We start from the raw sequence: 576716 nt of genomic DNA on the forward strand, positions 1-576716 counted from the left end.
ACCTCAAGGCAGTGGTTTGGAGGCAAGTGACGTGTTCATACAATGAGTTCAGAGGGTGAAGAAAGGCTCGAACAAGAACAAGACGTCCTAGGTCTAGGGCCAGGGTATCCCTGGGGCCAGATGTGCCTGAATAGGCAGTGTTTTCACAAGGCTACTCAACCTGGAGATTACGGGCTGAAGGCCAGGTATGCAAGATCCTCTGTTCGCAAGCTGGTGGAGAATCAGTTGTTAAGAACGGCTGCTGCTGGGATCCCTGGGTGGCGCAGCGGTTTGGCGCCTGCCTTTGGCCCAGGGCGCGATCCCGGAGAACCGGGATCGAATCCCACATCGGGCTCCCGGTGAATGGAGCCTGCTTCTCCCTCTGCCTATGTCTCTGCCTCTCTCTCTCTCTCTCTCTCTCTGTGACTATCATAAATAAATAAAAATTAAAAAAAAATTAAAAAAAAAAAAAAAAAAGAACGGCTGCTGCTTATGATAGGGAAGCATAACTAAGCACAAGACAAATTAGGAACATCAACAAGAGGGGCACCTGGTTGGCTCAGTGGTTGATGGATTGCCTTTGGCTCAGGATGTAATCCCAGGGTCCTGGGGTCGAGTCCCACATTGGGCTCCCCATGGGGAGCCTGCTTCTCCCTCTGCCTATATCTCTGCCTCTCTCTGTGTCCCTCCTGAATAAATAAATAAAACCTTAAACAACAACAATAACAACAACAAAAGACAACATCGACAAGAGCTATCTTTAACTTTTTATTGTCAACCATCTTCCGTGAAGCTAACAGGTGGGTCCTTCTGGGAGGGTGCTGCAGCCTCCTTCAGAGGAAGGGCTATTACTGATTCTCCAAGTCTCCAGGGGCCGAGGTGTCTGGGTGGGTTGGAGCTGCGCGCCTGGGCCTAGCAGGGGAACCCAGGTGGAGCGCAGCCGGGGCCCTTTGGCCAACGGAGGTGATCCACGTTTTCCACCAACCCCTATAGTTTCCCAGACAATAGTGTCCCCGACTCACACCTTTAAGTCCCCGGCCTGGTGCGAGCATCCTACCAGGAGGCGAAGATCCCAAATCGCCAACTGCACGTTCGTTCGGCGCGGCCCCTCCGTCAGCAGGTGTCTTCAGAGGTCGCAGCAGGTGCTCCCCCGACGTCCAGCCCCTCGTCGGCTTTCCTCGGTTCCCCGTCCCCCCCAGACGCCTCTCCTCGGACACCGGGCACTGTCCCCAAGGAGAGCCGCTCTCCCTGGCGGGGCCTGGCCGTGCGCCCTCCCGGCAGCTCCGCGGCCGGCTCGGCAGGCGCCTCCCGGAGGCCTCCTACGTGCGCGCGGGGCCGCGGGGCCGCGGGGCTCCCAGAGCCGCCGGACAGGCGGGAGCAAGGACGGCTGCGGCCGCGCGCTCGCCCCACCCCTGGGCTGCACGGCGGGCCTCGCGGAGGGAGGGCCGGGCTCCCCCTGCGGCCGCGGGCGCCCCCTCGCACCTGCCGCCCCGCCCGTCCGACCCGGCGCCCCCGGGGTGCGGCTCCCGCGGCTCCCGCGGCTCCCGGCCCCCGCGCGCCCCCTCCCGGGAGGCGGGTGCCGGGGAGCCCCGCCGCCGCCCCGCGCGCAGCGGCAGGCAGCAGGCAGCAGGCAGCAGGCAGCAGGCGCCCGGCCGGCCGGGAGGGGGTGCTCGCCTCCCCGCGCCCGGGCCCGCGCGCCGCCGAGCAGCGCCCCGAGGCTCCGGAGGGGGCGGAGCGGCGAGGCCGGCGTGCGGCTGGCGGCCCCCGTCCGCCGATCGGCCCCGGCCCGGCCCGGCCCGCCCCGCCCCCGCCCCCGCCTCGCCCGCCTCCCTCCCTCCGCGCCGGTGCGCGGCGCCCCGTCCCCGCCGCAGCCGCAGCGGCCGCCCCTGCCGGGCCCGAGAGCGCCGAGCCGCGAGGCCGGGCCGGGACCGCCGGGGGCGCGGCGCCGACGCCGAGGCGCGGCCATGGAGGGGAAGCCCCGCGCCGGGGTCGCGCTGCTCCCGGGGCCGAGCGGCCGCGGCCCTTCCGCCCGCCGCGCCCGCCGCCGCCCGGGGCTGCTGCTCCCCGGCCTCTGGCTGCGGCGGCGGCTGCTGCTGCTGCTCCTGCTGGCGCGGCCGGCCTCGTGCGCCCCAGGTAAGCCCCCCGCGACCCTCGGCCGCGACCCGCCTGTCCCCCCTCCCCCCTTTTTTAATCGCTGTTATTTTCAAAAAATCCTGCTCCCCCGCCCGCCCCCTTTCATTCCCCACCGCTCCCCAGCCCTCCTTCCTGGAGATGCTTTCCCATTCTTCTCGGGCCCAGCTAATAAAAGGCACCGCGAAAACAGAGCGAGGGGACGATTCCGGCCGGTCCTGCTAAGGGTCTGCAGAAGCTCTCCTGAGGCGGGGCTGGGGCTTCCCCGAATGTGCCTTTATGTTCTCTGCAAAACGCGGGCGCTGGGGTTGTTACCTGGGGGCATGGCTGGATCCGTGTGGTCGGTCGGACGTTTGGGAACACTTGGTGGTAGGGGCGAAGGGGAACGTTCCCGGGGGGGCGGGGGGGGCTTGAAGAACACTAGTGCATTACTCCCAGTAGCCCCGCGCCCCCAGATGCAGGCAGGCTGGCCGCGTCCCCCAGTGCGCCAGGACACAAAGAACATTCAAAGAAAATCTCTTGGAAAGCGCCCTGGCCGTGCATCTTTCCAGGGAAACAGCTGGTGCTATTACTTCTGCAAAGGCATCAGTACAATAGAGTGTGAAAATATTGTGATTCTGGAGTGTCAGGGCATGAAAGGGGTAAGGGTGGCTTTATAACACAGGCAGTTCACCGACTCCTTCCTCCTCAGCATGGAATTAAGAGGCATCATTTAGGAAGGAGCATGTGGGCGGGTTTTGTTGTTGAAATGATTTAATTCATATTGCTTCTCTGAAATGTTTATCTGTCCACCCTGAGCGCACACACACACACACACACACACACAGGATGGTCTGGAAACCATCTCTGAGCTGACGCGCTCTAAGCCAGTGGCCGCCCCAGCACACTCAACACACTCGACCACTTTGGGGGCAGAGAAGGAAAGGTGGAAGGAGCAGCCCTGGGTGGCGAGCTGCTGCACAGTGAACACAAACCGAGCCATGGAAGCTCCTCCAAATCCTCCCTTCACGGGAGCAGGGCCAGAGGACTGCCAAGTGGCTTTGGAAGGAAATGGAACGCATTTGAAGGTGTCCCTTGAACATCCCTGTCGGAATGATCAGCAGTGCCACGCAGGGAATGGTACAGTAGAGACACGGGAAGGGACTTCACGGATCATGGAGTGGAACCACTCCTCTTACTAGGGAGGAGACCCCATATGGAGAATTGGCTTGGTCAAGGTCGCTGGTGCAGACTCCTGGTTTGCCGTGACACCCTATGGCCCTGTGGCCTGTAGGCTTATGCACACCTGAGCCCCCCCCCCCCAGATTTCCCCGAAGCGGGGTGGAACTCGGCCTCAAGGAGCCACAGCAGAGCTGGGGGCCCAGCTGATGCTAATGGACTCACCTGCGAGGGGACCCGACACACTGGCACACACACTGGCACACAAATCAGCACACTATTCGTTTCCATCTCCTGAGTGCTTCCTCTGTGCCAGATGCTGCATTTCATAGACATGACCCAGTCATGTCAGGAGTTCAGCATGATTAGCCCCGTTTTACAGATGAGGAGACTAAGAATTCAGGAGTTCAGGTTAGTTTGATTCCAAACTGTGCACTTCACTTCTGCACAGCTTCCCTGTGGGAACGTGGCCCACTGGACACTCTGCAGGTGTTGCAGAGAGAATAGGTAATTCTTTCCATACGTTGAAAGTGTATAGTGCAGCTGTTTGCCCTGCCCCTCTGGAAGTTTCTTGCCTTTAGAAGTTGTTTCTGGCTCCCATCAACCCCCAGTACAAATATTCAGCCCGGACACATGAAATTCGTCCTATTTCGGCACTAGAGCTGACATCCCAGAAGTGGAGACTTGGTCCTTTCGCTCATTAGCGGATTGTGCTCCTCCGGTTTGGACAGTTCCTTCCAGGCCGGGTCATAGAATAGCACGTGAACCAGTGGAGGACACTGCATCTGTCCTCAAGGATCCAGTTGGAAACTCAGAGCAGGTGCAGATCCTCGCACCTAAGGGGATCTAAGATCTAAGGTGTTCTTAGAGAAGAACATCTTAGGTGGCCCCTAACGCACTGCTGGGAGGCTGTGTGGAGCCGTCGGCGTGGAGGGTAGCTTCCGGATAGAGGAGACCCGGCCTGGCGAGTGCTGCTTGATCCTGGGCAGAGGTTGGCCCACGTGTCCTCTCTGTGCCACTAGGACCCTCTGGCTCCCCATCCTGACCGCGCTCTTTTCACCATCAGAGTGAAGTTTGGGGGAGGCTTGCAGAACCCAGCCTGTGGTGGTTCTATTTCTAAAAAGCCTTATTCAGAAAATGGCCTGTCTTAACCCTGTGTGGGATTTCCCGGGCCAGGCGGCAGTCCCTTTCGTGGCTAGCTGGAAGGATCTCCTCCTTCGGCAGGCTTCTTCTTCCTTGTTGACTTCCGTTAAATGGAGTCCACCACCTTTCAGTGGGTCCTCTCATTTTGGTCTTTATTTAAATTTCTGTGTTTTATCAATTTCTTGTCTATTTCTGTTTCATTCAGCAGCTTGAATGTGCCCTTTTTTTGGTTTGTTTAAACATTTATGAGTTTGGTCTTGACTGTTCACTGTTGTGGAAACAACTTGGAGTACTTTGGACTTGCTTTTGACTGGATTTTTTTTAGGCGATTGTACCTCCACAGTGTACAGAAAGAATTGTGCTCTCCTTTTCTTTATCTCATTCAGGGATAAATCTTTCTTAAAATAATACTTATTATGAAGTTGGTAACTTTGCAGAGAATTTGGAGTTACTAGAAGGTACAGAAAACAGGTACCCATAATCCCACAATCCGTAGATAACACGTAGTTCTTTTCTTTGTTAACATTTAAAAAGTGCAAATTGAATTATATGCACAATTTCATTAATTTTTTTCACTCAATATTTAACTTTAGCATTTTCCTATCATTAAATAGTGTATGAAAACACAGTGTTCCATCCTAATAATTTCCTTAATTGTTCTTTTATTATTTCCATCTTTTTTGACTTATAAATAATGCTATGATGAATCGCTATGTAGATAAGGCTTTATATTTCTTTGCTCGCGCGTGCGTGTGTGTGTGTGTGTGTGTGTGTGTGTTTAGCATACATTTCTAAAAGGAGATTAGAATGCAATTTAAATCTAAGACCCACCGGGCTGAATCTTTGCATGTTTAGTGTACTGGGGGCCTGTTAGATGCTCTGTAAGTGGTTGTTGACGGAATCAACTTTTTCTGTAAAGCTGTAAGGCTGACCTTAGCAATTTATGCCATGGCCTGTTTCACTTCATCATCATCAGCATGGGATATTATTTTTAAAACTCTTGTAGAATAAATTTGTAATCTGTTAGTTTTTTTTTTTTTTATTTTGGGTTGGCTGTTTTTTGGTTTATTTTGTATTTGTATGCTGTGAATTTTTTCTGTGTTTTTGCTCATGTGTATGTTTTGGGCATATATTTAAATCTTTATATGTTACGGATAGCAACTCTTTCTCTCCTGTTTGTTGCATTTCCCCCCTTCCAATGGATTTTCTCTTCGATTGTATATAATTTAGAAAATCAGAAGTTTTGAGTATTTTGATTAGCAAAATTTGCTGTTTTGCTTTTCTTTCTGTAACTTCTTTCATTGCATTTATTCTCATGGCATGTTAAGTTTGTATCTTCATGTACTTCTTTATTATTAGCCATTTTTTTTATTATTAGCCTTTTTGAGGTGAACATTTGTTGTACTTTTTGAGTAGTTTAGTAGCCTATGAACGAAGACTTTATTTTTATTTTTTATTTTTTTGTTTGTTTTTTTGAACAAAGACTTTAAATGTTTCAAAAGTGTGATTCCCTAGCCCTCAGGCATCAATAACATTAGGGGATGTGAGGGTTCTTGTTAAGAATTTAGATTTCTGGGGCCCACCGTTTATATTAGAATCTTTGGTGGTGGTGCCTGGGAATCTTCATTTTTAACAAGTTCACCGCTGATTGTTAGTCACTTTAAACTTTGGAACCTCTGATCTAGAGACTGTACGCCCAGTAACTGAAAATTAATAGCATTTTGGGGGGGATATTACACCCTTTAATATCTTGCAGTCGCCTTTTCACTATTAGAACAATTGATTTAAAATTGTGTTGTTGCAGTTCTATCTTGTTTGCTTTGTTTTTTCTTTGGGTTGGGAGTCAAAGGGCATAGAGGACTTGATTTTAAATTCTCAGTCCTGGCCACTGGGGAACAGCTGCTGCCGCCTTTCAGGAAATGCCTCACTTAATCCTGAAAACAGAACCCAGCCAGGGAGTTGTTAAAACTCACCAGGGACCTGGGAGCCACAGGTTTTCTATCAGTGCCCTGGGTGCTTGAGGCAGCTAGTTACTGTAATTAGAATTACACAAGGTTGGTTCTCTCAGATGGGAAGATGCTGCTGTAACTGATCTAATTTGTTTCCAAATTGTGACCACCCACCTTTCATCTGCACCTCCCAGTGACTGATCTCTTGTGCTTGAGTGGGATGATTTGTTGGAGGGCCCATTGAACTGTGAGCTAGCTGACCCAAGTGTGCCCTTTTCTGCTGATAACTTGCTTTGCGACCGTGGACCAGTTACCTGCTTCTGGGCTTCTTCAGCAGTGTAAGAAGAGGTCGCTGAGATGATCTTTAAATTCCCTTTTAGCTCTTATATTTCATGTCCACATGTTGGGTGGAATACACTTGTTATAGAGAGGGACAGTCCTGTGTCTGTTGAATGTTTGTAGCACTGTCTGCCTGTCCTGTAGATGTCCAGGGACTTGCTGAAGGCAGTTCATTCAGTTCTTCTTTTTTTCTTTAAATACTTTTTAAAAAAATATTTTATTTATTTATTCATGAGGGACACAGAGAGAGAGAGAGAGACAGAGAGACAGAGAGACAAAGACACAGGCAGAGGGAGAAGCAGGCTCCATGCAGGAAGCCCGACGTGGGACTCAATTCCGGGTCCCCACAATCACACCCTGGGCTGAAGGCGGTGCTAAACCACTGAGCCACCCAGGCTGCCCTTCTTCATTTTAATCCTCCTCTACTCTTCCCTTCTGCATCCCCACTCCTAGGACACATACTTTACTCTCTCATTTTTTCTTTTTGTCTCCTCCTTTTATCCACCTTCATTGATAATGCCTTAGGTATGCTAGTGCTGTGGCTTATAGCTTCAAGCATTGCTTCTCCTCATTAGTGAAAATCTGAGCTTGCTATTTAACCGTTAAAGTGTGGCCACAGACCTGCAGCATGTCACCATCTGGTAGCTTGTTGGAAATCCAGAATATCAGGTCCTACCCCAAATGTTCTGAGTCTGAATCTGCATTTTCACAGGTCCTCTGTTGATTTTGTACCTACGCTTGAAGTTTGGGAAGCACGGAGCTAGAGATAGTGCCTCCTGTCCCAACTGGGGAAAAGTGGTGTTGGATCACGGGGGCCTGAGTCAGCCCAGACTACTCTGGAGCCATTCCAGATCTTCAGAGACCTTGAAATGCACCTACCTGAGGGACTCAGTCTGTGTGAATAGTGGGCAAGAGCCCTATTGCATTTGACTAGGCAACTTCAAAACAGAATGATTCTCTAGACCTGCACTGATTTCTTTTTTTTTTTTTTTTTTTTTTAAGATTCAATTTATTTATTCATGAGAGACACAGAGAGAGGTAGAGACACAGGCAGAGGCAGAGGCAGAAGCAGGCGCCCTCCTTCCGGACTCGATCCCAGGATCCCGGGATCACAACCTGAGCCAAAGGCAGATGCTCAACCACTGAGCCACCCAGGTGCCCAGACCTGATTTGTAACCCATTCATTCATTATGGACATTTGGCTGGTTGTGAAAATACTGGAATAACGCCATACCAGTTGGTAAATCACTGCTATACTGAGCATCTGCAGCCCCTCCAAGTGCTTAGGGTCTCCCTGCCCTCCCTCGGGAGCTCAAGATTTGAAGACTGAGTTGTACCTTTCTTAGATGGAGGGTCAGTGCACACAGGTTTTTCAACCCTAGGGTGAGCCTCGTGGTGACAGACCAGCAGCTGACAGAGGGCCACCTTCCACTTTGGGGAGGAGGGTGTGTGGGGGGGTGTTTGATCAAGAAGTGAAATAAGGCAGGAAGCCAGGGGGTGGTAAAAGAGTGGGTGGAAAGGTAAGGGCCCCTTGTGGTGGAAAGGGGGCAGGAGGGAGAAATAGCCTCATTTGGAGTTAGAGGCATTGAGGTGGGTTGCTTTGTGGAGAGAGATAGACAAGATGATCTTTTCTTTAAATTTATTTATTCATGAGAGACACACAGAGAGGCAGAGACAGAGAAGGAGAAGCAAGCACCCTGTGGGGAGCCTAATGCAGGACTTGACTCCAGGACCCAGGATCACGGTCTGAGCCGTTGGCAGATGCTCATCTGCTGAGCCACCCAGAGGTCCCCTCTCCAGGGTTTTTTTTTTTTTTTTTTTTTTTAAATTTTATCTGTTTATTCATGAGACACCCAGAGAGAGAGGCAGAGACACAGGCAGAGAGAGAAGCAGGCTCCTTGCAGGGAGCCCGACGCGGGACTTGATCCCGGGTCTCCGGGATCACGCTCTGGGCCAAAGGCAGCCGCTCAACTGCTGAGCCACCCGGGTGCCACGAGAAGACAAGACCATCTTTCAGGAGGATGGCAAGCGGGGTGGCACTGGGGGCTTGAGAAAATACAACTGGCTTCCAGAGGAAACGGAGACTAGGTGAAGGTTGTGCGTGCCTGCCCCTCCACAGCCCTGGGTGGGGAGGGAGCGGGTGACTGTGCTCCTGGCAGGTCTCTGCCAGGTGGGGCCTGGAGGAGGCTGCCTGGGTGATGGGGGGCAGTGCCCAGCCCCGGGGAGTCCTTTAGAAACCCTCCTTGCTTCTTTCTTTGTTCTCCTGTCTCCTGTTGGGGCCTGTGGAAGCGCTGCCTTCACACCCTGGGTGAGTGCTGCTGGGGAGCTTTCAAAGAGGGAAGCCTCAACCCCAAAACAAGCCCGTTCTGGAGCCAGCTTTGGGGAATGTGGGCAAAGCCCAGGGGATAGGTGGGAACTGGTGGCAAGTCGCTGGGCTTTTGCTCCTCCTCCAGGGGTGGCCCACTGAGCCTCCTGGAAGCCACCCCTGGGAGCTTGTTAGAGGGGCAGAGGCTCTGGGTCCCCCCCACTCTCCTGAGGCTGCTCCACCAGGCCCCGCACACCCAGGTCTAGGAGGCCCCAGCCTGCTAGGCCATGGTGGTGTCTCTGGAGGTTGGATGCATGTCAGAGATCTTTGCTTGTTACCTAATTATCCAGGAGCCGTTTTTTTTTTTTTTTTTTTTTTAAGATTTTATGTATTTATTTATTCATGAGAGACACAGAGCGAGAGAGAGGCAGAGACACAGGCAGAGGGAGAAGCAGGCTCCATGCAGGGAGCCCAATGTGGGACTCAATCCCGGGTCTCTGGGATCACGATCTGAGCCAATGGCAGATGTTCAACTGCTAAGCCACCCAGATGTCCCCTCTCCAGGGGTCCTTTTTTTTTTTTTTTTTAATCTATTTATTCGTGAGAGACAGAGAGAGGCAGAGACACAGGCAGAGGGAGAAGCAGGCTGCCTGCGGGGAGCCCGATGTGGGACTCCCAGGATCACGCCCTGGGCCCACTGAGCACCCCAGATGCCCCCTCTCCAGGGGTCTTGAACTCGCCAAAATGCAGGACAGGTTTTAAGCTGATTGGGAGACCAGTGGGAAGGAGCAGGAGCAGGAGCGCGTTCGGAGCCCAGCTGCGGGGTCCCCGTCCGTCCTGCTCCACATCCCCCCCTCCAAGCCCGAGCACCTTTGGAAACCTTTCTTCTAGTCTCTCAAGTTCTCCGTGGGCCCGGGAGGCAGGGCTGCTGGCTGCGAGGGTCAGGAAAGCACGTGGGGCCGGGATCGGTGGGACAAATGGGTGTCAAGGCCAAGGCCGAGGTGGAGGTGGCAGGAGCCCAGGTGCCTCTGCGGCCGGACGGCTTAACAAAATGCGGCTTATACATACAATGCAATTATTCCTTCTTAAAAAAGGACTTTGGGAACACATGCGGCCCCGTGGCTGGACCTAGACATCCTGCTAAGTGAGATTAGCCAGTCACAAAAAGACACTGTATGATTCCACTTGCATGAGGTACCTGGAGTTGTTGGGATCAGGGACACAGAGAGGAGAAGGTGCTCACCAGGGGCTCAGGGGAGGGGGGCAAAGGGGGGGCTAGCGTTTATGGGGACAGAGTTCCAGTCTGCGAGATGGAGAGAGTTCTGAAGATCAGTTGGTTACGCAACCAACATGAACATACGTACGTTATTGAACTGTACATGTGGAAGTGGGAGGTCAACATGGTGAATTTTATGGTGTGTGGTTTTGTTTTTTTTAACTATAACTATATAAAAAAAACAACACAACCCCAGAGCCAGCTGGTTGGATAGCATAAGTGAAGGCTTGTAAGATCTGGGAGCCACAGTGGACTGGGGACAGGGCAGGAGCGCACAGTAGGCGTTCAGTGGGGACGGGTGGGTGGGCTGAGGTGACGCAGGGATGCAAGGGCTTCTGCAGACCTTCAGAGGTCAGGGCCTGGAGGCCAGGAGAGGAGCCACAGTTCCTGCACGTGGCTTGTGGCACCAGCTAGGATCGCCAGGCCTCTCTGCCTCAGGACTGCTTCACGTCACCCCTCACCTCATCTCTCATCTCACCCCTCACCTCTTACCTCACTCTTACCTCATGTCTCATCTCTCACCTTGCCTCTCACCTCGCCTCTCATCTCACCCCTCACCTCACTCCTCACCTCACCCATCACTCCTCATCTTACCCTTTACCTCGCTCTTCACCTCTCACCTTGCCCCTCACCTTACCTCTCATCTCACCCCTCACCCCACCCATCACTCCTTACCTCACCCCTCCCCTTACCCCACTCTTTACTTCTCATGTCATGCTTCTCACCTCACTCCTTACCCTTTACCTCTTCTCTCACCTCACCTATCCCTTCAGTCTTCATCTCTCCCCTCACCCTTTATCTCTTACCTCCCCCTTAACCTCTCATCTCACCCCCTCCCCTCTATCTCACCTCACCCATCCTCCCTCATCTTGCCTCTCACCTTACCTCACCATCTTCATGTTATTGAATGTTTTTCTCCGGACAGTCGTGATAGAGGGTGGTCTCTGGGCCTGGTCTGGGGGAAGGGGTGGAGTGTTCACCCTGGGCCTAAATGGAGACTGCATAGAGTCTTAGTCTTAGGAATTTATGCAATCTGATTCTTCTCCCTAGCCCTTGGAATGTGGCTTTTAAATATTTTTATGCATTTTCAGGATTACAATAGCTTTATTGTTTTTTTTTCCTGATTATAAATATAATATGTGTTCATTGTGTGATGACGTGTAAGTACTGTTGCCTCTGCTGAGAACATTTTTATCTCTGATATTATCTACATGGTTTACTACACCCTTTCTTCAGGGCTGCTCAGATCCCATGCAGTCAGAGAGGCCTTTTCTAACTGAATTTTAGAAATGCAGCGACCTCTTTCCTAATTCCTTGCTCCCAACTCTGCTTTGTTTCCCCCATAGTGCTTAGCGCCATCTTCTCTATGTCTGTTTTTTCCCTGTCTGCATCCACTAGACAGTAAGTTTCATCAGGGCAGGATATCTGTTTTCTTCTGTGCTGCTTGCTCATTTATTCTTCCCATGTCTCTTGAGTGACTGCTCTGTGCAGGCTCCATGGTGGGCATCGGGATGACGTGAATGAGGTTAACTGTATGCTGTGTTCCTAGATGGTCAGAGCCAGGGAGAAACCGGGCAGAGAAAGGGCTCGGGCATGAGGAAGGCCTCACTGAGAAGGTGAGTGTCTCAGTGTGCCAGGGCTGCCGTAACAACATGCCACAAACTGAGTGGCTTAAAGAACAGCTTATTGTCACATGGTTCTGGAGGCCAGAAGGCCCAGGTCAAGGTCAGCAGGGCCATGCTCCCTCTGAAGGCGCTAAGGCAGGGTCTCTTCCAGGTGTCTCTTCTAGCTTCTGGTTGTTGCCTGGCTTGCGGCAGCACCAGTCTGGTCCTCATGTGGCCATTTCCCTGTGTGCATGTCTGGATTCAAATTTCTCCTTTTCATAAATATGAATTGGGGTCATCCTACCCCAGTAGGACATCATCTTAACTAATTACCTTAACAGTGACCCTGTTTCCAAAGAAGGTCACGTTCAGAGGTAACTGGGGGTTAAGACTTCAGCATATGAATTTGGCGAGGGTGGAGAGGGACATGGCTCACGCAGAGCAGTGACATTTAATCCAAGATTTGAAGGAGGTTAAGGGGATGAGCCAAGCAGGTATTTGGGGAAACAGTGTTCCCAGTAGATGAAGTAGCCAGCATAAAGGCAGGAGTGTGCCTGATGTTGGGGGATGGGGAGGAGTCCAGTGTGCCCAAAGCAGAGTGGGTAGGGGTGGGGGTCAGCAGGTCCTCAGGTGGGTGCTGGGGGTCGAGGAAATGGCTGCTGAGATGGAGCATCAGAGGCCCTCTTCAGGACTTTGGCATTACGCCAGGTGAAGGTGGGAAGCAGTTGGAGGGTTTTGAGCAGAGGAGTGATATGACGAAGCTTAAAATGTAAAATTTATTGCACATTAAATGAATTCAGATGGTACAAAAAGATGTAAGATAGAAAGTGAAAATCACCCCAAATCCTACCACTCAGAGATAACCATTATGACATTTTGGTGTTTCTCTTTTCAGACTCCTTGTTCACACATAAAAGCACATACACATACAAAGTAATGGTATCATACTCGCCATGTTGTTTGCTAACTTGCTTTTCTGCACTTCACACTTTATCCTAGAATCTTGTCAGGAAATAGAAATCCACATTATGATTTTGTATGATGCTGTGGATGTTCTATATTTTATTTAACCAGCTTTCTGTTCATGGGTAATTATATTGCTTTCAGCTTTTGCTGTGATAAAAAACACTGCTATGAGCATCTTTGTATATCTGTCTTTCCATACTTTTCTAATTATTTACTTAGGATAAATTCCCAGAAATAGAATTGCTGGACTCGACAGTATTCATATATTAGATGTTGATACATATTGCCAAATTGCTCTAGAAAGGTTGGAGCAGCTTGCATTCTCTCTAGCAATGAATCAGAGTGGCTGTTTTGCTTCTTCTCTCCATCTTATTGGCTGTTACCAATCTTTACTTGCCAAACTCATAGGTAAAAACAGCTCCTTTAAAGATACATTTCTTTGAATTTTTTTTTTTTAAATTTATTTATTCAAGAGAGACTCAGAAAGAGAGGCAGAGACATAGGCAGAGGGAGGAGAAGCAGGCTCCATGCAAGGAGCCTGATGTGGGACTCGATCCTAGAAGTCTGGGATCACGCTCTGGGCCAAAGGCAGACGCTCGACTGCTGAGCCACCTAGGCACCCCCTCTTTGACTATTGATTGGCATTCGGGCCTATCCTTGAGGTCCCCTTTGCTCTGCTTCTCTGGTTCTCTTCTGTGGAAATCTCGGGGCTGACCTGGGCTTAGTCTATAACCACAGGAGGTATGTGCTATTATTAATCCCTTCCAGGAAGAGGGACGATAAAGATCAGAGAGGTTCACTTATTTGCTCAAGGTCACACAACTAGCAAGAGTCTTACTACCCCCAAGGTGGGGGTGTGCACCCCAGGCAGGGTCTCTTTTGCTCTGGGTCCGTGCTTAGAGGGTGACTCTCATGATCCCTACCATTAAAATGCCCACTCACGGGTTTTGCTTGCTTGGTAGAGCGAACTCTTTGGATAGAGCAATGCGGTCAGGGTCATCGGTGGCCCTGGCTGGGAAGGCTTGCCCAAGGGCCCACACAATGGTAGAAATGAGGCCGGACCCCAAAAGTCAAAGGCACAGACAAGGCTTTATTGGGGCTACATTTTTTTTTTAACTGGGGCTACACCTTGTGCTGAAGAGAAACATGGCACCAACAGAGTAGTTGGGCTGCCCTCCCAGAACAGAGGGGAGGCCCTGCTGGTCTAGGGACAGTTCCCTCCTCCTGATTGGTCGATATTAGCAGGCAACTGAGGTAGCTCATTGGTGCTTTTAGGAGCCCCTGCCCCCCCCCCTTTTTAAATATTTTATTTATTTATTCATGAGAGACACACACAGAGAGAATGGCAGACACACAGGCAGAGGGAGAAGCAGGCTCCATGCAGGGAGCCTGACATGGGACTCGATTCCAGGTCCCCAGGATCACGCCCTGGGCCGAAGGTGGTGCTAAACCGCTGAGCCACTCAGGCTGCCCTCCCCTCCCTCCGCCCCCTTTTAAAGATTTTATTTATTTATTCATGAGAGAGAAAGAGAGAGAGAGAGAGAAAGAGAAAGAGATACAGGCAGAGGGAGAAGCAGGCTCCGTGCAGGGAGCCCGACATGGGACTCGATCCCAGGACCCCGCGATCACGACCTGAGCCGAAGGCAGATGCTCAACCACTGAGCCGCCCAGGTGTCCAGGTGCCCGATCTTCTGTTTTAACTCTGATGTGCCTGGGAAGCGGCCTTCTGGGCGGCTCCCTAAGAGAAGCACCTGTGATGTAAGAGCCAACACTAAGCACCCCACGTGCATGTGTTTCACTCAGGGCTCAGTGCCTTGGTCCCTAAGTGTCTCACGTAAAGGGTGCTCACTGTATTGGCTAAGAGAAATGAAGGAAGCAGCCTTTTGAACACTACAGTGTTGTGTGGGGGTGTCATTTTGTTCGGTCCCAGCAGATTACAAATTAAAAGTTTTAAAAATAAAAAGATTCAGAAAGTTAAAATTAATCTTAGGAGCCTATATCGCCCATCCTCCAGCACAGAGAATCACATTTTCCTTAATACCAAGTGACATTTTTGTACTGCATTTCCTCTCTTATGTTCTGGGCCATATCCTTGTGGGTTTGATGATATTTCTTCTTTGTTTCGACTACACTGTTTCTGTGGCTTGTTTCCGACAGGAAAGCATGTGGTAATACGTTCTCTTTGTTAATAAATCGGTGTATACCACTGGTTTAAAATCAATTTCTCATTAACTTTGAAATTTTGGTGGGAGGAAGTCGATGCCTTAAAATAAATACCTTGTTCCAAACTCAGTGCACCTGGCTGTCCTGCTTCCATTGTTTTATATGCCCCCTGAGCCTTTTTTGTTCTTCATAAAATGCAGTGTGTTAACACCTTGAGTTCTTGCCTGGATCTGGCGTTAAAGTTTAACCTTCTAAATAATTTCCAGAAATTTTAGGCCTGAAACTGTTCTATTTTTTTTTTTCATCACAGTTTATATTGACTTTACTCATTGACAGCCTTCAGGTTTTTCTTCCCTCTCTTGCAACTGCAGGGTTCAAGTCCCCTTGAGAGGAAAACCACTGTAGAATATGTATTCTGTTAATCAGGATAGACTCGTTGTGTTGCAGAAACAACCCTCAAATCTCAGTGGATTTCAGCTTGTGGCTTCGGACTCCCCCATTATGATAATTCCCTTTATCTCTTTCCTGTACCTTTTGGATTTGGTGTAGTTCTGGAAATTTAGCTTTTCTGTCTTTGTCTTGGGGTTTGCAGTGCCAGAATGTGTGGCTGAGAGTAGACCATTTATATGGAGGTCCCATTCATTCATGCATGTGTGCATTTTTCAGGTAACTTTTTATTTTATTTTTAAGAAGATTTCTTTATTTATTTTAGGGGGGAGGGCAGAGGGAGAGAGAGTCCTGAGCAGACTCTATGCTGAGTGTGGAGCCTGACTGGGAGCTCATGACCCTGAGATCGCAACCTGAGCCCAAACCAAGAGTTGGATGCTTACCCGACTGCCATCCAGGCGCCCCTTCAGCTAACATTTCTTGAGCGCTCACCGCCATGTGCTAGATGCTGGGATACTAAGATAAATATGGCAGTCATGGCCCTCAAGGAGCTCCGTCAAGGAGGAGAGACAGTCCTTTCTTTTTTTAAAATTTTTAAAAAGATTTATTTATTTATGAGAGAGAGAGAGAGAGAGAGAGAGGCAGAGACACAGGAGGAGGGAGAAGCAGGCTCCATGCCGGGAGCCTGACGTGGGACTCGATCCTGGGACTCCAGGATTGTGCCCTGGGCCAAAGGCAGGCGCCAAACTGCTGAGCCATCCAGGGATCCCAGGAGAGACAGTCCTATATATAAGTAACTATACAACAGTGTTGCCAGTGCTATAATGGAGGACTACGGTGATGATAAAAAGAAGGCAATAACTGGTGGTAGATGTAGGATCAAGGAACTGTGGGGGATATTTTGTTTTAAGACAGGATATAAGATTGGAGCGTCCTTTTAGTGCTGAAAGGGAGCATTGTTTAATTATCCATTGCTGCGTAATAGATCACCCCAAAACTGAATGATACGAAACAATAGTGATCTGTTATTTCTCATGATTCTGTGGGTCAGGAATTGGGACAAGGCTCAGTTGGGTGATTCTTTGCCCTGTAGCCAATACTGAGGTAACTCACTTGGCTGCTTGTGATTGGTACTGGGATTGGGTTGGAAGGTTTAAGAGGGTGTCACTCATGTGTGCAGTTTCTTGATGCTCCTCCATATGCCCTCCCTCTCTCTCTTTTCTCATGTGACTGCTTTGGGCTTTCTCAAAGCATTGTTAGTCTCAGGGTACTAGCATTTCATACTTGGCAAGAGGCTTCCAAGAGGGATGAAGCAGAAGCTGCCAGTTCTCTTAAGATCCTGGGTTCAAAAGCTACCCAGAGAAGCAACCAGAATATTGCCTCTTGTGCATATTGTTGGTCAGAGCAAGTCACCAGGCCAGCCCAGACTCAGGGGTTGGGGGGGGGGGGGGGGAACAGGAGGTACCCATTGATGGATGGAATAGTATAAGCTTATGAATTGATGGCGGTCATCTTTGGGAATGACCTACCACAAGCACAAAATGGTTGAAAAGGGAGAGGACCTAGAAAGGAACAATTACTGGAGGAAGCTCTTAGAGTGGACAGGAATAAATGATCACAACAAGGCATTATAACAGCTAACTATCCTTCTTGTGCACTTCCCATATGCTGGGTATTTTCTAGGCACTCAACATGTATTCATTGTGTTAATTTATTTAATCCTGATGACAACCCTGTCAGGTACAATTATGAACTCCTTTCACAGATGAAGAAGTCAACATATGAGGAGATGAAGTAACTTGCCTCAGGTCACAGAGGTAGTACCTGGGAGAGGGGGATTCAGACTTCTTGGAGGGAAAGGATGGTACCTCTTCCACTGAGACAGGTGGTGGGTGCAGGTGAGGCTGGGAGGGTCATGCTGTTGAGGAAGCTAAAGTCCGACTGTCTCTTTTTCCTTTTTGTTGTTGGTGTGGTCATCACATAAGTGCGATGGGGCAGGAGCGGTTTGGGCTCCAGGAAGAAAGTTGTTTATAATTGTAGTATCTGTGCATCATCGCAGGAGGGGCAGAGCAGGAAGCTGTAAAGGGATTGTTGAGTGGTCAAGGGTGCACGCAGGTGAGGCCCATTTGTATGCAGCAGCACCCTCCCTGGGGTCCTGTGGGGTTTTCTGTGGCAGGGTTTGTCAGGTAGAGAAGGGACACTGTGGGGCTGATCCCAGAGCAGCTCTTTGAACCCATGATAAAAGTCTCAGGGATCTGTGTTCTCTCTAACTGCTGTGACTGCCTCAGTCTCACTGGGTGTCCCCAGTGGCTCCCAGAAAGCAGCATTTTCATCACAGATTTGAAAAGAAGAGTGCCAAGTGACTGACTCCCCGCGTCCATCCTACACATGTTCTTTGACCATTCATTGGGTGCTTAGTCAAGATACCCCGTAAGTGCCAAATGTCAAGTCTTGGGACTGCTCCTAGAACTTAGAATGGGATTTTCCCTATCCTCGTCCTCCCAGAAGAGACTCCACTCTTTTTGGTGGGGTGAAGGATGTGGGCATTGATTGTTACCCAGATCAGAGTGAGGGGCAGATGACTCCTGCTCTTCGGGCCATACCGGTGGCCTGTAAGGGGCCCGTCTTTCCACAGAACTGCACAGGCAGGGGTTATGAGGGGGTTGAGGAAGAGACCACACTTTGTGTCCCATTTCACCCCTTTGATTTGCCCATACTGCGGGATCTGTCGCGCTCCTGCAATTTCCTGGTGCTTATCACTTATGTTCTTGGAGACTGATTCATAGGAGTATATCCTCGTAATAGTTTGATCTCTTTGGAATATCCAGATGACATCCCCACATGTCTTTCTAGTCCTACAGTGCTTTAGAAAGCATTTCTAGAGGAAAGCACACTCAGTATGAAGGACAGCTTTATCTCAGAAGGTTCCAGATCAACTGTGAGGTGCCTGCCTGGTAGCTTGGGAACATGGAAACATTTTAGTCTGTATTTTTTGATGTATCATACCATCTCCTAAGCCACAGGGCTCCAGGGGACAAATTCTGTTTCTCCTGGACCCCAGTGGCCCAATAAACCTTTGACAGTTGGAGTGGGGACATCGCTCTAATAACTGCTTTGATTCCTCTATCTTGGATTAAGTTCTGTGGTGTAAGCTGAAGCCTGTAGCCGGACCAGATCTTATCCACATCAGGGGAACTGCAGTCTTCTTGATCTCTGCACTATAGTCCAGAGAACTGACCCGAAACCACGAGGCCATGACATTTGGAGTGGAAAATGGTTAGTCCTTGAGACTGTGTTTAAGAAGGCTCATATCTAATTCAGAGGCACGGTTCCCTGCAGTTGGTCTGTGATCTTTACAAGTGGGGTTGGCTCATATCCTTTGACACAGCAAGTCAGCTCTTAGGAATGTAACCAACATAGGACTTTTTGACAGTAAAATTTACATAACTCTATAAAGACATTTGTTAATGGATCCTCTAATCAAGAACAATTAATGTCTCTAACTTAACATAAATTTAAATCTTATTTTGCAACCAAATTTTCAAGACCTAGTTCATGCTATAATAACTGATAACCCACATCAGAGTTAAAAATGATCATAACAATGGTTAGAATTTCTCCATTTATAAAATGTGGGTTGGGTTTGTTTTTATTTTAATTTTATTTATTTGTTCATGAGACACAGAGAAGCAGAGACGCGGGCAGAGGGAGAAGCAGGCTCCCTGCAGGGAGCCTGATGTGGGACTCGATCCTAGGACCCCGGGATCATGGCCTGAGCTGAAGGCAGATGCTCAACCACTGAGCCACCTAGGTGCCCTTAAATCTGGATTTTAACTGCAGACTTCTTATGGGAAATAAATATAAAGACCTTTCACCCTGTACAGTTTGGGCCTCCGCACTATGAACACCCCCCCTCCCTTTTTCTTGTAGTGGAAACTGCATTAGAATCATCTTTCTATTCCATAATGCCCACCTCAGTGTCTTATACTAGTACATGAATGAATGAGTGAATGGGTGAATGGTACTTTCTCTAGTTGTTTGGAGTCATGATTTGTGGCTGTCTTTTAGTTTTGATGATTGGTTAATTGCTGAGAGGGAATGAATTAATACACACCAGGTTTTTATAATACAATTAGGGTTGTTTGGTTCAAAAACTATGTATTAGAACTTTTAACAGTAGCACAAAAACAAATCTGTATTTCCTTAATAGGGTACTTGTACACCTACCTGGACAGGAGGAGGTCCTGGATCATACCACATTGTTTGGATCATATTAGATTGCTCCTGAGAGATCCAGTAATGTCTGCACTCCATGCTGGTTGGGGGTTCCGAGGCAGAAGCTGGGCCTCTGGGTCCAGGAGAGGAAGAGTGGCTGACGTGGTGGGATGATAGGCAGCAATAAAGTGAACTGGGATGAGAGAAATATAGCTTTAAATGACAGTCTCAGGCAAAGTTGTCATCATGGTACGAATGTGACAGACTGTAAAGTAATTCCTGAGTCATAGAACTTTTCAGCTAGGGAGTTATATAAATAATCATATATGTGTGTGTGTGTGTATATGTGTGTGTGTGTGTGTGTGTGTATATATATATATATATATATGTCAATTTCTACTTCTGTGGCCTTGACAAGATGCCCCAGGGCCTGCATCTTCAGGATCCAGACCGTAGTCTCCAAATTGGAGACTCTTCCTTCAGGGCACAGCCAACAGGATGAATTTCAGCCTTTTTATCATTCTGTCAAGATTCAAATTTTGGGGAGAGAGCCTGTGGCTTAGGATTGGTGCCCATTCCTTGGGCAGGAACGAGCAGGTCTCTTGGGTGACAGATGTATTTAGACCATGCACCATGGTGGAGGGAGCATTCCCCCCAGCAAGACTGGGGGAGTCTGGAACGAGCGTCTGCTCCCATGGCCTGCATGTGTGAGTCATGCAGGTGCAAATGTGCAAATCTATAAGCAGAGATAAACATGCCTGTATATCCAGAGGAAGGCATGCAAAGATGAGCAGAGGCAGAAATATGCATTCACAGATATTTTCACAAGTACAAAATATGCGAAGATACATGGGTATATAAAAAAAATGTGTGTATAGATGTGTAGGTCAATAGTGGTATACACGGAGGTGCACCTGTGGATATATATGTGGAAATACGTGCATAAATACAGACACGCTTATGAGTACATGCCCATAGCATGTACGGTGCTTGGAGAGCAAACAAGCAGAGGAAAGGAGACTGAATAGTAGAAGGTGGATAAAGGAGAGAGAGTAAAGGGACAACAGAGTTACCTGCTCTCACAAAGTCGTTGACCTTAGATTTCTGCATGTGTTCTTCATAGGCCTCTTGGCTCTGGTCCTGGTGAGTATGTTCAGTAGGTTCATTTGATCAGAAGGGCAATGTGATGCCACAAATGGCAGTCTCCCTGTTTGTCTTCATTTTCTTTGTTCTGCCTATGTTAATGGGTTGGCCTCTTCCCCCTTTCCTGCCTTGTTTTCTGCCTCTGCTCCTACAATACCATCTTGGCTCTGTGGCCATTGCCCATAAGGGGAACCATGTTCTCTTCTTTTATGCCTCTGTGCCTTTGCACCTGCTGTTCCTATATGTTCCTTCTGCTTGGAATGCTCTTTCTTCTCATTTGCCTGGTTCTACTTGTCTCTCAAAAATGGCAGGCCAGATATCACCTCCTCCAGGAAGCCTTCCGGAAATTCCAGAATTGTTTAGACACCATCCCTCCCTGAGCATCCCTATTATAGCACTGACTACTTTGTGCAATAGTTGTTTTTAACTAAATTGGAACCTTCTAGAAGATAGAGATATGTATTTGTATCCTCATCATCTAGCACTGTACCTGGCTCTCAATAAACATTTGTTGAATTGTTAAATGGATGATTGAAAGTATGATTCTATGAACGAATGAATAATTGTATAAATGAGCAAATAAATAAATAATGACTTGGTGAATTTGGGAATCTGAACTTCATAAAGTTGGGCTTCCTGTTACTTTTCACTGCCTCTTATCTGTTTTTTCTCTTTTTTTTTTTTTAAAGATTTTATTTATTTGAACGAGAAAGTAAGTGAGAGAGAGAGAGAGAGAGAGAGCACAAGCTGGGGGAGGAACATGGAGAGAGAGAGAAGCATCTCCCCACTGAGCAGGGAGCCCGATGTGAGGCTCCATCCCAGGACCCTGAGTTCATGACCTGAGCTGAAGGCAGATGCTTAACCGACTGAGCCACCCAGGCGTGCCGTGTTTTCTCTTCTTGAATCATGATTCAGAACTGTCTTCATACCTTCTCCTCTTACTTGAAGTTCTTAATCAGTCAGCTCCGTGTGGTCGAATCTCAAAACTACATCTTACCTTAAATCCCTGGAGATGATTGTCATTTTTTTTTTAAAGATTTTTTTTTTATTTATTCACGAGAGACACAGGCAGAGACACAGGCAGAGAGAGAAGCAGGCTCCATGCAGGGAGCCCGATGTGGGACTAGATCCCAGGTCTCCAGGATCACACTCTGGCCCGCAGGCAGCGCCAAACCACTGTGCCACCAGGGCTGCCCTGATTGTCATTTAAAACTCAGTAGTATCGGGACACCTGGGTGGCTCAGTGGTTGAGCATCTGCCTTTGGCTCAGGGCGTGATCTCGGGCTCCCTGCATGGATCCTGTTTCTCCCCTTACCTGTGTCTCTGACTTCTGTCTGTGTCTCTCCGGAATAAATAAATTAAGTCTTAAAAACAACAACAACAACAAATGCTCAGTAGCATCTAGTTAGAGTTTTTCTGACATGCCCATTCCTTCTGTGTTGGGGTAAGAAAGGTTTATTTGTCTCTGATGACAAATAATACTCATTCACGTATACTTTGTAAAATATGGAAATGTATTTAGAAGAAAATAAGCATCTTTATTTCTACCACCTATTTTGTCAAGAGTTTGATATGTATTTTTCCAGTCTTCTAGGAAATGTACATACGTGTGTATATAATATACTTGATTTTTTTCATAAGATGAGATCATACTATCTATGTAATTTTGCATTTTGCAATTTTCATTTTCTGGCAAACATTTCCTGGTGCTATCACATGTTCTGTAAAATGTTTTTTGATGAAGGCATCGTATTCTTTTGTAGAGCAGGATTTTTCAAGTCACTCTTTAATTGTTTGGTATCTTTATTGGCACTTAGGTTTCCATTATATATGATATTATGATGAACCACTTTCTACATAGGTGTTTGAACTTCTAGTTATTTCCTTTAGGATGGGTTTATAGCAAGAGAGTAACTCGGTCAAAAAAGATAGACTTTATTTTAATTAATTAATTAATTAATTAATTTATGATAGACACAGAGAGAGAGAGGCAGAGACACAGGAGGAGGGAGAGGCAGGCTCTACGCAGGGAGGCCGATGCGGGACTTGATCCCGGGACTCCAGGATCATGCCCTGGGCCAAAGGCAGGTGCTAAACCGCTGAGCCACCCAGGGATCCCCAAAGGATAGACTTTAAAAGAGAAAGTCCCTCGTGTGTGTGTGTGTGAGTGTGTGAATCTGAATGCATTCCAGCTATTACAAAACAGTTGTGTTGGGAATTTCAGAATATAAATGTATAATTTGTAGAGTTGAGCTGTTATCCGGAAAGAGTATATTTCTCCAGAACTGATGTTTTTCCCAGCCCTGTTGTCTGGTCATGTTCAGTTTCATCTCTTATTGTGAGCAGTGTTTCCCCAGAAGGAGGTCACTACCCTGCACACACACCTTTAAAGATCCAGAGCCCAGGAGACAGAAGGTGGTTTGGCTTTGGGAATCTCGGTTACACTGGGGATATGGGGATATTGTTTTCTGGGGACCAATGGTGTGATCTAGAGGTGAGAGGTTGAGAGCTGGAGAATGAGGCTCTTTTCTGGGGCGTCCTGTCTGCTGTCACCCAGTGTTGACCCTCCTTTGTGCAGCAACTATTTCCACTGTCTTTGTCCTGCCTGTTGTGCTAGTGATTGATCAATCAATTGGTTATTGTGGTAAATATACACGACACAAGATTTACCATTTAACCATTTTTAAATGCACAGTGCAGTGATTTTTTTAAAGATTTTATTTATTCATGAGAGACATAGAGATACAGGCAGAGGGAGAAGCAGGCTCCCTGCAGGGATCCCAGGACCTCGGGGTCACAATCTGAGCCAAAGGTGGACGCTCCACTACTGAGCCACCCAGGCATCCCTAGTGCAGTGGTATTAGTACCACTGTTGTCATACAGCCATCTCCAGAATTATCATCTTGTACCAAAACTCTTACAGTGACTTATTTTTAATTCTGAGCAGCTTGGGGTCAGTAATCTGGTGCTGTGTGTGGTACATAGTAGGAGCCTGTCAGTGTTCATATGAGAGATGGCACAGCCACCTGAGGGCACTTCAGAGGGAAGTGTGTGTAGGGACTTCATTGGAGTCCTGGCCATACTGTTTGGGGTCTTCCCTGTTGCTCTGTGTGGCAGTGGTCAGCCTCTCCCACGGCTCCCTGATTCTGCTGTTATAGAATCAAACTGCATGAGTGGCCTCTGCTTCCTCCTCCTCCTCTTCCTTCTCCTCCTCCTCTTCTTCTTCTCCTTCCTTCCTTCCTCCCTCCCTCCCTCCCTCCCTCTCTCTCTCTCTCTCTTTCTTCTTCTTCTTCTTCTTCGTCTTCTTCTTCTTCTTCTTCTTCTTCTTCTTCTCCTCCTCCTCCTCCTCCTCCTCCTCCTCCTCCTCCTCCTCTTCCTCCCCCTCCTCCTTCTTCTCCTCCTCCTCCTCCTCCTCCGTTTATTTATTTATTTATTCACAAAAGACTGAGACACAGGCAGAGAGGGACAGAGAAGCAGGTCCCTTGCGGGGAGCCTGGGGAACCTGATGTGGGAGGGGAGAGGAGGGAGGGACTCAGGGACTCCCAGGACCCCGGGATTATGACCTGAACCAAAGGCAGACGCTCAACCACTGAGCCACCCAGGTGCTCCTGCTTCCTCGTCTTCTAGCAGTTTCTGTCTACTTCAATCATTAGTTCGTTATTAGGAACTAATTTTTATTACCAATTGAAATTTTTATGTATGTCTCACTTCTCTGCTAAGATTGTTAGCTCCTGGCCAGCTTAAAACCTTACACATCGTAATATTACAGCTGATTGCTAATATAATAGTTCATTGAAGCTAAGATGCCATCAGCAGTGTGATGGGCCATTTTTTCCCTGCACTTTTGAGAAAGTATTATCATGAATCAGAAAACACTGCCACTTAACCATGACACACCATTGGTTGTAAATGCACCCTAATTTCAGATATCTTAGAATGTGAAAAAAATGTATTTTTGAATGGATGAATCACAGTAAGTGAGAAATAAGGGCTTGTTTCATGTTTTGCTTCTGTGTATCATGTGAAAGACAGATGAGAACATTTACAAATATTATAGGCAATGGCTTTAAAGTTTTATTTCATGAAAATTCCTAATTAAATTTCCATGGGCTCTCTTCTTGAGAATGAAAATCACATAACTTTCCTTTTGAATTCAACACTCTATTCTTTCCTAAGGTGCCTGTCCTCATTTTGTTTCACTTGTGTTTTCTATCATATTTTTGTTTTTTTACTTTGGATTTTTCAGATAGTTCATTGTGGGTATTTTTTTCCCCCCTTAGGCAGTGTTTCCTGTAGGAAGGGTGACTCTTGTTTTAAAGGTCTCATAGAACCTTCTAGAACGTTTTTCCAGGCTCTAAAAAAGTCTTACAATTATCACAAAGTGACAAAAGTGATAAGATCAAGTGTTAGTGTTGTTAATGTCAAGTGCAAATTTCAGTGGCTGAAAAATACGTTTTTAGACTAGAGTATGAGTATTTTGCTAAAGTGGCCCATTAGACGATGATTATATTAGTAGTTGCTTGGATCTTCAGGTCCTGGGAATTCGTATCAACAATTTACAGTTCCTACTGCTTAACTATGGGCAACCTTCATGAACACCACTTGATATATGGCATCCTTAATTTATTCCTGTGAACTACATTCTAAAAAAAAAATTTTTACTGCTGAGAAGAGCAGGAACAAAAAAGCATGTTTGTTTTTATGTGCCTTCAAACCTATTTCCACTTAAACTTCGTGATTATTAACTCACTTGCCTTAGCTTGATTTCTTTTATGTGCCTAATCTTCTTCACACCCAGACCCTGAGTTCTTATTTTTCTAGGTCATATTGTTAATAATGATGCAAATAGCTGGCATGTGTTTTGAAAGCTTGCCCCGTTTTTGTTCAGTGGCTCTTGACCTTGTGCATATGAAATCACCTGGGAAATTTTAAACTTCCAGCCTATACTCAGACAAATGAAATTAGAATCTCAGAGTGGAACCTGGGCATCAGTATCACAGCTATACATCAACTCATTTAATCTGTCTGATGACCCTGTGAGGCATAGATATTCTTTTCCTTATTTTATAGACAGAAACACTGAGGGCAAGATTGATTAGCCCAGCATGAGTGGTGACTCAAATCCAGTTTGTCAGATTCCAGAGACTCTTCTTTCCACAGGTATTAGTTGGGCATTGGTGCTAGTTTGTTGCATTAAAACAAAGCAGCTATGTTCTGCAGTATTTATAAAGGTGACCCTTTAACATCACTTCATGAATAGTTTCAAAGTCCTGGTCATTGTTCAGGCATCTATATTGTGTTCTTTTCTCTTGTTTTTTTTTTTTTTTAATTTCCCCCTCCCCCATTAAAAACCATTTTTTTTAAAAGATCTTATTTGTTTATTTGAAATAGAGTAAGAGAGCGGGCACAAGAGGAGGGCAGAGGGAGAGGGAGAAGCAAGCTCCCTGCTGAGCAGGGAGCCCAACATGGGCTCTATCCTGGGACTCTGGGATCAGAACCAGAGCCGAAGGCAGGCACCTAACCAACTGAGCCATCCGGGCGCCCCTGTTCTTTTCTCTTGTAATGTGCTCTTCAGGTTATATTAAATTTCCATTGGTTCAGGAGTATTCACCAAATTGGTATTTTATTAACTCAGATTGTCCTGAATGATCCTGGAGGAATGACTTGTTCGAGTTTGTGGTATTTCAGTCGCTTGTTTGGTGGAGAAAGCAGTGTTACCGTCTTACAGGTGGGTTACTAGAGTGAGCCAGTGGTAGTTCATTTGAGTGGCTCCCAGAACTCCAGGGTTGGAGATAAACGGTCCCTAGGGCCAGCCTTGTGAGTGCAAACCCATCAGAGAGGAAATGCAGGGAAGAGAGGCTAATCGGGCATTCCAGAGAACGCCCAGAGAAGGAAAGGCCAAGGAAAAAGTAGAGGCTCGGACAGCAGCAGGATTAAGGAGAGAATATTTTAGGGAAGGAAGGCCCCAGATGTTTGAAGGGGAGAGATTTAAGGAGGAAGAGACATGAAGCTGTGGGTGGGTGGGAAGATCCCCTGAGGCCACATTCTGTGATGCCACGTTTGGGTTCAGAGAGGAAGATGTGTAGGGGGGAGGGGAGAGGTGCTCCTGACCTGGGGAGTGAAGGAGTGATGGGGAGGTAACTGTGGTGACACAGATGGGCCGAGGTGAGGGTTAAGGTGGTGGGGACACCATGTGAGATGGTGCGGATAATTTAGCAGAGTGAGAGAGATGATCTGGTGAGAGGGTGTGGTTTCAGCCCCAGCCAGGGAGCAGCAAGGACAGCAGCCCTAGTGAGGAAGGGGGTCTGGAAGCTGGTGGGCTGGTGGCCTCTGCCTTCAGCCTTGCCATAAGGCGTGTGGAGGAGCAGCCCTGAAGGTAATTTGGAAGTGATTATTCTTGTGCTAAACAGTCTTTGGATTGATAAGAGCCGCCTAAGGCATTTAAATATAATTCAGATTCCAGAGGTGGTTTCCATGCAGGTTTTTAAGAATTCATCTCAGCAAAGAATTAAGGCTCACAAAGCATAGTCTCTTTTCTAGAAGACTAGTAAGGCCGGAGGGAAGATTATAGGCAACCTTTCCCTTTGTGAACAGCTTAGTTGAGTGGCTTAACTAACTGACCAGCTTAGTTGGAGTGTTTGGTGGATCTGTTAGAAGGGTTTTGAGGGTTTTGCAAATTTGATAGAATATAGTTTTTGAAATTTTATAGAATATGTCTACACCTTTTACTTGTATTTTACTTGTTTAATGAACTATTATACATTATAGTATTTTTATAGATATATACATATATCTATATATAGATATATCCATATCTATCTATATATAGATATAGATATGAATGATGAATGGATATAGATATATACATATATACATATCTATCTCTAAGTGCTAAGTGCTCTATTTTTTATAGATATCTATATCTATCTCTAAGTGCTCTTCGATGGATTTGCCGAGGCTGAATACACTATATAACAATACTGAGATCAAGAAACAGAACATTACCTTCCCTTCAGAAATGTCCCTGCCCCACTGTGTCCTCTTCTGGTCTCAAACCCCTTCCAGCAAGGTAATCCTCATCCTGATTTATAACAGCTGAAGTATTACATTTGGGCGTGTAATCATGTCAGACGCAAATTTGAATACGATGGAGACAACCCAAGTGTTAGTTTATGTTGCTGGGGTAACTTGTTTTTGTGCAGATCTTAAAATAAGATGATTTTAGCTGTCTTCTTGAAAATATGGCATGAGTTAGGAGGATTGTGGCTTGGCACAGTCTGTTGACTTCAGATCTGCTCGGTGCTCCCTCGACCTTGCACGAGCTGCCCCCGGTTCCTGTGCTGGCTCGTTGGGGCTGGCTCACATGGGTTTATTTAGTGTGTGTGACACACCCACGGGCCTCTGGGAGGCTGGGGTGTTAGAGGCAGTAATGGGGTTTGTCTTCGGTCCTCATTGCCCCTGGGTCTCTATTCTTTCCAGGGAACACAAGTGATTGTTAAGTAACTTGAGGAACTCTTAATACTTTTGTTATTTTTTAAATTAAAAAAATTTAATTCTAGTGTAGTTAACGTACAGCCTGATACCAGTTTTAGGTGTACGATGTAGTGATGCACCAATGGTACATCCTGCAGTGTTTACCAGGATACGTGTACTCTTAATCCCCATCACCTATTTCATCCATCTCACCCTCCCACCTTCCCTTTGGTAATCATCACTTTGTTCTCTCTAGTTAAGAGTCTGTTTTTTAGTTTTCTCTCTCTCTTTTTAAAAATTTATTCATTTGTCTGTTTCTTAAATTCCACATATAAGTGAAATCATATGGCATTTGTCTTTTTCTCCCTGACTTATTTCACTCCGAAGTATACCCTTTAGATCTGTCCGTGTCGTTGCAAATAGCAAGATTTCTTTTTTTATGGCTGAATAATAGTCCGTGTGTGTCTGTTGTGTGTGTATCACTTCTTTTTCATCAATTGATGCACACTTGGGTTGCTTCCATAATTTGGCTCTTGTGAATAATGCTGCCATAAGCACAGGGGTGCATATATCTTTTCAAATTAGTGTTTTCATATTCCTTAGCTAAATATCCAGTAGTGGAATTACTGGATCATATATGGTAATTCTATTTTTAATGTTTTGAGAACCCTCCAGACTGTTTTCCACTGTGGCTGCACCGGTTTGTGTTCCCACCAATGGTGCATAAGGGAGGAACTCTTCAATCTTGAGGCAAACATTTCCTGGTACTCCTGTTTTGAATTTGAGCCTGAAGAAGGGGGTTCGTTGGCCTGCAAACTTATTTTTAAACGTTGTCAAAATCACTAACATTTAAAAACTGAGGGATGTCACATCAAAGCGAGGATTTCAGTCTCATCTTGGGCTAACAGGATACCCAGCCTCACCAAGGCCCAGTTTTATGGACTGTGGTGCCATGCTGAGGTCTGCAGCTCCCTTTCTTTGCTTGACCTCACACCCCTTGTTTTGCGAGGTTCACTCCTGGCCCACTTTTCTCCCTGGCTTCTGTAGGCACTTGTGTCTAAGAGCCTTCTGAGGTTGCAAAGTACAGAGTTGAAGGAATGTTACAACTTTTTGGGAGTTTGATTTAGGGTGTTCTCAGTAGTGAGCAAGTTAACTGTTTTTCAGCAAATCTAATCTAAATCATGGATGGCAAGCTTACAGCCACTATCGGCAGGCATGGTATTGTATTTTGTTATTTAAAACTTTTTATTAATCTAACTTTTATGGAATAGGTCATACTTTCACATGGTTCAGAACTTAAAAGGCAGAGGTCACAAACTCAGATGCCTGCAGGGAGGAACCAGGCAGAAAATAAAGAAATGGAGCAGGCTGGTGGCACGCTGCCAATCAAAGGACAGTAGGGGATAGTGGGGCCTGTGGAGATATACCCCTTTAGGCATTCAAATTTTATTAAATTAAAAAAATATATTTATTTATTTAAAATATTTATTTATTTTAAAACTACGTATCACGTAGTTTTAAAAATTTGAATGCAGGGCATCTGGGTGGCTCGGTGGTTGGGCATCTGCCTTTGGCCCAGGGTGTGATCCTGGGGACCTGGGATCGAGTCCCACGTCGGGCTCCCTGCATGGAGCCTGCTTCTCCCTCTGCCTGTGTCTCTGCCTCTCTCTCTCTGTGTCTCTCATGAATAAATAAATAAAATCTTAAAAAAATAAAGCCACAGAAATGTCCTAGCTCACTGTTCTGGAGGCTGCAAGTCTGAATCAAGGTGTCGGCTGGGCCGTGCGCCCTCCGAAGACTCCTTGTTGGCCTTTTCTGGCTTCTGGCATTTGCTGGCACTTCTTGGTCTTCCTTGGCTTGGAGATGCCAGCACTCGAGCTGCACGGCTGTCTTCTCCCTGTGTCTTCACCCCATCTTCCCACAGAGCGTGGCTGTGTCTAACTTTCCCCTTTCTATCAGGACACCAGTTGTCCTGGATTAGGGCTGCTGGGCTGACCTCACTGTAACTTCATTGCCTCTGTGCACAACCTATTTCCAAAGAAGGTCGTGTCCTGAGGTACTAGGGATAAGAAGAACTAAAGTGTATTTTTGGGGAGGGACACAGTTCCACCCACAAGAGTATTTTATCAGATGTGGTAAGAGATTGGCCCTTGACTACTGATACCGAATAATGTCATCTAACGATTACATCATTCTTTAAAAAAGTGGTTATGTGTGGGGTCACTGGGGGGCTCAGTCACTTAAGTGTCCGACTCTTGATCTCAGCTCAGGTTTTGATCTCAGGGTCATGAGGCTCCCTGCTGGGGTGGAGCCTACTTAAAAAATGCGGTTATGTGTATGATTTGTAAGATTCATAATATTAAAACAGGCTTTGTGTGTGGGTTTTTTTTAATTTTTATTTATTTATTCATGAGAGACAGAGAGAGAGAGAGAGAGGCAGAGACACAGGCAGAGGGAGAAGGAGAAACAGGCTCCATGCAGGGAGCCTGATGTGGGACTCGATCCTGGGTCTTCAGGATCATGCTCTGGGCCGAAGGCAGGCACCAAACCGCTGAGCCACCCAGGGATCCCCTGTGAGTGGGTTTTTAAAGAAATAAAAGCATATAAGTGGAGGTGTGCTTGGAAACTTTTTAATTTTAAGATTTTTAATTTATTTATTCATGAGAGACACAGAGAGAGACCGAGACACAGGCAGAGGGAGAAGCAGGCTCCCTGCAGGGAGCCCCATTGTGGGACTCGATCTCAGGACCCCGGGATCGCGACCTGAGCCAAAGTCAGAGGCTTAACCACTGAGCCACCCAGGTGCCCCTACTTGGGAAGTTATTTATTTATTTATTTATTTATTTATTTATTTATTTATTCATTCATTCATTCATTCATTCATTTATTTATTTAGACACACACACACAGAGAGAGAGAGAGAGAGAGAGAGGCAGAGACACAGGCAGCAGGAGAAGCAGGCTCCATGCAGGGAACCCGATGTGGGACTTGATCCCGGGTCTCCAGGATCACACCTCGGTCTGCAGGCGGCAGGCGGTGCTAAACTGCTGCGCCACTGGGGCTGCCCGGGAAGTTTTTTAATAGAGCATATGAGCTGCCAGTTTGGAAACCACCACCTGGGCCGTCTGACTGGTGGAGTCAGAGGTATAGGGCTGGAGGCTGGCAAAGCCACGTATAGATTCCCGTTCTGTGTCCTACTGACAGATGATCCTTGCGGTTTCCTCACCTTCTCTAGCTTTAGGTTTCTTCATTTGCAGGATGGGTTGTTGAGAAAAGTAAGTGATTTAATCCCCAAAAGATGCTTAGCACAAAACTTGGCTTATGGTAGGCAGTCTGTAAATATTAGCTACCCCTGATGAAGTTGATAAATGGGTTTTTGTTGCCTTTTTTTTTTTTTTTAAAGATTTTATATATTTATGAGAGACAGAGGCAGAGGGAGAAGCAGGCTCCATGCAGGGAGCTCGACATGGGACTTAATCCTGGAACTCCAGGATCATGCCCTGGGCTGAAGGCAGGCGCTAAACCACTGAGCCACCCAGGGATCCCCCTTTTTGTTGCTTTTCATTTCATCTCAGGGACGCTGATCAATGCAGAGTTCACAGATTACACAAGAAACACAACTAGATAAAGATTGATCCTGGGGACGCCTGGGTGGCTCAGCGGTTGAGCGTCTGCCTTCAGCTCAGGGGGTGATCCTGGAGTCCCAGGATTGAGGCCTGCATTGGGCTCCTTGTGGGGAGCCTGCTTCTGCTTATGTGTCTGCCTCTCTCTGTGTGTGTCTCTCATGAATAAGTGAATAAAATCTTTGACTTAAAAACAGTGAGGTCATATAGAAGGGAGTGAGAGAGTTTACTTCTATTCCTTCCCATTTGATGTAAGCGTTTGGGTAAACCCAAGTAAAAGTACTACTGTGGTTTTCCTATATCACTTGGGAGCAGGGCTGCCGAGGGTGACTTGGGTGGTTTCTCTGTCCTCGTCAGCTGCTCTCCCCAGGCTGCCCCCGTGAAGATGCTTGCAAGTTCTCAGCTGGGTGGTGTCACCTGCAGGGGCGTCTGTTGTCACTATCAGAATACAGGATCATTACAGACAGCCGGTGTGGTCAGGGATTCCAAACACCTGGGGGCCTCTACAGGTCTCTGGGTGGGACTACTATGAGGCCTTTATTTATTTATTTTTTTAAAAGCTAAAGTTCTGTTTTAGAATATCTTTGGTCTGTGAGAGACTTTTCTTCCTGTCCCTATAGCCAAGCAAAAGAAGGAGTAATTGTATCATGCCAGTAGAGTGGTTTAAAATTCTCACTGAGGATGCCCTGTGTTCCTTTTTTAAATAGTGTCAGTCAGTAATCAAGTCTCTTTTTCTCTTAGAGGCCACTGATTCCTCTAGAGAAATCAACCGAGGCTTACATACAAGCAGAAAAAAAGTTTTTTACAGAGCAAATTATAACCAGTGTCTAAACGCAGAGAATAAAAAGCCCCACTCAGTAAATGGAACAATGAATATAATATGTTACTTGGTTCCAGTCCTACATTAAACCAGTTGAGGGAAGGGCGAAGACAAGAGGCTGATAAGAACACAGGCCCTGGGGAGAAGCTGGTGGAGGATGGGGAAGGGAGGTTAGTAAGAGATGGGGGAACACGCTTAAAAATTGTGTTCCTTGCCAAGACTGCTTTTGACCCAGACTGTAGATATACTTCAAAATTGCCACTCTTTAAAAAAAAATTATAATCTTATTTTAAAATTGGTTCATTTTAGGGACACTTGGGTGGCTCAGCGGTTGAGCATCTGCCTTTGGCTCAGGGCGTGATCCTGGGGTCCTGGGATCGAGTCCCACCTTGGACTTCCTGCGGGGAGCCTGCTTCTCCCTCTGCCTGTGTCACCGCCTCTCTCCGTCTCTCGTGAATAAATAAATAAAATCTTAAAAAAAAAAAAAGAAAAAGAAAATTGGCTCATCTTGAAGGATTTTAATAGGTCTGGAAGAAACCATGTTAGTAATCTGGTTTTAAAGTGGAGATGGTCAGAGGCCAGTCACAGTCTTTGGGCCACATGGCACGTGTAGGTTCATGCTGTAAATATGAACTGTACTCTGGATACATAAACTTAACAGATGAAGTACAAACATAGCAAACCAAAAGAGTGTCATCCGTCTCAAAAGCAAGGGAACCACTTCTGTGCATCAGAAGTGGCACAAGAGTGCAAATGGTTAGGAGGGCCAAGGTCAGCCTCCACCCGGTGGAGGGGCTTGACTTAGCAAATGCAGCTGAGTGCTAACACAGCAGATGCTAAACAGCTCAGAGGGAGAACCCAGACAGCAGCTGTCAGCATGTAGTAAGGAGATGATTAACACCTTCCTCGTGAGAAGCTCCGGGAACTGGCTGGAAGGATGGGAGTCTTAGAGGGGGTGCTAAGGCTCTGGGTTCCTGGGTCCCCCCCTTGGAAATTCTGGAGAAGGGCCTGGAAATCCCTATTTTTAAAGGATTTTTGAGGCGATTCTGAGAGCAGGACCACTCTGTGGTGAGATAGGAAAGTCAGCTATCAGAGAAGCAAGCTCACCAAAGTTAAATTGGTTAAGGATGTTTCCTTTGTACCCGGGAGCTTTTGTATTTGAGTTGATGGCTTTAAAAAATTATTGTAAAATACGCATAACCTAAAACTGCCGTTTTCATTTATTTTGAGAGCGTGCGATTCGGTGGCGTTGGGGATAGTCACAGTGTTGTACAACAGGCACCGAGGTCTAGGTTCTTTGCCCCCCCTCCCCCCTCCCCCACCCCCGACAGCCACTGATCTGCCCTGTTGCCCTGGGTTTGCTGATTCTAGATAGTTCATGCACATGGAATCATACAGTGTGCCTTTCTGTGTGTGTGTCTGGCTGCTTTCACTTAGCATAATGTTTTCAAGGTTCATCTGTGTCGAAGAATGTATGAGTACTTCATTTGCTTTTATGGCTGAATAATATTGCATTGTATGGATGTGCCACATTTTGTTCAGTAGTTGACGGATGTTTGGGTAGTTTGCACCTTTTGGCTGCTGTTAATAGAGCTGTGGTGAACATTGCCGTATACCTTTTTGCTTGAACACCTGTCTCCAGTAATTGTGGGACACCTGGGTGGCCTCCACTTAGGGGTGGAATTACTGGGTCATACGGTAATTCTGTGTTTAACTTGTTGAGGACCAGGTTGCCTGGGTGGCTCGGTGGGTGAGCGCCTGCCTTTGGCTCAGGTTGTGACCCTGGAGACCTGGGATCGAGTCCTGCATCAGACTCCCTGCAGGGAGCGTGCTTCTCCCTCTGCCTGTGTATCTGCCTCTCCCTGTGTGTCTCTCATGAATATATTTATTTATTAATAAAATCTTTAAAAAAAGGAAACAAAAACTTATTGAGGCCTGCAAAACTGTTTGCCACAGTGGATGCAGCAAGCAGTGTATGAGGGTTCCAATGACTGCACCCTCTTCCCAACACATGTGGTGTTGGTTTTTTTTTTTTTCCTTTTTTAAAAAAAATAGGACTCTGCTAACGGGTGTGAATTGGCATCTCATTGTGGTGTCCCCAGTGACTAATGACATTGAACATCTTTTCCTGCGCTTGTTGGCAATTACATTGCTTTTAAGTTAAGATTTATTCAGATGAAAAAAAAAAGATTTATTCAGATGGGTGGTGTTTTCCTCATGTAGTCTTTTTTTTTTTTTTTAGGTTAGTTATTTTGTATGTTGTGACTGAAGCTGCAGACAGATGGGGGGGCGGGGGTGGTCCTGGTCCTGACTCTTGCGGGGCTTGGGGCAAGCTAGAACTCTCCGTGCCTCCCTTTTCACAGCTGGGGAGATCTCTTCATATATCCCTGCTTCTTTCTTGTGAGTCTAAAAGCAGTCCTCAGTGGTTGAAGCTGGACCATCGGAGAGACACATTTTAGTTGCCCATCTACTGTGGGGTTCCCTGGAGCCATTTTTGAGGGGTTAGGGGTAGCAGGTCCTTTGTGTTCCTGTGTGAGGTTTTCCTGCTTCAGGCCCCACCTCCCACTTACCCTTGCAGGTGAAGCAGTGAATGTATCATTGGCACAGTGCCCAGGACAGCTTATCACTGGGAAAGTCCCAACCCTTTCACGGATCCCCTCTTTGGGCTCTCCCACTTTGGGCCTCCCCAATGAACCAAGTACAGGGTCTTCCCGTGGCCTTACTCTTATGTGGTCCTGATGCAGAGCTGACCCTGGACGCTAGTTTCATGCCGCTGTGGATACAGTGTCCAAGATATTACCTTGCTGTGTCATTATTTTATTTTATTTTTTATTTATTTTTATTTATTTTATTTTATAAATTTATTTTTTATTGGTGTTCAATTTGCCAACATATAGAATAACACCCAGTGCTCATCCCGTCAAGTGCCCACCTCAGTGCCTTTCACCCAGTCACCCCCACCCCCCACCCACCTTCATTCTTTTATTTTATTATTTTTTAAGATTTTATTTATTATTCATGAGAGACGAGAGAGAGAGAGAGAGAGAGAGAGAGAGACAGACAGACAGAGACACAGGCAGAGGGAGAAGCAGACTCCATGCAGGAAGCTTGATGTGGGACTCGATCCCGGGCCTCCAGGATCATGCCCTGGGCCAAAGGCAGGTGCCAAACCGCTGAGCCACCCAGGGATCCCCTGTGTCATTCTTTGCAATGAGCAAAGTTTTCATATTGGGAAGCCATTTTATACAGAATTCTTGTTTGTTGTGTAATTATAAAGACTTTTGTGCAGAGCTATTCAAAAATAATAAAAAAATTGTAACCTAGAAGTGTCCCTTGAAAACTCTTGGGTGCAGGGTAAGACCCATCTCCCCAGAGAGGCAGTGGGGTGCTATGGAGAGAGCAAGGGGTTTTTGGCGGCATAGGGATCTCCTGGCACAGAGCGGTGGTCTATGCGGACACAGTCCTCTAGGCTCAGTTGACCATTGCAGTATCTTTTCTTTATTGCTGTAAAATACACAGAACATAAAATTTACCATCTTAATAAATTTTTTAAAAAAGATTTTATTTATTCGTGAGAGACACAGAGAGGCAGAGACATAGAGGGAGAGACAGGCTCCTCACCGAGACCCTGATGTGGGACTTGATCCCGGGACCGGGACCATGCCCTGAGCCAAAGGCAAATGCTCAACCACTGAGCCACCCAGGCATCCCCATTTTAATCATTTTTAAGTATACGGCTTAGTGGCATTCATTGCAACATTTTAAATATTTTCTTACTGGGGAGTAGGGTTTCCCTCCTCCTCATCCCCGGAGGTCACGCCTGTTGGCAGGGCTCCCCACCTGCCTCCCCTACCACTTGGGCCAGGAAGGCTTGTTCAGTGAGCTGCAGGCTCCCTGCCCCAGGGGAAATGTAGGCGGGCCTGGGAGGCTTGGCTATTAATAGAGGCTTTCTCAGGGTCATTAAATGATCCGCAAGAGGTATTAACTAGTGTCCAGTTTTGGAGGCTGGAAGGATTCTTGTGTAGGTTCTCAGAGGCATTATTCTGTTTATTGACTTCTTTGAGTATGGGACAGGGAAGAAAAAGATTGAGGTTCTTTTTTGCTGTTTTCTCGAAACTCGAGTTAAGGGGTTTGGGAAAAAGTGAAATCGACCATCATGTTTTAAGGTTATTTTAGTACTTCATTCATCTCTCCTTTGGGAAGGGACTAAAATAAATGTACTGCTTTGGAGATATTCTGACATTTTATTTCCTCCTCCCTTCCTCTTTCACGATTCTCATAATTTCCAAGATGTCCTTTATTTATATTTTTATTCTTTTAGACTTTGAACTTGAGAGCCAGGCAGGCAGACATAAGAGTTTATTCTCTTATGTGCAGAGGTAGTAATTTATCTGTAATCTTTCTAAAGAGCAGTGCAGAAATGAACATCTTTGTATTGAATTCTTAATCAGGTGATTAAGAAATGTTCTCAAACACAAATATGTTATTATGTAATCATGTTATTGTTTCAGACGCCAAATAATTATTATTTCTTCTGTGAGTATATCTCAGAAGTGTTAGGAATATCTTTTAATATAATATCTTTTAACACAGGCTTAAAAACTTCCAACCTCCCTAATGAAATAATGGATGTAAGCAATAATCATCTTGGCTGTTTAATCACTAGGTGAAAAGTGGATGAAGAGTCTTATCACGGGTAGAGCAGAATGTCACCACCTAAAACCCCTGATAAATTTTAGCATCACTCAGCATGGGACAGCCAGGCGACAGGCACCTCCTGATGTGATGCAGTGGGACCACCTGGAAAATACTCTTGCTAAAAATACTGATCCTGAATCTAATGAAGACTCTTGATGTAATGACCAGTTTATAGAAAATCTTGGGGTTAGAAGAACATGTTAAATGACACCATGAGGATATAGTTAGCCAAATATGGAATGTGGTCTGGCTACGGGGACAGAAGACCATTTTCTTTAACAAGTAAATTGTGTGAGCTTAAAAAAAATTAAAAAGGAGGAGAAAACTATTAGACAGTAAAAGAGACTTAGGAGACACATCACCCAAAGCAATGTGTGTACCTGGTTTGGATCCTAATTTGAAAAAGACAGTTGTCCAAAAATATTTGGAGGCCAGCAGGGAGAACTAAGTATGGAATGTATAATGAGATGATATTAGGGATTATTTTTAATTTTGTTGGCTGTGATAATGATTGTGGTTATGATTTTTTAAAAGTCTTTATCAGAGATACCAAAATATTTATTGGTGAAATGAATAGTATGTAGGATTTGCTTTACTCTCACTAAAATAGAAAAAAAAAAAAAAAAGAGGAGGGAATAGATGAAGTGAACATTGGCCAAAGGTTGGTGTTGAAGCCTGGTCCTGAGTTCTAGTCTTCTAGTTTTTGTGTATGTCTAAAGATTTCATAATAGAAAGTTTAAAATGCTGAAGTTGGTTTCGTGCTGGCATGTAGACACTTTAAATAGCAAAAACAAATATAGAACTCTTTATACTGGTAAAGCCTCAGTTTTGGAAAATTGCCTTTTGGCTTATCTACATATTTGGTCTGGTTAGTTTCTTGGCAAATTAGTATTTACATTAACTTCATGTTATTCCCCATCCTGGAGTCCCATGGAGCCCTCAAATAAACTAAGAGAAGTCATAATTATAGATACTTAGAGAGTTAATGCTATGGATAATTGCTAATCAGTAGGCTCTTCAAACCAATAAGCAAGCAGAAGAAGGGGGTTTGGGAAAGATTGTCAGTGAATGGAAATAAATTAAGTAAGGATGGGAATAATTTGTGTGTTTGACTGAATCGGATTGTAGAAGTGTATGTAAATAGCACTGTCTGGTATGATTGCTAAAGGTGGCCCCTTCTGATTGCTGCGGAACACGGGGTTCTCTTGCCGCTCCTTACATGAGCTAGAGTTACTGGGAGTTGAACTTTTTTTTTTCTCTCTCTCTCTCTCCCGTGATGGGGTCATTTGACTTCAATCATCATCTTTCTGCAGATAATCACCAAATCTGTATCCTCAGCCCCAGTGGCTCTTTTGAGCACTAGAATCACATTTCTCCCCACCTGGGGTTGGCTCCCAGCCTTCTGTGCAGCCTCGTGCCCAGCCAGGCTCCCCTGCCTGGCTCTGTGCCGGGCACACCAGCTATTTTCACATCTGTCAACACCTCCTGCACTTCAGGCTTTTTGCACGCACCCTCCCCTCTGCCTGGAGCAATCTCCCACTCCCTCTTTCTCCTGGCTCCTGAACCCCAACAGACACAGGTCCTCAGAGTCCACTGTCCTGACCTTTGCCCATTATCCTGGTTCTCTAGCTCCTTGCTTCTTTCCTTAGCAGCCTTCTTAGTTTGTAATTACTGTCTTCTCTCTCTTCCTGTAAAGTCCCCGAGCCAGGGGACCTTTCTGTCTTGGTGGAGTTCTGAGCAAGGCGTGATCAGATCTCAAAACTCTAAGCGGTGGTGATGGGGAGGAGGGGATCTGAGAGCTCCCTACAAGCCTTTGATGGGAGAATGAGTCCTAAGTGGCGTGGAGGGCTGGACAGGGGAGTCTCAGGGCCTGTTAGACGTTCAGGGGAGCTGTCCGTAGGGGGCAGTTGCATCTGTGACTCAGAATCACCATGGACTTCTCTCTTGCCCGGTCCATCCCGCCAGCTGCCGGGGTCTCCCTGACTTGTGGCCTCCTCTCCGTTCCTGGGCCATCATGCCCGGCTGGCCGCTGGCCCCCATCCACTGTGTACCTGAGTGTAGGACGGAGGGGTCCTGCCTCCCTGCTGCTGCCACGTCCGTTTTCCTGCAGCGGAACTGCTAACAGGGCCGCTTTGCTCCAAATACCCAATGGATCCTCATGGTCTGTGGACTTTTCTCACATTCCTCAGCCGACTTTTCTAGTATTCCCCCCAACCCGCCGGAGCCACCAGTGTTTGTCACGCAAACACATCCCACATTGTCCAGACATGGAGCCTTTTGTCTCTGCTGCTGCTTCCAGCCGGAATGGCTCCTCTCTGTCTTTTAAGCCTCCTGCTCCCCTGATATAATATAAAAGCTTAATTTAGAGCTGAATTAAGGGATTGAGCCTGTCGCATAAGCTCTTCACTGTCTGTTGGAATTGGACCCACCCAGGGAGGCAGTGCTGTCTCCGGGCACTTAGTGCATCTGTGTGCAAACGTGGGAGGCCGGAGGCCCAGGGCCTCCTCTTGCTGAGTCAGGGGATGTCGTGTGCCATTCCAGCCCGAGTGTAACCAGAGACAGGGGATTATCTTGAAGCCGATGGTGTCCTTTTCCCTGTTGTTACGGGACCGTGTTTTGAATTAAATTATTTTAGAAACAGATGGCTGACTGAGAGTTTTTTGCCTTTGTTCTCCAGGAGTTGAGAGTTTGGTTCTGTTGTTTTGGTTACCTGCAGCGCTGGCAGTCTTGCCTTGCCGGGCGGTGAAAGAGCCTTGCATTTTATTTAGGAAAGAACAGAGCAAAGCAAAACGACATCTTCCAATAAATGCTCTGTGCCGTGCTTTGAATTGAATGAAGCCAACATTTCCATCTCTTTATCTGCTCAAATAAGAAAATCATGCAAAAAGTAAGAGTCCCTAGGACCCAACATGAAGCTGATATAGTAGCCCCCCCATATCCACGAGGCATACATTCCAAGACCCATTCCATGGATGCCTGACATTGTGGATGGTACTGAAGCCTATATACACTTTTTTTTTTTTAAGATTTTGTTTATGTATTCATGAGAGAGACACAGAGAGAGGCAGAGACACAGGCAGAGGGAGAAGCAGGCTCCATGCAGGGAGCCCGACATGGGACTCGATCCTGGGACCCCAGGATCACGCCCTGGGCGGAAGGCAGGTGCTCAACCACTGAGCCACCCGGGCATCCCATGTTTTTTCTTATGCTTGTACATACCCATGATAAAGTTTAATTTAAATATTAGCATAGTAAGAGATTAACAGCAATAACTAGTAAGAGAACAATTATAATCACTATAATACAAGTTATGTGAATCTACTCTCTCAAAATATCTTTATTGTACTGTACTCAGCCTTTTGTGTTGATGTGAGATGACGAAATTCTCACGTGACAAGGTGAAGTGAGGTGAATGACTTAGGCACTGTGTTGTCACATTAGGGCACTGTTGACCTTCTGAGCTTACGTCAGGAGGAAGATCATTTGCTGCTGGATCGTAGCTAACAGAAATTGGGGAGCGAAACTGGATAAGGGGGGAAGGACCAGTGTGGTGCTGGTGTTTAAGCTGCAGTAGTATGGATTTTTTAAAAAGCTTTGTGGTGGGCACCTGGGTGGCTCAGTCGGTTAAGTGTCTGCCTTTGGCTCAGGTCATGATCCCAGGGTCCTGGGATCGAGCCCCACATCAGGCTCCCTGCTCAGCCTCTTGCTCTGCTGCTTCCCCTGCTTGTGCTCTCTCTCAAATAAATAAATAAAATCTTAAAAAAAAAACAAAAAACGCTTTGTGGTACCATTATTCAGTATTGTGTGTAGTTGTTTTCTAAAGTTACTCATTAGTTCTCTCCATGTTTTAGTGAAGTCACTAATTGTTATGTGTCCCCATCGCTGGAGGAGGAAATGGAAAGTGGCTAATTATAAGGGATTTCTCCAGGGGAACTGAGCAAGTTTGAGACAGAATAGAACCCATTTCTCTGTGGAATGTTCTGGAGCTTTTGGCCCGGTCGTCTCCCTCTCTGACTGGGATTGTATTATACTGGTGCTGAAGAGCTGTGCTTTTGATTAGCTAAAGCTAAAGGCTCCCCCCCCCCCCCCCGCCCCTCTTAATAGTGATGGATTGTCATTTTGGGAGCTACCTTTTACCTTTTCAGGAAATCTTTCATTGTGTGAGGGTCCGAGACTGCAGGGTTGATGAAGCAATGTGGCATGTGATTTAGGCATGGCCAGTGGGACCCTATCAGCTGGACTTTGGACTTTGAGGATGTTTTGCCGTGAAGCAGAGGAATGGAGAGTCCTTTGGCAGTTGCGCCAGTGGAGTCCCAGCTTAGTGTCATCCATCAGTGGACACTCTTGGTAGCAGGCTTCTCTGCTGCCCGGTCACACTTGGCTCTTGTCTGTGTTCTGAAATTGAGCTGCCTTGTCCATTCTGTGACCCTCTGGTATCCTTCCATTGAATTCCCCTCCTGCTTATGTGGTCAACATTACTGCCATTGCAAACAACAGAGAACCCTGAGAAAACCTAGCATAAGCATAGGGTCCTGTTTCAGGCCTATCCACAGAAAGTCAACCCTTGAATGCTCATTTTTCAGATAGTGATTTTCAGGAACTCTTTATCTTACTAAGCTGAAGAGGGAGCTGAGACCCAGGAATGTGACCCAAGTTACTCAAAGTTGGCAGTTAATTAATTGTGGTCGACCAGCGTAAGGCTCACAGCCCACAGCCCACAGGCTCTTGTTTCTGGTAATCCCTGCTCCACCCCAGCACCTGTTGTTGGAGTGAGGAATGAAAGATGTCTCTTGGCTACCTGGGCTGTTACAACGGAATGTCACAGGCTGCGTGCCTTAAAACAATAGGCATTTATTTTCTCAAGTTCTGGAGGCTAAACGTTCAAGATCAAGGGGCCAACAGGGTTGGTTTCTGGTGAGGCCTCTTTTTCTTGTAGATGGCACTTTTCTGGCTGTGTCCTTTTTAAAATATTTTTTGAAGATTTTATTTATTTATTCATGAGAGAGAGAAAGAGAGACAGAGACAGAGACACAGGCAGAGGGAGAAGCAGACTCCCTGCAGGGAGTCCGATGTGGGATTCAATGTGAGACTGGATCAGCATCCAGGACCATGCCCTGAGCCAAAAGCAGACGCTCACTCAACTGCTGACCCAGGCATCTCTGGCTGTTTTCTTAAGTGGCCTTTTCTCCATGCCTGTGTGCAGAGAGAACGAGCTCTGGTGTCTCTCCTCTTCTTACAAGGATACCAGTTCTTTGGGATCAGGACCCCCACCCTTATGACCTCATTTAACCACATCTATCTCTGTAAAGGCCCTGTCTCCAAATACAGCCTTATGGGGGGGTTAGATCTTCAACGTGTAAATTTGGGGGGGGGGTGCACAATTCAGCCCATACCAGATGTGAAATATAGAAATATGGACATTTTCATGTCGTCTGTGACTTGATAAAGCTGAGCAACAAAAGATGTCAAAGGAATATTTCTTCTTCCTCTTTTCCCCCTCCCACTCCCCCTCTCCTTTTCCTTCCCCGTCTCCTCTTCCTCCTCTTCTTCTTCCTCCTCCTCCTTCTTTCTTAGAGAAGGAGAGAGAGCAGGGCGGGGGTGCAGATGGAGAGGGAGAAAGAGAATCTTAAGCAGGTTCCATGCCCAACACAAGAGCCCAACATGGGGCTCGATCTCATGACCCTGAGATCATGACCTGAGCCAAAATCAAGAGTTGGACACTTAACCGACTGAGCTTCCCAGGCGCCCCCAAAGGAAGATTTCTAAAGAAGTTTTGCATAGTGTAGAGATCTTCAAATATAGGGACTGTGCAGTCAAGCACCTACCATTCACCCTAAGGTTGCTACTTTTCTGTACAGAGAGCTCATCAGTGATGCTTCTTTGGCAAGTCCCCATATCCAACTGTAGCCTCAAATGCTGATTTAGGAACAGCAGCTTTTCTTCACATGGGACATGAAACCTGCTTTCTGGTTTTAGACTGTAGCTCCATGGTAGAGCCTGGCTGTGTTGTGCACGTCTGTAGGCAGCCCTGCTTCTTGCTCCATGTCTCTTTCACAATTCTCCCCTGTCCCAGTACTCTCTGCCCCATGCTACCTCTGACCAGAATTCCCTTATAGTCTCACCAGCATGTCTGTACAGCTGACCAGTCTCTGCTCCCTACCTCAGTCTGTCCTCCAATTGAGGATTAAAGGCCATTTCTTCTCTGGAGGCCATTTCTTCTTCCTTCACATGAGTCTCGGTCACCTGGGTTCCTCGTTTACCACTGCGTCTCCCATCTCTTCCCCTCACCTGGATTGTTCCATTGGCACTGCTCTAGTCCAGTACCTTTCAAAGAAAGGCCCCTGTGCTTGTGTTGGAATTACCTATGGCATTGGTTCAAAAGCTAGATTCCAAAACAACAGCAGCAGCAAATACAACACACCCAGTTCCTAAGCCCTGTGCCTGGTCTACTGAGTGAGAACATGAGTTTAGTTTTTATTTTAATATACAGAGTTCCCATATACCCTTTAATTAGCTTCCTCACATATTGAGGTCTTATATAATCATAGTAGAGTTATCAAAGCTAAGAAATTAACCATGGTACAGTACCTTTTTTTTTTAATTTTTATTTATTTATGATAGTCACACACACACACACACACACACACAGAGAGAGAGAGAGAGAGAGGCAGAGACACAGGCAGAGGGAGAAGCAGGCTCCATGCACCGGGAGCCCGACATGGGATTCGATCCTGGGTCTCCAGGATCGCGCCCCGGGCCAAAGGCAGGCGCCAAACCTCTGCGCCACCCAGGGATCCCTACAGTACCTTTTTTTAAAAAAGATTTTATTTGGGCAGTCCCGGTGGCGCAGCGGTTTAGCGCCGCCTGCAGCCCAGGGCGTGATCTGGAGACCCTGGATCGAGTCCCACGTCGGGCTCCCTGCGTGGAGCCTGTTTCTCCCTCTGCCTGTGTCTCCGCCTCTCTCTCTCTCTCTGCATCTCTATGAATAAATAAAATCTTTAAAAAAATTATTAAAAAAAAAGATTTTATTTATTTATTCATGAGAGACAGAGGAAGAGAGAGAGAGAGAGAGAGAGAGAGGCAGGCAGAGACACAGGCAGAGGGAGAAGCAGGCTCCAAGCAGGGAGCCTGATGTGGGATTTGATCCCGGGACTCCAGGATCAATTACAACCTGGGCCGAAGGGAGGCGCCAAACCGTTAAGCCACCCAGGGATCCCTGGTACAGTACCTTTAACTAGACTACTGACTTTACAGGATTTCACCAGTTTTCCCACTTCTTCTGTCCTGGAATCCAGTCCAGAATCCTGTATTGCATCTGGTTGTCACCTCTCCTTCATCTTCTCTAGTCTGTGACAGTTCCTTACTGTTTTCTTGTCATTTGCGACCTTGAGATCTTTGAAGTGTCAGGTCTGCTATAGAATGTCCTTGGGCTTATCTGACATTTTCTCTTGATTAGATTGGCATTTTGCATCCTTGGAAGCCTGCATCTTTAATGAGCTCCTCGTGATTCTTACCTTTTGTCTGAGAAACGACTTCCCTTGAAACCTTCCAGTTACCATCTTGTCTGATCCTGCCCCACACAGCTAAACCTCCCCAAAAAGTTCCTGCACATAATCCCTGTTTCCTCACTTGTCATTCAACCCACGGCAACCTTGCTCTGCTACCACAAGGCCAGACACCAGTTGTCACGTCTAGGAGGTACCCCCAGCTTTCCTTTTCTTGACCTCCCTGTATCGTTCAACACAGGTGACCCCTTGCTGACTTTTCTGTCTACTTGTCATCTCATATTCCTGGTTCCCCCTGCTTCTCAAATTTCTCCTTACTTTTGCAGGTTTATCTCCAGGCTCATATATCTGTTTGCAAACTTGATTACTCCATGTGGATTTCTCTTAAAAAATCTCAGGCTTGTGCTCTCAAACTTTAAGGGGTGCATGAATCACCTGGAATCTTGTTGAAAGCAGTTTCTGACCAAGCCTTGTCTCAGTGGACCAATGGGATGCATTTCTGAAACACCCTCAGTGATGATGATGGTCTACAGGCCACACTGAGTAGTAGAGTTCTGGAAGGACCGCTGTAATGTAAGCCACCATCATCTCAAGCTTCAACTACTATGAGCACATAACCAGTCTCTCCACATCTCCTCTTGCCCCCTGTTAACCTGCTCTTTACACTGCAGCAGGAGGATTTTTAAAACCATTCTTCTGATTATGTCATTCTCATTTTTCTAAATGCCTTCGATGGCTTCCCTTTGCGTTTATGGAATCGTTATCCTCAACATCATGGCTTCCAAGCCTTGCATGTTCTGATCCCCTACCTCCCTCTAACTCCATCTTGGGGCTCTCGTCTCCTCTCCTCTCCTCTCGTCTCCTCTCCTCTCCTCTTCCCCTCCCCTCCCCCTCCTCTTTCCCTCCCCTCCCCCTCCTCTTCCCCTCCCCTCCCCCCCCTCCCCCTCCTCTTCCTCTCCTCTTCTCTTCTCTTCTCTTCTCTTCTCTTCTCTTCTCTCCTCTCCTCTCCTCTCCTCTCCTCTCCTCTTCCCTTCTCTTCTCTTCTCTTCTCTTCTCTTCTCTTCTCTTCTCTTGTTCTGCAGCGGGTCCTGCATTATCAGTTCTTCCTCCTTCTATCCCACCCCACTGGACCTTGTACAGATTCCACATCCTCTGCCCAGATGCTACAGTGCAATATGCTGGCCTGCAAAGTCTTGTCTTCCATCCATGATGAGATAAGGAACTTAGACTAGAGCACAAGTTGACCTCTTGTGGAGCACGCTTTCTGGTTCAGTTGACGTATTTTTGTACTGCGACCTAATCTCTGAAGAAGCAGTGAATTGAGTTACATGCTGACTCAGGCACCTTTTCTTACCACAGGCCAGTAATGAAAAGTGCAACTGCTTTGAGTAACATCAGTCTGGGATACTCTTGTCCATGTTCATACTACATACATGCACATGTACACACATGTGCGTGCACAGCCTTTACACTTCCAGGCACACATGGCTTTAAATGAGAAAGGCAAAACCTTAAAACTTGTAGAATACAAGAACATTGTTACGCGTTTTGATGTAAGGCAGGATTTCTTAAACCTTCTGTCTTAAGACCAATGCCCATGAACCTCAGATCAGTAACAAAAGATTGATTAATTTGGCCATATTAAAATTGAGACCTATTGTTCATCAAAAGGCCACAAAAAGAGAATCAGACAACAAGCCACAAAACTGGGAGAAGTTATAACTGACATAGGATTAGTATCCAGAATATATCAAAAATGCCTTTAAATCATAAAGGAAAAGCCATAGCAAAATGGCAGTAGAATTGAAAAAATAACAGAAGAGGCAACATGAATGGCTAATAAATACAGAAAAGGTGCTCAGTCTATTATAATCGGGTAAATGCAAATTAAAACCTTAAACTATAAGGCTTCACACTAGCCAGATTAGTAAAAATGTGAATGTCTAGGAATCTAAGTATTGGTGAGAATTTGCAATGATCAAAAGTGGGAGTATAAATTGGTTTATTTACTTTGAAAGATTACTTGACATTTATTAAAGTTTCAGGTGAACATCTCCTTTGACACAGCAGTTTTGTTTTTTTTTTTTAAAGATTTTATTTATTTATTTCAGAGAGAGAATGAGTAGGGGGAGGGGCAGAGGGAGAGAAAGAAGGAGAAGCAGACTCTGCTGAGCAGGGAGCCTGATGCGGGGCTTGATCCCAGGATGCTGAGATCATGACCTGAGCCGAAGTCAGACACTTAACCAACTGAGCTACCCAAGTGCCCCATGACCTAGCAGTTCTGTTCTCATGCATGGACACCTGCACAAACATTCTTTTTCTTTTTTCCCCCACAAACATTAACAAACATTCTTAAAACAAAGGTGCGCACACACAAACAATACACATACATCATACATGTACATACCCATACTCAAATGAACATCTGTATTTTATATATACATTTGTGTACCAAAAGATGAGTAAGAAAGTTCTTTTTTAAAAATTTATTTATTCATGAGAGACACACAGAGAGAGAGTCAGAGACATAGGCAGAGAGAGAAGCAGGCTCCCTGCAGGGAGCCTGATACAGGACTTGATCCCAGGACCCCACGATCTCGACCTGAGCAGAAGGCAGACACTCAATCACTGAGCCACCCAAGTGTCCCTGAGTAAGAATTTCTTATCAGAAATGTTTGGGGTGCCTGGGGGACTCAGTTAAGCATCTGACTCTTGATCTCAGCTCACATCTTGATTTCAGGGTTGTGAGCTCAAGCTCATGTTGAGCTCCATACACTGGGTATGCAGCCTATTTAAAAAAAAGAAAAAAGAAAAATGTTTGTAATAACAAAATTGACAGTAGTCCAACTGTTCATCAACAATAGATAAATTTTAGTATATTCATACAATGGAATTCATGAAAGGAGAGTAATAATAATTACATGAAAAAAAATACACTTGGATGAATTTAAAATATAGGGAGTGAAAAATAACTTGCAGCAGAATACATGAAATATAATTCCATTTTGATGAAGTTTGAAAACACACCAAGCTTGAGGATATGTGCTCTTTAGCAATACACACATGTGGTAAGACTAGAAAGAAAATCAAGACTGTGATAAAAGGGGATCCCTGGGTGGCGCAGCGGTTTGGCGCCTGCCTTTGGCCCAGGGCGCAATCCTGGAGACCCAGGATCGAGTCCCACATCAGGCTCCCGGTGCATGGAGCCTGCTTCTCCCTCTGCCTGTGTCTCTGCCTCTCTCTCTCTCTCTGTGACTATCATAAATTAAAAAAAAAAAAAAAGACTGTGATAAAGGTATAGTTCAAGAGTGATTCTCTCAGTGGAAGGGAAGGGAAGGGAGTGGGAGGGGTCCCAAGGGGATGCCAGGGGAAACTGAGTTATGGGAACTCAGGTGTTCTTTGTATTATTGTCTATATACCCAGCAAATATGTTTTTATAAATAATATTTCTTATGTACTTGATATATTTTTATAAATAGTATTTCTTATGTACTTGATAATTTGATAACAAAACCAGTGCCAATTGGAGGATAGAATAATCTGGTAGAAGGTCTTAGTATACAGTTGGGTTTGGAAAAAGTAAGGGTAGAAAAATACTGTTTTCTAAACCAGGGAGAAAAATGGGAAGAGGGGGAAGATGATTTTTTAAAAAGATTTATTTATTTGAGAGAAAGAGAGCATGTGCATTTGCGCGGGAGAGGCAGGGGGAGAAGGAGAGGGAATCTCAAGCAGACTTCACTGTGAGTGTGGAGGGTGATGTGGGCTTGATCCCACAACCCTGAGATCATGATCTGAGCTGAAACCAAGAGTTAGTTGTTAGACAGACTGCATCACCCAGGTGCCCTGAGTTTTTAAAAAAGATTTATTTATCAGAGAGAGAGAGAAAAGGGAGGAGCAGAGGGAGAGGAAGAGAATCCAAGCATACTCACCTCCACCCCAACAAGTGCCGAGCCTGATGCAGGGCTTGATCCCCTGACCCTGAGATCATGACTTGAGCCAAAATCAAGAGTTGAAGGCCCAGCCAACTGAGTCACCTAGGCAGTGGCAGCAAAATCTTCTTTAGGATAATCTGTGAACTATATAAGAACAATAGAAGTTGTTAAAGTTGACCGAATTGAGTAGTGGTTTAACTATCAGCTTTTTTTTTTCTAAACTCTTGGAAACTCTAGGGGGCTCTTGTTTGGTAGTAGACTTAATATCCATGAGTTGAGATGACTTATGATGTTTTGAAAATTCCACAATTTAACAAAGAAGCAAAAGTAGTGGTTGTATCTGGATTAAAGCTCTTTAGAGGTTTTCACCACTGGGTTTCACAAGTCAGCCCTCCTGGGTTTTGCTATCACCCAGGCCTACACTTCTGAGCTCTCCCCAGGTGGATGATGGCGCTTCACATCTCCGAAGGCAGCCCTCTCGTGGGCTTCAGTAGCACAAAATAATAGTGTATGCTTTCAGCTCGTTTACAGTGTGATAACTTTGCATGCCTTCCAATGTAATTTCTTCATTAGCAATTGTAATTAAATGGACTGATTTGACTAAATGTGCTGTGGTGTGTGAGGAGTATTTATGAACCTGCCTTTCTAAGGCTGCCTAGGACCCGGGTGCTACTTTAAGCAAGTCAGCTTAGACTCCTTTGAGGCTCCTTTGCCACGTATTGGGATTGGCTAAGGTCTTAAAGGATCCTTTCAGGTTGAAAAGTCCACGATTCCATGATCAACTACTGTATTGGGGGACGATTCCCAGATAGAACAATATGACTAAAAAAAAAATAACCAAAAAAAAAAGATCATGCATGTGTAAGACCAATAATTCCTAGAGACAGGCATCTCCCTCTTAGATTTCTTTTTTTTTTTTTTTTTAAATTTTATGTATTCATGAGAGACACAGAGAGAGAGGGACAGGGACACAGGCAGAGGGAGAAGCAGGCTCCATGCAGGGAGCCCAACATGGGACTCCATCCTGGGTCTCCAGGATCACACCCTGGGCTGCAGGCAGCGCTAAACTGCTGGGCCACCGGGGCTGCTCCTCCCTCATAGATTTCTAAAAAGTTCTTAAAAAGCTTTCTAATACATATTTTTAAAAGATTTGCTTTGTCAAAGAGAAGTTTTAGGTTCACTGAACAGCAAAATTGGGCAGAAGGTATAATTTCCTTTATGTCTTCTACCTCCACATAGCCTTCCCGTCATCAACATCCCCCACTGAGTGACATGTTCGTTACTAAGCATAAATCTACATTGACAGATCATTTGTCACTCAAAGGCCATAGTTTACCTTGGGATTCATGTTTGCTGTTATGCATTCTGTGGGTTTGTCTTGTGAATTTTTAAGCACCGTGAATCCGCACAGCGGAAGGACAGTAGCTACTCTGTCGCATACAGCATGGCAAGATCCTAGCCCGGGTCAAGGTCCAAGGTAGGTGCCCAATGAGTGTGTGTTGTGTAGTCTCCATGGGAGAAAGTGCCCCAACACTGGCTGTTCAGTGTGGTTGCAGACCTGGCATCACCTGAGAGCGATAAGCTCAGCACCCACGCCAGTCCTGCTGGGCAGTGCCTCCCGCATCATTCGCGAGCATGAAGTCTGAGGAGCACTGGTATCTCCCCAGCCCTCTTCCTTTCTATCGTCACAGAGACAGCCTTTCACTCTGATGAGCTAACACTTTAGAGCTTGAAAATTGATCTCCAGGGCTTGAAATTGGAGTCTATGAAGTCTTTTCTGCTGGGAGAGCCTCACTTGGGTTTTCTAACCTCTTCCTGAATTAACTACAGAAGTAATTCCCATGACATCTCAGCTGCTGTCTCTTCAGAGCTGGTTTCTCCCTCCTGGGGCTTGGCCAAAAAGAAAGAAAAAAAAAAAAAAACCCATATCGCAGCTTGGTGTGCCTCACATTTCTTAGTGGGAAGTGTTTGTTGTTCTTTTTTCACTAGCTGAAGAGTTTTTCATCTCTTTGACCACTTTGCCATCCTTGTTCCCTGTCCTTTGTAAACAGAGTTGATTGAATTCTAACTTGCATCAGATAGTTGGGCTCATACATTAGCCAAAAATGTTGCTTTTCTTTGCTGTTTTATCTCTTGCAGTCTTCCAGTGCATTTTCTTTTCTTTTCTTTTTTTTTTTTTTGCATTTTCAAATATGTTTCTGATTCATTTTAAAAGACATCTTACTCTGTTCAGATCTTATATTTCAAAATAAATTATATCATGGCGGATTATTTATTTTTTTAAAGGTTTGTTTGTTTATTTATTTATTTGAGAGAGAGAGAGAGCACACAGAGGGAGAGGAAGAGGGAGAAGCAGGCTCCCCATCGAGGAGGAAACCCAACTCGGGGCTTGATCCCAGGACCCTGACATTGTGACCCGAGCTGAAGGCAGATGCTTCACCAACTGAGCCACCTAGGCGCCCACACAGCAGTTTTAAAGCTCACATAAAATGATTTCTCCTTAGAAAAACTTTAAAGTCTGTTATGTTCTATAGATGCACAGAATGTTGATTTTATCAATCTTACTACTATAAATATATTTATAACTATTTACCCTTTACTGTGGAAAAGAACAGCTGCAAATGACTTTACCACGGTTGTGAGAAGCATTGGATTACTTTTTTGCCCATGCTTGGAATGTGATAAATAGTAAAAGTGCATAGACAAGACATCCTAGAGAGAGGTTGTAAGGAAGACAACCGATGCCTAATAATGTTGAAATCTCTAAGAAATGCTTTCCTTCTTTTATTGGTTATTCATTTCTCAGAGTCACATTACATAAAAACGAATGTGACCCTTTTAAGTAAGCTGCTTATATATGGCATGAGTTTATGACTTTCAGATGCTAGTGGAACCAGTTAGAAATCTTTTTTTTTTTTTTTTTTTAGAAATCTTTATCTAAATAAATACATGACTAAGTATTGTTTATTAATTTTAGGTGTACAGACAAAAATCTGTTAATGGAATTTTATCTTAATTTTGATTGCTGTTTCTGCTAATGAGTCACGAATACCTCTGGATGCCCTCTTTCAGCTTCTGTGTGATCATAGTAAGCTATTTTAATTCTGTAGTATATTTTTTAACCTCACAGATTACGTAGGAGTAGTATTGTTCATTTATACCACCAGTATTTGTTTAGATTTAGCCATATCTTTATCATTTATTTATCCTCTGTCCTTTCTTCTTCTCAGATCTTCCTTCTGGGATAATTACCTTTCCTCTTGAAATATATCCTTGTTTAGAGAGGCTCCCTTTAGTTGGTATAACCACTTTTTGTTTACCAGAAAATACCCCTATTTTAACAAATAGTGAGTATTGTTAATATTTCAAATCCAAGATGTCAGATATTTTTTTTTTAGCACTTTGAAGATTTTATTTCATTGTCACTTGGCTACTAGTTCTGTGAGGTAGTTATCTGATAGTGTAATTGCCAGTTCTTTCCTCTGACTCATTTACAGTTTCTCTCCATCTTTGGTGTTCTGTGGTATCATCATGTGCGTAAATAAGGGTATGTATGTATGTATTTATTTATATTTTAGGGGTGGGGCAGAGGGAGAGAGAGAGAATTCCAAGAAGGCTCCACATCACCGTGGAGCCTGATGTGGAACTCAATCTCGTAACCCTGAGATCATGACCTGAGCTTAAATCAAGAGTCAGACACTTAACTAAGCCACCCAGGCACCTCTGGATATGAGTTTTTAAAAAATTCACCTGGTTTGGGATTTCTTCATCTTCCTAAATTGAAGGATTCATGTCTCTTATTGATTTTGGACAATTTTTAGCACTGTTTCTTTGAATATTGTCTCTACTCAGCTCTATTATTTCTTTTAAAAACTTGGATCAAATATATGTTGGACTGTTTCATTCTATCTTCCATACTTTTATTTTTTTATTCATGAGAAACACAGAAAGAGAGAGGCAGAGGGAAAAGCAGGCTCCATGCAGGGAGCCGGATGTGGGACTTGACCCCAGAACTCCAGGATCACACCCTAAGCTGAAGGCAGATGCTCAATCACTGAGCCACCCAGGCGTTCCCGATACTTTTTTTTTTTTTTTTTTTTTTTAGGTAGGCTCTGTGCCTAGTGCAGACCCGATGGGGGCTTGAACTCACCATCCTGAGATCAAGACTTGAGCTGAGATCAAGGGTCAGATGCTTTAACTGACTGAGCCATTGAGGCATCCTATATTTTTCATATTTCTTAACTTCTCTCTCTTCTTAACTTCTCTTTTTAATGTTTCTCATCTGTTTGTTTCTCTGTATTCTATTCTGTGTAATTTTCAGATCTGTCTTCCAGTTCACTAAATCTCTCTTTAGTTATGTCTAAATTGCTATTTATTATTATGTATTGCATATTGGGTTTCAAAATTTTAACTATTCTGTATTTTTTAAAAGTTTGCAAATTTACTTAAGTAATCTCTACACCCAGTGTGAGATTCAAACTCTCAACTGTGAGATCAAGAGTTGTATGCTCCTCTGACTGAGCCAGCTAGGTGCCCCTTTATTTTTTCATTTTGTTTTTTTGTTTTTGTTTTTTTAGATTTTATTTATTTATTTGAGAGCGAGCAAGCATGAGAGACAGCAAGCATGAGTGGGGGAGCAGAGGGAGAGAGAGAAGCAGGCTCCCCACTGAGCAGGGAGCCTGACACAGGGCTCAATTCTGGGACCCTGAGATGAAGGCAGATACAACTGAGCCACTCAGGCACTCTTGTTTTTTCATTTCTAAATATTATTTTAATTCTTTTTCTTTTTAATTCTTTTGGCTATTTTTATGTAGTCTTCTGCTTTTTACTCATGTTTTCAGTCTCCTCTTTTTTAATTCTTTTGGCTAATTCAGTCTCCTCTTTTTTAATTCTTTTGGCTATTTTTATGTAGTCTTCTGCTTTTTACTCATGTTTTCAGTCTCCTTTTTGTTCAGTGGACTAAACACACTTTTAAAAATGTAGTTCACCATGGAAGACTCCTAACTCTGGGAAACGAACTAGGGGTGGGGGAAGGGGAGGAGGGCGGGGGGTGGGGGTGACTGCATGGCGGGCACTGAGGTGGGCACTTGACGGGATGAGCACTAGGTGTTATTCTGAATTTTGGCAAATTGAACACCAATAAAAAATAAATTTATTATTAAAAAAATAAGAAATAAAAATGTAGTTCACATTACAATATCTAAAGTCTTCACAAGTCTAATACTATTTGTATGGGTTTCTCTGGACTTTTTTCATAGTACCTTACTTCCTTACATGTTTTGTAATTTTAAATTTTGCACTCATATTTATTGGAGCTTTGGCTGCAGGACTACTTGATACCTGTTTTTCTGGTGTGTTCTGGAGGTGATTTAACTTCTGATAGGCATTGGAGCCTGGTCCACTTTATTTTTAATTTTTTTAATTTTAATTTTTTCCTGGTCCACTTTCAATGATGATTCTTTTTTTTTTTTTTAATTTTTTTTTTAATTTTTTTTATTTATGGTAGTCACAGAGAGAGAGAGAGAGAGAGAGAGAGAGAGAGGCAGAGACACAGGCAGAGGGAGAAGCAGGCTCCATGCACCGGGAGCCTGATGTGGGATTCGATCCCGGGTCTCCAGGATCGCGCCCTGGGGGCCAAAGGCAGGCGCTAAACCGCTGCGCCACCCAGGGATCCCTCAATGATGATTCTAAACATACAGTTTTTAGGACCACACAAATAGCATAGATTCCAAAGTTGGGAATGCTTTTTATAAAGTATCTGCACAGAGTCAAAGTTGAGACATACACTTTTTCTTACTATTCTCTGAGATGTGGATATTTTTCTTCCTGATTAACTCTTTCCCTGAGAGTACAGCCCATATCAGGTCTCCATTTTTTGAAGATGGTCTTCTGTTGGGTTCTTCACCTGTTCAGGTATAGCACTCATCCGTTATTCCCCTGTGGCCTGATCATTGGGCTATCTGGTCTAGTGTCTCTTTATCCAAAGACTGTAGTGCTTCCTAATCCATCTTCTGCTTTGCTCCTGTGTTCAACACATGTCCCTTTTTGTCTTGGAGGCTCATCTAGTCATGTAAAAGATGTTTTTAAACATTCATTAAGGATAATTAAGTGTTGCAGTGTGGGAAGACTTCGAGATTTCTAGTTTGTCCTATTGCCAGGAATAGAACAGAGATAATTTACTTTAAAAAAATTAGAAGACTGAATTCAAGATGATCTCTATACTGTCTCACACACTCGTGTTCTGACAGACTGTTTGGATAAGCAAGAGAAGGAGGGTATTATTATGGGTCCTGATAGTTGCTCGGTCCCCAGCCTGTGCTGCAGTGGACAGTACCCTTTGCTCTGGGTTTTCATTAGTGGTTTGGGCCATTACATATCCTGCCTTTCTACATTGTATTTGAGTTACAGATGGGGACATCTCAACCACTTCTTTGATAATGACAGCTGTCACAAGGATAAAAAATATGAAAGTTTTGACAGGGTGTTAGGATGCTTTTGGCACATATCAGAACTTGGTCCTCAGACACCATTCATTCCTTTATTTATTCATTCATTTAACAGATAATTTTTGAGCCCTCACTATGTGTCATTTGCTGGTCTAGGCACCAGGAAAGCAAATCAACAGTCCTTGTCTTCAAGAGGGTCATAATGTGATGAGCAGACAGTTAATTTCAATGAGACATGATAAGGGATATGACAGGTCGAAGCCTTGGAGAGGCATGAACTCAACTTTAGAGTACTGAGGAGGAAGGTGGTTTGTATGTGGCATCTGCAGGACCAGTAGGGGTGATCCAGGTGGAGGGCCAGGGAAGGGCATCCCAGGCAGAGGGAAAAAAATGTGCAGCATCACTAAGCCAGAGGAAATTTGGATTTGGAACCTGCAGGTAGCTCCTTTGGCCAGAGTGAAGTCAGAAAGGTATGAGAGTGGAGCAGGGAAGAGCGAGAGCTGAGCCTCGAGGCAGTCTGGGGCCTCAGTGTGGGCAGTCCGAAACGAGGATCTTTTGAACTCTTACCTGGGTAGTGAATGATGCTGTCAGATTTGTCATGTACATTTCTCTTGCGAGACAGCTCTTGTGGAAGAGAAGGAATGTGGGCTTGGGAATCAAGGCAGGCTTATGTTGACATTCCAGCTCCACTTCTGTCTGGGTGATCATGTAATTGATGTAGTTCCTTTTTTCTGAACTCTCTCTCTTGTGTGATAAATGAGACAGAATGGACTAGACAACCTTCTAAGAACCTCCCCCATTCCTGGTATTCTGTGGTGTCGTTTGAAAGTAGGAGAAAAAAATGTCAACGTCTGCTTACACAGAAGCTTGAATAAAGGTGATGCTCACGGTTATGAGTATTTGCAGATATTATCCTGACAGTCATTCTGACAATTTCTGGCTCCCAATTAGCTGTTTAACTTCTAACTGTGAGTCGCGCATATTCACAGTGAGTAGATATTTGTTGAATGAGTCCGTTTTTATATCTGAAGCGAAGTGTTGGTTGTATGACTTTTGATTGCCTTGCAGGTAACCCAGCTTTTATTTCCCTTGTAGATGAGCTCTTTCTGGAACAGCAAAATCTCTCTTTATCCTCCGTGGAGCTCATGATGAAGAAAAGCACCGTGCACAGCACTGCACATGTGGCCTTAACAGAAACTGCCCCAGGGTCCCAGCAAAGCAGTTCTCTCCACGCCATATCATCTCCATCCGCCACTATTTTTGATACAATCTTTTTTAACCAAGGAGCCCTGACCCAGAGTATAGCCGATCACAGCATCTTTGTGGCAAATTATGTGTCGGTGACGAGCCACGCGGTGGTCAGAGATGACGACGAAATGGATAACTTTTTGCCAGAAACGCCCTGGACCACTTCCCGCGTGGTGTCTCCGATTGGGGATCTCCCAGGCAGCCCGCCACTGCTGACCCCGTCTCCCCCCATTTCTTCTTTACAAGACAAACAGGTGACATCGGCCTGGCCAAACACGATGCGACGACCAGCCACGTCCACCGACGATGCCACCGGTCATTTCAGTGCTTTCTGGTCGGCGCTTCCCACATCCGAGGGCCTACTTCTGACCCCCAGTAGGAATTTGGTGCTGTATCCTCCTGACCCTTACGGGCGCTCGGCAAGCAAGACTTTGCCAGGGACCGCGGTGTGGGGAGCCGAGGAGGCAGAGAACCTTCTTTCTAGCTCGCTGGCTGCAGGGCCTCTGCTCTTGGGCGGCGGCGCCACGCAGCTGCCTCTTCCGCCCTGGGAGGAGGCCTCCCTGCCTCCGGAGGACGGCCTGGGCCCAGGCCTGGACAGATACCCCGATGCGGCCGCCGCTCTGAGTCTCGCTCTGAGTCTCGGCGTCCCAGAGGCTGGCCTCCCGGGAGCAGCCCCTGCTGCGGCTGTGGCACCGACGGCGCCGGCTTCCAGCAGCAGCACAAGCTCGCCTTCCCTCTCCTCTGCTGTCGCCTTCTTGGCCCCTTCGCCGTCGCCCGCTGAGGTATCTCGTGGCCCCCATCCGGCCGGCAGCTCCCTAGAGTCGTCAGAGCTGTCAGAGCTGCCCGGCCCGTCCCTGCTGCTCTCCCGAGTCCTGGCCACCCAGGCCCCGAGCCCGGTGGCGTCGCCCCGGCCCAGGCCAGCGGCCAGCCTGCCGGCCGGGGAGGCCGTGGGGTCGGGGGACGGCGCCGAGCCCCTGACGGTGAGCCCGCCGGGAGCCAGCGGCCCCCCTCCCACGGGCAGCGGAGCGGCGGGCTTCTCGGAGCTCGAAGAAGAGCCCCAGGACTTTAACACCCTCTTCCCCTCGCGGCCCGTCGTCCCGCTGTCCTCTCCCTCCGGGGGCGCCTCAGGACCAGTCCCCGCAGCTTCTGCCGAGGAGGGCCTGAGGAGCGTCGGGACCACACGGCCGTGTCCCTCCCGTGGCCACCTCGCCACGCCAGCGTCCCCCACTCCCGCTCCCTTGGGCTCCTCCTCTGTCCCCGACACCGACACCGCCGTCACAGCGTCGGGGGTGATAGCCGCGTTTCCCTGGGCCACCAGCCGTGCACTCCCCGCCTCCTCCCTCCCGGGCGCCGCAGGACAGGCCACACGGTCGCCCGCCCTCAGAGGCCCCCGTCCTCCCCCGTCTGAGGCTCCGGGGCCCTCAGTCGAGCCTTCGCTCGTCCCTGAGCGGGAACCCGGTGGCTCTCCGGGCCCCGACGCGGCCCAGGGTTTGGATTCGGGGGCCAGTTTTTCCTCAACTCCGCCCCTGGAGTTCAGCAGCTTTGTGGCCGCCTCTTCAGAAGTCCCCGCCTCTCCGCCCTGGGGGACACCGAGCCCTGTGGCAGCCTTGGTTTCTGGGGCCTTCTCTACCTTGGTTGAGGCCGCTGGGCAGGCCGTCCCTAACTCCACAGACTCCGAGTCTTCCCCGCTCTGGCCCAGCGCAGACCTTCTCCCGAGTCCATTCCCCTCCCTCGCCAGCTCCCCTGAGGCGGCGCTCCCCTCAGGCTTCCCTTCCGATTCTCTCCTGTTCTCCCGAGCGTCAGCAGTTTCGCTGGCAGGTCCCGAAGCTCATTTTACCTCAGCCCTCACTGAAACTACCTCCTATTCTGGGTTGTCACCCGTTGTGCGTGACTCTAGGGTCGCCACCCTGGTGCCCTCCAGGGCGGAGCCCGCCCTTGACCTTCTGACTCGTGGGCCTCCCTCACCGTCCCCTTTGACTGCTTTCCCCACGACACCCGTTTTAGCGGAGTCTCCTCTCTTTCCAACTCCGACGCCGTCCAGCGACGAGGTCAGTGCTACAGATGGTCACACGTCCGTCTTACCCTCTTTCTCCAGAGCCATTCCTAGCACCGCACCACTGGTCACCCAGGTGTACCCGTCGTCCGCATCCTCCCTTGTTCCTGAGGCGATCCCCTCCCCTCTTCCTACGGAGCCCATGTTTGTGGGCTCATCGTTCACACCCACAGATTCACCGGTGAACACCCCCACTGAACCGAGCACAGCCAACACCACTGCTGCCCCCGATCCTGCTGCTGGCAGCACCCCGAGCAGCACAGCTGCGAGTCACAACTCCCAGGAGAGCAGTTCGGCACGACCGCCCCCGTCCCTGTATCCTGTGCCCACGTCCACCTCTGAAGCAACGGTGGATGCTCCAGCCCTGGTCCCCACCAAGCCGCCATATGTGTGTGATATTACAGTTCCCGATGCCTATTTGATCACAACTGGTAAGGTCCTGCTTCAAGCCACCTCTCGGTTGGGGTGATCTTTCTGAGGTGTTTGTGTGAAATGCTTCTGTGCTATACAGCATTGTGGGAAAGCGTATGGCCTTGGGCCCCGGCGAGCCCCTGGGTGGTGACCCTCACTCCCTCGCCTTTCTCCTGTGAGCTCTCTGGACAGGTAATCAGTCTGTCTACCTCTCAGCTTCCTCAACTCTCGAACAAGGAGGATCGTGGCACCTGCTTGGTTGGGTGATTGTAAAGATTCAAATGCGTGACTGCACGTCAAGTACTTACTCCGGTGCCTGGCACGTAGGAAGCACCCACAAAGTGCTACATATTAGTAGTAGCAACAAGAGAAATAAAAGGTTTAAGTGGAGTCTTAGAAACGTTTGCTGGGATCTTTGTCTTTGGAAATCCTAATCCAGTGGATGCGTAGTCGGCATCGTTAAAACGAAAACCTCTGTGATTAGTTCAGGCAGGTAGTTAGTTGGGCAAACATGTAAGGGCACCTGCTACAACTTCATGCCCATATAGTATTCTTTTTCCTTGAAAGGAGGGAGCACTTGACTACTCTGTGTTCCTGTAAATGTCACTTGGATCCTGAGAATCCAAGAAAGAAATAGGGCCTGCTAACTGTTCTCTGGTCTCAGTCACAAACTTTGATCTCTGCCCCAGTCCACAGCCTGAGTGATGGGCTGACAAGCAGCAGCTTCCCTTGTACCTGCCCAGCTGCTTTCGTCACTCAAGTCGGAGCACACTTGATGGCATGTCGGTACATGGCCGGTGACTGTGGCCTGCTCCGTCAGGCTCTCCCAACTTGTTCTTCATCAGGAATGACAGGCTGCGTGTTAAACTCTATGACCTGTTACTGTATTCTTGAATACAGTATCATACTGATGTGCAGCCTGCCTCTGTGTGTTGATTTTGGTGGGAATGGAGGATAGAAATGAAGAAGGGGGAAGGAAGATGGTAAAAGAAGCAGAGGAGGAATGGAGTAGAGTGGACAAGGAAAGAGGAAAACAGAGAAAGGTGAGATGAGGAAGGAGAAGGTCATGGCTGTGAGGTGGGCCATACGTCCTCTGCTCATCAGGGAGATGCCATTACCCTCTGGGGCTGTGGGGCGCAGCTGAATCTTTGCTCTCCTAACTCCCTCCCTCCCCCAAATAATGAACCATTTATTAATTCATTTGACAAATGATTTTTTTTAAAGATTTATGTATTTATGTATGTATGTATTTATTTATTTATGATAGAGAGAGAGAGAGAGAGGCAGAGACACAGGCAGAGGGAGAAGAAGGCTCCATGTCGGGAGCCCGATGCAGGACTCGATCCCAGGACTCCAGGATCGCGCCCTGGGCCAAAGGCAGGCGCCAAACCACTGAGCCACCCAGGGATCCCCTGACAAATGATTGTTGAGCACTGAGTATGTGCGGGTGCCTTTAGAAGGTTTAAGGGTCACCCACATGAATGATGTGGTTCTGACCTTCAAGGAGCTTAGATTCTAGTAGTGTGGACATAAGCCATGTTCTCTTGGTAGCTGTGGTGAAAATGGTTGAAGTAGAGTTCTAGAAGAGTGACTTTTTGGATGATGAGGGATGGGTTTGGAAGAATGTGAATTAGAGGGACACATTCAAGAGGGCTGTCGTCTGGAGATGGAGGGAAGTGTGTTGTCCTGGTGGAAGGTGTGAGCACAGGTGGAGATATCAGACAGCCCAACGCTGTTCAGCTTGGCTGAGAATTAGACTGTGTTTTGGGAGGAGGGGGTAATTATGCTAGGAGGTGAAGTTGGGAGAAGTGGTGAACTTTCATCTGAGGGGTACTAGTAGTCCAGAGGAGAGAGAAGAGTTTATTGCTTTTAGAATACTTTTCTTCCTTTCTACAAAAGGAAAGCACAGTAACTTAACTACAAAGTGGTCAGTTACAAGAAGCTTATTTATTTATTTATTTATTTATTTATTTATATTTTTTTAAATTTTTATTTATTTATGATAGTCACAGAGAGAGAGAGAGAGAGAGAGAGAGAGAGAGGCAGAGACACAGGCAGAGGGAGAAGCAGAGCAGGCTCCATGCACCGGGAGCCCGATGTGGGATTCGATCCCAGGTCTCCAGGATCGTGCCCTGGGCCAAAGGCAGGCACCAAACCGCTGCGCCACCCAGGGATCCCTACAAGAAGCTTATTAAAAGAACTACTGAAAGCTCCTTTGTTTCTTGGATTCCATGGCATTTATGATACTTATTTTTTTTTTAAGATTTTATTTATTTATTCATGAGATACACAGAGAGAGGCAGAGACACAGGCAAAGGGAGAAGCAGGTCCCATGACACTGGCAGAGGGAGAAGCAGGCTCCATGTAGGGAGCCCGATGTGGGACTCCATCCCGGGTCTCCAGGATCACGCCCTCGGCTGAAGGCGGCGCTAAACCACTGAGCCACCTGTGCTGCCCACATTTATGATACTTAAAAGCATAATGTGTCTTTTCAAGTTTTTCTACACATAATTAGAAACCATTTTAGAAGCACCTCTAAGAATATCAGATATGTATAGCATGGATTAACTGTCATATAGGATATGCATTTAAGGAATTTGGTGTCCTTCGTTTAGGGATCCATTTTTAATAGCTTTTGGGGTAAAATTTACCCACTGAAAATGTATACTGCAATGGTTTTAGTAAACATGTGGAGTTTTACATAGGTATCCCTACTGTTATATTGTATTTTTAAGTGGAGAGGAATGCTGTCTTTTGGGCTCAGTGGTATCTTTGAGCATAGAAAGGATCACTTCATTCATAAGAATCTTTGTTTAGTTTTGGCCATGGTTTCTTTTTAGTAATTACTTATGAGAGAGAGAGAGTGAGAGAGAGAGAGATGGGGCGGGGGGTTTGGGGTGATTACTTGTACCCTGAAAGGGTTTTTTATTTTATGGAGCTCTGTCATAAAAGTAAGAGCCCTCTGTTGATCCATGGGGCTCTTGGGAGAGCCCTTCACTGTGTGTATCCTCTCAGGGGTGAGGCTGGGCTTCCCAGCCAGGACCTGCCTGACCCTGGCCTCTTCAGTGGGGCTCTTTTGCCTCTCTTGGCCCAAATTAGATATTTGAAGAAACTGAGATATTTGTTGCTGATGATCCTTTTTTCCCCAAAGACTCCTGTGCTCATATCCTGACATTCTAGTTTAGGTCTTACTCAGATTAAATAGAGAAGGTGGAGGTGTTCATGGTGGGCTATGCAGATGATTCAGAATAATACTTGGATGGTTCTTTCTTTAGATGGGGCTACTTTGGACAACGTGGGCTTCCTTCTTTCCTCTTTTGAGTTTTTCTGTCTCTGAATTTCCACTCTGTCTTTACATTCCCCAAGTTTAGCTTTTGAGATTTTTCTTCCCTAATTTTTCCCTTCCTTCCTCTCTTCCCTTCCGTCTTTTCCTCTCCCTCCCTCTATTCCTGTGTCCGTCTGTCCTCCCTCCCTTCCTTCCTCCTTTTTTCTTTTCCTTCTCACTCAGTTTTGTCTTTCCCTTTACTTTCATTTTTTTAACGGATTTTATTTATTTATTCATGAGAGACACAGAGAGAGAGAGAGACAGGCAGAGACACAGGCAGAGGGAGAAGCAGGCTCCAGGCATAGAGCCTGACGTGAGACTCCAGGGTCTCCAGGATCATGCCCTGGGCTGAAGGAGGCGCTAAACCGCTGAGCCACCTGGGCTGCCCTTTGTCTTTCCCTTTAAAACTCATGTTGTAGTCTAGTCCTCCTGGAGCCCATGTAGACCAGGCCAAGTTGGCCATTGGTGTGACTCAGCTGGGCAGTCTGGGTTTATTCTAATGGTGAAATGAAGAAGCCCTTCCCCACATTTAGTGACTATCAAGGTCACTAATCAGTAGAGAAAACAACTGACTGTAACTTAAACGTTTGTTTTCTAAAAGATTGAAAGATACAGAGTGATTCTGTCTCCAGTTTTAAAAATTAAGAAGAGGAAGAGGAAAACTGGATAGTAATTTCAAATGTATTTGGATTCTGCACAATGAGAAGTTAATGGAAGAGGAAAGAAAAAATAATAGGGAAAAGAAAGGGCAGCAGGACATGTTTACTAAACACTGGGGAAGAGGTTCTCTTATTATAGATTTTAAAATAGAATTTCTTAGATGTGGAAGGAGAGTTAAATATAGCTGGACTTTGTTATAAGAAAGATTTTATTTCCTACATAAAATTTTAATACATGAGGATTGTGAAAATCTTTTCTGCCCCATTATTAGTGGTGCATACCCTTCACTTACTACATTGAAAAGTTGGGGTAGGAGACCACATTCTAGAGGGGAAGATGTCTTCTAGTTTTGTTGAGCAACATCTTGAGGCCTTTTAAAATATTACTGCTGAGAGTTTTAAAACTTTGTGTTTTACTGTTAGAGGCATAGCCAAGAAAAAACCTAGTAATGTCAACAACAGCAGGTTGTTGTTGTTCCTCTGTTGTTGCTGTTGTTCCTCTGCCTTTTCATAGTCTGGGCCTTATTTTGAAAAGTGATTTGGGGAGCTGCTGTCACAGTGTGGCATAGCACAGGCTCTCTGCTTTGGGGACCAGAAATGGGATGCCCATATTCTTCATAATGAAACTAAATTGCATTTGATGGTTGGCTTTGGTTTGTAGTTCTGGCCAGAAGAGCTGTGCAGGAGTACATAATTACATCCATCAAAGAGGTGTTGAGGATTCACTTCAACCGTGCGGTGGAGCTCAAGGTGGGTCCCTGTGGCGTGGGAGCTTGGGTTGAAGGCATATCATGGTTCTAGAATGCTCTCTTTCCTCTCGTCCCTCCTCCTCTCAATGAACATGTGCTCATTCTTGGCTGGCAACTTAAACATCACTTTGTCAGGGAAGCCCTGATCCCACATGAGGCCGGGTTTAGTCCACTGGAGGGATGTGTTGGCAGATTTGGAAGAAAAAGACTCTGAGACCGGAGTTGGGGATTATGGCGTGATTTTAAAGTGAGCACGTATGCATATTTCTGTATACTCAGTGAGCTAGAGAGAAATTTCCATACGTTTTACTGTGGACCCTGTCTGTGCTCATACCTCCTCTCCCCTGATGAGGACAGAAAGCCGTGCTCTAGACCTGCACCATCCAGAACAGAGCCACGAGCTCCTTATAGCTACTGAGCATGTGAAACAGGGTTTGTCTGAATTGAGATGTGCTGTAAGTGCAAAATTTACACAGGATTTCAAAGACTGAGTGAAAAAAAGAATGTAAATTATCTCGCTAATAATTTTTTACATTGACCAAACGTTGAAATATTTCAGATGTATTGGGTTAGGTGAAATTAATTTCACCTGTTTCTTTTCATGCTTTTTAATTTGGCTACTAGAAATTTTAAAATTGTCTGTGCGGCTCATGAATTTCCTTTGGGCAGCCCTGCTCAGTGGACTAAATGCTCCTTTTTATGTGGATTAAATACAACAACTTTGACTTCTCCGTAATTCCCCATTCGGTTCATATTATTGGCTGTTCTTCTTTCTCGCTGCCTTTGCTCCTACAGTTTTATTCTGTTTTTGAGAAGGTTGGCAGATCTGTAAGAGGCATAGCTAAAATAAGATTTTGATTATCTGTGCAGCCCTCCCCCTTCATTTAAAGCTACCTGTTTATTTTTCACCTTACTTGCTGTGTTGCTTTTCTACTTTGTACAACTTCCTTTCATTTTGAGTTCTAGTCCTCTGAAGTTAGGTAATTACCATCTTTTGTATTTTTAAATTTTCATAGGTTTATGAACTGTTCGCTGACTTCACGTTCCTGGTAACATCTGGGCCTTTCGTTTACACGGCAATATCAGTCATAAATGTACTTATAAATAGTAAGCTTGTACGTGACCAAACTCCATTAATCCTGGCTGTGAAACCTTCCTTCCTTGTGCCAGAGTCCAGGTTCCAAGTTCATACAGGTGAGAAAACTGAGCATAGTTGTTTTGATTGATTTGTAAATAAAATTTCATTTTATTCTTTATGTTGTTAAAAGAATTGCGGGAGGGTTTTTAAAAATTTATTTAAAATTGAAAAAAAACCCCAAACTTGTATAATTACAGAAAATTTCCAGCATATACAAAAGTGCACAGAGTAGTTGAATGAGCCCCCACATACTCATCGTATGGCTTCAGTGATTTTCACCTCCTAGTCTGTCTTGTGGCACCTGCATGCCCTCCTCCCACATTATGTGGATATGGCATCATGTCATCCCACCCATAAATATTTCAGCCCATGCCTCTAAGAGATGAAAGACCATTAGGTACATGCACACACACACATCCTTACTTGAGAAATTATTGACATTATCCCCAATTTTGTTCCATCTATCCCTCATGTTTTTTGAGGAGTTGAGAGTGTTTTAAAGGAATACCAGATACCGCGTCATTTTGCCTGTAGCTGAGACTTTGCATTTCGCATCTTTTGATGCTCACATTGTATCTTTTACATTTTAAAGTGATACAAGTCACTTCCATATTGTGTATATTCATTTGGTGTTGAGTTGGCTTTCAACATTTCCCTGCTATGAGACCCCTAAATTATACCTCTCACTACTTAATCCCATGCTGTGGATGTGTTAGTTGAGTTAGTATTTTTCGCGTCCTCATTCCTCAATCCTAAAACAGTGCCTGGCTCATGGGCCTGTGATTGCTGCCTTCTCCTCAGTTCTTCAGTTCGTGCCTCAGAGCGTGGATACTGGCTTCTGCAACTTTACCCAGCGCATCGAGAAAGGCCTGATGATAGCTCTTTCTGAAGTGAGAAAACACCACCAGGGGACGCATAACCTCACTGTGCAGGTGAGAATAGCCCTGAATGCAGAACAGGGTGCTTTGTCCTTTGAAGATGAACTAATTTCACATGTTTTGTTGAGGCCACAAGTCACTGTTACTAATTCCCTCTTATAGAAGAAGTTTAGTTCACATGAGTCAAGGTCTATCTCTTTTCAGGGCACCGAGATCACATAGTGTGAATGGGGTAGGCATATTTGAAGATGGTGGAGTAGTCGGATGACCAGGGAGCTCAGATGTGGCGAGCTGGACAGAGATGAGCGTATGCCAGAAATCCAAGAATTTTTTTTTTTTTAAAGATTTTATTTTGGAGAGACAGGGAGAGCACACAAGCAGGGGGAGGGGCAGACAGCGATATAAAGAATCTTAAGCAGATTCCCTGCTGAGCATGCAGCTCAGTGCAGGTCTTGATCCCATGACCCTGAGATCACCATCTAAGCTGAAACCACCAGTTGGATGCTTAACTGACTGAGCCACTTGCATGCCCCTCAAGAATGTTCTATGAAGGAATGGTATCAGCCTAAATATCCAGTGGGGGGGGATGCCTGAATATACTGGTATTTCATGTTATGGAATAGCATGAAATGCAGTGCTTCACTCAAAAACAGAGAATATAGCCACTCAGTGAGCAGACTTTGTGTGTATTGTATGGAAACTACTGACGTTTTTATATTTCTTTGATATTTTATCCTCCATATTCTTTGTTCTCTCTTTCTAGAATTGATAATAAATAGATTTTTGTGCACCTGGAGCCACCTTTCATATTTTTTTTCTAATAATACCATCTCTTTTTAAATTTCCTATTTCTGGGGCACCTGGGTGGCTCAGTGGTTGAGCGTCTGCTTTGGACTTAAGGCGTGATCCCGGGATTCTGGGATCAAATCAGGCTCCTGGGAGGGGGAGCCTGCTTCTCCTTCTGCCTATGTCTCTGCCTCTCTCTGTGTGTCTCTCATGAATAAATAAATAAAATCTTTTTAAAAAAATTCCCTATTTTTACAGATTTTCTAAACTTTGTCATTAATTTCATCTTCAGCTGCATCCATCATGTTTTTTAGCCCCTCTGCTGAGTTTGCTTTCAGCTGTCTTTTTTCCCTTGTTCTTGACTTTTTTTTTTCATGATGGCTTCTCCTGCAAAGATGCAGGATTATCTCGAATGACAATGTGATACCACCTGGAAAGTCTCTGAGGACGTTAATGAGAATTTCTTAAAAGTTGCCTTCTGGTGCCCACACTGTCTTGGTTTTCTCTGCAGCCATTGTTCTTTGTTGATCTTGGTCCTTGGCGTTCATGCTCTCAGTTTTCCGTAAATATTTGGAGACCATTGGTTAGGTGCCGTTAGGAGTGAAGAAGCAGGTTGTTAATTTTGGCAACTTGCCCCTTCAGCTGTGGCGTCTGTGTCTACACCCGCCCTGTCTTTCCGATGGGAGGATTCACTGGAGCACTGGGTCCTGGGCAGAGGATACTGGGACCCTCACCCCCACCACCCTCACCCCCACCTCCCTCACCAGTGCAGGATATGGATTCCTGGAAATGGAGTGCTTTAGTGTTCTTTTCACAACAAAGCTGCCTTTTCTTTTCTTTTCTTTTCTTTTCTTTTCTTTTCTTTTCTTTTCTTTTCTTTTCTTTTCTTTCTTTTCTTTTCTTTTCTTTTCTTTTCTTTTCCTTTCTTTTCCTTTCCTTTCCTTTCCTTTCCTTTCCTTTCCTTTCCTTTCCTTTCCTTTCCTTTCCTTTCCTTTCCTTTCCTTTCCTTTCCTTTCTCCTTTCCTTTCCTTTTCTTTTTTTCTTTTCTTTTTTCTTTTTTTTCTTTTCTTTTCTTTTCTCTTCTTTCTTTCTTTCTTTCTTTCTTTCTTTCTTTCTTTCTAAGGTTTTATTTATTTATTCATTTTTTAAAAGGTTTTATTTATTCATGAGAGACACAGAGAGAGACAGAGAGAGAGGAGAGGCAGAGACACAGGCAGAGGGAGAAGCAGGCTCCCTTTGGGGAGCCCGATGCAGGACTTGATCCCAGGATGCTGGGTCCATGCCCTGAGCCGAAGGCAGATGCTCAACCACTGAGCCACTCAGGTGCCCCAAAGCTGCCTTTTCTTTCGTTTTCTTTCCTTCCCTGTCTTTTGTGTGCTCTGGCCGATAAGAGTCTCTACCCACCTTCTTTTTGGGGCCAAACCCACACAATCTTTGTGCCTGTGCTGATGGGGAGCTCCTTTTCCTTAGGGCTGGTCAAGGTAAAGATGTGGCTGCTACCAGCACCTCTGTATTGGCCTGCCTGTGGCAGTTAGAAAGGAAAGAGGAGGAAAAAAGAAAGGAAAGAGGAGATGAAAGTCAGCTAAGCTCTTTGGGACATGGGCTTTGATTAATTGCACTGATTGCTGTTCACAGGCTCCCCTGCTGTCTGTTCCTGCAAAGAACGGGGCCATCCCAGGGCCCCTGCATTCCAGGCCCATGTATGATGTGGGTCCCACTTCCCTTGATGCTGGCCTATATCATTATGATCCCATGCTCTCTCCATTTTCCAGCAACTTAACAGAATCCCTGATTTTCTTCCATTGTCAGAGCTGTTGGGGATTTATTCCCATTTGTTCAGTGTATGGTTATTTCAGTGGGATTTCCGGTGGGTGGGGCAGGGAGGACGATAAAATACACATGTTCAGTTCTTCCCTTCATGTAAAAAACATTTTCAGTAAACTGAGAATTTTAAAGTGTTGCAAACGGGAATCAGGTTGTGGAGCCAGTTTGTTCCTTTGAAACCATTACCTCCTTTAAAATAAAAAATCAGGGGATCCCTGGGTGGCACAGCAGCTTGGCCTGCCTTCGGCCCAGGGCGCGATCCTGGAGACCCGGGACCGAGTCCCACGTCGCGCTCCCTGCATGGAGCCTGCTTCTCCCTCTGCCTGTGTCTCTGCCTCTCTCTCTCTCTCTCTGTGTGACTATCATGAATTAAAAAAAAAAAAATCAATGAGAGAAGTGGTGAGAGAGAAATTATAGGCCTTTTGCATAGTGTTTTGCTTTCTTGTGGATAAACTTCCTTCCTTCTTTCAGATCTTGAATATCACTATGGGTGCTTCACGGCCCGCTCCTCGGCGGGGCCCAGTCAATATCATCTTTGCCGTCAGAGGTGCGCAGGGGTTTTTGAATGGTACAGAAGTGAGCCAGCTGCTCAGGAACTTGAGCGTGGTGGAGTTCAGTTTCTACCTGGGATACCCTGTGCTCCAGATCGCCGAACGTGAGTACTGCTCTCTCGCGAAGTGCTGGGAAAGTGGCCACAAGGGTTTTCATCGCTAGACCTCTTTTTTTCCACATGAAATATTTGGCTGAAGTCCAGGCTGTAAATCAGATAAAATTGGAGTTTCTCACAGTCAGTTCAGGGTGGGCCTCCAGGCCCCCTCCTCACCCACTAGCCTTGCTTTCTTACTGTCTTTTGAAAATAAAGGGCATTGTCAAAGACTACACCAGTCTGGGAAAGGTAAAACCAAAGGCACAGAGGACAGACCTGTGGTTTCCAGGGGTGACGGCTGGAAGAAAAGCTAGACTGCAGAGGAGTAGCAGAAGGCAATTTTTAGGGGCTGATGAGCCTGTTTTATATCTTTAATGTGGTGACGGTTATGCAACTTCGTGCATTTGTTAAAAGCCGTAAGACTGTACACCAGAAAGAGTAAATTTTACTACATGTACACATAAAACTAAAAAAAAAAAAAAAAAATAAGAATAATAAATGAAAACAAACAAAACCACTCTTCCTGGCTGAAGCAATTAGAATCACGGTGCAAATGGAGTGGGGTGAGGGTGGGGAAAACATTCGCTTCAAAAACCAGTAGATTCCAGGGTTGAAGTCAGGCCAAAAACCATCAAATTCTTTTTCAAAAGTGGAGCAGCCAAATGGTCTAATGACTTTTATGCATTTTAGTGTGCTGTTAATTAAATTAAAAAGAATAACTTATCAGATGCAAACGTAGGCAGGGATAAATATTGTTATTTACAAACAGCACCTTTTTGTTCTGTGCAGGTATGGATAAAATAATAAATGTGCTGGACAGCAGGGGTACCCTGGGACTGTCCCATGCAAGCTGGGACATAGGGTCATTTTACCCTGAGTCATTGCTGGGAATCCTAGGGCCCTGGGGAACACAGTGTGAAAACTCATTGCTCTGGAACAATGAGATTTCAAGGGGAGCTTGCGAACAGGCAGGCAGGCTTTCTATGAAGCAGTGTCTGTCCCACGGTGTCACTCAAGACTTTTACTTTTTTTTCTTCGTCTTTCTCCTGGAGACACTTGTGCTCAGAAACTGCATATTGTCCATGACTTCACACCAGTCTGGCGTTTTGTTCTTACATACGTTTTATATCCATAAAAGATATAGGAATGGCATTGTAGTGTGACATACTGGATACTCCCTAGACTTACCTTCCTGATGGGTGCAAACGTGCTTTTACAGATTTCCCTCCTTTCCTTTTCCTTTTTATAGCCTTCCAGTACCCACAGCTAAACTTATCTCAGTTGTTGAAGTCCTCCTGGGTGAGAACAGGTATGTTTAACTTACATAATGTTTTGGGAACTGTAAGAATAAAGACATCTGTGCAGGCGTATTGAGCATGATACTGTCTTTCTTGTTTCTGAGTCCTAAATTCAGGGCATAATGTCCCTTAAATTCTTGGCAAAGAATGAATGAGAAGGGAATTCAGATCCAGCTGTGGGAATGTGTCCCACTGAGTTATGGCACAAAAAGGATTGGCTTTCTTTAAAATTCATACATCAAGTCCACGGGAAAGTCTAACAAGAATTAACAGTCTTCTGATCCAGAACAGGATGGGGTTCCAAAGCAAGGATCTCTCTCTCTTTTTTTTTTCCCCCTAAAAGCCATATTTGTTTGGTTTTATGAGGATGAATAAGGTAGCTCAGGGAGCAAATAAGGAGGTTTTTAAAAAAGTCTTGTGGACCTGGGTCAGATATTTATAGCTATGGCATTGCAGATAAAGGCTTTCTAACTGGGTAATAAAAGTGTAAGAGTTAGTTACACACTCACTGTGCCCAGTGTGTGAGCAGCACAGTAAGTAGCTGTCTGTGGGCTGGAAGCATGTGCCATGGTCATGATCATCATTTATGGCTTCGCATACCCTGCAGGTTCTCCTTCACATACAACATCCTGTGTAAAGGCTCTGCCTTTTTGCATGGTATGGTGGCCCCATTTTCCGGATGATTTTCATAGCACTTCAGAGACTTGTCCGTAGTCCTGTCTCAGAACGGTCTCTGGCTAATACGCACGGGGTTTTTTTTCTGATGATATGCTGACAAGCCCATTATCTGTTTGATAATCTTGTTTACAGCAGATGTTTTAAGACAGGCACCCTTATCTTGGGTCAGTTTATGAGTCTGAGTCTTGAGTCAAGATAAGATATGAACTCAAACCATTTCCAAAAATTTGGACAGAAGTGTGGATTAAATGTTGGCTCCTGTGTGGGAGTTCTTAGCTACAAAGCTTCTATGCTGCTGAGTTCCTGGGACTTCTTGCCACCAGTCTGTGTAATAGAGCTTAGAACTGTAAATAAGACCCCTGAACGGCACTTCCTGGCTCCCCATGACCCCGTTCATGTTTGCTTTTTCTCCTCTTAATGCCTCCTCCTGAAGGACTGGCAGTTTATAGGAATCCTGTGTTAATTTCTCCTCTACATGCACTCATTTTTCCTCCACTGCTAACTTGTTTTGGGGCCTGCATGTTTTGTTTTGTAAATGTAGTTCTCCTGGGCGTCGTTGAGAAGCAGCTCCAGAATGAAGTGTTTCAGGCTGAGATGGAGCGCAAGCTGGCCCAGCTGCTCAGTGAGGTGTCCACCCGAAGGCGGATGTGGAGAAGGGCCACCATTGCTGCTGGGAACAGTGTGGTGCAGGTATCCTAAGAAGGCCAAGGGAGGAGGGAAGGAGGGGCAGAGAGTTGTCTGAAAACACGCTGTATTTTCTTTTTCTTTGAAAGATTTTTAAATTTCTTTATTCATGAGAGACAGAGGGGCACAGAGGGACAGAGATATAGGCAGGGGGAGAAGCAGGCTCCTTGCAGAGAGCCTGATATGGGACTCGATCCCTGGACTCTGGGATCAATCACTGAGCCACCCAGGCGTCCCAAAACATGCTGTATTTTCATGCAAATGGAAAATGCCATGAGAAGATTCTAATTTAGACTGATGGCTATATCAGGTAGCAAGTGAATGTGGTATCATTTGAGTTCGACTAGTGTCTAGACAAATAGACCCATGGGGAGCACAGCAAAAAAATTGTGTCACTGGGTTGCCATGCCATCAAGATGACCTTATTTTTTGGAGTAGTTTTTTAATTACCAAAACTATAGCCAGTTTCATGCAGTGGTAAGTATTATTAGTAGCATCATAGCCATAAATCATCCAGCTGGAAGAGACCTTAAGAGACAGGAGAGAGGAGAATTTTGTGCCCTCTATCCTAGTACTTCATCCTCCCTGCCTCCTGCCAACCCTGGTTGTTTCTTTCTTTTTTTTTCTTTTTTTTTTTAAGATTTTTAAAAAATTTATTCATGAGAGACACAGAGAGAGGCAGAGAAACAGGCAGAGGGAGAAGCAGGCTCCATGCAGGGAGACCAATGTGGGACTCGATCCTGGGTCTCCATTATCAGGCCTTGGGCTGAAGGCGGCGCTAAACCACTGAGTCACTCGGGCTGCCCTGGTTGTTTCATATTACCCAGTTTCCTCCACTTTTTGTTGTTTTAATTGAGGTAAAATTGATATATAACATCATATTAGTTTCAAGTGTACAAGATAATGATTTGATATTTGCATCCACTCCAAAGTGACTACCACAGTAAGTCTAGTTACCAACCTTCACAGAGTCTGTTTTGTAAACTAGCAAGATTAGGAACAAAAGATTCATTTGAATGGAAAAGTCACTTACTAAAACTGCACATGCTCACAGAGAGTTGGAGGTTTGGGCTGTTATTTATTCCCATCTCAATGTGAATTATGTTATTTTGGACTTTTTTCTTGATTGACCGCTAACTTACAGAGCTTGAAAAATGGGATATTTAGAGCTATGGCGTTGCTGATGCAAGCTAGCAGGATGAAACCCGAAGTGCAGGGGCAGAGAGGTGGGTGGTTGAGAGGTATCAGAGAGAAAGATGCAGAACTGACCTAGTGGATAGTGGTGGTGGTTTGCCTTAGCTGGCATCATTGTCCTGTGATCCCCTTACCAAGTTTTCTCTGTAAGAATGGCTCTTGATTCCCTCTTCCAAACTAGTTCCTTTGCCAGTTGTAGTATAAAGAAAATTTTAAACACTAATAAAAAATTACAAGTAACATTAAATAAGCATAAAACAAAGAAGAAATTAAAATGACTTGTGAAAGTCTTGCCTTATTTAGCAAGCCTGGCTTCAGAGATTTCAAGGTCAGGGTGGAGGTTAATTTATGCACATAAAACAGTTATAGAGCACCATAAAACTACATAATGAAGTGTTCCGTTAGTTGTGGAAGCTCCCTCAGGTGGGGATGTAAGGTTTGTGGAAATTAACCAAGGCATTCCAGCTGGTGGTGCCATCTGATGGGTTGCATATGGACTGTGCCCTACATCTCTTCCCCCTTAGAGTGTGACCCAGTGTGGAGGTGTAGACAAGAATTCATGTACAATGGTGTAGGATTCTTCATCAAAATATAATCTGTACAAGTGAAAGTATTAAAACAACCTAAATGTCCAGCAGTTGAAGAATGAATCAATATAGTGAATTTTTAGATGTTGGAATGTTATGTAGCCATTGTCATTTAAAAAAATATTGAGGGGCACCTGGGTGGCCCAGTCAATTAAATGTTTGACTCTTGATTTCAGCTCAAGTCATGATCCCAGGGGTGTGAGGTCAGGCTCCAAGCTGGGTATGGAGCCTGCTTATGATTCTCTTTCCGACTCCTCCCTGCCCCACCCCTTTCTCTTAAAAATAAAAATTGAGTGACATATTGAGTGATATAATGAATAGAGATTACCAAGAAATGGATGCACTGCCATTCAAATATTAATATGAAACCTATGAAATAAATAATGGAAATATGCCAAAATGTTTATAATAATTTACTTGATTGAACTTCAGGTGATTTTCATTTTATTTTTTATACACTCTGTGTGTTTTTCAAAATTTCTCCAATAAGCATATAATTTGTACAATGAACATGTGATTTTAATCAGAAAGTAACTTTTAAAATGAAATTGAAAATGTTGCCCAAAATGATGACTTTATTCTACTATGGTTGTATGGATTCCAGATATGAATCTGATAAGAAGTCATCTAAAAAGGATGCTAGAATTAGATTTTATTGACTGTTCCTTTCTGATTGGACAAGTTTGTAGAATCTTTAATTACATACCCAAATATATGGGGACCTGGTTTCTGCAAGATGAAACTATTTCTAAAATATATCAGAACTTTTCAGTGTAATAAACATTCACATAGTCCTTTGATAGTAGTATTCCATTCTAAGGGCTAATAAAAAATTAATGACTACAGCTCAGTTTTGGGAGGGAGTAGGTGGTTAGGGAATAGAAGTGGTCAGGAAATTAGCCTAGAAATAGCAAACAAAGGGTGGGATAGATGAGCCCTTCTCAGGATGGGAGGTATAAAGAACAGATTCTCTAGAGATGAGAGTTTGGACCTGTGTTGATAAGGATCTTTATAAATAATCTGGAAGAAGGCATTCACAGTGAAATCATGAAATTGTTGATTTGCCAAAAGTTTCCAGTGGTGAAGGAGGAGTCCAGCAGCCATGTCCAAAACACGGGGCAGTATTACAGTTCTGTACACGTGGCTAGAAAAGTAGCAACTGCATTTTGCTAGTGGCAAATGTAGAGACCAAAAATTCAAATTGCTTGTACAAAATAGAGGGTTTAGACTCATTTTTGGTATTTCCCCAGAACATCAGTCTTGCATTTTGCTGGAGTTACAAGGGACAGTAAAATTGTGGCATATTATTAGAGAAAGAACAGCAAAATAGAAATGTGTATTTATCTAAAACTGTGATACAGCAAGTGTACCAGATTCTGAAGTCCTAATGTTAAAGGACTACCTATAACACCAGAGAGACCTCAACTTGGGACAAAGTACTATTTGACCTAGGAGATTGTGAATTTATGCACAACTTTGCAGCTTGATTGAGAGATAATTAACATATGACCCCATATAGGTTTAAAGTACACAATGTGATGATTTGATATATGTATTTTTACATATATCAAATAAATATCACATATTTTTACGTATTGCAAAGTGATTACCACCACAAGATTAATTAACACATCCATTACTCACATAGTTGTCTTTTTTGTGGATGTGGTGAGAATTTTTAAGATCTACGCTCTCAGCACCTCTCAGGTATATAATACAGTCTTGTTAACTACGGTCACTATGCTGTCTGTATGTTAGATCTCTAGAACTTATTCATCTTAATTCATACCCTTTGACCACCATCATCCATTTCTCCCATCCCCTGCCCCTGGCAGCTACCATCTATTCTCTATTTTTGAGTTTGGCTTTTTTAGATTCCACAGATAAGTGAGATCATACAATATTTGTCTTTCTCTGTCTGACTTGTTTTGCTTTGCATAATGCCCTCCTAGGTCTATCCATGTGGTTCCAATGGCAGGATTTCCTTCTTTCTTATGACCAAATAATATTCCATATGTGTGTGTGCACGTGTGTGTATCACATTCCATCTTCTCTATCCATTCGTCCATAGGTGGACACTTAGGTGGCTTCCATGTCTTAGCAGTTATAAATAATGCTGCAGTGAACAGGGGAGTGCAGATATCTTCTCAAGATATAGTGGATTTTATTTCCTTTGGGTATATACCCAGAAGTGGGATTCCTTGATCACATGGTAGTTCCATTTAAAATTTTTTAAGGAATTTTCATACTGTTTTCCACGATGCCTGTACCAATTTACATTCCCACCAGTCATGCACAAGGGTCCCCTTTTCTCCATGTTCTTACCAGCACCCATCTCTTATCTTTATGATGATAGGCATTCGAACAGGTGTGAAGTGATACCTCACTGTTGTTTTGATTTACATTTCTCTGATGATTAGTGGGGTTGACCTTTTCATATATCTGTTGGCCATTTGTATACCTTTTTTGGAAAAATGTCTATTCAGATCTTATGCCCACTTTTAGAGAGTTTGGGTTTGTTTTTGTTTGTTTTGTTTTTTGTTTTGTTTTTGCTATTGAGTTTTATGAGTTCCTTATATATTTTGGATATTAACTCCTCATCAGGTATATGATTTGTGCATATTTTCTCCCATTCCATAGGTTGCCTTTTCAGTTTGTTGAATCTTTCTTTTGCTGTGCAGAAGCTTTTACGTTTAATATAGTCCATGTTTTTATTTTTGCTTTGTTGCTTGTGCTTTGAGTGTTATATCCAGAAAATCATTGCTAAGACAAATGTCAAGGAGCCTTTCCCTTAAGTTTTCTTCTAAGAGTTTCATGGTTTCAAGTCTTACATTTAAATTTTTCCATTGGAGTTATTTTTTGTGAGTGATATAAGATGGGGCCCAGTTTCATTCTTTTGGTTGTGAATATACAGTTTTTCCAACACGATTTATTGGAGAGACTATCTTTTCCCTGTTGGGTATTCTTGGCTCCTAGGTCACCAGGGTCTTCTCTGGTTCCATATGAATATTAGGATTGTTTTCCTATTTCTGAAATGCCATTGGAATTTTAATGGCTACAGAGGGCTATAGATGACATCTATAGATGGCTTTGGATAGTATGGACATTTTTTTAAAAAAAGATTTTAAAAATTTATTTATTTGAGAGAGAGAGAGCACAAGAGGTGGAGAGGCAGAGGGAGAAGGAGAAATAGATTCATGGCTGAGCAGGAAGGCCAATGTGGGGCTCCATCCCAGGGCCCTGGGATCATGATGTGAGCCAAAGGCCAATGCTTAACTGACTGAGCCACCCAGGTACCCCAGGGTAGTATGAACTTTTAGCAATATTAATTCTTCCAGACCATGAACACGGGGTATCTTTCCATTTATTTGTGTCTTCAGTTTCTTTCATCAATGTCTTAAAGTTTTTAGTGTGCAGATCTTCTAATTCCTGGTTAAATTTATCCTAAGTATTTATTATTATTATTATTATTATTATTATTTAAAAATTTTATTTATTCATGAGAAACACAGAGAGAGAGGCAGAGACACAGGTTGAGAGAGAAGCAGGCTCCATGCAGGGAGCCAGAAGCGGGATTTGATCCTGGGACTCCAGGATCACGCCCTGGGCCAAAGGCAGGTGCTTAACCGCTGAGCCACCAAGTGTCCCTATTTTATTATTTTTGATGCTATTGTGAATGGGACTGTTTAAATTTTTTTTTTTTGCAAATACTTCCTTATTAGTATATAGATAGCGTTGGGAGCACCTGAGTGGCTCAGTTCGTTGGTCTGACTCTTGATTTCAGCTCAAGTCTTTTTTTTTTTTTTTAAGATTTTATTTACTTATTGATGAGCGACATACACACACACACACACACACAGAGGCAGAGACACAGGTAGAGGGAGAAGCAGGCCCCATGCAGGGAGCCCGATGTGGGACTCAATCCTGGGACTCCAGGATCATGCCCTGGGCTGAAGGCAGTCGCTAAACTGCTGAGCCACCCAGGGATCCCTCAGCTCAGGTCTTGATTTCCGGCCCCACGTTGGGCTTTGCACTGGGCATGGAAGCTACTTAAAAAACAAAACAAACACAAAAAACCACCAAACACAACAGATTTTAATATATTAATTTTGTATCCTGTAACTTTATTGAATTCATTTATTTTAACAGTATTTTTGTCGAGCCTTTAGGGTTTTCTATACGTAATATGTCGTATGCAAATGGTAACAGATTCTACTTTTTCTTTTCTCTTTTTTTTTTTTTCCTTTTTCCTTTGGATGCCTTTTCTTTCTTTTTCTTGCCTGACTGCACTGGCTAGGACTCTAGTACTGTACTGAACAAGAGTGATGAGAATGGGCACTCTTGTCTTGTTTCTGATCTTACAGGAAAAACTTTCAGCCTTTCACAACTGAGTATGTTAGCTCTGGGTTTGTCATATATGGCCTTTACTATGTTGATATATTTTCCTTCCCCACTCAGTTCGTTGAGAGGTTATATGATGAGTGGAAATTGAATTTTATCAAATACTTTTCCTACATCTGTTGAGATGATCATATGATTTTTGTCTTTCATTTATCAATGCAATATGTCATACTTGCTGATTTGCATATGTTAAGCCATCCTTGTATCTCAAAGATGAATCCCACTTGATCATGTTGCATGATCTTTTTTTTTTTTAAGATTGTATTTATTTATTTGAGAGAGAAAAAGCATGAGTGCAAGTGAGGGAAGGAGCAGAGGTGGGGAGAGAGAGAGAGAGAGAGAGAGAGAGAGAGAATCCACAGCAGACACGGCGCTGAGCACAGAGCCTGACATGGGGCTTGATCTCACAACTCTGAGATTATGACCTGAGCCGAAACCAAGAGTCAGATGCTGAACCAACTGAGCCACCCAGGTGCCCCATATTGCATGGTCTTTTTAATGTACTGTTGCATTTGGTTTGCTAGTATTTTGTTGAGAATTTTTGCATCTAATTCATCTGAGATATTGGTCTGTAGTTTTCTTTTTTTTGTAGTGTCCTTAGTGGACTTTGGCATCATGGTAATGATGGTCTCATAAAATGAGTTTGAGAATGTTCCCTTCTCTTGATTGTTTTGGAAAATTTTGAGAAGGATTAGTATTAATTCTTTGAATGTTTGGTAGAATTCATCAGTGAAACCATCTGGTCCTGGGCTTTTTTTGTTGGGAAGTTTTTGATTACTGATTCAGTCTACTTAATCCTTATTGATCGATTCACATTTTCTGTTTCTTCATGATTCAGTCTCAGTGGGTTGTGTATTTCCAGGAATTTATCCATTGCTTCTAGGTTATCTGATTTGTTGGTGTGTAATTTTTCAGAATATTCTCTTATGATCCTTTGTATTTCTGTTATATGTTGTAGTGTCTCCTCTTTCACTTAACACTTTCATTTGAGTCTGCTTTCTTTTTTGTTAGTCTAGCTAAAGATTTGTCAAATTTGTTTATCTTTTCAAAAAGCCAACTCTTAGTTTTATTAATTTTTCCTATTCTCTGTCTTACTTATTTCCACTCTAGTCTTTATTATTTTCTCCCTTCTGCTAACTTTGGGGTTAGGTTTTTCTTTTTGTCTCCTAGTTCCTTGAGGTGTAAAGTTAGGTTTGTGTGTGTGTGTGTGTTTTTTTTCTTTTCTTTCTTTTTTTTTTTTTTTTTTTTTTTAAGATTTATTGGCTTTGGGGCAGCCCGGGTAGCTCAGCGGTTTAGTGCTGCCTTCATCCTGGGGCCTGATCCTGGAGACCCGGATCGAGTCCCACGTCGGGCTCCCTGCATGGAGTCTGCTTCTCCCTCTGCCTGTGTCTCTGCCTCTCTCTCTCTCTCTCTCTCTCTCTCTCTCTCTCTGTGTCTCTCATGAATAAATAAATAAAATCTTAAAGAAAAAAGATTTATTGACTTTTTTCAGAGAGAGCATGTGCATTTACTAGAGGAATGAGGAGTAGAGGGAGAGGGAATCTTAAGCAGACTCCCTACTGAGTGTGGAGCCTGATGTGGGGCTCAGTCCCACAACCTTGAGATTATGAGCTGAGCCAAAATCAAGATTCAGACACTTAAGGGATTGAATCACCCAGATACCCAAGTTTTTTATTTGAGATTTTTCTTTTTTCTTGATGCATGCATTTATAGCTATAAAATTTCCTCTTATAACTGTTTTTGCTACATCCCAAAAGTTTTGAGAAGTTGTATTTCTGTTTTCATTTGTCTTGATATATTTTTTAAATTTCCCTTTTGATTTCTTCCTTAATCTATTGATGTTTTCAGGAATGTGCTGTTTAATTTCCATGTTTTTGTGAAATTTCCAGCTTTTCTCCTATTATTGATTGTAGTTTTATACCATTGTGGTCAGAAAGGATACTTGATATAATTTCTATCTTCTTGAATTTGTTGAAACTGTTTTGTGGCCCAACATATACTGTATCTTAGAGAGTGTTCCACATGTGCTTGAAAAGAATGTGTATTCTGTTGATTGGATGGAATGTTCTGTAAATGTCAGGTTCCTTTAGTCTATAGTGTTGCTCAAATATACGCTTGCCTTACTGATTCTCTGTCTCTGTGATCCATGCATTGTTGAGAGTGAGGTATTAAAGCATTTATGAGATTTATCATCCTGAGAGCAGTGGTTCTCAAGTGGCAGTGGTTTTTGTGCCCTCCCCTCCCCACTCCCCACATGTGTACATTTGACAATGTCTGGTGACATTTTTGGTTGTCACAACTGGTGAGGGAAGGGGTGGCTGTTGGTACTGGCATCTTATGATTGGAAGACAGTGATGTTGCTGCTAAATATCCTACAATACTTGGGATAGCCCTCCCCTCTCCCCTGCCCCATTGAACCAAAATGGTAGAGGTGCCAAGGTTGAGAAACCTTGCCCTAAAAAAAGAAAAAGTCCTGATTAGATTCAAGATGAGATTGGATAGAAGCAGTGATCGTTTCTTAGAATCGGTGATGTACCTAACCCTTATGATTCATGTTGGGAGGACAACAGTGTTCTCCCATGATATGCTGGAGCTAATTGGTAGCAATTCTAGACTGCCTGGACCTGGCAACCCTGTGTTCTCTGTATCCTACTTGCCTATTTGTCTTATGGAAGACTGAGCAGATGAAGCACGTCTGTTATCCCATATAGAGTAACTTTCATTTTAATTGTCCCTCTTCCCACCAAGAGAGCATCGTGGGGATTCTGGGATCCAGAATGGATCCAGAATGGTGTTCTGGATGGTGTAACAAGCTCATTATGAGGGTTGGAATGAATCCTGAATAACACAGTCAAGATTGAGTACCTTGAGACAGGGCATCTGGAAATAAGAGCTTTGAAAATGCTAATGGTTTCTATTATCTTTCAGATGGTAAACGTGTCAAGGCTGGAGGGAGATGACAATCCTGTGCAGCTCATCTACTTTGTGGAGGATCAAGATGGAGAAAGACTCAGTGCAGTCAAGTCTTCAGATCTGATTAACAAGATAGATATCCAGAGAGCAGCCATTATCTTGGGTTATCGAATTCAAGGCGCTGTTGCCCAACGTAAGTGTGTGAGGCATAGACCCTAAGTAGTGTCTGTGCTATGCTGAGATCAAAAGCCAGTTTTGTTTTGTTTTGTTTTGTTTTTTCGGACAATGAAATCTGAATTTAAAGCATGCTTAGGTGCACAGAGTAGATTTATGTGTTCGACCCTTAATATTTCTTACGTGGGCACTTGTATAAAATGTCGGTTGTTAAAATTCACTTGCCAAAGTCTTTCTTCCATTTCAGCTGCTTTGTGCTTGTAGCTGTTTTCCTACCCAGCATTTTGTGTCGGTTAGAGTGAGTTCTAGTAGCTAAAGTTAACTGTCATATTTTTTCCCCTACTTCTGTACTATTCCTCTTTTTAAAAATCTTGTCTTACGTAAAAGAACTTGTTTTCTCTGTATTTATTCCAAAATCGTGTCTGTCATATTTTGAATGTTGGTGGGGACAGTTAGTCACACAGGAAGCTGGGAGGTGCCCTCTGCATTTATTGGCTTCCTGCTGAGTTTTTTAACACAAAGAAGTCCTTGATCCTCACCCTTTTCAGTGCTGTTTCTCTCCCTCCCCATCCTCACAGTACTTCATAGTTTAGAAAGAGGTATTTGGATATTTCTGTATTATTGTTGGAAGATACTTGGCTCCTGCCCCCGGCAGTGGTTGCTCTCAGTGCCTTATTTTTCAACTCCCAGATTTTGGGTATTGAAAATTAAGAAAAAGGAGAGTCACAGAAGAGTGTATTTCTCTAAATGTTCCTTTGTGAATCAGACTGCTATTTTAATGGGGATGTTTTTGCTTATGAGCCAGAGAGCAGTCCTGTAGGAGCTTGGTGATACTTGCTCCCAACACTAAAGGGATAAGTAAGTGTTTAGAAGGGAATTGAGCATCAGAGAATATTGAAAAATTCTTTATAGAGAAAACACATAAGATGTAAAGGCACCTTTAAAAAACGACAGCTTCATGGTTATTCTTGGTAATGGAAGATTCTTTGTGAAATCTGTACTTGTCCCTGGAAACTAAGCGGGGTGAGGGCCCATGGGCACACTTTGTCTCATTCACAGATGATGGTGGGGGAGAGCTTAAGCAAATAATCTGTTGATGGTTTGCTAGTATTTGAGATATGATTGCATCTCAGTATGTTGTTTCAAATCAGTGCATACTTATGTCTTCACCTGGGACATTTCTGGTTGTAGGAGAGGTGCCTCCCAGTCCAGCTAAGCACTTCCCCTCTGAAAGAAGATGGATTGCAATAGGGTATAGGCATCTTTCAAGCTACTTCCCTCTTCTTTTTTTTTTTTTTCCCCCCCTCTCTTCTTTGTACCTCTCTTTCCTTAGTTTCCTGCTAAAAACCACCGGGTAAGGATCCTGGGGTTGGGAGCCTTCTCGGCCAACATCAGGCTCAGCCCCCATGCAGCTGTGGATCCTGGTAGCAGGGCCCTGTTTGGCCCATTTGTGCCTCTCCTAGGGTGTTACTAGGTTAGAACTAAGAACAGCATACAGTTGTCTCCCCAGCTCCTCACTTTGACTCTGTCACTCCTCATGAACTGTCAGTTGTTTTCATGCAAAATGAACTAATATATAGACTCTGTTCAGGCCAGATTTAAAAATAAGATTAACACCTTGCCCCTTTTCTATTTCCTGCATGGTCCCTGCTGTGTCATTTGTGCTTCCTTCATAGTGCTTATGCCTTAGAGTGCTTGTTCCCTCCCTTTTCAGTCTCCCAGAGGCCTGAGCCCTCTCTTAAACCAGCACCAAGGATCTTTTTGTTCTTACATCTTTGAGCAGAAACATTTAGATCCCATAGTGTGTGTGAACCATTATGGAATATGAAAAGAGCCTAAAACTTAGCCTCCTGCTTCTGAAGACTGAACTGCATTTGAAAAGACAAGACTTAGAGTCATGACCATGTTAATGAGCAAAGTAGTACAGCATATCAAGATGACACATTTATGTAATAAAATACATTTTAAAATAGTAAGGTACCGTTTGCAAGGCAAAGGTACCCAGAACAAAAGAACTTATACGAGGAGGCCACTAGCCTTGTTATGGAGCAGTTTTAATGAAGTGATCATGACAGATGAGAAGGTTGGGCAGAGGGGAGGGGATGTTTTGGGTTGGGGTATCTGGTCATTGGAACCTGAACTTTAAGAGGAGCTGAGTCCTTTGAGAAGATGAGTGCAGAATGAAGAGGATGAGGGCCCAGGGCCGGGAGGTGAGATTAGGGAAAAGAGCTAGTGACAGAAGTGAAGACAGAGTGGCTGAGACATATTCATCCAAGGCCATGCAAGATGGGAGTCGGTGGCAGTGTTTGGGGTGGGCAGGAGGGTGGGGAGTAGCAGATTCAGAGTAAGGAAGTTGGATATAATATAATTTTAAAACTGACACCTGGTACCTTAAGTCTTATTTCAGGGGGTTTAGAGAGAGATGCACAGGTAAGGAAACTAAGACAGTGCTTGCAGACTACTTTCTGGGATTTCTGATTTTTAGTATGGAAGCGTTCCTGCATTGAGATTAGGGTGGTGCTGATAGAAGTCAGGAGACCTGGAATTAACCTAGCTCTGCCATCAGATGAGCCATGTTCATTTAGACATGTCACATATGTCACCATGGTCCGTAATGCATTGAGGATGTAGCATTCTATGTTGTGTTTGTTTTACTGCGTCACGTTTCTGGTCGCCAGGAGATCACAGCCTCTGACCAGTTGTCTTGACCTGAAATGACAGGGATGTCCCAGGCTTCTCATCGAAGAAGGCACAGAAGGGCTGTCCAGTAAATGAGTGCAGAGGAATTAGTGAACAGCCTGTCTTCTTTGTCTGCAGCCTTGGACAGAGTGAAGAGGCCGTCCCCAGCGTCCCAGAGCAACAACCTCTGGGTCATTGTCGGGGTGGTCATTCCAGTGTTGGTGGTAATGGTGATTGTCATCATCCTCTACTGGAAACTCTGCCGCACGGACAAGTTAGACTTCCAACCTGACACGGTGGCCAACATCCAGCAGCGTCAGAAGGTAAGAGCTTAATTCCCCAGCCGGCACACAGGCAGACTTACGGGCTGGAGTTAGGCGGAGTTCAGGCTCTTGATACTGAAAGACGGGAGACAGAGCTCATAGGGACATTTTCTGGCTTTAATGGTGGTATCTCTTTGCCTCATGTTTGCTTACTGGAACCATGATTCTTCTGTAGTATTAATTATATGCCAAGAAGATGAAGTTGTATCAGGGCTTAGCAATGTTATGAGTTCTGAGTTCTGTGATTTTATTTATAAGATGATTAGTTCAAAGATCACATCCATTTTTGTATGAATTCTGATCTATTTTAACCCTGGATGTTTTCCAAGAACAGGAGCCAAGGGAGGTTTTATCAGATTTGTGTGTCTATTTCTTTCATACACAACTCCACTCGACGGCTCCTTTATTTTCCATCCACCATGTTGGAAACCCACTATCCACTTTTTTTTTTTTCCCCACTATCCACTTTGATCAAGACCACTTAATCATTGAGAAATGATACTATATGCCTTAAACATTTTAACTTAAATATATGAGTAGGTCTGTATTCACCAATCTTTCAATGTACTGAGTCTTTTTAAAAAATATATTTTATTTTTTGAACAGTTGGTTTACTTGAGAAGATTCTGTGTGGTGTTGTAAGAAACAACACACCTAGGAGTGCCTAGGTGGCTCAGGTGGTTAAACGACCGACTTGATTTAGGCTCAGGTCATGATCTCAGGGTCATGAGACCAAGTTTCCACATTGGGCTCTGTACTGAGCCCCGAGCCTGCTTGTAACTCTCTCTCCTTCTCGAAAATAAAAACTAAAGTTAAAAGAATTAAAAGAGAAACAACACCTATAATGCATCAGCTGCAGTTTCCAGTTTGGGTTTCTTTAGAGAAGAGCAAGCAACCTGAGTATAAAATTCTTCAGATTTTTTCCAGTACCCACCCCAACTCTGTAATCTTTTAGACCTAACTCACCTACACCTAATTTGACAGCAGTTTTTTAAAAACATCTTTTTCATGTCATACCAAAACATTTGACTTAGGTTTTGTAATAGCAATTCTCCCTTTTATGTTTCAATGATTTCTGCAATATTTAATTGTCACATACCAGTTTCAGAGCAAAGGCATTGATTCTTGGTAAGTGCTTAGTTTTGGTTGATCTGATGTGAGCAGAAACATGCCAAGTACCAGTGAAAAACTCAGTATTGCCACACATCTAGCACATCATGCAGATTAGCCGTTAACAAAGGAATGGAAAGTGGTAGTTCGTCAACTGTGTGAATGTGTACCCTCCATGGGTCTCACACAGAGGACTCACTTGACTCTAAAAATTTCATAAGAAAAAGCAAGCAAGAAACAGATGAATAAGAAACAAAGGGCTACCTGTTAATCTTTTAAATTTATTTTGCCTGGGTCTAAAAAATTCTGCCCATTACAAACATACACCTACTAGATGAAAAAATAGGTATTTTTAATTTATTGCACTTTTGGAAAAGTAGATGAAGAGTATTCTTTTTCTTGTGAATTAACTAAAAATGCAAAATCGTGACTAAATTGCAAGCTTATGGTTATCAAGTGTAATGGAAGCATGTTACACATTAAAATTATATTTATGACCTATCTTCATTTATTATTTACGTGGTGCTAAGACTGTTTTGTTGTTAGAGTAGATAATGCCATGGAAACGCCTGGAAAAAGTGCTTAAGGTACTAAATCATTTATACTGTGAATTTCATTGTAGTAAAATCAACAATAAGTTTGGAAATGTTTTTGTTCTGGTGAAAGAGTATTGTTACAGCGAGATTGATCCAATGTAGATGATTATATATTCAGGTCTTTCATATTCCAGGTTCCCTAACATAAACCATCCATGTGAAGCCCATCCATCATCTGTTACTTCATTCAGCTGTCAGAGGGTAGCATCCCTTGAGTTCAAAACAGGATATTCCCCAAGTTTTCTCCTTTTCCCACTTTTACTTCTGAAATATCTTTGTGCCCCAGATGTTGTTGTAAATCAGACAGAGTTTCAAATAGAACCTCCAGCCCTTGGGGTTGCTCTTGCTTTGCATGTGCTGTAGGATTTGTACATACGTCTTTACAACATGTTTGTGGGAAGGTCTTCTGTGTGGAGGAGTCCCTGAGGGAGTCAGCATCTTCTGAGGTGGGTCAGGGCTGGGGGAGCAAACTCTGTGACATTTCAGAAGTGTGGTCTTTGTTTTGCCTGCATGGGAACCCAGATGTTTATAACAGGAAAAGGATGATCTCTGTTTAGTTTAGAAACACATATCTACTTTACAAGTGTGTCTTCTAAGACATACCTGGCAGTAGGGAAGGGCCTCTAGCCCATCCCTTGGGACAAGCTGAAAAGATAATTAGTTTCCCCTGGGACTGCAAGAGTTCTTTGTCCTTGTGTGGCTCTCTGTTTTTTCTCTCTGTGTCCTGCTTCCCCTACCCCCTGATGCTGCCACACTACTACTCTTCCCCGATCCTTGAGCAAATCGCAGAGCTACAAACAATAATTGTGCCGACCAAAAATCCACACCTCCTGACCCCTTGTAATGAGCAGGAAATCTCTTCAGATTGTCTGGGAGTGGATTAGGTTTGACATACAAGAGGTAGAAGCCATTCTGTCACATTTTGAAACAGGGTCCTTTTTTATTTCCAGTAATTAAAAAAACAATTCTAACCTTTATCTTTCTTTTATCTGTAGTCCCTTTAGCTTGTGGCCCAAAATAATCACTGCTGACTGGTATCAGAAAAACTGTGGCTTGGACCCACCTTGCCCTGTTGAGGTTCTGTTTAAAGATATGAATGGCATTGGCTAGATGCTGCTGGTCCCATGAAAACTTGTTCCTTCTGATGGGGACAGTCCACTCTCTGTTGTTGGTGTGGAACCGTGGTTCCTGACCAGTGGGCAGCCGAAAGAGCTGCCTTAGTCACTGTATCACCAAGCAATTGCTCTGAGCCAAGCAGGGCCAGGCTAGGTTACAAGCCCAGATAACATGCAATCCCTGCTTTGAGCACTTCAGTAGGGGAGAAGGACAAGTGACCCAGATGCTGGCACATAGCAGCATAAGTCTGTGTAGGTTGTCTTGGAAGCAGAGAGGAGGGGCAGCCTTCCAGGTGGTGGACTGCCTCTGTCTTCTGGAAAGAGGCAATGCTGGGGTTGAAGCTCAGAGGTTGAGGAGATGAAGCCAGGTAATTACAGTGGGCACAGGTCAAGGGAATGGCCTATATATCAGGAATGATGGAGGAAAGGTTGCCTGGAAGGGCGCAGCAAAAGCTGAGTTGACAGTAGGCGAGAGCCAGGTTGGGAGGGGTTGTAGGACATATCAGGGGTCAGCAGTGGTGCTGTTGGTAGTGGGGAGCAGCCACAGAAGGATTTTCAGCAGGGAGAGCAGCTTGAATGTATTTAGGTCTCAAACAACCAGTTTGTTTTTTAAATATTTTATTTATTTATTCATGAGAGATGGAGAGAGAGAGAGAGGCAGAGACACAGGCAGAGGGCTCCATGCAGGGAGCCCGACATGGGACTCGATCCCGGGTCTCCAGGATCAGGATCTGGGCTGAAGGCAGCACTAAACCGCTGAGCCACCCGGGCTGCCCTCAAACGGCCACTTTGGAAGGCTGTGTGGACAGCTGATCGAAGGGAGTGGCTCTGTGGTCTTTTCTCCCATCTCAGCCCAGTTCATCTCATCTCCTGTGGTTGCTCTTTGATTCTCCTCAAGGACCCTGTGGTGTCTACTATGTGGAGAGTTCAGGACCCCCGTGGTCGCTTGGCTGTGACTTGCTGTGGCCTGCGGGCGGGAGAATCTTGGGAGTTCTGCTCCTCTAACTCCTAGACCACAGGGTGACCAGAGGCCCTGGGGCTGCAGTAGACACACACGGCAGTAACTTTGCCTTCTCTTCACCTTCTGAATGGAAGCAGCACGGCAACTGTGGGGGCTTTTCACAGATCACATCCACCAAATAAGAAATGGGTAGACAATGCTGCTGTCTTCGAGATTGCAAATTTTCATTTTGGGCACGTTTGGGGTTTGCCCTGTGATTTCTATTGTCACCTTAACTGCTCCTTCTCAGGAGTTCAGGCTAACTGGAGTGCTAGAGATTCACTCTTATCTTATTCCACCCAGGTTTTATTACATTTATGGCTCATATGTTTTAAAATTCATCAGACATCTCTCCTGTTCTTTGGCTGACCTGCTTTACCAGCCCACTCTGACTTGTCGGTGATGTATTCCAGCGGGGCACGGACAATGAGGCCTGTCCCCTCTGTGACATATTAAAGAGAGAAGGAACAAAAGAGCCGTCTTTCCTCAGAAATAACGAGTCCTAATGGAAATATTGAAGGCACTAATTAATCGTGGCTCTTCTTTTATAAATTACTGATTGAAGCTTGTTCTGCATGTGGAAGCCAGAGATACAATACATCCAGACTTAACTCTAGATTTTTTTTTTTTTAAAGAAATGGAAAGAAAAAGCATTCTGGAAAGTAAGGATGAAACAAAAGGAGCTAATTCCATAAGTGGGCAAGGTTTCCTCTAATTTCTTCCTTCTGTGTGTTCTAAGATAGCTTTTGTTTTGTGCAGAAGCACAGAGTAGTTGCCAAAATTCTATTGTAAAAGGTGGTGACTCACACTGCCGGTGAGAAGTGCAAGGATCTAATGGATATATTCGAAAATGTTAGTGGGAATCAACAGTAAGCCAACAGGGCTTTGATGGACATATATTTTATTGATGACATACAGCCATTGTCTTGGCTCCCCAAAAGATCCAATAAGTTTGGAGCTTCAACTGACTTTTTAAAATTCATTTAGTCATCAAATATTTACAGATGGTCGACCATGTGTCACACCCTGTTGCTAAATTATGAAGTTTTGTATCTAACTTCATGGGTTTTATCTGATGCCTGAGAACGCTTAGCTATTTATATTAACTGTTTGATATTTCATCAACCAACAGCAACAATAATGAAGCATTTTAACATATCCAGATGCTTGTTTCTTGCACAAACTCTGAGAGTTTGTCAGGGTAGACCAGTAGTATTAACTCCTAGACTTGGGGTACACGGAAGGCACCGCAGAAGTGGTGCTGTTTGTATTTTTCCCTTAATCACTTGGAGATCTCTACTTGGAGGAGACAGTCTGTGGCTCCTCTTTTAATTTGGGTAAAGCAGACCACCTACCTTGCAAAAGTGATTGTATTGGTCATTGGAGACATTTTAGTTTCTTGCTGAGAGATACACTAAAAAAGATTTTACCAAGATTTATTAAATGGTGTTAATGATGTTGACTCTGTGTTGATTATGTCTGTGATTCTTTCACTTAGAGGCAGCTTGTTTATGGAGCTACCATGAAGTACATACAGCTGTGGTGAGAGGTGTGCCTCTCTTCTGTAAAGTAGGAGAAGGACCCTTATGACGGGAGGCAGGAAAGGGGAATCAGTGCAATGCCCAGACCACAGGCACACACACTCAGGAAAATCACTGGTAGTGAAGAGCACATACAGAGCTTGTCCATCTGGACTGTGATGGTCTTAAAATAGCTGCATACCCCTAGGAAAACATATACCCCCCAGGGATTCGGGGAGTCCTACTGAAGATCACCGTCTTGTGGATGAGATAAGCTTATCCTGAGTGGTTGGAGGGGAGTGGGGAACCTGAGAGGGGCAGGTTTGGGTTTGTGTATGTGAAACAGTGTTCCTGAGCCAAGGACTGTGTGCAAATCACAAAGGCCCCCTGAGGTGGGGTAGCCTGCTCTTGTCACATGACATCATTAATTTAGAAAATACAGCCACACCAGGGCTTTGCCTTTTGTTTCCAAGCAACGCCTTTCTAAACTACATTTATAGTAAGTTTTGTCTCCCTCTGCTGGCATAAGTCATTACTGCCGACTACTTTCCTTTTCACTTGCAGTGCTAAAAAGACCTTCGAGATCACAAATGTAGGTTATTGGTGTTGTCACTCATTTGGCATAAAACTAACATATATATGACAAAACCTTTTGCTTCTGCATAGCACATTGTCTAAAATAACTCCTTACATTGGTTTGGCCTTTGTCTTTGACTGATAGACTTTCTTTAGGGGTGGAATATGGCCTAGGGGCTTTCTTTGGTTGTGCGTTTGGCCTTCCTGCCAAATTGTCCCTTGGGACAATTATTGAAATGCAGTTTAGTTTCCTATACTCTTCAAGCTCAAATTAATGACACATGATATCCCCCTACCCACCCCAACACTTTTTTAGTGTCACACCACAAAAGGTGCCTTACCTTTATTGCCCACAGTTCTGTATACTTCTGTGTTACATGGGCCTGGAGGCTGAGGTCTGGACTCTGTGGTGGCAGGTTCAGGGGGTCTTGGTTGAGGGTTTGGTGTTGCTACCAGGTGCTCAGGTAGGACTTCTGTGTCCACCAGCGTGAGAGGTGGACTTTTTCAAAGACCCCTTTCTGCTTCCTCTTTGCATCCCTGTTATTTCCATTGGTCCCTCCTTCCTGGAAATTTTCTATCCCCTTGCCTTCTATTACATTGAACTTGGCAAATTCTTTTCTTTGAAGTCACCTATTTTTTGCTTTTCCTCCTTTTCCTCCTTTGAGCCCCAAACTATTAGATGTTCCCCAACATTTTATCCACAGACTCTGTTTTCATCTTGAAAAATGTCAGGAGAAAAAAAAAATCTCAGGTCCCCTACCTGTCATCTTCTATATAGATTCTCTCAAAGTCCTGTCTCCAGCCTGGAATTTCCCCCACACCATTGTCCTCCATGTCCAGCAACACGGGGCTACTCTCCTTTGGAGCTTTTCCTGCCATCTCAAACTCAGCATGTCTAAAGTGAAACCTGTCTTTTTATCTCCTCAGGTTACCATTCTTTCGTGATGAATGTCCCTTCCACTGTTCAGGATGCCTGCCTGTATAAGTCATTCAAGTCATCACTGGCTGCTTTCCCTCCTTTGCCTCTTGTGTCTATTTTTGGCTTCCAGATCCTTCAGCCCAGTCTCTAGAACTATTCATTCCTTCCCATTTTCATTGCTAGGATTTGGGGCTCAGGCTTTCATTATTGCTTGCATGGGTATTGTTGGCCCTTTTACATCTCTTTGTGTCCTGTCTTCTTGGATTTTAGAAATCTGCCTCTTCAGAAATACTTGGTGGTTTCCTGCTCCAGAAACTGACATTTGTTGTTAGCCAGCCTTCTCTCTCTCCCCACATTCTGACCCTTCTAGGGCACCTGATGTGATCTCTTCCCAGCCCTCAAGTGTTTCCTGGTGCCTGACATGATCTAGAACATTCTCTGTGTAGCTGCCCCTTTTCATTTCCCAGTTCTGTCTGCCTTGTGAGTCCTGGCTCAAGTCTCCATTTCTCTGTAAAGAGTGTCTCGCTTGTGCCTATCCCTCTGGAACTGCATAGTCATGATCATGCTACTGTGATGGTGAGTCAGGTATCGTCTTGTGATGTGTTTTATATTATGGCCTAGCCATTTGATCCTGTACTCTTCTTTAATCTTTCAGAAGTATCTGTCTTTTCTGCAAACTCTAGGTATAAATGGTGCTGTGCACACAGTTGACATTTTAGAGATGCTTGTTGAATTAGAATGGTGAGATGGCAAGCACGATCTCGGGTCAGAAGTTGGCACTCAGTGATCTTGCCAGCTCTCATGATCCCTTTTTACAGTCCTCAGATTTCAGATGGACTGTCTCACTTGTATGTGTGTGTGTGTGTTTTAGTTGCAGATCCCTAGTGTGAAGGGCTTTGATTTTGCTAAGCAGCATCTGGGTCAGCACAATAAAGACGACATATTGATTATTCATGAGCCAGCACCACTGCCGGGACCTGTGAAGGACCACACCACACCTTCTGAAAATGGAGATGTGCCGAGCCCGAAGGCAAAGATCCCTTCTAAGAATGTCCGTCACAGAGGAAGGTTCTTATCGGTCTTTCTGTATTGTTCTCTATCACAGAGCATGTTTCCCTTTTCAGTTTGTCAGTTTCCAGTATCAGAAGAACTGATGGTGAGTATTCCCTGGGTCTACAGCCCAGGAGACTGGCAACTGCTTGTCCAAAGTCAACAAACCCAAGGGCTCCCAGTCTGCTCCAATGGACTACCAGAGGAGGCCAGATGCTTTGGTGGTTCCCCCTGAAAATTATTAGGTATTGCCTAGCTCGAGTGTGTATTCTGGGGTGATCATTCTGGGCCCTCTGGAGATGATAGCAGAAGTAATGTATAGAGAGTGCATGACACATAATACACGCTCAGCCAGTATAGTGGCTTTGCCCTTGCTGTTATGCTAGCGTCTGGCTATGACTTCGTTGCTTTGTCTGCAGGTGACTTTCATCACATCCTTTTTTCTTTGCTTGCTTTTCCTCTGGCTGTCTGTGTTGTCACCCTCGTTAGCATGTTTCCTTGGACTCAGCCCCGCTCCTCCCTGCCCAGCTCCCCATTCCCAGTGTATTTCCATTCCTCCTATCAAAGAAAAGTACACGAAGGACTGTGTATTAACACCCACCTAGAAGTCCCCATCACCCTCTGATCCTGGGAGAAGGGCTGTAGCTTGGTCAAAGTTCAGAATCAGGCTTTATGCAGCTGACTTTAGATCTCAGCACAATCACACGAGGGTATAGAAGCCTCAAATTATCAGCCTTCCTTTGAGCTTTGAACTCCAAATCTTGATTCCCTGCGAAGAGAGAAGAAATGTGTGATCATACCAACATTTGAAACGCTGTCACAATTTCTGACTTACCAGAAAACCTACCCCGGGGGTTCTGGCCTAGTTTTAACAATTGAATGGATGTTACACCATGATCTTTACAAAAGAAAATGAATTATGTAGAGAGATGTTATTTGCTTAATCATCTTGCAGGCTAAGAATAAATCAAATCATTAAAGACTTGAATATGTTAGTATAATTTTGCCAAGTTTTTTTTTTTTCCTCTTCCTTGGTTATCTCATCCTCAACATTTAGACATAACATTTCAATAGTCTGCATTGTTAATGTAGGACTGTAGCATCCCTCAGGAGCACAAAGAGAAGGGCTGCTAACCTGTTAATGATTCTCATTAGCCTAGTGCGGCCTGGTGCTGTGTCACCTGGTTTTTTATATATAGACTCAAAGCTCAGGGGTGATTGTTGCTTTTGTGTTGTAAGTATAGGTGTCTCCCAGAGCTGTGGGATTCTGTGGGGTGACTGTAGGACCACCCTGGGTTCCTAGGAATTCTGCAGTCCCAGTTGACCTGGAACCAGGCCTGAACTCCACATCTTCTGATATAGCCTCTGCCAGACCCAGACTGGAATCCAGGGCCCTGGTAACCATCTTCCAGGGACCGTCCTCCAGAAGGGCACTTAGCTTCCTAGCATTTGTTGGAATGCAGCCTATTAAGCCATATAAGCCATGTTATACTGTGTCCTAGAGGGGACCATGTGCTGTCAATGTGTTCCTTGAAGATGATTTTGTAGACTGTCTCATTTCTGTCTGTTTAACCTGGAAGCCTGACTTCTACATTGAAATTAATGTGACCTCTCCCCCCTACTCTGCCCCCACCGAGACCAGGTCCTTTCTTTCTTTTTCCTAATGTTTGCATTTGTTTTGTGACTGCAGAGTTTCTCCCTCGGATGCTGACTCTACTGTAAGTGAGGAGTCCAGTGAGAGGGATGCAGGAGACAAGACGCCAGGAGCGGTGAACGATGGCCCATCCCACAGAGCCCCACAGAGCGGTCTGTGACTTTTCTCATTCTCCACGTTAAACATAGTTAATTATGAGATTCCAATAGGATAAGACTTTACGCTACTTCAAATGTTAAACATTAAAAAAAAATCTGCAGTGGAATATTCATCATCCATATGGTGAATTTCTCAGCATCGACTGTCACCATCTAATATGTTGTACTGGTGTCTGTGTTGAGGCAGGAGATTATGCTAGAAGTTAGGGATTCACTCAAATATGTTTTGAGGTTAATAGCGACATTCCATTCTGGTTTAGAGTCCTAATGGTTTTCCTCCCTGAAGAAGGAGGAATCAAAGTAAAATCAGAGTCTCAAGAACTGCCTCTGGAACTTAGTGACCTTCTGAGGATCCAATTCTAGATTTTTCTCAGCTGTCACTGCCAGAAAGTCGTTTATCATGGGTGAGCAAATGCATCGTGTTTGGTCCTTTTCCTACATCACTGTTCCCGCAGGTACTTCAGTGTGATTGAATCGTGTAGCATACTTGTATCTGTAGTCAGTGGCTTTCAAGGCCAGGTCTGAAACAAACTTCATGTCCATCCCAAAGGGCTTTACCGTGGAGCTCATGCTCTCTATATGTGTTGCTGAAGCGAGCACAAGCTCATGCTCTCTGATAAAACTAAGCCCATAGGTCTAACTAGACTTAGAGGCATTTTTTGGTGTGATGGCAAGGTAGTTTGGATTTAGTTTAATAGGTTCTGTTAAATAAATGTGCAACTACAGCTCTTGTATTTGCTGGCGTTTTATTTATATTTCAGGAGTGTTTCGGTAATGCAAAGAAAAGTGGGATGCCTCAGGATATTATTTTTAATAGTAATTTTTATACTTAAACATTTGTCATCACAAATTTCTTTGTTTGAAATGCAGTACAGAATGAACCATATTCTATAAAGGAAGGGAATCTAGCTGGAAGCCAGAGGGCCTGATCTATCACTGTCATGCTTGTGACCTTGCAAGTCCCTTAGCCTTTGGGGCTTCTGTGGGACTAAACTAGCTCATTTTTGAAATTCCTTCCAGCTCTTTTTTGATGTTAAAGAAAATCCCTTTAGAATAAGGGAAGAGTTTTTTCTTTGGATCCAGTTTCACAGAATCTTAGAAGTTATTTAGCACCATGGTAACAGGTGCTCTGTTTCAGATAGACTGGACTAAAATCTAATTTTGATCCCAGCAAGGAAATATTTGGGGGGGGGGCGGGGAAGGATCAGCTCTGGAGTTTCTCAGTTTCTGTTTATTGCTTATCTGAGAAAATCTTTTAGTTCCTACATTTAATCCCTGACAGTATTAGTATATTCTGCGTGGCTAACAAAAATAAAAAATCACTATCAACATATATTCAGAATCCAGGTAGTAAAGCATGTCAGGTGTGGGGCTGAGTTGCCTGTGGAAGGAGGCAAGTGCACCAGATGTTCTTGTGAGTTCTAGAAGCTTAACTGCTGCTATTATGATTTGGAGAGACACCATAATCTCTATGTTATTTTCATGTTTTAGGAAGAGGATTTTCTTACTCTACATATCAATTCGCTTAGAAGATTTTATTTGTTTCTTGAAGGCTGCCACGAAGGCATTTTAGCTTGCATAGAACTTAGTTGAATACCCTATAGAAAAGATTGCGTTTTTAATCATAGCTTTTGAATTATTTTGTAAATCATGTAAAAATCCTTCTTTTGTGGCAAGTCATAGTTGCTTGAGAACCATTTGGTCCCATCCTCCATGTTGCCTTGGGACCAGTGTTCTCTCTTACACAGCAGGTGGCATAGCCACTGGGTCCCTTCCAACTCCTTGGCGAGGCGCTCTGTGGATGTCACAAGTCATCTGACATATTCAGGACCCACATTGCAGTGATAGCTGATGAAAGAGTATTGTTTTGGTTTTGGTCTATTAGAGGTTGTGCTTTATTCTTGGAAGGTGGCTAAACCATGCCGCATATATGACTATCCACGGACCATTATGAGGTTATCAACTCAGATTGTCACTCTGTTTGGTTATCGAGGTTTGAGAATAAGTCATATTGCTACCATGGGCTCCCATGTAGAGTTGTGAAGAGCGAGATGAGATAGGGCAATGATGTACCTTCCTCAAGTAAAGGCAGTGGCACTCAGGCTGTTACTGTCTGTGGTGTCCTTGCGTAATTTCCATTCCCCCTCCTCTGTCATCAGGAATCCACCCAGTAGGTAAGGGCTACGAAACGTGTGTGCAAGGGTGTGATTTTTGAGTAGTTGGAACATCATTAATGAGAGTTCCACAAATTCCGAATTCTAGAATGGAATTATAGAGGTCTCAGTTGGAACTAAGCTGACATCTACTTTGGCAAGTGCTAAAGAGTTTGCAAAGTGGGGGTGCCTGGGTGGCTTAGTTGGCTAAGGCATCCAACTCTTGATTTTGACTCAGGTGGTGATCTCAGAGTCCTGGGATTGAGCATCGCAGCAGGCTCCATGCTTAGTAGGGAATCTGCTTGAAGATTCTTTTCCTCTGCCTCTTTCCATTTGTTCTCTCTCTCAAATAAATCAATAAATCTTAAAAATAAAAACACCCAGGGAGCACCTGGGTGGCTCAGTTGGTTAAGCATCTGCCTTTGGCTCAGGTCATGATCCCGGAGTCCTGGTATCGAGGCCCACTTTGGGCTCCCTGCTGAGCAAGGAGTCTACTTCTCCCTCTGCTCCTTCCCCACTCATGCTCTCTCTCACTTGCTCACTCTTGAAAAAATAAGTAAAAAATCTTTAAAAAAAAGGAGTTTTCAAAACAAATTGATAGTTTTAGTGAGATTGCAGGGCAGCTGTTTTGACTACCTGTAACATCTAAGTTTTTCAGGTATAATCGTGGAGCACTCATGAAATGATTGAGGTTATAAATTAGAATTCTTTGCATTATGGCAGATTCCCAGAGGCTTTTTGAGGTAACATTTTATAAACTTAGTCCAGGTCATTTAGTCCTGCCTTCGGCAAATGTTTGCTCAGAGCCTATGTTGGGGGAGGTGCCAGACAGGATGAAGACAGAAAGAGAAATGGGATCCTTGCCTCACAGGATATAAATGGGGGCCACGGGCCTTAGTGATAATGCACTTGGACTATATTCACCTATAGATAATGAAATTAGTATTTAAGAGTATTCTGTTGCTTAAGCATTTTAACAGTGCATATTTTCCTACCCTCTGCCATTCTGCATTGTTGATGTTATCCTATACTCTATCATGACAATTTTTTTGTTTTGTTTTGTAATATTGGCATAGAAATGGGTTTTAATCCAGAGTCTCTAATTGACCTCAAGGAAGATGCACAAAGATTAATCTCTCTGTATACAGTTGTACTTTCCAGTGGTTATTATTGTCCAGGTCATTTAAAAAAATTATGCAATATGTAGCAAACAATAAAAATAACCCAGATATCTATACATAGAGATATATAGATATGTATCTCTCTATATATTTTAGAATTATGTATATTAGAATGGTTGGGTTCTGAGTAGTGTAGAAGCTTGAGGATTGGGATGCCTGAGTGGCGCAGCCGTTGGGCGCCTGCCTTCAGCTCATGTCATGATCCCAAGATTCGGGATTGAATTCCGCATCGGGCTCCCTGTTAGGAGCCTGCTTCTCCCTCTGCCTGTGTCTTTGCCCCTCTCTCTCTCTCAGAGTGTGTCTCTCATGAGTAAATAAATAAATCTTAAAAAAAAAAAAAAAAAAAAAAGAAGCTTGAGGATTTCCTGGGCTTCTCCTGCTTCTGTGATTGCACTTGGTGAATTACAGAGTGACGAGCCATGACCAAAGTTGGGGGCCGGAATGGGGCACAGACTGGAGCTGGTCACAGGCCTGCAGCTCCTAGGTACCCAGGCAGGCAGATAGCACTGTGGGAGGGGGAGGGGTGCATGTTCTTTCTTTGTCATCTGTGTCCCCTGGAGGAAATCAGATGCACCCTCCTGGAGGAAAAAATTGTTTCACCTTTAAGTGTCAGTAGCTTAATGGGCCCCCCTTTGTGACATTTGTTGCTGTGTTATAAGTTTGGGTTAGCCAGGCTAGGCTATCTGGTGAAGCTAATTACCTCCTTTTAGGCATTGTGCCTGCAATTTGAGTAGCTGCCACTGGATGAATGGTGGTGCCTGGCTGTGCTTGTGTTGCACAAATACGCTCCCTCTGGGCCCAGGGCAAGGAAAGAAAGCCCCAAATAGCCTGAATCCAGACAACTATGCCTCCTTGCTAAGAGAAGCGTCCTTCATTCACAGTTCTGTAAATCATTTCTAATCTTATAGGGTAATGAATGAATATAATTCACGTGGAGAGGAAGTGCAAAGACTTCTATACACTAATGTGCATGCATTCCTTACGAAAATAGCCGCTACTATTTCTTACTGTTTGGCTCAGTTCTATCTTGTTTTACATCAAGGAGAAACCTCTATATTTTCACTTGTGCTCAAGCTTTCCAACTTCACGCTTTTGTTTAAAAACAGATTCCACATGCTCTCACTCCTTCTCATGGCCTCTTGGTCATTTATTTTAAAGCAGTGTCCAGAGCATTCAGAGGGCGACTGTGGCTTATCAGAGGGAGCACTTCCAAGTAGCTCTGTTGTGCTCTCTCCATCTCTTCAGCCCTTCTGCATCTTTCTCTTTGCCTTTCTTTTTCCTTCAGAGATTTTTATTTATTTTTTGAGAGCGCAACGGTGAGCGAGCACATGAGCAGGGGGAGCAACAGAGACAAGAGGGCTATGTACCCACTGAGCAGGGAGTCTGACATGAGGCTTGATCTCGGGACCCCAGGATCATGACCCAAGCTGAAGGCAGATGTCCAACCAGCTGAGCTACCCAGGAACCCCCTAATTTTGCCTTTTTAAAACTAAAGCTTACTGGGATTATTTCTACTATAAAAGTCATACTCATTAGAGAAAATCCTCACATGAAAAAATGCAAGAAATTGAAGACCATCACCCATTATACCAAGATCCAGTGTCTTTTCTTTTTTGAAGTTCTGATTACTTTTCTAAAAAGTTCAAGTTACAGTAAAATATACATGCCTTACAGTTTCCCCCTTTGATAATTTTTCAGGGTACTTACTACTCTTCTTTTTTTAAAGTAGGAACGAATGCCCCGCAGGCAGCAGCTTTTTCTTCTCGTGGCTCTTCAGCTTAGTTTTCTTTCTGCATCAGAACCAAAAGGCCAGATGTGTTCATGGCAAAGCAGCACATGCCTGCATGTCCACACTCCCCTCCATCTTCTCCCTTTTCACCAGTATAATTGTATTGGTGACTAAATGTCTCTCTCTCTAAATGAGCACAGAAATTCAGATCTGCTGTCAGTGTTTTCCTCAAAGTTGTATAAGTCGGGTAGTGACAGACTGAGTGGCTCCTGCCCTTTCCTTTCCCTTCCTGAAGACTTTTAACCCCCTTTAACCAAAACAGGGCAAGTTTGGGCACCAAGTAGTGTAATGACCAATTATTTGCTATTTCTTTAGGATGGCTTTATTTATTTAGGCTTTTGCTTTTCCTTCTGCTCCAGGGCCACCGCTACCCAGTTCAGGCAATGAGCAGCACTCGTCAGCCTCCATCTTCGAGCATGTGGACAGGCTCTCCCGGTCCTCGGAGGCCAGCCGGCGGGTTCCCAATAAGATTCAGCTGATCGCCATGCAGCCCATCCCCGCACCTCCAGTTCAGCACCCTGTATTGGCTGACCGGGTGGCAGAAACCAACAAAATTAACAAAGAGGTATTTGTTGTACTTTTTTAAAAAGTACAAAATTAACAAAGAGGTATTTGTTGTACGTTTTTAAAAAGTACATTTATTTTTTTAAGAAGTCACATTCTGCTTTGATAAGTGCTTAAAAGCAGATGGAAATTTTGGTGTCGGGAAGTTACTAAAGGTAGGAGCTGCTGACAAGTATCTTCATTTTAAATATTAAATGTAGCTTTTGTTTAGCTCGATACTATTCACAGACGTTGTCAGGCATACTGGCAGATGTACGGAGAGGGAGTTAACGTAGAAAACCCAAGACTGCTCTCCTTCAGAAGTCCTGTTGTGGCCCTTGGCTGAGGTTTGGGAACTTATGTTTCTGAAACATTCCCATTGTTCCTAGACTGTTGATGCAAACAGTATGACTTATCTGAACATCTCTTTTCCTTCTGGGACTCTGGAATTTTGGTACAGGCTAGGCAGAGGGGGCCTGTTGGACCAGCCCCAGTATGAATCCTGGGCATTGCATTTCTAATGGGCTCCCCTGGTGGACAACATGTCACATGCGTTGTCACAATTCATTGCTGGAAGAATTAGGCACGTTCTGTGTGACTCTCCTGGGAAAGGTCTTCTAGAAGCTGGCACCTGCTTTCCTCTAGACTTTATCCCATGTGCCATTTCCTGTTGCTTTTTTTGATTTGCATTCTTGGGCTGTAATAGATGAGACTAATTCCTGAGTCCTTTGAGTTTTCCTGATGAACCTTTGAACCTGGGGTGGTCTTAGGACCACTGTAGCCTTTGTGATCCCTGATAGATCCACTCTGGCCCTAAGGATCTAGTAATATGTAGTAAAATCCTATTCCAGTGAATCCTGGAAGAGTGAGTTAGATCTGCTTCCCCCCTAAGATTTTGGGAACCAGAAGGCCAAGCCAGGTCACCATTAACTTGAACTTGAGAGATTTGACCTGGGCTGGATGATGAGTAGAGCGAAGGCCATTTAGGGTTGTGCATAAGGCAGCTTCATGCCTGTCCATTTCCTGCCTCTAAGAAATACCTGCTAGTGTTGTGAGTTCTGCTGGGGTGAAGTAGTAAGAAACTGGTACAGTTGCAACCCCCTACCCACTTTGTAGGTGATCCTTGAAGTCAATCATCTTACAGAAGTCCTGTCAAGAGTTCTTAGGGTTTTTTCTCTCTATGCCTCTTTGTCTTCTTGCTAAGAATGTGTGCTATGGGTTTAGGATGATGTGCATGCTCTCTGTTCACCAGTGCTGGGGAGCCCCAGCCCTGCACAGCCCCAGTCCTAACCCAGACCTGTCTCCATCAGTCCCGTGTGGCCTGTGCCTCTGTGCCTGCCATGTGTAAGTACCCCAAAGTGGATTCTCCATCTGGCAGACAGAAAGAAAATGTGCTCACCAGGCCTGTGATAGGATACATCTTCATGGTTTTCTTTAACTCTCTTTTTAAAATATGGTATTTGATGCAAACATAGGCTACGGGACCCAACTCCCCAGGGTGATGGGGCCCCCATGTGTGGGTGTGGCTGGCAATGTCACACCCTTTGGGGCCTCAGGAGCCTGGGATGGTGGTCTGGGGGAAAAGAACGCCCGCAGGAAGGCCTTCCCAAGATGCTATCTCTGCATGGGGGCCAGAAGCCTTTGGGAACATGCCATGTGTCTCCCCTCTCTTCCCTGGCCACACAGATCCAGACGGCGCTGCGGCACAAGTCCGAGATTGAGCACCATCGGAACAAGATCCGTCTCCGTGCCAAGCGCCGCGGGCACTACGAGTTCCCAGTGGTGGACGACCTGTCCTCGGGTGACACGCGCGAGCGGCACCGCGTGTACCGCAGGGCTCAGATGCAGATCGACAAGATCCTGGACCCCACGGCCAGTGTGCCCTCGGTGTTCATAGAGCCTAGGAAGAGGTGGGCATCCCCAGCAGGGCTCTCTGAGGTTTGCCTGTGGAGCCCCTGTGGCTTTGCTCCTTCACTGGCCTGCCTGTCCAATGGCCTCAGAACCCTGTCCCTGGGTTTTCTCTGCCTCCTTGAAGTCAACTAGTTGGAAATGGCAGTCACCTTTCCTGTCTCAGGTGGTCCTCTCCTCCCCCTCTCCCAGTACCTTCACCTCCTCTGCACATGCACCCAGGTTGGTTCTGGGTCCAGGTCCATTTCTTGTCCCGTAGCTGCCCTCAGAGTCTTGGGCTCTTGGTCTTCCAGACCCCTACCCCCCAAGGCACATGCATTTTCTCTAATCATTGTTCTCATTTATGTCTTGCTCTGTTCATCACCTATAATGGCTTTGGTTCCCTGCCATGTGAAACCCGTGTTCCTATAACAGGTGGGGGGGGGGGGACCCGGGCTCTGCATTCTGGCTGCTTTTTCGCCATCCAGCAGTGTAGACAACATCTCTCCAAACATTCATCTGCTTCCTGTTTCTCAGGATGGTGGAGTCTGCACCTCACACCCTCTCCCCATATCCCTCCCCTCTGCAGATCCTGCTTGTTCTGCAAGACCCACTTCATTCACTGTATAGCCAGCCACATCAGTAGCTTGCATTGACCTTGCCCTTTTCTGAATGCCTGGGAAAATCATGGTTCTAGGTTACCTTATATGATTCTCTATTGTTCCACGAGTTTAACATGCTCAGGTAGACTATGGCGTCCTTATAGCAGAGTCTGTGTCTTACACATTGTTTATATCCTGTGAGGTCTTTACTACAGAGGCCAGCATATCCCAGATGCTCAGAAAATACTTGTTTAGTTAATAAGTTACTGGAAGATTTGTTTCCTATGAGGATAACCTTTTCTTTTTCCCCTGGAAGCTCCAGGATAAAACGGTCTCCCAAACCACGCCGGAAACACCAGGTCAACGGCTGCCCGGGAGATGCTGAGAAGGATAGACTCATTACCACAGACAGTGATGGCACTTACAAAAGGCCCCCCGGTGTCCATAACTCTGCCTACATTGGTTGCCCAGTATGTAATGTTGCCTCTTGTTTCTGAAATCAGGGTGGGGTGACTCTTAGGGAAAGGAGGATGGACAGTGGTGGCTATAGCCCTGTGTGGTGGCATTGCCAGATGACTGGCGCTCCAGGGCCAGCTAGGCCGTGAGGCATGGGACGTGGCGGGGCTGATGGGCTGCCCCTTTGAGGGGAGATGGGAGTCACAGAGACCAGTGGGCTGCTGAGTGAGCCCCCTGGGAAATGCAACTCTTGTCTCTGTCCTTTCTGTATGCAGGCCCTGTTTTCTTATGTTTTGGAATGGGCATTCCTTGAAGTTAACTGGAAAACAGAAGGGTTTTTGTTTGTTTGTTTGTTTGTTTGTTTGTTTGTTTTTTATCTTCCCCTGGTCAGAGAGTTGTTTGGATTTCTTGGAATAGGAGGGATATTTACTGGCCTGCTAAGAAGATATTTGATTTGTGTGTGTATGTGTGTATATATATAATTTTAATGGAAGAAAAAGCTTAATGGAAATTAAGAAATACAGAATTAAATATTTTTGTTTTCAAACTGAAAGAGGCACACTCCAAATTGCTTAACGTGTTAAAGGCAGACACTGATAGCATGAACACACACATACACAGACCTCATTGAGTAGGGAAGAAAGGGCTAGCCTCTCCAAGAGTCTGTGAGAAATACAGTCACAAAGACACCCCAAGACAGAGCAGGAGTGCCAGATGTGGCTAACTTCAGCAGTGCCAGGACACACAGTGGACACCTGTAGCCTTGTGCAGGATGCAGTCCCGGCTCGTTGCACAAAACCCCTTCCTCCTTCCGGAGACACACTTACAGAGGCATCCTTGTTTAGAGAGAAATTAGCGAGAAAAGAAAAAAACCCAACAACATCCTTGGAGAAGGGGTTTGTGATGTCCATGATCACTTTGGATAGTGCTTGTGCAGTCAGCCATTGTCTGCTAATTACACAAATAACTAACCCTGAAAGTTGTGAAACCTAATTACACAAATATGTCAAACACCACACTGACACTGGGGCTATCACTGAATCATGATCATCTGAAAAAAAAAAAAAACAGACTTCCTTGGCAACCTTGTGCATTTCTAGTATCTGTAAAGACTGGGTAAGCCTGCTTGTCAGGATTGGTGCAGTCCCAGATTGGTGCAGAACGTTGGTGCAACGTTCTACAGATTAGGCTGCTTTGCTCCTGAATGGTATGAATCAGGTCCTTTTGGAAGGCTGTGAATGAATTTCTAAAATAGGGGAGCCCGCACTGGCAGTTCTTACAGCAGATGGTGCTCTTGTACTGCTCTTGTGTTTTGGGCAGGTGGTTGTCTGGGCGACTGTGTTGCTTCGCTTCATTTGGGGAGGACAGTCCCCTTGGTTCCCCAGACTGGTCACTTGAAGCTTTGACTTTTGTCTCCCAAGGGGACTTTCAGGCCTGATGTGTGAAACCAATGAATAGAAGAAGGGGGCATTCCTCCTTCCCCCTCTCTTCCCTAGCCAGCCAGAGCTCATTCTCTTAAAGCAAATTTGCACAAGTGGTGTTTCAATCCCCTCCCTTCTTTTTTTTTTTTTTTTAAGTAGCTGTGAGTTCCATCATCTGATGCCATTGGGTCTTGTGTCTTCCCCTTACTCTCCATTTGTCTTCATTGGTAATCTGAAATCTGGCTGCCTTCAGGGGGCCCTGGATCATCTTTTCACTTTTTGCTTTTTCTCTTAGCAGCAAGCGCAGAAGTTCCTCCTTCAGCTGGTGGAAAGAAACCCTTCCCTGGAGAGCGCCACCTCAGTCAGCTGGTCTTTTTCAGAGATTCCCTAAAATGAAATTTTTCTCAGATGGACTTTTTAGTTTCTGAACAAATTCTGAAACACATGCGCTCAAAGATAATGCCTTTTTGTGGAACTCACTTTTTCTTAGGTAGTATTTCATCTTGAAGATGATATGACACCTACATATTTTTTTCTTAAATTGTACATTTTACCCTCAAAGTATCTTCTCATTGTAAGCTCTGTTTTCCTAGGGTGAAAGAAATATTCCTGGATTTCTTGGCAACTAGCATTACCATGATAATTTCAGTGTTAGGATGCTATGGCTGTCAGGCCAAATCCGGCCAGCTACCAGTTTTTGTGAAGTTTTATTGGAACACTGTCACACCCATTCATCTGCGTGTTCTCTCTGGCTGTTTTTGCTGAGTGGTAGAGTTCCCTTACAGAGCAACAGACTCTATATGACTCAGCGAGCCTAAGATTTTTGCCATTTGGCCTTTACAGAAAAGGTTTGTCTACCGCTGATCTAATTTATCATCCAAACCTGACACCTGAGAGAATGATAGAAGGCTCTGTTAATGATTATATTGGGATAGCAGGCATTAACTGAGCTTGTCCTGGGCCAACCCGTGTATCTGATCGCACTCATAATTACCCACAAAGGATTGAAAAATAGGCATCAGAATACATCCTCTCTGATGATTGAAGGTTAAAAAAAAAACCTTCCTCTGTATTTCTCAGGAATGATAGGTGGGTGCGTATCTGTACAAAGGAAGCAAATTGACTCATGAAATTATCAGACAGAGATTCAAGAGCTCAGAATTCAAATTCCAGTAGGGATCCTGGATAAATCTTAACTTCTGTAGACCACTATTATCCATTTATTAAGTACCACCTATGTGTGAAACACCGTGCAGATGTTGGGATAGAGAGATGCGAACAAGACCTCTTCTTGGCCTATAAGTTGCTGGTAGCAGAGCCTGCCGTATGAGGAGGCTGTTAAGAGGAAGAAAGAACAGGAAAACAGGAAGTTCTGACATCATGGCTCCGTAGCTCTTTGCCTTCTTGGCAGGATTCATGAGTCCTGCCTTCACAGCTTCAGAGTGTATTTCTTGCTATAAAAGTTGAACCATTGGAATCTCAGTTCAGGCTCGCTTTTTTTTTTTTTTTTTTGTGGCCACACACTCACTTCCTTGCCATACAGTGTTCTAAAACAAAATTCAGCTGAGTAAATTTGAAGATCTGATTGGCTTTATTCAGCAGTTCATGATTCAGGCCGCATCCCACCCAGCAATCCAAGGAGCGATACAAAATGGAAGGTTTTATAGACCAAAGCGGGTAGGAGAAGAAGTTTCCTAACAGAAAATAGATTGTTTCAGGCAAGGTCACCTTTCTTTAGGGAAAGGGTGGGGGTCTGTTGTGCAGATTATTACCTCAATAGCAGTGATCAGGAATCTCCAGATTGACTAGTGGAAGGTCACATTCCTGTGAGAGGCTGGAAGTGCAAGGAAGTCTTGGTTGTTCTCTGGGGTCAGTGACTCCATTTTGGGCTGACTGTTGCTTTCTTGCTTTCTTTTTTGTTGTTTTGAAGAATAGCTACCTAGTCATTTACTGGAACCACCTACCAGGAACATCGCTTCTGTCTTTGGAGAGACCCTGTCACTTACCAGTGGGATGTGTTCACTACACACTTTTCCTTTGCTGCACTGTGAACCGTTAGGTTCGTGACACACTGCTGGCCACAGTCTTCCTTCTCTACTCTCCAGGAAAACGAAGACTGGGAGAAGGGCCTGCATGCAGACCTTTTATCCACCTCTCAGGGAAAGGAACCTTGATTTCTCCCAGGGCCATGTCACAGATGGGGCCCCGAATCCTTACTTAGGATTCCTAGGTGACAGATGTCACTTAGTAGAACCTTTCCTGGGATAGCCCAGTTTTAGAGAAAAACAGCCTTCCGGGACCAAGGTGTCCCACACATGGCAGTGAGTGGGAGACCACCCACTCGTTGCTGGGAGGGTAAGAGCACCTGCCTCATCTCAGGAGGGCAGTCACTGCTCAACAACAGTCGTTTCTGTAGAGGACTAAGGGCCTGGTGATGCCAGAGCTTCAGATTCTGCCAAGAGAATCCAGAAATCTGAGTTTTAATAGGAAATTTTCAGGTTTTTTTTTTTTTTAAATACTGCCTCTTTATTTTTTTAGACTACACAGGCCAAGCAAAACAGGGCTGTGGGCTGTGTGTGTGGTTTGCCAGTTCGTAGTATGGTTTTATGTCTGTTTGGAGTTGAACAGCTGCTGCCCTTTAGTGTTTGACTCTGGCACGAATAATGTATCATCCATTTTACAGGACCTAATCATGCGGAAGCGTTTAAGACAATTGTCTGAGAGTAAGGATGTGTCTGTGGAACAGATTTTTCTTTGTAATAGAGTCATTGATCCGAGCATCGATCCAGATAGGAATGTCTTCTTTGGCTCCTTGAGTAGAGTGATCCAACCAGCTGAGCTAAACTGTGGGCCAGAGAGCAGAGCATTTTAGATAAAAAGGTGCCTACCCTTCCTCACGAAGGGCACGGGATCACCAGCCCCTCGTGCAGAGCCCCTTTTCTTTTTCAGGGTGTCATAGAAGTACTATGATGTGCTTCCAGCACCGCTGACCCCAGGAAGGCCTCTTCTTACATTGGTTTCCTCTTTTGTCTCTTAGAGTTGACTGCATATAGATTACGACAGCACTTTGCTCATAAAGCAGTATCATGAATGAGATTGTAAGAAACCTTAATTGTTAGTTATATCCCTGCCTCTTTGACAGTAGGTATAGAATATAATTTAAAGATTTCTTGATGACTCATGTTACCCAGAGGTAGCTCCATTTGAAAGATGTGGTTTCTGTATATACATTCTCTATTTACTACTGTAAGTTGTTGTTACAATAAATATTAAAGTTGTTTATGCACACATAGGTGCAATATGGTGTTGAATTTGAACTTTTCTAGTGGTGTGTAGGGTGACTTTTTCTTACTATAGTCAATAGACTGCTTTAGTTTTTGGTATCTATGGAAAGTTGACTTGATATTTTAGTGTATAAGACTCAGACATATTTTGGCTGCTTAGGGGAATTTAATAAAAATATATACTTGCAGGTACTGAAATGCATTTCAGATAATTGGTTGAGTTTTGCTGGACAAATGATTGTTGAATATTTTCACTTTTCTTTCAACCTGGTTCAGTCTCCACCTGCCACCATGAACCCTTAGCTGTCATTTAAAAAATTCTTATGGTAAACTTTTCCGTCAGTGTCAGTGAAAATTGTTAAATTCCATTTTGGCCACAGAATGTTTTCAAGTCACCACAGAAGCTCATGTCTGATCCTTGTTCCCTTCCCTGTTTGCCTTGCTGTAGTCTGATCCCGACCTGCCGGCTGATGTGCAGACACCGTCCTCAGCTGAGCTGGGGAGGTATCCAGGCCTACCCTTCCCAGCCTCCCAGTACATCCCACCCCAGCCGTCGATCGAGGAGGCACGCCAGACCATGCACTCCCTCCTGGACGATGCTTTTGCTCTTGTGGCTCCTAGCAGCCAGCCTGCCAATGCTACGGTCACAGGCCCTGGGGTCCCAGCTGTCCTGCCCGTGAACAGCACCCCTTCCCGGGATGAGAGGCGAGCCACCCAGTGGGGGTCCTTCTACAGCTCTGCTCAGACGGCTAACAACCCGTGTAGTGTAAGTACTGGCCTTCTAGAATGCTCTCATGGGCCAGATGTTGGAATCTTGTTGCCTGACTCCTTCAACTGCAGAATCACTACAATAATACTGATTTCATTTGATAAGAATTGAAACTTGGCTCAGCGGCCTCAGTTTTTATTATTTTTTTCCTAAGTTTATTCTTAATGTTGGAAGCATCCTTTTATACAACTCTAATATTTTATGGGAGTCCCTTCCTGGGTTCCCTTCAGTGTCATGAAATGGAGGTGGGGTAACTGTCAAAGCATATTCTCATTGATGTATTTATAAAAGGTGCAGTTTAGAATGTACCAAATCATGAAGATTCTTTTTAGAAGGCCACTGGGACTGGAGCAATCCTTGAGGCTCCAGGATTATAGGCAGCTAGCCTATAGGCAAGCAAGGGCAACCATTTCAAATATCTGTTTTCATCTTGGGATTTAACATTTCAGGATTTCATCTTCCTTTATTTTTTTCATATTCCATCATTCCTTTCAAATGTGCCTTCTCAAAACACGTGGAGAGAAGTAAAACTGAAAGATGTCACATTAAGTACTTTTTTGCTAGGGGCACCTGGGTGGCTCAGTCAGTTAGGCATCTGCCTTTGGCTTGGATCATGAACCTCGAGTCCTGGGATTGAGCCCTGCATCAGGCTCCCTGCTTAGCTTAGTCTGCTTCTCCCTCTCCCTCTGCCACTCCCCCATGCTTGTGTTCTCTCTCTCTCTCTCTCTCTCTCTCTCTCAATTAAGTAAATAAATAAAATCTTAAAAAATATAAATAAATTCTTTGCTAATTCCAGATTAAATGATTGGATTAAAGCATTTGACTTGGAAGGAAGCTCATTAGACCGAATTTCTCAAGGAGTGTTTAAATGGGGTTCTCTGATCCCATTACCCATGTTAGGGTGAAATTGGGTGATAATGAACATATGTTAAAGGAATCTTTATCACTGAAATTAGTTCGAATTTTCAAAGTAGGCTGTTAGAAATAGATTGTTTGCTTCAATAACTGCTACAGTGTGGGGAAAAATACCATTGCATCTCATTATTGTTGTTTTTAATGTTATAGCTATAAATATTAAATACTTCATGTTTGTAACTGGTAGTTTATAATCTTAAAGGAAATGGTTGATACTGAACAAACTCTTTGATAAAGGGGATGTAGCTTTAGCTGCTCTCTCAAGACAGCAGGGTTCTTTCTTATGAAAGAACCTTAAGCTTCTTTCATTTATTTATTCATCTGAGTAGATATATGGAGCACCTGGTGTGTTTGGTGTTTGCTAAGTGTCGGTACTGCAATGCACAGTACACACTCCCAACTTCTGCATTATGGCTAGGGTATGTGGAAAATTGAAGGAGTATTTTTAAAACGATGTGGTGGATGCCTTGACAGGGGGAAGGTACAGCCAGGGAGCACCTACCTGAGCTGTGAGGTGTTTGGAAGGATTTTGTAGATAAAATGACATCTGAGTAGAAGTCTGAAGATTAATTAGTGGTTGTAGTAGAGAAACATGGCAGAAACAGAATTTAAAGTGTCCAGTACAAACTTCTTCTGGAGAGGATGGAGGAACAAGATTGGATGACTTTCCTTCCAGAAACAACTAAAACATTGGGGGGAAAAATATATACACACACACACACATATATATATATATATATAGGTTTTCACAACCTGGACATTAGGCAGCAAAAGGAAGGATTGCTGAGAAGTGAGCTGAGCTCTACATATGTCCCAATTTACTATCTTGAGAGAGTTTCTAGCTGCAGTATAGGGAGGGAGACTTCAGGCAGAGAGCACTGTTCTCTCTGAGTTGAGAGAGACAGAACTTGAGGCTGGGGAGGAAAAGATAGCTAGTTTTCACACTAGACAGTACAAGAAAGCAGAGAGAATTCTAGAGATCTGCAGAGAATCTTCATCTGAGTACTAATCAGTCTAATAGTATGAGGAGACTACCCAAGAGTGAGGAAAGAACCACCTAAAAAGATGAGAGGGAACAGTCCTCAGAGCTCATTCAGGTGTGAAATAAATTCCTACCATAGAATGAATAGTGTACCTCAAAAAAACCAAATGTTGAAGCCTAAGCCCCCGTGTGGCTATATTGGAGCTAGGGTCTTTAAGGAGGTCACTAAGATTAAATGATCATAAGTTTGGAACTCTAATCTGATAGAACTGGTGCCCTTATAAGTAGAAGAGACACTAGAGCTCTCTCTCTGCCATGAGAGGATACAACAGGAAGGTGGTGGCTGTCTATAAGGCAGAAAGAAAGCTCTCACCATAAACAAAGCCCTGCCAGAACCTTGATCTTGGGCTTTCTGGTTTATAGAACTCCAAGAAAATAAATTTCTGTTGTTTAAGCAACCCACTCTGTGGTATTTTATTATGACAGTCCAAGCTGATTATTATAGTTACTTTCCTTCCATAGTGGAAAGCTAATTTATGGAGCACCAGTTAGATTACTCAGAAGGAGCATTGGTTTGCTTTAGCAGTGGGGCAAAATGAGCTCCAGATTAAAGCTTCCTTAATTCTATCCAACAAAGATAAATGCAATATGTGAACCCAAACAAAGCTCAAGAATGTTTATAAAAAAACAAAAATATATAGCATCCAACAAGGCAAAATTAATAATGTCTGAAATCCAATCAAAACTCACCAGATAAGTGAAGAGGCAGGAAAATCACACAGAACTAATAGACAAGGATTTTAAAATAGTAATATTAATGAAGTTCCATATGTTCAAGGAGCTAGAGGAAAAATTGAATGCACTAATTAGAGGCACTGAAGACATTAAAGAATACAAATCAATTTAGAGATGAAAACTGTAATGTCTGAAATAAAATATATACTATGGGATTCATGACAGATTAGATTTTGAAGAAGAAAAGATTAGTAAATTTGAATATATAGTAATGAAAACTATCCAATATGAAACAGAGTAAGTAGACTGACAAAATGAATAGAGCTTAGTGAGCTGGGGACAACTTCAAGTGGACTAATATACATGTAATATGAATTCCCAGAAGAAGGGAGGGAGAGTTAGAAAAAAATAGTAAAAGAAATAATGGCCAAAAGATTTCCAAATTTGACAGAAACTGTAAATCTGCAGATCGACAAAGCTTGATGACCCCGTATGCATAACAAACATGAAGAAAATTATACCAAAAAATATAATCAAACTGCTCAAAATAAGTGATAAAGATTTTGAAATTATCCAGAGAAAAAGAAGACATTGTAATGTAGTGGAACAAAGGTGAGGATGACAACAAAATTCTAATTGTCCAGAAGACAGTGAAATAAATCTTTAAAGTACTGAAGGAAAAAACTGTCAGTTCTCCAGCAGCTTAAAATAACTTTCAAAAACTTTTTCATACACACAAAAGCTGAAAGAGTGTATCACTGGCAGACTTACATTTTAAGAAATGTTATGGGATATTCTTTGGGGACTAGTAAAATGATGCTAGATAGAGACGTAGATCTACATAAATGAGTAAAAATGTAAGTGTAAATACATGGGTAATTAAAACTTTCTCTTTATTTACGTTTTTTAAAAAATATAATTGGCAAAAATAAAAATAAAAAGATAATTGGCTATTTAAGGCAAAAGGATGACAGTTTATTGCGGAGTTTATAACATATAGAAAAGTAAAATGTATGAAAACACAATAGCACAAAAGGCTAAGAGAGGAGAAATACAAGTGTACTGTTTTGATGTTCGTATACCATGCATGAAATAGAATAATAGCACTTGACAATAGACTGCGATGAGTGAAAAATAGAGAGTATAAACTCTATAGCAACCACTAAAAAAAACCCAAAAACAGTAATAGCTAATAACTAACAAAAGAGAAAAATGAAATAATAAAAAATACTCAGTCTTGGGGGCTGTGGATGATTGAGTCAGTTAAGCATCTGACTCTGAATTTCGGCTCAGGTCGTGATATCCAGATTGAGCCTGGTGTTGGGCTCCATGCTCAGTGTGGAATCTGCTTGAGATTGTCTTTCCTCCTCTCCTTCTGCCCCTCTTTGGCATGTGTATTCTGTCTTTCTTAATCAATCAATCAATCAATCAATCAATCAATCAAATCTTTAAAAAAAATAGTTTGCAGTCCAAAAGAAGGCAGGAAAAAAAGAAAAGGGGAACAAAGAACAGATGGAACAAAAGGAAAACAATTTAAATGGTAGATTTAAATTCAGCCCTATCAATAATCACATTAAATATGAATGGTCTAAATATTACTATTACAGGGAAGAGATTATCAGATGGGATAAAACTCAAGATCGAATGATCTGTTGCCTATAAGACACATTAAATATAAACCCACAAATAGGTTAAAGATGTGGAGAAAGAAAAAGTATGGAGAAAAATAAACCATGTTAACACTAATCACAAGAAACTTGAGTGGTTATATTAATATTAGCCAAAATGATCTCATAGTAAAGAGTATTAAGCAGAGGACCATTCCATAATAATACATTGGTCAATTCACCAAGAAGACCTAAAATCCTAAATGTTTATGTGCCTATGACAAGAGTATCAAAATATGTGAAATAAAAACTGATAAAACTGCCTGCAGAAATAAATAAAGCCACAGTTATAGGTGGCTACACTTCTCTTTCAAAAGTTGATAGAATGAGTATATAGAAAATCATTAAGGTAGAGAACTCTTGAACAAGTCTTGAATTAATACTGATTATGAGCTTGAACTAATTGACATTTATAAAGTGCTTTACCCAAGAGGAGCAGAAAGAATGTACATTCTTTCGGTACTTGGATGATGAGGAGTAAAGAGTACACTTACGAGGAGTGCCCTGAGTAATGTATAGAATTATTGAATCACTATATTGTACACCCGAAACTAATATAACACTTTGTGTTAACTATACTGGAATTAAATTTTTTTTTAATTTTTATTTATTTATGATAGTCACACAGAGAGAGAGAGAGGCAGAGACACAGGCAGAGGGAGAAGTAGGCTCCATGAACCAAGAGCCCGACGTGGGATTCGATCCCGGGTCTCCAGGATCGTGCCCTGGGCCAAAGGCAGGCGCTAAACCGCTGCGCCACCCAGGGATCCCTGGAATTAAATTTTAAAAATTAATTTTAAAAAAGAGTACATGGGACTCTTTTTACTCTCATTTACCAAGACAGACCATATTCTGGGCTATAAATCTAATCTCAGTAAATTGAACAAGTTTCATATTATTAAACAATCCCATGAAAAATGGGAAAGGGTTTGAATACAAATGTTACCAAGGAAGAAATACAGATAATAAGCAGACAAATACAAAAAATCGGGAGATGGAGAGATGTTCAACCTCGTTAGTCATTAGTGAAGCGCAATAAATCATAATGAGATACCCCTATATGCATATTGGAATGAACAACTGAAACTTTTATAAACTGTTGCTAAGAATGTAAAATAGCACAACCTATTGAAAAACAGTTTGACAATCTCTTAAAAAAAATTAAGCCTCTGCCTCTGTTATGACCCAGTCATTGTATTCTGAAATATTTACTGAGGAAAAGTGAAAGCATATGTCCTGACAAAGACTTGTACATTGTAACAGCTTTATTTGTAGTAGACTCAAATTAGAAACGACCCAGACTGCACATCAATATGCAAATCGATAAGTGAAAATTGTACTGTATTTTTACAGTGTTACTCAGTAATAAAAAGGAATGAATTATTTATACATGTGACAACATGGTTGGGTCTCAGAATAGTTATGCTGAGAGAAAGAAGCCACTCCCCCAACCAAAAAAAAGTGCATATTGTATGATTCCATTTATATGTAATTCTAGAAAATGCAAACTAATCTATAGTGACAGAAAGCAGATCAGTGGTTGCCTAGGGATGGAGTGAATTTGGGAAAGGGTGTGGGACAGAAGGCTTACAAAGGGGCACCAGGAAACTTGGGTGATAATGGAAATGTTTATTATCTGGTTTATGAGCATGGTTTGTGGATACCAACATTTGCCAAAACTTAACAATTTGTATACTTTAATATGTGCGGTTCATTGTATGTCAATTATAATGAAATAAAGCTGTTAAAATTATTGTCCCAAAACATTCTTAATGGTGAAATTAGTTCTGGTTGACTTGTTACAAAGTGAGAACTGAGTGGTGAGACATGAGGCAGGAGAGAAAAAGAAGAAGCTGACAGGAATAGAGCCGAGACCTCATCCTGAGACCTCATGGCTGGACACCGAAGAGTTTTGAGCAGTCTAAAGACATAATTCATTGTGCCTTTTTGACAGATTGCTCTCATTGTAGGCTGGAAAATGGTTTGTCAGAGTGCAAGACCAGAAGCAGGGAGACATTTAGGAAGTTGTCATAGTAATCTTTGGTGAGTGATGTTGACAGCCCCAACCAGCATGATGCAGTGAATGGATTCAAGAGGAAGAATCTCTATGGCTTCAGGGTGGTTTTTTTTTTTTTAAAGATTCTATTTATTTATTCATAAGAGACACACACAGAGGCAGAGGGAGAAGCAGGCTCCATGCAGGGAGCCAGATGTGGGACTCGATCCCCGGTCTCCAGGATCACACCCTGAGCCGCAGGCGGCGCTAAACCGCTGCGCCACTGGGGCTGCCCTTCAGGGTGTTTTTAATTGCTGATGGCACTGACCCAGTCCAGTGGGAGAGTTTGGTGATACAGGAAAGGGGATCCGAGTAACGAGGGAGGAGGTATCTTTAGAAACAAGGGGATGTATTTCTTCCAGTTTAATAGCAGGAGGGGGAAGGAGTTGGGTGCAGATGCAGTCCTGTTTGTAGTAGGTGGCAGGAAGTGGAGGGGCCTTCCATCTCATTGTGGCTTCAGTGTTCACAGTGGAGAAAGCAGAGTTATTTATTGAGAATGAAGGAAGTGTGGCAGGGCAAGAGGTGTGAGGGAGAGCAGAGGTTGTACTTACTGATTGTAGAGAATGAAAGACAACTGCTTAGGAACATAGGAATAATTACTTAGCAGCATTGTAGCCCCTGTTGAGATTGACTATCATGAAATTACAGTGGGACAAATTAAAATCTGTAGTTTTGTTGATGAGCATTCAGATACCCAAATGGAGACAGGGAGACAGTGGGCAGTTGAATTGATCCAGGAGTAGTTGGGCTTTGTCAGGCAAATGTGATGAAAGGACAGTGGACAAGAGATGTGCAGATTAGAGGGTGCAGTTGAAAGGGTGGTAGACCATACACTGAAGGTCAAGGTCAAGGATTTGGAGTCCATTAAACATGCTGCAGCTTTGTAGATTCTTCTCTCTAATCCTCTGCATTGGAGCCACCATCATCTCTCACCACCATTGCAAGAGCTTCCTGATTGTCCGTCTGCCCCTGGTCTGGAATGCAGGTTGTCAGAGTGGGTGGCTGACATGTAAAATACCATTATTGGTGTTGAGCAGGCTGGGAAGCAGAGAGGCTGACATAGGAGATGCCTCCTATGGAGGATGGGGGTGCTTGGCACAAAGAGGGAGACCTTCAGTAGCCAATTGACTTAGTGTTGAGTTTTGCAAAGCAGAGTTCTCATCTAACTTTCTACATGACCTCGTTTGCTGCTGGCATCTGTATGTTACTTCTCACTGCTCCTAATGCTTTTTAAATTGTTCTGTGAAGAAATCTGTAGCCATCTTAATTTCCCCTCCCCTGGTAAGGGATGTACGTACCCTACCTGCTAGGAAGCGTAAATAATTCTGGACACTCAGCCAGTTTTTCGGAATCATTTTCCCCCCTGAAGAGCCAGTATCCATTTTATCTTCAGATTCAGCTTTTTCATTCACTTCAGGGAAACATCCTTTTATATCTGACATAATCTTCTTATTCTCTTCTATTTATTGGAGTCAAAGATACCAATTATCTTCGTGTTGGCTCATCTTTGGTTTCTATATCTATCCTTTTATTCTCTAATGACTTTAGCTACTTTGTCCTGGTTTCTCTGCCTTCTTTATAATTATCATGGGCCTTTTTCTCTGTGGCAGTTGATTCGATTTTTAAGCCATATCTATTCTTTTCCCTGCTAGTTGATTTCTTAAAGTCATAATGGCATTGTTTCAGTCCTCACATCATTTCTACCAATAATCTGGTCCCAATTATTTCAGTTCTGTGATCTCTCATTTCCATTGATTCTGTTGTTTTATCATCTCATCTTTGAACTTAAAAAGGAATTGCTACTCATATTTACCATTATGCAGCCATAATCCTTCATCCTTTGGCTACTACTTTTCTCAGTTTATTGCATGAATCTGCTCCATTCTTCCTAGTTTGGTTTCTGCTGATGAATTTTAGCAATAATTTTTGACTGATTTGTGTTACTATTTTTCTTATTTGTTCATTGTTCATAGGTTTTGGAAATGAACAGTTCCGTGATAATGCCTTAATCCAAATTCCAATCAATAGCAAGATTTTTATAAACACTCTTACTGCGTGGTTTTCTCATCATCAACCTTTGATGTTACCCTTATATGTTTTGATGATAATAGCAGTTTAATCTAGTGGAAAATCAGAAGCATTGGCTCTATCTGTGCATATCTAATATAATTTTATCATGTTCTGAAATTGGCTGTAAATTACTATTTGTTGCCAGGAGGAACCTGATCATCCTTTATTCCCTTCTTCTGACTATAGTAAAAACTACAAAAATGTAGATTTCAAGTTATCACCAGTTACCACATGAACGTTTGTGTACCATCTAATGACATTTTTACTCTTTTTTTTTTTTTTTTTTGCCAGTGTGATAGTTTTAGTTATGCATCGGTGAGTAGGCCACTTCATAGGTGGTATTTCTGTATCCCTGCGTAAAGTTAACCTCCCTGGAACAGTCTGCTAAGTACCAAGTGTGGATGCCTGAACTAGGACATTTTCGGTATAGCACACCTATCGCAGACTCCACCAACGATTTAACATGACTGTCTTGCTCTGTTGACCTGTTTTATACTGAATAGAAGGAAGAGATGCATTAAAATGAGATTTTTATTTGACATTACTAGTTGAAACCTTAAAATTCTATTTTCTTGCCCAAACTTTTATATGAATGTGACCCACTTAAAGTAAACACCTGTCATTATGTCTGTGATTTTTTTTTTTCTTAAATCCTTTTCATTGGGGCACGTAGTATCTGGAAAAATCACTTCCTTTTTCTGATTATAGTAGAGTTGAAATGCCTAGTTAAATGCCACATTAACAAAACAGGTAAAGAGTGGACAGCTAGTTTTCACTTTTTTTGTTAGTTTATCACTGACCAGACCTCCTGAAATCCTGATATGTAAACTTTGATCTTTTTTTGTTTTATTTTGCCTATGAGTATGTTTAAAAAAATCAAACTGCTGAAAAACACAGGGGTCACTGTGAATAATCTTTATCTGGTCTCAGATTTCCCTTTAATTATTTGAAAAGGAATCAAAGCTCCTTTTCCTTCTATTCTTCCCTTCTTCTGTAATCTCCTTTGGCTGTTTTAATTCAGTTGAGGAGCTCTACATGGTTCTCATCTCCCTCCCTCTGCCACGGGGGTGGAAGCTGAGAGGGTCAGAAGGTGAAGTAATCTGAGCAGTTTCATATGTAATAATCCCTTCAAACTGTATGAGGGGTAGAGTTCATTCTGTCCTTCTTGGCATCAAGAAATAGACCCAGGGAAGTTGAGTAGCTTGGCTAGTCTGACTCCAAAGCCTCTACTTTTCTTCACAAAGTAGAGATTTATTCAAGGGGGGAAATCTGGTTTGGGAACCAAGTACAGTGCAGTGGTTAAGAGCATGGTCTTTTGAATCAGAAAGATTGATTAGGAAGAAATTAACTTCCTTGTGAGTTGATTTCATCTCTTTGTTACTGTTACTGGGGCCTGAGTCAGTGCTCATAGTTCTTACCATAAAATACAAATTCGTTAAAAAGAAGCTTAGAAAAAATCTAATATGAGAGCAGGTTCCGAAGCAAGGCTGACTTAGTAATTAGTAACTTCACTTGGAGCTCTGAATCCCGGACAACCAGTGGGTTCAAATTGACTGTAGTTGGATGGACTCTGTCCACAGTTCCTGCTCTGTTAAGATATCTGATTCCCAAATAGTGATTCACAGTTGTTGAAAGAAGTTTTGAAATTGGAGTCCCACAAATGTTAGGGTTAGGATGTGTCAATTTCATGAGAAACACAACATGGATACATGTTTCTTCAAATCTGATGCCATATTGATTGTTTTACCCAAAGAACACTTGGTTAGCTGAGATAAGCTCAAGTAAAAAGAGTTGTTGAAGGATATGGGGCATCAGTTGGAACATAGGGCAGGAGTATGGCTGGACCTCCCAGGAACCAGAAAACTCAAAAACTGAAGGTGTTTGCTTCATCTTTAAGAGTCTCTCTAATTTCTGGTTCTCTTTGTATTTTCTCTTTTTACAGTGTTCCACAGCACAGTACAGCATTCATATACTTTAGTTTTGTGAGTGTATTTGAATTGCTGCTGGACGCCCGCTGGCTCTGATGACCATCATGGCCCATGCTGATAAAGTCATTTACTAAGTGTGGCCACTAAGGCCTTCAGCAGAAGATACAGATTTGTCGAGAATGACCCTGTAGGGAAGAACAGATGCTGGAAGGCTGTGTGTTAACTCATATTTTTATAAAAGAAAGGTCTAGAAATTCGTTGTGTGTGTTTTTAAAGCATGGCAGCTCAGTTTCCCACACTGAAACTTCTGGCATTATTGGATGGCATGATGCCTCAATGGCATGCCAGCTGTTTATGAGAAAATAATTCTCTTGAAAGTTGATGCTGCCAACCTAAATTTGTAAGTTTGCTGTTGTCACCTTCTAATAAATGTTGAATGTTGATTATCATTTTCTTTTGGTTTTCTTCCAGAGATACGAAGACTATGGAATGACTCCTCCATCAGGTCCATTGCCGAGGTAAAGGTTTCAGGAGAAAATGCATTAGGACTTCCTCACATAGGTTGTTTTTAAAAATTTTGGAAATTCAGTTCTTTGAGCTAATAGCAGATGTGAAACTTCTGAGTTGTGTGTTTCTTGGGCTAATCTGAAGAGGAGAAGAAAGGTGGAATTTAAGTTCTGCTTCCAGGAATGACAGACTAGATAATTTACTGAGGGCAACTGGAAAAGCTAGAGAAGATTTTAAAATAAAGCAAAACCAAACCCAGATAGCTAACAGAGCAGTGAAGTGGTATGGGGCCAAGATCCAGGAAATCCAGAGTGAGGAGCCCTACCTTTTGAGCGAACTTTCTCCTAAGTGTGCCTGCTAATTGTGGAGGAGGTGACTGAGAAGCTGAGCAAAACTTTGGACAGACTCATGGGGCTTGGAGTCTTGAAAATTCGACATAGTAAAAGTTGTGAGACACATCTCAAGGCATGCTTAGGGGGGACTTCGATGCCTTAAATGAATCAAAACATATTTGAAAAGAAAAATGGCTGAAAATCAATGATCTAAGCATCCATATCAGTGTTTAAAGAAATCTAATTAAACCTAAAGGAAGTAGAAGGAAGGAAATAATAAAAATAAGAAGAGAATTTAATGAATTAGGGGCACCTAGGTGGTTCAGTTGGTTGAGCATCTGCTTTCAGCTCAGGTACCGATCCTGGGGTCCTGGGATGGAGCCCCACTTCAGGTTCCCTGCGCAGTGGGGAGTCTGCTTCTCCTTCTCCCTCTACCCCTGCTCATGTTCTCTTTTGCTCACTCTCTCTCTCAAAAAAATAAATAAAATCTTAAAAAAAAATAAATTAATGAAACAGAATAGAAATACCGTAGTGAAGATTGACAAAGCTAGAAGTTAGTTCTTTGAAAAAAGCTAATAAAATTGATAAATCCCTGAAAAGCTTGATCAAGTAATTTGTGTATCATTATCAATAAGAGGAATGAGAAAGAACATATTAATCCAGATCTTTCAGAACTTAAAGAGATTTTGACAGATTTTTAAAAGATTTTACAGATGTTAAAATTTTTTGAACACATTTTTGTTAGATTTAAAATGGAAAAATTCTGGAGCACCTGGCTGGTTCAGTCAGTGAGCATGCAATTCTTGATCTTAGGGTTGTGAGTTCAAGCCCCACTTTGGGGGTAGAGTTTACTCCAAAAAGTAAATTAAGTAGAAATTTCTTTTTTTCAAAATAAAGTGGAAAAATTCCTAGAAAGAGAAAACCTGAATTGTTATATAACTATTAAAGAGATTGAAATCATTCCTAAAATTCATCCCACAAAGAAAACTTTGGGCTTCAATTGTAAATTCTACCAAAAACACCAAAGGAAAGAAACATGCCAGTGTTCTTCAAATTTATCTAAAGAATATCAAAACAGAGATTGTTCTCCACCTCATTCTTTGAGACTGCTTACTTAACCTTAATATCAAGGATGAGACAAGGATAGGGAAATTGTAGGAAAGAAAACATTAAAAAACTCATGAACATAGATGCAGAAACTTGAAACTAAATATAGCAAACATATCTAGCATTGTATACGAAAGGATATCATGTCACTGCTAAACTGGATTTATTCCAATAATGCAAGGGTAATTTAATATTTTGAAAAATCAACCAATCCAATTCACAACTCTGAAGAGAATAAAAGAGGGAAATCTCACTTCATAAATACAGCATTTGATAAAACTCAACATCCATTTGTGGTAAAAATCTTAGCAAACAAAGAATAGAAGTGAACTTGTCTAATCTGGTAACAGTTATCCCAGCAAATGATTTCATGTTGAAATGTTAAAAGCTCTCCTTTAGAGAACAGGGGCAAGACAAAGACACATGCCTGCATTACCTCTGATCACCGTTGCCCTGGGAGTCCTAGATAGTGTAATGAACAAAAAGAAAGAAAGAAAGAAAGAGAGAGAGAGAAAAAGAGAGAGAGACAGAGAGAAAGAAAGAAAGAAAGAAAGAAAAAAAGAAAGAAAGAAAGAAAAAGAAAAAAGGAAGAAAGAAAGAAAGAAGAAGAAGAAAGAAAAAGAGATGAAGGAATTCAAGGAATTAAATAATAATGTTATTATTCTTAAATATTTTCAAGTAGAAAATCCTCAAATGTCAACACATAAATTGTTAGAATTAAGAGAATTTAGCAAAGATAAATTATAAAATAGCTGGATATAAGATCAATATACAGAAATTTGTTTTATTTCTGTTTATGAGCAACAGACAAAAACTTTTAAAGGTACTGCATAAATTAGCATTAAAAAATATAAAATATCTCAGAATTAATCTCACCAAAAATGATCAAGCCCTCTAAAGAAAATGTTCATGGATTGGGCAATTCAGTATTTTAAAAATATATGTCTCCAGTAAGTGATCTACAGATTCATTGTGATCCCATTCAAAATCCTAGTAGTTTATTGTCTTTAAAAAAATATGTGGAAATGCAAAGGGCCAACAATATTCAAGACACTTTGAGAAAAAGAAAAATAGTGTGTGAGAACTATTCTGAAGATTGTAACTTACTGTAAGGTAATGGAGACAATATGGTGTCACTGTAAAGCTAGACAAATAGACAAGAGGAACAGAGTGGAGAGTCCATAAACAGACCCACACATGAGTAGACAAGTGATTTATTACAAAGAAGGAATTGTGGAAAACCAGAGTTAATCTCAGAAATAATACTCCACTATCCTTTCAATGACCACAAGTCACACAGGAGTAGGAATATTATCTGTTTCCTCATTTTTTCTTTTCTTTATTTGCTCTCATTTTCCGAGGGGCTTATTTTATTTTTCCCCAACCCAGGCACTGCTTTTGTGGTCCAAAAACAACAAAGGTAAAGAGAGCACCTGAGGATGAGGTGATTCAGAGCAGAAGTTAATGACGGGGGAGGGGGGGCATCTGATCTTGTTTGCCCAGTTCAGTTCAGTTTACACCTGTTTTCTAGTGGAATTATTAATAACTTTTAACTCTCCAAAGCGGTCTGGTTTTGATGACCAGTTTTATGGTTACTTAAGTTAAAGGATTCTGGGGGATTTGGATCACACTGAACTGTGAACACACAGTTTAGGATTAAAAGGATGCAAATCGGGACGCCTAAGTGGCTCAGTGGTTGAATGTCTGCCTTCAGCTCAGGGTACAATCCCGGACCCCGGGATTGAGTCCCACATCAGGCTCCTTGCAGGAAGCCTGCTTCTCCCTCTGCCTGTGTCTCAGCCTCTCTCTGTGTCTCTCATGAATAAATAAATAAATTATTTTTTAAAATTTAAAAAGCATCTCTTTAAAAAAAAAGGATGCAAATGTAGCTGGAGGAGGATAATTGGGTAAAGTAGAAATAACTAAAGGGCAAAAGCTGGTTCTTGGGTGGATGGTCAAGAGAGTATGATTTGATTAGGTGAATTCCAGTATGTAGGCACTGAAGGAGGAACATGCCTTATGTTACACTCTGAGGTCTGTAAGGTCAGAGATGTCAGACATCTCTCTCTCTGAACTCAACTTAAAAAGTAACAGTGATCTAAAAAGAGCAATATAAATAGCGTAGGTTTCAATTTACAAGATGTGCTCCAGAAATAACACTATAGAATAGGGGCAAGTCCATCTGTGTTCTCATCAAACTAGTTTGATCTGTTAATTACTGGTTGACTGTCATTTGCAAAGAACTGTAATTGGACTATCATGTTTTTTCCTTCTTGAGTTTCTTCAGAGAACGGTTTTCAAAGTGGGATTTTCAGACCCCTAGAGGGTCTTTGAGACCCTTTTAGGAGGCTGGGAGGGCCTATGAAGTCAAAACTGTTTCATAATAATATGAAAGCATTATTTGACTTTTTTTTTTTTTTATTGTGTTGATGCCTATACTGAGGGGCAGAAACAGTGGTGGATGAAACTGCTAGAACCTTAGCATGCATCAAGACAGAGGCACCAAATGGCCTGAGTAGTCATCATATTCTTCACCACTGTGCAATCACAGTTTTTTAAAAAATTCCAGTTTGTTAGTTATGTTAGCATGTCCTTGATGAAGTAGTAAAAATTACTAATTTTAAAAACATAAAGCCCTTGAGTCCTTAGTAGTCTGTAGGACAAAAAAGGAATTACGTATTAAGCATTTTGTGCATGGAATTTTGAAGGAAAAGCACCTGTTCAGTTGTTTGTGTTAAGAACTGGTCTGTACCGTTGCTGTTTTTTTTGTCTGAAAGATCAATCGCAGACGACATTATTCAGACTTGGGTTGTTTGGCACTGTCTTGAAAATAAAGGAAGTGAGCCTGTCACTTCAAGAAAAATAACTGATAGGATTTGTGGCCAGTGATAAAATTGAGCTTTCAAGTGAAAATTTGAATTTTGAAAACTTTGGTCTGCCCCTGGGTACTTGACAACTTCCTACTATTTAGAAGACTTTTCTGATGAGCTCAATGGTAATATTAATGAATGTCATTTTTTTTGGATACTACCAAATGAAATGTATCAATATCTAGAAAGTCTGCATAACTCAATGAACTAATATTTTCCAAATGACTCATATGGTAAAAGCATGCATGGGTCCATTCAAAGTGCAAAATGGACCAGTGGGTTTTAATGTAACAGAGTATAAAAAGTTAACTGATACTATTTCAGATTCCATATTGCCACTAAACCTTAAGGAAACTGCTGAATTTTGGTGTATCAAAGAAGAATATTTGTCTATAATATTACTTGAATATTATATGTAAAGACTACTAAGTCCTCCTTGTCCAACTATGTAATTATGTGAGTTCAGATTTTCTTCTTAAAATAACTTACAGCAACTGACTGAATACAAAGTATATGAGAATCCAGATGTCTTCTGTTAGGAAAATTTGAAAAAATTCAAAACTCTTCTTGCTCTTTTGCAGGAAGGGGGTTAGAAAATATAGTTGATTTCATGAGAAAATGTTAAGCTAAGATGCTTAATATTGTTATTTTTAGATTAATTTTAAACATAGGTATTTAAAAATGTTTTTAATTCCGAATGCAAGAAATATTTATAGATATAATTCACATTAACAGAAGTTCTCAGGAGTCCTCAATAATTTAGAGGTGTCCTGAGACCAAAAAGTTTGGGAACCCCTGTTAGAGCACTGGTTTTCAGCCTTGATGATTATAAGGATCATCTGTGGAACTCTAAAAACTGTCATATCTGGGTTGCACCTTTAGAGATTCTGTTTTCATTGGTCTGGGGTACAGCATGGACATCGGGGTTTTTAGAAAATGATAACATGCCGCCGAGGTTGGGAATCACTTTAGTTCGATGCTGGAGATGCACGGGGTTTGTAAACTAGGGCATTTCTTCAGTCACCCTGCAGAGATTGATCAAGCATCAGCTATATTCCAGGCACCGTTCTTAACACTGGAGATATATCAGTGAGCAAACAGAAAATGTCACTGTCCTTTGAGAGCTTATGTTCTAGGAGAAGAGATGGAAAATACACCAGTAGACAGATAGGTCTTATTTTTCTGTAGGGCCGAAGGTGGAACTTATTAATAAAGTACCAGAGCCAGGGTCAGGTGTGGTCCTGATGCTTGGGCTTGCTTTGCCTTCAGACCAGGTTTTGGCCCCGGGTTACTGCAATCTTCAGAGCTGCTGCCTCCCGAGCCGCAGCAGCCACAGGCATCGGCTGAAGCCCCGTTTGCCACCCGAGGGATCTACTCTGAGGACGTGCCATCGGTGGCCCGGCCACGACCTGTCGGGGGCACCACAGGTATGTATGGCTATTTAGCTTGCATTTCTGAACTAGACAACCCTTGCTTTTTTTGGCTACATTCTGGCAGAGTACATTTCAGACTACCTAGGGTTTTGCTGTCACAGCGTTCGGTGACATCCGCACTGGTCTGAGCCTTGTTCCCCTGGATCCTGGTGGAGGTGTAGTCAGGGGACGTGGGAAGAGAGAGTGGCTGAGATCCCAAGATGGACACCCTCTTGATTTGTCCCTAAGTCTGTGTCTCAGAAGCTGTCCCTTCGCATGGAAGTCACAGCAGAACTCTTCCAGGGAAAACATTTCTAAATTCTTACGGTAAACGGAAAGATCTATTGCCATGCACTTGATATGCTGTTAAAACACGTGTTTGTTTTAAAGAAGGCACTTTTCCAGCTTGGGATAAGCAACTCTAAACGTTGCTGGCCAGTGACCTGAAGGAGATTTTTGTTTCTAGTCCTGGTGACGAGAGGGACACTGCTCATAGGTGCCAGGCAGGGTCCAGCATGGCTGAGCTGAGGTTCTTATATGGCACTTGGCTGGTCTGCCCCTGCAGTTTACTTGAGATCTGGGTTTGAACCCCAGAATTAAAAATTGCTGTTTCGTGTCATGAAACTCCAGCTCATGAATAGTTGATACTCTGAATGCTCTGTTTGGTGCTGTTCATTGTTCTTAAACATCTGTGGATACCAGGCTTTCTTATTTTGTACAGCTCAGCATACTCTTGAAAAATCCAAGTTCATTATACCTACCTACCTACCTACCTATGTTTCATTACGAGGGCTCAAAGTCACTCTTTTATTTTCCTTTTTATTTTATTTTCATTTCTTCACCTTCCTGTTGGAAGATTTAATAAGAGACCGAAGCTTTAATAAGAGGAGCTGTTACATGTTAAATAGTTGGTATTTTTACTATTTTCTAACTTTCTGGGTAATACCTACCTTTATAAAGTCATCAAGGAACTAGTTTAAGCCAATTCAAAACTTGTAATAATTGGTGGATAATTACGCATTATGGTTTCCTCATAAGGTTCTTGTATGTTGCATTGTTTGTCAATCAACAAAACAAATGATATATCTGGATATCCTATAGGATTTCATATATTTTACACATGCTGTGCTTACAGTGAGTTTTTGTTTCTTCTGCAAATTATTGCTTATTTGAATGTTGGTTGTGCATTACATATCCCAAACAGAATTCAGACATACTTACCTTTAATCTAAAAGAATGGAGAAATGGTACATATAAAACATTTGAAGAGGCCTTTATTTTCTAATAATTTCGATAAGAGATTAAGTTATATAAAAATTTGTATAAAAGTAAAGGAAAATAGTATCTAGGGAGATGTATTCAGCAGATAGATATATCCACGAGGTATTTTTATTAGAGGATGATTCATATAAATTGACAAGTGGACAGATTTCAGAGCATAAATGGGCAAAGGACAGAAAGAGTGAATTCACAGAAGGAGTATTTGTGTGAGGCGTGTATCATGTGAAAGTAAACCTGTGAAAAATGCCCGGTTTTGAAAATTACCAAGGAAATGCACAGTAAAACCATGGTGAGACACCATTTCAGTCACGGAGCTTTTCATAGTAATGTAGCAAGACAACATTAGTATCCACTTTCTTTCTCTCTACAGTGGGCATAATGTATTAGTATTTAACCTCCTGGGGTTGTTTTAAGGATTAACAGAAGATAACAGATGTAAAGGATTCAAAATGGTGCCTGGCATGTTGTAAACTTTCAATGACTATCAGCTGCAATTGTTATATTTTCAATGATGATATAAATCAGTAAACATTTGGAAAGCAGCTGGGCAATTTGACTTACCAAGCTTTGGATTTGGTAATTCCACTTTGGAGAATCTAGGATCCTCCTCCCCAAAGAAATCCAAATAGTGGGGGAAAAAATACATGTGCAAAGATATTTATCAGTGCATTCATAATAGTGAACAATTGTGAGCCCCCTAAATGTTTAGTAATAAGGGAATTAGTAAATTATACATCTATTCATTTATTATTAATTACTTAATTTCATTTTAGTATTTTTTTTAATTCCAGTATACTTAACATACCATGTTATATTAGTTTTAGGCATACAATATAGTGATGCAGCATTTCTATACATTACGCAGTGCCCATCAAGATAAGTGGACTCTTAATCTCCTTCACTTATTTCACCCATCCCCCACCTACCTCTCCTTTGGTAGCTATCGGTTTGTTTTCTATAGTTAAAGAGTCTCTTGTTTGTGTCTTTTTGTTGTTGTTGTTCATCTGTTTTGTTTCTTAAATTCTGCAGGAGTGAAATCATACAGTATTTATCTTCCTCTGACTGACTTATTTCACTTAGCACTATACCCTCTAGCTCCATCTCTGTTGTTGCAAATGGCAAAATTTCATTCTTTTTTATGGCTGAGTAATATTCCATTGTGTATACATACACTGCGTCTTCTTTATCCATTGATCTATTGATGGATACTTGGGTTAAATAGTATCCATAATTTGGCTATTACAAATAACGCTGCTATAAACATAGGGGATGCATGTATCTTCTTGCGTTAGTGTTTTCATGGGGTAAATACCACTAGTGGAATTACTGGATTGTAGGGTAGTTCTATTTTTAATTTTTTGAGGAACCTGAGTGGCTTCACCAGTTTGCATTCCAACCAATAGTGCATGAGAGCTCCTTTTTCTTCACATCCTCACCAACACTTGTTGCTTCTTATGTTTTTTACTTTAACCATTCTGACAGGTGTGAGGTGATATCTCATTGTGGATTTGATTTGCATTTCCCTGATGATGAGTGGTGTTGAGCATCTTTTCATGTGTCTGCTGGCCATCTGGATGTCTTCCTTGGAGAAATGTCTGTTCATGTCTTCTTGCCCATTTTTAATTGGATTATTTGTGGGTTTTTTGGTATTGAGTAGTATCAGTTCTTTATGTATTTCAGATACTAACCCTTTATTGGATATATCACTTGCAAATATCTTTTCCCATTTCATAGATTGCCTTTTTGTTTTGTTGATTGTTTCCTTTGCTGTGCAAAAGGTTTTAACTTTGATATGGTCCCAATAGTTTATTTTTGCTTTTGTTGCCCTTGCCCCGTGAGACATATCTAGAAAAATGCTGGTTTGGCTGATGTCAGAGAAGTTACTGTCTGAGCTCTCTTCTAGGATTTTTATGGTTTCAGGTCTCACATTTAAGTCTTTAATCCATTCTGAATTTATTTTTGTGTGTAGTTTAAGAAAGTGGTCCAGTTTCATTGTTTTGCATGCTGCTGTCCAGTTTTCCCAACACCATTTGCTGAAGAGGCTGTCTTTTTCCCATTGCATATTCTTGCTTCCTTTGTTAAAGATTAGTTGACCTTATAATTGTGGGTTTATTTCCTGGCTCTCTGTTCTGTGCTATTGATCTGTGTGTCTCTTTTTGTGCCAGTACTGTTATGATAACCACAGCTTTGTACTATATCTTGAAACATGGTTTTATGATATCTCCAGTTTTGTTTTTCTTCTTCAAGATTGCTTTGGCTGTTTAGGTTCTTTTGTGGTTCCATACAAATTTTAGGATTAGTTGTTCTAGTACTTTGTTAGGGATTGCATTAAATCTGTAGATGGCTTTGGGTAGTATAGACATCTAGCAATGAATGTCTTTCCATTTGTTTGTGTCATCTTCATTTTTTTCCATCAGTGTTTTATGGTTTTCAGAATACAGGTTATTCACCTCTTTTGGTTAACTTTGTTTTAGGTATTTTATTATTTTTGGTGCAATAGTAAGTGGCATTGTTTTCTTAATTTCTCTGTCTGATACTTCATTATTAGTACATAGAAGTGCAACAGATTTCTGTATATCGATTTTGTATCCTGTGACCTTACTGAATTCATTTATCAGTTCCAGCACTTTTTTGGTGGAGTCTTGAGTTTTCTATATATAGTATCATATCTCTACAAATAGTGAAAGTTTTGCTTCTTCCTTACCAATTTGAATGCCTTTTATTTCTTTTTGTTATAATTGCTGTGGCTTGGACTTCCAGTATTATGTTGAATAAAAGTGGTGAGAGTAGACATCCTTGTTTTGTTTCCCCTGATCTTGGGGGAAATTTTTTCAGTTTTTCACCATTGAGTTTGATGTTACCTGTGGATTTTTCATATTTGGCCTTTATTATGTTGAAATATGTTCCCTCTAAACCTAGTTTGTTGAGGGTTCTTTTTTTTTTTTTAAGATTTTATTTACTCATTCATGAGAGAGAGAGAGAGAGAGAGAGAGGCAGAGACACAGGCAAAGGGAGAAGCAGGCTCCATGCAGGGAGCCCGAAGTGGGACTCTATCCCGGGACTCCAGGATCATGCCCTGGGCCGAAAGCAGGCGCCAAACCACTGAGCCACCCAGGGATCCCGAATGAGGGTTCTTATCATAAGTAGATGTTGTACTTTGTCTAATGCTTTTTCTGCATCTATTGAAATGATCATATTGTTCTTATCTTTTGTTGATGTGATGTATCACATTGATTGATGTGGGAATATTGAATTACCCTTGCATCCTAGGTATAAATCTCACTCGATCGTGGTCAATGTTTTTTTAATGCATCCTTCCTCTTCTGTTTTTTTTTTGAACAGTTTGACCAGAATAGATAATAACTTTTTTAAACGTTTGGTAGAACTTGGGGCACCTGGGTGGCTCAGTCAGTTAAGTGTCTGACTCTTGATTTTAGCTCAGGTCATCATCTCAGGACTGTGGGATTGAGCGCCACATTGGGCTCCATGCTCAGCAGAGTCTGCATGATATTTTCTCTCTCCCTTGGCTTCTGCTCTCTTTCTCTCTAATAAATAAATACATCTTAAAAAGAATAAATGTTTGGTAGAATTCATCTTTGAAGCCATATGGTTCTGGACTTCTGTCTCTTGGGAGCTTTTTTGATTACTGATTCAATTTCATCACTGGTAATTGGTGTGTTCAAATTTTCTATTTCTTCCTGATTCAGTTTTGGGAGGTTGTATGTTTCTAAGAATTTATCCATTTCTTCTAGATTGTCCAATTTGTTGGCATATAATTTTTCATAATATTCTCTTATAATCTTTTGTATTTCTGTGGTGGTTGTTGTTATTTTTCCCCTTTCATTTCTGATTTTGTTTATTTGAGTCTTTTTTTCTTTTTCGATGAGTCGGGCTAAAGGTTTATCAATTTTGTTAGCTATTTCAAAGAACCAGCTCCTGGTTTCTATTGATCTATTCTATTGTTTTTTTAGTTTCTATTTCATTCATTTGTTCTCTAATATTTTTAAATTTCTTCTTTCTACTGGTTTTAGGTTTTGTTTGTTCTTTTTTCTCTAGCTCCTTTGGGTGTAAGGTTAAGTTGTTTGAGATTTTTCTTTCTTCTTGATAGGCCTGTATTGCAATAAACTTCCCTCTTAGATCAGCTTTTGCTGCACCCCAAAGATTTTGGGCAATTGTGTTTGTTTTCATTTGTGTCCATGTGTTCTTTGATTTCCTCTTTGATTTCTTGGTCAACCCATTCATTATTTAGAAGTATGTTATTTAACCTCCGTGTATTTGTGATCTTTCCATATTTTTTCTTGTGGTTGATTTCTAGTTTCATAGTGCTATGATCAGAAGAGATGCATGATAGGACTTCAGTCTTTTTTAATTTGTTGAGATTTGTTTTGTGGCCTAACATGATCTATTCTGGAAAATGCTCCATGTACACTTGAGAAGAATGTGTATTCTGGTGTTTTAGGATGGAATGTTTTGAATATATCTGTTAGATCCAAGTGGTCCATTGTGTCATTCAGAGCTATTGTGTCCTTATTGATTTTCTGTTTGGATGATTTATCCACTGATGTAAGGGGGATGTTTAAGCTCCCTACTATCATTTCATTGCTATCAATATTTGTATGTATTTGTTAATAACTGCTTTCTGTATTTGGGTGCTCTTATGTTGGTTGCATAAATATTTACAATTGTTATATCTTCTTTTTGGATTGTTACCTTTATAACTATGTAGTGTCTTTGTCTTTTGTTACAGTCTTTGTTTTAAAGTCTATTTTGTCTGATATAAGTATTGCTATCCTGGCTTTCTTTTTCATTTCCATTTGCATGATAAATATTTTTTCATTTCTTCACTTTCAATCTGCATGAGTCTTAGGTCTGAAATGAGTCTCTAGCTTTTTTTATCTACTGTGTCACCCTGTATCTTTTGATTGGTGCATTTAGTTCATTTATATTCAGAATAATTATTGATAGGTATGTCATTTTGTTGCTTGTTTTATGGTTGTTTTTTGTAGTTCTCCTCTATTCCCTTCTCTTGCTCTTAACTTAGTGATATATTTGAATTCTTTTCTCTGTATTTGTTGCTGTTCTATTACTAGTTTTTCCTTGTGGTTACCATTATGTTTGTATATAACATGTTATGCATATTGCAGTCTGTGTTAAATGGATGGCTCCTTAAGTTTGAACCCATTATAAAAGCACTGAGTTTTAACTCCTCACCCTCCCATGTTTTAGGTATATGGTCTCATATTTTATATCGTTTTGTTTTGTGAATCCTTTGACTGATTGTTTTATATATATATGTAAATTATATAAAATATATAAATATATAAAAATATAAAATTATGTATAAAATATATAAATTATTATATAATATAAAGTATATAAAATATATATATATTTGTATGCTTTTATGCTTCCTACTTTTCTTCTTCTTGCTTATGATCTCTTGTTTCTACTCAGAGTCCCCTTTAACATTTCTTGTAAAACGAGTGGTAATGAATTCCTTTAACTTTTGTTTGTCTAGGAGATTCCTTTTATCTCTCTCTATTGGGAATGATAGTTTTGCTGCATAGAGTATTCTTGATTGCAGGTTTTTTCTTTTAGCACTTTGCTTATATCATGTCACACTCCCTTCTGGCCTGTAAAGTTTCTGCTGAAAAATGCACTGATTGCCTTATGGTGCTTCCTTTGTATACAACTCTTTTCTTTTCTCTTGCTGTTTTTAAAACTCTGTTTATCACTACTTTTTGCCATTTTAATTACTATGTGTTTTGTTATGAATTTCCTTGGGTTAATTTTGTTGGGGGCTCTCTGTGCCTCCAAGATCTGGATTTCTTTTTCCTTCTGCAGATTTGGGAAGTTTTCAGCTATTATTTCAAGTAAATTTCCTGCCCTCTTTTCTCTCTCTTCTTCTGGGATCCTTATAATGCAAATGTTGTACTTGATGGTGTTGCTGAGTTCCCTTAATCTATCTCATTTTTCATTATTCTTTTTTTCATTCTCTTTCTTTCATTTGGGACATATTTCCCTGTCTCTTTATTTTGTAAGTCTCTGTGTCTGTTTCTGTGTGTTAGGAAAGTCAGCCATATCTCCTGCTCTTGACCTTATGAAGAAGAGGTCCTATAGTGTTCTGCAGTGCAATGTCCCTGTTCACCAGAACCTGGTGCTTAAGTGATATCTCCTGTGTGTGTTGCATGCACCCTACTATTGTGGCTGTACAGTTGTCTTTGATGGCTCTATTTGCCTGTTGTGGGCAGGGGTTGGTCCCTTGTTTTTAGTGGGCCACTCTGGGGTCATGTTGGGCTTGTTTTGAGTCAGACCAGGTGTTTGCCAGAGATACAGTAGCACTGAACTGCAGGGTACTTTCCTTTTGTTGTCCCCTGAGAAGCTTTCATTGATTGGCAGGGCTTATAGTCACACCAGATGTTTGCCAACACACCAGTTGGACGGGTGTGTGTGGTTACCTTCCTCTTACCTCAGCGCAGGAATCACTTTTTGAGTGGTGCTGACCCCCGTCATGGCTGCTTGCACTCTGTCATGCTTATGACAGCTCTTTGGATGGATCCTGCCGAGGGTGGAGGGAGCCTGTTTACAGAAGAATGGAGGAACAGGGTGCCCCTTGTTAGCAGGGCTTCTCAGTTCTGCCCTGGGAGGAACCTGGAGCTTCTTTGGAGATATGCTGAGGGCAGGTTGGAGGGGCTGGGCCCACAGGAGTGAGTGGGGGCAGAGTGCACTTATAGCAAACTAGGTGGAGAGTATTTGTGCTGCACTGGTTCCTGCAGGTGTCACCTATACGTAGTCAGGGGGTGCTGGGCAGGGAAATGGCATCTCTGTACCCAGGCATTTTTCAAACTGATGCTTCTATACTGTCTCAAGTGGGAACTCAGTTTCTTCTCACCCCCTGGCTTCCAGAGTTAAGCCTATTCATTTTCAAAGTTCTAGGTGTTAAACCCCACTGTTTATAAGAATTCATGAAGTTGAGCCCCTCTAGTTTTCAAAGCCAAATGATGGGGGATTTGTTTTCCCAGTGCAGGTCTTCTATGCCTGGGGTGTCTGGGGTGGGGTCTCCTCCTCTCCCTTCTCTATGCTGGCAGTGACCTTCCCTCTTGAGGGCTGTCTGGAAGATGTGTTTGGTTCTTGACCATGTCTCTGCCCTTCCTGCCCTTTCTCATGTGACTTCTTCTCTGTGTTTAGCTATGGAGAGTCTGTTCTGCCAATCTTCAGGTCATTTCCTAGTTATTTACACTAATGTGGGTGTTATCTAGCTGTATCTGTGGGATGGAGTGAGCTTAAGGTCCTACTTCACCCTCTTCTCTGGAAGACCCCAATTGTCCAGCTATTTAAAATGAAGAGCTCAGGGACACCTGGGTAGCTCAGTGGTTGAGTGTCTGCCTTTGGCTCAGGTCATGATCCTGGGGTCATGGGATCGAGTCCCGCATCGGGTTCCCTGCAGGGAGCCTGCTTTTCCCTCTGCCTGTGTCTCTGCCTCTCTCTGTGTCTCTCATGAATAAATAAATAAAATCTTTAAGAAATAATAAAATGAAGAGCTCAGAAAGAATCAGAAAAAGAGGATTTAGGATTTACCAATTGCCTCTTCCTTTTATGGTACTTGACCTATTTTATCTCTTTCAATTCTTGAAATAACATCATGGAGTTGATTTTTTATCCCCATTTGAGAATTGAGGCATCAAGGCTCGGTGGGAGTTGTAGCCGACTGCCCAAGGTCACAATGGCAGGGCTGGAGTGCAAACCCATGTTTCCTGGGTGTGATGCCCCACTTGAATCAGGGAGAAAGCCTGTGTTCTATCATTATGTAAACAAAGCAAGGTGCAGAATTGTGTCTGAATTATGATTCCAACTACCACAGTAGTTTTAACACTGTGGTATGCTTTTCTGTCTATGCACTTGTTTGCACCTTGGTAAATGCTGGGGAACAGTGTGCTGCATTTTTATTCTTTGCAGGATTTGCTCAAACAATGTATATTGAGCAAAGAGTACTGATGGTCCCAATAATTTTAATGACTATTATAAAACTTCAGTAACTGGCAAGAGCTTCTGCATAGTGTATTGCTCTGATAGGAACCTGGCAGGTTTTTTCTGACCTTTAGTTTTTAGATATCCAAATAAAACTGTAGTATTCCTTATTTTTTTTTAATGTATTTGGTTAATGGAGTCTATTAATTTGACAAGTTGAGTAGGAGAGGATTGGAAGATGGAGAGGGCTACCTTTCCTACCTCTGTGAAATCTTTGAACCTTGTAGGACTGGTCTAAACAGCACAGGTGAATTTGATGATTCTCGGCCCTTTTGGAAACAAGTATTTTATTTCACAGTGCTTAAAGATCACTTTTTTCTCCCTTAATCTATGGAATAGGGATAGGGATATATACCATATATATATATGAATATATACCAAAAGTTGATAGAGGAGGAAAATATGTCATTTATACCCCAGCCTTCATAGCTGTCCAATGCTATAGTGTGTCCAAGTGTGGAGAATGAGCTTGAGAGAGATTCCTGGCTTTGCCATCAGTATACCTCACTGAGGAAGCTGTGGGTGTGTGGCTTAAAGTTTTAATAATGACATAGCTAAATTATGGGAAACATGTAGTTAAAAATAAATGGACTTAAACATTCTGAAATATTTCTTTGATTTATGCCACATACCTTTTTTTTTTAAAAAATGCATATTGTATTTTATCTCCTTCTAAGTCTCAAAGCCAGAGCAAGAAGGAGCCAGGTTTTACCTTCTTTACACCTCCAAAACCTTCCTCTCCTTTCTCCCCAGTAAGTAAGATCATCCTTACATGTAACCTCTATAGAAATGAATGGAAGGACCCTCTGTTATAGCCTTTATTCCCCATCCTTTGATGTCTAGCCAGGAAAATAAGAACATCACTGTTAGCCATTGTATTAAATGGAAATAAATGGAAATAAAAGCCCATGAACCAAGAAGCCCAAGGTCTGTTTCTCGTAGGAAATGACATTCTCTGGAGATAGAATTGGTGCCATAGTTGAACAGTGCTTATATCCCTTGTCCCTAAGGGAGAACTGTGGTCAGAACCGAAGTGTCTTGGGTGCCTGGATGGCTCAATCTGTTAAGCATCTGACTTTTGGTTTTGGCTCAGGTCATGATCTCAGGATTGCTGGGCATGGAGCCTGCTTGAGATTCTTTTTCCCTCTCCTTCTACTATCTGTCTCAAATAAATAAATAAATCTTAAAAAAAAAAAAAAAAAAAGAAGAAGAAGAACCAAAGTGTCTTGCCAGGTAGCCTCACTTCCTTGCAAGTGTTGACCAGGCTGCCCCACTATGTTCCTTCAGGTTCCCAGATTCAGCATCTGACACAGGTGGGAATTGCAAGCAGAATTGGAGCCCAACCAGCGGAAATCCCACCAACCAGAGGCGGCCAGTATGGAGGACCTGGCTGGACTTCATATGGGGATGATGAAGCTGGCCGTAGAGAATCTGTAAGTATTTGTGTTTGGGTCATCACTGAAAATTCAGATGTAATCACTTAATTCAGCTGCTTCTGCTTTGAGGACCGCTTTTTAAAGCCTACATAAGTAAAAGTTCTAATAACCTCTCTCACTTTTTTCTCCGTGAATGTATTTTTGCTTGCAGTTTTCAGATAGTAAATTCCCACCCACCTGGAGTGGTAGAATAATTGCACTGAACTTTTGGAAAGTGTATAATTTTTCCTGAGGCAGATTTCGGGCTTAAAGTAGTGATTTTTTTTGGAAGTAACCTTTTAAAGAAAATACTAAAAGTGATACTCATTACAGAAAATCTGGACAGAGACCTCTAAGTAACAGCTACTTTAAATTTTTTTTCCATTTTTTTATATTGTGATAAAACACACATAATATTTGCCATGTTAACCGTTTTTAAGTATACAGTTCAGTGGTTTTAAATACATTCATGATGTTACGCAACCATCCCCACCTTCCATCTCCCTAGTATTTTTCATCTTGTAAAATGGAAAGTCTGTGCTAGTTAAACACTAAGTGTCACGTGCCCTTCCCCCCAGAACCAGGCAACTTTGTTCTTCTTTCTGGCTCCATGATTTTGACTTTCAAGTAGTGAATTTGAACCTGTAGGTGACTAAAATCTGGACTTGATCTTTGGCATTATTGCTGTGTAAATATGCATGAGCTTACATACCTACTCGCTCACTGTTTATGCTTTGTTGTGGGTTTATCCACATCATTTATGTTATGACCCCCACAAGGTGCTTCTGCCACAAGCTCACAGTTTGGGTTCCAAGGCACAGAGTTTCTTTTAGTATCTTCTCATTACTTTGATCACTCTTTTATAGGAACAGAATCAGTGTGGGCACAGGTCATTTCCACAAATGCTTTTCTTTGTTTTTCTCAAGAATTTTATATGCATTTACATGTTTTTCCAGCAGAAACACTAAATTCTTTTCATGACCGGAGGCTTCTACTACTCAGTGAAAGAAAATTAACTTTAGAATATAATTTTCCTCTAATAGATACATTTTTATACTTAGGATTTCAGGTATCTGCTTTATACTTGTTGACCTTTTTCTGCCTTCATCGTGCCCAACTTATTTTCATGAGGTGTTTTGGGTTTTCCTATTAAATCCGGTGTTCACACTGCCTCTTTATCACTATTTGGAAGCATGAAATGTAGAAATATTCTAGGGCTTGAATGCCATGTTTACCATGAGGCTTACTTTTAGCATAAGTGAAACCACGGATTTAGTTTTCATGCATGTATTTAAAGAGAGATTTTTTTTTCACTGAAAAGATAGGGAAAAAATCATTGAAAAGTACAATAATTCTGGTCAAATGGATGCCCAATTAACTTATATTAGGCAAATATAAGCAAAACTATTATATGTTCCAGTGGAGATAAAAGGCTTTGCAGAACAGTCAGTAGATGCCCAGATAAATAAAATGGAGAATGATTTTGTGACATTGTTGATGTTCTTTGGGTCCCATGTGTTTCGCCTGCACAGTCTCCCAGGGCTTGAGCCCCAGAGCAGAAGCAGTTCTTGTCTGTCTGCTTATCTCTTCCAGCTCTCAGATACCATCATTTGACCTGTCACCTCCACAGGGCACCCCAACGCTCCAGGTCCCTTCCTCTTCTCCCAGTGGGCCACTTACTTCCACACACATAGGCACAGAGAATTGGCCAACTTCATCATTCTTTCTGTCTGCCTTGAAGCAAGTATTTATTAGGACCTGTTAAGTTCAGGGTGTCTTTACTATATTGCTCTCGCTCCCACAGTTCTTCCACGGTTTCTATATTCCATCCTGGGGGCCTCATTGGCAGGTCCAGTTCAGTGGGGGGGGTGGCCAGAAGTAGTCCTGAGATGGTGCCCACCACCAGTTGGAATGGGTTTTCCCTCCTGTTCTTACTTGGGAAGTACAGTAACGTTTTCCATGGTTTTTCAGACGCATGTGCTTGGACATCAAGAGTATTCTTCACCGCTGTTCCAGGTGCCAAGGACTTCAGGCAGGGAGCCCTCTGCTCCTCCCGGAAACCTCCCGCACAGGGGGCTGCCCAGTGCAGGGCTGACTTACACCACCAGCTCCACAGAAGACCTCCAACCCGGCCACTCTTCGGCTTCACTCATCAAAGCAATCCGAGAGGAGCTGCTCCGGCTTTCCCAGAAACAGACCGCCGTGCAGAACTTCCACAGCTGATCGGCCTCACCTTGCAAATTTGCCAAGTATCTGCTTCCTGTGGAAGCAAGACTAAATGGAAATCAACCAAGTGGGTGTTTGTAAGAGAACGCACATCTCCTGGGCTAGGTGCCCATGTAAGGGAGCAAGGTGCAATTTTAGAGGATGCCATAGTCATGTGACAGGTCATGATGCTTTCAATAAGTTGGCAGTTTTTTGACCACTTGGGTTTCTGTCGAAATTTATGTACTTTTGGCCAAAAGCCAGCAGCACTTCGTGAAGGCAAACCACAAACCGAAACTAACAAAAATCACTAAATTAGTCTCCTTTTTAAAGGTAAAAGATGGAAATGTGTAGATGGCATAGGGATTAATGGAATCCAGCATTTCTGTGGGAAGATGTGTTTCAGCCTGGTTTGTATGATGAACTTGCTGCTTAGTTTTCTGAGAAAAGAGATTTGAAGACATTTTATTAACGGCTTGATTTCCCTCTTTTTCTCCATAGGAACTTATTTTAATAATCACATTAACAACAAAAATACTAAGACTGTTTGGGAATTTTAAAAAGCTACTAGTGAGAAACCAAATGATAGATTGTAGAGCCTGATGATTCCAAAAGAAGCCATCATCTGCATTTTTTCCTTCTACTTCTGGTGCTATAGCTCCGAGGGCCCCTTCACCTTTATGTCTGTGAAATGCAACTTTGGCTTTTTCAATGGAAGAATATGTTGAAGATTTCATTTTGTCGTAGAAAGAAAGAAAGAAAGAAAGGAAAAAAGAAAGAACAAATGAATGAACCTCCCAAATGGGGGGCTCCAGGGGAAAGCTTAATATTTATTTGGTTATTAAAAAATACATATTGGAGTTTAGATTTACATTCTTAATTATATTTGCTGTTATTAATTGGGCGCATGCAACTACAGACAGCATCCCATTTCAGTGCATGCCATTATTAAGATCAGTCCTATAGAAGGAGGCTTTCAGGAGGTCCTTACTAAGCCTTGCACTTGGCTGATGAGTTGCTCAAAAATTATGTTTGAATGAGAAATCTTACATGAGCAAAAGTTATTTATAAAAACCACCAGGGCCAACAAATTGTTATTCATGAGTACATTTCTAATAATCACCTTCTCTGTGTTCAAGACCTGAAAATGAAAAAGAGTTCAGTCCAGCCTCTGTAATACATCAAGAAATGTAAAGAAGAGCTTTGAGGACCACAAGGGAAAGGAGAGAGTTGCTTCTGATTTCTGATTTTATTGTGCATGACCACTGGGTGACTCTTAAAACCATCTTATGCACTTGGGGCCTGACAGAGGGTATCATCTTGTCTTGAGATTCACTCCTGAAGTCAGCATTTCCTTACTTCCCAAGTTAAAGAATATAATAACAAGGGCCTTTCTGTTTTATGATACCTAGTGAAGCTCAGAAGAAAAACAGATAATGGGGTTTCTACTATGAATCCTTTCTTGTTAGGCCCACTAATACTTTTAATTAACAATTCAGGGCTCTGACAAGTCAAAATCTGTATTGAATTCTAAGAACCCCGTAACAGCTAAAATAGGTTTCCATAGGGTAATTGTTGGGGACCAGAATCATGTTTTAGCACTTCTTCAATGAAGCCTGTCAGTCTTCTGTTACAGGCAGTGTTGGTTCTGAGCAGTTAAATGTAGCCTCTTTTTATCTGTGCCCTCTGAAAGAGGGGAGGGATGCAGGAGAGTAAGTCTTTCATGGATGTGAAAGGAATGGAAATCTCTTTTCAGGCAGTCCTCGCAGGCTCCAAGGACTGTGGGAGATAAGACCACTTTCTGAACTTGATTTCTTATCTCTTGGTCTTGGTTTAATATCAGACTCTCCCCAAAGTGGAGGATTATCTTTGCATGTCACTCAAAAATACCAGGTTTCCTGAATATGTTAAGAATTTCAGATACCCAAGCAGAATCTCATTGTGGACACCTTACAGTGAATTCAGATCTTGTGACAGCAAGTGGAATAAATGCAGGCCCCTCCTCCCATTCTGCTCAGTCTCATGTTTTGCACGCTGTGTACTAAGAATGGTTACTTCCTCTATACATTGCAGAAATGGGCATCTCTTTTCCAGAGGGCTGTGGTAGTGATTTTGATGCCTTTCAGACTAGCATGAAAGGGTTCAACCTGTATTGTTAAGCTTAGAATTGATAGGCTTTTCAACGAATGTCATGACCAAAGATAGCATATGATAACCAGTGATGTGTGGTGTGGTGTGAGCAGGCTCATGGGATCACCAGCACTCTTGTGTTGATTATAAAGCACACTCTGCACTTGTTTTCTCTAAATACCTGCAGCAGTTTTACCTGTCACCAACTTGGGAGAGACTGTCATGGGGAGCACCACACCCAGATGGGTCTTTGAACACTCAGTTAACGTGATCTATTTAAAAGAAAGGTCCTCATGTTTATCATGTATGCCTTTGGAGTTCCATTAACTGAAGCACCCTAAAGTGAAAAGTTTTGTGTGTATTCTCTTTTCCTAGTTTAAAATTTGGTGATAATAATGCAGATTATAAAGTTGAGTCAGAATTTCAGAGAAGGTTAGAGATCGTTTTCAGAGTCTGCTTTGTCACTAGCTTGCTACATCAGGTACCTTCCTGAACATGTTTCTCCCCATCAGCCAAATGAGGACAGAGACTCTCTTTGTCTACCTCCCAGAATTTCTTCTTTCAAGATTCAGATGTGATCTTATGAGCAAATAACCCTTGAGGAGGGTGCGCAAAGCTTGGTGAAATGTAAAATGTTATCTGTATGATTGCACTGGAATTAGTCTGATATGCTGTGATCCACCAGTGAGTGACTTTGCATGGAGGTAACCAGAGCAAAATTAAGGGTTTCATGTGACTCCTCCCTCTTTCCCAATTTGCTTGAAATTCACATTCTTCATCCTTAACTTTAAAACAGCATTTATCAAACATCTTTCTGCACCTGACTTTTTGCCGTTTCTAGCACCAAAAAGTCAACGTGAGCCCTGTCTCCTAGAGCTTAGAATCTAAGACAGCACGGCTGGATATAAAAGACAGAAGCTACAGATACATTATATGGTGTGAACATCAATAAGATTTACTGAAAAAAAAAAAAAGATTTACTGAAAATACACAGGTGCATTGGGTACTCAGAAGAAGGGAAGTTGCACATTTGGAAACCATGGGCTCCTGGGGAGAAGCCCACTTCAGAAGCTACTATAATGAAGATGGGGGAGCTGGTGAGATGGCAAGGGAAGAGCTGGGGGTGAGTCTAGGTAAGGATGGAAAAGTGGGCAAAGCTGTCTTTGAAAATGAACTTGATCCAGTGCAATATGGAAAAAGAATCCCAAACTGCACTGTTTAGGGAGTGCAAGAGGAGGAAAAGGAGCTGTGAGGATGTGTTCACAATAATACGGCAAGAGTTTGTGAAGAAAGTCTGCACAGCAGGAGATCCAGTCTGAAGGAGGGAAGAGCAGGATACCAAGAACTGCTGGAGGATCAATTGTAAAGTATGAAAATATAGTAAGAATTCCACCAAGGTTTTACTGTGTAGGGCAGCTCTCTGTGGTCAGCCATTCAAACACATTAAATCCTTTGTGGAGCATAGTAGGTTATAAATAAACATGTTCCACTTCTTTGTAGCTGTCTATACAGTTTTCTCCAAATTTTATTTAACTTTAGAATATGTTTTGAAAAAAAAATAAAAAAAAATAGAGTATGTTTTGATTTTGGGGGGACATGGCTTTTGAGCAGCAGACTGAGCGGGTTTTGCCAACCGGATTTTTCAGGACATGAGGCCTGTGATGCAAAGCACAGGTGAAGGTGCACCTGAAGGCTTTGGGCCAAAACAGGTAATTTTGTGCTTTTATGAGCCTCCCATTTAACTGTGTACAGGGTCAGTGTTTACTGCATTGTACTTCTTCATGCTCCAGTGGCAACCCAGTCACTTGGACACTGATTTGCATTTGCAGTAATCCATGTTAATCATTAACGTCTCTTTCCCTTTTCATACTAGATTCTTAGACATGAATGAATTTGCTGGTTGAAAGGAAAGCTGGTTAAGGTTCTGGGCAGGCGAGAAGAGGGGCTCCAGTCTTAACTACCATACTAACTTCAGCTCGAGGTGAGCTTTAGCCATTCCATTTCTACCTCCAAAGCCAGTCTCCAGAGCCTGCTTATCCACATTTGTCCCCGACAGGAGCACGAGGGAGTCCACTTCTGTACCTGCACACTGACCATTTAATCACAAAACACATTTTTATGGAATGGTAACTTGAACTTCGTTTTTACATTTAATCCAACACATTGATGGATATTCTTATAACAGGTGAGAGGGGTTCCTAAGAGCAACTGCTGTAATATACTCATAAAATGTAATAGGCTCACACTTACTACCTAATGAATAAGGAGTGTGTATGTTTTAGGTTTCTTTTGATATTCTTGGAGGTGACTTTTGAGTGTTTAGGACTCCTCTCTCTAGTATTAAAAAGACTTGAAAACTGAAACCTCACGGTACGATCCTATTTCCATGCTTGTGTGTGTTAACAGTACATTTGGGAATTTATCTTAACACGCAGCAGCATTGAAATTTAGGACAAGAATATTAAATGCCTTTGGAAACATGAAACAAAGTTAGGAACCAGCGAACAAGTGAGAGAAGGAATGAATTTCTCAATCTGAGGTGGTCTAGTCCAAATTAGTTTCCCACAGGGTAGTTATGCAGGCTCCTTGCTTATCCTTCTTCCAGGTTTTAATGCTCTGGGGCCACTTCACATTTCAAGAAAGAGTGAATGGTAGAAGGGACAGAGATAAAAATTGAAATGAATCGCTCGGTCCCTAATTCCACAAAACCTTTCTGGACATCTTGGAGTATCATGAAGGATCTCGTGCCCCTGTTTCAAGCATTCATGGCTTGACTCCCTAAGTATGCAAGTTAGGAATAGTACAGGGCCAAGTTTAAGGCAGACACCCAGTACTATTCCTCTTGTTCATGTGGGGAAAGAAGGAGAGGAGGCTCCACTGATTAATGCACTTGCTCTAAACACCAGGGGGCTCATTTGAGAAGGAGGGGGTAAGAACTCATCTTGGCCTTCCTCCAGAGCATCTTCGAGGGAGCATGGAGATTGGACCCATTGCCCTTGCAGGAAAGGTGGCTCGGCAAAGCTGCTCCAGGATGCCTACTTGTCTCCTACTTGGTCAAGGTCCATGTTCTTCTGACTCTTCCTGCATTCTCATTCCTGAATTGTGAGTGCTAATGTACGAAAATATGCAGACTAAATTGAGCCCACTCGTGGCATTAGTACTGCAACTTGAATTTGACAATCATGGTTTGCTGGTCTCAAACGGGCACTTAAATTTCAGTGTGGGTATATGATTTAGTAATCGAACCCTCCTTTCTATTTGTTGGTTATGTTTCTACCCTTCAATTAGCTGCCCTGTTTTCTAATGTGCTGTAGAGTTTTTGAAATAATTTATGCAAGTGTTTGGTTTCCATGTTTACAATTTATACTGCTTTCCTAGCATTTTAAATGGAAATGTCAATAAATGCTATGAATTGGTGTCCAAAGACCTTCTCTCTTTATTTCCTTTGTAACATGATTGTTTTCTCATTCGTAAAGTGTGATGGTTGAAAGATATCTAATTGTTGTGTCCCTCGTGAGAACACCCGGGACTTTCATTTTCCAAGGGTTTAAGTCAAAAGGAGTCAAGTCCGCTTGTGAAATTTGCAGAACTGTTCACTCCTACCTTGGCTGGTGCCACCCCTTCTGCCCACCGTGTTTTGCTTTTCTGCCACCCACTAATCAAATTGATGCTTCCAAGTCAGAGCATATTCATTTTGGAATTAAAGGATTAGACTCTACAATCTAGAAAGAGAAAGGAGAGGATCAAAGTCTGCACAGTCTTGAAAGGTAATAGGGTAAACCTGGAGTTGTTTATGAAACCCAAGACAATAAGGCCTTGAAACTGAGAAAAGCAAAAGGAACAAAATGTGGAACATAACAATGACATGAAATGTGGAAACATGGATAGGATCCTGGAACAGCAAGAACAATAACAAATAACAGAGGATAAAGTAGTGAAACCCAAATAAAGTCCATAGGGTAGTTAGCGGTATTGTGCGAAAATTAATTTGTTGGTTTTGCTAATTTTACTGTGATTACTAAGACTTCTCTCAGGGGATGCTATATAAATGATATGCAGAAGCACTCTATTTTTAGTTTTTCTCTAAATCTAAAATTATTTTTAAATTTCTAGAGTAAGTTTGGTACAGATGAGGCCACCAGACCCTGTGCAGAAGCTAATGTGAGCCTGCTGTGGGCACCCACCACCCAGCATCTGCCAGGCTTCTCAGAGTAGCCAGCTCCTGTTGAAGTTGGAACCATAGTTAACAACTGTTAAGTCTTGGCAGAAAATAAACCTCCATGAAGGAGAAGTCAAAGGATCAACCAAAAAGGAGAGTTTGGACCTAAAAACCAGAAAATAATAGACCACTATCAAAGAGACCTTAAATTTTTTTTTTTTAATTTTTTATTTATTTATGATAGTCACAGAGAGAGAGAGAGAGAGAGAGGCAGACACACAGGCAGAGAGAGAAGCAGGCTCCATGCACCGGGAGCCTGATGTGGGACTCGATCCCGGGTCTCCAGGATCGCGCCCTGGGCCAAAGGCAGGCGCCAAACCGCTGCGCCACCCAGGGATCCCCTCAAAGAGACCTTAAAGAAAATATGTCTTAGGGATTCCTGGGTGGCGCAGTGGTTTAGCTCCCGGTGCATGGAGCCTGCTTCTCCCTCTGCCTATGTCTCTGCCTCTCTCTCTCTCTCTCTCTGTGTGACTATCATAAATAAATAAAAATTAAAAAAATATGTCTTAAATGACAAAACCAAATACTAATCCTTGAAGGAAAAGTAAAGGAATTTTAAAACCTGTGCACACACAATGACCAGATACTCCAGTATTTTCAACCTAGCTGGCCGTTTTAATTAATATGTCCTTATATTTTAATAAACATAGCTTTAGATTAAAAAGGGCAAGCAAAATACAGTGTAGACTAACTGGCATAACTGGTTCTCCTAAGAGATTTTATATGTTTTGCAGGTAAATAGATTCAAAACCATAGAAGAACAGGGAGTTACTAGAAGTAGCTAAGTCTTAGCTAAAAGAAAGATCAGGCTGGTTCCATGCCCAGAGCCTGAACATGGAGTTGACATGAATATGAATTTAAACCATAATTGGCATTTCTTCTCCGTCTCCCCTTCCCCATTGCACCTGCCAATTACAGCTTACCGTAAAAAGAAAAAAACAATAGCAATACAAAGAGCCTTTGGTCCAGTGTCTGAATTAGATAATCACATTAATGAAATGTTTTTGTTGTTGGACCATGCACTATTTGTTTAGTAACCTCTTTCCTTTAAAGATCTGAACATTCCTTGCTGTAGCCCTCTGAGGAATAAATGAGACTGGTGTATGCTTGACTTCTCCAGCTAAGGACTTGAAAAATTACAGCCACAAGTCCAGGTAACCCACATTTGTGTAGTTAAACTATTTTTTGTTGTACTCGTGCCAAAGGATAGCATTACAGAAGCATAAAAAAGAACATGTCTGGAAAACATATTGTAAACGTATTTTAGAATGGCTGGGTCATGGATGCTTATATCCGTGTCTTGAAATTTGCATTAGTCTAAGTACTTAGGTTTTGATTCTGTGATGTGATATCAGTGGTTTCTTTCATTCAGCATTTTAAAATTCTGAGATTGTCTTAAAGGAGAGAGTACAAAGTTAAAAAAAAAAAGTGGCTTAAAAGCTGAAATGAGTTGCTGCATTTCAGTACAAATGAATGTTGGTCTTTTTTCCCAACAGTAGTTGTACACCATGGCTGCTTTTGAAGAGCAGAAAGGACATTCTACTTTTAGCAGAATCTAGAAGTAGCTCTTCCCCCTTAGATTCTCCTAAAGCTGGGTTTGAAGTCCAAGAGCCAGTATGTTTTCAGATTGCTGTCTTAACATTTCTCCAATACTGTTATTTCTGGATTCCTTGTGAGACAAATTTTGCACACAAATTAGGAGTAAAGTTTTTTAAAAAAAAAAAAAAAACAATCAAATTTAAATCAGAACCTCCTATTACTCTGTGTTGCCTATTAACTGTAACCTTTTTTGTTCTACCTTTCTCCTGGTCAAAATGTAGATTAGCAAAAAAAAAAAAAAAGAAAATAAAAACAACTCCACCAGCAGAAATACTGCCATCAAAATTTTAGTGAATTTTGGTCTAAAAAAAAATCTCAGCCAATTTAATCTTGTTTGGTGATTGGGACTGATGAGGATGATTTGCTTTTAATTGATTTTACAATAAGCTATTGATTTGGATTCCAAAGCACACAAGGGCAAAGTGAGGGCGGAGAGGAGGGCAGAAGGATTAGAATTGGTGCTAGACGTCATCTGGAAAGAAGGATGGGGAGATGTGTCTGGGGACCTTTAGCAGCAGGTTTTCTAACTGCTGGAGGAAGATGGCACCATGACCTCAAGAGGCCCAACCCTTTGTGCCTAAGCCTGCACCCCAGTGGGGGGCACTGCCTAAAAGACCCCCTGACCCATTCCATGGAATTTTGCAGGGGCTTCCTGCCTGGTGTTCGTAGCTAAGATAGAGGACTTCATGAGTAGACAGAAAGCATTATTCTGGCTCAGAGAGTAATACTCTGTTTGGCCCTTGACCTTAACGCCAGGTAACTTAGAGGCTTTAGCACACAAACTGCTTTTGAAGGACCCTTGTGAAAAGAGCTCCTCCTTGATGGTGGAGCTCTCCTTAACTGGCCAAGTAGGCATAGACATCAGCTCTGCACAATGCATTTCCTGCCTTTCATCTCTCCTGCCACATGCATTCCCATTGACCACACACAGGATGAAGCAGGAGTAGCACCTCAACCCTATCTGCAGGGTCAGTGGCCTATGGCTTATAACAAAATCCTCTGTTCCTCAACTCTTGTGGATAACCAAGGTTTTACCTTCTGAGGTTACTGACCCCTGGACCTCAGAAATTGTTTGCTCTTCACATCAATGGGTTCAGAGTGACTTGCTAAATTTTATCTGCCACAAAATTTAGAAGGATGGTATTGTGATAGTTGGCAATCAGAAGTCAAAATGAGGAGCACCTGGGTGACTCAATTGGTTAAGCATCCAACTCTTGATTTTAGCTCAGGTTATGATCTCAGGGTCATGAGATCGAGCCCCACACCAGGCCCAACACTCAGCAGAGTCTGCTTATGATTTTCTCTCTCCCTCTCCCTCTGACCCTTTGCACTTGCATGGTCTCTCTCTCAAAGAAATAAATCTTTTTTAAAAATAAATCTTTTTGGGATCCCTGGGTGGCGCAGCGGTTTGGCGCCTGCCTTTGGCCTGGGGCGCAATCCTGGAGACCGGGGATCGAATCCCACGTCGGGCTCCTTGCATGGAGCCTGCTTCTCCCTCTGCCTGTATCTCTGCCTCTCTGTCTCTCTCTCTGTGTGACTATCATGAATAAATAAATAAAATCTTTAAAAAAAATTAAAATTAAAAAAAATAAATCTTTTTTTTTAAAAAAAAGTCAATACTAACAGGCTACAACAGGCCCCCCAAAAATAAAAATTTCATTTATTCATACTAAGTTAAAGTCATACTTCTAGAATTAAAAAAATCTATAATATGTGTATAGTATATGTGCTGCTAAAATGAGCACTAAGTATATAGGATAAAGGGAATATGATCTAACAGGACTTTTATAGGAAAAGATTTGAGGATGTTAATGGGCATGTTAGGAGTGCTGGGCATAGTATAAACAGAAATATATTGCCCCTAGGAGGGCATATAAGAATTTCTATGTCTCTTGCTGATCACTTGAAGAATATAGGGGTCATATTTTGAAAGGAATATTTATGAATTTTATGGACAGACTGGGAGAAGAGGAGGAGCCTGAATAGCAAGATTAGAATCCATGTCATTTGAGGAAGAAATGAAGAGACTAGGTGCATATTGTGAGCAGTGAAGGCTTTGTAGGAAATATTGCTATCTTCAAATATCCAAAGTGTTGTCATGAGAACAGGGATTGACTTGCTTAATGGTATTCTGGAAGACAGAACTAATATCTTGTAGAAAGTAGGTGTTGGCCCAGCTAAAAGAAAGAACAATTAGTAGATCAACACAGAAAAGCTATTCTCTGGAAATCATCCTCATTGGCCTCTGGTGAGGACCTGTCTCCCATGGCACTGAGCTTGTCCATCAAGGGCATCCAACAGAAGGAAAGGCATGTTTCGGCCCTGAGGTCTTCCAGCTCACCCAGTCCTTTTCTGAGACTTTCATGAGCTGTAAGGTGGAAGATGAGCATCTAGACAAACTGGAGGAGTGATGGTGCTATGGATGGGACTGAACAAAACCAGCTCAGACTCTCCCAGAGTCAGGACAATAGAGAAATAAATACTCCATCCCTTACTCCATTAGGTAGAGGTCAGGGGAGAATATTGGTTCATATGTCTTTGAAAAAATAGCTATGAATAAAGCTTAATGGTTTATAAATACACTTTACAGTTAGAACTTGGTATAAGAGCAAACAATCTAAATTCCTGTCTTGAGAATCTCATGGAACAACAAATACATTCACTGAAAACTGACTGGATTGTATGGTAATACTACTGACACATGAATGCATCCACAAATATTTACTGAGTGCCAGCTATGTGCTAGATACTATTGTAAGCACCAGGAATTTGTAATACACTGGGGAATAAGCTAGACAAATCCCCTGCTCTAGGTGGGGGGCTACAGGTATACAACATGGAGGTCATTGGGAACTTGACAGGAGTATTTTTTTGTGGAGTGCTGAAGAAAGAAGCTAGCTTGGAAGGAGGCTTAAGGAGGACTAGGAGATGGGAATGGAGAGAACAGTGAATTTAAGAGATTCTTTTCAGATATTTGGCCAAGAAGGGACACCCAGAAATGTGGTGGCAACTGGAAGGTAGGGATGTAGGGTAAATGACAAAGGGTTGCCAAGTAAAATACAGGGAAATGGATTCAGTTGAATTTCAGATAAACAAGGAATACTTTTTTGGTATAAGTATGTCCTAAGTATTGCATGGAACACACTTACTAAAATATTATTTGTTGTTTATCTGGCATTCAAATTTACCTAGGTGTCTGTATTTTTATTTGCTAATTAGAAACTTTAAAATGACTGGCACTGAACGTGTTATGTGCTAATGGGGTTGATGCATGGAGTGGGGGGAGTTATTATTGACAATGTAGAAGACAGAGAAGAAAGTGAGAGGTACTGGGGTTCAGAGCATAATGGAGAAATTAGCCTTTGGAAGATCAGGGATATTATTCCATTGTGTAAAGGAGGGAAAACAGAGCATAGCAGATCAGATCATTGAATTTTGATTCTGGAAAAAAAAAATTCCAGGTGAATATGTTACCATTTCTTTTGATTTATTTTTTAAAGATTTCATTTATTTGAGAGAGAGAGAGAGAGAGCATGAGTGGGGTGAGGGGTTCATAGGGGCAAAGGATAGGGAGAAGCAAACTTCCCACTGAGCAGGGAGCCTGAAGTCAACTTGATTTCAGGACCCTGGCATCATGACCTGAGCTGAAGGCAGACGCTTAACCAACTGAGCCACCCAGGTGCCCCTCTTTTGATTTATAAGCTCAGTGCTTTATTTTTTAGTAGATAGCAAAAATATTATTTTATTTCACGATAAATTGTCTAATTTGGTATTTGCTTTAAAAAGAACTCTGGTTCATTTTCAATGGCTAGTAAGATACATTCAGATTAATAGTGTCCATTATTTGGGGTAATGTAATGACTGAGTGACATGGTGGTATTTATTCCGTTAAATTTTTTAAGGTGTGTTCTATGGTCCAGAATGTGGTCTATTTTGGTGAAATGTGAGTTTGAGAAGAATGTGTCGTCTGCTGTTGGATGGAGTAGTCTATAAATGTCAATTAAATCCAGTTGATTGATGGTGCTGTTTAGTTCAACTATGTCCTTGCTGATTTTCTGCCTGCTGGGTCTGTCAGTTATGGGTAGAGGGGTGTTGAAGGCTCCAACTGTAATAGTGGATTCATCTGTTTCTCCTTGTGGTTGTCTATCAGTATTTGCCTCACGTATTTTGTTGCTCCATTGTTAAGAGTTTGCACATTAAGGATTATTATGTCTTCTTGGAAAACTTGCTCCTTTATTATTTTGTAGTGCTTCTCTTTATCTCTGATAAATTTTCTTGCTCTGAAGTCTGCTCTTTATAAAATTAATATAGCTATTCCAGCTTTCTTTTGATTAGAGTTAGCATGGTATATCTTTCTCCATCGCTTTACTTTTTATCTGTTTATATATTTAAAGGGTTTCTTGCAGACAACATATACTTGGGTCTTGTTTTTAATCCATTCTGATAGTCTCTGTCTTTTATTTGATGTATTTATACCATTCACATTTATAATGATCATTGGTCTTTTTTTTTTTTTTTTTTTTTTTTTTTTTTTTTACTATTTTCATCTACTGACCTTATACTTGTTTTTGGCTCTTTTGTGTTTTTTCTTCTACTCTTTTTCACCTCCTCTAGTTTTTGTTGTTGTTGTTGTTCTTCGTGAGAGAGAGAGAGAGAAAGGCAGAGACATAGGCAGAGGGAAAAGTAGTTTCCCTGTGGGGAGCCTGATGCAGGACTCAATCTGGGGATCCCAGGATCATGACCTGAGTCGAAGGCAGACACTCAACTGCTGAGCCACCCAGGCGTCCCCTGCCGCCTTTAGTTTTATGAACATTTTATATCATTCTTTTTTTTAAAGATTTTATTTATTTATTATGAGAGAGAGAGAGGCAGAGACACAGGCAGAGAGACAAGGAGCCCGATGTGGGACTCGATCCTGGGACTCCAGGACCACGCCCTGGGCCAAAGGGAGGCACTCAACCACTGAGCCACCCAGGCATCCCACATTTTATATCATTCCATTTCTCTCCTCTCTTAGCATATAAATTTTTACTTTTTTAAGCAGTTGCCCTAGACTTTCTAATACACATTTATGACTAAGCCAAGTCCATTTGCAAATAACACTGTACTGCTTCACAGGTAGTGTAAGGACCTCATAGCAGAGTTTTAAGCTCTTTATATGTTGGACTAAGACTTGGAATATGTGGTGTTTCTAATTCACAATTAAAGGGCAGCCCCGGTGGCACAGCGGTTTAGCGCCGCATCCCGAGGTGTGATCCTGGAGTCCCGGGATCAAGTCCCACATCAGGCTCCCTGCATGGAGCCTGCTTCTCCCTCTACCTGTGTCTCTGCCTCTCTCTCTCCCTCTGTCTCTATGAATAAATAAATAAAATCTTTAAAAAAATTAATTCACAATTAAATACATATACAAATGTGCCACCCAGACATATACATTCCCTCATCATGATCCTCAACGTTACTATGCAGTTTACCCAAACAGCCCTCAACGTTTCAGTGAAATTCCTTCCAGGCTTTTTCCTATGCCTTCTTTTACCCATCAGAGGGACTTAATGTATAAACAATATTCTATCCTGTTTTTCTTCTTTAGCATGACCATAAACATTTCTTGTATCTTTAAAGATTCATTTTGTCCATCATTTTATGTTGATATAGACATATTTTTTCAAATTCTTGTGTATTTTATTATTTGCTTCTCTTATAGCTTCCATATATCTGAGTTCATTTCTTTACTAAAAACATTTTTTCCTTTGGCAACTTGGTTATATTTATTTCTTTTAAAATTTTTGTTGTTGGCACTCCCATTTCTTTTAACATTTCAGCAAATGGAATTGTTAAATTGTGCATCATTCTTGGCTAAATATGAAGCACATAATTAGTTATAGGGGTGGAAGTTAGAGATCAAGGTTTCTGCTTTGTAGGGTGAGGGCCCTCTGTCTTCCAGGTTGCAGAGTTCTCATTGTATCCTCACATGATGGAAGGGGCTAGATATTTTTTTTCTGTATAATATTCCTTTCTATGGATCTACCATAATTTATCTATTTTCCTAATATTAATGTTTCATTGTTTCTAATGTTTTGCTATTATAAATGATGTTGGGCTAAAAACTACCTTTGTGTATAAATTGTCTGATTTTCAGATTACTTCCTTAGAATAAATTCCCAGAAGTGAAATTACTGAGGTGAATGGTCTGAGTAGAGTTAAAGGGACTTCTTCTATATTTTCAATTATTTTTCAGAATCCCTGGGCCAATTAATAACTCCAGTGTCCACTTTGAGGATATGTGTTATCGTCCTCTTACCAGTGTTGAAAAAATAGAACTATATTTATATTTTTAATATAATTTGACCAACAAAAAAGCTTCCACATAGTACTCAGGGTTATCATTTTACGTCTCTCTAATATCCCATAGTAATATTATCTTACCTTAGCCCTGTTTTTTGTTAGTGGTCTTTTTTGAATATGTTACATTATCTAGAATAGCAAATTAGTAGAAACAACTATTTTCCAGATGATTTTCTAGCTTTGTTTTCCTTTGGATTATTTTTTTAATTAGGCAAATTATCAGCAATTGGTCATTAATTGTGGACATTTTCATTACATATGGATTTTAAGGGGTTTTCTTATAATGTGATGAACATTATTTACTAGAAGTCACTGAGCAAGGACACATCCTTCTTAAAGTGTGGTTAAGTGTGTATGTGTGTGTGTGTGTGTGTGTGTGTATAAGAGAAAGAAGTGGGGCCAGGGGAGAGGGAAAGGATGGGAAAGAAGAGAAGGAGGAAGGAGAGAGGAAGAGGAGAAATATGGAACCCATTGGCCTCTAAGGTCTCTTTTGACTCTGATTTTGTGACTCACTATATTGTACAGTATCCAAGGCAGTCTTGCTGATGAGTTTTAAAGAACTCCAGACCTGGAGAGGATCATATTTTTTTTTAAAATCCAAGCTGAGCTGCTTAGACTGATGTGACTTACATTATCTCCTTGGGTTTCATTGAAACCCATAGATGAACATAAGGATAATTTATGTAAATCACATTAAATGCTAAGTTAACTATTTCTGGGTTAAAAAAATTAATGTTATCATCCTTAGACCATCATGGAGATCTGATTTGCCTTATATGCAGATTCCTCCCACCCCACCAATTTTGTCCACCTGGCTCCTTTCCACCTTCCCCTCGCCTCCACCTTAGGGTTCTTCAAAGGGAATTACCCTTGGGAAGCTGGAAGTGAGAGGTTTGTTTGCTCCTGTTGAGCTGGCTGCCTTCCATGTGGCTTTATCCAGGATGGCTTGGAAGGCTGCCATCTCTGAAAGCAAACTGGAGATACTGGGACACTATGGGAGGTTCATTGTCTCCTGAAGAATTTAACTCTTGCAATAGTATATCAAGTCTGTGGAAATTATTTTATTTTTTTAAGTTTATTTTAAGTACACCCAATATGGGGCTCAGACTCATGACCCTGAGATCAAGAGCTGCCTGCTCTTCTGACTGAGCCAGCCAGGTGCCCTGTGAAAATTAGTTTAAAGATTAAAAGTAATTTTTAAAATCACAGAAATCCCTAGCTCCCTGCCTTTTACATTCTAGCATTTTATAGAAAAACAATGAACAAGAGCACCTGGGTAGCTCAGTCAGTTAAGTGTCTGCCTTCTGCTCAGGTGGTCCTAGTAATTGAGTCCCAAATTGGGCTCCTGCTCAGTGGGGAATCTGCTTCTCCCTCTCCCTCTGACCCTCCGTCATGCTTGTGCTCTCTAAGAATAAATGAAAAAACTTAAAAGAATAACAATGGATCAAAATATCCTGGGTATAAGCTTTATAGGTCATGATATCTGAAAGTTTTCTCACCATCTTAGCACAAAACCCAGGTATTTATTTAGCCTTGTGATCTGGTTTATTGTTTGTCCTCAGGCCAAGGCAGACTTGCAGAACTGACCAGTAGTGCGTACATTTTCATTCACTTCTGGGAAAAACACATTGTGGTTGCACTTAAGAGTTCCAAAAAAAGTCAATTGCCAAATTGGTCTTTTAAACAAAACAGTTCCTTCATATTTCCCCAAACCTGGCTTGATCTAGGCATATCTGAAAGTGAAAAGGTTGTACTGGAGCCAGGAATCTGGTAACAGGGCCACAAATTTTATTTTTAATCAGGCAAAATGCACACTTTCCTAGAATTGTATTTACAACCAACCTTTAAAAATCTCACATAAAAAGAAAAATGCTAACTCTAATACAAATCAATAGCAATTCTGTCTTCAGATTCAAAAAGAAGATTGAATTCAATAAGTTGAATCCAATATCTAATAGTGGGAATGCCATGCATGTTATTTTTGGGTAAGGCATGGACATGATTGATGTCTATCCCGAACAAGCAGGTAGAAAGAAATAATAAAAAGTCAATTTCAATTTCTGTGACAATTGAATGAAATATCTATATGCCAATTTAAAAAGCAAGTTATCCCATACTAAATTAAGAATATATTTCTCCTGTGACCCAGCATTACTGCATCTGACAATATTTCCCAAGGAAGTACATTCACAGGCCCATAAAAGGAGCATGAGGGGATTTTGATGGTGGTGCAATGTGGAAGTGGGGCTTGAGTGCGTCTCCCAGGGAAGGGAGAGGTGAACTGTGGTGGCTTACTCAGAATCCTGTGTGGCAGCTACAGGCTCTGGACATAGGGTAAATAGAACTCAAAAACATTACTACTGAATGAGCAAAGAGGCAGGATGAGATCTAATTTATGTAAATTCAAAACAACTGACCTTATAATAATTGTTCACATTGTGAATAAGAGTACAGAGAGGGACCCATGTGGTTGCCTTACAGAATGGGAGCCTGAAAGTGAGGGAGGATTGGGGATAAAAGTGAATAAAGAGTAAAATGAATGACACCTTGCAGTGGCTGATGGTGACAGAGAACTACATCCTCTGCATAGACACCAGAAAAGTGGAAGAAGATATAGGTTATGAATGAATAAAACTTCATGTAGAGGAAGGCTGGGTCTAACATTGGGAATATAGCATACATTTTTCCAAAAACCATAAATAAATGAGTACAGTTCTCAAGAATAAATGGACGCTTACAATTTTAATCTATTCAGTGATCCTAAGAATGGACTTGGTGAGCTAATTTAGGTATTAAAGTTTGATGCTAGTACATAAAATACAGTAGGCATCCGTCCATTAGTAGTCTTATGTTGAAGATTTTAAATTCAAGTGTATTTAACTTGATGCATAAATTACCACCTTCCTCTGCAGCAGTAAGATTCTCCCAGATTCTTGTAAATTGGTTTTTCAAAAAATAGACTCCTCCCATTCATCCTTTTCTCCCCACTAACCACTGATCTGTTCACTGTCTCCATAGCTTTGCCTTTTCCAGAACGTCATATGTTTGGAATCATGTAGTATGAAGCTTCTTTCATGTAGTAATATTACTTCTTTCATGTAGTAATATACATTTAAGTTTCCACCATGTCCTTTCACGGCTTGATAGCTTGTAAATCAGTTTTCAAAAGAATATTTGATCTGAGTATCTGCAAAGTGTAACTGGGTAATCTTTGTACTTAATAAATCACTTATAACAATACAAAGTTTGGGAAATTTGTACCAGACAAGCTGTAATTGAAGCCAAGTGTTACATCTTATGTGTCATTTCCTCCCCCTCTTAGGCTTTGGTGGCTCTTAGGACACCTCTGCAAATTATAAAAAGGTGCCCAATCCTCAAGAAAAACTGAGTAGGTGCATATGAACAACCTGAACTGCCCTAGAAGGGCTTTCCAGACCCCGGTGGGCAGCAGGCCTGGTCATCCCTCTCCTGCTCATCTGCACCCTGGACTCAAGGGTACCCTGTGTTGGCTTCTCAAACACTTCACATTCCTTTCCTGCTGCCACCTAGAGGCAGGCAAAGACTCTGGCTTAGCAGTGTCAGGGGGCAGGTGGGTAAGGGAAGCAAGCTCAGAGCCCCCGGGGCAGGGCCGGGACAAGGCACAGGTGTGTGTGTGGGATTCCCCAGAAGGGACGTCCTGCTGTCCCACAACTTATATGAGAAACCTGGGCTTCTACATCCCCCACCCCCATTGCTCCCAGCTCTCACATAGATAAGTCTGGATGGAATTGTGACTTCGTGGGGTGCACAGGATGTATGTGACCCTGGGGCTGCCATCTATCAACTCAAGTAGCATCTCCCAAGGGAAGACTCTAGCCCCTTGACCTTTCTTGGGCAGGTCCTATGTGGTGTGGGAGAGGAGAGCTCGATGGGGCACAGGTTGGGGCAGGAAGGCTGCCTGGGCGTCCTGTGGTGGAGGGTGAATCACTGAACACTCCCATGGCTTGAAGCTCCCTGCAGAACTGCATCTTGCCTATTTATCTACTTGCTCATATATCTGTGGTCTATATATTTCAAGCACTTGAAGACAAGGCTGCACTTTGTTTCAGGCTGAAACTATTCTTTTCAAAAACTCATGTCTGTATTAGTTTGCTAGGGTTACTGTAACAAACTACCCCAAACTGGGTGGCTAAAACAGAGATGCATTGTCTCACTGTTTAGAGACTAGGAGTCTGAGATCAACATGTCAGCAGGCTGGCTCTTTCTAAGGGTGGGCGGGGGTAGGGGGGATCTGTTCCAGACCTCTCCCCTGGTGTCTGGTAGTTTGCTAGTGATCTTTGGACTTCCTTGGCTTGGAGACATGTCACTCTGATCTCTGCATCCAGCACATGTTGTTCTCCCTGTCTGCAGGTCTGTGTCCAAATCTCCCCTTTATATAAAAGCAGACTGTATTAGGGGCCCACCCTATTCTACTGTGACCTCATCTTAAGTAATTATACCAGCAACAACTGTATTTCCAAATAAGATCCCATTCTGAAGTCCTGGGGACTTCAACATAAGCATTTGCAAGGGGTACAATTCAGCCCAAATACTTCCTCTTGGTAGTTTCCTTCATTTGACAGGGTGACAGGAACTTCCCAGGTAAAAAGATCTCCTTTAAGGTACAAAGAACATGACAAGTATTTCAACAAAGAGTCCAACAAAGTCACTGTGGAAATAAACAAGAACCACCCAAATGAGAAGCCAAAGCTATTCATTCAGAGCTTGCTTGCTCTAGCAACGGAGTCAGCCACCATTTCCATTTTGTAGTCACCCAGAGGCAGGCAGGGAAGTGGGAAAACTTTAGAGTGAAAAAGGGGAAGGCTCTGCATCTTCCATGTGCCCTGATTGTAGGCTGTTGATATGGGACAGCTGTAGGTGGGTCAACTAGTTGTGGGGCATCATGTCTGATTGGTTAAGGGTACACATTTGGCTTTCCCTGGATGGTCCTAAGTTGGAAGGATGTGTGTATGTGAAAATTAATTAATTAACTGAGGCTGTCTGCTTATTAACCAAATCAGCTATCTGGGCTGATTGCTATGGAGGTTGCTTGGCTTTCCTGGCTTGGATGCTACAGATAGAGTTTGACTTCCTCGACAGGTAGTGGCTTGGCTTCTTGGATTGGTTGCTATAGATTGTAGGTCAAAGTTCTATTTTTATATATGGTCTGGCCCTTGTTCATTTGTCTCTCATCACAGAATTAACTTGGTGAGTAGACTTGCCAGTTACTCATTTCCACAAATGACTTAAATATGTATTATTATAAACTTATGGAAACAATAATTAAAGTTTTTTTCCAACCGTGAGATGGCAAGTTTTCCCCAGAGCCTCCTCCTCTGTCTTCATAGCTCTCCCTCTTCACTGTGGTTGTTTGCACAGGCCACGTTCTGGGGTCTCCTCTGAATCACTAATTCATCAAATGTTTACTGAGTTTGTGTTGCACATCTAGGTCTTGGGTAGGTGGAAGTAATCAGAGGTCAAAGACACAGTCTGTGCCTTCAGAGAGATCACTGAGAAAGACAAGCAGGTAGATATTATAGTCCAATATACTCAGTTATCAAAGATTAAAAAAAAAAACAAAAACCACCACCAACAACAAAAAACCAGACACTGAAGTAGTTGAGGACATATTTTAATTGTAATATACTATTATAGTAGGGAAGAGGGTCTAGTGCGAACTCAATTTGTACAGAGGTGACTGTGTTAGAGGGGAATGAGGGAGCAGAGAGTGGGATGAGTAGGGGCTCAATAGGGTCAGCAAAGTGAGAAATGCAAAGTTGGTCAGTGTAAATGCTGATTAGGCTAGCTGTGCCTGCCAGTTGTCAATCATAGAGTTAGGATCCTGTCCTCCCAGAGAGTGGCCCTGTCCTTCCTGATGATTACACTTTAAAGAAATAGCTTTCAGATCCTAGTTGTAACAGATATAGATGGATAAATATACAGATAGACATACATGTAGATGTAGAAATTATATATCTCAAAGGGACAGAGGAAGAATTTACACTTGTAAGACCCTTTTAGTAAATGCTCTAAGAAAGGCTAGGTCCGATGCCTATTGTCAGGCATTGGTTAGAACAAATAGTCAATTCTTTTGTCAGCCTTCAGCTTTCTCAGGCAAGTACTTTAAGGAGGGTAGGTAGGGAGTAGGGTCATCCTAGGGATGTGCCCTTGGTTTGTTAGAAGCTATATTAGTGTTTGTTTAAATCTTTGAATGTGGGGAGAAGGTGAACAAAATCATTTTTTGTGTTGAGAGTCTGTAGTTCTTATAGGCCAGGGTTGAGGCCTGGATGAGAAGAGAGATCAAGAGGAGCCTGGCTGGAGTTTGGTCAAACACTTTGTCACAGTGCTGCGCTGAAGGTAAACACAGGCCCTTGAGGTGCTATATGTATATATGTTCATCCATCCAGGAATGAGGGACAGCTGGATTGGAAAGATCAATCCCAATAAATTAAATGAGTCCAATCAGAAGAGGGAAGGGGGAGCAGAAGAGCAAGGTTCAGGTTTATGGAGCCTAACATGTATACAATTAAAAGGCCCCCTCTCTCTCTCTCTTTTTTTTTTTTTAAGATTTTATTTATTCATTCATGAGAGACACAGAGAGAGAGAGACAGAGACACAGGCAGAGGGAGAAGCAGGCTCCATGCAGGGAGCCCAACGTGGGACTCGATCCCGGATCTCCAGGATCACGCCCTGGGCTGAAGGCAGCGCTAAACCACTGAGCCACCCGGGCTGCCTAAAATGCAGAATTAGAAATACAAAATTAGGTAGCAGGCCTGGGGTGGGGGAGCACATAAGTAAGATGACCTGAAGTGTAAGTTTTCCTTTGCTCCTGAGAAATCTGCCTCTTGGGAAGAGTATGTTCCAGGCTGTGTCAACAGCAAGAACAAAGATGGGGAGGGTAGAAAGGGCCTGGCATGTTGAGGAACTGAAATAATTCAGAACTGGGTTTGCATGAAGTATATGTAAATGTTGAGCTAGAGAAATATCTGGGGATCCAGTTACAGAAGGCCGTATGGATCATCCTAAGAGTATGGATTTTACTGTCAGCTGTGGAGAGTCACAGAAGGATTTCAGGATCATGACCTGAGCCAGCCAGGTACCCCAGAAATAGACTTTAAAATGATTTTAAAAGTCAAATAAATAATTGTGCCACACCTTAATGTTTATTTATTTATTTATTTATTTTTTTACCTTAATGTTTAATATTCTATTTCTACACAAGATGTTTTGGTATAGAAATGCCCCTAACAGTGTGGATTCTGTGTCCCATGGCCTGCGATAGTGCTGGGGGCCACATCATTTACTAAAAGCAAAAATCTTAAATGAAAAGCACATCTACTGTTAGGCAGGTCCTGCTATTTATACCAGGGAGTTCTTAGATCCCTGGAAGGTGATACTTGGTTTTCCCCTTCAGGTTTTCTTTTTTAATTTATTGACAAATCTTTGCTTTGATAGAATAAAGAGATCCCATGGTGAAGGATGATCTGAGATAAAGCACCTGGAAAGTATAACCATCAAATTATATAACTTGTCTTTCTGTCTAGTCTCAAAGAAAAGAACGATTATTTGGATTTGGTCTGTCCTTCCTCTTGCACAGATGAAAGAAAGACAATTCACAACACGCCTGAATTTGAATGTGGCAGTGGCAGAAACTACACATTATTCACTTCTAATGTAAGTACCTACACTTTGCCCAGACCAGAAGGGATGTCAGGCACCACCTGGAGTTCCAGCTTTCTGCTTCTAAAGCAGCAGATGAGGGGTGCCTGAATGGCTCAGTTGGTTTAGTGTCTCAGTTTTGATTTCAGCTCAGGTCATGACCTCAAGGCTGAGAGATTGAGCCTCACATCAAGCTTCATGCTCAGCGGGGAGTCTGCTTGAGATTCTCTCTCCCTCTGCCCCTCCCTCACCCCCTGCTGGCACTCTCTCTCTAAATAAAATAATAATAAAAAGGGAGCAAATGGAATCTTACTGCAGAGGTCTGGTATATAGAAGTGGTAAGAGCCAAGCTGCTATGGTCACAAGGACAGGCCTCATGCCCACCCCTTCCCTGCAGCACCCCAGCTAGCCTTCTAGGCTTTTTTTTTTTTTTTTTTTTTGTCTTCTAAGCTTTCGTAGTGGAGTTTGCAACCACTGATGTGTCCAACTCCAACATTCCCTACTTAGAAAACTGACCCCCACCCCCCTCGCCAAGGTGAAATGATTCGGTGAGGTTCACACTGGCCAGAAATCAGTCTTCATTGTTCTATTGCTTTTTGGAGTTAGTGCTCTCACCACGAGGTCACACTGTTTTATTTCAAAAATGCTTACACATGTTAAATCCAACCGGGTCCTTACTGAATCTTTCCATCTCTAAGGAGTTTGACCATCACATATTGTGGAAACTCTTTCCTTGGTGTTTAAAAAAAAGCGAAACACTAAGTTATGTGTGATCATAGCATCACATGGGGTGTCACGCAGACACTTGTTCACACGATTGTTTAACATGGGGGCACAGTAAATCTACCCATTTTCTTGATTAAACAATGGAGATTGAGGAAACAGCAGACTGAGCCAGGCACTGCCTTCAGTTCTCATTGGGAAACAGAGGTAGGTTTTCTGGAAGAGCCAGTGGCAGTAGGGCAGCCCTGGTGGCTCAGTGGTTTAGTGCCACCTTTGGCCCAGGGCGTGGTCCTGGGGTTCTGGGGTCGAGTCCCACATCGGGCTCCCTACAGGGAGCCTGCTTCTCCCTCTGCCTGTGTCTCTGCCTCTCTCTCTCTGTGTCTCTCATGAATAAACAAAACAAAACAAAACAAAACAAAAACCTGTGGCACCTCTGAATCACCTGCCGTCTCTAGGAAATACTTCTTCCTACTTCAGGGGCCTCTTTTCTTGTGTTATGTTTATTTGGTTGTCCAACCTAAATCCATGTTTCCTCACAAAGGGCAGCAATGGTCTCGTAAGGAGAGTCATTTTGTCCTTTCTTCCTTCTGATGAATCCACTTCCCCCTCCACCTGACCCTCCTGGCTATGTTCAGGGCGACCAGCAACATCCCTGTGCAGGATGAGCAGGAGCCAAACCAGCTGGCTTCTGTGGAGACTGGTTATTTCAACCATTTATAGAAAAATGGAAGTAGTTCTTCTTCTTCTTCCTCTTCTTCCTTCTTTCTTCTTCTTCCTTTTTTTGAATTTTATTTATTTGACAGAGTGCACAAGCAGGGGGAGCAGCAGGCAGAGGCAGAGGGAGAAGCAGACTCCCCGCTGAGCAGGGCCCCGGGATGAAGGCCTCGATCCCAGAACCCGGGGACCATGACCTGAGTTAAATGCAGATGCTCAACCCATGGAGCCCCCCACAGGCGCCCCTAAAATGGAAGCTCTGTATGCTGAACGATAGTCATCATGTATACACACATCCAGGGCCAGGCCTCGTCCGTTAGTTCATGCATTCATTTGTGCGATGAACATCGCCAGGAGCTCTCCATCCCCGGGAGCAAGAGGAAACACACTGACGGTGTGTATGTTCATGAAGGCTGCGCTTCAGGAGGGAGCAGAAGCACCCCTAAAAGCACCAGCCGCGGGTCCCCCCAGGCTGTCTGGGAAGGCTGTGAGTAGAACAGGCCCTGGGGCTGGACTTTGAGGCATGGCCTGCAGTGTGCAGGCGGAGCTGGAAGGCGGCGGGCGGTGGAAGACGTGGGGACGGGGACTGGGTCCCTGGAGCGCAGCCCTTGTCCTTGGGAAGGCGGTGGGTGTCCTGGGGACAGCAGGCCCAGGGTGGTGGGGGGTGATGGGGGGGGCGCCCCGCTGGGAGGTCAGGCTTTACCGGAGGTCGTCAGCAGGGGGCGCCAGCACCACGTCGTCAGGTGCCCTGGGGCCTGGCCACGGCGGGACCACGTGGGGGGGGGGGCGATGTAGGAGGGTCTGGACCAGGTGCCGGGTTGGGTACCGTCGGGCAGGGCGGCCACGGAGGAGGATGCAGGACAGGGAACAGGGGCGAGAGAAGCGATGCTCCCGGGCGAGGGGTGGCAGGTGAGGATGAAGGCGACTCCTTTTTGAGATGCCAGGGAAGCCCTTGGCTGGGGTGAGGGACGGGGGACAGGTGAGAGGGTTCTGAGCTTAGGAGCAAAGAGCCTGTGGACAAAAGCCGAAGCCAGGTGTTTCTTGGGCACCTGCCTTGGGGCGCAGCAGGGAAGCAGGCCTCACACACCGAGAAAGGAGATTGATTGTCAGCGCCCAAGAGGAGGACCCTCGTGGACTTGGGTGCAGGGCAGCCCTGGCCCTGCTCCCTCAGACCCTCCTTTCCATCTCGCGTCTCTTCTCAACACCATCGCTGCACAGAGGGGACTACTTGGAGGTGGTGGAAACCACATGGGCACGTGGGCACCGCTCCCCACCCCTCCCCCCTGATTTCAGCTCAGGTAGGTCATGACCTCAAGGCTGAGAGATGGAGCCTCACATGGGGCTCCATGCTCCGCGGGGAGTCTGCTTGAGATTCTCTCTCCCTCTGCCCCTCCCTCACCCCCCGCTGGCACTCTCTCTCTAAATAAAATAATGATAATAATAAAAAGGGAGCAAATGGAATCTTACTGCAGAGGTCTGGTATATAAAAGTGGTATATAGAAGCCATGCTGCTGTGGTCACAAGGATGGGCCTCATGCCCACCCCTTCCCTGCAGCACCCCAGCTAGCCTTCTAGGCTTTTGTAGTGGAGTTTGTAACCACTGATGTGTCCAATTCTGACATTCCCTACTTAGAAAACTGACACCTCCCCCAAAGGTGAAATGATTCCGTGCGGTTGGGTGGTCACTGACACCCTGGGGCCTCAGGCTTGCAGATCCTTGGGCTCCTCCGGGCTGAGCTTCAGCAGCTTGTCCACACAGAGCAGGATGAGGGTGAGGAACCACAGGCTCCATCCGACTGCCGCGGCAATCCAGCCATACTCATCCACGCCAGGGTGGCAGCAGCGAGCCGCTTGGGGACAGAAGTCCACGTCTGCCGAGGAAGGGACATCAAGGACACCACGGTGCATCGCCCCCCGTCCCCTCTACCCCCCCCCCCACCCCAGGTAAGGAATGAGACCAGAGCTCATGCTCACTAAAGCACACTGCACAGGTGTCACCTGCTCCATGCCCGTCCCCTTATTCATCCCTCACAGGATGGGAGGCCACACTTAACTACTCTCATCTCCCCGGAAGGAGCCCACGCTGTGACTCACCCAAGAGGGGGCACCAGATGGCAGAGCAAGAACTTGAACCCAGGTCTCAAGGAATCCAAAGCCCCACACTCAACCTCCACAAGTCACTGCCCTATTATGGGGGCTTCGGAAATACCCAGAAGTGAACGCACGGTTATTCAGGGAGGGCAGCAGTAAAGGGAGCCAGACATAGAAGAAAGCAAAACTTTCTGTTAATTGGATGTGTGGAAACAATGCTTGCTGCTTTAGGAAGTACTGCCTTCTTGCCCTTAGGAGTATTCAGGGAGAGGATGGACAGAAATAGGCAAAGGGTACCCAGAACAAAGCTCCTACATTGGGCAGAAGTTGGACTTGACTGGTAGCTTTTTTTTTTTTTTTTAAGATTTTATTTATTTATTCATGAGAGACACAGAGAGAGAGGCAGAGACACATAGGCAAAGGGAGAAGCAGGCTCCATGCAGGGAGTCCAATGTGGGACTCAATCCCAGGACCCCAGGATCACGCCCGGAGCCCAAGGCAGATGCTCAACCACTGAGCCACCCAGGCGTCCCCCCTTCTAAGTTTCTAATGCATGTTTGGCTGCCATCCTGTGGATGGGTCGTTCAAGCCACCTGTACCAAAGATTGTGAGCCGACATCAGGGTCAAGGCTGAGATAGCTTTTAAGATATGCTATGCAAGCAGTTCTGGGGGTGACAAACAGACCATACCAGTGCACAGGAAGGTCAGGCTGGCACTCCACCACTGGACCCCAATCAACAGAAAGCAAGCACGCTTAAGTGTCCCTCCCAGATCCAGGGCCAGCTCTGGGTTTAGGGCATTTGTCAGGAGATGCTTACTGGGGCACTGCTCCAGGGTTCCAGGGTCTGGGTGATGGGTGGCCAGGGTTGAGTTGTCACTGTTCCTCGCTTCTGGAAGGAAAGACAGAAGATGGTCTCAGGCAGTAGGGGAATCCATTCCCAGGCACAGAGTGAAATCTTTTTTGTCAGTTAGTGGTGATAGTACACCAAGGATTATAGAAGTTCCAGTCTAGGTGCTTTAAGATGTCATGTAATAAGGCTAACCCTCTGTTATGGGCCAGACTGTCCCCACCACATTCATTGAAGTCCTAACCCACAGTAGTGATTGTATTTGGAGAAAAAGCCTTTAAAGAGGTTAAATCAAGATTAAATGGAGTCATATGGGTGGGTCCTCATCCAATATGACTAGTGTCCTTGAGAGAAAGGGAAGACACTAGGGAGGCACCTGCACAGAGAAAAGACTAGGTGAGGTCACAGTGAGAAGGTGGCCATCTGTGAGCCAAGGAGAGAGGCCTCAGGAGAAGACACACCCGCTGACACCTGGAGTCTCCAGAACTATCAGAAAATAAGTTTCTGTTGTTTTAGCCACCCAGTCTGTGGTATGTTTTTATGGCAGCAAAAGAATACACTTCCCTTTTCCTTTCATTATTATCATTCAGAGACGCTTACCTGCATGTCTCATTGACTCACAGCTTCACACTTCATCTCCTTCATATCTCATCCTTCAGTGGCCAAGGGCCTGCTGCAAAGAGCTTTCCAAACACTCTATTTTAGCTGTTTCCTATGCAAATAGCTCCATCTAGAAATGGTTTTTCTCCTATATATTAAAGCAAACACTTAACAATCTCAAATGTCTTCTCCTAACTACTTTCAATTCCCTTCAAAAGCTTGAACAAATGAATGTTGAAATCTGACTTTGATTCTTTACTTCTGGTGATTATGATGGTATTACTCAGGCAGATGGTTATCAAAAAAATTAAATGCTATACCACCAAATCCAGAGATGGCTAGAATTTGCAACCATTAGAATTGTCTCGATCAATAAATAAGGAGCACAAAGATAAAAAGAACTTCAGTGGAAATTCTCAAAGTTCTGTCAGAGTGTGGAGGTGAGGGGGGGCTACAGAGATGAACATAAAGATTCTCAATTCCAAAAAACCATCATCTACCTTGCCTCTCATAGCTGAGAATGAGCAGATGGATGATCCAGGTCTATTCTGTCCAATATGGCAATTACATGTGGCTCTTCAAATTTATTAAAATGAAATAAAAAAATGCAACTTCCTGGTAGTATTAGCCACACTTCAAGGGCTCAGTTACCACACTGGATCACCACATTCTGAAATGCTGCCATATTGGAAGCATAGCACAGAAATGGAACATTTCTGTAGAAGCTGCTTTTAGGCAACAGGTGTGAACAATGGAAACTTGCAGGAGGCACAAGGGCCCCCAGCGCCCCCTAGCTGAAATGCAAACAGGCCCATTAAGCGACCCACCTCGGGAATAGTCATGACCCTAACTGACCAATTACAACAGGCATAGCTCCTCAGATTACCAAAAGGGGACATTCCCCACGCTCCCTCGCTCTGCCCTATAACTATAGCCCCTCACCACCACCTTGAAGCAGACAGTCCCTCCTCTGCTGTCCTGCCTGCTGCTGCCTTGCAGCATATTTAATAAATTTCTATCTCCTTTATTCTGCCCTGAGTAAATTCTCTCACTATCGGTACCGCTGGCCCTCACCTAATCGGGACACCCCACAACTTCCATCACCAAAAAATTTTTGTTAGATGGCATTCATCTTGGTAGATCAAGACCAAGAAGCCAATTTTAAAGAATTGTTCTGGAAATTAATTATATTGCTGTTCCGCTTCCTTTGAGGATGCAAAAAAAAAAAAAAAAAAAAAAAAAGTGGTTTAGAAACTCTCAAGGCTCCACTGACCCTAGGTCAGTGTGTCCTTCAAAGGAGCTTGTTGTCAGGTAGCAGGACAAGTCAGGAGGAAACTTCTTGTTTAGCCAAAGCCATGAAATTGCTGCTTAGAGTGATTTTATGCCACTCCTCCCCCCCACCCCCACCCCCCAGCCACTCCAATGTCCTGCCTGGGGTATAGTAATTACCTTGACACAATCTGATTGTTACTGTAAATTATTTACAGCTAAATGGCTTAGAACTTGGTCTTTATTTGTTTTGGAATAATTGATTCCTCAACATTTAATTTTCCTTTTTAACCCAACTAACTTCCTTGGCCTTGACTTTCATCTCCCCTCTGCCCTAGAATGGAAGTGGTCCCCATTTGGACCAAGTGAATGGGAGAAAACCTAGTTAACCAGATGCTGGTGTTAGGTTAAGCCATCTGAAATTGCCATTTGATAGGTCAAAAAATTTGTCAATATCGGTAATTTTATATGGTTCGAACTGAATAGTCTAGTTATTAATTTCTAAGAAGTTAAGCCTCAGCCTCTACCCTCGTAAGCATAGCCGGTCAGAGACTAGTCCAGCTTGGGGTCACTTCCAAAGTACAGGGTGCTAATAATTAAGTGCAGTTAAATTTGTCAGGTTTTTTGAGAGCCTATCATAAACAAGTCACCGTGAGGGTAAACAAATGAAAAAAATAAAATACTTATTTAGGGAGGGGTATGGGAAAATAAAACAAACATGCTAACATTCATTGAGTGTTTACCCTGTGCTAATTTACTAACAGTTCTTTATATGCGGTAGTCTCCTTTCATCTTTATGACAACCCTATAATGTAAGCGCTGTGATTATCCCCACTGTATAAATGAGAAAACTGGGGCACAGAGACATTAAGTGATTTGCTCAACGTCACACAGCTAGTAAGTTGTGGAAGCCAGAATTGAGTTGAGGCTGAGTGGCTAGAGCTCATACCCTGAAACTCCAAAGGAGGGTGGTGAGGACAAGGGAGACAGGCACAGCCCTGAGGGGTCCTTGAGGCTCAGTTTTGAGAGAGGGAAATCTGTCAAGGGCAGGGCAGGAGCTGCAGGGGCAAGATCAAAGCCAGAGGCCAGGGAACCTGGGTGCTCAGTGGCTGAGCATCTGCCTTTGGCTCAAGTTGTGATCCTGGGGTCCTGGGACTCCATCCCTGCGGGGAGCCTGCTTCTCCCTCTGCCTGTGTCTCTCCCTCTCTCTATGTGTCTCTTATGAATAAATAAATTAAAAATCTTAAAAAATATAAGGCCAGAGGCCAAAGCCAGGAGCATAAGAATATGAGGGAGTTCTCTCTGCAGGGGGAGAGCCCAGCCTGAGAGAGCAAGACAGGGGCTGCTACTCAACCCTCCTAGCGTCCATGAGCACACAGGGTAATAACTCCACGTCTCTTGTGCTGGGGAAGGTGGGAGAATCATCAACAGCATTTGGCAGGTTTTGTGCCTTAGGGTTTTATGGAAGTTGCAAAGGGAGCACAGGGTCAACGGAGGGACCAGAGGACCTCAGGTGAGGAACAGAGTACAAAGGGGCAATTGCAAATCACAATAGCCAGGGGCCCTGAGAAGGAGCAGTGGAGACACAGCGCCCATTAAAATGTCATTTTAGGCCAATTTTGGTCTCTTGATGGGAGAGACTGTCAGTACATCACATTTTTCCTGTTGCTTTGTGGCAAAGTCCAGTAGAGGTGGCTAAACCTGTCCTAGCTGAGGAGTTGAGTATTTGATGGTGGTCTTAGGTCTTAGGTAAATGTAAGACACCCCCAGCCCAACCTACCACCTCCTGCCTAATCCTTCAGGTGAGAAAAAACTGTTTGCTCTTCGCTTTGTGTGGGACCAACCCTAGCCAAAGAATCCTCCTTCCTCCCTTCCTCCCTTCCCCCACCCCTCTTCCCCCCTTCTCCTCCCTCCCCCTTCCTCCCCCCTCCTCCACCTCTTCTCTCCCTCCCCTCTTCTCCCCAGCGTGGCCAAGAATAAAGCTCACAGTTCTACCTGCCAAGCAAGCCAAGTGGAAGGAGGCAAAGAGCAGGCCGAGGGCCAGGGCGGCCCGGAGCGCAGAGGTAAGGCGCTTCATGCTGGAGAGGGAGGCATCTGTCTGCACCATCCCTGCAGAGGTGTGCCGAGGGCTGCGTGCCATGTGTCCTGTGTGTGCCGTGTCCTGCGGGAGCTTGAAAGCAGTGCTGTCAGAGGTGAATTTCTGCTCTGTGTTTGGGGGAAAAGAGAAGGGGTGGAGCAAAAGAAACCAGCTGTCACTCCTCACTCTCACCTCTTTAGAAGGCAAGCTGAACTATGTAGGCTGGGGGCGGGGGGCAGGAGGGAGGGGCCATTTATGCAATTCTGCCTAGAGTTCACGTGTTATCCCTACTGATGAAAGAGGGGACAGGAGAGGAGTTTTGTGTCCTGCCAGGTCCTTGAAGTTGAGTTTGCTGCCTTTTTCATCTGCCAATGTAGCGCTGGATTCTTTCTTCTCTGTAGCACAGTATTTGCTGACACCTACCCTGTGCAATGAATCCCTGCCTTTGAAGTGCTTTCGTTATAGACATATATCATTAAAACACAGAGCAATGTTTGAGGAATGACTCCAGAAGGACAAAGGGCTTTGGTTCTTAGCAGCAAGAAGCCACCATCTGCTGATGGGATGCTTCGTGACAAACATGGTGCTTGAGTTGGGCCTTGAAGATGAATAGAATTTTGACAGGCAAAGAGGAGAGGAGGGTACTAGAGACAGGAGGGACAGATGAGTAAAGGTCCAGAGGTCAGGGGTGCTTGGGAGTCCCCTGTGAATCCGCTGCAGCCCAGATGCTCAGAGGGGACCTGAGGAGGGGGATACAGAGAGGTGTCTGGCCAGCCATGAGACTGACAGACTGGTGCGCCAGCCTGGGGAGTTTGAAACAATCAGGAGGCAAAAGAAAGGCTGTGTGAAGACTTTGAACCAAATAGTAACATTTATTTATATTTGTAAAGATTTTATTTATTTATTCATGAGAAACACAGAGAGAGAGACAGAGACATAGGCAGAGGGAGAAGCAGGCTCCGTGCAGGGAGCCCAAGGAGGGACTTGATCCCATGACCCCAGGATCAAGACATGAGCCAAAGGCAGATGCTCAATCACTGAGCCACCCAGGTGCCCCAATAGTAACATTTATTACACATCCCCCATTTATCTGAAAGGCATCTTCATAGGCATATGGGACCCAATGATGCCTAACGTGATCCTAATGGTCCAGCAATGAAATCAGCAATAAAGAAAGATGTGTGGTGCAGCATGGTAACACTCAAACATGGATATCTTCTGCGGTTGTGGGAATACGAGAGAGACAGAGAGGGGGGTGGGGGAGAGGTTAAATTTGCCTGAGAGGCACAAGGGAAACACTCACAGAGGAGATGACATTTGGACTGGGTATTAAAGTTTGCCTACACAGATGGGAGCTAATGGCCTTTCTAATAAATGGAACAGCACACACAGGGCAAGGGAATTGTCTGTGTGCATGCAGGGCTGCCTTGTATAGATAAGTGCACTGTCTTCTTGCACAAGAACTGGCCTGGTCAAGAGAGTGAGGTAGAAATCCTTGCTCATTTGACACTATGTGGAAGGATGTGTAAACCGTGTGTAAGCTCAGGGTAAGGGAGTCTTATTGGAATACATTAGCCCAGCGGAGGCATTTTTTTTTTCTAATTTGTCCCAAAATACAAATTAGTGGTGGTCCTATATTCTTGGGTTGGAGGGTTGGGGGCAGACGTGCTTTAAGAAGGCTAATCTGCAGGTGATGTACCCACATCTGGTTTAGACCTGCCACTTGGTCAAATGTTCAGCTACTGCTACGTACTGGGCATTTGGTATGGGAGAGAGGTCTGCAGTAGGTAAGGCAACAGAGTCCTTGTCCTCAAGAAGCTCAGGGTCCAGTGAGGGAGAGAGACCAAAAAATAATGACAGCATGATGACATAAGTGTGGTGAGGAAGTCTTGACAAAGAATGGGAAAATCATGGAGGAGGTTTGGGGACGAAGGGGTTCAGTGAACGTTTCACGATAAGGAAGGCATTTTTTTAAAGATTTTATTTCTTTATTCATGAGAGGCACAGAGAGGCAGAAACATAGGCAGAGGTAGAAGCAGGTTCCCGGTGGGGAGCCTAATGTGGGACTCGATAAGGAAGGCATTTTGACCTGAAACTTGAAATCTGTGTGGTCTACTAGGCACAGGAGACAGGATCAGTGTATGCAAGACCTCTGAAGCACGAATGTGTGCCCCTTGACTGAGGAGGAATCACCATCTTGGGAGGATGGGGTAGATTCATGGTGTGTCTGGTTTGACTATTGTAAATGGTCCTGAATGGCAGACTAAACAAACTGGATTCTCTCTTACAACTGGGGCACCTTATAAGGAACTTGTACATGTAGACACCTTTATATTTCAGAAACACTGGATGATAGATCCACGGAGGGCAGGCCTGGATTCAGGGAGATCCGCTAAGAAGCTGTTGCAAAAATCCCAGCCAGATGGGGCACCTGGCTGGCTCAATTGGTAGAGCATGTAGCTCTTGATCTCAGCATTGTGAGTTCCAGCACCACGCTGAGTTTAGAGCTTACTTAAAAAACAACAACAACAACAACAACAACAACAACAAAAAACCCAGCCAGAGATCAAAGGAGCCCTGAAATAAAGAGCTGGACTGAGGATAGAGAACAGGGGAACAGAATCAAGAGGCATTTAGCTGGCTAAATCAACAGAAGGGAACCCAGGGAGTGGCATCCTGAGTGAAGGTTTCCAGCTGGGGCGGGTGGGTGGCCATGAAGCCAGCCTGGGGTGGAATTCCAGCCCAGCTCTTCTTGGCTGAGTGGCCCTGGCAAGATACTTTATACGTCAGGTTCTTTATCTGAAAAGGAATAGGATCTATCTCATGACTTGTTATGATGACTTAATGAAGTAATCCATCTGAAGTGCTTCACATAGTGCTGCTGGCTGAGCAGTAAATGCTCAGTACTCAGTAAATGCTAACTATCATTTAAACAGAAGGATCATCATACATTGAAAATGTGGAACAAAGGCAGTTTTAGGAGAAAAATAATGCTATTTATGTATTTATTTATATCCTGCCTCAGTCCAAAAAAGGGTAAGGAAGCTTACATAGAATTAATTAGCTAGATAAAGTAAATTTAAAATGAATGGGAAGAAATGAGGTAAAGAGAAATTTAAGGTAGGAAATATGAGATGGATCCGTGAGTTTAGAGCACAAAATGGCACACGTGTTTTCTAAGCTTTGTGGTAATTAGTGTGAAGAAAGAGTCACCTGCACGCAGGCCACCTGTCTGACTCATGAGCTTGCAAGGTGCAAAACAACAGTGTGAGTACAACTGCTCTTGATACCAGCACTAGAGAGACATTTTCTCCTTGGATCCTCCACAGAGATGACATTCCTTAATGGGACAGACACTGTTCTCAACATTTCCCTCACAGTAAACTCCGTGTAGGCTTCATAGACCAGGGCTGGTGTATCCCGCGAGCACTAGAGAGGACAACAGTGCATGGGGTCAACAAGATTTTCAAGGGTCTTGAAAATGCTTGAGACCTGTAAAGAGGTGCTCAGATCCCAGACTGTGCATTCAAAAAGAAAATATGGGGATTATAAGGGAAAGGAGAGGAACTGAGTGGGAGAAATTAGAGAGGGAAATAAACTGTGAGAGATTACTAACTCCAGGAAACAAAGAGTTGCGGAAGGGGAGGATAGGGTAACTAGGTGGCAGGTACTGAGGAGGGCACTTGATGGGATGAGCACTGGGTGTTATATTTTGGCAAATTGAATTTAAATTTTAAAAAAGTAAAAAAGAAAGAGAGAGAGAGAAAGAAAAGATGGGAACACCTAGGTGGCTCAGTGGTTGAGCGTCTGCCTTTGGCTCAGGGCGTGATCCCGGGGTCCTGGGATCAAATCCTACATCAGGCTCCCTGCAAGGGAGGGAGCCTGTTTCTCCTTCTGCCTATGTCTCTGCCTCTCTGTGTGTGTCTCTCATGAATAAATAAAATCTAAAAAAAAAAAAAAAAAGATTTCAACTGCAAAGTAATACAATTCATTTTATTTTTATTTTTTTTTAAATTTTTATTTATTTATGATAGTCACAGAGAGAGAGAGAGAGAGAGGCAGAGACACAGGCAGAGGGAGAAGCAGGCTCCATGCACCGGGAGGCCGACGTGGGATTCGATCCCCGGTCTCCAGGATTGCGCCCTGTGCCAAAGGCAGGCGCTAAACCGCTGCGCCACCCAGGGATCCCCTACAATTCATTTTAAATACATAAACAGAAGCAATCTAACATAGGATGTTGGGTGCATCTTAATGTATTTGATGTGAGCAGATCGTGTCCTTCCAAAATGATGACAGCCTGGGACATGCAGGGATTTGAAACAGCCCTTTTTGACAGTGGTTTGAGTAGAACCCACTGATCTAAACAGACAGTGTCATATCGCATCATACCAGTGAAAGCAACTCTGGATGTAACTGATGGAAAGAGCAAGGACAATAATCTGTCCCCACTCTCTCTCTTTTCAACACAGTGTTGTTTGGCTGGGACTGTTTTAGATTAGGTGTTTCCAAGTCAATTGAAAGACAAACATTTTCTTAACAGATGAAAAAATTTTCTTACCCTAAAATAGAACTGGATGGACTTGACTGGTATCTGATAACTCATTAATTCCCAAAGGAAGGGCAGCAAAGCAACTATTTTTACAAACGTCACTATTATTAGTTTTTTTTTTTTTTTTAAAGCAGGTCTTTAATTAATAACTCCATGCGGCTGGTTACCTCACCTAGCAACTCTCTCATACATTTTACATTAGGTTTGCTTTGGAGAGCATACCGGGAAGTTAAATTGCTCAAAGCTAGACATTCTACAGGAACTTCCTCAAGATTTTTTTTAATGGTTGAAATAAGTGTTTGGTTACACATACTTTAAAAAAAAGTCCAGGCTAAAATGTGGCCAGGCTCCACAGTAGTGGTTGAGATGGGATTGGCCAAGATGGTGGTAGTTCTGTGGCCTTCACTGCCTTCTAGTTTATGTTTTCCCTGATAAAATTGCATTTGAAAAAGAAAAGGAGGGGGCATAGTGTTTAGTGTGGTAAAAGACAAAACCAGCATTCTGTGGCCTGGAGTGGCTTCCTGTAGATAGGATATTATATGTTAAGGAAGCTTCCCTTGTGATTCTGGTAGGCCCCTTTCCGTCTTCCACCTTTGGGAAAAGAAGAGACCACTGGCTTTGAACTTGGGGTTCATTTCCAACTAACCCGTCCTGTAGAGAATCATGGCCCTCACCACGACTATGCCTGCTATTCCCTAACTTCTGACCAGAGGTAGATCCATGGCTCTTTCTGTAGAGGGCTTTGTCAGGATCTGTTTTCACAAAATAATGTCAGTCTGTAAATGGTGCATGGGGCTGAAATACGTAGCTTCACCTAAGCAGGATCTAGTTTGCGGGGTAGCTTAACTACACTCACTGCTGCTCAGTTATGGGTTTATAATTTGGAAAGAGTGAGAAAGAAAACTGGAGTTCAATCTCGAGATCATACCCTAGAGTTGATCAAAGTAACTGAGTGAACGAGGTCTTGAGTCCACCGTTTGGAACCATTTTTGAGCAGTTCCCTGGGATAATTTATTCAGCTCTTGCACTAGGGTGGGCAGTGGTACCAGAGAGAAGTAGGGTGAACAAAGGGATGGGATTTCTTCTCAGCTAAGGCCATCTTCCATATAGGCCCTGGATCTCATTCCTTCCCATCTTCTTAGGTTGCACTGTGATCCGTGAGCATACTTTGATGATTTCTATGTTTTGCTATACATTAAGACCTATCAGATGGCCATTTTTGGTAAACATTCGGTAGTGCTTGAAAAGAATGTGCCATGCAGTTGTAGGGAACAGTGTTCTGTGTAAGTCCATTAGGTCAAGAGTGCTAATTGTGTGGTTCACATCTCCTATATCTTTCCTGTTTTTAAAAATCTAGTCCTGGGGATCCCTGGGTGGCGCAGCGGTTTGGCGCCTGCCTTTGGCCCAGGGCGCGATCCTGGAGACCCGGGATGGAATCCCACGTCGGGCTCCCGGTGCATGGAGCCTGCTTCTCCCTCTGCCTGTGTCTCTACCCCTCTCTCTCTGTGTGTGACTATCATAAATAAAAATTAAAAAAATAAATAAATAAAAATAAAAATCTAGTCCGCTTATTATGTTAAATATCGAGACAGATGATTGTGGATTTCTCTGTTTTCTTTGTAGTTTTGTCTATTTTTGCATTAAATATTTGAGGCTGTCGTTAGGTCTCATGCAAATATAGAATTGAAATGCTGGTGAATTGAACCTTCTTTAAAAAAATCATTTTATAAAAAAAAATCATTTTGTAAAATCCCTCTCTATCTCTAGTGATACTTTGTGCCATCAAGTTTACTTTGTCTGATGTTATGATAGCTAACTCACCTTTCTTTTGCTTAGTTTTGCATGCTGGGTCTTTTCCCAACGTTTCTTTCAACTTTTCTAAATTCTTACCATGTTTTTGATGTGTACCTTTCGAAAACATAGTGAAGGATTTTTTAAAAACCTGGTCTTAGATTCTTTGTCTTTCATTTGGCCGCTTAATCTGTTTACATGGGATGTGCTGATACTGATTGTTTTGGGTTTGACTCTCCATCTGACCAGTGCTCTCTGATTTTCCCATCTGTTTCACATCCCTTTTTTTCTTTTTTTCCCACCACTTTTGGATTGAATTTTTCATTCCATTTTTTACTGTGTGCATTCTTGTCTTATCAAAGTCTAATATTAACTGATACTTTTACCCTCTTCCCAAATAATGTAAAGAGCTTGGAACTTTATTTTTTATTTTATTTTTTTTAAAGATTTTTATCTACTTATTCATGAGAGACATAGAGAGAGAGAGAGAGGGCAGAGACACAGGGAGAGGGAGAAGTAGGCTTCATGCAAGGAGCCTGATGTGGGACTCGACCCAGAACTCCAGGATCACGCCCTGGGCCGAAGGAGGGCGCTAAACCACTGAGCCACCCAGTGATCCCCAAGAGCTTGGAACTGTAATACTACTACTCCTGATTTCTATATCATGACAGTCATGTATCTTAACTATATGCATATATATTTTTTTAACTTGGTAACTCATTATTGCTATTTTTATACAGTGAATGTTTTATGTTAAATTTATTCATATATTTGCCACTTTATTGTTCTGGATTCCTTTGTGAATGTCTCGTCTTCCATCTATGATGCTTCTTCTCCTTAATATCTTCAAGTATTTCCTTGGTGGAATGATTAATGATCTAGGATAGGTTTCTCTTCATTTTTTTTTTTTGAATTTTCTTTTCTTTTTTTTCTTTCTTTTTCTTTCTTTCTTTTTTTTTTTTTTAGACTTTATCTCTTTATTCATGAGAGACACACAGAGAGAGGCAGAGATACAGGCAGGGGGAGAAGCAGGCTCCATGCAGGGAGCCCAATGCAGGACTCCATTCCGGCACTCCAGGATCACGCCCTGAGCAGAAGGCAGGTGCTAAACCGCTGAGCCACCCAGGGATTCCCTGAAAGTTATTTTCATTGAGTGTAGAATTCTAGGTTGAAAGATACTTTCTATCAGTGCTTTAAAGATATTCTATTTCTTTGGACTTCCATTTTTTTCTGTTGAGAACTGTCCATCTAACTGTGCTCCCTTGTAAATAATTTGTCTCTTTTTTCTTTTTTTTTTAAATTTTTTTATTTATTTATGATAGTCACAGAGAGAGAGAGGCAGAGTCACAGGCAGAGGGAGAAGCAGGCTCCATGCACCGGTAGCCCGACGTGGGATTCCATCCCGGGTCTCCAGGATCGCGCCCTGGGCCAAAGGCAGGCGCCAAACCGCTGCGCCACCCAGGGATCCCTGTCTCTTTTTTCTTTGGCTATTTGTAAGATTTTTGCTTTGCCTTTGGTTTTCAGAAGTTTTATTACGATATATTCAAATATGGATTTTTTTAAAAAATTAATCTTGCTTGGGGTTTGTAGGCAACCAAATATGGAGTTTGATGTCTTCAATCAGTATTGAGAAGTTGTCGGCCATCAAATACTACTTCTGTCCCATTCTTCTCTCTCTGTCTGGTCTTCCAATTACACAGAGAGAGATTTTCTGCCGTAGACTCTAATTCTCTTGCCCTCTTCTTTATTCTCTCTGCTTTTGTTTCCATGGGCTTTATTCTGTACATTTTCTTCTGCCCTATTTTTTTATTAAATCTGTTATCATCTGTGTCTAATTGACTTTTGTAACTATACACTGAATTCTTAATTTCAGTTATTTTAGTTTTAGTTCTAGAATTTCCATTTTGTACACTTTTAAATCACTTTTTGTTACACAGTCTCACTTTTCATCTTCATGAACAGAGTGAGTATAATTTAAAAAAAATCTTTTTAATAACACCAATATTTGTTAACCCCCACTGATTGGTTTCTATGGTCCATTATTTCTGTTGGTTGGTTTTCATTCATGTTGCTTTGTTTCCTTGTATACCTGGTTATTTTTATTATGTGCATAATTGCAATTACACACAATTGTTTGTAGAAATAATTTGAGACCTAGGATAAATCATGATTTTTTTTGGTTTGGTTTCTTTGGTCAGCTACTTGGGGCCAACAACAATCTGTTACCATGTGTCTTGTCTCCCAGATTGAGATGTTTATAGCTATGTTGTAGACTTTGTAAGTGTTAATTTATTTTGGTCACCTTTCCTTCTATGTGAAGCTCTTTGGAAAATTTTTTCCCCGAGGAAATAATTAGAGATGACACAAAATGTGAAAATGAAAGCTTAGAGGCAGCTTATAATAGAATAAAAAATAGCTTTTAAAATGATGTTTTAGACTGATATTTAATTATTTGGAAATACACTTGCTATATAATACAAAGCAGAAAAAGCAAGATGTGAAACTATATATTCAGTAGGATTCCAGTTTTGTAATATACATGCATATACAAAGAAAAAGCTTGAAAAGCATCCTATCAGGATTTTAGCAGTGGCCACATCTAGAATGAACACTTTGGGATAATTTTTATTTTCTTCTTTACACTTTCATATGCATTTCAAGTTTTCTGCCATGAATGCATATTACTCTTTTTTTGCATGCATATTACTCTTGTTACCAGCCTATAAAATCAAATTAATACATTTTAAAAAGAATAACCTGGGTGGTGCAGTCAGTTAAGCATCTGACTTTTGGGTTTGGGTCAAGTGGTGATCTCAGGGTGGTGAAATCAAGCCCTGAGTCAGGCTCTGTGCTGTCAGTGCAGAGTCTGCTTCATGTTCTCTCCCCAGGTTCTCTGCCCCTCCTGCTTGTGCTCTCTCTCTTTCTAAAATAAATAAATACATCTTGAATATTTCACATGGTGGTAATGCAGTTACCACAGAGCAGATACACTACATTTAACAGTACTTATGGTGGCTTGGGAAAATTTTCAATGTCAGGGAAACTTCTTTTCCATTAAAAAAATTTTTAAGTGCTTTTTATGTATCTTTTTTTAGAGCGAGACACTGAGAGAACAGGGCAGAGAGGGGGGGAGGAAGAAGAGAGAGAGAATCTTAAGCAGGCTCCACACCCAGCATGGAGTCTGACATGGGGCTTGATCTTAAGACCCTAAGCTCATAGCCTGAGCCAAAATCAAGAGTCAGATTTTTTTTTTTTACTTTATTTATTTATTTATTTATTTGAGAGAGAGAGATAGTGAGATAGAGCATGAGCAGGGGAGAGAGGGAGAAGCAGGCTCCCTGCTGAGCAGGAAGCCCCATGCGGAACTCGATCCTAGGATCCTGAGATTATGACCTGAGCAGAAGGCCAGTACTTTACCAACTGAGCCACCCAGGTGCCTTCCCCAACAACAACAACAAAAAATTTAATTAATTAAATTTCAAGTTGCATATGGTGCAGAGGACTACTTATTGACAGCCTCCATTTTTGAGGTGCACAAGGTATACAACAGAATGTACAGACACACTCCAGAATGTTCAGGACATAAAGAAGACTGGAAGTAGGACACAGAAAAAAACCATAGAATCTCAGTGTTGGAAAGGGACCTAGAGGCCATCTGGTTCAATCCTTAGCCTATAAAGAATGTGTTTCTACAAAGAAAGTAGTGAATTAGAGAGCTTGGTATGGGTGCATTTGACCTCGCCCGCCTCTCAAGGTTGTTACTTGGACTTCTGCTAAAATGCCTTATGTGGCAGGTTTCTTAACTAATTTTTAAGGCAGCCAGCTACACTGTGGGACAGCTCTACCTGTTAGAAAAGTTAGTGAGTTACTAGCATCAAATAGGTAAGGGCGTTTTAAGGTGAAGTTAATAAACAGTGGGAGGGGAGGTCCTGTCCAGCTCTACAATTCCATGATTGGCAATTTCTGGCTTCTTCATTCCCAGCCTTACTACTTGTACAAAATATTTCTGTTGGCACAACAGTGCTTGTGGTCAGATTCATTTTGTGTTTAATAAACAGAGATGTATGTCCTCAAAGAGTAATTTTAAGCTAAGGTTTTGGGGAAATAAACTACATGTTTATGATAAACACTTGGGCAATTTTTCTTTTCCAGTTTGTCCACATGAGACTAAAAAGGATCAGAGAGCTGAGTCAGACATTGTTGGATGCTTTTTCCCAGCATTCAGCTTCTTCTCTGTGGCTGTGTACTTCTGGCTGCTTCTATAAATTTACTCTCTGTCTTTTGTCTGGACTGCCCATAGACTGGACAATCAGCCGTGAGTCAGGGGAGTTCTGGATTCCATGTTCATATTGTCATCCTCTGTGTGACCTTGGGGGAAGCCATGTAACCTTGGTGAAGATGCTGCCTCAGAGATGTGATGGGGGCTCTCTGGGAGGGAGATACATGAGAAAAATCCAGGGAAATGTTGCTTTCAATCCTTTATGAGAAAATTTTTGTCTAGGGTCCCCAGGACTCTCCAGAGGGGTAGGCTATCCCTAGAAGAGGTTTTGCTATGCATAGTGCCTAATGCATACAGATGTTATGTCCTTTGAGAGAGAGGGTGATGTAAAGAGACCCTGAGAGTCAGGAGTCCATATTCTGCTTCCAGCTCTGCCACTAATTCGCTGGAGGATTTTAGGCAAATCCCTTCATTCCTTGGGGTTGTTTCCTCATCCCTAGAGTAAGGGGATTGGACTCGATGATCTCTAAATTTTCCTCCATGGTACGATTCTGTGACTTCTATGCACAACGTGGTATATTCCACGGAGAAGAAAGTAGAGGTGGCAATTGTGCCAAGAAGAGTCTTACCAGTGGAGTCTGGGGTAAATATTATTACAGAGAAGGCAAATAAGTGGGGAGGTGCTCCCAAGTGAAAAATTTGGAGGTCTGAAAGATAAAATGCATCCATGACAAACTTTGAGGCATTCTCTTCATGATGAAATTTTATTTTCCTACATCTTACTGCCAGTCATTCTGTGACTTGGCAAGGGAAGACAGAAATGAGAGGAGTGTAAAGTAGCTGTGTTCTAAGAGAGGAGAAGCAGAGAGACAGGGCCAAGATATGTGGAGATGGAGAACAAGGAAGCTGGAAGGTTCCGTGATGGAGGGTCTTCTCCTAAGGAGTGAGGTGGCCATGTGCTGAGGGAAGGAGGTAAGGGCAAGATGGAGTGGGGAGGAGAATGTGGCTGTCACTGAGAGCCACCTGGGGGGCTCTTTCTTTTTCAAGGAATCCTCTTGGGGACAGAAAGGTGTCGAACAACCGTGAGGGCCAAAATGATGTCAAATGGCACCATTATGTACTGTGACATTGACTGGAGATGGTCTACTGCCAGGCAGGGATGGGGCTGTACGTGGCAAGAGATGATCCTGGTTTCAGTACACATCACATTGAACTCAGTGTGCTGAAGGCATAAACTCTCGGGCAACAAATCTGTCAACAAATTGCATCTCTGTGTGTGTGTGCGCGCATGGGCGCACTGAAAGATGAATGTCATTCCCTCTCTTTAGTGACCTCAAATCATTATTTCTGTCTCTAGCACTTTCTCTCTGTTAATGCATATGGTAAAGGATTGTGGATGGTGGGGTCAGTGTCTGACCAATGATGGTGGAGAAGTGCTAGGTAAGTGGATGGTAAAATCAATTATTTGAATGAAGATGATCTGGCTGGAGTTCAGTTCAGAAAAATTATCACTGGTTTTTGGAAAATCGGGTTGTTACTTTTGCGCTAGATTGTTATTTTTGGATTCAATTCCTTGCAAGCATTTTAGCTTGCTCTCCTATTATTCCTTTTAGTCTTTAAAATTATGACGATCTCTTGTAAGTTGATCTTGTACTGCTGAACATGTGGGCGTGCACAGTATCTTCCTAATCCCCTGTATAGGGATATGGGAATAAAGGAGGCCCTTTGTTTAAAAGAATGTCCATTTTGGAAAAAAAAAAAAAAAGAATGTCCATTTTGAAGGGGTGTAAGTGGAGTGCTCACCTCCTTAGCTCCTCAAGAGCCATTGTATAGGATGTCTTCAGGACACAAAAGCACCTCACTGGAGACTTGCATATACAAGTATAAAGTGGCCCAAACTGGCATCGTGCCCTCCAACTTGACCGAAAAATGGGATCAGTGGTACTAAACCCCAAATGTCAAAAACAATGCTCTTTTGGATGACATAGGGGACCAATTCTGTTCTAAGAAGGTTGTTTCTCTCAAGACCTAATGCCAAATGTGTTGTCTTTAAGGCATCGAGTTGAGAATTTTGAGAATTCATAAAAAACTATACTGAATCATTAATAGGAGAATGACTTACTTTTTGAAATAGTGAGACAAAGGAATGAGAGGTACTGCCTGGCTGTAGATAAGTTACTTGGCTTGCCTGCACCTCCACTCCAGGGAGTGGTCAGGACCCAATCTTTGTCTCTTTCCCACTGGTCCCTGGGAACCCCATCATTGTGTTGGGATCTCTCCCATTTGCTCTCCCTCCCATGTTGAGATTCACAGTAGAGAATCTGGGAAGCTTACTCTTGTTTTGGACTCTCCGGACTGGGATTGCTAGCACTTGAACCCTTCCAGCCTTGCAATACATCAGCAATGCTACGAAATGCTCCAGGTAAAAGACTCAACTCAGCCAGGACATGTCCAGAGAAATGGAAAAACTATCTTTGTATGATTCAAAGTGATTGTCTCACATGCACCTAACAGGTAAGGAAAAGTAGAAGGTGCCAGTTTCTAGATGTGCTGGGCCACTAGAGCTCACAGAATTAGCTTGGATGATCAACTATTTTGTCCTTGAGAAAATAAGTGACATCATCCCTGGGATGCTAATTTCCTCTCAGTTACTGCCCTGCTCCCTCCTGAAGCTCTGCCCCTGGAGTAGATCTGTCAAGGTTACCAGTAACCTCCAGAGGTTGGTGAGCCCTCCACCATTCTTGAAACACTTTCTTCTCTTGAATTATCTTTCTTCTGACTGTCCTCCTCCATCTTTGTTTCTGCTACATCTCTTCTATTCGGCCTTGAGACCTTGGAGTTCTCCTCTTGGGTCTGACTTCATTGCTTCCCCCTTATTGTGGACTGAAATGTGTCCCCCACCACCACTCCTTGCTTTCACGTGTTGAAATCCTAACCCCAGTACCTCAGAATGTGACCTTATTTGGAAATAACCTATTATATGTTCACATAAATACCTATTTTTATGAAAATACTGTATTTTCCAAAACAAACAATTTAGTGAAAAGAGTAGCATTGATTGCTTTATTTTGCAAATCTCTTTAATGTCTGACTTAATAGAAGACAGCTGGATGTCATTTGCAAATCTATTTTCACATTCGGACTCGTTGCTCTGTTATTTTTGTCGAAATATATGATGAAAATCTGGCCTCGCATAAATATGCAGTTTTTAAAAAGGGAAAAATGTATTACTAGTCTTTTCAGGTGTGCATTTTTCTATGATACTATACCAAAACTTAACAAGGAGTAATTTTGAAAAGTTTAGGTGCCATGTGGAATCAGAAGCCAAACCATTGACCTTCTCATTACAGTCCCTTGGCTAATCATGTACTTTCATTGGATCATCTGTCCAAATGTGACTTTAAAGAATCAAAAATGGGGGCAAGATGGCAGAAGAGTAGGGTCACCAAGAAACCTGTCCCCACCAACTTACCTAGATAACTTTCAAATCATACTGAAAACCTACGGATTCCATCTGAGATTTAAGGAGAGAACAGCTGGAATGCTACAGTGAGAAGAGTTTGTGCTTCTCTCAAGGTAGGAAGACGAAAAAATAAAGATTCAAAAACGATTTTTTATTTTAGAGAGAGATCAAGCATGATAGGGAGAGAGAGAGAGAGAGAGAGAGAGAATGAGCAGAGGGGAGGAGCAGAGGGAGAAGCAGACTCCCTGCTGAGCAGGGGCTCATGGGATCATGACCTGAGCTGGAGGCAGATGCTTAACTAACTGAGCCACCCATTCACCCCAGATGTGACTCTATAGCATCATGCATTGGGCATTTGGGAAACATTGGTTCACTGAGTTTTTCAGATCTCCCAAATGCTATCACATTTCACTATACAATAACTTAAAAAAAAATCACGTTTATAAATATCCCCACAGAAATATCCTCATCAGAAAAAGTTTTCAACATTGAGAAGCTGTCAAGTTCATGTGGGCGCATGAAAGTTTTCCAAAATTTTAATTGTTGTGTGAAAGTTAGAATTTCATCATTGGCAACAAACAGTGTCAGTTGTTTTCCTTTGAAATGACAGAACCATTTGGATCATTTCTGAGAAAGCGCCCGCCAAATGCCTCTGTCTGAATAACCAGAGCGTGGCAGCTGTTCTTTCAAGTAAAGATGGTGTTCTATGAAAATAGCAGCTCATTCAGCTTGCCGCTCACACCAGCACTCTTCTGACTTCATTCTGCCAGAAAAGTGCTTTCTGTGTGCTTTCCATTTTGTCACACAGGATATTAAAAGTAAAACAGTATTTCATCTTTCTCCTGGGCCACGGCTCTCGTCTCATTACTGCTCTTCTTGCCTCCCCTCCCATCCACTCTGCAATTAGAAATACATTTTCTAGGTTGTGCCACTGACCGCCCCACCCCACACCTGCCAAGGGCGCCAGGTGCTCCTGTGATTAAAGCCTCAGTCCTTAATGCGGCCTGCAGATCGCCGATGCCTCCTCCTGCCAGCTTCACCAGTGCGATCCCACTCCCCACCCCCTTGTGCTCTCTGCCCTGTTTATACCACCTTCCTTCCGCCCAAGGAGGAAGAGTTGGGGTATGCAGCTCAGAGAGCTGTGCTCTCTTTTATTTATTTTAAAGATTTTATTTATTTGTTCATGAGAGACACATGAGAGGCAGAGACATAGGCAGAGGGAGAAGCAGGCTCCATGCAGGGAGCCTGACGTGGGAATCTTTCCCTGGGCCCTGGGATCATGACCTGAGTCAAAGGCAGACGGGGTGCTCTCTTATTCCCTGTACCCATCTCAGTTATTATACATTTGTCTCTGTGGTTATTTAAGAATTTGATTACTGAGACTGGAGACTCTCAGCTCTAGAGCCATACTCCTTGGGTTCAAGTCTCCAGTTTATTTTATTTTTTTAAAGATTTTATTTATTCATGAGAGAGAGAGAGAGAGAGAGGTAGAGACACAGGCAGAGAGAGAGAGAAGCAGGCTCCATGCAGGGAGCCTGATGTGGGACTCCGGGATCACGCCCTGGCCTGAAGGCAGGCACTAAACCGCTGAGTCACCCAGAGATCCCCTCAAGTCTCCAGTTTACCACCTACTAGCTGAGTGACCGTGAATGTGTCACCTGTCTCAGATTCCTGATCTGTAAACCAGGCAAACAATAACAATGAGGATTTTATTTTATTTTTTTTAATTTATTTTTTTTAACAATGAGGATTTTAATAATACTACCTATTTCTTAGGGTTTTGTCTTAAATTAGCTCATAGTAAGCATCATCTGTATATTAGCCGTCAATACGAGGATTATTATATTTGACTGCCCTGCTAGACTTCTCCAGAACAAGAACTATTTTGTCCATGTTGTACCCAGAATCTCCTAAGGTCTTGCCTGGTGCATCATAGTTGCTCAATCAATATTTTTGAGATGGTTTTCTTTTATTGTCTGTGAAATTTTGGTTTTGATGAAATGCTTGATTTTCTTCAAGTTTGTCAAATTTAAAAAATCAAGTGGTGCAAAGGGTTTATAAAAACAATACTAAAGTCTCCTGGTCTGCTCCATCTACGGTTTTGTTCCCTAAGAACTACTTTTTTTTTTTTTAATTGCTTTTTTTTTTTTTTTAAATTATTACTTATTTATGATAGTCATACAGAGAGAGAGAGAGGCAGAGACAAGGCAGTGACATAGGCAGAGGGAGAAGCAGGCTCCATGCACCGGGAGCCTGACATGGGATTCGATCCCGGGTCTCCAGGATCGCGCCCTGGGCCAAAGGCAGGCGCCAAACCGCTGGGCCACCCAGGGATCCCCTAAGAACTACTTTTGATCAATTTTCTCTTGTGGTTATTTTTACTTTCAAAATCTCCAAATGATATGCTCCCAATGCTGTTCTTGATGTATCCGCCTTAGATAGTATCTATTGGCTCATACACTTATTTACCTTGGTCTCTCCCACCTCCACTAAAACATAAGCTCCATGAAAGCAGTGACTTGGTTGTGTTTCCTGCTGTGTCTGCAGAGCCTAAGACAGAGCCTGATACATTGTAGGTACTCTGTAAATAGCCACTGAATGAGTAGGTGGCCACATCAAGACTTGCTTCTGGAAGTTTCTGTAGATGCTTAGCATTGTGATTGGCATAGTACCGGTAATGCTCAATGGAAGTGAAATCCGCCCTATTTCTATCCTTACTCTTGCACAGCTCTTACCTTCTGTCTCTTCTCCTGTCTGGTCAGTTTCCACATCCATTTTACTACTTACACAGTTGTGAATATGATGGCCCCTCAAGTTGCCATTTTATTTTGTAACATTGTATCACTAAGGTCTTAGAGTTCCCACCCCCAAAGGAATTTCCTGTATTGTTTTTGTCTTTATGGACCATAATCTGCAATCCAGAAATCCGTAAAGTTCTGAAAACAAAACCAGTTTTTATGGCCTTGGCAGCACAATCTGACCTGATTTAACATGACGCATGTATCATTTCTATTGATCTTTCATAGTGAGAATGTAAATATTTAAGTACAAAGGGATTAACATGTTTTGATTACAGGGTGCTGCTGCCAGGGCCCATGGGATGTTATATGAAATATAGTATATACCTAGCTTAACTTTCTGAGTAGAGAACATTCTGAAATCCAAAAGCCATCTGGCCCCAAGGTTTAAGACGTGTCTCAAGAGCCTTATGTGTTTGTTACAGAAATATCAGAGAATAAAGACAAGGACAAAGCACATAAATCCAAATCCAAACCCTACCCATCGTGATGGTTTCAGTATAATTCCTTCTACATCTTTCTATGTGGATCACACTTGTTGAAAAAAATCAATGATACCATATATACCGTTTCATAAAATTCTTTTTAAAAATCAACAATGTACCAAGGACATAACTCCTTGTCAGTAGAATGCCTTTCACGCTATTTTCATAGCTGCCCTGTGTTCTGTTATATATGTGTCATAGTTTAACCACCTTGATCCTTTCCATCTTCTTCAAAGTGGCCCCTGAAAAGGGTTCTGCAAAATCTCCAGGGTTCTGGGCACCAGTTTGAAAACCACCAGACTGTCTCAGTATCTTCATTTTGCTGTGAAGGAACTGAGTCTCAGATTGGGGAATTGTCTTCCCCCTGGGGCCACTCAAATCTCTTGGGCTAGTTTTATTTAGAACACATATCTCCAGATACATATATCCCACAGACCCCTTGTAACCAATGGAGAAATGGACAATGATAGAAAGCTTGTATATGGTTCTACGTCATTTATTTTTTTTTAAGTTTTTTAAAGATTTTATTTATTTGTTCATGATAGACATAGAGAGAGAGAGAGAGGCAGAGACACAGGCAGAGAGAGAAGCAGGCTCCATGCCAGGAGCCTGACGTGGGACTCGATCCCGGGACTCTAGGATCGCGCCCTGGGCCAAAGGCAGGCACTAAACCGCTGAGCCACCCAGGGATCCCCTTCTACGTCATTTCTATCACATGCATAGATTCATATAAACCAGCACCGCAGTCAAGATAAAGAACTATTGTTTGTCGTGAAAGATTTCCCTCATGTTACCCCTTCATAGGCATATCTGCACAGACCACTACCACCACCATCACCACTACTTCTTATCCCTAACAACCACGAATTTGTTCTCCATCCCTATAATTTTTGTCATGTAGAGAATGTTATAACTGGAATCATACAGTGCGTGACTTTTTCAGATTGGTTTTTCTTCCTTCAGTGTGATCACCTTGAGATCTATCCAAGTTGTTGTGTTTATCAGTAGTTTATTGCTTTCAGAGCTGAGTAATATTCTAAGGTATGGATGTACCATAAGTAAGAAATGTGGGTTGTTCCCAGTTTTGGGCTGTTACAAATAAAGCTGCTATGGTTGACATACAGATTTTTTTTTTTTTTTTTTTTTTGGTGAACAGAAGTTCCCATTTCTCTGGGATAAATGGCGTGAGTGTGATTGCTGGGCCCTAAGGAGAATGCATATTTAGCCTTTTAAAAAACTGCCAAACTGTTTTCCAGAGTGTACCATTTTACATTTACACCAGCAATGCATGACAGATCCAGTTTTTCCACATTTTTGCCAGTGTTTGGAATTGTCACTATTATTTGAGTTGTTCTATTAGATATATACTGGTATCTCATCATGGTTTTAATTTGTATTTGTTGACAAAGGTTCTCTATTTTCTTTCATTCACCTATGTGCCTATGTTTCCACCAGTGCCACACTCTTGATTACTGCAGCTGTCTGGTAAGTCTTGAAATCAGCTAAGAGTGGTTTCTCCTCCTTGATTCTTCTATTCATTAGACTTCTGCTGATATGACCCCGTCTGGGAGAAGAGGAGTGCCTGGTTACTCCACACAACCTCCACGCTCAGTGAGGGGGTGGCCTCATTACCAATGGACAGTCAGGAAAATTCTCATTAGATCCCTTCTGATCTAATGAGGCTAACAAGAGGTGCCTTGTTATCACGTGTGGGGCTGGGATTTCAGACTCCGCACTTTGACATGTTACTGGGGAGTGTTGCTTTGGTACATCTGGGTGAGGGTAGAAGTCTAGGCTTTCCACTTGGGCTTTGCTGGCATGAGTGGTCTTGGGATCACAGTTTTTTTCTATGGTGTTTGGCTGGATTAGAGTGATTATTACCTGAAAGTCTTCTTTCTTGCTAGCCTGCCCCTTCCCTGATCCCTTGGCTAGAGAGAACAGAATTTATTTGGGATTTTTTTCTTTTTTAATATATTTTTTTCCTTTATTTATTTATGAGAGAGAGAGAGAGAGAGAGAGAGAGAGAGAGAGAGGCAGAGACACAGGCAGAGGGAGAAGGAGGCTCCATGCACTGGGAGCCCGACGTGGGATTCGATCCCTGGTCTCCAGGATCACGCCCTGGGCCAAAGGCAGGCGCCAAACCACTGCGCCACCCAGGGATCCCCTTGGGATTTTTTTCTATCTGCCTATCTTGCTGGCTTCTGTAGCACCAAGCCTAGAATATAGTAAGCAAAAGAAACCCCAGAAAACTCACCTCTGTCTTTCCTTAGACTCTGAGATTCCTAGAGGGCCTGTCTTCTCTCTTCCTTGCAGAGTCTTCCAATATTTGTTGTCTGCATAATGTTCAGGGTGTTTAGTTTTAGCTCAGTTTCCTAAAGTGGGATTACAGGGTCAAAGGATATGCAAATGGCCTTTCAGACAGATTGCACTAATTTATTGCCTTGCACGTGTTCCATGGTCATGCTGCCTGTCTGCACCTGCCACTCAGGGCTTGAGGAGGGAAAAAAAAAAAAAGCAAGCCTTGAAAGACATTCTCCCTCCTATACTTCTACATTCAAAATAATTATATATTTTTAAAGATTTTATTTATTTGAGAGAGAGCAGAGCTAGAGAGGCAGCACAAGTGGTAGGGGGTGGGGAGTGGCAGAGGGAGAGGGAGAAGCATCCCAGGACCTCCATCCCAGGACCTCTGAGCTGAAGACAGATGCTTAACCGACTGAGCCACCTGGGTGTCGCTAATATTCTATTATACTTTGCAGAGGAGGGCGCTGGGAGCCTGACTTAAATCTCTTCCCCAGGGTCACACGTGGTAAATGAGAACTGGGATCCTGGCTCAGGCAGTTTGGGTCTACACTCTGCTCTTAACCATCAAGATGTGCTGTTCCTCTATCTGCCCCTCAGTGACTCCTGGGCCCTGGAACATGCGAGGACAGCTACACCACCCACTGACGGGGAGACACAGCAAATCTGGGCGGGGATGAAGAGTAGAATGAGAGGTGGGCAAGGGGAGGAGCAGGAGAGGGGAGGCCCGTGTTGGGGCAGGGGCTCCCCTGGCCTCGAGTTCATCTGGCTAGAGAAGCAGAATCCACATTGGTCATTCTCTTTGCAGTTTCGCTCTGAATCCTTCAGCTCTGCTCTGTAGCTCCTAAGTTCAGGCTTCAGAACTTTGCCCAGGTGAGTCTGGACTCCATTGATTCTGCACTTTTGGGATGGGGGGCTGCGGCCAGGCTCTGGTGCTTAAGGAACCCAAGCATGATCCTTCCTACAGGCCTAGTTACAGGCCAGCTGCTTGCACTGCCTTGGGTTCAAGCAGCATCTGCTCTGCTCATCTGCTCCAGCTGCCTTCACCCTGCTGCCTCCCGAGGTAAAGTTAGATTTTTCACAGTGTTCTCAACAGCAATAGTTCTAGTTTGATGATGCACAGGAACCACCTGAGGGGCTTATTCAAAAGACAGCCTGCAGACAACATGGGAAATTTAACACTGATGGGATATTTGATATTAAGGAATTACTGTTGCATTTTAGGTGTGACAATGGTATCACATGCGTGTATATTTTACACACATATATATGATTATCTTTTAGAGATACTGAAATATTTTGAAAGATATAATAGGTGTAGGATTAGCTTCAAAATAGTGTACGGTGGGTAGGAGAGGCAGGTGAGGGTACTGATGATGCGAAATGCATCAGGTGATGCTCAGTGGCCTGTCTACAGGGGTTCCTTTTATTTGTCCTCTGCACTTTTGCAGGTGCTTTAATTTTTCCATAATAAAAAGTAAAATCAAAGAGAAGCATCCTTTTCTTTCTAGAAGGTACATCTCCCGGGCACCTCAAGTGGGTACATGTGGGGATCTGCCTTCACATGGGGAAAGCTGCGCTGCCAAGCTAATTAACGGGAACGAAGGTGCCACAGCAGAGTAACCCCTGAACCAGGAGACACTCCTCTGCTCCTTACCCCTCCACCAAATAAATGGGGGAAGGCGGCCATTCTCAAGGCAAAGGGGAAATACTCATGTCTGGCCCTGTATCTCCAGGGCCAACCTGGGCCATGTTGGAAGTTGACCTTTAGCCACTGAGTACTTATCTGCGTCTCCTCTTTTGAAAGTAAAGTGTTTTTGAAGATAGTTGGTGTTAGGATGGTGGGCACGATACTTAAGTCATTTCTAAAACGATTCCGTTTTTACAGTGACAAGGAGTGTTTGGTGTGCTTCGTAGACACCCTGGGAGTTCATGTCTGGGACCCTCCAAGGCCTCTAGAAACGTCTCCCAAAACTTCTGCTCACGGTGGGGTAAGGTACTTTCCTTAGAGAACAAAGTTACCACTTCCTGGTGGGGCCCCAAGGTCGTGGCCCTGGGCACAGGTGGCTGGGGGAGGGAGGGAGTTTGAGCAGGGCTGGCCGGTGAGGCAGGTTTGTCTTCACCCACAGGCAGGTGTTGATGCAACAGAGCTGCCTCTAGGCTCTGCAGGCACCCAGGGAGGAGTACTGGGAGGGGCTCTTGGCCTCAGGGAAGCCACCTGAGGAATCCCCAAGCCTGAGCTGGTCCTGGGCCTGCCACTCACAAGCCCTGACCAAACAAGGCTGGCCCAGGGGCTCCCTGCTTGAGGGAGGAAGCAGCAAAGAGCCACAGCCCTCGCCCTCCTGCAGATGCCCGGCTAGGACCTGCTGGGACAGAGCTGGGGTAAGAAGGCTTTTCACACCTTATTCTTGGTCTGCTGGATGCTAATGTCTTGTGTCTCTCTTTGATGAATCCGCTGTCTTCTCTGTCAGAAAGGGTAGTATGAATTGTTTTGATTTATCTAGGTCTCAAAAGGCAAAGCATGGAGGCCCCGGCCTTGCATTCTGGAGGGAGGGATGATGTTTGGGCTCTAGTCAATAATTGGGAAATATCTTTTGAACGCCTGCTTTGTGGTTGAGCCGGGCTGGTGATAGAAAGGAAAACATGACATAGCTTTAACCTCATTGAATTTACTGGCTAGTGGGCAACACAAACATTAAGTAATTGCTGGTGATTTATATTCTGGGAGTATTTGGTTCACCTGGTGGTGGCTTATGGAAGAAATGGATCCTTACGCTGAGGCTTCAATGACAGGATTATGTTGGATGCATGGGGTGCTGGGTGGGTAGGAAGACAGTGAGGTTCCAAATCTAGGAAAAGTGTGAACAAAGGTCCTGAGGCAGGAGAGAGCTCTGGGAGAAATCCAGTGTATCTGGAGAGCAGTGTGAAGAGAAACAAAGCTGGAAGGTAAGGCAGAGGCCAGATATGCAGCCTTTTGTTGGACAAATCAAGAGTTTTAGCTCTATTCTATGAGAAATAGAGATGATAGAAGAATTAAAGCAGAGAAGGGATCAACCCAGTGCCTGGCAAACAGTAGCTACTCTATACATTATAAAATGAAATAGGAAAAGGGGCCCATTCTGGAGGTGTGGTAGACCTACCAGAAGGTTGGTCTCTGGGGGCAAATGATTTGTCTTGGCAATGGTAGAGTAGTCCAGAGGGTCTTCGATGGGGATGGATTCTACATGAATACCCTTTTTCCATATAGAGGACCTACAGATTTATTTCATTCTGGCTGACTGCACAGGGTCCTGAGGGTCAGCTTAATCACTCTCCTGTTGATGGATATCTAGGTTAGGCCCATTTATTAAAATTATTATATAATGCAATGTTATCAGAAACATCCTGGTGCATCCATTTTCCCATACATCTTTGAGTTTGGATGAAAAGCTGCAGAAATCCTGGATCATGGGTATGAGTAATATAAAATTTGATAGACACTGACAAATTGCCCTCTGAAAAAGCTGTACAAATTTATACATCAACTACTGAGTGTATGAAAATGCTCTCGCTGTAAGAGTCTATACAACAGGAATATATAATTTTTTAATCTCTTGCCAATGCAATAGGTAGCGAAAAGTGCTATTTCATGTTTTTTAAAATTAGGAGCTGTTCCTATTGGATATTTTTTTCAAGTTGGATATTAATTAATTAATATGCAACTAAAACCACTTTTGATACTAAGGTCCTACTCTTACTCTCTCCAATATCTTTGTCTCCTGCAGACCAAGGCTTGGTCAAGATGGCATCTGTGTTTCGCAGCGAGGAGATGTGTTTGTCCCAACTGTTCCTCCAGGTGGAGGCTGCATATTGCTGCGTGGCTGAGCTTGGGGAGCTCGGATTGGTTCAGTTCAAAGATGTAAGTGCTTCATTCTTGGGAGACCAGAGGAAGGTGGGGTGGGAGTAGATATATCTTTCACACCACTTTTTGATAGTGAACTAAGTACAGGGAGAAGAGCCCTGAGCCAGGATAGATGGGATTCTGTGTGGTTCTACTTGTTCTGGCTAAGATCTGTGATAACACGGAGCAAGTGACTTGCAAACCTGTTCTTTTCTCCATCTGTAACTCCTCTGTAGGAAAGTTTTGAAGCTCCAGTGCAGTCCATACACGTTAGATGGTATTATACTTTCTTTCCTAAGTAGTATTGTGGAGGCCGAGAAAAATTAAGACCATTGCTTTTGTCAACAGGGGCCCAGGACCCATGACTGGGTCCTGCAAAGGATCCTCTGAAAAAGGGGAGAATGTGGGACCCAGGAAATCTAACAAGAGCCCCCTACCCCTGGACAAGCAGAGCAGGACTAACTCCATTTTGTGCTACACCCGCCATCTCATGTACAACCCCCCCCCACCACGACCTGCCTATTGTTTAAGACATTCCCTCACCCTAGTTTAGCTATTAAGCACACCCTTATCAGAAACTAGCACACTTAGGAATGCGGGACCTCTGACCTTTAACCAGCCAAGGAATGAAAACCCCTCTTTTGCCCGCCAAACCTGCGTGGGGATTCTAACCAAATAATAGGCTAGTTCAAATGGTCACTATAAGGTGAATCGTAATTCAGCTGGCCACCTGCGTGTGGACCAACATCACTGTGCAACTTTCTGCATATGTTACAATCTCTTTGGCCACTGGCCCCTATAACACTGCTGTGCTTCTTAGTCTCGGGGTCCAAGTCCCTGCTCTGCTGTGTGGAGTATACTTGGACCCAAGCTCGAGCTTGTAAATAAACCCTCATGTACTTGCATCGGTGTTGGCTCCTTGGTGGTTTCTCAGATTCACAATCTTGGGCACAGAGAATCCGATATCTCCAATGGGCATGTGGATTACCAAACCTTGTTCTGAGAATAGAGACCTATGTTTCTTAACTAGTCTGAGGACAAAGTATCCTGGAATGCACAGTCTCCCTATGGTGATATTCTAGGGCTGGACAGTCTGGAGAGTGATGTTGGGATCTTATTTCCCAGAGGTGGTTTAGATCCTTACCAAGCTTTTTTGAATCCGATTTAGAAAATTGGACTCTTTACTACTTTTCTTCCTCACCAAGATCATGGTCAAAACTAAGCTCCTGCGGGAAGGATCACATCTTGTTCTTTTCATCCTTAGTTCCTAGCATAGGACCTGAGGTGAGGCAGTTCCTCAGTAACATTGATTGGGCAGGATGCCGAATTTTTGTTGGTGATAGTGATAAGGTTGCATGGAACTATGCAAATTTAATATCCTGTCACATTCAAGACTATTGAGGATTTCAAGGCTCATTTGGATGTAAATGCAGCTAAAAACAAGGGAACCTCATCTGTGGGAGGATTATCTTTTAGAATTGTATGAAGGCCAGAGCTGAGGCATATGGGAGATTACATGAAAGAATATCAAGGTTTAAAAAAAAAAAGAATATCAAGGTTTTGCCTGTAACTCACTTGTCTTATACATGGAAATATCTGTTCCTAAAATGAAGCTTTGTGGAGTGGCTGTTCTGTAGCCAATGAAGTTTATACGAGGTGTGATTATTGCTAATTGAAAATTATTCCTAAAATGATTCCAGCAACATTTTCCAGCACACACACACCCCCACAAAAAATCAAAACACAAAACCAACAGGAGTACGTTGGTGGCTGTTGCTACCAATATGTGTTTTGTGGTTTCTCCCCGCTCTAGTTAAATGTGAATGTGAGTAGCTTCCAAAGGAAATTTGTGAATGAAGTCAGAAGATGTGAGTCACTGGAGAGAATCCTCCGTAAGCCAATTTTCTGTTTACTTTTTAAGTGTGAATGGTGGGGAGGTAAGTGGTCTGCTGGGCTGGATTATAACAAATATGTTCCTATTTGTATAGGGACAAAGTTTTCTAGAGACAAAGTGGGGCAATGAGGGTTGGGATCCAGATGCTGTGGCATGTCCCTGGGGCAATTCAGGCAGCTGAGGCGGTTGAAAATCCCAGGTCTGCTGGGACCCATTTCTTAGGTGAGAAAACACCATCACCTTGGGTTATCTTGTGGGGTTTCATCCCACAGGTTTTCTGGAAGATGAGATGCAAAATGAGATTGTGGCTCAATTGCCAGAGAGGCCCCCACCAACCCCTCTTCCACGGGAAATGATTACGCTGGAGGTAGGTTCTTTTCTATGTCTCTGAAGGCAGTCCTGGGGGAACTCTGCCCACTTTGAGGAGTGGTTTCCTTTGTGGGCATAAAATTCTTAGAGGCAGCAAAGTCTTGTTTCTATGGTGGTCATGAACAAGACTTAAGCTGCTGGCATAATGGGGTGTTCTTTTTTTCTTTTTTTTTCGTTTTTGTTTTTTGTTTTTCTGTTCTTCTGTCTTTCCTTTACTATTGTCACCATGCTGTGCATTACATCCCAAGGACTTATTTATATTAACAACTGGAAGTTTAGACCTTATGATCACCTTCACCCATGTCACAACCCCAAACCTCCATCACTACCAATTTGTTCTCTGTATCTGTGTGGTTTGTTTGTTTTTTGTCTTTTTAGATTCCCCATATAAGCTAGATCATGAAGTATTTGTCTGTCTCTGCCTGATGTACACTTAGCATAATGCCCTCAAGGTCCATCCATGCTGTTGCTGTGGCAGGATTTCCTTCTTTCTATGGCTGGGTGAATTCCACTGTATACATACACCAGGAGTCTTTATCCATTCATCTGTTGATGAACACTTAGGTTGTTTCCCTGTCCTGACTACTGTAAATGCAATGAACATGGACTACAGGTATCTTTTTGGGATAGAGATTTTTTTTTTTTTTTTGGATAGAGATTTTATTTCCTTCGGATAAATACCCAGAAGTGAAATTGCTGGATCCAGTGGGAGGTTACCTCATTATCTGTCTGGTAGGAGATAGCTTTGCGCAGTGGCAGTATCGTAGCCTATGAGGTAGCCAATGAGGTTTATCCGAGGCGCGATTATTGCTAACTGTCTGGTGGGAGATAGCTGTTGTGAATCCATCCTAGACCAAAGCTTCTCAGATTGGCTTCTGAGATCAACTGTGCCAAGGTTAGCTGCCTTCTTTAGCCAAGGACATTATAGCTGGCAGGCCTCCCTCTTACTTTTCCTCTCTACTTCTTTTTATAAAACATTGAGTGCTCGCCATGCACAAGATACCTTAGAAAGAAACAAAACATGGCCATGCTCTCTAGAAGCTTCTAGAGGAGGTGATAGAGAAAGGGATGAGGCAATGGGAAAGGATGTCAAAAGGTAGGTAGAACTAGATCCTGGAGGGATTTGGAGATCTTGATTTTAAAAAAAGAATGGGTATTTTATCCTCAGAAGAGGAAGTGGGAAGGTAGGGAAACTTCACTGCCTGAACCTTATCTCTGGCTGGGTTTGTTTTTTTTTTCTTTTAAGATAACTTAAAATTCTTGGAATTTTTGAAGTTGTTAGTAGTATAAATAAAGATACTCTGACAGATATGAGACTGGCAACTTCCCTGGAAAATATTTTGGATCCTGTCATATTAAAGCCTGGATATTTTGGGAGACGTTGAGTTGGTTATAATGTTTCACAGTACCTTAAAAAAAAAAAATCAATGCATCGAAAAAAAAAATCAATGCATCCAAATGAATTTAGTATTGGCTGACTGGTTGGTTTTGAAACTCGATACTCTCATACACTTGTAGTAATAACCAGTTAGATAAGAGGCATTCAGATGTATGCCGAGTCGTCCTTAATCAGTGTGTTTTTTGGATATTACTATTTCTTGTTGTTTTAAGATTATTTATTTTAGAGAGAGAGTGAGTGAGCACGAGGCGGGGAAAGGAGCAGAGGGAGAGTCTTAAGCAGACCCTATGCTGAGCATGGAGCCCAATGTAGGGCTCAATCCCACGACCCTGAGATCATGACCTGAGCTGAAACCAAGAGTCAGACATTTAACCAACTAAGCCACCCAGGCACCGCTGGATATTGTTTATTGTAAAGATGAAATTAGAATGATGTGAGCTTATGAGTAGCAATATCTGTCTAATCATTATTCAAGGGGACAGATTGATTCAACTGGCAATAGGGTGTTCCTCCAGCATTCCTAGGGAGAGGAATCCTTCCGGCAAGAGTACACATGTAGCTTTGGGCTCTTGCCTTGCAGAATTTCTAAAGAGGCTTTCATAATCCTAGAGGAAATATTAATTCAGAAAAAAAAAAAATCTAGGGGATCCCTGGGTGGCTCAGCAGTTTGGCACCTGCCTTTGGCTCAGGCCGTGATCCTGGAGACCGGGGATCGAGTCCCACATTGGGCTCCCTGCATGGAGCCTGCTTCTCCCTCTGCCTCTCTCTCTCTGTCTTTCATGAATAAATAAATAAAATCTTAAAAAAAAAACCAAAACCTACCATCTCAGCAAAAACTGCCTTAACTTTTCTGTTTTTAGGTTTGTCCTTATCAGCTATATGTTTATGTAATTACATGTCCATCATCCATATTATAATTTTCTGCTTTTGCATTTACTATCATATTGTAAACTGTTAATTAAATAATACATGATTCTCCAAAAATATTTTTAAAGGCAGCATTCTTTTTAATAGAATCATGGATAGTAGATAGAGCAAATGGTTAAGAAATGGGGATTTCATTTTCTTCCCTCAACTTTGTGCCACTATAGTTAGTGTTCAAAATTTAGGGTAGTGATGGGTTCCCTGGTGGCTCAGTCAGTTAAGCGTCCAACTTTTAATTTCTGCTCCAGTCATAGCTCAGGGTTGTGAGATCAACCCATGTTGGGCTCTGCACTGAGCATGGAGCCTGCTTAGGATTCTTTCTCTTCCTTTCTCTCTAAAAAACAAAAAAATAGGCTTCAAAATTTTGGGTAGTGATTATCTCTGGGAGGGGAGAGGGTGGGATAAAATTGAAGTCTGGTGATGTGTATGTGGGTTCATGACACAGTTCTCTCCACCTAACATATATAAAATTTTCTATCATAAAAATTTTCTTTTTTTTTTAAAATTAATTAATTAATTTATTTATGATAGTCACACAGAGAGAGAGAGAGAGAGAGAGAGGCAGAGACACAGGCGGAGGGAGAAGCAGGCTCCATGCACTGGGAGCCTGATGTGGGATTCGATCCTGGGTCTCCAGGATCGCGCCCTGGGCCAAAGGCAGGCGCCAAACCGCTGCGCTACCCAGGGATCCCCATAAAAATTTTCTATCATAAAAATGTTAAAGGGGACACCTGAGTGGCTCAGGGGTTGAGTGCCTGCCTTTGGCTCAGGCATGATCCCGGGGTTCCGAGATCGAGTCCTGCATTGGGCTGCCTGAGGAGAGCCTGCTTCTCTCTGTCTATGCCTGTGTCTCTCATGAATAAGATATTTTTTTTAAAAAAAAGTTAAAAGCTCAATTTTTTCTGATATTAATAGGCTTTTGGGGGTTGTGGGGGAGGCAAACTAATATTTGCATGAATATCTTTGTTTTATAGTTTATTTTTTAATCTCTTTGGTAAGGGTATCTCTTAGGTAGATTAAAAAAAACATCTATCACAATAATCTCTGTCTTTTACTAGGTGACCTTAATCCATTTTCACATACTGTGGTTGCTGATTTACTGGCAGTTGTTCTTGTTAATTATTGAATTGATACAGAATTTTTAGAAAATATGTGTAAAATATAAAGAATGATATAGCAAACACGGAGTGCCATCACCCTGTAGGACCTAAAGGGTGACTACTGTGAGGTTCTTAAAGCCCTCTGTGTGCCCCTCCTCTAGCCTTTCCCCTTCCTCTCCTACCCCACATCCCCCTCCTCAACCCCTTGAGATAATAACTTTCCTGAATTTTGCATTTTTCTTTTCCTTGTTTCTTCATAGTTTTATCACACATATAGTCTTCTAAATAGCATATGATTTAGCTTTGCACATGTTAGATATACATGAAATTATTGTTTATTCTTTTGTAACTTGCTGTTTTCTTACATCATTTTATTTTTTTAAGACACCATATTGTTTTGTTTCTGAAAGTAAATCCTTGAATATTCCATACTTTATGGGACTTAATCCATTCTTTTGTTGATGGACATTTGGATAAATGAGAAATGAGCTTTTACATTTTTAAATTATTTACCAAATCTCTTTAAAAAGTGGGGGACCACCTGGGTGGCTTAGTGATTGAATGTCTGCCTTCCTCTCAGATTGTGATCCCAGGGTCCTAGGATCGAGTCCTGTATCAAGCTCCCTGCAGACTACTCCATAAAAATGATTTCACCCAGTGTGAATTTGTGTTCTGATTGTTGATCTTGATGGTGATTTTTCTTACTAGATTTATGCTTGAGACTTACTCATTTTGTAGGCTCATTTTGGAAGGAAGATTGTTTTTTTCCCCTCTGTTTTTGTCTTCTGGCCTTGTTCTGTTCACACTTCTCTGGATAGCCCTTTTTACTTGCTTGTACCTGGTTCTCCAGACTCCAACCCAGAACTAGTGATTCCTTTTTTTTTTTTTTTTATTTCATCGTTACAGTGTGTTTGAGGCAGAAGAGGTTCTCGACATGTAAATTCATTCCAGCTTCCCTTTTTAAGTGTTTTAGATGGAGGAGAGACATGCAATTTGCTGAAATGCCTTGGCTTCCTCAGTAAGCTGATTTCCATCTCCCTAGAGTGTTTTCAAATCTTCCCTATTGGATGCAAATGGATCTACCTTATAGTTTTACAATCCTATTGAGTTGGATGGGACAGCCACTCAACTTCCAGTTACATTACAATAAACTGAATTCTTCCCTTATATTTAGTTATTTGTGTTGATGAATGTGCAGTAAGTGTCATAGCACTGTCTGCTTGCTTTCCCTTCTTTTTCCATTCTGCATAGACTCTTCTAGAAAAACTTGAAGGAGAATTGCAGGAAGCCAACCAGAACCAGCAGGCTTTGAAGAAAAGTTTCCTAGAACTGACGGAACTCAAACATCTCCTGAAGAAAACCCAGGACTTCTTTGAGGTTGTTGTCTGGGGACTGTTGATTAAAGGGACCTTACCCACAGAGTCTCAAGTGTCCATTTTGAACACTGGCTGATTGGAATATGCCTAAATCACTCTTGTTTCTGCCCCATACCAAGGTCATTAGTAAGGGGGAGGGTATTCTGGGTGAAACATGGTGTCAATTTGAACTAGAACAAAAATATTACAGTGATCATTGGAAAGCTTGTGCCCTGAACACGCAGATAGAAGTGGAAGTCAGAACAAAGCATGACAGTGAGTTAGGGCAGATTTGGGATTTGGGAAACTTTTGATCTGGCAAGGAGCACTCTACTTTTTGAATTCTAGTAACTATTTGTGGAAAATTAAAGTTTCATTAAAAATTGACAAACCTGGGATGCCTGGGTGGCTCAGCCAGTGAAGTGTCTGCCTTGGGCTCAGGTCATGATCTTAGGGTCCTGGATTGAGCCCCACATTGGGCTCTCTGCTAAATAGGGAGCCTACTTCTCCCTCTGCCTTAGCCACTCCCCCTGTTTGTACTCTCTTGCTCCGTCAAATAAATAAAATCTTAAAAAAAAAAAAAAAAAAGACAAACCTTTGAGATACAGGGAGCTTTTAAGCTAATCCAAATATGTTTAAGAGAAAGCAGTGGTTTTTTGACTTTCAGACGGAAACCAACCTGGCTGATGACTTCTTTACGGAAGACACTTCTGGTCTCCTGGAGTTAAGAACGGTGCCTGCATATGTGACTGGAAAGCTGGGGTTAGTGTGACTATCCTCAGAAAGTTACATGTAGATGGGTTTCTGGTCCATAGCTGTGCCTGGAGTGTGATAGATTTCCCTGAGGGTTTAAGTGAGTGAATGAATGAATGAATGAATGAACAAACAAACCCCTGGAATGAGGGTTATTTCATATGATTATAGGCTTTTACACAATAATAAACCCAAGGGTAACCTTTCCAGGTTGGTGGAGTGGGAGATAGTTCACCATTAGCAAAAGGGTAATACTAACATTCCCAGAGTCTGAAGAGTACAATGTTTGTGTTGTTCCTAGGCAGGAAGGATGTGGCAAGGATTATTTAGATGGGTTTTCTCAACGGTTCTCTGCTTCCTTTTCTTGGAAATACTGTTATGGTAATAAAATAGATTCTGAATTGGCTGTTTGAAGTGCAATTAGAAATGAGGTAGTTAGAGGATCACGTCCACCACAGGAAGGAGTTAATATGTTAAAATGTGTGGTGATTCAAAACAGTGGGATTTCATTCAATGTCCAAGTAAAATTGTTGCATATTCATTGAAAATACTTGCTCAGAAGGTAATATAGGATTAGCATATGTTGAAAGTGAAAGAGCAATGAAAGTAACCGTTTTAAAGTTAATATAAAGTTTCCATTGGAAATTATCTAGACACCTGGATGGTTTTATTTTATTTTATTTTATTTTATTTTATTTTTATTTTTATTTTTTCCTGGATGGTTTTAAAAGCAGAGATGAACCAAATCGGTATATATGTCTCACTTCTAGCACATTATTTGTAAAAATGCATAGAGCCCAGGGTTGAACAATTAGAACAGTTCCTTTCTTTAGCTCTGAAGCCATAATGGATAGGCTGTCCTACACCTACTTGTAAAGGAGTGACTGTGTAGTTTCGGGGTGACTGAGGAGTGCTCAACACATCAGAAGAAACAGGAGGCCAATAGGGCCTTAGGACCCCTGGCAGCTAGAGCAGAGTCCTTGAGTTGTGCTCAGGGGAAGAGGGCCTTCCTCTCGTGGTGGCATGTCCTCACATCCTTGGGGGCTTCTCCCTGCACCCCACTCCCTGAGCCTCAGCAGCATTTCCCTGTGTGACCACCCAGGTTCACGGCTGGGGTGATTAACCGGGAGCGGATGGCTTCCTTTGAGAGGCTGCTGTGGAGGGTTTGCCGAGGCAATATCTACCTGAAGTTCAGTGAGATGGACACGACTCTGGAGGATCCCGTCACGGTGGGTGTTGGGGGCCATGGGAAACTCTCTCCTCAGCTTCCTGGGGCCCTCATGGGGGGAGGGGATTCCTCTGAGCCTGGGGATCTTCAGTTCTGTGAACCTAGAATCTACTGCCTTTCTTTTCTCTTCCCCCCAATTTGTAAAAAGAAAACCTACAATCTTTTTTTTTTTTTTTTTTTTTTTTAAGATTTTATTTATTCATTCATGAGAGACACACAGAAAGAGAGGGGCAGAGACACAGGCAGAAGGAGAAGGAGGCTCCATGCTGGGAGCCTGATGTGGGACACCATCCTGGGTCTCCAGGATCATACCCTGGGCTGAGGGTGATGCTGAACTGCTGAGCACCAGCAGGTTGCCCTACAATCTTTTTTTTTTTTTTTTTTTTTTTAAGATTTTATTTATTCATGAGAGACACAGAGAGGCAGAGACATAGGCAGAGGGAGAAGCAGGCTCCCCATGCAGATTCCGATGGCAGACTTGATCCCAGGACCTCAGGGTCACACCCTGAGCCAACATTCAACCACTGAGCCACACAGGTGTTCCAGCTGCTTGCTTTTTAATTCCAAATTGGGCTTATTTCTAAGTGTTGTAATATTTTCCAGAATAGAGGTGAAAAAATTAATTTTCAGTTTCTTTCATGGAAAACAATTTCACAGTTGGATGAAATTTAAAATGAGAAGAAAGCTTATTTTTTCTTGTATTTTCTCATCTGTAAGCCATGAGCAGGTTGTGGTGATAAACATGGAATCTTTTTTTTTTTTTTCTTCTCTTGATCTTAGAGAATAAAATTTACCTCTATATCACTATGTGTCCCTTATAGATACTATTTTAAAAATGGATGTGAAATCATCACTTTCTACCACCATGTTTTGATATGTAATAATCATGATGTAGACAGAGTATTTATACAGTAGGCATCTGAGAGAAGATGACATTAGCCTGTTGATATTTGAAGGTCACTGAGCAGATGACAGGAGGTCAGAGAAGATTCCTGGTTCTGGTGGATTAGGGGACAAGAAGACCTGATAGATTCAGGGATTGTTGAACAAAACCTTTGGAAATCATGTAAAGCAGGCAGCCTCCCAAAGCCTAAATACCCCTTCTCAGCTCCCATGAGCAGCTGCCAAAGAGACGATTCATTTTTATCATCTTTTCAATTGATGCCTAAGATTTCCATTGTGTAGATGTGACCTCGTCTATCTACTTATGGGCTTTGTTTCCAATTTTTCTCCAGAATAGAGACACTGTGATGAGCATCTTCATGCTTGTCATTTTTATTTTCTTTTGGATTACTTGTGAGACGTAAATTCAAGGAAATAGGATTGCTGGCTTAAAAAGGGTGTGGGGCATTTTCATGACACTTGATGGGTCCTGACAAATGGCTTGTCAGTGGGCTGTACGTGATTCCAATGCCCTGAGTTGTAGGTAGTGAGTGTAGTGGATTGGTTTTAACTTTTCCAAAAATGGATTTCATTATTTTACCTTTACCCCCCTTTACCCTAAGCTAAATAAGAGCAAAACAGCACATTTCTTTGCTGGAACATTTTCATATATGCTTGTGAAATACATGTTCTTTCTTGTGAATTGTCAAACTTGGACTTTAGAATTGCATTTTAATCAGTGTTCCTATGAGAGAGAGTCAGAAATTAGACATGGCTTTACCTTTGTGAAACATCGAACACCCCCACTTACCCTTGAAATGTAAATATTGTATGTGAGTTAACTCTGGTGAGCTAGTTATGCTATTTTCATTTTAAACCTTATAGTATCCTGGTTTCTCACTTTTGTTTGGTTTCTTGTTTATGAACCCACCTCTTAAATATAGTGTTAGAGATGAATATGGGCTCAGCTGTGGTCTGGCTGGTGTAGCCAGTTAGGGGGTTGTCACTTAAGGCTATCTTGGCCTGTCTCAGTGACCTTGCCCTCAACCATAAAGAATTATGAAACTTAGATCAACGGGGAGAAGCTGAAGTTTTCCAGTTGTAATTATTTTTAAGGTTTTGTTTTTGGGGCCCATGGGTGACTCGGTTAAGCATCTGCCTTTGGCTCAGTCCATGATCCCCGGGTTCTGGGATTGAGCCCCACATTCAGCTCCCTGCTCAGTGGGGAGTCTGCCTCTCCCTCTGCCCCTCCAACTCAAGTGTACCCTTTTTCTCAAATAAATAATAATATAAAAAAGATTTTAAGTACTCTCTCTACCCAGTATGGGGCTCAAACTCATAACCATGAGATCCAGAGTTACATGTTCTACCAGGTAAGCCAGCGAGGAACCCCTCCAGTTGTAATCTTTAAATTTTTTAAAATCTAAAAACACAAATTTACATTTCTATTATGTTATAACCAAAAATAAAAAATTTTAATATATAAAAATTATATACATATTATTACATATGTTATATAATCTGTATAATATATATAAGAACTATATATGTATATAGTTTTTTTACTGTTCTGATTTTACAGAAAGAAGAAATTAAAAAGAACATATTCATCATATTTTATCAAGGAGAGCAACTCAGGCAGAAAATCAGGAAGATCTGCGATGGGTAAGAGGCTCTCTCATCAGTGATTTGGGTCACGAATCTTTAGTGATTTGGGTCACTTCACACATGAAGAAGGTGTGTGAGACAGAGTACTCTTGACTGGTGGCTTCTTCGAGGTCCCTTAGGATTTTAGAACAACTTTCCCGCATATGACTAGATATTGTTAAAAATGCAACTGATCTTCAAGAGCTGTGGGAATAGGAGCAGAAAGGACTTCTGGGGAGAAGAGACAAGTCAAGCTGTAGTCTTATTTACATAAAAGCTCACAGGTTCTTTGGTTTGAATGAAGTTTATTCATAGAATAGACTCCTAGCTTGAATTTAAATAGTGCAGAGCAATGCATCGGGAACCCTTAGAACTGGGGCTCATTTTCCAACTGCCAAAGGGACAGTAATTCTAGAAAAAGATGGTTATCTAACTGAAGTCAGCAAGCGATGGCTGAGCAGAAGAGGATGTGTGGAATGCTTTTCAGGGGTAACCCCCTTGTGACCTTTGGAATGTATGAAACACAGGTTTCGAGCCACCATATACCCCTGCCCAGAGCCTGCGGCAGAGCGCAGAGAGATGCTGGCTGGCGTCAACATGAAGCTGGAAGATTTAATCACTGTGAGTGAAGAGTTGGGGCCCATGACCTGAGTGGGGGCTGCAGAGGGCCCATGTCTGCCATTTCCATGTAAGTCCTGTGTCCCAGGGCCCTGGCTTCCAGGATTCCAGGCTGGCTGGAATGTTAGCTATGTTCTTCCAACGATCCCTGTGGAAGATTTCATAATCAGAGAACAGTGTTCAATAAGTTGGAGGTGGTGCTTCTGAATGTCAGTACTGCTCTGCCTGAGCTTTGAATTGACCGCAGCCCCAGTCAGTTTTTGGGTGGCCACCCCAGCCTGATAAAAGGAGCCCTTTATTGTAAGCCTGGCCTAGGCCACATCTGTGATACAACCAACTCGCCAATTCAGTTGAATAACCAGTCTAGCTGATTGTTTTTCCATTGCCTCACCCAGTTGTTTGAGTGGACCAATTACTTCTGTAAAAACAGTGAGTGAGTCTAGGTTCACCATGGGAACATGGTGAATCAACAAAATCCCCAAATTCATACCCTTTTGTAAAGTCAGTTGTCATCCAGGGTGGTGCTCAACAGTTATATGATTGGAACACTCGCTTCAATAAGCTTTGAAAGTGATTGCCCAAAAGCAGCATCAGATTGCTTCTAGCCGAGCACTGTCCTGTAGAACTTTCTGTGGACATGTTATCTAACCTGCCAGTGCATGGCTGTGGCTGTGGGCCACACGTAAGCAGCCCTTGAAACATGCCTAGTGCAACTGAGGAATTGGATTTTTATTCTTTTTAAATTTTTTTCTTTATTTTTCTTGGAGGGGAGGGACAAAGGGGGAGAGAGAGAGAGAAAATCCTAAGCGGGCTCCATGCCCAATGCAGAACTTGATGCAGGGCTCCATCTCATGACCCTGAGGTCATACCTGAGCCAAAATCAAGAGTTGGTTGCTTAGTGGACTGAGCCACCCAAGTGCCCCCTGAATTTTTATTTTTAATTAATTTTAATTAAATTCAAAAATTAATGGCTGCATATGGCTGTTGTATCAGTTGTTAGCACTGTTCTGGATCCTTAGGGAGTATCTTTAGAGATGTGGCATGTGAGTGCGTGTATGTTGCATAACAGGATAATAGACATTTTTGCCTTCCTAGAAAAAAGTCTGTGCTTAATTTCTTTAATCCCCTCTATTCTTTCTTTGTCACTTGTCAAGGAGACTCGGGTTCTCTGAAGGAATTACCCTTGACAGTCTTTCCCTAAATACTCCATACTAGGTCTTATGAAAGCTTTGTGAAGAAAAGAAATTATTCCAAACTTATGCTCCTGTTTAGTATGACCTGGGGAGTATAGGTTGCTGAGAAAGGTACACTCTGGTAGCACCAAACAAAAATGAATTCCATTAAATACTCTGTGGGCACAATTGTCCATTCCCTCCTTCATTAATTCACTTGTTGTTTCTTGAAGACATTATATATGTAAAGCATTTTGATAGATGTATTAATTTCCTAAGGTGGGATCCCTGGGTGGCGCAGCGGTTTGGCACCTGCCTTTGGCCCAGGGCGCGATCCTGGAGACCTGGGATCGAATCCCACGTCGGGCTCCCAGTGCATGGAGCCTGCTTCTCCCTCTGCCTGTGTCTCTGCCTCTCTCTCTCTCTCTCTCTCTCTCCCTGTGTGACTATCATAAATAAATAAAAAATTAAAAAAAATAATAAAATAAAATAAAATAATTTCCTAAGGCTGCTATAACAAATTACCATAAACTGAGTGGCTTAAGATAATAGTTCTGGAGTCTGAAAAACTGTCAGCAGAGCCACACTTCCTCTGAAGGCTCTAGGAAGTGATTCTTCCTTGCGTTCTGCTATGGTCTGAATGTGTGTCACTCTCACCCCCAAACTGATATGTTAAAAATGTTTAACTCCTATGTTCTTTGAAGGTGGGGCCTTTGGGAGGTAATTAGGTCATGAGGGTAGAGCTCTCATGAATGGGACTAGTGCCCTTATAAAAGAGGCCCCAGAGAGCTTGCTTGTCCCTTCTACCTTGTGGAGATAGAATTTGAAGTCTGCAATCCAAAAGAAGATTCTTACCTAACCATGATGCTATATACTCTGATCTCAAATTCCAGCTTCCAGAACTATGAAAAATTTTTATTGTTTAAGCCATCCAGTATGGTAATATATGATAGCAGCCTGAATAGAAGACATCTCCCAAGCCTCTGGTCGTTGTGGGCAATCTTTGGTGTTCCTAGGTTTGTAGATACTTCCCTCCAGTCTCTGCCTGAATCCCACAAGGCATTCTTCTCTGCATGCCTAGATGTCCACATTTTTCCCCCAACCCACCTTTTTTTTTTTTTTTTTTTTTTAAAGTAGGCTCCATGCACAGTATGGAGTCCAATATGGGGCTCGAACTCATGACCTTGAGATCAAGACCAAGAATCAGATGCTTAACCGGCTGAGCCACCCAGGTGCCCTCAGATGTCTGAATTTCTTTTTTTTTTTTTTTTAATTTTTATTTATTTATGATAGTCACACAGAGAGAGAGGCAGAGAGATAGGCAGAGGGAGAAGCAGGCTCCATGCACCGGGAGCCCGATGTGGGATTCGATCCCAGGTCTCCAGGATCGCGCCCTGGGCCAAAGGCAGGCGCCAAACCACTGCGCCACCCAGGGATCCCCAGATGTCTGAATTTCTTATAAGGACACCAGTCATTGGTTAGGGCTCTCCTTACCTCCAGCATGACCTCATGTTAATTATATCGGCAAAGACCAGGTTTCCAAATAAGGTCACATTCATAGTTACCAGGGGTTAGGACTTCAACATATCTTTGTTGGGGACACAATTCAGCACACAACAATAGTACTATAAGGAATTTAGAAGTAAAGGAAGATACAATCTTTGCCCAAGGGTTTTAACCTTTACAAGGGAAGATAAATTGTTCATGAGGGTTGAAGGTGGAGGAGGGCTGCAGGCCAGAGGAGGGAGCCCAGAGCAGGAGAAGCCACAAATGGCTTCCATTTTGCCACGTTGCCAGAGCTCTCCATGAGTGTTCCTTGTTTCTCTGTGTGTTGCTCCCATCCAGGTCATAACACAAACAGAATCTCACCGTCAGCGCCTCCTGCAAGAAGCAGCTGCCAACTGGCACTCCTGGGCCATTAAAGTGCAGAAGATGAAGGCCATTTACCACATTCTGAACATGTGCAACATTGACGTCACCCAGCAGTGCGCCATCGCTGAGATCTGGTTCCCGGTGGCAGACACCGGGCGCATCAAGAGGGCATTAGAGCAAGGCATGGTGAGTGGCAGATGGAGCAGGGCAGAGGGCAGGTGAGTCACATCCAGCCTCAGCAGCCTGTCTGTGTCAGGCACTTGGAGGCTATCAGCTTCCTACGTCACATGAACTTAACAAAGATTGTCTCCTTCATCTTTGAGTTCTTAATCCAGTGTTGAGCACCTATTAGAAGCTCCTTTTTCTGACACATAGTCAACATTTCTTTGATCTTCAGTAAGTGCATGTTGAGCACTGATGTGCTGATTACTCTGCTGGTCATGACTGTGGATACCACATTCATTGTGATGGTGGCCCGTCCTTCCCCTCACAAAGGTCACAGTCTAGCTGGAAATACAACCAGACACCTGTGTTCTCTGTGTGCCCACAGCTATGCTCAGCACTCTACCCTAGTTAATGTCACAGCCTTTATCATTCACCTCTCCAGATGGTCCCTGTGCACCAAGAACAGATCTAGAGCTATGTAGACAGAATAAGGCTCTACTCTGATGGACTTTCTAGAAAGGAAGACAGAAAATAAGCATGTCCATAGCTAATATGATTTCAGGCAGCGATGGTGGTGAAATAAAATGGGGTTGGTAGAGAATGGGGTGAGGAGGGATGCTTTGTTCTGATCCCTTATTCACCCTATTGGTGAAGAAGGGAAACTCTGGCCTAAATGGTACAAAAAGGCCAAGCACACAGCACCTGCCACCGGACACATGAGACTGGCAGCAATTGATTAGTCACATATGCTTATAGCCCCGGGGGAGGAGGACACCACACACCACAGAGGGCCACATGGAGGTTGTACTTGGGGCTTGCACTTGGGAGCAGAATGAGCCAGCCAAGGCTATGGGTGGCAGCCTCCCACAAGGGGAAGGAGCCCTGGTTTCATGGTGGGGGGTGGGGCGGAGATGTGTAGGTTGTTTGAATACATTTCTGGGGTGGCAAGGAGATGGAAGACTAGGCAGTGTGCTGCTGGTCTGGCCTATGGGAGACCTAGCTGGATGGGGAGACTTTCCTGCTGAGTGGGTGGTAAATCTGGTGAGAGCAGAGGAACTCATGGTTTGGCTTTTGGGACCCTGTGAGACTTGAAGATGTCAAAGTGGCACTTGGAATTGTAGGTCTTACCATACTGCTATAGGTCTGTTCCTGGAGAAGGCTTCTCTGAGCAGGTGGCTTGGAGCAGGAGCAGGTGGATGGGGAAAGAGGGTGAGCTTTCAGGCTGGAGGGTCTGAAAGTAAAGGCCTTGAGGTGGGATTGGACTAGGAGGCAGGAGCTATCTTTCTCCCACTTGTACAGTGAGGAAACTGAGGCACAGAAAGTAGAAGTAACTTGACCATGATCCTGGAGCCAGGAGACAGGATTTGGATATCCCCATGTGATAGTCCAATAACTATGTAAATGAGGCACTTAGAAAGAGCATGTCACCCAGGTTGGGAAGGGTGGGGGTGCTTCCTAGAGGAAGTGATGCCTGAACTGAATCATGGAAGGGTGGTTGGTGAGCAGGTGACCGGCGGTGGAGAAGAGTGTGTGGCACAGGCTCACCTGAAGGCCAGTGGCTAGAGAGAGGATGTGGCCAGTTTAAAGAATGAGAAGGACTTTCTACTGGTGTTTGGGGTCTGATCTTATTCCCATGCTGGAGTGACACGATCCAGTTTGCATTTAGAAATGTTTCAGTGCAGTGTGGACAAGACTACCAAGCTTTCAAGGAAATGTCCCTTTGCAGGGATCTGAACTAAACAGGGTCATTCTGTAATCATGAAGGGGGTCAAACTTCTATGAGGCTACTTTGGACTATTTTCTTTTTTAAAAAAAGATTTTGTTTATTCGTGAGACACACACACACACACACACACACACACACACACACACACACAGAGGCAGAGACACAGGCAGAGGGAGAAGCAGGCTCCATGCAGGGAACCTGATGCAGGACTCGATCCCGGGACTCCAGGATCACACCCTGGGCCAAAGGCGGGCACTAAACTGCTAAGCCACCCAGGGATCCCCGACTTTGGACTATTTCTGCAGTTTCTTCAGCCCTCTGAAATAACAAAAGCGTTATTTTGAAGTAGAAGGCCTCATGCACGTTGGAGGTGAGAAGTGTGAGAGGTAGCTTTCATTATCATCATCATGAACAAACAAAATATGCTTACTGTATGCTAGATATTATGTGAGCTGCTGGGATGCATGTTAAAAACAAGACAAAACAAAACGTCAGCAACAGTCCTTGCCCATAAGGAGGAGGTCATGATCACACCCATGAAGATAGATAACAATAGAGTAAGGAACACCTCCACTTGCTGTGTGACCTAGGGGAAGTTACTTAAACTCTCTGGACCTTCATTTCCTCATCGGTAAAGTGAGGTTTAATAGGTAGTTGATACTGACCTCATGGTGTTGGGAGGAGGATTGATGAGCAGTAACTTAGCTGGTGCGAAGTCCCACTGAGTGTGCAGATGGTAAATGCTGTTAGCCTTTAGAACCAACAGAGGGTTCTTAGAGGTTGAGCCTGGGAATGGTTCATACCTGCGTAAGATGGCTGGAGGGGAGTTGGCTGGTTTCCATGCAGAAGTAGTGGGGTGAAGGTGTGAAGGGAGAGTATAAGTCAATATTGGAAAGAAGTCTTGATTACAAGACTCAAGAGTTTTGATTTCATTCTTTAGTTAATCAGAAGCCTTTGAAGATTTTTGAGTAGGAGCGTAGCATGACTGAAGCAGTACTGTTTTATCTTATAAACAAAATGTTGCATTGTCTGGAGTATAGGATAAATGAAAGGGTAAGAGACAGGAGGATGGCAAAGCTTGGGGCTAAGCTGGTGGAGATGGGAGCAAGAAGAAGAAGAATTTGAAAGGTACAATCAGCAAGATTTGGTGACATATTTGATTGATTGAACCAGGAAGAGGTACACGTCTGATGATTCCAAAGGTTCAGGGATCTGGAGAAGGGAGTCTGATGAAGGAGCAGTGAGTCCAAAAGAGGACTTGGCATTGGGACAAATTGATGAATTTTGTTTTAGGCTCTTGGATTTTGTGGGGTTGCTGAGACATGAGAGTTTGAAACGTGGACAGGAGAATGGTGCAAAATTAGGAAAGTGGATGAACTTTTGAGGGAGTGAGTAGAGAGAATGGAAAAAGTAAAGGACCCAGAACTGGGCACAACAGGTGCATTTGCAGGAGCAGGAGAATGGAAATGGCCAGAACTCTATTCTCTTGATGATTCTCCTGTGGGATAAATTAGGTAAGTATTAGGAAGGTATTCACTTATATAGATGTGGTCATGGGTCCCACAGAGGTCAATAAATTGTCCTGAGTTCACCTATAAGGGATGGTGCAAATTGGACTAAGATCCATGTGCTGACCCCCAACACAAAGCTCTCTTCCTTACATTTTTGTCAATGTTTTTTGTAGGAACTAAGTGGCTCCTCCATGGTCCCCATCCTGACTACAGTGCAATCCAAAACAGCTCCTCCTACATTTAACAGGACCAATAAATTCACAGCTGGCTTCCAGAATATTGTAGATGCATATGGTGTGGGCAGTTACCGGGAAATAAACCCAGGTATTCTGATGCTGGTCATGACTGCCCCATTGAATAATGGGGCAGCTTGAAAATGAAAACTGGGTAAGATTTACCCCTGGGGTGACAGAGATGAATTGCTTAAAACTGTGACATTACTAAGATCCTGTTTGGCTTCCTAATGCCCTGTGTTGTCCCGTATAAATGGTGAGTAGTGAAATATTTGTTCTTTGTTAGGATTTCACTTGTTCTCCCTTAAACCATAGCCCTATCGGGCAGTCAAATTTAGTTCTTTTTTCCCTTACCAATTCAGTGAGGGTCATCTCACAGCATCGTCACAGAGCCATAGCTGTTTTGTGGTGACATGGAAACATACAGGACTGAGAGAAGACTAGATTCTTAATGACATAGCTGTGTGATATTAGGAGCCTGGTTTGTAAAATAAAAGGGGTAGACCAGATGCCTTTCATCCATGTGGTCCATAGTGCTCTCCTCCAGCCTGTATCCTAATCTTCTGACCTATAATACAGGGGCCCCATAGGTGTCCTGTGATAACTGCTGGAGGTGCATGGTGCATGTGAATGGTGGAGAAACAGACAAAAAATGGTGGTAGAAGGTATATAAAACACTCAGATTGAAAACTGGTTTTACTTATTTATTTTTTTAGGAGGGGAGGGGAGCAGAGAGAGAGAGAGAATCTTAGGCAGGCTCCATGGCTAGCCCAACTCAGGGCTTGATCTCATCATTCCTGAATCATGACCTGAGCCGAAATCAAGAGTTGGATGCTTAACCAACTAGCCATCCAGGGACCCCTAGACAACTGGTTTGATTGATTGATTGATTGATTGATTGATTTTATTCATTCATGAGAGACACAGAGAGAGGCAAAGACATAGGCAGAGGGAGAAGCAGGCTCGCTGTGGGGAGCCTGATGTGGGACTTGATCTCAGGACCCCAGGATCACAACCTGAGCCAAAGGCAGATGCTCAACCACTGAGCCACCCAGGTACCCCAGAAAACTGATTTTAAATCCCATTAAATTTTGTGATCTTGGGCAAGTCATTTAACTGCTTCAAAATTCAGCTCATTTGCAAATGGTGAATAATAATATTTATTGATGAATTAATGTATGTGGGAGCTAAGCAAGTGTTGGGGTCGGGGATGGGGAGGGAAGACAGAATCAGAAAGATACAAGGGGACCAACTTGTGGGTCATGGAACATGATAGATCTTTGATGGGGACCCAGTGGCTATGGGAAGGACTCAGGCTGTTGTGGATCTCACCTCTACAGCTCCCTATACCATCATCACTTTCCCCTTCCTGTTTGCTGTGATGTTTGGAGACTGTGGTCATGGGATTGTGATGCTATTGGCAGCCCTTTGGATGGTCCTTAATGAGAGACACTTGCTCTCCCAGAAGACGAACAATGAGGTGGGTGTCCATCGAGTATCTTGCCTCATTTCCTTGAGGTTATCAGTAGAATAAGAAAAATGTGTATATTGTTTTCACCATAGAAATAACATGTTTTATGAAAAGCAAAAGATAGAAAGTAAAAGAGGACCACAATTCAACACAAAAATTCCTGCCCGAAGCTCAGTGCTTTGGCTGGTGTGGTGAGGTTCCTTTCAGCATTTTTGTTTTTTGTATATTGCTTGATAAGGCATTGATCTTATTTTTAAGTTTTCCCCCCCCTTTGATTGTAAAAGCAATGTATGCTTATTTTAAAAATTGGGGAAAATACAACAATTTACCTAGAGAAAATCACAACTAATGTTTTTATGTATCTTTCCATTTTTTTTCTGTGCTTATACACAAATAACTTTTAAAAACTGGGATCAAATAGTGCATATTAATTTGTGGCTACCTTTTTTTTTCCCCCACTTAAAATATCAGATATTTTTTCTGGGGCACCTGGGGTGGGTCGTGCAGCCAGTTGGACATTCAACTCTTGATGTCAGCTCAGGTCACGATCTCAGAGTCTTGGGATCAAGCCCCACATTGGGCTCTGCAGTCAATGGGGAGGCTGCTTGGGATTCTCTCTCTCTCTCTCTGCCCCCCTCTACCTCTCCCTGGCTGGTACGTGTTCTCTCTCTTTCTTAAAAAAAAAAAAAGAAAGAAAGAAAGAAAAAGTCACAATTTTTTTTTTTATGGCAGAGCCTTTCTCTCACAATCAGCCTATGATCAGTGTTCTTATGAAACACCAAGAAATTCTGAATATTGTGTCTTCACTTTTACACTTGAGGTGTCTGCACCTTCCATGAAGTGCCTTCTCCATGTTGTGAAGGTTGAGACAACTCAAGAGTCTGTAGTGTTTCAAAGTTAATTAGTTAGGGTCACTTTATATTCATTGTAATACATTTTATAAGCCAGAAACCTGCTTTAGCTATGTTCTGAATTTTAAGAATATCTGCAGGGATCCCTGGGTGGTGCAGCGGTTTGGCGCCTGCCTTTGGCCCAGGGTGTGATCCTGGAAACTCGGGATCGAATCCCACGTCGGGCTCCCGGTGCATGGAGCCTGCTTCTCCCTCTGCCTGTGTCTCTGCCTCTCTCTCTCTCTGTGTGACTATCATAAATAAATAAAAAAAATTAAAAAAAAAAGAATATCTGCAAATTTTTATTACAAGTTTTTTTTTTATTATTATTACAAGTTTTCTTAACTAGAGCCAGTTCAATGACGTCATAGTGGGTTAATCATCAGCAAAGTTAGTGGGAATATCCACTCCTGGATTTTTATAGTTTTGCATGACCAGCATTCTAACAGCTGTAGTTTCCTGTAATAAATATTTGAAGTCTCAGTGCTACACTTGGGCAGTTCTGAGAGGGATTGACACACATCACTCAGTATTATGGAAAGCACTTGACTCTTTTTAGTGGATGTGCTTAGACAGAGACTTGATTTTACAAGACCCAAAACGAGTGTAGATTTGACTTGCCATGAAATTGAGCTGCCATCTGAGTCCAGCCCTGCACTTGTCTCCTAGAAGCACTTGAGACAACAGCTGCCCACTGTCATGTCCCTTCCCTGACATGAAGGCCTCAGCTCGTGGTTCAGTTATGTTTTCTAACCAATGATGACTTAAAGAATATGGGACTTATATGGTTTTGCTTCCACAGTAACAACGAGTGGTCTAGGACTTCTCTGATTCATGTACATAAGCTCAGGAAAATAATGTGTGTGTGCTCTATTTGGATCGCTTTGATGTTGCCTCGTCCTGTGGGCCCTCTGCAGAGGGCTTGTGTGCCTCACCAGGACTATTCCAGTGGTGCTAGAGACGTTCTGTAAGACACTCTCAGGGTTTGGTGCCAAGCCCACTGACAGTCATCCTCTCTGTCTCCCTGACGCCAGATCTGGAACACCTTCTTCCATGGACGCTATCTGATTCTCCTTATGGGCATCTTCTCCATCTACACGGGCTTGATTTACAATGACTGCTTCTCCAAGTCTTTAAACATCTTCGGCTCTTCTTGGAGTGTCCGGCCCATGTTTAGAAATGGCACGTGGAAGTAAGTGACAGATGTGTCCCTCACTGGCCATCCAGCCAAACAAGTGGTATTGTTCATGGCCAGTCTATGCCTGGCTCTGCTCAGAGGTGTGCTCACAAATTCAACAAATAATTCCATTTTATCTACTGAGTGAGAGACCTCAAACCAGTACCCCAGTAACTGGACTGGTAATGATAATGCATGGAAATAGTTTTTAAATTTTCAATGAAGTATATATGATGGAGTGCATAGTGTGTGACACAGCACTACTGTGAAAGCAAGTGGCCAAGCAGGTATAAACAGGGCATCTTGGTATCAATCATGGAAGCAAAGTTCCCTGGAAGAGAAGGAGACCTTTGAAGCATACCTTGTTCTGGCATGAAATTAGGTAACCAGGCACTAAGGACAGGAGGCTGAGGCGGGTGTTGAACTGTATAAGCTATTGGTACTCTGTGTTCAAGGCCCCAGTCTCACCCAAAGGGCATTTTCTTTGACGGTTCAGAGCGGCTTGATTCAACAAAAGTAAAAGAGGGACTGGCTAGTGTTGCAAAAGTGGTTCCCTGTGTTTGCCTTGTAGGTGATGCAGTGGGGAGGGTGGCATGGGTAGGGTAGGGCAGTTGGTGAGGACATGGCTGCTTATGAGAGAGACCTGGGAGCTCTCTATACACCCACAAAACATACCTTGGACACCTGGTAAGAGTGTGGGTGGCTGTGTCATGGAGGGTCAATGCATCCCCTTTAGTTTCTCAGCTGGGTCCCGGTTCCTTATAGCAGAGGATAGGAATGTTAAACAGTAAATACATAAATGAATAAAAATGAAGAGTAAAACATTGTCCAGAATTACAGATGGCTGTATTACAAGTTCTTTTGGTTTTGTTTTTTTGCTTTATAATTAGTACCCTGAAGAGATGCCTAGGAGAACAAAGCTTTCATACATTTAAAGGCAAATTACTTCGTTTTGCTCTTTAGATTTAAACTCAGAAACATAACGATGGATTTGAAACTTGTTAAATCAGCATAATTTCACCAAACCACCAACCTGAAATCTCACCCAGGAGTGAAAAGATCTGAGTCACCTGGCTTTTTGCCACTCTCTGAATGTGGGCTGGAACATTCTTTTATGCACATATGAATTACCTCCACCCCAATTCACAGCTCTTGGAAGCCAAGCCTCATCTGAGGGATGCTCAGCCACGTGCCCAGGCACTGATTGTATGAAGTGGGACCTCATTAACGATGAGGCAATAGAAAATTGCAGTCATCCATCAGAGGCAGAGGACACAGCAAGCAGATTTTGGTCACCAGACACAAGCCAGGTCTTGGGCTTGCTTTCCCTGACAATTGACTAGGGACACTGTCACAATGCCCTTCAGCCCAAGACCACCAGGAGCATGTCTGTCGCCCCCCCAAACTGAGTTTACTGGTGCAGGGAGGAGGTGGACCAGTGGGGAGCTTGAGCATCTCAGCCAGAGGACGTGAGAAAAGGCTTACAGGGTCTGGCTTCTGAGAGGATGAGGTCAACGTCTGGTCATTTTTGTGGTTCAGGCATTGTCCTTGTTGTAATGTGTCCATATTTTGATTTCAGATACAACTGTGGATTGGTCTTGCTTTTGTCTGGATGCCCCACAGTCACAGGGTGGCTTTGTCTGGTGTTGGTGTTCTGGGAACTTGTTTACGTTCAACAACAGCAGATACCATGACTTCGTGTGGCTGCCAATTCCTTCTCATCAGGGGTGGCTTTCTTCTTTGTCCACAAACAAATCTCTGCTAATACAGCGTAACCATTTGTCCTGAGGCATGCCATGAGTGCAAGGTGGGGCGGGGTCCATGTCTGAGATGGCCAGGCAGGGCCAGCTGTTTCCACTGCATCTTGAGGGCCCGCTCAGCAGGTCAGGCTTCCTGATTCCCCTGCGGCTACCTGACACCCTCGAGCGCTTCAGTTGTGGGAGGTGTAGGGAGTATATTTCTAGGTAGCCAGCCAAAGTTGCTAGTGCTTGGCCCCTCTATAGCTGTGTGCTCTGCTAAACAAACCAACAAACACCCTTTATGTTCTTATCCCCTTAGGGCTTACAGAGATAGTACGAAATTCCTACCCACTGATGTTCATGCTTCTGGGCAAAGTTGGGATGCTGATTTAAAGGCATTCAATGGACCACAACTTTTGAGAGGGAGGTTTCACAGAGATTAGGGTCCATGGGTGAAAGCCAGTTCATTCCTCCTTGACAAGCCCATGTGCTCCCAGGAGGGGTTTCCCAGGCTTGTCCTTGGGCTGAGATTTGTTTCCTGTGATGCTCCTTCGTCTCTGGCCTGAATTCTTTTCTGATGTGGTATAAGTGTTTTTCTTTACAATACTCTACTGGGCTAGGAGCCCTTTGGAGAGGCAGATTGTGAGGCATCTCAGGGCCCAGATGGTAGTGTCTGTAGCCTCAATACCTAGGATGATACTTGGCACATAGTAGGAATCTGGGACCCATTCATGGAATGATCGAATGAGCTTTGGCATGAGTTGCACCAATGGTGAGGCTTTGAAAGGCTTACAAGGTCATGACCACGGACACTATTGTATATTTTTTTTCTATCTCTGGTTGATCACTGGTTTTGTTTCTGTTTTTCTTTTCTCCCTCTGTAGTACATACGTAATGGAAACGAATCCATATTTACAGTTGGACCCAGCCATTCCAGGAGTGTACTCTGGAAATCCATACCCATTTGGGATTGATCCGGTAATAATGTCTTCCTGAGTTAAATATTTATTATGTAAAATGTCTTGCTGAGGAGATCTCTAGGTAGAGGAGAAGAAAGTGCCAGAGGCTGTCATATCAGCAAACTGACGCTGAGATAGAATTACATATACTGGAGGTTTTGTGACACTGCCCAGAACTCAGTAAATGTCCTATCTGTACCCTTTACCTTGCCCCTGGGTCATTTTCCATACAGTTGCTCAAACATCTCCAATAATTTATACCCCCAGTGGTTAATGATTGCTTTGTTCAAAGGCCCTTAGTTGCCTGGAAAGTATGCATATTGGAGGAGTTATTTAGCATCTTCGTCAAGTTGCCTACTTTGGCATTTTCTTGCAGTGAGTAACATCTCCCTTTTCTAGGAAGGTATGGATTTGCTCCTATATTTTTGCTTTATTTTACCGCATAGAATTGATACAAGTTAAAAAAAAAAAGTATGAGTTAATTTTTATGTGGTTGTTATATCTGTCTCAGTTGGATATGAGCCACGCGAATAAAAGGGGCTTCCTTGCCTAGCCTTTTAGATATATAAAGGGATTTCAAGAAGGCTCCCGTGCCTATTTGCTTACAGCCATGTACTCACGATGGCCCAGCACATAACCACCACGAGGTGGTAGTCTTGTGCTCCGAATGAGCTTGATTGGGCTAGAACAGAACGTGGCAAATGCTGTCAGTCAATGTTTTTTCTAAGCCCTTTTTGTGGGAGACCTCAGTTTTGGCTGCTGACAGATGAGAGTAAACAGTACGGGCCCTAACACTGCACTCTCCTACCTTATGGGGCATCTCCTCAGTTTTCTGGAGGCCTCCCCTCCCTTACAAAGATAGAAGACATCACCCAGCATTTGTTTATACTTGCCACTCAGAGGCACTTGTATTGTAAGCTTTATCAAAAGAGGTAAAGTCCTTGAAAGCAGAGTTGTAAGCTGCAAAGTGCTGAAAACAAATGCAAGTTGTTATTTTTGTGGACTGAAGGTCTTTTTTTCTGTGGCCCAAGGAATTTGATGATTAGCAAGTGGGTGGTGGAGGAGTACAGAGGGCCCTGATTCTAGGGTCTGGTTGACCTTCCTTTGCTTTGAATAGCTTTGCTGTCTTCTCTTCGCTTCGCAGCCCACACCTAATAGAGCAGCAGCAGATCCTGCCTGCCTACTTCTCCTCAGACAGTATAGTCATGGCTGGGAACTGACTGGGCTGGAGTGTCCAGGGTGCAGGCAGTTTTGTTTTCTGCCCACCAGTTAGAGAGGAAGGGAAAATGTGAGGGTGAAAGAGAAGTGGGAAGTTGAGAAGAATTAACTTTTTTCCTGGTAGCATTTACGTGTTTGGAAAGTTCTGGTCTTTTTATTATAAAATAAGGTATACGTAAGATTAAAAATCCATAGAATACAAAATAGTATAAAAAAGAAGGGGAAAAAAAACAAAAGGAGTTCTCTCTCTTCTGGCAATTCTATTCCCCAGAGATACCCTCTTTAATACAACATTTCTGTGCCTATGTTTTTAAAGTTTTTAAAAGTTTTATTTATTTATTTTAGAGAGAGAGTGTGTGCATGTGTGGGAGCAGGGGGAGAGAAACTCAAGCAGACTGCTGAGTGCCCAGCCAGACCTGGGGTTCCATCTCATGACCCCGGGATCATGACCTGAGCTGAAACCAAGAGTTGGTTGCTCAATGGACTGAGTCACTCAGGTGCCCCAGCACTTATTTCTATTCATGAAGGGTTGGATTTTTACATAATGTAAATTTCTACAGATGCATTTATTTCTACAGATCTATAGGTGCAACATCTTTTTTGCGGATCAAGTCATAAAATATTTGGCTTGTCAGAGCTGAGAGGTCTTTCTAAATTTTTTTTTTAATTTTTATTTATTTATGGTAGTCACAGAGAGAGAGAGGCAGAGACACAGGCGGAGGGAGAAGGAGGCTCCATGCACCGGGAGCCCGATGTGGGATTCGATCCCGGGTCTCCAGGACCGCGCCCTGGGCCAAAGGCAGGCGCCAAACCGCTACGCCACCCAGGGATCCCCAAGGTCTTTCTAAAGAAATGGTTAAGAGCCTATGGTTTGGGGTCAGACAACCTGTGTATAAATCTTGCCTTTTCTATTTCCTAGCTATGTGTCTGTGTTTCTTCATCTGCAAAATGGTTATAACAACAGCTGTAGCTCATTGGGTTTTTCAGGAGAATAAATGATTTTTACGCATTAAACAACCAGAACAGAGTCTGGTACATAAATAGAGTAAATACCCCATTTGCTGCCATAGTATTATTTCTTCCTCTGTGTGTAAAGAACTTAGTCTCTCTGAGATTGAGATAGAATTGCCTTATCTGTAAATGGGAATATTTGCATCTATGTCGGAGTTTTGTTAGAATTAAATGAGATAGAACATTTAAAGAGCTTAATGTATACCTGGCACTTAATTTTTAATGTATCAGATTTGGCTGCATCTATGGTGTGCTGGTAAACCTGCCCTAACCATGTTGAGTGATCCTGTAGGGACTAGCCCAGCAGGGAGGCAAAGGGAATAGCAGAGGGGTAGAGGGCAAGCCTGGTGCTGCTTAAATGCCAGACAGATGGGGAAGGTAGAGGAGATGCCTCTGGTGTCTGGGCACCTGTTACCGGAGACCCATTGCTCACCCTCCCAGCAGCCCATTGATTGTCTAGCTGGCACTTGCTCAGGACAATGTAAAGAAAAAATCAGTAAGGTGTGGATCCTGCCTGTATGTGTGCATGGAGTGGGAGCCAGGTATCTTTGCATTGAGTCTGTGCCTAGGAGGGCTTAACAGAAGCAAAGTAGTTTGGAGGAGGAAGACATTTTAGGAGGGAAAAATGAGATGACCCTTGTGGTTTTGCTACCTTTGAGATGCAGTATAGCAAACCCTAAGACCTATCTAGCAGGCAGTTTGAGAATGTGTCTAAAGTTGAAGAGGGGTTGGAGGTAAGAGCAAAGACTTGAACTATTTACATAGGAGCGGGAGTGGAGACAATGGGGATATTTGAGATTTCTGTGGGAAAGAAGAATGTTAGCACCTGGGGCCATTAACTAGGGTGGGGCCCTGACCAGCCCCCCTGCCGCTGTGACTTCTTGCTCTGTGTGTCAGTCTTGTTAGGAGGGCAGGGACATGCATCCCTCCCTTTGCACTCCTGGCAGGTCTGTTTAAAACAGACCATGTAGAAGGCAGGGACCATGTCTTCTACGTGGTGCTAATAAATACTGGCTACAAGAGTGGCTTCCTGAGATGGACTCAGGAGAATGCTTTGTAATGTGAAACATTATAGAAATTCACAATAAAAGGTGGTATCATCAAGAAGGGATTGGATAAATTCATGGGCCAGAGATCTATACCACCAGTAAGTGGAACTGAGGCAAGTTTGAGAGCTCTCTACAATGTTTCAGAATGTTTTTTCCCTTAGAACAGAGGAAAAATCATGTGGGATGTTTTTTTCTTCTGGCCACTTGATGTTTTACTAATGGTTCTGACACATTCATCATTAGAGTTGCATTTATTTGGGGTTTGGTCCTCTTCCTTTTGTGAGCCTAAAATGGTCAAAACTGATTCAACTGAATCTAAATGAAAATGTCCTCCCCACACTGACTTCCTTGGGACAAGTCCTGCTATAGCCTCCGACTCCAGGAGAACTTCCAGACTCTGGTCTCACGCATTTCTTGTCGCATTTCCCATCCAGATCTGGAACTTGGCTTCAAACAAACTAACATTCTTGAACTCCTACAAAATGAAGATGTCTGTTATCCTGGGAATTGTCCAGATGGTTTTCGGTGTCATTCTCAGCCTTTTCAATCACATGTAAGTTTTCATGATTAACTTTTCTGCCTGTTGATCTGACCTTGTCGTTGATGAGCAGTGACAGAGCCACCAGTGTGGCCAAGTGTCCCTTTGTGCAAGAGCTTCCTCCTTCCTACGAGGAACGCTTTTCCATGTCTCTTGGCTTGAGCCAGGACAGGCTGGTTTCGCATAGGTGGCACCTCTGTTTTTCCTGAGCGGGTCACTCAAAATATGAGTGTACCTTTCACCTCAGAAATATTTGAGGGTTCAGAAATGACTGGAAAGCCCATGGCACCTTGGTCACTGCCATATTCAGGATTTGGGTCAGACAAATGGAGATATAAGTACATCTGGGACAGTGTGCCCTCAGATTCTCAATTCCCTTTGATGCAATTTCTTCTAAGTTGTAGCAGTCTCTCCCTTGGGCTGTTGATGTCTTATCTTTCCTTTCCTTATATCAAGCTGAAACTTTTTAAACTTGTTTTTCTAAAGGTGTAAATGTATGAACACATGGAAAGTGGTCAATTACACACTGACTCTTAAGCTTCCACCCGGAAGGAACAACATACCATTTCTGTTCCCATTGGCCAGAGCCAGCCCTGTGGTGCCCCCTGGCCTGAAAGCTCATAGAAGTGCAGTCCTACCTGAAAAATCAGATATATTTAGTGAGTAAACTAGTGGCGACTAGTGTCTAGGGGCCCTGGTACTACTGCCTACCTGAAAGGGCCATGAATATTAAATGAGAGATAATTCCAGAATGTATTTTCTGGAGCAGTCTATCGTTGGTTTCATTGTATGTCAGGCCAGCCTCAACCATCCCAGTAATCCTGTTTTATTGAGATATCTCCATTTTTGCTCAGATAACTCTTGCAACTAGCAAAGAGAGCGGGTACCCTTTCTGACATTTGAACTTGGGAGCCCCCATCTTACCCTTGTAGGACTCTGTGTCTTAGAGCAGGAGTTGGCAAACTTTTTCTGTAAAGGGCTAGAGAGTAAATATTTTAGGCTTTGGAGGCTAGATGGTCTCTGTCACAGCTACTCAGTCCTGGTGTTGTAGTAGGAAAGTTGTCACGGACCATCTGTAAATGGATGAGTTGGGTCTATGTTCTAATAAAACTTTATTAATGAACACTGAAATCTGAATCCTATATAATTTTCACATATCACAAACTCTTATTCTTATTTTGATTTTTTTGTCAATCATTTAAAAATATAAAACTATTTTCAACTTGTGTGCTGTTTAAAAACAGGTAATCGCTCAATTTGGCCTGTAAGCCTTAGCTTGCCAACCCCTGTCTCAGGAGAAAAGCTTCCTAGTCCTGCTTCTATATCTTCGTGCCTTTGAATTTGTTGATATGAGCTAGATGTGCGGGTGAAGCTGTAGCCAAACCGCCAGCTCACCTGCAGACATGCCCTTTGCTTCAGACACTACACTCCAGACCCTGGCTCTCTTGAATCCTTCCTTTCTCTTCTTTCCATCCACGCATAATTGCTGCTTGCTAGGGGAGTGGATGTGGTGTGCAAAAAAAGAAAAAAAAAGAACATTTTGTGCTTTGGGGGAATAATTAGTTCCTGATATTCACTCAGTGTTCTGTCTTTCATGTGTGTGTTTCCCACCCCCAGATACTTCAGAAGAACTCTCAACATTGTTCTGCAGTTTATTCCTGAGATGATTTTTATTCTGTGTCTGTTTGGATACTTGGTGTTCATGATCATTTTCAAATGGTGCCACTTTGATGTCCATGTGTCCCGGCATGCCCCAAGCATCCTCATCCACTTCATCAACATGTTTCTATTTAACTATGATGACCCTTCCAATGCACCCCTGTACAAACATCAGGTATTTATGTTTTTTTTTTCTTATTTTGTGCACTTGATACTGTCCCATCTCTCTCATACTCTTGAGTATTGCATAGTTATTGGCAAGACTGAGCCATCTTAACACCCAGCCAAGGTTGTTAGGCTCTTTACATTTCAGAGGTGTTTATTAGATGGGTGGGGGGTACTCAGTGGTTGAGCATCTGCCTTCAGCTCAGGTTGTGATCCAGAGGTCCTGAGATCAAGTCCCGCATTGGGCGGGAGCCTGCTCTTCCTTCTGCCTCTGTCTCTGTGTCTCTCATGAATAAATAAATAAAATCTAAAAAAAAAAAAAAAGATTAGATGAGTGGACAGATGCTTAGGACAGTATGAGTTGCTTAGCAACTCCAGCCGCTCCCATTTGGGAGAAATGGGTTATTTCTGTGCCGTTGAAAATTGACTTGTACATCATCTGTGGAGAAATTTTAAAAAACCAGTCATTCAAACCGATAGGCCTGAAACTGCAAACGGTCTAAATAGCACCTTAATATTTAATAATCTTTTATTCTAAACATAAGCTCTAAGGGTGCAAGAAAGAAAATGGAATGAGTCAAGGTGAGAAGTCCCTCTGTTCACAAGGGCGGTGGGCTCCTGGGAAACTGAGATCTGAACGCATGCTCTCCTGTGAGCTTCCATGGCTGGCCAGAGATGCCCTTTCTTTTCTTTCTTTTGGTTCTTCTTCCATGAACAGTCCCTCCCAACCATTGGGTTTTATTGCCATTCTCTTTTCTTCTACTTGAACCAATTCATCATCAACTTAGCAATTCAGCCTCATTATCAACTTAATATTTGATTTTTAAAAAGCATTAATGCTCAATGGGAGCTGGATATAAAAACAACTCAGTAAATTTGGTAACACAAATAGTTTTCCTCTAGCATCTCCCAGTACTAACTTGATAATTCTATGTGAAAGTAGATTTTCACTAAGGGAGGGCACATTCATGTGTTCTGATTCCTTTGTAGCTTTTTTCCCCAATGCCAGGTGAGCCTCTGCAGCTCATGTTACTTGCCAGAGGTTGCTCACCATGGATGTCCTCATTAAAGACCTGTTCTGCTCCTCCTGTGGCCATGCTTGCAGGGCCTCATGCGTCTGATTTCTAGTTGTTCTCCTCCTTTTTAGGAGCAGCAACAATAAGAAGAGAACATGCCTTATGGCAGTGCACTTTTTTTTAAATGAAAGATAAGGAATGATCTTAGATAATAATCAGAGAAGACCTATACCTCCGAAAGTTCTTTGGAGGTAGCCCACTTCACTGTTGTAGCACCTTTTTGTTATACATCAGTGAATGGTATATGAACCATTCCTAGACCGTGAACACTACACGAACATATTTGGAAGGTTCATTTACTCAGTTCCAGAGTTTGAATGAAAGTTGACTTGGATTTCCCAAACAAGTCTTCTCTTTTAGGCAAAGGACTCAGACTCATGAAATATTTCACGCACAAACTACATTCATAGAGACTGAAGTCCTCACCTGGTCTGGAATACTCACTGAACATTGCACAGTGAATGGCTTTTCCAGCTTTCTGCCCCCTTCAAAACCCTTATTAGGAGTTGGCTGGTTTCCCCATGCCCTAGTATGGAGATGAATTATCCTGACATGGTTTGAAATTTCCATAACCTCATTTCGGGGTCATGCAGCTGGAAGAGATGATGTAAGTTGATAACACAGCCCCTTCCAACACTGCCCTGGCCATCTTTGAATATCAAAGAAGAAGAGCAACAGATCAATATAAATCTCTGGTTGCTGTGTACATTGTGAGCTGGAAAAGCCTTATATAAAGATGGACACAGGGTGATGAGGGGGCTTCATGCAGAGGGAGCTAGAACTGGCAAGTGTAGTGTGTGTTTCTGCGGCTCCCCTACCTCTTTTGAGCATTTCAGAGGGGAGGAGGGTAGAAGACTGAACAGATTGGATGTCCCCACTGCTAGCAGGGTGAATCTTGTTACAACTGGCATAAAAATTGTCCCCTGGCATTCACTGAGAACTTGGCCAGAACAGTTGAAGAAAAATGAGAGTTTAAGAAACATCCACCCCCCCCCCCCCCCCCCCCCCGCCCAAGCACCCAGTGTCCATGCCTTGTAGCTCCAACTAAGCCTCACCGGGCTTCCTGGTTCTTTGACAACAGCAGCTCTGGGTCACTCCTCAAAGTTGGTGACTCGGGGGTATATAATAAGAGGTGAGGATGTGAAAGGGAATGTGTAGCAGGATGATAAGGTGGGATGAATTCTGGGTTTCAGGAGAGGCATAAAGCATACCAGAGGGGAGATATGAGAGAGACAGCCAGGGAGCGTTCATCATGGCTACCCCAGAGCCCGGTGGGTGACTCACCCACAGCCAGAGTGTGAGGAAGCTTTTTTTTTTTTTTTTTTTTTTTAAATTTCTGAAAGACTGAGAGCAAGAGATCTCAGATAATTATCTAGTACTGGAAATATAAAATTTCTAATTGAGATCATCTTTATGACTTAAAGTGACCCAAGGGCTTTTGGCTACTACAGAATGACCAGTGAAGTCATGGGGCCTGCCACACTTTTCTTGCAGGGCCAGGGGTTAACTACTCTCATGAGACAAGGGATAAATAAAGTTGCCCTTATTATGTGCCTCATGAGTACTTCTTATTCACATATGGTGTGTGGGGATAGCAAGGGAGTACTCAAAGAATAAGGAATAAGCTATTTTTCAGTGCCCATCCTGGATTGACATTGGGTACCACTGGACTACAGTGGGAATACTCCCAAGATGTAGAGGTGAATGGATACATTGAAATGCTTTAGGTCTCTCAAAATAAAGTACAATAAAAATGATCCATATTTATCATTTTTTAAATCCTATAAGTTATGTTGTGTGATCACCTTGAAATGTTGGAATCTTACCATTTGATTTTACAGCAAGAAGTCCAAAGTTTCTTTGTTGTTATGGCTTTGATTTCTGTCCCATGGATGCTTCTGATTAAGCCATTTATTCTTAGAGCCAATCACCGAAAATCCCTGGTAAGTGCCATTCATTTCAGTTCACTTACTGTGGTGGGTAGGAATGTGGGCTCCTTGAAAATAGAATTCTGTGCTTTAGACAGAATCCTGGGCTTTGGGGGCCTTCTTATTTCCAGAATAATGCTCTATGAAGGACAAGTACATTTAAATCTTACATTTTCTGTTGTGTGTGTGCATGTATATGCGTGGGTGTGTGTGCCACGTCTACTGGTAGTTAATGATTTATAAGAGTCTGAACATGGTTATTAGGTGAAAATAAAAGTATTCTATAGTTTGTTAATAAATATTGCAAGCTGTTTTTATCAGATATTAAAGTTGTGAGCCTTCCCTTTATTATGTTACAGAGTGTGCGAGTGAAGTACAGGAGTAAACAAATACAAATAGGCCAGCTTCTGTTTATTTGTGTTGTTTGCCAATTGCCAAACACCAATTGCAGCCCGTTTCCTCCTTTTGTCTGAACTGCTCCTGAGCCTCACATTTACTCAGGGAATGAAGAAGAGTTCATTATCAGTTTAAATCAAATAGGATTTGGAAAGATTGACCTCCCAGGGCACGTCAGAGTCTAGAAATCCACATGTGCACTGTTTGAGATTATTTTTCTGCTCTATCTACATCAGTGCAAAAGAGTAAGTGGAATGTGCTGAGATTACATATGTTTTAAGTGGTTGTAGATATTTCCAGATGAATTCTTTCTTTTCTAAAATCTGTGGGATATTGACCTGGTGGAGGTGGGGACTTGGAGGTGAGACTGGAGTTTCAGAAGTTTGTCCCGTGGTGGCGCCCTCTTTCTACATCACCTGCTTCTCTTGCAGTTGTGTCCTGCTAGCGTGGACTAGTTAGGAAGTCTGTCTGATAAATACAATTCATAGGGGAGATGAATAAATAAAACAAAGGCAAAGCAAAGAATACTTGTTTATTGTTGGTTAATTTGTGAGAGACCCAGATGATAAAGGGTGGCTGAGGTGGAAAGTTGTTTAGAGGTGACCAAGTGTTTCAAAGGAAGGTGACAAATAACTATTTGCAAATATAGATGCAGCTCTCTTTTCTAGAAACAGCCTGTCTGTAAGTCAAGTGAGCTAAAGTCCATGAGTCCATACATGAGCTGCTGGCCCACCTGAGTCCACAGACTCTAAAATGATAGCTTGCCTTGCTCTTTGCTCCACAAAAAGTGTAAATAGTTGCTGATCTCAACGTGGTTGATTTCTCTCTCTTCTCCACGATGACTTATACAATAAGGAAGGAAGGAAGAGAAGGTTTTCTTAGTCTGCCATCTTGGATGATATTCCAAACCAACTCTGGGTAGCAGAAGCTCCCCAAGACTGGGGACGGGGGCGCTGATTGTCTCTTTGGGATCTTCTTGGAATGCATAGCTGTTGGTTAGTTTTTTAGGCTGCTGATTAGGATCCTGGTGGTCCTTTTCCATGTTAGGAACATTTCTCCCACCTCTATCCAAGAGATTTTCATAATTTATCTGGCTACCCTTCTCAGTTCCCTTTATGGAAACTTAAGGGAGGCCCAATAGAGAAAGATTATAAACATATTGTTCTAATGGGCCTCAGGGGTATGAGCAGAGGTCCCATGTATTCAGGCTCCCCAATAACCCTGTAACCCAGGGCCCCTGTATTTGGAAACTCCTGCCCTAGAGGGTCACCTGTGCTATGGCCCTCGTGGCACATGCCCCATTAGCAGCCAGTGAGTGCACATCTCCTTCCCTGGACAGCTGGACCTTCCACATTCTGCTTCCTCTTCTGACTTGCTGCTCCAGACCCTCTCTCACCCATATCTCAGGTCACAGTGAAGTAACTTTGCATTTCTACTTAAAGTCTTTACGTTTACATGTGCATTTTATGCTAAACTTTATTGAAAAAGTTTAAAAAAGAAAAAGATCACAAATGATCAGTGAAGTATCACAGTGTGAATGAACACAGCAACGTGACCTGCAGTCAGATCAAGACAACACCGTCAGACCCCAAAATTCCCTTTGTGCCTCCTTATCGTTCTCACCCCAGGATAATCACTATCCTGACTCTGAATACCATTGGTTAGTTTCATTTGTTCTTAAATTCTGTGTAAGTGGGGTCATACAGTACGCCCTCCTTTGGATCTGGCTTCCTTCGCCAGTGGTGTGTGCGAACGTGCACACATATGTGTGATAGCTATATAGTATTACTGTATATGAATATACCACAATTTATTTATCTTTTGGCATACTAATAGTTATTTGGCTTGTTTCTAGTTTTATTGTGTATTTATTGATTTAGGTTTTAAATTAAAATTTTTTTCTTTTGTATTATGTTTAAAATTCCAGTATGGTGGGGATCCCTGGGTGGCGCAGCGGTTTGGCGCCTGCCTTTGGCCCAGGGCGCGATCCGGGAGACCCTGGATCGAATCCCACGTCGGGCTCCCGGTGCATGGAGCCTGCTTCTTCCTCTGCCTGTGTCTCTGCCTCTCTCTCTCTCTCTCTCTCTCTCTGTGACTATCATAAATAAAAATTAAAAAAAAAAAAAAAGTTAAAAAAAAAAATTCCAGTATGGTTAACACAGTGTTATATTAGTTTCAGATATGCAATATACACAATAATTCATCACAATAAGAATACTCTTAATCCCTTTTATCTATCCTACCCATCCCCCCACTCACCTTTCCTCTGGTAACCACCAGTTTGTTTTTTGTAGTTGAGTCTGTTTTTTTTCTCTCTCTCTTTTTTTCATTTGTTTTGTTTCTTGAATTCCACATGAATTAAATCATATAGTATTTGTCTTTCTCTGATGGACCTATTTCACTTAGCATTATATCCCCTGGATCATCCATGTCCTATGTCCTTGCAAATGGCAAGATGTCATTCTTTTTTATGGCTGAGTAATTATCTATCTATCTATCTATCTATCCATCCATCCATCCATCCATCCATCCACACCACACACCAGCTCTTCTTTTTTTCATTCATCTGTGGTTGAATAAACTTAAGGGTACATATGTTTTTTCAAATTAGTGTTTTCATATTCTTTGGGTAAATATCCAGTAGTGGAATTACTGGGTCATATGGTAATTCTATTTCTTATTTTTTTGAGGGGCCTCCACAGTTTTCCACAGTGGCTGCACCAGCGTGCAGTCCCATCAATAGAACACAAGGTTTCTTTTCTCTCTACATCCTCTCAAACACGTGTTGTTTCTTGTGTTTTTTATTTTAGCCATTCTGACAGGTGTGAAGTGTGGTTTTGATTTGTATTTCTCTGATGATGTGTGATGTTGAGCATCTTTTCATGTGTCTGTTGGCCAACTGTGTGTTTGCAGAAATATCTATTCATGTTGTCTGCGCATATTTTGGTTGGATTATTTATTTTTTTGGTGTTGAGTTGTAGAAGTTCATTATATATTTCGTTTACTAATCCCTTACTGGATTTATCATTTGCAAATGTCTTCTCCCACTCAGTAAATTGTCTTTTAGTTTTGTTGATGGTTTTCTTTGCTTTGCAAAAGCTTTTTATTTTGATGTAGTCCCGTTTTTTCTTCTTCTTCTTCTTCTTCTTCTTTTTTTTTTTTTTTTTTTGCTTTTGTTTTCCTTGCCTTGGAAGACATACCTAGACAAATGTTGCTATGGCTAATGCCAGAGACCTTACTGCCTGTATTCTCTTCTAGGATTTTTGTGGTTTGAGTTCCACCATTAATTCTTTAATCCATTCTGAGTTTATTTTTGTGTCTGGTGTGAGAAAGTGGTCTAGTTTCACTCTTTTGCATGTAGTTGTTCATTTTTCCCAGCACCATTTGTTGAAGAGGCTTTATCCCCCATTGCATATTCTTGTTTCCTTTGTCAAAGATTAACTGACCATATAATCATGGGCTTATTTCTATACTCTTTATCTGTTCCATGGATCTGTGTGTTTATTTTTGTGCGAGTACCATACTATTTTAATTACCACAGGTTTGCAATATAACTTGAAATCTGGAATTGGGATACTTCCACTTTTGTTCTTCTTTTACAAGATTGCTATGGATATTTGGGGTCTTTCATGGTTCCATACAAATATTTGGATTGCTTGTCCTAGCTCTGTGAAAAATGCTGTTGGTATTTTGATAGGGATTGCATTAAATCTGCATATTGCTTTTGGTAGTATGGACATCTTAGCAAAAGTGTTTTCCCAGTCCATGAGTATGGAATATCTCCATTTTTTGTGTGTTATCTTCAATTTCTTTCATCAATGTTTTTTAACTTTCGAAATACAGGTCTTTAGCCTCCAGGTTAAGTTTTTTTATTTTTATTTTTTTATTAAATATTTTATTTATCCATTAGAGACAGAAACAGCGAGAGAGACAGGCAGAGAGAAGCAGACTCCACGCAGGGAGCCTGACATGGGACTTGATCCCGGGTCCCCAGGATCACTCCCCGGGCTGAAGGCGGTGCTAAACCACTAAGCTACCGGGGCTGCCCTCCTTGATTAAGTTTATTACTAGGTATTTAATTCTTTTTGGTGCAATAGTAAATGGGATTGTTTTCTTAATTTCTCTTTCTGCTACTTAATTTTTAGTGTATAGAAATGCAACAGATTTCTGCATATTGATTTTCGTATCCTGCAACTTTACTGAATTTGTCAATCAGTTCTACTAGTGTTTTGGTGAAAAACTGGTTTTTTCTACATATAGTATTGTGTCATCTGCAAATAGTAAAAGTTTTACTTCTTCCTTACTACTTTTTTTTTTTTTTGATACTACTTTGGATGTCTTTTATTTCTTTGTTGTCTGATTACTGTGGCTAAGACTTGGCAATACTATGTTGAATAAATGTGGTGAGAGTGGACATCTTTATCTTGTTCCTGATCTTGGGGAAAAACCCTTTTTTTTTCCCACCATAGAGGAATGATAGTAACTGTGGGTTTTTCATATATGGCCTTTATTACGTTGAGGTATGTTCTCTCTAAACCTTTTTTTTTTAAATAATGAATGTATATTATACTTTGTGAAAGGGTTTTTTTTTTCTGCATCTGTTGAAATGATCATATGGTTTTTATCCTTTCTTTTGTTGATATGATATATCATGCTGATTGACTTGTGAACATGGAACCATCCTTGCATCCCAGGGTAAATCCCACTTGATTGTGGTGAATGATTTTTTTAAAAAGTGTTGGATTCAGTTTGCTAGTGTTTTGTTGAGGATTTTTGCATCTATGTTCATCAGACTTATTGACCTATAGTCTTCTCTTTTTTATGGTATCTTTGTCAGGGTGGTGCTGGCCTCACAGAGTGAATTTGAAAGTTTTCATTGCTCTTCTGTTTTTTGGAACAGTTTGAGAAGAATAGGTATTAAGTCTCTAAATATTTGGTAGAGTTCATCTGCGAAGCCATCTGGCTCTGGACTTCTATTTATTGGGGTTTGTTTGTTTTGATGATTCAGTTTCATCAGTTGTTGGTAATTGGTCTGTTCAAATTTTCTATTTATTCCTGCTTCAGTTTTGGGAAGTTATATGTTTCTAGGAATTTATCTACTTCTTCTGGGTTGTCCAATTTATTGTGATATTTTCTTATAATCCTTCGTATTTCAGTGGTGTTAGTTGTTATTTCTCCTCTCATTTCTGACTGTGAGTCCTCTTTCTCTCTCTCTTTCTTTTTTTGATGAGTCTAGCTAATGACTTATTAATGTTGTTGATCTTTTCAAAGAACCAGCTCCTGGTTTCATCTGTCCTGTTGTTTTTTTAGTTTGTTTTGTTTATTTCTGCTCTACACTTTATTATTTCCTTCCTTGTACTAGTTTTGGGTTTTATTTGTTCTTTTTCTAGCTCCTTAAAGTGCAAGGTTAGGTTGAGATTTTTCTTGCTTCTTGAGATAGGCCTGTATTGCTATAAACTTCCCATTCAGAACAACTTTTGCTGCATCCCAAAGATTTTGGACCATCGTGTTTTCATTTTCATTTGTCTCCATGTGTTTTAAAATTTCCTCTTTGATTTCTTTGTTGACCCAGTCACTCTTGAATAGCCTGTTAATTAACCTCCATGTATTTTCTGTCCAGATTTTTTCTTGTGGTCAACTTCTAGATTTAAACATTGTGATTGGAAAAGATGCATGCTAGGACTTCAGTGTTTTTTAATTTGTTGAGGCCTTTGTTGAGGCCTTATTTAGTTTCAGAACTGAATATATCTTGCCTCTCTCTTCTGGCCTGTAAAGTTTCTGCTGAAAAATCCACTGATAGCCTTATGGGATTTCCCTTGTATGTAATTTTTTTCTCTGGCTGCTTTTAAAATTCTCTCTTTATTACTACCTTTTGCCATTTTAATTACTATGTATTTTGGTATGGACCTTCTTAGATTGAATATGTTGGAGGAATCTCTGTGCCTTTTGTATCTGGATTTCTGTTTCTTTCTCCACATTCAGGAGGTTTTCAGCTATTATTTCCTCAAGTAAAATACCTGCCTCCTTTTCTTTTTTCTTCTTTTTTTGGAACACTTGCAATGTGAATATTATTACACTCCATAGCATTGCTGAGTTCCCTTAATCTGTTCTCATTTTTATTATTCTTTTTATTTTGTTCAGCTTGATTGCTTTCCATTACTCTGTCCTCCAGGTCACTGATCCGTTTTTCCACATCCTCTAATCTAGTCTTTATTCCCTCTAGTGTATTTTTAATTTCAGTGATTGATTTAATCTCTGACTGGTTCTTTTTAATGTTTTCTATCTCTACTGAGGGCCTCACTGAGGTCTTCTACTCATTTCTCAAGTCCAGAGAGTATCTTTATGACCATTTCTTTAAATTCACTATCAAGCATATTACTCATCTCTGTTTCACTTAGCTCTCTTGCTGGGATTTTGTCCTATTTCATTTGGGACACATTCCTCTGTCTCCTCATTTTCTCTAATTCTCTGTGTCTGTTTCTCTGTGTTAGGAAAGTCAGCTACATCTTGTGCTCTTGAAAGTAGTGGCCTTATGAAGAGGAGGTCCTGGAGTGCCTGCAGTACAATGTCCTCTGTTCACCACAATCTCAGTCTTCAGAGGTGTCTCCTGTATGTGTTGTGTGTGTCCTACTGTTGTGGCTGAGCTGTTTGCTTTTAGTCTGGTCATCTCTGATGACTCTCTTTGCCTGTTGTGGGCCGAGTTTGGTCCCTTTGTTGTTAATGAGCCAGTTTGGGCTCGAATTGGGTCAAACCTGGCATTTACCAGAGCTGCAGTAGCACTGAACTACAGGGCATTTTCCTCTGTTGTCCCTAAGAAGGTTTTGTTCATGGGCACAGCTTACAGTCAGTCTCGATGTCTGCTGCCAGCCTATTGCTGGTGCCACTCTTGAACAGGTTTGTGTGGTTATCTTCCCTTCTCCCCAGGGCAAGAGTCACTTTGGAATGGTGCTGAACACTGTGGAGGCTGCTTGAACAATGCCATGCTTGTGCTGCTTTCAATGGACTCCTGCCAAGAGTGGGTTGGAGGGGGTGCTTGGCAGAAAAGCATGTGGGGCAGTAGGAGGCGGCACTGTTAGCAGGGTGGGTGGAGAATGTTTGTTGGTTGCACTGATTCCTGCAGGTGACTGTGTATCTAGGCTAGGGGTTGGAGGAAGGAAATGCCTGGGCCAGATCATTTGTTGGAGAATTCTCTTAAAGATCCTTGCCTCTCCAACACAAGTTCTAAGATTAGTAAGTAAATCTCCTTCCCTTATATACCCCCCACCCCTTTTCCCCCCCAAACTGCTGCTCTATGCTGTATCTCAGCAGGGATGTTTGTTATGTTCTTTCTTTAGAGGTGGGGCTTTAATTTCCTATCACCCTTCAACTTTCCCAGGGTGGAGCCTGCTGATTTTTATAGTTCCAGGTGTTAAACACCATTGATGGTAAGAACTTGCAAAGTTAAGCCCTTCTGGTTTTCAGAGCCAAATGATATGGGGCTTTGTCCTCTGAGTGTGGGTCCCCTGTGCCTGGAGGGTCTGGTTGGGATCTGCTTCTCTCTTTTCCAGGCCTCTGTGTCCCTCCCTCCTATGGACAGTGTTATGCGTTAGTCTGTTTCCCAACTGCATCTCTGCCCTTCCTACTATTTTTTTGGTGTGGCTTCTTCTCTACCTTTAGCTGTGGAGAGTCTGTTCTGCCAGTCTTTGGTTCATTTTCTGGGTTCTTTACACTGATGTGGGTGTTATCTAGGAGTGTCCAAGGGACAAGAGGAGCTTAGGATCCTCCTATCCTACCATCTTCCCTGGAAGTCCTCAGCCTGTTTCTAGTTTTAGTGATTACAGATAATACTGCTCTGAATATCCTTGTTCATGTCTTTGGGTACATGTGTTTTTAGAAAGTTGTCAGTAACTAATTGAAAAGTTGAGTTGTTGTACATTTTATTTTACTGGGCACCCTGCTCACACATTGTGAGATGTTTAGTAAGTAAGTGGAGAAGATAAGCTCTAGGATTCACAGTATCTTGCTTCTGCAACATTATTCATGTTCATTTTAACCAACTTCAGAATAATGACCAGAAAAGGCTGGAGTGTAGAGACGCAAATGGAGAAACTATCTCCTGAGTCTCATTTGGTATTTTCTTCTTTAAGGGAGAGAGAAAGTAGGATTTCAGGAGACAAAGTCATGATCCATGTTAACATGAGCCATGTCCTTCACCATGGGACAAGGAACTATGAGGCCAATGGGAAAGGCTTACTCAGAGCTGCCTCTTGGGAACTGGCACCCTGGAATTCTTGTCCAAATGGATTCAAGTCCTATTCTAGGCCCTACAAAGGGCCAACCACATAGCGGCATGGCTACCATTAGACCCTGACATGCCAGGGGGGCAGCTTTTTTGGGGGAGCATGGGTGGAACATGGACAGTGTGGTGGGAGTATCCACCTGTATGCACACATGGCCCCTGTGCTATGGGATGAGAGCAGAGGGAGAAGAAGAGGGTGGCATGCCATGGTGCAAGGCCAGCTCACCTGTGCTACCATATCCTGGTGTAGGACCCTAAATTTGAACCTGGCCTTTCTAGTTCATATGAGGATTGATTTGATCAAGATAGGAGGCTAGAACATATCTTATTTAGGGGTCTGATGGCTTGACTTATAACTTAAATAGTTACATATATGGCATGTGGACATCCATTTTTACCTTTGCCCAAGGCTCTGCAAATAGGAGATGTAGACCCACTAAAGAAAAGGTAAGGAGAGGGAGACAAGACGATAGAAGAGCAGGGGACCTCATTTCCTCTGGTCCCTTGAATTTAGCTAGATAATTATCAAACCATCCTGAACACCTATGAATTCAACCTGAGAAGTAGGAAAAGAATTGCTGAGAGTCTACAAATAGAAAAGCAACCACGTTTTGCAAGGTAGAAGGTACAGAGAAGTGAATCTGAAGGGATATATTGGAAGATAAACAGCGAGGAAGGGAGCTTCCAGAAGCTGGCTACCAGAAAGTGGTAGAGTTGGCGAGTGCAAAGTGGAATTTTTAGGGGTCTGCTCCAGTGAGAGAGGTCCCTGCCTGAAAGGTGCTCAGGGACCTCTCTAAAGCAGAGCAGAATCTGAGGTGGGACAAGTGTGGTGTCAGGATCCCCGGGGTCACAGAAAGAACGGGGTCCCTGACCCCACAGAGTTCCCAAGCACTGGAGTGGGGGAACCGGGTACAGTCAGTGAGCCGGGGAGGGGACTCTCAGCTCGGTTTTCCATAAACTGTGAAGCAAGGCCCGTTCAGGCAGCCAGTCTGTGTGGGGGCTCAGCAAAGGGAAAAAACGCTGTGACCCTCTGCCTTCCCCTGGGAGAGGTGGCAATGGTGCACACAGGATCTGGTGACCACTCTCCATGAGGGGGACTTGCAAGTGGCAGGCCCACAGAAAGCCTCCTTCCTCCTCTGGGAGGATCCGCAGGACAGGCCCCATGGGAGGCTGAGGGTTTGGCACACACTACAGTGAAGACTCTTCCCTGAAGGTTTGCTGAAGAGAGGGGGCTCCAGGGCTGGAGAGAGGGCATGGCCCTTTTTATTTTCATCTTCTAAAGCAGCACAGAAAGTCTTAGAGAACAAAAGCCACTTAGAGCAACCCAAGGAAGCTTACACTGGCCCCCTGGCAAGGAGTGGCGCATCTCTGCCCAGGCAAAGGCACCTGAGCATCAGCCCAGCAGGCCCCTGCCCCAGAAGAGCAGCTGAAACATCAGGTGAACATCAGCTTTACAGAGTACACAGGACTGCAAAACTCCAGTGCAGGGAAAAATAATGTATAGAATTCAAGTTTTTTTTTTCTCTTGATTCTTTTATCTTTAGTTTAAAATTTCTCTTTAGTTTTTTCTTTTTCAACTAGTTTCTTATTTTATCAACTTTTTAAAAAAATCTTTTTTTAACTTTCATTTTTACATCTACATTTTATAGGTATATTCTTCATTTTTGGCTTCCTTTCACTGTGTTCAATTTTATTTTTGTATATATATATATATATATATATATATTTTTTTTTTTTTTTTTTTTTTTTTTTTTGCTTTCTTTACAATTTTGGGGTATAGTATCTTTTAACAGACCAGAATATACCCAGGACCAAATGGATCACTGTTTTGTTCACTTGGGAGATTATATTCTCTACCCCTCAGCCCCCACCTTTTTTTTTCTTTTCCTCTTCTTTTTTGGCTTCTGACCTCTTTGGATTCCTCTTGTGTGTATTTTGCTTGGGTTGTGGTTGATATTTTTAAATTTGTTCTCTTGTTCATCCATTCTTCTCTGGGCAAAATGATTAGAAGAAGGAATTCACTACAGAGGAAAGAACCACAGATCTAATTGGTATGGATGTAAGTAAAATGTCAGAGCTAGACTTGAGGATAATGATTATAAAAGTTACTAGTGGGGCTTGAAAAAAGCATAAAAGGCACTAGAAAATCCTTTAGTGCAGAAGTAAAATCTAATCAGGATGAAATTAAAAATGTTCTGAGATGCTGTGTAAAATGGATGCTCTAACAGCTAGGGTAAATGAGGCAGAGGAGAGAGTGACAGAAGGCAAGATGATGGGAAGGAGGGAAGCTGAGGAAAAGAGAGAAAAACAACTAATGGATCATGAGGGGAGGCTTGGAGAAATATCATAAAGTAAAACAATATTATAATTTTTGGGGTCCCAGAAGAAGAAGAGAGAGAGAGGGACAGGAGGTGTATTTGAGCAATCATAGCTGAGAATTTCCCTAGTCTGGGGAAGGAAACAGGCATTTAAATCCAAGAGGTTAAAAAAACAAACAAACAAAACCCTCAAAATCAATAAAAGTATATCAACATCCCAACATATAATAGTGAAGCTTGCAAATTTCAGAGATAGAAAATCCTGAAAGTAACTTGAGACAAGAGGTTCTTAACCTACAGGGTTAGGAATATTAGACTGGCAGCAGATCTATCCATAGAGACCTGTCAGGCCAGAAAGGGCTGGCATGACATATTCAGGGCCCTAAATGAGAAAAACACGTAGCCAAAAATACTTTATCCAGCAAGGCTGTCATGCAGAATGGAAGGAGAGATGAAGAGCTTCCAGGACAAACAGAAACTCAAAGAATTTGTGACCACTAAACCAGCCATGCAAGAAATATTAAAGGGGATCCTGTATGTGAAGAGAGAGCCCGAAGTGACATGGACCAGAAGGAAACTGAGACAATCTACAGAAAAAGATACTTTACAGGTAATACAATGGCATTAAGCTCATACCTTTTAACAGTTACTCCGAATGTAAATAGGCTAAATGCTCCAGTCAAATGACACAGAGTATCAGATTGGATAAAAAGCAAGACCCATCCATATGCTGTCTACAAGAGACTCATTTTAAACCTAAAGACACCTCCAGATTGAAAGAAAAGGGGTGAAGAACCATTTATGATGCTAATGGACATCAAAAGAAAGCTAGGGTAGCAATCCTTATATCAGATAAATTAGATTTTAAACTAAAGACTGCCCTAAGGGGTGAAGAGGGACACTATAACATATGTAAAGGGTCTATTCAACAAGATGATCTAACAATTAGAAATATTTATGCTCCTAACTTGGAAGCACCCAAATATATAAAGCAATTAATAACTAAATTAAACACATTGATAATAATACAATAATAGTAGGGGACATCAACACCTTACCCACAGCAATGAACAGATGATCTAAACAGAAGATCAATAAAGAAACAAGGGCTTTGAATGACACACTGGAACAAATGGACACCACTGATATACACAGAGGATTCCATCTTAAAGCATCAGAATGCACATTCTTCTCGAGTGTACATGGAACATTCTCCAGATAAGATCATATACTGGATCACAAATCAGGTCTCAACAGGTACCAAAAGATTGGGATTATTCCCTGAATATTTTCAGACCACAATGCTTTGAAACTTGAACTCAGTCACAAGAGGAAATTTGGAAGGAACTCAAACACTTGGAGATTAAAGAGCATCTTACTAAAAAAATGAATGGGTCAACCTGGAAATTAAAGAAGAATCTTAAAAAATCATGGAAAAAATGAAAAAGCAACTGTTCAAAACCTTTGGGATACAGCAAAGGTGGTCCTAAGAGGGAAGAACACAACAATACAAGCCTTTCTAAAAAAAATTAGAAGTCTCAAATACACAAACTAAACTTACACCTAAAGGAGCGGAGAAAGAACAGCAAATAAAGTCTAAACCAAGCAGGATAAGAGAAATAATAAAGATTAAAGCGGAAATCATTGAAATAGAAACCAAAAGAACAGTAGAACAGATTGATGAAACTAGAAGCTGGTTCTTTGAAAGAATGAAGTCTGGCTAGGGGTTTACTGATATCACTATCAAAAAAGAAAAAAGACCCAATTTAATAAAATCTTGAATGAAAGAGGAGAGATCATGACCAACATCAAAGAAAGACAAATAATTTTAAGAACATATTATGAACAACCATATGCCAACAAATTAGGCAATCTGGAAGAAATGGATGCATGCCTGGAAACTTATAAACTACCAATACTGAAACAGGAAGAAATAGAAAACCTGAACAGACCTATTATCAGCAAGGAAATTGAATCAGTCCTTAAAAATCTTCCAACAAACCAGAGTCCAGGGCCAGATGGCTTCCCTGGGGAATTCTACCTAACATTTAAAAAAAAAACACTAATACCTATTCTTCTAAAGCTGTTTCAAAAAATAGAAAGGGAAGGAAAACTTCCAAACTCATTCTTTGAGGCCAGCATTACCTTGATCCCAAAACCAGACAAAGACCCAACCAAAAAAGGAGAATTACTGACCTATATCCCTGATGAACATGGATGCCAAAATTCTCACTGAGATACTAGCCAATAGGATCCAACATTAAAGGAATTATTCACTAAGATCAAGTGAGATTTATTCCTGGGATGCAGGGGTGGTTCAACATTCACAAACCAATCAACATGATACATCATATTAATAAAAGACAAGACAAGAACCTTATGATCCTCTCAATTGAGGCAGAAATAGCCTTTGATGAAATACTGCATTCTTTCTTGATTAAAATTCCCCAGTGTAGGGATAGAGGGAACATACCTCAATATCATAGAAGCCATATACCAAAAGCCCATGGCAAATGTCATTCTCAATGATAAAAAACCGAGAGCTTTTCCCCTAAGGTCAGGAATACAACAGGGATGCCCACTCTCACCACTATTGTTCAACATAGTACTGGAATTCCTAACCTCAGCAATCAGACAACAAAAAGAGGGATGCCTGGGTGGCTTAGTGGTTGGGCATCTGCCTTCAGTTCAGGTCATGATCCTGGAGTCCTGGGATTGAGTCCCACATCGGGCTTCTTGTGGGGAGCCTGCTTCTCCCTCTGCCTATGTCTCTGCCTCTCTCTCTCTCTCTCTCTTTCTCATGAATAAATAAAATCTTTAAAAAAATAAATAAAAGGCATTCAAACTGGCAAAGAAGAAGTCAGACTCTCACTCTTTGCAGATGACATGATACTTTATCCTTTGGATAGTCCTTTGTGTTTTTCTTTTAGTTTTGCTGACTGTTTCCTTTGCTGTGCAGAAGCTTTTTATCTTGATGAAGTCTCAATAGTTCACTTTGGCTTTTGTTTCCCTTGCTTTTGGAGATGTGTCTAGCATGTGGAAAACACAAAGGGCTCCACCCCCAAATTGCTAGAACTCATACAGGAATTCAGCAACATGGCAGGATATAAAAATCAGTGCACAGAAATCAGTTTAATTTCTATACACTAACAGTGAGACAGAAGAAAGAGAAATTAAGGAACCTATACCATTAACAATTGCACCAAAAACCATAAGATACCTAGGAACAAACCTAACCAAAGAAGTAAAGGATCTGTACTCTAAAACCTAAAGACCACTTACGAAATTGTGGAAAACACAGAGAAATGGAAAAACATTCCGTACTCATGGATTGGAAGAATAAATATTGTGGAAATGTCTATGCTATCCAAAGCAATCTATGCATTCATTGCGATCCTTATCAAAATATCATCAACATTTTTCACAAAGCTGGAACAAATAATAACTTGTATGGAATGAGAAAAGACTCTGAATAGCTAAAGAAATGTTAAAAGAAAACCAAAGCTGGTGGCATCACAATGCAGACTTCAAGCTATATTACAAAGCTCTAATCATAAAGACAGTGTGGTGTTGGCACAAAAACAGACACATAGATCAATGCACAGAATAGAGAACCCAGAAATGGACCCTCAGCTCTATGGTCAACTTATCTTCAAAAAAGCAGGAAAGAATATCTAATGTAAAAAGGACAGTCTCTTTAATAAATGGTGCTGGGAAAATTGGACAGCCACGTGCAGAAGAATGAAACTGGACCATTCTCTTATACCAGACACAAAGATAAACTCAAAATGCATGAAAGATCTAAATGTGAGACAAGAATCCATCAAAATACTAGAGGAGAACACAGGCAACAACCTCTGAGGCCACAGTAACTTCTTGCTAGACACATCTCTAAAAGCAAGGGAAACAAAAGCCAAAATGAACTATTGGGACTTCATCAAGATAAAAAGCTGGGCACAGCAAAGGAAACAGTCAACAAAACTAAAAGACAACTACGGAATGGAAGAAGAAGTCTCAAATGACATATCAGATAAAGGGCTAGTATCCAAAATCTGTAAAGAACTTATCAAACTCAACACCCCCAAAACAAATAATCCAGTCAAGAAATGGGCAGAGAACACAAACATTTCTCCAAAGAAGATAGACGAATGACCAACATACACACACTGAAAAAATTCTCCACATAACTGGGCATCAGAGAAATACAAATCAAAACCACAACAATACCACCTCATACCAGGGAGAATGGCTAAAGTTAACAAGAGGAAACAACAAATGTTGGGTGGGAATGCAAGGTAGTACAGGCATTCTGGAAAACAGCATGGTGGCTCCTCAAGAAGTTAAAAATAGAGCTACCCTACCACCCAGCAATTGCACTACTAGGTATTTACTCCAAAGATACAAATGAAGTGATCCAGAGGGGCACCTGCACCCCAATGTTCATAGCAGCAATGTCCACAATAGCCAAACTATAGAAAGAGCTGAGATATCTATTGACAGATGAATGAATACACACACACACACACACACACACACACACACAGGATCATAGGGGAAGGGAGGGAAAACTGAATGGGAATTCATCAGAGAGGGAGAAAAACCATAAGAGACTCTTGACTATAGGAAACAGAGTTACTGGAGGGAAAGTGGGTGGGGGGATGGGGTAACTGGGTAATGGGCATTAAGGAGGGCATGTGATGTGATGAGCACTGGGTGTTATGTGCAACTGATGAATTATTGAACACTACATCTGAAACTAATCATGTATTATATATGTTGGCTAATTGAATTTAAATTAAAAGAAAGAAAGGTAAAAATACCTTAATGCCTAGTTTGTAATACTCCACCCATAAAATCATTCTAGGAAGCTCTTTGGACATGGGACATTAAGTTTCACAGTGACTTGAAAGAACTATTCTATTCAAATTCAGGGTAAGGAGCCTAGGTTGCTCAATGTGTTAAATGTCCGACTCTGGCTGAGGTCAGGATCTCAGGATCATGAGATCAAGGCCCTCTTTGGGCTCCATCCTGGGAGTGGAGCCTGCTTAGAATTTACTCTCTCTCCCTCTCCCCCTCTCCCTTTGCACCACCATCTTCCCTTACTCTAAGAAACAAATTCATGAATAAAACCAAGCCAGATTATATGCTGACTATACCTAGATTTTTTGTCCTTGAATTTTTTTCCTTGGCTGTTTTTGTAAAATGATGTTTTTATTTTAAGAAAGTGTATTTGTGTTGAAAAAGTCATTGTGTCAGTCCGTTTGGACTGCTATAACAAAATACCACAGACGGGGTGGCTTATAGAGAACAAATTTGTTGTTCATTTCTGGAGGCTGCAAAGTCCAAGATCAAAGGCTCCATAGTATGTTCAGTGTTGTGAGCACCCCCCCACCCCCGGTTCTAAGCCAGCATCTTCTCACTGTGTCCTCACCTGGTGGAGGGGGCAAGGGAGTTGTGTGCGGAATTCTTTATAAGGTCACTAACCCATTCATGAGGGCCCCACCTTCATGACCTAAGTACCTCCCAAAGGTCCCACCTTCGATTATCATCTTTGGGGGTTAGGATTTCAACGTATGAATTAGGGGGGATATAAACATTCAGATTGTAGCAGTCATTCATCTCTCCTGGTTTATTTGTCTAGAGAAATCTAGCTGTTCGGGTCATAAGGCTGTGTCGAAGGTACAACGGACTATTTTATCATACACACACACACACACTCTTGTACGTGCACTGATTTACTATAAAGGCAGATTAATTTGACACATTCTAGAGCACCACAGAGAAAAGCACATGCTCTGGAATCAGATTGCCTGGATTTGAATCCTGGCTCTGCCACTAACTAGCCTTACGAGCTGTGTGATCTTGGGTACATTTCTTAACCTTCCTGTGCTGTAGTTTACTTCTCTGTAGAATGAGGTGATAACAGTGCTTAAATGAAAAGATTATTATGAAGGCTAAATGGGGTGATATAGAGAGCGTTTAGAGCAGTACTTGGTACATAGTTAATATTTAATGATGACCTTAATTTTATGTAGAATAAATTGTAGTTCTAATTCTAAGGATGGATTTAGTTCTTCGCTTCCTTGCTTGCTGACAGCTACAGGCCTCCGTGATGCAAAATGCCACAGAGGACGTCGAAGGTGACAACTCCAGCCCTTCTGGGAGCACTGGCCAGAGGGCTTCTGCAGGTGCCCACGGGGCTGAGGATGACCATGAAGAAGAGGTATGTGGGACTCAGTAGTTGACAAAGATGCCCCAGTGTGTACAGATTCTAGATGTGGGATCTCATCAAGGGGTGATTGTCAAATATTTAACGGCCAGTAGGGTGTGGCCACCAGCCCATCAGAAAGGATTTAGGCAGTGGAGCTGGGTGGGTCAGGAGGACCTGATTCTGTAGTTGCTGAGTCCAGGGAAGTTGGGAAGGTTGCAAGGGAGAGGGGAAAGCCTATAGGATCAACGGCTACTCGGGACACCTGAGGGGCTCAGTCAGTCAGGTGTCCCAACTCTTGATTTCAGCTCAGGTCATGATATCTTCTCTCCTTCTCCCTCTGCCTCTCCTTCACCCTAAAATAAATAAATCTTTGGGGAAAAAAGAAAAAAAAACAGCTATTCACCAACCAATCTAGGGGTGTTTTAACATTTTAATCCAGGTGCTGGTGTATCGTGTGGGGTGAGTACCAGCCTTCAGATCAATTGGCATAGAAGCTCCTCGATGTTAGTGAGACCTCCTTGACTCAGAACCGTGCCCCGGGAGTCAGCTGTGTTTGTTATGGGCTGTCCAATCAGTGCCCCTCAAACCAAGAGAGCTGGGCCCAACTCTAGCCCTATTGTTAAAGTCAAAGGCGGGTTATTTCTTCCCAGCCGGCCTCCCGGACAGAAGCATGCCCAGCCTGCCCAGCCGCCATCCCCTCTTTGTTTTCCTGTCTCCACCCGGGCTCTGCTGGGACTTAGCTGACCTATCTTTGTAACATTATCTGCCTCTCCTGTGAATTCATGAATTGTTCTGTGCCCTTCCCCCTCCCTGCCCATTTCTGTCCAAGGGCAGCCACTCCCCATCAGGAATGTGCTGCATTTTCCCAGATGAAGCAGGTGGCTGTTTTTATTCCACCACTGAAGTGCCTCAGATGCCTGAACTGGCTGGGGGTTTTAACTGGAGTTCTGTTCTAATCCTGGAGTGGGGATGGGGATGGGGCTCCTGTGAAGCCTGAGGGATGCTATAAGAAGCTCCATATGTGGTGTGAATTACTTAAAGAAATACATTCATTTAAACTAATGGATGGTCAATTAGAATTAATGAAAAATCTGGATCAGATTTTTCCTACAGGATTCCAGGTACAGAAAATAACCCATTTTAGTGGCTATTAATATTACTGTCTGTCCGATTTGCTGGGATGTTTTAGAATCCAGCCTGCACATCATCTGCCTCACTCTGTCCCAGCCTCTCCCATACACCCTCTCTCCTCTGTTCTCCTGCCCTCAGGATTTACCCAGTCACTGCACCTGCTGCTTCTGCAGTGAACTGGCTGCCACCGTTTGGGCCGCACATAGGTTCCTTCCCCCAAGCACCATCATGCCTGGGTCTCCCATTGCAAAGCAAATGCAGGCTTGATTACATTGTCCCCTCTGACCTCTCTCCCCACCAGGTGTTGGCCAATCTCAGGGTGAAGGGCACAGTTCTCAAGACTGTCAAGTCCGCCCAAGACTTCTGCCCCTAGCTGCAGGTTTGCAGATCCCCCCAAGACCACCGTCTCCTCAGACCAGTCAGTTACAAATTCAAGGTCCCTCACATTCCATCAGGGCCAGTAATTGGTAGAACGACTTACAGAATTCACTAATGTGCGATCCTTATAATTAGAGTTTCATTGTAGCACAAGTATACAGATCAGAAGCAGCCAGAGGAAGGGGCACCTGTGTGGAATCTGACATAGGGAGGGTTCCAAATTTCAGAATTTTGTGTCCTTAGGGAGGCATTAGTCTCCCGTCATCGACATGTGGCAACATGCACAAAGAATTGCCAGCCCAGGAAGCTCACCTGAGCTCCAGTGTCCGAAGTTTCATTGGAGTTTCATTACGTAGGCGTGCAATTCAGTGGTTGTGTTCCATCCCTTCTGTAGAGATGGGGCTGGAAGCACATGGGGCCAAGTCACAACCATCTAACCACAGAAACTATCAGGTGTGGTCCCAGGGGGATCACCATGAATAACAAAGACCGTTCCTTCCCATGGGAGATGTCAGAGACATAGATCCCTGTCTTCTCTCCATGGCTCCTGACGGGGTTGACCACCGGACCACCACCCCCATTCCTTCCTGGGTGTCTCTCTGACCTTGCCCACAGCCGTGTGACTCCTCCCAGTCGTTTGGCTTTTTCTTTACATCATCTGTTTCTTTCTCACCTCCAAATGAAGATGTTTGGAGCTCTTCTTTCTGTGCTTTTTCCCTTGTGTATCTCCCTAGTCTACTTCCTCCCACCACCCCTCCTCCCACAGGTGAGGTCCTAGGTATCCAGTTGCAGCCCTGACTTTGCTTCTAGCCTGTCTGCCTCTCCTACTGTGTGCTGAGAGATTCTACTTGTATGGCCAGCTGTGACCTGAAATGCAACATATCTGAATATGTCAACTAATCTCCTTCTCCAATTTTCCATTTCTGTCAATGCCATTCTTTAGTGCCTCAGACTCATGCTCGCTTCAGCAGCACATATACTAAAACAGTGCCTCAGACTCAAGAGCCTCAGAGCCCTGTATGACTCTGGCCCCTACTGGGTGAAAGACCCTTCTGTGTCCCCACAGTACTTCTGATTCTTGATTATTGTGCTTTCCATGCACATTGTCCCCACTAGACTGAGCCACTCGAGGGCTGGGTTGGTGCCAGCCAAACTGTTGCCCCCACTGTGGCAGAGCACATTTCTTCCTCCCCATCCCTGGATTAGTAAACTAATCAACCAACAGGCTCTTTTGTTATTGGCTTTGCCCTTGGGGGGCCATTTTGCCACCAGGTTAATCTTCCCCCAATACTTCTTTATCCCCCACCCCCATTTTCTATTCAGATACCTTTTTATGGTTCCTCATTGACTCCAGGTTATTTTTGTCAACTCTGTCCTTTCCTGAAACTTCAACACCTGGTCTCTCCTTTCCCCTCCTCATCAGACAAGCTCCCACTTCCGCCAAACTGTTCCTCCACCCCCACCCCAGAACTCACCTTCCTGATGTTCCCAATTTCCTGCCTTTTCCCTACCAGGAGTCATCTCCTTCACCAGGAATGGTCTTGCTTAGCTTTTACTTCCGGATGCCTCCCCCTCCTTCATGGCACAGTGCACATCTACCTCCTGTGATGCCTTACCAGCTGTTCTCTCTTCTTCTTTGAACTTTTTCCAACTATTTCTGGGAAGCATTATTGCACACATACTGTGTTTCCTACTTTGTGCTGTTAACTCTCTTCCTACGAGTATATTATCTTTCTCTAGTTCAACTGGAAGTGACTTACGGTGGAGGCCATGTTTTATTCATCTGTGTATCATTAGTAATACCTTTCATATAGGGAATACTTAATGAAATTAGAATAAAAAACCCCACAACCTCTCTCTTTCAGTTCAATTTTGGAGACGTCTTTGTGCATCAAGCCATCCACACCATCGAGTATTGCCTGGGCTGCATTTCAAACACAGCCTCTTACCTCCGGCTCTGGGCCCTCAGCCTGGCTCATGCACGTGAGTGAGTGGCCCTCAGGGTCACAATCAGATCTCCCCTGGGAAACAGAATCAAAGTACTTGCCTTCTTGGGTTATTTCTGGCTGTTCGTTCATAGGAAGAAGTGACTTTTCCAGTAGGTCTGATTTTATATTCCTAGAGTGGTTACTCTCTGTATCAGTTTCTTATGGCTGCTGTAAAGAATTGCCACAAACTTAGCAGCGTAAAACAATTTACTATATTATAGCTCTGGAGTCCTAGAACCAAGGTGTCAGCAGGACTGGTTCCTTCTAGAAGCTCTAGGGGAAAGTCCATTTCCTTGCCATTTCTAGTTTCTAGAGGCTTCTTGCATTTCTTGGTTCTTGGCTCATTGCTCTGACACCTGCTTCAGGCCTCATGTCTCCAGTTTCTCTGGCTCTGACTGCCCTGCCTTCCCCTTCTAAGGACCCTTGTGGTTACCTTGGATAATCCAGGATAATCTCCTTATCTCAGCATTCCTTCAGTTAATCCTGTCTGCTGAATCCATTCTTAATTCCTTTTGCCATATAGCATTTTCTTGGGTTCTTAGGATTAAAATATGGCCATCTTTGGGGGATTCACTTTGAGAGAAAGCCTGTTTTAACTGTGAACACTGGGAGGAAATGGGCTGCCGATTGAGCTGACCCACGGAGCCGGGGGGGGGGGGGGGGGGGTGGCGGGGGGGCGGTGCTCACCACCTCAATGAATTCACAGCCATCTAGGGTCAAGCTAGGCCCAGTAATCCAATTTTGAAAATGATTCCATCCCCAGAGTTTACTTAAGTCTGGAATCCTGATTCTCCAAACGATTTTGTAAGATCTCTCTTTATCTCTGCTCACTTCTTTGGTCTTGTCCATTGGTAATGCCCTCAGTGCCCCAGCAGCCCCAGTCATAAGCAGTGACCACAAGGACCTGCACCAAGGCTCCTGGAGCTGCCATGCTCTCTGGGCCCCTCTGTGTGTTTACCCTACAGTCTCCTGGTCTGAAATATTCCTCTCCAACCCCCTCTTTTTTAAGTAGGCTCCATGCCTAGCATGGTGCCCAACTTGGGGGTTGAACCCATGACTCTGAGATCAAGAGTCACATGCTTAACTAACTGAGCCACCCAGGTTCCCCCATTCCTCGCTTCTTTAATTTTCTCCCCACCTGGTATCTAATTCTCCTTTAGGACTCACACAGATTGTGCCTCCCCTGGGAATCTTCCTCCCTGGTCCCCCATGTGAAGAATTCCTTTCTCTGGGTTCTGGGAGTTGCCCCATCCTAGCACGGATTGCAATTCTGTTATAATTAGCCTGTCTCCCTACTAGACTGAGCTCCTGGAAAGCAAGGTCCCTGTCTTCTATCCCTGTGTTCCTAGCACTAATCACAAGGCGTGGAACAGAGAAACCAGGACAAAGTAGGTACTTGATGGGTAGAAAATAAAGCAATGAAAATGAGATTGCTTGTTGATTTATAGCAGAAAGGCAAGTGCTCACCATTCGTCTTCACTGCTCAGGCTGTGTTCATTTTCTTGTGGCAACTCCACGCGTACACACGGACACTCTTCTGCATGCACACAGGTGCTTAGATGCATATATCCAGACTGTAAGTATCTGCACATGAGCACGTGCATGTGTTTACTTGGGCACTGACATGCATTCATGTGAGGTGCTTAGCCAGGGACCCAAAGTGGAACTCTGAGCTTCATGTGGTCAGTGGTGTTGACATCAGCCTTTAGCTCCGATCTCAGATGAGGTTTGGAGGGTTCAGGTCACAACTAGATAGGACAGGAGGGTCTTCTCTGGCCAGCCCATGACCACTGAGGGAGTAATTTGACTCCAGATAATCCATATGGCTCCCAGTTGCCTGGCACAGTCCACCCATTGTGTCTTTCTGGAACTTCCTGAGACGTATAGTTTGCATTAATACCTTCTGCTTCATGCTAACAAACTTGCTTGAAGAGGTAGTTTGGTAGAGTGACAACAAATACTGATTCTATTCTAGTTTCCATTCTACCAGTTTTAGCTCAGTAACTTAGCAGCTTAACCTGTATATGCCATGGCTTTCCTGTGTTGTTCTGGTAACTAGCCTGCTGTGTTAGTCAGGCTGGGCTAGTATGCGCTGCTCTAACAACCACCCCCCAGATGTCAGCAGCTTAAAACAATTTACTACTCTTGCACTTCTGTGTTCATCAGTGCCATGCCAAGACCTAATTTGAGGGAGGCTGGATTTGGACATGTGCTTTAAAAGTCACCAAGATAGGGTACAAAGAGGAGGTGAGAGTGAAGCATTAGAAATTACACACCTGGATTCCCACAGGTGTGGAGTGAGGCTTCCATGAGCTACTGTGAATGAGAAGACTTCACTGAAAGGCCCTTGAAAGTAGATGGTATGACTATTAGACCTCTGCCCATTGGACCTAGAGCAGAGGAAAACAGCTCTTGGGGAAACTAGGATTTTGCCATATCTAAGGGCCATGGGAGAAGAGAAACCACATGAGATCCTTAGCACAGTACAGTTCAAATTGCTTTCAGCTTTTATGTCAATAATTTAGTAAAGATAGAGGCAAAGAATCCATGTTGACTCAGAGCACAGAGGAGTGCGTAGGGGTATAAGTAGATGGGGTAAAGCTGTTCCCACCATGAAGGACCCTGCGTCACACCAGCAGAAAGCCAGAGCTCAGGGGGCACAGTACAGACACAGGTACTTCTCTTTGTGCTCCCAAGTGTCTGTGTCCCGTCGTGTCCCAGTGACCACTTGCAAGTGACACACCTTTATCACTTGGGGTCATGCCACTGTGACCTCTCGGTTGGGGGACCTCAAGTCTCAACTCAAAAATGTAATGATATATCTCTGTGGAAGGGAGAGTGCAAACAAGCCCTCTGGTGTCTCTTCTTGTAAGGGCGCCAATACCATCATGAGGGCCCCCACCCTTATGACCTCATCAAATCCCAGTCACCTCCTAAAGACCTCCTCTCCAAATACCATCACTTTGGTAGGTAGGGCTTCAATATACGAATTTGAGGAGTGGAGAAAATACAAAATTCAGTATATAACATATCATGTGTATTCTTTTTGTTTTGCTTCTGTGGTGTAACATGTTTCTCGGATTTATTCATATTGCTACTGGTAGCTATAGGTTGCTCACTTTCATTAGTGAGTAACATGCCACCATATGTTTGTCATCATGACAGAAAACATGCTCTCTTCCTTCGTGAGCAAAGCTGCCATAGACGATCTCATACAGGTGCCCTAGGGCACACGTGCTTGAGTTTTCCACCTGAGCATGGAGTTTTGGGATTCTAGGGTGTGCCAACCCACGAATATAGTATGGAGAAAAGCTGCACTTGCCAGATAAACCCTGTGGTTGAGAATGTTTCTTTTGCTCTTACAGAACTGTCTGAGGTGCTCTGGACCATGGTGATGAACATCGGCCTTCGCCTGCGAGGCTGGGGAGGACTCATTGGGGTCTTTGTCATTTTTACCATATTTGCCGTTCTGACAGTAGCCATCCTTCTGATCATGGAGGGCCTCTCTGCGTTCCTTCATGCCCTGCGACTGCACTGGTGAGCATGGCCACACTACTGTAGTAGAGGCTCCATATGCTCTAGTGAGAGAGGACCAGCCAGCTGGCTGCAGATCTTGACCAAGTGTAGTCACCTGTTGTTGCAATATTACATGATGATATATGTGCATTTGTGTGTGTGCATACACATGTATATGTGTGTGCACATGTGTGCTCCTGCACAGGTATGCACATGTGTTTGCATGCATGTGTGCTCCTGCACAGGCATGCACACGTGTATGCATGTGTGTGCACATGCATAGGTGCGTGTATATGTATATAATGCCTGCCCTATAATCAATGTTAGTTCCCCATGTACTCATTCTCTTTTAAATATTCATTTGTTGTATTACAACTGGCTTCAAGATGAGGGGCACCTCCAAGTGTTGGTAAGATGACAGATCTGAAATAGGCTCACAGAGGCACACTGAAGGAATCTGGGCCATTTGGCCCTTGTTGCTGAGTGCAGGAATTACACCAGTAGTACAGACTACTGATCTCTACAAAGTGGAAACAGAAGGAGGGTACCTGGAAGGAGGATGGTGCTCACAGGAGGCCCTTGACATTCACACATGTGTCCAGAGACCATCAGCCATCACTAAGTTTACAAATATAAAGACAATTGCTGAAGCTTCTGTTTTTCTTCCAAGTCATATCTTAGCCAGGAATCTTGAGTGTGTGTGTGTGTGTGTGTGTGTGCGCGTGCCCACAGACCATCTTCAGCTTTCATTGGTGTTTCTACCTCCCTTGTTGCCCACTGTTCATTAAGACAAGTTTTTAGACTCTGTGTATTGAATGGAGAGAATCACAGCACTCCACCTCAGGTTATGACATCACCTCTCCCCTTGTCATTAAGGAAATGAACTCTGGAACATGATCAAGCATAAAAGATCATACGTGGTGTCTGATGGAAGTTAGAAGAATGTTAGGTTAAGGTTCTGGGTATCTTGCAGTAGCATGAGCCCCGTGATTAAGATCAGGATGGAAAAAAAAAAAGATCAGGATGGAGAAGACACACCATGTATGACCTCGGGAAGCATTTTCCCCTCGCTCGCTGGCTCTTGAGACAAGGCTGCAGGTGGGGGTAGCTTTGTGGTGGGAGCTGTGGGGAGGGTTGTTCTTCACAGTCTCGGAGCAGGGTGGCAGAGGCCTGGATGAAGTAGTGTGGGAGAGGAAGGAAAAGGTGTAAGTGAGGGGCAAGGGAAGTGTTTTAAAAAGCTCCAGATGATCCCTGTGGTGGCCACCAGCCTGGGTGCCTTCAGGTGTGGCTTCCTGACCCCAGCCTCTTGCTTATGTGTTTAATTTTGCTTTTTCTTGCCCCCTCCCCTCCAAGGGTGGAGTTCCAGAACAAGTTCTACGTCGGGGCTGGTTACAAGTTTGCTCCTTTCTCCTTTAAATACATCCTGGATGGGACAGCAGAGGAGTAGTTGCAGGTCCGGCGCTGGCCATCTCCTCTCGGCGGCCAAAGAAGTTCAGCCTTGTCTTCAACATCAGCCTGTGCAAGGCAGTCGATGGGATGACTGTTCTTGGCTATCTGGAGGCGGGAAGCCATGTATATTTTACTTATAAGCCTTGGGATTTGATACAACCTAACCATGTTATAGGGGAACCGACCTCAAGTTGGGTCATAATCGTCAAACATTAAAATGATTGAGAAACGGGGAGGGCCACACTGATGTTTTCTTGCAATATTATAAATATTGTATTCTGGGCCATTCCCTTGTTCTTTAAGTTGTCTTTGTTCAAAATTATTCCATAAAATTCAGTATTGATAAATACAGGCCAAAGCTAAACAATAGGGTTACACAAACTAATTCCAGAGGATTATGTTTATTTTATTCTTTCATTTCCTGGTTCCTCAGACACCTTTTCTCTTTGCCTGGGGCTAAGCTTCATAGGATTAGGAACTTTCTCATGAATTTTTACTGCAGGTGGGAAAGCAAGGGTAATGTTCTCTGTGTGGACGCGAGGGCGGGCCCGGTGTGGCTGTCTGCATTGTTAAATCCTGTGGAATGAAGTGTGACAACATGACATCATCAGCGTCTGTTTGCTGGATACACATTATGCTGCAGGAACTGGAGAAAAAGATTTTAGGTTTGAGAAAGTTCTGGAAAACAGCTTGCCAGAAAGGAGGCCGCCAGACAGTCTTCCCTGACACTCTCTGGATCTGTTGGCCCTGAACCCATTTCTATCACTCCTGGATTGGCAAAGTCCTAAGAGCCAGGTATATGTATAGAGAAATACATGTGTCATCAACTATTTAGCCTGAGTGACCATTATCCAAGTTAATCACAGTCTTCATGGTAACTCTACCAGTAGAATTAGGCATTGTTAACATTGGTACAGCGTTTTACAGTTTACAGGGTACTTTAAAAAATATATATATATATTAAAATTTTTTTAAGGTAGACTCTACCCTCAACATGGGAATCATACTCCCGACCACATGATCTAGAGACACATGCTCTTAGGACTGCACTAGCCAGACGCCCCACAGGGCACTTTCTACAGAATATCTTGTTCTAAAGATTCCAGAATATCTGACCAAATCCAAACTTACCTTTTGGACAGATCTCTATTTTTTTTTAGCTTCCTCCTGCCCCTCCACATAGTGGGATTGACTGGTACTCACAGAACTGTCATTGCTCACATCCAAGAAAGCTTTCATGCCACCTTCTTTGTCAATGTCATGAATTGTCTAGCACAATTTAAGGCACAATGAATGAGATGCTCAACAAATGTTCAAGGATTAAAGCAAGTGGACCTAAGAATGCTCGTTGATAGCTCATGTATCTCAGGTAGGAAGTGGGGATAGTGATCTCCACCCCTCTGGGTTGTGGAAGGTGAGTGTCAGACACCGGGCATGGACCAGGTGCTCAGCCAGTGACATGGCTTGAAGGGAAGAACAGTCAGAAACAACATGTAAGTGTTTATGTCTGGAGAAGCCAAGTCACTGGGCAGTTAGTTTCTAGATTCTCAGCTCATCACTGCCCTTCTCACTACCTAAAAACATGCTGTGCTTAGACAGGTCACCAGCTTTTTGCCCTTTAATTCTAAGCAGTGATGGCTTTGAGAAAAGATTTGAAAGGGCAAAGCTTCCTTCTACCCCTTGCTTAGACCCCCTCTCTTCCAGGAGTCTCCATGGCCTTCCTAAGAACTGCTAGTTTTCTCTAAGTTTTGGAATCCTCCTTCCATCTCAATAAGAGATGTAATTTCCCCTTTAAAAAGGTTTTGGGTAAAGAGCTACAGGAAAGGGGGTGTTCCCTGGATGTCACTCACTTGTGCAGGATGCACGATTGCTCTTTAAGAAATTCTGTTCACAGAACTGAGCCAAAAGGGGAGGAGAAGACCTGGGGGCTGGGCTTCTTGATCTGGTTAGTCCAGAAGCCCCTCCAGGGGCCAACAGGGATCTAACTGCTGTGTGAGCAAAAGAACCTGAAACTGGAAAGCTTTCCAAGGAATATACAGAGGTAAGAAACTCTGATAGGCAACATGGATCTAGATTTACTTCTGCTTTGGAGTTGGTGGGAGGTAGGGGTTTGACCAGTTGTACTTGGCTGAAGTCACATGGAGTATGAAAATTTCACTCTTACTGATGATATTGCAAAACAAATTGCGTCACACACACGCAAGCATGTTTACTTTTAAAAAGCTCTACTGTGGCTCAATTATTTCTGGCTAAAAAATTTAGTATAGGAAAATGCAATAGAATTAAGAGCCCATCAGTGCCTTACAATCTGTTTTAATGAAGCTTGAATGGCCATGTGAGCCTTTTGAATTTCAGAGTAGATCCTCAGTTTGTCAGTTCTTACAGATTCTTTGAAGCTTGGTCCCGGGTTACATTCTCATTGTAATTTTTAAGGAACTGATGATGAGAGGTGGGAAACATTCTTCCCCCATGCTATTTCTTCTTTTCTTGAGTTGGTCTTACTGATTATTCATCCACCATCTATCCATCCTCTTCCTAAGAAGAGATTTAGAATGGTTTAGGGAGACCACAGAAGATGCTAACCCAGCTTTTCCAGCACTCCATCTGCAATGTTTCTCATCCCTGTGGAACATTTTGTCCTCTTTTTGTTTCCTTTTTTTTTTTTTTTTTTTTAAGATAGTCATTTATTTATTTGAGAGAGAGAGTAAATGGGAGAGAGAATCTGAAGCAGACTCCATGCTGAGCACAGAGGCTGACATGGGGTTTAATCCCATGACTGTGAGATCATGACCTGAACCAAAGCCAAGAGTTGGATGCTTACCTGATTGAGCCTCCCAGCACGCCTGTCCTCTTTTTAATGAAAACTTTTTCTTTATGAAACTTTTGGCTGAAACTCTAGAAAATACTGAGAATATACTCCGTGCACATTAACTTTGAGTTAATGTTTGAATGTCTTCTTAGTGACTTGGAATGTAAGCTCATTCATAATGCACAGATGCGAATGCCCAAATCCTGATATATCTCCTATCAACACCTCTGTGGCCCTCCACCCAACATGTTCCACCAAAAACGTGTCCATTTTGTTGTTGAAGACCCTGTAATGACCTGACAGGGCAGGAATGGGAGCTTTCTCTGCTGCAGGTAATGTATGTATTCGTTTCTTCCATCCTGTGCTGGGCTTAGATCAGTGTTACAACTGGGACCAGGAACACTTTCAGTGGCTGGGTGAGGGCCAGGCTCGCTCCTCTGAGTGGAGTTTGAGTGAGTCACACATCACTGATGCCCCTTTCCTGCACACCCACCCTACCCTAATACCTACTAGGCCATTCCAAACTGGAGTTTGGAAGGTTTTTTCCTTTTCTGTCATACATACTGATTTTACCATTTAAAGCAATGCAGAACAGGGGCACCTGGGTGGCTCAGTTGGTTAAACATCTGTCCCGCTCAATCTCAGCTCAAGGGTTGTGAGTTTGAGCCCTATGTTGGACTCCCAAGTGGGGAGCCTACGAAAAAAAAAAGTAATGTCTTTGGTAAAAGTTATTGATTTTGTTGTGCCTTTCCTAAGTAAGATGAAGTGACTGATTTGGATGGTATCGGTGTAGATACATCCGTTTGGAGAAGTTTTGAGATCTTATGTTTCAACAGTCATGTAACACATGTGATGGCTTCCTAACACCACTTAAGTCTACCCTTGGAATAAAGTCAATCTACTTCAGAAAATAAGTAGCTTTTTTTTTTTTTTCCCACTTTGGTAGTTTTTCATTTGAGCCCAGTATGTTCTAATGTTAGCAGAATATTAGCAGTAAATGCTTTTGGAGAGATACACATTTGATAATCTGAAAATACTTCAAACCTTAACCCTGTGTGTATTTGATTTGTGATTACAGTGAAATTTTAGACATTTATTTGATACCTTTATTCAAAGATGAGAAACAGAACTCCCATGGCTGCTTATTTTGCAATGGGCACTGTGCCATAGTACACAAACATCATCACATTTAATCCTTGTAACAGACTTAAGAAGGAAGCTTATCAGTTAAGAATTACACACAGTTGGCTGGTCTGAGTGAAGTGGTGTGTGCATTGATCACAGCCAACTGCAGATTTCTTTGTTCCTTCTTTCCCACTGCTACACTTGACTAGCCTAAAAAAAAAAAAAAAAAATGTTCACAACATCAAGGACCAGAAACCAGAAAGAAATAACAGCATCTTGAACAGAGAGCTTAATTTTTTCCCAAGTAGATATCTGAAGGTAAGTGGTCTACAGCTGTCAGAGAGGATCTAGGCTTTTCCTCGCTTATGCCCTGCCAGACTTGGCCCAAAGTTTCCATATTTGCATCATGACCCAAGATGTCTGAAGAAGCACCAGCCACTGAACAGTAGAGAGGGGTAGGGGCAAAAGGCCTTCTCAGAAGCCCCCCACCCCCACCCCAGCCTCCACCTGCCTCTGGGTGGCCACTCTCATCAGTAGGGTACAGAGGAAGATGTTACTGGGAAGGCAGCCAGCTACTTCTCCCACAGACAGGTATTATTTCTATTTTCAGAGAAGGAACTGAAATAGGAGAAATGGATTCCGTTCAGTCTCACCATAGCTACTGATTTCCTTCTCCCTCCTTTCATCCCTCCTTGCCATCCCTTTTCCCTTCTTCTTCCTCAGTCCTTTTTTTTTTTTTAAGATTTTATTTATTTGAGAGAGAGCACAAGTGGGGGGCAGGGAGGGGCAGAAAGAGAGAGAGGAGCAGGCTGTCTGCTGAGCAGGGAGCCTGACAGGGGGCTTGATCCCAGGACCCTGGGATCATGACCTGAGCCAAAGGCAGATGATTGAGCCTAAACCACTGAGCCACCCAGGTGCCCCCCTTTCTTCCTTCTTACGCTTGTTAATTTAGTAGGTATAAAATGATACCCAAGGATTTTTTGTGACTCTAATTTTGTCAGTTATTACAGAAGATAAACAGTTCTCCAGTTTTGCTTACAATTTATATATTTTCTTGTGAATGGCTTGTTCATGTAACATGCCCATCAATCTATTTGAGTCTAATGTTTTTCTTGTAATTTATGGCTAATATGTATTACCGACATTTATTTGCTGAGTGTCTACACACATACACACATATTTGCAAATGGTTTTCCTTGTTATTTTGATTTTTGAAATTGTACAATATGCATAACATAAAACTTACCATTATACCAATTTTAAAGTGAACAATTCAGTGGCATTTTTAAAAGATTTATGTATTTATTTTAGAGAGGGAGAGAGAGCAAGTGCAGGGAGGGGCAGAGGGAGAAGGAGAATCTCTAGCAGACTCCCCGCTGACTGCAGAGCCTGGCTCAAGGATGAATCTTAAGATCCTGGGATCATGACCTGAGCTGAAATAAAGAGTCAGATGCTTGACCAACTGACCCACCCAGGCTCTCCTAGTGGCATTTAGTTGTATAAGATACAATGTTGTACAACCATCACTACCATCAGGTGTCAGTCAGCGACTTGATTGTGTCTGGGTTAGGTATTGACCCAATAGGTCATGGCCAGTGATGGAGGGCAGTGGTGGGGGTGGGGGGCATGCATAGGCCTGCTTGGGATTAGCACCGTGAGCAACATGTCAACTCTATGTCGGTTCATTTCCCAAAAAGAATGTTTATGTTAAAAGAAGTAGCCTTTCTAAAAAGTCAAACAATGAGATAAGCATAAGGAAGAAAGAATGAGAAGAAACCCTACATTCTCCTTGCCCTTTTCTCCCTTGTTCTTGTGGCTGGTGCTCGCTCATTCTTCAGGCTTCCACTTAGAACTGCTTGCAGAGGCCTCCCCAGGTCTCAGGACTCCTTGGAGGAGGGGGTCCTCCCTTGTGTGCCAGAGCATCCACGGCTTAACCCTGGGACCACACTGTTCCCTCCTGACTCCCCACCTTTGCTCCCCCATTAGACTGAAGGTCCTTCAGGGTAGGGGCCCTTTCATTATATTCTGTTGTGCTCCACAAATATTCCCTAAAACACAGTTTTGGACATTTCTCCTGAAATCTCCATGAAGGTATGTATTTAAATGACGTTTTATAAATTGGGATCAGTATATACATATCTATATGTTATGGACATGTCTGCATTATGTATACACCTCTTGGAAAATGCCTTTCAGCACTAAATAGGCTTTCGCTAAGAGGTTTTAAGTGGTATTGTTTAGCCACCTCTCTACTGGTGGGCATGGAGGTTGTATCCAGTTCTGTTGCTGCAACAGCTGAGTGGTGGCTTCCTTGTATGTATCTTTGTCCACCTCTTGACTCTTCCATTCTGATGAATCCTAGGAGTGAAATTGCTTGGTCAATATTCTTTCCTCTCTGCCTAATTGCCTTCTGGAAAGGTTGTAACAATGTACACTCCCAGCCATAATGTGAGTGCCTATTTCCCTTTCACGGAGTGTAATCAATATGATAAAGAAAAATAACAACTATTTTTAATTTGAAGGTAGGTTGAACATAATTTTATTTATCAGCCACTGTATGTATTTTTCTGTGTTCGTCCCTCATGTTTTGACCCCTGCATTATTCCCTTCCTGACCTGCAGGAGCCTTTGTTAAACATGTATGTTGCAGATAATCTGTTTACATTTATTGAATTTTATAATTTTTATGTTGAAGTAATAAGTGCCCATGGCAATAAATCAAAGCGTCTGACCGAGTGAGCCACCCAGGCTCTCCTACTGAGTTTATAACAAACAATCTCCTGACTTGATTTCCCATCTCCAGAGAAAATTCTTTTGTTTTTTTTTTTTTTTTAGATTTTATTTATTTATTTATGAGAGACACAGAGAGAGAGGGGGAGAGAGAGAGAAGAGAGAGGCAGAGACACAGGCAGAGGGAGAAGCAGGCTCCACGCAGGGAGCCTGACATGGGACTCGATCCTGGGTCTCCAGGATCAGGCCCTGGGTCGAAGGCGGCACTAAACCACCGAGCTACCCGGGCTGCCCGTCTGGTGATTAAAGTTAAAACAACATAATTGTATTTTATTTTTTAGTTTATCAACTAAGCAGTATCAATCCATTATTCACTGCTTATACAAAAGATGATCCAGGCCTCTTTGCCATTCTCCTAATATTTTATAAGTATCTTAAAAAAAAAAAAACAACAATAGCAAGTGTTTCTCATGTCATTAAAATGTCATTAGATATAATCTTGAATGCTAGATGTATAATCAGTTATATAACCGTTTCCTCTTTACACTTAGGCTGTTTCCAATTTGCTATTGTTAAAATAGACTCGAATAAACTTAAAAAAAAATTTTTAAGGCTTCTTTGTGTAGAGACCATTTTCCATATTTGAGATAAGTCCTTGGGACAAATTGCTAGAATTGGGGATTACCAGTTCATTTGAAACTAGTTTTTAAAGCTTTTGATACCTTGCCAAATTGACACAAACTATTTGAAATGGTTTTCAGGTGGGGGCTGTAGGGCTCCCCGTATCAGGATCACCCGGAAAGAGTTTTCAAGCCATCCTGTCACTCCGTACTGATGTTGAAATGCTGGGGTCCAGGAGCAAATGGTCAAGAAGGAATTCTTGAGACATTTTTAGTGCAAAAAAAAAAAAAAGTGGTTTTATTAAAGCTTGGGGTCAGGACCTGTGGGCAGAAAGAGCTGCCCTGGGGTTGTGAGAAGTGACTGGTTATATGCTTTCAAGTTGGGAGGGGGTTAGGGAGAGTAAGTCTCTAAGGATTTTGGAGGCAAGATTCTCCAGGACCTTGTGGAGCTAGCTGCTGTTTGGATAAGGTCACTTACTGCTGGCTAGTAAAACCTTAGTCATGAGACCCTTCAGATATATTATCAGCAGGCCATATGTTTGGAGGATGATTGCTAACATATTTCCTGGGAGGGTAGAGATAAAGGAAATTTCCAAAGGGATTTTTATATATAAAGAAGACTTATAGGATCCTGGAGGTCAGGCTAATGTCAAGCTAGTTTTTGCCTCTAGCAAAGCATCAACACTGAGGTAGTTGAGTTCCTGGAAGAAGGTCACCTTGCCCATCCTAAGTACTTGTCAATGAGCTGTAAATTATAAGGAAATTTAATTTTTTTTCTTTTCTACCTTTGTTCTCCACATCACAAACCACCTCCTTCTTGAAGCTGGGAGTCACTGGGAAGGAAGAACTGGGGCTTTGTGGTGTGCTGTGTTTAATAACAGAGTGGAGGGGGATGGTACCTGGATTGTAGCGTTTGCTGATTTCCCTAGAGTTATATTCCCACTACGGCTGGTTTTAAATTACCAACGTGATGTTATTGAATACAGAGGTGGAAAGAGATGTGCACAAGCTGCCCTCAAAAGCAGGTGGGAGCTGTCTTCAACATAGCACTGATGCACTGCCATACCTGGCACACATACACCGTCCTGTCTCATATGTGTGTATGTATTTTTTCATTCCCGTTCACCCACATCCCAAGCTCTCATTCCTTTTGCCCTGTAGTCACTGTAATGGTATTTTTATGTATCTATGTAAATTATAAAACGTACAGTCTTGGTGTATATATTTGCATTTTATGTAAATTCTCAAATTGTTCTTATTCTTTTCCTTGCTTTTATTTTTAGTTGCCCTCTTAGTTGTTTTTGTGATTATAGATAGTATATTGATAACTCTGGTTCTCATGCTGATCCTGCAGGTGGGATGCCTGCCCATCCTGCCATCTTTCCTGACTTCCAGCTCTTGTTTATCATGGATTATTTTACTCATTGTTGAGGGTATTAACATTTCCAGTCAGTTCTGAAACCACAATCAGGTCTATGTATTTTATTCAAATGTTGACTCTAAACCTGAAAATGAAGTCCTTTTTAAAATTATTTAAAAGATTTTATTTATTCATGAGAGACAGAGAGAGAGAGAGAGAGAGAGAGAGAGAGGCAGAGACACAGGCAGAGGGAGAAGCAGGCTCCATGCAGGGAGCCCCACGTGGGACTTGATCCGGGGTCTCCAGGATCACACCCTGGGCCAAAGGTGGTGCTAAACCGCTGAGCCACCCAGGCTGCCCCCCCCCCCCCTTTTTAACAACCATATAAATAAATATTGCTCACTTCAGGACCAAGCATTATATGTGAAGATTATATTTGTTTTTTGAAGTCCAACATCATGACCAAAAAGGAATTCTCTTTTTGTTATCCCATTGGTTGCCTAAAACCATGTTACATTTTAGTTTCATTCATGTATAGAAACAAAATAATGTGAATCTCCTCTTCAATCAAGAAAAATATGAAATCATATGAGGTGCCTGCCTGGCGAGCTCAGTCGATAGAGCATGTGACTCTTGATCTCAGGGTTGTAAATTAAAGCCCCACCTTGTAGAGATTACTTAAAAATAAAAACGTAAAAAAAATATATGAAATCACAAATGTGAATCTCCCTTTCTGGGATCAGCTTTCATTTAAGAAAGCTGTGAAGTAATTATCTTGGACCTAACACCTTTTGCCAGGCCCTCTGTGATGAATTCTTTTTGCTGATAAGAGAAGGGAGGAATGTAGATTATTTATGACCCGTGGAACTACCTGGTCGGAGTAAAGCATACGAATTAAAACTTGCTCTGCTCAATCGTAAATGGCAGATTTCTTGGGTTTCTTTTCTTGCTGCTTACTATAAAAAGGAGAAGGAGGTTGCTGGAGGTTGTTTTATTATTCTAAAAGTAAGCCTTTGTGATTGTTAAAATTGTAAAACATGTTTTGATTGCTAGGAGAAGTCATAAAACTTGACTGTAGGAGAGATTAAATGTTGATTGAAGATTGAGCTTATTGTTAAGCATTTTATTTGTAACTGAACTTAAAATGAACTTGGATTTTAAAAATTATTTTCCCACCTAACCAAATGGTTTTATTCTCTAAGACTATAAATGGCCAGAATCACTTTCAGTTGGTAAGTCTGCTGCCATGATTTGTATGACTATTTTTTAGGGGGAAAAAATTGATGTAATTTGTGTGCAATAGAATTTACCGTTTTAAAGTATATAATTTGGTGAATTTTAGTACAAGGTTGTACAGTCATCACCACTATCCAATTCTCACTGAATAGCCTCATTTTCAAATTTTGATTAAGTTAAATCTTTTACTAGTTCATCTGCATATCTAGAAATATGGTTATAGCCAATTTTTAAAAAAATATTTATTTATTTATTTATTTATTTTAGAGAGAGTGAGAGAGAGTGCAGGGGGAGGGGCAGAGGGAGAGAGAAAGAATCTCCAGCAGGCTCCCCACTGAGCATGCAGTCATAAGACTTGATTTCACCTGCCCTGAGATCATGACCTCAGCCGAAATCGAGTTAGATGCTTAACTTACTGAGCCACTCAGGTGCCCCTGTTATAGCCAATGTGTCTAGAAGTCTCTTTTTATAATCAAAAGAAAGGGATTTTTTTTTCTGATAACTTCATTAAAAAAGATTACCAGTTAACACCCTCCAAAAGGTGTTTGGACAATGTCTGGAAAGGGAGCAGTAGTTTTAGAACAGTCTGTTGTCATGATTTTCAGGCTCACAGATGGGCTGAAAGGCCAATTATTTTTTACTTTTTCCATTCTGGGAAAATAATAGCTTTTTGTACTTTCATGTTTTCCCATGGGAAAGAGGATTTCATGAACTTCTGAGCATTATTGATCTATCCCTCATCTGGGAATATTTATGTATTTGTGACAGTGTTTTAAGAAAACAAATAATATCAACATTACAGTATAGTTGTTTTGATGTGTATCTTTCGTGTCCCCAACTCAAATAAAAACTCCTTAGGGCAGAGAGCATGTCAGACTTTCCTTCAAAGTCTTCACAGGAGCCCACACAATACAAGATACAGAGCTGACCCTTAGCAAACATTGATGACCTTGACATGCTGCTATAGACTGGTTTGTGGCTATTTCTATATTCTGGTTGAAAAAAAAAAGTACCTTTGAGTTCTGATTCTGTCATTTGCTAGTGGCCTGACATTGGAAATGTAATTTTAAAATCTCAGAACTTCACTTTTTGAACTATTTATTTTGAAAAATATTACACATTTTCAAAAGCTGATAGTAAAATGAATCCCAAATGCACCCATCATCCTCAATAATTTTCAACATATAGCCATTCTTTACTCTTCTTTATGACCATCTACTTATGCACCATATCCCATGCTACCATTATTTTAAAGATTTGAATCTATAAGATTTGAATCATATTTCATGCTGAATTATTTTAAAGATTTGTTTATTTATTGAAAGAGAGGGATTTGGGGGGAGAGGGAGAGAGAGAATCTCGAGCAGACTCCCCATTTAGAGTGGAGCCCAATGAAGGGCTCAATCCCAAGACCCTGAGATCATTATCTCAGCCAAAATCAAGAGTCTGATGCTCAACCAACTGAACCACCCAGGTGCCCTCCCATTAAATTATTTTAAAATGAATCCCAGACATCATATCATTTCATCTCTATTTTATTTATTTTTTTTAAAGATTTATTTATTTATGATAGACATAGAGAGGCAGAGACACAGGAAGAGGGAGAAGCAGGCTCCATGCCGGAAGCCCGATGCAGGACTTGATCCTGGGACTCAATCCTGGGACTCCAGGATCGCGCCCTGGGCCAAAGGCAGGCACTAAACTGCTGAGCAACCCAGGGATCCCCTTCATTTCATCTCTATTTTAGTGTGTATCTCTACTATATAAGAATTCTTTTTTTCTGTTGTAGCCATAATATCATCATCATACCTAATGATGGCATCAGAGATTCCTTAATATCATCAAACTTCTGCACTCACTTACATTTCCCTAACCTTACTCTCATCTCTTTTTCACCTCATTCTCTTAGATATTGTTTTACAGTTGGTCTCTTTGAATGAGGATCCAAATAAGAACAAATCATTTATTTGATTTGTTCTTTTCCTTTGTAAGTTTTCCTTTTGTCCTTTCATCATGCCATTTATTCATTGAAGAAGTTGGGTCATTTATCTTATCCAACTCCCTAATTCTGGATTTTTTTTCTTATTGCAGCTACATGGTGTAGTTTAATGAATTTCTTTTTCATCTCCTGTATGAATTGGCAGAGATAGAGGCTTGATCAGATTCTGGTTTAACCTCTTCTTAAGAGAATACATCACAAGTAATGCTGTATACCTCCCTCTTATTGTGGCTCATTGGGACCACGTGATATCTGATTGTCTTTCTTTCAGTGACATTAAGATCTGACAGTGGCTACAGGGTGACCAGTCTTATCCATCTCTTACCCATCTCTTCATCAGCCTTTCACCTACTAGTTCAGCAGCCATTGGTAATCGTTACCTAGATCCATTATTTCACCGAGTTGTAAAATCATAATAATTTAATTCCATCCATCCTTTTTTTTTTCTGCAGGTTTTAGCTGAAATTAAAAAAAAGTTTTCTTTCACTGTTTGGTTACCCTGAAGTTCAAAGAATTTGTACAAGAAATACATTTACTAGTTTTCAGAGTAATGAGTTGGTTTCTTAGTATTCTCCAAAGGTGATCAGTGAGATTTTCATTTCAGTGTTGCTATGAACGATGGATTTTGATATCTTTGATGTGTTTCGATTCTTTGCAGTCATTATTCTTCTTGATGTTTAAATTGTCCCATCTTTGGCTGATGGGAGCCTTTTCAAGTTGAATCTTGTAATCTTTTGTCACAACCCCAGGAGTGTTTGATATCTTCCATGCTATCTGGTATGACAAGATGTTCCAGGCTCAATTTACACATTTCCTGTCCCAGATCCAGAATTAGCCATTTATCTAAGGCGCCAGGGTTTCTTTTAATGGGAAATAGGAAAGAAAACAATCTGGGCTCTAGTAGTGCTCATTAGTCATTTTTTCCAGGCTCTTCCAGTGGATAATGTTAGGATATATGTATGTAATACATAGTGAATTCATACGAATATTTCCAATTCAAAGTTACAATTATAAGATTTTTATATAACTTCTTTGATTTTTGTATCTTTTTTCCTTTAAACCAAAAATCTTGGTTCCTAATCAAGGAATATAATTCCTTGATTATAATATAATATAATCCTATATAATATATATAATTACTACTTGCTTTAACCTACAATATGTACTAGTATCAAAATGAGGATACTAATATTAATACTAACAATCTCATCACAGAACAGGTTATGATTTCCATTTATCCTGTGAGGAATGTGAAGTTAAATGACCATGCCTTCAAATATTTTTTTAAGTTATTTATTTATGTATGTATGTATGTATTTAAGATTGAGAGAGAGAGAGAGAGAGAGGCAGAGGGAGAAGCAGGCTCCATGCTGGAAGCCCAACGCAGGACTCGATCCCAGGTCTCCAGGATCACACCCTGCGCTGAAGGTGGTGCTAAACTGCTAAACCACCGGGACTGCCCTCCATGTCTTCAAGTCTTTTGGAAAAAACTTCACTAAGTTGATACTCAGCTTTGTTTTATTTTTCTTTTGATTTCTAGAGTTAAGAATCCTTCCTTGGGCTAAATACATGAAGGGGGATGGAGCCAATAAAAAGAAGTGTTCCTGGTTTTCTGTCAAAATGAAATGAAATGTTACATAGAAAGCACACAATAAACCACAAGAGCTACGGGAATGTAAAGTGCAGGTTACTATGATTATTTCTCTGTAGCAAAGGCCATCTTCACTCCCAGGTAGAGGATGCTATTGGCCAAATTGTCCACAGCTCACCTGGGCCCTGACTCAGGGTCAATTACTAGCCACTGGAGCCCAATCATCTCAATTGGCCATTTGACTTCTCCATGTCTCAGATTCCTTATATGTAAGATGAGGCTGAATTAGAATACCCACCTCATAGATTTTCTGTGAAGATCAAAGGAAAATGTGCACCCTATTATATATTTTTCTTCTTCCCTCTCCCACTTCAATCAGGGAAGCCAAGCTGTGTGGGGAACTGGGACCATTTAGAAGATGGCAACCAAGCAGACAGAGTCGGTCACCATCATTAGCCTCCGGAAGCTGAGCCTGGAGACCCGAGAGCCACCACCAAAAGGTAAGATGATCATGGAAGTCTCAGACCCCCAAGGTGCTGCTTAATTCCCCCCTGTAGTTACTAGTTTTTATAATTGGTTTCCCAACATCTTCTTCCTCATTATTAGTGGGCAATCATCAGCTTCCCACAGATCATTCCTTTCATTCTGCCCTTCCTTGTTAGAGTCAAAGACATTCACTGTGGAAGATGCTGTGGAGACCATTGGATTTGGACGTTTCCACATTGCCCTGTTTCTGATCATGGGCAGCACTGGGGTGAGTGCTCCTTGGAGATCATTTGGCTCTTCAAAGCTAATTCATTATTGGACACAAAGAGTCTTCCACTGACCTCTAGCTTTGGGATGTCCATTCAGGGCGGAGAGTGAAAGAGAGCAGGAACTCTGTGAGATGTCTAATTAAAAAATAATTTTCATCTACTTTGGCATGTTTGGTTATGAGCAAATAAATATTTAACTAGTATCACTCTAAGCAAAATTAGACATATGGTCCTCAAATTTTTGTGCATAAGAATCACAAGGGGAGGGGATCCCTGGATGGCTCAGCGGTTTAGCACCTGCCTTGGCCCAGGGTGTGGTCCTGGAGTCCTGGGATCGAGTCCCACATTGGGCTCCTGCATGGAGCCTGCTTCTTTCTCTGCCTATGTCTCTCTCTTTCTCTCTCTCTCTCTCATGAATAAATAAATAACATAAAAAAAGAAAGAATCACAAGGGGATACCTGTCATCATTACATATTTCCAGAACCTTTAGGAGGCTCTGATAAAGGTTTGCTATTTACCATCAGCTATTTTGAGAAAAGAGTGACAGCTCAGCTCCATGGCTTTGACCAGTAGTGGGAATGTCCTAAGAAACTACTATTGCTTCCTCCTTTTGTTATAGGTGCAGTGAGAACATGTTAGGAATATGATAGTGATAAGGAGACAGAATGGAAAATCTGACATGACAATGGTTTAAAGGAGAAGTTAAAGATAGCCAAGAGGAGAGTAAATAATAGAGAGCCCTGACCCTCACCCTCAGCAAAATGGTATGAGAAAAAGAGTGATGTGAGCTGGAGGTAGCACTCAGCAAGTTCTGCTGCAGGGCTTCAAAGCCTTGTGTTCTCAGGAGGCAGTCCGGTAAAGGAGAGAAAGGCAAGACATGTCCTGGCCCTACTTTTATAATAACCAACAATACAATTTAGAATATTTCTTAATTTATAAAGTAATATCTCACCCAGGCTCCAAAATGGTCAGATTCCATATTTCAAGGGACAAGTGGGTGTGATTGGGGAGGGTTTTATCATAACTCTTTTCTACTTCAACCAGAACCTCTCTACTTCTGTTTAACATATTTGGTTCCCAATGTAGTTTCATTACATGGTCTCCTTGGTTTAAACACTGTTAAACTTTCTGCATCTTTTGCCTTCAGATATGTTGTGAACCCTGTCTTTTCTTCACCAATAGCCCCCCGGCCAGTGAAAAGAATACATATATATTTTTTTACCTTCCTAAATAAACCGTCTATACAAAGGGTGTACATCTTTATTATTATCTGTACTAGAAAGATGGGGTTATTGTACCCCCTTCCCAAAGGATAGGTATCACCTCTATATAGGTAACCCCTGGTGTCTATATCCCAATCCACATCCATGGAGATTGTATGTCTATTGCATATTTACACTTGATGTGGTTGCAAAATAGCTTCTGGTTTTCTTTAAGTGTTTAGACTTAACTCTCTATATTACTGAGAGAGATAAGTTTAATAAATCAAACATCCTTCTGAGGTTGTCATGCCATCTCTTATTCATTATACTTTTGGGACTAAAACATACCAGCTATCTGAACTCTAAACATAACTAAAGTACTTTCCAAGAAGAAAGAAGCCTTTATGGTACCTTTCTAATTCCCATATAGTAGCTAACACCACTATATTTTTTTCATCCCGGACCTTCAAGTTATATGTACGCGAATAGCAACATAATACATATAATCCACACAAATATCAATTCTTTACTAGCATTTACTTCTTCCTCTCCCTAGGAGATAAACTCACCTTATAAATTACAAGATATAGATGAGGATGGTATTCAAATTTCCTATTGAAAGAAATATTTAGTAGCACAGCTTACGATAGGTTTGTCAAACAGACATTCTTTCTCTGTGATGAACTCGTTGTGTACTTCCTGCTTTACTTTCTTTTAGTTTTTGTGAAATACACCTTCCAACTCAGCTTCTTGAGATCAGAGACTATTTTACAAATCCATTTGCCAGGGCTATGCCTTGAGACCTTCACAATGCTGAGTATGAAGCAACAGAGCTAGGTTGATATGGATGCTGGTGGTTAGCTAGGTCATGCAATACCCAAATGACCCACCCTCTATTCTCCCACACACAACACCCTCATAATGTTGCTGTTCAAATGCATGGATCAGCAACATCACAAATAAATATATGTCATAAATCTGTGGGAACCCTCTCAAATTGTTTGAAACATAAATATTACATCCATGAAAGTCACAGGTCTACTATACTTCTTTATCTTGACACTAGCAGTATCAAGTGGATACACTATATGTGCTCCCTAAGTGGAGGAGGGGAAGGAGGAAGTTAGGATGGGAAGGATGAAGAATAGGCACACGGAAGAATTGATGAGAAGCCAGCACTAAAACGTGGTGTTTTCTCTCCTTTCTTAAGGTTGTTGAGGCCATGGAGATCATGTTAATAGCAGTCGTGTCTCCTGTCATCCGCTGTGAATGGCAGTTGGAGAATTGGCAGGTGGCATTAGTGACCACGGTGAGTGCCTGCTTCTGGTGCTTTGAATGAACCAACTGAGAACCCAGGGCTTCTGCTCCCTTCCCTCATGCTATAGGGCTAAGAGACAAAGGCTACCTCAATGCTGGTTGTGTTGGCTTCCAAAGCTCATAAGTTTGCAGGCCCAAACTACCACTTGGGGTCTTTCTCTCTTTTTTCTCTTTTCCTATAGGGATCACAATTTTGAGCTGCTTATTTTCTAGCTCCTAGCAAGAGGCTAGAAGAGATCAATGCAAATCAGAGAGAGTAGCTCTTAAGTCATGGATTAGTTACGATTTGAGTTAGACTAAAATTAGTTGGACCATAGTGACTTACACAATCACCAAATCATGCTCACAGACTTGTGTTATGCATTCAACTTTTCTCAAAGATCGTTATGAATAGCCTTATGAATTGTGCATTAAGTTTTGCTGCAGAGTGGAATTAAGCATATTACACATAATCATTTTTTATTAAGTACTAAGCTAATGAATTGCCAGCAGGCTGTGCACACATGTGTGTTGGAGGGAGTACAAGCAGTTCCATGTTGCTTGCATAGAAAGTCAGGAACAGGGAGCAATGGGAGACAAGCTTGCAGAGACAGGTGGGGATCAGAAACATCTTGGAGTCTGTGCATAGACTCCATTCTGGAGACCACTGTAAGCCCCTGCACCCCAACTCTGGTTGACAGGTGCAAGCTGTCCAAGCAAAGTAGAGTTGGTACAGATCTATATGACAGTTTTTCAAATTAGTCTTTTATATAACAAAGACCAGTTTCACCTAAACACATCATTGACTTCATAGTCATTACATATTTCTCATTAAATGGCAATTAAAGTATACTTCCTATCATGCAGAGCTCTGGTAAATATATTTTTTTTAATCTTAAAAGAGGCTCTTCATGCCTAAAAATGTTGGAGACTACACTGTGGATGACAGGGAGCCATTAAGGGGCTTTAAGGAGGGGCATGGTCAGCTTTCCAAGAGCCCTGAGGAGATAAGGTTGGAACGTAGATAGGTTAGCAGTGGTCAAGTGGCAGAGTATGTGGAGGGGAGGAACTGTGTTCTGGAAGTATCTCAGAGGTCACATCGGCCAAGGAGACAAAAGAAACACAAGGTGAAGAGTGGAGAATTGATTTACTTGGGTATTGGAGTGGTTTTCATGAAGACAGGACTTAATAGAGAGAAATACAATGAGCCAGGTGCCAACATCCTCACCGAGAGGGGAGTGGCAGGAGACAGGAAGGCAGAGATGGGGAGAGGATGCAGAGTCAGTTGGCGGAGGCTTAGAAGAGAGTAAGGCTTTCTAAGAGAGTGAGAGTCATGTTCTGAAAGTGGCTGTGGAGAATGCCAGAAGTTTTCTCCAGCCCCCTAGCTTTCTGGGGGTTATGGGCAGAGGGGAAGGGGTGTCCCCACCTCTCACTCACTGCCTTAACCAAACAAATTGGGAATTCTCATCTGTGTTGGGAACCAGGAGCCTCCTCACATAAGGAAATGACCTGATCTGAGTTCTCCTCTCAGAGAACGTATATTACCCACCCAGTTGTGTTTCTCCCTGTGTTGTGGGGGCCAGGAAATGTGAAGTCTGATTTTGTACTCAATCCCAGCAGCGAATGTTACAAATCCGATTACTTTTTTACATCCATTTCTCTCTTTAAAATTCCTTTATTAATTTTGTTATATTCTTTTTTTTTTTTTTTAACACTTTTAGAAGAGGGAAACGGTATGAATAAAAATAGCTGAAGATGTTACCTGGGCTTATAATTAAGTGACTCAGCCATTTTTCATTTTCTTCTCCCTATAAAATGTAGTTGCAGTTTGGAAAGCATTCCCTGTCAATCCTGTACCTTGTGAGTGACTGCCACAAGGTCCCGTGTAATTATAACTGTGCCACACCCCAGCTGGCTTCATTCCTGAGCACGTGGCAACATCCAGATGTGGTGTTTGCATCTGTCACTCCCACAAAACTATATTACATGGTACACTTTCTATATTTGCAGCTGACCTTTCTGTGGTTGCATTTATGTTGTTCATGGTGGCAAATAAGGAGGCTCCCTATTATGAGCTGTGACATGACTTCCTTGTTAGGCAGGTCCCCGCTCAGGAGACTTTACTCTGGGGAATTCAAGTCACCCCAGAAGTGTCTGTTTCTTGCTCTGAGTCCCTGGCTTGGCTGCTGTCCTTTAGTGTCTGTCATCCTGGTTGAGTCCCATCCAGCTTTGGCAGCTGTGCCTTGGTTTCACTGACCACACACACCCTTGCTAACAGGAGGGGCCCAGACTGGTCAGCCAAGAGGTCTTTTTCTGACCATCTCCCAGATTCCCCATTCCCAACCCCAGCGCCACCTGCCACCTTCCGGATAACCTGGCCTGGGCGGTTAGTTGTTGATGGTGTAACCTTGGGAACTGCAGATGAATTATAATCCCTCATGTTTTGTGACTAAGAGCTGGGGCTAAAGAAACAAAACTTTATGTGCTGCATGAAACAGAAATAGAAGAGTAATTTTTGTGCTAAAAATAAGTACCTGCAGAAAAAACAGACCCTCCAAAGGAAGTGGAGAGAGGGGGAGAGAAAGAGAGAGAGGGAGAGAGAGAGAGAGAGATTGATTATTTCTTCTTGCCTCAGTGCAATTTCCCAAACAGGATTAGCATTGGCAAGCTTTGGGGTTCACATAGCCATTGAGTCAAGGTTTGTGCTGCAGGACAGGCTTAATAATAAACAACTCAGCCTTAGAAAAGTCATGTCTAAAAAAAAAAAAAAAAAAAAGAAAAGAAAAGTCATGTCTTTGTACTGAATGGAAAGATAATAAGAAAGAAAAAAAATCTGCCACTGATGGGAGAGAACAGAGTAACCTTTAAATTTGATCTTATTTGACTCTTCGCTTCACCTCTATTAATCATTTAATTTAAACTTAATCCAGGTACAATTAAGTCTATTAACCCAACATAGCATCTCAATAAATGAAAGTATTTTAAATCCAAAGAGCCACTTTACTCTCTGCCCTGTAGTCTGTGATTGCTTCCTTTTATTTAAGTCTACTCAAAGAGAAAAAAAATTAGTTTACTTCTTCCTTCTTAGAGGGAGTTTGATAATTCCATAAGAGAAACTGCTTAATTTCAGGGACACCCAAATTTTGAGACTCACCAACTGATATAATTTTTCTAAATTGAGCGGCTGACATAGGGTTGGCATTAAAAAATATATATATACATATGATAATTAAGGCCATTAGAAGGCGAGAAAGAGGTAAGAAATCTTGCAACCGACTACTATCATCTTTCAAAAAAAGAAGAGTACATTTATATCAACAATCAGAAAGAAAATGATTCCAGAATAAAAAGAGCCCTTAATATTTAATGAATTTAGATTTATTCAATATGTATCACATTGACCTTATTTTTACTGTTTTTCTGAGGACTGATCAGATTTCATGATAGGGCAGCAGCTATCCCAAGACTGGCATTTAGAAAGCACTGGCTTCACCCCCCCATTGCCGCCCCCCACCCCCCCACCATCCCCTTCTATCCTGGAAAGCACAGTGCACAGAGGAAAAGCATGGCTTTGTTGTTTGAGAATAGATACAATTTTTTAAAAAAAAAATAGTTCCCTATGGAAGAAATGTGTTTGAGTCTTCCTTATGAAGAATAAGGAAGGGAAAAAAAGAGAAAGCAAGCAGGCAGCAGAAACAGTTCTCTTCTTGAAAAAGTCTTAGAAATGCAAGCTAACACCTTTCCTTTGATTACCCTAGAGTCACTCATTCAGAGATCTTACTAGAAAGGAAAAAGCAAGTGAAGCTCCGAACAGCTTGAAAGAAGAAAAATAAGTAGCCTAAAGGCATAGACATCAGATCACAGCTTAGACTGAGTTAAAATGCTGGTATCATATCCAGGTTCTTGGATTTTATCACAAGCCATCGTGAGAACAAGTATGGAGAAGAAACAGGTTTATATTAGTTCTGGGTATGAATGATTGGTTTTGGTGTTTATTTAAAGCTTATGTTTACCTGTAAAAACATAAAGGAGAATTGCTTCTGGAAGTCTCTACTTGTGTGAGGAATAAGGCAGGTCATGAATGAATAGAGGTTTTTTTTTTTTTTTTCTTTTAATTCTAAAAATGGAAATGCCCAATTAAATGTCTGAGTAGAATGAGGCCAGTACCATTATCTTGGATCGGAGGGAAAGCAAGTCCTTATTCCTCCGACCCTGGTTTCTACCGGGGGCAGGGTCTTCAGGTGTGGGGTGAGCCAGTGGGAAGCCTCAGCCTCTGAAGCCCTGAACATGTTAAACAGAGACAGAGGAGCTTTGTGGAAACCCACTTTTCAACCCCTACCCTTGCACATTTCCAGTCGACTTTCCATTATGATGAATGAATGGGAGATGCAGTAAGTTAGCAGATTATAGAAAGCCTGCCTACAGGTTGATCTTTTTTTTTTCTCCACTTCCAGATGGTGTTTTTTGGCTACATGGTATTCAGCATCCTCTTTGGCCTCCTGGCTGACAGATACGGACGCTGGAAGGTAGGTTGGCCTTAAAGAATGATTTGGAATTTTCTTTTGCGTTTTCTTTTGTGATGATGTCACCACTGCTTCTCTTTCTCCACCAATAACCAAGAGTGATTGTGCGGAAATGTCCCTCTCTGACACCCCGTGTCCGAATTCCAGACTGCTCTCTTTGCTTTCTCATCTTTTTCTGAAACACCTGTCCTTACACCTGGTCCCCGCCATCCAGGAATGGAACTGATGGATGCGCACAGTTAGAAGGTATTAGAATACAGAGATTGACACATAGAAACATAAGCAGCTTCATGTTAGTTAGCTTGGGCATAGCTTTGAAACTAAGCCACCAGCTCAAGGTCATACACCTACTAAGATTAAGCAGTAAGAGAGGAACCTATGTCCTCTGAAAAGAAGCCTAGGTCTGTCTTTTGCTTCCTTGTCTAGTATCTGGTAGGGAAGGCATCTCTGGTCATAAGCACGAGGGGGGGAAGCCCCAAAGGAAAATAGAGAACTGGCTGTACGTTTTGAGGTACACAGAGTAAATATCATAGGCATTCAGAAGTTGATCTGAAAACACAAGTATCTCAAAAAAATGTAAAAAGCACAAGAAGACATTTTACAAAAAAATAGAAATGGTCAACAAATCTTGAAAGATATTCAATCATGGGAGTTATCCAAAGGAAAAATATTAGAAGATATGATTTTTTTTGGTATTGAATCCATAAAGAAAGCTGCAAGTGTACAGACACCTTCACATAGCATTAGTATAGTTTTCTGACCATCAGTTGGGCAGTGTGAATTACCCAATCTCCTAGTCTAGAAATCTAGCCTGTTTCAGTCATCTGAGAACTACAGAGATTTATGTCATAGTCACAGCTAACTGGGACAGTGAGAAAATCTCAGTTTTCAACCATAGAGGAATCCACATTATATTATGTGGATTATCCTACATCTTTCCATTGGAATATTTTGCAGACGTTAAAAATATGTTTTCCTATGAGAGACTCCTAACTCTGGGAAACGAACTAGGGGTGGTGGAAGGGGAGGTGGGTGGGGGTGGGGGTGACTGGGTGATGGGCACTGAGGGGGGCACTTGATGGGGTGAGCACTGGGTATTATTCTATATGTTGGCAAATTGAACACCAATAAAAAATAAATTTATAAAAAAATATGTTTTCCCTTTCAAGCAGGGAATGTAGGATAAAACCACATTAACAAGTATTTTCTTTGGGTTGGGAAATCAAGCAAGATTTAAATATTTTTGTTTTTCTCTTTTTCTTCCATTTTTCTTACTGTAAATTTGTGTTATTCTTATAATTAGAGAAAAAGCAAATACTTAAATTTTCTCCTCGTCCCCATTCCAACACAATGCTTCGCTGTGCTCCTAACGAGGGCAGGTTTTGCCATCCTGATTTACAAGTTTCGGCTCCTGTCACCTGATAGGGTGGATGCAATTGGGCAGTTTTGAAGAATGGTTTGAATTTGGAATGTCTGGGCTTTCAGGCAATACAGTGACATGCATCATGTTATTTGACAAGTGTGAGAGATTGGTGAGCTCTCTGTAAAATTAGCACCTCGGAGAAGCAAACATCTGGATGGAAAATAAAAATCACCCTCAGAAGTTAAATTTTCTCAGGGCACCTGGGTGGCTCAGCAGTTGAGTGTCTGCCTTTGGCTCAGGGTGTGATCCTGGGGTCCTGGGATCGAGTCCCACATCCAGCTCCCTACAGGGAGCCTGCTTCTCCCTCTGCCTGTGTCTCTGCTTCTCTCTCTGTGTCTCTCATGAATAAATTAAAATCTTAAAGAAAAACAAAGAAGTTAAATTTTCTCTCATTAATTTCTTCCATTGAGGCAGATCCCATTAACAGGTCTCTTTTTGTTGCTTCAGATTTTGCTCATCTCATTCCTGTGGGGAGCCTACTTCTCCTTGTTGACCTCTTTCTCTCCCTCCTACATCTGGTTTGTCTTCCTGCGGACAATGGTGGGCTGTGGCGTGTCTGGACATGCACAAGGGTAAGGACTCTACCTAGAGGATGCTTGAGACAGTGAGAGAGAGAGAGAGATGTGTACACCCCCAGATACACTGTCGTTTATGGCCCAACAGCATCAGTAAGTTGTAAATGTATAAGCCTTCACTTGTGCTAATTATTTTTTAGCTTTTTTATTTTTAAAATTTTTTCTTGAAGTGCTGGCTGCTTATTCCATGGGGGGCTGTTTGCTCATCAAAATGATGTTTGACGGTGAGGCTAGCAGAGGACACTAGATTGATCATGTGCCAGCGTCTCTGTCCCTAAGGCCAATCTTGATTTTGTTTGACTAAATGGTACGCCAAAGGGCCATATGAGGTAGGTGCCGCAATCTATTCATTTCTTGAGAACTTGTTGGGAGAGTTTAGTTGGATCAGAAGCAATCATTTTAAAGTACCATTGCCCCATGACTGAAGATGGTGTCTAAGTGCATTTGCAAATCAGGGGGAGACCCTGGAAAGAGAGGGTGGCTGCTGGCCCCTCTCTGTCCTGGGGTGAGGGTGCAGCGACCTCTCCTGCCTGGGGGCGGGGTAGGGGTGGGGGTGGGGTGGGAGTAGGGGGTGGGAGTGGGGGTGGGGGTAGGGGGGTGAGGTGTGGGTAGGGGTGGGGGTAGGGGGTGGTTCTGTTAAACATTCAGCAACTCAAGAGCCTTCCTGAAGTTTGCAGGGTCCTTCAGGCTACTCTCTCCTGGTTGCCTTGGAGCAAGTTATCCTTAGACTGTATTAGGAGATATCAAAGCATCCGATTATTACCCTAATGTGTCGCAGAAAGATTGTTCCTCCCTGAGGCATAAATTAAGCCCCACTTGGAGCAGAAGTTAGCTTGAAATTTACAACATCCCTTGGGAACCAGCCCAATAAATATGTTAAGAAAACCCAAACCCTGGTTAATAATCGCAACAGGGAAGAGCAGTTAGAAAACCGAAGGGAGTGTGATTCTATTTATTTGTCTTGTCTCCAAATTAATTAGAAACCTAGGCTCTGACTCCTCATTCCTCATGGCAAACTATTTCTCTCTCTCTCTCTCTCTCTCTCTGTCTGTCTCTCATGAATAAATAAATAAAATATTTTTTAAAAGGAGAGAGAGAAAGTGCATGGGAGCAGGGGGTGGTGGGAGGGGGTGCAGAACAAGAATCTTAAGCAGGCTCCACGTGGATCCCGATGTGGGGCTCAATCTCATAACTTGAGGTCATGACCTGAGCCGAAATTAAGAGCCAGATGCTTAACCAACTGAGTCACCCAGGTGCCCCGACAAATCTTCACTTCTGACCCTAAATATCTGGGTTCTTTATGCACTGGCCAATTCTCCAATGCCAGCTGGGTGTTCTATAGTTCATTCCGACCCTAGCTTGTTCAGACCCCACAGGTTTGGGACTCAGTCGCATGAGGCTATCACCCACCTCAGACACCAAGCACAAGTCCCCAGGTTATCCACAACGTCTGTCTCAGTCGCTACAAATTGGAAGTTGCCACAAATCCTTCTGCAGGTCCAGTAAATTGCTAGAGCAGCTTGCAGGACCCAGGAAAAGAGTTTACTTACTATGGCAGATTTATTACAAAGGACATTTTAAAGGAAACAGATGAACAGCTGGATGAAGAGATACACACAGGGCAAGGTCTAGAAGGTTCCCTGGGCGTTTGTGGTACACCTCCCTCCTTCCACCAGCACATAGATGTGTTCACCAGCCTGGAAGCCCTCCGAACTTTGTATGTCAGGGATTTTTATGGAGGCTTCATCATGTAGGCATGAGGGATTATCAATGCATTTTCCAATTCCTTTCCTCTCTCCAGGGGGTGGGGGAAAGGCCTGGATGTTCCAAGAGTCTAATCGTGGCTTGGCCTTTTAAGACCGGGCCCCATCCAGACGCTCACCAAGAGCCACCTCATTAGAACAACGATGCTCCTTTGGACCAGAGAATCCCAAGGATCCTAGGTGTTTGGTGTCAGAAACTGGACTCAAAGACCAAGTATCAGTGAAACTGGGAGCTGAGGGCAGTATATATATATTTTTCACAATGATGAAGCCTGTGGTTTTTCGTTCTTTATCTCTGTAACAAGAAAAGTTGTGATTTTAAAAAAGTAATTGCTTTTATAAAAACAACATTATTCTGTTCCTCCTCCTTTCCTGTTTAGGCTAATCATAAAGACTGAATTTTTGCCTACAAAATACCGAGGCTACATGCTCCCCTTGTCTCAGGTGAGATAACATAGGAACTCCACCTGCCTTCTCATCCTAGAGGACATGATGCACAGTTTTGCTCCTGGCTCGTTGATTGATTAGCACACTGTCTGTTTCTTGGTATTAACTAAAGAGCACTAGGAAGGCTTGAAGCCAGAGGTCCCATTTCAAGGTTTTCCTCTGCCAGGACTTTTGTACTTTTGTCACCCAACAGTAGCATTTAGAACACAGTAGCCCCTTCCAGGAAACATCCCAATGGCTGGTTTCAGTGGAATGAGAGAAGCCCAGGAATGCATCTGGGATAGACTTTGGCTTCCCACTGAGTCTTCAGCAGGGACACACAGCGACCACCCCTTTTTAGGGCATCCCGTCTCTCCTCCAGGGTTACTAGTATCTGCAAGACTATAGTTGGCCTACGCCGGTGGGGACATGCTGTAAGTGCCTTGTCCAGCTGAGCCATTGATCCAAGTGAGGAGACTGGGGTGCCTGCCTGCCCCCCGGGGCCCCACTGGCCACCGAGGCAGGTTTTGCATCAGAAGCTGTGTCAGTCTTGAACCATCTCTGATGCTGTCATTATCTAAAAGCCCTGACTTTCAGGAGATCCAGGAAAGAAAAGGCTACCCCTGTCTAGCTGAGCCTTCTATTTATAGACAAGCAACGGAGCCTTGGAGAAGTGAAGTGATGTTCTCTGTTCATCCAGGTCCTGGATGTGGTGCTAGGCGTAGAACTCAGACTTGGGATCTTTAAAGACTCTCTTCCATCTTATACTGAAATGCTCCCCGAGAGGCAGGGTTGAGCATTCTTGATCGGAGGAATTTTAAAGATTTTATTTTCAAGTTATTTCTATACCCAATATGGGGCTTGAACTTAATCCCTAAGATCAAGAGTTACGTGCTCCACCAATTGAGCCATCCCCAGGTGCCCCCGCCCATAGGAGGAGTTTTACCCTCCCGTTCTCTCCCCAGGTTTTCTGGTTGGCTGGCTCCCTGCTTATAATCGGCCTGGCCTCTGTGGTCATCCCCACCATCGGGTGGCGATGGCTCATCCGCATCGCCTCCATTCCTGGCATCATCCTCATCTTGGCCTTCAAGGTAAGGATGCTCACAGGGCTCCCTCTTGTCCTCCCCTCCCACTGGCCCAGCCGTCCTTTTGCCCCGCAAATAGCAGCCTTACATCTGCCTCTTTCCTTTCCTCAAGACTGTCTCAACCCGCTTCATCCCTCCCTCAGTTAGCCTGCCTTCTGATCATTTCTTGCTGGAAGTCTTGTCTCTCAGCTGCGCTCTATTTGGGCTGACCCCTCTCTGACCTTTAGTGCTTGTAGTTGGATGCCTGGTACACATTCTCAGGCCACTACAGAGCAGCTGGTTTGCCCCTCTGCTCTCCCTCCGATCTTCAGAATCATCATCTTCCTTGGGTTCTAGTAGAATTATGCTCATTGTTCAAAGACAGGGCTAATAGCTCAGAGGACCTGGGATGTGGGGTGTGTGTGTGTGTGTGTGTGTGTGTGTGTGTGTGTGACCTAACATTTTGGAATCAAAGAACTTCACAGATTCAGAAGGGTCCTTGGAAGGCATTTGGTTCATACTACAACCAAAACCACACATTCTATCGCTGCCAGAACAGTCCCAACTTCAGGCACTTGTAGACGTTAGAGTTGAGAGACTACCTCAGTATGCTCCATCTCCAGACAACCCTGGTTCTTGGGAAGTTCTTTCCTATGTTGAGAGGACTCTGCCTCCTTATGAATTTACTTGCGGTCTTAGTACTTCTCTCTGAAAAACCAGAGGTCTACCTTCTGCATGATAGCCCTCCAAGTATTTAAGAATCTGGCCCAATCAAAGCTCTTCTTTGCATTTGACAGTACCATCACCTTCAACTCTCTCTTGACACCGGATCCCAGAACCCCATCTGTTTTTGTCTGGCTGAGCCATTTTTTGGTCAATGTCTTCTCTGCAGTGAACTGTGGCTTGACATCCCACATAGAGCTACAGGTGCCTGGGGCCAGTGGCTGAGTGGGCCTGGGGCCTCCCGTGAGCAGCCCGTCTGCCTTGGTGGGTGCAGTTTAAAACCATGCGCTTCCTAGCCCACTGCCTCCCACAGTAGGGTGCTGCTGGGCTCACGATCAACTACAGCCCAAGCTCCACTCTGTGTGAGTTGTTTCCAAGTCCAGATGCCTGAAAATTGTGATTCAACAGTTGATATTTTTAGAAAACCTAAATGTAGGACTCTGGTTGCCAACATTTAAATTTCACCTTTCCGTGTCCCATTTCACCTGGGTTTGCCTCTAGGGAGGCATTGGGGTCTACTGGCTCTGAAACCAGACTGCTCTGGCTCCACCATCCTGGGCAAGTCATCCCGCCCTTTGAGGCTAATGAATAGGACGTATCTCCTAGGGCTCTCGGGAGGATGAAACAGGATAATGTGTAAGAGTCTCTATGAGCCTGGAACATGAACAGTATTCAATGTGTGTTAGCTCTGCAGCTATGTTATTACCTTTATTTTTTTTTAATTTGTAAAAAGATTTTTATTTATTTATTTGAGAAAGAAAGGTAGAGAGAGAGCATGAGTAGGGGGGAGGGAGGAGGGAGAAGCAGACTTCCCACTGAGCTGAGAACCCTAGGTGCCAGGACACCGAGACCATGACCTGAGCCGAAGGCAGACGCTTAACCCACTGAGCCACCCAGGCGCCCCTGTTATTACCTTTTTAAAAATTATTATTTTGAATCTTGATCTTGTCTTTGGACTTATCACACTCACACTGAGTATACACCAGGCTCAGCATTAGGTTTCGAGGCTAAAACTAGGCATAAGATAGAGTTCTTGCCACCAAGGAGCACCAGCCAGTCAGCGAGAGACAGATATGAAGGCAAACGGTGATCGCACCAGCAAGACGCAGCACGTGCTGTAACAGCTTTCGTTCTGTGGGTGCTCAGGGGAGAGAGTGATCTATCCAGTGGGGCGGTGCTGTTGAATTTGGCCTTGAGGGATAGGACAGCCTGCACCTGGAGGGCCAGAGAGTGGGGCAAGGGCATTTCGGCAGGGCTGATGTGTCAGTCCAGTCAGGAAGGTGTGAAATGCAAGATGTGTTTGGGGGAGAGCAGGTAAGCTGGAATGGGGGCTGCGAGGACAGGCCTGTGTCCCGATTATGAGGGCCTTTGAGGCAAGGGGTGCTGGTGGTGCGGAAGGGGTTGTGTGCTGGGAACCTGGTTCCCAACTGCGTGGAGCCTGGTGGGAGGACATACAGAAAACATCAGGAGGGGCGCCTGGGGGGCTCAGTCTGTTAGGTCTTCGGCTCAGTCATGATCCCCGGGTCCTGAGATCCCTGCTCAGTAGGGAGACTGCTTCTCCCTCTCCCTCTGCTCCCACTCATGCTCTCCCTCTCTAGCAAATAAATAAAAGCTTAAGAAAAAAGAAAAGAAAATGCCAGGAAAGTAGTCAGAATAATCCCAGTGGGAAATGAGGAGGACCTGCCCTGCCTGCTGGCCATGGGATGGGGAGTAGGGTGCTGCTAGGGGAGGTACTTTTTCTGAGGAAGAACCAGCCCACCTTGATTGGTTGTGAGGTATGAAGGTCAGGGAATGAGTCAAGGTCATTCTCAGTCCCAGCCTCCATGGAGCCCTGAAGTATGTATATGTGTTTGAGAGCGTAAGGGCATGGGTTGGGGGGAGGGTCAGAGAGTGAGGGACAAGCAGACCCCACTGGGTGGGGAGCCCAACATGGGGCTCAATTCCAGGACCCCAAGATTTCGACCTGAGCTGAAGTCAGTCACTTAACCGAGTGAGCCACCCAGGTGCCCAGCCCATAGTGTTTTCTGGGCATGGTGTTCAACAATCAGTGGGTTGAGAGTCTGGATTGTCAGGAGTGATTCTTCCTCATGGGTGCTGTAGTCCTGCTGTGGGCTGTCATCTGGGGGAGATGGCAGCATCCCTGGGGAGAGGCTGGGGTGACAGAGCAGTAGAGGGGCCCTGGGGCAGCTGTTTACCACGTGGATGTAGAACTTTCCTTGTGTTGACCACAAGGTCGGTCCAACCTACTGAAACCTCAGTATCGGCCCCCTGGCCTCAAGATGGGACTATCAAAAGGAGCACATGACCCTGTTTGTTCCAGATCAACTCGGAACGCAGGGGATGCCTGCTGTGTTGGGTGTTCCTGCTTGCTGCTCCTCATCTTGGGAGACTGGGCCGTGTGACACATATCACAATAGTAGTGGAACCCCTGGGGTCACAGCCCTTGAACCCTCATGCTCTTTCCTTCTGTGCCCAGTTTATCCCTGAGTCTGCTCGCTTCAACGTCTCCACTGGGAACACTCAGGCTGCCCTGGCCACACTGCAGCGCATCGCCAAGATGAACCGCTCGGTCATGCCGGAGGGGACGCTGGTGGAGCCCATCCTGGTGAGTTCCCAGCTGGGAGGCCTTCTCCCCCGACCAGAAGTCCCCTCGTCCTGGCAGGGCAGAGGGGGGACACCTTTGCCCTCTAGCCCTGCCCTGGAGGGACGAGGAAAGAGAGCAGAGTAGACTGAGACTAAATCCAGCACCGCAAGAGCCAGGCGGCCCTAGCCAGCAAGCCACCTACCTTCACCTTCCTCATCCATGAAATGGCAATAATAGCATCTACCTTGCAAAGGTAGTCATGTGACTTGGCACCTTTGTTTATAGGTGAGAGGTTGTTTTATCATTTTGTTTTCTTGTACTGACCTTATAAATGATATAAGTGATAAGTGATATCAAACTTAACAGACCTCATTAAATGAGTTCTTAAAATTTGGCATTTACATTCTAATGGTTCCAGGTCTCTCTTTTTTTAAAAAATTTTATTTGTTTATTCATGAAGAGACAGAGAGAGGCAGAGACACAAGGCAGAGGGAGAAACAGGCTTCCTGCGGGGGGCCTGATGCGTGACTCGATCTCAGGACCCGGGATCACACCCTGGGCCAAAGGCAGATGCTCGATCACTGAGCCACCCAGGTGCCCCTGGTTCCAGGACTCTTAAGGTCAACCTGAAGTCGTTCCTCACACCAGCCCTGACCATCCACCTGTAGGCGGGTCGATCACAGGCACCAGTGGCACCTTCCTCGTCTGTCCTGCCACCTCAGGAACGCCGTATGTAGGATAGGAATTAGCCTTTGGTTCTGGCTGGAATATGGTTATGGAATGCTGGGTGAAAACTGCCTCTAGGGTAGTTCAGGCCTAATCTTTATTTCGAGAGGAGCCGTGGGGGATAACGATGGGGTGGTACACAGAGGAGTTTCTCAAGCTATGATTCAATTTATATAGTGGTTAGAGTCTCATTTTGTTTAAGCCTTTTGCTTGAGTCAGTTTTGGTAATGTATATATTTTAGAAAATTGTCCTGCCCATCTAGGTTTTCAAATTTATTGGTACAAAATTGTTCCCAGTGTTCTCTTAGGAGTTTCAAAAATTGACTGCATAAATTTGCATAACCCCCTCTCTCATTTTAAAGCTGTTTATTTGTGCCTTCTCTTTTTCTTACTCCTCTTACTAGGGGCTGGTGTATTAACTTCAAAGAACAAGGGTTTTTGTTGTTGTTGTCCTCCTTATTGATTTTTGTGTGTGTGGTCTCATTAATTTCTACTCTTTGTTTTCTCCTTTAGCTTTTTATGTTTCTCTAGCTTCTTGAGTTCACTACTTAGCTCATTTATGGTCAGTCTTTTTGATTTTTTAATGAAGTATTTAGCTGCATTTAGGAAGTTTTGTTACAGAATAATTTTATTTGTATTTCTATTTTGTAACTCTTCTGAGTTTCTTTTTAAGCAGTGAGTTATCTGTTAACACTCTTTTTTAAAAAAATTCTTTCTAATTTAATTGAATTTTGGTCAGAGGATGTTATCAATTATTTGGAATTTTGGAAAATTTTCTGTTCTCTACATAGTGAATTTTCGTTGATGTTCAATGTGTGTTTAAAAAGAGCGTGTGTTCTCATTGAGTATATATGCATATTGTTAATTGTGCCATATCTGACACTTGTCCCAGATTTTGCCTTGCTGAGCTGACAGTTTTTTGATAAGATGATGGCTTTGTTCCTTTTTCCTTATAGTCCTGACAGTTTACTGCATATATTTTAAGGATATCCTGTTGCTTCCTCACATATATTTAACTCTGTTTTGTGGATTAATCTTATTATGTCATTTTATACTGGTTTGGGCCTTAATTTTATCTTCTCTCATATTAATATATTGAAACTAGTTCAGTTTAGCATTTTTCCTGATGTATCTTTTATCCAGACCTTCAAAATGATTTAAGCTTTTCTATATGTTTCTTTGCTTAGTAGTGTATCTGGTAAATATATAGCTGGTCTCTCTCTTTTTTTTTTTTTTTCCACTCAATCTGGTATTCTGTGTCTTTTAGTCATGAATTTGATCCATTTATACTATTGTGATTACTCACGTTTGACCTTAACTTCTGCCATTTTATTTTATATTTCCTCTTAACCATGTCTTTCCTTTTCTCCTTTCCTACATTTTATTAGAGTGATTCAGTTTGCTTTTTTCCCCTCATACTTCCTTCTACTGGCTAGGAATTTATGCACACTATTTTTTTTATTATAGAGGTAGCCCTTTAATATTGAAAATGTGCACCTATAATATCTATGTTATTTTATATCTTTATTTTCTGTCTAACCAACAATACAAGGACCTTGAAGATGTTAATTCTGATCTGCCCCCCATCTCATCTTCCAAACTATTTTTGTCTTATGTTTTTGTTTCACGTTGTTCATAAGTTTTCCTAAATTAGACATTTTCTAAGCATCATTTTTAGTGGTTTTAAACTTACCTTTTACAACTACATTCTTGTATCCTCCTTTCTATTGGGTTAATTTGGTTTCATACTTACTTTTAAAATGTTAGATCTATCTGGATTTAGTTGAATATAAGAAACATAGTACAGGTCTAGCTTTGTCGTATCTAAATGGCTAAACCTTTGCACACATTTTTATTGAATAATCCATCCTTTATATATTTGAATCTATTTTTGAATTCTCTATTCTATTGTGTTCTAATGATAGATTTGTAGATTCATGTATATATGAGGATTTATTATAAAATAAAGAGGGCACTTCATGTTGGGAAAAGGATGCAGGTTAAATGTGGTCCGGTATGACACTTTACAGTATTTTTCATATCTGGTAGGGTAAGTCCCCCTTATTTAATTATTTTGCAGAATTTTCCAAGTTTTATTTTCTCAGTACTATTTTTCTAGAACAACTTTGAAGTCACTTTATTGAGATCTTCTAATACACCCTCCCCCCAAAATCTAGGAGAGTTTAATTGGGATGGTGTTGAAATATTAGTTAATACATAAAGAGAATCAATACCTTTGTAATATGAAACAATCTTACTTGATAAAAGTATATATTCCCACTATTCAAGTCTTTTTATATTCCTGAGCAACATTTCAAAACCACCCAAAAAACTCTTATCAGAAGACTGAATTTCCTGAGGGGAGAGTTCTTCTTCTATGTTTTTTATTTCTATTTTTGTTCTCTTTTTTTAATGTATTTTTCTATTTGATACTTAGAGAAAATCCCTATGAAGTAGGCCAATATTATTACTTTCATTTGTCAAATTAAGAAACTGATCTCAGAAAAGAAAAGTGAGGAATCCAAGATTCTAAAGTGAATACTCTTGAACAGCTCAGGGATTAGGGATGCTGACCCCTCAATACCGTTGAAAATCCATGAGTAATTCTTGACTCCTCAAAAACTTTACTAATAGCCTCCTGTTGACCAGAGGCCTTACTGATAACATAAGCAGTTGGTTAACATATTTTCCTTTATGAAAGGGACCTGGGTGGTTCAGTCAGTTAAGCAATTGACTCTTGATTTAAGCTCACATCATGATCCTCAGGATCATGAGATAGAGCTCCATGCTGGGTGTGGAACCAGCTTAAGATTCTCTCTTTCTGGGGATCCCTGGGTGGCATGGCGGTTTAGCACCTGCCTTCGGCCCAGGGCGTGATCCTGGAGTCCCTGGATCGAGTCCCACATCAGGGTCCCTGTGTGGAGTCTGCTTCTCCCTCTGTCTGTGTCTCTGCCTCTCTCTCTGTGTATGTGTCTCTCATGAATAAATAAATAAAATCTTTTATATATATAAAAAAAGATTCTCTCTTTCCCTCTCCTTACCCCACCACTATCTCTATCTTAAACCCAAAACATATATTTTGTATGTAATATGTATTATGTGTATTCTTAAAGTAAGCTAGAGAAAAGACCTATTAAGAAAATCGTAAAGAAAATACAGTACTGTACTATATTTATAAAAAGAAAGACAAATCCACATTTAAGTGGATCTGCACAGTTTAAATCCGTGTTAGTCAAGGGTCAACAGTAATTTTTTTTCACGCAAGGATTTTAAAAAATTTTAATTCTAGTATAATTAGTGTATAGTGTTATATTACTTTCAGGTATACAATATATTGATTCATCAATTACTGAACAACATTATTCATTTCTCATCATGTACTCTTAATTTCCTTCATCTATTTCACCCATCCTTGTCCCCCCCCCCCCCCCCCTCTGGTAACCATCAGTTTTTTCTCTATAGTTAACAGTCTGGTTTTTTTGTCTCTTTTTTTTTCTTTGTTTCTTGGTTTTATTTCTTAAATGCCACATTTGAGTGAGGAATGGTATTCATCTTTCTCTGACTGACATTTCACTTAGCATTATACCCTCTAGGTCTATCCATGTCGTTGCAAATGGCAGGGTTTCACTCTTTTATGGCTGAGTAATATTCCACCATATATTTACACCAACCTCTTCTTTATCCATTCATCTATGGGTCGGCACTTTGGTTGCTTCCATAACTTGGGTTTCATAAATAATGCTGCAATAAACACAGGGGTGCATATATCTTTTCAAATTAGTATTTTCATATTCTTGGTAAATACCTAGTAGTACAAGTGCTGGATTATATGGTAATTCCATTTTTAATTTTTTGAGGGCCTTCCATACTGTTTTCCACAGCGGCTGCATCAGTTTACATTCCCACCACCAATACAGGAAGGTTCCTCTTTCTCCACATCCTTGCCAACACTTGTTTTTTGTGTTTTTTATTTCAGTCATTCTGACAGGTGTGATGATGTAGCTCATTGTGGTTTTGATTTGCATTCCCCCATGATGAATGATGTGGAGCATCTTTTCATGTGTCTGTTGGCCATCTGGATATCATCTTTGTAGAAATGTCTGTCCATGTCTTCTGCCCATTTTTAAATTGGATTATTTGGGTTTTTTGGTATTGAGTTGTATAAGTGCTTTCTGTATTTTGGATGCTAACTTCTCATTGAATATGTCATTTGCAAATATCTTCTTTAATTCTTTAATTCAGTCGGTTGTCTTTTTTTTTAAGATTTTATTTATTTATTCATAGAGAGAGAGAGAGAGAGAGAGAGGCAGAGACACAGGCAGAGGGAGAAGCAGGCTCCATGCAGAGAGCCCGAAGTGGGACTCGATCCCCGGTCTCCAGGATCACGCCCTGGGCTGCAGGCGGCGCTAAACCACTGTGCCACCGGGGCTGCCCAAGTCGGTTGTCTTTTAATTTTGTCAATTGTTTCCTCCACTGTGTAGAAGGTTTTTATTTTGATGTAATCCGAATAGTTTGTTTTTGCTTTTGTTTCCCTTGCCTTAGAAGACATATCTAGAAAAAAAATGTTGCTATGACTGATGTCAGAGAAATATTGCCTGTGGTCTTTTCTAGGATTTCTATGGTTTCCTATCTCACATTTAGGTCTTTAATATATTTTGAACTGATTTTTATATGTGGTGTAAGAAAGTGGTCTAGTGCATGTAGCTGTTCATTTGTTCAACACCATTTGTTGAAGAGACTTTTTCCCATTGCATATTCTTGCTTCCTTTGTCAAAGATTAATTGACTATGTAATTGGGAGTTTATTTCTGGGCTCTTAATTCTGTTCTATTGATCTATGTGTTTATTTTTGTGCCAATATCATACTGTATTGACTACTGCAGCTTTGTAGTATATCTTGAAATCTGGGATTGTGATGCCTCTGGCTTTGTTCTTCTTTTTCAAGATCAATTTGACTATTCAAGGTCTTTTGTGGTTCCATACATATTTTAGGATTATTTGTCTAGCTCCATGAAAAATGCTGTTGATATTTGGTAGGGCTTATATTAAATTTGTAGGTTGCTTTGGGTAATTTAGACGTTGGAACAATATTTGTTCTCCTAATCTGTGAGCATGGAATAGCTTTCCATTCGTTTGTGTCATCATTTTGAAGTGTACAATTCAGTGGCATCAAATACGTTCAGAATTTTGCCTTCATCCTGAACAGACCCTCTGTGAGGCAGTAACTCCTCATGCCTACCCACCCCCAATCCCTGGTAACTTCTACTTTCTGTTTCTATGAGTTTGCTTATTCTCTATTTCATATAAGGGGAATTACACAGTATTGTGCCTGGCTTCCTTCACACTGCAGCCTGAAACAGGTGTTCATTGATACTCATCTCACTTTGTGGCATTCCCTTTGACTCATTGCAAACCTCTGCACCACCAAGCCTGATTGACTGCCAATCCCATTGGTGCTTTTACAACAGTGGCTTTTACATCCAATCCCTCTCTCTCTCTCTTTAAGATTTATTTATTTGAGAGAGAGAGAGAGAGAGAGAGAGAGAGTGCAGGAGAGAATCTGAAGTGGACTCCATGCCAAGCCTGGAGCCTGATGCAGGGCTCAATCCCATGATGGGAGTATTAAGACCTGAGCTGAAACCAAGAGTCAGACTCTTAATCAACTGAGCCACCCAGGTGCCCCCTCCAACCTCTTTCACACAGCCACCTCACTGCTCCATGCCCTGTGATTCCATCCAGCACAACACTGTCAGACAAGTATTCTTCCAACACTAATATTACCCCTTCTGTTCAGGAACCTTCAGTGCCTCCCCTGCCCTGTCCTTCTCAGTCCCTGACTATAGGAAAACCTCACCTTGGCCTTTATGGTCTTCCATGATCTTTATTGATTGGCCTTTGCATCCTTAGATCCATGGCTAAGTGCAGATTTTGCTTAGCGGAGGATTGACAGCACACAAGGAGGCTGGACATATAACAGAGCAAAAGACATCACCAGAGAGGGAGGTGGGGAATGACTCAAAGCTGAGGCACCAACAGTGCAGAGAGAAGCTGCAGGTTCTTCCCAGGGCTGCCATGCCTGTGGGAGGGCCTGTTGTTTTGTTTTTTCCTCTTCAGCTTTATCGAGATGTGATGGACATACAACATTGTGTGAGTTTAAGGTGTACAGTGAATTGATTTGACACACTCTTATATATTGCAAAATGATAGCTGCCATAGAGTAGTGAACACCTCCATCATACCACATATTTGCCATTTCTTTTTCTCATGGTAAGAACATTTAAGAGCGATTCTCTTAACAACTTTCAAATATATTATAAATTATTGTTACTGTACTCAACTGGGGAGGCTCAATTCCCACAACAACCACACTCCCTCCTCCACCCCCATCTAGTTTCCATCTTCTCTCCACACTCCCCATCCTGCACCCTCCCTCTTACAGCCTTCTCCTTTCCCCCCTCCTTCCTCTTCCTCCTGCTTTCCTCCTCTTGCCTTCAGCTTGCAGCTTCCATCCACATGCCCATCAGATGGTCTTGTCCTTCTCCACGGTTGTCTTTTATGTGAGGCCTGTGGATACAGAGCTACGAGCCATAGATTCTGCCTTCAAGTATCTTACAATCTGCTTAGTGAGGTGAGGCTCACACAGCAAAGGATCACTAACCAAACAGCCAGATGTTAGAACCAGGTGAGTGGCATGGACAATAGTGTGTAGGATCAGAGCAAAGAGGTAAGCATGAGCCAGGGCCGTTTAGCCCCCTTGAGGGGACAATTGGGGCATATAAACTGAACACTGAAAGGAGAGGCAGCCTCAGGGGAGGAAGGAGGAGCAGTGTGAGCCAAAACCAGAAACAGGAATGTGCAGTGGATTTGGTTACACTGGCTACCATCTGAATGCCAGGCTGAGGAGGCTGAACAAGATGGTATGTGTAGAGCTTCCCTGCTCAGACATAGAGATGAGAAGCTCTGGGGACTGGCTAAGGAAGGGCCACACCAGAGAGGAGTGATTTAGTCCACTAATTTGGATTGTAGTCAAATAATTTCTTTGAATATAATTTAATGATTCATTGTGATTCACTGCAGACTCAGTGTTCTGAATCTCCAGTTATACTTGGGGCAGTGAGGGGACCATAGTCACATCCAAACTCAAGGAGGGCATGTCAGAGAGATAGATGGGCAAGACTCAGGACTAGTGTTTGGGAGACCTGACACCGGACTAGCTGGCTGTGCCTGCAAACAGCTGTGTGACCCTGGGTAAGTCACTTACCCTCTCTGGGTCACATATTCTGGATTGGAAAATGGGAGGCCAGGACTAGTTCAGAAATGTTTCCAGTGATGACTAGCTAAAGCCCAATATGTAAAGCCGATGAAAGGGATCTGTCAATAGCTATTCTCTGCCCATAATGACCTCTAGGAGCTGAGCCTAAAAGTCAGCAGAGCACCTGGCTCGCTCATTCGGTGGAGCGTGCGACTCTTGATCTAGAGTTGTAATTTCAAACCCCATGTTGGGTATAGAGTACTTAAAAAAAAAATTCCTGGAGAAAGTTCCTTCAAACTGGCACTTTTTGTGACAACAAAATCCAAGACATCTAGGATTATACTCTGGGTCTATTTAGAGGGGGTCTGTAATTTCAGGTCTGTTTGTGAGAAAAGAATAGTTAGTTTTCACCTAAGCACCCCCCTCAAGGCCTTCCTTGCTTTAAATAAAAATCTGCCTCTGCTTAGTCATATATAACCCATCTTTATTTATTTTTACCCCTAATATGTAATAAGCACTGACAATGGATAAAAGCTTTTGCTAATTATTCTAAGGGCACAAAAAGAAATCGAATATCCTGTCCTCTTTCCAAATGTATGCTATTTTTTTTTTTCTTACACAATTCTCAGGCTCTTTTTCAATACTAGGTTTTCTATTTTAACATGAAGTTTAAAAGAATCTCCCACGCTTTTCTTGTATCCTCCTCTTTTCTGTGCTCTACCCCACTGCTCACCAGCACTGGTGAGAAGAGGAACAGAGAAAGAATTGGAATCATCAACTCAATGGGCTGGTCTTTGCCAACGATAATAACAAGCATGCAAAGACTGGCTGGCTGAGATGTATGTGTAGAAGGGATGATCTGTGGGCGGAGTGAGGTGCACTCATGGTAGCTGAGTGGCTCTCTCACCCATTACATTTCCACTCTGTTCTTATTTTCTGTTCTCTAAAATACTAGAGAAACCCCTGCCAATCCATAAGTCATTAAATCTAATCTGTCTGTCTCTTTTCACGACCCCAGGAAAAAAGAGGAAGATTTGCAGACCTGTTGGATGCTAAATATTTACGGACCACGTTACAGATCTGGGTCATATGGTAAGAACAAAATTATTTCAAAATGACTTTTCAATAAACACAAAACTGACTTAAGCAAATCCACTCTGTGCCAGTGGGGAGAAAAACGCCAAGGTGACTCTAGCCATGTCTTCTCTTTCTGCTACCACTACCAACCAGCCAATAAATAAAACTTTTATTTTATTTTATTTTTTTTAAAGAGAAGGAAATTGTCTCTGACTAGTTTTTTATTTTTCATATAAGCTCACTTTCTAACCTTTTGTAGTCTGGCCTTTTTCCTCACCACATGACAAAAAGTGATCCTTTGAAGTCACCAATAATCAAATTCAGTAGAATAGACTCTGGTGGTTTTCTTTGTGCTTCACTTCTCTGAAGCCATGATCTTGAGTACATAAAGATTTTCTAAACAAGATACAAAAAGTGCTATTACATTAAATTAGGAACTCTGTGCTGTGAGGTATCAGAAAGAATCTGAAAGATAAGGCCACCAACTGAGAGAAGAAATGTCAAAAATATATATCTAATAAATTTTTATCTACATAAGACTATAAATATGTATAAAATTATATATGTAATTTTTTCCAACAAGAAAAAGACATGCAAACCAGTAGCGAAATAGGCAAGACACTTGAACTGGCATTTGATCAAAAATTGTATCAAATAAATACATGAAAACATGCTCAACCTTAAAGTCACCAGGGAAATGCAAATTAAAACCAGTAAGACACCATTACAATTCCCCTGGGACGGCTAAAATTAAAAAGATTCACTATACCAGCTGTTAGGAAGAATGTAAAGTAACTGGAACTCTCACACACTGATTAGAGTTCAAATTAAAACCACCTGAGAGGGATCCCTGGGTGGCGCAGCAGTTTGGCGCCTGCCTTTGGCCCAGGGCACGATCCTGGAGACCCGGGATCAAATCCCACGTCGGGCTCCCCGTGCATGGAGCCTGCTTCTCCCTCTGCCTATGTCTCTGCCTCTCTCCCTCTCTCTGTGTGACTATCATGAAAAAACAAAACAAACAAACAAAAACCACCTGAGAAAAGTCCTTAGGGGTATTTATCACAGTTGAAAATATGCTTAGCCTATGGCTAGTAATTCCATTCATAGGTTCCATTCAACAGAAATGCATACATAGGTTTACCAGAATACATTTGCTTGAATGTCCATAGCATTATTTTATTTGTAACAGCCCCAAGCTCGAAACCACCCACATGTCCGTTATACTGTTGTATAGTAGATACATGGTGTTACGTTCATAAAATGGAATATTATACAATAATGAGAAGGAGAAAACTAGTTATCTGCATCCAACATGGCTGAGTCTTATAAACCTCATAGTGAACAAAGGAAGCCAGACACACAGATCCGTATTATGAACTTTGGTTTACATAAAGATAGAAAGCAGGCAAAACTAATCTACAGTGTTTCAGTTCAGGAAAGTGTTTATCTGCCTTTCTCAGAGATACTCATTAATAGCTGGTATGTCACCTCTTAAGACTTTACTTTTTAAAATACTCTTAATATTTGGAAATTGAACTAAAGCTACTTTAATAACAAGGGGAGTATTGTAATTATTGTTTTTTTCTGATATTTGTTATGAAAATTTTCAAATGCACACAAAAGTAGAGGATATCACGATGACCTCTGATTGACCCATCACCCATATCTGACAGTCACTGATAGTCACTCATGTTTGCTATGGCTGTGTTTTCCTGTGCTGACAGACTTTCAGGCAAGCCCAGGCTTTGTGACATTTCATCTCCAGATACTTCATTAAGAGTCTCAACTACTTGAGGACACTTTTCTTTCTTTTTCTTTTTTTGATTTTATTTTATTCATGAGAGACACAGAGAGAGAAAGAAAGAAAGGCAGAAACGTAGGCAGAGGGAGAAGCAGGCTTCCTACAGGGAGCCCGATGCGGGACTTGATCCCAGGACCCCGGAATCATGACCTGAACCAAAGGCAGGTGCTCAACCACAGAGCCACCCAGGTGCCATGAGGACATTTTCTTAGATGATCCCAATCTTACAATCAAGGGACAAGTTTAATAATCATCTCTCTGAATATCAGCTGATACCCAGAACATGGGCAATTTCCCCTGGTTGTCCCTCTATGTCTTTCACAGCTGGCTTTGCTCTCTCTCTCTATCTCAAATAAAATCTTTAAAAATAAAAAAGTAGGGCAGCCCCGGTGGCTCAGTGGTTTAGCGCCGCCTTCAGCCCAGGTCGTGATCCTGGAGACTCGGGATCGAGTCCCACATCAGGCTCCCTGCATGGAGCCTGCTTCTCCCTCTGCCTGTGTCTCTGCCTCTCTCTCTCTCTCTTTCATGATTAAATAAATAAAATCTTAAAAAATAATAAAAAACTAATAAAAAAGTAAAATAAAAACTAGTTCATTAAAAAAAAAAAAGGTGAGTCCAAGCTTCAAACTCCTTCACTGGCTGTGGGTTCCCTGGGACCTGGCCCCAGGCTGTGCTTGCAAATTCCTTTCCCATCCAGGTTCCCCTGCACGCCACCCTCAGGCTCCCCAGGGTAGGTGAGCCCAACCTCTGGCACCCTCCCTCCCTCTTGCCCCCCCCCCCCCCCCCCCCCCCCCCGCTCCCGACCTGTCCCTCTGTGGCCACCGCCCCTTCTTCAGGCTGGCTGAGTGAAGTAATGAGCGACTCTGTCCCTTCCAGGCTGGGAATCTCCTTCGCCTACTATGGGGTCATCCTGGCCAGTGCCGAACTGCTGGAGCGGGACCTGGTGTGTGGCTCGCGGTCTGAGGCCGAGGTGGTGGTGACCGTGATGGACACGGAGGAGAGCCAGAGCCCCTGCCACTGCCACATGTTTGCTCCCTCCGACTACAGGACCATGATCATTAGCACCATTGGTGAAATTGCTCGTAAATGTCTCCTCGGTGTTTTGGGTCCCTGCCTGTTTGGGGGTGAGAAGTGGGACCTGTCATAGATGTGGCTCCTGCCTGGTGGAGCTGAACAAGTCTGCACACCTTGCTCATGTGTCACCAATGCAGATGGATGTGGGAAGCCTGGAGGAGTAGAGCTTGGAATTACTATGTTGTATCAGTTCTAAGATGCTCCCCCGCCCTTTTCTGGCATCTCTGCAATTGGGGTGTGTCCTACCATGGCTTGTTAGGTCTCCATTCACAGCACTGTTTGCATTTTGGTAGACATGAAATAATAGTACTTAAAAATCAGCGGCACTTTGAATTTGATGGAAAACAGCATAGACCATTTCAAAGATAGATCTAGCCCGTTTGCAATTCACAGTAGACCTATGTGCTATAATAAGCATCTTGGGTGTAAAATACCCTTTACCTACACACCAGTGCTTGTCCTTGGACCTACAGGAGAAAGCACACTGAAGGAGTCCCGATGTTGATGACCATGTGACTGGCTTTTGGCTGGAACACACATGAGGATGAACTTGCCTCTTTCTGACGTGACAATGAGGAATCCTTGCCAATGTTGGTAAATGCCATTTGCTTTCAAGGTTTCAGAAATTGTCATTGTCATTTGTTTTCTAGTGAATCCTGTCAATATCCTGGGCATTAATTTCCTGGGAAGACGGCTGAGCCTTTCTATCACCATGAGCTGCACAGCTTTGTTCTTCCTTCTCCTCAACATTTGCACATCGAGGTATTTTCTCTCTGGTTGCTGCAAAACAATCTAGTTTTGTGCAGTGGATTTGAGTTGTGGTTTCCTGACCTGTTAGTGTTCAGTGGGTATTGAGGCAAGTCCTTTTCACCAGGAGAGTAGTGAATGGGCTGCTGGTTTAACTGGAATGGTCGTTCCTGGTACCCATCACTCCTTCTTCCCTCTTCCACCGACTGGGCCCTGTCTCCCCATCCCAGGGTACAGGTGTGAGTGTGTTTGCACCCGTGCACTTATCCCACCCACCAGGATATTTAGGATCTTTATGCAAAGCTTCGTGGAACGTCAGGACTCCAGTTGTCTACCAAACTAGCTGGACCACCATTAGAATAGTTCAAAGAAATAGTTTACACACCTGTGATGTCAAAATTCATTTCACTCTTACTCTGCAATCCTAGAATGTCCTCCATGATCATATGGATCATCCTGCAAACCGTACCCCTTTGGAGAGTGGTAGCAGAAGTTGTGCTAATCTAGGGGAGGCAAGCTGGAATGGCACACTTTGGGGGAGTGGGAAGGACAGACAGGGAGCTGGGTTGAAGGTTGGGGTCCAGCATTTACTTTAGGGAGGAAATCCAGAGAGATGAGAAGCAGCATCTCCTCAGGCTCTGGTTATCTGTGGGCGTCTGTAACACAGAGCTAGGTAGTGGGAGTACGTGTCAAGGCTGTAGAAAGACCTCCATGCTGCCTTTCCTAACTCCTCTGGCATCTTGTTCCCTAGCGCTGGCCTGATTGGCTTCCTCTTCATGCTGAGGGCTTTGGTGGCGGCCAACTTCAATACCATCTACATTTATACTGCTGAGGTCAGTTGTGGGTTGGTTTCTCCAAAGCACACAAGGTGAGCTACTTAGGCTGGCTGTCTATTCACAACGCATCCCTCGCTTCTGCTGACGTTGGATGATTTTCTAAAAATAACCCCAAGAAAATGATACCAGGAGATTTATTCGATAGTTTCCTCTGCTCCGTAGAGTCTAGTGAAAGCCACTGCCTGAGAGGAAATTAAAGCTCTGCCTTTCTCATGACGCAACATGTAGGTGAAAAAACAACTTGTTGTCCTGGCATCATGCTATGTTCCCTCCATCTGTTATTTACCACGTGTAGCTTAAATTTGAATATAATAGCCTAAATTTGAATGATAGTCTTTATGAATTGATTGAGTTAATACATCTGCTGTCTGCAAGTTCCTTCTACCTGAAGGAACTAGAGCGTTACCTCCTAAACGTTCATCTTAGAGAGCTAGTGTTCCTAGAAATAAACAATATCTGAACAGAAAACGTAACAGTATTTTGTTTTTGTCCTTCATTGAGCTAGAGAAAATGGCACCTCAGAGACTGCTAAAGCTGCACTCCTCTTTTTTTTTCCCCTTAGCTTTTATTTAAAGTCCACTTAGTTAACATACCATCTAATATTAGTTTTAGGTGTACAATATAGTGATTCAACACTTCCTCATAACACTTGGCATTGGGATCCCTGGGTGGCTTAGTGGTTGAGCATCTGCCTTTGGCCCAGGGCGTGATCCCGGAGTCCTGGGATTGAGTCCCACGTCAGGCTCCCTGCATGGAGCCTGCTTCTCCCTCTGCCTGTGTCTCTGCCTCACTCTCTCTCTCTCTCTCTCTCTCTCTCTCTCTCTCTGTGTCTCTCATGAATAAATGAATAAAATCTTTAAAAAAAACAAAAACACTTGGCGTTCATTGTAACAAGCCCCCCCCCCACCTTCTAGTAACCATCAATGTGTTCTCTGTGGTTAAGAATCTGTTTCTTCATTAGCCTTTCTTTCCCCCACCCCCATGTTCATTTGTTTTGTTTCTAAATTCCACAGAGGAGTGAAATCATATGCTATTTGTCTTTTTCTGACTGATTTCACTTAGCATAATATTCTCTATCTCCATCCACGTTGTTGCAAACATCAACATTGCATTCTTCTTGACAGCCGAGTAATATTCCATTATGTGTATATACCACATCAATTTATCAGTCAATTTGGGCTCTTTTCATAATTTGACTATTGTAGACATTGCTATTATAAACATTGGCGTGCATGTATCCCTTCAAATCAGTATTTTTGTGTCCTTTGGGTAAATACCTAGTAGTGCAATTGCTGGATCATAAGGTAGGTTCTATCTTTAACTTTTGTAGGAAACTCCATACTGTTTGTTTGAGAGTGGCTGCACCAGTTTGCATTCCCACTAACAGTGTAAGAGAGTTCCCCTTTCTCTGCATCCTCACCAACATCTGTGGTTTCCGGACTTGTTAATTTTAGCCATTCTGACTGGTATGAGCTGGTATGTCACTGTGGTTTTGATTTGTATTTCCCTGATGAGCATTGTTGAGCATTTTCTCATGTGTCTGTTAATCATCTGTATGTCTTCTTTGGAAAAATGTCTATTTTTCTGTGCATATTTATTTATTTATTTATTTAATTTATTTTTTTCTGTGCACTTTTAAACTGGATTGTTTTAGTTTGGATGTTGAGTTTGATAAGTTCTTTATATATCTTAGATACTAACTCTTTATCAGGTATGTCATTTGCAAATATCTTCTCCTATTCCACAGGTTGCTTTTTAGTTTGGTTGTTTCCTTCACTGGGCAGAAGCTTGTTATTTTGATGAAGTCCCAGTAGTTTATCTTTGCTTTTATGTCCTTTGCTTCAGGGGACGTACCTAGTAAGAATTTGCTATGGCTGATGTCAAAGAAGTGACTGCCGGTGTTCTCCAGGATTTTAGTGGTTTACTATCTCACATTTAAAATAAAAATCTACTTTGATTTTATTTTTGTGTATGGTGTAAGAGTGGTCCAGTTTCATTCTTTTGCATGTTGCTCCAGTTTTCCCAACACTATTTGTTGAAGAGATGATGATCTTTTCCATTGGCTATTCTTTCCTGCTTTGTCAAAGATTAATAACTGATCATATACTTGTGGGTTTATTTCTGGGCATTCTATTCTGTTCCAGTGATCTTTTTTTTTTTTTAATGCCAGCACCATGCTGTCTTGATCACTACAGCTTTGTAATATAGCTTGAAGTCCAGAATTGTGATGCCTCCAGCTTTACTTTTTCAAGATTGCTTTAGCTAATCCGTCTTTTGTGGTTCCATATAAATTTTAGGATTGTTTGTTCTAGCTCTGTGAAAAACACCAGTGGTATTTTGATAGGGATTTTATTAAATGTGTAGAAATAAAAGCAATTTTATTAAATTGCTTTGCTTTTTATTATTAAAATACAGGTATTTTAACAATACTTGTTCTTCCAATCCATGAGCATGGAGTATTTTTCTGTTTCTTTGTGTCATCTTCAATTTCTTTGTGTTTTGTAGTTTTCAGAGAACATGTCTTTTACCTTTTTGGTTAGGTGTATTCCTAGGTATCCAATGATTTTTGGTGCAAATGCAAATGGGTTGATTCCTTAATATTTCTTTCTGCTGCTTCATTATTGGTGTTTAGAAAAACAACAGATTTCTGTGTACTGATTTTGTGTCCTGCCACTTTACTAAATTTGTGTATCACTTCTAGCAATGTTTTGGGGAAGTCTTTTGGGTTTTCTATAAAGAGTATCCTATCATCTGCAAATAGTATAAGTTTGACTTCTTCCTTGCTGATTTGAATGCCTTTTCTTTCTTTTTGATGTCTGATTGCTGAGGCTAGGATTTCCAGTACTATGTTGAGTAACAGCAGTGAGAGTAGACGTTCCTGTCTTGTTCCTGACTCTAGAGGAAAAACTATCAATTTTCCCCATTGAGAATGATATTAGCTCTAGTTTCTTATTTATTTGTTTGTTTGTTTATTTATTTATTTAGTAAGTAAGTAAGTAAGTATATGACCTTTTTTATGTTGAGGTATGTTCCCTCTAACCCTAGTTGGTTGAGAGTTTTTACCATGAGTGGATGTTGTCAAATGCTTTTTCTGCATCTTCTGAAAGGATCATATGGTTCTTATCCTTTTATTGATGTTGTGTATGTATCCTGTTCATTGATTGGCACATAGTGCACCCTTGAAGCCCAGGAATAAATCCCACTTGATCATGGTGGATGATTTTTTTTTCTAATATTTTATTTATTCATTCATGATAGGCAGACAGAAAGAGAGAGGTAAAGACACAGGCAGAGGGAGAAACAGGCTCCATGCAGGGAGCCTGACGTGGGACTCGATCCCGGGTCTCTAGGATCATACCCTGGGCTGAAGGTGGCACTAAACCACTGAGCCACCCAGGCTGCCCAGGATGATTCTTTTAATATACTGTTGGATTTCATTTGCTAGTATTTTATTGAGAATTTTTACATCTATGTTCATGGATATTGGCTTATAGTTGTGTTTTTGGTGAAGTCTTTATCTGATTTTGCTATCAGGATAATGCTGGTCTCATGGAATGTGTGTGGAAGTTTTTCTTCTGTTTCTATTTTTTTTTAATAGTTTGAGAAGAATGGGTATTAACTCTTATTTAAATGTTGGTAGAATTCACCTGTAAAACCATCTGGCCCTGGATTTTGGTTTGTTGGGAGATTTTTGATTACTGATTCAATTTCTTTGCTGATTATGGGTCTGTTCAAATTTTCTATTTTTTCCTGTTTTCATTTTGGTAGTTTTTGTTTTGAGGAATTTATCCATTTCTTTCAGGTTGTCCAATTTGTTGGTGTATAGTTTTTCATACTATATCTTGGACTTGTTTGTACTTCTGTGTATTCATTGTTATTTCTCATCTCTCGTTTGTGATTTTATTTATTTGGGTCCTTTCTCTTTTCTTTCTGATAAGTCTGGCTAGAGATATATTAATTTTATTTTTGATTGAAACCAGCTGTTGGTTTCATCAATCTGTTCTATTTTTTTAGTTTATCATTTCTCTCTGCTCTAATCTTTATTATTTCCCTCCTTCTGCTTGCTTTTAGGCTTCATTTTTCTTTCTCTAGCTCCTTTAGGTATGAAGTTGTTTGAGATTTTTCTTGCTTCTTGAGGTAGAAGAAATGCTATAAATTTCCCTCTAATGACTGCTCTTGCCACATCCCAAAGGTTTTGGACCATTGTGTTTTCATTTTCCTTTGTCTCCATGTTTTTAAATTTCTTCAATTTCATGGTGGACCCATTCATATTTTACTAGCATGTTGTTTAACCTCCATATACTTGTGGTCTTTTTTTTTAAGGGTAGGAGAGTCTTTTTTTTTTTTTTAAGATTTTATTTATTTATTCATGAGAGACACACACAGAGAGAGAGACAGAAACATAGGCAGAGAGAGAAGCAGGCTCCATGCAGGGAGCCCAATGTGGGACTTGATCCCGGGACTTTAGGATCATTCCCTGGGCTGAAGGGAGGCACTAAACCACTGAGCCACTCAGGCATCCCTACTTGTGGTCTTTATAGATGTTTTCTGTGGTTGACTTTAAGTTGCTTAGCACTGTGACCAGAAAATATGCGTGGTATGATGTCAATCTTGTTGAGACCTGATTTGTGACCTAGTAGGTGATTTATTCTTGGGGAATGTCCCATGTGCACTTGAAAAGAATGTGTATTCTGCTGCTTAAGAATGGAATGTTCTCAATATATCTAAGTCCATCTGGTCCAGTGTGTCATTCAAAGCCATTGTCTCCTTACTGATTGTCTGATTAGATTATATGTCCATTGATATAAGTGGGGTGTTAAACTCTCCTGCTATGACTGTATTATCACCAATGAGTTCCTTAGTTTGTTATTGTTTTATATATTTGGGTGCTCTGACTTTGGGGGCATCAATATTTATAAATGTTAGATCTTTTTGTTGGATAGACCCTTTATTATGATAGAATGTCCTTCATCTCTTCTTACAGTCTTTGGTTTAAAATCCTAGTTTAGGGATCCCTGGGTGGCGTAGTGGTTTGGTGCCTGCCTTTGGCCCAGGGCACGATCCTGGAGACCTGGGATTGAATCCCACGTCGGGCTCCCGGTGCATGGAGCCTGCTTCTCCCTCTGCCTGTGTCTCTGCCTCTCTCTCTCTCTCTCTCTCTCTCTGTGACTATCATAAATAAATAAAAATTCAAAAAAATAAATAAATAAAATCCTAGTTTGGCTCTTCCCTCAAGCGGCCTGAGGTGACCTCTGAAAATGGTTCGCTTCTTACTGGACCCAGAAAACCCTACAAAATCATGCAAATTGAGAGGTTCAAATCTTTGTATTCACTTTAAGAACACACGTGAAACTGCCCAGGCCATCAAGGGTATGCATATCCGAAAAGCCACCAAGTATCTGAAAGATGTCACTTTGCAGAAGCAGTGTGTGCATCACTACAATGGTGGAATTGGTAGGTGTGCACAGGCCAAACAGTGGGGCTGGACACAGGTCAGTGGCCCAAGAAGAGTGCTGGATTTTTACCGCACATGCTTAAAAATGCAGAGAGTAATGCTGAACTTAAGGGTTTAGATGTAGATTCTCTGGTCATTGAGCACATCCAGGTGAGCAAAGCCCCCAAGATGCGACATAGTACAGGGCTCATGGCCGGATTAACCCATACATGAGTCACATCGAGATGATTCTTACTGAAGAAGAGCAGATTGTTCCTAAACCAGAAGAGGAGGTTGCACAGAAGAAAAAGATATCCCAGAAGAAACTAAAGAAACAAAAACTTATGGCCCAGGAGTAAATTCTGCATAGAATAAATGCAAATAAAAAAAAAATAAAATAAAATCCTAGTTTGTCCAATATAAGTATTGCTGCTCAAGCCTTCTTTTGACATCCATGTCCATAATAAATGTTTCTCCTTCCCCTCAGTGTCAATCTGCAAGTGTCTTTAGGTTTAAAATGAGTCTCTTGTGAGCAGCATATAGGTGAGTCTTATTTTTTATCCATTCTGACACCTTGTCTTTTAGAACATTTAGTCCATTTATATTTTGAGTAATTTTTGATATGTATTTAGTGCCATTTTGTTACTTGTTTTGTAGTTGTTTCTGGAGTTTTTCTCTGTTCTTTTCTTCATTACTTTTGGTCTCTCCACTCAGAGTCCCCTTTTAATATTTCTTGCAAGGCTGGTTTAGTGGTCACAAACTCCTTTAGTTTTTGTTTGCCTGGGAAATGCTTTATCTTTTCTTCTATTTTGAATGACAGCCTTGCTAGATAGAGTATTCTTGGCTGCAGATTTTTCCCATTCAGTACTTTGAATATATCATGGCAGTCTCTTCCGGCTTGCCAAGTTTCTGTGGAGAGATGGGCAGCTAGCTTTATGGGCCTTCTCTTGTAAGTTAGGGACTTCTTTTGTGTTGCTGTTTTTAGGATTTTTTCTTTACTGCTGTAGTTTTGCAAATTTAACTACAATACATCTTGGTGCTGGCCTTGGTGTTGATTTTGATGGGAGTTCTCTATGCCTCCTGCATCTGGATGCCGGTTCCCTTCACCAAATTAGGGAAGTTTTCAGCTATTTCCTCAAATTTTCACTGCCTTTTCTCTTCTTCTTCTGGCACTCCTGTGATAGGAATGTTACTATGTTTGAGGGAGTCACTAAGTGTGTCTGTTCTCGTGTTCCATAATTCTTTCTCTTTTGGCTTCATAATTTTCTACTTTATCTTCTATATCACTTACTCATTCCTCTGCTTCTCTAGCCTTGTTCAGTGCGTTCGGTCTGTTTCTAGTATCAGTTACTGCATTTCTCATTTCTGACTTTTTAAAACTCTTCTGTCTCTGTGGTAAGGGCATCCCTGAAGTCCTCTGTTCTTTTCTCAAGCCCAGGGAGTATCCTTATGATCATTGCCTTAAGTTCTCCATCAAGCATGTTACTTACATTTGTTTCACTGAGATCTGCGGCCATGACCTTATCTTACTGTTTCATTTGGGATGAATTCCTCCATTTTGGCATTTTGTCTAAGTCTCTGTCTTCTGTGTTAGAAAAGCCTGTTAGAGTTTCCTGCTCCTGAGAGTAATGGCTTTATAAAAAAGTGGTCATACAGTGTCCAGGGCTCGGCACCTCAGGGAGTGTCTCTGGTGTGTGCTGCGGGTGCTCCGCTGCTGTGTTATGGTGGCTCTATCCCTCAGGCCAGTTGTCTGCAGAGGCTCCTTGCCTGGAGTCCTTGGCCAGAATGTGGTGGGTTTTAACCACCAGAATGAGGTGCACTCTGAGCTGCCTGTGAAATGAGACCTGATGCTACTTCCACTAGAACTGAAGCCTTGGAGAACTGATCAGGATGTGTTGTGGGCAGGAATTTCTACTGGTCTTCTGAGGAAGGGTCCCACTGCACTGGGATTGAGGCATACTTGCCCCAGGAAGGCAATCCCAGCAGAATGCAGAGGGGAAGCTACATTTGTTTTTATCTCAGGAAACATAGAAGTCTGTTCAGATTACGGATATAGCACATCCAAACCATTAGAGCCCCAGAGAAAAATGTTTTTTTTTTCTCCCCAGATAGATAAAAGTAGGGAATTGACATATTTGATCTGTGTGATATAGTGTGCTTCTAAAGTTCCATTTGAAATATTTAACTTAACATGTTTTGGAATAAATTCATTTAAGAGATCATTTCTAAGTAAATTTTGTGATACTTATTACCTAAAAAAAGATCAAAGGCATGTACCCGAAGATGATGGTCTTCTATTATACCACTCAGAATTGTCAAAACATGAACAAAAGACTGATTTTCTTTGCTCTGATATCATCACTATGTATCTGAATCTTACTGTTTTCTGTTATAGCCAGCAGCTTCATTTTCCAGAAAAAAAAAAGCTCCTGAAAAAAGGCACCTACTTCTAGACCTTTTCTTACAAATACAGCAATGTCCACTGAGTCCAGAATGCTTTTTGACTCTGCCTTTGGCAGATGGTGCTTAACAAAATGTGACTGAGTGGAGAGACCCTGTGCTTTGCTTTAGTGAGTGGATTGGTATTCTATAGCTTTAAGATAATTTTTAACTGCTGTAAAAATCACTCTTTCATAAAGTGTTCTCACTATAAATTGTTAAGTACTATTTGCTTACGTATTAAACTTCTGCTAGTTCCTGGAAGAATTTAGGATTGATTAAGCACAGATTAATGAAGTCTTGTTGTAAGAAAGTTACATCAAGAAAGTAGATTATGAGGGTGCCTGGGTGGCTCAGTCACATCTGCCTTTGGCTCAGGTCATGATCCTGGGGTCCTGGGATGGAGCCCCACATTGGGCTCCCTGCTCAGCGAGAAGTCTGCTTCTCCCTTTCCCTCTGCTACTCAACCCTGCTAGTGTTCTCTCTTTCTTGCAAATAAAATCTTTTTTTTTAAAGTAGGTTATGCTATAAGATTCTATTTTTAAAAATTATGCTCCACACTCAGTGTGGTGCTTGAATTCAGGACTCTGAGATTAGGAGTCACATGCTGTACTGACCAAGCCAGCCAGCCAGGTGCTTCTATATCATAAGACTCTGCAACAGGAGTGTCATGAATGATGTAGTATATACCCAACATGCTGGTCAGTTCTTTTCATGGTGTTAGTTTTCACTGAAATATTATTTGGGGAGGATTTTTTCTTTTTAAAAAAAGTTTAAAAAATGTATTTATTTGAGAGAGAGCATGCAAGAGCAAGCATGAGTGGGAGGGGCGGAGGGAGAGGGAGAGTGAGTATTAAGCAGACTCTGCACTGAGCAACAGAACTGATGTGGGGCTGATGTCCTGACCCTGAGATCATGATGTGAGCTCAAACCACTTGATACATTTATAGTTCTAATGTGGAAATCTTCTCTTCAATTTAGAGCTTCCCTTTTTGGAATTATACTTAGGATATTCAATGAAACATATTTTGGAATTTGGTCATTTAAAGCATAATTCCTAAATGTTTTTTTCTTTTTCTGATACTTGAGAATTCAAAATTGTGTGCCTGAGAACACAAATGCCCTGTATTTCAGGTCCTGTATACCTGTGTAGGATACCTGGTATTCGATCTGCACCAAAACCTGGCTGGGGGAGAAAGGGCACGGGACTCAGGAAAGTAGAAACCTGAGCTAACTGAAGCTTCCTATGCTCCTCCCTCCAGGTCTACCCCACGATGATGCGTGCTTTGGGGATGGGGACCAGTGGCTCCCTGTGTCGGATTGGCGCAATGGTGGCACCATTCATATCCCAGGTACAGCCCAGGATCCTCTGTAGAGGAGATGAGTCTAAAGGAGATGGGAAAAGCGGGACACTGGGTTCCTTCAAGTTAAGGGTTTAACTGGGGATGTCTGTGTACTTAATGAGTTTTCTTGAGGGGCTCTTTCCCCAACGTGTAGTGAATTTGGGCAGGGAAAGAGGCTAAGTAAATGTTTCCAGGCTTGTAGTTGGTCAATAGCATGCATTTCATTGCACGCAGGGTTTGGATTTGGTGGGCATTGTTGCAGTAAGATGGAAAAGAAATGGAGGACATGAGGATCTTGAGCAGTTGAATGACACTGGGTTTGAACCCTGACCCTGTACAGGGGTACAATTGAAACATAGTACATGGAAGTGCAGGGAGGGTAAGTCTAGTGCTAGGGCAAACCAGGTACAGGCTGGGATGAAATCCAGGGCCTGGACTCATGGATGGACCCTTGTTTCAGGAGGGAAACAGAGGCATATGTGGGGACCCACATGGTCCTTTTTCCTCAGAGGGGCTAAACACTGGTCAGCATTGGTCCTTCTCTTGTGGCCACAGAATGGAAATCTACCTGAGCTGGCTGCAGCAAAAAGACAGGAGTGAGGCTAGGCCCTGGGAGGGTCTGATCTGAGCAGTGGAGGCGATGGGGACCCAGGCCTTTTCTTATGTCTGTCTGGGTCCAGGGCCACTCCTTGGCCTTTCTGAGCATTTAGGCTCTACTGTCCTCTCCCCGAACACCAGTGTGCTATGCTTGCCTGTGTACATGGCCATCCTACCAATCTGAACTGTAGATCCTTGAAGCAGCCATCAGAAGACATGGCTGTACTCTCTCTACATCCCTGAAAAGGGACTCTCACTAGCCAGGCAGGTCAGATGTTCACACTTGAGCTCAGTCAGTTGTGGCCAGGAGTCAAGGTTGTCGACAAAGGCAGCTGGGGAAATGCAGTTTTCAAAGAAATGGGGTTCTGGGCTGAGCAGATTGTCATGCATATTTCCTATCATTTAGCACATTTTGCTACCACTAGGCTGTTATTCGTTTGTTTTGAACTCTTTTGGGAGTGTTTTCCCCACTGGTTTTAAGGAAAAATGAGGGCAGCTTTTGTCTAGTGATTTCAAAGTTCTTTTATACTGATAGCACCATTTTCAGAAAAGAACATAGTGGTAGAAGACAGAAGTAAAAGATTAATCCTGTTTCTGGATGATCAGGCCACAGTATAGTTTATCTTCTGGGCTTTAATTAGAAATTGCATTTCTGTTTTCAACCACTCGAAACATGTCTTTTGGGGGTATTTGTGGGTATTTACCCTGGAGGGGTATACAGCTTTTGGTGGCTTTGTGGACCAGGAAAGATCACCAACTGGCTCTTCTGGGGCCATAGGTTCTGATCTGCTTAGTATCCTGCAGCCAGGGAGTCACAACCATTTACAGGTGAATCACTCCTCTCTCTCTGCCTCCCTCAGCCGTAAAATAAAAATCAATTATAGCACCCATCAGATAGATTTGTTCTGAGTATTAAAGGGGATTAATACATGGAAAACACAGCCCAACATTTGACACATAGTAAACCCTCAATAAATGTTACCTAATAGCAATGATCACTAGTAGTGAAGGCCAAATGCTAAATATTCAAATAAATATTTCTCAATAACAATACTTTCAAGTCCAGTATTTCAATCACGATGTGATTAGGATGTTTTGCTTTCTTAAAAGATTTGGAATGGAAGGTCAGAATCTGAGATCTGTTTGCTCCTAGGATATTAGCTTGGGTTTGGGGTGGGGTGAGCTGCTTCAAACAGACTGTAAGGCCTTGGCGTCACCCGTGTGAGCTGATAATCCGTCCGCCGTCTCTTGGACGTGGTTCTCAAACTTGAGCACGTACCATCAGAATTACAAGGCATAACTTGATAACAAGAAGACTGCTGGATTCCACCCAGAGACTGCTGCTGCGTATGGGACCACCAGTGTAGTTCTAACAAGTACTCAGCCAATCTGATGCAATTGGCCTGTGGACTGCTTTCTGAGAGGCTAAGGCCATCCACAGGGAGAGTATCAACCAGGAGATAAGCTTTACTTTCATTTAATTCTTCCTCTTCCTCCTTCCCTGCTCTCTCCTTCCTGTCCACCTCCTCCCTCTGTCCTCCTCCCCTTCCTATTTTTGCCTTTCATTTAGGAACCTCTTGTCATGACCCATTCAACCCATTGCCTTCAAAGTACTTGTCTGCAAATTGTAAATACAGTTCGGCAGTTAGAACACCAAAGAAAGGACTAACGAACTAGCTGCAATCTATATTTGATGGAATGGAATGGAGAATTATTTCATTCCAGTTCAGTGTTCAGTCAGTGTTTTTTGCACACTTACTCTGTGCCTGGCCTTGTTCCGGCTCCATTTATTTGTAGCTATAAGGAAACTAGATGGGGTTCCAGTGCTGTGTTGGAGCTGCCTGTACTGGCTTCTGAAAATGAATTGTTAAATTTTCGGGAAATTTTGCAAGCTGGTCGATGTCATGTCATACCTTGGAATTCCCGCGGTGGTAGTATTTGTACCGGAGACATGGGCACAGGGTAGCAGGAGGGCTCTTCCGGGGAGAGCCTGTTGTTCAAGTCTTTGGCAGCACGCCACCACAAGATGCTTGCTTTCCAAAGCCTGACTTTCAAGTTGGGGATTTTGGTGACAGGTCTTTTTAGCCAAACGTCTCTGGGAAGGGGGCATTGGAGTTGAGACCTAAAACATGAGGAGCTGACAACAAACAAGGAGAAGTAGCATTTCAAGTAAGATGCCTGCTGGTACAGGGGCCTGAGGTGCCACCGAGGGTGGGGTGTTCCAGGAAGAGACAGTAGCTGTGATGAGCCGAAGGGACAGATGTGCGGGGAGAGCCAGTGCCTTACAGGCATTGTGAGGACTCGGGAGCTTTTCCTGAGGAGCAGTGGGAGATAATTTCAGGCTTTTAAGCAGGTAAGTAACATAATCCATTTCACATTTTGAAAAGAGCACTCTGGTTGCTATATAGTGAGCCGTGGAGGTGGGTGGGACGAGGGTAGAAGAAGTTTATGGTAAGACTTTAATCTCACGTTGCCATATCCTACTCCTGTGAGAAGAGATTTTTAGAATTCTGGAAAATCATTTTTAGAAAGATAAACTACACAAAATTTAAATTTCTGCATAGAAAAAAACAAAACAAAACAAAAAATCAACTGTAAGTAAGGATGAAAGCCAAACGTTTATCTTTCAGGGGTCGCAAATAAGCCCAAATTGCACTGTCCCAGTGACGCAGTGATTTTGTTGTCTTTTCAAATACCTGGCCTGCTACGTGCAAACCCAGTGAATCAATGCATGAGATTGTATGCAGCACTTCTCAAGTTAATGGGAATGAAAACATCCATTTCGTGTTTTCATAGATGATTTCTAATAAGCAATATTTTTAAAAAAGATTTTATTTATTTGAATGAGAGAGAGAGAGGGAGAGAGAGAGCATAAGCACAGGGGGGGGGCCGAGGGAGAAGCAGGCTCCCCGCTGAGCAGGGAGCCGATGGGGGGACTTGATCCCAGGACCCCAGAATCATGACCTGAGCCAACAAAGGCAGACGCTTAACTGACTGAGCCATCCAGGCACCCCACTAATAAGCAGCATACTTATTGAGAAATCATACATGTATGTTGTCAAAGATAAAGCCAGTCAGGAGCTAAAAAGTGATGAGGACATATTTTGGTAATAACTTGCAATAAGGACAAAGAGCCCAAGGCGAACTGAATTCGACGTTGGTTTGCACAGGGGCGACTGGCACTTTACATGGAGAATTTGGGGGTGGGACGGTAGAGTAAGGGAACTGAAAAATTGCAGAATGTGGAAAGGAGGAGTTCGGCCCCTGGGAAACTCAAGACAAAGGTCCTATCTCCAGGTGTTGATGGGAACAAACAATAAATCTGGTGTGGGGGCAGACTTGAGTTGCACATGCTGGCACATGAAGGGGGGCTGAGGGTCATCCTGGGGATCTGGCCTTCATCTGTTGGAAACTGGGCAAGTGTTTGTTTTGGTCTTTCATAGACCACAGTTGCAGCCTGGGTGAGAAGAGGTTAGAGCAGTCTGGCTGCGATTGGTCAAGGGGAGGGCCTTTGTCAGTGTTTTGTGGGTCATAAATTGGCTTGTGTTTATTGTATCTTCAGTGATTTGACTTCCATGTGATTTTTGTTTTCTTCTACACTAAAAACACAAAACTACAAATTTGAATTAAAATTCCACTACCTGATATTTTACCTGACATAACAAATATTTTATTTTTAATTTTTTAAAAGATTTATTTAAGAGAGCATAAGCTGGAAGAGGGGCAGAGAGAGAGAAGTGTACTCCCCACTGAGTGTGGAGCCTGATGCAGGGTTTGATCTCATGACCCTGAGATCATGATCTGAACCAAAATCAAGAGTTAGATGCTTAACCAATTGAGCCACCCGGGTACCCCCAAAATACAAATATTTTAATGAAGCTCTTTCACAATCTACAACTATACGTATGTATGTACATGTATATACAATTTACCCAAATATGACCACAATTCATATACTTTCTAAAATTGAGATATAGTTGACTCATAGATGCTAGTTTCAGGTGTACAACATAATGACTGGATATATGTGTATATTATGAAATGATCACCAGTCAGTGTAGTTAATATCCATCACAAATTTTTCTTGTGATGAGAATCAAGATTTATTCTCTCAGCTACTTTCTAATATACAATACAGTGTTATTAATTATAGTCACCATGCTGCACATTATATCCCTAGGAATAATTTTATAACTGGAAAAAAAAATTTATAACTGGAAGTTTGTACCTTTTGACACCCTTCACCCATTTTGCCACCACATACCTCTTCATTAAACCCCCTGCTTCTGGCAACCACCAATCTGTTCTCCATATCTGTGAGGTTTTTTTTTCCAGATTCTACACAGAAGTGGTATCATACGGTGTTTGTTTTTTTCTGTCTGGCTTATTTAACATAATGCCCTCAGGGTCATCCATGCTGCCACAAGTGCCAGGATTTCTTCTTTTGGTTGTTTTTGTTTTGTTTTGTTTTTTTTTAGATTCTATTTATTTACTCATGAGAGACACACACATACACAGAGGCAGAGACATAGGTAGGAGAAGCAGTCTCCCTGCGGGGAGCCTGATGTGGGATTCAATCCCTTGATCCGGGATCATGCGCTGAGCCAAAGGCAGATGCTCAACTGCTGAGCCACCCAGGTATCCCAAGGATTACTTCTTTTTTTATGGCTGAATAATAATCTACTATATGTACCATATTCTCTATCCATTGTCTATCAATTGACACATGTTTCTTCCAGGTCCTGGCTATTGTAAACAATACTGCAGTGTATGTGGGAGTGCACATTTTTTCTTCACATTTGTGTTTTCAGTTCTTTCAGATAAATTCCCAGAAGTGTAATTGCTGGATCACAGCATACTTCTATTTTTCATGTTTTGAGGAACTTCCATACTGTTTTTTTTTTTTTTTATAGTGGCTGTCCCAATTTATATTCCCACCAAAGTAAGCAAGTGTTCTGTTTTTTCCACATCTTTACCAACCCCTCATACTTTGTCTTTTTGATAATAGCCGTCCCGACAGGGGTGAGGTGATAGATGATAGCTCATTGAAATTTTGATTTGCATTTCCCTGACGATGAGTGATATTTAGCACCATTTTGTGTACCTATTGGCCAACTGTATGTTGTCTTTGGAAAATACCTGTTCAGATCATCTTCCCAGTTTTTAATGAGATTGTTGAGGGTTTTTGTTGTTGTTGTTGTTGTTATTGTTAGTGAGTTGTGTGAATTCTTTATATATTTTGAATATTAACCCTTTATCAGATATATGATTTGAAAATATTTTCTCCCATTCTGTCGGTTATCTTTTCATTTTGTTGATGGTTTTCCTTTTCTATGTAGAATCTTTTTAGTTTGTATACCCACTTGCTGATCTTTGCTCTTGTTTCCTTTACTCCTGTATCAAATCCAAAGAAATCATCGCTCAGTCTGCTTCTGGTTTCTTCTAGGAATTTTATGATTAGAGGTCTTAATGTTGAAGTCTTTTATCAATTTTGAGTTGATTTTTGTGTATGATTTAAGGTAGCAGTGCAGTTTCATCCTTTTGCATGTAGCTGTCCAATTTCCCCAACGCCATTTAATGAAGAGATTCTCCTTTCTCCATCATATATCCTTGGCTCCTTTGCTGTAAATTAATGGACCACATATACATGGGTTTGTTTTGAGTTCTTGGTTCATTTCTATTGATCTATGTTTTTGTTTTCATGCCAGTACCATACTGCCTTGATTGCTATAGCTTTGTAATATAGTTTGAAATCAGCAATTCTGATAATGCTTTCATCTTTCTTTTCTCTCTTGAGATTGGTTTGGCTATCTGGGGGTCTTTTATGGTTCCATACAAGTTTTAGGATTGTTTGTTCTATTTCTGTGAAAAAAGTTCCATTTGAAAAAATTTTTAAAGATTTTATTTATTTGACAGAGGGAGAGCATAAGCAAGTAGGGAGTGGCAGGCAGAGGGAGAGGGAGAAGCAGGCTCCCTGCTCAGCAATGTGGGGCTCGTCCCAGGACCCTGGGATCGTGACCTGAGCCGAATGAAGGCAGACACTTAACCAACTGAGGCACCCCAGCACCCCCATTTGAATTTTTATAGGGATTACACTGAATCTGTAGATTACTTTGGGTAGATTGGACGTTTAAAAATATTAATTTTTCCATGAGCTTAGAATATCTATCCATTTATTTATAATTTCTATTTCTTTCATCAATGTCTCATAGTTTATATTTTATAGATCTTTCACCTCCTTGGTTAAATTTATTCCTAGTATTTTTTGATGCAATTATTAATGGGATTATTCTCCTAATTTTTCTTAAAGTTTGTTAGTAGTATATAGAAGCACAACATATTTTTTTCACAACATATTTTTGTATATTGATTTTATATCCTGCAACTTGACTGAATTCATTTATTCTAACAATTTTGGGTGGCATCTTTAGCGTTTTCTGTATAACATATTGTGTTTCTTTTTTTAAAAAATATTTTTATTTATTTATTCATGAGAGGCACACAGAGAGAGAGAGAGAGAGGCAGAGACAGAGGCAGAGGGAGAAGCAGGCTCCATGCAGGGAGCCCGATGTGAGAGTCAATCCCAGGTCTCCAGGATCACACCCTGGGCTGAAAGTAGCGCTAAACTGCTGAGCCACTGGGGCTGTCCATGTATCATGTTTCTTTCTTTCTTTTTTTTTTTTTTTCCGAAGATCAAATTAGCTTTATTGAACAAGTCATGAATTGGGCAGTATCCCATTTAGCAAATAGAAAGGAGCTCCTTTGAGCTGTAGAAAAGAAAGGGTTTTATTTATTTTATTTTTGTATATTTTTTATTTATTATTTTATTATTTTTTTTTTTTACAACACATATCGTGTTTCTTGAAATAGTGACAGTTTTGCATCTTCCTTTCGTAGTTTAATGCCTGTTATTTCTTTTTCTTGCTTCATTGGCCTGTCTAGGATTTCTAATACTGTGTTGAATAAAAGTGCAGAGAGTTGTTATGCTTGTCGTATTCCTGATCTAAAAAGCTTTTCCCCATTGAGTATAATGTTAATTGTAGGCTTGTCACAAACGGGCTTTAGTATGTTGAAGTATGTTTCCTCTATACCCACTTTGTTGAGAGTTAATCATAAATGTTGAATTTTGTCAAATGCTTTTTCTATATCTTTTGAGATAATCAGGATTTTTAAGATCTTATTTATGTATTTATTAGAGAGGCAGAGGGGCAGGCAGAGGGAGAGAGAGAAGCAGGTTCTGTGCAGAGAGCCTGTTATGGGGCTCGATCCCAGGACCCCACTGAGCCAACCAGGCACCCCGATAATCAGGATTTTTGTTCATTATTTAAAATGTAGCATATTGCATTATAGTATAGTATATTTGTAGTTTTTGTGGATGTTAAATCATCTCTGCATCCCTAGAATAAATCCCACTTGATTGTAATGTAGGATCTTTTTAACGTATTATTAAATTTGGCTTGTTAATATTTTGTTGAGGATTTTTGCATCTATGTCCAACAGAAGTATTGGCCTATTATTTTCTTTTCTTGTGACATCCTTTCTGGTTTTTGTGTCATGGAAATGCTGGCCTTGTAAAATGAATTTGGAAGTGTTCCCTCTTCTGTGTTTTGGAGAAATTTAAGCAGGATTGATAGTAATTCTTTAAATGTTTGGTGGAATTCACCAGTGAAACTATTTGGTCCTGGGCTTTGGTTTGTTGGGCAGTTTTTGATTACTGATTCAGTCTCCTAACTAGTAATTGGTCTGTTCAGATTTTCTGTTTCTTGATGATTCAGTCTTGGTAGATTGTATGTTTCCAGGAATGTATCCATTTCTTCTAGGTTGTCCAAGTTGTTGGCATATAATTGGTCCATAGTAGTCTCTTATGATCTTTTGTGTATCAGTTGTAACATTTCCTCTTTCATTTCTGACTTGAGTCCTCTCTCTTCTTTTCTTGGTGAGTTTAGCTAAAGGTTTGTCAGTGTTTGTTTTAAATAGCTCTTAGTTTTATTGATCTTTTCTCTTGTCTTTTTAGTCTCTATTTCATTTATTTCCACTTTGATCTTTGTTATTTCCTTCATTCTACTAACTTGAGCCTTGGTTTGTTCTTTTTTTGTTCCCTGAGGTATAAAGTTAAATTTTTTAGTTGAGACCTTTCTTGTTTCTTGATGTAGGCATTTATCATTATTAACTCTTAGAACTGCTCTTACTGTATCCATAAGTTGGTATGTTGTATTTCCATTTTCATTTGTCTCAAGGTATTTTTTGATTTCTCCTTTGATCTCTTCTTTGACCCGTTGGCTGTTCAGTAGTGTGTTGTTTAATCTCAACATGTTTGTGAATTTTCCAATTTCCTTCTTGCTATTAATTTCTAGTTTCATCCTATTTGGGTTGGAAAAGGTTGCTTGATAGGATTTCAATCATCTTAAATTTATTAAGACTTTTTTGTGGCCTAACGTATTATCTATCTGGGCGAATATTCCATGTATGCTTGAGAAAACTATGTATTCTGTTGCCTGTGGGTGAAATCTTCTGTATATATGTTAAGTTCATCTGGTCTAACATGTCGTTTAAGGCCAATATTTCCTTATTGATTTTCTGTCTGGACAATCTATCCATCATTGAAAGTGTGGTATTAGAGTCTCCTACTATATTGTATTGTTGTCTGGTTCTTCCTTTGCTCTGTTAATACTTGCTTTGTATATCTAGGTGCTCCTATGTTGAATGGGTAAATATTTATATACATTATATCCTTTTCTTGTTTTGTTCTCTTTATCATTAGGTAATTATGTTCTTAGTCTCTTATCATGGTCTTTGTCTTAAAGTCTATTTTGCCTGATAAAATATAGGTACCACAGCTTTGTTTCTGTGTTCATGGAATATCTTTTTTCATCCTTTCATTTTGAGTCTATGTGTGTCTTTACATCTGAAGTGAGTTTCTTGGAGACAACATACAGATGGGTCCCCTTTTCTTATCCATGCATTTGAAGTAATTGTTGATGTGGATGCACTTACTACCATTTTGTTCAGTTTTCTGGTTTTGTTCCTTCTTATTCTTCTCTTGCTTTCTTTTTGTGATTTGATCATTTTCTGTACTGGTAGGCTTGGATTCTTTATCTTTTGTGTATCTACTCTAGGTTATTGCTGTATGGCTTTATAAGGCTTATATAAGACTTCTTACAGATATAGAGTTAGTAGAAGGAAGAAAATAGTAAAGATCCAAGTGGAAATAGATGAAATAGATTAAAAAGACAAGAGAAAAGATCAATGAAACTAAGAGTTCAAGTTGATAACAATTTAAGTTTGAATTCATTCATAGTCTATACATTTTTTACTCTCCTCCACGTTCTGTTTTTGATGTCACAGTGAACATCTTTTTATCTTGAGTGTCCATTAACAAAGTGTAGCTACTTTTACTACTTTTGGAGTGGGGTGGAGGGAAAGAGTGAAGCTGGTGTCTGCTGGTCTCCAGCTCTGGAAAGCACTGTTAGTCCCCAAATGTTTGTTGAAGTAGAAGCCTGCCCCTCAGGCCACAGCTGGAAGAGAAATGAATTAGGTGTCTTTCACAGAAAGACTGGGGTTGTGGTAGTCTGCTGTGTTGCACTGTGCCCTTGGTGGGCACAGAGGGCAGATAGCCAGTTTAGAACTGTTGCTGTTGGTTGCAGTCCTATGGCACCCATGAATATAAGACAACCAGGACCAGGTGATCTGGGGGTGCCCCCTGGCTGGCAGCCACCAAAACTGGGGCAGACGTATGTGTTTAAGTTCCTTTCTAGGAGAGAGTGGTGACCTGTAGCGAGCCAGAGGGAGATGAAGATTAACAACCACCCCTGAAGTGTCTGGAGAAGATTACAATTGGTCCCTACCTGTGTATTTAGTTAGAAGCCTGCCTTCAGGCTGCAGCTCTGAAAATAAGCTAACAGCCCACTAATAGCCCTCTTTTCCAGAGAGATGGGGTTTGGGGCTGCTGGCTCTTCATTGCCATGTCCTGTGTAGCTGGTTAGGAATTCTGTTTCATGACAAATACCCACTATTTGCTTCAACGTGGATGGAACTGGAGGGTATTATGCTGAGTGAAATAAGTCAATCGGAGAAGGACAAACATTATATGGTCTCATTCATTTGGGGAATATAAAAAATAGTGAAAGGGAATAAAGGGGAAAGGAGAAAAAAATGAGTGGGAAATATCAGAAAGGGAGACAGAACATGGAGACTCCTAACTCTGGGAAACGAACTAGGGGTGGTAGAAAGGGAGGTGGGCGGGGGGTGGGGGTGACTGGGTGACAGGCACTGAGGGGGGGCACTTGATGAGATGAGCACTGGGTGTTATTAATATGTTGGCAAATTGAACACCAATAAAAAATAAATTAAAAAAAAAAGGAATTCTGTTTCATCTGCTCTGCTAGCCATCAGAGCCAGGAGGTAACCTCAGGCAGTAGCCACAAAAACTAGGGCACCAGACATGCACACGGGTTCCTTCCTTGGAGATACCAGATATCTGGAGCAAGGCTGAGGGAGCATGTAAAGTTGACACCTGCTGGCCTCCATCTACGGAGAGTATTTCAGTAGATTCCTACTTACGTGTTCAAGTAGATGCTTGCCTATCAGGGTGATGCTTCAAGATACAGCCTCTTTCACAGAAGGAGTGGATGTGTTTCACTAGGCTGCCTCTGCACGAGGCCTGGGGTGGGGGGAGGGGTGAAGGTATTGGGGGCATGGGGTGGGGGGCAGTGGATGGCCAGGTGAGTTCATGTGAGCCGTTTAAGAACTCAGTTTTCTGTGGCTGTGTGGGTCTCATGGATACAGACCCATTGGCTTTCAAACTAGTTGTGGGGGCTCATCTCTCAGGTGCGTGTCTTAGACGTTGGTGTGTTAGATGTGGGATTTAAACCTGTAGCTCCTTGTGGGGAAGCTTGGAGTTCTAAATTTCCTCCTGATTGTGTTGGCTGCACCAGGAGTAGGGTTTATGGTAAGATTGTGTCTCAGCCTCTCCTACTGTTGTGACGTTGGTTTTTTTCTTTTTTGCCCTTTGTGTAAGGATTGCTCAGCTAGTTTTTTGGATTTCTTTCAAAGGGAATTGTTTCATACATAGCTGTAGATTCAGTCTATCCATGAAAGTTTAGGATCCTTCTATGTTGCCATCTTGAAAAGGAACTTTCATATACTTTTTATAGCCTGCTTTTTGCATGCAACAGTATGTTGCAGACATTTTTCATATCAATAAAAGTCAGGTTTTCTATTCATGCTAAAAAAATCCTCATGTATACTTCCAAAGTAACTTTTCAATTACTTTTTCAGTTCTGTATTGTTAAAAATGTCTGGACTATGTGATTTTTTTTTAAATCATAAATACCTGTAATGAGCATCCTTGCACTTATATTTTTATCCAACTGTATCTCTTTAGGATAAATTCCTAGAAATTGGATTGGTAGGTAGGTCAAGGGGTCTGCTCATTTTCCATTTTGGTGCATTGTGCCAACACTCTTTGAGAAGGCTGTACAAATGAGTAAGGACCTGCTGCTTCACATATTTGTCAACCAGTTTTGTTAATCTTCATTGTATTTGCGAATCTCGCAATAAATACCTCTATATCATTGTAATTAGTCTTTCTTTGGTGAGGAATGAAACTGAATGATTTTTTTCACATTGTAATTGTGTATTTTATCTTTTGTAGCTTGTCCTTTCAGGGTCCTTCCCATTTTTTCAATGTAGTCTTTACAACATTGATTTGTGAAAACCCTTCATATGTATAAAGGATTTCAACCATTTTTCTGACATAATGAAAACATTCCCCCTAATTTTCCATTTGTCTTTCATTCTTGTTTCTGTTCTCCTTGTTCAGTACAGAAACTAAGTTCATAGACACTTCCATGTTTTCTTTACAACTTCTGCGGTCTGGGATCAGGATTATGAAAATACAGGTCTCTCTTCCAGTCCTTTGTGGCCTTCTCTTTTTTGGGGGGGTGGAGGGGGAAGAGGACATATAAGCATTTTTTGAAGTGTAAAATACAAAAGCATACAAATCCTGGGCAGCCCGGGTGGTTCAGTGGTTTAGCACCGCCTTCAGCCCAGGGCGTGGTCCTGGAGACCTGGGATCGAGTCCCACATCAAGTCCCACATTGGGCTCCCTGCATGGAGCCTGCTTCTCCCTCTGCCTGTGTCTCTGCCTCTCTCTCTCTCTCTGTCTCTCATTAATAAATAAATAAAATCTTAAAAAAAAAAAACCAAAAGCATACAAATCCTAAGTATACAACGTCATCAGCCTTCATGAAGTGAATGCATCCCAGATTCTGATCCAGAAACCCTTGACCCGTCCTCTTTCAGGCCACTGGGACACTGCAGTAGAAGGCCTAATTTGATGTCCTAATTGGTGGGCCAGTGGTCCCTACACACTTGATTTAATAACCCATTTTTCACTCCTGGGTTAGAAATGTCTGTTTGCTTACATTTCCACAATTACTTGGTCTGTTTCTAGCCTTGCTATTTTAATCCATTGATCTGTCTGGTTTCATCATTTTCCTATTCTTCTCGTTAGTTGAATGATATTTATAGTACATTTTTAACACTGGCTGCCTAAGCCCCACCTCATGATTCTTCTCAGATAAGCCTGAGAGCCTCCCTTGTCTGTCTGCCCAAATCCCATTAAGGTTTTAATAATTCATTACATGTATCTGTTAATTTGGGGAAAAGTGACTTTTTTTTTTATTAGTACTATCTCAAGAGCAGAATTTGTCTCCACTTGTTCAGTGTTCTGAGCTCCTTGCTGACATTTTGCTGTTTTCTTCCAAAAGACCCTGCATATCTTGTTAAGTTTATTTGTAGGCATTTTAAGGCTTTTCACTGTTGTTGTGAATAGATTCTTTTCTTTCATTATAAATTCTAGTCTCACGGTCTGAGCAAGTTGTATTTGGAAAGGCTAGTGGTCACTTCTCGGCCTTTTGGCTAAGATCAAGTGTGGAAAGGCTAGTGAGTGGCTGTTCATTTGCCAAACCCATTCCTCTTTCTTGATTGTTTTTTCAAGAAAAACCTTTGGAGTTTTTCAGGTTATCATCACACCTGTCTTGTGATTTCAATCCATCCCTCTAGGTGGAATGCTTCCAGTCAATATTTTAATGTGCTTAAGATTCCATAGTTTACAAATGGTAAATGTAGCCCCATTGACTTTCCTTCCTCCTCTACTTAAACCGGATGCCTTCCCCTCACTATTCTCCTTTCCTTCCCCCTCCTCACCCTCCCACCTCCTGACCCCCCCAACCCTGGCTGCAGCCATCCCTCCTCCATCAAGGTGATTCTTGATAGCATCTCTGATGATCCCCATGCTTCTAAATCTAAACCTTGTTTTAATCTCCCATGTCACTTGACCTCCCCCTTACTGTAAGGACTGATGGTCTCTCAGGTCTGTCCTTCTGTCACCTTCCTGGGGCATTCATCACCTGGCATACTTGTGGGCTTCCTCCTGTATCTCTGGCTGTTCCTTGTCCATATCCTTGGGGTTTATCCCCCTCTCTTTTTTTCTCTTCTTGGGGATTCTTAGTGCTCAATTTTAGACCCTCTTTATACATTAGTCTCCATAGGTGCTTTCACCCATTTTTGTGATTTTAATTTACCAATCATATGCTCACAATTCCCACCTTTGTAGAAAGGACTAGGGCTTTCTTCTGAGCTCCAGATTCATGTATCTAATTGCCTCCTTGGCATTTCCATTCAAATGTCTCAAAATCATCATAAATTCAGCATGTTTAATATCGTACTCAGGATATCTTTCCCCGAACCCATTCCTCTTCCACAGTCCCCATCAGTGAGTGGCATCCCTATCCACCCTGGGGTTGTCTTTCTCCACTCTCTTCTCCCTCCTCATCCTGTTTAACCCCCAACCATGCATGTTACCCCTGGTAAGTCCTGCATCATTCTCCTCTTCTCCTTTCTCACCACTGGCACCATTCTGGTTCAAATCACTCTCCCTTCTCACTGGGCTGCCGAAAGAGCATCCTCACGACTTCTGCAAGCTCTTATTCTCCTGTGACTTTTCCTCCCCAGCCATGTAGATCTATATTGTTCTCATGCTTATAATCCTTATTGTCTTGCCCTTCCCTTTGTAGGTGAAGACTCAAATCCCCAACTTGGTTTACAGGGCTCCACCAATGAGGCTCCCACCTTGTGCTCTTACCTGTTTACCCAGCCATCAACAGCCTGGTTCTTGCGGTTGAATAGCCCAGCTACTTCCTTCTGGGATTCTCTCACTTGCTCTCCTCTCGGACTGGAAATCCTTTCTCCTTCCACCCTATTTCCATCTCCAGTTAGCTATGATTAGTTTTCAGCTCAGGGAAGTCCTGCTAATGCCTTAAACTAAGTCTAGTCTCCTTGCTGTGAGCTCTTGTGCCACCTTGAAATTTTCCTTCATATTGAGTATCAGATTGTAATGGTTGATTTGTTTACTGAGCTATTCAAAATCTATCTTTTCAGTACTTGAAGCCCTGTGAAGGCAAGGATATATGGGCATGTTTTTATAATTTTTGTATTTCTCTTTCTCTGGTGCCTGGCAATGTAATGGGCATCAAAACATTTTGTGAATACTTTTTTTTTTCTACACAGAAAATGAATTTATTTTTTGTTTAATTAACTCTACCCCCAATTTGAGTTTTGAATTCATGACACCGTTATCAAGAGTCACACACTCCTCTGAGCCAGCTAGGCATCCTGGAATTTATTTTTTGTATTGGTTTCGCATCCAACTATTTTACCAAAATAGCTTGAGTCAGTTTGAGTCCTTGGAAAAGCAGATGCTAACAATTGTACATGCAACAGATTAGTTGGGAAACACCTGGCAGGATAAATGAGCCAGGGAGTAGGTGTGAGAAGTGAAAACCTTCAAGCTACGGTACAAGTGACAGCAGTGAGGGCCCATTTAGCCAGAGTGTTTTACTTTGTTAGTGAACCACTAGGTTTTATCTACCATATTTTATTTATAATTTTTGAATCAACACTCACACGTGAGGGATACCTGGGTGGCTCAGGTCGTGATCCCAGGTCCTGGGATTGAGTCCTATATCTGGCTCCCCACAGGGAGCCTGCTTCTCCCCCTTTCTCTGTGTGTCTCTCATGAATAAATAAATCTTAAAAAATACCCCCCAAAGCCCCCATTCACACATGAGAGGGCAGTTGGGCTGTGTCTCTGCCTCTTTCTCTCTCTCTGGGTCTCTCATGAATAAATAAATAAAATCTTAAAAAAAAAAAAAAAAAAAGAAATTGAAAGCTTTTCTTTCCCTGGATTCTTCGTTGAAGATTCAAAACAACTTATCTATGAAAGTGAATCCTGGCACTTTTGAGGACTAGTTTTTTGGCCACCAGATTTTTCTGGTGTTTTGTTTCTCTTGGTTTTTTATCTTCTCTTGAGTAAATGTCAGGAAACATTTTTTATTGAATATTTATTCAAATTTATTAGCAAAGAACTCTGGGGAGTATTCTCTACAGTTCATCTCCTTTGTGTTAGTGATTATTTCCTCTTTTATATTCTTAATTTCATACGTTTGCATATTTCCACTATAACTCATAATTTATTAAGTCCATTTGTTTCTGACTTGAAATTCATTTAGGCTTGTTTTTATTAATGTTTTACACTCAGGTACTTCTTGAGTTAGAAATATAGTTCATGGTTTTTCATTAACAATGGTCCTTATCATTTTTAGTTATTTTTTTAAAGATCTTATTTGAGAGAGCAAGCACTAGTGAGGGGAGGGGCAGAGGCAGAGGGAGAAGCAGGCTTCCCTGGGTGGGAGCTTGCTGTGGGGCTCCCATCCCAGGACCAAGATTATGACCTGAGCTGAAGGGAGATGCTTAACTGACTGAACTACCCAGGTGCCCCTAGATATTTTTCTAAGTATCAAAATATGGTTATGCAATTCTAAATACAGTAATGTATAACTGAGAAAGTAAAAATCACCAGAACTAACTACTATATATGTCTTACTAGTTTGGGGTATATTCTTCTGGATGCTTTCCTATGTATACATTTGTCTCTCTGGGTGTCTATGTACTGGTACTATTTGTGTATTATATAGATGCATGTGTATATGTAGGTACACATACTTTCATGAATATGTGCATTATCTCTCTACATCTATTGGTATCCACATTAGAGTCACCTGTGGAGACAGAGGGGCCTCCCCCCAACCCTGCCACCTGCATAGTTGCATCGTTAAGTCAGGATTGATGATTCATGCACACATCACCAGGGTATGAACAGGTTTTTTTTTTACTTGATTACATAGTTGAGGTCCCTCGGAGAGCAGGCTGCCCTCTCAGGTAGATCCTAATTGACCTTGAGAGGGCAAGGCAAGGAGACTGGCTGGGGTTTTTATTGTGGCTAGGGGGGAGGGTTCCCACACTAGGGCAGGCGCTGGTTGGTTTGGATCTTTTGTTGGCACGCAGGCGTTCGCACCAGTTTGTTCAGAAATTGGGGCAGAAGAGGAGGGAAGGGTGAGGCTTAAGGGCTGGCACAGTCATCAAATGGAGTCTGACTCCTCTTTACACTATAAATGTACATCTGTGTGAGTATATATGTAGCTAGGCCTGTATATAAACACACCTACAGAAACTATCCGTCTACCCACACCTATCTACATATAGATCTACATACTGCAACTGCCTTTACATTAATAATCTGTTTATGTTAGTACCTGTAGATGAACCTCATTCTTTCAAGTAAATGCATAGATTTCCATTGCATGGATGTGCCATTAGATAACCATTATTTTGTTGATGAATGCATCATTTCTGTGTTCTTTTGGCTTTTACAAACAATGGGACACTGAACATCATGCACACTACACCTTTGCGTGTACGCAACTACATTCACCATTCAATAGCACGGAGTTCTTTCACGTTCTAGATGCTGTACAAATCAAGGTCCCACATTCTTTGAAGTTACATTCTAGTGGAGAATGGACAAGGGACAAGTGTTTTGCTAATATGTTAGTATAATGAATGCTATGGAAACATAGAAAACAGGGAAGGGAGATAGTGAAGGGGGTGGTTTGCTAGCTAGGGTGGTTAGGGAGGGCTCCCCACTGCAATAGGGCAGAGAGTTGTGGGAATGACTGTGGGATATGTCTGAGTGGAAAGCATTATACAAAATAATGCAACAGAAAAATCTGTTGGATAATTTTTAAATCAAAATACATGTTATCTTAAATTGTGATGGATCTTGTCAAATTGTCTTCTCTATTAAAAATATGCACTCCTTTATATAACATATTAACACTTTTTCTAAGATTTATTTTTAGAGAGAGAGGGAGTGAGTGAACATGAGGGGAAGGGCAGAGGGAGAGGTAGAGGATCCCAAGCAGACCCTAGGCAGAATGAGGAACCTGAGGCCAGGAGCAGAGTCCCATGTGGAGCTTGATCATTACCCTGAGATGACCTGAGCAGAAACTTAGGGTTGGGCACTTGAAGTGACAGCACCACCCAGGCTCTCACATTCTTACATAAGCATCTGTGTTCTTTCCTTCCTCGTCAAAAAGGATGGTAAACTTAAAAAAAAACTTTTTCGATATGGTAGACAATAAATTTTATCTTAATTTGTACTTTATTAAGAAATTGAACATCGGGATCCCTGGGTGGCGCAGCGGTTTAGCGCCTGCCTTTGGCCCAGGGCGCGATCCTGGAGACCCGGGATCGAATCCCACATCGGGCTCCCGGTGCATGGAGCCTGCTTCTCCCTCTGCCTGTGTCTCTGCCTCTCTCTCTCTCTCTGTGTGACCATCATAAATACATTAAAAAAATTTTTTTTAAAAAGAAACTGAATATCTTTCATCTGTTTATTATACATTTATATATATTGGCAATTGCTTATTTATGTGATTAGCAAATTTCCTACAGGCCATTAGCCATTATTATACTACGTATTTTTCCATTGTTTGTGGTTTGTCTTTTGATTTTACGATCAAATTTTTTGGCATAAAAATTTAAACATTTTTATGTAGTCAACTTACCAAGCATTTTTACTTTAGTGTTTTGTGTCATGCTTACTGGCCTTCATCATTCATGCATCCATTATTTCTAAAAATAAGACAACACAAGTTCAAAGGCTTTCAGTGTTTCATCTTTAACTTCAAATTCTTTGATCTTTTCACCATTTATGCTTAAGGCCTGAGGTAAGAATTCAGCTTTAAAAAGCAACAAAACAATGCCTTGTGGGTTGTTCACAGGCCATTAATCATCCTTTTGTCTGGCTCCTCTCAATCGATTTACCATACTGCTGTTATAATAAACCCAATTTCTAAACTTGGATCTATTTAGGCACCAGTATCCTAATGCTAATGATTAGTTATTGCCACTCAGGCTAATAACTTCCCTCAGATTCTCTCACCTGTACATATTTTCAGAAATTCCTGATTTTTTAAAATATGTTCTTTCAAATTAACCTTAGAATCAATTCTCCCACCCCCAAAATTGACTCAAAAGTCCTACTGGGATTCTGACTGAGAATCCATTAGAATTACAGATTATTTTGAGTATACTTTCACATTTTTCTAAGAACTGAATATACTTACTCAATTTTATGTATTCTTTAATTTTCTACATTTTATACATTTGTTTATACCTATTTTATTTTTGTCCCTATCAGTTATGTCCCACACATTTTTCATGGAGATGTTGCTGTTGTTTCTGGTTTGATACCCTTTTAGAATACATTCTAGGATTTTAGATTTTTTTTTAAGATTTGTTTTTAAGTACCCTCTATACCCAATGTGGGGCTCGAATTTATGACCCTAAGCTCAAAAGTCTCATGATCTATTGAATGAGGCAGTCAGGCACCCATAAGATTTTAAATCTTTTAAGGTTCATTTTATGCACCCAGAAAATGGTCTGTGTAAGTGAATACTCATTCCATGCGCAGTAGAATGTATTCTGTGTATTCTGCTGCCGGTGGGAAAGTTGTTCTGTAAATGTCAATTAGATCCTGTTGGCTGATGGCATATAAATTCTTCTATATCCCCAATTTTCTGTCTAGTAATCAATTATTGAGAGGGGTACTGAAGTCTTCAACTATATGTAGATTCATCTAGATCTTTCAGTTTTTACTGAATGTGTTTTGAAGCTTTTGGTAAACCTTTATAATTTTGTCTTGGTGGCTAAACCTTTCATCACTGTGTAATGTCCCTCTTTGTCCCTGGTTTGCTCAGCAGTTAAGCGTCTGCCTTCGGCTCAGGGCATGATCCTGGAGTCCTGGGATCAGGTCCCACATCGGGCTCCCTGCATGGAGCCTGCTTCTCCCTCTGCCTGTGTCTCTGCCTCTCTCTCTCTCTCGTGAATAAATAAAATATTAAAAAAAATAAAGTCCAAATTTAAAAAAAAGTAGAGATTAATAACAGATGGATCTTTTTGATATAGTGAATCAAAGGGGCCTGGGAATCTGCATTGTAACAAAGTTCTCAGGTGATTTTTATAACCTGGCAATAAAGTTCTTGACGCAAACAATAGAAACTGACTTTGGGTAACTTAGGCAGAAAGGAACTACTTAGAAGAATATCCAGTAACATCTACTGCATTGCTTGAGTCCTGCTATGAACACACACCCCCGCTCCCTGACAAAAAAAAAAAAAAAAAATGGGGCAGCAGTCACGCTTTCTGATCCTACATAGTAGAGTAATCATGTAACTTAAATTGAACCTATCATGTCTCACACTACCTAGGACTTTAAGTCTGTTGCAAAGGGTATAAGGTAAGGATAGAATTCATGCCTGGTGGTGGTGGGAATTGTAGTTTGAAAGGAGAAATGTCAGGATTGACATCTAGACACATGCTTAACTATGGTATGCTTTGATCATGGTTCAACTGCCTGGTCTCTTTTTGGTTCTTACCTCTTTTCCCATATCTGAGCCTGGTTTCCCAAATTCTTGTTGGGGGAAAATTGTAACTTATTTGATTTTGGGAAATAAATTAGAAAGTAATACCTCACCCTTGCTAGGTCAACTACACTGTAGTTAGGAAGTTTATATCATGGGTTCTGTTTGCATAGCACTAGAGTTTATGAGGGATCTACATGCAATTTTGGACAAACAGGCCTTACTTTAGGCTCATTTGCAACAAAAGTTAGACTAGACCTGTTTATTTCTAGGTCTGACCAAATTGCAGTATTCTGACTGTAGAGAGCCTGGCTGTTCATGTAACCATTCTTGTGAGATTAGTTGACAACTACCAACTGCTTGGCTTTTTGCTAACTTGAGGCAGCCCTATGTTAACAGATGTAGGAGATGGGAGTGTCTGAACTAGCCAGTAAAAGAGCATGGTCTTGCCTAAAGGCTGTACATAAATTGGCAGAAATCTACTCAATGTGGAAAAATGGACATCAAACCAAATATTGATCATCATACATGAAGCATCATGAACATAGCTGTGTTATCTTTTCAGAGACCATTATATTTTATCTCCAAAAAAACCCATTTCTCTTAATTCATCCTGTCAGAACTGAAGGGAGACACGTCGATGTTCGGCTGTGGGAGTCATGCATAAAATGAGCATTAGAAGTTGAGCAAACTAAACTGGCATGAAAGTGTGGGAAAATCAGATCTCTTATTTCTCCAGATACTGGTTTGCTTTGCAGATATGAGGAGTGGGTACAGAGGCCTGACCTGGCCAGTACGTGTTAACGTCAGTCCTAACTCACAGGGTCACGCAAAACGCCTACGATAGCTGGGCCCAAACAAATAATAGACCTAAGAGGTCAGGAATGCACAATTTGTGGAATGGCTGCAAAGGACATTCATTCCTGTATGTGGAGAGATGATTTCCCCTCTGACAAAACTCCATTTAGAAGTGACTGGGGCATAGTAAATTGAGTCACTCCTTGTGACTTGCAGGTTCTTATGAGTGCATCATTCCTGGGTGCCCTGTGTCTTTTCTCATCGGTCTGTGTCATATGTGCCATTTCTGCATTTACTCTCCCCATTGAGACCAAAGGACGGGCCCTGCAGGTAAGTGATGCAGAAATCTCTTAAGTTTTCTCAACTTCCATCTTGTGACCAAAGGAAATGCACTTGGAGTATGGAAGTTCTTTGAAGCAGACAAGACATCCAGGTGTGTGCTAACACAATGCTACTTGTTCAACGCGTTCCAGTAAAAATACCTGGGTATCCAGTTTTTTTGCACGTTAACTTTGAGCAGTACTGAAATAAAAGTGACCAAGGATTCACTCCAAATCTTTGCTAAGCCCTTGAAAGAGGGTATTTATAGTGTGATTTTTTTCTGAATGAGGTCTCTATTACACTAGAATTAACAAAGCTACCAATGGCATTGTCAGGTACACAAGGGTAAATGCTAGGGTCTGAATTCCTTACAAGTTTATTAAGAAGTCTATTACTAGTTTCTAATGCCAGACAGCTGAGGATGAATGGAGAAGGCTATCTTCTGCTTAAATGTACTGATCTACTAAATCACTTCTTATTCCAGCAAATTAAATGAAGACCTTTGACTAATGTCTACCAGCGAAGAAAAATAAATTGTATCTTTACAAAGAGCTGTGGGACATTTTTAAAAACTTGGTTTAAATTTTGTATACTACTTGGTAATTAAAAAGTTGATGGTGTATTTTTGAAAAATAAGGCACAAGAGAATGAGGTGGGTAAACTTTATATTGATATCTTTCTTGGGAGACTAGCTTTTTTCTTTCTTTCTTTGACATCAAATCTATTAACATTTCTTAAAGAAAACATACATATACTTGATATTTTCCCATGAGGCCTGTAGCAAAAGTTGGCCTAAAATTTGGTAGCTAAGGCATGAACTTGGGGTTGTATCATTAAGCCTTTCAAAACGAATTTAAAATTAAAATTGGCATTTCTTTACATTATGGCCTCTGTGTTGATGAAAATTATTTATAAAATATGCTTAAAAAATGCTTAAATTAGCACGAGTCTTGTATATAATCATGAAAAAACTGGGAATAAATGAGTCTTTCCCCAGACCTTGCTTTTATTATAATTGCCTTGCTTTATGGGAGAAGCTTTGATTCCCATGATAAAAAATTAAAGAGTGCACCAAGCTTTCCAACATCACACAATTACTTATCTGCCCTTTGTTGAGCACCTGTTTGCATGCAGGACATCAAATCTTTGCAAGCCACTCTACTAGGTTAGGTATGGTGTGGAAAGAAAACACCCAAGCCTTTTATGATTCGATGTACTCTTACTGCTATTCAGGCTTATTGTAGAAACCTCACCTCTAAAACTAGCAATCCTATAGCTTGTCTCACCTACTCCTCCCATCTGCACTTTGCAGTGGAAAAAGAACTCACTGCAACCAGAATTAAGTGTCCCTGTACTAGCAAACTGTGTGTGAGAGGGTTTATACGCCTGCTTCCATAGAGGTGCAAATCATTCCTATTTGAACCAGAGATAGTTTGCTAACTTTAAGCCATTTATATCTGTATAAGGCTAGACAGGAAATTTGTCACACACCTCTACCACCTTTTCAGCCTTAAAAAATGTAAAAAACATTTCTCTCAGCCAAATTTAACCTCTGGCCCTCTTTTACAGTCTAACAGGCCATAGTTTTGTTGAAACAAATTCCTAGGCCCAAAATGGAATAGCTCTTTCCCATAGGGCCATATGAGCAAACTGAAATCTGTGTATTAGAACACACACAAGAGCTAGCGGCTGGGCAGAGGGATCTCAAGCAGATTGCCTGTGGAGCCCTGATGCAGGGCTGGATCTTACCACCTGAGAGCATGACCTGAACTGAAATCAAGAGTCAGACGTTAGACAGCCCAGGTGGCTCAGAGGTTTAGCGCTGCCTTCAGCCCAGGGCGTGATCCTGGAGACCTGGGATTGAGTCCTGAGTCAGGCTCCCTGCATGGAGCCTGCGTCTCTGCCTCTTTCTCTCTCTCATGAATAAATAAAATCTTTCAAAAAACAAAACGTTTAACTGAGCTACCCTGGTGCCCCACCAAACTGAAGTAACTTTCAGGTCTCTGTAAATGTTCCACTTGGCTAGAAACTGTGTTCAGTGTGCCAATCACCAAGCCAACTCTGGCCTCTTATCCTATGAAAGCTTCCTGCCTTCTGCCCCAGCTTGCAGTTCTCTAGACTCTTGGGAATGGACATTGCCTGCCTCAATAAAATGTCAAGTAAGGGTTGAGTCACCTAAATTGTCATCTTTAGTCATTTTTAACTGGTTTTGGCAACAAGGACAAGAATCAGAAGCAGATTGCTAACAGCCTATGGAGCAGTAAGACACACAGGCAAGGAGCCTGCTGAATCCTCTGAGCTCACTGTTCCTCTCATCAAAACCAACGGCCATGGGTAAGTAATTCTAGGCATTGAGCTTTGCTCTCTTGTGTGCAACTCTCTGATCTAAACAAACTGTGTTTAAAAAAATGTATATGTGTGTGTGTGAAAAAAATATTTCCTAGAAAGATACCACAACAATTATATTGGGAGTCTGCAAGGGGTGGCAGCAGTTAGGAACTCCCAAAGCCTTGAAGTACGTCCTTCACATAAACTGCTGGGAGACATGGGAAAATAAATGTGAGCAGTTCTAACCAATGGCACAACAAAATCGAAGTGGGCACAAGTTGGACTATTCAAAGCCATTGCTACTTGGAATCTTGGAGGCCAAAGCTGCACCACTGGTGGGCATGGGTGGAACACTTAAAACATTCCCAAGCCCTCTGGGGTATTAATTTAGCTCTGAGAGACCCAAGACTTAAATAAGATCAAGTTTCAAAGAACTGAGTCTTCTACCCTCCAGCATACCTACTTAATGTCCAAGAACTGTGATCCTGGAAGATCTACTGACAAGAAGTGCACTTAACAGGAAGGGTTCCCAAATCAACAGCCAGAAGAGGGCACCTATTTTAATTAGTATTTAGAAGTCTTCAAGAGGTTTCAAAATTCCAAAATAATTTCACTGATTCAGTGCAAAAGGATAATAAAATTAGGTACAAGACGTAGTTAAAAGAAGGCTGTAACATGATGGGCCACCTTCAACTCCCCTCTTCCTTCCTTTACATGAGTAATCAGTCTACTCATCCGTTATCTTAATTGCCTTTTACTCTGAAGAGGCCAGTTAGTGGCCTTAAAATTGTAACAGCTCCAAAGCAAGAAACCTAAGACAACAGCTGGGCTTCCCCTGTTGCACTCATCCTAGGGGGTCCATCATCAAAACAGTGGCCCACAGATTGGTGCCATCAAATGGGACGTGGGGGAAAATTGTCCTCAAAGTCTTTTTTTTTTTTTTTTAAGATTTATTTATTTATTTATTCATGAGAGACACAGAGAGAGGGACAGAGACACAGGCAGAGGGAGATGCAGGCTCCTCGCAGGGAGCCCGATGTGGGACTTGATCCCAGATCCCGGAATCACGCCCTGAGACGAAGGCAGACACTCAACCGCTGAGCCACCCAGGCGTCCCTCAAAGGTTTTTATCAAATTTGAATTCCCCTATATCTACTCTGAAAGGAGGGACCTCGAGATTCCATCCACCAGGTTAGGGTTGATGGGACTCTAAGGGATTCTGTAAACTGCTACCAGTGATTCCTCAAACAGTCAAGGGAAAACTAAAATTAATGGAAAACTTTACCTATTTAAGTTTTTAAAAAATGAGTTTTAATATCAAAAGTAGACAGTTTTCTTACAGTAAAGAATCTACCCAGGTATAGGTAGGTTAAAGAATTTATGTCTTACAAAAATAATGACCATGCTTCATGGTGTCTTTAGCAGGTCTTCAAGTATTTAACCCAGTCTTCTCATTATTACAAGAACTAAAGTTTTAAAAAAAACTATGTAACTTTCTGTTATTTGCCTTTAAAGTCACTTCAGTTAAATGGGTATCTTTGACAAGATTTCCCCCAAATCAAATTCTAAACAAAGTCTTTTTGACTACTGGGCATTTCAAAAGATTTTTTTTTTATAAGGAATTAGAATAAAAGTTTAACTAATTAGTCTTGATGTTATAAACTGTTAAACGTTTCAGAAATCACCTTAAATTCCTAAAAACTTGATATATACTGGTATGTTATTACTCATAATTCCCATTATCTTAAAATGTTTTATCACAGAAATAATTCCATTATAATGAATCATCATTCGACCTTTAATCAAATTTGTCTTTTGTCATGAAGGTTCCTTCTGGCATCTGGTCTTATGTAAACACCTGAGATTCAAAATCAAATTGACTATCTAAAGGTCTGCTTTTCTTCCTAAAGCGTTTCCTCCCAGCACACCACAGCAAGAACTGTTCCTCCATTCCTTCTTCCCTCTCTGACCACCCTTTTTCTAATTGTTGTATCATGAAGATTTTAATGATTCTTTTGTCCACCTTTTTGCTTTGTTCTGGCTGGCAAGGAGGATACTATTACACACACAGCTCAGGCCATAACAAAGGAAGTAATGCAACCTCCAACTATTGGATTTGTTGTCAGGCTAGTGATTTGTAGTTCTCTATACTTGTCACAGACTTCCCCGATTTCCAGTGCCTCACTTTCTCTGAAACAAATTCACTGGATCAACAGTTCTAGGGAAGTAGACAATTAGCTGGAATACTTAAGCAGGTCAACTGGCTTAAAGAGCCCCCTCTATAAGATCACTCCTTGATTTCTAGTTGGTTTGGGACAGTGATGAGGGATAGAAGCAGAAAAATGTTCACCTTTAGCCCAAAAGGATGACCTATAACCTGCATAGTTTTGATAAGGATCAAATATGAACTGATTGCTACATTCTTAAAGGATCTTATGACTGCCTGTACATCTCACCAATAGTTAATTCTGAGCTAAATGATAAGCACCAGAGGAATCTTGTGAAAGTAGTTTTACAAGTAAAAAATCAAAGACATTTATGATCTAATACTGCCTGCACATGCCCTCCCCCTTGAGCACTAGGCCTATAACCAACCACCAGCTTCCTACAGCAAAAAGCCTTTTCTGTGCAAGGGTCCTGTTCCTGAGCTATAATAAAAGCACTATTTTGCATCAAAATAATCTCAAGAATTCTTTGACCATTTTGCTTGCCATCCCACATCAACAGGAACCTTGACTCTGGAGCACTCTGCAAACCATAGGCATTGTTTTGATAAGAATTAGTGCCTCTCTAATATGCTGTGTTCTTTGAGAAGTTTTAAATGCATGTGAGCAGCCACTTACTAGCTAATAGATAATCTATCTGAATAAAACAAGAGAATGCAAGAACATTTCCAGCCTCAAGAATACAAGCCTAGGGACACCGGGGTGGCTCAGGGTGTGATCCTGGGGTCAGGGATCGAGTCCCACATCGGGCTCTTTCCATGGAGCCTGCTTTTCCATCTGCTTGTTTCTCATGAATAAATAAATAAAATCTTAAAAAAAAAAAAATACAAGCCTGACATCTTTTCTGAATACTACAGTGAGACCTGAAGAGCCAATGGTAATTGACAGTCATGTTATTTTTGATCAAACTTTTTGAATTGTCAAGAGGATGATCAAAAGTAGGGACAAAGAGCTACAGAAATAAATTTTTAGGTCCAAGATGGACTCTGTTCAGGCTATGTGCCTTAATACCTAACCAAAACTTCATGTCCATGTCCACTTGGTCAGAAACACAGTATATCCAGCCAGCCAATCCCCAAATGCCAAGCCAACTCTGGGCTCTGATACTTGTTCTTTATTCTTCATCCCATGAAAGCTTCCTGCCGCTTACTGCATTTTGCAGTTCCCTGGACCCTTGAGAATGGAGACTGCCTACACTTCAAAAAGTGTGCATTTAAATCACCTAAATTTGTTTTCTTCAGTCATTTTTAAAAGTTTACAAACCCACCTTGGTATGGCTATTGAAAGTTGTAGGCCCAAATATGTTTGATGCAAAGATGTCTTGGCTACGGATATAAGGTTAACCAAACAACCCACCCCCCAATCGTAACTAAAATCCTGAAGCTGATGTTAGCAACAATTTATAATTAAACCCCCAAAATAGGGCAACCCGGGTGGTTCCAGTGGTTTAGCCCAGGGCCTGGATTCTGGAGACCCGGGATCGAGTCCCACGTCCGGCTCTCTGCATGGGGCCTGCTTCTCCCTCTGCCTGCCTGCCTGTCTGTCTCTCTCTTTCTCTCCCTTTCTGTGTCTCTCATGAATAAATAAATAAAAATATTAAAAAAAAATAGTGATTGACAATCACAGTCAACAATGACAAGGCTGATGCTCAAGCACCTTCTCAAGAATTTCAGGAACTCTGGCCCTCCAGGCTTGAGGAACTTTACAATGTTGTTCACCAGCCTAGTACCCAGGTGCCCTGGAAGATACTAAGTTAGTCTACGGCACATTTTATTAACGTAATTTTAATTGAATACTAAATTCGAGAAATCCTTTGTAAACGCATGTGTATTGTTTATCTTCCTTACTAGTTTTAGTCATTAGTAGAAATGGAAGACAACAAATTTCAAGTCACTTACCTGTAACAACTTTCTTGGCTTCAAAGCCCACTACAAAAGAATACTGGTTGAGGTATTACAATCTAATATAACTGGAATCTTTGTATAAAGTATATTTTGCTTTCTGCAGGGGCTGAATTTGTTTGAAGCCAATAGTTTAAAAAAAAAAAAAAACATTTTAAAGTAATCTCTACACCTAACATGGGGCTCGAATTCACGACCTTAAGTGTTTAATGCTCCACTGGACCCATGTACCCGAACATAGTAGTTTCATATAAGAAAGGAAATTCTCTTTAAAAGCATAGTCTACAATGGCGAAAACTCATCCTGTAATATGAATGCTGAAACTTTTATTTTAGACTTTCTGTGTTTTGGGCTTTTATACCCTCATCAATAAATTTCTTTTTTTTTTTTTTTTTCCTTAAGAATATCCATTTTATTTATGTTCCCCCAGTGGGGATTATATAGACTTTTGTTTTTTTTTTTTTTTTTTTTTTTTTTTGGTGTCATCAATAAATTTCTAAAGTCAATTAGAGAACCAATATTATTGTTAAAGCATGGTGCCTCATTCTTGTCTGTTGCCATTCTTTTTTCCTCTTAACACCATGATTTTCTTTGGAGAAATGCCTCTTCTCAGGTCCATATATTCCCATCCCAAGGGTGAGAAGTGCTTAACCCTCATTGATCTATATATTCTATCCCCTCTGCCAAAACCCAATAATGTGGTTTTAATCATTAGCAATGAAAAGAATCCAGATGAATTTTCTAGCACATTTGTCTTAGGTTTAAAGGCATTAGAAAACACAAAGAATTCACATAAGTATTCTGATACATGGCAGAGGATATTAAAGTATTAAAGTATACTTTCTTCTCCATCTACGTTAGAAAATATGGGAAAGAGAATTTTGCTAAAAGTTTAACTTGTAATTTGTAGGTAAGGGCTATTTTTAGAATTCAAATTAGTACTTATTCTACTTAAAAACTCAATCAAATAGAAGGCTATCCCCAGCATTCTAAGATAAGTAGATCTTACTTATTAAAGTAAGATCTATTTAATATCCAATAGTGAGTTTTAAAGCTTTGAGAGAGCAAGAGCACTTGTGAAGGGGGTGGGGGCAGAGAGGGGGAAGGAATCCCCAGGCAGACTACCCACTGAAGGCAGAGCCTGATCCCAGGACCCTGAGATCATGACCTGAGCTGAAATCAAGAGCCAGTTGCTCAACCTACTGAGCCACCCAGGTGCCCCATCCAAATGTGAATTTATAAGTGAAATTAAGAGGTAAATTTTCAAAGTGGCCTGTAAAAGTTCCTACTCTGTCTTCCCCTTCTTTTTCCAATGGGTTTTAGACAAGGAGAATTTTTCATGACATCTTTGGTTTTCCTACTTTGAGGGGGGTGGGAATCAGCAACTAAAGTTACTTAACACCCCCTTCCTTCCTGTTTGTAAAATTTTTTGTGTATTTTTTAAGGCTGGTAAAATGCATATGTTTGTTAGAATTTTTAAGGATACTTTCCTCTTTTTTATAGACTAATAGCTTATCCCTATATGTATTAGTTTTATGGAGGAACACACAAAGATAGTAATGAAGAGAGACTCATACTAGCTAAGATTCTACTGAACGGCATACACTAATTTTTCCATTAAAATTCCTTCTGGTAAAACATTCACAGTAAAAATCCATCAAAGCTAATTTTTATTAAAAATCAAAGCACCGTTCCCCCCTGACCCCCATCCCCAATTAAAAAAGACCAAACAACAACAAAGACTACTATCTCCCATGTCCTTCACAATAAGCAAATCTTTGTGGGGAAAGAAATCAGTGGTCTGATTGGCTAGCAATATTATCACTCAGGAACATGAGCTACCACCATGTGAATTATGACTGACTAAATTCACACCCAAGATGAAAGGGCAATATATATGTAAAAAGATATTGTTAATTTACATGAGGCTATAAAATATTTCAAAAAATATGTACACGTTATTTAAAAGGAGAGACTGCATAAGAAATCAGATGGTTGAACTCAGGGTTATGTCCATAATGACCAATCAGATCATTCAATTTCTCTCATTCATAACAGAAAATAAGCACATCTTCTATTTACACCTAAAAACCTTTTGTTCACGTGTAGCAACTTTAGGGATTCACATTTAATTTATGGATGAGGCCTCAGCAAGAGGAAGGGTTCCTCCTTTCATTGTCTAACTAGTCTGTTCATGGAACGCAAATTTATAAGTTTAACCACTGTTACAATATAGGAATTTGAAATACAATATACAAATTCATAAATGGAGCCATCAGCTATACACTTACCCTTTTCATTGTGGAGTGAACCTCTGTGAAAGTATTTCTAAACTACACTGCATTTATACTACGGTATAGGAGTAAAATATGGAGCCTATTCTTTAGCTTGGAAAAGCAAGTAAAACGACCAAGGGAAAAGGACATTTTCCTTTTAGCACATCCAACTTCTCACCCCTCCATTCAGAAGATAAGCAAGGCCTGTTAATTGAAAGGACAAAATAATTGCATTGCTAGATGTTCATGTACAAATGTATTCTGATTATTATTGCCTTATGCCACAAAGATCAAATGCTTGAAATGTGGTAAAGCTTTTGATGAGCTGGAATTAGGTAAATCCTAGCCCCCCCACATGGTGACAATGCAATCACATTTCGCGTTACAGGATCTTGGATCATGACACTGGGCTCTGGGTTCCAAATCCAGAAAGAAATTTGGAGTTTTTGATCCGAGTAAACATTGGAGTGTTTTAAGCTTAAGTCAAGATTGTCTGAATCACACTGAACTTTTGGGAAGACGCTCTCTAAATGAGCTTGGGGTATAATGAAGCTCACCTTATACCTTACTTCTATTAGAATTTAAGGGCTACTTGGCTGGGATCCACCTGGGCATACAGGTGCTTGTTAAGAAGGGATGTAATTTATATTATTACAATTATAGGAAAGATGGGTCTTAATTGCCTTTCAATCAGCAAAAAAATGGTAAAGGTGAAACATTGTTTTAAAAAAGATTGTTATGACTGAATATAACAGTGAAAGTTCTAGGACACATTAGTAGAAATTCTGGCTCAGATGCATTTAAGAAATTATATATTTTTTCTCCCTTATTTGTGCTATTTCCCTTTGTGATCCTCCTCAAAACTTATCTATGTTGCTGTTTTAACTGTTTTAAGTATGGAAGAACAAATGGTCAGAAGAACAGTATTCTGAGATACCAATAATAAACTTATTAGCAAAATCTCTACAGCTGCGGAGCTAAAAATGCTAGAAAAAAAAGACAATTAAATGGTATATGTACTGTTATCAAAATTTGTTCAGTCTTTGGAGAATGTAAATGTCATATTCACAATAATGTAACAACTATTCAGAAACATATATTTGGAAAAGTGATTAATTTTTTAACCATTAATAAGTAACTGATATATTATGGACAAGACCTAAGTCTACAGCTATTGCTCCTAAATTTTCTCATATTTTATCTTTAGCAATATATGAAAACCCAATGAATATTTTCAAATTGTCAATTTTAAGAAGTAATACCTTGTGGAAAAAAGCAAGTTCTCTAGGTGTAATTCATGGGAGATGATACCATGATGATCCAAAGATGACTGAGGTTCTTTCAGTTCAGCTATATTTTTATTCTATCAGCCTAAAGAGAAAACTTTCCTCAATTAATGTTTTATAAAGGTTACTTTGAAAAACTTCATGTGTAAATATTTTGTCAAATGTTGACTTAGCAAATGGCCCATTTTTTCCCTTTTATCTTAATTTAGTTTCCTTCTTTGACACTGAACAAGCAAAAGGAATGAATGAATGTCAGTTCCACTAGCCAGGTCTGTCTGGCTCATTAACACCATGCTTACTCTCAGAAGAGCGGTCTTTTGTATCTCTATCAAGAGAATGAAAATGAAATTCTGAATGAAGGTCAGATAAAATAGTCAATTTGAGGTTCTGACTTGTAAAAACAGGAAATAGAAGCTTCAGAAAAAATTAAATTTTCATTACAATTCCCTCCAACTGCCTGCTGCCAAATTCCACAACACATTTTTATTCCAAATTATAAAGAAAGATGAAAACCACAAAACTAGCCCCTTTCAGGGGAACTTATATTTAATGCCCAATAGGATATATGTTGAAGAATCCTCACATCAAACATGGCGCACACTGTTGTTACTTCACTTTCTGGGAAGTTACCACTAACAATGAGTCTTGTTAGAAAAGGATCACCTGCACAGTTAAAAAGCAAACAACAAATCACACAGAGACACACAGCAAACCAAACATTGTACACTTACTTCCTCAGTGGAAGAAGTTATATTTAGAAATGTACGAAAAATGGCTTTGAACACCTGCTATGCCAAACACCTCTACAGACAAGAAAAAAACAAAACAAAAATCAAACATTTGTTTTCCTGCTTTTTCTTTAATACAGTTACCATCTTACATGATATACTGTTAGGTGCCTTAATAGCATCTAATCTACTTTTTCGTTGCACCAGTCAGCATTCTAGGATAGAACTCTTATTACCACTCATGTTCATGGAATACTGTTCTTAAGTACAGTACACCTAACTCATAGTTGGGCCATAATTAACGGGTAGTGGTATTTTCTAAAAATGGATTAATGCACACATCCAAACCACATTAAATTTTCAACTTAAGAGTTCATACATACTCTATTTCCTTTCTATAGTTGCTATCACTCCAAATTGTAGTTCTGAAATCCAAGAAGTAGGAAGAATGTCTTTTTGTTGTTGATGCTTTCTTCCTTCCTCCCTTGTTTCACCCTCCCTTTTACTTCTTTCCTACCTTCCCTTTTTTTCTTTCTTAAGAAGATTAAAAGAAATGGTTTATTAAGGAAATAAAAAACTAGTAAACATCAAAAACTTACAGAGTGGTCACAAACTCTTTTTGTAATGATGTTAAAATTACCGACAAAATGTTTTTTAAAAACAAAAACAAAAAATCTAAAAACCAGCACACGCCACTGGTGTTGCTTATTTAAGCAACTGGCGTTCCTCTATGCTCTTGAGGCGTTTCTTCCGGGGCTGTACAAAGTCATCATCTGAGTCATCACTAAATTTATTATCTTCTGATTCATTTCTGAATTCTAGTTTAGGAAACCTTTTTTCTGGATAAAGGTTCTTTAGAAGTTCTTCAAAATAGCTTTCAAGTTTTATACCAGCATTGGCTACTTCTGAATCAGGCTGTTGGATAAAAATAAAAATATGAATTAAAAAATACAGTATTTTCGACAGTTAATAAGCAATAAAAAAAAGTAAACTTCTCACAATTTTGTTCCCTTTTAATTCAAGTTTTGGGAAAATGTTTATGCATCATCACTGATATAAAGTAAACAATAGTCTGGGGCTAGACAAAGTCTAGAGAAGGTCAGATAAGAAGTAAATAAAAGACTTGGACTCATCTGGATTATTCTATCAAGTAGCAATAGCTATATGACTGTATTACCAAATTGAAGTTATCAAACAGATGCCATAATTACAGAGTCATGGAACAAGTGCTTTTTAAAGCAAATTAAATGAAATGCGGAACTCTAGAACAAGGACCATATAGAGGAAAAACCATAAACAAAAGGTTGTTAAGTCTGACAGATATTTAGATAAACTGACAGATCAAAAATTGAGAAAATTTAAACATCAGAGTTATTGAGACCACATCTTTAATATTTCAAGATCAACATCAAAAAGACTTTAGTCTGGAAGGGCCATTTCAAGAAATAAAAATGGGAATGACAAGGGATGCTTCTAGGTTAGATAAAAATATTTTCTAAATTGTTTTCAAGTTGTCAGCTGTAATTTGATTTTCCACTTACGATATAATAAACCCTCAAATAGGAATGTGGATAGTCTTCCTAATTACCTTTCATTCCCTGACAAACTAGAACCTCTAGAAATTTGTTATCATAGATCTCTTTTGTTGATAAAGTGGTTTAATATTACTTTTCCATTCCTGTTGTTTGTGTTTTTGCTTTTTCTTCTTACCTCATTGAATTCAGCACAGTTTTGAAAGATCAATCTAAAATCAGCTACAAAATCTTCAGGCTTTGTGTACATGGAACAATCTTCTTGCAGTCTCTTTTTGATGGTTGACAAGTCCATCGGATTTTTAATTATTCTGTAATAATCAGGCACCTTTCAAAATAAATGAGATGCTGTAACAAAAATGATTGCATTCTACCTGTCCTAAATAAATTCTCCAAGCAGGAGAATAAAATTCAGATTCTTCTCATTACTTTTTCATGTACTGTTATGTCATTGATAAAGAAACCTGTTCAGCAAACCTTCTAGAGTCAACGACACACACATCCCTTCCTCTACTGTTATAGTTTGCTTAGTATTTGAAGTCTAGACCTATATAAATCAAAATATGTACAAAGAATTTCGGGAGTCTTTATCTCAAATTAGAAGTTTTTTCCCCAATAATGTAGGATATATGCCTAAGCCTTGAGAGAGAAACAAAAGAAATCATTCCAGAGAAGAACAGGTAAGATACACTAGATGAGAAGACTATATGAGAAATGAATACAAGTTTGGGGCCAATTTGTAAACAAAATGTATTCAAGCTCAAAGCATTCCAGTTGTGTTAATAAACCTTTAAGATTCAGATATAGGAAACTGACTACTAAAGAATGGTACAGAACCTACATTCTCATAAATTAAGTTTAAAAAAATCATCCTGTGGGGTTCACCCGGGTGGCTCAGGAGTTGAGTTTCTGCCTTTAGCTCAGGTCATGATCCTGGGGTCCTGGGATTGAGTCCCATATCAGGCTCCCTGTGGAGAGCCTGATTCTTCCTCTGCCTGTGTCTCTGCCTCTCTCATGAATAAATAAATAAAATCTTAAAAAAAAAAAAATCATCCAGCTGTCTGAGGTGCCTGGGTGGCTGAGTCAGTTGAACGTCCAATCTTGATTTTGGCTCAGGTCATATCTCAGGGTCATGAGACTGAACAGTGCACTAGGCATGGAGTCTGCTCAAGATTTTTTTCTCTTTCCCTCTATACCCCTACTCCTGGCTCACGCACTTTCTAAAAAAAAACAATCATCCCACTCTGTAAAAATACACAAAATGATGTTAATACTTACAGTTAGAGGAACTGGATCTTGAAAAGCCAGGCTCATTTCATGGCAGTAAAGAAATAAAAGTAGGCGTTCACACTTCTAAGCAAAAAAATAAAATTAAATAACATTAAAATATAAGAAAATAATGAAGTCACAGCTTATTTTTAATATCAATGTCATGGGTCTCAAAATACAGTCCAAATTACAACCAGATGAATACCAGAAAAATATCAATACTTAGAGTTTTGATCTCTTCAGTCATTTACTGAAATGTACTCTTGAACAGTTTGGGGTATATGTGATAAATGAAAGTAGTTCTTGAAGGAACGAAAAAGCAGAATCATGAAAAACCTATTTGAAGCTCTTTAAAAATAAATTTCCACTTCTCTCTCCAATTTGTATCCTGGATTACTAAGAGTCAATCAAGAAGAGAATATGTACATCAAGAGATCCAGAGACAAAGCCCTGTCTCTGGTGTGTCCAGTCCTAAAGCTGCCTCTCTGAATGCACATGGTGCTATCCACACACTTGCTACTACTCTGCTGAGAGGCATATCCCATTAAATTTTATGTAGCACTGGTAGGGCGTGTTTGGGTTCCTCTTGCACAGTAACTTTCATACTGATTATTTTACTTAATTCTTTAGCAAAGAACTTCTTTAAAACTATATAAGTGTTGATGTAGTAGCTTTAAATGTCAATTACAGTTAACTATATTGGCTTTCAGGTAAACACAGTACCATCTGGTAAAAAAATGGAATTATCTCCAGAAAGAGTAAATAGAAAAACTCATCTCTTTGGTGCCAGTTCTCAACAAGTTAGGAAGAAAACTTATTTATAGTAGAAACAAAACAAATTTACTAAAGGTAGACTAAAATCCTGGACCATCACAGATCACATAAAATTCTTTACCTTGTTCAGGTATAGTCCTTTAAGGTTCTAGAAAATGTATAGACAGTACTGTGATTTTTTTTTAAAACCAGAAAAAGCTACAAGTTATATTATTCAAGATTCCTATATTCTTGTGGAAAAAACTAAAGAAAAAAGAGGTCAGTATAAAATTTGATTGAATATATACTTCTTTGATGAAGGCACACCTGCATTACAATAATCCACCTAACCAAAAAAAAAAAATGTTTAAAAAAAACTTACCCTTTTATCTATTGGTGTTAATTTAACAAGGCCTTCAGTTTTCTTTTTTTCTGAGTTGTGACTGGGAGCATCACAATCATATTCAACTTCTGGTTTAGATAAGTCTCGGCAGAAAGTGCAAATCCACTCTCCACTGTGGGAGATAAAGTATTTCTGAATTCCTAATGCATCATTTCTCTCTTCACCATCTTCCTTTCCCACCTCCTCCATACCATGTATGATACAGATTTGTTTGTTTGGCATGAATTTTAATCACTGAGGATTTATTGCATGCATATTGACTATGTACACAGCACCATGCTGGGAGAGCTTAACAGCAGGAATACAATGTGAGGGCCAAAGTGGTAAATGTTAGTCTAGTCAACGAGGCATGAAACATATACGAAATAAACACTTAAAACTAAACACACACATTAATTTATGGCTGATGTGAGGCAAAACTGGCATTTTCCCCGAAATGATTCATGAGGAAGAAATGCTCTTATTACTGTTTTTGCAACTTTAAATGTGAAATTAAATTTTAAGAAGTATAGTTTTTGAAGAACTAAGGATCGACCCAATGGCTGCTATTCATCATCATCATCAGCAGCAGCAGCAGCAGCATTTCAGAGTTGGTTTGAAAATGTACTTGAGATATTTGTAAATGATACAGCTCAATGCTTGGCAAATACGATGCAATTATTGTGCCAATTATTATGCATAAGGATCACTCTTCTTGAGGGTAATGCTTTGTAATAATTTGAAGGACTGGCTTTTTTTTCCCCCTCTTCTTCATAATAGACTAGATTTTTAGAGAAATACAGGGAATGGGAAGCAGAGTACTGAAAACCCCATGTTGAAGGTCTTGGAGTATACATTTGTGCGAAGTGAACTTTTATTTACATATCTAAGGTTTTGTGTTACAATGATCATTAATTATTATAGTGAAAGAATGTGAGAAAGGGAAGCGAGTACCATCTTACCTTGGAAAATTTGCCAAAGTGGGCACATGACAAGAAAGATGAAATACTTTGGGACACTTCTCACAGCACAGGAGTTCCCCTCCATTCTGACAAACTGCACACCAGTCCTCGTTGGGGTCATCCTCTTTCCTGGTCTCTCCAACATGAAGGGGTGACTTCTGGGAGGCATCTAGCCAGTCAGACTTCCCGTTTGAGGAACTTTCCTGGTGAAGTCCAGGTTGATCTCCTGTACTATCAGGGGCATCTGACCTGAGCACAGACTCCTCTGAGGTAGTGCTCTGACTGCTATTTAAGAGTAGGGAAGTGAGTATGCTTCTTGGATAGTTGGTCTGCAAGGAAAGAAGAGTTATGTGTTCTTTCTCAAAACTGACATTCTTTATTAGTACTATTGCAATTTTGGACCATAGACTCCTCTGCTATAGGCACCTGGTTACCTCAAAAGAGTCTGTGAATATGTATGAGAACAGAACAGCCTTATTGCTGTTATTAGGGTCCCCAGTGGTAAAGAAGACATGAACCTCTACTAAAAACTATCATTAAAACAGACAATCAGCAGAAAAGAAGTGTGGATAATATAAGAAATATCTTCTCATTTGCTGAAATGGGAGAATAAGTGGGTAATGGAGAGTCAACCACATGAATAGTAAATACAGTGAGCTATTAGTTATACTCAGACACAAAATTTGCCTACTGCTGAAATTTTTATGATTCATAGAAAAGTATAGTATTTTAATTCTTAGAATTAATTTCAATTCTGCAGGAGTCATCAATAACTTTAAAATGAATCTGAAGGGGATCCCTGGGTGGCTAGGCGGTTTGGCACCTGCCTTTGGCCCAGGGCGTGATTCTGGGGTCCCGGGATCGAGTTCCACGTCGGGCTCTCGGCATGGAGCCTACTTCTCCCTCTGCCTGTGTCTCTGCCTCTCTCTCTCTCTCTCTCCATGTCTATCATAAATAAATAATAAATCTTTAAAAAAAATGAATCTGAATATTATGTTAGGGCCTAGGATAGTAAAAATTTTAGACCAATAAAACCTGTTATCTCTTTTTTTTTTTTAAGATTTTATTTATTTATTTATGAGAGAGACAGAGAAAGAGAGGCAGAGACATAAGCAGAGGGAGAAGCAGGCTCCATGCAGGGAGCCTGATGTGGGACTCGATCCTGGGACTCCAGGATCAAGCCCTGGGCCAAAGGCAGATGCTGAACTGCTCGCTGAGCCACCCAGGCATCCTGTGTTATCTCCTTTTTAAACATTAAAAAAAATTTCGAAGTAATAATTGTAGATTTAGTTTTAAAAGCATGATATAAAGCAAAAGATAAAGCTAAATAATTTGAAAATAATTGACATCAAAGAATGAAATCTCTTTTGCTATTCATTTTTAACTGATACACTTATGTTGTAATTTCTCAGATATTCAATTTTAAACATATTTTCAGTTTTAAATATATGGTATATATATTCCTTAGTATGGGAGATTAGATTTTTCCTTCTCCCTCCTTACACACTTACATGCCATTCATGCCACCCTCTTACTGCTTCATTAAGCACTGATTTATTTTTAATTTATTTTTTTAAGTTGTTAGGTACCAGTATAACTTTATGTCCAATATCTATTCCAAGTCAGTATCACTGCTGCAATGGTTAAGTATCCTGAAAAAAATCAATTTTTGGTTAAATGCATATTCAAGTTTTATCCTGATTATGCCTAGTTTTTAGTTAAATTTGTATAATACAGGTGTTTGTTTATATCATTAGTACTAGAAATATTGTTCATTACATAACCACAGAATGTACTATGACTACACTCTTTATCTTTTTGTTTTTACTATGATTCAATTGTTCCTGCCTGCCTGCCTCTCTCCCCCTCTCCTTCCTTCCTTCCATCTGATTACTTTTCTAGGTACCTATCTCTAAGTCATTATCACAACCTCCAGTAGGGTGATAAGATGCCTCTCAATACTGCCAAACATTTTTTTCCCTTACATATATCCCTGTGGAGTCTTCTGCCCTCTGTTATATGGTGTACTAGAGAAGCTGTGTACTGAGAACTACTCCTTTCTGTGTTAGATTCCATTTCTGGTATTTTATGTCTTTTTTTTTTCTTGATTCACTCCATTTTTGATGAAGCATATTCTCAAATATCTTTCTGAGAATTAATGCATGAGAATTAAAATTTCTGAGACCGTGCATGGATGTCTAAAAATGTTTAGAAATGATTGATAATTTGCCTGGGTACAGAATTCTGGCTATGAAATATATTTCCTCACAATTTTGACATTTCTTGGGCTACCTGGGTGGCTCAGCAGTTGAGCATCTGCCTTTGGCTCAGCACATGATCCTGAGGTCCTGGGATTGAATCCTGCATCGGCTCTTCATAGGGAGCCTACTTCCTCTGCCTGTATCTCTGCCTCTCTCTCTCTCTCTCATGAATAAATAAAATCTTTAAAAACAACAACAAAAAACAATTTTGATATTTCTCTACTGTCTTTCAGATTCAAGTGTCCATTTTGAAGATATGGATGGTGCCATTATGATGTCTGATCCTTTGTATAAGGTATTTTTTTCTGTCTGGAAGCTTTTAGAATCCTGGCATCCTAAAACTGATGATAATCTAACTTGAGTACTTTTTTCATTTAACGTTCTGGTACTTGATGGTCTCTTTCAACTCAGATGCTCATGCTTTTCAGTTACAATAAGTTTCTTTGTATTATTATTATTATTTTTGGGCAATTATCTTCCATGTGTTTTACTCAAATGCCCAAACTCATTGAGCATCTAATTTTCCTAATTTTTCAAACTCTTCTCCCTGTTTCCCATCCACCTTTTTAATTTACTGAGAGGTTTCCTCAAATGATTCAACCTTGAAGTTGACTATTCCCCAGTTTTCAATGATTTCAATCATTTTTAACCTATCTGCTATTTAAAAGTTTCTTTCCTCCCAAATAGGCATAGTATCCCTCAAATTAATGCAATTACATTTTGGGGCCTAGATTCTTCATCTGATTCTTGCTTCACTATAACAACAGGAAAATCATAATTTTCAGGTGGTCCACTGTTTTCCTGTTTTATTCGGATTGGCTCCAACATGACTACTGGGACTTTATGTGTAGAATCAGCTCCTGCTGGCTTGCTTGAAGAGCCAGAACTACAAGAAAGAAAGGGAAAAAAAATATCAAAGAATGCTACCTTAAGTATCTCAAAACAAAGTATAATGGCTTTCAGAAATAATGCTGTATCTTCACAGCAATGGTCAGTCACTATGTTCCATTAAATGATACATAACTGAAATACAACTGCTACAGGCAAAACAGCTTCATGTATAATAAATGTTTTACTTATTAACCTATCTAAATAGTTACATTATACTTCTAGAAAGAATTTAAATAAAACCTGAATCAAAAGAAAATTGACTTCAATATTCTGAGGACCTACAACTGGGCAGCCAGATTCAGTATCTTAGAGCTGGCGTCTTCTTTTTAGGCATTCCCATTTCCTTCTCTAGTTATTGACAAAGGGACTCTGGGCTCGCATTAATGATTTACTGTCACAAAGTGTGAAGACAATTAACTAGAAATGTAAGTTATTGGTGTTCTGCTATTTACAAGGGTAGTGGGACAAAACCTTTTACAGATAGGCACTATGTTCTCATAGGATTAAAGGCCACTTTTTTTCTCTTTAGAGAATGCTTCTTCCATAGATTAGGCAAATTAAGAATGGGGTTCTTTAGGGGAAATTTGCAAGCATAATAAGTAGACGAGAAAAGCAAGTAAGTTAAGATAGAATTTCAACAACTATGAGTTTATTTTAAAGCAGATAATGTTTGGCCATTAAAGTCAGAGAACACTGAAGTTAGTGTAAAGTTATTGTTTCTTTTCCCCCTAAGCTTATATTTGTACATATTTTCATATGGTAGAGTATGTTATACTTAGTTCATTTAAATTTTTTCTTTGCTATTAGGCTAAAGTTAAACCTATTTTCTTATTTTCAACATATTACCCCACCCCAAATTTTGTACCTTTAAAGACAAAACTGCACTTTATTTACTTGATCCATTCACTTAGTAAATTAATATATAATTATTAAAATTTTAATTTAAAAGTTAAAAATAAAGGAAGTTCAAAATGTATTGAGTACCAAGAGCATGCTGAGCACTGTCAAGAGAAATCTAATCAGAGATTTTATATACAAAAGAATGAGGTTAAGTCAGTTTACCTTCCTCGGCTCCCAACGCTGGAGGCACTAGGTGAACGTATTGGTGGGTGTACACTAGTCATGGTAACAGGTCCTGAAGAGGAGGAAATCATTCACATTTATAAAATGAGTTAGTAATTATGTATTGACTTAAAAGGAGATACTTAGTTAAAACATAAACTTAAAATACAAACTAACTGAAAGAACACTGATGACAAAATATGGCAGAGAAATTTTAATTATGTTTTAACTAAGTATCTCCTTTTAAGTCGTGTAACTGCCTTATTACATTTGTGTGACTGGTGAATGACTTAAGTTCTCCTCTTTCCTTATTTTGTTCTAAAGCACCTATTTTGCCAAGGTCTCTAGGAGTAGTATTAGAGTGCTTCTGTCTCAAAGGAAATAAGTATGTTAAAAATTCTTAAACATTAATTAAACACCAAACAAAACCATCAAAAGTGACAGACTCTGATAATTTTGACCATAGTCAATCCAAAAAGAGACCACATTAAAAAAAAAAAAAAAGAGACCACATGACAGGAAAACTTATTAAAAAGAGAAAGTATAATAATAATTCCCTCCTGGGAATGCTCTAGTGCCTATAAGTTTCATTTAATTAAAAAGGTACAGAGGTTTAAACTTTGCTACCCACTTTAAAAGTATACTAATTTTAAATAGTGTCAAAAATTCAGACTCATTTTAATCATCCAACAAAAGGGGGTTGGGTAATGGTCATTACAAGTAAAGTAAAAAAATGGGAAAACACTCACAAAATTAAAAGAATTTTAATTTTTACCTGCAAGGCCTGGAGATGGCACCGATGAATTTGGTGACTGGACGGTTCTGTTTGAGGGTGGTCTTGGCTGGCCATGATCTATACTAGTATCTTTCCTCACAATATTGTCCAGCATAATAGTACTTGAACAGTCAATCTTATAAGAAAAGAAATTATTTCACGGCATCCTGACTTTGCAAGTTAAAAGCTACTTTAAGTTTAACAGAAAACCTTAATAGTTTAACTATTATCAAATAATAAAATATGTAAATATCCTATTTGAGAAGTTCTGATGTATATTTTCCCCATAAATAATCTTGAAAAAAGCTTTCAATCTTCTTAACGTTTCATCTTAGTAAATACACTAAGGACATACAATTTCAAGAAATTATGAGCAAGTATAAAGTATGTATCATTCACACCCTTAAAAATTGAAATAAAAAATGCTTCCTAACTTATTTAAAAATAACAAAAGGTAGCCAATTTAAAAAGTTGATGAAAGAAATAGCACAGTTTCACATTTTAGCAAACCTCTTTAATGTCTGGCTTACTAACAGCTAACTGGATTCTTATATCTGCTTCTGTGTGCAACCTGTTGTGATGTGTGGTTTTGGTTGAAGATTATGAAAAAAATCTGGCCTTACAGGGAAAGGACTTTGTGGAGCCTCTGAGAGGGTAGTAGGGACCACCAGGTCTTTGGCTCACACTGAGGACTTGTGCTCTGGTATTACACTACATAGTGAAGTAAGCCCACACCTACACATTTCTAGAAAACTAACCTCACTTAAGTACATTATTACTATTTGGTGGGAAGAATGGATCCTTTATAGACTCTTGCTTTAATATAATAGGTATAAAGGAAACACTTAATTGATCGCTAGCTAAAATACGATAAATTTCTACTAAGAGTTTAATTCTTTAGATGCAAATACTTTTCATGCTTAAATAGACCATTTATTTTCCTGAAATGTCTTTGTGATTAAAATCAAGTTCAATTCTCTAATATGGTTCTAGCCTTCCTCAACCAGGATTCTGTAAGAGACTTAAGTCCTACTATCCTAGGGCACAGATTGTGTAGGATGAATTTACTTTTCATTCTCCATCTGGAACTGTGCTAGTTATGAACCGTATTTGGGGGGAATTTAGAAAATGGTTACTCAAATCAGCTTCTTTATTCTATGGTTCAGATGAAGAATTTCAGTTGAGAAAGACTGGGAGACAAAGGGTCACTGGTTATCTGAGGATTGCTAAGAAAAGAGCAGAAGGACCATTCTACTTTCCGTGGGTCCTTTTAGGGGAGGGGATAAATACACAGGGTTGTTTGTGTTTAGTATCCTTTTGGCAATACCTTGGCCAATACTTTTCAGAGTGTAAAACATACTGGAATATGACTGGATCTACTGCATCTTTAAGTAAGAAAAAGTTATTTACATTGCAAGGTAATCCTAAAAGCTAAAATTATAGGAATGAGACAAAAGTTTTCCTATGTATCACCTATGCATGAAAAATACAAATAACTTTTAAAACCAAACATACTAGCTGACTAACTCAAGCCTTGTACCAGATCTAAGTTCACTTAAAATTTTCAAAACATTCTTAGTATAAATTTTGTGTATACTTACATCTGGAAGAGAAGGAAGGTTATAAGAACCTCCCACTGGTGAGCTCAAGTCAATCATAGGTGAACCAAAAGCCTTTGCATCATATCCTGCTGCACTAGTAATGGTAGGACTAGAAGGAGTAGAGGATGTGCTGTTGGCAGTTGATGCGGCAGCCTGCCCACTGCTGATCTGCCACTATAGTAGCAAGAAAGGAGAAAGGTCGTCTATCAGCAGGCCAAATCATAAAATGTCCAACTAATCCCTGTTCCTTTGTTATAAAACAAAGTAGAAGACACATTCTGCTATTTGAATTCAACTGTAATTTGAATGGAAAGGTGTCAGGTGGGGGAAAGATGGACAGGTATATAGAATTTTCATTAATCTTGTCTAAAAATAAAAAATAAAAAGCACTGATCTTTTTTTTTTTTTTTTTAAATCAGAAAACAGTATGCACCAGAAAACCACAATAACCCATCTTAGAAAACTTATACATACTGGAAAAGAAATATAAGCACATAGACAGCAACTCTGAGGTAAAGATGGAGAGCTAAACACATACATTTTCTTCTGCCTCTGAGACATCTGAAACTAATGTAAGTTATGTGGGAATTTTTAAGGCTTTTGACTCAAAGAAAACTGGAGAGAAGACAGAAATCCCATTTTGGAAGCTGGAAAGAAGACAGACAAAGAGCAAACCACTTCGTCAATTTGATAAAGCTAGTGGGGAAAACAGAGAACACACATTATACAAACCCTCTAAGGGCTTGGAAATTAAATTAGAAGCACGAGAGGTGAATCTGGGGCCGAACCACAAGACAATCTGGGGAAAGTCTATTTAAGAAGCACTGAAGCTCATCTTCCTTTCCTACTTTACCTGTTGTTACCCCAAGATAATATGGACTTTCTTCATGCCCAGAGATGAAGGCTAGAAGTTTATTCTCTAAAACAGGTAAAACAATGTCATTTGACTGAAGGGCACCAGGTTTACCAGAAGGCAGAAAGGTACTGCACTGAAAATGAAGATTAAGAAACTGTACTTACACTGAATGCTGAGCTTCCCTCACACTCTGCCACTGGCCCCACTACGCTCTTCTTACCCATGCTGGCTTCAAGAAGCAGCCAGGTCCTTCACTTCAGGCAGAGGACAGAAAGATCCTTTGGGAACTGGACTAGCCTAAGAAGACTTAAAGATGGTGATGCTAGAAATTCTCCCAATAAATCTGCCATGTAGCCTTAGGTCTAGAGTGAAACCTCACTCATCAGACATTAGCTCCAGACCAAGGCTTTCAGGATTTTTTTTTTTTTTCAATTCACTTCTTATATATGAGCAGGTAATTAAACCTCAACAAACAACTGAGGAAACTCTTCGTCATTTATGTTAAAAAAAAAAGGTGAGATAAACATATTAACAAAGAGGTTAGGAATGAGAAGTACAGAGATGAACCATGATGCTCTCTACAATTTACTTCAAATCTATCAAAAAATAAGAACACTCAATTGATGGATGAATAACAGATGAGTATATGGATAAAAAATGAGAAGGCAACTAGAATCATTTGTCCTCTACACAAGTCTTTCAACTTGCTGTGTTTAAAATTTTTCATAATAGGGATCCCTGGGTGGCGCAGCGGTTTAGCGCCTGCCTTTGGCCCAGGGCGCGATCCTGGAGACCCGGGATCGAGTCCCACGTTGGGCTCCCGGTGCATGGAGCCTGCTTCTCCCTCTGCCTGTGTCTCTGCCTCTCTCTCTCTCTGTGTGTGACTATCATAAATAAATAAAAAAATTTAAAAAAAATCTTAAAATTTTTCATAATAAAATATAGGGGAAAAGGAAAGCAACTAAGAGGTATCTTTATACAAGGGAAAATAAAAATCCCCCAACGCAGTCATGGATAGACTATGCACTATATAGAGTATAATGTCAGAAGCATTCCAATTTTGAAAAATCTAATTTATATTCTTTACTGAAAAAATGCATAAAGAAACCTGTGAATGTCCTCTTCATCACCTACCCACCCGTCATCCTTTTCTTTTTCTCTGGACCCTTATCCTCTTCCCCTCCCATAGAATAATCACAGTTTTAAAGATAAAGTATATCTTTCCTGATTTATATACATGATAAAACAAATACACAATCAGAAAAATGAGGTAATACCCCACAAAAATTCTAGAACATGGTTTTTCCCCACATAATCATATATAGATTACTGCATTTTTGGAATAGCTAAATGTATTCTCTGTGCAAATATGCTATAGTTTATTAAATTAACCAACTGAAAACCAATTCCTCACTGTATATTCCTTCTTTGTTCATTTATTCATTCATGTTTACATTTTTGATCAGAAAACCTTTTAAAACACATCCATGGTGTGTCCACCCATCAAAAATAATAAATGAGGGAGAGTACACATTTGTGTATACAGAATGTGTTAGGTGCTTCTATATATGTTAGCACTCAGTCTCAGCACAACTCTTCAAGGTACTCAATGTATAGTTGGGGCAAATGACATTTAAAAGATTAAACCTGTACAAGGTCACAAAATTATTAGGAAAGTAAACAGAATTTAAGGCTAAGCTGTAGCTTGGGCCCTTTGTACCTCCTTCTACCAATGAAATAGAGAGCTATGCCTTTTATTTAAAAGTATTTTTATTAACTATTACTTAAGAAAATTTGGTGATATTATTTTTCTTACAGATTTTATTTATTTATTCATGAGAGACACAGAGAGAGAGGCAGTGACAGGCCGAGGGAGGAGCAGACTCCACGCAGGGAGCCTGACATGGACTCGATCCTGGGTCTCCAGGATCATGCCCGGGCTGAAGGTGGCACCAAACCGCTGAGCCACCGGGCTGCCCAATTTGGTGATATTATGGCAAAACCAAACTAATTATAACAGCGTATATATTTTTTATTTTTAAAATTTATTTATTTATTTAAAAGATTTTACTTATTTATTCATGAGAGACACACAGAGAGATGCAGAGACATAGGCAGAGGGAGAAGCAGGCTCCTGCAGGAAGCCCAATGTGGGACTCCATCCCAGGACTCCAGAATCATGTTCTAAGCCACCCAGGTGCCCAAGTGTGTGTAATTTTTAGAATAGAATTTTCAAATAATTTGATTAAATGAATGTCAGAGAATTATGGAAATAGCATCATATTCCTTATTTTAGTCTTGGCAAAAAAACTGAAAACTGAAATCAATCTACAAGTGTTAAGTTGGAAAGACTGTTGACACAGGTGCTTGGAGAAGACAGAATTTTTTAATTGTGAAAAAGTAATGTCATATCTAGAAAATATTTTTACCTGAAAACATTATGAATATAAATAATAAACCTTATCAGATTTAATATGTAACCTTAAATATTTAACTTAATCACATGTATATGTGCCCTATATTAAAACTGTCAGTTTGTTTTTAAGAAGTCTTCTTGTAATGATTTAAAGATTCATTTATGTTCTTTCTTATAGAATATAACCTGTATTAGTTAGAACAGTTCTGTCTTAATGAACTCAACTAAAAGCTACACCTGTCAATACTGCCAAAATCCATACCCATCTATGACTGATTATTCTGGGCCTTCACTCCAATACCAATATAAGTGGCTTGATTTTTCTTGTTAGTTACAAATCAAGACCCTTTCTCTTAGCTTTGTCTCTAGAGGCCTGTCTGTAATAAACTTTGTAACTCACATTTATTTAAAAAAAAAAAAAAGAGGAGGAGGGCTCTTGGGTGGCTCAAGTGTCCAACCTTTGGTTTTGGCTCAGGTCTTGATCTCGGGGTCCTGGGATTAAGCCCTGAGTTGGGTTCCATGTTCATCAGGGAGTTGGCTTGAGAATTCTCTCTCCCTCTCTCTTGATGTCCCTCCCCCTGTTCACATGCTTTCTCTCTCTCAAATAATTAAGTCTTAAAAAAAAAAAGCTTGCACTTGCTCTTCATTGCTTTATCTATAAATTCGATGTGATTTGAAAATAGAGAAGCAGAACAAGAAGCTGTAGAAAGTAAATATATATACCTGTTTTATAGCTTGTTGAGCCAAAAAAGCCATCTGTAGTGGGTTGGGCTTTATTGCTTGTCGTGGCATGTTCTGGTTTGATGAATATCTCAGCTGTTGAGGATGTGGAGGAAGAACTGGTCCATTGGGTTTGGGGCTGTGATTTTGAAAATTTATCAAACGTGGAGGGGGTTGCTGGAAAAAAGAAATTAAACCAATTTAGTGACAATCATCTCTTGAAAGATAAATTATAGAGAATTCTCTAACGTTCACAGAAAGGTAGCAACTCAGTCACAGATGAATAACTTAATTCTACAACAAAGGAATGGGGGAAGGAGGCAGCCTTCCAGAATGTGTATAGGCTATGTGAAAAGTCTGATCAGGAAAGAGCTTTGGGAGAGGGGTTTCCAACTTTAAGTAGGTTACAAAAGGACTGGACCTAGGCCATCTTAGGAGGTAGGAAAAATTTGTGTTCGGTATTCTAAGTCCCTGATGATTACATTTTGCAAAGAACTGCCCTCTTTGGATCTCCTAAAATAATGCGATGGTAGAATAATAATTGCTAGCATTTACTGAGCAGTTGTTACATGCCAAGGTACTGCTTTAAGGGCTTTACAAGATAGAACTCATTTAATCTTCATAATAATACCATGAGGCGGGGATCCTCTTCATTTTACAGAAAAGGAAACCAGGGTTAGAGAATTTAAATAACCTGTCCCAGATTAACAAAGATAATAAAAGATGAAGCTGGAACTTAAACTCAAGCACTGTGGATCCAAAGTTTGCACTCAACCAATAAATTATGAATAATGAAAACAGCTGATATTAATAACATTTAAAAATTAATGAGCTTTAGATTTTACTGAGGTCAAACTATATGCCAGGCATTGTGATTAGCATTTTACATATGTTACTTCATTATCACCTTCCCCTTATTTTACAAGTGAGGACACTAAATATTAGAAAGCTTAGAGAACTTGAGAAAGGTCACACGGCTAGTAAAAGGCAGCACTAGAGCTTTAATCCAAATCTACTCTGGGATGTCCTCACCACGTTCTGGTGTTCAGCTGGGGGTTGATTAAGATACTAATTACACATGAGAGGATGAATTTCCCTAGAAGAAAAGAGATTTCAAATGGAAACCCTCCAAGGACAACACTGGTGGGTTACAGGACAGGGCAAGAGCTGGGAAGGCAAGCCTACTCTGTGCATAAATGCTAGCCCTGGAAATTGAGATCAGTGTTATAGAAAAAAGGTAGCCTTGTATGTCAGTCACAGTTTCATTGTGAACTGATTCTCTGGTTAGCAACTTACTGCAAAGTAAATACTTATTTTTAGGCTCTCTAAACTATATATGATTAGAACTTCTCAGAAAGGGAAGTATTAACTTCCATATACAATAGGGGACAAACAAATGTGAAATTTGTAGGGCTAGGGACGCCTGGGTGGCTCAGCAGTGTAGCACCTGCCTTCAGCCCAGGGTGTGATCCTGGAGACCTGGGATCGAGTTCCATGTCGGGCTCCCTGCATGGAGCCTGCTTCTCCCTCTGCCTGTGTCTCTGCTTCTCTCTGTGTCTCTCGTGAATAAATAAAATCTTAAAAGAAAGAAAGAAAGAAATTTGTAGGGCTGAAGTAGCAGCACTTAAACTTTTGGCCCTCTGAAGGAAGACAGCTATAAAATGTAGCCCTGCTATTTTTGCTTTCCTTTCTCATTTGTGGAATTAACTCTCCTTTCCTGGGTAAATGCTTCTTTTCCCTCTCTTACAAATTAGTTGGCACTGGGTTCACTCTCAGTAACTCTCAAGAGTGGCCAGCAATTATAGACCCAATGAAAAATAGATTTAGATACTATTTCAAGACCAAAGGAAATTCTGTGGTTGAAGAAGAGAAAAATATTAGAGAAAATGTCATAACTGTACAGAAGCATAAGCCTGAATCCATAGCGATTCTCTTTGATTTTCAAAGTTTTGGAACTTGAAGGGTTTTGTATCAGAGGAACACAAACAGAAGACAGTTGATGAATTACAAGGGAAATAGTGGAAAATTTCTAAATTTTTCTAAGAGATAACTTTTTAAAAAGTGGGAAATCATCCAAAACAGTCCTTAAAAGAGAATAAAGGAATTACATTAGTCCTTTGCTACCCCACTCTCACAGCCCCACCCCGTCTGAGATTTATACATTGATACAGTCAAGAAATGACACTTGATGCTAGAATACTGTACTCTGAGAACTCGGTGTGGGAATGAATGTCAACCTTGCCATCAAGAGCTCACAGTTTAGTAAGACAGGAGATGTTTTATTTCCCCTCTCCTAAACTGTTATAGTTGTTTTAGGGGAGGCAACTTTGAAGAATAAGATTAGGAACTAGTTATGAACATAAGAGAAAAAGCAAAACTAATGCTACTTTAATTACATGGAATCAACTACTATGCAAGGAAGATACAAGAGGAAAATTCAGAATAGAGAAATAATTGAGCGCTTAAGCAAACATATACATCATTATCCTCATCCTCACTCTAAGTACCTTCATGATTATAGGCTTTGATTGTATTCCAGGTCAGTACTTCCCAATTGTGCATAGATAACCATGAAAGATACCAGATGTCCTTCTAACATACATCCACTGTGTAGGAAAAATTAATGTATGCAATGAACAAGAGTATCTCCACAGCAGTAAATCTGACTCAGGAGTGAGAACTATTGCTATGAATTATGTATAAAACATAGGTGACAGTGTTCTCTAACAAACTGTGATCTGTCCAATGGAATATAGACTGTGTGCTGAATAAACAGATGCACAGTTTATCAAGTTTTTACCCCTTAGTTCTATATCCTACTTCTATAAAAAACAACTCATGTAAGCAATTTTTATTTTTTTTAAAGATTTTATTTATTCAGGAGAGACAGAGAGAGAGAGAGAGAGAGAGAGAGGCAGAGACACAGGCAGAGGGAGAAGCAGGCTCCATGCAGGGAGCCCGATGTGAGACTCGATCCTGGGACTCCAGTATCACGCCCTGGGCTGAAGGCAAATGCTTAACCACTGAGCCACCCAGGCGTCCCATGTAAGCAATTTTTAGAAGTAGTCTTTAAATTGCCCATGTCCTATGGACAGATGTAGAGTATGATTTAAACATACCCACAAAGCCAGAGGCACACACAACTTCCTTATAGATAGTAAGTATATAGCTTTGGTAGAGCAATGAGAAAGCTTATGAAGAGAATAATTAGTGAAAAATATATGAGTATTTGGAAGAGAACACATAAAAGTGAGAGATTAAATATGAGAAAAGATTCAGGAGTCATTGAGAATAATAGAAAACACCACTCTGAGGGAATAACCAAAAGATGTGAAAACTATTTTATTTTTAAGTGGGGAAAATTAGGTTGAATAGAGACTGTGCATTATATAGATTGTGTACCAGTAAATCCTAGAGAGGAAAATAAGATAAAAAATAAATTCCTGAAATATATAGGCCAAAGGCTCAGAGGTCATTTTCATTTTGTCACTGCTTATAAAGAACGACAGAGTGACCAAGTCACATAATATCTACTCATTACCTCAGTTCCTTCTTAGTGAGAAGGCAATGAACGCAAATAATATTTATTCTTTTTCATGTTAATAAACTTTTCTTTTAAGTTTTGTTTGAGAGAGAGAGAGAGAGAGAGAATGAGAAAGTATGAGTGGGAAGAGGGAAAGGGAGAAAGCAGACTCCCCACTGAACAGGGAATCTGACATGGGACTAGATCCCAGGATCCTAGAACCCTGACCTGAACTAAAAGCAGAGGCTTAACCAACTGAACCATCCAGGTGCCCCCATGTTAATAAACTATTAAATAAAAATCACCTTTCTATCTCCCAGACACCTAAGATAAATATTAATTATGCAAATGCTTAGCTCTAGGCACTCAACTCTCTTTTCTCTTCAAATTTATCTTTAGAAATATTTTGGTATTCTTTGAAGTTTACCTGTAGTGGATCCAGTCTACAGAGGTAATGATAAAATTACTCAATTTTCTTAAAATTTCAACTCTTTCAGTTGTGCTCCTGGTATCTAAAGTGTACAAGTCTTTTCCCAAGGAACACTCACCAAAGCTCTCTTAAATTCTTTGTTAATCACTTCCCATGAAAATGTGAGTTAGAACAAAGTTCTAGAGGAATAATCTACTGGAATATTTATATTCCCCTGGATTCGACATGCATTCTTAGTCAAATTACTAGAAAGCCATAAGCCTTAAATAAATCACTTTCGGCTTTCACAGAAGCAACTTAACAAAATCAGGATCTACATATGTCTACAATTTTATATTCAGTATTGAAGTAAGAGCCCGAAGAAGAGCAATTCTATGTTTTGTAAAATTGCTATAAAAAATACTAATATGTCATTACATTGCTTTTTCATAAAGAACCATATTATACATTCCTCTTAGTGCTAGAAAAATACTAGTAAAAAGTTTCTTCCCTAATTAACAGGCAGTTTTTCTTTTTATCAAATAATATAGATAGTATTTGTTTGTTTTCTTTGGTTGAGAAAAAACCTTGATCTAAGTCTCATTCTCAAGTAAAATGAGAATTCTTAGCCTAGTTCTGCACACTTTGATTCTTATTAAACCTTATTCCATATCATTCATGTCATTCCATTTGAAGTACACCACTTCAAATCCTTCTCAGAAATAGGAAGAGTATAAATTAATAAATGTAACTGTAAATAACAATTTGTATGAATTAGACTTTACATTCCTGAGTAAACTTTTATTATTAATTATGCCCAGATCTAACTTGAGCGAGACTCTTTAACAAAGAGTATAAACTTATCTGCAAAAATAGGATTAAAAGTAAATGGAATACTTCATATCTAGTAAAAATAAGAATAGTTCATGGAATATCTGCTCAGAAAGAGAGTCTAAGGAAGGGAAATTTCTAATGAACCACTCCCCAACCCTTTTCTATTTCATTTTACCCTAGTTTCTAAGACACACTGTGATTTTCCTGAACACTGCAATCCCACAAAGACCAAATAACTGAAGTATGAAGTATAAATCATTCTGAAGCATAATACAGGAAGAATGAGTTACAGATACACAACTTTACCATCAGCCATAGGCATGGGTTGTTTAGGAATGCAATCATTTATCCTCTGTTATAATTTGAAGATAACAAAGAGAAGATGAAAATAGTTGTAAGAGCCAAATAAACTATTAATTCCTTTTTGAGAAGGACTAAAAACTAGGAGTTAAGTTAGGGATACTTTTGATAAATTTTTATAAATTTATATATTTAAATCATAGATGACAGATGTCTTGGTTATTTTAAGAGATGCTGAATACAATTTTATTATAATTATCTAAGTTAGGACAGGCCTGCTTCCAAATTTACCTGATGAGAGATGGAAGGTTGCTGGATGGGCCCCTGCATTCTAGGGTTTGGTAAACCCACAGGTGCTGGCCTCCGTTGCACCTGTTGCCTCTGAGCCATTACCTGTTGCTGCATATGCTGGAGTCGTAATTGAGCTAGGCTGATCTGTGTTGGAAACTTGGATAACTGGTTTGAAGATAAACCACCTGGTGGCTGTGAATTCTGTTCCACGACAGGATTCTGCTTAGGCATTTGTGGCTGACTCTCTTTATCTTCAATTACTAAAGAACCTAATTAAAGAGAAAAGGTTAAGTTCTTAAGTTTTTCTGATAGTGAAATACTGTATTTTGTAAGGCTATTTTTGCTGAACTTCAAATTGCCAAGAAACTTTTTGGTCTCAGGAACACTTTACACTCTTAAAAATAGAAGGCCCCGAGGTTTATGTAAGTTCTAGCAGTCAAATTTTACCATATTAGAAACTATTAAAAGCATTTTTTACCTCTTAATTCATTTAAAAATAAACCCAGAATAACACATTTTTATGAAAAAACTTTTCAAAAAATTAGTGATGAGTCGTATTATTCTTTTTATATTTAAAAAAATCTCTTTACATGTCTGGACTAAAAGCTGAATTCTCCTATCTGTCATTGCATTATCTGTCATGATATATTGTTTAGGTTGAAATATATGCAGAAAACTAGCCACACACAGACATGTAATTGGAAAAGGGAGGCCTCGGGGTCTCCTAAACAAGCCTCATACTATACCTTGAGAACTACTGTTATCAAAACAAAACAAGGAAACCTGACATTGGTTCTAAAATTCCCACAATGTATTTCCGATTCGTTAGTAGGAACAATTAGTAATCTCTCAAGTTCTTGATATTCTCACAGTGCATACTACATCAGTTCTCTGATAGACAGCAATTTGGCTTATAGTTACACTTAGAATTTAAAGGTGCCGTCAGTAGATCTGATCAAAGCATAAGGCAAAGGTTGACTTCAACAGTAGAGATTCAATTAAATGTTTCTGATCTTCTAATAAGCATAAATATCCTAAAAAATATTAACACTCATTACATACTCACTGTGTTTAGGCAATATGAGAGTAGGTCTACGTACATCCTTGCTAAAGTCCTTTTTATAGATAAGGGAATCTAAGGCTCAGGGAAATTAAACAACTTACCCAAACTCACCAAGACATTAACTGAATGTTGATCTAGGTTAGTATTTTCCCCTTGCACTCTTCTAGAAGATGTTTCTCAGAAGCCATGGATAAACAAGTTTGGGAAACTTGTCTCCTTCTTAGAATATTTAAAATGCAAATCTCATTGTAAATGACAATTTTCACAGCTATAAATGATAGCTCTGAGAAGTCTTACAGTATATTATTCGATTTTATTATAGGATTTTCACAAACTTCACAACAGAGATGCTGTCTTTATTTTGCTTTTGCTGATACAGATTTATCTAAAACTATCCATTTATGTGTATATAGTTACACATTCTTAATTTTACTATATCATGTGGTTTATTCTGTGATATGCTTAAAAGTATATGTATTCCTGTACATGACTGCTTATGTTCTCCATATAGCTGAATGTGTGATGGTTCAGTGGGGAAGGGTAAGAGATGCTTATAAATGCACTTTGCATTAAGATGCTTATTTTTAGTAATATAGGAGTGTGTGATTCCAGTTGCCTGCTATCTATCAATAAATACGTTGCTGCATGCACTTTGCAATTGAGCTGCAGAGGTCACTTTATCGCTGTCCTTTTTTGTTCTTCTGTTGTGTGGATGAGATTTGCGTAAGCTTATTGCCTCCATTCTTGGTATGTTATGACAGCACTGGCTCTCTTTCTAGCCATTTCTTCCTTTCCTACCCAGAATCTAGCCTAGGGAATGACAGCAACTATCTTTGAGGATTTTGAAACACGGTCAATGAGACCAAAAACTGTCATCAAAGGGAATACACTGGTGGTTGATGAAGAAGGTATAGGGAATTCTTAGACTTCTATTTCTTTAGTTTTCCTGTGAGAAATTAAGAGGTAGAAAGTGAAGACTTTTTCTACTAGCAAATAAAGAAAGGAAGATAAATAACTTCCTGGTGAGCTGCCTGCAAAGATATTTGAGCTCCTAATCTTACCAAAATGATAGTCTCCCTTTATGATGTCAGTGGACTCTAATATTTGAAACTGGGGCACTTTTCTATATGCATGTTATACTCCAATTAGGCAGTTTTAAATATAGTTATTACATAAAAGGAATATAAAAAAATAAGAAATCTTCCCTAGCAAGATCAAGCAAATGAATCCTTAGGTGCTTCATGACTGGGTATAAAAAGTAAGCCAATATGAGAAATACTATTTTAATAGAAAACACTCCAAAAATAAAAAATCCTGTATCAATGGCAGTCAGTCATGAGTGAAAAGTTTCATTACCCCATTCTAATAAACCTACAGTTAACATACAAGCAAGATTCTATGGGGAAAAAAACTTCTAAATCCCAAAGTCTAGACACCTGTGAGTCATAAGGATGTTCCTATCATCCATTTATTTACATGTGTTGTTGTATTATTCATGCATGTGTCACACATATACATAACATTTATAAAATACTGGCAAAAACTCCATGCCTTCAAAACAAGGTGATAAAAGCGCTTCATGGGTAGAAGGAAATACATTTTCAATAATGTGTCCTAATCATTAATAGTTCCAGAAACAAATGGCACTTTGAGAAAATCGACATAAAGGCCTACCTAAATTGATAATATTCTGAGCCCAGAAACTAGGATCACAGTGAAACTGGATGGTATTGTTGGTCACTGGGGAAGCATCACACCTTGCTCGAAGGAGGTGCCTTAATCGGTATGTAATCTAGAAAAAAGGAAAGACAACTAAACATTGGTGTCTTTAATCAGGCAAACAATATATTAAGTAAATACACAAAAAATGGTCTCCAGTATGTATGCTAACACAAAATAATTGTATCTAAGTTATAAAATGTGGACATACAACATATTTTACAACAACATATACAACAAAGTTTTCTTTCCAAAACATGTCAAGTTTTTTTTTTTTAAACATGTTAAAAGTTTTGAAATATAATTCAATTAGCTATACTATTGAATACAAAACTGAAAAGTGGGGATCCCTGGGTGGCTCAGCAGTTTGGTGCCTGCCTTTGGCCCAGGGCGCGATCCTGGAGTCCCAGGATCGAATCCCACGTCGGGCTCCCTACAGGGAGCCTGCTTCTCCCTCTGTCTGTGTCTCTGTGCCTCTCTCTCTCTCTCTCTCTCTATCATAAATAAGTAAATAAATAAATCTTAAAAAAAAAACTGAAAAGTATCTTAAAGTGATAGGTTATGGTTAATTTTTTGAATTATTAAAACTTCAGAGAATCACCAACTAAATATTTGTAAAATAATTTTTAAAAACACATTTCACTCTTTTATTTTACTTACTTTTTTAAAGAAGGATTCAAAACTTAAAGGGCTAATGAGTTATGGAAAGTACAATCTCTGCTCAGGAGATGTAAGTACAGCCCATAACTAGGCCTGCTAGTGGGATGGTTCTCCTTGCTCCTCTGTTTTGAATCTCATGTTACCACACCACACCCCCCACCGCTGCCAACCTCCTTCCACACTGTGGTCCCGCTGAATACTTGATCATTCTCCCTTAGTTGAAGAATTGAGTTCCTGGCTCACTATCACCATCTCCAATATCACTCTTGTCATAATTCTTGAGATTTTAATATCCAACCAGCTGAACCTTCTTCTCAACTTACTTCCTCTAGGTACCAATAATCCTATAAACCTTAAAGGTCCTACATGTGTTTGCTCTTATAATATCCCATCCTTTGATCTCACCTTACCAGGAACCTTACCCAGCTGAAATCCAGGGTCAATCACCATAATCATTTCCTTGCATATACCCTCAATACCTCTTTCCATCACATATACTTCCTTCCCTCTCGATCTTTCCCCCAAACAACCCTGGTTAAACCCAAGTTTTGGCCAGATATAACTGGACTATGTAACACATGACTATTTACTTCATGTGGGCCCCTAAGTTTGGCTGGCTATCATATGACATTTTTCTAGTACTTTACTTCCCTACTCTCCTAAATGACTATTCAGATTTTCTTCTCAAATCTCTACCACCTCCTTCCTCCCTCATGCTCAATCTCAGCTGATTTTGCTTATACTTTTACTGAGAGAGTAGGAATGAATAGTCAGGGACCTTCTACAAATTCTCACCACTTATATTAGTGTTTCCTCCTATTACAATGGATTCAATGGGCGTGTTTTTTTTTTTTTTTAATTTTATTTATTTTAGAGAGACAGAGCACATGTGTGCTCAAGCAAACTCCCCCACGGAGGATGGAATCTGATGTGGGGCTTGATCCCAGGACTCTGGGATCACGATCTATGCTGAAATCAAGAGTCAGATGCTTATCCGACAGCCAGCCAGGTGCCCCTAAATGGCCATGCTTCTAAAGCCAGTCCTTCCACTTACGCAGCAGTACCCAACCTTTCTTGCCTACTCATAGACGTCTTCCCTCACCTAGGCTTCCATTTTACTGGATCACTCTTATCAACATATAAACATGTTTTAACTTTTGCTGGCTAAAAACAAAACTCTTGGCTCCGTTTCTATCATCCACTGCCCCGTTTTTTTGCCTTATTTTTTTTTACAGCAAACTCTTTAAAAAAACTTCATTTTTTTTTTTTTTACCGGCTATTTTTACTGCTCTCTGTTCCCCTCCTCCCATTCTTTTCCTGAAGCCACTTCCTGCACTTGGCTTTCAGTATATTATACTCTCGTGGTGTTGCTCATATTCCACCAACTACTACTTTTGGTGGCCACTGAGAATAGGTTTGGATTCCAATGCACCACTGCAGCCTCCAGTGTTGGTTCTTTCAGTCTTCCAACTGCCTTCTTTTCTCCTATACACACATAGTTTTAGTGATCTCATAGAGTGTCATAAATGACTCTTGAATTTGTATCTCAAGTCTGGATCTCTTTTTTGTTTTTTGTTTTTAATTTTTTAATTTATTTATGATTGTCACACACAGAGAGAGAGAGAGAGAGAGAGAGAGAGAGAGGCAGAGACACAGGCAGAGGGAGAAGCAGGCTCCATGCACCGGGAGCCCGACGTGGGATTCGATCCCAGGTCTCCAGGATAGCACCCTGGGCCAAAGGCAAGCGCTAAACCGCTGCGCCACCCAGGGATCCCTGGATCTCTTTTTTGAACTTGCATTTCCAATTTCTTACTCATCATCTGATGTCTGGTAGGCAACTCAAATTTAGTATGTCTAAAAGGGAACTTTTGATCTTTTTCCTCAAGTCTACTTGTCCTATAACCTTCCCTATCTCCACTACTGGCAGCACTATTTTCCTTACTGCTTAGTCCCTAGTTCCTTTCTTTGTCTCACACCCTACGTTCAACCTGTCAGCAAATCTTACTGGTTCTATCCTTAAAAGATATGGATAATCCTACCAGTTTTCTCATCAACTCTATTAATTCTCCTGCTACCACCCTGGAAAAGCCACCTTATTGCAGTAAGATTCCAACTGGTCTCCCTTATTTCTTCCTTGCCCTCAAATACCTATAGTCTATTCTCAGCCACAGTGATTATTAAAATGTAAATCATACTCTGTTGTCCTCAAGACCCCCCTCTCCAATGGCTCCCCATATCAGTCAGATTAAAAACCAAAGTCCTCATAATGAACTACCATGCTTGTGGTATTTGACTTTGCATTACTTTTCTGACTTTACTTGTACTAACTTTCTGCTCCTTCACTCTGCTCGGGCCCCCCAGGACTCCTTGTATCCATATCACAAAAACTCCCATCTCCATCTTTGCACTTGCTGTATGCTCTGCCAGAGTATCCCCTAAATATTTACTTCCTTCAGGTTTTGCTTCCTCACTTTTTTCAGTGTTTGCTCAAATATCACCCTCTTTCAACTTCTTTCCTTAATTTACTTTTCTCTAGAGCACTTAAAATATGTATGCTGTTACATGGTATTACTTATTTCAGTACTATCTCTTCCCACTAAAATGCAACTTCTTGAGGAAAAGATTCTGTTTTCTGTTCTCCCAGTGCTTAGAATGCTGTCTGAAATACAGCAGGTATTCAATAAGTAAGCGTTGAATAAATAAACTTACTTCAGTTGCTAAACTATTTCCAATAGCTATAATACATTTTAGGCATAAAACATGAAATTATTTTGGGACTATGTGGAATACATGGCACAGTGTGTAGTGCAGCATATAGCAGTCAATACAATGTTCTTCTCCCTAAGTTTTTCTCCCTTTCTTAAATTTTTGCATCCTCTATCAGTTCTTATTGTAAAAAAATGTTAATATGCAAACCATAACAATCATTCCAAGAACTTTCCTTCCTAGTTTCATCATTCCCCAAATTTAATCATTTTGAAATAATTTTAAAATTGTGAAAAACTAAAAAGCACTCTTCACCCAGATTTCCCACCTGTTAATGTATTATTAGCACATTTGTCTCCGTGCCTGCCCAAATGCTTCTGCACACATACACTCTTATTGTCTTTTTCTGAACCTTTTGACAGCAAGTTGCAAACATGAAGTTCTGTTCCAAACACTCCAGTGAGTGCATCTTAACACAAAGATCCTCTAACATAAGCAGCAAGCTCCAAATTCAGAAAGCATGTTTGTCACAGTACTACCATCCAATCCAAAGACCATATTCAAATGGGAATTCTCCCAACAGGGTACTTCCTAGGATGCTCTCAAAGAATATAGGTTGTATTTAGTTCCCATGTCTCTGCAGTTCCTTAATCATTCCCTGTCATTCATGTCCTTTGATGGCTCAGGCCTTATATTATGCAAGATGACCTTCAACCCGGGTCTAAGTAGAATTCCTCTTGAGCAGACTTAGTAGAGCATTCTTGTCAGGAATTCCACACAAATGATAATGTGTATTTCTTAGTACATCAGATCGGGAAGCTCAGGATTTCAATCTTTCCCACAGTTGCTGATACAAATCCTCATCACCTGGCAATTTTGCTGCCCTGTTTCTCCACCTTAAATTCACTGGATTTCCCCCTTTGTAACTGATTAGTGTTTTGCAAAGAGGTATTCTAAGATTACACTGAGATCCTGTTCCGTCAATTCTCTACTCACTAGATTAGCATACTCTGAGGACTCCTTAATTACCTCTATGATAGTGACCAAATGTGCTTCTTTACCATCTACTATTCTTTCTACATTTATCACTTTACATTATGACATAAGATTTTTCCCTTCATCATTTGCACAGAAAAAAATGGTTAAAATCAGAAATGTGAGCACTTTCTTAAAAGAAAATCAGCTCTAATTAAAAGGAACTATGAGGTAATAAAACCCTTGGGACATACTTTTCCCCCTTTCAGGTGCTATGCTGTAAATCCCTTTTGCTGATGAGAAGCTAAAAAAGACAATTTATTTACAACTCAGATAACTAGCATCTATTTGCTAATTAAGTTGTGCCAAGGTCTAAAAGTAATACCAAATTTGGCCAAACTATTCCTTGAAGTAACAATTTTTTTCCTGATGTATTTTGTTGTCAAGATGTAAGAGCTCTCTTACTATCAAATTATTTTATTACCCATATAAAATGTAAACTCTGTCAAAAATCCTGATACACAAAAGAATAAAATAAAAAATAAAATAAAATAAAATAAAATAAAATAAAATAAAATAATAAAATAAAAAAATTCCTGACAAATGTTTTAGATAGTTCTGAAAAATCATAAAGCCTGGCTGGTGTAGAACATAAGGTTCATTAACTAACTATACTTTATTAATCTTTTCAGATGTATCTAAACTTAAATGAACTCAGGTTTCACATTGAAAACTTAGCTAACTTCAAAAAGAAAAAGATGAAAAAAATTTTTGAAATATAAAAGATATCAAAACAGCTTTCAAGATAGCAACACTGTCTCCTTTCTATTGAAGTTAAAATAAACTTAAAGAAGAAATTTAGTATTTGAATTTCCAATGCTGTAAAAATTAACATGCAGTTTTGTCTATACTTTGAGCTTCTGACAGAAGATGTTATCTGCCATATTTTCACCATCAATCTTTTGTTTCATTCCTATACATCAAGCACTGAGTAATACAAAATTCCTACCTTTGAGAAGTATAAAATCTAATGAGTCATAGAAACATATGCAAATACAATAGTACATAAAAATCAATAATTGTATGATAGACATATGCACAAAGGATTTGCAAACACATAGAAGAGAAATCCAATCCAGTCTTGGTCATGAAAGGCTGCCAAGAGGAAAGGAAGACAAATCTAAACTGCAGCTGGTAGTCTCTAAAATGATGAACATTAGTTATTCAGGAGAAAGAGGCAGCATTCTAGGAAAAGGCACCAATACCCAGTCAAGACAGCATCATATACTGTGAGTCCAAAGGATTAGAAGCAAAGTGTTAGCAATGAGACATTCGGGAAAACATAAAGGTCTTCTAAGAGTAATTAGATGGGAGAAAGGGAAAAAGGAGAAAAGAGATTGTAGCATTCCTTTTTACTACTTATAACTTAATAGTTTCCTAATTCTAGTAGTATAGAAATATTCACAGCTACTAACAAGAATGATAGTGCTTTACTCTCCTGGTCTTTCTTCTGTCAATACTTCTTGCCTTCCTTCTACATAATATAAGGATAAATTCAGTGTTACCAGGTTGATAGAAGAATCCTGAGGAAATACTGTGAAAATGTTTCAAAATCTGTTTAAAACTGGACTTCTGAAAAGATTCCACTGTTCCACTGGGTCTTTTACTGACCACAATTCCTATAGCAAAAAGATGAACTGAGAATTGCAAGCTAGGCTTGAAATTTCAGGCCTGCAAGGCATTTCTTATTTTTTTTTAAGCACATAAAAGCCATCATTTGAAAGATAACCTTAGGGGGCACCTGAGTGATTCAGTGGTTGAGCATCTGCCTTTGGGTTGGGTCATGATCCTGGGGTCCTGGGATCAAGTCCCCTATCAGGCTCCCCCCAGGGAGCCTGCTTCTCCCTCTGCCTATGTCTCTGCCTCTCTGTGTCTCTCATGAATAAATAAATAAAATCTTTAAAAAGAAAAATAAAACAATTTTTAAAAAGATAACCTGAGTAAACATGGCTATATATACCAAGCATAAGAACTATGAAGAGCAGGGTTGTAGAATACAGCAGTTTTCAAAATTTTCGAGGTTGGAAACTCTTGTTAAGTGTTTACAAATAATCGTGAACCTCAGCTCTGTATACATTAAAGACAAATCATTTTATTAACTACACTGGCTATTGGTAATGCCTAACGGCCCACTTGGATTTCACAGGCTTTTAAAAATTAGAAAAAAAAATAATTCTGTCAATTAGGTATTGGTCCCTTATAATTGATTCTTTATGATTTGCAAACTCATTTTCTCCTATGTATAATATAAAGAATAACCTCCCTCTCTCCTATGTCAAGAGATCATTTTGCAGATTAAGTAATCTCATCTCCTATTTTGTTTTCTCATAATTGTAAAAAAAAAAACATTAATAAAATTAGAGAAATTTTTAAACAGGTTACTAAATATCTATATGAATGTTTTCTTACACATATGTAGTAACAATATTCAATATTCATAATTTTCATTCTTAATTGAAAAAAAGACAATTCTTTCATTTTATACTCTTCTTTTTCTGTTTAACTCTCAGAAAAATATTCAGGAAAACAGAGAAGATACGTACTATACAGAAGCTGTTTTTAATTACACCAATAAAGCAGTTAAAAAAAGACTCAAGAAAGAGTACATCATTAAATATTATGAAAGAAAAATTCTGAGTGAATACAATTCATGATTAGGAGTAGTTCTAGAAATAGTTACAAATCAGTTTTTTTAGTAAGTCTTGAACTCAATATTTGAACCTAGTTTATAGAAGTTTATCCAGAAGTATATTTCCTTATTACAAAATGGTCACAGAAAAATTCTGCCACTTGATTCCAAAAATGGAATAGGTGAACAGAAAACTGATTTGGATGTCCTAATTCAATTTCAAAGGATAACTCTCTGTGGAATCTTTTAATAAAATGAAGGTAAGGCAGGAATTTTTAAAAATGTTTATATGGTTTGACTTCCAGTGATTAAGTATCTTCTAGATCCTTGCTACTAAAGCATAGTTCTAGAACAGTGGCATTAGCATCTCCCAGGAGCTTGTAAGAAATATAGAATTTGGCTCCACTTTACAACTCTTAAATGAGAATCTTCAGGTGATTAATAGTTTGCAGTGACTAAATATTTTCAGTAGCAAGGTTCTGAACTACTATCAAAATTGTTCATCTAATCACACAGCCACTCTTCCATAGCAAATGGGGTTGCAATATACAGTACCATACATGGACGCCAGAGTAAACAATGTACTGTCAGCAAGAGAAACACAGCCTCTAAACTCAGGTGTCCAAGACAGAATTTTGGTTATACCTCCTACTGTGTAATAACCTTAGGCATGTTACTTAACTCTGTGCCTTGGTTTCACTATTCATACAATAAAGATGGATAGTTATACCTAGTTTTTTTTTTTTTTTTTTTAATTTGAGAGAGAGGGAGAACAAGTGAGTGAGCTGGAGCGGGGGGGGGGGGGGGCGCGGGGGCGGGGGGGAAGAGACAGAGGAAAAGTCTTAAACAGACTCCATGCTCAATCTCATGACCCTGAGACCACAACCTAAGCCCAAACCAAGAGTTGGAAGCTTAACTGAATGTTCCATCCAGGTGCCCCTAGGTATACCTAGTTATAAAAATGACCCAGCCATTGCACCACTAGTAGTGCAAAGGAAGCAAAGATCCTGATTCAAAGGGGGAACACGCACCCCAATGTTTATAGCAGCATTGTCAATAATAGCCAAATTACAGAAAGAGCCCAAATGTCCACTGACTGATGAATGGATAAAGTCTATCTTACCAGTGTATACACACACACACACACACACACACACACACACACAGGAATATTACTCAGCCATCAGAATGAAATTTTGCCATTTGCAATGACACGAGTGAAGCTAGAGAGCAACATGCTAAGCAAACAAGTCAGTCTGAGAAAGACAAATACCATATGATTTCATTCATATATGGAATTTAAGAAACAAAATAGGTGAACATAGGCGAAAAGGGAGGGAAAAAGGGGGGCCGATCCTAATTATGGAGAACAAATTGAGGGGTGATGGGGGAGAAAGTGGGCAGGGGATAGGCTAAATGGGTGATGGGGATTAAGGAGGGCACTTTTTCTGATGAGCACTGTTTATGTAAGTGACAAATCACTAAATTCTACTCCTGAAACCAGTATTACACTATATGTTAACGAACTAGAATTAAAATAAAAATTGTAAACAAACAAAAACCTTCCCCAAAATCCAATGTAGAAGTTTAAGTGGAATATTACATGGAAAATGCTTAAAATTAGTGTCTGGCACACTATAGGTGATTAGGAAATATTTACTATCATTATTTTTAGTATTAAGTTCAATAGCCTCTGAGAGAAAACCTGGAAAAGAAGAAAACAAAGATAATGATGGATTAAAATTGAAGTTATACCTCAACAATGGCAGTTAAATATATTTTTAAAATTTTTGATCAATTAAAGTTAGAAACAGGTAAAAAAAAAATAGGTAAAGGGCAATGAAGTACAAACAAACCAATGAACAATTCTGAATTTTAAGTATTCCAATAATTCCACTGTTTCTATGTTTTAGTGGTATGTTAAATGCCATACTTAGTCTGTCTTACCAGTCGCTTGCTATAAAGTAATGCTGTACTGCTGCCACTGGAAACTGCCCATTTAGAAAAATGCATAACATGTTCCAATTGTTTAGAAAGTCCAGCTACTTCCTGTTGTTGTTGCATAAGTTTCATGCGATGATCCTTTGCAAGACTCTGAAAATAAGAAAATTTCGAAATTTGTCCTGCATATATTTTAATGGTCATTTTCAGATTATCAAATTAGAATAACTGCCACCTCTGAGAATCCAAATGATAGCAATTTAAAATATGCTTAGTGCTTCTCCCCCTTAGTATATAAATGGTCACTCTTACTGCCACAAAAAACTGCCAGAACACTACAGAGCTTCTGCTACTGTAACCACCATCACCACTGCCATCACTGCCTCTACATACCGCCACCCCAGGCCCTTGGTCTAGTTTTACATATTCTGGAACTTCAGTCTCTATTTGTGCATCTTCCAGTATCCAAAAAGGAGCAAAAACCAGGGATTAGCTATGATACAGTAAATGCCTGTTAAATTTAATTCTCACAAATTAAAGATTTACCATCCAGCAATCTAATAAAGTTACCAGATCATACGATTTGTGCAATCATATGATTTCACTTTTCAGGCATTCTAGTCTTGATTGCAACCACTTTGTGCCCAGTCATGCCATATGGTAGACACACTCATGTGGTTAAAAGGGATATGATTTTTGTCTATTGAGAATTACCTTGGGAGCTAAATGATAAAATGATTAGTGGTGCCAATGTATTCTCAGAAAAGCTACATAAAATCAGAATACAGAATTTCTCTAAGGGAAGTAGACAAACAAGAACAGAGGTTAATCAAAAGCAGAGAACACTGGGGGTGCCCAGGTGGCTCAGTTGGTTAAGTGTCTGACTCGGTTTCACAGCTTAGGTCATGATCTCCGGGTCCTGGGATTGAGTCCTGTGTCAGACTTTGTGTTCAGCAGGGAGTCTGCTCAGGATTCTCACTCTCCCACTGCCCTTCCCCCGTTTGTGTATGCATCCTCTAAAATAAATAAATCTTAAAAAAAAAAAAAAAAGGAGAGAGCACTGAACTTGGGTTATCTTAAAGTTCTCTATCCAAAAATTTTTATCTGCAAGGAAAGGGGAAGACAACAGGGTTTTCTACTGGTTCTGAAGTTTAAAAGTAAAATTGTCATACTCCAATATGGGTTTAGATTCTCAATAAAAAAAGGAACCTAGATCCTGACCCTAGTTAGTTTCAAATTGGGAAAATACACATGTGCTGAAGTGAATTAAAGGAAAAACTGCAATGACACTCAATGGCTTTGTCACATCTAATTTAAGTTTAGAGATTTCTTGTTTTTTACAGAGGTCAGAAATAGCCTCAGTATTTCTTTGGAGACATTATAGACAGAATATAAGTTTTGTTGACTTTTGGAGAGGTTGCATATTGACAATAAGAAGCCCTAGTTACTTGGGTCTGTATGGTTAACAATTATTTGGGCCGATTCCTGGATTCTTAGATAAAAGGGGCTCCAATTGTTTTAAGGAGGATTCTGTAAACCAGGAAAATATTAACATATTTAAAAGGTGCTGTAGAAATTATAAGTCAATAAAGTTGATTACAAATAGTACTGATGACTAAGTTCATTCGTAGAGATTTGGGATCTGGTAATCTTTTGTTATCTTCAAGTGATTCTGATTTACAGAAATGTCTGAAAAGAGCCACAGCAATGCACGCACTGCTAATAATCTCTGAGAAAGCAAATCTAAGTGATGTTTGATTTTAAGCAGAACTTGGAAAACTTTTAAAATTGTTTAAACGCTGCTTCTATTAAAAAAAAAAAAAGGGAATCACAGAACTTTGAAAAAAATAGTTCTTGTAAATGAGGCCGCCTAGACAGAACACTTCTTCACTAAATAAGTATTTGTTTCTAAAAGAACAGAGAATTACTTTAGTCTTTGTTTCCTTTATGTCTGATAAACCATGGGAATGACCACGCTTTCCCAAGGAGAGGACTCTCTCACAAAGACCTTATAATTTTGTCAGCTACAAAATAAAGAGTTTGAATTAAATTATTTCTAGGAGTGTTTTTCTTTTTCATCTTTAACGTCAGAATTCTTATTCTCTTTTCATTGTAAATTGCTGCTTTACTGTGAATTCTTTCTGCACCAAAGAACTAAAAGAATACTAAAATACCATGCATTTAATAGTATGTTAATATACCACAGAGAGGTTATAACCTCATTATTAGTTGGAGTCAAACACTGACTTTGGATCTTCACCTTCATGAGTATAATAAAGCCTATGAAGACTATAATATCTTTCTTACCATGGTGAGAAACAACTATCCTAAGTGCCTTGCACATCCTTCCCTACATACTGCTTTTTTTTGACTATAAAATGTCAAAAGCAGAGGCACATCCTTTTCCTAATTTCTCAGAAGGTTAAATAAGTGTATGTTTAAAAATGAAATACAATGGCCAACACGCACATGAGAAAATGCTCTGCATCACTTGCCATCAGGGAAATACAAATCAAAACCACAATGAGATACCACCTCACACCAGTGAGAATGGGGAAAATTAACAAGGCAGGAAACAACAAATGTTGGAGAGGATGCGGAGAAAAGGGAACCCTCTTACACTGTTGGTGGGAATGGAAATGGTGCAGCCACTCTGGAAAACTGTGTGGAAGTTCCTCAAAGAGTTAAAAGTAGACCTGCCCTACGACCCAGCAATTGCACTGCTGGGGATTTACCCCAAAGATACAGATGCAATGAAACGCCGGGACACCTGCACCCCGATGTTTCTAGCAGCAATGTCCACAATAGCCAAACTGTGGAAGGAGCCTCGGTGTCCATCGAAAGATGAATGGATAAAGAAGATGTGGTTTATATATACTATGGAATATTACTCAGCCATTAGAAATGACAAATACCCACCATTTGCTTCAACGTGAATGGAACTGGAGGGTATTATGCTGAGTGAAATGAGTCAATCAGAGAAGGACAAACATTATATGGTCTCATTCATTTGGGTAATATAAATAATAGTGAAAGGGAATAGAAAGGAAGGGAGAAGAAATGGGTAGGAAATATCAGAAAGGGAGACAGAACATAAAGACTCCTAACTCTGGGAAACGAACTAGGGGTGGTGGAAGGGGAGGAGGGTGGGGGCTGGGGGTGAATGGTGATGGGCACTGAGGGGGGCACTTGATGGGATGAGCACTGGGTGTTATTCTGTATGTTGGCAAATTGAACACCAATAGAAAATAAATTTATTATTAAAAAAAAATGAAATACAGCTTAGTTACCTTTCTGAAAATTTTTCATTTTGGAAAGACCAGAAAAAAAAGTTGTCACTTCAATGAATCTAAAATGATTAATCTCTTCAACATTTACAGAGCTCCTTCTTCAAGCAAGGCATTGTGCTTTGTGCTATCAAATACACACTAAGCCATAAACTGTCAGGTACAATGTAGAACTTGGCAGAAGAAAACTTAGGAATAGAGAGGAAGTATTATTGAGTCATAAATGGAAACAACTGTATGAAAAAGGCAGGGATTTCAAATTCACAAATACATCAGAAAATACTGAATTAAATTGCTATAACATATTGTCCATTAACAGTAACTTACCTCAAGCTGATGAAGTAGAGCTTTTCCTTTTTTATTTATTTCTACCATCAATGTAAATATAGCAACTTTAATATCCTGTTCCACCTGCTTTTGATTTTGATTTACTTCAATTATCCTGAAAATTAAATGAAAGGGGGAAAAATCTAAAATCTAAGGCAGAAAATTGTCTTATAATATTTAAAATTTATTTTTTAATGTCTAATTTAGGCCAAAATGTTTTCAACTATTAAAAGCTCAGCTATTTCTAGGGGTCTTTCAGTGTAAATGGACTTTCTGGAAAATGACACAGCAGAAATATAGTTCTTCTAAAAGACATAGTCATTTAATTCAATCTTAAAATCAAATGTATAAAATTGCAAGAGAAAGAACACATTTTAAGAAAATATGGTTTGGAAAGATCATAATGAAAATCATCCAAGAAAATCAATACTTGGCCTAAAAGGGTGGACCAAAAAAAAAAAAAAAGTTATAAACAAGAAAACCATGACTCTGAAAATGTTTGACTGTATCCACTGTAACTAAGCAGCAGGAAAGTGTAAATGTGTCACTCTCAGTCATCTTAACTGTAACAGCATTCATTATACCTGTACAGAGACAAAGAGAACAATAGTAGTTTGCTATTTTTAATAACACATTTTCTTGAAATAAGCAGCTAACTACTACTTATATTTCATCAAATACCATGTACAGTTTTTCCTTTGATTAGAGAAAATGGAATGCCGTTTTCATGGAGACTGAAATAGACAGAAAGAAAATACATAGCATCACACCAGAGCATCTTATAGAAGCAAAAGAAAATAATGGGCCACCTACTGAAGATTCCAAGATAAATTAAAAGTTTCATCTTTCCAGTCAGCTTCTCCAATAGTTACCCTCTAAAACTTAAAACCAATAGGGCAGAGATTTTATTCTCTGTTGCAAATTAATTGGCACCAATATTGGCTATAAGATCAAGAAACCCAGATAGATCTGAGAAGCAAACAACACCCCCCAGCCCCACCCACCATAATTTAAATCTTCATAATGGCTGAACAGGATGAAGAAAGGACGAGAAATGCCATGTTTGCACATGCATAAAAATGAATATCAAAGTAAGCCAGCCCAATAAATGTAATCCTTTTATAATCAGGTAGTCTACACAGATATGAGCAATTAGCACCTAATCCAGGGATTCTTTAAGTCTCACCACAATTCAAAAACCCAAATCTTTCTATTCAATAATGTATGACTTTGTAAAAACAGTATAAATCACTGACAAAAGGTAAAAAAAAAAAAATGTGGAGAATTCACACTATCTGATTTGAAGACTTACTATAAAAAACTACAGTCATGAAGAAAGTTGAGTACTGGCAAAAAAGAAAAACACAATGGAACAGAATAGAGTTCAAAAGTAAACTTATACATATATGGTCAACTATTTTCTACAAAGGAGCCAAGGCAATTCAAAAGCAACAATATGGTCTTTTAAACAAAGGGTACTGGAGCAAATGGATGTCCATATGTTACAAAAAAGTGAAATTTGGCCTATAGCTCATATCATATACATAATGACAGAATAAGATAAAAGTCAAGAATACATTTTGTCAAGTGTGGATCTTTTTTTTTTAATTTTTATTTATTTATGATAGTCACAAAGAGAGAGAGAGAGAGACAGAGAGAGAGAGAGAGGGAGAGAGAGAGGCAGAGACACAGGCAGAGGGAGAAGCAGGCTCCATGCACCGGGAGCCCGACGCGGGATTTGATCCCGGGTCTCCAGGATCGCGCCCTGGGCCAAAGGCAGGTGCCAAACCGCTGCGCCACCCAGGGATCCCAAATGTGGATCTTTTACACAGAATTAGTTATTTTACAATTTTTACCATTTGCCACTTAGATGGTAGAAGCACCTAGAAACTATCTATCTTAATTATTCCATAATATCCTTTACTAATTTTTAACTACTTAAAAAACTTTTAACCCACCACTTACTCTATTTGGCAAAAACAGTATCGTGATTAGAATATGGTAAATGAAACAGTATTTGGTTAATACATTTGTTATATGAAAGAGGTAAAATGAATTGAGAGCTGGTAAGAAAGAATAAAAAGACAAATAGAACTGTTATCACGATTAATAAAAATGAGTAGAATAATAATACTGAAGCATCAAGAAGGTAAATTATGTTCAAGAATATCTTTAAAAGAATTCATTTCAATCATGGAATTCCCTGGAAAAATTTCCTAATGTTCCACTTTAGCCATGCTCCAAAATGACAAGGATAACAGATTATGATGACTTTTTTTTTTTTTTAAGATTTTATTTTATTTACTCATAAGAGATACAGAGCGAGCAAGCGAGAGGCAGAGGGAGAAGCAGGCTCCACGCAGGGAGCCCGACGTGGGACTCAATCCCGAGTCTCCAGGATCAGGCCGTGGGCTGCAGGCAGCGCTAAACCGTTGCGCCACCGGGGCTGCCCCATATGACTGGTCTTAAGGAAGAGGAACCACAAAAGACTTTTCTCCTCTATGCATAACATTCAAATCCCATCTGAGGCCTCTTTTATTTAGGCTCCTTCTAAATAGCATTTCTTGATTTGTTTAGGCAGTGATAGGTCGCTTTTGAATGCAAAACAAAAAAAAGTGAGATTGGTATTTCATAGGTGTTGTAAAGGTTGTAATAGGTCAGTGTGTGTTTCAAAGGGATTAAAAAAAGGCGGGGAAGGTTAGACATTCCTCTTCCATGTGGACATTAGTGGTTTACTCCCCTAATCACTGACTTGTGAATATGAGCCTTTGGATAGTTGAGGAGGAGGACTCCTTTGGAAAGCAAAAAGTATAACAAGTAATTAGCAGAAACCATGTAAGTATTGTATCTGATAAGGAATAAAAGGTATGTGAAACTATTAAATGATCCCTGTCTCCTGGTGTCCTAAGATCTCCACCATATTGCAGTTAAAAGATGACAGGCCAGAGAAGGCATCTCAAAGTTTACCAATGCTTAAAAAAGCAGTTATTTAAAAAAAAAAAAAAAAAAAAAAGCAGTTATATATATATAATCAAGTGTTAAAATATTTTACAATACCAGCAAAAATAGTTGATTTTGTTTTTAAATCCTGGTATTCCTTTAAAATTTGAAACTCCAGATAGTTATAAATTTTCAATATCTGCTAGGTAAATGAGCCATTACTCAGTGTAGTTTATTACCGTAACAGTTTTTGAAAAGAATGCTTTTCAGCCCAGTTTCCAGAACTTAAAAGTTTCTAGAAAAGTCTTATAAACTATGTGTTATTAGAGCCACCTAACAGCTTACCTAGGCTTATTTTTACCACCAGCTAAGTAAAATGTTCTAAAAGTGAATATACTTAATACATTACATAAAGATGATTTTTTTTTTTTTTTATAATACCACAAATGTAAATGTACCTGTTTTGGATCTGATTTCCTGTGAATTTTATGTATTTTGTTTTTTCCATCAGTTTGGTAATTAGTGTATCTATGATCACTTTCTGATTCTGAAAAGCTTCTTCTATAAATTGGTACCTGGAAAGATAAGTAAACAAGCTAATTATTTCAAGCTAATATATCTAAAATGAGGAAAAGCCCCCAAATAGAAACTATTTAAGATATCATAAAAAACAAATAATCTTAAAAAACACTCAAATATATCCCTAGAAGGCAGGTTTTTCATGCTTTCCAAATTATCCCTAGGAAAGAGGGAGTCTTTATAAATATATTATTCATGGATACTCTAAATTAATTTGGAAATTTGGGAAAGATAAACATCATGCATGGTTTTAGCATCTTAGGTCACTTGGCCAATCTGGCAAAAAGTAATCACAGATATATCTAAGTAGATTTATTTATTTTTTATAATTTCATAACTAGGAAACGTTGATGCTGTAAACATACATTTTATTTTTTTTAAGATTTTACTTATTCATGAGAGACAGAGAGAGAGGCAGAGGGAGAGGCAGGCTCCATGCAGGGAGCCTGATGTGGGACTTGATCCTGGAACCCGTGGATCATGACCTGAGAAAGGCAGAGGTTCAACCACTGAGCCACCCAGGTGCCCCTGTAAACATATATATATATATATTAAACATATATTTTAAAGATCACTTTTAAACATCAGGTAGTTGTGCCATCATAGAGGTCACAAATATATGCCTTTGGGAAAAATGGGAAGAGTTAAAAACAAAAACAAAAACAAAAAAACAAAACAACCTCTTGATGTTATTATGCCTGAAATGCAGTAAGCTTTAAGCAACATAAAATATAGCACTTTAAAAAATTTAACTTGGAAGTGAACATGATAACCCCTGACAAACCATGTAGATAACTCAAGAGTAGCTCTAGGGAAATAGTAATGTAGAAGATAACCAGTTTTATTAATTTTTCATAAAATGCATAAAATACAGTAATTTACATAATGTGGTTTAAAAGTACAAGGTCACTTAAATCACTAAATAGGGATGCCAGCATTAGAAAATAAAAGGGGGAATACAGTTAATTATTCTGTTGGATTTCCTTTGTATATAATGCACTCTTCAGGACCTTGGTACGGGGTAACATTAAATGAAATGGTCAGAACTGTCACTCTTATCTTGTTCCTAAACTCCATCTAAAGACTTTGAATATTCTGGGCAGCCCAGGTGGCTCAGCAGTTTAGCACCGCCTTTGACCCAGGGTGTGATCCTGGAGTCCCACATCCTGGAGCCTGCTTCTCCCTCTGCCTGTGTCTCTGCCTCTCTCTATCATGAATAAATAAATAAAATCTTAAAAAAAATAAAGACTTTCAATATTCTGTTATGATGTTTTCTAGTTCTTTTTACAGATAACCTTATCAGGTTTAGGAAATTTATTTAATTCCTAGTTTGCTAAGATAAGATCTTCTACCACACGTACATGTATATACACATAGATATATATTTTTTACAGAATGTTTCTTCTGTCTCTATTGAAATGATCATGTAATTTTTCCTTTATTCTTTTAATGTGATGAATTACACAAATGATTTTCAAATGTTAGATGAACTCAGTATACCTAAAACAAAGCCAACTAGGTTGTAATTATATTGTCCAAAAATCAAAATACTACTGGATTTGGTTTCCTATTTTATTTCTTAGAATTTTCATTCATTTCATGGACGAGACTAGTCATTTTTTTATTCCTCATAAAACAAGTTGGAGAGAATACATTCTTTCATCATTCTCTGGACAAGGCTGTATTAATTTAAGGTGTTATTTTACCTCCCCTATGTTGTTGATTCGTCCATTAAATCATCTGGGTCTGTAGTTTTCTTTGTGAGGAATTTACAAATCATGAATTTACATTAAAAGACTATTCTGGCTTTCTAGCTTATTTATGCTAGTTTCAGTAAGATGTATTTTCTAAGAATTATTCTCTTTCAAGTAAAAATTTTCAAATCAGTTGACAGATATTCTTTTCATAATTTTAAATGCTGTTAGAAGATGTACTGATGCTCCTCCTTTTAGCTCCTGGCATTGGTCGGGTGGGTCAGCTCTCAGTCACTCATAAAGGGATTTGTCAATTTACCCATCTTTTGAATGATTTGATTTCTGACATTATCTGCTTCATTAATGTCTGCATATGCTCACGGTGTCCTTTTCCCCACTTTAGGTTTATTCACTGATTTTTCTAATTTGAGATATATGTTTGATATTTACTTTTTTTATTCTTGCTGTCTAATATATACATTTCATGATCTATAGATCTTCCTCTCATTATGGCCTTTACAATATATTTAGGATATTATTTCTAATATTCAGATAAAAGTATCTTCTAATATCCACTGGGATTTCTTCTTCAATGCTTTATTTACATTTATTTCTAACTGCTTATTTTGAAATAACTTTGAAGTTAAATCTGCCATGGTACAGAGATGTATATCTTTACACAGCTTAGTTTTTTAAATAGACTCATCATAGCTCTTTAACACCATAATAATCAGTATGCATTTTCTAAACACAGGGTATTGTTATGCAACCATATTATAATGATTAAGAAAATGGACAGGGAGATCATTCTCTCACCTACTCTACACACCATATACCAGTTATACCATTTGTTTCAGTCATGTCCTCTAAATCATTTTCCCCTTCTAGTCCAGGCTGCAGTATGGGATCATGCTTTGCTGCATATAGCTTTCATATGAATTTCAGGTCTTCATTTTCAAATATATGGAGAATTTTCTCATCTATTATCTTCTAGATTTAACTGCATTGAGTTTACACCAAGACTTAATATGATTTTAACCCTCTGAAATTTAAGACTGTCCTAACATAAGGTCAATCTTAAAATTTTTTTTTCATGTTTGAAAAGAATGCACATTATTGGGTACAGTGTTCCTTAATGTCCACATAGTCTTTAGGTTATTTGAATCTTGGTGGAATATCCTGATTTTTAAATCTGCTTGTTTTGTCAATTATTGAAAATGTCAACATTTCCCACTCTATGGATTGGTCTATTTGTTCTAAGTTCTGTTACTTTTTGTTATATATTTTAAGGCTATGGGCATACATATTTAGAACTGCTCTATCTTTTAAATGAAGAGACCCCTCTATTGGATAAAGTGTCCCTCTTTATCTCAAGGCACTTTGATATAACAGCTTGCTTTTGTAGTGTTATGTGGTGTATCTTTTTCCATTATTCTTTCTACATACTTATGTTTTAGGTGTTCCTCTTATAAAAAGCAAATGGCAGATTTTCTATTCTCTTTCTTATCCAGGCCAAAAATCTTTTAATTTGGAACATTTTACCCATTTACAGTTATAATTACAAATATATTTACAGATTTACCAACTTACCAAGTCCTTATTAAATCCCATCTGTTCTTTGTTTTTCTTTTTTGGCCTATTTTTAGACTGCCTAATGATTCCACTTCCCCTCCCTGTTAACTCTGATAATCCTAGACACTTTTACTATTCTTTTAGTAATTACTCTAGGCATTACAAAATACAGATCTAGACTTATCATCTAATACTAATTTGTACTTTTTTATCATCTTCTACAACTATTCATGAATCTTACAACATGAACTCTATATTTTCCCAAAACATCTATTGTGTAAATATACAAAAAACACTAAGACAGTTTTGTTTCCTAAGTCAACATTTATTTAGATTTACTCATACTTACCATCGCTCTTCATTCCACCATTTGTTAACTACCATTTCTCTTTTGCCTAGGTATACTTTAGTGAGGGTTACTGGGATTAACCCAGTTTATTTTATCTGACATGTCTTTCATTAATCTTCATTTTAAAAAAATGTTCAGAGTATAGAATTTTACTTTTGTAATTATTTTCTTTCTGTATTTTAAAAATATATTTTTTTATCCTGCTGGAGTTTTATGGCTTCCTAAATATGGGCTAGACATCTTTCTTCAGTATTACCACATTCTAAGCCATTATATTCTGTCTTTAAATGTTGCTTCCTTCCCATTCCCTCTTTTCTCCTTCTTGGCCCCAGTTACACCCTGTATTACTTCTACTTTCTATCTTTTTGTTTACCATGCTTCATTCTGGGTATTTTCTTACTTTCCTTCTAGTTAATTCTCTTTTCCTGCTACGTCAAATCTGTTACAGCCAATAATGAGTTAATTTCAGTTATGGTAATTTTCAGTTCTGGACTTTCCATCTCATTCTTTATTATAGTTTTCATTTCTCCACCCAAATTTTCCATTTTGTCTCTTCAATATAAAAAGAGGTAGCCCTAAGGGTCTTTTTATATTATTTATTGTATCTGCCAGGTTTTGTTCATGTTGTCTAATCTCCTAGAATACTTGATTACTTCTAATTATGTGTTGGACCATTTTGCAAAGTTCATTACTGAATAAATCTGAGACAGAGGATGATGTTTTTTCTCTTCAGGAAGGATTTATATTTAATTCTACCAGGTACATCTTGGGGCACCAGTATTATTTCAATTTACTTCATCTTTGGGTCCTGAAGAATTTGATGTTGAGGCTTCAGTCCCAGTCATGTACTATTTAGTAGTACCAAATTCATCTTTACTTAAACAGTGTAGACTTTCAGAATTCCAAATCAAGGCAAGGAGGAGAAGCCTTCAACCCCTGTAATCTCTATCTTCTCATTCTCAGCCCTGTGGCCTATCAAAAGTCCTGGTAAATGCCTCAAAGAGGGGAAAAAAGCTATTATTTTTTCTCCCCACTCCAATCTGGCCTCATAATTCTTTACTACTAAGCTCTAGATTTTTTATCATCAACTTCTGTATTTTGTCCAGGTATTCTAGTTATCCTCACTGGTATGGTTTGGTCCAAATGATCTAGTCTGCCATTACTGGGACCTTAGATCATTTTTTCCCTTTTTCTTTTCTTTTTTAGTTTTTACTTAAATTCCAGTTAGTTAACATATGGTGTATTAGTTTTAGTTGTATAATTTAGTGATTCAACACTTATATACAACACCCAGTGCTCATCACACCAAATGCATACCTATCATCTATTTAACCCATCCCCTCACCCACCTCTCTGGTAACCAATCATCAGCTTCTGAGCCTAGATCATTTTAATCAATTTTGTTTATATTAATCAGAATCTTACTATTTAAATAAATCAGTGGCTGCTGACTCAAATGCCTATGGGAGGTCAGATTTAAAAATAAGCTTCTGCAGGAATTATACTGAATTGGGAAACCCATGCCTCATTCTACAGAACACTGAAGTGAATTCCACTCAATGCTGATAAGAATATGGGGCCATGACCGTAACAAGTTCCATTTTCTCAAAAACCCAAAGATCCAATTTTTTTTTCTTAAGGTAAAATCTCCTCACTTCACAACACTGGCAACAAATTCCATTTATTTTCAAATAGTGTGCAGGCCAGTGGTTCTCAATTCAGGGTGATTTTGTTCTGCAGGGCATTTGGCAACATCTGGAGACATTTTCGGTTGTCACAACTAGGATGATGTCACTGGAATCCAGTGAATATAGGTAAAAAAAGCACCATACAATGAACCTGAAGCAACCCCCAGCCAACAAGTATCAACAGTGCCCAAGTTGAAAAATCCTGGAACAAGCCAACATACTGCTGGCCAAAAAAACTTTGTTGACTGCCATTTGGCTGGGGTTCCAGGAGTCTTCTATTTCTCATATAGCTTATTATAAACGTGTGTCTGTAATTAAAGATGTCAGTACCTATGCTCTTTATGCTCTAATAACTGGCAGTCCCGGCATGTCAGTTTGTCACATGTTTCACAGTAAAGCTTTAGCTGTTCCTTCTTATGAAAAGGACAAAACACTGGTCGCTGACTGGTCACACCCACTGCCTCTGTAGAAATAATGGGAGGCAAAAAGAAGAAAATTAATGTAAGTGAATACTACATAATTATTAGATTGTTTTAAATTTGAAACCATTGAGATATAAAAGAGCTATAAACAGTTCCACCAACACCATCACTACTACTAGGCTTTATATATATTAAAGTAGCATTGTATGGTGACAGATGGTAGCTACACCTGTGGTAAGCAGAGCATAATGCATAAACTGTCAAATCACTATGTTGCACATCTAAAACTTATGTAACATTGTGTGTCAACTATACTTTCAATTAAAAAAAGAAAAAATATATTATGTATTCTCAGCATTTTAGAAAGAAAACATAAATAAGTTTTTCTTTCCAGAAATTCAAATTAACCCAGGAGAAAAAGAAAAGTTATGTAGTTAAAAATATGCTTTCTGTAATTAATAAGTCTTTTTTCTTTTTCTTTTTTTTTTGTAATTAAGAAGTCTTAAGAAAATAGCCCAGGTTAAGTGAGTGTGAACCAACTAGATGTTTTCTAGTCCAAATATGGGAGAAGACGGTTTTAAGTGGAATTCAGAAATATCTAATAAAAATGTATAAAGAATGTGATGAAAAACTTATTTTCCCACTTTTGTAAAAATCCTTCCAGAGGATATCCATTAACACAGAAATAATCATAAAGTTTTCACTACATACTATTGTCCTCCATGTAACTTTAATTTTCTTTCTTTCTTAAGAAAGAAAGCAGGGTTGGGGGGTAGTAGGAGGGAGAAACACAATCTCAAGCAGACTCCATGACCAGCATGGAGCCCAACGGGGGCTGGGTCTCACAAACTGATGACCACAATCCAAGCCAAAATTGAGAGTCCACACTTAATTGACTAAGCCACCCACGTGCCCCAGCCATATAACTTTTTAATGAGCAATGCTTATGTTATAATGTTAAATTAAAAAAAGAATACAAGTAAATGTAATGATTAAATATAAATACCAGTTATTTCACTAATAATTATAGGTGAAATCCAAACATTTCAGAAATAATTCCACTTTCAGCAATAACCACCACTATTAGTAGCTTGGTATATGTTCTTCTGGCTGTTTTTCTATTTATATTTAACTATATACATTAGTAGGCACTTTGTTTTATAAAATTAAAAAATGACACAAACTATCTTATAAGATTTATTAACTCTTAGATACCTTTCTTATTTTGAGAGACAGCATGCGTTCACACACACATTTGAGCAGAGGAAGGTCTGAGGGAAAGAGAGAACCTCAAGCAGACACCACCACACTGAGTGTGAGGCCAATATGGGGCTCGACTCACGACCCAGAAATCATGACCTGAACCCGAAATCAAAAGTCAGATGCTTCACTGACTGAGCCACCCTAGTGCCCCTCTTAGATACCTTTCTGTGTTAGTAAATATGTTGACTTATTTATTAACTGTATAGTATTTCATCAAATGAATATAACCCCTGCACTGTTTCTCATTTTTTAATATTGTATAATGCTGAAATAAACATATAAAAGTATAAGTCATTGATTAATGTTTCCACAGATCAATTCCAAGTAGCACAACTGTTAGGTCAGAGGGTGATTTCTACAAACATACATGATCCTAAAAAAAAAACTTGTACCAATTTGTATTCTTAACAGTGTAGAGTGGCTATTGCCTACATTACTAACAGTGTTTTGTCAGTACTTTTAATCTTTGCCAATCTCACAGAACAAAAAAGATTTCACTATCTTTAGACATATTTCTTTAATAACTGAAACTGGACAACTTTTCACACTCATCAACCATTTGTATTTCTTCTAAGAATTGTCTGTTCACAACCTTTGCTATTTTTTCCAAGTGTCTTTCTTACCAATTTGCAGACACATTTGATACATTGCTTGCCAAAGATTTTAGAAATATTTTCTCCAGTCTGACTTGATTTATGTCATTTTCCCAAAAAGATCCTTAAAACATTTTACAGAAAAACGAATCTGGTTTTATTTTTTATGACTTTAGTTTTAGAGAACTGCTTCTTGAAAGGCTTTTTCCTAATTATAAAAAGGTTTTTTTTTTTTCTTAGAGTGAACTTACATGGTTTCTCCTTTTAATATAAATTTTGTATTTATCTAAAATTTATTTTCATATAGAGTTTACCCTTGAACAACACAGGTTTTAAGTGCCTGGGTCCATACACATGGATTTTTCTTGATAAAAAACAGTATGGTTACTATAAATGTATTTTCTCTTCCTTTTAGTTTTCTCAACATTTTCTTTTCTCTAGCTTACTTTGTAAGAACACAATATACAATACACACACATACACTTCTTACAAAATGTGTTCTAGGGTCCCTGAATGGCTCAGTTCATCAAGCATCTGACTTCAAATCAGATCATGATCTCAGGGCCCTGGGATCTAGCCAGCATCAGCTCCCTGCTCGGTGAGAAGTCTGCTTGTCCCTCTGCCCCACTCCCCACTTGTGTGCACATGCCTGTGCACTTGCAGTCACACATACTATCCCTCCCAAATAAAGCTTTTTTTAAAAAAAGTGTATTAATTGACTTTTACCAGTAAAGTGGTACTGGTACTAGTAGTAGTTAACTGTAAAGTTCTGAAGAATCAAAGGTTTACAAAGTGGATTTTTGACTACGGAGGGATCAGCATCCCTAAGCCTCATGTTATTCAAAAGTCACCTGTACTAACAATATTTACAAAAACCTTATGTTGTATGCCAGCACGTAGAAAGAGTTCACGGACTCACATTTTCTGATCATAATAAAACTATACAGTTGAAACAGGAAACAAATAAAAAATCCAAGCAATGGGAACACTTTTGTTTTCCTTTTAATGAATTCTTGGATTCATAATAACCAGACTGTTAAGGAATTTGCTTTTTGCATTTAATATACATTATGGCCTCCTTTCCATATCATTATTTATAATGCACCAAAGTAATAAATAACACAAAATTCATAAGTCTAGGATTCAGAACCATAAATGCAGAATACTTAGATTTTTTCTTTAACTAAGTAGGTTCTACACCCAATGTGGGGCTTGAACTCACAACCTGGAAATCAAGAGTTGCATGCTCTACCACCCAAACCAGCCAAGCGCCCCCATAAATGCAGAGTATTTAAAATATAGTAGAAATCAAAGTGGCAAATTATATCAAGCTTTAAACATTTATAATTCTACAAAAAATAAATATCAAGTATTTATGTCAAGGAAGTTAGTATTAGAACTTTAAAATAAAACTAAGGTAAGCTGGGAGAAATTAAAGAAAAATAATGAGCTAAAGATATATATAAAATATAATTAGATAAATTTCAGAGCAAATGTTTCTGTGGATAAAAACAAAAAGATAACCTACATCTAGTCAGATCCAAAATAGGCAAAAATGCATAAAACTCATATGAGTTGGAAAGAAGGAAAATAACTGGAGAAAATTAGCAATATAGTAAAAGACTATTAAAAGCACAACACATCAAGACCAAATGCAATTAATTCTAGCAATGCAAAAATGGCTCACTATTATAATGTGAATATCCTAACAGCTCCCCCGTACCCTTCTCCTTAATGTGCATGTCATGTAGGCATCACAATGAATAGAGTGACCATACACCTCTAGTTGGCTTAGGTCATTCTAGTTTGTGCCTACTATCCAACAATAACTATAGAGCTTCTGATTTAGGTAATTAGAATATCCTATTACCCATTTATAAACTTCCTTTACTTATTGAAGAATTTGGATCCTGACTCAGTCATCCTTCTAGTCCTCAATGTCATCATCACTCTGGATGATTTAGAAGTCCACATCGATTACCACAAAAAAACAAGGCTCTCAAACTTTCTCATCTCCGGAGACCTAAAACTCCATTAGAGCTCCTTATATCATGGTCTCACCTTAGACTTTTGATGGCTCATAAGTGCTCCATTTCTATAATCAAATTCAAACATCTACTCTAATAACTTCAACTTTCTAACCTTCCAACTACTCTCCTGGGGCTCAATGATTTCTAGGTTCTTAATAATTTCTTTCATTATCAACTGACACCATCAATTTCATTTCCTTTATACTGTGGAGGCCGAGAACAATTAAGGCCATCCCACCTAAAGTTTAGCATTAGCACAAGTACAGCCATCTTAGGCCCCTGTGAATAAGAGCTGAACTGTACCGGGGAAAAAACTGCAGAATGTCCTCAATGTCCTCGGCAGGGAATCCCATATCAGAAAGACAACAGAGGGATCCCTGAGTGGTGCAGCGGTTTGGTGCCTGCCTTTGGCCCAGGGCGCGATCCTGGAGACCCAGGATCGAATCCCACGTCGGGCTTCCGGTGCATGGAGCCTGCTTCTCCCTCTGCCTATGTCTCTGCCTCTCTCTCTCTCTCTCTCTCTCTCTCTCTGTGTGTGACTATCATAAATAAATAAAAATTAAAAAAAAAAAAAAACCAGAAAGACAACAGAGCCCACACCTGTGGTAGAAAGTCCCATATTAGAATGATAGCAGAGGCAATGACCTTGAAAGCCCCATATCAGAATGTAAACAGAACTTGAGAAATTCCTCCACCCCTTCTGAAAATCCCCTAGACCAGTCTATAAAAAACCCAGCTGTAACCCACATCAGGGTCCAAGTCCCTGCTCCCCTGTGTCGGGTATACTTGGACCCAAGCTCGAGCTTGCTAATAAACCCTTGGTGCGCTTGCACTGGTGTTGGCTCCTTGGTGGTTTCTTGGATTCGCAATCTTGGGCACAACAATACAGTTTAAAAAAAAATCCTTCATTTAGTAAATGCCATTATTTTTACCTCACTCTTTTGAACTTCTCCAACACCTATCTAGATAAACCCCAATCCTAGATAAGTTCGATTCTTCTCTATACCTACAAGTACACTGCTGAGGCCTGATGGAGGAAGTTTTATTTATTTTATTTTTTTAAAAAGATTTTTGTTTATTTACTCATGAGAGGTGGAGGTGGTGGACAGAGGGAGAAGCAGGCTCCCCTGAGAGAAGGGAGCTCAATGTAGGATTCGAATCTAGGACCCCAGAATCATGACCTGAGCTGAAGGCAGACACTTAACTGACTGAGCTACCCAGGCACCTCCCGAGGGAGGAAGTTTTAAGGCCTGTTAATGCAATGTAACATTGATGCTACCAAACGGTTTCTGAAGCTGGAGCTCTCTTTTAACTGGAGTCATTTCAAGTATTCCCCACATTCCTTACCTTTTAATCCTATTTCCTCTGCTCTGTTTTTTCAATAGATGGCTGAATTCACAAAAAAAGAGACAAGTCTTTCTAGCACTAATCTATTAATTTATCCGAATCTATACTTGGCCTCTTCTCTTTTTGTCTTTTCCTCATCAGTGTCCTCAGAAATTATAATCCCACTTCCCTTGTCACCAGACTCCTAGCCTCATCTCTTATTCCTCCTCCCCCTGAATCTCACTCTCAAGCTATATTCAACTGTCTCTCTCTAGATATTAGTGCATGTACTTCAGTTTTCCCCACTCCTCTCCTTCCTGTGATAAAACTCTATTTCTTCTTCAAGCCCCAGATTTTGCTTCCAACCTAAATCCCCAAATCTTGGGTTTGGGACTTCTTTCATGTGCTTCTACAGAACTTATGAGGCCAATTTGTTTGTAGCTTTCATCATACTAGTAACTCCTGTGGGGCAAAATTATCTGTTTTATTCACTTTCCATCTCTAATGCACAGCAAAGTTCCTCGAATACAGAATAGATCTATGAATACTGGTTGACTTGAATTAAAGGCAATAAAGCAAAATATTAAAACCAAAAAATAATTTTTTAAACAAAACTATATTAATGAGCCATAAGAACAAATGAGGTGTGATAAACACTACAACATAGATAAAAGCTGAAAATATTGTGATGTAAGTCAGACAACAAAGGACAAATGCTATTTGATTCCACTTGCAGAAATAAGCAAATTCGAACAGACAGATTAGAAGTCCACAGGGCAGAGGAAAGTGGGGAATAAGCATTAATATTTAGTGGGTATTGTTTCTTCCTGAAATGATGAAAAAACTTTAGAAACAGGCAGTGGTGACAGCTTCATAACATTGTGAATGCCATTAATGCACTGTACACTGATAAAATGAATGTGTATATTAATGAATTATACACTTAAAAATGGTTTAAATGGCAAGTTTTAAGTTACATATATTTTACTATAATAAAACAAATTATTAGTAAACTTTACATTTTAAGTCATACAATAAAAACTGAGAAACTGTAAGTCACATAAAAGGCAGATCTTCTTTAGTTATCTACATATCAAATATCATGAAACAGGTTTACCATAATGGTATCAGGTATCAAGCAAAAAAAAAAACAAATTTTAATTAAGCCCACCTCTTGTCATACCTTAGAAATAAGAGAAGTAATGAGAGAAGCTAAAAAAGTTTAAAAAGCAACTTTTTTTCTTCCATTTCCTATACATTTACACCAAATTATATAGCATTTAAAGGAAAAGGGGGATTGGGAGTATGAATAAATATAAGGCAGAAAGATTTTATATCTACTCATATTTAATAACATTTGTAAGTCTTCAAATTTCAATTACAATACAGACCTCCTTATATTAAAAAACAAGAATGCATTTAACACTTATAATGGTATCAAAACAAAGCCAGGAAAGGAAGATAGAAAAGAGGAGGAAGAAGGTTAGAGACCAAAAGAGATTAAAGCCAGTTTATTACCTGGAGATACTTCCTCCTTCTGTCTTACAGTGTGGTCTTTTGTGAACTTCACTCTTTGATGAGCTCTGATGCATGTCTTGCAGAGCCACTCAACACATTCTACACAAAACCCATTTGCTTCTGCATTGTCCTCACAGCTTGTGCATACCTAATAAGAGAAACATGTCACATCGATTTTTAACAAAAACAAAAAGGTGGTCAAAAAACTAGTCATATATTGGGACGCCTGGGTGGCTCAATGGTTGAGTGTCTGCCTTTGGCTCAGTGCATGATCCCAGAGTCCCAGGATCGAGTCCTGCATGAGGCTCCCTGCATGGAGCTTGTTTCCCCTTCTGCCTCTCTTTCTGTGTCTCTCATGAATAAAGAAAATCTTAAAAAAGCAAAAAAACAAAAAAAACTACTAGTCATATAAAAATGATATACCACTCATACTGGACTCTATCAGCTATCCTGACAGTGTTTGTAAATTTAAACTGACATGTTTTAAATTATAAACATATGAAATGGAAATATGGCATTGTTCTTCATTCAATATATCAAATATTCCAGGCACTATGTTAAGGTACAATGATGGAAAAGCAAACATGGGTCCTGCCCTTATGATACCAAGTCTTGTGGATAGGAGTGTGGGTTGATATTCCAGTTGCCCACTTACTAGCTAAGTAGTCATGGGCAGGTTACTTAGAATGCTTATCTTTAAAGTGAGGTTAATAACAGATTTTATTCAGTAATAGTGAAATTAAATGTGAGGCACACAAACACTTATTGGAAAAATCACATCAATAAATAATTACAAACTGAGGAGTACCACAAAGGAAAGGTATGAGAAGCTATAAAAGCACATGATAGGGGAAAGTGATCTCATTTTAGTGGGGTTGGAGTCCTGGAAAAAGCGAGAGATTACCCAGGCAAGGCTTTCTCTAAGGAGATCATATTAACACAAAGATATGAAAGTTGAGTCATCAATTACTGATGAAAAGACTTCTAGGCAGCGAGAACAGCATGTACAAAAGCCTCTGGCAAGGAGAGGACAGCAGGTTCAAAGTACTGACAGAAAGTATGACTTAAGTGCAGAGATCAAGGCGAAGACTGGCAAGAGAAGCAGCTGGGGGCAAGGCAGGCAGAGGAGCCAGATGAAGCATGATCACATGGCAATTTTGGTCCTTGTCTGAGGAAGTCCCCCAAAAACTTTAAGTGACATGGCCAGACTTGCAATTTTAAAAATCACTGTCACTGCAATATAGAGAACAGATTAGAAAAGGGGCAAGTGCTTTCTGCAGAGACAAGTAAGAGGCTTTTTCAGTGGTTTAGGTGAGAGTGGGTGCACATATGAATGAATGAGGAAGATTGATAGTAAAATGGCTTCAGAGAATGCACTCAAAGGGAGGTGAAGAAGGGATAGCTCCTTTGTTTCCAGCTTGTGTAACTGTGTAAAGGGTGGCACTATTCTCTCTGACGAAAGGTATTAGAAGTATATATAAGCAGTCTTCATATGCTAGGGCAAAAAAAATTTCCCTGTCAGTAGTGCTTTACATTAGCTAAATTCCAAATACCTGTATAACATTTTCCTTAATTCAAGCCTGCCTTTTCTCAGCTCTCATCATCTTTAACTTTTCTAATATCATTGACTCCTACACTTCCCAGAAATCCTTTGGATCTCTTGATACCTCCATATCCTCTTATCTCCCTGATTGCCCTCTGGATCCCATCCCCACACTTCCTCTGATTCTGTACATTTTTATTAGATTTGAGGGCTGTCTCATCCATACTCCCTGCCTTAGCTTCAGCTATCCTGTCTTTAAGGATGTCACCTAAAATTTAATCTCCACACTATAGAAAGAATGAGGAATCCCTAGAATATGAAGTAAAATAAAAAAGCAAAGTGGAAAGTATATCATGCTCTTCTAAGAAAGATGGAGATGGGTGAAATGACATTTGCTAATATTTTAAAAATAACAAAATTACTTAAAATTACATAAAATATTTTAAATGAAAGAATAAAGGAGATTAAATGGCTATCTATAGGATAGAGAAGAAATAAGGTATATGGGTAGGTTAAACAGCAATAGAAGCTTGAGTTCTCTCAATACACTGTTTTATAGATTTTACTTTAGAACTATAGAAATGTTTTATATATAGTCCTACAAATTTAAATTAAAAAAATTAAATCTCTAAAAACCAAAAGCAAATGAAACAAATGAATCTGCCTATCAAGTGGTGGCTTAAACATTCAGAGAATTATTTATTTCAAGTAACTTTAGAATATTACACTGAATGTTAATACATTTTTTTAAAAAATTGAAAAAAAATGGATTTGATTGACTATTTCCTATGCATACATGTAAGTAATTGCTGTCTTCCTTGCTTTCTATTTTGACAGAAACAGCTCTATAACTTCTACTTTCAGTACCAACTCTATGCTTCCATAGTCTTACTCCACAAACCATATTCATGCTGAGCTGGTTCCATATTAGATTCTTTTCTTTTTTTTTTTAGATTTTATTTATTTATGCATGAGAGAGAGAGAGAAAGAGAGAGAGAGAGAGAGACGGAGATACAGGCAGAGGAGAAGCAGGCTCCATGCAGGGAGCTAAACTGCACCAGGGTTGCTCCCATATTAGATTCTGACAATAGATGGTGCTGGAGGAGGACTGCAGTGTCAGAGGAAGAAGGTACTTCATCATCTTAGTTGTCTATTTGCTTGCATTTTCTGTGTATATCACGCCAATCCATGAACTTCACCCTGGTGATGGCAAGTGTATTCCCACAGTAGCACTTAGCCCTGGTTTGCAATGTTGTTAATCCTCACAGAACCAGCTTTGGAGATACTACCACCACAGGCCTACTCCTGCTCTGCTAAGCTCTGTGGTCCCAGGGCCAAAAGCTCAGACACCAACATGAGCTGAGCCAAGCAGCCACTTCAGATGTTTGAACTGATGTTCTACAAGACCCTTCATCTAACTTTGACTCTCTTTGTTCTCTGAGCTGCTTCTTTATAGTTGCTAGTTCTATGATACTTTAAGTATTTTTTATTCTTTCAGTAAACAGGTTTATATCTAGTAAACAATTCTTAATTTTAAGAATTAAGATAGTTCCTGATTGTACCAAAACTGACACAATATATCCTATAACATATATATATTTCGAGAAAACAAATAATGATGTCAATGTAATTAAGAACCAAGATTTCCAATGTCAGATTAAGTGAGATAAAATAAAAAAAGACCTACAAATCTAAATTGGACTTATAAATATCAATATGGTATAGTGGTATATTTGCTTTTTCTTTCCTAGATAGGCTGCTTGTATATTTTCAGCAATTAGACACCCATTACCTCACATGGAAGCACATTTTATTTATGGAGAGTACACTATTGAGCCAAATGAAATCTATTTTTCTTCTTAAGGTCTTCTAGCTACAAGAATCTTAGAAATAGATGTTATATCCTCTTCTCAGTCACTTCTCATGAGCCTCAATCAGGCTATCAGTTTGCTTAGGAGTGGAACACATTCACATTTGATAATCACAGACTTTATTCCCTCTGCCGAATTTGGGTTTTCAGCACATCTATGATTCTCCTGATAATTGGGCAGTCTTCTCGGTACTATGCACATGACAGGGCAGGGAAGGGGAACGGTGAGCCTTCTGTGATCCTCAGCAGGGTCAAGGTAGAACCTCAAAGACTGGCTGCACTGGAGATGATTCTGGTCATCCTATGGGAAAGCCCAGAAGGCATAGCTACAACCCGTATTTTTCACATACTCTATAGGACACCAGGTCAAACTATTAGTTCTGTGGAAAAAATAACAGCAACAGAAACATGACTTTGGACATTTGGGATCACATAAAACGAATAATTGTACACTGAATTTTTACACTATCATCTGGTGGTTTTGGCACTAGTGGGGACATGGTTTTAATTTTTTTGGTATAGCCACTTGCTGTCAGAGCTTCTCGGGTCATTTCTCACATTTTTGCTCCAGAAATCTGTTCACTTGGTTAATACATTAATACAATAAGACTAAACTTGCTTACTTTTCTGTTAAAAATTTGCACCATCACTTTTCTAAAATCCTAGCCTTCTTAAAAACACTAGTTTCCTTACTAAGCTTAACAGTTTTCTATCATCTAATACTTACTTTGTATTCTGTTTATCCCCTTCCCTGACACTTAAAGATTTCAGAGACTCTCTCTATTGCAGGTCCTTAAAATTTCATGTGTTTGAGGTTGATGAGCTTCTTAATAAAAAGATGCTTTAGAGTCCTTTGCCTGTTCCCCAGGAGACACTATGTGGCCTAAATTCAAGACCAAACCTGATGGACTGGTTTATTCTTTTTTATTCAAATGTAATTAACAGTGTTATATTAGTTTCAGGTGTACAATTTTATGATCCAACAATTCTATACATCACTCAGTGCTTGATACAGTTAAGTGCAGTCACTTCTCTTTTTTCAATAAAAAGTATTTGCTAAATCATTCTCCTGCAAGGCCTAGAAATATGACCAACTCAGTGGTGATGAGTACCCTTGGCACCCATACTGTAATCTCCAGATAGACAGCATTTCCAGCTAAAAGGAATCAAAGCCCCTAATATCTTGTGAAAAGAGAAAAAGGAAGGGAGATAGCAGTGACTACTGCAATTGTATCAGAATGACTCAGGAATCAATGTGAGGCTCCTTTTGCCAAGATGGCACAATTTGAGCATCAATAAGAACAACTACTACAACACATTTTGCGTTAAAAATCCATTAATTCGGGATCCCTGGGTGGTGCAGCGGTTTAGCGCCTGCCTTCGGCCCAGGGCGCGATCCTGGAGACCCGGGATCGAATCCCACATCGGGCTCCCGGTGCATGGAGCCTGCTTCTCTCTCTGCCTATGTCTCTGCCTCTCTCTCTCTCTCTCTCTCTCTTTCTGTGACTATCACAAATAAAAATTTTAAAAAAATCCATTAATTCATAATAACACACACACACACACACACACACACTTGTTAGTCAACCTCTGAAGAATGCTAAGAAACTAGGTTACTACTCTAAAAATCAGCAAATAAAGGAAAAATAAATCAAGTGTTTAATCTACCTTTCCTTTATAACCAAAGAATAAATGAAGGAAGTCTTTGGTTTCTCTTCCAATTAAGAAAAACAGGGGAAATAACAGAATGAGAATGTCACAATTTTCCAAGTGCCTAATATAATATGGGGATCATGGCAGTGATAATTAATGGCCACTGACATCAGAAAAAAGAAAGAGAACCCAACTCCTATGCCTCCTGATTGAAGTACACTCAGACATATGGATGAAAGTATTTTTTTAAAATATTTTATTTATTTATTCATGAAAGACACAGGTAGAGAGAGAGGCAGAGACACAGGCAAAGGGAGAAGCAGGCTCCATGCAGGGAGCCTGACGTGGGACTCGATCCTGGGTCTCCAGGATCACACCCTGGGCTGAAGGCGGCACTAAACCGCTGAGCCACCAGGGCTGCCCAGATGAAAGTATTCTTATACCACCACCCCCTCATCCAATGGAACCTGAAACTAAATCAGTCTCTACATTTTTATTGCCAGTGTACATAAGTGACTTTATGAAGATGGTCAGCAAAATGCAGAATAAGGCTAATTTTACAAGACTAAGACCCAGTTTATTTAACAAGTAGGTTAAAAGGAAGGAAAAAGAAAACCAATAAAGTGAAAAAGTAATTTGAGATTAATTAAAATATAGGGTTGAGACATCAATTGTGTAGACCTTATTGGATCCTTACAAACCACTGTTTTAAAAAAAGAAACCACAACAATTAGATACATTATCACTGGGTGTTTGATATATTAAGGAATTACTGTAATTTTTTTTACATATGAAATTAATGTGGTTATGTTTATAAAACTTATTTTCCCATAGAAAATGACTTATGGGTTAGAGGATATAATGTCTGGGAATAACTTCAACAAAATATAATATGTGGTGTGGTCAGGGGGAGGGTGCTGTCAGGTTAAACATAAAACAAGAACTGATGACTACTAAGCTAGGTAACCTGTACATGGGAGTCAAGTGAAACTGTCCCTCTCCTGGTAATGCTTAAAATTATCTGTAACAAAAAGGTTTTAAACTTCTTCAGCTACAAACTTTCCTCAGAGCTCCAGTTTGACCATGGATGACATTACCTTAGTCTTATAGGCAAACTCAATCATATTCAAAACCAATTCTCTAACCACTTCTCTGCCCCCTTTCTCTCTGTGAAAAGCACCACCATCCTAGTAATGGGGTTCCTCTCACTTCCACATCCAATCAGGTATATCAAGCCCTGTGTGGACTTCTTCCCTTCCTTTCCTTATTGCCACCAGACTAGTTCAGATCTATCTTTGCCTAGTGCTTCCTTCATCCCACATTATCATCTCTCCCATCTTCATGGGATATTCCCATGAATATTCCCATGATATTCCCATGAATAGTCCCAAAATATTCCTCCAAGTACCCTATTCCTGAACCAGGTTTAACACCCTCCCCCTCACTTATCTACAGCAAACATGTCAATTTGGACTTTGTCTCTAGTTTAATGGATCATAACTTCTTCCTATTATGTTTCTGTGACAAAAACAGAGTAACTAAACTTACCAAAACTAATATTATACAGAAGCATAAAGCAGCCTCTTAAATTTGTCCTTCAGATTAGAATCCCTTCTATTCTCTGGGGTATCTGGGTGGCTCAGCAGTTGAGGATCTGCCTTCGGCTCAGGGCGTGCGTGATCCTGGGGTCCCGGGATCAAGTCCCACTTCAGGCTCCCTGCATGGAGCCTGAAGTTCCCTGCTTCTCCCTTTGCCCGTGTCTCTGCCTCTCTCTCTCTCTGTCTCTCATGAATTAATGAATAAAATCTTAAAAAAAAAAAAATCTCTTCAATTCTCATCTTATCATCATCAATTCATATTGGATAATAACTACTCTGTTGATTATACTACTTTACTTTTGAATTTCCTGGACTGAGCATTCACATGCATTACTGTAGTTCATCTGATAAAGTGATGTAACTAACAAAGTATATCTAGTATAAATATAATCACATATGAAGCAAAGTGACATGACAATCTGGAAGACAAAAAAGAAAAATCACTGGTATTCACAGGGGAACTTTCAGAGGTCTTAAGTACTTGACACTGTAGCTGACGTAATTACATTTTCATTCTTTAAAGCTGGTTTCACAACAATTAGAAAGTTTATTCCCTGCACCAAGCCCTGTTTAAAATATTACATAATTATTGATAGACATAATGGTCAATGTCAAACACCTTTTATTTTAGAGTCTGTCAGGAGTTTAGGACGTCTCAATAGAAGGAGGCAAAACATTTAAGACTTAATTAATATGCTTACCTGATTAGACTTTTCTACTGTACTGCTGGGAACCTCAGTAGTGTCCTTCACAAAAAAGTTATCTATGATGTGTCTCTCTGCACATTCTTGGCTGCAAACTGGACATCGAATAACTCCAACTGGGAAAAACAAAATTGCGTTCTAAGTTTTTTTGGTTTGCACAGCATAACGATTTCATTGTTTGTATATAACTGTAAAATGATCATGGCAGTAAGTTAACATCTGCCACCATGCAATTCCAAAGTTTTTTTTTCCTGTGCTAAGAATTTTCAAGATCCACTCTTCTAGCTACTTTTTAAAAATATTTACATTCAATTTGCCAACATATAGTGTAACACCAGTGCTTATCACATCACATGCCCTCCTTAATGCCTGTGACCCAGTTACCCCATCCCCCCACCCACTTTCCCTTCAGCAAACTTGTTTCCCAGAGTTGAGTCTCTCATGGTTTTCTTCCTCTATTTTTCCCCCATTCAGTTTCCCTTCCTTCCTTTACAGTCCCTTGCACTATTTCTTTTATTTCACACATAAGTCAAAACATGTGATAACTGTCTTTCTCCAGTTGACTTATTTCACTCAGCATAACACCCTCCAGTTCCTTCCACGTCAATGTAAATGGTATTTATCCTTTCTGATGGCTGAGTAATATTCCATTGTACATATACACCACATCTTTATCCATTCATCTGTCAAAGGACATCGTGGCTCCTTCCACAATTTGGCTATTGTGGACACTGCTACTATGAACATTGGGGTGCAAGTGTCCCCTCATTTCACTACATCTGTATCTTTGTGGTAAATACCCAGTAGTGCAATTGCTGGTTCATAGTTCTAGATACTTTCAAATAGGCAATATAATATTATTATCTACAGTCACCATTCTGTACATTACAACCCTATGACTTATTCATTTTATAACTGGAAATTTGTACCTCTGACCCTGCTCATTCTTTACCCGCTCATGACCCTTTACATCTTAGGCAATCACAATTTGTTCTCTATATCCATGAATTCTCATTATAAATTTAAATACAAATATACTAAGCACTAAATGAGCACATCTCATTCAAATTGTAACTGGGTTCTTTTATAATGTCCACTCTCTTCCAGGTCATACCTGCTATTACTTAACACAAAGCAATTCAGTGTGTGTGTATATATATATGTATACATATATATATACACACACACACACACATATACACACGTATGTACACATATACATGTATCCTACACTTAATTTAACAATGAATAAAACTTCATTATTTTAAATGATATGCCCCTTCAATAACCCCATGCTGCCCTTTTTATTGTTTAGTAATTTCCCCTGGTAGTGGTTTTCAAATATGGATGTGCAGAACCATGTGGGAGATTTTTTTTAAAAAAATTGAGACTTCTGGTTTTCTCTGGATCTACAGAACCAGGATATCTCTGAAGGGGGAGTACAAAGATACTTGTTTTGCTTAAAGTCTCCATGGGAGATTAAGAAACACTATTGTATTTCCTTTAACAAGTACAAATATATCCCTCCTTTGTGGGGGGGGGGGAGAAATAATCTTTCATTGTGCTTGGTAAAACAATAAGTAATAATTATGAATTAAAATCTAATTTTTTAAAAAAGATTTTATTTATTCATGAGAGAGAAACACACAGAGAGAGAGAGAGAGAGAGAGAGAGAGAAAGATCGGCAGAGACACAGGCTCAGGGAGAAGCAGGCTCCACTTAGGGAGCTTGACGTGGGACTCAATCCTGGGTCTCCAGGATCAGACCATGGGCCGAAGGCGGCACTAAACCACTGAGCTACCTGGGCTGCCCAAAAATCTAAATTTTTGATTAAAATTTTAAAAATCTAATATTCACTTGATGCTATAATTTGGACCAAGGAGACTGCAATAAGGTTCTCAGGTACATTTCCTGTAAAATGAAATGCATGAGAATGAATATAAAGTAATCCAAAGCTCAATTTCATTTATATATATATATATACAAGCAATAAACTAATTTTTAAATTGAAGAACCCATTTTACAATAGCAACAAAAATATACTAAGTACTAAGAAATAATTTTTACATATAGAAGACCATTGTGGAGAAAAAATGTTAAGCTATATTTAGAAATAGTAAAATATATCTAAGTAAAGAAAACCTATGTCCATGATGGTAAATAAAGCAATTCTTCCCAAACATATCTATAGATTCAATGCAGTTTTAATAATCTCAACAGGAATTTCAATAGAATTTTGACAAAGTGGTGGGGCATGTCTATCAAGTAACAGGAATTACTCTAAAGATAGTAATTAAAATGGTGTGGAAAAAAAAAAAAAGGGGGATCCCTGGGTGGCGCAGCGGTTTGGCGCCTGCCTTTGGCCCAGGGTGCGATCCTGGAGACCCGGGATCGAATCCCACATCGGGCTCCCGGTGCATGGAGCCTGCTTCTCCCTCTGCCTGTGTCTCTGCCTCTCTCTCTCTCTCTCTCTGTGACTATATAAATAAATAATAAATAATAAATAAATAAATAAATAAAAAAATAATAATAATAAATAATAATAATAATAAAAAATATATATAAAATGGTGTGAAATTTATTCAAGGATAAAAAAAAGTAGAACAGGATACATGTACCAGAAATAGGCTCACATTTAAGTATATTTTATACATGATAAATGTGGCACCAGAGATCAATGGGAAAAGTTCTCATGATGCTGTAGTTCTCTAAAATGGGAGGAGAATGAATTAAATTACTACTCAATTAAAAATAGTAATTCTTTTAAAAGATTAAGAACCTTAAAACTTTCACAAAGAAACATAAGAGAACATCTGTATAACCTTGGAGCAAGAATAAATTTTTTTTTAAGATTTTAATTTATTTATTCATGATAGACAGTCAGAGAGAGAGAGAGAGAAAGGCAGAGACACAGGCAGAGGGAGAAGGAGGCTCCATGCCAGGAGCCTGACACAGGACTCGATCCCAGATCCCAGGACCATAGGCAGGTGTTAAACCGCTGAGCCGCCCAGGGATCCCCAAGAATAAATTTCTAAAGCAAGAAATAAAAAGCAAGAGATTAAGGGAAATATTAATAAATTCTATTTCATTTAGGTTAAGAACTATAGGTAGTCAAAAGATTACCATGAAGAAAATAAGACAAGGCTCAAACTGGAAAAAGATGTACCTAATACATGTTACTAACAAAATAAAAATCTGCAAATTATGAGAAAATGCATTTCACAAAAGATTGAGTACACATATTTTTCCCTATTCTTCCAGACAAGTACAGCTAAAAATCAGGCATTCTACATGAAAAAATCATAAGACTGAAATGTAGAGGGAAGGCAGCAGATTATCTAGAGTCTTCAGGATCCAAAGAACAACACAGAAAACAAACAAACAAACAAACAAACAAAGAACAACACAGTGGTGAGTTCATTGGATTTTCTTTTAGCCTCATATATTCCAAAGTGGGTGTTCATGAAGTCACCAGCCTATGAACACATTCAACAGGTGTAAACAACAACAAAAAATACCCCATAGAAACCTGCTCTGTCCAAAGGACCAGGAAATAGGTAATGTACCAAGACAAAATTTTTAGACAGTAACTGCTCTACTTCAGCCAAACACCACAGATAAAACTGTGCTCCTTTTCCCACCAGCAAAGGGCCAGTGGGAAGCACAGACTTCCATCCTGGCCAAGCAGAAACCAAGTAACCCAACCACACACTGCTGTGGTTTGTCAGAGAAACCTGGAGCTGGGGCTTTCATCCTTACCAGATGCTAATGAGGCCCCCTGCAGTACTAGTGGAGACAACATGAAGAACCTGAATTTTTGCACCTCCCTGAGAGGAATGAGGTACTCCTCTACCTCTATGCTGGGTTGGTGTTAGAAAAGGCCTATCGGACACTCAGAACTTTTACTACTGCCTACCAGTAACCTCGAGCTGTACCCATCCCTTAGATATGTCAATGAAGAACAATGGAAGTAGTGAACAGACACTGATGCCCCTATCAGCCAGGGAATTATCAAGAGGTATCAAGAGACTTTCACACTATCCACCAGTAGTCAGGAGGAGACCCTCCCCTTCCAGATGTCAGGGGATGCAGCATAAGGAACATGGACTTCAATTTCAACCTCTCACGAGGCAGAAAATAAATACTAGGAGCAGAGACCAATGGAACTGAAAACTAAAAGGTCAATCAAACAAAAAGCTGGTTATTTGAAAAGGCCAATAAAATTAACAAAACTTTAATAAGACTGAAGATGACAAAGGAAAAAATACAATTTATCAAAGAATGAAAAATGGAATAGCTACAAACCATGTGGACATCAAAAGGATATTAGAGGAATACTAACACTAGTCACAGAAATTTAACAACGTAAGTGAAACAAATTCCTCAAAAAGTACAAACTCCTATGACTTATCCAGTATGAAATAATTTGAATAGCCCTATAGCTATTTGAAAATTGGCTCCAAACAAACCAAAATACTTAGGTGTAAACCTAGCAAAACATGTACTTATATGCATGGACTTACATGCATATAAGATGTCAATTCTCATTAATGTAAGCTGTGGGTTTAACACAATTCCTAATATCCCAGCAACATTTTTTTGTAGATATAGATAAGATTTTAAAATGTATATAGAAAGGCAAATGTACAATAGTAGCTAAGTCAATATAGAAAACAAGAATAGGGGCAGCGCGGGTGGCTCAGGGGTTTAGCGCCACCTTTAGCACAGGGTGTGATCCTGGAGACCCAGGATCGAGTCCCACGTCAGGCTCCCTGCAAGGAATGGAGCCTGCTTCTCCCTCTGCCTGTGTTTATGCCCCTCTCTCTCTGTCTCTCACGAATAAATAAATAAAATTAAAAAAAAAAAAGAAAACAAGAATAGAGGAACTGTTCTATCCAATTTCAGGACTTATTTTATAGCTACTATAATCAAGAATGTTACTGACCAAGGGAAAGACACAGATGGATAAAACAGAATCGAGAACTGAAAAAGAGCCACACGAGTAGGGCCAACTCATTTTTGACAAGACACGTAAATCATCTTAGCACTGAAAGTACAAAATGCTGATGAGGGATGTAACGTGTTCATGGACTGGAAGATTCATTGCAATAAAGATGTCAATTCTCCCTAAGTTGACCTATAAACCAGTATATTCTATCTAAATCCTAAGCAAGATTTTTTTTATAAGTATAGACAATATTATTCCAATATTTATGTGGAAAAGACTAGCTAAAGCAATTTTGAAAAAAAAAAAAGGTGAGAGGAATTACTACCCAATTTTAAGACTTATATAGATATAGTAGCTGAGACAGAGTGGTATTGGCAAAAGGAAGGATAGACACATAGATGAAAGGAACAGAAGAGCATCCAGAAATACACCTAACACAAATCAGTCCAACTGATTTTTGACAAAAGTGTGAAAATAATTCACACTTTTGGAATTATTGGAATAATTGGAAGCAAAGTCTTTTCGACAAATTGCAACGGAGTAACTGGGTATTCATACTCAAGAAATTGAGCCTCAATCTAAATTTCACATTTTATGTAAGATTAACTCAAAGTGGATCAGATTTAAATATAAAACACAAAACTATAAAACTTTTAGGAGAAAACCTTAAGGACCTTGTACTTTCAAAGCTCTTATATCAAAAACACAACCCATTAAAGAAAAATATGGATGAATTTGATTTCATCAACGTTAAAAACTTTTGCTCTGCAAAAAGCTTGTGAAGATGGAAAAAAAAAAAACCGACTACACACGGGGAGAAAATATTTGCAAAGCACAGATCTGACAAAGGATTCATATCTACAATATATAAAAAACTCTCAAAACTTAACAATGAAACAAATATCCCAATTCGAAAATGGGCAAAACACATGAAGAGACATTTCACCAATGAGGATACACAAATAGAAAATAAGCACACATCACTAGCCATCAGGTAAATGCAAATTTAAAATCAAGATGAGATAGGAGTACATAGGTATTGCCACTACTTTTTATTTTGGATCACTCATACATTCCCAAGGGGAATATAAAATAGCTTGGCAGTTTCTTAAAAATTAAACATAATATTTATCATATGAATTAATCACACTCCAGGGCATTCCAAAGGAACAAACTTAAGTCCACAAAAATCTGAACACAAACTTAATTCAGCGTTATTCATAATCACCGCAAACTTGAAAAGACCCAAATCTCCTGAAGTAAGTTAATGATTAAGTAAACTGTGCTATATCCATACCATGGAATGCTAGTTAGCAATAAAAGGGAAATAACCTTTTAATGCATGCAACAAATTGATTGGATTTTAAGGGCAGCATTCTGAGTGGAAAAAAGCTAATTTCAAAGGTCACTTATGATTCTATTTATGTAGCATTCTTAAAATGACAAGTATAGAGATAGAAAACAGTGCTTTGCCTGAAGTTAGGGATGATGGAGTATGGAGTGAGGAAAGGGTAGATATGACTACAAAGAGAGCACTGGTGGTGATGGAATAAAACAAGAACAGAAGTGTATTGATTGTGATGATGAATATATGAATCTACACCTGACAAAGTGGCAAAGAACTATAGGCACTGTTGTACCAATGTTAATTTCCTTGTTTTGTTTTGTACTAGTTACATTAGATGTAATCACAGGGGAAAACTGGGTACATGATGAGATCTCTCTGTAAATTCCCACCAACCTATTATTATTTCAAAATATAAAGTAAAAAAAAAAACCCAAACCCTAAAACGAACTGACATTTATTTAGTGTTCTCCTTTTATGCACTGCATTACCCTCATAAAGATGAGGAAACAGATCAGAAACTCTGGTTAATCTGGAATTATGATTTGAACTCTTAGCTGACTGATCCAGGTGCAGGCTCTTCCACTGCCCTTTACAAAACTGTTTAGAAAACCACAGGTTAATTGATCATATCATTTTGATATATAAGATATTAGTCCACAAATTAAGAATCCATTTGTGGCTCTCTTTTCTTTCCTGGCTGCTTGAAGCTCAGCTGCCCTCATGAACAATGCAGTAACTATGTGGAGGACCAGGAAGTTCGCGATGAACCAACTACCTCAGCAGAAATAGGGCAGCCTTGGTGGCTCAGCGGTTTAGCGCCACCTTCAGCCCAGGGCGTGATCCTGGAGACCTAGGATCGAGTCCCATGTCAGGCTCCCTGCATGGAGCCTGCTTCTCCCTCTGCCTGTGTCTCTGCCTCTCTCTCTCTCTCTGTGTCTCTCATGAATAAATAAATAAAATCTTAAAAAAAAAAAACATAAAAAAATAGACAGTCATTGTTGTTCTTCACCCCAGAAAGGCAACAGTACCTAAGACAGAAATTCGAGAAAAACTAGCCAAAATGTACAAGGCTACATTAGATGTCATCTTTTTATTTGGATTCAGAACTCATTTTGGTGGTGGCAAGACAACTGGCTTTGGCATGATTTGTGATTCCGTGGATTATGCAAGGAAAAACAAACCCAAACGTAGACATGCAAGACATGGCCCATGAGAAGAAAAGGATGTCAAGAAAATTTGAAAAGGAGCACAAGGACAGAATGAAGAAAATCAGGTGGATTGCAAAAGAATGTTGGCACTGGCAAAAGGGCACAAAAGTTTTGCAGTAACTATCTGTGGTGATTGTGCAAATTTTTCATGAGAGGATTAATAAACTAAGAACTTAAAAACAAAAAGAATCCCATCTGTTTAAGGTGTGGAATTTGTCCTACATGAATTTGAATCCAAATACATGCTAACTTAACAATACCTTTTTAACCATAAAGTTAAGGGGGAAATGTCATTTGCTTTAAAGATTTCAAAAATTTTTTAAGTGAATCTTTATACTTAATGTGGGGCTCAAACTCACAACTGTAAGATCAAGAGTCCCATGCTCTACTGACTGAGTCAGCCAAGTGCCCTGGGAAATGTAACTTCTATTCAACCAAGTCTGAGTACACTTATAGTTCCCTGCACAAACTAGTAGAGTTTAGCACTCAGAACATGTCCCTTCAGAATCTGTAAGGATTAAGATCTGATTAACAAAGAAAAAATAATTCTCTAAGAATTGTGGAGATTTTTACTTTAATCATTCATTGCTGTGTGTTTAAAGGTCACAGTTGCTTTTTTGGTTAGCTTGAAAAATTTTTAGGCGGTACATAACTTTAAGTCTGTTTTAAAATGTTACCTTTAATGACGCCTGCACCCCAACCCACCTTCCTGTATAAATGATCCCCTTATCCTGCTCTCTTGTCCCTCGTGGCATTTATCTTTATATTTATTTATATTTACTATTTATTATCTGGCGATCCCAAATAGAATGTAAATCATTGGTGTCTATTTAATTCAGCAATATTCCAAGGAACCTAAAAGTGTACCTGAACTAACACTCAATAAATACTTGGTGAATGACTAATAAACTCCCTTAATAATACACATACCCTATGATCCAGAATTCCAACATTGAGAAACTCATACTTCAGCATCAGGAGAGATGTTCAAGAACGTTCATCACAGCATTTTTCATAAAAGCCCACAACTGGAAACAATCCAAATGTCCATCAACAGTAGAAATGAAATACTGTGATATATTCAAATAGTAAAATACACCAATGACATCACTACACTTTAACTACAGACACCAACACAACTGAATCCCAAAAAATATTATATTAAGTGAAGAAGTCCTAGAAGAATACATATACCATTCAAGTTAAAAAAAATCCAATACAATTCAAATAAATTATTATATAGGAAAGCATACACAGAAGATCAACTATAAAGAAAAGCATGGGAATGATTAGCATACAAGTCTGGACAGTGGGTAGGCCCAGTAAAGAGCAAAGCAGCAGCAGTAGCAGCTCCTCTCCAGTACTAACTTCAAAACATGTCTATTGTTCAACTAAACTGCTTCCAACGCTGAGAAGATGGGTGCAAATGAGACCTCAGACCTAGTAAAAAACCTGCTTGCTTTTGTCAGAGCAAGCAGGTTTTTTCTCTTCTAACTCTAGACTCTAGACTTCTAACTCTAGCTGCTAGGGTACTAGTAGCCCTCAGAGCAACCCAGCTCTTGTAAATTAATAAGTATAATCCCCATCTTACGGATCAGAAAACTAATCACCATCACTTGCCCAGGGTCATACAACTACTAAGTGGCAAATCTGGGATTTGAATCTAGCCTAATGACACATCTTGTATACATTCTACATGGAACATATTTAAATTAAAAAAAAAATAGAATATGTTGCTTAAAACCATATAGACCTAGGTGCCTTCTTTGGATTGATTGCTCTATAACCCCTAAAACCTTTTAAGCCTCCATTTCCTCTTCTGTAAAACAACAGTAAATGATAATCATAATAATGGTTACCATATTGTAAGTTTGCTGTGTGCCAGTTGTGCTACATGTTTCACACTCATCAGAATAAATTTGAGGTAGGACTGTTCTAAGGATTCTATGAATAAATGTATAAAAAGGACCTAATGATGTCAAGCTGGTTACTTAGTAAACCTGTGCATTATAATTAAAACCAGATAACAGGGGACTCCTTCTGAAAGGATCAGCATGACTTCATCTATCTGATTTCCTCAAAGTATGATCTACTAATGCTACAAATGAATTCAGGTTAATAAATGCACCTCTACCTAAAAGTACCAGTAGGAAAAGAAAGTGCATAACTAAAAGTAACAATGGGACTCAATGTTGAATGTATCTTAAATTTGTGTCTCAAGTTTCATTCCAACCTCACAATTTAAGAGTACAAGAAAAACAAGACACTGCATACTATATAGTATGAAAAAAGGGGTTCTTTTGACATGCTATCCTGGGAAGAATGGGAATACTATAAAAACATAATTCAACTCCCATTTTTGAAAGGGAAAAGGTGAGATCCAAAAGGCAAGCAGGTAATCAACTTTAAAGAGAAAAGGAAATGGGTCTCACAAATGCTATAAATTGCTTCTTTTAGCTAATACCAAAAGTAAGAATATAGAGTATGTGCTGGGGAGAAGCTAAACAAGGAAATCACCTATTAAAAAATTAACACTTCAGTATTATATTTTTCTGCATTTTAAAGGAAAAGGACTAAATGATGCTCTGTCCATGGTCCTATCGATGCCACTGATGGCTTCCTACTTAAACATACATACATACACATGTATTTAACAAAAGACCTAATTAAATGTTATCTACAAGAAATCCAATTAAATATGCACACAGTTTAAAAAAATAAAAAGGACAGAAACAGATACACATTCAACAATAAGTCTATAAAACCTGGAAGACTTTACCAGATGTAAAGTGGGACAATATATAATGATAAAGGGGTAAATTCCTTACAAAGACATAAACAACTTGAACAAAAGAATCAAATAACTTGATGCAAATGATGTTTAAAGAATACCCAATGATAGCAGAATACATATTAAGTGTGTCTGGAATATATACCCAGAAATACCATATGCTGAGCAACAAAACAAGTATGAATAAATTAAAAGAACTAAAAACACACAACATTGCTCCATGATCACAATAAGTTTAACTTAGAAATTAGAAATGGAACTGGAAAATCCCCAACTATGTGGAAATTGAACTTATTTCCATGTTGATTAAAAAAACAAAAATCAACGATCTAGGAAACTTCTATGTCAAGAATCTAGAAAAAGAACTGCAAATTAATCCCAAAGAAAGCAGAATGAAGGAAATAATGAGTAGAAAAGTACTGGGAAAGAAAAGAAAACGGGAATAAAGGAAAACAAAAAAGGCAATGAAACAGAAGTTAGTTTGGGAGGTGAGGGGGGATGGGTTGTTAAAATTAATACTCTAGCTAGACTTATCAAAAACTACTAATGAAAAAAATCAAATAAAATAGAGGCCATTGTACAGACTTTGTGGACTTTAAAGTAACAGGAGAATACTGTGATCAACTTGAATAAATGTACTGATTCTTTGAAAGACAGAATTACCCCAAATCTTAAAAAAAAAATAGAAAACCTGAATAGCCCTGTTTCAATTAAAGAAACTGAATTTGTTTCCAAACGTTCCCTCAAAGAAAAGTCTAGCTCTAGAAGGAACCACTGGTGAATTCTGTCAAACATAAAAAGATAGTATCAGCTATAAACAACTCTTAGAAAACAGAGAAGAAACACATTTCTCATCTCATTTTATAAGGCCAATAATGTCCTGATACTAAAATCGGATGCAATTAGGGCAGGACAGAAATGTACAGATCAGTATGTCTCATGAACAAAGATTAACAAAAATCATTAACAAAATATCAGAATATCAAGGGAAGAAACACATAAAAAGGATAATACATCATGGTTAAATAAAGTTTATCATAGAAATGCAAGGCTGGTTGAGCATTCAAATCAATTACAGTAATTCACTACATTAACAAAGGAGAAAAGTCTTAGTATCATCATCCTTGAAAAATTCAGCACCCATACAAGATAAAGATACATTCAGTATCCTAGGAATAGAATGAAACTTCCTCAACCTGATAAAAGCCATGTTTGAAAATCTTACACATAACATATTTAATGATGAAATACTAAATGCTTTCTGGTGTGACTTGGAAGAAATCAAGGACTTCCACTCACAACTTCTATTCCAAGCTCTTTTAATTAGTACAAAAAAGGCAAGATAAAGATAAAGGGTAAACAGGTTGGAAAAGGATAAGTATAATTGTTTAAAGTCACAAGAAGCAATCACCTATGTAAAAAATTATAAAGCATACTCACACAAAAACAAACCAAACAAAAACACATGACACAGGAACATTTTTATCAAATTACATGTTAGTCCTGTATAATGAAAACTAAGAAACAAAATTTAATGATCACCCTTAAGAGAGACATTAAACATGTTCCTGGAATGGAACATTCAACATGGTTAGGATATTCCTTCTCCCCAAACTGAGCTAAAGATTCAGCGCAATTCCAATTAAAATACCAGCAGGCTTTTTGTAGAAACTGACAAACTGATGCTAAAATTTATATGAAAATGCAAAAGGACAAGAATAGCAAAAACAATTTGAAAAATAAATTTGGAGGGCTTATGTGATCTGATTTCAAGACTTACTACAGAGCTACAGTAATCAAGACAGGATGGTATTTATGTAGGGACAGAAATACAAACAATGGAACAGAATGGACTCCAGAAATAGATATATACATATAGAATATAAAACAAGTATTTAATCATTGTCTCAGAAAGGCTTGAGAGCAAATACAACTAAGAATTTTGCAGAAGTGAAGTGATAAATCCTACCAAGAGAAAAATCTTAAAAGCAAAGAAGAAAAAAACAGATGGCTTATCATCAAACAAGACAAAAGTAAGACCGATTGCCTACTTCTCACCAGCAACAATGTAAATCAGAAAACAGTAGAAAGGCATCTTCCAAGTGTTAAATAGAATAATTGCCTTGCTGGACCTCTAAACCCAGCAGAAATATCTTTAAAGATTAAGATAAACAACTTTATGTGATCTGGCCAGTCAACCTCAATACTATTCTACTAACAAATCTTTACTAGACATCCTTTGCTTCCTGATGCAATATGAAGTATATTCTTCATATGAATATGAAGCATCTTCTATGGAGTACTATTACCAAACAAGATTCAGCCTGAATTTAATCACCTAAACTTCTAGTTGAGAGAATGACTTAAAGAGCGTATGAGGAGGGACACCTGGGTGGCTCAGCAGTTAAGCATCTGCCTTTGGCTCAGGGAGATCCTGGAGTCCCAGGATCGAGTCCCACATCGAGCTCCCTGCATGGAGCCTCCTTCTCCCTCTGTCTGTGTCTCTGCTTCTCTCTCTCTCTCTCTCTCTCTGTCTCTCATGAATAAATAAAATATTTTAAAAGGATGTATGAAGAAACACCACAGAAATGCAGAACATAAAGTATTTTATCACTCTGATGAGTTCTTTACAAGTCCAAATAATAGAATAGGGAGAGGAGAGGAAACTATTCTAGTTTAAGAAAGACTTAAGAAACACAGTAACTAAATGTGCTTAGTTAATCCTTGACTGGTTTCTGGTTTGAACAAAACAGCTGTAAAGGACATTTTGAGGACAAGATAGTTAATGTGAAAACGATGCACTTGTCTTAGAATATTAGAAAACAACAGCTATGCTAACTACCCATGATAATGATATGGGATTATCCAGGCAATTGTTCTTATTTTGGAAGATTCAAGTTAAAGTATTAAGGATGAAATGCCAAATCTGTGATTTACTTTAAAATAGCAGTAAAAATGGCAGCAAAAGATGTCAAAAAAAAATGGCAGCTTCTAGGGTTGGTCTCTCTACCAAAACAAACATTAAGCTGGAAAAACACTAACAGAATCCACTATTTTAGAACTCTAGAGTCACTCAGACACTTATAGCAACCAGAGAAGTGCTTAATAGAGACAGAGGCTGTTGAACTTTGGTAAAAGAGCTGCTTGGGTAAACCAGCTACCATGCCTCCTTCTTGAATCCTGTTGCATTGTGGGTATAGCAGCCTGCATTCCTCAAGTGGCTGGCTGGTTCCAGAGGGACAGTAGAATCTTGAACTCTAAACTTAATTTTGGAGTTTTGTGATTTGGGTAGTATGAGGTTCCCGAGGGTCAGCTAGGATGGCTGGCTTTATTCAGCACCCCCAGAAAACAGCAGCTTCTTTGGTGGCACCTATCAGAACATCTAAAGAGGCATATACACTTAAAAAAAATTCCACACATTAACAACAGAACTTCTGAGATGTCACAGGCTGAGTGCCAAGATAACAGGTCAGTAATGGGCACAAGGAAAGCTTTGTGAAAACAGTTTAGGAAAGCCACTATACAATTAGGCAACTGAAGACCTCAACAAGAACAAAATATTGATTTTGTTCCTGAACAAAATATTGATATTTGTTCCTGATTTTGATTCCTGAAGAGAACCTGACTTCCAAAGTTACCACAATATACTACTCAAAATGTCCAGGTTTCAACAACAAAAAATATAAAGTATTTAAAGAAGTCAGGAAATAGAATTCATTCGTAGGAAGCAAGAATTTGACAGAGATGGCAGATCTGAACAGGCAGAAGAAATAATCAGCAAGCCTGAAGACAAGTCAGTTCAAATTATCCAGTATGAAGAATAGAATGAAAATAATGATAAAGAAAATTGAACAGAACCTGAGGGACAGGTTCTGTTTGTGGGATAATACAAAAAAATAATGGTTGAAAATAGCCTAAATTTGATGGAAGTCATGAATCTACATATCTAAGAAGTAGGGGTTGGGAGTGTGTGTGTGTGGGAACCCCAAGTAAGTTAAATACAAAGAGATCTGGCGATTATGGTAACTCTAGAACTCTAACTGTCCCACTCCTCCTAGATTGCTGATTTTTGCTTATTGATGGAGGGAAGAGTTCCTTTGTGACTTTTATTAATTATCTTGAAAAGTATGTATGTATTCCTTGTGAAGTTTCTGTTCTATGCTGTCTGATGGCCAGCCAATCACCTGACAAAGATTTCCTTAAATATCTGACTCCAAAACGTGAAGGAGGTACTGTCACTTTAAATTTCAGCAAACATCAATGTCCAGTCCTCAGGAATCTGTCAGACCAATCAAAACACACAACCTTAAATTTTGGAGCCCTCTACCAAAGAGCAACAGCCTTTCCCTTCAATCAAACACTCTCCTAGTTCTTTTAAGAGTTTGACCAAGGTCCAGAGTCTAAAACAGTTGATTCTAGTCGTTTTCTCCAGTTTATTGGTTGTTTCACTTAAAAGACCAAACCCTATGAAGTTCTACCGTGTCATTAGGCATGATGTCACTTTGACTTAACCAGAATTTAAAACTATTATACACCAACAGCACTATCAAAAGGGTGAAAAGACAACACAGAGAGAGAAAAATATTTGCAAATCAAAACTTAGTAAGGTTTTAATATCTAGAATATATAAAGAAGTCCTACAACTCAACAACAGAAAATGTCAGTACCAAAGGACTCGAATAGACCTATCTCCAAATAAGATACACAAATGATAAATAAGTATATGAAATGATTCTGATCATTAATCAGTAGGGAAATGTAAATCAAAACCACAGTAAGATATCACTTCACATCCACAAGAATGGCTATTATCCAAAAAAGGAATGTAAGTGTTGCAGAGGATGGAGGATATGGAGAAATCTGACCCTGATACATTGCTGGTGGGATACAGCAGATAAAGTGGTGCAGCCAATGCAGAAAAGAGTTTGGTAGTTCCTCAAAGAGTTAAAAACATAGAATCACCAAATGATCTAACAATTCCAGTTCTAGGTATATGCCCAGGAGAACTGAAAATGGGACTCAGCATATACTTGTTCACAGCAGTGTTATTCATAAGAGTGGAACAGTGGCTCTGTCCATCACAGATGAATGAATAAAATGCGCTGTCTGTAAAATAGAGTATTATTTGACCATTAAATCAGAATGAAATTCTGATGCTGTAACAATGATAATCCTTGAAAATACTAAATAAAATAAACCAGACAAAAAGGTCAAATTATACACATATATATATGTAGGTAATTCTACTTATATGATTTATATATGTATATACATATAAAAATTGTACTTATATGAGTTATCTACAATAGACAAATTCAGAAGGATGGAAAGCGAAATAGAAGTTACCGGGGGCAGGAAGGGTGAAACGAATTACGGCTTATGAGTAGAGTTTCTATTTAAGATGATGAAAAATATTTTGGGAATAGTAGTGATGGTTACACAACATTATAATTGTACCTAAAGTTATGAAATTGTAGGCCTAAAAATGATTAAAATGGGGAGCTCCTGGATGGCTCAGTGGTTTTATGTCCGACTCTTTGATTTCAGTTCAGATCTCGATCTCAGGGTTGTGAAACGGAGCCCCAAGTTGGGCTCCGAGCTGGGCATGGAGCCTGCCTAAGATCTCCCTCTCCCTCTCCACCTCTGTCCCCCTTAACCAGGTACTCTGTTTTTCTTAAAAAAAAAAGGGGGGGGGGTTTAAAATGGTAAAATTTACATTGTGTACATTTTTACCATAATAAGAAAAATATTCAGAGTTTGTAAAGCATAGTAGAGTCAACCCCAATGAATTAAAGAGAGTCAATTAACTACCAAAGTTTCTCAAGTGAAACAGAAAACATGAAGAGTCTTATAGATAAAACTTTAGGAAAACTGAATCCGGAGTCAAAATTTTCCCACAAAGAAAAGCACAAGTTCTGATTGCTATTATATATTCAAGAAAAAAAAAAATGATTCCAATCTTACACAAACTCTTTCAGAGAACTGTAAAAGGTAGCACTCTCTAATTCATTATATGAAGCTCACATAACTCTAGAGGAAAACTTATAAGAGTAGTATAAAAGGGATGCCTGGGTGGCTCAGCAGTTGAGCATCTGCCTTTGGCTCAGGGTGTGATCCCAGAGTCCTGGGATCAAGTCCCACATCGGGCTCCTCACAGGGAGCCTGCTTCTCCCTCTGCTCATGTCTCTGCCTCTCTGTCTCTCATGAATAAATAATATCTTAAAAAAAAAAGTAGTCTAAAAAAGGATAATCACAAAGCAGCAGGAAGATGGCACTGGAGTATGAGGACTCGAGGTTCACCTTGTCGCATGAACCCAGCTAATAATATGAAATCATCCTAAATAGCCCAGAATATGACCTGAAGACTTGACAAACTCCACAACTAAAGGGAGAGAAGATGCCACACTGAAGAAGGTAGTAAGTGTGGAGATGTGACTTAGGGGAGAAACAGATTATGGCCGCTGCGGAGGGGAGAGAGCCATGGTCACAGAGAAGGGTGAGAGGACTAAAGAGGGAAAGGGAGAAGATGAGCAGCCTGGGGTAGCTCAGCAGTTTAGCACTGATTTTGGCCCAGGGCATGATCCTGGAGACCCAGGATGGAGTCCCACATCCAGCTCCCTGCAGGGAGCCTGCTTCTCCCTCTGCCTGTGCCTCTGCCTCTTTCTCTCTCTCTGCGTCTCTCATGAATAAATAAAATCTTCTAAAAAAAAGAAGAAGAAGGATGGGGGAGAGAGAGAGGCATACACACAAGGGAATACACAAGAACATTTCCACCAAGCCACTGGCTTAGAAAACAAGAAGAACTGAATTTCATGAGTTCTTGCAACCAGCGGGGCTTAAAGCCTGGAGTTTTAAAGGTCAGTGGGCTTGTCTGTGATAGAGCCCTGAGGGCACTATGCTGCTCCTGGAGAAAAGGCAGGCAAACCACCCAGAAGCACAGTGTGGAGTGATCTTAAGAGTGCCTGAGGCACACACTGGGGAGGTTTATTTGTTCCTCTCAGAGGGTCCCTGAGAGGCAGAGTCCAGAGACACTTCTCTAGAACAAAAGAACTGTCTGGTGCCATTTCCCTCCCCCACCCCTACTCCTCAGCATAAACACAGAGCCACATGTAGAAAAGCAGCACACAGTACCAACACTGGCTGCCTAACTTGCTTACATCAAGCACAACCTCCTGCACTCTGGTAGAACTGCCCTTCTCAGTCACAACTCCCTCAGTCCCAGGGTGGCTGGCCCCTCCCCCTCAGAACAGCACAAAGCTCATGCCACCCCTCCTGACCAGAGTTTTGCAGGGCCTCTGTTCTCGTAGAGGTGGTAACAGGTCTCATTTCACAAGCAGACCAAAGCACATCCAGTTAAAACTCACCATACTCAGGCCAAGGACCAAATACTGCCCATGGCAGGCAAGGAGACAGGCCTGAAGGACAGAGCAGTCAGAACATAAGAACAGACCACATGCAGTACACACCAGAGATACTTTCTGAAGCACTAGGCCCTGGGAACTGCATGATCTCTCCCTCATAAGGCCATTACTTTCAGTAAAAGCAGGAGACATAACTGAACTTTCCTAACACAGAAAAAGAGGCAGAGACCTAGACAAAGTATGAGAACAAAGGAATTTATCCCAAATAAGTGAACAAGATAAGGCCAGGGCCTGAGATCTAAATGAAATAAATATAAGCAACATGCCTGATAGAGAATTTAAAACAAGATCGTAAGGACACTCACGTGCTTAAGAAAAGAACAGAAGGCATCAGTGAGAACCTTACCACAGAGATAAAAAGAGTTAAAAAAGAATCAGAGACAAAGAGTGTAATAAACAAGGTTAGAAACATGCTTAATGCAATGAACAGCAGGCTGTATAAGTAGAAGAATAAATGAATGACCTAGAAGACAAAGTAATGGAAATTACTCAAGGTGAACAAAAGAGAAAAAGAACTATGGAACATGAGAACAAATTTAGGGAACTCAGTGACTCCATCAAACATAGTAACACTCATATTGCAGGAGTCTCAGAAGAGGAAGAGAGAAAAGGGGGCAGAAAATTTATCTCAGGAAATAATAGTTGAAAACTTCCCTAATTTGGAGAAGGAAACAGACATCCAGATTCAGGAGGCACAAAGAACCCCCATCAAAATCAACAATAGCAGGCCAATTCCAAGACATACTGCAATTGAATTTTCAAAATACAGTGACAAAAGAATCTCAAAAGCGGCAAAACAAAAGAGATCCTTAACTTACAAGGGAAGACCCATAAGGCTAGCTGGAGATTTCTAACAGAAACCTGGCAAGCCAGAAGAGAGCGGCATGATATATTCAAAGTGCTGAATGAGAAAAATCCACAGCCAAGAATACTCTATTCAGCAAGGTATCATTTAGAATAGGAGAAATAAAGAATTTATCTCCAAACAAAAACTAAAGGAGTTCCTGACCACTAAACCAGCACTACATGAAATATTGAAGGGGATTCTTTGGGAAGGGGACACTAAAGTGACAGAATAAAAGCAGCAAACACAAAAGCAGTAACAATGAATATTTCTGTAAAAATCAGTCCAGGAGGGACCCCTGGGTGACTCAGTGGTTGAGCATCTGCCTTTGGCTCAGGTCATGATCCCAGGGTCCTGGGATTGAGTGCCCCTTTAGGCTCCTCACAGGGAGCCTGCTTCTCCCTCTGCCTATATGTCTCTGCCTCCCTCTCTATAATTAATAAATAAACAAACAGACCAAAAATCAGTCCAGGAAGTCACGCACAAAAAGGATATAAAATATAGTAACATATACCTGAAATGTGAGGAAGAGAGGAGAAAAAAATGGGTTCAAACTTGAACTTAATACAGACTGCTGCATGGAGAAAAGGTTATATACACAAACCTAATGGCAACTATTTTTTAAAACCACTAACAAACATGCAAAGAATAAAGAGAAAGAATTCCAAATATATCACTAAAGAAAATCAGCAGAACACGAAAGAGAAGAAAGGATCTGAGAAAATCTCCAGGAACAACCACAAAACAAGTAATAAAATGGCACTAAGTGCATATCCATCAATAATTACTTTGAATGTAAGTGGAATAAACACTCCAATCAAAAGATATAGGGTGGGGCACCCTAGTGGCATAGTCAGTTAAGTAACTGAATCTTGGTTTTGGCTCTGGTGGGGGAGATCCAACCGCATGTGGGGCTCCATGCTTAGCCTGCAGAGTGTCCCTTGAGTTTCTCTCTCCCTCTTCCTCTGTTCCTCCTCCACTCTCCATTCACTCACTCACTCTCTTTCTCAATTAAATACTTTTGGAAAAGACACAAGGTGACAGAATGGATTAAAAAAAAATCAAAAAAACAAAAAAACAAGACCCATTTATGCTGCCTAAAAGAGACTCATTTTAGGCCTAAAGACACCTCCAGATTGAAAGTGAGGAGACAGAGAAACAATTATCATGCAAATAAAAGTCAAAAGAAGGCTGGAGCAGCAATACTTATATGGGACAAACTAGACACAAAGACTGTAATGAGACAAAGAAGAGCACTATATAATAATAAAGGGGATAAATCAACAAGAAGATATAGAAATCATAAATATTTATGCATCTAACACAGGAGTACCCAAATATATAAAACAATAAACATAAACTCATCGATAACAATAATAGTAGGGGACTTTATCATCCCACTTACATCAATGGACAGGTCATCTAAACAGAAAATCAATGAAACCAGGAGCTGATTCTTTGAAACACTTAATAAAATTGATCAACCTCTATCTAGATTTATGAAAAAGAAAAAGAACCCAAATAAATATCACAAATGAGGAGAGGAGAAATAACAACCAACATCACAGAAATACAAACAATTATAAGAGAATATTATGAGGAATTATATGCCAACAAATTGGACAATTTGGAAGAAATGGATCAATTCCTAGAAAAAGAAATTACCAAAACTGAAATAGGAAGAACAGAAAATGAACAGACTGATAACCAGCAATGAAAATGACTCAGTAATCAAAAAACTCTCAACAAACAAAAGTCCAGGAACAGATGGCTTCACAGGTGAATTCTACCAATCATTTGAAGAGTTAACACCTATTCATCTCAAACTGTTCCAAAAAATAGAAGAGGAAGGAAAAATTTCAAATTCATTCTATGAGGCCAGCATTACCCTGGATAGTAAAACCAGATAAAGACACCACACAAGGGGGATCCCTGGGTGGCGCAGCGGTTTGGCGCCTGCCTTTGGCCCAGGGCGCGATCCTGGAGACCCGGGATCGAATCCCACATCAGGCTCCCGGTGCATGGAGCCTGCTTCTCCCTCCGCCTGTGTCTCTGCCTCTCTCTCTCTCTCTGTGACTATCATAAATAAATTAAAAAAAAAAAAAAAAAGACACCACACAAAAAAAGAGAACTACAGGCCAATAGCTGTAGATTAGATGCAAAAATCCTCACTAAAATACTAGCAAACTGAATCCAACAATACCTAAAAAAAATTCACCTCAATCAAGTGGGATTTATTCCTGGGATGCAAGCATGCCTCAATATTCACAAATCAATCAATGTGATACACCACATCACCAAGAGAAAGGATCACTTCAACAGATTCAGAAAAAGCATTTGACTAAGTATAACAACCATTCTCAATAAAAAACTTCAACGAACTAGGTCTAGAGGGAACATACCTCAACATAATTAAGGCCTTATATGAAAAACCCATAGGGAACATCATACTCAATAGGGAAAAACGGAGCTTTCCTATAAGGTCAGGAAGAGACAATGATGTCCACTCTCACCACTTTTATTCAACATCATACTGGAAGTCATAGGCACAGTAATCAGACAACAAAAAGAAATAAAAAGCATCCAAACTGGTGAGGAAGCAGCTTTCACTACTTGCAGATGACATAATACTTACAGAAAACCGTAAGGATTCCACCAAAAACATACTAGAACTGAATTCAGTAAAGTCACAGGATACAAAATCAATGTACAGAAATTTGTTGCATTTCTATATAATAATGAAACAGCAGAAAAAGTGAAATTAAGAAAACAATCCCATTTACAATTGCACCAAAAATAATACCTAAGAATAAACTTAACCAAAGAGGTGAAACATCTGTATTCTGAAAACTATAAAAAACTGATAAAAGAGGGACACCTGGGTGGCTCAGCAGTTGAGCATTTCCCTTTGGCTCAGGGCATGATCCCAGTCCCAGGATTGAGTCCCACACTGGGCTACCTACATGGAGCCTGCTTCTCCCTGTGCCCATGCCTCTGCCTCTCTCTGTGTGTCTCTCATGAATAAATAAATAAAATCCTTGAAAAAAAATAAAAGAAACTGAAGATATAACAGTTGGCTACACATGGAAGCAATCTACAGATTTAATGCAATCCCTATCAAAATACCAAATTATTTTTCACAGAGCTAGAACAAAAATCCTAAAATCCATAATCCTATGTATGGAACCATAAAAGACCCCAAATAGCAAAAGTAATCTTGAAAATAAGAAACAAAACTAGAGGTATCACAATTCTGACCTTAAGTTATATTACGAAGCTGTAGCAATCATAAAACTATAAAACTATGGTACTGGCACAAAACAAAAAAACAAAAAAAACAAAAACAAAAACGAAACAACACCTAGATAAATGAAACAGAATAGAAAACCCAGAAATTAACCCACAACTATATGGTTAATTAATCTTCAACAAAGCAGGAAAGAATATCCAGTGAGAAAAAAGACCATCTCTTCAACAAATGGTGTTGGGAAAACTAGACAGCTATGTCTAGTTTTCAGCAAAAGAATGAAAACTGGCCCGCTTTTTATACCATAAACAAAAATAAACTCAAAATGGATTAAAGACCTAATGTGAGACCGGAAACCATAAAAAATCCTAGAAGAGAGTACAGGCAGTAATTTCTCTGATATCAACCCCAACAATATTTTGCTAAGGTATGTCTCCTGAGGCAAAGAAAACAAAAGCAAAAATAAATTATTGAGATTACATCATAATAAAAAGCTTGTGTACATCAGAGCAAACAATCAACAAAACTGAAAGGCAATGTAGGGAATGGGAGAAGATATTTGTAAACAACATACCTGATACAGGGTTAGTATCCAAAATATACGAACTCAATACTAAAAAAAGAAAAATCCAATTAAAAAATGGGCAGAAGAGATGAACAGACATTTCTCCAAAGAAGACATACAGATAGCCAATAGACACATGAAAAGATGCTCCATGTCACTCATCATCAGGGAAACAGACATCAATATCACAATAAGATATTATTTCACACCTGTCAGAATGGCTAAAATCAAAACCACAAGTGTTGATGAGGATGTAGAGGAAAAATGAACATTTGTGCTCTGTTGGTGGGAACAGCTAACTATGGAACACAGTATGGAGGTTGTTTAAAAATTTTAAAACAGAATTACCCTATGATCCAGTAATTCTACTACTGTATATTTACCCAAACAAGTCAAAAACATTAATTTGAAAGGATACATGGAACCCTGCATTTACTGCAGCATTATTTACAATAGCCAAATTATAGAAGCAGCCCAAGTGTCCATCAATCAACAAATGGATAAAGAAGAGGTGGTGTGTACACATGTACAGACACACACACAAAGACAAAAAATTACTCAGCCATAAAAAGAATGAAGCTTGCCATTTGCAATAACATGGATGGGATCTGGAGGTTATAATGCTAAGTGAAAGAAGTCAGAGGAAGACAAATTATCGTATGATTTCACTCGTGAAATTTAAGAAAACAAATGAAGAAAAAAAAAGAGGCAAACCAAAAAACAGACTCAACTATAGAGAACAAACTGATGGCTACCAGAAAGAGATGAGTAGGGGGTGGGTGAAATAGCTGATAAATATTAAAGAGTATACTTATCATGATGAGCACTGAATAATGTATAGAAATGCTGAATCACTATATTGTACACCTGAAACTAATATAACACAGTATGTTAACTATACTGGAATTAAAATTTTAAAATGAAAAAAAAAATTCCCTGCAGAACATCCTGCCTATTGTTTTCCTGCTAAAAGATCTCTTGGCATTAGTATCAAGACTCAACAGCACGGTATTGGTGTAATAACAAACTGATCAATGGAACAGAAAGCCCTAAAATAAACCCAGACATACGTGGACAACTGATACTTGACAAAGGCAGTGCAGTAGGAGAAAGGATGGCTTTTTCGACAGCAGTGGTGGAAAAATTAAATATCCACAAGTAAAATGAACTTGGATCCATACCTCATATCACACATGAAAATTAACTCAAAATGGATCATAGATCTAAATGTAAAACTTAAAGCTTGGAAACTTCAAGAGGAAAACATGTTAGGTAAAGATTTCTTAGATACCAAACAAAAGAAAAATTCATAAAAGATAAGTTGGACTTCACTAAAAAAGGAATTGGGGCTCTTTAGAGAAATAACCAAGGCTGGTACAGTAAAAGTAGAAGATAAGCCTAGAAACTATCTGGTTTTCCAGAAAGTTAGAAGTATTCAACAATCAATAGGTGTGTGTCAAAGGACAAGATTTCAACTTGAAGGGGCTTCTACTGCCCAACTTGGAACAATGTGGTTATCAAAATAATGAAAGGAATAGTTTATAATATAAAAAAATTTCACATGCCCACAGTAATAAATGGAAAAGGAAAGTCTCATTCATACAGTACAGTAAGTATCAGCTAATAAGTTGAGAGTGACAGAAAAATCACCATTTTGCAACATCACAATAATAAATGATGAAGGGAAGAATCAGCAGTGGATGCTATCTACAGTTTTTGGGAACAGAACACTGACAGAGACCCAAAGCATCTCACAGGAAGTTATTAATTACAAAGGGGGAAAAGTGGAGAAATCTGGCAGTTCAAACTAGTGATGAAAGCCAAACAGCAATGGGACAAGAGGACATCATGGTTTCCTAATGTAAAGCACTGAAGGGGACACATTACTTTTGCCAAAAATGATGAATAAGGAGAGAAATCAAACATTAAGTTTGAAAAAACAACATTTGACAGAAATAATTATTAACTACCTCAAGGAACTGGGATAACTAGGAGTGGCCAGTAAGAAGCTGAGACAGTGCTCAAGAATATAACAGCAGCAGATGTGATAAATATGACACAAAATAGCCACTACTGCTAAGGCTAGGACAGAGTACCCAAGGAAGAATTTTCCTTTCAGAGCTCAATAATCAGACCTTGTTAGAAAAGATAACAGCCATCACTCACACTTTGGTGCTGTACCAGTGGGATTTGCTGGAAATTCACCCTCTGGAACTTGTCCACAAATCTATTCCATAGTACGTGCTGGCAATCTGTGTCCTGGATTTCCCCCACCATCAAAGGGGGTGAAAAAGCTGCTGTGAAGGACATTATTGTGACAACTGACAAAATTTGAATATAGATCATGTAATTAGATAATAGCACTGTACTAATGTCAAATTCCCTTAATTTAATTATACTGCAGTTATAGGGGATTATCCTTGCATATATCAAAACTCATCAAACAGTACATTTAAATATGTGCAGATTACTGTATGTTAATCTTATCTCAGTAAAGCTAAAAAATAAACAAATAACCTTTTAAAAAAGAGAATCTATGTTTGGGGCTAAGGGTCATGTCTACACTTCTCCCAAATAAGTTAAAAAAAAAAATATATATATATATATATAGGAAGGGCTCATAGGAACAATACTTTTAAAGTTCTTATATGTGGTCTTTACGCTTAAACATCAGTGGGCTGGATGTGTGCCTCAATTCACATTTTTTTTCTATGAAAAATCTTAAAAATCTTTACTCCAGTCTTCCAGATTTAAGTACTAATGCTGGAGAGTCTAATGATAATCTGGCATTCTTTCCACCTAAGTGATGTAGTCTTTTTGTGTAGGTGCCCAAAGTATTTTTTTTTCTTTAAAAGCCCTAGAACACATTTCAGTGGTGGCTGTTGTTTCAATTTTCCTAAGCACATGATGAACCCTTATAATATAGATGTTCATCTTTTAACAGCATTTTGTTTTTTTCCTGTTTCTTTTTTCAGTCCAAGCACTTTTATTAATGTCCATATACTTATGTGCACATGCATATTAGATCTTCTTGTCACTTTATGAATTTCTTTCAGGTCTTTACTTGATTTGTTTTCACTTGTCTTTTTCCATCATTTTTTTCTTTTGTGGTACTTTCTAGAGTGTCTACTCATTCAAGAACTTTCTGGTTTATCTTCATTTCTGAAATATTTCTCATGACATAAAATTACAATACCTTCTAGAAACCTTATTATATAGTTGGATGGCTTTTCCTATACTTTTAAGTTTCCTATTAAGATTTGTAAACAGACTAAGATAGCTTTTCTAGATTCAGAGTTCAAAGGTTTCCTCTTATATTGTTACCACAAAGTATTCAAACTGAAGGTACTTAAGTGTGACCACTTCCTAATACTTTCTGAGATCTGCATCCTGCAGTGCCCCCTCCCACATGTATCTGTGTCTTTTCTCCTCTTTACCCTTAAGTTCCTACTCTCATCAGCTTTTATTTGCAGCAGTTTCTTTTCAGTGTGGGGCTCTGTTCGCTTCCTGAATATTTCTAAGAATCTCAGGAACCAGGCTGTCCTTGCTCCCTCATACTTTCCTGTGGCAAATGATCTCATTTCAGACCCTATTAGAAGTTTGTGGACGACATTTTGAATAGCACTCCCTAAAATACTTTGCTTTTTTTCAGAGAGTGCTGAGTGGCACTGTAAGAAGGCAGACAGGTTATCACTATAAATGTACGATTTCCAGTAGCAAGTGGGCCTCAACAAGATCTGCAGTCATAATACATTTTACTGGGAAATGCAATCCACTTTGCACACACGTAGACAAACCCTGTGTGTGTGTGTGTGTGTGTGTGTGTGTGTGTGTCTGTGTGTATATACCTACTCTTACCTTCTCTCCTGTTCATAACAAAATGTCTCTCTTTCTATTCAAAGTCACCAATCTCTCCATCTATGCCTTGGATCAATCAATCCTGCTTTCTCAGAACACCTCACAAATCCCTTCTTTGGTATATTTGATAGCTCGTTTGACTGAACTCTTCTTTCATATAACAAACGTGCTTAAGCCTTTCCCGTTTACATAACTCCATTTTCTCTCTCCAACTACTGCATAATTCCTTTAAATTTCTCTAGAGTTGTTCTAACTTTCTATCCACATCTCTTTACTTCTACCTATTGTATAACCCCAACAGAGTTTCCCCTACTACTTCTCCATCAAAATATGCTTTGCACGACTGTCATGTTTCTAACACTAAAATGTTTTTGGCCTCTCTTATTTGACCTTGCGTGAATGCGACACTGTGAACCACCACTTTGTTAATACTTTCTTTGCTTGGCTTCCGTGACACTACATTTTCCTGGTTTTCTTCTACCTCTTCTCAGTGTCCTTTCTAGGTTTCCATCCTACACACCCATAACATATCCGGATTCCTAAGGCCTTGTCCTAGGTGATCTCCTCACTCTAATCTCTAGAGTAGAAAAGAAACAGAGGGAGGACAACAGGACACCAAAAAGGAAAGATCAGAGAAATGGAATGGAAGCCTTAATACCAAAAGATGGTGGGGAAATGAGCTGAGGTTAGTAAAAGTAAGTTAAGGCACGTGACACACAAGTCAAGTCTAGAAGATGAGGAACAGAATAAACATAAATCAACATGCACCAGTACAAAAGGCAGATACTAACGTCATGTGCTATAGGCTCTTCTCCTGGTTATCCTTAATGTTGAATACAGTCAAGAGATCCCAGAAAGACTATTCATTCATAAGGAAGATAAAATAAAGGTCTTCCAGTAGTTATAACTACCAATTACTATATATGACATCTTTCTTTTAAATTTATTGGTTTTTTTTTAAGATTTTATTTATTCGTGAGAGACCAACAGAGAGAGAGAGAGAGAGAGAGAGGCAGAGACAAAGGCAGATGGAGAAGCAGGCTCCATGCAGAGAAGCAGGCTCCATGCAGGGAGGCCTGACGTGGGACTGGATCCCGGGTCTCCAGTATAGCTCCCTGGGCCAAAGGTGGCGCTAAACCGCTGAGCCACCCAGGAGTCCCACTTTTAAATTTATTGTAGGCAGCCAGGGTGCTGGCTTTTATTTTTAAAATCTTTTAAAAATAAAAATAAAAATAAATAAATTTATTGTATTGTGACCAGAGTACCTATGGACAACGTGTTTTAGAAGAAATTAGAACAAAGTTCTTTGAAGAATCCTGTATTTTTACAACTTAGAAGAGGATTTGAAAACCATTTTTGAAAGACGAGGTAAACACGGAAAAACACTGAGGCAATTCAGCTGACAGTTATGTTCACATGTTGTTTTAAACACATGCACCTATGTATATATTATGTGCATATACTATAGTACTAGAGTACCCTGTATATAACAAATCACATATACAAGACATTCTGAAAGAACAAAATCAGGGTAAAATATTTTTAAATGTTTCGCTAGTCATGATAGCTTCATACCACTATCCTCTAATGGTCCAAGATGTAATATACATTTAAGGCATAGTTCATCATTAATTCAGAGGATGTCAATTTCAAAGAGGGTTTTTGGTAATTTTGAAACTTTTAGGCACATATTAGATTTGGTTAGAAAATCACTTGTGTTAACCTCACAATAAGAGTGATAAAGAGCCTATGAAGTATCAGTTCTACCACTCTAATGCTGTTAGCTTACAAATTAGTATTATCTTTATCATAGCTAAAAAAAATGAGACTTCAAAGATTCAAATAATTTAGGGCTGGTTGGAAAATCGTGACTCCATCAACTCCATATACCTGATTAAAAAAAAAAAAAAAAAAACCAATGGAACAGCAACAATTACAGCTTTCCATAGAATAGAGATCTTGCTTGGCTAATCTACCACTGACTGCATATTCAGGTGCCAGGAAATGACAAGTATCTATCCCTCTACATAACACTAAAGAAGTCATCAGATATGAAGAGCCCTGAGGAGCTTTCCATATTTTCCTAAACTTGGGAGGAGCTATTAGCATCCAACCTTGATGACAGACTTAAAACAACTCTCTATGCTATTAATTGGAGTTAGGGATCACTTTTTATCATTATTACAAATAACCCACAACCTATAACTTAGGGACTCTCCAGGCTGCTGAAACTGAGGGGCTTTCATGAGTGGCTTCCATATGGGAAGCCCTAGGAACTGAGATCCCAGGGTTTTATGTCTGGGTCCTGATAATGGCCTACCATGATCTTCAAATTTTCAGTCATTTTGGTTAAAAACAGAGTCTACAACCCATAAGCCAACTTATCCAAGAACATGTAAATTGTATTACAATACGTATGTATGTGTATGCACAAGCAAGCTAGGGGTGGATTGGAGGGGGGAGTGTCACAATAGGGTCTGCAGTATAGAAATCCTATTACTTCCCTGGCAGCTGTGTAGTTTGACAGGTTGTGCAGCACAAGGGACTACTTAATTTAAGAGGGCAAATGGGGATTAATATGCATTCCACTTCCTAAGGCATGTAATCCTTGGTACTACAGGTGATAAGTGAATACATATTCCTAACTCAGACAAAGTAACTTTTAGACTTACAGCAGCCTCAATTCCCCCACTCTTAGAATGTTTTGTATACTATATGTGAAATGCAGCCATTTGACATGCTTATTAATGACAATCTACTTATCAAAGTACTTTAACTTAAATTCTAATGTTTTCCCCTCAACTCAATAAATTATGTTACCTCGTAATATGGGACACATATATCCCATTTTGGAGACTACTGGTCTACTATGTACTTGAAAATGCAGGAGTAAATTTGAAAAAGGGGTCAAGGTTTTAGGAAGAAATGTAGGGCTCATGCAAGTAGGTTGATAGTTTAACTTGGTGAGTTCTCTAAGAAAAATCAGACAAAAATCAAGAGATCTGGGACACCTGGGTGGCTCAGCAGTTGAGCGTCTGCCTTTGGCGCAGGGTGTGATCCTGGAGTCCCAGGATTGAGTCCCACATTGGGCTCCCCACCAGGAGCCTGCTTCTCCCTCTGCCTGTGTCTCTGCCTCTTTCTGTGTCTCTTGTGAATGAATAAATAAAATCTTAAAAAAAAAAAATCTAGAGATCTAAGAACCAAATTACCCACATGTGAGCATATTAAAAAGGTGCAAAGCAGTGTAATAATAGTAATTGACATCAACTTTCTACCAGGACAGAGTAACCAGTACCAAGACAAGTTTGCCTGTTATGTACAACTATATGTAACGGGGATAGATATATGAGGCAACTATCTTTGGGCATCGAACAACAGGCAATGAGGACTGTGATTCCCTGAAGAAAAAAAGGGAAATTCAGGAGGTAAACCCTAATAGGTCTTGATTCTCTACCTGGGGACTATCTCTCAGCCACAATTCAGGGAACTAGAGCTTAAGTAGAAAACAGCTTAAAAAGCCAGAGAATTTGGGGCTTGAAGCAAATTAAGCACTGGAGAGAAGAGAGCTTCAAAGAGTGAGGGTGCCAGTAGTCTCTCTAGGGCTTCTCCAAGGCCTTCGCTGAAGGCTAACATGCAGATGCACAGCAAGACTTTGGGATGCTTACCAGAGAACAGCTGCTAAGGGATGGAGAAAAGCAAAGATACTAGAGGCCCAGCAGGAAGAAAGAGAAAACAAATTTTTAAGAAGTAGTCTTAAACTCGACCATACTAATAATTACTTAACATTTAAATGAATTAAACCATTAAAAGCAAAAATTTACAGGTTGGATAAAAAAGCAAGACACCACTATTCACTATCTACAAGAGACCTATTTTAAATAGAAAGGTTAAAAGTAAAAGAATGGAAAAAATATACCATTCAAGTAGAGGTAAGAAGACTGGTGTAGCTGTATTAATGTAAAAACAATGCAGACTTCATGAAACAGTAGTACAAGAGATAAACAACATTTCATAGTGTTAAAAAGGGCAGGCAATTAATCAATAATATAAAGCTTCAAAATATCTGTAGCAAAAACTAACCAGGAGTAAAGGAATAAAAAGGTAAGTCAACAATCATGAAGATTTTAACATTCTTCTCTCTGTAAGTGATAGAACGAGTAGACCAAAAAAAAAAGAAAAAGAAAACCAAACCAATAAAATAAACATTTTTACAACACTATCAACCAACTTCACCTAACATTTACAGAATACTACACGGAACAACTGTAGATAGAATTTAATTTCTTTTTAAATACACATAAATGGTCACCAAGATAGACAATATGTTAGGACATAAAATGTCTCAAAAACTTTGAAAGATCTACGTCTTGGCTCAGGAAGTGATCCCAGGATCCTGGGATCAGGTCCCACATTGGGCTCCCTGCATGGAGCTTGCTTCTCTCTCTGCCTTAGTCTGTCTCTCTCATGAATAAATAAATAATTACTCTAAGGAAAAAAAAAATTATGTCTTACAGTTTTTTCTTTTTTTTACTACAATGGAATAAGCTATCCAGAAAATCCCCATGTATCTTTAATACATTTCTAAGCAACCCAAAAGAAATCACAAGAAAAAAATTTAAAATATTTTAATAGAATGTTAATTAAAACAATTTATTTGAGGTGGCAACATATGCTTAGCGAGAAAATTATACCTTTATAAAAAGCAGAGACAAACAATAAATAAAATTAACAAAGCCAAAAGTTAGTTGGTAAGCCCTCAAAAATAGCAAGAAAAAGAATACACATTACAAATAGAAACAAAAGAGGTCTGGGACATTGCTCAGGCCCTGAAAACATTAAAAGGGTTTGGGGAATACTGTGAACAAACATATACTAAAAATGTACCAATTAGATGAAACAGAAAATTTTCTTCAAACAATTTACCAAAATGGATTCATGAAGAAATACAAAATTTGAATCGCCCTGTATCAAGACACTGAATCCCTAATCAAAAATCTTCTCATAAAGAAAACTCTAAGCACAGATGAATTCACCGAATTCTGTCAAATATTTAAAGAACTAATACTAATTTTACAAAACGTCTTTCAGAAAATTAGATGGAACACTACACATTTGAGGCCAGTTTTACCTTGATACTAAAATCAGATAAAGATATGAGAAAACCATCACCAATATTCCTCATAAACATAAAAAAGTCCTCAAAATATTAGCAAATCAAGTCCAGAAATACACATAAAGGTGACCAAGTAGAGCATATCCTCAGAATGCAAGATAAGTTTAACATCTAAAAGTCAACATAATTTACCACATTAAGAGAAAAAAGGAGAAAACCCACACGATCATTTTAATAGGTACAGAAAATGCATTTGACAAAATTCATCATCCAAAACGATTAAAATACCCAGCAGAGTAGGAATAGAAAAGATCTTAATTTTGATAATGGGCATCTGTAAAAAGCTCATAGATCTAACATATAAATGGTGAGCAACTAACATCATCTTCCTAAGATTAAGAATAAGGCAAGAATGCCATCTCACATTTAATAGTGAAATTAAACTTCTACTCAATATTGTACTGGAGGTCCTACCTAGCACAGTAAGGGGAAAAAAATGACAATTAGGAATTGAAAGAAAAGTTAAAACTACCTACCTGTAAGCAATAGGACAGTCTACATAGAAAATCTTAAGGAATACACAAAAAACTACTAAGATTTAATCACTGAATTTAGCAAGATAATGGGATACAATCAATATACAAGAGTTGATTGTATTTCAACTAGCAACAGTTGGAAATGATATTTTTAAAAACGCCAATATCATTAAGCAACATTATCATAAAATAGTTTGGAATATAAACTTCACAAATATTGTACAAGACTAATATGATAAAATAGTAATGAGAGATATTAAAGATCTAAATAAACAGGAAATAAGAGGTTTATAGGTAGGAATAGTCAATATTGTTAAATCATTCTCCCCAAAGTGGTATCTGGATTTAATGCAATTCCTATCAAAATCATAGCAGACTTTCAAGTAGAGATTAACAAGCTGATTCTAAAATTTATGAAGAATTGCAAATGACTTCAAAGAACAAAACAATTTTGAAAAAGAACAAAACTGTCCAATTCAAAATTTACTTTAAAAGCTACAGCAATACAAAAACACTTTATTACTGAATAGATCAACAGAACAGAAAAGTATAAAAATAAAAATTTATGTTCAACTAATTTTTTTTTACAAAAATGCCAAAGTGATATAAGGGAAAGTACTCTCTTCAATAAGCAGTACTTTAACATATGGTTGAAAACATGAACCTCAACCCTTATACAAACTTGCTCAAAATAGATTACAGATCTAAATACAATGACTAAAACTATAAAAATACTGAAAAGACAAAATCTTGGTAAACTTGGGGTAGGCAAAGAACTATTAGAACACAAAAATTAGGGGGATCCCTGGGTGGCTCAGCAGTTTAGCGCCTGCCTTCGGCCCAGGGTGTGATCCTGGAGTCCCGGGATCAAGTCCCACAACGGGCTTCCTGCATGGAGCCCGCTTCTCCCTCTGCCTGTGTCTCTGCCTCTCTCTGTGTCTCTCATGAATAAATAAATATTTAAACACACACACACACACACACACACACACACACACACACACACACACACACGAGGATCCCTGGGTAGCTCAGCGGTTCAGCGCCTGCCTTTGGCCCAGGGCGTGATCCTGGGGGTTCGGGATTGAGTCCCACATCTGGCTCCCTGCATGGAGCCTGCTTCTTCCTCTGCCTGTGTCTCTGCCTGCCTCTCTCTCTCTCTCTCTCTCTTTCATGAATGAATAAATTTTAAAAATCTTAAAAAAAAAACACACAAAAATTACTAAGTATAAAAGAAAAAATGGATAAATCAGACAATCAAAAATTAAAACTTCAGCTCTTCAAAAGACACCATTAAGAAAATGAACAGGCAAGCTATAGGAGTTAAATATGTATAAAACTATACCTAGCAAAGGACCAAGATATAGAACGTATATAAAGAGTATTTACTTATCAATAATGTAACCAATTACTTAAGTTTAAAAATCTGCAAAAGACAAACTGAAATTATACCAAAAAGCTGTAATAGCTAATAAGCACAAGAAAAGACTCTCATCATTATTCATTGGGGAAATGAAAATTAAAACCATGAGACTCCCCTTTGCACATCCTAGAATGACTAAAATTAAAGACTAACGACACCCAAACTGGCAAAGATATGAAACTGGAACTCTCATACATTGCTGGATGGAATGCAAAATAGTACAACCAGTATAAATATACATTTATGACGCAAAGAAAAAATTCCAATTTTTAGTATTTACCCAAGGAAATGATAACATACTATATAAACACTTGTCTACAAATATTTGTAACAGTTTTATTCCTAATAGCCACAAATTGAAAACAACAGTATGATTTCCATTAACAAGGTGAATATTGTATATAGAACTGTTTGTATATAAAACTGGTAGACAATATGGATCAATCTTAAATACTATTAATTCTTTGACATTGTATCTTGTACTCACAAGGTGATTTACACTTCTCACCAAGAACCCAAAGCAATCAAATCCCAAAATCGACAGTTACATTTTACAGACTGCCAGTTAGTAAAGAAGTCTAAAAAAAATTGATGGGTTCTTATTTTTTACTCTTCCCTGGATAAATAATGTGACCCTTTTCAAGGGTATGCTCAGTACTCTTTTAAAAACAGCTTAGAGTTTGCTACTCTTTTGCTGAATACACTACAAAATATTGTACAATGTTGTACCATTTCTCCAAGATCAGTTTGTTTTCTGACTTCAGGTACCTATAATGTACCTAAAGAAAATCTGTTTTCTACGTCCTTCCCTCTTTCCTGGATATAACTGCACACTAAGAAAATGGCAGTCATACCTGAGGTAGCTCATCCAACTTTAGCATGTGGTCACTCATCCTCATTCCTTCCAACTGGCAGGCAGCCTTATCAAAGGACAGTTTTGACCCATGTTCTCAATGGGGTCTTGGCAGTTAATTGTATCTGAGCATTTATAAATTATAATACGTTCTTTTTCATTATAAATGAGCTTTATTTCTTTTGCATAAAAACATATTTTAGAAGATTTTCTATGAATTCCAATTAGGGTAACAGAGAACACTAAAAATGGTTTATAGAAATATCAGGTTTGATAATGCTGAAAACTATTATTCTATACCCTGAATTTTGGTCTTAATTTCCTAAGGAATCCTCCTATGATCAATTTTGTTTTGGAATATAACATGGCTTGAGCTAATGAAACACTAGAATTTAATATTATACTCTAGAATTCTAAAACTATGCCAAGTTGGGCTCTCTGGAGGGCTAGGCCTAGAAATCTAATTTTTTTTAAGATTATATTTCTTTATTTGAGAGAGAGAATGAGCAGGGAGGAGAGGCAGAGGGAGAGGGAAAAGTAGGCTCCCTGCTCAGAAGGGAGCCTGCCTTTGGGACTCCGGATCCTGGGATCCCAGGATTGTGAGATAACAACCTGAGCGGAAGGCAGACAACACTTAACCAAATGAGTCATTCAGATACCCCCAAAAATCTAATACGTATACCAGTGCCTCTAGTAGAGCTAAAATTTGAAAACCACTATCTAAAAGGGACAAGTATAACTGCAACATGATTGTGGCCTCAACAAAACTTGTTTTGTTTGGCCTAAAGAATGGGCCTGTGTGCGTGTGTGTGTGTGTGTGTGTGTGTGTGTTTTAATTTACTTGCCATTATCTAATACTAGAGAAAGCTCACACAAAAATCCGGGCTTCAGACTTCTGGTTAAAAGAAATACTATATACATATGTATATGTGTGTGTGTGTGTATATATATATATATATATCCTTCAATATAGAGGAGTATATATATATGTATACATATATATATATGTATATATATATCCTTCAATACTGGCCCTCTCTGAGGGCACCTGGGTGGCTCAGCGATTGAGCATCTGCCTTTGGCTCAAGTCATGATCCAGGTCCTGGGATAGAGTCCCACATCTGGCTCCCTGCAGGGAGCCTGCTTCTCCCTCTGCCTGTGTCTCTGCCTCTCTGTTTCTCTCATGAATAAATAAATAAAATCTTAAAAAAAAAAAAAATACCGGCCCTCTCTTCTCTTACATGACAATCTGCAAGAGCTGAGTTTGCTGCCCGTCTCCCTTTCACTCCTCACCTCCAACTCATAGTTCTCCAACTCATATAACTAGCTTAGCTCCTGTAGGGATTATATAGTTTGATCCATGATGACTGTACCCACAAGTTCATTAGGAGAATGAAGAACAGAGATGGTGAAATGAACCCTATTTATTTATGAAATGTGCTGGCTAAAGTTTTATCTCAGCTAGTATTAGAGTAAGTTCACAAGGAGAGGGAGGAAGAACAAGTTAATAAGATTCAGGATAGGTAGTATTTTTAATTTATAGAAAATGACCCTCTTTTTTAACAGTGTTTTTAAAGAATCATTTGTTTGAGACTGTCTTTCTCAGTATAAAAACAAAACCATTACCTTCCAATTTATATGCTTTCTTGAACTCTTGCTGGTAATACAAACACCAAGATAAAATATATTTAGACTAGAATCGCATAGAACATTTTGAGAAATCTGGAACTTAAAACCTGTCTCAGAGTTTAGTTTCAGAGCATTTATTCCCCCTGTTCTCATTCATTCAAGTCTGAATGTCATGGCCAGGCACACGATAAACCTTAATTCTAGAATTATGCAAAATTCAGATCCTGATTGGCTACTAGCCAATTTAACCAATTAAAATGCAAATAAAAGAGACCTTAGACTGTGTCTAAACATTAAGAACTAGGATTTGTTTCACTTGTACTGAATTTCCAACAGGTGGGCCACATGAGAGAAAACAAGAGTGAAAGATCTGAGACTTCAGCCTATTTGCAGGCTAGCTTACCATGGTAGAAGGCAGACTCATGGCTGAGAGACCAGGGACGTTTATTAGCTACTCACAATAATAACGTAGGCCAAAGCTAGCATAAACCGAAGCATCAACATTTTTGCTCTCCTTCCCGGAACCCCAGTTCCCACCAGGCAAGGTCAAAGGGCCAGCTGACACCTGCACAGGCAATGGATTGTGTTACACCAGAAGAAACCTAAGCTTAGAGCACCCCAATCTTGTATCGTGGGTACTAAGCACGCCTGTCTTTAACTCCGGGGGACACCACACTGGACCACACGCAGGCCTGCTCTTTGCTCCGGTGGAAGACACTATCTCTATCTTCCAAGGCTGATCCTTATACAAACATCTTTCAAAAGCAGAAACAAAGGGCAGTCACAGTACCTCCCTGGCACAACCTGCAGAAACTGAGAGACCGCTGGAAAACTGGCTCCCTAGGCCAGATACTGTTCCAAACACAGAACCAAATGAAGAGTCTAACACTACTGTCTATCTATAGCACCAATTTCATATACCCCTTAACATAAGCTCAATTACTTAATTAGCATTTTATCTCAAACTTCATCAACCAGACCCTCTGAAAGTATCCATCAAAAACGAATCATTCCCGTTTCTAATTACCTTCTACTTTTAAAAAGGAGGTGCTCCCGTATTGGCAAAGTCACAATTTACAATCCTCATTCTCCTAGGATGATTACTGCGCTTACTTGGACTTTTTAAAGGTCTCAAACCTGTTAAGGCTCGCAATGGGAACTACCTGTCAAAAGTCTCATTGCCCAGTAACAAATGCACCACCAAAGAGAACAGCAACTTCCACATCATCCAGCCGTCGTCTACAAAATACAAGAAAATCCTGCGCCCCCCCCCCAAAACAATCACTCCCTTCTATTTCTCTTTACCCTTTACCGTAGCGAAAGAAAACCTTCCAATGCAAACACACACACACACACACACACACACGCACACACAACCAAAATACCGTCTCTTGGTTCTTTGTCCCGAGCGGAAGGGAGAGAAATCGGGGAACGCGTTAGAGCCCGAAACCTCCGTGCAGGACAGAAAACAGCATCCGGATCTGCACACGCCTCCCCGCAGAAGAGTCCCCGTCGCTCCGTCCTCACCCACCGCCCACCACCCCCGGCTCCAATAACGTGGGTCCGAACCGGGTGATTCGGGCCGTGCGGACCCGGGACGAAGCTCCGGGGGAGGCAGAGGGCGGAGCAGGTAACCGGATGCAGCGGGCCGAGCAGCCGCGAGCTACACAGCGCAGCCCGCTCCGGCCGAGGTTTTCCAAAGTGCGGGGCGCGCTCCTCCAGCCCCGGAGGAGAACGCGGAGCCGCCGCCGCCAAGTCCTCGGCGCCCGGGGAAGTTGCTCGCGGGGCGCGCGGCCGGCAGCACAGCGCGCGGGCCCTCCCTGTCGCCGCCGCCGCCGCCACGGACCCTCCTCCTCGCCCCTCCCCCGCCGCGCACCCCCGGCGGCGGCGACGTGACAGCGGGTCGCGCCGCACCAGGGCGCTCGCCTCCTCCCCCCGGAGGGGGGGCCGCTCCTCAGGCTCCTCAGGCTCCTCAGGCTCCCCTCCCCCCGCGCGCCCACCTTGGCCGCCTCTCACCTTGGGTGGCGAACGGCGAAGAGCCGCTGACCGGCGAGCCGGGGGCGGGGACGGGCGGCGGGGTCTCGGCCGAGCCCAGCATGGGCGCGGGCAGCATGAGGTAGCGCTGGGGCGCGGGCAGGCAGCGCTGGCAGAAGGAGTGCAGGCAGGGCAGCAGCTTGGGCGCCCGGCTCTGGATGTTCTGGTGGCACACGGCGCAAGTGTCCAACAGGTTGAGCCGGGCCGCCTCGCCTCCCCGCTCCGAGTCGGGGCCCTGCCGACTCTCGGCCTCGTTCTCCCCGCTCGGCGCCGCCAGGGGCCCCCCGGCGGCCGCCGCCGAAGCCGCCGAAGCCGCCGCCGCCGTCGCCGCCTTCTCCACAGCCACCTCCATTGTCCTGCCCCCGCCGCCGCCGCCGCCGCCGCCGCCGCCGCCGCCGCCGCCGAAGGGGGAGCACGGTCCCCGCCTGCCGCCACCCCCGACGACCTCCTCCTCCGCCTCCTTCTCCGCCTCCGCCTCCTCCTCACAGGCCGTTAGGATGACCCGCGGGAGACGGAGGGACGGAGGGCGGGCCGGGCCGAGGAAGCCTCCTCAGGCCCCGGGGATCCGCCTCCCGGTGGCGCGGCCGGAAGAAGGGGATCTGTCAGCGGGAACCGTTCCTCGCACCGGGAAGGCTGCGCCCCGTCCGCCTCGCCAACCGCCTCGGCGCTCGTCGAAGGCGCCCAGCCCGCCCTCGCCTCCCCGTCTTTCTCTCCGGGCCCCCCCACCCCGCCGGCGCCGGCCCACCTCAGGCCCCGCCCCCGCCCTCCCTCTCCCAGCAACTGAGGCGACGGCGAGGAGCGCGCCGCCCAATGGCCGCCGCGCCTGGCCAGGGGGCGGGGCCTGCCCAAGCCCGCGAGGCTCCGCCGGCCGCGGCGGGAGGCTGGGAGGTGGGAAGGCGCTTGCCCGGCCCCGCCCCCTCCGCAGCCGCGGCCTCTGATTGGACCTTGCTGTGCGTTGCGCTCCTCTAGGAAGATTCAGGGATCATTTGTTAATGACGGACCGGCTAAGCGGTCCGCCTGCGTTAGCCCCGCCCACGGGGGGCGGAGCTCCGCCGCCGGGCGCTCAGCGCGGGTAATTAAGTAACTTGCTTGCAGAAGTCTCGTTTTCCTGCTGAGGATCGGGGTCCCCGTAGGCGGAGTGAATACGGCGGAGGGTCAAAGGATGACCAAGTGGATGGAGACTGTGAAGAGCGAGCAAACGAGGAATTTTATAGGTGGAGAAATGTGTGGATGGGACATCGTGGGGGCAGCGTGGGCTTGCCGCCTGAGTTCGCTCCTCGCTCTCCTGAGTGATGGGACCTGATGCGGAAGGACGGGTGTTCTCTTGCGCCTTGGAAGTGTTTAAAGAATTCCACCACCACCACCAGTGGGAAAAAAAAAAAAGGTGAAATCGATTTTTAAAGTCGGCGATTTGCTTTTTAAATGAGAGATAGTTCTGTCTCCGAGAGACTAATAGGTTATGATTGTCAGAAAGTTTTCTTTATTGCATAAATAGGACAACAGTTGGAGAAACGAATGAATTGTCAGGCCTTACGGATGTCCAAGTAATTCCTTCAATGACTTTTTTCATCCCCCACCCCACCCCCACCCTCATCCCACCCCCCACCCTCCCTCGCAAGGTGCACATGCTTCCAGGTAGAAGGTACACACGTGTTTTTTGGTCAGGTTTGATCTGGTTGGTAGTGAAATGAAACAGAGGCCCAGCAAAGGTAAGTGGGGGCAAGCTTTTAATGGGACGCGCTCTCAGGCAAGGCAGCGCAGCCGGGGAAGTCGCGCCCAAAGGGAGTACCTGCGAGCTTTTTTTCTTTTTTAAGATTTTATTTATTTATTCATGAGAGAGAGAGGCGCAGAGACACAGGCAGAGGGAGAAGCAGGCTCCACGCACGGAGTGCGACATGGGACTCCATCCCCGGTCTTCAGGATCATGCCCGGGGTCTCCAGGATCACCGACCCCCCACCCCACCCCCGGGCCTCCAAGATCACCCCCTGGGTCTCCAGGATCACGCTGCTGAGCCACCGGGGCTGCCCACAGGCGAGCTTTTAAAGGGGAGGGGTAAGAGGCTGTGTCCCAGTGGGGTGATAGGTATTAGGGCCTGTTACTGGGGGGGAATGGGTATGGGGCGAGAACTGCTTATGCCCTTATATGGGGGTTTGGATAAGGTGTGCTTCCAGTTTCCTGCATAGGTCCTGTTTTCCCGAGAGGATGTGTCCTCGGATGGTCTGCTGGTGGCAGGAAAATCCCGAGGCGAGGGTGACAAGACGGAGGGTCCACCGCCACTTTGTTGGTGCCTCCCAATGGCCCTTGATCCCACCAGCCCAACAGTTTTCACTCAAACAAATGGCCAGACTTTGGGGTGCCGGGCTGGCTCAGTCGGTGGAGCATGTGACTCTTGATCTCTGGATTGTGAGTTCAATCCCCATGTTGAGTGTAGAGACTACTTAAAAATAAAAACAAAACCCAAACTTTTAAGGAGCTTGAAGTGTAGAAACGGGGTGGGGAAACAAGACTTTTGTACACACATGTAAAAAAAAAAATTCTATGAAAGTGGCATTTTTAAGTAACAAATGAAGTAGTGCTGGACCTTTGAGGAAAGTGGAATTGGGGGTCAGAAAAAGCCTTGTTAAAATGGAAATGATCCTGGAAGAAAAAATAGCAACCAGGAAGGGCAAACTCTAGGCAACCTGGCCCTTCCTTACTTTTTCCAAGTTATTCCTTTCCTACCAGCTTCTTTCCCAAACAGATCCTAAATCCAATCACTACAGGCCTCTGAGAAAGAAGCTCTCCTTAATGGCATTTAAGGGCTAGCTATTTATTTGGTATAGTGGTGGTTTCTTAAACCTTAGTTTGCATAAGAATCACCCAGAAAGCTTACTTAAAAGCTGGTTCTTAGGCTCATCCCCATATTCAATTTTAGAAGCTTCTGGTGATTGTGATCTGGGTGGTCCAAAACCACCCTTAGAGAAACAGAGGCCTGTCTCAAATTTCTTAACCCGCCTACCATCCATCTATGATTTCATCCCTCTCTCATCCTATACCTCTTAAGCTGAAGCTCCCTCTACTCCTTCATGCACCACCATTTTAATGCCTCCCTGCTTTGCATATGCTGTTCCCTTTGTTTTAGAATGCTTTTCCCCCAAAATTCAGACTTATCGATTATCCCCCTAAACCACCTCAGAGGAAGTTCTTTACTCTTTCCCCAGTACTCATTCTGTATCCCATATTTTTATAGCTGCACCTTGCAAATCTTCATATCCTAGGAAAGCAAATTCTGCATTATAAATTAATGTTTTAATATGCTAATAATTTATTACAGAGATGGTATACAGGATTCAAGTAGATGAAAGACAAGTACCTTTTATTCCCTTTGATGATGATGGTGGAGAGGGAAAAAATAAGGGGTGAATTATGGAAGCTAAAATCATTTCAGAGATCTACACTATTTTAGATGATTCTTCCTTAATTACAGCTCTCATCTATATCCCCCTCTTGTTCTATAATGTCTCTGACTCCTGGGAAGCCTGGGTGGCTCAGCGGTTGAGCGTCTGCCTCTGGCCCAGGGCATGATCCTGGAGTTCCGGGATCGGGATCGAATCCCCTATCAGGCTCCCTGCATGGAGCCTGCTTCTCCCTCTGCCTATGTCTCTGCCTCTCTCTCTCTCTCTCTCTCTGTCTCTCATGAATAAATAAGTAAAATCATAAAAAAAAAAAGTCTCTGACTCCCTACTTGATCCAAGGCTGTGCACGATTTCAGCCCTATCTGATCTTCCTGCCTGTTCATACTGCTTACCCATATCCACTCTAAGCTCCAGCCTAATTGAATGGCTTGTCATTATCTAAAGTGCACTAAGGGCACCTCAACGATCTCTCTGACAGAGGAGGTAATATTTGTCTCTGTTGAAAGAGAAGGGACTCTGCAAGGAGAACAAGAGTATTTGAGGCTAGTGAGGATTTCTCATGTCCACCCCTTACATGGTACTGATGGATGGAAATTCCAGATCTTCCAGGAAGGTTTAACAAAATCATTTTTGAGTGGAACTCTTTGAGATTATGATGCATGTCTAAGCAAGGAAGGCCTTTACCCAATCTTCTATAGCTATGGAGGAATAAGGAAAAGATTTCTTTTTCTTTTTTCTTTTTTTGGAAAAGATTTCTAAACCTTCAGTAGTAGCTGAGAGGTTTGGATAACTTGTGACCCGATTGTTAACACAAGGAGGATGCCTTGTGCGGAGACAAAAGACTGTCTCGTTATCTCAGTGGCTTCCACAAAGGTGCCAGCAGTCAAGAACCAAGCAAGGCACATTCTGTGTATGCCTTCATGAACTGATGTCCTAGGACCCAGTATCCCTCCCACATATACCATGGCCCTATCAAACCCTTGGATCTTCAAATTGGCCCTGGATGGAAAAGAGGATGAATATTGTATTGATGGATTTAAAATCCAAAATGATGACCAAAACCAAAATGGAAACAAAACAAACCTAAAGTAAGTAAGAATATGAATAGATTGTTTTCTGCCATTGGGAAGATAAAAAGTTATTTAAAAAAAATTATAGTTTACATACTACTTGGGGTTATAATAAAGGGTTAACTCAGTGATTGTGGGTTGCTCAAATCCTGCACATTCCAAAGAAAGAACTGGTCCTTGATGGGCTCTTGGGAGATGCTCTTTGAACCTTTATCCTACCTGATAAGAGGGTTGCTGTATGCCGGAGGCTTTGGCCTTACTCTTATCAGTTTGATCATAGTTCATACTAACAATATGACTTATGGCTCATGCTGCTTTTTTATACCCGAGGCTCTGGGCCACGGTATGAGTTTGACCCCTGGGAAGACAGGAGTCTGAGTAGCTACGGTCAGTTACCTGGGTACCCCATGCCATGTGACTGACCTCCAGTTAAAATCCTGGATACCAAGGCTTAGGTGAATTTCCCCGCTGGCAACACTTTACACATGGTGTTACACATTGTTGCTAGAGAATGAAGCCTGTTGGTGAGACTCCACTGGCAGAGGACACTGGAAGCTCACTCCTGGTTTCTCCTGGGGTTTGCCTATGTGACTTTTTCCTTTACTAATTTCAATCCATATCCTTTTGCCCTAATGATTTGTAACTGGGATATAGATACTTTTTCTGATTCTTATCTATCCTTCTAGCTAATTGTTGAAACTGAGGCTGGTCTTGGGGGCAGCCAACACAAAGGGCATGCCATTCCTCCTACTGGATTGTAATTCCTTGAGGTTAAGAACCATCTCCTCTCTTTTGTGTTTCTTTAATATCTCACAAATCACATGGAAGCAAAAAAATCTAGAGCTTGGTTCCTCCTGTTTTATTTCTTCCACCCTTTGTTTCAGTCCAAGTCTTGGCCTCAATTTTTTCTTTGCTCAATGGTTTTGTTGGCTTGTTTGTTTTTTGCTTCTTGTGAAGCAAGAAGCTTCTGCTGAAGAGGAGGGCCGGGGAGAGATAATTGCAATGATTTCCCTTTCCCATTACTTCCCCTCTATAGTCATTTTTTTTCTTCTAGGTAAACATTGTTTTTACAACATGAAGTATGGAGGAAAAGGAGTCTCGAAAGGGCTGGGGTCTGACAGGAGAAGGGGTGTATCTATTCCCTGGTATGAAGGACAAGAGTAATGAGGTGAGATGTAAACTGAGTATTGACTCACTACGCTTTATGAAAAGAAATGTTTACAGACAGCTGGAGCAAGTCGGCTTACATGCTGGGAGCAATACCTGTGCAGACCATTCTGGAAATATCTAAGGGCAGAGAGAAGCCCCACATTTTAATATTTGTCCTGCTCTGTGGAAGCAGTTTTATTCGAGTTTATTATGAGATTAGGAACTGCAGAGGGGAAAATGAAGAAAGAAGCAATGGAAATCTCATAGATCAAGAGCAAGTCAATCAGATGACCAAGATAAAAAAAAAAAAAGAAGACTGTGAGAACAAGGAAGATAATAAAGGAACAAATGAAAGAAAACAAATGGAATAAAGAGAAAAAGGAATAACACTTGCAGATAACAAGAGAACAAAAAGTGGAGTTGCTAGCAGCTGGAAGAATGAGAGATTCATGACACTCTGCAGGGAAGGGGCATATAGGTGAGAAACGAGTGCGTGGACCAAAGTGGGGGTTTGAAAGGACTCTGAAAATTATTATGTGATTTATTCTGAGAAATAACTTATAAAAAATTTATCCTAGCACAACTCAATATCAAACAGAGCCAGAGCAGAAGCCATTTCTACTTTCCAAGAAATATTTCACTTGATAGAATTCATTGTATACATTTGGACTTTTGAAAAGTATCATTCTTTTGAGGTTTTTTTTCCCTAAAATTTACTCTATATGAAACAAATCTTCATTTGTTACATAGCTTTTGTTTGCTTTTATGATGGTGATACACATCAAGGATTACTTTTAGCTATGCCTGCTTGTCTGTTCTATAACGTGTTCTTAATTTAGCCGAAAGATGGCTGACATAACCTCCCCAAGCCCCACATGTAGAATTTATTGCTACTGGGGAGCATATTTTCAGAATCCATGTAAACATATTCTACACATACACAATGACACATATATAATTTGACCTAACTAGAGTCATAAGAAACATGATTTTAGGATTTTTTTTTAAATCAATGCTATGGACTGAATTGTGTCCTTCTTTAAATTCACATGTTGAAACCCTAATCCCATATGTGACTGTTTTTGGAGATAGGGTCCTTAGGAGTCAATTAAGATTAAATGAGGTCAAGGATGCCTGGGTGGCTCAGTGGTTGAGCATCTGCCTTTGGCTCAGGGTGTGATCCTGAAGTCCCCAGATCGAGTGCTACATTGGGCTCCCCACAAGGAGGCTGCTTCTCCCTCTGCCTATTTTTCTGCCTCTCTCTCTCTCATGAATAAATAAATAAAACATTTTTTAAAAAAAGATTAAATGAGGTCGTATGAGTTGAAACCTAGTCTGATAAAACTGGTGTCCTTATAAAAGTAGGAAGAGACCAGAGTGCATTCTTTCCCCCTCCTCTTCCCCAAGCACATGCAACATGGAAAAACCATGTGAAGACCTAGCTAGATGACCATCTGCAAGACAGGAAGAGAGCTCTTATCAGAAACTGAATTGGCTAGAACCTTGATCTTAGACTTCCTAGCCTCTTGAACTGTGAGAAATAAGCTTCTGTTATTTAAATCCTCCTGTTGGTAGTATTTTATTACAGTGGGTCAAGAAGCCTAAAAAACCCCAGCAATGCAGGTAGACACCTGTAGATTTATCAAATCACTTCAAATGATTACTTATGATTCCATTATACAAAATGTATAATTACAAAACTATGTTGACTGACATATAAACCTGTATTAATTAGCTTATGGGCTAAGCTGGTATGACAATTCCAGCCCCTCAAACAATATCAAGTTTATTTTTCTTTTATGTAATATGCCCTAGTGTGTGTCTACAGCTCTGCTTCTCAATCATTCAAGGCAACATTTCCTTCTAGCTTATTATTCTGTCATCCCTTAAATTGTCGTCTTTGTCAACATGGCCCAACCGGGCCCACAAACACTATGTTTTCACTGAGAAGAGAGAGGAACTGACGATTTCCATCAAGTAACACAAAAGTTAGGCATTTGCTTCCACTCATATTATGTTGTCCCGGAGCCACACCTAGCTTCAAGGTAAGCTGGGAAATGTCTTCTTCGGTGGAGTAGTCATACATCCTAAAACTTGGCAGAAGCAGACATCCTATTAGTAAAGGGATAAGGGAAAATTGAATCGGGTAGATGGGGGCAGAAATTTGTAATCTGACATATGACTATTTTTCAGCATTTCACTTATCTCTGTGAACTTACACTGAATTCCTAGAAGTGAAATTCCTAGAACAAAGGTTGCACAATTAATATTTTTATATTTATTGCCATACAACCTTCAGAGATAATTTATATTACAATCCCACCAGTGTTGTATGTGAATACCAATTTCCCCACCTCTTTGCCATTATTCTAATTAATCTTTGCTAACCTGAATGTCTAAAAAAAGGTAACTCAATATTGATTTTATTTTCATTTCTTTAATTAATGCTGAGACAGAACATATCTTCATATATATGGGGGGCATTTGTATCTTTTTCATTTGTGATTACCTAATCATGGCTTTTGCCTATTTTTCCTTTGAGTGCTCATCTTTTTTCTTATTGATTTGAAAGGGATTGTTGTTTTTCTTATACCATATCTTGCTAAGAGGTTTTTCCTATGTGTCAATGGTCTTTTAATCTTGCACATTTCTTATTCCGTTAGGCAAAATTGTTAACTTTTTAATGTGGTCAAATTAATCATTTTTTGGTTTTCTGGCTTTTGATATTGTGGCATATTCAGAAATGCCTTGCATACAGAGATTATACAAGTATGATCTTCTAAGCTATGTATTTTAATGGATAACACATCTGTATGGTGTAAAAATAAAAATAGAAAACTACACAGTGAAAAATCTTGCTGCTATGCATGGCCTCTTCGATCTCATTAACCTCATGACCCTCCTCCTCCTCTAGAAAATCCACTATAAACTCATGAAAGCAGAAAAGGAAAAAAATGTATTAGTATTACTTTGACCTCATGGACCCCCTGAGATAGCATTAGAAAACTTGAGGAGTTCCCAGACCACATTTGGAAAACCACTGAGCCAGCCCATTACTAGCAGGAAGAAGACTTCATGAAAGCTTGCTGAACAGATTCATTTATTAAATAATTATGTACTTATTTAGTGATTTATCATTTTTACAACCCTTTCCATGTGACTGTTCCATAGTATTATTTCTTTTTGAATTAAGCAATTATGGAGGTTTGGAATGAAGACTAATATACTCCCACATATACTCTCACCTGGCTCTAACTCCTCCTCGTGGTCACCACGGTAGCAGTTTGTTGCATGTATATACTTTTTCTGTTCATGTGTATTCACATATACATGTATATTGGGGGTTTCGTGTGTCTTCATATATACATGAATATTGGGGGTTTCATGCATATTCATATATACATGAATATTGGGGACCTCGGGTTTCTCACTCCCCTCCCTTACACAAACACATGTGAATAAGATTGTGTTGTATAGATTGTTTCTATAACTTGCTTTTTTTTACTTTAAAGTCTGAATATCATTTCAAATTTGTACACATAAATGTACTTCATTCCTGATAACAACCACGTAATAGAGTAACAGCTCTGTGATGTGAACATTTGTTTTTTAGGGGGAGGAAGGAAAGGAAAACCAAATTTTTTCTTGTTTCCATATGGATGACCAGTGATACCAACAACTTTCATTAAAGGGTTCATCTATTTCTTCCTAATTTGAAATGCTACCTGTTGCTGTTACCAGATTTCCATATATGCATGGATCTGCTTCAGATACTGTTTAATTAATTGATTTGTCTCTTTCTGACATTCTTTTGATTTCTATATCTCTATGTCTTGCTATCTAAGTGTAAGTCTACTTTCCCTTTTATTTCTCTTTTCAAATTGTTTAGAATATTCTTATATATTTACTGTTCTATATAATTTTTTTCATAAGGAAACAATATCTTTATTACCTTCCATAATGTATTTAGAGATTTGCTTCTCAGAAGCAATTTGAATAGGAATACAAGTACTTTTTTTTTTGCACGATCATATATATTCTAGTCAGAATCTATAATGTAAACTTTAAACAAAGAAATACTGCATCACTATCCATGTGTATTTTGTGATCAGTTTGATTTTAAAAAAATCTAATGGTGACTTTTAAAAATGAAATTAAGTATTTTTGAACAGGAAATACATGGGTCTGATGCAAAATTCAAAGTGTATGTGTGCACGCTGGGATATAGTCAAAGCAGACAGCACGTAGATGCTAATGGCTAGTAGAAAATGAATTAATGATCCTTATGTTCTTAGTTTAACGATTAATTCTGTCTTTGGTCTGTACCTCTATTTTTTTCTTATTTTTATTATAGTTAATGGTATATATAATTGTATCTCTCTCCCCAACTGAAATGTGAACTTCCTGGGGACAGTATTGTGTTCACTTCTCTTTGGAGCTTGGTGTCAAGAATACAGCCCAAAATCTTGGGATACCATTAAGGAGAGAGAAAAAGCTGATTTTGATAAAGAAGAAGGTGACCTATATTGAGACTGGGATCTAGCAGGAGTAGACACTGAAAACTGAAAATAATCATCACTTAAAATATATAAACAAGCATCTGCCTCCTAAAAGGAGAGACTTGATATATTTGGAGGCAAACCATCCCTGAGTTCCAGGTAAACCTAACTTTGCTTTAGTTGTGCAAATGCAAAATAAAGACCTTTTTGGAATGGAGCTGTGGTCTAGGAGCTAAAGTACTCTTCGTAGTTCTATGACATTTGTCTTCATGCTAGAAAGAACTGTGTATCTGAATATTATGTTTCCTTTAGATCCTCATTCAGAGAAATGTTTGCTTCCTAGATTCCAACCATCCTGTGTAATTACATCTGCATATTCTTGGGCCATATCTGTAGTTACACCATTTATACTTAGTTGCCTACAGGAAATTAAAAGACCCTGAAGATTGCTGAAATAATATGTAAGCCTAGTCATCTCTTCATGGAACTGTGCTGATCTTGGTGCTGTTTGACACTGATTGGCCTGTTGATAGCACATGGTTTTACTCATGATGGACTATCCTGGACTCTGACGACACTAGTGATATTGGGTGGCTGTATTCTTGTATACCACAATACATAGCATACTGAAAACACATGAAATATTTCTTGAGTAGATTAGATATGGCACACCTGGGTGGCTCAGCAGTTGAGCATCTGTCTTCCGCCAAGGGTGTGATCCTGGAGTCCCGGGATTGAGTGCCACATCAGGCTCCCTGCATGGAGCCTGCTTCTCCCTCTGCCTATGTCTCTCTGCCTCTCTCTCTCTCTCTGTGTGTGTCTCTCATGAATAAATAAATAAGATATTAAAAGAAAATTCTACTACCATCAGAAGAATCCCAATCCTAAACCCTCCAAACATACTTTATTTAATCTTTTTTTAAAAAAAAGATTTTATTTATTTATTCATGAGAGACACAGAGAGAAGGAGGCAACGACACAGGGAGAGAAGCAGGCTCCATGCAGGGAGCCTGATTGCCGGACTCCTCCCTGGAACTCCAGGATCATGTTCTGGGTGTAAAGGCAGGTGCTAAACTGCTGAGCCACCCAGGCATCCCAGTAGTAGAATTTCTAGTCTTCTGGGAAGAATTCTATCCACAGAGAAGAAACAGGAATATAGGATATTGAGGAAGGAAAGCTGAATTCTACTCTGAACTGCAAATAATTAATATCTACACTCCAGGACCGTTGGACTGGAGCTGGCTTGTTGTATTATGTTGGTTCTTGGCTGGCAAAAACTGATTGCCAAGTTTTCAAGAATCTTGCAAGCTGGTTATTAGACTATTAGTAGCTTAAAATTGGCCCTGGTGGGAGTATTTTTACTATGGAAATCTATCAGATAGAAGCAAACATTGCAATGGGCTTTTTCTAGCAGGTAGAAGCAAACACTGAAATGGGCCTCTCTCCCCCTAGAGAGCTAGTTGTTAATCATCTACAGGCACATTACTGACTCTAGGTAAAAGAGATGGACTCAAACACATTCCTCATTTGCCTGGGACAGTCTCATTATACTGCAGTTTTCCTGATGTAGGTATTAATAGCTCCGCTTTCACTGCTGAAAGTGTCTACTTTGCACAATATATATTTGGTTATTCTAGCTCAAGGGCACTCTTATGGAGCAGTAAACTGTCCTCTGGGTTGTGGTCAGGCTCAGGGACTCCTTAGTATAAGACCCCAGTTGAGATTTGGACCTACAGAGTTTGAGAAACACCACATTCAACTATCCTCTTGTTTAATATCTTTAATTCATTCTCCTAAATACAGTGTTAATTAAAAATCCATTTTCAAAAAAATACTTTTCACTAATTTTAATGGGAAGAATTATGATGCCTTAAATCCCAGCCCAAGATCTTATATAATTTTTGCAGAAAAATATAACAAATAATACAAATGTGTATAAGTAACAAGTGATAATTTGAAAATAAACAAACATGATTTGCATGTAAAACCTAATGTAATGAAGGTTAATTGTATTTGCCAAAAGATGAATTAAAGACCTGGTGGTGGGTGGAGGAGGAGGAAGGAGGGGAATCTAATGGACTTTCAGCCAGACATTCTGGGTCAGAGTGAGACACACTTGGTAATTTTCTCTTTCTTGAGACTACAACCAGAAGCAGCTTCTTTTGTGGGCATGATCAATTTCCCAAAATATGACTGATTCAGAATTTTTCTTTATCTTCTCATAATTTGCAAAAACTTTATATACAATATGATGAACTCTCCTTTTAAAACATTCAAAGTATATTATTTTTTCTCCCTTTTCATTCTGTTTATCACACCCACCTTTGTTGAATAGCTAGGTTTCTCATTCTTCTCTTCTTTCTGTACCATTTCCTTTCCACCAATATTTGAGCTTTTGTAGGCTCATACTATTTTGTACTTGCAATGCTCTTAAAAATAAAGTCATAATACAAAAAAAAAAAAAACCCTTTAGGACAAAATGAAGGCTAAACAGAAAATCACTTCAAACACACTGAAGAATTCCTCTCACTTAATGCGTGTGAAAAACAGACACAGTACAAGTTAAACATAGCACACAGGATCTGTTCCACATGATACTCTTTACCTAGAAATTGTGTCAAGTGAATTGGCGAGTGGGTCTTTGTCTAAAATGATAATATCAAAATACAGCTGCTTATAGAATATTTGTTTAATGTTTTTGAGTGAAAATATGCTATACTGGAAAAATGACTTGTCAGAAAAGTGACATTATGGCTATCGTGGTGGAAAGTTGTATACTGAATTGACACTACGGGTCAAGAATGATAAATACAAAAAATTTAGCCTGATGTGTTAAAATTCCATCCTGAAATCATTAAGCATTTAGAAAAGTCTTATCAAATGTTCCAGCCAAGTCTTAGCTGCCATCATTGGGAATGGAAGGAAGTGTGCATGCCTACACTTGAAATGGAGCAAGAGGAGAGAAGAGGGGGCGGCTATGTAGAATACAAGGGAACCAAAAAAAAAAAAAAAAAGGAATACAAGGGAACTAGCCATCCTTAAAGCCTCTAAAGAGAAGATGAACAAGTCAGTTATAAAAGACTAAGAGTCAGATGGAATCAAACTTTTCAAAGGCCACATGGAAAGCTGGAAGACAGTGGTGAAAAGCCTCCCAAACCCAAAGATGCAGATGCAATGAAACGCCAGGACACCTGCACCCCAATGTTTCTAGCAGCAATGTCCACAATAGCCAAACTGTGGAAGGAGCCTCGGTGTCCAACGAAAGATGAATGGATAAAGAAGATGTGGTCTCTGTATACAATGGAATATTACTCAGCCATTAGAAATGACAAATAACCACCATTTGCTTCGACGTGGATGGAACTGGAGGGTATTATGCTGAGTGAAATAAGTCAATCGGAGAAGGACAAACATTATATGGTCTCATTCATTTGGGGAATATAAATAATAGTGAAAGGGAATAGAGGGGAAGGGAGATGAAGTGGGTAGGAAATATCAGAAAGGGAGACAGAACACAAAGACTCCTAACTCTGGGAAATGAACTAGGGGTGGTGGAAGGGGAGGAGGGTGGGGGCTGGGGGTGAATGGGTGACAGGCACTGAGGGGGGCACTTGACGGGATGAGCACTGGGTGTTATTCTATATGTTGGCAAATTGAACACCAATAAAAAATAAATTTATTATTTAAAAAAAAGAATTATAAAGAAAAATTATTACCAATCCTGAAATTATTTCTAGATTCACTTGATTTTTAAAAAGATAACATCAGGGTACCTGGGTGGCTCAGCGGTTGAGCATCTGCCTTCAGCACGGGGCATGATCCCAGGGTCCCAGATCGAGTCCTACATCGGGCTCCCTTCATGGAGCCTCCTCCTCCCTCTGCCTCTGTCTCTGCCTCTTCTCTCTCTGTGTCTCTCATGAATAAATAAATGAAATCCTTAAAAAAAAGAGAGAGAACATCAGTCCATAGCTCTGTGGTTATATGTATTCCTAACCCCTCACAAGCCTGAAAAGTAATCTCATAGGAAAACTGTCTCTGCCCTGTTTTAATGTTAGAATCATAGTAAAATATTGCTTGTTACAGACTTTATGACAGGGCGCCCTAGAAGGTTGTGAGGTCTTCCTGGAGTAGCCCTGCCCCTCTCATTCCTGCCTCTCAAGGAGAACTCATTCTCCTTTTCAGAACTTCAATGTCACTTATTTTGTATTATGATTAATTGTCTCCTCATTATATTGTAAGGGTCAGAAGCTCAGCTTAATCATCTTACTACACCCACTTGCCTAGCATAGGACCTTGAACATGGTAGGTGCTCAATAGCCATGAGTTGAATGCTCCTATACCTGGAGTTATTTTTTATCTTTGGAAATCTGTTTAAAAACTTTCCCATTATTTCAGACTTCCTCCCCAACACTACTCCTATCTCAAGGTAAAACGAGAAAAATTTCTCTTAAAACCATGATTTCCTACAATTTGTTGCATAGGAAAAAAGAATAATAATGTTGAAATCCTGAGGTCCGATCACACTTCATCCCCAATAATATTTTCCTTCTTTCATGTATGTATCAATCATTAAGAGAAATAACTATTTATTACATTCAATTCATTATTCATTGCTCATAAATATTTGAATGGAATCACTCCAAATGAGATTTGGTAATAAAATATGCAATTTGAAGTCTTGCTTTCTATCAGAATAGTTGATTTCAGAACTTTTCAGAGCTTCAAGTGTACTCTTGTTCTAAACTATACGATGAACAAATCTAGGTTGACCCTCATACTGGTGAGCATTTGTTCCTTAGAATTGGAAAAGTATATTCATTTAGCTTCTCTAGACTGCATGACCAGAAGGTGCTATCTGCCATTTCTTTTTATAAAAGCGTAGTACTATAAAAGTATGAGTGTGCTGGTGAAAGTATAAGTCAGTTCAATTTGAAATATGTAGCAAAAATCCTTTTGTTAAGTTATTCATTTATTTATTCACTTAAGTAATGTCTACACCTGATGTGGGGCTCAAACTCATGGCCCTGAGGTTAAGAGTCACATATTTTCTGACTGAGCTAGCCAGGCACCCCACAGCAAAAATTTTAATTGCATGTAGACATTTGACCTCAAAATTCTACTCTTAAACTTTATTTTATGGAAAAGTATGCACAAATTTAAATAATTGCATATGTACAGTTTTTTAAAAAAAATCATAGCAGTAGTTATGATAGCCAAACAAGTAGAAATAACCCATAAACCAGTACTAAGTTTGCTTAAATAAAATGTGTTGTGATCATGTAATAAAATGCTATGTAGCCTTTAAAAATTCTCTTGTCAATAGGTGAAATACAAGTTTTAAAAGACAAACAAAAAGAGAAAAAAGGAAAGAAGGAAGGAAGGAAAGACCTGAAAGTCTATATACCAGAAGTTTATATTTCACTGTTTTTTTCCTGAGTGAGAGTGCAGGTGATTTTCATTTTCTTCTAGATGTTTTTCTGCTTTTCTAAGACTCTAGACAATACTAGGCAACAGATTTTCTAAGTAAAAATGCAAAGCAACCCAGAGCATACCCTAATATCAACTATGGACTTTGAATGATAATGCTGTGTCATTACAGGTTCATCAGTTGTAATAAATGTACCACTCCGGTAGGGAGTGGTGATAGTGGGGGAAGCTATATATGTGTGTGAGAGTAGGGAGTATATGGGAAATCTCTGTACATTCCACTCAATTTTGCTGTGAGCCTAAGACTGCTCTAAAAATTAAAGTTTATTAAAATAAATATAAATAAATAAATAGGGAATAAAAGGGGAGGAAGTCAAAGCATTAGTACTGGTGTTGGGTAAAGTAATAGATCCAGTAACTAATGTTCTGCTTTTGTTAATCATCTCTATCCTGCTTGTCTCTTCTTACTCTCTAAATTATATCTTCTTTAAAACATTGGAACTATGCATAACTATAAGTTTATCTTCTATATGATTCTTTAAATAATTTATGAAACATTTTACTGTTTAAGGGAAGTAAAGGTGTCTCAAATTTTTTTTTTTAATTTAAGACCTTTATTAACGGGTGCTTGCCGTTTGTTGGAAGAACATTGCAGGAAGGAGAGAGGAGAGATGCAACTGGCAAAATTCAGAAAAAGGGAAATTTTATACAAATACAAATAACTGGGATACCTGGGTGGCTCAGTGGTTGAGTATCTGCCTTGGGCTCAGGTGGTGATTCCGGGATCCCTTAGGGAGCCTGCTTCTCCCTCTGCCTATGTCTCTGCCTCTCTCTGTGTGTCTCTCATGGATAAATAAAATCTTTAAAAAAATACAAATAACCTGGGTTCTTCAACATCTACGACAACATGACAGAGAGAGAGAGAGAGAGAAAGGGAGACTATAGTTAAAAGAAACCTAAGAAATATGTCAATCGTGTGCAATGGGAAAAACTTTTTTGTATCCTGTAGAACAAAACAATTGTAAAAATCAAACATGATGAGATAAATTGTAACCTGGCTGGATATTATATTATTTAATGATATTAAAGAAGTATTGTAAATGTTTCTTAGTGATATTGAAGGGGAAAGAGAGAAAGAAAGAGAGAGAAGAGATCTTAGAAATACAAACTCAAGTTCTGTAGGGGTGGATAATTTCCCTCTATGCTCTTAGATTCTCCAGCTGGATCTGCAAAATAAACTGACAACAGAAAGATTAACATGACAAAAGGCACACACATTTATTTGATATTAAGAGATTTGCACAGCATGAGGGGACTTCATAGAAGAGAGGCTTGGAGACATTTATACCATTTTGGCACAAGAGGAAAAATTAAAAGAGTGACAAGATACAGGAAAGAGGCTTTGAGCTTCAAGAGGTGGCAAATTGTAGGAAGGCAAGCTTATGGAGGGAACTAGTGGTAAATAAAGGCTAGTTAGCAAAGTTTGTGTAAACTCTTTCTTGGTACCCTCTCCTCTCATGTCACAGGTTGTTATTCTCTTCCTGGTATGGGAAAGGGGCATGCACCTTCCAAAAGGAGGATTTATGATCATTTCAGGAAGGCAGGGGGATAGCAGAAAGCTCATCCTGTGTCTGCTTTTTCCCCATTGCCTTCAGCTCAAAATAATCCTTATGCCAAGAGTGGCATATTTTGGGTGGCATATTCTGATCTTCTATATATCCATAGATGAAATTTGGAATTTACTTTAAAATGATCCACTTTGAAAGAAATTAGTAAAATAAATAAATAAATAAACAACCCAGTTTGGAAGGGGGAGTATACAGAGTATATATGAATAAGATTGGTGATATGTTGATACCTTTTGAATCAAGGTGATGGGTACTAGGTCATTATATTATTCTCTCTTATTTTGTATATACTTAAACCAAAATAAAATGTTTTAAAATAAAGAGCTCTTATAAACATTAGATTTTCCCACACGGTGTTGTAAAGAGTAACTTGGACATGAGAAGTCTAATAACTTGTGTCCAGATATTTTCCTGGTACTTAGTCTAAAAAGGTTATCTACCCACCTATTCTTGTTAGAAAAAACTGTCTATGAAAGAAATCTATGAACTGACCTTCTTCAAATTCTCTTGAGCAAAGTTTTTTTTAATTATTTTTTTTTATTGGAGTTCAATTTGCCAACGTATAGCATATCACCCAGTGACTTGAGCAAGACTGAAGGTAACTTTGACTATGCTTGCAATAAGCTGTTGCCTTGCCAATTATTTGAACAACCCTGCGAGGTAAAATATTAGCATGCCTATTTTTCAGATAAGGAAACTGAGATTCCGAAAAGTTGACTTTCTGAAGGAGAAAGAGTTCTCCTTGAAAAATTCAAAGAATGTCTAGTCAAACCCAGGTAATGTAGTACTTAGTCAAGTGCTATTTCTTCTGCACCAACTGCTTCTCCCTTACCTTCACTTCTTTGTTTGATGGAGGAAGATGTCAGTGATTTCAGCCCCACAGAAAGCAAAGTCTCTGCATCATCCTGTGTGTCTTTCTTAGCTTTGTGCTGTTCATTTGACTTGAGATATGCACAGTGAAAGAACAATCTTCCTCTTACTCTTTGTAGGTCATTCTATATGTGATCATTATATTATCACACATTGTAATATTATATTACTAGAACTTTAGTACGGGCAAGATTACTTCATGCATGAGAGGCTGTTATAAGGTAACTCAATTCTGTTCATTTAGGGGAAAATCAATCTTTCAGATGGGAGGCAAAATGAATATGAAACTGTGGCTTGCAAAATATGACATTTCTTCTTTGCCAGCCAGATCTTTGATCTCCCTTGTATTCTATGTTTAATCATTTAAAACTTTTTAATCCTTTTCAACTCTATTTGATGGTAACCAGAAAGGGCTTTTGTCCATTCTTGATCCAGAAAGTTAACATGGAAACAGAGTAGTCCTGACAGGATTATGGTAGTTGTAAGTAAAGTCATATGTAAAATTTTAACCCAAAAGGGGCACCTGGGTGGCTCAGTGGTTGAGCATCTGACGTTGGCTCATGTGGTGATCCCAGGGTCCTGGGATCAAGTCCTGCATCAGGCTACCCACAGGGAGCCTGCTTTTCTCTCTGCCTATGTCTCTGCCTCTTTTTCTGTGTCTTTCATGAATAAATAAATAAAATATTTAAAAAAACACATTTAATTTGATGGCACCAAATTCATTAAGAAGCTAATAGGAAGATGAAATGATATGTGGGGGCAGCCCCGGTGGCTTAGCGGTTTAGTGCCACCTTCAGTCCAGGGTGTGATCCTGGAGATCTGGAATTGAGTCCCATGTCAGGCTCCCTGCATGGAGCCTGCTTCTCCCTCTGCCTGTGTCTCTGCTTCTCTCTATGTGTCTCCATGAATAAATAAATAAAATCTTTTAAAAAAATGATATGTGTCTTCTGCGTAAGTTTTCTCTGAATTCAGTTTTAACTTGGTAAAACTAAAATATGTCATTACAGTACATACATTACAAAACAATAATAGAAGAACCTTCAACCCATCAATAAATATTTACTTTTTAAATTGAAGTATAATTGACATACAATCTTATTAGTTTCAGGGGTGCATCATAGTGATTCCATATTTTTATGCATTTTGGTATGATTCCCACAATAAGCCTAGGTACTACCCATCACCATACAAAGTTATTACTGTGTTATTGATTATATTCCCTATGTAACAAATATGTATTATTGACAGTATCATCTAGGTCGGTACTCTGTAACTAGATCTTTAGAAGCTGAAGGGAAACAGAATAGAAGCCCAGGAATAGCCTAGTTCAGTTTGTGAAAGAAAAGGCTAAAAAAGAGCAAGCTTCAGTAAGAAATTAAAAACCACTTCTCCACAGTCAAGGCAACCAGATTCTCTTTCAAATTTTAGGGCAGTAATTCTGACAAGAGCCTGTTAGACACTGGTGAGTTTGAAGCCAAACCAAAGGGAGAATTAGATCAACTTGGAAATCTTCAAACTGAGTTAATCAGTGGTTGAAAAGATTAAGCAATTGAGATGATGAGAGAGAAGAGAGGGGTGGTATAAGAGCTCTACATCCTCATTTATCACTGCTGAAGTCAATAAGTAATGTCTAAAATTGATAAATGACAAAACAATGGTATAATGAAAATACTAATAGTCAACCTATATTAAGTATTAATGTGCCATGCAGAGTTCTAAGTCCTTGACATGTAATAATTCACTTGCTCCTCTCAATGATGTTATAAGGTAGAGATTAATCTATCTCCTTTAAGCATGTTATTTAAATAAGCAAATGTAAGTAGTAAGAGAAAGACCTAACAGTGAAAAAGTGGTTTCCTCTGGAAATGGAACTAAGAGGTAGAAATGTTTATTTTTTTATTGAAGTATGAATGGTGTCTTTATAAAGAGGGAAATTTGCACAGACATGGGGAGAATGTCATGTGAAGATGGAGGACAGAAGTCATGCTGCCAGGGCAAAAGAACACCTGGAGCTGCCAAAAGTTAGGAAGAGTATTCTCCTAGGAGGAAGTAGGATTCCCTTATAGTTTTCAGAAGGAGCATGACTTTGCTCGCATCTTGATTTTGAACTTCTAGTCCCTAGAACTACAAGACAATAAATTTGTGTCATTTTAGGCCACCCAGTTTGTTGTAAAACCAATCCACTATTCTGTGTCTTTAGGTTTCCTGTTTGGTTTTTTTTTCTTCCCCCATCCAAAAAATAGGTTGGAGATCTATCCAACGAGGAAATTTTAGGAGATTCAGTATAAACTGGGGCTATCCTGGGTAAACTGGGATGAATGCTGCCTAATATATATAAAACTACCTCCTTTTTATTTTTATTTTTAAAGATTTCATTTATTTATTTTAGAGCACAAGTGCAGGGAGGAGCGAAGGAGAGGAATAAGCAGACTCCGGGCTGAGGGTGGGACCTGATCTGAGGCCAACCACATGACCCTGAGATCATGACATGAACCAAAAATCAAGAGTCAGATGCTCAACCTACTGAGCCACCCAGGTGCTCCAAAACTACCTTCTTTTTAAATGCTGCATAATATTGCATAATACAGCTACAGTTTATTTAGTCATTCCTCTTTCAGTAGCGATGTTACTTGTTTTTCATGTTTTATTGTAAAAATGATACAACAATTGCTTTTTTTTTTTATAAAGGAGAGGCAGAGGGAGCAGCAGAGAGAATCTTAAGCAGATTCCACACCCAGTGTGCAGCCGAGTGAGGCTCGATTTCACAACCCTGAGATCATGACCTGAGCCTAAATCAGGAGTCGGATGCTTAATCAACTGAGCCACCCAGGCACCCCACAATGATTGGCTTTTTATGAGTTTTCCCACATGTGTGTTAGTGCTTTTCTAGCATACATACATAGAAATGGAACTGCTGGGTCATGTGGCATATGAATTTTCAAATTATACTCAAAGTTGACTGACCAATTTCACCTTCACCATCAGTGCAGGAGAACACCCACTTTGCTATAACCTCACCAAAACTGATATGGTCAACTTCGTAATGTTTACCAATATGCTGATAGAAGGTGACATTTCATTCTTGTGTTAAGAATACATTTCATATGTTTCCCTGATTACCAGTGAGGTTTAACATCTTCTCATATGTTTATTGACTATTTGTATCTTATCTCCTATGAATTGTTTGTTCATATCATTTGCTTACTTTGTAATTAAGTTGTTTTTCTTTTTCCTATTGACATAGGAGTATGAATATGTTTATACTCATATAAACATATTCATACATATATACATATATGAATATATATATTCTGGCTTATAAACCTTTACTGGTTATATACAGTACAACATTTTCTATTTCTTTAGCTTTGTTTCTGGTATTTTTTTTTAATCATACAGAAATTAAAAATTTTTAGTGTAGTCAGATTTATCAGTATATCACTTTTTTTGTCCGTTGCTTTTGTATCTTATTTAAGAGGAACATCTTTTCTTACTTTAGGCTATCAACAAATTATTCCATTTATTTCCTCCATTAATATTATCATTTTCTGGACAGCCCGGTGGCTCAGTGGTTTAGTGCCACCTTCAGCGCAGGGCCTGATCCTGGAGACCCAGGATTGAGTCCCACGTCAGGCTCCCTGCAGGGAGCCTGCTTCTCCCCCTGCCTCTGTCTCTGCCTCTTTCTCTCTCTCTCTGTCTCTCATGAATAAATAAATAAAATCTTCAAAAAAAAAAAAAGAAAACTTAAAAAAATTATCATTTTCTTTTTTATTTGATTTTTCAACTGTGTGCTTGCATTACATTAATACAGATTTGTTTATTTATTGGTTTTATTTAAATTCAAGTTAATTAACATAGTGTATTATTCATTTTGGGGTAGAATTTAGTGATTCATCAGATGCATATAACACCCAATGCTCATTACATCAAGTGTGCTCTTTAATGTTTATCTCGCACATTAATACAAAATTTAAACTTATTTAATTTAATCTTATGTCTGTTTTACCATGATTGTTTTGGTTATTAACCAAAATTAACGCAAAGTTTTATCAAAGACTCTCTCTATATTTGACTTTTTAAAAAAATGCATGATTTATAAAGAAAAAAATAACACCTGATCTTAGCCTATGATTATAAGGAAATATTTGGAAAGAGAAAAGGAGGGTAAATGTATAAATATTTAATATGAACCAACTGATACAAAAATGTAACTAGCATAAAAAAATCTGATGAAGAGCAAATGGCTTTGGAGGAAAGATCATCTATAAATAATATCAATATAATATCCCACAGCTTACTTAGGGCCATTATAACAAGAATTTTTAGTTTAAGGACCACAGAGAAAATGCTAATAGAAGACAACTGGACCCTTATCTTACTCCATGCACACAAAAATCAACTCAAATTGGATTAAAGACTTAAACATAAAACCCTAGGAGAAAACACAGAGAAAAGACTTCTTGACAATAGCCATGGCCATGATTTCTGGATATGCCATGAAAACACAGGCAACAAAAGCAAAAATGGATTAAGTGGAATGACATCAAATGAAAACATTTTTAAAAATATTTTATTTATTTATTCATGAGAGACACAGAGAGAGCTCCATGCAGGGAGCCCAATGCGGGACTCAGTCCTGGGACCCCAGGATCATGACCTGAGACAATGCCAGATGCTCAACCACTGAGCCACCTAGGTGTCACAAACTAAAAAGTTTCTGCATGGCAAAGGAAACAATTAATACAAATAAAATACAAATACAAAATAAACAATACAAACTAAAAATTTTCTGCATGGCAAAGGAAACAATACAAATAAAACAATTAATACAAATAAAAATCAATACAAATAAAAGCCTACAGAACAGGAGAAAGTACTTCCAAACCATATATGTGGTAAAGGATTAATATTCAAAATATAGCAAAACCAAAATCAAATAAATGATTTTAAAATTGGACAAAGGAATTGACTAGATATTTCTTCAAAGAGAGATACAGATGGCCAGCAGGTATATGAAAACGTCCTCACGTAATCAACGATCAGGGAAACTCAAATCAAAACCATAATGAAATATTACCTCATACATTGGGATGGCTGTTATCAAAACAAAAACAAAAGCAAAAAAAAAAAAACCAAACAACAAATAATAATAGGAGTTTTTGAGAATGTGGGGAAAAGGGAACACTTTACACTATTGGTAGGAATGTAAACTGGTGCAGCCTCTATGGAAAACAGTATGGAGTTTCCTCAAAACAAAAACAAAAAACCGCTAATGGAAGACAGACACAATTGCACTTTATAATAGCAATATGAGCACAGAGTAGTACTTGAAAATATGTATAGTGGAATCCTTAGGGAAAAGCTCACACGTTGAAAGTGGCAGCAAAGCCTGGCTTGGCAACAAAGAAAGCTGTCAATACAGAGGAGCTGAGACTTTCCTCCCGTTAGAATTCCTTCTACATAAAGAAGAGATTTTATTTGCAAAAGATTCCACAAAGGGATTTGTGATCCTAAAAACAACAACAGAACCACAATAAGATATCCAGGGCACTTAATTTAATAAGAATAATAAAAAAAGGAAAATATGATAAAACATAACCAGATGGACATTTCTAAGTATTTCAGGCTCATGAGCATTCCAGAAACACGCTAAGTGAAGACATTATAAAGATAAGTAATAAGATTCATTCGCTATGGAGGGTTTTTTCACCAACGTCCATGAAGACTTTGAAAAACCATCAGAGATCTTTGGCCACATAACATAGTACGGTAAAATTTAAGTTTTAACTTCTGTTCAATTTGGTGCTTCAGCTTCCCACATTTTGACTTGAAAAACAGACTTACCCCAAAGAAAAAAAGCCTATTTCTTACTATAAGAATGATTGAAAGTTAAAATATTCATCTGAAATAGTAATACCAAATAGAATCCTAGAATAACTAAATGTAGTACATACATACAATGGGATATTATTTAATCGTAAGAAAAGAAGGAAGTCTTCCCATTTGTGACAACATGGATGGACTTCGAGGGCGTTCTCTTAAGTAAGTCAGACAGAGAAAGACAAATACCATATGATCTCACAAACATGTAGTACCTAAACAAACAGACCAAAAAACAAAACCAAGGTAATAGATACAGACAATAAATCCATGGCTGCCGGAGGTGGGGAGTTGGGGTGTGAGGGATGAGTGAAACAGGCGAAGGGGATCAAACTTCTAGTTATAGAAAAATAAGTCATGGGGCTGTAATGTATGGCATGGTGACTATAGTTGATAATGTATTATATATTTGAAAGATGCTAATAGAGTAGATCTTAGACGTCCTCATTACAAGAAAAAAATCATAACTATGGTGATGGTTGTTAACTAGAATTATTGTGATGATCATTTTGCAATGTATACTCATATTGAATAAAAAAATTGAGTAAAAAAAAAGTATTGAGTAAAAAAGAAATGTCCACTGGTCAGATGATGAGAGATATACAAAAATAAGTTCAGGCACTATTTAACTGAATACATTTAAAACCAACTCCTTATGAGAATCACAGAAAAGTCTGCATGTTGTAGAAAGAGCATGTGCCCTCAAGTGCCTGAATAGGTGGTTTTAATGCACTTCTAGCTGAGTAGATCTTTTATATATATATATTTTATTCAGGGACACCTGGATGGCTCAGTGGTTTAGCACCTGCCTTTGGCCCAGGGCGTCATCCTGGAATCCCAGGATCGAGTCCCATATCGGGCTCCCTGCATGGAGCCTGCTTCTCCCTCTGCCTGTGTCTCTGCCTCTCTCTCTCTCTCTCTTTCTCTGTGTCTCATGAATAAATAAATAAAATCTTTTAAAAAAATTATTTATTTATTCATGAGAGACACACAGAGAGAGGCAGAGACAGGGGCAGAGAGAAGCAGGGTCCCTGTGGGGAGCCTGATACGGGACTCAATCCCAGGGCTCTGGGATCATGCCCTGAGCCAAAGGCAGATGCTCAACCACTGAGCCACCCAGGCATCCCTAGCTGAGTGGATCTTTTGGGAATTTAATGCTTGGGCAGTCACAGAGTCTCAGTTTCTTATTTACCCTGAGAAATTTAAATATTGAAATTAAAATTAAATATTTAATATTCAAATATTCCTCAACTTTAAATTTCAATGATTCTAGTTGATATTTAGAGTATAAATGAAAGAGGTGCTCTTTGTTAAGGCAATTAGGTGCATAAACCATTAAAATCGGGGTTAGTTTATGCTCCCAAACGCCTCAAGATATTTAGCGGTTATAAAGTTTTTATAGCTGATGAATAATTAGTGAGGGCTTTACTTCAATAGGGAATTTAAAAAGTGGCTAAATCTTTTCATTTGTAGTTCTGATGGAATGTGGAGTACAGAGTATATAATTTATTATACATAATAATCTCATGGACAGCTGGGAAACACAAAACTCATCTAAAAGGGATTGCATTTTTATTCACGTACGTGCAATTTACTCAAGAGTGGATTATTTTTTAATTGTATGTGTTTGAAGGAATTTAGTTGTATCAAAAGAGATGAAACAATAACATATGCCTCGCTCTGCAAGCTTTTAAAAAATACAGCAGACAATAAGATACTGTGTTGTTGGTTTACCAATTCTCTTTTTTAGTGCCCTGCAACCATCTGTCCCGTATTTTCTAGGACAGACCTGGTTTTAATATCCTTTCCAATCATCTCCATAAATTTGTATGATTCTCTAGGAATTCAAATATTTTAAATATTTTGGCAAGTGGGAAGTGAATAAATCAAGTTAGTACCCATTAAAATAAAAACATACACCAACAAGAAAAGGCAGGAAGTCACAAGTGACAGAGAATCACAGGCTTAAGAAACACCTTGATTGTTTACAGGCATGTCTTCAGTATCTACGCCTAGTATCATCATAGATCCAGGGGCTATGGAAAATGAGCACAAATTCTGCACCCCAAATCTCAGGACACAAAGAAACATGGCTCCACCTCTGTTAGTTGCCCCATTTCCGCCCATCTGTTCTGGTAATTGCTTTTCCTTCCTCATTTTAGTTTCCAGTGTCTGGACAGGCTTATCCTGTTTCCTCCGGATGGCGTTTTTGTTTGGAGTCAGTTCCTGATTCTTCTTCCTGTTCCCTTTCATCCGCTCTTGTTTGCACTGTAGACTACTAGCACAGAACATGCTAAGCATGATTCCAACAGCCATCCCGACATTTTGGTATGATGGCTAGAATACTCTGGCACTTGACCTTAATATCATCATTTTTGTGTACCATCACACACATAAACTTTCAGGAAACTGAGAAGAACACGGTGGATTGGGGGAGTGGCTAAGTGCTTTAAACATAGTAAGGTACTTGAGTACAGACAACAACGACTGATAAAAGTCTACTTGAAAAGTTACAAAACAAGAGAGACAATGGAGTTCTGTGTTGGCGTTGGGGCAATAGGATGGGTGAGGTATATTTCTCTGAAATGCCAGCTCTACAGCTGTGAACTAGAAGAGAAGGAATCAAAGCTGGGGGCACTCATAGCAAAGATTCAACTCACTCACAGGAAAAGGGGGACTCATAGCAATGGGGATGGGAGGAGGAATCACCATAAAAGATCAAGTCCAAAAAAAAAAAAAAAAAGATCAAGTCCAAATAGGGGAGATTGAGAGACAGTTCTCCAAGAGTTTCTGGATTTCTACACAACTTGCAACAAGGACACTGATTGTCTTTTGTTCTGAACTGTACTTTCAGTGATGTTTATATAGCAAATTACCTTTGAAGATACAGATAGTGTCCCTTCAGAGCAAAGAGCAAGTTGGCTTACTGTCTACTGTAGTAAAAATGTTTGCTACTATAGCAAAGGACACATGTGTTTACTATCCTATAATGCATTGTAAAAAAAAAAAAATTCTTATTTCCAATTCAAGGTAACTTTCCTGTAAAAGAATGCACTGTGTATGTAGGTGTCATTAGTCAGGTGAACTTTGTGTCACCCTATTGGAATTGGGATATGGGGAAATGGTGCAAAAATGCTATTATCCTGACTCCTGGGCTAGCCATGAGTACTAGACTGTCCTTCATTTCCTACCCAGGAGTTTCATTATCTTCTACCAGTATCCATGAAACTATGGCAGGCTAACTAGATATCATGCAGCAAAATCTCAGATCCTCTAAAGTTCTTGATAGGGACCCAAGCCCAAGTATTAAGATTATGTGGGCACCTAATGCTGGAGAACTGAGGTGTGGGGTGGAAATGCCAGATACGGAGCCAAAGGATTTCAGAGTTTTCATTTCAAGCCAAAGAAGAGCAGAAGTTCTTAAGTCCAATCCTTCATGCAAGGGAAGCACAAGACTCTAGACAAGTGCCAGTTTCCTAACTGGAATTTGGCAGTGGTATGTAAGTCTTGGGGTTACTATGTTGAGAAATCCTATGTACCTAAAAAACCTGAGTAGAAGAGAGCAGGGAGTTTTGCAGGCTTCCCCCATGAAGAATCAGGGGGTGTTGCTGTCCTACAGTGCAATAGAAATTCTTAGCACTTCAGTTTGTAGATCCTTCTGATTTATAGCTGCAGGCTCTACATGGGCCCTACATGGTTTCTTAGGAGAGTGGATCAAACTGTAGATTGCTGAGTGCTCAGTTTGAACAGCAAATATGAAACAGGAGTTTATCACCAGATACTAGAGCAGGAATTGGCAAACTTTTTCTTAAAGAGCCAGATAGTGAATATTTTAGTCTTTGTGGGCCATACAATCTCTGTAGCGAGTATAGAACTATGCTATTCTAATGAATGAATGAATGAATGAATGAATGAATGAATAAATAAATAATAAATAAATAAATAAACTCTGCTATTATAGAGCAAAAACAACCACAGACAATACCAATGGGCATGGTTACATTCTTTTTTTTTTTTTTAAGATTTTATTTATTTATTCATGAGAGATAGAGAGAAGCAGAGAAACAGGCAGAGGGAGAAGCAGGTCCCATGCAGGGAGCCTGATGCAGGACTCAATCCCAAGACCATAGGATCATGACCTGAGCCAAAGGCAGACGCTCAACTGCTGAGCCACCCAAGGCATCCCGGCATAGTTACATTCTAACACAACTTTACTAACAGAAATTGGGAGCAGCTGGATTTCATTGTTTATGACTCTTGTATCTGAGCATTCTTGTATGTAGGTTGACTTCATTGGTGTGTGACCTCAGCAGTGGCTCAGGACCCTGAGCTCAGAAGGGCCCTGCCCTGGTGTGATGCTCTGCTATCACTGTCTTGAAATTAATAATTTTTAAACAAGGGTCTCCATATTTTCATTTTGCAGTGAGCCCAATTAGTACATAGCCGGTACTAATTATATACAATCTTTTTGCTATTATATCATATCATATATTTGTAGCCTGAACAAAACCAAATGAATCTGAGATTGGGAATGTAAAATGATGAAATGAGGTCAGATATAAGATATGAGAGGCGTGCCAGAGATGTCTTAGAGATAAAATTTTTCCTAGTGCAGAAGCAAGTAAAGTAAGAATATGTCTCTTATCAATAATATTGGCATATATAAAGAAAGAATGGGTCTGTTTGAAGTATGGCTACTGAGTGATCCATTAGGCAGTGTAAGAATTGCAGTATGAGTCTGTTACTGAATTATTGAGCCTACTGCCAACAGGTATCAAAAACATACCACTTCTTGCCCTGATTCTAAGTGTCATAATTTCAATTATAATAGTTTCTCACACATTTCTCTCTAAAAATTCAGGACTGGACTGGTCAGAATAGCCCATCCTCTTGCCTGTACAATTTCTCATTGTAGTTAAATACATTGATAATGTTGCTTACATACTTTCTGTTACTTTAGTGAGCCTGGACTTTGGGCAAATGGACAAAATTAATTCATATGAAGGTCCATCATGAGAGTGATGACAGTAGCAAGGCAAATAGCACTTTGACAAGCCAGCTGCCAGTCCATATCCTCTTCTTCACTACATACTACATCCTCTTCTTTCATTTTCACAGTGGACTTTGTCCAGCAACTGATAATCCATTAAAAACATTTGTACAGAGAAGTTCTGATTGACTCTTGATCTGGTGATAGTTTGAAAGAAGAGAAGAGATGAATGGAGACAGACTGGTGGATGGAGCGAGAAAGGAAAGCACGGAGAAGGAAGTGGGAAAGGGATGATAGAAATATTCCACTATATCTGGATCTGAGAGTTCACAAGAAATCTGTGAGAGTTGACCTTTCTGTTAGCCAAGTGATAGAGTGTAGGATTACCTCTCATGGACCCTCATCTCATCAAATAATCAGTGTGAAGATAGAATGAAAGATAATCTTTTTCATATGCGGGGGGCGGGGGTTTGCCCAAGGACAGTTAGGAGCTAGAACAGCACATTTTAATTATTGGGCATGTTTGCTTAAAGATATTTGATTACTATTAAATACATACCTAACAAGTCATTGTTAAGTTAAAATCCTTTTGATTTTAATAGCTGTAAAATTCTGCTAAAAACACTAGAAAAATCTACTCAAATCCAAGCTTGGATAAATGAGATATGGAAAGATAAGATACAAGAAAGATGTACCATAAATGAAAACACATTTGCACTTTAAGTGTGTCATTTTTTTTGTAGAATATAGGATGACTTTTATAAAAAAAGCAATTTTAAAATAAGCTATAAAAACAAAACAATGATTTATTAACAGTGATATACCACAGGAAAAATGAGCTATAGAACCAAATAATTGGTAAAGATACTTATGTAAAAAAAATTCCAATGCATGCTTTTTTGCTACTAAAAAATGTTTTATAATAGAAGGGTCTAAAAATTGCTTATTGATTACCTGCACTGTGTAAAGGACTATTTTAGGGGAATTAGAGCATCCATATTATTTTATGACATAATCTTTCCCTCAAGCTTGGAATCTAGTTGATGGAGAAACAGCACACATAAAAATGCAATGAATTGTATGCAATACTAGACAAATAAAGGTCATAAAAACCAGTGTCAATGAAATTTTAGTTCTTAAAATATTTTTATGCAAATAAAACTAAATATATACAAAATTTTAAAAACCCAAGGGACTTCCTGAAAGGAAAAACTTTTCCTCTACCTTTTTAAATTTATTTCTGGAATCTTGCAAATTGAACTAACAAAAGACAGATTAATAGGCATAAAGGTGCACAATTTTTATTAATATTTACATGCACAGATGTTCACAGGAAAGATATGAAACTCAAGTGGTTAGACTCATCAACTCATATACCCCTTTAACAAAGGAAAAACATTGTGGGCTTCAAGTGATGATAAATGGTAGGAAAATGACTAGGAAATATATGGTGGAACTAATGGAACATAAGGGCTATTTTAGGGCTGTTTATGCAAACTCATTGTGCTGTTGACTTCCTGTCTTCAATAGTAAGAGCCTCCTTGGTGAAGGTTGGAGCCACCTTCCTCAAAAGGAAATTTGTGTACCGCATTCAGGCAGATAAAGGGAGTAGAGAACTCTTCCCATACCTGTTGATTCTCATTTTCAAAATAATCCTCAGGGCAAAGTAGCTTTTATTTTGAGGTGACTGCTTCAGGTCAAGACAGCCCATGCAGATGGCCAGGTTCAATATTTGTGATAGGAACATTGAGAGATTGCTCTTTGGCTTCACAGATACAGAAAACTTCCTCAGGAAATGATGACAAATTCTGCTGTCTCCTATTATGAAATTTTGAAATAACTTTATATGTTTTTACTGGTTATGAAAAAAAATACGTGCTGCTAAAAATGGATAATCAGGAAAATTTAGAAAGAATGACTCCATTATCCAGAGTTACCATCACTGTGAACATTCTTCTACATTACTTTCTAGCCTTTTTTGTTGTTGTTGTTGATATATTTAACAATATGTAGCTGGGACAGCAAAAAATTATACACCAAGTCAAATTAGTAGGAATGGAGAAGGCTACCAAAGCTCTGTCCAGTCTTTGTTCCTTTATGACCATTTACCCCACCAGATCTACACAGTAACTAATCTACTTTTTTTGTCTCTATGGGTTTGCCTATTATGGACCTTTCATATAAATGGAATTATATATAACATGGTCTCTTTGTGACTGACTTCTTTCATTTAGCATATTTTTGAAGTTCATTTACATTGTAGCTATACTTCATTTCTTCTCATTGACAAACAATATTCCATTGTATGGACATACCGTATTTTATTTATCCACTCATTGACTGACACACATTTAGGTTTCCATTTTTAGGCTGTTAAGAATAATGCTGATATGAATATTTGTGGGTAAGTTTTTGTGTGGACGTATATTTTCATTTATCTTGATAGACATCTAAGAGTAAAATTGCTGGGTCATGTGGTAACTCTTTGTTTAACAATTTGAAGAACTAACAGACCATCATCCAAAGGAATTCAACCATTTTACATTTACACCAACAATGTATGAAGGATTCAGTTTCTCCACATCCTTGCCAAAACTTCTTATGATCTCTCACTTTTGTTATAGCCATCTTAGTGGGGGTGTATGGTTTTGATTTACATTTCCCTAGAAATAATGATGCTGAGCATCTTTTCAGGTGCTTATTGGCCATTTGTATATATCCTTTGGAAAAAATGTCTCTCAGATACTTTGCCCATTTTTAACTGTATTATTTGTCTTTTTATTATTGAGTTATAGCAGTTTCTTTTTATATATTCTGGATACAAGGCTTTATATGATGTATGATTTACAAATATTTTTTCTCATTCTGTGACTTATCTTTTCCCTTTCTTGATGTGTCCATTGCAGCAGAAATGTTTTCAGTTTTGAAGAATTTACATATTTTTTGTTGTTGTTGCTGGTAAACAACAACATATCTGAAAAGGATTAGTGTCATATCTGAAAAGGATTTGCCTAATCCAAGATCACAAAGATGTATCCGTAGGTTTTCTTCTAACAGTTTTATAGTTTTAGTTCTTATATTTAGACTGACAATCAAGACAGTGTGGTACTGCCATAAGGATAGACATGTAGATAAATGTACTAGAACTGAGAGTCCAGAAATAAATTTATACAATGATGATCAATTAATTTTCAAAAAGGATGCCAAATAATCTATTGTAGAAAACAGGTTTTTCAAAATGGTGCTGGGACAATTGGACATTCACATACAATCAAATGAATTTGAACTCTCTTATACCATATAAAAAATTAACACAAAATGAATTATACACCATTAAAAAAATCTATTTTTGTTTAGGGAAGTATCACATAATCCCTTATCATAGGCACATTTTTACACCAATAACTAAAACGCGTAAGATTTTACAAGTATAAGTAAAGATTTTTTAATATAAGTATTTGTATTCATTTCTGATTGTTTCTTTGAGATATATTTTTCAAAACAGAATTCTTGGGGGGGCACCTGGCTGGCTTTGTTGGAAGAGCATGTGACTCTTGATTTCAAGGTAGTATGTTGGAGCCCCATGTTGGGTGCAGAGATTACTTAAGTAAATAACATTTCTAAAAAAAAAAATAGAATTGTTGAGTAAAGCAAAATATTCATTTTTAGTATATATTGATTAGTAAATCAATTTTAATGATTGGATAATAGGCTCAATCATTTACCATAATGCATTTACTTGACAATTTCCATACGTAGCATTTTCCAATACACAATAAATGTAAAAATATTTATTTGTGTATTTATGTATTTATTTATTTTTAAATATTTTATTTATTTACCCATGAAAGACACACACAGAGAGAGAGGCAAGAGACACCGGCAGAGGGAGAAGCAGGCTCCATGCAGGGAGCCCAATGTGGGACTCAATCCTGGGACTCTGGGATCATGCCCCGAGCCAAAGGCAGGCGCTAAACTGCTGAGCCACCCAGGGATCCCCTAAAAATATTTATTGATAAAAAATGAATCACACTCCTGTGGAACATTTTATTTTCTTCCAATTTTTCACTATTTTTTATAAATAATATTGAAATGTATATTCTTGTACATCAATCTTTTTGACACCTCTCATTTTTTTAAAAGGGTATATTCCTAGCACTAGAATTTCATGTAAAAGAGAACATGAGTCTCTTCCTACATACTCCTTTCTGAGTGAATTCTATTTTAACTAAAGAATTCTGGAGCTATCAGGTTTAGTATTTTTCTCTTTTTCTCCAAATTATAAGCTTTTGGATTTATCAACTATATTATTACCTTAATTTTTAAAATCTTTAACAAATTAAAATCTGTTTTATCTTTATTTGCTTCTTTTGACCTAATTTATTTATTTTTTTAAATTTTTTTAAATTTTTATTTATTTATGATAGTCACACACACAGAGAGAGAGAGAGGCAGAGACACAGGCAGAGGGAGAAGCAGGCTCCATGCACTGGGAGCCCGACGTGGGATTCGATCCCGGGGCTCCAGGATCGCGCCCTGGGCCAAAGGCAGGCGCCAAACTGCTGCGCCACCCAGGAATCCCCTTTTGACCTAATTTAGGTTTGCTTTTATTATTTTTTTTCCTGATATTTAGTATGTGTAGCTGTGAAGTTTTTAATTTACATTTGTCATAAAAGAAGTAACCTCAATATACCAAAGATTTACTCTTAGCAGTGAGATTCTACAAGAGAAGAATTAAACAAACCATTCTGAACATCCTTAGATTAGACAAGAGAAAAAAATAATGCTTAGGTAAAGTTCATCAGAATATTAATTGATAGTCAACTGATTAGATGAATAATTAAAGTTTCTCAGAAGATGTTTTATTTCCACTGGGTTTATTAGACTTACTTAAACCTAATTTTTTCCTAGAAGGAGATTGATGGAGTAGAAAGAAAGTCTGGCCTGGAGCCTGGATAAATATTGGGAAATTGTTTCTTCATCTCTTTACACTTATAACAAGGTGGCAGAAAGAGAAATTAAGAAAACAACCCCATTAGCAGTTGCATCAAAAAGAGTAAGATATCTAGATATAAACTAATATCCTTAACTAAGGAGGTCAAAAACCTCTATTCGAAAACTGTAAGACATTGATGAAAGGGACTGAAGATGGCACAAACAAACGGAAAGATGTGCCATGTTCATGGGTTGAAAGAATTAATATTGTCAAAATGTCCACACTCCCCAAAGTAATCTACAGACTTAATGCAATCCCTATTAAAATATCAATAGTATTTTTCATGGAACTAGGATAAACACTCCTACAATTTGTATAGAACCACAAAAGACCCTGAATAGCCAAAGAAATCTTGAGAAAAAAGAACAAAGCTGAAGTTATTGTGGTTTTTTTTTTCAGTTTTTAATGAATATTTTATTTATTTATGCATGAGACACAGAGAGAGAGAGAGAGAGGCAGAGACATAGGGAGAAGAAGCAGCAGGCTCCCTGCAAGGGACCTGATGTGGGACTTGATCCCAGGCCCTGCAGGATCGTGTCCTGAGCTGAAGGCAGAGACTCAACCACTGAGACACCCAGGCATCCCTTTTTTTCATTTTTTAAATTTAAATTCAATTAGCCAGCATATAGTACATCATTAGTTTCAGATGTAGTGTTCAATAATTTATCAGTTGTGTATATCAACCAGTGCTCATCACATCATGTGCCCTCCTTAATGCCCATCCCCCAATTACCCTACTCCCCCACTCATCTCCCCTCCAGTGACCCTCAATTTGTTTCCTATAGTTAAGGGTCTCTCATGCTTTTTCTCCCTCTCTGATGACTTCTTATTCATTTTAACCCTCCCTTCTCCTGTGATCCTCGGTGCTCTTTCTAATATTCCACATATGAGTGAAACCATATAATTGTTTTTCTCTGACTGACTTCATTCACTCAGCATAGTACTGCCAGTTCCATCCAGGTTGATATAAATGGTAGATATTCATCTTTCTGATGGCTGAGTAATACTGCATTGTATATATACAACACATCTTTATCCATTCATCTGCCAATGAACATCTTGGCTCTTTCCACACTTTGGCTATTGTGGACATTGCTGCTATGAACATTGGGGTGCAGGTGCCCCTTTGGATCACTACATTTTTATCTTTGGAGTAAATACCTAGTAGTGTAATTGCTGGGTGGTAGGGTAGTTGTATTTTTAATTTTTGAAGAACTTCCAACCTGTTTTCCAGAGTGGCTGTACCAGCTTGCATTCCCACCAGCAGTCTAAAGAGGGTTCCCCCTTTTCTACATCTTCATCAACATTTGCTTCCCGTCTTGTTAATTTTAGTCATTCTGACTTGTGTGAGGAGGTTTCTCATTGTGGTTTTAATTTGTATATCCCTCATGCTAAGGGATATTGAGCATTTTTTCATGCCTGTTGGCCATGTCTGTTCATGTCTTCTGCCCATTTCTTGACTGGATTCTTCATTTTTTAAGCGTTGAGTTAGGTAAGTTCTTTTAAGATCTTGGGGACTAGGCCTTATCTAATATGCCATTTTTAAATATCTTCTCCCATTCTGTAGGCTGCCTTTTAGTTTTGTTGACTATTTCCTTTGCTGTGTAGAAGTTTTTTTATCTTGAAGTCCCAATATTTCATTTTTGCTTTTGTTTCCCTTGCCTTTGGAGATGTGTCTAGCAAGAAGATGCTGTAGCCAAGGTCACAGAAGTTGCTGCCTATACTCTCCTGTGGGATTTTGATGGATTCCTGTCTCACATTTAGGTATTTCATCCATTTAAAAAATATATTTTACTTATTCATTCATGAGAGACACAGAGAGAGAGGCAGAGACACAGGCAGAGGGATTTCACAATATTTCCAATCCATGAGCATGGAATGTTTTTCCATTTTTGTGTGTCTTCAATTCTGTTAAGTATTCTGTAGTTTTTAGAGTACAGATCCTTTACTAACTCTTTGGTTAGGTTTCTTCCTAGGTATCTTATGGTTTTTGGTGCATTGTAAATGGGATCAATTCCTTAATTTCTCTTTCTTCTGTCTCATTGTTAGTGTATAGAAATGCAACAGAATTCTGTACATTGATTTTGTATCCTGCCACGTTGCTGAATTCCTGTATGAGTTCCAGCAGCTTTGAAGTGGAGTCTTTTGGGCTTTTCACATAAAGTATCACGTCATCTGGAAAGAGTGACAGTTTGACTTCTTCTTTGCCAATTTGAATGCCTTTAATTCTTTTTGTTTTCTGACTGCTGAGCCTAGGATTTCTAGTGAAATCCTAGAACAATAGTGGTGAGAGTGGGCATCCTTGTTCTGTTCCTGACATTAGGGAAAACTCTTAGTTTTTCCCCACTGCGAATGGTATTCACTGTGGGCTTTCTGTAGATGGCGTTTATGATGTGAGGTATGTTCCCTCTATCCCTATATGTTGAAGAATTTTAATCAAGGAAAGATGCTGTATTTTGTCAAAGGCTTTTTCTGCATCAATTGAGAAGATCATATGGTTCTTGTCCTTTCATTTATTAATGTGATGTATCACGTTGATTGATTTGAGAATGTTTGACCCACCCTTGCAGCCCAGGAATAAATTCCACTTGGTTGTGGTGAATAAAACTTTTAAAGTACTAGTGGATCCTATTGGCTAGTATCTTGGTGGGAATTTTGGCATCCATGTTCATCAGGGATATTGGTCTGTAATTCTCCTTTTTGATGGGGTCTTTGTCTGGTTTTGGGATCAAGGTAATAGTGACCTCACAGAATGAGTTTTAAAGTTGTCTTTCCCTTTCCATTTTTTGAAATAGCTTCAGAAAAATAGGTATTATTTCTTCTTTGAATGTTTGGTAGAATTCCCCCTGGAAACCATCTGGTCCTGGACTCTTGTTTGTTGGGAGATTTTTGATTGCTGCTTCAGTTTCCTTGCTTGTCATGGGTCTGTTCAGGTTTTCTATTTCTTCCTGTTTCAGTTTTGGAAACTTTTATAAGTTTCCAGGCATGCATCCATTTCTTCCAGATTGCCTAATTTGTTGGCATATGGTTGCTCATAATATATTCTGAAAATTATTTGTCTTTCCTTTGTATTGGTCATGATCTCTCCTCTTTTATTCATGATTTTATTAATTTGGGTCCTTTCTCTTTTCTTTTTGATAAGTCTGGCTAGGGGTTTACCGGTATTATTAATTCTGTCAAAGAACCAGCTTCTAGTTTCATTGATCTATTCTACTGTTCTTTTGGTTTCTATTTCATTGATTTCTGCCCTAACCTTTATTATTTCTCTTCTCTTGCTTGGTTTAGGCTTTATTTCCTATTTTCTCCAACTCCTTTAGATATAAAGTTAGCTTGTATATTTGAGACTTTTCTAATTTTTTGAGAAAGGCTTGTATTGCTATGTCCCTCTTAGGACCTCCTTTGCTGTATCCTAAAGGTTTTGAACAGTTGTTGTTTTCATTTTCATTTGTTTCCATGATTTTTAAAAATTCTTCTTTAATTTCCTGGTTGACCCATTTGTTTTTTAGTAAGATGTTCTTTAACCTCCAAGTGTTTGCGTTCCTTCCAAATTTCCTCTTGTGACTGAGTTCAAGTTTCAAAGCATTGTGGTCTGAAAGTATACAGGGAATAATCCCAGTCTTCTGGTACCTGTTGAGACCTGATTTGTGACCCAGTATATGATCTTATCTGGAGAATGTTCCATGTACACTCAAGAAGAATGTGCATTCTGTTGCTTTAGGATGGAATGCTCTGTATATATATCAGTGATGTCCATCTGTTCCAGTGTGTCATTCAAAGCTCTTGTTTCCTTGTTGATCTTCTGCTTAGATCATCTGTTCATTGCTGTGAATGAGGTGTTGATGTCTCCTACTATTATTGTATTATTATCAATGTGTTTCTTTAATTTGGTTATTAATTGCTTTATATATTTGGGTGCTCCCAAGCTAGGAGCATAAATATTTATAATTAGATCTTCTTTCTGAATAGACCCTTTACATATGATACAGTATCCCTCTTCTACCCTTATGATATAGTCTTTGGTTTAAAATCGAATTTGTCTGATATGAGGATTGCTATCCCAGCTTTCTTTTCATGTCCATTGCATGATAAATGGTTCTCCATCCCCTCTCTTTCAATCTGGATGTGTCTTTAGGTCTAAAATGAGTTTTGTGTAGACAGTATATGGATAGTTCTTGCTTTTTAATCCAATCTGATACCTGTGGGTGTTATTTTAAGATTTTATTTATTTATATGACTTGAGCTGAAGGCAGATGTTTGACTAAGTAACCCAGGCGCCCACCCTATGTGTTTTGATTGGAACATTTAGCCCATTTATATTCAGAGTAACTATGGAAAGATATGAGTTTAGCCCCATTGTGTTACTTGTGGAGTTCTTATTTCTGTATATTATCACTGTTTCTTTCTGGTCTGTGTTACTTTGGGCTCTCTCTTTGCTTACAGGATCCCCTTTAATATTTCTTGCAGGGCTGGTTTAGTGGTCACAAATTCTTTGAGTTTCTGTTTGTCTTGGAGCTCTTTTCATTCTGTCCATTCTGAATGGCAGCCTTGCTGGATAAAGTTTTCTTGCCTGCATGTTTTACCCATTTAGTGCCCAGAATATCTCATGCCAGCCTTTTCTGGCCTGCCAGGTCTATGTGGATAGGTCTGTTGCCAACCTAATGTTTCTACTCCCTTAAGGGAGTAGAAGTTAAGGAGTTCTTGTCCCAAGATGCTTTCAGGATTTTCTCTTTATCTCTGAAATTTGCAATCTCCACTATTACATGTTGGGATGTTGATCTACTTTCATTGATTTTTAGGGGGATTCTCTCTATATCTTGGACTTGAATGCCTGTTTCCTCCCCCAGATTAGGGAAGTTCTTAGTAATGATTTGCTCAACTATACCTTCTGTCCCTATCTCTTTCTTTTTCTTCTGGGACCCCAATAATCCTAATACTGGTTTGTTTTACAGCATCAATGATTTCTTGGATCCTCTTCTCATGGTCCATTAGTTGTTTTTCTCTCTTTTCCTCAGCTTCCTTCCTTTCCATCAACTTGTCTTCTATGTCACTTACTGCCTCTTCTGTTCAGTTACCCTAGCTGTTACAGCATGCAATTTAGCCTGCATCTCAGTTAGAGCATTTTTAATTTGGCCTGATTAGATTTTATTTCTGCACTAAGAGATTCTCTAGTATCGTTAATGCTTTTTTCAAGTCCAGCTAGTATTTTTTTAATCATTATCCTGAATTCCGGCTGTGACATTTTACTCATATCCATATTGATTAGATCTCTGTGGCAGAGAGTATTACCTCTGGTCCTTTCTTTTTTGTGAATTCCTCTTTCTGGTCATTTTGCCCAGAGAAGAGTGGATGAACAAGAAAACAAAAGAAAAAATATCAACTGTCACCCAAGTGAAATACACACTAGACAAATCCAAAGAGGTCAGAAAATAAAAAATAAGGAAAAAAAAAAAAAGGAAAATAAAGGGAGTGGGGAGAGAGAATATAATCTCCCTGGTGGAGATAACAGGGTGGTCCACTTGGTCCTGGGTGTATTTTGGTCTGCTTGTTAGAAGACACTAAATCCCAAAATTTTAAAGAAAGTAAAACTTGTATATAATCAAATACAAAATGAAATTGAGTATAGTGAAAGGAAGCCAAAAATAAAGAATAAATCTATAAAATATAAATGTAACAAATTAAAGTTAAAAAAGACATAAAAACAGAGTTGATAAAAATAAGAAACTAGTTGAAAAGGAAAAAAGAGAAAGGAGAAGGAAAAATTTAAACTGAAAGATAAATGAATCATGAGAAAAACCCCTCAAAATTTGCATACTCTTTTCCCCTAGGGCTGGAGTTTTGCTGTACAAAGGGGCCAGGCTCAGTGTAAGCTGGTTGCAGAGTATGGCTTTTGTTCCCTGAGGGCCTTCTGCCTCTTTGGAGGATGAAAATAAAAATGGCCAGAAGGATCTCCAGCCCCAGGGCTGAAAGTTGGAGGCTCCATCTCTTCGGTAAACCTTCAGGGATAAACAGTCTTTGCTTTTGCGTGTGTCAAACTCTGCAGACTCCTGCCCTGCACACCCAAACCAATCCTTCCAGGGGAAAGTGAAGGGTCACCCCATTTTTGCCCTTTGCGGGGCCCCATATGGAGAGTAGTTGCCTCATCTAACTGTGATTCAAGGTTTATGCCCAGTGGAGCTAAGAGCCCCCTCCTGGGCTCACTGACTGCACTCAGTTCCCACACTCCAGTGCTTGGGAACTCTGCAGGGTCAGGCACCCTGTTCTTTCTGTGACCCTGGGGATCCTGATACCACACTGTCCCACCTCAGATTCCACCCTGCTTTACCACCTGAGCACCTTTCAGGCAGGGACCTCTCTCACTGGAGCAGACCCCCAAAAATTCCATTTTGCACTTGCTGGCTCTATCCTCCTTCTAGTAGCCAGCTTAGGGAGGCTCCCTAGCCCTGCCATTTATCTTCTAGTATATTCCCTCAGTTTCACTTCTCTGCACCTCCTACCTTACAAAAAAGTGGTCACTTCTCTATTTGTAGACTCCCAGCAATTCTTTTCTCACTTCTCAGGTTGAATTCATAGGTGTTCAGGATGGTTTGATAATTATCTAGCTAAATTCAAGGAACCAGATGAAAGGAGGACCCCAACTCTTCCATTTAGCCTCCATCGACCTATTGTTTTTTCTATCTTGTCAATTAAATTACTCAAAGGAAGAAAAAAAATTCTACCTGCAGCCAAATGGAAGTCATCTTATGTGGAAATCCTTCAGACTGGACTGAGGTTTCTCAAGTAACATCTGAAGACATTAAAAATTCCAAGAAAAAAAATCTCTTTTCTCCTCAGTAGTTATTAATCTGTAAAAGCAACAGGAAGACATTCTCTTATTTATTTATTTTTTTAGAAAGACATTCTCTTATGTGAAAATCCTCTGGAAAGTTCCCCAGAACCTTTCCTAAGGAAACAATAAAAACTCAAGCATGTTGTAGGGAAATAAAATTAAATAACTTATTTAAATTATTTATGTAGTATAAATTATACATTTATATATTATATATAAATTAATAACATGTATACCTTATATACATATTATTGATACCCAGGAAAACTGAATTACTCCCCAAGATGGCCTCAGTGTACCACCTTAAATACCATTTCAGCTAAAAACAAAAGAAGTTGGGGAAGGGGAGAGGACAGTTGTAGGAGCTTACAAGGAAAAATACGGTAAAGAAGGATAAAGTTGATATGGAGATTTAATATGTGCCTTCTCTATTCACCATATTATTTGGAGATTTAGAGTAGATCTTCTCTTCCTAGTAGAGTGGGAAACACTTAACAAATGGATATTTCCTATATAAATACATACCTCCTTTACAAAAGGTTAACTTCTACTCTCTCTTCAAAACTTCTTCTGTGTCTTTAGTTTCTCAGAATAATCAGCTCAAAATAATCCTTATGCCAAAGAGGCACATTTTAGAGTGGATAAATGATGTAACCCAACAACAGGGTGAAAAATCAAAAAGAAAATAACACATGAATGAGGAAACAGTTACAAGAAATGAGGAGATGTATGTAATGAAGGCACTTACCTATGGAATTTGTCTAAATAAGTATAAAACAGGAGCGTCTTGGTGGCTCAGTGGTTGAGCATCTTCCTTTGGCCCAGGGCATGATCCTGGAGTCCCAGGATCGAGTCCCATATCGGGCTCCCTGCATGGAGTCTGCTTCTCTCCCTGCCGATGTCTCTGCCTCTCTCTCTGTGTCTTTCTTGAATAAATAAGTAAAATCTTTTTTAAAATGAATAAATACATAAAAAGCATAAAGTGTTATGATTTTGAAAATATATAAGATGGATGAGAGCAGAGATTTTCATAGATCTGGTTTACTGTTGTATGCTAAAAGACATAGTAAATGCTCAATAAATATTTGTTGAGTCAATGAAAAAACTACTCTGCATGGTATAATAGTATATTATAATGAACTGGAACAAAAATGTCAGAGTAAACTAGCCAAGAAAGCTGGAGTGATAAGAATAGGTGTATTATTTTTATTATAAGGAATTGATAAATATAGTATTTTTCTGTAATGGGTTCATTGAAAGTAACAGTGAAATGCTTTTCTGCAGAAATGGGTTTGTTCCCTCAACAGTGGGATAGAGTTATCTCTCGTGATAAGAGATTAGAATTCTGATACTAAAAAATTTCCAGCCTCCTCTGTATCTGCTAAAATGCCCCAATATCTTGTCTCAGAATCTCCCCCATTCCCCAGCAATGCCACTGGTTAGTATAATAGTCCTTGGTGTAACCATCATAGTTAGAACCTGGCCTTGGTTGTTGGCAGTGACTTGTGAAGGAAAAAAAAAATCCTCAAAGCTGTCATGGAAGCTTTTTAATTCTCTATATGTGTTCTTTGTTGCCTATGCATAACTTTTCATTTCTCTCTTTTCTGGCATCAAAAGATGCCAAGTAACTCCACCATCTTTATGATCATCATAACTAGAGATGACTAGAGTCATCATAACTAGAGTTCCCAATACCTTTCCCTTCACCTGGATTCATATTTTTAAAAGATAAACTGAGGCATATTAAGATTTTTTTTTAATTTCCTTAAGCAAAAATTGGTTGGAAACAGGCAGTGCCAAAGCAGAGAGGATTAAAATCTCTCCACCCAAAGGCACCAGTGGAAAGACTCATGTAGAGAAAATGCAGAAGCAAAGAAAGGAAATTATTTGATTTGCCATAGCTTAAAGTCTACTTGGCTGTTTGTGATTGGTTGTCACTAGTGTTTTGATTTCACAACATTGAGGTATTTATGAGATAGATTTTGGTTTGCTTACATAGGCTGGTATGGCATGAGGGCCACCTCTAATAATGGCTACTTAATTAATCCCAATCTACCACTGGTGGTAATTTGAGTCATTTTGATACCATAGAATGCAATGACTTACATGGGTTCCACACCTGCCATCCCCCATTCTTCTCCACATTAAGGATGGGATTAGGGATAAGTATGTGAGACATTTAGGGTGCATTCTCAATTGGCCTAACCTTGAGAGTGAATGTCTCCTTAAGTTTTGTGCTCCAGGTGCTTCATTCAAGTTCTGTTCCTGCCTCCCACACCACAGCAAGGACGTTATCCTTAAATACAGGAGTGAATCTAATCTAGAAGTCTATTTTGAGGATATGTTTTCTGGGGTCACTCTTGGCACCAATTAATTCTGTCACTCAGAGTCCCAGGAGGAAACAGATGTCACACTCAAATTAGAAAAATTTGAGAAGGATTTATAAATGGACTTTTTTGCAAATGTGATGACAAAGTAGAGTGAAACCACACACCCTGGGAATAATAAGTGCAGGAACCTACCCTGGCAGAGGGATAAATGGCTACCAGGATGTCAAGACAGGGAGGGAGAGTAGAGTGAAGAAGACACTTGACAGGATCCTGTGCTCCGATCACATTTTTAGTGACCTTGCAGGGAGGGAGCCAGGGCAATAAATGCTCTGACCACTTGTTCTACATACTGACTTATGGTCAGTTTCCCCACTGACTGATCAGTATTGCTCAGCATCCTGAAGTAGGTGTAGAAAGGGGAAGAGTAGAGGACCCCCAATGGCTAACAATGTATCAGGTAAAAAAAATATCAAAGTAACATGAGGAATAGAGGGGTTGTCATATTCGTATCAAATAAAGTTGAATGCAAGGCAAAAAGGAACAAATAAAATAGGGTCATTTATGTTTATAGCTCACAAAGTACCTCACATAACCTTCATGACCACTTGTTTTTTTACATCTAATAACATAGCTAGAAAAGTATGAAATGTCATCTAAAAATATAGTTGCAAGAAATCTAAGGAGAAATTTACAGGTGGCCTACAATGAGAAGCTTTAATATTTTGCTGAGAAAGATAAGCTTGGGAGAGGTGGATACAGTATTAACAAGAAAAAATGAGAAACTTTCTGTGATTAACCTGTAAAACTAGAAAACATAGCATAGAAAGGGAGCTAAAGATCTCCATAGAAAAGATGCAATAAAAATGTGATAAGAATTGGAAGCTGAAATTGAGGTATTGGTCTGGAAAACTTATATTATTACAGCTTTATTTTTTTTTAAAGATTTTATTTAAGGGGATTCCTGGGTGGCTCAGCGGTTTAGCACCTGCCTTCGGCCCAAGGTATGATCCTGGAGTCCCGGGATCTGAATCCTGCATCGGGCTCCCTGCATGGAGCCTACTTCTCCCTCTGCCTGTGTCTCTGCATCTCTCTCTCTCTCTCTCTCTCTCTCTCTCTGTGTGTGTGTGTGTGTGTCATGAATAACTAAATAAAATCTTTAAAATCTATTTATTCATGAGAGACAGAGGCAGAGACATAGGCAGAGGGAAAAGCAGGCTCAGGGAGCCTGATGTGGGACTCGATCCTGGGACTCCAGGATCACACCCTGGGCTGAAGGCCGACGCTCAAACTCTGAGCCACCCAGGTGTCCCAGTATTACAGCTTTAAATTGAGTTGTTTATTAATTAGGATCCATGTCAGCTCCACATAACAGAAAAATCCCAAAACAACATTGACTTAATATTTTCTTTCTTTCTTTCTTCTTTCTTTCTTTCTTTCTTTCTTTCTTTCTTTCTTTCTTTCTTTCTTTCTTCTTTCTTTCTTTCTTTCTTTCTTTCTTTCTTTCTCTTTCTTTCTTTCTTTCTTCCTTTCTTTCTTTCTTTTTCTTTCTTCTTTCTTTCTCTTTCTTTCTTTCTTTCTTCTTTCTTTCTCTTTCTTTCTTTCTTTCTCTTTCTTTCTTCTTTCTTTCTTTCTTTCTTTCTTTCTTTCTTTCTTCTTTCTTTCTTTCTTTCTTTCTTTCTTTCTTTCTTTCTTTCTTTCTTTTTCTTTCTCTTTCTTTCTTTTTTCTTTCTCTCTCTCTCTTCCTTCCTTCCTTCCTTTTTTTATTTTGGAGTATAGATGACACATAATGTTCCATAAATTTCATGTATACAACATCCTGATTCTACATCCCTACGTATTATGGTTTGCTCACCACAGGTGTAACTACTATCTGTCACTATACAATGGTATTACAATATCATTGACTATATTCCCTATTCCCTTTTATTTCCATGACTTAATCATTCCACACCTGGAAGTCTGTATTTCCCACTCCCCTTCACCTATTTTTGCTCATCCCATCACCCACTTCCCTCTGGCAACCATCAATTTGTTCTCTATATTTATAAGCTTCATTTTCCTTTGTTTATTAGTTTGTTTTTTAGATTCCACATGGGGAAGAGTAGGGGTCCTCAACTCACCTGGTCCTGCCAACTTACCTGGATAACTTTCAAATCATCCTGAACACCTACAAGTTTGACCTGAGATTTAAAGAGAGAACAGCTGGAACACTAGAGAGAAGGGTTTTTGTTTCTAGCAAGGTAGGAAAATGGGAAAAAAATAGATTCCACATGAGTGAAATCATATGCCATTTGTATCAGTCTGACTTATTTCACTTAGCATGATACCCTCAAGATCCATCCATGTTGTCACAAATGAAAAGTCTCATCCTTTTACGGCTGTGTAATATTCCACTGTATATATACAGTGGAATCTTTATGTGTATGTGTGGTTTTAATTTAAATTCCAGTTAGCTAACATACAGGGTAAAGTTGTTTTCAGGTGTACAATTTAGTGTTTCAACACTTATATACAATACCGGATGTTCATCACAATAATTTCACTCCTTAATCCCCATCACCTTTTAACCCATCCCCCCAACCATCTCTCCTCTGGTAACCAACAGTATGTTTTCCTTTTTATTTTTCTTAAAGATTTTATTTATTTATTTATTTTTGAGAGAGAGAGAGAGAGAGTGCAAGCACAGGGGGTGGATGAGAGGGAGAGGTGCAAGCAGACTCTGCACTGAGCACGGACCCCAGTACAGGGCTCAATCCCATGACTCTGAGATCATGACCTGAGCTGAAAGCAGGAGTTGGATGCTCAACTGAGATACCCAGGCGCCCCTCAGTTTGTTCTGTTTCTTCGTTTGCCTCTCTTTTTTCCCCTACATTCTTAAATTTTATTTCTTAAATTCCATATATGAGTGAAATCATGTGGTATCTGCCTTTCTCTATCTTATTTTACTTAGCATAATCTCTAATTCCATCCACATCATTGCAAATGGCAAGATTTCATTCTCTTTTATGGCTGAGTAATATCCCATTATATACATGTATTGACCACATCTTCTTATCCATTCTTCAGTTGATGACAACAGGGGTTCTTTCTCTAATTTGGCTATTGTTGATAATGCTGCTATAAGCACTGGGATGCATGTATCTCTTGAAATCAGTATTTTTGTATCCTTTGGGTAAATACCTAGTAGTGCAATTGCTAGATCATAGGGTGGTTCTATCTTTAACTTTTGGAGGAAACTCTGTACTCTTTTTGAGAGTGGCTGCACCAGTTTGCATTCCCACCAACAGTGTAAGGTTTCCCTTTCTCTGCATTCTTGACAACATCTGTTATTTCTTGTGTTCTTAATTTTAGCAATTCTGACTGTTGTGAACTAATATCTCATTGTAGATTTGATTTGTATCTCCCTGATGATGAGTGATGTTAAGCATTTTGTCATGTGTCTGTTGGCCATTTGTATGTCTTTTTTTTCATTGTATGTCTTTTTTGGAGAAATATCTGTTCATCTCTTCTGACCATTTCTTAATTGGATTATTTGTTTTTTGGGTGTTTAGTTTGATAGGTTCTTTATAGATTTTGGATATTAACCCTTTATCTGATGTGTCATTTGCAAATATTTTCTTCCATTCCATAGGTTGCCTTTTAGTTTGGTTGACTGTTTCCTTTGCTGTGTAGAAGCTTTTTATTTTGATGATATTTATTTTGGCTCTGTTTCCCTTGCCTTAGGAGACATACCTAGTAAGAAGTTGCTAGGGCCGATCACATTTAGGTCTTTCATCCATTTTGCGTCTATTTTTGTATGTGGTGTAAGAAAGTGGTCCAGCTTCATTCTTTTGCATGTGATGTTCAATTTTCCCAGCACCATTTGTTGAAAAGACTATACTTTTCCCATTGAATATTCTTTCCTGCTTTATTAAAAATTAATTAACCATATAGCAGACGGTCCATTTCTGGGTTCTCTATTCCGTTCCATTGATCTTTATGTCTGTTTTTGTGCCAATATCATACTGTCTTGATCACTACAGACTTGTAATATAATTTGAAGTCCTAAATTGTGATGATTCCACCTTTGCTTTTCTTTTTCAAGGTTGCTTTGGTTATTCAGGGTCTTCTGTGATTCTATGCACATTTTAAGATTTTTCTAGCTCTGTGAAAAATGCTGATGATATTTCAATAGGGATTGTGTTAAATGTATACATAACTTTTGGTTGTACAGGTATTTTTACAATATTTGTTCTTCTAATCCATGAACATGCAATGTTTCTCTTTGTGTCATCTTAAAGTTCATTCGTCAGTATTTTATCGTTTTCAGAGTACAGATCTTTTACTCCTTTGGTTAGGTTTATTCCTAAGTATCTCATGCTTTTTGGTGCAATTGTAAATGGGATTGATTCCTTGATTTCTCTTTTTCTTGCTTCACTATTGGTGTACAGAAAACAACAGATTTCCATATAATGATTTTGTTTCCTGCCACTTTACTGAATTTGTATATCAATTCTAGCAATTTTTTGATGGAGTCTTTTGGGTTTTCTATAACAAGTATCACGTCATCTGCAAATAGTGAGTTTGAATTCTTTCTTGCAGATTTGGATGCCCTTTTATTTCTTTTTGTTGTCTGATTGCTGAGGCTAGGACTTCCAGTATTATGCTAAATAACAGTGATGAGAGTGGACATCCCTGTCTTGTTTCTGACCATACAGGAAAAGCTCTCAATTTTTCCTCATTGAGGATGATATTAACTCTGTGTTTTTCACCTATGATCTTTATTATGTTGAGGCATGTTCCCTCTAACCCCACTTTGTTGAGGGTTTTAATCATGAATGGGTGTTGTCAAGTGCTTTTTTTGCATCTATTGAAAGGATCAGATGGTTTTTATCCTTTCTTTTATTAATGTGATGTGTGTATCACGTTGATTGATTTGTAAATATTGAACCACACTTGCAACTCAGGAAGAGATCCCACTCAATTGTGGTAGATGATTTTAATGTACTGTTGGATTCCATTTGCTAGTATTTTATTGAGAATTTTTGCATTCATTCTCATCAGGGGTATTGGCCTGTAGTTCTCTTTTTTAGTGGAGTTTTAATGTGGTTTTGTTGTTAGGGTAATAATGGCCTCATAGAATGAAATTGAAAGTTTTCCTTCCATTTCTTTTTTTTTTTTTGGAATAGAGTGAGAAGAACGAGTATTAACTCTTCTTTAGATGTCTGGTGGAATTCCCCTGGAAGCCATCTGGCCCTGGGCTTTTGTGTGTTGGGAGATTTTTGATTACTGGTTCCATTTCCTTGCTCATTATTGGTCTGCTCAAGTTTCTATTTCTTCCTGTTTCACTTTTGGTAGTTTATATGGTCCTAGGAATTTATCCATTTCCTCCAGTTTGTCTAATTTGTTGGCATATAGTTTTTCATAATATTTTCTCAAAGTTGTTTGCACTTCTGTGGTGTTAGTTGTTATTTCTTGTCCCTCACTTGTGATTTTACTTATTTGGGTCCTTTCTATTTTCTTTTGATTGGTCTGGCTAGGAGTTTATCAATTTTATTAATTTTTTCAAAGAACTAGCTGCTGGTTTCATCAATTTGTTCTATTGGTTTTCCTTTTTGTTTGTTTGTTTCTATATAATTTAATTCTGCTCTAATCTTTATTATTTTCACCCTTCTGTGGGCTTAGGTTTCATTTGTTGTTCTTTTTCTAGCTCCTTTAGTTGTAAGGTTAGGTTGTTTGTTTGAGATTTTTCTTCTTGAAGTAGGCTTGTATTGCCCTAAACTTCCCTCCAATGACCGCTTTTGCTACATTGCAAAGGTTTTGGACCATTATGCGTGTGTGTGTTTTAATGATTTTATTTGTTTATTCATGAGAGACAAAGAGAGAGAGGCAGAGACATAGGCAGAGGGAGAAGCAGACTCCCTATGGGAAGCCTAACGCGGGACTTGATCCCAGGACCCCGGGATCACAACCTGAGCCAAAGGCAGATGCTCAACCACTGAGCAACCACCCAAGTGCCCCTTGGACCATTGTGTTTTCATTTTCATTTGTTTCCATGTATTTTTAAATTTCTTCTTTGATTTCCTGGCCAACCCATTCATTGTTTACTAGTGTGTTGTTTAACCTCAATGTATTTGTGGTCTTTCTAAATTTTTTCCTGTAGTTGACTTCATGTTGCATAGTGTTGTGGTCAGAAAATATGCATGGTATGATGTCAATCTTTTTGTACTTGTTGAGACCTGATTTGTGACCTAGTATGTGATCTATTCTGGAGAATGTCCCATGTACACTTGAAAAGAATGTGTATTCTGTTAGTTTAGGATGGAATGTTCTCAATATATCTGTTAAGTCCATCTGGCCCAGTGTGTCATTCAAAGCCCTGTTTCCCTGTTGATTGCTTGGACAATCTGTCCAATGACATAAGTGGACTGTTAAAGTTCCCTGCTGCTATGGTATTGCCAATGATTTTCTTAATGTTTGTTATTAATTGCTTTATATATTTGGGTGCTCCCATGTTGGATGTATAAATATTTACAATTGTTATATCTTTTTGTTGGATTGTTCCTTTATTATGATAAGTGCCCTTCTTCATCTCATATTACAGTCTTTGGTTTAAAATCTAATTTGTTCGATAGAAGTATTGCTACTCTGGCTTTCTTTTGACATCCATGTGCATGATAAATGTTTCTTCATCCCCTCACTTTCAATCTGCAGGTGTCTTTGGGTCTAAAATGAGTCTTGGGAGTGCCTAAGTGGCTTAGTTGGTTAAACATCTAACTCTTGGTCTCAGCTCAGGTCTTAATTTAGGGTCATAAGTTCAAATCCCGTATTGGACTCCACACTGGGCACAGAACCTACTTTAAAAATAACTAATCAATTGGGATGCTTGGGTGGCTCAGTGGTTGAGCATCTGCCTTCGGCTCAGCACATGACCCTGGCTGGAGTCCCAAGATCAAGTCCCACATTGGGGTCCCCACAGGGAGCCTGCTTCTCCTCCGCCTATGTCTCTGCCTCTCTCTCTGTATCTCTCATGAATAAACAAATAAAATATTTTTAAAAAGAAAAGAATTAATCAATCAATTAATTAATTAACTAATTAAATAAAATTAGTATCTTGTAGACAGCATACAGATGGGTCTTATTTTTCTTTATCCATTCTGACACTCTATATGTTATGATTGGACCATTTAGTCCACTTACCTTCTGAACAACACTTAATGGATATGTATTTAGTGGCATTTTATTACTTGATTTTTCATTGTTTCTGGAGATTTTCTCTGTTCCTTTCTTATCTTTGTTACTTTTGTCTTTTCTTTCCACTGAAAGAGACCCCTTCAATATTTCTTGCATTGCTAGTTTAGTGGTCATGAACTTCTTTAGTTTTTGTTTGTCTGGGAAATTCTCTATTTCTCCTATTCTGAAGGATAGCGTTGCTGGATAGGTAGTATTCTTGGCTACAGATTTTTCCCATTCAACACTTTAAATATATCATGCCACTCCCTTTTGGCTTGCCAAATTTCTGTTGAGAAATCTTCTGCTAGCATTTTGAGTCTTCCCTTATAGATTAAGGACTTCTTTTTTCTTACTGCTTTTAAGATTTTTTTCTTTGTCCTTATGTTTTGCAAATTCAATTACAATTTGTCTTGGTGTTGGACTGCTATTGTTGATTTTGATGGGAATTCTCTGTGCCTCGTGTATCTGGAGGCTATTTCCTTCCCCAGATTAAAAATTTTTTAGCTATTATTTCTTCAAATAAGTTTTCTGTCCTTTTTCCTCTCTCTTCCTCTTCCGGGACTCCTATGATGTGAATGTTATTATGTTTGATGGAGTCACCAAGTTCCCTAAATTTATCCTAGTGCCCCATAGTTCTTTCTCTCTTTTAACTTCATTATTTACCATTATTTTGTCCTCTGTATTAATTACTCATTCTTCTGCTTTTTCCTGCCTTGTGTTCAGTATATCAATTCCATTTTCAATTTCAGTTGCTGTATTTTTCATTTCTGATTCTTTTTTTAACTCTTTAATCTCTTTGATAAGGGCCTCCCTGAGGTCCTCCATTATTTTCTCAAGCACAATAAGTACCTACAGTAAGATTGTCCCTTTAAATTCTCCATCATAGGGCAGCCTGTGTGGCTAAGTGGTTTAGTGCTGCCTTCATCCTAGGACGTGATCCTGGAGACCTGGGATCGAGTCCCACGTCAGGCTCCCTGCATGGAGCCTGCTTCTCCCTGTGCCTCGGCCTCTCTGTCTCTCATGAATAAATAAATAAAATCTTTTTAAAAAATAAATTCTCCATCATACATGTGACTTACATATGTTTCACTTAGATCCCTGCCATGACCTTAACTTGTTCTTTCATTTTGGTGGAATTTCTCCAACCTGGCATTTTATCTAGTCTCTGTCTTCTTCTGTGTATTAGAAAAGTCTGTTATGTTTCCTGTTCCTGAAAGTAATGGCTTTATGAAGAAGAGATCATGTAGTGTCCAGGGCCTAGCACTTCAGGGAGTATCTCTGGTGTGTGCTGTGTGCACTCTACTGTTGTGTCTTGGCTGCCCTATCCCTTAGGCCAGTTGTCTACAGAGGCTTTCCTGCCCGTGGTGTTTGGTCCTTGGCCAGAAAGAGCATATATACAACTTCTTTATCAATTCATCTATCAGTGGACACTTAGGTTGCTTCTAAATCTTGGCTATTCTAAATAACACTGCAATAAATGTAGGGATACGCATATCTTTTTGAATTACCATTTTCATTTTATCTGAGTGAATACTAAGTAGTGGCATTATTGGATAATATTATATTTCTATTTTTAATTTTTTGAGGAACTGCCATATTGTTTTTTAATAGTAGCTGTACCAAGTTTATATATATAAATAAATATATATAAATAAATAAATATATAAAAATATATAAATAAATATATAAATAAATAAAATATGTTTATATAAATATCAAACTATATCTATCTATCTATCTATCTATCTATCTATCTATCATCTATCTATCTATATAATATCATTATCCAAAGGAAGGCAGTCTAATGCTGGTATGGTGGCTCTACACAAAACCCTCTGGAACCCAAGCTACTTCTACCTTTCTGCACCACTGAATCTAAATGGTAGCCTTGACCTCATGGTCAAAGATGGATCCATTCATTTTCTAGGCAGCAGGACAGAAGAGGAGAAGAATGGAGAAAGAAGAAGTGCTAACTATCTTTTAAGGGAAGCTCTTGTGAGTTGCCATGCAATACTTTTGCTTATATACCAGTAGCTAGAATTTGCTCACATTGCCAACATCTAGTCAAAAAAAGATATAAAAAGTGCAGAATTCTTTTTCATATTCTGGTTGGCTATTTGGCAGAAGAACATTTGTGACTAAGAAAGATGAGAGCAGATATTGAAAGGCAACCATCAGTCTTAGCCATAGCTGGCACTTTGCATACTTCCTGGGACCCAGTAGAATCTCAGTATTTGTGGAACAAATGTTGATGGTGTTTACTGAGTGCATTGACACAGAAAGTTCAAAATGAGAAGTTTGGGGGTGCCTGGGTGATGCAGACAGTTAAGTGTCTGATTCTTGATTTCAGCTCAGGTCATGATCTCAGGGTCATGAGATTGAGTCCTGTGATGGGCTCTGTGCTGAACCATGGAGCTTGCTTGGTATTTTTCTTTCTGCCTCTCCTTCTGTCCCCCTACCCTCCAAAAAAAAAAAAAAAAAAAAAAGAGAGAGAGAGAGAGAGAGAAATTTGGAGTTATATCTTCAAGTTTTATATTCAATTTGACCCATCAAGTTGGAAAAACAGATGGCTAAGACTGTCCTTATATTGCCTGGAGACCAAGCTTACATTTTCTTTTTCTCTCATTAACGTACCTGCCCCTTGCATAATGATGTCAGCTAATGTATGTGAGAGTGATTATGCAGTTGCCCAGCTAAAGAGTGTTTTGTTTTTGTTCCTCTTCTTTATTCCAAATACCAAAAACCACTTTGGACTCAATGGAGAGAAACCAAAACCATTGGTTCATTGGATCCCATTTTGGGATCATTCCAAAAACCACTTTGGACTCAATGGAGAGAACCTCTCTTAACTATCAGTCATTTGCCTTATCTGCTTAAACAATGAAAATAATTTTATTTAAAATAGGAATAATTCATGGCTCCTGGTTTATTGTCAAGAGACCAGTGATTCTTAAGCTTATGTGTGCATAAGAATCACTTAGAACATTTGTTGAAAATTCTTTTTCCTGGACTCCACTAACCCAGACATTATGATTCTATAGATATGGATGGGACCTGGAATCTATATTTTAACAAGTGTTTCAAATAATTTTGATGAATATGTTTAGAATAGCACTATCCAAAAGAAATGTGTTGTGAGCCATATGTAATTTTAAATTTTCTAGTAGTCACTTCAAAAAAAAGTGAAAAGAAATTGGTAAAATTAACTCTGATGATATGTATTATTTAACCCAGCATATATAAAACATCATTTCAATGTGTAATCAACATAAAAATTATTATCAGATATTTTACATTTTTTGAAGTCCAGTGTGTATTTTATGCTTATGGTACACCTCAATTTGGACCTACCACATTTCAAATGCTCAATCACCATGTCTGGCCATGGGTATTATATTGGATAGTACAGGTTTAGAGGATTGGACAACACTCGATTGAAGGTATGAAGTCAGAGGCTTTGTTTCACTCTTATATTTGTAGAGCCTACCATAATGTCCAGAAAATAGGAAATGTTCAAGAAATTCTGGTTGGTTGGTTAGTCATGTTAGAGATTAGGCTGTAATTACATAAAGCCATGTTCCAGTGACTGTGACTGTGGCTTGGGAAGGAGTCCCAGGCTTTTCCAGGGTGTTCAGAAATCTGCTAGGGCAGTTAATAGATAATCTTTAGTTTTCTATTCAGAATAACTTCAAAGGCTGGAAGGGAGGAGAAATTATCTTCAAAGGCTTTAAGAGAGAAAAATAGAGCAAGTCAGTAAAGCTGGTTGCTAGGACAACCTTCTCAGGATTGAAAGAGGACAATCATACATTGTCGACCTAAGCTTGGTATAGCTGTGATCTCTTCTTTTGTAATATACTCTTCATCTGCTTGGCTCTAAAAAGGACAGTTTTAAAATGGCTATTTAAGATTATAATTTGGAACCAGAGGGCCAAACTCTAAAAGTGCTTAAGTGCAAACTCAATGGGCCAAAGTTGACTGGAAAAGTCCACCTGAAGTGGGGCACAATTACTTATAAGACTCCTGTTAAACTATTGGAATGTATAGTTTAAGAACTTTTAACTTCTAGCTACAGATAGACTTCACTTATGGGAATCAAGAGTGGAGATCAAAGTAAGTTTTTTTTCATTAGGCTTAGACTATCATTAGAACAAGCAGTTTAAGATTGTTAAGAAAGTAATTGTTAGTACCTAGGTAATTTTATTTTATATTTGTACAGATATTAGCTGATAATTAATATTTAAGTTTTTAAATAAATTCTAAATGAAGAACTTTTGTTGGGTAATTACTATATGTGTGGCACTCTGCTAAAGGTTTTCCATATTTTTAATTCCCAGGGGTGAAGGGAACCCATTTCTGTCTACATGTTACAGATTTTTTTTAAAATTTGAAATTTAGAGAGATTAAGTGACTTGTTCATGAATTTCTTCTATAGGAACAATATAACTAGGGATCACTTTTATATTGTACTTTGCTCTTTTTTTTAAAGTATTGTGAATATTTCCTCATAGTAGCCTTAACCAAGCTGTAAAATTCAAATTTATAACATGATAGTGAATGCATAGAGCTTTTAAAGATATACTACTGGGGTGTCTGACTGGCTTAGTTAGTAGAGCATGAGACTCTTGATCTTGGAGTTGTAAATTTGAGCCTCACATTGGGTATTGGAGATTACTTAAAAGTAAAATCTTTTTTTAAAAAAATCAATTAACAGTAGATTATTAGGGTAACTTCGTGTGATTAAAGTGACATTTGAGGCATTCATTGCACTAATAAATTAGGAGAGATCAAAATATGCAGGGATTGAAGGCAAATTGAAGGCAAATTCAGTTATTTCTGGAAGTTGACCAGAAATAACTTGTTAGAATCCCAGAAGAAGAGGAAGGGGGCCTGGAATAGAAAGAGGGCCTACCTGAAGAAAGTAGGCAGTGGTGGTAGTTTTTGGTAACTGTTCTTACTCATTGAACATCTCTTTTACTTCCTACAGGTCTTTTCTAGGCAGACCCATATGAATATGACTTCTACTGCATAACCTTGGTGTTAAATACTGATTATTTTCCAGCCAAATAGGCCATCCTTGCACACTCTTTTGTGAAGGAATAATTTGGCAAAAAAACAGATCAATTCCATTTCCTTTTCATACACGTGAAAGTAATGGACCCATTTTATAAGATAGTGCAGAAAACATTCAGAATTCAAGGAGGTAGACATGAGTTACAAGGATTTTTTGGAAGAATATTTTTTAGCCTAATGTTAAGCCATAAATAGAAGTTATCTGTACTTGTCCCACAATACTCTTTGGTGAGGTTTGTTTGTTTGTTTGTTTGTTTGTTTTAATTAAAAAATTCTAACAGTAAAGACAACTCTCACTATCTCTCATGCCCCCACAGCCCTGCTCCCTTCTTAGGAAAGACAGATAAATAGTCAAATTATATATTCAAGCCACTGCTTGCTCTGACTCCCTTTCCTGGACTAAATGATAGTGATACCCTTTGTGGTATTCAAATGTTCCTGCCAAAATGAAAGGGAATGGAAAGTCCAGAAATTTGAGAATTTGCAGGGTTAGACGAAGGGACTACTTTTCAAGCCCAGCCTACAATATAAAATTCAGAGAACTTTTGGGTTAGGGGCCAATAAGAATTTATTCTCTCAGCAAGGATTAAATCAAGAGTGTGACCATCACATGCCTTCATAAAACCTTTTAATGGATTAAGACAAAGGCAAATAAATCCTTTTAGTTAGACTGAATCGCCTGGAGTTGTGGTGGGGGGTGGTAGGGGAGGGATATTAAGGTGGTATTCTTCTACTGGAGCTTGATACACTTATGAATGCTCATTTAAGCCCAGGAGAATCATGGGGCAAGAAAGCCAAAAAATATAGAACCCCACCCCCCCAAATATAGCTAGAAGTAGGGGATGGGATTATTGGTGTTTTCATTCAACTAAACTAAATAAATAAAAAGTTGACTAGAGTAGGTGCCAAAAGAACCACCATCTTAGTTAGACTAAAAGATAAAATTGCTAAAGATACGAAATCATACTTAGTCTCCAATCTTCTGTCAGCAGGAAACAGGTTAAGAAAGCTACTCAGCCCCCAAGGGAGGCATAATCTCCAAAGAATTTTCAAAAGTAGCTGAAAAGCAAAATAGAAAAGGTAGGAAATTTGAAAGGGTAGAACCAAGGGTCACAGTAAATCATAGACTGTAGAACCTTGTCAAAGAGCCACTTGATGCTAAAATGGACAAGTGTCTGCAGTGTATCACCTAATCATTCCCTTTGAAATGGGAATATATTGTGTGTATCCTGTACCTGCTCACCATTGTATAAGGGATATATAAGGGAGAGGCATTCTATGCTTTTAACTCACAAGTATGATGAATCAGATTATTGTTCCTCAAATAATTGTTCCTCTCCACTTTTCCCTCATGGAGGTGTATATTTCCCTGTCCTAATGACTTTGAACATGCATGTCCTTGCTTTGTGACTTGTGAACATGTGAACATGTGACTTATTTTGGCCAATGGCATGTAAATGTATATGATATACATAAAGTCTTCAAATGTTGTGCATTTGGCTTGCACTCCTCTGCTCCTATAAACTGTCACAGAAGGAGCACGTCTCGTGAACCAAGAATGTGTGGAGACACCTGGAAAAGCACTGAATCAAACCCGAGAAGACAAAAATGTCTATTTTGTCAAGCTACTGAGATTAGGAGTTATTTGTTACACATCATTATTGCATTCATAGCTGACTAATGCACTAATTCTTTAGATGAAGAAATGCTACATCTGGGCATGATGTAGTGAACACAGATATCATTCCAGATGTAGTCTGTCATGATTTGATCTAGATAATATAATTAGATGAGACTTTTGGGTTGTTAATTTGAGGATGTGGTGAATGTGCCTGAGGAAGAGTACATTAAGTATTTAATGGCCATAAAGTACACAATGGTAGTCATTAATGCTATTCCCTGTATGTTGTTTCCCGCCTTCCAAGCATATAGTAGAATTGCATTTGCTGGCCCTTTGTGATTGTGTCAAGAAACTACTTTTTTTTTTTTTTTTAAGAAACTACTATTTAAGTAACTAGTACTGACAGATGAATTGTGAACCTCAAAAGCTTTTTTTTTTTTCATTTTTGTGCAGTGATTGGTATTTCAGATAGTGGCTGCTCTATTAGCCTGGGTCCTGAGTGTGGAGATTGTTGACATAAAGCAGAACCTACAAACACTCAATGGAAATATAGCATTACTGATAAATAACACAGTTGTGTTATATTCCCTAGGATTCTGTAGTGGGATGTAAAATTATCTTTCCCATTTATTTTTGGATTTGGTGTCTGGATGTAGATAGCTGGGTTGATATTTTCCTAATATGCTCCAACTGGTTTTATTTTTTTTTAAGATTTTATTTATTAATGAGAAACACAGAGAGAGAGAAAAAGAGAGAGAGAGAGGATGGCAGAGACACAGGCAGAGAGAGAAGCAGTCTCCATGCAGAGAGCAGGACGTGAGACTCGGTCCCGGGACTCCAGGATCACGTCCTGGGCTGAAGGCAGGTGCTTAACCTCTGAGACACCCAGGGATCCCCTCCAACTGGTTTTATTACAGCCTATTCACATTCTGCTTATTCAATGCCCATGCCCTGATTATTATTAAATTTTGAATATCATCTCTGTGGCTGACCAAAAATAATGGAAACTGCACAGTGCATAGTGCACTATTGCAATGTACATTTTGAATGTGGAGAATATTAATTTCTTCATTAAAACAATTTAATTCTTTTTTTTAACTTTTTAAAATATTTTATTGATTTATTCCTGAGAGAGAGAGAGGCAGAGACACAGGCAGAGGGAGAAGCAGGCTCCATGCGGGAGCCCGAGGTGGGATTCGATCCCGGGTCCCCAGGATCAGGCCCTGGGATGAAGGCGGGGCTAAACCGCTGAGCCACTGGGGCTGCCCAAAACAATTTAATTCTTGAATTACATTGTTGATATAGAATCCTAGAAGAATACACATTGTCTCACATTACCATAGTATTAAGTAGTGTAGATAAAACCTGGGCTGAGATTATGTAAACTCTACCCTAAGAGTCTACCAAATCAGGTATATTTGATGTGAAGATTGAAATCCAAGTGTTTCCTTGTCCCTTTGTCAAACAGTACTGGAGTAGGCATATTTTCCACTCCACAAGTTAAACAGTTCTGAAAATCAACATACTTCCTGTCCCTGAACTAAACAATTCTAGGATGAGGAATACGCTCACCTTCTTGCTAAATGATACTGGAAACAAGTAAAAATAACTTAGCTGCTTGCTCTAGAACATACTTTCTGAATCAACAATTAAGTGTTTCTTAAGACTAAAATACACAAATCAGGGGGACTTGGCTGACTCAATTGCTAGAGCACATGACTCTTGATCTCAAGGTTGTGAGTTCAAGTCCCACATTGGGTGTAGAGATTATGTAAAAATAAAATCTTAAAAAAAAAAAAACAAATTGGGCAGCCTGGGTGGCTCAGCGGTTTAGCGCCGCCTTCAGCCCAGGACCTGATCCTGGAGATCCAGGATTGAGTCCCACATCAGGCTCCCTGCATGGAGCCTGCTTCTCCCTCTGCCTGTGTCTCTGCCTCTCTCTCTCTCTCTCTCTCTCTCATGAATAAATAAATAAAAAATCTTTAAAAAATAATTTTAAAAAATACAAATCAAGATTCCTTTGCCTCACTCTACCCACCAGTTCAAAGTTATGCAATAATCTGTGCCCAATCTTGAACAGTTCCCCAGTCTGCAAGGCCTACTTTTTTTTTTTTTTAAGATTTTATTTATTTATTCATGAAAGACAGAGAGGGAGAGAGAGAGAGAGAGGCAGAGACACAGGCAGAGGGAGAAGCAGGCTCCAGGTAAGGAGCCTGACACGGGACTTGATCCCAGGTCTCCAGGATCAGGCCCTGGGCAGAAGGCGGCGCTAAACCGCTGAGCCACCAGGGCTGCCCTTTGCAGTGCTTACTTTAAATATCTCCCAGTCCAGGCACTAAAATCCTGAATACATCCTGTCTTAATCTCCCATTCCGAGCAGCTGCTGAGACTCTGGCAAGGTCATGTTCTGACTCATTGTAGGAAGTATAATAAAATTATCTCCCCCCTTGACCTAATAGGATTTTCTGACAGTTCCTTCCCCCCGCCCCCGCCAAAAGATTTTATTTATTTGAGAGAGAGACAGAGAGAGCATGAGAGGGAGGGGAGATATGAGTGTGAGGGGGGTCAGGGAGAGGCAAAGGCAGAAGGACAAGTGGACTCCCACGAGTGCAGAGCCTGACCCAGGGTGGTGGTACTGGGGAGTGTGGTGGGGGGAGTAGGTATGGTAGGAGGGTTGGGGGGGGTTGCATCCCAGCATCCTGAGATCATGACCTGGGCCAAAGCCAGAGCTTAGCCAACTGAGCCACCTAGACACTCCCAATTTTCTGAGAGTTTTTTTTTTAATTTTATTTATTTATTCATGAGAAACACACACAGAGAGAGGCAGAGACACAGGCAGAGGGAGAAGCAGGCCCCATACAGGGTGCCCGACGTGGGACTCAATCCTGGAACTCCAGGATCATGCCCTGAGCCAAAGGCAGGCGCTTAGCCACTGAGCCACCCAGGAGTCCCTCTGACAGTTTTTAAGGAGTTGACTAAGTTTCTTTCATAAGTGTGAAGTTTCTAGCATGCATGGGTGTGATGAGATCCTTTTATTGAAGGTAACATTAAATATTATTATATTGGGAAAACTTTGCTTATTTGAGTAAAAAGAAAAGTAGTATTTTATTGTTTTATTTATTTATTTTTTAGTATTTTATTGTTTTAATTTTAAACTCAGATTACGCTTAAGTTTAAGCACATTTCCCCTTTTAAATATTCCATCTATCAAATGTGGACCTAAAGTTAAGGTCCAGCATCATGTGGTGCCTTGAAATCTGGTGAAATCAGGATGGCTTTCCATGGACTAAGCTTAACTTCTCCAACTCCATTCTGCTCTCAGGATAGGGTCCTCTAGCCAAACAATCCTTATCAGAGGGAGTAGGTGCAGTTCCCACACATCCTTGAGTAGTGGGCTTCTATTCCCAGCCAATGAGTGGAATCATTCAGAGAAGCCAATTACATCCTCCCACAGGAGCTAAGAGGCATGCCATCCTCTTTGCATGATACTGCAAAGCCTGCCTTCCTTGGCGTCTGTTTATTCACTGTTCCCAAGAACAAGCTCCATGTGGTCCTTGCCTGGTTTATCTTCCTTCTCCGGGCTGCCGTGACACTAGTGAACTGCTTTCAGTGTCACCTGTTCAAGTGAAAGAGGGTGTCCAGGGTCAGGAGTTGCGTTCCCAGCCATCTTCATGACCCTAGGGGTAGGACTCCCTCCCTCACCAACTGGATGAAGGGGACGTGAGTTATACAGTACATCAGTATTTATTGTGTTGTTGCGATGTGTCAAATAGTGTGCCAGTTGTGAGATCACTATAGTGAACGAAACAGACCTACTCTGCCCTCAGAGATCTTATAGGTCTGTAAGACAGACACTAAACAAATAGTCATACAATAATATAATTAAAATTGTGCTAAGTGCTATGAAGGAAAGTGTAAGGGTGCTTTTGTGAATTGTTTATACCTTTTGAGTATTTACCTATTGGGTTCTCAGTGTTTGTCACATTAATTTATTTGAGCTAATAACATAGTTAAGATATAAACCTTTGTCAAATTTCCTGTGTGTATTTTTCTTTGCAGCTTATTTTTTGTAGTTTATATTATAGATGGTTTTAATTTTATGTTGTCAAAACGATCGATCTTTTTCCTCTTAATTGTTTTTGTTGCTTTTATTCTTAGAGGTCTTCTCCTTCAGAAGTTTGGTCACTATTTATTTATTTAATTATGTAATCAATTTTTTTATTTGAAAAGAAGTACATGCTTATATATTACATTCTTATTTTTAAAAAAGTCAAATTGTACAAAAGAATATAGAATGAAAAGAAGATTTCTTTTCAACTCAGATCTCCAGATACACCAATGGGTCTCAAGTATTCTTTTAGAATTTTCTATGCACATATAGGTGTATACCCTTTAAGCAAGGTTAGCCTCTTACAAACTGTCTTCTGCCCCTTGTTTCTTTTACTTAATGATATACCTAGGCCCCTTCTAGATTAGTCTGTGGATTTGTAGCCCATCTTAAAAATAGCCACATAGTTTTCCACTGAACATTTCAGAATGAAAAGCTATGAATCCAGTCTACTGGGTGACATAGAAGGCTATAATAAACAGTCTTGTAAATATGTTTTTTACATGTATGCAAGAACATCAGTGGTTAAATTTTCAAAACTTGAATTGCTACATCAAAGCAGTTGTTTATTAAGAACCCTGTCTATATTAAGAAAATTAGTACTTTGTCACATAATGTCCTCATTATTTTTTCCTGGTTTGTCATTAAAGTTCATTTGTGGTACTTCTGGCCGTAGTGAAAATTTAAGTGTTTATGGAGTCCAATTTTTTAATCTCTTCCTTTCTAGTTTCTGGGGGTTGTTTCTTGTTTAGATATATACCAAGATTAATTTATGTTTTTTTCTACTACTTTTAAGATTTCATTTTTACATTTAAAATTTTGATTCATGTAAAGCTTGTTTTGGCGGAAAGAATGAGATAGGGAGCCAAGTTAATTTTTTTCCAGATGGCTTCTCAGCGTCTCAACACTATTTATTACAAATCAATTTTCCCTACTATTTGATGTGTTGCCTTTATCCTATACTAAATTCCCATATACATTTAGATCTATTTCTATAGTTTATATTTTATTCTCTTGATCTGTTTGTTTATTTGTGCATTAGGACCAAACCTTTTAAATTACTTTTCTTTATAAGACATTGCATACATCAGTTTTTATTCCATCTGGAATCAATTTTGGTAATGATGTCATGTGAGGATCTAAATGCCAAATAAAGTCACACTGTAGACAGAAAGAAAGAAAGTTAAATAAAATGGAGGTAGTAGGTACAGATCTCTCATAGCTTGTTTGTAAAGTTCATTCATGAAAAGTGGGAAAAGAGAAAGAATAGCTTTTAACCTCAGCATTTTTGTCACTATTACTAAAAATACATTATGGCATTTATTATTATTAACAATACAATAAATGGATATTGGTGTTACTATATGACCATTATGATCACTTTTTCTGTTCCTGTAGTTCTTTGAAATTTTTAATATTAAATTTTACTATCTGGATGGAGCTCCTGGGTGGCTCATTTGGTTGAGCATCTCACTCTTGATTTCAGCTCAGGTCATTCATGATTTCATGTGTCATGAAATCAAGCTCTGCATCAGGCACTGCACTCAGTGGGGAGTCTGCTTGGGATTCTCTCTCTCTCTCTCTCTCTCTCTCCCTCTGTGCTTCCCTCCAGTTGTGCACACATGTGTACTCTCTCTCTAAAATAAATAAATAAATCTTTAAAAAAATTAAATTTTGCCATCTGGATAAATCATAGAAGAGTCTATCCTGTTATTGCTCTACACCACCCTTCTCCCTGTATAGTCTTATCTTTCCTGTTTTTATAATTTTTGTTAAAAAAAAAGATTGAAGTACAAGACGAAGTGTTTGAATTTTGCCACAGGGCTCCAAGAAGGAGCAGTACCATGATGTAACAGAAGTATGTGGAACTGTGCCCAAAATCTTTGACCAACAGATTCAACTTGGCCATAATTATAAGTATTAACTTCCCTTTAGTGAAGTACAAAATGAACTATCGCTCTAAAGAAAACAGAAGATTTGAGCATCTGTAGAGTATCAACATAAGACTACAAAAGAAAATGACACTAGGTTGCCTCTTCCTGTAAGGTCAGAGGTTAATTTTCTACAGTTTAGGGTTGATTTCAGGGGCAATTTTGTTGCAGACAGTCCAAGGCAACTTATACTACTGAGACTGGGAAAGCCAAATACTGACTTTCTTAATCTTTCTTAATCTTGTAGTCAGTTGTGACTGATGTAACACAGAGACCGTTATTTTCTGATGAAAGAAAATGCTACAGACTGAATGTATCCTCTCCAAATTCATTTGTTGAAATCAAACCTCAATATGATGGTGTTCCATGAGGTAATTAGATCATAAGGGTGGAGCTCCAGTGAATGAGATTAGTGCCCTTATAAAAGAGACCACAGAGAACAATATTTTCCTTTTGCCATGTGAAGACACAATAAGGAGGCAGCCATCTGCAATAGGCTCTCACCAGATACCATATCTGCCAATGCCATGCTGTTGGATTTCCCAGGCTCCACAACTGTTAAGAAATAAATGTTAAAACCACCCACTCTGTGGTATTTTTGTTATAGCAGCCCAAGCCACCTAAGATAGGGATAGATGTGGTTGAAACCACATCTTGAAACCGAGGCACAGGAGTGCAAGAGCATCTGGCTCCCAGGATCCCAAGCACACTAGGTTCAGCCACTCACCATCCTTAGAATCCAAAGGCAGAGAAAGGACTGGTGGTGAAACAAAAAAGAAATTTCTTTCATTGAGGCTACCACCAGAAGACAGTAGACTAGCATCTCAAAGACTGTTTCCAAAGTGCTGAAAATATTTCTAGGTTTATAAAAGGAAAATGTGGGACAAAGGTCAGTGAGTAAGTGCAGGTAGGCAGTGAAGATCAAGTTGATAATTGCTTTGGGATCAATCATGGGCACAGTCTAGCTAGCTTAGGGCAGTCCTTTTTGCTTGAGGGGGTAGTTTCGGTTGCCATCCCAGGATGCTTTGCCGGCAGGTTCTTTTGCCAGAATTGAGACCAGCTGGAAAGAAGAACCCAACTGGAAAGTTTGAGGTCACAATGGAGGCAGCTGAACTCTTTCATGAAGATTTCAATATGAAGACCCTACTTGCATGATGTAGGTGATAAATTCTCTTTAAATTATCTGAGGAAAAGTGTTAAGATTCACAGAGCTAAAAAGCAATCTCAAGAAATGCTCTATTCTTGCCACTCATTTTCTGTCAGATGGAGAATGAAACAAAATTTCTTTGAGTGTTTTTTTGAACTGGTTTCAAGTTTAAAAAGCTCTTCATCCCAAGATTGTGACAGACATTTGCCTGAATTTTTTTCATCTTATAGTTTTACTGTATATATCTTATGTTTAACTTTTTAATCTGACCAGAATTAATTTTTGATCATACTGTTATGGTGTGAGAGGGGGATCAAACTTTGTTATTCCAAAAGAAAGACATTGTCTCCAACTGTAGATTAAATAATTGATCCTTTCTCTATTTATTTGGGATGCCACCATTCGTCACTCAATTATCATATACATGAGTGTTTATATATACATGGATATGTATCTATTCATTTATATACTCAATTATCATATACATGAGTCTGTTTCTGGATTTTCATTGTGTTGCCACAATGTAATTACAGATTTTCATGCCTGTGTGATACTCTGTTAGCTTCAGTACCTTCGACTTCAGTTTTCAGAAGTTATTGTCCTGTGCCTTGGTATGGATTTCTGTCACTTGGGATTTGCCCAGCTTCTTTAAATCTGTAGGTTTATGTCTTTTGGCAAACTTGGCAAGTTTTTGGCCACTATTCTTTTGGCTATGTTTTTTTTAGCCCTCCATTACTCTCTTTTTCTGGGCATCCAGCAGTTAGATCTTTTTTTTTTTTTTTAATTTTTATTTTATTTATGATAGTCACAGAGAGATAGAGAGGCAGAGACACAGGCAGAGGGAGAAGCAGGCTCCATGCACCCGGAGCCCGACATGGGATTCGATCCCGGGTCTCCAGGATCGCGCCCTGGGCCAAAGGCAGGCGCCAAACCGCTGCGCCACCCAGGGATCCCCCAGCAGTTAGATCTTTTGTTATCATCCCATGAGTCCCTCAAGCTCTGTTTAGTACCCTTCTCTTCTCTCTGTGTCTGTTGCTCAGTAAGTAAATTCTATTAGCTGATCTTCTGATTTTGCCTTCTGTCATTTGCCCTCTACTACTGAGTCCACCCAGTAAGTTTTTATTTCAGTTATTATAGTTTTTAGTTTTATAATTTCCTTTTTTTTGAGAGAGAGAGAGAGAGCATGTGAGCAGAGATGGGAGGGGTGGGGCAGAGGGAGAGAATCTCAAGCAGGCTCCATGCCCAGTGTGAAGCCCATCATAGGGCTTGATCTCATGGCCCTGAGATCATGACCTGAGCAAAAATCAAGAATCAGATGCTTAACTGACTGAGCCACCCAGGTGCCTCTATAATTTCTATCTTTAAAGCTTATATTTCTTTGCTGATATTTTCTATTGTCTTATTTGTTCCATGAAAACTTATAATTACTTCTAAGTACATTCTTTTTTTGTGATGGCTGCTTTAAAATCTTTGTCAGAAAAAAAAAAAATCTTTGTCAGATCATTCCAGTATTTGATTCATCTCTGTATTGGCAGTTGATTGTCTTTTCTCATCCAGTTTGGGATTTTCCGGGTTCTTGGTATGATGAATGTTGTCTATTGTATCCTAGGCATTTGGGATATTGTTAGGAGACTCTGAATCCTATTTAAATCTTATATTTTAGCAGGCAATTAGGATGTAGGTCTTGGCTTACTTTTGTGGGCTGTGGTTCCAGTGACAATTTAATTTTTAGAGCATTCACACTGCTATTCTAGTCTACTTAGTTCACCTGAGGCTGCTAGGCTCCAGTTGTCCCCACTGGTACTTTCTGCTGGGGCCTACCCAATACCCTTCTCTGGTCCTGGTGTTGCTAGGTAGACAGGAGAGACACCCACTGGCCCCCAGGAGGAGAGCAGTCGCTGGGCTGGCTGGTGTTGGCAAGATCCCACTCAGTCCCTGCTGGTACCATGCACGGGGATGAAAGGTACTTCCCTGGGCCTACCATGGCTTCTAGCCAGGGGATGGAGGATGCTGGGGGCCCAGGAGAGGGAGAGTGTTTTCCTACTTCTGCTCTCTGTGCTGCCAGCTGTTGGTGGGCTTCTCACCTGATCTCTGTTGGTGCCTGGGACAGGGAAGAGCCTACCTGATTTACCTACAGGGATACCGGGGAGGCAAAACCACTTCTACCCATCTTAGTTTTAACTGGGACCCTAATAAAAAGACCAATTAACAAGAGACAAATGGTTTATTAACATGTGCATTGCACATCACAGGGGGAAAAAACCTAAATCAACAGTAAGTTAAACTGGCAGTTTAGAATTTCAGCATATAGCATCTTCAACATAGAATGCATTTGTAGATAAAGGACAAAGAGGAACAGTTTTAATCTTCTCAGAGTGGCAAATTGTGGGAAGTTAAATATGTGGGAGGAAACCAATGGAGTGGGTCTATTTGCAGATTCTTCTGGTTTGTTTCTGGGCTGAGAAGAGTCTGTCTTCAGTGAGAGAATCAAATCTCCTTTAGGGGGAAGAGGAGGATCTTTCACTGCCTTTCCTGCTTCTTAATAGCCTTCAGCTCAAAGTAATTTTTAGGTCAAAAAGGCATATTTTGGGGTACCATACTATGGTTTCCTTCTGGGGAAAAGAGGCTGTGAAATGGCACACTTGGGTTGCCTTCTGCCCAAAGTGGAGGGCCAGGGAGTCCTGGCAGCTGGCCTGTGGCTGGTTGGTTTGGAGCGATGGACAAGGTCTCTGCCAGGTGTCTGCTGGGCTGCCCCTTCCCAGGTCCCTGTGCCAGAAGACTGAGACAGGGAAACTGAAGGGACCTCATGAAAAAAACCGCTGTTTTTTCCTTTACTCCTTTTTCTGCCTCTAGTCTTGCTGGGACCTGCACCCCCACCTTACATATGGCTTGATATATGTCCCTTTGTAAAGGTCAAGGAGTTAATGATTTCTTTGGAGTCTTCTAGCACAATAGATGATATCTAAGGAGTATCTGGATGTAGTTGCTGTTAGTGTTTTTCAAGACCCCTGACTCCAAGTAAGTACCTTGATGCCAAGACCCCTGGCTCCAGGGCAGGAGTGACCTATAGGAGGCACCTGAGCACTCATCCCTTGTGCAACCAGTTCTTGGATGCCTGAGAAGATACATGAACCAGACCACAATCACTAATAAAAATTCAAGACCCCAAACAAGGGTGAATCTCTTTCCTTTTTCCTTTCCTTTCCTTTCCTTTCCAAGTCTCCTGGATGCTCCATTTGTATCTCTCTATATCTTCAATAAAATTCTGCTTTCACCTTCTGCTTGCTCACAATTGCTTTCCATCCTGCGTGAAGCCAATGACCCTCTCAACTTGTCCTGTGGGACCCCCTCTAGTTCCTTGGACGTGTCTACCTGCATCAGGAGAATGGTGTTCTTGGAGCTGCTTTTTGGTCAATGCCTATTGGCATTCCAGCCTGTAGTTCTCTCCAATGCTCAGTTTGAGACATATGGGAGACAAATCGAAAACCCAGGGAACTTACTGACTTGTTGTTCTTCTAGTCCTCAGGTCCCTAGGCAGGTTGCCTTCTTTTATTCATCTTTCAGAATCCCCACTAACAGTCTTGATCATGCTCTGCACTGCACGGGTTCAAGCTGACTAAAGCCTTGTCCTTGGGACAACCCAGCCCCACTCCCCAAGTTCCAGCTTAGAAAATCTCAAGGCTGCCAAAAGAATGAACTGTTTCTTCCAGCCAAAACCTGATGATAGGAACATGTTTTTCCTCTCCTTTGAGCATTTGCTTTAGAAAACTTGCTATTATAAATCCTTTTTCTGTCTCTTTGTGATGTATATGTACCTTCTACAACCCAGCAAATTCTTTCTCAAGGACTTGGGAGACATTTTTAAAAAGTTGTAATCACTGAGACAGCTGGGACCAGTTAGCAGAGTTAGATGGCCTAGTCCCACCCCTTGGCATCCTTCAATACTGCTCCTTTAGCAAACACATGATTTTGTGAGTGAGGAATACAGAAGGGCTCACCAACTGGGTCTGACTTAGGGTCCCTCATGAGGTTACAGTCAGATAGTGGCTGGAGCTGGGACCTTGGAGGGCTAGAGCTGCTGGGGGCTGAGGGCTGGCTGGGAAACTTCCTCTCTTCCTGTTGTCTTGGGGTCTCACTCTGTGATCTCTCACTGGGGCTGGTCCGGGCCCCAGGATGGTTGGACTCCTTACATGGCAGCTGCAGGCTTCAGGGACAAGTATTCCAGTGAGGAGGGCAGAAGCCACAGTGCCTTTTCAGATCTAGCCTTGAAAGTCAAGTGGCATCCCTTCCACTGAATTCTAAATAGAATGTTACAAATGTTCCAAGTGAGTCACACATCCACCCAGAGTAAGGGGGGGTGGCGGGGGGTGGGGAAGCAGACCCATTTCATGATGGGGAAGAATGTCAAGGTCACATTGTAGATGAGCTTGAGGAAAGGGAGATAATGTTGTGACCATTTTGGGGAAATGCAATTTGCTACAATTATCCACTTTTCAGGCATCCTGATTTAATATGCTGTAGTCTTTTCTATCCACAAATAGAAATGCTTCTTTGCCCCTATATTTTCTATGGGAACTATAGATTCTCTCCCTTGTTTCTGAGAGTTTACAAAATTGCAGGCATTTGTCCAGGGCCTACAAAACTAGGAGAAATAGGCCTTATGAACACTGTTAGAAATCTGTGTGCTGGAGAACTTTTTTTTTACTCAATTCATATTCTGGGCATTAGCAATTGCCAAACCACCTTTATTATTAGTTCTGCATTCAAACTCAGGGACTTCAGCCTCCTGAATTCTCTTTTCTCCATTTTAAAAATAAAGCAATAAAAGTTGGTTATGAGATATAAAAATTAATGAGATTTATTTTTCTGTCCTTGAAAGTAATTACATAATCACTGAAGAAAGTTGAGAAAATAGAGATAAGGTAAAAAAAAGAAAAAGAAAAAATGAAAATCAGCAATGTTGAGTATGAACTTCAAAAAACTTTAAGTAAGAATCACAACTTCTTGATAACAGACAACATCCTCCCCTCAACGCCCCCTTAAGACTACTTAGGGAAAGACAATGATAAGCAAAGTAAAATAATTTTTTTTCCCCTAAATCCACACCTTCTCCCACCTTTAATTACTCAGAGAATCTTAACAAAGGAAGATAAAGATATTTCCCCCCAGGTAGATAAATCCCAGATCTAAGTCTTGGATGACTTATGGGGACTCTTGAGCAGATGAGCATACCTGGAAGGGTGTTCTCATGGAATCCTGAAGAGGAAAAAGTAGTTTGTGAAGCAGCTCCTCTTTACAGGGACCTGAACGTTGAGATGCTTGATTTTCTTTTTTTTCTTCTTAACTGGTTTTGATTTGTGTATGACATGATGGGCAGAAGCCTAGGCTATCAGATGCAGCTGTTGGATCTTCATGTAGGTGGAGGTCCTGTCTTTGCCCATCTTCCTCTGCTTGTGCCCTAGCCTGGACTCCTTGTATTTGGCTTTTAAGTTGGCACTACAAGTAGTTTTTTCTTTCGGTACTGTCTTAGTTCTAGACTCAGGTTTAAATTTTTGGCAAGCATATTTTTTTCTAATCATTTTAGTGTAGTCTGTTACAGAGCTAAATTTATACTGTATATAATCTCTATATTTTGACCGGTACAGTTTTCTTTTTTGATTTTAACACCCAATATCCCAAATTTACAAGAGTCTCTGTACAGTATTTCTGACCCAGGGATGCAGTCATGGTTGAATAAGGAAGATACAAGATTTGAGGCCTTTGGGGATTAAAGAACTTTGCCCCAAATAATTTTCTATTAAAATACTCAACTCAGGGATCCCTGGGTGGCTCAGCGGTTTAGCACCACCTGCCTTTGGCGTGATCCTGGGGTCCTGGGAGCAAATCCCACATCGGGCTCCCTGCATGGAGCCTGCTTCTCCCTCTGCCTGTGTCTCTGCCTCTCTCTCTCTGTGTCTCATGAATAAATAAAATCTTTAAAAAAATAAATAAAAATAAAATAAAATACTCAACTCCACCTACAAATATAACCAATATTAACATTAGGCTCTATATTTTTTCAGTCACTTATTTGTCTACATTTTTCTTTCTAGATAATTGGGATTATATCAAATATACTACTTTGTTACCTGCCCTTTTCCATGCTTTCTAAGTCCATATATTTAGACTTCTACAATAATTTTTAATGGCTCAATAGTAATCCATTATGAGATACTGCAATTTATTTCATTAATCAATTTACCATTAGACATTTTGGTTATGTACAGTTTTTCAGTATTATCAAAAATAGTGAGATGAACCAGTAAAAAAAAAAAAAAGATTTTTGCATGGCCATTATGCTTTCTTAAAATAATGTGGAATTTCTGGGTCAAAGGGCTTACAAAAATTTAAGTCCTTTGATTTGCATAGACAAATGGCCCTCTAAAATGCTTGTGTTATTTAGAGTTTTTCTCACTGATTTCCCTCATGTGTCAACAGTATTTAATACTTTAATATTAAAGCAGCAACAACAACAAAAAACCCTTTGAGTCTGATAGAAAAAAAGGTACCCAAAATAAAATCCAGTTCTTGTAGGGTTACAAAGTTTTGCATGTTCTATGTCTTGCATGTTGCAACAATCTTGCATGTCTGTGTCAACCTTTCTTTCCACCTCATCCTCTTCACCACCCTGCTCTCTGTGCTCCAACACTTTCCTGATTTAGGGCCTCCCACATTTTTGCTTCTTCCACGTTGACTGCTCATGTCCCATCTTTGAAGTCTCCATCCACATTCTTTGGATCTCTTCAAGTTCAATGGGAAGGATGGGTTGGATAGGAGTTAATCTTCATCTATTATTGCAGGAAATCAATAAATTATAATTAAAAGTAAATCAAAAAATTTCACTCCTATTTCACATGGGCTCCATTTACCAAAAGTCTAGTCTGGGCTACTTCACATGGTAGACTCAGGATTCCAAAGAATTGCAAGAGAAGGGGCAGCCCGGGTGGCTCAGTGGCTTAGCGCTGTCTTCAGCCCAGTCCATGATCCCGGAGCCCTGGAATCGAGTCCCAGGTCAGGGCTCCCTGCATGGAGCCTGCTTCTCCCTCTGCCGGTGTCTCTGCCCCCCCCTACCCCCGTGCTTCTCATTAATAAATAAATAAAATCTTTTAAAAAATAAATAAAACAGAGGGCAAGCTCCAAAGTACAAGCACTTCTCAAATATCTGCTTGCATCACATTCATAATGGCCCATTGACCAAAACAAACGACATGGCCAAACCTATATTCAGGGATGGAAATATAGCCTCTACCTCTTGATGGGACGACCTCCAACGTCTTAGTGCAAAGAGTGGAAACAGGGATCTGAGAACTTACTGTGGCTCTGTTGCAAAACATTTTGCAAACAATCTGACACTACTTTCCTTCCTCTCCTCCTCTCCTTTTTTTCCTCCTTGCCTTTCTCTTCTTCCTTTCCCTCCTTTCATTTGCCTCTGGGTATTTTTAAAATTAAGAGTTAAAAGGTTGACATATTTGCCTTAATTTGACATAGTTAGAAGTGGCCGGTCAACACTCTGCCAGTAGGAATTATGAGGAAAACTGTTTAGTGATAAAATTAAACTTAGAGTAGGGATGAAATTGAAGTGGTCATTTTTTTTTGAAGAGCTCAGATTATGAGAGTAAGGAGTAGCCATCAAGCAACACTGGTCTTTCATTAAAAAACATAAAGTTTTTCATAGATTTGTTCTGAAGTCATCATTCACAACATTCGTAAGTTCTGGTGGGTTATGTTATGGATAAATTTTGCCTAGGGATTTTTCCATTTTGATTTATTCAGCAATTTCTAAATTAGCATTTCTCAAAACATATTCACAACAAAACTAAATATACAATCAGTGAGTCTTAGAAAGGCCATATAGAACACTCCTCGTTTGAAGATTTATGAGTCTTCTTTAATGTGCCACATTAAAGTTTTGAGAAGTTTTGGTGAAAATACACCTGTTTAACTGCTTAACTCAGTGTTTCTAAACTTATCTGCATGGAAATCTTTTTCAAGTCACACTTGACAATATTTTTCAGAATACAATTTAGCATTTACTTATGTAGAAGATTGGCCCCTGGACATGCAGTATTCCTTCTGCAGTGATTAAGAATAGAGACTTAGTAATCTCATTGCTTATCTAAGGATTGAGATCTCTAGAAATATTAGTTATCAGAATTTGGAACACCTACAAATGAAGAAAAAAATCATAATCAGTGCACAGCTTGGCAAGAAATACTCATTTAATAAGATACCATATTCTTTACTAATAAAGATGCAAAGAACCAGATCTTCTTGATGAAACATGGAAAAATTTTTAAAAAATCAATCCTCTGAATTAAAAGAGACAAGCATATCTGGTTCCTGCTTTCCTCTAACAATATTTTTTTCTCCATACAGTTGGAAAAGAAATGAATTAAAGATTTAGAAATAAGTGAATTGGTAGTCTAAAAAACCTAGGTTCTTTAAGGCAGATATTCTTATGGCTCATGAAGGTGAGATCTTTTCATTTAGAACCCCATTCTGTCGCATTCCAGAAAAGGAATTCTAATCTGGAAAAATGTTAACTGTACACATTATGTCATTTATTGCCATATGTTACTTGGATGATATCAACATGAATGAATAGGGCTGGTTCATCAGAGTTGGACAGTCTGCAGTATAACAGCAGCTTCTGAAATGTTCTTTGGGGATGAAATTGAGAGAGGAAGATGAGACAGTCATGGGAGAACTTAGCTCATCCAAAGTAGTTTTCTCCAAGGGAGAAGGTGAAGAGGGGGGCCAGGGTAGCAGGTAATAGATAGCTCTCATAAAATAGGATTTTTAAAAAAGGAACAATTTCTATCCATTTAAGGAGAGATTTAAAGATTTATTTTCTAGTGGCGCAGGTAATAAATTAATTCTTGGCCTGGTGTTCTTATTGCAGTCTCTAGATATTTATTGTCTTTCAAATCTTTCCTTTTGTTTACTCTATTATGGCATTTAGATGCATGACTTCAGTTGTTATATTCTGAAATACTTATTGTAGCAGCAAGAGCTATTGGCTTATTTCTTCTCCAGTGTATGAATGATGTCAAAACAAACATCAATTTTTAATTTCCTTAGTATATTTAATAACCATTGATTGCAAAGTGTAGGACCCATAAATTCTAGATGATGTGTTCTTCATAGGGGGACTGAACGGTTCATGATGAGAACAACATTCTACAGTAAAGCGACACAGTCACTGCAGATATCTTATTGTTGTAATAGATGTTTCCTTTGGCCATTACTCTGTGTGCATGTGTGCGCGCATGTGTGAAATGAGGTCATGATGATAATAAAAGGGTATTGTTTCTCTGAGTTCTTCTTTATTTGCAGAATATTAAGAACTATTTCAAATTCTCTACAACTATTCAGGAGTTCTCCAGGGGGTGCCTCGTGTGTACTTTGAGTGCAGTCCTACATGGTGCCATTTCTTGCAATATGTCCTCAGAGACATATTCTTTTAATTCTAATATGGTATCCTCCATTTGGTATCTTTTTTCCTTGCTTTCTAGCTGCCATGGTGATATGCCCTGTTGGTACTTCTTAATTCAGAACTTAGACTCTTCTGGATCATTGTTCATATAGAAGTTATATTCTATATTCCAATATGCTTACAGTACTAAGTGGGAGTGTGGTCAACTGAAGAAGGTCTCACACTTTTTTGCCTCTCCTTCCATTGAGTGGTAAAGTCTAATTCCCCTTGAATCTGAGCCAGCTCTAGTGACCTTCTTGACCAATAAAATGTGGCAGAAAGGACATTCTGGGATTTCTGAGCATAGGTCATAAGCTTTGCAGTTTCCAAGTGGACATCTTGAAATGATTACTCTGAGGTAAGTCAGCTACTGCAGAAGTCCATCCTAACTGTAACTACCATGCTGTGTGACAGCCCAAGCCAGTATATGGAGAGGCTGCATGGAAAGACATATTTCTATGACCCACTGTTCCATCCATACCAGCCTAATCACTAGACATGAATAAGGAAGTCACCTGGCCATTCAGCTACAGCAGATTTGACATGGAGAGGAACTGAGGAATCAGCTGACAGTAGAAACTGAAGCCACAGTTGTGTGACCACATCTCAACTCTCCTTGGTCATTTGAGCCACCTATGGATTCAATTATTGTGGAGCAGAGGTGAGCTATTCCCAGTTGCTCTGTTTAAGTCATGAGCTACAAAATCAGGAACATGATGAAACGATTGTTGCTGTATGTCACTAAGTTTTAGGTGGCTTATTTCGATCTTAGTCTATTGAGGCTACTCTAACAAAATGTCATAAAATGGGTGGATGGGTGGATTATGAGCAATAGAAATTTCTTCCTCACAATTCTGGAGACTGGGAAATCAAGATCATGGTGCTAGCAGATTCCATGACTGGTGAGAGCATTCTTCTTGGCTCATAGGCAGCATCTTTTCACTGTAACTTCATGGTAGAAGAGGACAGGGGAGCTTTCTCTCACCTCTTTTATAAAGACACTAGTCTCATGCATGAGGGCACTAAACCCTCATAATTTAAGTATCTCTCGAAGGCCCTGTTTTCTGATATCATCACCTTGGGAGTTAGAATTTCAACATGTGAATTTTGAGGGAGACACAAACATTCAATCTATAGTGGTTACATAGCAGAAGATACTGGAACTGGGAGAACTTTCTCTTGCCTCCATTTATGCCATCCAATGTTACCCAAGCTAATGAGCAGGTTCCCTGCACTCTTTTATTGCTGTTCAAAGATTTTAGGGGAAACAGCTGTCCTCTGACCTCTGCCATGAGTCCCTGGGCTGAGGGTAAAGAGAAATTCAAAAAGGCATGGGCAGCACACATCCTGTTATATTCAAAACTGTTCAACTAGAAAATTACCCCAAATGATAAAGAGAACAAGAAACAAAGTCTAGGAGGGGGGGAGGGACAAAATCAAATCACTTACAAGGAAATGGGAATTAAAAAGTCATCAGGCTTTTCAATACCACCAATGAAAACTATTGTTTAAGGTTTTTTTTTTTTTTCATGAGAGACACACAGAGAGAGGCAGAGACACAGGCAGAGGGAGAAGCAGGCTCCCTGTGGGGAACCTGATGTGGGACTCGATCCCCGGATCATGACCTGAGTCAAAGGACATCTTGGCATCCTGCCACCAATGAAAACTTAAAGATAATAATAGAAAGCCACAAAATTCTGAGTGAAAATAATTTTCAACTTAGAATTTCACATATCCTCCAAACTACCAGTCATGTATGAAGGTAGAATAAAAATATTTTCAAAATAGAAACATTTGAAAAAGATGTATCTCCTATGTAAACTTTTCCAACAAAGTACTGAAAGATGCTCTATAAAAAACAAGAAAAAAACAGGATGCAAGAAATGCAGGAGTCTATGCAGAAGAGGCAAGGAGAAGACTTAAGCTATCAGCTGGGCTGCATACCCAAAGAACAACCAGTCTAGATTTGAGCTCCATCTCTGGGTTTTAAAAAAAGAGGGGCTGGTTAACCACATAAAAAATGTACTGAAGGTGTTTCACAGAACTATTGGAAATTGTAAGATGATTTAGACATTCAAAGAAAATTAGCAAATTCCAGATGAAATAGAAAACTGCAGAAGTGGGCAGCCCAGGTGGTTCAGCGGTTTAGTGCCTGGCTTCAGCCCAGGGCATGATCCTGGAGACCCGGCATCGAGTCCCACATCATGCTCCCCGCATGGAGACTGCTTCTCCCTTTGCCTGTGTTTCTGCCTCTCTCTCTCTGTGTCTCTCATGAATAAATAAATAAAATCTTTAAAAAAAAAAAAAACTGTAGAAAAAAGAAAATTTACTTAAAAAAAAAGATTTATTTATTTATTTTAGAGAGAGAGCACGGGGCTAAGGGAGGGACAAAAGAAGAGGGAAAGAGAGCCTCAAGCAGATTCCCTGCTGAGCATGGAGCCTGACTCCAGGCTCCATCTCATGATCCTGAGATCATGACCTAAGCCTCAGACTCTTAACTGACTGAGCCACCCACGCTCCCCCAAAATACACTTTTAATATAACTCTGACTCACCAGGGAGCAATATGTACATAGTCAGAGTCATAAGAAGGAAAAAATGAAAATGGGGATAAAAATTATAAAGGAATGAGGTGGGGGAGGAAAGGGAAATTGAGAATGGGTTAAATCTTTATTATAATATGAGGTCATGGATCTTACTGAAAATGGATAACGCAGAGGATATATGCCTTTATTTAGAAATATGGATGTAAGTACAAGACGAAACAGTCAATTGCATTGAAAGTACTTTGTTCTGTGGAGTGGGATGAAGGGAGAAAGGCAGAGAGGAACAAGGAGATGCTGGATTATACACTAGCCTGTTAGTATGATTTGAGTTTTTGAATTACTTACATGTAGTACTTTTATAAATATAAAAAATTGCCCTTGACTTCTGTGTATAGATAGTAAGAATAAGATTAGAGACTCTTTTTTTTTTAAGATTTTTTAAAAGATTTATTTATTTATTTATTTATTTATTTATTTATTCATGATAGACAGAGAGAGAGAGAGAGGCAGAGACACTGGCAGAGGGAGAAGCAGGCTCCATGCCGGGAGCCCGACGTGGGACTCGATCCCGGGACTCCAGGGTCGCACCCTAGGCCAAAGGCAGGCACTAAACCGCTGAGCCACCCGGGGATCCCCAAGATTAGAGATTCTTAGGAATGAAAATACATAAATACTTCTTTTTCTCTCATTAGAAAAGTAGTATGTTTGTTAACGAAATAAAAAAATATAGGGGCACCTGGGTGGATCAGTCAGTTAAGTGTCTGACTCTTGATTTCGGTTCAGATCATGATCTCAGTATTGTAAGATCGAGCCCCAGGTGAGGCTCTGTATTCAGTGGGAAGTTTTCTTGAAATTCTCTCCCTCTGCCTCTTCCCCCACTCCCATGCAAGAGTGCTCTCTCTCTAAAATAAATACATACAGGGATGCCTGGGTGGCTCAGCAGTTGAGCGTCTGCCTTTGGCTCAGCTGTGATCCTGGAGTCCCAGGATTGAGTCCCACATCGGGCTCCTTGCATGCAGCCTGCTTCTCCCTCTGTCTGTGTCTCTGCCTCACTTTCTGTGTCTCTCATGAATAAATAAATAAAATCAAAAAAAATAATAAAATAAATAAACACATACTATCTTAAATATATATACATATATATGCCCAATGAAGAAAATTATCATACATAGATGATTACTATTAATGTCTCAGTGTGCTCTTTTATCTTTTCTGTATGGATAAATATTTGGGGAGCCAATTTATTCAACAGTATGAGTCTGGTGGAGTCAAAATCCTGCCCATACTATGTTGAGACATTTTTTTCCTGTCCCTTAAAAAGATCATGAAAGGCCCTATAATCTTCTTTCCAATTTCAGTTATTAAATCAATTCTAGCACAGGTAAAAACTTCCATTTCATCTTTCAACTAAAGCAGTATCTCCTTCAACCTGGTTTTGGTTTCAGGGATCTAGAGAGTGGTGGCAGTGGGATCTTCTTTTTCACTCTTTCCCTCCTTCCCTCATTCTCTGTTTCAATTCTTTCTCCTCCACCATTGGGGGTGGGAGACATTCAAGGAAAAGGGGGAAGGGCAGGGTGTCAAACTGGGTGTGTGATGCAGTACCTTCTCTCTTAACTTCCCTGTACCCTAGTCAACAGCTGATGCATGACAGCTACCAGAACACTTGGCTCTCCTGTGGCAAAAAAAAAAAAAAAAAAAAATCCAGCATGCTTTATGTGTTTTGAAATAGAACATTTATATTACCTTTTTAAAAACTGCACATCCAATAAAATATAAACATCTTTTATAATTTGATGTACCATATCATTCATTTAAAAAATACAGGACCTTGGGATGCCGGGGTGGCTCAGCGGTTGAGCATCTGCCTTCCCTGGAGTCCCTGGATCAAGTCCCACATTGGGCTCCCTGCATGGAGCCTGCTTCTCCCTCTGTCTCTCCTTCTCTCTCTGTGTGTCTCTCATGAATAAATAAAATCATTAAAAATAAATTTAAAATGCAGGACCAAACATTTCTTTAACAGTCAAAATATTAAATCATTCCCTTTTTCTCCATGTATTCTTGTCATTCTATGTCTGCATAGAAACAGAACTATCCATAGAATTTAGACTAATGTAATATATTTTACCTTTAAAACCTTTTATTGATCACTTTATTATACATACATACATTTTTTCCCCCAAAACTTCCTGACAATTTGGCTCTGAATGCTAAAAAATTTCTTCTTGATTGGGTTATTACAACAACCATAAATTCACATTAATCAAAGCAACATAAATATTTTATATTTTGATGAATAATAATGAAATATAAAAAATAAAACATTAATGGGAAGGCATCTCTTAATAAGATGGATGGTGCTTCTTCCCCAATTACTTCATTTATAAATTGCCACTTATTGCTAGAATGAGAGAAGGTTCAGCATGCATCCTATTTCTATTTTTCATCTTTCTAGAAATAAACACTGAGAAAACGTGATTACATAAATATGTAGATGAAAATGGAAGGAATTTTGTTACAGCAATGCCAATCAACTCTTTGGATGCTTTCTGAGTTGTTTTTGAAAAATCATATAGTTATCTTTGCTGAAAATTATTTTTGATAAGGTATCAGCTGGCAACTCAATTAAACCCTCCAATTTTGTTAATGAATAATTGGAAATCATCTGACTTGCAAAAAGATTGACTTACTTGTTGAAAGCATTCATCTACTCGATGACTAGACAGCTTATCAAAAAAACCTTCTTTTTTTTTTTTTTTTTTTTTTTTGCTTACCCGCTGTTACTGACTTAGAAGTGCCTTGCTTTGCTGAGCTAAAAGGAAGAGAAACTATGGTTAAAATAAGCCATAACTGAAAAATGTTCATTTTAGGATTTTTTTTCTCATAGGCTATTAATAAGTCTAGGTAAAACTAATAATTTTTTGGTTGTCTAAAGTGGTTTAGTTCTATTTAAAAAAAAAAAGATTTTATTTATTCATGAGAGACAGAGAGAGAGAGAGAGAGGCAGACATAGGCAGAGGGTGAAGCAGGCTCCCTGCAAGGATCCCGATGCGGACTTGATTCCAGGATCCGGGATCACGACCTGAGTCAAAGGTAGACACTCAACCACTGAGCCACCCAAGTGCCTCTAAAATGGTTTAGTTGTACAAAATGATACTATTGCATGGCACTTGAACATCATATTACTATCTATAATAAACATTTATATGTCCATCGTGGGTTTAATAATTACTTTTTTGAAGTATTTTATGGCATAATAAAGATATCAAATCATTTCTCCTCTATGTATTTCATTAGATGTCTCTAAGAAAAGACATTTCCTACATAACCACAATAATATTGTCACTCCTAAACACTAATAAAAAGTTCTTAATATCTAATAGATAGTGCACAGAGTCCAGCCATGAATTGATGCCTGGATTAAATAATGCACCATTGCATTTGCATTTCTTATTGTCTTTGTTCTCTATGTCCTCTCCCTGGAAAGTGACATATTTGACAAAATCATAGTTGGAGGAAGGAAAAGACAAGGTCATTAAACAAATATCAGAGTTATTTCTAGCATTCTATTTTGCAATGTTGTCTGATTTCAGAGTATAAAGGAGGAAGAATCTCTTCCTGTAGCCATCGTGGGTCCTCCAGCTGCCCCATACATTGGACTGACAGAGAAGAGAAAAACAAAAAGTCTATAAACATGTGTGTCATGCACATAAGACCTGGGAGTCCATGGAGATGAGTAGCTCAAAGGTTTGGTTAGAATTTGAGTTTATATTGCTTCTCAGCAAAGGAACAATCAGTTTCTAGAGGAGTGATGAGACAAAGGAAAAGAGCCTTGAATCTCTGAGGGCCAACTGTGAAGGCAAACGTAGGGAAGGCTAACAGTAGATTAAGGCTAGTTAGTCAAGTTTGTCATACAGATTCCTCTGGTGCCACCTCCAGACTGATTAGAGTCTAAAGCTGTCTCCTGGGATTAACTTTGATCTTTCCTGCTAGAGAGGGGTGCAGGGACACCTTTGTAAATTTATGTCCTGCTTTTAGTCAAATGGAGGAGGGCAGAGAGCTTTGCTTCCACTTGATACTTAAGTCAAAAAGACGTATTTTCGGGAGACATATTTAGGTTTATCCCAACATGGCCCGAGATACCTTCTTTTTTATGCCATTTTTCTGCCTTACCAGATAAATTTATAAGACCAGAGGGGACACAATGCCCTATTATGGATTCATCATGCCTCTACTTAAGGAGGCTTTGCAAATTGTGCCCTTGCTAGGTGTTCCATAGGTTTCTACACTGCAGCGTATTATACCAGAGTCAGATCCAAGTGAGCCTTTCGTAAAGTTGGAGAAGGAAGACAGTGAAAAGGAAAGTATACTGACCTTGCCTGTGGGAGCTTTCTCAGGTTTATATCAGTTTTAGGAAGTAGTACCCATGGGAACTGAGGATTTGGAAGCCAGTTTACTGTATCCTCAATAATATACATGCTTCCTCTAAAGATGGGCTCTGGAGAAGGTAACTCGGGATGCCTGTTGGGACTGCTAAATATCTGCCTGCTGTAGGTGGATGTTTTTCCTTTATGATGTGTGTAAATCGCCATTCCTAAAGCAGATAGCCACCTATGGGTGCTTCTCCTTCATAATTCTGGTGAGTGGTTTCTATGTGCTATCACATCTTTTCAGGTATATTTTTTGTACAAATATACCTGATAGAAAAAAAAAAACCATCATTTCATCTAAGTGGTTTCTTCATAGACCAATAACCCTGTCAATATGTTGAATGCATGTTTCCATTTACAATGTTTATTTTCTAAAACCCAGTTGTTTCATTCACTTTAACACATATGTTTTTCATGATAAAATTAATTATAGCAACATTTCATTTGAACTCTTTTTACTTTAAAATACTTGATTCAGGGGTGCCCCAGTGGCTGAGTTGGTTTGTTTCACGATTTCTTTTCCTTTGATGCCTGGTTTTTGATCACACCACTTCGAAGAATGAAGAGGTAGTCCAGATGAAGGGTGGTGGACAGCAAAGCGAAATTTAATGAGTGATAGTACAAAGCTCCCAAAGAGGGAAGGGACCTGAGGGGGTTGTTGTTAGGGCTTCAAGTCTAGGAGTTTTTATGAGAATGTTGGTAGGCTGTTTTAATCTGATTAATCCTCCATGTACCTGTCACCCAATCAGGGTTTTGTCTATGCACTCATCTAACTAGGTAGTTGTTCACATGGGAAAGGGTGAAGGGCTCCTTCCAGGGTGATGTAAAATAACAGGATGGGGTCTTTTTCCTTTTAAAATTCCTTCCAAATTTTTATTTACATTCTAGTTAGTTAACATATATATCTTAAAAAAAAACATATATATCTTGCAGATTTTTGTTCTACTCTACCTCACTGATAAAATGATAAAGAACAGGTCATTTCATAACATTCTTGGATCTCTTTTTACTCTTTGATTCCAGTCATAGGAGCTTCATGTTGAATGAGGTTGTACAGCACAAGTAAAATTAAATCTGTTAATATCAGAATACTTTTGCTGAAATAAAAATATGTTCTAATGGAGTTTCAATTGATGATACTCACATTCTTACCAATGATCACAGAGCCAGTTCTAGAACCTGATTCTCTTCATCTCTGGTACTTTTTTTTTTAAGATTTTATTTATTTATTCATGAGAGACAGAGAGAGAGAGGCAGAGACATAGGCAGAGGGAGAAGCAGGCTTCCCACAGAGGAGCCTAATGTGGGACTCGACCCCAGGATCTCAGGATCATGACCTCAGCCAAAAACAGACACTCGACCACTGAGCCACCCAGGCATCCCTCTTCATCTCTGTTTCAATGCTCATTCCACTACACCACAGAATGGAACAATAAGACAAAGTACTTACCACAAGGGATGCCTGGGTGGCTCAGTGGTTAAGTGCCTGCCTTTGGCCCAGGGAGTGATCCTGGAGACCTGGGATCGAGTCCCACGTCGGGCTCCCTGCATGGAGCCTGCTTCTCTCTCTGCCTCTTTCTCTGTGTGTCTCTCATGAATAAATAAATAAAATCTTAAAAAAAAAATACTTACCACAAGGGCAATGCATTAAAAAAATATAATTGCAAAGACCCAAAGAGAAAAGTAGGGTAAATTGTCCTTCTTGCCTGTGGTTACCACTCCATCCTTAGTTCTGTTGCCACAGATATTTATCTTAAATACAAATTTGACCACTTTCCTATTTAGAAGCCTCTGATGACCCTTCCCTTCTGTGCCTGCAGGAGAAAGTCAACTCCCTGGGAAGATTCCAAGGCCTCTCACATCCCAGCCTTTTCTTTCAGACTATTCAATCTGAATCACTGCTTTCAAGAATTCCAGATTTCATGAAAGAATACATATTCAAAATCTGGGGAATGGCACCAGGCTTATTTAATATGCCCAACCTTCCTGCTTTTCAGGCATCAGATCCCCTTTCTGGCTTTTTTTTAAAGGCTGAGTTCTCTCAGCCTTTAGATCATTTGATATACGACTGTATAGGCTATGCAGGAGACATACCTAGTTCAGAATTTGGCCTGAGCATGAAAAGTTTGTCCTGATTTAGATTTGTCATTGCTTCCCTTACTAAATCTGGAGATGCTGACACAGTTTTTTTGCAATTAATCCTTTATTATCTCTATATCTAGTAAAAGGGAAATGACGAAAGTGAACAGGATAGATATGTACAATTTGTTAGTTTTGCATTGTGACTAAATAAAAATTTAAAGCTTACAGATTTAGGAAACACACCCTTAAAAGTCTTTGCCCTCTCACAGAGCCTGTGCATTTGTTTATGTAGTAGAAATTCTGACAACCTTTCAAATGCTATTCAAATATAATATCCTCCACAATAATTTCTTGATAATGATCATCTCCTATCTGTATGCAACTAGTCACTTCTCCTGTTTTCTTTTTTTTTTTTTTTTCAAATTTTTATTTATTATAGTCACAGAGAGAGAGAGAGAGAGAGGCAGGCAGAGACACAGGCAGAGGGAGAAGCAGGCTCCATGCACCGGGAGCCCGATGTGGGATTCGATCCCGGGTCTCCAGGATTGCGCCCTGGGCCAAAGGCAAGTGCCAAACCACTGCGCCACCCAGGGATCCCCTCCTGTTTTCTTATAGTACTCTGATGCTACCTCTATTATATAGCACATACCTTATGGTATTAGCTATTCAGGTCTGTTTTCATCCACTGCACACTAGGAGCTTCTTGAGGGCAAAGACAGTGTTTTCTTTCACCTCTATTCCCAAGAGAATTGTTTTTCAGTGCATCCCAATAGGCAGCAATGGAGGTTGTGAAGAGATTATTTATAGGAGCTATGGAAGAAAACTGCACTCTTAGGTCATCTTGCACTGTCTGTCACTTACAGGGAATATGTCAGGAAAGTACACAAAGCCATATTGTACATGTGCCAAAGCTGTTTATTGGATGAATTGATAAATCAGGAAAGCCAGGTTTTCCAAATATGAGCTATAATCTATACAATAAAATCAGCTATGGAACAAATAATCTCAGGTCATCTGCAACCATGGGGACAGTCTGGCCCACCTGTATCCCTCTCCAAGAGTGCACTAATTCCCAGAAGAGAATTCACTGTCCGGCAAATGACTGTGTGAGGCAGAGAGACAGTGAAGACTTTGCAGAGGGAGTGGATCCCTTTTATCCTGCACTCTGCCAACATTTACATCTGTGAGATCGTGTGTGTGTGTGTGTGTGTGTGTGTGTGTGTATGTGTGTGTGTGTGTGTGTGTGTGGTGTCACTCTTTTGCTCAGGGAACTGGGACAGTTTGCAGTGCTTGGCAGAATAATTGGTTAAGTCTCAGGCATTACCATGAAGGGTATAATTTTGTGATTGGTTCCATTTTGTGGGTCTGAACATATGGAAATTTAAATATCAGTCTTCTCAACTCTGGGACCAGAGGACAATAGGAAACAGTCCTGCCCTTATAGAGACAGCACAACGAACAACATTGTTGAGATACAGCATAGAGGCAGCAGTTTAAAAAACACCTGTAGTATACAGGAGGGAGATTTGTTTGCAAATCTTAGCAAGTGCTGGAGGGGCAGGGATCACTGGGAGATTTCTTTAGGAACAAAGGAACGGAACTGGTGGGCATCATTTCCCTCCCCTGCCTTCCAGCCTAGACAACTATGGGAACCAGCACAGTGCTAATACTCACTACCTAACTTGCTCACAGCAGGCCCCACCCACACATTCTTCTTTGGACACAGGCCTTCCAGCCAGAAGGTCCAGGTCCCCTCCCACGGCAGACTGTGTAAGCCTTACTAATACCATGAAATCTGCCTCCATGTTCTTCTGCAGATCTACCCAGTCCAACCTGTATTCTTGGCAGGAGTGTTGGGTGGCTCTAGGTCCCCTTCTGCAGCATACTGGCTCATATCTTGCTGGCACTATGCACTCTACCGCATGTTCTCCTGTGGACCCAGCTCTTCCAATACGTCCCTGGACAGATCCCATCCAAAGTGGTGCCACAAGCCTGGCCAGGTCCAGCACCACTCCAAAGTCACTCTTTCCTTGGAGGCAGGAGAAGATAATGACACACACCAGCTTGTCTCCCAGCAGGAGGCCGGGAGCAGACATCTCATCTGACTGCAGGTACCACCCACCAATGCAAGATTGTCAGAGGACAACACGGGGAAAGTGTTATGCAATTTGGTGCCACTGCATCTCTGGCAAATGCCTGGTCCGGCTCACCTCAAGTCCAAGATAGCCCCAGACTGGCTCACTAACAACAGAGGGACCAGACTCTGCCCACAACAGGCAAAGAGAGCCATTGTAGGTGATTGGACTAAAGGCAAAAATGGCTTAGCTACAATAGTAGGACATGTACAACACACATAGCAGACACCTCGGAAGTGCCAGGTTCTGATGAACAGAGAACATTGTACCACACAACACTACATGACATCTTCTTCATAAGGCCATTATTTTCAAGAGCACAGGAGGTAGCTGACATTCCTAACATGTAGAAACACACACCGAGAGTTAGATGAAATGAGGAGACAGACGAATATGTCCCAAATGAAATTATAGGAAAAATCACATCAAAGGAGCTAAACAAAATGGATAAGTAATATCTGATAGAGAACTTAAAATGATCATAAAGGCACTCACTGGACTTGAGAAATGAGTGGAAAACCTCAGTAAGACCCTCAACAAAGTGATAGAAAACACAAAAAACCAATCAGAGATGAAGAACTCAATCACTGGAATTAAGAATATACTAGAAGTAATAAAGAGCAGTCATTTACCTGGAGGAGAGAGTAATGGAAAGCAATCAAGCTGAAGAGGAGAGAGAAAAAATAAAAACAAGTGAAAATAGACTCAATGACACCATCAAGCATAATATAGGGATCTTGGAGGAAGAGAGAAAAGGGACAGAACATTTATTTGAAGAAATAAAAGCTGAATACTTCCTGAATTGGGGGAAGAAAATAGAAATCCAGAGCCAGGAGGCAGAGCGCTCCCAACAAAATCAGCCCATACCAAGATACACAATAATTAAAATGGGAAAAAGTAGTGATAAAGAGAGAATTTTAAAAGCAGCAAGAGAGAAGAAAACAGTTATATACAAGGGAGACCCCATAAGGCTACCAGTAGATTTTTCAGTAGATTTTCTTTTAACTTGACTATTTTCTTCTTCTTCATACAATTCTGATCGTCAACCATTGCCTTATAGTCACATTTAATTCATGTCATTAGAATATTGTTAGATTTGTAAAAACAAAGTCATGCAGAGACATAAGAAATTTGCACAATCATTCCAATGTCATTTAACTATCTAAAAATGTTGTCTTACCAGGTAGAAAGGACATGGAAAATCATTCAGAATGAAATAAAATATTAGACTAGATTAGTTGAATCTAAAAAAATGTTATTTTTATTTTTTTAAATTTATTTATGAGAGACATAGAGAGAGAGAGACAGAGACACAGGCAGAGGGAGAAGCTGGCTCCCTGCAGGGAACCTGATGCAGGACTTGATCCCAGGACCCTGGGATCATGACCTGAACCAGGGGAGATGCTCAACCACTGAGCCACCCAGGTGTCCTGAATCCAAACAAGTTTAAATTAGTAACCTTGGTGGAAGCTAGATCTGGTGATTAGGTAATGTAGGTATATGAATGTTGGAGCCAGGGCTGTAGGTTACCCCATCCAAAGGACATATGTTTAAGTTCTCTGCTGACTTAGAGACTGTAGGAAAGGATTCAAAATGGCAGTTATTGGGGCAAAATTTGCCCCAATATTTGTAACTTTGCATCTTATGTTCCAATTAAATGTCTGGTTGATATACAATCTCAGCCAGCAATGAAGGTAACACCAAATGTATCTCATTAGTGTGTATAGAATACCCATGAATATTTAGAATTAAATGGGATAGGATAAAGTAAATTGAACCAATACAATTAATATTTTTGGTTTTGGAAATTATCTATGCATATGCAGTGTTTTAATAACTTATTTGGCATTTTATTTTTTATTTTTTTAATTTTTATTTATGATAGTCACACAGAGAGAAAGAGAGAGAGGCAGAGACACAGGCAGAGGGAGAAGCAGGCTCCATGCACTGGGAGCCCAACATGGGATTTGATCCCGGGTCTCCAGGATCACACCCTGGGCCAAAGGCAGGCGCTAAACTGCTGCGCCACCCAGGGATCCCTTATTTGGCATTTTAGAGAGTAATTTAGCATATCAGCCTTGGGATTACAATTTAAAATGTGTAATTACCAATTTATTAGTATATTTAATAGAACTTAAAGATTCATATTCCAAATACATAAAAATTTACACTATTGGGTTTATAGATTATAGAAGTACTTGGGAAAGCTTGTTTTTATTAGACAAATTAAAACACTTAAAAATTAAAATGGAATATATTGAATGTATGAAGAAAGTTAAAATGATTACAATATTAAGTACTTAAAAATCTTAATTGTTGAAATGTATGGATTTATAAATAACATAATAAGATGTAAAAATTTAATTCTAAGAAAGAACTACATCTTTAATTTGCAAATTCAATAAAATAAACACTGAAGTGAAAGCCAAAGTGGCCCCTGGAATAATCTTTTTACAAAACATTAAATTCAGGGGATCCCTGGGTGGCTCAGCGGTTTAGCACTGCCTTCAGCCCAGGGTGTGATCCTGGAGACCTGGGATCGAGTCCCACATTGAGCTCCCTGCATGGAGCCTGCTTCTCCCTCTGCCTGTGTCTCTGCCCCTCTCTCTTTCTGTCTCTCATGAGTAAATAAATAAAATCTTTAAAAAAATAAAAAAATAATAATAAAAGAGCTATGTAAGTGTGAGCTCTTAAAAAAAGAAAAGTTAACTTAAGGACACCAAAAAACTCACATTGAGTTTTTATTAGTGATATTAATCTTGTCTTTTCATAGGACACATTGTTAGGTTCCCTAACATATTGTTAAGAAGATGAAGGTTAAGATTCTCTTTCTCTCATTTCTTTATTTTGAAACCTGACCTTCAGTTTCCTTCAAAATCTCTATTTCTGGGCTTTCAGTGTGAACATGGCTATTTAAGTCACATACTTGCTGTTTTAATCCTAAAAATAATACAAAAGCAATAGGAGAATAAAACCAAGCCTGCAAATTCCATTTTCAGTGACACTATGAGATAAAAAATCTGCATACTCCAAAATACATGTAAAGCCTTCAAAATCAATTGAGTTTGGCAGTACCCTCAGGAAAGAAAATGAAGTAGAATGAATTTCAAAAGAGCCCAGTGGGGGCAGATCTTAGAATGTTCCAGCAATAACACCATCCTGATGCTGAGAGGCTCACTCTGAAGTACAAATACTGTATCCCTCATCTTTAACAATGAATGAAGAAGCTGGGATGAATAGGTGGTAGAAGCCTAACTGGAGCCAGGCTGATTAGGGAGCAGAATAGTTCAGAGTATAAAAAGAATCAATAGCCACTGTATTTATATGGAGAAAGTGTCTCTGACATTACAGTGGAAGAGTGAAGAGGGTTTTCAGTATTCAACACAGGAAGTTATTGGGATAGAACATTCAAAGTAACATGGCAAGAAAGCATGTAAACCAAATATTTTAATCCAATCATGTCGTCTTTCAAGCCTAAAAGCAGAAGATAGTTTAACATGGAATAATTCAAGAAATGTTATGGCTGTCAAACTTTCTTAAAGAAACTTCCAGAAGATAAATTTTAACCACCCAACATGTGATTGAGGGAACTATTACAAATTGACTAGCAAGGAACATTGAATATATTCAACTCTAAAACTGAAACTAAAAGAAATACATAGGTTAGAATTGTAGATAAGGATAAAAATAGTAAATACTCTGAAAATGATAGAACTCTAAAAAAATTAAGAGGAGGAGGGGGGAGATAAATTCTGGAGTAAGTTCAGTGATTATCTTATCTATGTTCACTAGGAGTCGACACATTATTTAAGGCTAACAGATCAAATAATGAAATTATAAGCATTTAAATAGCAAGTATCCTAAAAACACTGACTAGTATCAGAAGTAGAGAAGGGATGGGAAAGGAAAAAAAAAAAAAAGAAATTCATTGTTCCTCATTTTAGTATAATTATCAAACAAGAAAAAGTAACTATGATGTTTACTTAAAAGGGATGAGATGAGTATCTGAAATGAGATAATAGAAATAGGTGGTCAACTTCATTAGTTATGAGAGAAATGCAAATTTAAATAAGTATGCACTGGGGCTACATATACCCACAATAATGGTTAAAATGAAAAAAAGGAGGCAATACCTAATATCAGATGTGGAGTAACTGGAACTTTCATCACTGTTGATGGGAATGTAAACAGGTTACAGCCACTCTGGTAAAACTAACAGTATATACTAATGTTCACATAAGCACATCTATGATTCAGCAGTGGCACTCCTGGATGCATATACCCAAGAGAGATGCATACTCTGTTCACCAGGTGAAACGTAGAGGAATGTATACAGTAGCACTGTTCAAGACCAAATCTGGAAACTACTCAAACATTCATGACCCATGGAATGAATGGATAACTGGTATATATTCCTGCAACACTATACTGTACAGCAAGTAGAATGAACAAGTTCCAAATAGATACAAAATGACAAGTCTTACAGATATAAGGTTGGGCCAAGAAAAACCCAGATAAAAAAGTACAAACTGTATTTTTCTATGTATATAAAATACAAAACAGGCAAATCTAATTTACAGCCTTAGAAGGATAACCTTGACAGAGTGGTGACTGCAATGGGACATACCAGGGGTTCCTGAGGTGTCATTTATATTGTGATTCTTTTTTTTTTTTTTTTTTTTTTTATTCATTAGAGACACAGAAAGAGAGAGGCAGAGACACAGGCAGAGGGAGAATGAGGCTCCCAGTGGGGAGCCTGATGAGAAACTTGATCCCAGGACCCCAGGATCACAGCATGAGCAAAAGGCAGATGCTCAGCCACTGAGCTACCCAAGTGTCCCTCATATTGTGATGCTCGATTGAATGATAATTATATGGGAGTGTGTTCACTTAAAAATTCATCAGGCTTAGGATTTTGTACTTTTCTGTGTGTACGTTATACTTCACTAACAAGTATAACAACAACAAAAATAGAAGGAATTTGATGCAGCAAATTGATTACCCAGGTGATAGAGGAATTAAAATCTAAACAAAGGTTGGCAACTCAGAGATCAGCAACAACATAAAGCAACTACCTCTCCAAGACTAGAGGGGCAAAGATGATATTATCAGAGTCCAGCTAAGAATTACAGTCAGGCTCCTTTGAGCTCTCTTTGCCCCTTTACTCTGCTCGTGTCTGGCTAGCTGAGCCAAGAATCCTATCAAGTCAGTTCACTGAGACCCCCACCCCCCCTTGATATCTGATCAAATACCTCATTCTTCACCTTTGATATCTAAATCTTTGGTCTGACTTTAGCAAAATCCTGTCAGACCAGTTGAGCAAGAATTACCCCTACTCTTGATTCTAATCAAGTTCCTTTTAGTACTTTTCCATTCACTGACCCCTTCACCCTGCTTGTTGTCCAAAAATTCCCAGCTATCTTTGCTGTGCTTGGAGTTGAGCTCAGTTCTACATCGAAGTCTCTCTCCCCTACTGCAGTAGCTTGAATAAAATGTGCCCTGCTATTTTAAATAAGTGTTTGACATATACTTTTTCTTTTACCCTATAGCCTAGTGTCACCCTATAGAAGTAGAAACTGTAGCAGCAATGTTTGAAGACCCCAAAATAAAGCCACTACCAGAGCTGCTGCAGTGGTTAGAGTAAGCTGTAAGAGGGGGAAAAAGTCTTTTTTTTTTTTTAATATTTTAATTATTTTGGTGTGTAAGCTGCTCACTTTCTAAATTACATTTTGTACCATCCTAACAATGACATGTTTGAATTTTAGTTGTTGATCTTGAGGCATTTTTTAAAATTTTTATTTATTTATGATAGTCACAGAGAGAGAGAGAGAGAGAGAGAGAATGGCAGAGACATAGAGAGAGAAGCAGGCTCCATGCACCAGGAGCCCGATGTGGGATTTGATCCTGGGTCTCCAGGATCACGCCCTGGGCCAAAGGCAGGCGCTAAACTGCCACGCCACCCAGGGATCCCAGAAAAAGTCTTTCTTGTATCCATCTTAGGTCTTCTAGCTGGGCTTCCTCCATTAAAAAAAAAAAAAAAAGATTTTATTTTTAATATTTTAAAAATTATTTTACTTTTTAAAAGGTTTTATTTACATATTTGAGAGGGAGAGTGCACATGAGTGAGAGGCGGAGTAGAGGTAGAGGGAGAGTCAGAAAGAGAAGCAGACTCCCCTCTGAGCAGGGATCCTGACTCAGGGCTTGATCCCAGGACCCTGAGATCATGACCTGAGTGGAAGGCAGACACTTAACTGACTGAACCACAAGGGCACCCTTTAAAGATTTTATTTTTAAGTAATCTCTACACCCAACATGGGGCTCAAATTTACAACTTTGAGATCAAGAGTCACATGATCTATGAACTAACCAAGCCAGGCACCCCCAGCTGGGGCCCTTTAAATCAGACTGGCCAAAGAGCAATACAAGAACAACAAACAAAAGTTTATTAGCATGTGCAATGGTGCTTACACATGGGAGTATCTAGAGATGATTAACTCAATAGGGTGGCTAGAACTTGGGTTTAAGTACCAATAAAAAAAAAGGAGATTTGGGATTCTGGGCAGGAGAGACAATTTATGGAAAGGTGAGCAGGGAAAGTCTGGTAACAAGAGTCCTTTAGTAAAATTTGTTATGCAGATTTAAGTCCATGCCTTCATCATTGACTAGACTTGTGAGTTTTCCTCTTCTTGGTATGGAAGACGAGAGAGCCTTACAAATGAAAAATGACTTTATAATTGTAAATTTCCTTTACAAAAGAAAAACTTGTGCCTTGTTTTTAGAGCTTTTCTTGTGCCTGTTTGTTTCCAATGGCCTTTAGCTTTACATAACTCATAAGCCAAAGTGGCATATTTTGGGGAAGGATATTCTGGTACCCTGAACAAGACAGGAAACACACTCAAGGTTCCTCCCTTTTTTGTTCATTTTCTGACCTCCAGTTTCCTGCCAGTATCTTCTACTGGCTGAATCCAGAAGGAAGGTAGCTCATACGGGTCTAATAACACATTAATTTCATTTTAGCTTTCTTATCTATTCTTTCAGCCTATTGTTCATCTCTTTTCCTTCTCTGTTACCAATTCTACCCAGGTACATGCCACTTCCTTGCCTGAAAAACCAAATTCTTTCTTCTCAGAAAGTTAAAGAGTGGAGATATCAGATTTGTCCAAAATGTTGAAGAAAATTTTCACTATTAAGAGAAAAGAAAGCCTGTTTTTGAAGGTCAATAGCATCAAGTAGGAAGACGACAGGAAGAAATTTGAATTCAAATTCTGTTTTACTTGTGTTTCCTATGAAGAATGTTTATAGATGTAAAATGGTAGGAGAAAAGTGAAATTGAAAATGGGTAAAGATATTATAAGAGAGAATCTTTACTGATCTAAAATGAGTTTTTAAACCTCACTCAACTCTATTCTGAGTGCTTAAAAAAACGTGTAAGTTGACAAGAAGATCTAAGATGGGAAATGTTTAAATGTTCACAGTAAGAAGATGTGTTCTGTGTGTTGTGTATTACTTAGCAGCATTTCAATTAACCTCAAACAAGATTTGAGAACAGTTTATTTAAAAAGTTATTAAACAAGAAAGTACTAGTCATTAAGATCAAATATGAGATGCCTAAAAACATAGATTAGCTTCATATAATGCTTTATTTTGTTTTTGACCAATTTATAGGCATGGTTATAGAGAAATGAGGATTTGCCATGGACTTCACCTTGATTTCAGCAAGGAATTCCTTCTTTTCTTGTGAATAACTTACAGTAATATTTGAATGCTGATACATTTAGCCAGGCTAGTAATTGATTAATCAACTGTACCCCAGAATTTACTAATTAGTGGTGGATATCAACTTAGAGATTTTTATTAGCATAAAGCCAGATTACTTCCTGGGACTTATAATTGGAATTTCCTTTTAAAATCAACTCTTAGATTGGGGCACCTGGGTGGCTCAGTGATTGAGTGTCTGCCTTTGGCTCAGGTGGTGATCCCAGGATCCCAGGATTGAGTCCCATATTGGGCTCTCCACAGGGGGCCTGCTTCTCCCTCTGCCTATGTCTCTGTCTCTGTGTCTCTCATGAATGAATAAATAAAATATTTTTTTAAAAAATCAATGCCTGGATAAATAGTTGATACTATCTACTATTTGGATGATACCCAGTAGTTGGGTCTAGATCTCTTTATGCCGTGGGATAGAGAGCTTGTGGGGGCTTTTGGGAATAGTGCTTGGCTGATACTGACCCTACAGGTGAAGGTAGGAGTGCTGACAACACAGACTCCATCTTTGGTCCTCCATCTCATTCAGAAACTCCCTGGGACCTATGTGTTCCAGGCCCCATGGAGTTTAATGTCTGCTCTGACCAGGATGTGGGAAGACTTGTTCTCATCTTACCTAAAGTAGCATACAGAAACTTCCACTTTAAATGACTATAAAGATGACCAGTGCACAGGAGGCCCCACTTTCGATAACTATCTCCGGACCTTACCACCATTCCCCTCGCTTTGTAAAAGCTGTGGCTTGCAGCCTAGCTGAGGCAGAGAATAGATGTGGAGAATGGGGAGTGGCCACATGACTCCAGGATTCTCCATCCATCCAAACCCCCCTGTCAGTAAGTTGCCCTGAATAAAACTCTGTGTAAATGGTATAGAATGACTTGCTTTGTTTTTCAGTCTTAAGATGTCTTCTAGTCTGGAGAATACTTTACTGACTGGACTCCTGTACCTTCTAACAGTGTGTTGGCTTGCTTATTGGTTTCACAGGTGTGGGATAGGTATAGAGTCAGCTTGTCTGGACTTCTCTGCTGCTACTTGGAGTATATTGGTCTGCCTGCCTGTGTCCCAGTTGTGGACTGGGGCTGGAAGAGCCTAGTGCTTTCGTATGGTTGCTGGATGCAGGCTAATTTGACTGGTTTTGGAAAAGAAGTGTGATTGTCCATGGGGCTTTGCTGCTGCTGCTGCTGTAAGTAGATTGGACTGGTTGCCATCTGCTGCTGGTGCCTAATTGTGCAGCAGGGAGTGACATGGCTGGGGCTTTTCTACTACTGGCCTGGGCTGAGTGGACCACCCATCACTATTTGCTGCTGGAGCAGAGAATGGGGCTCCACCAGGTGTCTGTTGGGCTTTGCCTTTCCTGTTCTTTTGGAGCTTTTTAGAGGCAATGCCTACTGGTGCTTCTGGGTTTTAGGTCTCTCTGATGCTTAGTGTATGTGAGATTAAAACAATAGAACAGTGAATTTACTATGCTTTCATTCCTCAAGTCTGGTCCTCCTTATTCAGTCTACCTTGTACAAAGCTTCCAATGTTTTTATCATTGTATAATTTCCAGGTAATTAGTTGTATTTAAAGAAGAACACAAGTGAATCTACACATCATATTCTGGAACCAGAAATACAAGTCTTATTTTTAACATATGTGGAAGTATTTTAAACAAAATATTAGATCAAATCCAGCAATATATAAATTATATGTTGAGTATAATCCTAAGAATATTGTATTGTTTTAATATTAGAAAATCAATTGACGTAACTCACATGTTAAAAAATTCAAAGAGAAAAATGATGATCTCATCAATATAGACAAGTTTGCTAAATTAACAAACTAGAACTTCCTTATTCTGAAAAAAAATCTATTAAAGAACCAATAACAATCATATTTAATAATTAAATATTGAAAATTTTTCCTTTGAAGTCAGGACAAAACAAAGAAGCATACTTTCAGTAGTTTTTTTATTAAAGTAACAGTTCTAGCCAGTGAAATGGGAAGAAAAAGAAATAGGAGGCATAGGGATAAGAGAATAAGACAGAATATTATTACTTTGAGGTAACTTAATTGCATATATGGAAAAGTTTTTAAATGTATCAAGAAAATATTAGGACTAATAACAGAGTTTATCAATATTGCTGAATACAAAATCAATACACAAAAATTAAGTGTATTTCTGTGTAATAGCAAAAATCAGAAAACAAAATTTGAGAAAGGATACCTTGTAATATATTGTATATACCACAATAAATCATGGGTCTGGAAATAAATCTAACAAAAGATGTGCCAAAACTCCATGGGGATGATTATATAACTTTACTGAGGGACGTTAAAGAAACCTATTTGAATGAAGAGATATGTCATGTTCTTGATCTAAGGTACTGAATATTGAGGATGCCTGGCTGGCTCAATCAGTAGAGCATAAGACTTTTGATCTCAGCGTTCTGAGTTTGAGCCCCACATTGAGTGTAGAGATTATTTAAAAAATAAACTTAAAAATAAATAAATAAATAAAATACTTAATATTGTAAAAAGTTCAATTTTTTCCTAAATGGATCTACAGATTCAATGCAATGTGTATATATATTAACAATCTAATTCTAAAATTTGTGCAAATGTGGGAGAGATAAGAACAGGTAAAGCTATTTTGAAGAAGAACAAAACTGGAAGTCTTATTCTGCCATCAGATGTCATTATTTATTATAAAACTATGGTCATTGTGATAGTGTGGTGTTACTGCAGTGGTAGAGAACTTAAACAATGAGACAGAATTGAAAACCCCAGAAACAGATTCCTGCATATATAAACACTTGATTTATGAGAAACTTGGCACTGCAGAATTGGTCTGTTAAATAAATAGTAGTGAAACAATTGGATATCCATAAAAAAAAGAAATAAAATTGAATCCCCACATGGCACCGTACCAAAATTTAATTGTAGGAGGATTATCGACCCAAAAATGACAAGCAAAACTGGAAAGCTTTTAGAAGAAGGTTATATAAAAGCGAATCTTCATGACCTCAGCATTGGGAAAGTTTTCTTAAAGAGGAAACACTAACTATGATTGTTAAAATTGATAAATTAAGCTACATTAAAGTGAAGACCTTCTGATCATCAAAAACACAATAAAGATAGTAAAAAAAAAAAGAGAGAGAGAGAGAGAGAAAGACAGAGACAGACAATTAGATAAAATACTTGAAGACTTATAACTCATAAAATAATTGTACCTTGAAGTACAATGGCCTCCTACGATATAACAATGGGAAAGCAACTCGGTTAAAAATGGGTTCACTATTTGGACAATTTTGTTTAGGAAAAAGAAATGCAAGTGACCAATGAACACACAAAAAGATGCTGCCTCATGATTAGAAAAATGCAAGTTAAAACCACGAAGAGATACTTTTGTATACATACTAGATTGGAAACAAAAAATCTGGCAAAGATATGTTGACTGAGAAGATGGAGCAGTTAGAACCTTTATACACTATTGATGGGAATGCAATTTTGAATAATCACTTTGGAAAACCATTTTGCATTACTAGTCAAGTTTAAGGTGCACACATCCCCTGACTCAGCAATTTCACTCTTGCATATGTACCCTGGAGAAATGTGTGCACATGTGTACCAGTATACATAAATAACAATATTCATGGTAGAATTCATAATAGCCCCTAAATTGTAAACAACCCAAATGCTTATCCATTCTATATTCATACAATAAAAATGAATTACAGCCACAGGAAATGTGAGTGAATCTTATAAACACAATGCTGACCAAAAGAAGCAAGACACAATTGAATACAAAGAGACCGTTTCCATTTATGTAAAATACAAAATCAGTTAACACTAAACCATGGATTTTGTGATAGTTACTGTGGTAGGCATAATAATGTCCCCTTCCCCCCAAAGATGTTCACAATCTAATCTTATAATTTGTCAATATGTTACTTCATATGAAAAAGGGACTATGCAGAAGTTATTAAGGTTAAAGACCTTGAGATGGAAAAGATTATCCTGAATTACCCTGGTGGACTCCATGGAATCAGAAGCATCCTTTGTATCAAGAATTAAGAATCAAGAGAAGATGTGACAATGGAAGGTGTTTGGAGAGATGCTACATTATTCATTTTGAAGATGGAGGAAGGGAGCTTAGCCAAGGAATTTGGGGAGCTTCTAGAAACCAGGAAATGGATTCTCCCCTAGAATCTCTAGAAAGAAACAACTCTATGGACACCTTGATTTTAGCCCTGCAAGACTGGTGTTGAATTTGTACTTTACAGAACCCTACAACAATAAATTTGTGTTGTTTCAAGCTCCTGAGTTTGTGGTAATTTGCTACAGTAGCAATAGGAAATGAATTCAGGTATATGAGTGGTAAAATGATAAAGATAATAAAAATGGTTGCTATAGGTTGTGACAGAGATCACCTCTGAGAGAGGGTTGAAAGGTCATGTGAACAGAAAAGGGCCCTTGGAAGATGGGAGTTCCTGGCAATGTTGTTTGTCTTGACCTGAGTTGTTAGTTATCTGGGACTTTATTTTCTAACTATTCTTTTTATTTTATACGTTTATATTTTGTATGCTTTTACACCTGTGGGTTATAGATCACCTTTCTTTCTTTCTTTCTTTCTTTCTTTCTTTCTTTCTTTCTTTCTTTCTTTCTTTCTTTCTTCTTTCTTTCTTTCTCTTTCTTTCTCTTCTTTCTTTCTTTCTTTCTTTCTTTCTTTCTTTCTTTCTTTCTTTCTTTTTTCCTTTCAGAGAAGGAAAGAACAAAAGATGTTCTTTATCTTCATGGATAAGAGAAAGTTCCTTGAAACAGATGACTTCTGGGGGCTCCTGGGTAGCTCGGTCTGTTAAGCATCTGACTTCTACTCAGGTCATGATCTCTGGATGCTGGAATGGAGCCCTGTGTGGGGCTCCACACTCAGCCAGGAGTCTACCCCTCTGCCCCTCCTCCTGCTCATGCTCTCTCTCAAATAAATAAATAAAGATTTTATTTATTTATTCATGAGAGAGAGAGAGAGAGAGAGGCAGAGACACAGGCAGAGGGAGAAGCAGGCTCCATGCAGGGAGCCCGACATGGAATTCGATCCTGGGTCTCCAGGATCACACCCTGGGCTGAAGGTGGTACTAAACCACTGAGCCACCTGGGCTGCCCTAAAATAAAATCTTTAAAAAATGTATATGATAACTTCTGATGCTGAAAGTCTTAATGGTTGAAAACCTTTCCAGGGGAAAACTTGGAAGCCAGGTATTAGCATTCCCTATGCACCTAGGGAAAATGACAAGTGAAGACCATCAATTGGTTTACCCAAGTGGGTTTCTCAGTTTCTCGGATATTCAATTCCTGCTCAGTGTTTCTTGTTCTGTAAACTCTCTGGCCAGCATTTCAGCATATATAGGGTTGATGCCACCATCTGGCTGAACATACCTCAGAATGGTCCTATTCCCACTTCTTTAAATAGTGTTTTGCCTGGACCTCATGATTGCAACCCATTTTTGGTTTAAACAGATTCCAGTTTGCTAGCTGCTTAGTTTACATAATTGTCTGCATCAGTAGTTAAAATTCATTCATTCATTCATTCCAATAATTTTTCCAATAATTTATCCTCTGCTCCAGGTACCATGCTAGGCTCTGGGATACAGAGACAAATAAATTATGGGAATTCTTGAGTCATATGGAAAGGTGTAAGAGTCGATAAATGGCCACGTAAAAAATTACCCCATGAGCAAGACCCTAAGGAAGCACAGGAAGAGGGATCCCTGGGTGGCACAGCGGTTTGGCGCCTGCCTTTGGCCCAGGGCGCGATCCTGGAGACCCGGGATAGAGTCCCACGTCGGGCTCCCGGTGCATGGAGCCTGCTTCTCCCTCTGCCTGTGTCTCTGCCTCTCTCTCTATCTCTCTGTGACTATCATAAATAAATTTAAAAAAAAATTAAAAAAAAAAAGAAACACAGGAAGAAGTGACTAATGTTATCAGATTAAGAAATCCTTCCTGAATGGAATGAGAAAAGACCCCAAATAGCTGGAGGAATGTTGGAAAAGAAAACCAAAGCTGTGGGCATCACAATGCCTGACTTCAAGCTGTATTACAAAGCTATGATCATCAAGGCAGCATGGTACTAGCACAAAAACAAACATATAGATCAATGGAACAGAAGAGAGAACCCAGAAATTCTATGGACAACTCATCTACAAAGCAGGAAAGAATATCCACTGGGAAAAGGACAGTCTCTTCAATGAATGGTGTTGGGAAAATTGAACAGCCACACGCAGAAGAATGAAACTGGATCATTCTCTTACACCATACACAAAGTTAACTCAAAATGGTTGAAAGAGGGCAGGCGGGGTGGCTCAGTGCTTTAACACCACCTTCATCCTGGGGCATGATCCTGGAGACCTGGGACCAACTCCCATGTTGGGCTCCCTGCATGGAGCCTGCTTCTTCCTCTGCCTGTATCTCTGCCTCTCTCTCTCTCTCTGTGTGTGTGTGTGTGTGTCTCTCATGAATAAATAAATAAAATCTTTAAAAAAAAAAAAGAGTCAGTGTGGGTTTACTAAGAAGGCTTAGTAGGGAAGAGGTTGTTTCAGGCAAAGAGATAGCTTGTCAAGTCAGTAATGTAAGAAGGATCATGGGCCATTTGGGGACCTGTTTTGATTCTGTTGGCTAGGAGGAGACTGCAGGATGCAGGTACAAAGTCTGGGCATCAGGTTAGAAATCAAAGTGTCCACACCAAAACACTAACCACTAGGACATACTGGTTATTAGGAGAAGCTAGGAGCATATTATAGGAATCTAAAGGCAACAACAGAGATGTTGCCAGAAGAATTTATATCATTACCATTATCAGGGTCAGATAATTGGTTAAGCATAGTCTTTTCCTCAGTGGTGATGATTTCCTGGCTATTTATTTAGTTTTTTCCTAGTTTATTCATTCAACAAATATTTATTGAATACTTCATACACATTAGGCACTAGGCAGTGGCTATACAGTGGTGAACGAAATGTTGAAAGTGTACTATTGGAGCTTGCTTTTCATTTTGTGCAAGTATGGGACTTGCCACTCTGCAGAAAAGGCTGGTGATGGATTTGAGCCCCGAGGATGGAGTAGGTGTGCCAAATCTGCTACTTCTCTGGTGTAGACCATACCATTTCTTGCCTGATGGCCACTGTATCTGCTTCTCTTCTTGCTGGGCCCTCTAACTAGGATAATTTATTCAACCATTGAGTCAAGTCCCATTATTTCTCTACTCAAAACCCTCCTTACATTGGTCCCATGTGGTCTTATATAAATTTAGAACTCTTTCACCTTTCTGATTTCATCTGCTGCTTTGCTTCAGTGGTAGCAGCTTCTTGGCTGCACATCAGATCCCATCATTTTCTTGCTCACAGCTTTCAATGACTTACTATGACACACTGGATGAGTCAGCCTCGGCTGCCATAACAAAGTACCATAGACTGGGTAGTTAAACACAGAAATTTATTTTCTCACAGTTCTGGAGGCTAGAATTCCCAGATCAAGGTGCTGGCTGATCCAGTTCCTGGCCAGAGCTCTCTTGGCTTGCAGATTGCTGCCTTCACACCAAATCCTCACATGGCCTTTCCTCTGTAATGTGAGGAGGGAAATGGAGAGGAAGAGATCTCTTTTTATTCTCAGAAGACCAGCAGTCCTAGCAGATTAGGGCCCTACCCTTGGACCTCATTCACCCTTACTTACCTCCTAATGACTCTATCTCTAAATATAGTCACACTGAGAACTAGAATTTCAACATACGAATTTTGAGGGGGACACAATTCAGTCCATAATATGTGCAGAATAAAATCAAGCCTAGAAGCCTGGAAGCCTTGCACAATCTGATTCCTGCTTGCATCTCCAATCCGATCTCTTACCTCTCCCTCACTGTTACTTCCCTGTAGGTACACAGGGGCAATTCATGGCACATGCCAGAAACCTCACCAAGAAATTGTATCTGTATCAATTCAATTTAGATCTTCCCCAGAAGGAGCTCCATTCAGTGATAGCATCTGACATCTTCAATCACACTTGAAGGCCAACCTGTCCTCAGATACAGAGAGAACCTATTACGGAATCATGGTGCTTTCTGTCCTTGGCAGCTATTGCTGCTAAATGTACAACTGAGCCAGAGAATGCCTAGCCAACAGAAGGGTCTCACGGGAATGAGAAATAATTTCAACAGTGCCCTATATTCCAGTAGGGATTACATATCAAGAACTATAAAAATATTCATGCACTCTGACCCACTTTGGTAATTCCACAACTGGAGTTTTGTCTCAGAAAAGTAACTTAAAATAAGAAAAAAGGACTATATGTATGAAGAGGTTGATAGCACATAATATGAAACTGCCAAAAATAAAAAAGTGTTAAAGTAGAAATACCCTAAATTTTAAGGAATAGAGAAATGCATAAGAATTATAAAATATCAATATGCTGGGATATTTTAGTCATTAAAACAAAAAACATGGTTGTCATGGAAAACATTTTGTATTGTTTTTTAAAAGATTTTATTTATTTATTCATGAGAGACACACAGAGAGAGGCAGAGACATAAGCAGAGGGAGAAGCAGACTCCTTGCAGGAGCCTGATGCAGGACTTGATCCGAGGATCCTGGGATCCCTACCTGAGCCAAAGGCAGATGCTCAACCACTGAGCCACCCAGGCATCTCAGAAAACACTTTTGAAACACGTTTAGATAAATAAGAAAATTAGAACTCAAAATCAACCTACATTATAATTCAACTGTATAAAAACTTTGTATATGTTCATAATGACAATAACTGGTACTAGCTGCACATTGTTGAGTGCTTCTTTCCCAGATGCTATTCTAAGCACTTACCTCATCTTTTATCCTTACAAAAATCTTTCAAAATAAACATTATTGTCTTGAAATAACAAGAGGCTCAGAGAGCTGAGGTTAATTTAATAAGCAAGTGGGAGAACAGATTTTGAATCCAGATTTGTCTGACTTAAAATCTTATGCATTTTCCCTTCCCAAAGGTACTTTTCCAAAGTTGGAAAGGGCAAACAAGGAAAAAACAAGAACACAAAAAGTCTAGTTGTCATATAAAGATAGCATGATTATAAGACAAAATCTTATTTTTGTATTTTATTATATTTTTATTACATTTTGAAACTGAATCAATACTTCTTGTAAAAGGAACCCACTATGCAGTCTGGCTCCTCACACAAAACAGTCAGAGTGATATCTATGAATTGCCTGAAACATGTCAAGTTCAATGTGTGTCTTCCTCAACTCCATTTACATTTGAATTAACATACCAACCAGTGAGCAAGAGCAATAAATTATAGGCATTATTGTAGGAGTACAAACCCTCTTCTGAAGGCAAACCAGACTGTAGTTCTAAGCTCTGTTATGCAAGTTTCCAATAGAGATAGTCTCTGAGGATCTTTTCCTACATTCCAAGCCAGAAGAAGGAAGGATTACTAACTCGCCTTAAGGCCAATAGAAGAGAGCTTCAGCAATATAATTTCAAAAGATTGGGGGTCTTTACAAGAAGGAGAAAAGGTCATTTCCCTCCCTTGCTGGTTGACTAATGAACTGCAAAAACTCATTAGATTCAGCATGAATGAAGCCTGGTGTATAGATTGGCAAGAAGGTTCTTGGGAGAGCTTGATATGTGTGGGAGCATCCATGAGCCTAGAAACTAGTGCTTCCTTCTCTCCTAAAGTAGAAGACAATGGGGAGCGGCCTACATATCCACCACCTTGCATTGCAAGTTTACATGTGTTAAATGGTTAAATGGATGTCAAAGAGTGATAACTGGGTTTGTGGTGATCTTATAAGTAGGCTGTCCCAAAAGGAAGCCTGCTAGCATGAGGGGATCTCAGCAAAAGGAGACTGTGAGTTCCTCCACCATGGGCAGTTGCTGAGGGGGGATGGTGTTTTAAGAGTAGAGGCAGACAGTATGTTGCCCAGGTTAGGGTCTGAGTAGAGCCTCTTAAATAACTCATAACCTGAGTCCTAACAAGAGAACCAGTCTTTGGGATGCACTGGCAGCCAAATTGCAATAGCACCAATTAGGTAAGTAATTAGTCCCATCTTCTCTGATTCTTCTTCATCTAATTTGACCCTGAAGAAGCCAGAAGCAGCAAATAAATAAAGTGGATGTTTGACTGGCTCAGTCTAGATGTTGGTTGGGGCTGCAGTCATCTGAAGGCTTGACTGGGGCTGGAGAATCTGCTACTTAGGTGACTCATTCATGTGCCTGGTGAGTTGGTGCTGGGTGTTGGCAGGAGGCCTCAGTTCTTCACTACATGGAACTCTCCATTGAGTGTGTTTAAGACATGATTGCTGGGGCAGCCCGGGTGGCTCAGCAGTCTAGTGCCTGCCTTTGGCCCGGGGCATGATCCTAGAGACCCAGGATCGAGTCCCATGTCGGGCTCCCTGCATGGAGCCTGCTTTTCCCCCTGCCTCTGTGTGTGTGTGTGTGTGTGTGTGTGTGTGTGTGTGTGTGTGTGTCTTTCATGAATGGATGAATAAACTCCTTAAAAAAAAAAAAAGAAGAAGACATGATTGCTGGCATCCTGAGAGCAAGCAAGTCAAGAACACATGTCAAAAGCCAAAATATCTTTTATACCCTAGCCTTGAAAGTCATATGCCATCACTTCTGCAATACCCTTATACAAGTCAGACGTATTTTGTGTGGGTGGGGATTGCACAAGACTGTGAATAGCAGGAGGTGAGAATCATTGAAGGGAGAGGTAATGGGATGCCTGGATGGCTCAGCAGTTGGGCATCTGCCTTTGGCTCAGGTCGTGATCCTGGGTTCCTGGAATTGAGTCCCACATCAGGCTCCCTGCACGGAGCCTACTTCTCCCTCTGCCTCTCTGTGTCTCTCATGAATAAATAAATAATTTCTTTAAAAAAAAAAAAGAAGGGAGAGATAGTGTTAGGACAGAGCTAAAGTTGGAAGAGGAGAGAGGCTTTGAATGGGACATATGATTGAATATGTAACTTAGACCACACTGGACTTCTTCGTATCTGAAAGTGAACAGACTTAATGTAAATAGTTTTTATAGCTGGAAAAATTATGGGAAGGATTGCAACTAGTGTTAGGTCATTTTCTAAGGCTATAAGTACTGGCACTTTGACATTTGCCACCTGAATATGTGTGGAATCTCCTTTAGATATCACAGTAACTTTATTTAACATATAAATGACATTGTAATGCTGTATAATATTTGCTACCACGTTATGCAATTTAACTATTAATGTGTTACACTTCAAAGTGTTTCTAAGCTTCACATGCCATATGACTACAGTTCTCTGTAAACAGTTCAGCACCTGTAAACAGAAAGAGAATATGGACTCCTGTTGTGAGGATTGGGACCTTTATGACTTATATGGGACCTTTAGACTTCTCTGTTATGTGATAATTGCCTGGATGGGCATTGTCAGGTGTCAGGATGAGAATACTATATGAGCACTGAGAACTAGTCAGTGAAAGGAAGGATCATCCCAAAGCCAAGAGTTACCAGCAAAGTAGGAAGTTAAGAGTTCAATGGCCAAGCCTTGTAGGTTGTCACCTGTGGGGTTAGATGATTCCTTAGGTCCCAGCTCATTTTTGTGGTTATACTTCCATTGGAATCTTGATCCTCTTTTCTGCAAGCATCAGAAACATGTATACTCCCAGGAAATAACCTTTTGCATTATTGAACATTTAACATCTCTAACCAAAGAAGGAAGTTGGGATATTTGCCTTACGTTTGTGTGACTATAGGAAATATGTCAGCAAATCTATTTGGCTCCACCTTAGAGGCCAATCAAGAGTCAACACTTCTCACCTTTCCTGGGCTCTTATTCTGGGTGAGCTACATTTTCCTGCATGGATTTCTGGGATGTGTCTGGTGGCTTCCCTTTTGGTCCCCAGAATCTCATCCCCACACAAAGCCAAAGGGATCCTTCTAAAACACATCCAGATCATGTCACCACCTTGCTCAAAACCCTCCAATGGCTTTCCTTCTTCCTTAGTAAAATCCAATCTTTAAAATACCATTCTTTGATCCAGAAACTCCTTTTTAGGGTGTATACCCAAAAGATTTAAAAGGAAACACTCAAATATTTGTATATCCATGTTCATAACAGCATTATTCACAATAGTCATAGGTCGGAGCAATAAAGTACCAATGGCAGATGAATGAATAAACAAAATGTGCTAATACATATATAACAAAATATTATCCAGTCATAAAGAGGAGGGAAATTCTAACATATGCTACAGCATGGATAAACTGAAGACATTATGCTAAGTGAAATAAACTGGTCAAAAAAGGAAAATAAATAAATAACAAAAATAAATAAATAAATAAATAAATAAATAAATAAATACATAAATAACTATTCTTTAGCCAGAAAAAAAAAAAATCCTTCTTACCAAGTACCTCACTAAACAAGCCTCTGTCAACAGCTTCCAAGAAGCCAACCAACTGTTGGCAGAAAATATTTTGTTAACATGTGGCTTATATGGTTGCAATGCCTCTCCAATGCTCAGGAATATTTAAAACTTGGAATTTGGGCAGAAAGCTGCTTGCATGACATTGTAATGCCCAACAAGCCCACCAAAGAGGCCTCAGCCCCTAACAATATAATGTAGCTTGACTTGGAACCCCTTTCTACAATTCTATCAAATTATAGAATAATTTATAGAAAACTGATGAGGGGAAATGTTATACTTTGTGTTTACAGAAAAGATTACCCTAAAGGTTTGGATTTATTGCCTTGTAGTTCATTAATCAATTTTGTATCCAATTTGACAATCTTGTTTTTAGAATTCTTTCTTTCACTTATTAATCCACTTTCTTATATCCTTCCAGAAACTGCATTGTCACCCAGCAGGTTCCCTCATTAATGAGTTGATTAAAACATTGACATGGGTTTACTATTTGTATGAAGGGTGTGTGTATACCATTTTTTTCTAATACATAATTTTAATTTCGTATTTATTCAAAAAGCTCTCTTGGATTTCTATAGGCATAGCTTTTTGTTATATACCACAAAAGGGATTATAACTGAAAGCAATTAGTTAAGGAATTTCTAAATCCTGTTTATATTCATAGGCTAATTCTTCTAATACATTTTCCTACTCAGAGTCATCAGTGTTTGTGTTTTTTCACAGGTAGTAGTGATGGTAACATTTCTCAAAATTATGCTCCTGAATTCAGACATCTCCTGAATATTGCAAATCAGCAAGTTCTGATGCTTGCACTTTTTGGTTTTGCATGTGTTCAGTAATTTTTCTTCATATATTATAGTAATGAAGTATAATACAGCTTTATCCACAAGATCTTTTCTTAGGCCTAATAAAACATTATATTATTGCTTTGCATGACAAAGTGGAATTATGGCCATTTTATTTCTCCAAGAAACATACTTACTTCATTACACCAAATTTATGTCCTCTTCTTTCATTTTTGTGCTCTTCTCTAAATACATTAACTTTGTGTATCCAATTGCTTTCTTAGAGTTTAATTAATATACACAAACCTGCATATATTTAAAGTGTACAATTTGGTAAAATTTTTCGTATATGTATGCCTATGAACTATCACCAGAATCAGGATCATGGATGTATTTCTCATCCCTCCCAAAGTTTCTATGCTGTGTTTATCACATTTTGAACATTACATTTTAACACTAATATGAAGAAGCTTTCTATATAAATTGTAAATAAATACTGAGTAAACTGTAAAAGAAATTTCCTAGCTAGTCTTTTTTTAAAATTAGATTTAAGGGATCCCTGGGTGGCGCAGCGGTTTGGCGCCTGCCTTTGGCCCAGGGCGCGATCCTGGAGACCCGGGATCGAATCCCACTTCGGGCTCCAGGTGCATGGAGCCTGCTTCTCCCTCTGCCTGTGTCTCTGCCTCTCTCTCTCTCTCTCTCTCTCTCTCTCTGTGTGACTATCATAAATAAATAAAAATTCAAAAAAATAAAATAAAATTAGATTTAAAAAATTAAATTAGATTCAGTAAGCCAACATATCATACATCATTAGTTTCAGATGTAGTGTTCAATAATTCATCAGTTGCACATAACACCCAGTGCTCATCACATCATGTGCCCTCCTTAATGCCCATCACCCAGTTACCACATCCCCCCACCCACCTCCCTTCCAGCAGCCCTCAGTTTCCCAGAGTTAAGAGTATCTCTGATTTCTTCCCATTCAGTTTTCCCTCCCTTCCCTTATGATCTTCTGTGCTGTTTCTTATATTCCATGTATGAGTAAAACCATATAATTGTTTTTCTCCAATTGACTTATTTCACTCAGCGTAACATGCTCCAGTTCCATCCATATTGATATAAAGAGTAAGTATTCATCTTTCTTTTTTTTTTTTTAAGATTTTATTTATTTATTCATGACAGACATAGAGAGAAAGAGGCAGAGACACAGGCAGAGGGAGAAGCAGGCACCATGCAGGGAGCCTGATGTGGGACTCGATCCTGGGTCTCCAGGATCACACCCCGGGCTGAAGGTGGCACTAAACCGCTGGGCCACCAGGGCTGCCCAGTATTCATCTTTCTGATGACTGAGTAATATTCCATTGCATATATAGACCACATCTTCTTTATCCATTCATCTGTTGATGGACATCTCAGCTCTTTCCAGAGTTTGGCTATTGTGGACACTGCTGCTATGAACATTCGGGTGCAGATCATTACAGCTGTATCATTAGGATAAATACCCCAAGTAGTGCAATTGCTGGGTCTTGGGTAGCTATATTTTTAGCTTCTTGAGGAACCTCCACACTGTTTTCCAGAGTGGCTGTACCAGCTTGCATTCCACCAACACTGTAAGAGGGTTCCCATTTCTCTGCATCCTCACCAACATCTTTTATTTCCTATCTTGTTAATTTTAGCCATTCTGACTGGAATGAGGTGGTTTCTCATTGTGGTTTTGATTTGTATTTCCCTGATAGCAAGTGATGTGGAGCATTTTTTCATGTGTCTGTCGGCCATTTGTATGTCTTCTTTGGAGAAATGTCTGTTCATATCTTCAGCACATTATTGACTGAGTATTTATTTTTTGGATGTTGAGTTTGATAAGCTCTTAATAGATCTCGAATACTATCCCTTTATCAGATATGTCATTTGCAAATATCTTCTCCCATTTCAGAAGTTGCCTTTTGGTTTTATTGACTGTTTCTTTTGCTGAACAGAAGCTTTTTATCTTGATGAAGTCCCAATAGTTCATTTTTGCCTTTGATTCCCTTGCATTTAGAGACATGTTTAGCTAGAAGTGTCTACAGCCAAGATCACAGAAGTTGCTGCCTGTGTTTTGCTCTAGGGTTTTGATGGATTCCTATCTTGCACATAGGTCTTTCATTCATTTTGAGTTTATCTTTGTGTATAGTGTAAGAGAATGGTCCAGTTTCATTTTTCTGAATGTGGCTGTCCAATTTTCCAGCACCATTTATTGAAGAGACTGTCCTTTTTCCATTGGATATTTTCCCGTTTTGTCAAAGATGAGTTGAGCATAGGGTTGAGGGTTCTCTACTCATGGGTTCTCTATTCTGTTCCACTGATCTGTATGTCTATTTTTTTAAAGATATTATTTATTTATTCATGAGGGACACAAAGAGAGAGAGGCAGAGACACATAGAGGGAGAAGCAGGCTCCATGAAGGGAGCTGGATGTGGGACTCGATCCCGGGTCTCCAGGATCACACCCTGGACTGAAGGTGGCGCTAAACCACTGAACCACCAGGACTGCCCTGTATGTCTGTTTTTGTGCCAGTACCATACTGTCTTGATGATCACAGATTTGTGATAAAGCTTGAAGTCAGGCATTGTGATGCCCCCAGCTTTGGTTTTCTTTTTCAACATTCCTCTGGCTATTTGGGGTCTTTTCTGGTTCCATACAAATTTTAGGATTATTTGTTCCAGCTCTGAAAATGCCAACAGTATTTTGTTAAGGGTTGCCTTGAATGTGTAGATTGCTCTGGGTAGCATAGACATTTTTCACAATATTTATCCTTCTAATCCATGAGTATGGAATGTTTTTCTATTTCTTTCTGTCTTCAATTTCTTTCAAAGCATTCTATAGTTTTTAGAGTACAGATCCTTTAACTCTTTGGTTAGGTTTTTTTCTTAGGTATCTTATGATTTTTGGTGCAATTGTAAATGGGATCAGTTCCTTAATTTCTCTTTCTTTAATCTCATTGTTAATGTATAGAAATGCAATTAAATCCTGTGTGCTGATTTTGTATCCTGCTATGTTGCTGAATTCCTGTATGAGTTCTAGCAATTTTGAAGTGGAGTTTTTTGGGTTTTCTACATAAAGTATCATGTCACCTGTGAAGAGTAATAGTTTAACTTCTTTGCCAATTTGAATGCCTTTTATTTCTTACTGTTGTCTGACTGCTGAGGCTAGGACTTTTAGTAGTATGTTAAACAACAGTGGTGAGAATATGCACCCCTGTCCTGTTCCTGATCTTAGGGAAAAAGCTCTCAGTTTTTCTCCATTAAGATAATATTCACCGTGGGCTTTTTATAGATGGTTTTTATAATGTTGAGGTACGTTTCCTCTATCCATACATTGTAGAGAGTTTTAATCAGGAAAGGATGCTGTATTTTGTCAAAGGCTTGTTCTGCATCAGTTGAGAGAATCATAAGGTCTTTGTCTCCTTTTATTAATGTGTGGTATTATCTTGATTGATTTGCTAATGTTGAACCACTGTTGCATCCCAGGGATAATTCCCACTTGGTTGAGGTGAATAATCCTTTTAACGTACTATTGGATCCTATTGGCTTGTATCTTGGTGAGAATTTTGGCATCCATGTTCATCAAGGGATATTAGTCTATAATTCTCCATTTTGATGGGTAACGCTGGCCTCATAGAATGAGTTAGGAAGTTTTCTTTCCCGTTCTATTTTTTGAAACAGCTTTAAATAAATAGGTATTAGTTCTTCTTGAAATGTTTGGTAGAATTCCCCTAGGAAACCATCTGGCCCTGGACTTATAAACTATCAAAACTGAAACAGGAAGAAATAGAAAACCTGTACAGATTCATAACCAGGAAGATAATTGAAACAGTAATAAAAAATCTCCTAACAAACAAGCTTCCAAGAATGCATCCATTTCTTCCAGATTGCCTAATTTGTTGGCATACTTGCTCATATGTTCTTAAAATTATTTGTCTTTCCTTGTTGATTGTGATCTCTCTTTAAATTCATGATTTTATCCATTTGGGTCCTTTCTCTTTTCTTTTTAATAAGTCTGGCTAGGGGGTTTATTGATCTTATTAATTCTTTCAAAGAACCAGCTGCTAGTTTCATTGATCTGTTCCACTGTTCTTTTGGTTTCTATTTCATTGAGTTCTGCTCTAATCTTTATTATGTCTCTTCTCTTGCTAGGTTTTACTTGCTGTTCTTTCTCCAACTCCTTTAGGTGTGAGGTTAGCTTGTATATTTGAAACTTCTCTGATTTTTTGAGAAAGGCTTATACTACTATGTACTTCCCTCTTAGGACCACCTTTGCTGTATCCCAAAGGTTTTGAACAGTTGTGTCTTCACTTTCATTATTTCCATGAATTTAAAAAAAATTAATTTCTAGTTGACCCATTCATTCTTTAGTTGGCTGCTCTTTAACCTCCAAGTACTTGCATTCCTTCCAAGTTTCCTATTGTGATTGAGTTCAAATTTCAAAGCACTGTGGTCTGAAAACATGCAGGGAATAATCCCAATCTTTTGGTACCTGTTGAGACCTAGTTTGTGACACAATCAGTATGTGATCTATTCTGGAGAATGTTCCATGTGCACTCAAAAAGAATGTGTATTCTGTTGCTTTAGGGTGGAATGTTCTGTATATATCTATGAAGTCCATCTGATCCTTGCGTCATTCAAAGCCCTTGTTTCCTTGTTGATCTTCTGCTTAGATCATCTGTTCATTGCTGTGAGTGGGGCATTGAAGTTCCCTACTATTGTATTATTATCAATGTGTTTCTTTAACTTAGTTATTGATTAGTGTATATAATTTGCTCCCAAGTTATCAGCAAAAATATTTATAATTTTTAGATCTTCTTGTTGGATAGACCCTTTACATATGATATAGTGTCCCTCTTCACTCCTTAAGGCAGTTTCTGTTTTAAAATCTAATTTGCCTGATATAAGGATTGCTACCCCAGCTTTCTTTTGAGATCCATTAGCATGACAATGGTTCTCTACCTCCTCACTTTCAATCTGGAGGCGTCTTTAGGTCTAAAATGAGTCTTTTGTAGACAGCATGTGGACAGATATTGCTTTTTTTATCCAATCTGATACCCTGTGTCTTTTGATTGCAGCATTTAGCCCATTTAATTCAGAGTAATCATCGAAAGATTATGAGTAGTGCCATTGTATTACTTGTAAAGTTCCTGTTTCTGTGGATTTTCTGTTTCTTTCTGGTCTATCTTACTCTTGGGCTCTCTCTTCACTTAAAGGATCCCCCTTAATATTCTTGCAGAACTGGTTTAGTGATCACATATTCTTGCAGTTTCTGCTTGTCCTGGAAGCTCTTATTTCCCCTTCTATTCTGAATGAGACCCTTGCTGGGTAAAATATTCTTGCCTGCATGTTTTCACAGTTAGTGCTCTGGATATGTCATGCCAGCCCTTTCTGGCCCGCTAGGTCTCTGTGGATAGGTCTGCTGGCAGTCTAATGTTCCTGCCCCTCTAGGTTAAGGAGTTCTTGTCTCAGGATGCTTTCAGTATTTTCTCTTTATCTGTGAAGTTTGCCAGCTTCACTGAATGCCCCTTTCCTTACCCAGATTAAGGAAGTTCTTAGCTATGATTTGCTCAAATATACCTCCTGTCCCTCTCTTTCTTCTTCCTCTGGAACTCGCACAATTCTAGTATTGCTTCGCTTTATGGTATTACTGATTTCTCCAAGGTTCCCCTCTTGGTCCATTAGTTGCTTTTCTTTCTTTTCCTCAGATTCCTTCCTTTCCATCAACCTGTCTTCTATGTCACTTATTCTCTCTTCTGTCTCATTTAACCTTGCTGTTAGGGCACCCTGGTTAGCCTGCATGTCAGTTAGAGCGTTTTTTATTTCAACCTGGTAAGATTTCATTTCTACACTAAGAGATTTTCTAGTGTCTTTTGTGCTTTGTTCAAGCATACCTAGTAATTTTATATTTGTTATCCTGAATTCCTGCTCTGACATCTTACTTATATCCAGATTGATTAGGTCTGTGGCAGAGAGTATTACCTCTGGCTCTTTCTTTTTTTTTTTTTTTTTTTAATTACTCTTCTAGTCACTTTGTCCAGAAAAGAATGGATGATCAAGTGAACAAAGTAAAAAATATATCAACCCTGACTCAAGTGAATTACACACTAGACAAATCTGAAGATCAGAAACCTAAAAAAAGAGTGGAGGGGAGAGAATATAATCTCCTAGGTGGAGAAAATGAGGTGATCCACTTGGTCCTGATGGTATTTTAGTCTCTGTGTTAGAAGACTCTAAATACCAAAATTGTAAAGAATATAGATATATTATATATATATTGACATATATATATAATAAATATATATATTCTTTATATATATAAAGAAGAAAGAAAGAAGAAGAAAGAAAGAAAGAAAGAAAGAAAGAAAGAAAGAAAGAAAGAAAGAAAGTCTATCAGTCTATCTATATATATATAAAGAATGTATCTATCTATCTATCTATACACACACACAAATAAAATTGAATATAGTGAAAGGAAGCCAAAAATGAACAATATATCTATAAAACATAAATAACAAACGAAAGTTTAAAAAAGACTTAAAAACAAAGAGTTGATAAAATAAAAAAATAGTTGAAAAGGGCTGATCTCCAGCCCGGGAGCTGAAAGATTACAGTCCCCTTTCTTCAGTAAACCCTCAGGGATAAGCAGTTTTCACTTTTGTGTGTGCCACACTCTGCAGACTCCTGTGGTGTGTGCCTGCACCAATCCTCTGGGGGAAGGTGGAAGGTCAAGCATTTCTGTGCTTTGCAGGACTCTCACTCAGAGACTGGTCACCAGGTTGCTTCCATACTGCCCCTACTAAAGGAAGGCAGAGGAGCACTGCTTTTTTGTCATTTGCAAGGTCTCCCAAGACCTTGAGAGCTGTCCCCAAATTGTGCAGCAGTTCCCAGTTTATGTCAAATCAAGCGGAGAGCCCTCTCCTGAGTTCGCAGACTGTAACCAGTTTCCCAGCTCCAATGCTTGGGAACTCTGTCGGCACCCCTGTTATCTCAGTTCCCTGGAGATCATGAGACCACATGTCCTACTTAGGATTCTGTACCATTTCACCACTGAGCACCTTTAGGCAAGGACGACTCTCCCCAGAGCAGATTTCTAAAGGTTCTGATTTTGTGCTCTGAGGCTATATCACTTTTCGGTAGCTGGCTTATGGAGGCTCCCTCCCCCATGCCACTTATCTTCTGATATATCCTATCAGTTTCACTTCTCTGCACTCCTACCATGTAAAAAGTGGTTGCTTTTCTATTTATAGACTCCCAGCAATTCTTTTCTTACATCTCAGGTTGAATTCATAGGTGTTCAGAATGATTTGATAATTATCTACCTAAATTCAAGGGACCAGATGAAATGAGGTCCCCTACTCTTCCACCACCTTGCCTTCCTTCCTCTTAGTTACAGTCTTAAAGTGGAAAGAAGCATCTTGTATTAGATTCCTTGTTGCTGGTATAACAAATTATCGGTAACTTAGTGGTTTAAAGCAACAGAACTCATTTTCTTACAGTTCTGGAAGTCAGAGGTTCAAAATCAGTTTCACTGGCCAAAGTCAAGGTGTTGGCAGAGCTGTTGCAGCCTCTGAAGGGAGAATCTCTTTCCTTGCCTTTGTCAGCTTCTAGTGATCACCTACATTCCTTGGCTTATGGCTCCTTCCTCATCGCTGCAATCTCTGCTTCCATCATCATGTCCCTTTCTACTCTGAGTCTCCTGCCTGCTTCCTATAAGGATAAATGTGATTACATTGGATCCACATTGATAATTGAAGATAATCTTTCCAACTCAAGATCCTGAACTCAATCACATTTGCTAAGTCCCTTTTTTAATGTAAGGTAATATTCACATGTTCTGGGGATTAGTATATAGACATCTTTTGGGGAGGGGGTGCATTATTCAGTTTACCACAGATCTTAAGGAGTTAGTTGAGCGCATCTGTATTCCCTACTACCCGTGTCTCCATGTAGGAGCACCTCCTCAACATTCTGCTGTCTAGTCAGGACTCCCATTGGGCTTATGGGAACCCTAGAGGGTCTCCAAGGATGCAAGAGGCAGTGTGGCAAAGCTTCTCTGTCCAAAGGAGTTGCTTCAGTTGGTGACTAGTTCTTGAGGTATAGCTATTGAGGGCAAGAAGTTTCTTCTCCCACAGAAGACTCAGCTCTTCTCCTGGGTGAAGCTGGTAAGAACAGGTGTCCTTGTGGTATTCTTTCTCTTTGTGTCCTCTGTGATCACTCCACTAGTTCCCTTTCTGCTTGCCCTTCATCTACATCTCTCTAACCCCCTCATCACCTCTATGTCCTGTAGGGTGCTGTCCACTTTTTCTTTGTTCTCACAAAAAAAAAGCTCCTTGCACTTATCTTCTTTCTTAATAGCTCTCAGCAGGAGCTTAAATCTTTAGCATGGAAAATTTCCTTTTCCTCAAGGGCAGGGAAGATTCTACCAATTTGTATAATTTGTCCAAGAGAAGTGAGAGATTTCTCCTCCATCCTGGAGAAGTTCTGAATGACTCTACTAAAGAAAACAAGAAACAAAGCAAATACCTTGCATACTTAAAAACAATTGAACAATTATAAGTATAGTCTTGAAAACTCAAACAGGAAGGAGCATAATAAAAGATTTTTCTTTTGGTGACTGTTAAGTCATGTTAAAAGTGGAAATGCAGAGGGGGAGATTCTGGTGTGTTTCCAACACTTGAATAGCATCAAATGAGGATGTGTTCCAACATCATTTCAAGAGTTCCAGTCCCACATATCCAACAACTTATGGAGCATTTTCACTTATATTCATTGTAAGGGTTAAATTTTTTTCTTTTTCTGTTTTTTGTTTGTTTGTTTGTTTGTTTTTGTTTTTTAAGAGGGAAGCCACATCACTGCTCTCCTCCTTGGAGTATCTCCTTGAAAACAAAATAAACTCCATAAGAGGCCCTTATCTTTGGGTTTTGTAATGTAAGATCAAGGCCTTGTGATCCTTGAAGCTGTAAAAACCTGCCTCCAAATTGATTCAGAAATCTCTCAGGAGGGAAGAAGAGACACTCACAGGCACATTCATTTATTTCCTAAGTAGATAAGAGACTTTTCATTGGTCTTTCTTCTGCTGTATATAAAAGTATGTGATATTTGAACCATACTTTGTAGTCATTTTTATGTTACCACATATGTGTGTAAATCTAATCATGCTTACTAATCAATTGTTTCTCTATCTCTTCTATCTTGACTGTTAAATTAAACAGATTGGGCCCAAGATGGAGTCATTCATGTTAAGCCCCATGTCAGTAAACCAAAACTTAACTAAGTTTCCATGCTGGCACTTCCAGAAAAGGAAGGCTCAGATCAATCAACCAGCATTTGTCTATTCAACACAAGGTACTTGACCTGGCTCTGAGCCTTCTCTTCATTTCATATGAGGGGAGTAACTCTGCTTTAGTCAATCAGCAAATGCCCAATGCAACTTCCTTTTTTCCTGTTCACTTTGGTCTACAAAAATCTCTCACCTTGTAGAGCTCTTCAGAGCCCCTTTCTATTTGCTAGGTTGAATGCTACTCAGTCATGAGTGCTGAATAAATCCAATAAGATCTATAAAGTTTATTCAGTAGAATTATGTACTTTATCAGTATAGAGAGCTGTTTTGGCAGGTGTTGAGGAGGAAAATATTTCCTCTATTTTTTTAGGTTCTAGTTCTTTTTTTAAAAAAGTCTTTTTTAAAATTTTATTTATTTATTCATAGAGACACAGAGAGAGAGAGAGGCAGAGACACAGGCAGAGGGAAAAGCAGGCCCCATGCAGGGAGCCCGATGTGGAACTTGATCCCGGGTCTCCAGGATCATGCCCTGGGCCAAAGGCAGCACTAAATCGCTGAGCCATCCGGGCCATCCCTAGGTTCTAGTTCTTTTGGTTGGTCTATTAATTAAGCTGATATAAGACATTAATACAAGGAAAGCAAATTTAATTACCTACATATGGGAGCCACATAAGACTATGAAATCCATAGGCAGTCAAGCAATTGAGGCTCACATGTCAGCCATTCTGAGCTAAGGAGACAGGAGTAGGGGCCTATGGATCCAGACTATGAAGACAGCTTATAGGAAGATGAGAAGAACAAATATTTGGTAAACAAATGTTCACCATGCCATACACAGACGATGGGACACAGAGAAGAATTTGGTCTCCAGGTCTGCTGAGCTTCCCCGCAGCTTACCATACTGACCCCATATTCTTTGTCATTATCTCTGGTGATAGTTCTCTTCCTGGATGAGCCTTTTTATCTAAATTCTTTTAAGCAGTTAAGGGGGAGGTTAAAGCTCTTTCTAAGTCTCTTGGTTCTTGATTGACTTCAACTCAATGTTATGCACATGCCAAAATGGCATATTTTGGGGTAGCTCATTCTGAACCCCTTCAAGGACTATTCCATTTCCTCAAAATGTGTCAAACACTTCAAACTCAATGAGCTCAGACCAGAATTTACCAATTTCCCACTTCCTCTGCCCCAAACTTCCTCTTACTCAGACTTCCTCTTAAGTCTATAAATAACATAGTCTGATAGATGTTTTAAGAGTCTTCCTGAATCTTCTCACACTGCAGCCAGTGGTCTTTCCATGCTTTCTTCCTCTTCCTTCAACACATCCTTTCCTTTCTCTTCCTCCTATTTCTTCTTAATGAAAAGAACTTAGCTAATTGTTCTGCTTCTAAAAATGCTGTGTGGGGATCCCTGAGTGGCTCAGTGGTTTAGCACCTGCCTTCGGGCCAGGGCATGGTCCTGGAGTCCTGGGATCAAATCCCACATTGGGCTCACTGCATGGAGCCTGCTTCTCCCTGTTTCTTTGCCTATTTCTCTGCCTCTCTCTCTGTGTCTCTCATGAATAAATAAAATATTTAAAAATAAAAAATTTTTTAAAATGCTGTGTGCCTATTATAACAAATTCAAACAGAATGGACAATTTTTTTTTTTTAAGTAAAAGTTGAGTGAAATCTTCTGGGTATAACAGTTTGGTACATCTTACTGTACTTCAGTAAATATGGAGAAGGTTCTTAGAATACAAATGTATTTACTTTACTCATTGAGTTGAGGCTCTTTAATGGGTACATTTTTCTTTGAATAAAATTCCCACCCTCTACATTGAGCTCCTTCCCTTCATTACTTCTCCATCTTGCTGTCTTTCCAGATATCCAGGGCTCCATTGTCCCCCTCCCACCTAAGTTTCCCTGTAGCCATCCAGACCCTCTGCACCTGACTCAACCCCCCTGTTTAATACTAAGTTCTCCCTGTGGACTGAAAGCTTGGAGGACATTAAGAGTCTTATTTGCCTTGGAATCCCAACACCTAGCCCCTTGCAAGTTACATAAGAGTTACAATCAATATTTTTGAAAGAATATATGAGAAAGCTTCAATTCTAGATAATGCATTCAAGAGACATTTAAGTGTCAACTGGATGACAGATTCTATTCTGTTATCATGAAGATAAAAGATCCATAAGACAAGACTCTCCTCCTCAAGGTTTTCATACTGTCCTGCTGGTCCATCAGCCAGAAATGTCTCTAAACTAGAGAAAGACAATCCTCTGGGCTGTGTCAGTTTGATATCAATACCCTTTAAAGATATCACCCATATCCACAATCCTGGGATTCTAAACACTTTTACGATCTGCTACTATGTCTATAACCATTTCAAGATAAATTAATGCGTTGAGGTTATCCTCCCCATTCTTTTTATCATGGTAAAATAGATATAACATAAAATTTGCCTTTAAACCATTTTAATTGTACAATTCAGTGGCATCAATTACATTCTCAGTGTTGTGCAACCATCACCACCACCACCACCTGTTTCCAAAACTTTTTCATAACCCCAAACAAAAATTATGTACCCATTAAGCAATAACTCCCCATACTCTTACCCTTCAGCTCCTGGTAACCTCTAATCTACTTTCCATCTTTGTGAATTTGCCTGTGCAATTTCATGTAAATGGAATGATACACTATTTGTCCTGTGCTGTTTGGCTTATTTCAATCAGCATAATGTTTTCAAAATTGCAATGAACCTTTTAATATTCATTTTCACTTTTTTTCTTAATATGGGGGAAATCTTTGGTTTACTACCTATTTAGAAATAAATCAGGAAAACTGTTTTCTGGTTTCACTTTGCTTAGAATATCTTTTATTACAAGGAGTGTTTATAAACCCTATTAGGTTTTTATTCTCCTTCCTTTGGAGAAAATTTAGTTGGTTTTTGGCTCACACACTTACTGTATATTCTTTCTTCAGGGGCCTTATCTTACTCCTCGCCCCCACACCACAATTTTCCCCTGCTCCTGTGGATGTTTGCTTATACTAACCAGAGTAACAAGAGTTTTTGACCATAGGCTGATGGAACACATGACATCACTCATTAGGTATCTCATTCCTTCCCTCCAAATCTGAGAAGGGAATATTTTGAAGTTGGGGTTCAGAAAAAATTTTGGATTGCCTGGTGTTCATTACATTTCATATTCAATGGTCAAAGCCAAGACCATGGCCATCTCTTTAGGTTCTTCCATTCCTTATAAGTGTTTTATTATCAATTTTCTTAAGCATGGCCAAGCTTATTCTAGCATAGAAATGGCCAAGATTCCTCAACTCTGCCTTCTTAGCTGGCTTACCTTAGCCTCTAATGCTTTATCTCTTTTGGCAACATCAACAAAATAATACTAGTGATACTTGTATAGAGAGGAAAAATAATTTCCCCCATACCTTTCATTGTTTTTGACTGAGATCTTCTCATCCTGTGTTAAAGGATGGATCAACAAGAGAAAAACAAACAAATTTAATAACATATATCCCTCATGTATATAGGGGATATACTTAGGAAAACTGAATAAGACTCCTCAAAATGGCCCAAGCCACCACCTTAAATATCATCTTCAGCTGAAGACAAAAAAAAGGATGTTGGGGAAGAGGGTAATCTAGGTATGGGAAATTTCTAGGAAAGCACAGTGGAAAACAATAAGGTTTGTTGTGCCTATTTAAGTTGATGCCTCCTCCACTGACAAGATTCTCTTGTGATTCACAATCATCCTTCTTTTCCTGGTACACAGAGAGAGAGACGTACAAAAAGAGATTTCCTTTATAAATTTTCCTGACAAAAGAGTAACTTTTATGTTTTTGGAGATTCTCTTCTGTCTCCCTTTTCTCAGAAATAATCAGCTCAAAATAATCCATATGCCAAAGAAGCATATTTTGGCGTGACATATTCTGCTACCCTTCACTTGGCTTTATAGTGTTTTAATTTTCTTTTTTATTATAGTCTTTTTAAAAAACAGATTTATTAATTTATTAATTATTAACAGAGGAGAGACTGTGCACTGGATGGAGAAGGGTAGAAGGAGAGGAAGAGTCTCAAGCAGACTCTGCACTTAGTGGAGAGCCCCATGCAGGGCCTGATCTCACAACCCTGAGATCAGGGCCTGAGCTGAAACTGAAAGTTGGTTGCTTAACTGACTGTTCCACTGAGGCACTCCAGTGTTTTACATTTGCAATGTGATTTCCTATGAAGTTGAGGAGGAAAAATATTTTTCTCCTAGCCTTTCAGGTTCTGTAGCCAGGGTAGAGGGATACAAAAGCACTTGGCTTTGGGGGTCTGAAACAGACAGGTTTGACCAATTGCTGACAAAATCCAAAGGTAGAGAAATGAGTGGTGGTAAAACAAGAAAGGTATTTATTTTAGCAAGGCCAACACAGAGAAGACAGTAGATTAGTGTCTCAAAGACTATCTCTCAAGTGCTGAAAATACTTCAAAGTTTTTATTTTTAAAAAAAAAAAATGTGAGGCAAAGGTGAGAAGATACATGCAGGTGGGCAGTGAAAGTCAAATTGATCATTGTCTTGGAGTCAATTATGGTCAGGATCTTGCTGGCCCAGAGAAGTCCTTATGTGTGAGGGGGTAGCTTCAGTTTCTATTGATGTAGGAAAAGACATTAGCGTTCAAAGCCAATAGCCAAGAAAGAATTCCTGAGATGTCTTTGGTGCAAAAAAGGTGGTTATATTAAAGCCCAGGGACAGGACTTGTGGACAGAAATAGCTGCACTGGGGTCATGAGGAGTGTGACCCATTATATATTTTCAAGTTGGGAGGGGCTTAGGGATAGCGTTAAGTCTCTAAGGAATTTTGAAAGCAAGGTTTCCAGGACTTTGAGGGGGCTAGCTATTTTTGGGAAAAGGTCATTTGTTACTGCCTAATAAAACCTTAGTCATGAGGCCCTTCAGATATATATATGTGGGCCATATGCTTGGAGGATGATTGCCAACACATATCTTGGGGGTGTTTAGAGATAAATGAAATTTCTAAAGGAATTTTTATATGTAGACTTAGAGGATCCTGGGAGTCAGGCTAAGATTGCCTTTTGTCCTTAGCAAAGTATTGACATGGAGGCAGTTGAGTCCCTACAGGAGTGTCCCTCTATCTGTTTCAAGGACTTGTCAATGGGCTGTAGGTAGTAAGGAAATTTAATAATTTCTCCTCTGCCTTTGTTTCCCACCTCACTATCAGAGGATGCTTTGGCTTCTGCCTTAGCTAAGAGACTAACTGGAAGGAAGAACGCAACTAGGAAGTTTGAGGTCAAAATGGAGGCAGCTGAAGTCTTCTTTCAGTTTTGTAGTTGCTAAAGAATTAGATTGACAAAGACAGATTAAACAGGAGATAAACTCCCCCCCAATTTTAATTATGTATATACACACTGGGGTCTCACAAAGTTTTAAGCCACCATCAAAGGTGACCAAATGGTGGAGACTTCTGTACATACGTCCTGAACTAAGAAAAGGGGTAGAAGTTTGGGGCTTCTAGGTGGAGGGAGGCAATTCACAGGAAGGAAGGTGAGCAGAGAAAATGGTTAAAAAAAAAAAAAAAAAAAGTATGCCCTGTCCTATAGGTAAATCTCAGAGGTGAATTATTTCTGCTGGCAACTCTGCTCCTGGTACCCAGGGAGAAACTCTGTTGTAATGGAGATTTCCTTTGTAAATGGAGATTTCCTTCACAAATATAAATTTCCCTACAAATGTTAACTTCCACTCTGTTTTCAGAGCTTCTTCCATATCAGCTTTTTTTTTTTTTTTAAGATTTTGTTTATTTATTCATGAGAGACATGGAGGGAGAGGGAGAGGGAGAGGGAGAGGGAGAAGCAGGCTCCCTGCAGGGAGCCTGATGTGGAACTTGATCGCAGGACCTGGGGATCATGCCCTGGGCCCAAGGCAGATGCTCAACCACTGAGCCACCCAGGCATCCCGTATGTCTGTTTTTTTCAAAATAATGTTTCGAAATAATCCTTATGACAAAGACGCATATTTTGAGGTGCATACTCTTGTACTCTTTAATAGGCATCTGTTTTATCCTGAAAACAATCTCACAAAGGAGGTAAGGTGGGGTTTATTTTTCTCCCTTCACAAAGGAAGAAACTTAAAATGATATGAAAATTTAGATGATCTGCACAAAATCATGCAGCTAATAAATGGCAGAGCATGAGTGGCAACGGTGATTTGTGATTGGTTGCCCGACCCTGTCTCAGACAAAGAGGACACTCGATAAATATTTGTTGAAGGAATGAATGATGTGCTTGGGTTTGCTCTTGTCTGACTGACCATTCTGTTGGCTGGCTCTACAAAAAGCCAGCTGTTTCTTAGAATAAGCAGAGCTTTCCCACTCCGACTTACTTCCTAGTGTCTCTGTAATGCTGCTATTCAAACTTTTAGATGGGTAGTTGGCCTTTCCAAGCAGCAGAATATCCTTAATTTATAAAAATTCTCAGAACGTTGTCACAAGAGAATAATAGGTGAGAAAAGGAGGGCTTGGTTCACTATTCATTCATAAAACACTTATAATTAAGAACATATACGCAACACATTAGAATAGGAAGGAGGTTGACGGGATGACCACTGGGTGTTATGCTATACGTTGGCAAATAGAACTCCAATACAAAAAATACAAAAAAAAAAAAAAAAAAAAGAATAGGAAGGAGGAGGGAGAGGGGAGTTGAGTTTTGGCCAAAAGGAGAAGATGTTTTTATGATTAAATACAAGAAAGCCACTCATGGATCTATGGTATGGATCATAGGTCTATGGATCTATGGATAATGAACTATGAACCGAAGAATATGGTAAACTTTGTACCTGACATCCCAAAAGAAAAAAAAAACATTTTACATCTTTCTTTCACTCCTCTCCTCCATGCAATAATGGAGGGGAAAAAAGAAGCAAAAAATCTAAGCCTACCCAAAGTGATGTTTTTGAACGTCACTTTTATTTTGTAAAGCGCCTGCTTTTGGAGAAGTGCAAGCTCCAAGGAAAGAGCTGCGCTCCTTAAATACAAGCCATTTCTGCCAGTTGCTTGCAGATCTTTTCTGCCACCTGGGGAGTTGCTCTCAATTGTATTGACTTTCTGTGACCTTCCTTTATCATGCAAACCGAGGCAGTCTAATTGACTGAGCTGGGTCCTCCCCAGTCCCCAGCAGATGGTCGTTACTCAGAGCAAGTGAATGGTAGGATTACTGTTGGGCTCTGGCTCTCCCTACCACTCTGTAAACCAGTAAACAGGTTCAAGGTCCCAAGATTAGACAGATATTTGCAATGGCTGATGTTTTGTCATTCTTCCTGGAATGGATTTCTATTTGGAAGGCTTTAAATTTTCCAAATCCCAGGTGAAGACGGATCCAAAGTATTATGTAGAACTTGGTCTAAATTTTTAAATCAGTTATGTAACAGGAAAAACAAAATGCTATTTCAATATTAGTCACGAAAGAAAACAGAAGACAAACTTTAAATGATTCTTTAATTTTGCAAGCTTTTACGAAAAATTGATTTAACACCGATAACCTGTTTTCCGATTCTAAAATACCTTCTCTGTAAAAAAAACTGGAAAACAGGAATCACGAGGAAAAAAAATCTGTCTGAGCATCACATCACTCGGAGATAAGATAAATAACCTTTGGTTGAATTCTACTTCTTTCCAAATTCTTGTCTTTGCACTTGTATTTGTATCAAATTAGAACTTGCTAAATATTCATTTTTATTTTTGCTTTATTTCTCTGAATATTATGAATCATTAGCATTTTTCATATGACTAATAACTTCATTGAACTGTTTTTGAGTACAGCTTTACTGTTTATCATGTGGATATACCACTTAAAAAAAATCAAGGTATTAAGTGTTAAAAGAAAATTTCCCACAATGTACTGATATAGTAGGCTTTTATTCAGCATTTCATTAATTGGGCTGCATCCAGTCTAGCAGATAGAAGCGAGCTCCAAGTGCTGCGCAAGGCAAGAGATTTTTACAGCCCAAAGTGAACAAGAGTAAGGGATATTTCTGGACATCATTAAGGACTTAATCAGAATAAGTAAGTAACCCGGAGTTTGACAATGATACATGTTTATTTTGTCTAATTTCAGTTAAACACTTATGACTTTAGTTTAAATTCTTTTATTAATTTTTTTAAAATAGACACAACTACAGAGAACCATATAACTAATATCTTTTTATCTATTACTCAAAATTAACCAATGCTTATGTTTTGTCATTTTTCTCCAAAAATTGTAATAAAAGAAATAGGTTGTTACAGAGATAGTTGAATTCTACTTTATTTTCCCCCACATCTTCTCATTATAAGTTTGATGCGAACCCAATCCATCTTTTTACACTTTCTGTAAATATATATTTTCTGACTTAAAAATTACATAATGGTGTCATATTATGCATATGATTCTGCAACCTGCATCTATTGCTCTGCATTATCTTTTGAGATCTGCTGATAGCACATAGTTTCATTGAAATGGTAATCCATATAGAATTCGATTCTATAAATATGCCACAATTTATCCATCTGCCAACTGATAAATAATGAGTTGTTTGAAAATTGTTTTCCTTGTTACAAATAATAGTGCATATTTAAGTCTCCATGTATACATGTGCCAGACATACTAAAAAAGTGAAATTTCTGGGTCATGGGGTATGCTAATTTCAATTTAATAGCTTTTGCTACAATAATTTTTTAAACAGGTCCTAGCAATTTATAAGTTTCCCCTTCCTTGCATCCTTGTAAACACTTGATATTCTAAAACTTTTTAATTTTTATCACTGATAGATCCAAAATATTTCAGTATGTTTCATTTTGTACTTCCTTGGTTACTAACAAGGCTGAAGATCTTTGTATATTTCTTCACTTGTAAAATGCCTGCTCAATTCTTTGTCTTAAAAAAATAATAATGTCCATGATCTCTTTGTCTCTTTTCATTGATTTGTCCTTTATATATTCTGAATACTAATCCTTTGTGGCTTGTCTTGTAACAATGCTTATGACATTGATTTTGTTTGGAAGTTTCAATATTGATGTACCAAAATCCATACATTTTTTTCCTTTATGATCTCTGTTTTTATTTTATTTTTTTAAAGATTTTATTTATTTATTCATGAGAGACACACACAGAGAGAGACAGAGACAGAGAGACAGAGACAAAGACACAAGCAGAGGGAGAAGCAGGCTCCATGCAGGGAGCCTGATGTACAACCCCATCCCGGGTCTCCAGGATCACACCTTGGGCTGAAGGCAGCGCTAAACCACTGAGCCACCAGGGCTGCCCAGGATCTCTGTTTTTAAAAAACTTATTTTGTTGTTAAGAAATCCTTTATTACTCCAAAACTATTAGCATATTCTCTTATTTTTTCTTCTGAAATTATTAAATAATTATTTTTACAATTAAGTCCATAATTCTTTTGGAGTTTTTATCCTACCTATGGTATGAGAGGGATATCTTTTAATGTTTCCCACTTGGAAATCTAGTTGACTCAGGACCATTTGTCGACGTGTCCATTATTTTTCTAGTTAATTGTATTGACATCTCTTTAACATTTGAAGGCCTCATCCCTGATTGGGTTTGTTCCTGAAGTCTTTTATATGTTTATTGGTCCCTATATCATACTGTCTTTATTTATATGACTCTGAGTAAATTTAGGTATTTTACCTTTTAGTTTCCAGGATAATTTTAGACTCTTATTTCTTGTATATGAATTTACCAATCCATTGATATTGCCTTCTATTACTATTTTGCTGAGCTTTTATCATGAACAAATATTGGGTTTTACTGAGTGCTTTCATCTCAATCTGTTGAAAAGATCATATTGATTTGTTTGTTTTTAAATCTAACATGGTAAATTATATTGAGAGTTTCATGTTGACCATCCTTGCATTGATGAAACTTTATCTGGTTGTGATATGTTGTTTTGTACTTACACATACCATATTTATATTATACACACAGTTAATTCTCATTATTCATTGCAGTTATGGTCTATAAACTTGCTATAAACACTGAATAAATAAATATTGAATCATTGTTCCTAGAGGAAATACACAATTAGGTTCTTCTAGGACTCTGGAGACATGTTAGTCAACTGATCAATATATAATCTTGTTTTATGTGTTTTTGTCTAAAGATACCTTATTTAATATCTATTCTTGATTCATTAACATTGAACTTGAGGCCAATAATACTAGAACTCATCCCCAAATAATGCTTATCTAGTACATGTATTTTCTCTGTAAGGCACATCACAACCTTTTGTGCCAAGAACACTAGATAGTACTTTAGTGCTAGGCTATTTTAAGCAGCAAAATCACCAAGAAAAAAAATACAAAAATATGAAAACTGTGGCACTAAATAGATCACAAAAAGTATTCTTGTTTACTACAAAATTACTAAAACAGAAGGCAGAATGTTATCTTGTTTAACCTTAGCTGGGAACATGTGAGTCCTGCAACTCAAATTTTTTGCAACTCTGCACATTTCCGTAAATGACCGCGAAAGCATTTTAAGTATTGATTTTGGGGTTACAAATACACTTGACAAGTAGACGAATTCATAAATAGGAATCTGCAAATAATGAGAAGGTTGAGTATACTATAGAATTTGATTTGTTGTTTTTGAAAATTAGGATTTTTGCATCTGTGTCCATAAGATTATAATTATACAGTCCCTGTTCTTTTTGACATCAAGGTAAATTGAATTTTGTGACTTTTCCTCTATATTCTCTGAAACATGTTATATTAAATACAGATTATGTATTTTTCTTGATAAAAACATATTTTCATCTTAAAAAATTGTTTTTTGGAATAGGGAGGGGAAATTTTGACAACTTTTCAACTTCTTAATGTTTATTAGTTCATTCAGCTTTTGGTTTTAATCAAATTTGTTAACTTGTAATTTTTGTTTGTTTTTTAGAAAATTTACCTGCATCTAAGGTTTAAAATGTATTGGTTAAAAAATTTTTTAAAGTTATTTTCTTTTATATCTCTAAAGTATCTATAAATATGCCATGATTTTAAAGATTTATTTGTTTATTTTGGAAAAAGAGAGAGAGCACTCACATGGGGGAGGGGGTAAAAGGAGAGGGAAAATCTTAAGCAGACTCCCAGCTGAGCTCCACCCCAAGGTTGGGCCTGATCTCATGACCCTGAGATAGAGACCTGAGCTGAAACCAAGAGTTGATGTACAACCAAGTACGCCACCCAGGCATTGCAAAAATGTCATGATTTTAGTTCAATTATTTATTTATACCTTCTTCCTTTTATTCTTGCTCAGATTATTTAGAGTATTATCTTTCATATTCATCTTTTTAATGACTCTGCTTTGGGCTGCATTGATGATCTCTCCATTGTTGTTATTGATTTAATTAATTTTCTTGCTTATTTTCATTCTCTTATTCCCCACTTTATTTTAGCTAGTTAGTTAGTTTGGTTGTTTTTTTATATTTCAGTATAAAATATTTCTAATTTCCACTTTGATTTTCTTTTCAAATCATGGCTTATGTGTTTTATTTCTTTATTTAAAAATATGTATGAAGTTATCTTTTTTTATTTGTTTGTTTGAGGTTGAATTGTACCACACTGTGGACGAATTTGGTCGATTTTTACAAGTATTTCATTACAGGCTAAAGATAATAACAACTAAATACAATAGTTACCCCTAAACTGGATCTGTGCTGCAGGGGGGAAAATGCCATAAAGGATATTTTTATTTCAACTGACAAAATTTGAAATTAGATAGTAAAGTATCAATATAAGAATTTATAAAGTTGGTAACTATATAGTGGTACTATGAGAGAATATTCTTATTTTTAGGACATACACATTGAGGCATTTAAGGGTTAATGATGACAATGTGTGTAACTTACACTCAAATAATTTAGGAAAAAATTTACACACTCATACACACAGAAAATGATAATACAAATGGGTAAAATGTTTAGAGGAGGTGAATCAGAGTAAAGGCTATACAGGTGTTCTTTTTGTTATTTATATTTTTCCAGATTTAACTTTCTGTATATTTAAAATTATTTCCAAATAAAAAGTGTAAAAAGTGTTTTATGGTTCCTCAAAAAGAGTGTGCATTTTCTGTTAGGTGCAGTATTTCATATGTAGTAGATGAGAGTCTTTTTAGCTATGTTATTCACATCTTCTATACCCTTAATAATGGCCCTCTTCATCCATCTGATTTGGTGGTCTACTTCATCCATCAGATTCAGAGAGTTAAAAAAAAATCCCAATAGCTTTATATTATTGAATTCCTACGTGGTTTTGCTTTATACATTTTGAAAATGTATTGTTAGGAATATTATTGTTTCTTCGTTTATTTTTAACCTTTTATAAAAATATTTTATTTATTTATTTATTCACAAGAGACACAGAGAGAGAGAGAGAGAGAGAAAGGCAGAGACACAGGCAGAGGGAGAAGCAGGCTCCATGCAGGGAGCCTGATGTGGGACTCAATCCTGGGACTGTAAGATCACATCCTGGGCTGAAGGCAGGCACTAAACTGCTGAGCCACACAGGCGTCCCTCTTTTTAATTTTTATGTAATTTCACCTACTATAAAAACAAACAAAAAAAAGGCACACCCACTTGCCAAATCTGGGATAAGCTACATAACAAAGTCAATAATGGTAATAATAGGTCATAATTTAAGGAATAAAGTAAGAATCTATGAGTCCCTGCTGATACAGATAAATAATGAAATAACAAATAGGAGGGGAAAGGTCATCTTCATATTAAAATGTCAACTAATAAATGTAGAGCAAATGATTCAGTTAGAAAATTGTCATTTGGCAGCCATGATAGAACAATTACATTAAGGAAGAATTATCAAGGAAGGCTAAAGTGAATGAGTGATTTTGATGACAAACAGGATATTTGTATAATCTCAGAGTATACCTCCCTATAAGTATGTATTAATTACAAAGGGAACATAGTAACTTCATAGTGGAGAAACTTGACAGACACCATCTTGACTATATGATCAAGTTTAGTTCATTAGATATGGGACAAATCAATATTTTGTCATCTAGGTCATGAAACATCTCCAATTTATACTTAGATGGTTGTATCCATTACATGATATTTTCCCATGGGCTATGCCCATAAATGCATAGATTCCTGGTGTATTTACCATAAGCAATCCAACCAACAGGGTTCATCCAGTTAAAAGCATTCCAAAGATAAGCCCTCCCTGTTAGCAAATACTTTTAACTCTTTTGCTAGGAGGTAGTCATTAACATTTTCACAAGGAGATTAGGCCTAGACATCTGCCTCATTTCTGCCCCCACTCTCTTTTTCCCCCCCAATAAATGGAAAGGAAAAAACTGTAGACTTACTGCTTAACCCTTTTCTTGCCATAGACAACACAAATATATGCATATTCTCCTCTATAGTTTTTTTTTTTTAAAGAACCTTTTATTACCTTTATGTACAAAAAATTCAACAGCATCCATTCAGCCCAGTTTGGTGGCCAGTTCTTTAGCGTTTGCTTTTTGCAGCTTGGCGATGCAAGCCACTGACTTTGGACACAGGACATTGCCTCCCCAGTGGCACCAGATCTCATCATATCTGTCATTGTAGTTGGTCTTGATGGCATCTACCAGATAAGTCAGAGCCGCTTGTCTTCCAAGTTACCGTGTAAAGGCAACAGTGGTGCAGGTCTTCCTGTGGACCAGACTCCCCAGCCTGGCCTTCCCTTCATAATGTAGTAAGGAACCCCCATCTTATGATATAAGGCAGGCAGGAAGACAATGAGCTCAGTGGGATCCACATCGCATGTGATCACTACCAGCTGAGCCTTCCTGTTTTCCACCAAGGTGGTGACAGCGTTAACCCCAGCTCAAGGGACAAGTGGCCTCTTAGTGGGGACATTCCCTTTGCACATAGTTTTCTTCTCAGCCTGGGCCAACAATGTCTGCTTCTTCTCTTGCTTTATGTCTGGTCTGTACTTGTGGGCCATCTTAAGCAGTTCAGTAGCTGTTTGGTGGTCCAAGGCCTGGGTGAACTGGTTGATCGCGGAAGGCACTTTTAAACATTTATAGAGAATAGCCCTTTGCCACTGCAGCCAGATGTAGTGGGGCCATTTGACAAAGAGGGTGAAGTACTTTTTGGCCTGGATGTCCTGTCCAATGCCAAAATTCTTGGGTCTTTTTTTGAACAGGGCATTGACCACCTTCCTGGCCTCCTGCTTCTTCACAACAGCAGGGGCGGGGGCCACCTTCTTCCCCTTTGCCTTCTTTCCTTTCAGCATCTTGGCTTGCTGGAGGACTCTCCTCTATAGTTTTATTCCTGGTGCCCTTCATTGAATGGAAATCCTTTGTCTTGAGCAGCCCGGGTGGCTCAGCAGTTTAGTGCTGCTTTCAAGCCTAGGGTGTGATCCTGGAGACTTGGGATCCAGTCAGGCTCTCTGCATGGAGCCTGTTTCTCCCTGTGTCTGTGCTTCTCTCTCTCTCTCTCTCTCTCTCTCTGTGTGTGTCTCTCATGAATAAATAAATGAAATCTTTTAAGAAAGAAAGAAAAAGAAAGAAAGAAAAAAGAAAGAAAGAAAGAAAGAAAGAAAGAAAGAAGAAAGAAAGAAAGAAAGAAAGAAAGAAAGAAAGAAAGAAAGAAAGAAGAAAGAAAGAAAGAAAGAAATCCTTTGTCTTGATATAATTGTGTTCAACAAATTTTCCTCCATGGCTTGTATTTTTTAATTGTTTATGAAATTGCTCTCCACCTCAGGTCACAAAAATACTCTCCTTTCTTGTCTATTCTTGTCTCAGCTTCATTGGATAATATTTCTAAATCTTTATTGCAGAGTTGGAACAGCCCTCCCGATCTCCTAGCTTAATGCATGTGGCTCTGATCCGGCTCCCTGTGTGCAGGGTGTGGGCTGCCCTTTCCTTCCCGAACAGGTGTCCTCTCTCTAGGCCCAGCATTTAAGGTTCTCCTAGTTTCAAAAACTCCATTTTCACTTGAGTCCTTGTGCTGCTTAGAGTTAAAGTTCACTCTCTTTTTTTTTTGACATCTTCAGTTTTTGCTTTTAGCTTGGCTATGTTTTTCCTCTCTCCCTATTTTTTTTTTTAATTTTTATTTATTTATGATAGTCACACAGAGAGAGAGAGAGAGAGGCAGAGACATAGGCAGAGGGAGAAGCAGGCTCCATGCACCGGGAGCCCAACGTGGGACTCGATCCCGGGTCTCCAGGATCGCGCCCTGGGCCAAAGGCAGGCGCCAAACCGCTGCGCCACCCAGGGTTCCCCCTATTTTTTTTTTTAAGTAAAATTTTTGCGTCTTTTTTATGTATGCAGCTTTGGTGATAGGCAATCTTTCCACATAAACCTTGCCTTTTATATTGATTAAACAGTTGTAATTTTTTCCCTCTGTAACATCAGAGGAAAGAAACCAGTTACTTCTGAGGGTAAGAAACTTTGGGGGGAAATAACAGAAATATCTGAGGAATTTTATCAGTTTTTTGTCTAACGTGATATGTGATGTGACTTCCTCAATGGATTTCCCTCAATCTTCAGGAAAATATTCCTTTTCTTCAATGCCTTTCATTGTTCACAGAATTCATACAATTTGAGGTTCAAATTCCACTTCTTTTAGTAGCTATGTGACCCTGGAAAAATTATGTAACTTCTCAGAGTCTCAGTTTCCTTATTGCTTCCATCAGGTTAATAATATGCACCAAATAATATTTTTGTACTAAATGAAAAAGATCATGTAAATGCCTTTCCACCCCCATGCCTTTCCACCTCCTAGAACAAGAAAAACAGAATAGTAGAATGGAAAGATTTCCAGGAGGATCTGATTTGTTACTAACTTACACTGCAGTTTTGTCAGCCTCAGCCTAACAGTTTCACCGCATACAAAATAGTCCCTAAAATTTCTTCCAAATTAAAAAGTCCATGACATAGGTTTTACAATTGCATTTAAGATAAAAGCCTGACAAAGCCCCTGTGTAGTACATTTTTTCTTTGCAAATGTTTATTTATATTATAAATTTACTAAATGAGAGAAGTGATTTGACTTATGAGTTAAATATCTCACTAGGTAGTGTAGAGTATTTAAGTTCTCTGCTTTATCCCTATACACAGGTATGGTGCAACCAATTCCAAGATGTATGTCAGATAATGTGTTCCTAAAGTTATTAACTGAAATGATAAGTAGGAATGGAAGGAAAAAGAAGAGGCAGGAGAAGGGGATCAGAAATGCTGAAGAGATGTTTGGGTGAGCAGGGGGCATTGGCTAAAATCTGCTTTTACTTTGGAAGTTTATTTAAACATTTAGTCCTTAAACACAACATTGAGACTAATTTAAGTCTCCTGGTTTTAATTTGCCGAATTTGATGATCACGTGGAAGTTCCGGTTACCAGCAGAAACCAGTTTTCCCTTGTAGCTCCAAATGACAAAGAACTGAGTGAGATAGAATGGATAAGGGCGCTGTGTGTATTTTTACTCTTTTACAAGTCATCAATCTTCAACGAGATTCATTTTCCTACAGGCAATCTAAATTGATCCTTGGTCATTGGAAAATAACAGGCTATTCTTAAATAACTGTGAATAGAAGGCTCAAAAGTAGCTCCTGTTGGAAACAGTTGCGGAATGTTCAAGAAATATGCACATATACACACACAAAGAGGCCTCTCCCAGCAATGGAGGAACAGCTAAACTGCATTGCTGCAGAAGGCCATCGATCACATTTATTACACTGCAGACAGCAGCAATTTTAAGTGAGGCTGGGTTTCCCGAATGAATTCCAATAATTCAAGTTATGATTCCTAAACTGTGTGTCAGACTAATTCAATATTATTTGTGTGCCAAAAAAAGAGTTTAAATTATTAGTTATATAATATGGGTAAAAATACCTGATTTTTATTACTTTACTCATTAATAAAGACATTACAAACCACAAACCATTTGGTAATTTTTAAAAAATAAAATAATGAGAGGAACTGTGCAAACCCTAGCAACTGTATCACAATTGCACGAATGGTCAGGTGTTTTTTGTTTGTTTTACATCAGAAATAGATTTATTTGGAGTATACTTTGAACTTTGAAGAACACTTTTTTTTTTTTTGAGGTTTTTGTTGTGTTTTCCAAATTGGAAATGTTTTTATTGGTTTGTGAATTACAAAAGTAACTCACAGCCATGAAAAAGAAAAAAATACAAGATATATAAAGTGAAATCTCCCCCGGATGACACCATTTTTGGATATGTAATTTTTTTCAAAAAGATGTATGTTTTTCAGGTTTTTAATAAAGAGTTTTTTGCCCATCCCTCCATCTATCCGTCCATTGAAACATATTTCCATTTTGAAAAGTAGAGGTTGGGGAGAAGGCAGGACACAGTGGGTTCCTGTTTCCATGGAGTGGAAGACTTACACATCTCACATAATAGGGCACTACTCAAGATCCCCTGTAAGCACAGAAAGGCAGCCCTGCTGTAGGGTATATGGAGCTGTGTGTTGGGAGTTTGGGTTTCCATGTGCTCATTTCAGCTTCATTTCTAACTAGTGTGCAACCTCATTATAAAATGTGTGTTTTTTGCATGTTAGTCCACCTCGATTATATTCTGCTTTAGAAGTGTGTTTTGAGAAAGGGATCATTAATTCTTTTTAAAAAATTTAACTGTAAGTAGGCTCCATGCCCAATGTGGGGCTTGAACTCACGACCCTGAGATCAAGAGTTGCACGTTCCACTGGCTGAGCCAGTCAAGCACCCAGGATCATTAATTTTTGATGAAAGATCATTTTTATTTACAGGAATGATCAATTGTGGGTGCTCTGAAATACTCTAACCAATCAAAGAAAAAAACCTTATAATGACTACTCAACTAATCTCCTTTAAACTAAGCTTAAAACATTTGATGTTTTTGAGAAATAGAAACAGATGCCTCTCTTGGTTCTAAGAAAATGCTTCAAAAATTGATCATGTCTGGTCATTGATAAGATGATAGTAGAATTAGGATTAGTAGCACAGACAAAGGTTTGGGAGTGGTTGTCTATGCAGGCTGAATTTCAAAGATGTGGTTCTCAGAAATACAGAGGGTTTTGTATAGAGCTGAATGAACCTTCCACAGTCTGAAAGCCCATCTTTGGGAAACAAATATCTGGTTGCCATGGAGACACTCAAGGTGGATGAAGGATGGATTAATCAAAATACAGTAAATCCTTTTTACGAGCTTCCTAAGAAATCTAGTGTGACATGAACCCTCTGGACTGTCTCCTCCTGTTCTTCCCTCCATCACACAGGAAATCCACTATGGATACAATGACACACATTTATTGTGCTGAGTTCTATGTCATTCTCTCTTGCTTGAAAGGCATCATCATACAAGCACAAGTGTTTCTCAAACATTTATTTTTTAAAATAGTCTTTGAAATTTAAGGGAAAAAATGATCTTACTCTCTCTACAACAAGGAAAGAGAGAGGTTAGAAATAGTCTCTGAAAACTATTTATTAACGGAGCTATATTCTCTAGGGAATAAAGATTATGAAATAATTTGTACTGAGATAGAAGCAGAATGCAGCTTGAGTCTAAAAAGAAACCTACTCTGCTCATTTTATTTTCTTTTATTTTCTTTTTTTTCTAATCTGATCATTTTAAATGTTTAATTTAGTCCAAAGCAAGTCATTTCAGTCTAAATATTAGTTAAATAAATGAATGAATCTAAATAAATTATTAACTTGAAAAAATTAAGTGAATAAATAAATTAAATGAGTATTCCCTTTCTTCTCAACAAACTGACGGGTCAAATTAATCAAAATAGTTAATCCAGTTGTGGGAGACATTTTCAGAAGCCTCCAGTAAATCATTCTTGGGCAGCCAATTCTATTTTAACCCCTGGTTTTGGATAGCCACTGCATCAAGTAGATTGGACGCGCTAGCACAGAGAATCAAGCTGATGTAAGTAGATTTTGGACACTCTCCAAGAACAGATAAAGGCTCACAGTGAGGATGTCAGGTACCATAGGCATGGAAGCCCAGAGGGACCCAATAGAGAGCACAGGCAGGGAGGTTTTCCACAATGGCATGCTGGGTCTGAGAATCCATGTGTTCTCACAGACTGAAAGGCTGATGGGGGGGATGCAAATTGCAAAGGAATTTAGCATAGGGTGAAACAGTGGTTCTCGATTGGAGCTGACTGTGTCATGACTGGGCGTAGGGAAGGCTGGGAGGGAGAGCTACTGGCATCTAGTGAGTGGATGCCAGAGATGCTTCTGAGCATCCTACAGTGCACAGAACAGCCTCCTGGGGGGAAAAAAAGTCAAAAGTGCTGAGGTTAAGAAATCCTGCAGTAGAAGAAATAGTTAACAGATTCTAAGCAGCCCTTTAGATGGCTCATCAATTCAAGGATTTACATGAACAGAACAAAAGGACTATATCTTCTGAGCAGAGCAATAAGTAATCAGCTCTGGACTTGGAATTTGAGGCCCTGGATCTCCATCTAAGCCTCACTATTTATTATTACCTATAACACGGCAGCCTCTTTGAGGCTCACTTGCTTAATTTGTTATAGTAGAATCAGCCAACCTCGTATTGAGTGAGATGACCGGTGTGAAATCACAGAATACAGTGAGTGTTCAAGAAATAATGACTGGAAACAAGCCAAAGTGTCTTGTCTTTATTTTTAAAACTATTGACTTTAAATTTAATTTTATAATGAAGCAAGGCGAGTCAGTTTTGACCAATGGTGACAAAAAGAAGAAAAATTATTTAAAATTCATTATTTATTTTGGATCTTCACATATTGTAGGGGAGGAAAAAGCTTTCTTCAACCCTCTTAGGGTCCCTGGCTGGGTTTGAAAATGGACATAAAACAAATTAACAGAAGAAGCACATGTACATTTCATTGAATTTTTACATGTACATGGGAGCCTTCGCAAGAGAATGAAGACCCAAAGCAGTGACCAGAGTAGAGAGCTTTAAACCTTTCAGGCAAAGAAATAATGAATCTGAGGAAATGACAAGACAGAGAGGTTTGGGCTAGGGGTGTTCAATGGTGAAGAAGTAACCAGGGAGATAAGGGTTAGTTTAACAAGGTTTATTTATCAGATTTCTCAGCCCCCAATTCCCTGTCTCTCGTGAGAAGAATGGCTTCCTCCATCCTGGTACAGGGAGGGGACCTTTCACTTGGGAAATTTATGACCTGTTTCATAGGAGAAGGGAGACGGGGGAGGTCACAGTGACCTTTTTCTGTCGCTTTCTCAGACTTACTCAGTTTAAGATACGTGACATGCCAAGGTACCATATTTTGGGGTGGCATGTCTTGGACCCCATCAGTATGAAATATAATTTTTTGCTTAGAGGCTGCTGGGTGTGAGGCTGCAACACTGCAGAAGGCTATATTTCTTTGCCTTAGGAAAAAGAAGATAGGGAAAATGTGTGGGGAGGGCCAGTGGGAAGGCTGGATAGAAGTGCAGGGTGCAGGTATTTACCAAGATCTCAGAGATGATTTGCTTTGGGATATGCAGCGTGCCCCTCTCCTCCATGTCACCACCAAATATCAGTAAAGTCTTCGTTACTCCTTTGCGATTTGTGGGTGAGAATTTGTTTGTTTAGTTTTTAATATCACTAGTGCTGATTCCTGCTTCAGTGTGACTACATAGGGGTATCATTAGCCCACGTGAAGAAAAATGATCTCAAACTTGGAAATAAGTCAAAGGGTGATTAATGTCATGCTAAGAACATTTTCAAACAAACCTACCTAAGGATCGTCAGACTCTGGTAACTTAGAATTGTTTGCATAATTCATTAGAACTCAGAGATTTTAAAATTCTGAAAGCTGATTTGGGGCCATGTAATTCTTTTTTGTTTAGTAGGAAGGATAAACCTGAAGGTTATGGTTTTATTACCCTGTAGGATTTTAACCACTGTATACCTTTGTCTAAATCAGCAATTTTATTTCAGCATGACTTTTCTCCCCATTTATTGTAAACATCTCAGTTTCTTACATTCTCCTTTGAATTGTTTTTATCATTCTGCTGGTTACCTTATTAATAGGTTTAATTAATCTTTGGTATGAACTTACTATCTATATAAGAATTATATTTCCAAAGAAATTCTTTCAAAGAAAGAATTATATTTTCAACATCTTGAGATGATGCTTTGGTACCCATATGCAGCCTTTGTGTGAATTAGGAAAAAAGTGTTCCTTCTTTGAATACAGTTAGTTTTCTTATGTTCAAGTGCAATTTTTAGAAGATAGAGTATTATTTATTTTTTAATAATAAAATTTACAACAAGCCTGAATTCTATATAAATTCTACAAATTAAATTATCGAATACACAATAAAGGAAATACAAATTTTTGATCGCAATAATAACTCAGTAGAATACTTAAGAAACCAGTAAGATTTCATTATTGGTTATAAAATAGCTTTACATCTTGCTTTCACAGAGATAAAATTCTTTATGACAGTTTCAGTGCCTATTTGGCTTTAGTGTCTTGTTTTCTAAAGAAATGAACAGTTTTTCTCATGACATTGTATACCTTTAATAAATTTTATTTTCACAAAGCTGTAAAATTGTCCATTGGCAATTGCAACTGCAAGGTGAAATTTATCCTGGGAGCTACAAAGCGTTATTGGAAATGTGTCATGTAAATCATTGTTGCAAATATATGAGATACTTCACCTGGAGTATTCTAAGTGTAGATTTTAGAAATCAACTTAGTATTTAGTTGCCTATACATTGAATTCCCATCAGTATCATTCCCCTTACTTTGTTCACCAAGCAATTTCAACTATTCGTCAATAGCTCCTATTCATTGGAATTCTTTAAGTTACACTGGCCATCTGTAACACTGAGAGGCCATTATGTTCTTTCAGACTTCCCTTTGAAGGTGGTATTGTTATAGCTAGCTTAGAAAAAGAATTGAATTTGGAATTGAGTTTTGGATTGTAGATGGGATTCTAAGTTGACACTTCTTATTCCTTCCTTGGTACTGTCTATACTGGGAGACTTGCCATCTATGTCAAGATAGTCTGCTATTTGTTCAGTATCAATATATTTTTCATAAACATTATCGCTTTGTCTTAAAAAAATGTATAATTCTGGGCAGCCCTGGTGGCTCAGCAGTTTAGCGCCGCCTTCAGCCCAGGGCGTGATCCTGAAGACCTGGGATCAAGTTCCATGTTGGGCTCCCTGCATGGAGCCTGCTTCTCCGTCTGCCTGTGTCTCTGCCTCTTTCTCTCTCTCTCTCTGTCTCTCATGAATAAATAAATAAAATCTTTTTTAAAAAATGTATAATTCCTTTGATGCTTTCAAGTGCATCGTGTACACTGAATTTTTTTTCTGCATCATTTTGCATTTAACATCAAATTTTACCCAGCTATTATGCCAAATGAGTACTGAGCAAATAAATGTAAAACTGGTTATTTTTAAGACCAAGCTTTTACTTGTGTTGCAGAAATATGTAACAATTAATGTCACAATAATTTCTAACAGAGCATTGCCTTCTCTTCAGTGAGTTTCTCCTTTTTTTTTTTTTTTTTTTGAAAAAAAATTTATTTATTGAGAGAGAGGAAGAGGAAGGGCAGAGGGAGAGGAAGGGAAATCCTCAAGACAACTCCCCACAAAGAGGGAGCCAGATGCAGGGCCTGATCCAGGGCCCTGAGATCATGACCTGAACTGAAATCAAGTTGGACACTTACTCGACTGAGCCACCCAGGCACCCACCTTCAGTGAGTTTCTAGTGTCATGATAGATTCAGCTTGACTTTCTCATCATTTTTTCAAAAATGGCTTCAAATTTATCTTTCCTAGAATCATTTTTAATCAACCCCAACACAGAAGCCAAAAAAGATGTTGCATGTTTTTTATCAGGATGAAACAAAACAAGGAATATAGAATGTTTTGTAAAATTTTTCATGATTTGCTCCTGCAATCCCTTGTTTCCCATGTATATTTGTGGCACCATCATGTCTCCTAGTCACTCAAATTGTTTTGTCTAGATTCAGTTTTTGTAGACATTCTGCTGAGAATTGATATTATCTGTGTCAACATAACGTGACTGTTTTTCTCCAAGAGATTCTAGCCCATGAAGATTAGATTGAAAACCAATAAATAACTAACGTCATCATTTGTTTCAGGAAATTCTTGCAAACCAATTTATTCAGGTGAATAGTTGCCTCACTGTGGCAAACAGCTAGTCTTATCAAAAAAAAAAAACCTGTGTGTTCACCCGCACAAACAGCTTGCTTATCAGGACAAGAATTTGTTTATCCAGACTTGTTTTAAGACCTGCTGTGTCCACCAATCCTAATGTATTACATCATAAACTTTGGCCAATCTTCACCATTTTCCTACCTTGAAGGACTTGCCTTAAATTACGTGAGTCCAGACCCTACAGCATTCCCCTGCTGAGACACTAAAACTCTGTTAAGATGGTGCTCTCCCATATTTATAGCAGCCATGTCCACAATAGCCAAACTGGAAGGAGCCTTGGTGTCCATTGAAAGATGAATGGATAAAGAAGATGTGGTCTATGTATACAATGGAATATTATCCAGCCATTAGAAACGAAAAATACCCACCATTTGCTTTGACGTGGAGGGACATCAAGGGTATTATGCTGAGTGAAATAAGTCAATTGGAGAAGGACAAACATTATATGGTCTCATTCATTTGGGGAATATAAAAATTAGTGAAAGGGAATAAAGAGGAAAGGAGAGAAAATGAGTGAAAATATCAGTGAGGGTGACAAAACATGAGAGACACCTAACTCTGGGAAATGAACAAGGGGTAGTGGAAAGGGAGGTGGGGGATCCCTGGGTGGTGCAGCGGTTTGGCGTCTGCCTTTGGCCCAGGGCGCGATCCTGGAGACCCGGGATCAAATCCCACATCGGGCTCCTGGTGCATGGAGCCTGCTTCTCCCTCTGCCTCTCTCTCTCTCTCTCTCTCTGTGACTATCATAAATAAAAAAAAAAAAAATTAAAAAAAAAAAAAGAAAGGGAGGTGGGCAGGGGGTTGGGGTGACTGGGTGATGGGCACTGAGGGGGGCACTTGGCGAGATGAGCACTGGGTGTTATGCTATATGTTGGCAAATTGAACTCCAATAAAAATTTTTTTAAAAAAACTAAAGCAAGAAAGATACATAGAGGGAAGATTTCATGAGTGAGTTAAAATGTTAGTTTAAGAAAGCCAATGCAAGAAAACATACATAAAACATGCACAACAGTGTGTGTCTGTAATACATATGGTATACAAAATATGCATTGCTGAATTTGTATACTGTACAATAAATATTTATTAAGCATTTGCTGTAAAAAAGAAAGAAAGAAGAAGAAAGAAAGAAAGAAAGAAAGAAAGAAAGAAAGAAAGAAAGAAAGTCTTCCCAACCCCAGCAGTGCCCTCATGCCAATTCCTATAATAAATCTCACATTTTATGTGTCTACATTAAAAAAAATAAAAACAAAAACAAAAAGATGGTGCTCTCCCTTGCTGCCTTAAGCCTAATACACTTGATTTTGCTTGACCAACAGTTTTTTCTGGAAATTTTTTGAGAGAGTCAGCAGTCAACATTATTTAAAATACATATAGTCTTTTCTACTCATGTCATTACTGAACAAACTACCACAAAATATTCACTTACAGACATGTTTGCCTTTTTTGGAATCCAAAAATCTGGTAATAATTCTAATCTGTTCTACACAGCTTGCATCAGGAGTCGTATCTAAAATAGGTGCAAAATATTTAGCACTTCTTACCTAATTCAAACAACACATCATTTGCTGTTGATGTTTATATTCTAAGAAAATGCTCTGTCTTCAATGTTATTATTTCTTTCAGTTCCTTCCAGATGAAGAAAATTCCCATTATTATGCTCATGAAGTTCTTGGATGCTCTGAATACTAGCATTGCCACACCAAAAAAGAATCATCTCTCTTTACAAAGATGGTGCTGAAGGGATAGAAAGAAGCCCCTGCTCCTCCCAAAGCCAAAACTAAAGCAAAGTCTTTGAAGGCCAAGATGGCTGTACTGAAAGGTGTGTCATAAAAATAAAGAAGATTCACAAGTCATGTACCTTCCAATGGCCCAAGACACTGTTTGTTTTCTTTCTTTTATTTCCTTTTTTTTTTTTTTTCCGATGCAAGCACACAAGGGTTTATTTACAAGCTCAAGCTTGGGTCCAAGTATACCTGACAGAGTGGAGCAGGGACTTGGACCCACAACATTGTTTTCAAAGGCAGCTCAGATTATCTCTGAAAGAGCATCCCCAGGAAAAACAAACTTGACCACTATGCCATCATCAGGATCCCCCTGATTCCTGAGTCAGTCATGAAGAAAACAGAAGACAACACACTTGTGTTTCTTGTGGATGTCAATATCAATAAGCACCAGCTCAAACAGGCTGTGAAGAAGTGCTACGACATTGATGTGGCCAAGGTCAACACCTGGATCAGGCCCAAAGGAGAGAAGAAGGCATATGTTTCAATGGTTCCTGACTGATTCTTTGGATGTTGCCAACAAAATTGGAATCATCTAAACTGAGTCCAGCTGGTTAAAAATATGAATTTCTTCACCATAAAAAAAAAATCATCTATATTGTGTTTAAAAATTGCGCAAGGGGCAGCCCGGGTGCCTTAGTGGTTTAGCACTGCTTTCAGCCCGGGGTGTGATCTTGGAGACCTGGGATGGAGTCACATCAGGCTCCCTGCATGGAGCCTGCCTCTCCCTCTGATGAACAAATAAATAAAATCTTTAAAGAAATAAAATAATAAAATAAAATAAAAATTGCACATGATATTTGATCTTGCTTTGGAGTAGTTTCTGTTTTGTAGTGTTAATAATTATGGTTATGTTTAAAAAATCACAGTTCAAAAAAATAAAATCACAGTTCAATTTTAAATGCCTAACACTGTTTTTTGATATGCATTTAATTTTCTTCATCTTAACTAAGAGCATGTGATAAATGCTGCCTATCTTTGTACTATTGTCAAGCTCCAGTTGATTTTTTTCCACTCCCTAAGACTTTGACATAGAGACAAAATACAAACTCCTTTTAAGTAAAGAGGTTTAGCATTATTTCTTTTTCATTTGGAAGAATTTGTATGTAATGTTCCTCAAAACTTATCTGTGACTTGAGGTGGATAATTATCAACCAGTCGTCTAAATATTAACGTTTTATGGATGTGTACTTGCATTCATAGAAAGTACGTTAGGTTTAATGGAGTGTTGGCTTCTTTTCTCTTTGAGTTTATTTATTTATTTATTTTCTCTTCGAGTTTAAATGGCAATTCATCTCTTATGATTGACGTGGAGATAGAAGGTAAATTCGTGTTCTGTCCAACCAGTGACATTTCAATGCTACATTCTGCTGAAACTATTAAATTCTGGATCTTTTTCTTTTTTCCTCCTGCTTCTCATCTATTTTCTCCAAAAAAGTCAATTATACAGAGAAGTTTCCTTTATTTTCTCTAATGGATTTGTTTTCTTATCATTGGTAATTGAAAAAAAATTATTTTTGACATCTGAAAAGAAGTTATGAGTAGTTTAATATTTTATCTTACAGTGTGAAACACTTAAAAATAATAGGTTTGGGGAAAATATAACTTTACAGTATAGAAACCTGGAAGACACTACCTCAACTGAGTGATCAAAGTTAACATCTCAGTAATGAGATATCAGCGTCATGTGCCTCCTGACATGATGTCCTGAGAAAGGCTCAACATCGCTTCTCTGAAAATCTTACAAAAATATCATAACCTAAATTTATCATGAGGAAACATCAGAACACCCTGCATGTCATCTTCCAAGACCAATTTTGTGACACCAGGTGTGTATCTTACAATTCAATTCAGTTCTGATACTAAGTACCTGGAGTTAACATAGACCCCATAGGTTAGGAGGCTCAGTCTAGAACAGCTTATGGAACTCAGGATAGTGCTGTACTTCACAATTACAGTTTTATATACAGGATACAACTCAAGATGAGCCAAATGGAAAAGATATATAGGGCAAGTAGTGAGGGGTGATTGGGTGTGAGGAATGCAGAGCTTCTATGCCCTCTCCAGGTATGCCACTATCTGGTACATTGATGTGCTGTTCACCATCCCAGAAATTCCCAGAACCTCATTATTCAAAAATTTCTTTGTCAAGGCTTCATTATATAGGCATGATTAGTTAAATCATTGGCTACTGGTAATTTTTTTTTCAAGATTTTATTTATTTATTTATTTATTCATGAGAGACAGACAGAGAGGCAGAGACACAGGCAGAGGAGGACGCAGGCTCCACGCAGGGAGCCCAACCTGGGACTCCATCCCGGGACTCTGGGATCATGCCCTGGGCTGAAAGCGGTGCTAAACCACTGAGCCCCCGAGGCTGCCCTGATTTTTGTTTTTGCTTTTGTTTTCTTTGGCAACTGGCCTCATCTTAGGGTTAGGAGTAACCACATTAATATAACAAAGACATTGCTACCACTCAAGAAATCCGGGGGTGGGCTGGGGGGTGGGGTGTGTGGGGGGGTGGGTTTAAGAGCTCTGTGGCAGAAACAGGGAGCAAAGACCAAACATATTTTTTAAATATAGCACAACCCCAAATATGTGACATTCCACAAAGTGGAGTATTTGCTTATTTTTTAAAAAATATATTTTTTATTTATTTAATTTATTTATTTGAGAGAGAAAGAGAGAACACAAAGGGAGAGGGAGAAGCAGACTCCCTGCTGATCAGAGAGCCTGATGTGGGGCTCAATCCCAGGACCCTGAGATCATGACCTGAGCTGAAGGCAGACACTTCACTGACTGAGCCACCCAGATGTCCCTGGCCTGTGCTTTTAAGAATTGTCAAAGTCATTTAAAAAAAAAATTAATAAAACAAAGCAAAATGAAACTGTTCTGTATTGGAAGAGACTCAGGGGTCATAATAAACAAATGCAATGTGGGACCCTGGATTGGATCTTTTTTTTCTAGACCAGGAAAGCACATTTCTAGGACAATTGGTAATATTTGAATAAGGTCTTTGATTGGCTAATAGAATGTTAGTTTCCTATTTTTGATCATTTATGACAGTTATGTAAGTTATTAACATCAGGGAAAGGTGGTGAAGAGTATGCGGAAAACTTTTATACCATCTATAATAGTTTAAATATCATTTATTTAAAAATAGAAATAAGTTCAAAATAATATACTTGTTATACACTCTAAATTTTAATCGCAGCTATTTTTATAATGACGAATTTCCATCATAAACACTTCCTATAAAATATATAGTGGATGATCATTTAGTGACCTCGAATTTATGTCTATGAAGTACTGCTTTGTGAATTTTTCATGGCGTGTGAATACTAGTTATTACATAATGATTTATATCATAGTGAAAGAACTTAGACATTGTTGAAAAAACAAAATTCAACTGAATAAATTTAAAGATCTTGTTGGCTTTATTCAATGATTTATGAATCAGGCAACATTCCATTTAGCAGATAGAAAGAAGCTCCCAGGAGCTGTATGAAATGGAAGACTTATAGGCAGGAGGAGGGAGGACAAGCAAGTTACCAGTGAAGAATGGATTGTTTCAGGCAAGGTCACCTTCCTTTAGGGGACAACAGGGATCTATCAAATGGATTACCTCAATAGTGCTGACCAGGAAATTCCAGATTGACTGGTTAAGATTACATTCCTGAGAGAGGCTGAAACTATAATTAGGTTAGGTAGTAAATCTTGATTAGGTGATGTGTGCCTTAGCACAAGTGACTCTATTTGGGACCTGTTATTTTCTTTTTTTTTTTAACAAGATCTGTATTAGAAACTCAACAATGCCTTTCTATACAATAAGCAAATAGCTGATGATATGAACGATACCAAATGTCAACTTTAGCCAGTGTCATAGCACCAATAGGGAATTGTGGTCTGAATTTTATGATACTTCCCAATCGATGTATTAGTTGGCAAAGTGTATTAAAACTGTGCTCTGTAACAATCAATTGACACAATTTTATCCTTTAAAATTTGTTGCAAGCCTGCATGGCAAACAGCAAACAAAGATCAAAGAAATGTCCCATAATCAATTATGATCATTATATCTGAATATT

At 40.2% G+C, this 576716-nt stretch overlaps 5 protein-coding genes, 1 long non-coding RNA gene and 3 pseudogenes across 42 annotated transcripts; 5 read left to right on the forward strand and 4 right to left on the reverse strand.

Annotated features, from left to right (window-relative positions):
• Positions 1–734: 734 nt before the first annotated feature.
• LOC112907033 (uncharacterized) lies at positions 735–1729 on the reverse strand. The gene is made up of 2 exons (XR_012002370.1): positions 1037–1729; positions 735–891 (listed from the first exon to the last, which is right to left on the reverse strand). It is a non-coding gene; the product is annotated as an uncharacterized lncRNA (long non-coding RNA).
• Positions 1730–1909: 180 nt separating this feature from the next.
• Positions 1910–140242, forward strand: KIAA1549 (KIAA1549 ortholog). Its single transcript, XM_072762919.1, has 20 exons — positions 1910–2112; positions 56350–58986; positions 63612–63700; positions 64716–64893; positions 65639–65769; positions 68797–68980; positions 70221–70280; positions 71489–71637; positions 80742–80919; positions 83718–83902; positions 91610–91806; positions 93479–93594; positions 99083–99288; positions 100953–101176; positions 102072–102225; positions 107365–107682; positions 118510–118556; positions 124124–124281; positions 134863–135008; positions 136962–140242. The coding sequence occupies exons 1-20, from the start codon at positions 1944–1946 to the stop codon at positions 137211–137213; spliced, it is 5778 nt and encodes a 1925-aa protein (XP_072619020.1). The 5' UTR covers positions 1910–1943; the 3' UTR covers positions 137214–140242.
• A 19513-nt stretch (positions 140243–159755) lies between these two features.
• On the reverse strand, positions 159756–167548 carry TMEM213 (transmembrane protein 213). The gene is made up of 3 exons (XM_025982198.2): positions 167404–167548; positions 163510–163581; positions 159756–162470 (listed from the first exon to the last, which is right to left on the reverse strand). The coding sequence occupies exons 1-3, from the start codon at positions 167546–167548 to the stop codon at positions 162301–162303; spliced, it is 387 nt and encodes a 128-aa protein (XP_025837983.1). The 3' UTR covers positions 159756–162300.
• Positions 167362–250749, forward strand: ATP6V0A4 (ATPase H+ transporting V0 subunit a4). 34 transcript variants are annotated; one of them, XM_025982187.2, is made up of 26 exons: positions 167394–167600; positions 186246–186275; positions 187692–187786; positions 187900–187964; positions 188980–189082; positions 189221–189473; positions 190856–190989; positions 192785–192863; positions 193138–193232; positions 197909–198034; positions 198680–198774; positions 199868–199994; positions 202458–202540; positions 203050–203143; positions 206158–206370; positions 209760–209910; positions 211160–211299; positions 213215–213372; positions 215981–216074; positions 219768–219886; positions 221489–221705; positions 224613–224714; positions 241789–241914; positions 245277–245394; positions 248765–248936; positions 250269–250749. In XM_025982187.2, exons 7-26 carry the CDS (start codon positions 190873–190875, stop codon positions 250360–250362), a joined length of 2520 nt encoding a protein of 839 aa, XP_025837972.1. In that variant the 5' UTR covers positions 167394–167600; positions 186246–186275; positions 187692–187786; positions 187900–187964; positions 188980–189082; positions 189221–189473; positions 190856–190872; the 3' UTR covers positions 250363–250749. The 34 variants fall into 34 exon arrangements, with proteins under 34 accessions (XP_072619042.1, XP_025837972.1, XP_025837974.1 ...); XM_025982189.2 differs by lacking the exon at positions 187692–187786 and adding an exon at positions 188059–188154; XM_072762939.1 differs by lacking the exon at positions 187692–187786 and adding an exon at positions 188059–188154 and having other exon boundaries at positions 189440–189473.
• On the forward strand, positions 192583–192664 carry LOC140599807 (U4 spliceosomal RNA; annotated as a pseudogene).
• Positions 193976–194052, forward strand: LOC140599808 (U4 spliceosomal RNA; annotated as a pseudogene).
• A 1401-nt stretch (positions 250750–252150) lies between the features above and the next one.
• SVOPL (SVOP like) lies at positions 252151–348451 on the forward strand. 3 transcript variants are annotated; one of them, XM_072762950.1, is made up of 18 exons: positions 252151–252405; positions 253326–253505; positions 264213–264333; positions 264496–264587; positions 267002–267100; positions 271542–271613; positions 273481–273605; positions 275752–275815; positions 276763–276888; positions 280061–280189; positions 289164–289237; positions 291900–292105; positions 292748–292859; positions 293596–293677; positions 302816–302905; positions 324334–324447; positions 342575–342636; positions 347090–348451. In XM_072762950.1, the coding sequence occupies exons 3-17, from the start codon at positions 264252–264254 to the stop codon at positions 342614–342616; spliced, it is 1509 nt and encodes a 502-aa protein (XP_072619051.1). In that variant the 5' UTR covers positions 252151–252405; positions 253326–253505; positions 264213–264251; the 3' UTR covers positions 342617–342636; positions 347090–348451. The 3 variants fall into 3 exon arrangements, with proteins under 3 accessions (XP_072619051.1, XP_072619054.1, XP_072619053.1); XM_072762953.1 differs by lacking the exons at positions 252151–252405; positions 253326–253505; positions 264496–264587 and adding an exon at positions 259881–260012; XM_072762952.1 differs by lacking the exons at positions 252151–252405; positions 253326–253505; positions 342575–342636; positions 347090–348451 and adding exons at positions 259888–260239; positions 324923–325319.
• On the reverse strand, positions 334983–433257 carry TRIM24 (tripartite motif containing 24). Of its 2 annotated transcripts, none has more exons than XM_072762920.1 (19): positions 432529–433257; positions 394726–394844; positions 387361–387508; positions 380539–380671; positions 374785–374901; positions 371387–371501; positions 367779–367925; positions 358757–358874; positions 356020–356288; positions 350666–350839; positions 346671–346844; positions 345070–345205; positions 344295–344367; positions 343059–343227; positions 340081–340409; positions 339119–339251; positions 337993–338067; positions 336893–337042; positions 334983–336097 (listed from the first exon to the last, which is right to left on the reverse strand). In XM_072762920.1, the coding sequence occupies exons 1-19, from the start codon at positions 432896–432898 to the stop codon at positions 335888–335890; spliced, it is 3159 nt and encodes a 1052-aa protein (XP_072619021.1). In that variant the 5' UTR covers positions 432899–433257; the 3' UTR covers positions 334983–335887. The 2 variants fall into 2 exon arrangements, with proteins under 2 accessions (XP_072619021.1, XP_072619022.1); XM_072762921.1 differs by having other exon boundaries at positions 356122–356288; positions 432529–433231.
• A 127890-nt stretch (positions 433258–561147) lies between these two features.
• Positions 561148–561944, reverse strand: LOC112906996 (large ribosomal subunit protein eL8 pseudogene; annotated as a pseudogene).
• Between the last annotated feature and the right edge of the window lie 14772 nt (positions 561945–576716).

The sequence above is a fragment of the Vulpes vulpes genome, chromosome 7 (genome assembly GCF_048418805.1).
Source record: "Vulpes vulpes isolate BD-2025 chromosome 7, VulVul3, whole genome shotgun sequence".
NCBI lineage: Eukaryota > Metazoa > Chordata > Mammalia > Carnivora > Canidae > Vulpes > Vulpes vulpes.

Coding starts and splice junctions, on each gene's coding strand:
- KIAA1549 (XM_072762919.1), top strand. CDS start 1,944: ATGGAGGGGAAGCCCCGCGCCGGGGTCGCGCTGCTCCCGGGGCCGAGC. Junction 68,981..70,220: donor TGTGCTCCAGATCGCCGAAC/GTGAGTACTGCT, acceptor TCCTTTTTATAG/CCTTCCAGTACCCACAGCTA. Junction 71,638..80,741: donor CTGGGAACAGTGTGGTGCAG/GTATCCTAAGAA, acceptor ATTATCTTTCAG/ATGGTAAACGTGTCAAGGCT.
- TMEM213 (XM_025982198.2), bottom strand. CDS start 167,548: ATGGCACGCAGCCCTCGGCACACCTCTGCAGGGATGGTGCAGACAGAT. Junction 163,582..167,403: donor CCACTTGGCTTGCTTGGCAG/GTAGAACTGTGA, acceptor CTTTCCTTCCAG/AAGCGAGGAACAGTGACAAC. Junction 162,471..163,509: donor AACCCTGGAGCAGTGCCCCA/GTAAGCATCTCC, acceptor CTTCCTCGGCAG/ACGTGGACTTCTGTCCCCAA.
- ATP6V0A4 (XM_072762941.1), top strand. CDS start 190,873: ATGGCATCTGTGTTTCGCAGCGAGGAGATGTGTTTGTCCCAACTGTTC. Junction 202,541..203,049: donor ATCAGGAAGATCTGCGATGG/GTAAGAGGCTCT, acceptor TATGAAACACAG/GTTTCGAGCCACCATATACC. Junction 211,300..213,214: donor CCCAGAAGACGAACAATGAG/GTGGGTGTCCAT, acceptor CCCTGACGCCAG/ATCTGGAACACCTTCTTCCA.
- SVOPL (XM_072762950.1), top strand. CDS start 264,252: ATGGCAACCAAGCAGACAGAGTCGGTCACCATCATTAGCCTCCGGAAG. Junction 264,588..267,001: donor TGATCATGGGCAGCACTGGG/GTGAGTGCTCCT, acceptor TCCTTTCTTAAG/GTTGTTGAGGCCATGGAGAT. Junction 271,614..273,480: donor ACAGATACGGACGCTGGAAG/GTAGGTTGGCCT, acceptor TTGTTGCTTCAG/ATTTTGCTCATCTCATTCCT.
- TRIM24 (XM_072762920.1), bottom strand. CDS start 432,898: ATGGAGGTGGCTGTGGAGAAGGCGGCGACGGCGGCGGCGGCTTCGGCG. Junction 374,902..380,538: donor TTAGAGCATAAAGAGCATAG/GTACTGACATCT, acceptor TTATCTTTCCAG/GTACCAATTTATAGAAGAAG. Junction 339,252..340,080: donor ACTTTGGCAAATTTTCCAAG/GTAAGATGGTAC, acceptor TATCTCCCACAG/TGGAGAGTGGATTTGCACTT.